The sequence below is a fragment of the Balaenoptera ricei genome, chromosome 7, assembly GCF_028023285.1.
Source record: "Balaenoptera ricei isolate mBalRic1 chromosome 7, mBalRic1.hap2, whole genome shotgun sequence".
Taxonomy (NCBI): domain Eukaryota; kingdom Metazoa; phylum Chordata; class Mammalia; order Artiodactyla; family Balaenopteridae; genus Balaenoptera; species Balaenoptera ricei.
Window position 1 is genome coordinate 58,402,239 of NC_082645.1, and position 427,799 is coordinate 58,830,037.

Consider the following 427,799-nt stretch of genomic DNA (forward strand, 5'->3'; position numbering starts at 1 on the left):
TTTTTTTTTTTTAAATTGATTTACTTATGTATATTTGGCTGCGTTGGGTCTTTGCTGCTGCGCGTGGGCTTTCTCTAGTTGCAGCAAGTGGGGGCTACTCATTGCAGTGCGCGGGCTTCTCATTGCGGTGGCTTCTCTTGTTGCAGAGCACAGGCTCTAGGCGCGCAGGCTTCAGTAGTTGTGGCTCACGGGCTCAAGACCGCAGGCTCAGTAGTTGTGGCACACGGGGTTAGCTGCTCCGTGGCATGTGGGATCTTCCTGGACCAGGGCTTGAACCCATGTCCCCTGCATTGGCAGGCAGATTCTTAACCACTGCACCACCAGGGAAGTCCCGGTTTGGACAATATTCTTGTTTTTGTCTGAGTTCAGGTATAATTACGGAATGGTCTTGTTTTGGTCTTGACCCATCAGTCAGAGAGTAACCTTGTTTCATGTTGGTATTCTGTGCATTTGTTATGTTCAACAGAATACCAAGGCTGAGCTATGAGTGCCAGATCAGCTCCTGGCAACAGTAAGGCCTAAACGATAGTGACAGGACAGTTTCTTCACTTGTTAGGGGTTGTTTGTCTCCTTCTCACCCGTTTGTGGAATTATTAGGAGACAAGTCTAAGGAACAAACAGATGCCAACAGCTTGACTTCCTCTAGAAACACTGTCCATGTGAGAAAAGAAAATCCTTTTTGTTTAGTCACTGTTAGCGACTTTTTTCTTTACTTGCAGTCTAGGGCATTCATAAAATACATATTTATATACAAATCACACCTGAGGACAAAATTAAGGTAATAATTTAAATCCACAGCTATAAAATTTCATTTTAGCTAACGATTTAAGTCACGAAGAAGCATCTTTTACAAGGGCTGACAAGTGGTTAACAAAGGGTGGCTCTAACTTTCCTCTTAGCAAATGTCAATGCCCTTCAGCCAAAACCCACCAGGAACCTGCAGTTGATGGACTTCTTGTTACAGCTCAGGAAAATGAACACTGTAGGAAACCATTTGGCAGCTCAATAAAAGAGTGTTAGAAAGAACCTCTTACAGGATTTGGGCTTTGGTGGGTAATTTCGGGGAGGGCCTAGGGAAGATGAGGTTTGCTCTATCTTGGGTGCTGTCAGGAAACAGGACAATTCTATGACTGGGCACCTTAATAAATTTTAACTGTAGAGAAGGCTGACCGAAGCGGGGATAAAGCTGAAATTGGTAAAGAAGTAGCATTCATTCATTTAGCAAGAGGGGAATCTTTGGTATTTTGTGTTGCACGGTGAATTTGTCTGATCTTGATGTTCTATGAGATTCCTTATTCCCACAGGAGGCCAATATGCTTTAAACTGTGTCAGATTAGTTTGAAATAACATTGAGGCTTAGCTATGAACATCAGATCAGTTTCCCAACATCAGGAACTATTTTTCTTTTTTCTCACAAGTTAATGAATGCTTTTTCTCCTGGAGTAATTCTGCCAGTAAAAAAAAATGTGTTTGTTGGATATAACACCAAAATTATTGGCACCAAGAGAAAAAAAATAGGTTAACTGGACTTCATCAAACTAAACAAACTTGCATGCGTCAAAGGACACTATCAACAGAGTGAAAAGGCAACCCACAGAATGGGAGAAAATATTGCAAATGATGTATCTGCAGGGATTAATATTTAGAATATGTAAAGAACTCCTACAACCCAATGACAAAAAAAATTTCTTTAATGGGCAAAGGACTTCAATAGACCTTACTCCATGGCCACAGGCACGTGAAAAAATGTTCGACACCCCTAATTATTAGGAAAATACAAATCAAAACTACAATGAGATGCCACTTCACACCCAATAGGATTGCTATTATCAAAAAAAATCAGAAAATAACAAGTGTTGGCAAGGATGTGGAAAAATTGGAACCCTCGTGTATTACTGGTAAGAATGTAAAATGGTGCAGCCACTGTGGAAAATGGTATGGTGGTTTCTCAAAAAATTAAACAGAATTATCATGTAATCCAGCAATTCTACTTTTGGGTATATACTGAAAAGAACTGAAGCAGAAACTTGAACAGATATTTGTACAGCAATGGTCATAGCAGCATTATTTACAATAGCCAAAACGTGGAAGCAATCTAAGTATCCACCAACAGATGAATGGATAAAGAAAATGTCATATATACATACAACAGAATTTTACTCAGCCTTAAAAAGGAAGGAAATTATGACACGTTACAATATGGATGAACCTTGAAGACACTATGCTAACTGAAATAAGCCAGACACAGATAAACCCATGCACATATGGTCACCTTATCTTTGATAAAGGAGGCAAGTATATACAGTGGAGAAAAGACAGCCTCTTCAATAAGTGGTGCTGGGAAAATTGGCCAGGTACATGTAAAAGTATGAAATTAGAACACTCCCTGACACCATACACAAAAATAAACTCAAAATGGATTAAAGACCTAAGTGTAAGGCCAGACACTATCAAACTCTTAGAGGAAAACATAGGCAGACACTCTATGACATAAATCACAGCAAGATCCTTTTTGACCCAGCTCCAAGAGAAATGGAAATAAAAACACAAATAAACAAATGGGACCTAATGAAGCTTTTGCACAGCAAAGGAAACCATAAACAAGACCAAAAGACAACCCTCAGAATGGGAGAAAATATTTGCAAATGAAGCAACTGACAAGGGATTAATCTCCAAGATTTACAAGCAGCTCATGCAGCTCAATAACAAAAAAACAAACAACCCAATCCAAAAATGGGCAGAAGACCTAAATAGACATTTCTCCAAAGAAGATATACAGATTGCCAACAGACACATGAAAGAATGCTCAACATCATTAATCATTAGAGAAATGCAAATCAAAACTACAATGAGATATCATCTCACACCAGTCAGAATGGCCATCATCAAAAAATCTATAAACAATAAATGCTGGAGAGGGTGTGGAGAAAAGGGAACACTCTTGCACTGTTGGTGGGAATGTAAATTGATACAGCCACTACGGAGAACAGTATGGAGGTTCCTTAAAAAACTAAAAATAGAACTACCATACGACCCAGCAATCCCACTACTGGGCATATACCCTGAGAAAACCATAAGTCAAAAAGAGTCATGTACCAAAATGTTCATTGCAGCTCTATTTACAATAGCCAGGACATGGAAGCAACCTAAGTATCCATCATCGGATAAATGGATAAAGAAGATGTGGCACATATATACAATGGAATATTACTCAGCCATAAAAAGAAATGAAATGGAGGTATTTGTAGTGAGGTGGATGGACCTAGAGTCTGTCATACAGAGTGAAGTAAGTCAGAAAGAGAAAAACAAATACAGTATGCTAACACATATATATATGGAATCTAAGGGAAAATAAAGGTCATGAAGAACCTAGTGGCAAGACAGGAATAAAGACACAGACCTACTAGAGAATGGACTTGAGGATAGGGGGAGGGGGAAGGGTAAGATGTGACAAAGTGAGAGAGTGGCATGGACATATATACACTACCAAATGTAAAATAGATAGCTAGTGGGAAGCAGCCGCATAGCACAGGGAGATCAGCTCTGTGCTTTGTGACCACCTAGAGGTGTGGGATAGGGAGGGTGGGAGGGAGGGAGATGCAAGAGGGAAGAGATATGGGAACATATGTATATGTATAACTGATTCACTTTGTTATAAAGCAGAAACTAACACACCATTGTAAAGCAATTATACTCCAATAAAGATGTTAAAAAAAAAAAAGAAATAAGCCAGACACAAAAGAACAAATATTATATGATTCCAGTCATATTAGGTATCTAGAATAGTCAAATTCATAGAAACAGAAAATAGAATAGTGGTTGCCAGAGGTTGGAGGCAAAAGGTAATGGGGAGTTTCTTAATGGGGGGTTTTGAAAGACAAAAAGAGTTCTGGAGATTGATTTCACAACAATGTGAATGTACTTAACACTGCTGAACTGTACACTTGAAAATGGTTAAGATGGTAAATTTTATGTTTTGTATATTTTACAATTTTTAAAAAAGGATTCAATAGAAAAATGGCCAACCTCACTGGTAATCAGGAAATTACAAAATACAGTGATACCATTCTATTACCCATTAAATTGGCAAAAACTGGAAAGACTGAAAACAACTTCCGTGGGAGAAAATAGCCACTTTCATACAACCTTGAAGTGCTACAACCTTTCAGGATACTAATCAGCCCTACATGTCACAATTAAAAGTGTATGTATTATGTGACCCAATAATCTCACTTCTGGCTATCTTTCCTACAGATTTATAAGCCTCAATATGTAAGGATATACATAAAAGGATGTTTATTACAGTATTGTTTATATTAACCAAAACTTGAAACAACTGAAATGTCCAATAGGAGAATGGCTAGATAAATTATAGCATGTCCATACTATGGAATGCTGTATAGATATCAAAGATGTTCATGATATATTTTTATGCAAATGAAAGCATAATATGTAATATGTGTGATGTGATCTCATTTTTGTCAAAGGGAGGGAGGAAGGATACTAAATAAGGATTTTTAATGTTAGAATAGGAATAGAGAAGAATATCATTAGATACCTCAAGGAAATGTAATTGGAAAGGGTTAGGGGCAATTATTAAATTTTAAACCTCTATAGAATGTTCAAATTTATACACTTGTTTATATTACTGTGAAATATATGTGACAATAGACATGCACTTTAAAAAAGTTAAACATAATATTGGCAATATAATAGAAAATTAGAACAAACAATAGTATATTTATCTATGGGTAGAAGCAAAAATTTTCATTGTTCTAAAGTAAAGGTAGGTTAATTGTAGTAGTCCAGCCCACCTACTTCCCCTCTTTTGGTATCAGACTCCATACTTCACACTACAAAGACTGAAATGACCCAGGCTAGACCAAATCTAGTACTGCTTCAGGCCCTTGGCCTATTAGATGGGTAATGATGTCTGCTGTAATGAATAAAGCCAAATATCAGTGGCTTAATCTATAGAATTTGATTTCTCAATCACATCACATTACAACCAGTGGGTATCCCTGGTCAGTGGAGGACTTTTCTCCACACAGAGATTCAGGAAACTAGGCTTCTTCAACAATCTCCCAAGGCTTTAAAATACTCTGGATCCAGCTGATGGAAACAGGAAGAGATGACATGGAAAAGGCATAGCACTTCATAAACATCTTGGTCTGGATGTAATACACATCATTTTCATGCACTTTCCACTGATGAGAAGTATTTGCATATGCTTACTCAGATGCAAGAAAACGTAGTTCTTAGCAGGACAGACATTTCCCCATGACACTCCTCACTTTGTAAGGGGAGGCACAAACATTTCCCAGTGACACCCCTCACTTTGTAAGGGGAGGCACAAATTTTGGGGCTGTCACTGCAATGCTAACCAAAGACTTCTCTGGCATTTTATAATTGGAGCTGGCAGAGACTCCGTTTATCAAGATGTGACGTAGCCTCTTGAAAGAGTCAGTCAAGAAAATGAAGCCAAAAAACAGGTAAGTAGAATTAGACAAGAGAGAAGTTCCGTGACATTCCATCTATTTTTTCTTCTCTGTATTGGTTATATATTGCTGTATAAAATACATGCCCAAACTTAATGAATTAAAATAACATTTATTATCCCACAGCTTCTGTGGATCAGAAATTCAGAAGTAGCTTAGCGAAACAGTTCTGGCTCACAATTTCTCATGTAATTGAAGTCAGATGTCAACAAGGACTGGAGTTATTTGAAGGCTTGACTGAGGCCAGAGGATTGCTTTTAAATGGCTCACTCACATGGCTGTTGGCAGGAGGCCTCAATTCCTCTATGGCTTTTTCCAGGAAGCCTGTTTCTTGCCACACGTGCCTCTCCATAGTCTGCTTGAGTGTCTTAAAGACATGGCAGCTGATTTCCCCTAGAGTGACTGATCCAAGAGACACAGCAAGGAGGAAATCAAAATGCTTTTATGACCTAGTCTCCAAAAATCACAAACTATCACTTTGCCTTAGTCGTTGGAAGAAAGTCACATTAAAGAACTTACGGACATGTTTTTAAAGTCACCACAGTGTCCAACAATTTTGTTTCATGAAGCAATACATTCCCAATTTTACCTAAACTACTTCAAGCTGGGCATCTCTTATTTGCAAATGAGAGCTCTCACTAATACTGGAACCAAAAGGCACAAACAACAAAAGTATTGTACAACCACTTCAGAAAACTCATTGGCAGTATCTACCAAAGCTGATTCTATCCACACCCTAAGATCCAACAATACCATTCCTAGGTGTATTTCCAACGCACATGCAAAATATATGTGCTCCAATATACCAGATTCAAGAATGTTCATAAAAACTTTATTCATAATATCTAAAACTCAAAAACAACACAAATATCCATCTGAAGTAGAATGGATAAATTATTCAATACCCATTGTGATGGTCAATTTTATGTGTCAACTTGACTGGGCCAAGGGCTACCCAGATTAAACATTATTTTTAGGTGTGTCTGTGAGGGTGTTTCTGGATGAGATTAGCATCTGAACTGGTGGACTCAGTAAAGTAGACTGCCCTCCCCAATGTGGGTGGGCATTATCCAGTCCATGGAGGGCCTTAATAGAACAAGAAGGCACAGGAAGGAGGAATTCACCCCTTCTGCTTCCTGCCTGGCTGCTTAAGCTGGGATATTGGTCTTCTGCCCTTGGACTGAGATTTTCACCATCAGCTCCCCTGGATCTGGAACTTGGACTGGAATTATACCACCGGCCTTCCAGGGTCTCTAGCTTACAGACAGCAGATTGTGAGACTTTTCAGCCCTCATAATCATGTGAGCCAATTCTTCATAATAATTCTCTTCCTATTTATATCCTATTCCTTCTGTTTCTTTGGAGAACCCCAACTAATACACACATATAATGGAGTACTATACGGACATTACAAAGAACAAACTATTGTTGCACGCAGCAATATTGATAATCTCACAAACACAACATTGAGCAAAAACGCCAGCCACAAATGAAAATATATGCATAATTCCATTTATATAAGTTCCTAAAACAGACGAAACTAATATATGCTGATGGAGCTCCGAATAGAAATATCTTTGATAGGGGTGGGGTGATAGCATTATGGGGTGGGGGTATGAGGGGCGCTTCCGGGATGCTGATATTGCTCTATGTGTTAATCTAGTGGAGGTTACACCTGTATGTTCACTTTGTAAAAATGTATGAAGCTATACTTACAGTTAATGAATATATGTTAAACTTTAATTTTAAAATCCTACCCTTAAAAAAGGCATACAAAGTAAGTTAAGGTCTAACTGAAGTCACCCCTTGAAACCCAACTGTTTTGATGATTATAAAATTTTTTTCTTTAAATCTGTTAATAAAAGTGACCCTAAGTAACAGTCCACCTACAAGTGCTAGAGTCTAAATGTATTTCAAAACACTAGCAACATCACAGCAAATCTTCTGTCTGCTCATAGTACAAAATGGTCACATAAACTAATTATGCAAATAACTATCTTTTTTAAAAAATAAATTTATTTATTTTATTTATTTTATTTTTGGCTGCGTTGGGTCTTCGTTGCTGCACATGGGCTTTCTCTAGTTGCGGCAAGAGGCGGCTACTCTTCGTTGTGGTGCGCAGGCTTCTCATTGCAGTGGTTTCTCTTGTTGCGGAGTACGGGCTCTAGGCACGCAGGCTTCAGTAGTTGTGGCACTTGTTGTGGCTCGCAGGCACCAGAGCACAGGCTCAGTAGTTGTGGCACATGGGCTTAGTTGCTCCGTGGCATGTGGGATCTTCCTGGACCAGGGCCCGAACCCATGTCCCCTGCATTGGCAGGCGGATTCTTAACCACTGCGCCACCAGGGAAGCCCCAGTTAACTTCCCTTAAGTTTTTATTTATTTTTTGGATGCGTTGAGTCTGCATTGCTGTGCACAGGCTTTCTCTAGTTGTGGCGAGCGGGGGCTACCCTTCGTTGTGGTTCATGGGCTTCTCATTGCAGTGGCTTCTCTTGTTGTGGAGCACGGGCTCTAGGTGCACGGGCTTCAGTAGTTGTGGTGCAGGGGCTTAGTTGCCCCATGGCATGTGGGATCTTCCCGGACCAGGGATCGAACCCGTGTCCCCTGCATTGCCAGGCGGATTCTTAACCACTGCACACCAGAGAAGTTCTTCAAATAACTATGTTTTAATAGGATATGTGGCCCAGACTTAATTTTCTATTAAAATAACTTTTCTTCTTATTTCTGGACACATGTCAATATTACATTTCTCAGTACCTTGTAATTGGGTTTGGTCCTGTGATTAAGTTTTTGTTGATGGAATTAGAGGCAAAGTGGCATGTATTACTTCCTGGTTTAGGCCTTAAGACATAACCTCTTTCCTTCCTGCCGCCTGAAACTGGCAATACACTCTAATCATGCAATGTCAAGGCCCTGGAGCATATTGGAATTATATATAAGGAACTCAAGGTCCTGACTGACTATATGGAGTAAAGCTGCCCTCTGATCTGGCCCTCTCACCTCAGATCTATTATGTAAGAGAGAAATAAATCCTTTGTTCTTTAAGCCACCATATTGTTGGAGATAAAAATACTTCCTTTTACTTGCAACATCTTCCTTCTTGGAACAATAAATCCATGTCAAATCTATTTGGGAACGTTTTGGATTTCACAGACCAATGAAATTTCAACATGTCTGAGAACCAGCAAAGCATGCCAATTTTTCATTTGTCCAAGTAAGGACATCTAGAGAAAGAAAACAACTACCACATTCTATAACCATCTGAGAAAAGGTGACATACTTAATTAAAATGAACAAAACAACTCTTTTTTTGGCCGTGCCACACGGCTTATGGGATTTTAGTTCCCCAACCAGGGATTGAACCTGGGGCCCCAGCAGTGAGAGCGCTGAGTCCTAACCATTGGACTGCCAGGGAATTCCCCCCGAAACAACTCTTCTTAAGAAAAGAGCAGCGAAAACTTTGTCATAGTTCAGCACCAGCCACCAGTCTTTGAATGGACATTTGTAATGCTGCTTCAAAACTTCTTTCAAGAATCTCCTAAAAAAAAAAAAAAAAAAAAAAAAAAGAATCTCCTAAAATCTGACCATTTATAATGTATACTATATCTAAGTACTTAATAATATTTTACTGTTAAATAATTCTTCAGTCATTTCATATGAAAGTCTATCTCTCTAGGAAGATAGTATATCCTAGAACAAGATTAGTAATGTCACCTTTGTACACCTCAAAACGTTAACTATGGTATAATCTGTAATATATACTCAAAGATGTGTCTCACCAATGAGAATACACCAATGTCACACATTACCTCTACCAGTAAGTAGAAATCTAAGAAATAAATCTGTGTATCATAGCTAAATAAAAATATATTCTGAAGGAAGCTGAACAAAAGTCAAACAAACCAATGCTTAAAAAAATCTGTCTTAATAGAGGGCTCAGTATAAGTCGGATTTTTAAAGGTATTGCAGAATTGCCCTCCTCACTGCAAAGTGTAAATTCATACAACCTCTGAACTGTTCAAAGACTATGCTGCTGCTCCCCTGCAATGAACGCAATGGCTTAAAAGTGGCAGGGATTGTCCTCTCAGTTTTACAGCTAATAAAATTGGTGAAGATGCTTAAGAGTACCACATGCCCAACTGTTGTTGATAATTACTAATTTACCTCAGGTAAATGAGTGAAAAATTTAAATGATTGTAACTTAACGTTCTTTTCATACAGTAATAAAATCTAAATCCTCTTAGCTGTTTCCTTTAAAACTCACTCACCCCATATCTGCACAATGATTGCCGCCAACTCCCCTGAGTAGCAGGGGGAATTAATTCTAACAATCTAGGGATTCTTAGCCTGTTAAAACAATTAAATAACAATATATGTCCTAAAATAGTGTTCTCCCCTGGAGAACTGGATTTGCAGTCAAAGCCTTGCTCTGGTATTTAGGAACAGTGTGTCTGGGAGGGAGGCACGTATCTTCCCTGAGCCTCAATTTCTTTACCTGTGAAACAAGGATAATAATCTGTATCATGGGGCTGCTGTGAGAATATTTAAAAACGACAACAAAGAGCGTCAATGCCCTTTATAATTTCCTCCTTTTCTCAAATAGCACTTTGTTCATCTCTGTTTTTTAGAACTTGTGTCACAGCGTTAACTGGAAGCTGACCTGGAAGCTCCTTGAAGGTAGGGTCTCCTTCCCAGTACCCTGGCAGAGGATCAATAAATGTTTATTAAGTGAAGCACTTCATTTCACGAACGACATGGTGGTTACAAACGCTCTCAATCAACTCACACAGAAAGCATTAAGTTACCTATAAACCAGGCATTTAACAGACACCAAAATCCTATAACTCCAGGGAGGGTGAGGTGACGCGAGCGAGGGATCACCCGAAAATGCGGTCCGCCGCGCCGTGACGTACTTCCGGCGCGACGTTTTCCCTCCACGCCGGGACTGGGGGGAGGGAGGCGGTCGGTGGGCTTTAGCGCCTTTTCTGGCGGCGGTAGATTTGAAGCGATTTAAAGGACTGGACCCCGGGAAGAGGAGAGTGTACTGGTGCAAGTAGGTGGCGCGGGGCCCGTGTTGTTTCGGTGGCGACCTTTGCAGCAGTGCCGGGGCACGAGAGCGGGAAGGGCCCGAGGAGAGGGGCGGAGCCGACGCGATAGGCCCAGACCGACTTAACCGTCTTCCCTTCGAGGTATCGGGGCTGCCAGGTGCCAGAGGCGGCCCCCAAGGACCGTGGCGCTAGTTTTGCAGCTCTTGTGGCTGCAGAGGCTTCCTAACCGTGCCTCGCAGGCCTGGGAAACGGCCTTCCCCCTGCCCGCCCCCGCCCTCTCCACTCGGGCGCACACCTCCCTCCCTGACGCATTTTGCCGCACAAGCTGTAATATGGCGGCAGCGATGGTGGCCTGAACTCTAGGGAGCCGGGGTGATTTTGATGCTTCAAAATCGTAAGACTAAGCACGAATGCGGGGTAGGTGGGAGGATAGGTGGGGAGGTGGGACGCGTTACCTGCCGTCCTGTCAGATTAGGGTTGGAGAGTGGCAGGCGAGGAGCCTGGATCTAAGGGTTTAAGATTAGGCTGAAGACAGGCTTTCCCCCTACTCCGACCTTTTCCTCTCACAGCCGGTTATCGTGCGTGGTGAAGTGACACAGGCCACTTAATTCTCCTGAAACTCAAATCCAGGCTCTTCCCTTCTCATCCCAGAGCTGACTCCAAGTTCTCCCACGGTTCCGAGGAGCTGTGAGCTGCGCAGGCCTTTTAGGAGGAGATAATTACTCTTTTGGAGGAGAGTGATGGCTTCGGAGCTCCATATGCCTTGGGGGAAGTGTGCGAATTTGGTTCGTCTTTAGTCTCTTAAGGTGTTGAATCGAGGTCTGTGGGAATGGAAAACTCTCAGTCGTTTTGGAAATGTTACAAAAGCACCATTTTGTGCATTGATTTTAATTTCTTCCCACAACAGTACTTTATGCAGGACCAAGTTTTTGCAGTGGTGATCAGAAATACGACCAAGGAACAATTAAGTGTTGCGGAAATTAGGGGGTACGTTAATTTTCAGTAGCTTAAAACCAGATAGAAAAGTATATGAGTGAGTCTATGGATTACCGTTTGGCAAAGAATGGCCAGTAATTTCCCGGTTTGTATAGACGATGGAGAGGGGGTGTGTAAACATTTTCTGAAATCGAGGTATAAAATCCAGAAAAGGCACAGATATCTAGAATGGCTGTTTCTCTCATTCATATTTTTTATGCATCCGAAAATTTACCCGTTTTATCTTCCGCTCCTTTTTTTTAGTTTAACCATTTGAGATGGGATTATTTCTATAAGAAATTACATACTTCTGTTTTAAACAGAGCTCGTTTTACATTAACGTTTTCTAATTTATGATTCAGGATTGTTGGTGTACTGAGATCCTAATGGGTCTTGTCTTGTAGTAGGATTATGTGCTTTTTTCGTTTTGTTTTTTAACTTTGTTTACCTTTTTAAGGTTTCTGTCTTTGCAGGCTGTTGTCACGGTTGCCTTCCCCTGTTGTCAGGGGTGTACAAGTATGCAAACTTCCTAGGTCAGAAACTTTGGATTTGTTTCTGGCCCAGCCATCTTTCTGAACCTCAGTTTTTTTCATCTATAAAATGATATTTGATTTCAGACTATCATCAGTTGTGGGCTTCAAAAATAAATATTCAGGTTTGTTAAAGTTCTGTGTAAAAGAACTCTGTGGTTCTCGAATGAGTGAAGTGAAGAGCGTACATTACGTTTATTGTGACTTGTTCAAGGCCTTTGATTTTTGGTGTTTGTTATTGTGGTCTTGCAGTATCGGTGGCCTCTAAGTAAAGTCTTTGTCCTTTTGATATTTTGCATATTTTAAATTAGATTTCATGTCAGGCAGCATCCATTATCTATGCAAAGGGAAATTGGTAGCCATTCATAGTAGGATGAACTAGTTTTATTAGTTATCAGGACACCATCTACAATTAATTCTTCAAATGTTGCTCTTTTAAGAAATACATGTTGATGTTTTCCCTTGTTTTATTTGTAGGATATTTCAACAGAATTATAATGTGTTTATTTTCTGTATCCTGATGTACTAAGGTGTCTTACTTGTTCTATGTAGTTGGAATCCATAGATAATTAATTCAAGTGATTTGAAGAGTTTGTTGCAAATCTCTCTGCTACGTAGTGGTATTGTTCTTTTTTTTTCTTTAATATTAGCACCAAGTTTCAGTTTTCATTTGATTAAGTGTGAATAGTTTTGACCTGGTTTAATGCATATATGGTCTCTATAAGAACTCAGTATATTTTTATTTCTGTAAGGCAAATCTTGCATCTTGAAATTTACTACAGGCAGTTTTATAAATACTCAGAGAAAACTGCTGTAACTGGGACTGTGTACTTTTAGTGCCAGACAGGAAATCTTTTGCACTTTGTTTTAGTTTGAGTAGTGGCTTAAAATGATTACCAACTTGTTCTTGAAATTTAAATACATCATACTTATAAATATAGGTATCAATTTTTGGTATTAAAATGGTTATTTTTAAAACATGAATGAGTCCTTAACTTACTGATTTTTAAGTTGCATGAAGCCTGGTGGTTTATATATTAAGCTACTGTTAATTGTGCATAAAGTTTAGCTTAAGGTTTATTCACAATTAAATCATTGCATTGTGGTCATATGGCAAAAAGTAAAATTATGTAAGCCATTATCTGGAATATTTGTGAATAAGCTAGTTTCTACAGTGAAGCTGTAGTCTTAACCGGAAAACTCTTGCTTTTTTTTCCGCCTGTGACTTTGAGCCAGTCACTTCAGCTCTCTAATCCTCTTGTTCTCAGTGTATAAAATCAGAAGATTGGACCAGATTATCTATTTCCTTCAAACTTCAAAAGTGTGTAATTTTTTATTTAGGAGTTACTGGATTGAATAACACATTGCTAAGATGGTGTGATTCTATCACTGAAGACAGTGGGATAAATTTATCATTATAAGAGTGTAGATAATTGCAGGTACAATATTAATATTAGCAGAGATTTCCCAGTTGGTATATGCTTTTTAGTTTGGTACTAACATACTTGTACTACATTTTTATGTCTCTCAGATTGTATATGCAAAAAGTTATTTAACACCGAACTTGGCAACATTACAGCTTATCTCTTTTTAAGTTTTCTGAAGGATTTAAGAATTTAGTAAGTGCCTATACACTGTTAATTATGTTTTTACCAGGGCAGAGGTTTGTGACTGTCAGAGACACTAAGGGAAGGGGAACTGTACAGAAGATCATAGTTGCCTTTTTCTGACACCTCAGAACGTTAACTTGTTTGTACTTAATTCGCTAGCAATCTGGCATTTGTAAATGTATTTACGTTTTTTAAGCAATCCATTTTTATTTCTCTTTTGATCTCTGTGAATTACATGAAGGTAGGGTAAAGAATGAATGTAAAATGTGAATGTTAGATTGCCATCTTTGAAAGTAATCTTCAAGATCTGCTATAGTTTTAGTTAAACTTAATACGATTGCACTTAGAGGTGGAAGTCTTATATGAAAATTGTTACCTTTTTATTAAACTTAAGCAGATGAGAACTTCCCATCTTTGTTTCTTGGTATTGAACTGAAGAGGTTCTCTCTTATGGTGGATTCTGTTTAAGGAAAAAGAAAAGAAAATAGACACTTAATAGAAGGCAGCCCTAGTAGGCAGATCTAGAAAACAGGCTCTATTTCAACTGTGGAATAGGCTGAGAAGGTTTACTAACTACAGGTTCGTATTAGCGATACCCCATGTGAGAAGCAGTACATATGGGAGAAAAGGCACTGAGTAAGAGTCAGCTTCTGCTCATGCTTTAACTCGCATTCTCTTTGGTAATGTAGTCTTGGGCCAGGCATTGTGCTTGGTGTTGAAGATATAAAGGATCTGAGTTCAAGGAGTTTACAGACAAGTTTATGATAATGAAAATAAAATTCAACAAACGAGAATCATTTAAACTTTAGAGAGTCGGTGAAATTCCCAGAGTGTACTTTGGCTATGTTGAATCTTTAAGGACACCTAGGAATTAGCCAAGGGAATCAGAAAGGTCAAAGACCCGCTTGTCATCTTAATAGTTAAAAGTATTTACTGTCTCCTTTTTCAAGACCAAATGCTATGCTGACTCCCTCATACTGTGTGAAACTTCCAAGTAATTCTTTGAATGTATAAAGTCACTGCATTATTTGTTGCCTAATTACAAATACCGTGTTCTTTACTATATATTTTAATAATTAGTTGCCTGTGTCCTTCTCCCGCCCCCCCCCCCACCCCTATCCTTCATGTTACTTTAGGGTGAATATGGAAATTATTTTATGTATGAAACTACAAGATTAAACTTTTTACTTATGAATTTGTTACATCTCTCTGATATTTTTATGAAATATATTTGTTGCAGAAGTTTATACATCCTAGCATTTAATATTTTGAAATTTTGTTATATTATATATTGTTGACATACAAAAATGACTGTGATAGTGTTGATAAACATTTAAAACAACATATTGTAATTCTATCTGGTTAGAAGAAAGTGGAAGAATATACATAAAAGTGTTAAAAGTCAGGATTTTATGCATTTTTGTGTACTCTAACTTTTTTCAGTGAGCTTATTAACTTTACTGATATCTTTAAAAGTATTTTCATTATAAATAAAGTAAATGAAATTAAGTATGAAATACTCAGATGTCTGAGAGAGGCAGGTGAGGTGAATGCAAGAGGTCAAGTAGATGATAAATGGTAACAGCTAACATGCAATAGTGGAAACTAGGTCGAACTGGAACATATATATACCTCATCTAAAGGGGCACACTATGCTGATTGCTGTACAGGAGTGGGGCATGTTGCTACATACGGTGATTTTTTTTTTTTAAAGAAAAATTTATATCTGCATTTTATAGAATAGCTGCAACTCATTTAGATTAAACAACTTTGCAGTGAACAGTTCACCTGCAGACTACTGCTCTGAAAGCTGTCTTTATGTACTATCCTTAGGAAATTCATGACTTATTTTATTGAAAATTGCATAGACTTGAAAATTGCATAGGCTTGACTTTTTTCCCTGAATTGTATTTTTGGTATCTCTCAGTATTGTTTTCTCTTTACTCTTTCTTGAAAAAAAAAAAGAAAGAAAGAAAAATTGACCAGATGTTTGTCTTGTGTTTGATTTTAGATATTGTAATACCAGGAAATAATGAAGAGGAAATACTGTGTCCTGTTTTTGATTAGATAAAATTTGATTTCAGTAATGTTAGAGACATAGCATTGAGCCATCTTTTGTGTCACCATTGTTCTTCATTAGCCATTAATATTAGAACATTTACATACTCAAGATATTTGTACAGTGCTTTTAATAATAATATGTTGTCTTTCATCTTTCTTAAACTTAAGGCATATTTGATTTGTTATTTCAAGCAACCATTTAAATCTATTTCTATGAAAAGTACAGTATCCCCACATGGTATAACCTAAATATATATTATAACCACACGCAGACGTGTACATTATAATCTTAGAAAATTATATGTACATTTTCTATTCTATTATGAATTTTTTATTTATAACAGCAGTTATGTTTGTTAAAGAAAGTAGAAAGAAGTACAGTGAGGCCAAAACACTCTCCAGTCTTAAAACCAAACACCATAGTGATTATTTCCTTTCAATCTTCTTTTATTTTTTTGGCTGCGTTGGGTCTTCCTTGCTGTGCACGGGCTTTTCTCTAGTTGCAACGAGTGGGGGCTACCCTTTGATGTGCTGCGCAGGCTTCTCATTGCGGTGGCTTCTCTTGTTGTGGAGCACAGGCTCTGGGTGCGCGGGCTTCAGTAGTTGTGGCTCTTGGCCTCTAGAGCGCAGGCTCAGTAGTTGCAGCTCACGGGCTCTAGAGCGCAGGCTCAGTAGTTGTGGCACACGGGCTTAGTTGCTCTGTGGCATGTGGGATCTTCCCGGACCAGAGCTCAAACCCGTGTCCCCTGCATTGGCAGGCGGATTCTGAACCACTGTGCCGCCAGGGAAGTCCTCCTTTCAGTCTTTTTTTTTCTTTTTGTAAATCTTTGAATTTCAGGGTTAGGAGTAGTTTATGTGATTATAATAATATTGCATATATTGTTTTATATCTTGATTATTTTTAACAAATTATGAGCATTTTCCAAATTATTAATCTTTGTAAGCATTGCTTCAATAACTATGATATTTTGTTCAACTAGAGACCATAATGTAACCATTTGTCATAATATTGAATAGATTACTTCTGATAGTATATTACTGAAAGGAGCACTAAGATGGCCAACTTTATACATGAAGGCTTTCTAAATTTAAGATAGTTCCTTACAGTAGATTCCTAGCAATTAGATTTTTTAAGGTATAAACCAGTTTAAGGTATAAAAACTTAAGAGTTTCACGTATGTTTCCAGAGGAGTTGCGTACTGTATTGGGAATTATTCTTTTAAAATATCTTTGCTATTTTAATAGGCAGAAAGTTATCTCATTTTATTAGTATTTCTTTTAAAATATTTTTCCTGCTTATAAAATTAGTACCTGTTTGTTGAAGAAAATTTGGAAAACAGAAATACATAAAAATTACCCTTAAATTCATGGCCCAGGTATTATCAATGTTAATATTTTGGTGTAAATCTTTTTTTTTTTTTTTTTTTTTTTAAGGTGTAATTGACATATAACTTTATATTTGTTTCAGATGTACAACATGATCACTTATTAAATGTATACATTGCAAAATGATCACCACAGTAAGTCTAGTTAACATTCATCACCTCACATACTTACAAAATTTTTTTTCTTGTGATGAGAAGATTGTCTATTTAGCAACTTTCAAATATGCAGCATGATATTATTAGCCATGCTGTACATTACATTCTCAGTACTTTATATGTTCAGGTTTTGGGGTTTTTTTAAGATTCCGTGTGTAAGTGAGATTGTACAGTTTTTGTCTTTCTCTTTCTGACTTATTTCACTTAACATAATGCCCCCAAGGCCCATCCATGTTGTCACAAGTGGGACGATTTTTTTCTTTTTTGTGACTGTATAATATTCCCTCTGTGTATGTGTGTGTAACACATTTGGAGTCTGTTTTCAAGAACATAGTAAATAGGAAATCAACTATAACTGTAAACAATTCAATATGTTTTGGGCAGTGCTATCTATACTATACTCATTTTGTAAGAATAAAAATCTCTACCTGGGATATTGTGACTAAACAAATTACAAGTTTTTTTTTTGGAGGAAAATAAGTAAATCACTAAACTTCCTCTTCTCTTTTTCTACCCTCAAAAGTAGAGAATTTAAGAAGGCCTGTAAAAGTTATTTAGAAGATAAAAGATAATCAGGTACTAAGTAGTAATTTAATATTTTTCTTTAAGATAGGATAGTTTCCTCAGATTTATGGATTCAATGTATTCTCAACTTCAAATGTGCATGAATTGAAATTCTATACAAATAAAAACTTAATGCAACAAACTTGGCAAGATTTTAAAATTACTAAGTTTTGTTTTATTGTTTTCAGGAAGTCTATGTCTATAGTCTCCTGGAGGATTGAAAGGCATCTTTTTTGCTTTATTTCATGTGAAACAAATTTTTAGTATATATATTGTATCTTTTAGAAATAAAAAATGGAGGAAGTTGTGAGAAAATGGTATTTCCCCCCCTTTCCATGCAATAAAGAATAAATACATAGAATTTGTATTTTTCAAATTGTTGGTAATTTAGGCAAAGTCTTTCATGCTTTTATTTATTTATTTATTTTTTCTCTCTCTTTTTTTTTTTAGATTTATTTATTTATTTTTGGCTGTGTTGGGTCTTTGTTTCTGTATGAGGGCTTTCTCTAGTTGCGGCAAGTGGGGGCCACTCTTCATCGCTGTGCGCGGGCCTCTCACTATCGCGGCCTCTCTTGTTGCGGAGCACAGGCTGCAGACGCGCAGGCTCAGTAGTTGTGGCTCACGGGCCCAGTTGCTCCGCGGCATGTGGGATCCTCCCAGACCAGGGCCCGAACCCATGTCCCCTGCACCGGCAGGCAGACTCTCAACCACTGCGCCACCAGGGAAGCCCTTCCATGCTTTTATTGTTGAGTATTCTGACTTGTGGTTTGTGGTGTGTGTAAAATTGATAGGAATGGTGGTAGTTATATGAACCTATATGTGTGATAAAATTGTGTAGAACTAAATAAATACACACACAAATGAGTACAGGTAGAACTGGGGAAATGTGAAGTGTATAAGCATTGTTATGCTTTTATGCTACAGTTGTGCTATTATACCGTAGTTTTGTAAAATGTTACCATTGCGGAAACATGTATCTCTATGTATTATTTCCTATAACTGAATCTAAAATTGTCTCAATAAAAATTTCACTGGATTTAAAATATCATTCACTGCTTACTGAGCTGTGAGATACTGTAATTTTCAGAAACGCATAAACATTTCAGTTAGTCTCTGTTCTAAACAGATGAAACTGTCATTTTTATAGTGCACCATTTTGGATGCTATTTACACTCAGTGCCTTTGTTTCGTCTGCTTTTCACCTTACCCTGTCATTCTCCACCAAGTATTACAATTCAAACATTCTAAGTCCTTAAAATAAACGCCTATCAGAAGAATGTCTTAACTAATAGCTATCTGCTATGTAGATAAAACTTACATAGAGTATCTCACTTACAGATATTTTTTGTGTCTACACTAGCGTATCAGTAAAAGCTATTGTTTATGATCAAAAAATAGCTTTATATGTAAAATGTAATGTATTTTTACTCAGAATGTAAATCTACCATATATTACTATTGTTAAAGTATCCCACTTTCTTTCTTCTTTGGGGAATTATTTTTGAAATTTTTTGGGAATTTGGATGTTTTTCTTTTAAAAACTCCACCATTTTAATCAAAATTTATTATGTTTTCTAGGCACAAAAAGATTGGATCAGCTTGTCCTTGATTTTTCTCTATTTTAAGGTAATCTGCCTGCTTAGTTCACTAATCATACAGACTTAATACAATTTTCTGTTTGAGGTGGCAATCTATATTTGGTTGTTAAAACAGAAATTGTGTTATATAATGGCTAGATCTATAATGTTTTTTCTGATTGCCTCACAAGATGCAACCTAATCTCTCAAAGAAAAGAATAATTCATGTGATTTATGTCATGGAAATAAATATTAAAATAAATTCAGACTACATTTTTCATTTATGCTCCACAGAGTTTTGTTTTGTTCTCAGAAATGTATGAAAAATCTTTGCTGTTTTCGTCTGTTTGCCTGAAACTGTATTTTACTCATAGATTGAAGTATTGAAGCCATGGGAATAAAGGTTCAGCGTCCTCGATGTTTTTTTGACATTGCCATTAATAATCAACCTGGTAAGGAAATTAATGTCCCTATTTAACATTTATATATAAGTACTTAATATTTTAAGTTAGCAAAGAAATTTAAACCAACTATCTTCTTTTTCAGCTGGAAGAGTTGTCTTTGAATTATTTTCTGATGTGTGCCCCAAAACATGCGAGAACTTTCGTTGTCTTTGTACAGGTTTGTTGACATTTTCACTTGCCCTAATAGTAGTCCCATTTGACTTCAGTTTGCTTTGATTGTTTATGTAACATGTTTTAGATTTTTTCATGCATGTTATTTCCTTCTCAGCATGCTTACTATGCAACATTTACTAGACATGAAAGTAATTCTTATACATATTAATTGTAATGGGATTGTATCTGAGATTGATTTCTACACTCAGTAGAAAAGCATGGGTGCTTTTTAAATGAATTTTTAAACAAATTCCTGAGGGAAGTTAAAATTCTGTAGTTTAAAGAAGTCTGTATAGGTCAAGAGAGGTGTATTTTACTGGGCAAAAGCTTTCATCATTAATTTTATTTTAACTTTTAAATATTTTTTTAATTTATTTTATTTAAATTTTTCTTCTAGTTTTATTGGTGTAATTGACATATACTGCTGTATAAGTTTAAGGTGTACAGCATAATGATTTGATTTACTTGCATCATAAAGTGATTATCACAAAAAGTTTAGTGAACATCCATAATCTCATATAGATACAAAATTAAAGAAGTAGGGAAAAATTTTTTTCTTGTGATTTCATCATTAATTTTGCTTTAATACTACTTCCTTAATTTCTTTTCTACTTAACAGCCTACTAATTTTTCTTCTCTGTAGGTGAAAAGGGGACAGGGAAATCAACTCAGAAGCCATTACATTATAAAAGTTGTCTCTTTCACAGAGTTGTCAAAGATTTTATGGTTCAAGGTGGTGACTTCAGTGAAGGTAAGACTTTGATTCCCACAAAGAAAATCATATATTTATATTCTTTGTTAAATACATGGATCTCAAAGTTAGACAAGTCTCTAGAAGTACTAGTCCAGTTTTCTTCTCAGCCCACTTAATCTTTGGTCAAACAATTAGAAGTACTGGGAATTCCCTGGTGGTCCAGTGGTTGGGACACGGAGCTTTCACTGCCGATGGCCTGGGTTCAGTCCCTGGTTGGGGAACTGAGATCCTGCAAGCTGCCTGGCGTGGCCAAAAAAAAAAAAAAAAAAAAAAATAGAAGTACTCATAGAAATAGATAAAAAGGAGGAAGCACACAGGAAAAAATTTCATCTTTGATACATGACTTAATTTCAGAAATTAGCTTCTGGGTAAAAACCAAAACACTATTTATCTCTTAGTAGCCTATCAGTGTTCATGTTGATTTTATCACAGCCAGTAATTCTTTACTACAGTATGGTTTTTACCTCTATTCTCTTATCGTAAAAACATTGAAACTGTGTTTTTAAAGACACTTTGAGAAGCTACTAGTAATTTCTGTTAAAAGACCTACATAATCATTAGAATCTGAACATTCTTTCTTCTACAGATCTTAATAAGCTTTGTTACACTCATACTGTTGTATCATAGAGGAGAGAAAGTAATTTGGGATCTTGTCAGTATTGACTTTAAGTTAAAGTCTTATAATTTGCTGTGAACATTTGCGTATTGTTGATTCAAAATCATTCAAGTAGCTACTTTGTAAGAAGCATTGTGTTTAGGTAGCACCTTTGAGAAGATTACTGACTTATCAGTTCTAAGAGTCCATGTTTTTTCATTCTTAGGAAATGGACGAGGAGGGGAATCCATTTATGGAGGATTTTTTGAAGGTAAAAATGTTTATGTTTAAATTGTTTTTAATGTTTTCTAGTATTTTATTCATTTGATTTTTCTCTATTGAATCAATAAGATTATTGATATACTAATATCCAACTACCTTCAACTAAACGAAGTTAATTTTCTTGTGAAAAATTTTATGTGATAGACTTCTTATAAAGGTAGGATTTTTTTGTGATTGGTACATTCGTACATTATATTACTTGAAGGGTTTCAGTGATCTGTAATAAACTTTTAGAATTGTAGTGCTAGAATAGGAACTTCCATAGCTTGATCTTAATCTTTATTAAAAGAGATTCAGCTATATTTCTTAGTGACAATATCAACATTTTTGTGCATCCATTTTTCTATGAAGATTTTTTTTTAATCTTTGATATTCTGAATTTGGCTGTAATGTTTTTCCCAAATTTAAGTTTTCTGTCTGGAATTTTTTATTAATGTGAAGATCATTTGAAAGACTATAAACATGTGATTGTGGAATTAATTTCATATTTCCCATCTTTCTCTTTTGGGAGTCAGTGAAATTTTGTTTCACGTTCCACCTGCTTTTTTCCAATTCTAATCCAAGATTCGAAGGCAATCTGCTCTTTCTACCATGGCAGAGATTAAGTTTAATGAGTGCCTCTCTGTGCTAAGAATAGTATTGAAAGGGGGTTGATAAAGTATTTGGATTTTATAGCAAGGGATTGAAAATTAGAAATATTTTAATCTGAAAAGATGGGGGAGGAAATTGGTTAATATTGGATTTCTCTTCTTTTAACCTTTTATCTAAATTTTGTCTGACACTAAAGAGCACATGATATGAACACAAGATATGAAGAGGAATGAAAATGAATTTTGGGGGGGAGTTATACCTATAACTGAAAACTTTGCTTCTCTATAGATGAGAGTTTTGCTGTTAAACACAACAAAGAATTTCTCTTGTCAATGGCCAACAGAGGGAAGGATACAAATGGCTCACAGTTCTTCATGTAAGAATTTATGATCTGATGATTTAAAATACCACTTTTTTGATGTGTCGTTACTCTGTGTGCCTGCTACTGATCACTAGTAAATAGGAGAGGGACGTATGAGGGAGAGGATTTTTGAAGGAGGAAGAACAAAGAATTGTTGAAAGGGGAGTTGAACTGTACTGCTAAAGTTTTCAAAAGATGAAGACTTTTGTCAAGAGGACTCAGGAGCCAGCTTAAAGGGGTGGCATTCCCCCTGGCCAAATTAGGACAAGTTGAGCATTGATTATTTTGAAAATAAATAATGATGGTATCATATTATCAAATAAAATGGAAATCCAGGAGTCCATTCAGATATAAATAATAAATGAATAAATAACAAGGGAGAAAGAAAAACTGTTCCTTAGTAGAATGCAACTAATAAATGTAAAAGGAATTATAGTGTTAGAAATGTCCTGTTTTGCAGTCAGGACATTAGAGTTAGAAATGACTGTTTTGCAGTCATCTCAGTAACATTGATTCAGGAAAGAATTACCTATGGATGATAAATTTATACGGTAAGTTTAACAAGGAACAGAATGTTTGCATTGAGTATCTCTTCATAAATTACTTAATTATAAAGAGTAAAATACAGTTGTTCCTCATTATTCAAAGATTCTGTATTTGTGAATTTGCCTACTCACTAAATTTATTTGTAACCCGAAGTCAATAGTGCTAATGTTTTCCAATTCTGACTACAAAAAAATTGTTACCAGGGCTCTTGTCAGCAATTCATACTTTTTATCATATCCCATGGGTAAAGATTTGCTCTCCTCTTCAATAACTGTAAACTCTTTTGGTCTCAGAAGAACTTAATCTGTCAGCACCATGTGGATTATTCTTGTGTTTTCTATTCCACATTTGTAACTCCCTTCTTCAACAGTGAGAAATCTCCCTCCGAGTGTGTTCAAAATTTCTACTCACTTGTTGAATCCTATATTTAAAAATTGCCATCCTCTACCACTGTGAAGAGTAACCTACTAACTAGAGTTCACTATTTATTTATAGCAATTTTTGTTTTTACAGTGAGGGTATGTAGTTAAATTATCATGTTTAAAAATGACTTGGGTTAGTACTTTTTAGTGTAAATTTTGTGTGGTTTTGTGACTCAAAATATGTTAAATTCATTTCCGATTATATTTCATTTGTTCTCCCTCTCAGGTTGATTTATTTCTTGCCTTTTTTTTTTTAAGCTTTTAAAACATTAACATGATTCCAAGAGTCAAAGCAAAGAATACTTCTGAAGTATCACTCCCACCTAACTCTTCACTCCATTCCCCCATTTTTTTACCTTTTTTTTTTCCACCACCTATCCATATTAGTAACCAACCTCATTAGTTTCTGGTTTATTTTTCTTTATATCTTTTTACAAACATAAGCACAGATATTTTTTTTTTCTTATTTTCCCTTTTTTCTTACACAATAGATAGCATACTGTATATGTTTTTTTCTTTTCACTTAATGATAGAACCTAGAAATCACTCCATATCAGTTCATAGAGATCTTTCTCACTTTTTTTTCCCACAGATGCACAGTAGTCTGTTGTATGTATACACTGCAGTTTATTCAGCCAATTGCCTATATACAGGTGTTTCTGATTTTTTAAATGAAAACAACTTATATCACATTTGTTGTGGGAAAATTAGAACACACAGATTAAAAGAAGAAAAACAATCCCATCCCCAGAGCATCTTTACATGCAATAAAAATACAGGTAGATAGTTGCATATAGTCTGTAATCAACTTTTGGATGTAATATAAATTTCTTTGTACATCACTAAATATGAATTAACATGTTAATCCATTGTTTGAATGTACGGTGGTTTTATTTATTTAATCTTAGTTTTGAACATTTGGTTTGCTTCTTGTTTTCAGACTGCTACAGTGAACATTGTTGTACCTATTGTTTGACACATTTTTTAATTCTTTTATGTTAGTTGCTAGAAGTTTACTTAGTGAAATGTTTACACATTTTTAAGGCTATCCATATATATTGCTACATTGACTTCCAAAAGGAAGTGTGTAGTTTACTCTAGAGCAACAGTATATAAGTGCCAGTTTCACCAGATCCTCAGCAACACTGAGCGTTATCATTTTTCACTTTTTAAAATAAAATCCCTCCTGTGCTAACCAAAACCCGTATGTTAAATTCATATAACCCTTCATGTATATTCTCAGACTCTTCCAATTTTTGGTTTCTCCTGACCTCTTTCCACTTTTAGATAACTATTCTTTACTACTTCTGTGTTCTGTTGTTTTTTAAAGGAAACAACTTCAGTTTTTAATCTTTTTAAAAATGTTTTATTTTATTGTTTTATATTAATTGTATAATATAAAATTTGCCTTTTTAACCATTTGTTAACTGCATAACTCACTGGTATTAATTATATTCACAGTGCTCTGCAACTACCACCACTATTTCCAAAACTATTTCATCATTCCAGAGAGTAGCCATTTTCCCTTCCCCTCAGCCCCTGGTAACCTTTATTCTACTTTCTGTCTCTATGAATTTGCCTATTCTATATATGTAAGTGGAATCATACAGTATTTGTCCTTTTGTGTCTAACTTATTTCACTTAGCGTGTTTTCAAGGTTCATCCATGTTTTATAGCATGTATCAGAACTTCATTCCTTTTTATGATTGAATATCATTCCATTATATATACATACCACATTTTGTTTATCCATATTCATTTTTTAGTGGGCATTTGGGTTGTTTTCACTTTTTGGCTATTGTGAATAATGCTGCAGTGAACATTGGCATATATTTTTGTTTCCCTGTTTTCGATTCTTTTGGATAGATACCTAGGAATAGAATTTCTGGATCATATGGTAGTTCTATGGTTAGCTCTTTGAGGAACCACCAAACTGTTTTCCACAATGGCTACATCATTTCACATTCCCACCAGCATTATACAAAGAGTCCTAGTTTTTCCATTCTCATCAACACTTTTTCACCAATCTGAGAGTGACCATGAAAGCAATGCAAGTATTGGTTTAGGGGTTACAAATAAATTCTAGTGAGCAAGCCAGTGGACAAATACGTAATCTGTAAAGCGAGGATTGACTGTATCTTGATGCAAATTATATACACTAAATGTAACACAAATACATATATAGTGTACACCTAGGTTTTTACATTTCTAGGTGGTTTTAGCAAGTTCAGGTGATCATAGCTGTTACAGTGAGAAAACAATAACCGGTTATTAGTTTTTAAAATAAGGTGAACTTTTAAAAATACATGTATGTGTTAGAATTTTTTTTGGTGTGTGTGTTTTAATCAAAAGTTAGCTTAAATTGTGTTCCTTCTTCCAAATTTCTAATGCCTTTTTTGATAAGATTTTTAAAATAACAAATCTTGTACAATGCCCATATTCAGTCTGTTGTACAGTGTGTCTTCATAGCTACTCAGATAGCAGCTTTCTTAGCTACAAAGCTTTCAGGTTGATGTGGAGAAAAGGATTTTTAAAAATTAACTTTTTGCTAATTTTAGGTTTTGTCCAAATTGTAATGCAGATATCTTTCTTCAGTGTGAAGTTTACTTTATGTTAGGGATAACAAACTCAAATACCCATAGGTCTTAGGCAAGTAATATAAGGGAGTAAAGGCTGCTGGGACAAGAAACTTAATGATTAATCTCTGTATTAGAGAAGGCAGGGATACTCGGCCTGACCAATTATTGCCACATGCCAGGTGCCATGTCTTTCCATGTTTTCAAAAAGGTCTGGAATCTGGATTTTTATATAGAAGTATCCACATTTTTAAGTCTTGGCAGCTAATTTAAAAATTTATAAACACTACATGGACCATTTCTGTTCAGGTCCAACAGAACATGTATGAGGACATCAGAATATGACCTGGGCTTTAACTGTTGAAAATGTTAAGATTGAAAAACACTGCTGTTAAACCCATAAACTGGTGAAATGGTTTGATAAATTATGGTATGCCCAGATAGTAGAACACTGTACAACTGTGGATATTCAATAAGAACCCAGTTACATGCAAGAAACATGGATGGATAGAAATAACACCAAAATGTCAACTTTGATTTCATGTAAGTTTTCAACAGTGTATAGGTATTTCAAAACAAGTTTTTGAAAATGCATTGTCGAAAGCATCTTGCATTCGATTCTATTTAAGATTCAGGTAAATAAGATTCTATTATGTTAAGATAGCATATATATGATTTCTTTGTTTGCTACTTTGTTTCCAATGCAGTTATTTTCTTTTCCTTTTTAGAGATGCTAACTTTGTTTTTCTCTGACTTTGTTTTTATTCTTCTATCTGATGACTTCCAAAAGAACAACAAAACCAACTCCTCATTTAGATGGGTAAAGATTATTTTAATTTATTTTACAACCTACTTTAAATTAATATTAAAATAAGAAGCTTTTATTTAGTCATCTTTACTTGACTCTTTAGGCATCATGTTGTTTTTGGGCAAGTGATTTCTGGTCAAGAAGTTGTGAGAGAGATAGAAAACCAGAAAACAGATGCAGCTAGCAAACCATTTGCTGAGGTGCGGATACTCAGTTGTGGAGAGCTAATTCCCAAATCTAAAGGTAAAAACAAGTATATATTTCTCTTTTTTAAAATCTGTTTGTTTGTTTATTTATTTATTTGGCTGTGTTGCATCTTCGTTGCTGCGTGCGGGCTTTCTCTAGTTGGCGGCTAGCAGGGGCTACTCTTCGTTGGGGTACGCGGGCTTCTCATTGCGGTGGCTCCTCTTGTTGCGGAGCACGGGCTCTAGGTGCATGGGCTTCAGTAGTTGTGGCTCGCGGGCTGTAGAGCGCAGGCTCAGTAGTTGTGGTGCACAGGCTTAGTTGCTCTGCGGCATGCGGGATCTTCCCAGACCAGGGCTCGAATCCGTGTCTCCTGCATTGGCAGGCAGATTCTTAAGCACTGTGCCACCAGGGAAGTCCCTAAAAGCAAGTATATATTTCTGATAACTCTTACGCACACAAAACAAACACACTCTAATTAGTTGGCACGATCTTTACGCTAAAGTGAATATAAATATGAAGTTTTTGTGTTTTTAAATGTATTTTTGTGTTTTCAAATGTGTTTTATCTTACTTCATACTTTGTTCATTTATCATGGAACTGCTTAACTTTCCTTGAATTATTTGCAGTAATTCATCCATCTGCTTCCACTTTATTTTTTGGGCTTTTTAAAAAGTGTAGTTGTCTAAATAGCATGGTAAATAAATATTATTCTAGGGAAAGAGACAGTGTGGGGAGGATGACAGTTGAAGAGATTAACATAGACTAATAAACTTTACGGGAATAAATTATTTCCCCTTCATGCACTGCTTAGATTCAGAAGCATCTGGCATGTTTGAGAAACTTCTTTTACTTAGACAAGAACACTTGAAGTTAACACGACTGGTAGTTTGATATATTATCTGAAATGGTAGAACTTGGTTTTTTAAGTAAGTATTTTAAGTCTTTATATTATATAAGAAATATGTAACTGCTATTGTTTATTACAGATATTGAGCCTGACACTCTAAAAGTAATGGGGTGAGATTACCTTCAAATCTGTGTAGAAAGCAATAAAGTATTGAATTGACCTAATCTTCCTATTAATCGTCCAGGGAATAATAAATAATCTCAGTACTTAGTTTTTCATGGTTAACAAGAGAGTCTCTGTAATCTTTTCTGATCCTCACAAGAACTGTATAAGACCAATATTATTTTCCTCATTTTACAGATACAGTCAAGGAGATTAGTATTTACCACATCAGGGAACTAGACCTCAAGCCCAAGTTTGCTGGCTCCAGATCTAGAGCTTTTTCTGTTACATGTTGCTAACTCATTAAAGTCTTTAATATTCCTTTCAGAATTGCCCTAAGTAGAACATTCTGTTCTCAAATTTTAGGTATACTGATGTGCTCTGTAATATGCACGTTTTATTTTGCTTTTCTTTAGTTCCCCAATCAGGGATTGAACCAGGGCCCGCAGCAGGGAAAGTGCCGAGTCCTAACCACTGGACCTCCAGGGAATTCCCTGGAGAAGGCTTATTTTTAATTTTCTTTCTCTGCATTCCACTTTGATTCTAATGATTTCACTTTCTTCTCTGTTATGTCAAATATATACCTTGTAAACCATCACAGGAATATTGCTGCAGCTCATACTGGGACTGTTTAATTAACTTCTTGTGTTCAAGAGTCTGGCTATCTATCGTTATTTACAAACAGCAGTTATAATGTATGCCTTGTGTTCGTGATGATTCAGAAAGAATGAAGTGTCGTTGAGTATCTTACCTTTTTTTGAAAAAATAGAAACTAAAAAGCAATCTATATTAATCTTTGCATATTTTAGACCCTGAATCTTCTGCTATTTAATTCTTCAAAGTGTTGTCAGTACAATTGGAATATTTTGGTTTAAGGCATTATTTCTTCCCACATCATCTAGAAAGTATTCATCTTTTATTCTGTATTAACTGTTTTTTGGCTTTTTTCTTGCGTTTTGTAGTCTTTCAGGATCTTGTGTTAGGATCTATTCTCTGCTTATAAAAGTTAAGGATGCTGTGTGGTTTACATATTTAGAAGAGTTAATTAAAAAGCTTACATCTTAAACCATAAATGTTATCATAGACTCTAATAAATTTGGTGTAAAGATTCTTTTGGTACTAAATAGTCAGTTTTTGAATATTTGCTGAAAGGATGAGAAGGTGAATGAATGTCACTCTTTGTATATTATTATGTTTTTATAATATATTTTCACCTGAAGCAACAAATGCTAATTTTGCCCATGCCATTGTGGCCAGGAACTTGTGCTGAAAGTTGATGTCGTGTTCTAGTGTGTGTTCCTCAGACTCATGCTAAGGAAGTATATCTTGCCCTTATCAGTTTCATCAGTTGGGGAAGATTTGGCCCTTTGTTACTGTCTGCGCAGGAGTTACTGAAAGGCCAGATTTGTTTTGCGTCGTACCTTCCATGCCTGCTCTGTTCTGGATTACACTGTGGAAAGAGGAAAAGATCTTTATGTTTGAGGTCACACAGTTTGGCACCTGTTACTCTACAGTCCTTCAATTACCATTCAGAACATTGGTCAGAATGGATTTTGTCATGCATCAATAAAATTTTTTTTTTTTAGGCAGAGCTGTGTCTTCCTTCCAGTTTATAAGTTTGATGGCCATCTTACAGTCTTAAATTGGACATAGTCAAAAAGCTTTGTGTAACACAGCGGTGTTCATCATCATTATCATATTTAAAACCTTGCTTGAGACATACACACCCCACTTTAAAAAGAAATAAATACCGAATCTTTTTTTTTTCTTTTTCTAACTTCCTGAAAGAAAACAAAAAGACTTCTGAAGAGATCTGATTGTCTGGGCCCACCTGTAAGTGGTCTTGGTGAGTCTGGGCAATCATCCTGAGCCTTCCCTTTGCTGTTGTGAGATTGGAAATTCTACTTTTTGTGGCTATTTGAATGTGCCTGAGAAGGTTCAGAGTCAAGGGGAAGATCCTTCCAACAGATGCAGAGGAGGAACACAGGAGGCTAATCAAAACTGCATCCCAGTAGAGGCTCAAGGGGCAAAGTGTAGGATAGAACACAGACCACTACCCTGATGAAGGTACTTCCTGGCTTTTCAAGAGTTACCATGATCTCAGATCATGCTGGTCTCTTCAGAGTTCCCTGCAGTTGTTAAAGAGAGGTCTGTCCACCTTTGCCATGCAGCATGAGTTGGGGCTGATGATATATTACAGAGTACATAGAAACACAAGTGCTGAGTTACGGCAGCATGGCGATAAATAAATAGTTATATGAGCAGAAATCTTGCATATATGTGGTAGAAAACAGATTACCTGGCAGTACAGAAAGAAGAGCACAATAGAGGAAGCAGCTGGTGAATCTTGTACTCAGGAGACAGTAGAAAAGATCAGACACTCATTTGTATGGTGACAGGATCCCATTTCAGTGTCTTTATCCTGGAATTAAGAGCCATGATGATAGCACTTTTAATGGAGAATAGTGGGATGTTAAACTTCGAAACTGTTTAGAGGGGAGACCCAGTATTTTTGAAATGAAAAGGGGTTCATTTGAGGTATAGTTCTCTTCTCTATTTCAAACCTTATTTTGCTGATGGCCTTGAAATTTCCTTCAATTTAAAGGTTTCACGTGAAATTCATTGGTATAAAATTTATACTTCTCAAAAAACTAGTAAAGCAGCATTTTCTTACCATATGCTTTTACAAGTAAAATGTTCTGGAAGTTTGTTTTTTCACCTTAACAACATACTAGTAAAGTCAATACCCAGTAGTATTACACCACATCCTACCTCCCCTCCCAGCAAAGGTCAGTGAACAGGGTTGGGAATTTCTTTTACACAGTGATTGATAAGCAAACTGCATAATCTAAATAATCTAAAATAAACCAACCAGAAGTGGCCCAAGAGTTAAAAAATGTTGCTCTTTTATCTTAAGGATGGTTATATGCTTATAAGTGATACTTTGAAATAGATTTTAAGTGGTTAGGCAGGAAGTAGGGTTTTTTGGAGAACGGGGTGACAACAATTGTTGTCAGATTGGGAGTTTTAAAATTTCTTCAGTTTTAAAATTTAATACATTGATTTTGTTCAAAATTTAGAAAGCATAAAAGGATAGTCAGTGAAAAGTCTTTTTCCCATTTCTGCCCATCAGTTCCCCTTCTCAAATTTTCTGTATCATTTTACATGTATGTGAATGTTGATAATATAAGATAAATTCCTAGAAATAGAATTAACAGATTATAGGGGTCTGCATTTGTAATGTTGGTAGGCACTGCCACTAGAATATAAGAAAGTTAATTTCCCTATGCCCTTTGCAGAGCCACATAATATCAAACTCTTTAATCTTTGCCAGCCTAATTATAGGGTTGGTTGTTGTTGTTGTTTGTTTGTTTGTTTTTAATTTTATTTATTTATTTTTGGCTGTGTTGGGTCTTCGTTTCTGTGCGAGGGCTTTCTCTAGTTGCGGCAAGCGGGGGCCACTTCATCGCGGTGCATGGGCCTCTCACTATCGCGGCCTCTCTTGTTGCGGAGCACAGGCTCCAGACGCGCAGGCTCAGTAGTTGTGGCTCACGGGCCCAGTTGCTCTGCGGCATGTGGGATCTTCCCAGACCAGGGCTCGAACCCGTGTCCCCTGCATTGGCAGGCAGATTCTCAACCACTGCGCCACCAGGGAAGCCCCCTTGTTGTTGTTTTTAAAGCTGGTTTAAATAAGCATTTCTCTAAGGTATTTGATGTTATCATCTCCTTAGGAGCCATTTATATTTGTTTTTATATGAGTTGATTGTTAATTGCTTTGCCTCATATTTTTACTCAACTCCAAGCCTCCTTGTATTTCCTTTTGTTTGGAGAAATTAACCATTTTTTTAAGGGTAAGTCTGCTGGTAACTATCTTAGTTTTCTGAAATGTCTTTATTTCCCTTTCTTTCATGATGGGTATTTTCACTAGATGTAGAATTCTGGGTTGGCAGTTCTTTCAACACATAAAAAAGTGTTAGGCCACTTCCTTCTGGCCTCTGTGGTTTCAAGTGAGAAGTCTGTTGTCATTCAAATCGTTGTTCCCCGTAGGTAATGAGGGAATTTTCTGCCATTATTATTTTTAAATTTTTTTTAATTTCAGATTTTTCTCCTGGGATTCCGATAACACAAATGTTAGATCTTTTGTTTATTGTTCTACAGGTCTCTGAAGCTCTGTTCATTTTTTGTTTGTTCTTTTTACTTTCTCTGATGTTCTGGTTGGGTAATTTCTATTGGTCTGTCTCTGGTTCGCTAACAGTTTCCTTGTCATCCCCACTCTGATATTGAGCACATTTTATTTCAGTTATTGTATCATTGTATTTTTCAGTTCTAAAATTCCTTTTGATACTTTATATCTTCTTTTCTCCTGAGATTTTTTAACTTTTTTTCATTTGTTTAAAGAACATTAACAATTGCTTGTGGAAGCATTTTTAAGATGGCTTTTTAAAAATCCTTGTTAATTCCAACATGTGAGTCTTCTGGGTGTTGGCATCTTTTGATTGTTTTTTCTTACTTAAATTGTGATTTTCCTGGTTCTTGAAATTATTAGTGATTTTTTTTTTTTTAATTTTGTCCTGGAAATTTGGGGTATTGTACATTATGAGACTCTGGATTCTGTTTATGTTTTCTGTTTTTAGCAGGCAGTCACCTTATATAGGTTTAGCATGTAGGTCCTGGCCTCCTTTTGTAGATTGTGGTTTCAAAGATAATTCAGTTTCCAGAGCCCTTGCAGTACTATTCTGGTTTCATTTGTATGCTACTGAAAAACTGGATGCTATTCAACACTGTAGTTTAATTCTCAAACCTTTTGCCATATTAGTTCTGGTCAGTTTAACTTGGGGGTCTCCTCCCAGGACTTCATATATAAATTTAAAGAATCTTTTTCTCTAGCTTCCTTCTCTGAAATCTGTGCCACCTGCTGGTGCAGTGAGGGGAGCTGAAGCCCAGGCTTCCCACTTTGTCTCTACTGACATCACTTTGGCAAGGGAAGGGGAACACTGCTTGAAGGGGAGGGTACTGGAAATCCAAATTCTCTACTTTGTCTCTGCTGATAGAGCCAAGAGGGAGTTGGTGAACCTTTTTTTTTTAATTTTCCCCCTTAGTATTTGCTTAGAGTAAAGCAGGTATTGGTGACAAATTTTTTGTCCTGCGAAACCATCTTTTTTCTAGTTCTCTGTCTGGAGAGAGCAGGCCTTTCTTGGGGCTTTTAAAAACCTGTGTCCATTGGCATTTCTGAGTTGCAGGCTTCTCCAGCGTGATGTCTAGGGTATATGGGAGACAGATTGAAAATCACCATGTCACCTTCAAATCCAGAGATCCCTGGCCACTCTGCCTTCTTTCTACCTTTCAGAGTCTTATGTTTGTTTCTTTTTGTATTATGTCTAGGATTTCTACTTACACTTAGCAGGAGGATAGGAAGAGATGAATCTATTCCATCTTCACAATTTCTCCATTCCTTTCTTCATACTTTTAAAGTGTTGTAAAATCTTCCCTTTTATATCCAGAATCTACTCATCCTTAAATTACACCTATAAAGGAGTTTGTTCAGTGCTTACTAGCGGTTTGTAGGCACTCTACAGATACTACTCCACACTACTTTTTCCTGCCCCTATTTCAAATCCTAACATAGTCAGTTCTGCTATACTGCTTGTTTTGAAAACATGCATTTATTCCATTCAGTTGATACATTAGAAGATAATTTGAACGTAACATCAGTTTCACCTTTGCGTCTGCGTGCTCTTGTCTACAATAAATGCTGAGTGCAGAAAACCATATGCAGTTGAACAGCTTTACAGGAATACACAAAAATTACACATACACAGGGGAGTTCCCTAGTGGCCTGGTGGTTAGGATTTGGCGCTTTCACTGCCCCATGGCCCGGATTCATTCCCTGGTCGGGGAACTGAGATCCTTCAAGCCGTACGACATGGCCAAAAAAAAACATTTACACATATGCACACCTCACACATCTACTAAGCTACCTCAGTTCGTCACTTGTGTCATGAGCCACGCCTAAGTACAGTTTGTACTTTCCATCTAATTTCATCTGATTTCATATCACCCCCCCTTCCACTAACTTTACAGTAACTCACAAGCTGTAGCCTTACTGACATTCACTTCACAAGCAAACCCATGATTTTCTCAAACTGCCATATTTATTGTCGTATTTATGTATTTCTTAACTATTTAACGTGTGAAAGCTCTGTTGCTATTTTTATTAGTTTCCTATCTTTTTTTTTTAATGTGTCACTGATGAAGTTTTTGAGTTTTGTGCCCCTAACCCCATTTTTCCTATAAGCCATGTAGTTTTTGTTGTACAGTTTTCCATGGCACAGTGATTTATAGAAATGCATATGTTAGGGGACTTCCCTGGCGGTCCAGTGGTTAAGACTCGCACTTCCATTGCAGGGGGCGTGGGTTCGATCCCTGGTCGGGGAACTAAGATCCCACATGCCACGCAGCAGGGCCAAAAAATTTTTTAAAGAAAAAGAAATGCATATGCTGTCTAACAGAACTGACTGTGCTTCTCCAAACCCTTTCTGCTTTACTCTTGTCCTTATTGACCATATTGATTAACAAATCCTTATATAATTTATAGTCAGAGTTTCTAGAAAATTTATTACAACTCAATGTATGTTTTCAGATGCTGTTTGCTATTAAATTCACGCTTGTTGGTCTTATTTTCCAAATAGACAGTAAACTCTCTGAGGGCAGAAGTTTGCTATGGAACTTCCCCATTTATACTCTACAATTCTTTCTCTCCATGTCCTGGCATCATGTTAAATATATATCTATGTACTATTCAGTTAAACATACTTGTTGATCTGAGCAGGATAAAATTTCATGCAGATTCACGATGTGCCTAAATCATATTTTTAAATTTAGGTTAACACAAATTTTGAAACTCAAACTACATTCTGTTAGAACTAATATTGATATTGTCATGTCTCTATTTTTTTTCTTCTTACTCTTCTGTTCTTTAGCTGCTCTTTCTCAATCATATTATCATTTTTTCAGAGCAGATTCATAGGAAAAGGGGCCGTAAATTAAATTTCACTCAAAAATAATGTTGAGAAACATGAAAAGAGGGAACCTTTCAACCTTAGAGCTTTCTAGGTTCTATTCCAAGGCATCCTCCCTAAAAACACAGTTTATTTTCCTTTTATAGTTCATATCATCTAATACTTGGGCAGATTATATTACCCTAAAAATAGTTATAAATCTTTTTTATGGTCTTCTATATTGTGATATTTTGCTTCACTCAAATGCTTATGTGAAAAGTGAAGTGAAAACTAAATATTGATTATTTGAAATATATTTAATGCATTTGGTGGGGAGAATGGGCTTGCTTTTTTTTTTTTTTTTTTGGTAAGCTTAGATTGAGATTTTTCTTGTTTCTTGAGGTAGGATTGTATTGCTATGAACTTCCCTCTTAGAACTGCTTTTGCTGCATCCCATAGACTTTGGATCATCGTGTTCTCGTTGTCATTTGTCTCTAGCTATTTTTTGATTTCCACTTTGATTTCTTAAGTGATCTCTTGGTTATTTAGTAACACATTGTTTAGCCTCCACATGTTTGTGTTTTTTACATTTTTTTCCCTGTAATTTATTTCTAATCTCATAGAGTTGTGGTTGGAAAAGATGCTTGATATGATTTCAGTTTTCTTAAATTTACTGAGGCTTGATTTGTGACCCAAGATGTGATCTGTCCTGGAGAATGTTCTGTGTACACTTGAGAAGAACGTGTAATCTGTTTTCAGATGGAATGTCTTATAAATATCAATTAAATCTATCTGGTCTGTTGTGTCATTTAAAGCTTGTGTTTCCTTATTAATTTTCTGTTTGGATGATCTGTCCATTGGTGTAAGTGAGGTGTTAAAAGTCCCCCACTATTAATGTGTTACTGTCGACTTCCTTTTTTACAGCTGTTAGCAGTTGCCTTATATATTGAGGTGCTCCTATGTTGGGTGCATATATATTTATAATTGTTCTATCTTCTTCTTGGATTGATCCCTTGATCATTATGTAGTGTCCTTCCTTGTCTCTTGTAACATTCTTTATTTTAAACTCTATTTTATCTGATATGAGTATTGCTACTCCAGCTTTCTTTTGATTTCCATTTGCATGGAATATCTTTTTCCATCCCCTCACTTTCAGTCTGTATGTGGCCCTGGGTCTGAAGTGGGTCTCTCTTTTTCTTTTTTCCTGTGTTGTACAATATATCCTTGTATCTTATTTATTTATTTATTTTTAAACAGCAGGTTCTTATTAGTCATCAGTTTTATACACATCAGTGTATACATGTCAATCCCAATCGCCCAATTCATCACACCATCACCACCACCACCCCACGGCTTTCCCGCCTTGGTGTCCATACGTTTGTTCTCTACATCTGTGTCTCAATTTCTGCCCTGCAAACCGGTTCATCTGTACCATTTTTCTAGGTTCCACATATATGCGTTAATATACGGTATTTGTTTTTCTCTTTCTGACTTACTTCACTCTGTATGACAGTCTCTAGATCCATCCACATCTCCACAAATGACCCAATTTCATTCCTTTTTATGGCTGAGTAATATTCCATTGTATATATGTACCACAGCTTCTTTATCCATTCGTCTGTCGATGGGCATTTAGGTTGCTTCCATGACCTGGCTATTGTAAATAGTGCTGCAATGAACATTTGGGTGCATGTGTCTTTTTGAATTGTAGTTTTCTCTGAGTATATGCCCAGTAGTGGTCTTGCTGGATCATATGGTACTTCTATTTTTAGTTTTTTAAGGAACCTCCTTACTGTTCTCCATAGTGGCTGTATCAATTTACATTCCCACCAACAGTGCAAGAGGGTTCCCTTTTCTCCACACCCTCTCCAGCATTTGTTGTTTGTAGATTTTCTGATGAAGCCCATTCTAACTGGTGTGAGGTGATACCTCATTGTAGTTTTGGGTTGCATTTCTCTAATAATTAGTGATGTTGAGCATCTTTTCATGTGCTTCTTGGCCATCTGTATGTCTTCTTTGGAGAAATGTCTATTTAGGTCTTCTGCCCATTTTTGGATTGGGTTGTTTGCTTTTTAATACTGAGCTGCATGAGCTGCTTGTAAATTTTAGAGATTAATCCTTTGTCCGTTGATTCGTTTGCAAATATTTTCTCCCATTCTGAGGGTTGTCTTTTCGTCTTGTTTATGGTTTCCTTTGCTGTACAAAAGCTTTTAAGTTTCATTAGGTCCCATTTGTTTACTTTTGGTTTTATGTCCATTACTCTAGGAGGTGGATCAAAAAAGATCTTGCTGTGATTTATGTCAGAGTGTTCTTCCTATGTTTTCCTCTAAGAGTTTTACAGTGTCTCGTCTTATATTGAGGTGTCTAATCCATTTTGAGTTTATTTTTGTGTATGGTGTTAGGGAGTGTTCTAATTTCATTCTTTTACATGTAGTTGTCCAGTTTTCCCAGCACCACTTACTGAAGAGACTGTCTTTTCTTCATTGTATACCCTTACCTCCTTTGTCATAGATTAGTTGACCATAGGTGCGTGGGTTTATCTCTGGGCTTTCTATCTTGTTCCATTGATCTATGTTTCTGTTTTTGTGCCAGTACCATATTGTCTTGATTACTGTAGCTTTGTAGTATAGTCTGAAGTCAGGGAGTCTGATTCCTCCAGCTCTGTTTTTTTCCCTCAAGACTGCTTTGGCTATTCGGGGTCTTTTGTGTCTCCGTACAAATTTTAAGATTTTTTGTTCTATTTCCGTAAAAAATGCCATTGGTAATTTGATAGGGATTGCATTGAATCTGTAGATTGCTTTGGGTAGTATAGTTATTTTAACAATATTGATTCTTCCAATCCAAGAACATGGACTATCTCTCCATCTGTTGGTATCATCTCTAATTTCTTTCATCAGTGTCTTATAGTTTTCTGCATACAGGTCTTTTGTCTCCCTAGGTAGGTTTATTCCTAGGTATTTTATTCTTTTTGTTGCAATGGTAAATGGGAGTGTTTCCTTAATTTCTCTTTTAGATTTTTCATCATTAGTGTATAGGAATGAAAGAGATTTCTGTGCATTAATTTTGTATCCTGCAGCTTTACCAAATTCATTGATTAGCTCTAGTAGTTTTCTGGTGGCATTTTTAGGATTCTGTATGTATAGTATCATGTCATCTGCAAACAGTGACAGTTTTACTTCTTGTTTTCCAATTTGTATTCCTTTTATTTCTTTTTCTTCTCTGATTGCCGAGGCTTGGACCTCCAAAACTGTGTTGAATAATAGTGGTGAGAGTGGACATCCTTGTCTTGTTCCTGATCTTAGAGGAAATGCTTTCAGTTTTTCACCATTGAGAATGATGTTTGCTGTGAGTTTGTCATATATGGCCTTTATTATTTTGAGGTAGTTTCCCTGTATGCCCACCTTCTGGAGTGTTTTTATTATAAATGGGTGTTGAATTTTGTCAGAAGCTTTTTCTGCATCTATTGAGATGATCATATGGTTTTTATTCTTCAGTTTGTTAATATGGTGTATCACATTGATTGATTTGCGTATACTGAAGAATCTTTGCATCCCTGGGATAAATCCCACTTGATCATGGTGTATTATCCTTTTAATGTGCTGTTGGATTCTGTTTGCTAGGATTTTGTTGAGGATTTTTGCATCTATATTCATTAGTGATATTGGTTTGTAATTTTCTTTTTTTGTGCTATCTTTGTCTGGTTTTGGTATCAGGGTGATGGTGGCCTCATAGAATGAGTTTGCGAGTGTTCCTTCCTCTGCAATTTTTTGGAAGAGTTTGAGAAGGGTGGGTGTTAGCTCTTCTCTAAATGTTTGATAGAATTCACCTGTGAAGCCATCTGGTCCCGGACTTTTGTTTGTTGGAAGATTTTTAATCACAGTTTCAATTTCATTACTTGTGATTGGTCTGTTCATATTTTCTGTTTCTTCCTGATTCAGTCTTGGAAGGTTATACCTTTCTAAGAATTTGTCCATTTCTTCCAGGTTGTCCATTTTATTGGCATAGAGTTGCTTGTAGTAGTCTCTTAGGATGCTTTGTATTTCTGCGGTGTCTGTTGTAACTTCTCCTCTTTCATTTCTAGTTTTATTGATTTCAGTCCTCTCCTGTTTCTTGATGAGTCTGGCTAATGGTTTATCAATTTTGTTTATCTTCTCAAAGAACCAGCTTTAAGTTTTATTGATCTTTGCTATTGTTTTCTTTGTTTCTATTTAATTTATTTCTGCTCTGATCTTTATGATTCCTTTCCTTCTGCTAACTTTGGGTTTTGTTTGTTCTTCTTTCTCTAGTTCCTTTAGGTGTAAGGTTAGATTATTTATTTGAGATTTTTCTTGTTTATTGAGGTAGGCTTGTATAGCTATAAACTTCCCTCTTAGAACTGCTTTTGCTGCATCCCATAGGTTTTGGATCGTCGTGTTTTTGTTGTCATTTGTCTCTAGGTATTTTTTGATTTCCTCTTTGATTTCTTCAGTGATCTCTTGGTTATTTAGTAATGTAGTGTTTAGCCTCCATGTGTTTGTGTTTTTTACTTTTTTTCCCCTGTAATTCATTTCTAATCTCATAGTGTTGTGGTCAGAAAAGATGCTTGATATGATTTGTTTTCTTAAATTTACTGAGGCTTGATTTGTGACCCAAGATGTGATCTATCCTGGAGAATGTTTCATGCGCACTTGAGAAGAAAGTGTAATCTGCTGTTTTTGATGGAATGGCCTATAAATATCAATTAAATCTATCTGGTCTATTGTGTTTCCTTATTAATTTTCTGTTTGGATGATCTGTCCATTGGTGTAAGTGAGGTGTTAAAAGTCCCCCACTATTATTGTGTTACTGTCGACGTTCTCTTTTACAGCTGTTAGCAGTTGCCTTATATATTGAGGTGCTCCTATGTTGGGTGCATATATATTTATAATTGTTATATCTTCTTCTTGGATCGATCCCTTGATCATTATATAGTGTCCTTCTTTGTCTCTTGTAATAGTCTTTATTTTAAAGTCTATTTTGTCTGATATGAGAATTGCTACTCCAGCTTTCTTTTGATTTCCATTTGCATGGAATATCTTTTTCCATCCCCTCACTTTCAGTCTGTATGTGTCCTTAGGTCTGAAGTGGGTCTCTTGTAGACAGCATTTATATGGCTCTTGTTTTTGTATCCATTCAGCAAGCCTGTGTCTTTTGGTTGGAGCATTTAATCCATTCACGTTTAAGGTAATTATCGATATGTATGTTCCTGTGACCATTTTCTTAATTGTTTTGGGTTTGTTTTTGTAGATCCTTTTCTTCTCTTGTGTTTCCCACTTAGAGAAGTTCCTTTAGCATTTGTTGTAGAACTGGTTTGGTGGTACTGAATTCTCTTAGCTTTTGCTTGTCTGTAAAGCTTTTGATTTATCCATTGAATCTGAATGAGATCCTTTCTGGGTAGAGTAATCTTGGTTGTAGGTTCTTCCCTTTCATCACTTTAAGTATATCATGCCACTCCCTTCTGGCTTGTAGAGTTTCTGCTGAGAAATCAGCTCTTAACCTTATTGGAGTTCCCTTGTATGTTATTTGTCGTTTTTCCCTTTCTGCTTTCAATAATTTTTCTTTGTCTTTAATTTTTGCCAATTTGATTACCATGTGTCTCAGCGTGTTTCTCCTTGGGTTTATTCTGTATGGGACTCGCTGCGCTTCCTGGACTTGGGTGGCTATTTCCTTTCCCATGTTAGGAAAGTTTTCGACTGTAATCTCTTCACATATTTTCTTGGGTTATTTCTCTCTCTTCTCCTTCTGGGACCCCTATAATGTGAATGTTGGTGTGTTTAATGGTGTCCCAGAGGTCTCTTAGGCTGTCTTCATTTCTTTTTCATTCTTTTTTCTTTATTCTGTTCTGTGGCAGTGAATTCCACCATTCTGTCTTCTAGGTCACTTATCCGTTCTTCTGCCTCCGTTATTCTGCTATTGATTCTTTCTAGTGTATTTTTCATTTCAGTTATTGTATTGTTCATCTCTGTTTGTTTGTTCTTTAATTCTTCTAGGTCTTTGTTAAACATTTCTTGCATCTTCTCAATCTTTGCCTCCATTCTTTTTCCGAGGTCCCAGATCATCTTCACTATCATTATTCTGAATTCATTTCCTGGAAGTTTGTCTATCTCCATTTAGTTGTTTTTCTGGGGTTTTATCTTGTTCCTTCATCTGGTACATAGTCCTCTGCCTTTTCATTTTGTCTGTCTTTCTGTGAATGTGGTTTTCGTTCCACAGGCTGCAGGACTCTGTAGTTCTTCTTGCTTCTCGGGCTTGCCTTTTAACGAAACCAACTGCAGTGTATTTCTCAGGAAAGAATCACAATGCAAAATAAATATAAATTGGAGCTGGTGAATAAAGCTTTGTTAATCATGGGGAAGAGCATTACTATGTTTTGTCAAGTAATTTTAACAGCTGTATTCTGTGCTTATATGGAATATTTTTTTTGTCTCCATATTATATGGCCTCAGATATTTGTATTTAGAGTTACTCATATTCATTTTGAATTTATTTTCTTCCTTAGGTTTCTTTAAGTTTGATTCTCACCCCCCGCTCCACCCCTCAGGTTTTTAGTGTATGCAAGTAGGTTTTTCAGTTTGCATTCCCATACTGCCTCACCATCAACAGTGGTCTTGGGATCAGATTAACAATTGGACTCATGAGACAAGATAGGCTTCACTCAGCACTAAGCTTATTTATCATTAAACAAGGATACAGGATGGGAAACAGCACAGCTTGAACAGCAGCATCATAGTAGAGAACTCATGAGTTCTAGGTAGAGCTTGCATATATCCCAGGCATCTCAGCTTAATAGGTTCATGGTCCTGAGGAGCATGACTGGGTGAGGAAGACTACCTAATAAGTTCATTGAAACTATTACCTCTGGAGTTCCTTCAGCTTTTATACCTTGTTCCCATTCTCCAGTGCAGCAGCATCTCATCGGTATTAGAGAAACAATCTTAACAGTGAACCACAGACCCTTGGGCAAGTACACAGTAACTCCAGCCAGATTCTCATTAATCTCTGTAACTCAGTACACTCCTATAAATTCTGAGTTAAGAGTTTCAAGAGGGACTTCCCTGGTGGTGCAGTGGTTAAGAATCCTCCTGCCAATGCAGGGGAGGGACACTGTTTCAATCCCTGGTCCGGGAAGATTCCACACACTGTGGAGCTTAGAACTAAGCCCGTGCGCCACAGCTACTGAGCCCGTGTGCCACAACTGCTGAAGCCTGCACGCCTAGAGCCTGTGCTCCGCAACAAGAGAAGCCACCACAATGAGAAGCCTGTGCACCACAGTGAAGAGTTAGCCCCCACTCACCACAACTAGAGAAGGCCCCAATGCAGCCATAAATAAATAAATAAGTTTCAAGAATAATTTGGTCAAGTGCCAACCAAGTGCCAAATCCTCAGGTGTTCTGAAGCTAACAGAAAGGTTGCAAACCAGCTGTTAACCCTTTCAATTAAGGTCTGTAAACAGACAGCCAACAGTCAGTCCAGAGATATTTTCTTTGTCCTCTTTGATTTTTTTTAAATTATGGAAAATACTAACATATACAAAAGTGATTGAAGTTGTATAACAGATCACCCATGTTCATTACCCATCTTTACCAATTAATTTATGGCTAATCTCATGTTACCTATCCTTAGACAGTTCTCCATTTCCTGTTTGAAGCAAATTCTAAGCATAACATTTTATTGATAAATATTTCACTGTCTCTAAAGGTGACTCTTCTGAAAAAAATAACCATACCATAATCATATGCAGACATATACACACATACGTTCCTAAATGTCAGAAATCCTTACAGTGTTCAAATTTCTAATTGTTTAGTTAATGTTTATTTTTTGATGTTTGAATTTGAATCCAAATCAGGTTCAAACATTTGGGTTGGTGTTGTAAATTTTTTTTGTTTTTAATAGATTATCCCACCATTTCTTTTTATGTTTCTTGAGATTTATTTGTTGAACAACCTAGGTCATTTGTCCTGTAGTGTTTCTTTCCCATTATTGCACACACTGAACTTTACAGATTGCATCCCTGTGTTACGTAATGTGTTCTTTCTGTGCTTCTATTTCATATAACTTTGTGGTTAGATCTAGAAAATTGATCAGATGTAGTTTTGATTTTTTTAAATTCTATTTGATGGGAGCAAGAGTCACTTAGGACAGGTTGTTTCTGTGCTCTGCAGTGGCCATTGGTGGGCAGTGCCTCCTTAGGAGTTGTAAAATGGTGATATTCTAACTCTGTAATTCCTTATTCATTTATTCTTGGAGTACTTTTGATAAAGAGCATCTTCCCTTCATCTACTATTTGATTAGCCAGTGGTACAGTTCATATATGATAAGAAGGATAAATGCTTTATATTTTATTTACCTATATCATTATGAACTGATGGATTCTAATATATTTTGTGTTCCACTGTATTGTAGTTATCCATATATCAATATTGTCCCAGCTTTAGCCTGAATTCACTTACTTCGTTTTAATTAAGGCATAATGGACTTAAAATATTCTATTGATTTCAGGTATACAACAGTGATTTGATATTTTTATACATTACAAAATGATCACCATAATAAGTCTAGTTACTCTCTGTCACCATACAGAGATACTACAATATTACTGACTATATTCCCTGTGCTCTACACTACATCCCCATGACTTATTTTATAACTGGAAGTTTGTACCTCTTAATCCCATAAACCTACTTTCCCATCCCCTTAATCACCTTCTCCTCTGGCAACCACTAGTTTCTCCACTGTATCTATGAGTCTGTTTCTGTTTTGTTATGTATGTTCATTTGTTTTGTTCTTTAGATTCCACATATAATTGAAATCACACAGTATTTGCCTTTTTCTGTCTGACTTATTTCACTTAGCATAATACTAAGTTTTATGGCTAAGTAATATTCCATTGCGTGTGTGTGTGCATGCGCGTGCACACACGTGTGTGCGAGCTACATCTTCTTTATCCATTCACGTATCGATGGACACTTAGATTGCTCCCATATCTTGGCTATTGTAAATAATGCTGCAGTGAAGGTTGAGTTGCATATATCTTAAAGAATTAGTGTTTTCGTTTTCTTTGGATAAATACCCAGAAATAGAATTGCTGGGTCATATGGCACTGCTATTTTAACTTTTTGAGGATCCTCCATGCTACTTCCCATACTGGCTATACCAATTTACATTCCCACAAACAGTGCACAAGGGGTCCCTTTTCTCCACATCTTCACCAATGCTTGTTATGTGTTGTGTTTTTTGATAATAGCCATTCTGACAGGTGTGAGGTGCTATCTCATTATTTTGATTTGCATTTCTCTGATGATTAGTGATGTTGAGCATCTTTTCATGTGCCTGTTGGCATCTGTATGTCTTCTTTGGGAAAATGTCTATTCAGGTCCTCTGCCCATTTTTTAATCAGATTGTTGAATTCACATCTTTAAGTCCACCATGGTTTGAATTAGAATACTGTTAGGTGGGCGAAGCTCTGTCCAGTCTGTCATATCTTTCTCCATTTCCTGGTTAACCTCACTTATCTGTGTTAGTTTCCTCATCCTTAAAGCATTTGAGTTTTGAGACCCCTTTTAAAATTAAACTTCCTTAACCCAAAATAAAATTTAAATTTGAAATTACTTTTTGTAGAGACCCCAAAACATAGTTATTAATCATTGGCAAGTGATACCACTACCCCCTGTTGTAAGTCTGCTCTTCAACCGAAGCTAAATTTCTTAATCATTAGAGGAATACTCAGGCATTGAATAAGCCCATGGCAGTAGAATCGTGTTTCTTATCTTTCCACATTCATGCATAGTATTTTTTCTATTACTTCTCTCCTACAGTTGTACTTCCAATATTGATAATAAGAGAAAAAGTTGAAAACTACAAAAAGATTAGAATCTGGGATTCTTGAATGTTATTTCTGTGCCTTTAAAAAAGTATGTTATTCATATGATTCCTAAAATTAACTTAGTTTAATGTTTCAGATTTACCTATTACTTTTCCAGAATTCTTTAGATATAAATGTAACTGACCCATGAATCTGGAGATCTGGATTCTAATCTTGAGTCTTAACTCCTTTCCTGTACCCCTCAGTTCAAATAGCTGGATGAGCTAAGTGTTAAATACTGGACTTTGAGAATCTGCAAAAAAATCTAAACTTCCACTTAAAAAGTTTGTCTAAAAGTGTTGACCAAACCGTTTTGCTTTTTATTAAAGCTAGGAAAGAAGAAAAGAAAAGGCATAAATCATCATCCTCCTCCTCCTCATCCTCCAGTGACTCAGATAGTTCAAGCGATTCTCAGTCCTCTTCTGATTCTTCTGATTCTGAAAGTGCTTCTGAAGAGAAATCAAAAAAAAGAAAGAAGAAACATAGGAAAAATTCTCGTAAACACAAGAAAGAAAAGAAGAAGCGAAAGAAAAGCAAGAAAAGGTCTTAATTTATTTTTACAGTACTGACTTTGTATTCTAATTCCCTTCTGTTTATATATAAATCTATTGTGATTTTGGATCAATTATATGGAACATGAAAATAGTGAGAAATGTTTCATAGCATGAAGTATAAGACCATTTTGATATTCTACAGTCTATAGATTAAATTTGGGTACATTCATTTTAATTTTCAACAAAACCATTCATTTCATTTTGTCTGAACTCAATGACCTTTTGGTTATATAGGTTTGTATTTTATGGGAGGAATATAAGATTAGTGAGAATTATAGGAAACCAATGATTGTTTTCTTTATTTTCTGTAGCAGTCTCTCGCTTTTTTGTTCTTTATTTTTTTTTCCTCCTATGATAGCATAGGGTAGAAAGCAGATAATGTCAGCATATTTCTTTTCTTTTCTGTTTTGTCTGAAATAATCTATGGTTGTACTAAAACTCATCTTTATAAGCCTGTTGCCTCTAAAGCAGTTTCTTTACCTATATTTTCAAGTATTTTAAATTTATCAGAGGGCATTGCACATGAAGTATCATATTTTGGTTCCATTTTATTGGAAAATATTTTTTGAGAATGTGATAACAGAAACATTTGGTTTTGGTTTCTGGTTGGTTTGTCAGAGGAATGAGTATTTTCCCCATGTAATTGCATCTTTGGTCAGAGATGGGGGACAGAATGATGTATATATTGTACATATTACAAAGGAAAGAAATACCAACAATTGGAAAATTGGGGTAGGTACATAATAACCAAGTGGAATTTGTTTTGTATGTTTCTATTAAAGCGCATCTAGTGAAAGTGAGGCTGAAAATCTTGAAGCACAACCCCAGTCTACTGTTCGTCCAGAAGAAATCCCTCCAGTACCTGAAAATAGATTCCTAATGAGAAAAAGTCCTCCTAAAGCTGATGAAAAAGAAAGGAAGAACAGGGAGAGAGAGAGAGAGTGGTATGTGAATATGTTTACTTTATAAGCTGCCCTACACTCTCTACCACAGAACCTTTCTTTTTTAAAAAACCGTATTTGCTTATTTTAGATAAGATTTAATTGGTGACCTTGTCCCAAGATTGAAATTTCTTAATAGGATAATGTTAGCAAAGCTCCTTTTTGCTAACCACATAGCTGAAAAGATAAATTGACTTAATTCAGACAGATTTTTGAATAAAAGTTACATTAATTAAAAAAAAAAAACAAGCACTGCAAATGGCAAAAAGATATGTTAAGTGTCATTCCAAACAAATTCCATTTAAAACAAGTGTTTTACTCTGTTATTTGTATACATTAAACTTTTAAGCAAGTAAGAACCTTTATTTTTCAGTTTGTCTGATGGGGGAAAATGCTGTTTTTCTTGCCTGGTTTACAATATTGTTGTATTGAAAATTGATAGCATATTCAAGTACTTTGAAAATTTTTCTACATAAGTTCACATTATTAGTATTAGAAGTTGTTAGTTCTTTATGAATCATTTTAATAATTATGTCCAAAGATAGAAAAAAAGATGGGTATCTTTTATTTATAATTGGAAATAACGTATTTAAAAGTAATAAAATTCTGAGCATTCCCCCTATACTTTCATAATATAGTAAACATATAAAAATAAGTCTTGGTTACTTGAATTGGGATAATTTTGATGGATTGGATTGAGTTTACTCAGTTAATAGGAAATTGTGTTTCTAAGAAAGTAAATATTAAGGAGAAGATATTTGAACTACTTTAGAATGCATTTTTCAAATATAACATACACAGATATTGTTAGTGCTAATTAAATATTAACTCATTATTATTTGAAAATAAATAGTTTCCCTTTCTGGTATAAAGCATGATATTAAACATTTTGCTAATTCAGACCATCTTGTCTCTGTTTAATTCACATTAATTACATTTCTCTATAGTTTTATTACCAGTGAACAACTGCTTATAGGATAGTAAGATACTTTAGAATCAGATAGCTTTAAAATTGTTCTCTCAACAGCATATAGCCTACTCTGAGTTCCTTAGCACTATCAAGTTGACTTCATCTTAGTGATGATTATATAACAGTGTTTCTCAACAGGACACAGTTGGCATTTGGGAACAGGATAGTTCTTCATCTTCACACATTACAAGATTTTAGCATTCCTGACTTGTCACTCAGTACCAATAGCACCCTCTAGTCATTGACAGTTGTAAAAATGCTCCCATACTTTTCCAGATACCTACTAGGATTGATAATATTCCTGGTTGAGAACCACTGATTATATATGTAAGACTTTAAATTTATTAGTTTAGATCAGTAAAGCTATGTTCTCCAGATTTATTTTTATAAAATAATGTTTTTTAATTTTCCCTTTGCTTCCTTCTAGTAATCTACTTAACTCCCAGCCTGCTTCATACCAGAGGCGACTTTTAGTTACTAGGTCTGGCAGGAAAATTAAAGGAAGAGGACCAAGGGTAGGTGATTCTTTTCCCAGAAGTCCTAATAGTATTGCATTTATCTTAAATAATCCTGGAGTGTTTCTTAAGTATTGTTTTATACATAAGTAGTTAAAATTTAGAGTAGATAAGGATATTGAATTATATGTTCTCTTTTTATAGTAACATCTTTGTGTTGGTTCTTCCACGTTGAAAATCCATGGGATGTTAATGGATTTTACATGTACATGGCATAAAATGAGACTGAGATCTTTCTTATATCCCTTTGTTACTTCCTGACTGCTGTGTCCCTATGCTTGTTAAAAATTAACCCTATTCTTTTATTTCATACTCTTTCTCTTCACTGGACTCTCCTCATCAGAATTTAAATATCTTCTTGTTTTTTCAAAACTTTTAACCAACGTGGCTATACTTAGTATGTTATTTCTTCACTTCCTACTCGTTCCTCAGCCATTTCAGTTTGTCTTCTGCCATTCTGCTGAAAACAGCACTTGCTTTATGGTCAGTTCCATGTCACAGAATCCATTGGATCCTTTCAGTCTTTGTCTTATTTAATCTCCCTCCTTGTAATACTCTTTCCCCTCTGCTTCCATCATCTTTTCTTCCTGTCTCTGGCCAGTCTATCTTAAATTTCCAATGCTAGTTCATGCTCTTCTACCTGATCTTTAAATATTGTAGTACCTCAGGGTTCTAACTCTTCTCACTCTGCATATGCTTCTTGGGCAATATCATCACTCTCGTAACTTCACTGGGTACCTGTATGCTGATAACTGTCAGTTTTTCATCTGCCTTTCTGGCACCAAAGGCTTATTTGATGACCATTTAGGTGCCTAATGGGCACTTTAAACTCATCATATACCATGGTAAGCATAAACACTTCTTCAGGCCTGACCCTCCTTTAGATTTCTGGTCTCAGTGACAGACACTGCCACCTGTGCAAGTACTTAAACCTGAAGCCCAAGAATCATTTTGTTTCTCCCCTTTCTTTCCTACCTTATATAACTTATCCATCACCAGATCCTGTCAGTTCAACCTCAACCTCCCAAATACTCTGAAATCTATCTGCTTCTCTCAAGCTCCACTCCTACCATCTTAGTTCAATTCACCATTGTATATTCTCTGAACTATAAATGGCTTCCTAACTATTCTCATGGCAGTTTTCAAACTTTTTTGTCTTCGGACCTCTTTACACTCTTAAAAATGATTGAAGATTCAAAAGAGCTTTTGTTGATGTGGGATATAGCTATCGATATTTACTGTTTTAGAACTTAAACCCAAGAAATATTTAAAACAAGAACATATAAACACACATTTCATTAGCAATGAAAGCAAAGAATCAAACCACGTTATGCCTCATTGATTTCCTACCTGAAAATTGGGAAATTTAGTTATTTTAGAAGGCATGGAAAAATCAGACATTTTTTTGAACCTAGAAATATGTACACTTTAGCAATTGTTGTAATGCTTTTATATTTTTATATATTAATTTTTTCCCCTCTTTTTTTAAAGCGTTATCGAACTCCTTCTAGATCCAGATCAAGGGATCGTTTCAGACGTAGTGAGACTCCTCCACATTGGAGGCAGGAGATGCAGAGAGCTCAAAGAATGAGGGTATCAAGTGGTGAAAGATGGATCAAAGGGGATAAGTAAGATTTAACTCTTATTTCAAATGTAGTAACAAGTATTTTTTTTAACTATTTAAAATTATTTCAGTTAAAACCATTTCAATTGTTTCTGAATGTCTTAAAGAAAATAGAATATCATTTCAGCAATAATGGACACCATTGTTTTCCTAATAAAGTTTCCCCAAAACTTTTTTTCTTCATTTTTTAGGAGTGAGTTAAATGAAATAAAAGAAAATCAAAGAAGCCCAGTTAGAGTAAAAGAGAAAAAAATAACTGATCATAGGCCTGTTTCTGAGAGTCCAAACAGAAAAAGTGAAAAGGAAAAGAAAGTTAAAGACCATAAATCTGACAGCAAAGAGAGAGACATCAGAAGAAATTCAGAAAAAGATGATAAATATAAAAACAAGGTAAAGAAAAGGGCCAAATCGAAAAGTAGGAGTAAGAGCAAAGAGAAATCAAAGAGTAAGGAAAGAGATACAAAGCATAATAGACATGAAGAAAAGAGGATGAGGTCAAGGAGTAAAGAACGGGATCATGAGAATGTTAAAGAAAAAGAAAAGTCTGATTCTAAAGGAAAAGATCAGGAAAGGAGTAGAAGTAAAGAGAAGTCTAAACAGTTAGAATCCAAAAGCAATGAGCATGATCATAATAAAAGTAAGGACAAGGACAGACGTGCACAGTCTAGGAGTAGAGAACGCGATGTAACTAAAGGCAAACACAGTTACAATAGTAGAACAAGGGAACGAAGCAGAAGTAGGGACAGGAGCAGAAGAGTGCGGTCTAGAAGCCATGACCGAGATCGCAGCAGAAGCAAGGAGTATCATAGATACAGAGAACAGGAGTACAGGAGAAGAGGAAGGTCACGGAGCCGAGAGAGAAGAGCAACGCCAGGAAGATCAAGAAGTAAAGATAGGAGGAGAAGGAGGAGAGATTCACGGAGCTCAGAGAGAGAAGAAAGTCAAAGCAGAAACAAAGAAAAATACAGAAACCAAGAAAGTAAAAGTTCACACAGAAAAGAGAATTCTGAGGGTGAGAAGAGAATGTACTCTAGAAATCGCGATCATAGTAGCTCAAATAGTAACAGGGAAAAAAAGGCTGATAGAGATCAAAGTCCATTCTCAAAAATGAAACAAAGTAGTCAGGACAATGAATTAAAGTTCTCCACTTTGAAAAATAAGGAGGATGAGAAGACCAGATCCTCAGTGGAAAAAGAAAACCAAAAATCAAAGGGTCAAGAAAATGACCACACACATGATAAAAATAAAAAATTTGATCATGAATCAAGCCCTGGAACAGATGAAGACAAAAGTGGATGAGTGAGTTATATAAACTTGTTTCCATTCTGTCTCAAATTTTAAGTTTTAGAGACTTGCTGATGAATCCCCTTTATGTTGTTTTCTTTTCATTGTTTTGGGTTTATGTTTGTCTTTTTTTTTTTTTTTTCCAATGTGGACTTTATTGAGTCGATCTTTTGATAATCTGCAACCTGGATCATTTGTACTGCAAAAGTTTTAATAAACTTGAAATGAGAAAAACACTTTGGTGTAATACTGTGTGCTGTGTTTAACTATTTCATGTATGCATTTTTGTGTTGCAACAATCAGCCAGTAGCAAACATGCTATTCTACACCCTAATTTGTGTGATGGGCCAGTTGGAAACAAACATAACTGATTGTTGGAATACATTGTTACAAAAGCTTATGTTTCTCATGATTAACCTTAGAAGCCACTAGGTAGAAGAAATCTTGTGTAGATTTTTCTATTGCATTTATAACAGAGGCTTGCAGCAGCAGCTTTTAATTACACAGAAGTGGGACCCTAATAACTTGAGATATTAAGTCATTACTTTTGATTTTATAGTAATTTGCGCTTTAAAATACATAGTTATTTATATTGCACTTCATGTTACTCTTTATAGTTCTGCTGGTAGCTTGTTTCATATTAATATTTTTCCTCTTTAGTTTTGCTTTACTTCACTGTCTATAAATATAGTTTAGTATTTTTTTTCAGTTGATGTACTGATTGGGCTTGGCTTGCTGTGACACAGCATCTGACAAGAACTGTACCTTGAAGATCAGGTTGTAATTCTCAATTCTGTGTTGCTGTTGGTCTGAAGAGATGAAACTGTTGCTTTGGGGGAATGTTTTATTATTATTATTATCATTACCCTTCTCTAAAATGAAAAAAATAGTTTTCTCACTAAAACATACCACTTGTGCAGGTCTTTATGTTAGATTCTAAAAATTGTTAGTATTGACACATTAACTTAGATTTCTCTTTTCGGCCACTGACCTATATAGAGTTGAGTATTAAATGTTGCATGGTTGTTTTTTTTAACTTGAACTGACTTCTCCTAACTCTCATAACTGTGAGTTTCAACTGGCAAGAAAATGCATCTTTTTTATCTGTATATCACAGTAGGCTGTAGCATGTTTATGACTCTGGTTTCTTCTATTCAGGTGGCTTTATACCATAACTGTTAATCATTATTTTAACTTGGCATGTGCCACATAGAGTAGAAAGTTGCAAAATTTGATAGCTTACAGTGTGAAACATTAAAGATATCCAAAGTCCGTTTAGAATTTTGTGTGTTGTATATTGCTATTTTAGTGATGTGTGGCCTTTTATTCTGTAATTTCTCTTCTAAATAAAATATTGAACATCCAGTAAACACAAAACCTGCCTCATTTGAAAAGAAATTTCAGAAATCCAATTAGTAGTTGTCTCTAGAGTGCTTTTGTACTTTAATATTTGTCAGTAGTGTCAAATAGCTACTCTGTTACCAAGGTAGCTCCTTCGTAAACCCAGTAGCTACTCAGTGTTATTTGTACTGAGCAAAGCAATGCTTATTAGCATAATACTTCCCATTATTGATTAATACAATAATGATACATTTGGCATTGTGGTAGCCATTTATATAACAAATAGGGTAATGATTGTTTGCAATATCTTGAAACAAATATCCGTAGCAGAGTCTCACCAAATTTTTTTCCTTATGGTAAAAGTAATAGATGTTTATGATAATCCAGGGTGATTGATTCCTTAGAGACTTTGACCACAAACCTTAGAGATAATTGAGTCTTGAGTCCCCAAGCTGTATAATGTTATATATTTTAAATTAGTTATTGTTTGTCTTAAATTCAGTAAACTGCATTTAAAAAGCCTTTGTTATGAACTGTTTGAGCTTCAAGAAAGGTGCTGTTTAAGAAAGGATTTCTAATAACAATTATATTTAAAAAAAAAAACATGCTAAGTAAAAATAGTTCTATGTTGTCTGATCCTGGAGCTTTATCCACTAAGAATTATAGACAAGTAACCATAGGAGAAAAAAATAGTAATTTCTTTAAGTAGTATTCTCTTTTGGTCATCAAAGAAGCAATTCCATGCTAAACATTATTTATAAGCCTTTTAAAAAAAACTTCGTTAGCTGTTTTTACAATAGAACAGATATGTGAAGGAGTTGAAGTGAGAGATGACAATCAGCTAGATTTTATTTTCAGAATATAAATAACATTTAGAAAATGATCAAACAGCATTAATTGTACCTCATCTACCTTTGCATCTGAATAGTACACCAATCAAATGAACCTGTCATTACATTTTTAATAGTTGTGCAACCTTTAGTTTTTACTTTGAACAACTCTGTTTTCCTAAAAGTCAACTATTTAATTCTTTACTGCCAAATTGATAATAGTTACGTTTGAGCTTACAGTTTACCTCAAAGTATCTTTGATTTAATATTCTCTTAAAGATATTTAAATTAGTTTGTTTTTATTGCTTGATTGGCAATATATGAGAAATTTTTTCATGATTATTTCATGTGAATTCTTTTTCTGGGTAAACCGTCTGCCACAGAAATTGACACTGCAGAGAGATTAATGTTAAAGAGCTTGTAGAGAAGCTACTAGGTTGCTTTAAAACATTTTTAAGTTACTCTATAGGTAGTGAGTTCATAGAGCATTGTAGTTTCTAAGTTTCTTAATCAGATCCCTCAGAGAAGTTTCAAAGAATTTGTCTTATAAATCCATCTTTGCACAAGTGTAATATTGATTCATATTGGTTTTGCCTAATGGCCTTTGATTCTGTATTCAGTGGAAGATATGAAGCTGAAAAGTAAAAATTTCTTAATATTGGGGACAGGAACACACTGGGCTTCTCATGTTTTCAGTAGTAGTAATTACTGACAGTTCTAATTTGTTTTCAGGTTAGTGTGCGGAACAAATCAGTATGGTTTTAGTAGTTGATTTTGCTTTTACTCTGGGTGGCAGTTTTTTTCATCACACTTTGAACCTTTATGGAATTTGAAAAATTCCATCAGCAAGGTCGGAGAAGGGAGTTGTTGAGGGGTTTTGTTTGTTTTTATGTACTGGGGGGAGTGGTGGGATTGATTTGTGTGTCTGCCCTGCCCCCCTTTTTCAAGCAAATTCCTGTGTTTACCAAAAGTACATGCTGTATATTTTGTTCCCCCTTTGTGTGTTTATAGTATTTTGAAGGATAAATGAATTGGGTATTTGTATGTGGGGATATTAAAAGTTATGGCTGCTCTCTTTATGGAAGGGAAAAACAAATGAAGTTAATGCACTTCTTTTCCTAGCTCAGAAGTCACTGTGATGTATATTTTTTTAATGAAATTTAGGAATAAAGCTGTTGTTGCAATTGTATAATTAGTTTCAAAATGCTGCTTCTCTTATCATTAGTCTAGTAACTGTTAAAACTGTTTTCTGCAAACTGCATTTTACAGAATTTAAACTCTGAAAATATCAACTTTTATAGTTAAACATTGTATAAAATAAACTATACTATCATAAACAGTTTGTTTTTGTATTTTTTAAATCATTGTATTAGCTTATTCGGCCTTTATTTTTATTAAAAGCTAAATAATGAAGATAATTAAAATAATACTTTTATTTTACCCATGGGGATACAGAAATTGTATTAGGAAAAAACTGAGCAAAGAGTTTAACAATGCTGAACTTCTTTTATGAATTTAGCCAGCAGTGACAATTTCCAGGTTTAGGAATAAGTTCTAGTGTAATTGTTTAATCATAGTGCTTCACATTGCAAGGTGTCTTTTGCCTCAGCAGACTTTTAAGGTTATACATGGAATTTGCATTACTGTCAACTGGAATGCTACTATTTGCTTTTTAATTCCTCCAAATTTCTCAGCAGCGGGAACACTGTATTATATTCTGTGCCTGCCAGCTTTAATATAACACTTACCATTGTAAAGCCATATAAATGTTAATTGAGTTTGTAAAACAGATTGTCTAGTTTTTGGTTTCTTGTTTATTTTTGGTTTTATTTAAATTAGACATATTTAGGGAAAATGAACCTAGTTAACTTGAGAGTTAGTCACTGAAAATATATATGCTTAAGTAAAAATGTTCTGACCATTCAGTGGTTTATATGTGTTAGCAGGTGAATATTATTAAACTCTCAAATTCTGGAGTGTTTTTAAATGTTTTATTAAGCCAGGAGAATATGTAAAATGTGAGTGCTTCATATGGACTGTGCAAATTTGTTATTAAAATACTTTTAGTTTCAATGTGCTTTTTCTATTTTCATTGCTTTCTAGGTTTCTTTCCTAAACATATTTCCTAACCTAGTACTGTGTTCCTTTTTTAAGTGCAGATTCATAATTTTTACACCTCCCCCACCCCACCAAGTCCTCTCAATACCCAAAATGTCCTAGTTCCAGTTTACATCTTTGCCACAAATTTTAGCTATGGTTTCTTTTATCAAATTAGCAGATCAGAGCAGTTGTGTACTAATAGGTGCAGTTGTGCAATATTATGAATATACTTAATGCCACTGAATATTCTTAAATGGCTAAAATTTTACATTTGGTTGTGTATGTGTTTTATCAAAATAAAAAATGGAGTCTGAAAAAAAAATGGAGTCTGACTTAATCTTGAGTGGGGAAGAATCAATTAGATCAGACATAATTGTACTTAGATGAAAAGCAGCTTTATTAACATTATAAGCATATAATTCACTTGAATTTGTAGCTCATAATATTAGCTATGACTTAGTCTTCTTAAAAATAAACTTTTTTCTACCATGTAAAACCTAGCCTTCCCTTAGACTTTTGAAAAGTATTATATTTTGATCCCTGAGAGATATAAAAAGGGAGCTGGACTCCAGTGATATCATTTGCCTGATAGCTGGGTCTTAATACACCTCTGTCCACAAAAACTGGTCCACGACCACCTCCAGGTCCTTCCTGTACAGCTTTTACAAGAGGATAAATATATTTGTTTGTTGATTCAGACTCAGATTCAATTACTTCTCTGGCATAATCCTGAAATTCCTTCTCCTTTTCAGCCACAAGAGCTTCAGTAAGTCTGCAGTACTCTAGTTCTGCTTGTTTTGCTTGCAGTGCATTAAATTTATTTTTGGCCTATTTGGGAAGGAAAGAAAAAATATACTTTGTATTAGTAAAAAAAAAAAATTTTCTAAATATATGTAGCATTTGAAGTTGTAGATAGAGCTTTCTAAACTCACTGATATTTGACAAGTCCTGACTTAACTATATACTATAGTTTATTTCAGAAATTCTCCCATGCTTCTCACAATAGTATCATGTTCAAAGTAGTGGCTCAGTATTATGTGATGGTACATCTTCAAACAATGCAGCATGCAATTAAGATCAAAAATCAAATAACCAAGTTTAAAATCCTGTTTCTACCATTTAGAAGATGTGACTTTGACAAGTGTAGAAGACATACCAATCGCTGTCCCCATCCATCCACTGTCCTGAAGGAATGCACCCAAACCCACTGTTCCAAATCAGCCAGATATACCATGTGACTCAGCCACATAAGATTAAGTCTGCAATGAATATCTGAATTAAGTGGTTAAACCAGTTACATTCTCTTTCCTAAGAATTTGAAGTTGGAACAAGTGACATTTATCAATGTTGAAGCTAGGTAGAATAAGTAAGCAATCTACCTACCAAAAACCAGTTTACTAAATAACCTAATTTTTTTGTTTTAACTTTATAATTTACACAACCATTGTTCTTTTAACTGCTCATATGAGGTGACTAATGGGTTTTTAAAGATTTCTATAAAGTTTTGGTTGACACCTTTTCATTGTGTCTTCTCAGAAGCATTTTAAGAAATGCTGAGTTTATCAAAAATCAAGATTTTTGTCTACTTATGAATATATTTAGTATTCATGAAAATATATTTCAAACTCAGTAACCAACACTTAAGCATAAAATAGTAGCTTAAACCTGATAGATCTACCAGGAATTGAAATTTGTGAGGAAATAAAACAACCATATGAATACAAAATACCAAATTTTTGTTAGTGCTACATTTCAAAACAGGCTTTCATGCTATTTGTTGAATAGGGGATAGGATACTAGGAGTTTGAAAAAATAGAAAATGACATTCAATAACATTAGGAAAAAATCAGAAATCTCATCAGTGGTAAAATGCTGTAATTTGGGATCTTAACAAGGAGCAGTTGGGCTATACTGTATTGGTTTGGTAGCAGTTTTGTAGAAAGATATTGAGGGAACAGGGAGAAATATTTGAAGTACAGAAAAGAAATGAGAATGGAAGGAAAGGTAACCATAATGGAATATATGACTGGTCCCTCAAACTTTATATACATTAAGCATAAATACAGATTTGTAAAGAAACTTTTAAAATACTGGTTTAAAATCCTAAAAATTAAAACACATGGGGGTAAAGTAACAAATACCTTTGGAGGATACTAGAGAGCTAATTATTTTGAAAACTCGAAAGTACAGTTAAAGAATCAAATATTTATCCTGTCTTTTAAAATTGTACTTCAGAGAAACTGCTGATCATGAAAATTTCTTTGAAAACTTCAGCAAATCGATGAGAAGGATGGAGAAAATACTAACATTTTTCCACCTGATGAATTAAATCTAGGTAACAATCATCAAAGGCTGTTTGTATCACACAAAGTGAGACAACAATCATGACATGCCTTCTAATGGAAATACACAACACCAGTTATGAGGAATTTTCACCAAAAAATTGAACCTGAATCTGACCTAAACTAGATTTTACATGAAATGTGAGGAACAATACTACCCTGCAGGGATCCAATCAGCAAAATGCAGACGATAATAATTCTAAAAGATAAGAAACCCTGTTCCTTCAACAAATAAATTGCAAGATAAACATAATGGAGACAAGGAGGGAGAACCTAAGACAAAAACAGAGGATGGGGGTGGAGGAGGAGTTGTTATAGGTTAAAAGAAACTTGAAAGACATATCAATCAACCAAATAGAATATATGGACCCTGTTTTATTCTCAAAACAAAAAACTCTAAAAAATATTCATTGAGACAATCTGGGGGAAATTTAAATGCTGACTGTTAATTGTTTTATATTTTTGAATGTTAATTGTTTTAGATGTTGTAACAGAATTGTGATTATGTTAATTTCTAAAGAGTCCCTGAGTTTTAGAGATAGATACTGAAATATACATTGATAAAATGATATGATATCTGGAATTTGCTTCAAAATAATATGGCAGATCCTACTTCTGATAATGGCCACATGAGGAGGTTGGCCAATTATTCTCCACATAAAACAAGTTTATTATTAAAAATTATTAAAATCAACCATTTCAGAGCACTGGTAAGTGACCATGTACAGGCAACTACTTGAGAAGTGTTTTTTCATGAAAAACTGCTACTAAATCAGAAGGTAAGAACCCCAAGTTTCTGGCATTCTTTGGAGGGCATTGTTATCCCTCCAGCTGAGGAGGTGAAAACTTGCAATTTAACTGGACAATGATGTCAGATTCTATTTGGGTTGAGTGGCAAAGCAGCTAGAAATTGAAAGGGGAGATTCTGGAATGAGACAGAGAAGAGTTGAAATGATAAACTCTACAGACATCCCTGGCTAATTGATAAAACACATTCACATAGGATACCTCAGGAGCCTGGCAAAAAAAGCCCGGGAGAAATTATGAATTTAGTGTTCTTTGGACTACCACCCTCAACCTGCCCACAGCTTGCATAGCAGGGGTAGGAGTAAAAACATTACTGGCTGAAGGTGTCTGAACATAAACTCTACCCATATTATTGGATGACTGTCAACACCAGTACAGTGAGGAACCCTAGGAGTCGAGGCTTTAAAAAATAAAAGTGAGCAAAGACATCGGAGGCTACCTTCTGTGGTGAAAACAGATTTCATAGCTTGCGTCCAGGGAAAGCAGTTGCCTACTAAAACAACAACTCTCAGAACAAAACAGAATCTACAACATATTCTATAAAATGTCAAGTTTTCAACCAAAAATTACTAGACCTGCAAAGAAATAGAAACGTGTTACATTATTCTCAGGAAACAGAAACTAACTTTGAATGAAACTGCATATTGACTTTAGCAATTAGATTTCAAAGCAGTTATTATGAATATATCCAGTGAATTAAAGGAAATATGCTCAGATTGAGTGAGCTGAGAATCTAATCAGAGAAATAGAAACAATATAAAAAATATAAAAAGAATCAAATGAAAACTGTAGAGTTGAAAGTTCAATAATTGAAATGAAAAATTCACTAGATGAGCTCAACATCAGAATCAGTGAATCTGAAGGTAGGTCAATAGAAACTATCCCATCTGAAGAACAAAGAGAAAAATATTGACTAAAAATTATCAGAGGTTTCTGGTACAATATCAGATGTCTCTGTGTATGTGCAAATTGGGTCCCTGAAGAAAAAAGGATAAAGAAGCAGGAAAAATATTTGAAGAAATAACAGAAAACTCCCCACATTTGGTGATATTAACTAGCACATCCAAGAGGCACCACAAATCCCAAATAGAAAAAACTCAAGGAAAATACATCATAGTCAATCTGCAGGAAGCCAAAAAAGAAGAAAAAACTTCATTTTCAAGAGAAAAATGACACATCACATATAGGGGACAAACAATATGATTGACAGCAGATTTCTAGTCATAAACAGTGAAGGCCAGAAGACACTGGAACAAACATTCAAAAGGCTGAAAAAAATGATATCCAATAATTTCATATCCAATGAAAAGGCAAGGTAAGGACATCTCCAGAAAAACATTAACTGAAAGAATTTATTGCTAGCCCACCTGTGCTATAAAATGTGCTAAAGGAAGTCTTCAGACTGAATGGAAATGGCCAATAAGCATATGAAAAGATGCTCAACATCACTAATCATGAGGGAAATGCAAATGAAAACCACAATGAGATACCATTTCAAATCCATTATGATAATCAACAACAAACACAGAAAATGTTGAGAATTTGGAGAAACTGGAACCCTTGAACATTGCTGGTCAGAGTGTTAAATGGTACAGTTGCTGTAGAAAACAGTATGGTGGTTCTGAAAAAAATTAAACATATAATTACCATATGATCCAGCAATTCCACTTGTGGGTATATAAGCAAAAGAATTGAAAACAGGGACTCAAACAGATATCTTATACCAATGTGCAGAAGCATTTGCAATAGGCAAAAAATGAGAACAACCCAAATATCTATTGATGGATGTATGGATAAACAAAATGTGGTATATATGTACAATGGAATATTATTCAGCATTAATAAGGAATGAAACTCTGACACATGCAGCAACATGAATGAACCTTAAAGACATAAGCTCAGTGAAATAAGACAGACAAAAAAGGACAAATATTGTATGATTCCACTAATATGTGGTACCTGGAATAAGCAAATTCACAGAGACAAAAAGTAGAACACTGGTTACCAGGAACTGGGAGGAAGGGGAACAGAGAGTTACTGTTTAATGGGTACAGAGTTTCAGAGTAGGATGATGAAAAAGTTATGAAGATGGACAGTGTTGACAGTTGCACCTCAGTGTAAATGTGCTTAATGCCCTTGGACTGTATGATTAAAAATAGAATCAGCGGTCCCCAACCTTTTTGGCACCAGGGACTGGTTTCGTGGAAGACAATTTTTCCACAGACGGGAGGGGGAGGTATGGTTCAGGCAGTAACGTGAGCCATGATTCAGGTGGTAATGCAAGCAATGGGGAGCGATGGGGAGTGGCAAATGAAGCTTCGCTTGCTCGTGCACTGCTCACCTCCTGCTACGTGGCCTGGTTCCTAACATGCCACGGACTGCTACCAGTCTGTGGCCCAGGGGTTGGGGACCCCTGGTTAGAATGGTAAATTTTATGTTATGTATATTTCACCACATTAAAAAAATAAGTTAAAACTCAACAATTAGAAAGAAACCCAGGGGGCTTCCCTGGTGGCGCAGTGGTTGAGAATCTGCCTGCCAATGCAGGGGACACGGGTTCGAGCCCTGGTCTGGGAAGATCCCACATGCCACGGAGCAACTGGGCCCGTGAGCCACAACTACTGAGCTTGCGCGTCTGGAGCCTGTGCTTGGCAACAAGAGAGGCCGCGATAGCGAGAGGCCCGCGCACTGCGATGAAGAGTGGCCCCTGCTTGCCACAACTAGAGAAAGCCCTCGCGCAGAAGCGAAGACCCAACACAGCCAAAAATAAATAAATAAAAAACAGGGAAACAACCGACTCTTAAAAAAAAAAAAAAAAAAAAGAAAGAAACCCAGGGCTTCCCTGGTGGTGCAGTGGTTAAGAATCTGCCTGCCAATGCAGGGGACACAGGTTTGAGCCTGGTCTGGGAAGATCCCACATGCCACGGAGCAACTAAGCCCATGCGCCACAACTACTGAGCATGCGCTCTAGAGCCCACAAGCCACAACTACTGAGCCCGCGTGCCACAACTACTGAAGTCCACGCGCCTAGAGCCCATGCTCTGCAACAACAGAAGCCACCGCAATGAGAAGCCCATGCACCGCAACAAAGAGTAGCCCCCGCTCGCCACAACTAGAGAAAGCCTGTGTGCAGCAACGAAGACCCAATGCAGCCAAAAATAAAATAAATTTAAAAAGAAAAAAGAAAGCAACCCAACTAAAAAATTGGCAAAAGATTTAAATAAACACTTCACAAGGCACACAAATGACTAAAAAGTACATGAAAAGATGTTCAATATCTTTAGTCATTAGGGAAATGCAAAATAACACCATGAGATAACACGATACTAGAATAGTTAAAAATTAAAGGATGGCAGTAACAAGTGTTAGCAAGGATGTGGGGCAACTTGTCCTTGCACTCATTGCTGGTAGGAGTGGAAAATGGTACAGCTATTCTGGAAAACAGTTTTTAGACACAAATGATTGGATGCCAGGTCCTCCATACATGTTCTAAAATCTCTGGGACCCCCACTCACCTCAAATATGAAACCTATGTGATCCCAATCAACATATTCTCTGGGTAGTGGTTTTAAAGAGGGGGAAAAAGTAAAGGAAGCATCATGGCCTGTCATTTGCATTTGTATTTTCTTTCATATTTATCAAAACACAATAGAAACTAAAGAAGGATAAATAGTTGTGCAAAAGACATAAACCTAGTGTGAGAACTTCAATACCCATAAAAACAAAAACTAACTCTTCACATTTTTAATACATTTTATTGTGTCATAACCATAATGACCATCTGTTCTTACTTGATAAAGGAAACTGCTTTGGGAAACAGAAAACTATCATGAACTCTATATTACATATTTATTGCTAAAAGAAGTATAAACATTTAGGAATAATTACCATTTGCTGAATATGGGCATCTTGAACTTCTCGACGTTCTTTATCAGCTTTCCGTTTTTTCTCCTTTTCATGGTCCCAGAAAATCTGGTCTGCTTTCAGGATAGCTAACAATTGTTCTTTAGCCTCTATTTTTCTTTGTCTTTCTTCTTCCTCTTTATTTTTCATCTAGATGATAAAAGGCAAAGGAAAAAATTAAAACCATTTTTAGCAACCAACAGCCTTCAATAAGGGACAAAGTTAGAAAGCTCTAAGCAGAAAGTCAGCCAGGAGCAATGCAGGGGCAGAAAACTGGACACACATGGACTGATTTCCACATGGCCAGTTTACTTTGATTTTGTTCTATTTCCTTAATATCAAGAAACACAATAAAAAACGTAAGTAGAATGATACTGGTTTTAAAAAATACAGGAACAGAAAAGCAAGACCATCTCAGGGTAGGGAAATATTTGTAAGGTAAAAAATTAATTGCTACAATGTTTATAAAGTATCCAATTTATATCTTATGACAGTCAGTCATGTAGGAGATAAATTCTGAAGGATTAAGATATACAGAAACACAATGGGGTAATTTTTACTTGATTTGTCTTAAAAACATTCAAACGAAAGGTATATTAAATGAATAACTTTTTGCACTTCAGATGGTTCTGAAACAGAAGAGATTATTATTACTTTGCATCTATAAAAATCTTATTTGTAATTGTCTACCATGTCATCTTCTGTTAGAAAGTAAACATGGTCTGATTTCAAAACTATAGGAAGATAATTTATACATTGTTTTTCAAATCTGCTCATTTTTGTCAGGGAGGCAGAGGGAGTATATTAGTAGGAAGTTAGGAGAAACTACAGTGTAAAGGGCTCAAATTTGTTTTTTGATTTTTATTTGTCATCATTGAATTGCTTACCACAAGAGCTCTATGTTCTGCAATTGCTTTTAATTCTGCTTTGTTTTTTTCATACTTTTCTCTTTCTCTTTTTTCCCATTCAGCCTCAGCTTCTGCAATATCTCTAGCAATAATCAAATCTTCATTGTCAAATTTCTCTTTCATTAGTTTACTCAGGAAGTTATTTATTCTTTCTCTCCGTTCCTCCATTAGCCTATAACAAAATAACCATCACTTGTCAAGTCTTCATGAATGGATTTTTTATGGAGCCAATATACTATATTTAGAGAGTCAGATATTTTACAGTCTTTTACAAGACTGAAAGGGAGCCCCATCGCTCCTTTCATATATTAAGTGGAAATTATTTTTAATACTTTATTTTATACTTTATTTTTAGAATAAAGTCTATTCTAAAAATCCAAAGGGAATAATGCATATAGTATGATCTTGTGTATGTGTGTGTATAGGAAATAAAGTGTAAAATTCTCCACATGAAAAGTATTTTTAAATACTTTATTAGACTATCCTACTTGCTCTAATATTGAAGGCATAGATTATAAAAATAAGTCAAAGGCCTTTCTTTAAATGTAACCTCAAAAACAGAAAAAACTATCAAAATCCTGAATAAATTCATCCTTACTATGCCCTGTCTGCAATCTATTCATAGCACTTTATTGACTTCATCTGTTTATATGAAGATAAATAACTCTCCTTTTACACTGTGAGATTTCCAAGGTCAGAGACAGGGTAAGTCCTCTCTCTAGTTCAGGGCCAAGCATAGTGCCTGGCACATCATCAACAATAACTACATGTTTGTTAAAGGAATGGGGGCATTTTCGTTAAGGAAATTGGGCAAAATATACTTTTAAATTTAATTGTGACATATTCACTGATTATTGAGTGAATTTGCAAAGCAACATGGGAGAAACAATGAGAAAGGACACAGCACATGCCCCAGGGGAATGACAATCTAAAGTGGAGAAAAGACAATTTTGTAAATAACTATGCAGGCAAAAGGTGATAAATGCCATGAGAAAGCTAGAAAATGATGTGGGCAAATGAGAAAAAAGGAAGGCTTCATGGAAAAGGTGACATTTCATCTAGGCTTTCAAAAACAATATTTTAAACACTCTGATTACCTACTATGTGCCAGGGACTATTCCAGGTACTGGGACATAACAGTAAACAAAACATTAAAAATCTCTACTTTCATGGAGCTTTCACAATAGTTGGGGGGTAGAGAGACAGCAAACAAAATAAATAATTAAAATAGTGCTGTATCATGCAACAAAGAAAAAGAAAGCAGTTAAAGTGATAAGCAATGTGGGGTGTGGGCTTGTAATTTTAAATAACATTGTCAGGGATGGCCTGAATGAGAAGGCAATATTTGAGTAATGATCTGAAAGAGTTAAAGGAGGTGAGCATTCCCCAAAGAGGGTACAGGAGAAGTCCAGTGTGAGTGACAAAGAGGGAAAGAAGGAGAGAACAGTAAGAGATGAGGTTTGAGAGAGGAGGCTGGGGTCGGCTGGGAATTAGGATGGATGTAGAGCCTTATGGGCCATAGTCAAGACTCTAAGTGTGATATAAAGCCATCAGAGGGTTTTGCACAAGTGAAAAGCATGGTCTAGACAGAAACACGATGTACTGTTAAGTCTCCTCCCTCATCTCACCCCAAACTGCTCAATAAGGTAAGCAATGACCTCTAAATCTGATGGGTGCTTCATTTTTAAAATCTCATTTAATCCCTCTAGTGATCTAACACTGATGACTGCTCTCTTCTTACTGAGTATCCACCCCCACTCCCTTGCTGTTTCTCTGCTTTTCCTCCATTCTCTGGAAACTATTCCTTGGTCTTCATATTATCTTCATTCTCCATTTGACCTTTAACTATGGATTTCCCTAGGGACTATGTCACCTTCATTTCTTACCTACTCCCCCTAGGTGAGCTCACCTGTATCCACAGTTCCAATTCCCACTTGTACATCAATGGCTCACAAAGCCACCTCCAGCTCATACCCCTCTCCTAAAGCAGAGATTTTCAGTATTTCCAACCATCTATCTACCACACAGATGTCATCAATATTCCAAGGGAACCCCAACTCACATGCTCCAAGCTGAAATCACCATGTCACTAAACGCCCTGAAATAAATAATGAGACCTTTTTGCTAAAGACTACTCTCATATCACAACTTCTGATTTAAAATAAAATAATTTCAGACAGTGCTTTATTCATCACAAAAATTATTTTAGAAGCTGACCTGTGTGTTTCAGCTTCCTTTTCTTTCCCCATTTGTGTAAGACGCTTTTTTGCTTTGATAAATTTTCTAATCTTTTCATCTTCTTCCTCTTGCTGCTGCCGTTCTACAGCTTTGATGGTATTTTTATCATTCAAATGTTCCTTGGAGGAAAAAATTGTGTATTATCCTATCACAAAGAAAAGTATCTTTCAATGTATAGGTATCTAATACGATATCAAATGTGAAATGGTCACAGCTTCTAATACAATTATTTCTCTCTTGGAAGTTTATCCCAAGGAGATAATCAGAGCTGGACATTACGTTTTATGTACCTACCATGCACTTCACCTCAAAGTTATTTATAATAGTGAAAATTGGAAACAACCTCTAAATAGTCAATAATGGAGAAACGGTTAAATAAATTACACTCTCAAAGACATGGGAAGATACAAATAACATAATCAGTAAGTAGGAGAAAAAAGCAGAATATAAAACACTACCATGGAGTATTTTAGTTTTGCAAATATATATAAATACAAGTTTATAATGAATGTATAACTGGAAGAAATGTATCAAATGTTAACAGTAGTTACCTCTAGGGTATGAGATTATAGGTGACTTTCACATCTTAATTTTCTGTATTTCTTTTCAAATATCTCATTTCTTTACAAATATGAATTTAAAATAATTCTATAATCAGATAAAATACAGTAAATATGTATACATTCATTTAATGTTTGAATAGTTAATATAGTCATATGCTACACAAATTTACAATATTTTAAAAACACACAGTGTAAAGCGTCCTTCCTACCACATCCACCATCTGCCTATTCCTAATTCCACCCACCAGACTCAATTACTGTGAAACTACTTTCTTGTCCAGGCTTTCTTTTTGTGCATATACAAAAAATTATACAGATGTATATTCTAATTAAAAAATGTTTAATAGGTCAGTTTTTTAACAAAGAATAAAAATCTGTTCATATCAGCATATTTTTTTAAATTAGAGCATCACTTCAGAAAGTCCAATATAAATCAGAGGGGTTCTAGAATTCTACAACCTGACCTGCATTAGCCATCATAAAAATAGGTGTCTTTGAACACAACAGCCTGGATACACAGATGTATCAGTGCTTTCTGTTACTATAAGTAGAAATCAATTCAAGGTAAAAGTTATTAGCTATAATATTTAATATTCCACTGTATTTATAACTCAGGGTCTACTATGTACCTACTACTCTTAAGTACTCTTTTATTTTATGGGATATTACTTTTCAAAGCTGTAATCTGGTTAGGAGATATATTAGTTGACATGAAAAGGTAATGAAAATATCAAACTCTTAAAAGTGATTGTTTTGAATTATTTCTTAAAAACTTTATTTTACTGTTTTTTTCTAAGTTTATTGTAAATGTTCATACAGATTTTTTATAATAAGAAAAGCCCAGAGTTAACACAAAGTTAATCCTGATTTTTAAAAATTGAAAGCCTCAGCTCAAGGTCACATGGCTAGTAAGTAGCAGAGTTAGCATACAAAACAAGGTCTGTCCTATTCCAAAGTGACTTGGAAAGATAAAAATATTATATCCATGAACCAAGAATAAGATTTTATGCAAAAGGAATAATAATATTACAAGTAAAACTCTTAGAAATTAAAATTTTGATAGCTAAAATTAAAAATTCAATAGAAGATTTAGAAGACAAAGTTGAGAATAACTCTCAAAGTCAAACAAAAACCAAAAATGGCAGGAACAATTAATTGCCTACCCAAGAGTCTTTCTTCTCTTCTGCATTAGTAGCAGGACCCAGATTTTGTTCAGAGTGGCAATATGCTCAGCTAGAAGACTATATTTCCAAGCTTTCTTTTCAACTAGGTGTCACTAAATTACAACCAAAGAGATTTAATGGAAATTGTTAAGTGGGAGTTCTGAAAAAGTTCCTTAAAAGGAGGACAGATAGTTAGGAAATCCTTTTTTGTCCTTCATCCTTTCTCCTTTTTGCTGCCTGGAATGTGGCCAGGAGCTCCAGCAGCTATTCAAGGCCATGAGGCAATCCTGAGGACAGAAGCCACCTATGTTCCAAGAATAGCAAAGCAAAAAAAGAGAAGCTGTCTCATTCCCCCTTCATTCTGGAGGTACCATATCAGCCTTGGCATGACCACCTCTGCACTTCAGATAAAGGTACTGTTGCAATTTATTTTGTAATTTTTTACATTCTTTACTTTGGGTTTTCTGTTATACACTTTTGAGTCTTACCCTAACTAATAATATGAGAAAATATTTTTTTTAATTAGAGCATCACTTCAGAAAGTCCAATATAAATCAGAGGGGTTCTAGAATGGAAGAAACAAAATAGAAAGGGACAAAATTATACAAGAAATAAAATAAGAAAACTTGATGCATTTATGGGTTGAAGCATCAACTGAGTGCTCAGCAAAATGAAAAAGACCTAAACAAGGTATGTCCCTGTTAAATCTTAGAGCTGCAGAGATAAAGACCCTCAGAGCTTTCAGAGAAAGAGAGACAAGGGAAGTAAAAACAAAACACACCAGAGCACATACATAGAATGAAGACCATAAATAGCATAATATTTCTCCATAGCAATACTGAAAGCTAGATGATTATGAAAACATAAATACAAAACTCTGAATTCTGAACCCAGAATTCTACATCCAAACTATAAAGCAAGCATTACTTTATTTTTTTTAATAAATTTATTTATTTAGTTAGTTATTTTTGGCTGCGTTGGGTCTTTGTTGCTGCACGCAGGCTTTCCTCTAGTTGCAGAGAGCAGGGGCTACTCTTTGTTGTGGTGCGCGGGCTTCTCATTGCGGTGGCTTCTCTTGTTGCAGAGCACAGGCTCTAGGTGCGTGGGTTTCAGTAGTTGTGGCACAAAGGCTCAGTACTTGTGGCTCTTGGGTTCAGTAGTTGTGGCTTGCGGGCTCCTTAGTTGTGGCACACAGGCTTAGTTGCTCTGTGGCATGTGGGATCTCCCCATACCAGGGCTCGAACCCGTGTCCCCTGCATTGGCAGGCAGATTCTTAACCACTGTGCCACCAGGGAAGCCCAAAGCAAGCGTTACTTTAGATGATAACCTTTCCAGATAAGAATTCAAAACTTTTACCTCCTCTATACCCTTTTTTCGGAAGCTACTCAAAGATGTATTTCAGGGGACTTCCCTGGTGGTGCAGGGGATAAGACTCCATGCTCCCAATGCAGGGGGCCCGGTTTGATCCCTGGTCAGGAAACTAGATCCCACATGCACATCACAACTAAGAGTTTGCCTGCCACAACTAAGGAGCCCGCCTGCCACAACAAAGGAGCCCAGTGCTGCAGCTAAGGAGCCCTGGAGCCACAACTAAGGAGCCCACCTGCCTCAACTAAGACCTGGTGCAACCAAATAAATAAATATAAAAAAAAAAAAGATGTATTTCAGCAAGATGAAGGAATAAACCAAGAAAGAGGAAGGCATAAGATTCAGGAAATAGGAGCTGAGACCCAGGAAAGTGGCACAGGGAAGCTCCAGAATGACAGCTGAGTAGCAGGCCTAGAGAGCAAACAGTCCAGAAGGAAGAGAAGGACGGAGGACTCTGGATGGGGGAGCTCCAAGAAAACCATAGATAATTTAATATTACTTAGTTGAACATTTGAAAACTAATATCATTAACCATTTGGCAGAATGTACTGAACATACGGAAAAAATTGAGGTATACAGCTTTAAAGCAAATGCAAACAATGAGAATTATTTTAACCACACAAAAACATTTATGGAAGCAACAAATTATAATCATAGTATATTTCTTAGCTCTTCAGAGAACAATATTTATATAATCATAATACTGATTAAACTAAAATTATGCCATGATGATTTGGGGAAAAGAGGAGGATGGGAAGGGGACAGTATTAGAAAAGAGCTAAATCCTCAACTACCAGGGCAGAGAGACAGAAAATGTTTAAAATTGATAAATCAAGATACATATCTTTAAAGCTGAATATATTTTTTAAAATATATAGATTATTTATTTATTTTTAAATTTATTTACTTATTTATTTATTTATTTTTGGCTGCGCTGGGTCGCCGTTGCTGCACGCAGGCTTTCTCTAGTTGCGGTAAGCGGGGACTACTCTTCATTGTGGCGCGTGGGCTTCTCATTGCAGTGGCTTCTCTTGTTAGGGAGCACGGGCTCTAGGCGCGCGGCTTCAGTAGTTGTGGCACACGGACTCAGTAGTTGTGGCTCGCGGGCTCTAGAGCGCAGGCTCAGTAGTTGTGGCACACGGGCTTAGTTGCTCCGTGGCATGTGGGATCTTCCCAGACCAGGGCTCGAACCCGTGTCCCCTGCATTGGCAGGCGGATTCTTAACCACTGCACCACCAGGGAAGTCCCTAAAATATATAGATTATTTAGAATATAATTTTCCAAGAAGCAGAAGGAGTGAAGCAATGACTGTTACTCTTCTTTTAAGCATTTTGGTGACGTTTGATGTTTTAAATCTGTGTATATGTTACTTAAGAATTAAAAATAACTTTAAAGAAATGAATATAAAAAATTACAAAATAAATTGCGTCTACCATAAAATAATTATTACCATTTATTCAGCACATATTAATAGTGCAGGAGATACCAAACACATATCACCCCATTCATTGCTCATAACAACTCTCATTTTTAGGATAACAAAATTCATTTTTAAAAAGTCTCATTCTCTTAATTCTTGTTCATGAATGAGAGCACATCCAAATGAAATAACAGCAAATATAGCTCCCCACAAAGTACACTTAAAAACCCAACTTAATAGCAAACTTGTTTTCTATACCACTATTATTTATAAAAAACATATTAAAAATTTGGCATTGGACTTTGTACATTTTTTGAAGAGATACATTTTTGAAGTATTTTCAACTTACAAAAAATAGTCTCCTGCTTTCATTGATCTCTTCTTTCCTCTTTCCTCTTTTTTTTTTCATTTCTATTTCATATAATGAATTCTGTTGCTTTATTTCCTCAGCATCCTTTTCTTCCTCTTTTCTCCTTCTCTCTTCTTCCTCTTCATGTTCCTTTATTCTGAAGAAGAAAACATAATTATAACTGAGAGCGACGCAGAAAAATAGAATATATTTTAAAGAAATGAATTAGATTCTTACCTGGGATGATTTGAAGCTGTAAAGGAGAACTTGTGGATTTCTTTTGGGACAAGAACAGATAGGTAAAGAGCAGCGATTAAAACCAAATCCAGGGACTTCCCTGGTAGTCCAGTGGGTAAGATTCTGCGCTTCCAATGCAGGAGGCCTGGGTTCTGGGAAGTAGAGCCCACATGCATGCTGCAATCAGAAGCCTGCGTGCCGCAACTAAGAGGTCCGCATGCCACAACTAAAGATCCCGCGTGCCACAACTAAGACCTGGCACAGCCAAAATAAATTAAAAAATAGGGGCTTCCCTGGTGGCGCAGTGGTTGAGAATCTGCCTGCCAATGCAGGGACACGGGTTCGAGCCGTGGTCTGGGAGGATCCCACATGCCGCGGAGCAACTAAGCCCATGCGCCACAACTACTGAGCCTGCGCGTCTGGAGCCTGTGCTCGGCAACAAGAGAGGCCGCAATGGTGAGAGGCCCGCGCACCGCGATGAAGAGTGGCCCCTGCTTGCCGCGACTAGAAAAAGCCCTCGCACGGAAACAAAGACCCAACACAGTCAAAAATAAATAAATAAAAATTTAAATAAATAAATAAAAATAACAAATAAAAAAAATTAATTAATTATGTTTTTAAAAAAGGACATAGGAACCAATTGCAATGTATGAACCTTACTTGGAATCTGATTCAAACAAATAAATTGTAGAAAAAAATTTTTTTAAATACAAAAACAAATCCAATCTTGGTTAACCCAGGATTGCCAATATCTTCCTTTCTTCAAAATTTGTTTCATTCCTCACCAAAATTAAGTCCTAAAGTAGATTCAAATGTTCCTTTCCTTTAGAAAGAACCAGTTAACTGAATGACAGACAGTATGCTGAAATGGTGACATTATTTTACAGAAAAGTCCCTAATCCCTACTGCTTTTCAATTTCAGCACTAGAAGATGCTATCTAAGCTATGGGTCTGGCCTCTCAGGAGATGGGGGTCTGATGGAAGAAGGGCAACAACTTCCTTACCCAGCTGGCCACTTTGGTTGTTATCCTTTCTCTAGCCAACACTGAATAACTACTGATGCCTTCTGAGTGGTTAGTCATTAAATGCTGGTTGTCTCACAGGGCTTATGAGTGAGTTCTTCAGAGATCCCTGAGCAGTGTCCTCACTGCAGAGCTCTGATCTGCATTTAGCTCCAGCTCTACCTCTACAACCCACACCCCCCCCAACCCCACCACCATCACAACCAGGAGCATCCACCATCAGTAGTTTATTGCAGACTCTCCGCGCCCGCATCTGGCAGTCAATCCTCAGCATACTGGCAAAACAACTCAAGCCCCCCGGTATCTTTGTCTATGCGCCCACGCATCCCCCGTCAGCCAATCAACACGTGTGCAGGCTGCTCCACTGGTGCTATCAGTTGTCTCCAGTTCTTTTTCTTCCTGAACAGGTGGGTACAGAGTGGGTAAACAACCCACTTAAATAGACAAAAAGACTGAGGAGTAAACCTTTCTTTCATATGCACCCAATCAAAACATTTTTTTCTTGGCTTCAGGGAGGGGGGAAAATTCCCTTCCCTGTGCCACAGAGGACTCTACAGTTAAGTGAGCCAGTAAGTTCACTTTGGAATTATTAAGCCAATTCAGAACAGGTGAGTAAGCAGCCACTTAGAGTCACAGTCAGTCTCTTTAGGAGGAGCTAAGAAAAAAGTCACTGTTGGCCACAGCTAAATCAACTTTATGATTGCCCTAAAAATACTAGGTTTTCAAATTTTTATTTATTTGTTTAGTTTGTTAGAACTATTTAATAGTATACCAATCTCTTAGAAGCAAATTCACGTCAATAATCAAGATTTAAAGGACATTATAAAAAGAGATGTATCTAATTTTGAGAAAGTTTTTGAAGTTTTAAAATTGCTACTTTAAGGGAAAACAAGATATAAAACATTTGCAATTTTAACATTCCTTAGCAAATCTGGAAATCACTAACATTATACCTATACACGTATTGGACAATTCATTGTTTTAGCCAAAAAAAAATTTACCTATTCTGAGAGTGAATAAGAAAAAAATGTCTCTAGTGTCAGTGAAGAGATAATATTGACAGGGATTTATATAACTATTAAATAAAGACTGTCAGTAAAGACTTTTACCTTAGTTTGGGTAGACTACTCAACTATCTGCCATAAGTTTAGCTTAATGCAAAGTCAACATTTTGAAGGAAATCCGAGATCCTCTAGTTCAGGGAAGAAATACATAACGTTTATATCTTTACTTCTAACACCCATGACCGTAGCAGACATCAATAATCAATTCAAAACAAAAATCAATGCAAAAATCTTGGTCCTGCTCAGCCCAATGAACTGGCAGCCTCTGCCAAACCGTCAGAGCAGAATTTGTCATGAAACCTCTTTGCTACCCCTGATTCACATTCTGAAGCTCCCAAATCTGTATTGATCTAGCCCAGATCTGACTTGACTTTATATAGATGTTACATAGAACTCCTATAAAAGTGGAAGGGACCCCTACCCAAAATGTGGTTCAGGAGACCCTCCACACACCAAGAGAATTTGATAGAAAGTATTATCACATAAGGGACTCCCAACAGAGCTATGTAGGCATAAGTAGGTCTGGATTGACTTGGGCAAAGCAGAGGAAGTGAGTTTGGGTCTTTATTGTGACTAAGGGGTGAAACTGGGGAAAAGCTCCTGTGCACAGGAGATTTAAATTTCCTACTGGCAACAAAGGAAGAGGCAAGCCCAGGGGCCTTCTTATTAGCCTGTCCAGATGTGAGGCCAAAGGGGAAGGGAGGGTGGGGTTTAACAAGAAGTCAGCAGCCCAACATCAAAAATGAGGTCGCTATTACCATAGACATGCTTGATTCTTGAAGAGACAACCCAAGAGGCATCACCACCTGACTATTCTATTATATAGGTACATTCACTATGTCTAAAAGCAAATTCATCCTCCTCCTCTTCTAAACTGATCCTTTTGGTCTCTTGTCCTTATCTTGGTGAACAGTACCAACTTCTTTTCTGTTGCCTATTCTAGAGACTTAAGAATCACACTTAACACTTCTGTAATCTTGAGACCTCTCATTCATTTGTTTAACAACTATTTATTGAATTTCTTCTACAATCATGAAACAGACAAACGTGGTTCCTGACCTCAAGAAGCTTACATTCCAGTGGGGAAGACAGGCAAAAACAAAGAAACAAAAGCAAGTAAATAGAAAAATAATGTAATTACAAATCCAGGTAAGTCTTGTAAAGAAAATAACAGAACAAGGGACTTCCCTGGTAGTCCAGTGGTAAAGAATCATCCGCCTTCCAATGCAGGGGATGTGGGTTCGATCCCTGGTAGGGGAACTAAGATCCCACATGCCACGGGGCAACTAAGCCCGCACGCCACAACTACTGAGCTCACACGCCTCAACAAGAGAGCCCGCATGGCGCAAACTACAAAGCCCACCTGCTCTGGAACCCGTGCGCCACAACTAGAGAGAGAAAACCTGCACGCCTCAACTAGGGAGAAACCCGTGTGCCGCAACGAAGAGCCCATGCGTTGCAACAAAAGATCCCGTGAGCCACAACTAAGATCTGATGCAGCCAAAAAAATAAAGAAAATAAATAAATAAAATTTTTTAAAAATATACATATAAAAGAAAATAACAGGACAAGAAAAAGAATAACAATTGAGTTATTTATTTTACATAACAGAGAGAGCTGTTTGGACAGAGCTGTTCCCTAAGACAAAGAAGACTTCTTTGAGCTGGTGAGAAGCCCACAGATGAAGAACGGGAGGGTAAAATTCCAGACAGAAGAAAAAGCATGTGAAAAGGCCATGTGGCAAGCAATGATCTGACAGGAGCCTGAGGCCTGGAAGATCAGGGTAATGGAGGTATAATAACTAAGGAGAAAGAGTGGTGGGAAAGGAGTTTGAGAAGTAGATGAGGCCCTTTGACACAAGGCCTTGCCAGAGATAGTGGAGTTTCCGTTTTATCTTAAATGAATGGAAAGTCACTGAAATGTTTTAGGTAGGAGAATAATAAGATCAATTTTCATTTTAATAAAATCTCTCTGGATGATGAAAGGAGAAGGGATTAGGAAGAGAGAATAGGAGGCCAGTTAAGAGGTTGATGCAATAATCCATGGGATATGAGGGTGGCTTGGACTAAGATGACAGCAATAAATTCAAGATTTGTTTTGGAGAAAAAAATCAACATGAATTGCTGATAGATTTGACTTGGGAAATAAAGGAAAATAAAGATGGATTCCTATGTTTCTGGTTTGAACAACTGACTGGTAAGGATGCCACTAGAAAGTCCACTGTGGGTGTGCAGAATCAATAATTTTGTGTTAGACATTTTAAATCTGAGGTACCTAAGAGATATCCAAATGGAGATGTCTTAAAGGTGGTGAGATATGTGAAACTGGGACTTAAGGGAGAGTCTGGACTAGAGTGACAAATTTGGAAGTTACAAGATTTAGGATGGCTTTTAATCAGTAGGAATAAATAAGATCACTTAAACCCTCTTCTCTTATCGAGGAGAAAGTGATGCAAGCTGTCCTATGATGATTTTTCCTTTTCTTGGGAAGCTGATGAGATTAACAGTAACTGAGTTGTTCTTAAGCAAGGTCTATGGGCCTCTTCCTAGAGAAAGGCTTACCTATCAATAGAAGGAAATAGAATTATTCCTTGTCTATACTCTTAAGTGTCTTTTCAATAATTATGTTTAAGGCTGTTGGTCAAAATCCCTCTTTGGGGGGATTTTGGTGTCACTAGAGTCCCTTATTTGCCCTGTCCTCATCATGCCCACTGTGAGTCACAGGCAGACTCTTATACTGCTCAAAGACCACCCCAATCTCCAGGCCTGCAGCCTAGAGATTGTTTAATAAGCATGTGAAAAATCTCACTTTCAGGTACAGGGCCTGCAGCTGTACAGGGTGTTTTGGTCATCTATTGCTGAGTAACTAATTACCCCTAAATTTAGTGGCTTAAAACAATAAACATTTATTATCTCATACCATTTCTGAGATTCAGGAAGCTGAGAGTGGCCTAGCTGGGTTGTCCTCAAGAGATTACAGTCAAGATGTTGGAGCTGTAATCATATGAAGGCTTGACAGAGTCTGAAGAACCAATTTTCACACATCCATTGGCAGGAGGCCTCAGCTCCTTGCCACATGGACCTCTCCACAGGGCTTCTTGAGTATCTTACAACATGGCACTTAGCTTCCCCAGAATGAGCAATCCAAGAGAGATGCCAAGGAGAAAGCCACAATGCCTTTTATATCCTAATCTCAGGATGTCACACACCATTACTTCTACCTCATTCTATTCTTTGGAAATGAGTTACTATGTATGGCTCACACTCAAGAGGGAAAGGAATTAGGCTCTCTGAAGGGAGGAATATCAAATAATGTGTGGATATATTTTAAATCACCACCAGATGACACCTGGATAGCACTTGGTAATACAATTAGTAGGGCATGCAAAAGAGTCTTGCCTCTTGGAACCTGCAATTCCCATTTCTTAGGGACTAAAAGAATTAAAATTTGGTCTCTGCTCAAAGAGGAGAGTCATTCCAAATTTTGGGAGACCTTAAGACACATGGCCTACAAGGCACATCATGATCTGGCCCTTGCCTGTCTCTCCGATCTCATCTTTAACATTGCCCTCTTAGTCCTCTGTATTACAGCCATCTTGTAGTTATTCAAATCCACCATATTCTGTCTCACCTGTGGGCTTTCACCCATGTTATTTCCTCTGCTTAAAATACTTTTACATCCCTTACTCTTTGCATGACTTATTCCTACTCATTCTTCAGAATTAAGTACAGGAGCTGATCTCTTCTGAAAAGCCTTCTCTAGACGCAATCAGTTGTCCATTTTATATGCTTCCATACACTCTGTATATATATTTCCCAAAATATTTACTATCATAGTCTAATTATTTGTTCCATATCTATACCCTCCTCCCCAGATTGTAAACTTCTTAAGGAAAGAGGACTATTGTATTCATCATTGTATTCTCAGTGACTAGAATAGCGGATGGCAAACATTGTTCAATAAATGTCTGTAACAATGAATGATGATTGAATGAATAAATAAATAGCCTCTCTTGAAATTTTGCACCAGAATAAACTCTTATTATTCAAGAAAAGGGGAAAAAAATCCTCTTCTTCTCCTCCATTTTCTACCATATAGTCCTCTGTTTCCACTCAGGTTAATACCAGTGCTATGATTCCAATTTTACTTTTGTCCTAAAGAGGCTTTTTATTGGCTCATCACCATTCCTAACAATATTTTAAAGTAACATGCATTCTGAGTTGTATATAACTGACACATGCATCAACATTCAACAGAATACAACATGGTGATAATTTTGTAATTGAATTTTTTGTTTGTTTTGTTTTTTTACTTTTTGGCCACACCATGTGGCATGCAGGATCTTAGTTCCCCGACCAGGGGTCAAACCCGTGCTCCTACAGTGGAAGCACAGAGTCTTAACTGTTGGACCATCAGGGAAGGCCCTGAATGTTTCTTTTTTCTTTTTTTTTTAGATTTTAATGTCAGCTTTATTGAGATATAATTTTCACACCATAAAATTCACCCCTTAGGGGCTTCCCTGGTGGCGCAGTGGTTGAGAATCTGCCTGCCAATGCAGGGGACACGGGTTCGAGCCCTGGTCTGGGAAGATCCCACATGCCACGGAGCAACTGGGCCCGTGAGCCACAATTACTGAGCCTGCGCGTCTGGAGCCTGTGCTCCGCAACAAGAGAGGCCGTGATGGTGAGAGGCCCGCGCACCGCGATGAAGAGTGGTCCCCACTTGCCGCAACTGGAGAAAGCCCTCGCACAGAAATGAAGACTCAACACAGTCATAAATAAATAAATAAAAAAAAAGAACGTGAATTTCTAAAAAAAAAAAAAAAAAATTCACCCCTTAAAGTGTACAATTCAGTTGTTTTTAGAACATTTATAGATATTTTCAACCATCACCACTATCTAAATTTGAGAATCTTTTCATCATCCCAAAAAGAGACCCTGTATTACTCACCATTGTGCCCTCTTCCAGCTGCTAACAACCACTACTCTACTTTCTATGAATGTTTCTTAATAAATTTAAGATGTAGGACTTCTGGAACCAAACTGGCAAACCAAGCTCACATGTCAAATATCCTTCCCCTCCTAATTCCCCACAGTGCAACCAATGGAATGGGGAAAATTCTATACCACTACTAGAAACTAAAGCAAGGTGTTACCCACATACCTGAATTTTCAAGAAATTTTAGGGAAAAATAGGGCAGTTGAGAATGCAGTGAGAATAAGTAACACTTGGCCACCATTCGCAAAGACAGAGCTCACTGTGAAGAGTAAGTAAAGGAATTTATGTTGACCTCAGAGCCTAACGGAATATCTCCTAGACTACACTGAAGATACTCCAAAGAAACAACTAAAACAAATCCTAAACTGCTTGAACCTCCACCCTATTGCCAAAGACCACATGAAAGGGGATCCTGTGGCCCAAACACAGCCCACATACAAAGGCTATAAGTGGGAGGATGTCCTGTAGGTTTTAGCATTGGCCAGATAGCTTGCTATCAGGCTGCCACCGGTAATTACACCTGAGCTGCAACAGCCAATATAAGAAGAGAGATTTCTCAAGGGTGAATCACTGGTCAAATATTTGCCTCTCTCTGCCAACAGCTCTGTCCCTAACTTGCACAAACCCTTGGGTCTCTACACCACCAAAGAAAAAACTTACAATAAATCCAGCATTTCCCTTCTCTTTTTACTAAGGGTTAAAAGAAATGAAGAATACATAATTTGGCAACACATGTATCCTGAGAATTGATGTCTATGCCACTTAGACATTTGTGATTTTGACAAATAAACATATATATACAAAAACCAAAACCTTTTTTTCATAGTAATGACAAAAGACAGATTTGAGCACATAAAAATATTTTCTAAATACTGAAAACCATTCAGAAAAGGTGACACAAATCTGAGATATGTCATATATAAAAACCACTTATTAATCACTTTTTAATTAATCAGTGATAAACATACATTTCAGTATGAAACAACTTACACAGAAGAACAAAGGAGTAACCAGTTCATGATAACAAAACCCAAAACAAATGAACATTTACACATAAGAAAATGTACTGCCTTACTAGAAACTAAGAGAAACGTAAATGAAAAGATATCAGTTTTTGTACATTAAATCAAAAAAAAAAATACTATCCAGAATTGGTTATAATATAAAGAAAAGTGTATCAGACATCATTAATGAATGCATACTTAAAACCTTCTCAAAGGGCAATTTGGCAGTATATCTCCAAATGTAAATCCAAGTCCATTTCAAGAAATCTATCCTACATAAATACACCTTCGCACAAAAGACATGTGCTCAAGGATGTTCACTGCAGCATTGTTAGAAATGGGGCGGGGGAGTGGAATCCAAATTTCCCTCAGTAATAATGTAGTTAAATAAATCATGGTACATGTTTAGTATACAATATGATTATTTTAAAAGATGTGACAGGGCTTCCCTGGTGGCGCAGTGGTTGAGAATCCGACTGCCGATGCAGGGGACACGGGTTCGAGCCCTGGTCTGGGAAGATCCCACATGCCGCGGAGCAACTAGGCCCGTGAGCCACAACTACTGAGCCTGCGCGTCTGGAGCCTGTGCTCCGCAACAAGAGAGGCCGCGATGGTGAGAGGCCCGCGCACCGCGATGAAGAGTGGCCCCCGCTTGCCACAACTAGAGAAAGCCCTCGCACAGAAACGAAGACCCAACACAGCCAAAAATAAATAAATAAATTAAAAAAAAATATATATATATATTTATTAAAAAAAAAAAGAAGTCTGTATGGTTACATACCAAAACAATAACAAATTACTGTGTTGGATTAGGTTATTATTCAAAATGACTCTCTCACGCCCACTTCCATGGGAGTCCACTCCTCTGTCCCACAGATGTCAGCATGGTTACGTGACTTGCTTTAGACTCACGGTGGGCCAACTGTATTTCCTTGCCCTTTGACTTTGAGTTTAGCCATGTGCTTGCAAGCTTGGGCTCAATCTCTTGCATCTGTCAGTATCATGAGAAAAGTCTTCCCCAGGTGTTTGCTGTCCCTTCATCCTGGACCTCAGAATGAGGCCCACATGGAGCAGGATCAGAGCCTTTCTCACAGTAACAAGCAAACCCAGCCAGTCCTACAGTTTGAAGACAAGCTACCCAGCCAAGCCCAAACAACCCACAGATACATGAGAAATAAATGTTTACTGCTGAATGCCACTAGATTGTGTGGTTGTTTGTCATGCAACATTATTATAACAATGGTAACCAATATATTATCTCTGGGTAAGGTGGTAATAGTGATTTTAACCTCTTTCTTTTTATTTTTTCTACTTATTAGGTATATTAGCATATATTACTTTTATAATCAGAAAAAAAAGCTATATCCATTATGAGAAAAAGAGGAAAGTACAAAAAAAGTAATTTATGTATACATACTGTTTTAAATGATCTTTGCCAAGAGCCACTCTATCTCTGCGTTGTTTTTCTGCTTTTTCTTGTTCTTCTTTAAAAGCTTTTTCAACGTTGAGTTTCACTTGTTCCTCCCATTTTTTATCTGATTTTATTTTACTCTTTTGGAATTCAATCTGTGCATCACGTTCTTTCATAACTCTACTAAGAAGAAGTCCCGACTACAAAAAAAATTGCAATATTTTAAGAAAATAAAGTCTAATTATGTATAGATATGTTAAATATATATATATATATAAAAATACAAGAAAACCCAAGTAGTACATGAAAGTTTTTCACTCTTTCTGTCTGGTAAAATTGATATTGCTTTGCATATTCGATGGCCTTTTTCCTTTCTCCTTGTTTGTGTATTGCTTCTTCCACATCAAGAATTTGTCTTTCTGCCTCTATTTCTTTATCACGTTTCTTTTTGGCTTCAAGTTTCTGTTCTTTCATCCCCTACAAAAAGACAAAAGCAGTAGTCTGTTTTCATTTTTCAACTTAACTTTACAAAATTAAACATATAATATGATAATTTGAGCTTTCCTTATGAGTCTTTATTGTATTTGCATATATCACTAACAAATATGAGGTTACACTTATGGGTTAATCTTTTTTTTTTTTTAATTTATTTATTTATGGCTGTGTTGGGTCTTCGTTTCTGTGCGAGGGCTTTCTCTAGTTGTGGCAAGCGGGGGCCACTCTTCATCGCGGTTGAGCTAATCTTTAATTGAATTTTTTAGGTAGTTAACACATTTACATGGTTCAAAATCCATAATATTAAAAAAGTATATGGGGACTTCCCTGGTGGTCCAGTGGTTAAGACTCCATGCTTCCAATGCAGGGGGCACGGGTTCGATCCCTGGTCAGGGAACTAGGATCCCACATGCCGCATGGTGCAGCCAAAAAAACCAAAATATGTATATATATGTATGTATGTATGTATGTATGTATATATATATATATATATATATATATATATAAAACTAACTTCCATCTGTAGTCTCTAAGATAACCACTATTAGTTTCTTGTATGTACTTCCATAGTTCCTTTCTATATTTAAGTAACAAATATATATATATATATTACTACTTGTGTTCCTTTAAAAAATCAACAATGGCATACTTTACATGTTCTTCTATACCCCTGAGGAAGTAGCCAACGTCCCATGTCAGAAGAAGTCTTTTTCTCCTTTATGGGTCACACTTCTTATGTCTTAAGAAAATCTTACTTACCTTGAATTCTTGAAGATATCCTATGATTTATTTTTAAAGTTTTACTGTTTCACTTTTCACATTTAGGTCTTAAATCCAGCTGAAATTCATTTTTGTATATTCTGTACCATAGGGATAAAATTTCATCTTGTCCATATGCCGATTATCTCAGTATCTGTTATTGAATCCCCATCTTTTCCCTTCTGATTTGCAATGACATTTCTAGCATATGTCAAGTTCCCATATACAACACAGGATTGTTTCTAGGCTCTCTCTGATGATGTATCATTTTGCGAATCTCTGTGCTTATAGTACAGTTTTTATTATTATATTTCCACTACATTTACTACATTTCTTTTTCTTCTTTAACACCCATGTAGGTGTAAAGTATTAGGTATACTGTGGTACTTCTGGAAGAAGAAAAAAACGGCGTGTATTCCACTCCCCATCTATTTATAGACCACGGGCTTTTCTAAAATCAAGTTTTTTAGAGTATAAATTACATATGCTCTTTTAGTGTACAGTTTTACAAATGCATAAAGTCACTTATAGAACAGTTCCATCCTCCCAAAACACTCCCTCATGCCCTGTTAGAATCAACTACCTGTACCCCCTGGCAACCACTGATCTGTTTTCTTTCCCTATAGGTTTTGCCTTTTTCAGAATGTCATATATTACATTGTATATATTACATATATGATATCAGTCATGATATAACTCTTCCCTCTTCTAGAAAAAAAAGAATTAATAAATTATGAACCCTGTTCCTAAAGCAAGGTAACACAAGCTGTGTCCCCTCCCAAACATAAATAATGTACATTGCAACAAAGTAAGGAAATATGCAATGTTGAAAAAAATAAAAGGTGAGAACTCTCTGAACAGATACTATGCTTCCACATAGTTTTAAAAATTCTACTAGAAAATAGGAGAAAATCCTGCCTCATAGTTCCTCAAAGGATATAGGAAAGTGTAGTGGGGGATGAGAACACCTTTTCTCAGCATTTTCCCCCAGGTGAGATAGTAAAAGGAGTTAGAGGACACCTCCCCACTTTGAAGTAGTTTCCCACTCATGTACGTGGAACTAAACTGCAGGTTACTGTACCTCTTAGGTAGAGAATCTTACAGAAGCACAAAGAAGGGCACAGCAAAGACATACGTAGTTCTAGAAAAAGATAGGAAGAGAGACAAATCAAAGGCAGATGAAAAGAAGCTGCCTTGATTCCTCAAGAAGCTCCTTGGTTCCTCAGTTTCAAATCCTGTGTTTTTGTGCAATCCTCCATCATAACAATAACCGGCATTACCCTGATACCCAAACCAGACAAAGACATTTCAAGAAAACTACAGACCAATATCCCCCATGAACACAGATGCAAAAATTAACATTTTAACAAATTGAATCCATCAAAAAGGTAATACGTCATGACCAGCAGACGTTTATCCCAGGAATGCAAGCTTGGTTCAATATTTGAAAATAATGAATGAAATACACCATATAACAAAATGAAAAATTAAAACTTCATGATTACCTCAATAGATATAAGCAAAAGACAAGCACTTTAGGGGCTTCTCTGGTGGCGCAGTGGTTGGGAGTCTCCCTGCCGGTGCAGGGGACACGGGTTCGAGCCCTGGTCTGGGAGGATCCCACATGCCACGGAGCAACTGGGCCCGTGAGCTGCAATTGCTGAGCCTGCGCGTCTGGAGCCCATGCTCCGCGACAGGAGAGGCCGCGATGGTGAGAGGCCCGCGCACCGCGATGAAGAGTGGCCCCCGCTTACCACAACCAGAGAAAGCCCTCGCACAGAAACGAAGACCCAACACAGCCATAAGTAAATAAATAAATAAATAAATAAAAATTTAAAAAAATAAAAAAAATTTAAGAAAAGCACTTTAAAAATCTAACATCCATTCCTGTACAATAAGGCAAAAAGAAAAAAAAAAAAGAGAAAGAACTAAAAGGCACCCAGATTGGAAATAAGGAAGTAAAATTTGTAAAACTGTCTTTACCTTTTTTTTTGGCTGCACTCTGCGGCATGAGAGATCTTAGTTCCCTGACCAGGGATGGAACCCACGCCCCCCTGCAGTGGAAGCACGGAGTCTCAACCACTGAACTGCCAGAGAAGTCCCTGTCTTTACTTTCTGACATCATGATTGTCTATGTAGAAAATCTGACGGAATCTATAAAAAAGCTACTAGAACTAATAAGTGAGGTTAGCAGTGTTGCTAGATACAAGATCAACATAGAAAAAATTAACTGTATTTCTATAGCTAACAATGAATAACAAATTGAAATGTTAAAAAAATCATTTATAATACATAAAAATAGTAATTACTTAGGGATAAATATGAAAAAAAGATGAATAAGACCTATACCCTGAAAACTATAAAATATTGCTGACGTAAATTAAATAAGACCTATACAAATGGAAGAAAAACACTGTTCATGGGTCAGAAGGCTCAATACTGTCAAAATGTAAATTCTCTCCAAACTGATCTAGAAATTCAACACAATCCCAAACAAAATCCCAGCTGGCTTTTTCGTAGAAATTGACAAGCTGATTCTAAAATCCATGTAGAAGCACAAAGGACCTAGAATAGCCAGAACAACTTTGAACAAGAACAAAGTTGGAGGACTAATGCTATCTGATTTCAAGACTTAAGCTACAATTCTCAGATCAGTGTGTTACTGAAATAAAGATAGATGAATAGATCAATGGAACAGCAGAGTCCAGAAATTCCCCCTGCACATATATGGACAACCAGATTTTCAACAAATGTGTAAAGGCAATTCAGTGGGGGAAAGAACAGTCTTTTCAACAAACTGTGCTGAAACAATTGGATAGTCATATGCAAAAAAATAAACATCAATCCATACTTCACGTCTAAATGTAGACGATATATATATATATATATATATATATATATATATATAAAAGACCTAAAATTTTAAACTTAAACACAGAAGAAAATCTTTGTGATCTTGAGTTAGGCAAAAATTTCTTAGGTAAGTCACTAAAAGAATGATCCATACAAGAAAAATTGATAAACGGGACTTCATTAAATTAAAAACTCTGCTCTTAGAAAGACACTGTAATGGAATATAAAGCCAAGCCATGAACTGGGAGAAAATATTTTCAGATCAAACATCTAATAAAGGCCTTGTATTCAGAATATATTTTAAAAGTTCTCGAAACTCAATAAGAAGACAAACCCAGAAAAAGATTTGAACAGACATTTCACCAAAGAAGATATACAGATAGAAAATGAGTTCATGAAAAGATGTTCAACATCATTGTAATTAGAGAAATTAAAATTATAATGAGATATTACTTCACACCTATTAGAAAGTCTATAGTTTAAAAGACTGAACATAGCAATTTGGCAAATATGTGGAGGAAACACATATTAGAACTATGTGTTCTAATATGAATTAGAACTATCATACACCGCTGGAGGGAATGTAAAATTACGACTACTTTGGGAAACAGCTTGGAAGTTAAATGTTACAAAATTAAATGTACAGCTATCATATGATTCTACACCAAGATATTTACCCAAAAGAAATGAAAGCATATGTCCATACATAGACTTATACACAAATGTTCATAAGCAGCTTTATTTATAATAGCCAAAAATTGGAAACAGCTCAAACGTCAATATTTGCTTGATGTCAAACTATTAACAACTGAGCAGAAAAACAAATTGTGATATATCCATACAATGGAATACCACTCAGCAATAAAAATGAATGAATAATTGATACAAAAACATGAAAGAATTTCAAAATAATTGTGCTGAGTGAAATTTATAATAGACAGCAGATCAGTGGTTGCCTGGAGACACCAGAGGGGGCGTGGGGAGGAGTGAGAGGGAGTAAAATGGGGTATGAGGAAACTTTTTTGTGGTGATGAATATATTCATTATCTTAATTATGATAATGGTTTCAGGGCTATATAAATATGTCAAATCTTAAATGGTACTCTTTAAATATGTCCAGTTTATTGTATGTCACTTACACCTAAATAAAGCTGTTGAAAATGTGTTTCAATGCATTTTAATGATATTTTACATGTTAAAAATGTTTATGAAAGAGTACTAAGAAACAAGAGTAAGTCTTCAGTGCACATGTACTCCTGGGTGGTTAATACTTACTGCATATGTATTAGTCCAATGTTTTACCACTTCTTGGGATCGGAAATGCATTTCTTTCTTTGCCTTTCTTTCTGCACGAAGGTGTGCTGCTTCTCTTGTCAAACTGTCAAGGCTATCTCGAATCCTTTCCCACTCATTGTGTGGAATTATGGTGACCTGCCGGAGATCTACTTTGCTAGGCAGAAGAGGTGGATAGAGGACTTGATCTTCTTCACAGTTCTTTACTTCTAATAAATTTTTTAAAATGAGTATTAAAATTTTTCAAGAAGAGTTTAACTGGTATTTTTTCTCACACATTTCTATATTGGCATGATATCTGGAAGTTGTTTCAAAGAATAATTTTATTCTTGTTATCTTAAGAACAGTTGGGAATAAGTGGAAAGTATACCAGACCTTGAAATCAGAAGACATAGATTTGAGTCCTTGCTTAGTCAATTCCTTACTGTGTAAACTTGGGCAAGTCATTTAACTTCTTGGAGTCTCAGTATCAACATCTTTAAAGTTGAGATCAATAATACCTACCCCAACAGGTTGTTACAAAAGCATTTTCAAACTTTTTAAAATTGCCACTGACTGTTTTAACAAACATAACTGGTGAGCTCTGAATCAGGTCAAATAAAGACAAGCCTTGCGAGTGGGATTTTCCAAGAAACTTCCAGACAGGTCAAATAATAAGTTTCCAAGGAACTGCCAGACAGCTCAAACAATAAGTTATCTGGGAAATGGGCTTTGGAAGGGGTTCAACCCTATTTTGCTCCCTCCACAGGCTGCTAAGCCACTGGATTTCACTGTGATTGCAGTGGTTTTCTAGACTACCATAGGGCAGGGAGAAAGAAGGGGACTAGAACAAGTTAAAATGCAAAAAAACTCATTGTTGTTACCAAGATTCAGTTATTTTTCTTGATAAACACTCCCCAATTGTTGCAAGCTTTTGGTTTCCTGAGTTCTCAAAAATTGATTTTGACAATTTTTGCCATTGTTCTTTTTGATTTAATGCAGCACTTTATATATAGGAAAGTGAGTATGTGAGCATAATTGTTTTTTCAATACATGCCACATGGGTACTGTCTCTCTCCTACAAGTCATGACCCTCTGCTGCTACTTCTTAAGTCTTCCACAGCATAAATACCCACTAGTGTCCACTGGTGGGAGACTGGCTGGCTCTCACTCAGCATTTTGGCACAAGGGACTCTATTGCTACAGAAGCTCAGGCGATGACATGAAGATAGTCCAAGTTCCCAAGGTTCTGTCACCATGAGAACATTAATTGGGAATTTACAGTCTTAAGAAACTAAAATCACTGGAATTAATAAAGAGATCTTTAAATGTCCCACTAGGCTACTTCTATTACAAAATCAAATTTTTATAAAAGGTCACGTGAATTACAATACCTTAAGTAGCATTATTTTCACACTCTATCAAAGTATACGCCTTAGGATGAGACCTTACCTTCATTTTACAGTTGAAGAAATTGAGACTTTCCTTCAGACACTTTCCTAAGAGTACTCAGTAGGTTCACAGCAGAGCCAAGACTCTAATGAGGTCACTGATATTTCCAAAATACATTCCGATTCACTCAGTGAATAACAAAGCTTAAGTGCGAGAAAACTCAGCAAACACCAGACTCTTGGAGCTGCAACGGCGCAGCTTGAGTATCGGGCCAGCTGGTCAACTGGGAGTCTCTGACTTCTTTTTCTCTACCCTTATTTCTGTATACTTTCCCCACCTACCCATTCATCCAAGGGCAAAACTGTCTAATTTACACAGAGCCCGACGATGCCCACGGTGCTGTTTTTGACTTGATGGAGCCCGTTTCAGAAGGAAAGGCACGCTCGCCTCCCACTCCATGCCTGGAGACCAGAAACAATCCCTGTGCTGGGATGGACCAGTTTAGCTCACCCGTGCTTTCCTTTGCCCGTCCACAGCGCCTTCCGAACCGCACCAGCATCTCTGAGGTACCCACGGCGCTCTCAGACTTGGAAAGGCGATTCCGACGCGGAAGCTCCGCGGACTCCAGGCAAGTTTTAGCCAAACCGCGCAGTTGCTTAGCAACGCCGCCGGAAGTGACAGCAGTCGTCGCCGAGGAACGAAGAACGCGCAGCTGTGGGCTGTGGTGCCGGAGAAGGGAGGCTGCGCCTGCGCGGGAAGTCAAGGCCGGGCGTGCGAGTGGGGCGGCCCTCCCCGGCAGGCGTCTGGAGTGGGCCGGAGGACAGAGCCCGCGGAAGCGGCGCCGAGGCCAGAACGGCTGCGGGTCTCTGGCCTGGGTCAGTGACGAGCCCTGGGACCCGGCTGGGCCCGGCCTGGTGCTCCCATCGGCATCCAACGTGCGCCTCCCGGGGAACGACACCCGACTAGGTCCCTGCCCCTGGTTTCGGGATGTACCCGGCAGGTGTGCGGGAGAGCGAGGCCTGGGCTTGGTGTGTGTGACTCACAGACCTCGCGGGGGACGGTGAACGGCAAAGCCCTCCTCCCTTAACTTAGGGATTAATTGACAGAAAATCTGTTTTTAAATACTTTGGTTTCTAACGCATGATCTGGGCTAGATGGGGCTTAGTTGTTTTTTTTTTTTAATGGCAATGTTAAAACTTGGATTATAACATTCACGTTAGGACCTTTAAGATATCTTTAATTGCTCGGTAAATACAGTATAGTAAATTGAATGGATTTGGAAGACCAATCAGACCTCTAAGGGCAAAAACCTGTTAAGAGTGAATATGGGCTACGTTTCAAAAGATCCTTTTCTAACACGTCGAGGTACAAATGATTACATTACAAGGTAGTTGGCTATGACACATACACATTAGGCATCAGACTGGAGTTGCTCAATATGAAAGGAGGTAAGATTTTTAATCACTGAAGTTCTAACACATAGTTGTACTGTTTTTCTTCAGGTTTTCTATCAGATGATCCATCGTAATAATGCTGGTAAGTATGAAAGGATTAATAAAATATTTGTTGGAAGAAATATAGTTTTTGCACATACAACATTGGTGGTTTTTTGGAATCATAGTTTTAAAAATGTCAAGAACTGGGAAGAGTCAGAGATTTTACCCTACTTGCATGCTAACAACTTAGGCTGCCACCGTTTTGTAGAAGATGCAGACCCCTAGAACAGTGATGAATTACAGCAGTGGCAGTAGCCAGAATATCAGTAATTTTGCCGCAGTTGCCACAGGATGATGCAAAGAGCGCCAGAAGTCACCTGCACATGGAGTGTGTTGCATTACAGGACAGGAACCCTGAGCTTAGGGCATCCGGATCTTTATTATAAGCATGCCTTTCAAGACTGTTCACTATACATACATTTTTTAAAATAAATTAATTTATTTTTGGCTGCGTTGGGTCTTCGTTGCTGCGCGCGGGCTTTCTCTAGTTGCAGTGAGCCGGGCTACTCTTCTTTGTGGTGCGTGGGCTTCTCATTGTGGTGGCTTCTCTTGTTGTGGAGCACGGGCTCTAGGCGCGTGGGCTTCAGTAGTTGTGGCATGGCAGGCTTCAGTAGTTGTGGCTCACGGGCTCTAGAGCGCAGGCTCAGTAGTTGTGGCGCATGGGCTTAGCTGCTCCGCGGCATGTGGGATCTTCTTAGGACCAGGGTTTGAACCCGTATCCCCTGCATTGGCAGGTGGATTCTTAACCACTGCGCCACCAGGGAAGCCCTTACATACATTTCTGAGACAATAGTCCAGAGCAAAGGGCAGTGAGTACCGTGCTTGTAAGGTATGCAGAGCCACTAGAGACCCATGGAGATTACCTCCTAACAAAAATTCTGTGGAATTTTAACTAAATTGGTTACAAAAATTATTGAATCTTATAATATTTGGTGTCAGTAATTTGCCAATTTGGCATAGTGTTCAGGTATCATTTGACTTACAGCACTTGGTTCTAACTCTAATCCATGGATCTTTACAGCCAAGTGTATCTAGAATTAGTTATTTACCCTCTATGGCCACCACTCCTTATTTTGTTTTCTTTGTTGTGAAATTAAGAAGGTAGCATATGCACTTTGATCTGAAACAGAGCTTAAATTATTCCGGGGAAAATATTTTATTACAAAATCAGCGTAGAAAAGGAATGCACTGCAATTGATGCTACCACTGTATACAGGCATTTCTTTTTTAAAAACAAAAATGAGATTATACTGTAAACATTGTTTTGTGACTTGTTTGTTTAATTTGAACATCTTAACCTTTTACTCATTAAATAAATGGTCTGTTATATGGCTATCATGTACATATCTTATTTAAGCAATCCCCTATTCTTGGATGTCTATGTAGTTTCTAGTTTTCATTATTGTAAAAAAGCACATAGGCTATTGTTAGACCCTGGAAACATTGCAGACATACAAAATATATACTTTTCATGCTTCTGGAAAGAACAGTTAATAACTGCTTCTGGTATTTTAACAAACTGATTTCAAAATAGATTCACGTTCACTAAATCTTTCTACATATCCTTAATTTTTGGAGACATTTTTATTTCAAGTACAGCACTAAATCTTTGAAAGTTTATTGACAACAGAATGTGGTATTTGTCTATTATTTAATAAGTAAAAAGAAAAACTGGAATCTGGAAATCTTAACATAATCAGCCTAACACCTGTGATTTTATTCACTGGATAAGAGCTTATATTCACATAACATTCCCTGTTTTGTATTTAAGGTTTTGTTTAAACAAAGTTTTATTCCTCCCATTGCCATAGGTGCTTTTCTGATGTAAGAGAAAACATATTAGAAAATGTAAATTTTTAAATATCTTAAATACTTTTATTAATTTTAGGAGTTAAGAAGTCTCCATTCCTTTGCTTGGAACCAGAAGAGTTTTTCCCCTGCATATAGAGTAGGAGTAATGTTGGTTAGAAACTGGCTGGTGTTTAACACTGAAGATTGTCATGACTGTTTAACCTAAGCTCCATGCTGAAGTAAGATTAATTGTCTTGGAAATACTAAATTGGGTAAGTATTTTAAATAAAGGTTTATGTTGAGTGGTGGGAAAAAACTAATGGAAAAAGATCTGAAATTAAGAAAAGTACACTTGTAGATAGAAATTAATAGTCAACAGTGGAACTAAGTTAACAGTTGGAACTTTGTTAACTTCAGGCTTATGATACATCTTATTTGGAGGTTAATAGTGCAGGAATTTTAGTAACTTGTGGCTGATTAAGTCTAGGCTTGAAACACTTCAACCAACAGTGAGTTACATTTGAAAAAAATGTTTTTAATTATGTATAAATTCAGAATGCCTAAAAAGCATTTTAATTTAAAATGTGCTTAGGTGCATTACCTATGTGATTGTCAACTGCGCTTCATTGCTATTTATTACATTGTTTCTATGGGAAAGTGATTTCTGCACTTAAATCTCCGGAAGCCAATCAGGGACACCTGGATTAGACATTTAGAGATTCATGGATCCAGAGTATCAGAATACTCTATACCATCTAAATTCATACAACAGGAGATATGTCCTCTAGGTTAGTTGTTCTCCAGATATTCTAAATTGAGAGGCAAAAAATACTTATTCTTATATGAGTCGTGAGCTCATTCTCAGTTTCACCTACTGGATATCTATCATTATAAACCAGAGAATACATGTAGATAAATGCCATGATTTCTATTTTTTTTTTTTTTGGCTGCGTCAATCGGGTCTTGGGTGCAAACTCGGGATCTTCATTGCGTCACGTGGGCTCCTCGTTGTGGTGCACAGGCTCTCTAGTTGTGGTGCACAGGCTCCAGAGCGCTTGGGCTCTATAGTTTGTGACACATGCGCTCTCTAGTTGTGGCCCCTGTGCTCAGCAGTTGCAGTGCATGGGCTTAGTTGCCCCACAGCATGTGGGATCTTAGTTCCCCGACCAGGGATCGAACCTGCATCCCCTGCATTGGAAGGTGGATTCTTAACCACTGGACCACCAGGGAAGTCCCCCATGTTTTCTAATTTTAATTGATCTCTTCTTTTTCTTATTGGTGGGGTGCTTCACTTTTCATTTTAGGATTTCTTGCTAAAACCTCAGAATGGTTGTAAAGTAGATCACAGATGGTTACTGTGTAATTTGAGATTAATGAATGTTTTCATGTTATTAAACATCTTTTCATCAAAATGATCTACTTAATATTTTATTTTTAAACTGATTAATAGTCGTTATTCTATTTCTTAGGCACTAGAGTGTATTACTAAAGCATGAACTTTGGAGTCAGGGAGACCTGAGTCCAAATTCTAGCTCTGCCATTTAACTAATACTTAACCAACTTAATTAATACTTAAGCTCCAGTTATATATCTTTAAGATGAGGTTTAAAAAAAAAAAAAAAAAAAAGATGAGGTTAATAATAATTCCTACTAAATGGGTTTATGACAGATGATGAGATTGTAAGGTTCTTAGTCCAGTATCTGGCATATAGTGATATCTATAAAAATATCAGTTACTCTTTTAAAAAAAAATTTTTTTTTTTGTTTACAGAGACTAATTGTAGCTTTTCCTGGGAATTCTGTATAATTATCTTTTTTACATGATAATTTTCATTTATACCATCTGTTGATTCATTCCTTTTCTCTTGAGATTTAAATTAATGATCTTCATTATCTATTAATGAAAACAGAGACTTGAGTAATTGTCATATCAAAAGCAGTGTGATTATTCACATATATCCAGATTATTTGGTACTCCAGAGCTAAACTATCTAGAGAAAATATAAATAAATGTGAAAATTGTTAACAGAAGTTACTTCTAGTGTGGAAGAATTTAACTGACCTCCAGTTCAAGTAATTTGTTTAGACTTTCAAGTACAACATCAAGCAACCATTTGGTTATAACATTGACAATGATGATGTCAAGCTAAAAACCTTTTTTAAAAAATTATTTAAATTTTGCAAGATTTCACATTATGTTAAATTTGGTCAGAGTTTTGGTTAGTTCACAGAGAATATGTATTGTACGTGACCTATTATTTAAAATGAGGATCATTGTAAACATTTTAAACTAATAAGTTTGTGATTGATAATTTAAAGACAATAAGAATGACTAGCCTATATTTTTTTCTGTCTTATTTTATAACTTTTCTAAATTAAAGTGTAAGGGAATAATTGTTTCATTACTTCTCTCATTGGATTGCTCTCTAGTTTAATTCTGAGTGCTCAAAGAATCACCTCCTCAGGAACACAATAATACCATGAGTATCCTTTTTATATATTCTGTTTTCCATTCATTTAACATACTCAAATATGAACTTTGCTTCTTAGGAAAAAGTACTTAAATGGTAGTCTTTGAATGCTTAGTCATTTTAACTTGTTTATATTCACCCTTTGTTTCAGCAGATTAAGAGTAATTTTGTTAAATAGATACTATAGCTAGATATGTAAAACCGAGTATGTTTAGGGAATAATATTTCTTCTTTTCCAGGGTAACCCAAATCTGTTTCTGGAACCATGAAAATTTTGTTGGTTTTTGACTTTGACAATACAATCATAGATGATAATAGCGATACCTGGATTGTACAATGTGCTCCAGAGAAAAAGCTTCCTATTGAACTACAAGATTCTTATGAAAAAGGATTTTGGACAGAATTTATGGGCAGAGTCTTTAAGTATTTGGGAGATGAAGGTGTAAGAGAAGATGAAATGAAAAGAGCAATGATATCAATACCTTTCACTCCAGGGATGGTGGAGCTTTTAAACTTTATAAGAAAGAACAAGGATAAATTTGACTGCATCATTATTTCAGATTCAAATTCAGTCTTCATAGATTGGGTTTTAGAAGCTACCAATTTTCATGACGTGTTTGATAAAGTCTTTACAAATCCAGCAGCTTTTGATAGCGATGGTCATCTCACTGTGGAAAATTATCATGCTCATTCTTGCACTAGGTGCCCCCCTAATCTTTGCAAAAATGTAGTTTTGGTAGAATTTGTAGGTAAACAGTTACAACGAGGAGTGAATTATACACGAGTTGTTTATATAGGTGATGGCGGAAACGATGTCTGTCCAGTAACCTTTTTAAAGAAGAATGATGTTGCAATGCCACGGAAAGGATATACTTTACAGAAAACTCTTTCTAGGATGTCTCAAAATCTTGAGCCTATGGAGTCTTCTGTTGTATCTTGGTCTTCAGGTGTTGAAATAATTTCTCATTTACAATTTCTAATAAAGGAGTAATATGCCAATAATTGCAATGTGTATCAGTTAAGATTAAATACAGCAGCATAAAACTAAAACCCCAAATAACAGTGGCTTTAAAAAAAGAAAAAAAGTTTTCCCTCTCACTTAAAAGAATTTCAGAGTTAAGTATCTCAAAGTTTCTGTGTTGCTCTACCAACCTCAGCACTTGACTTCCAACTTATGATCCAAGACTGCTGTTCAAGCTCCTTCCCTCACATCAACTTTCTGGCCAGCAAGGAGGACAGTGAGAGAGAAGTTTGCACCCTCATTTAAATTTCACTGGCCAATACTTAGTCACAATGCTCCTTCCTAACTGCAAGGAAGGATGAAAAATATAGCTTTTATTTCAGATGGTCATATGCCTGGGAAAAAAGTAGAGTACAGAACTGAGGTAAATGCAACTAGTGGTCTCTACCAAAGATGGTTAATAGGTAGATTATATTTTTAAATTTATTCCCAGAGAGAATAGTCTTATATTTTACTTTCTTTGGTATTTATTTCCAAAGTATGTCTAGCAGTTACAGATCTTCAAAATAAGCCTAATGCTTAGTTGACATAAGAATACACTACCTGGGACTTCCCTGGTGGCGCAATGGTTAAAAAGCCGCCTGCTAACTCAGGGGACACGGGTTCAAGCCCTGGTCCGGGAAGATCGCACATGCCACAGAGCAACTAAGCCTGTGTGCCACAACTACTGAGCCTGCGCTCTAGAGCCCACAAGCCACAACTACTGAGCCCACGGGCCGCAACTACTGAAGCCCGCGCGCCTAGAGCTTGTGCTCCGCAACAAGAGAAGCCACCACAATGAGAAGCCCGCGCACCACAACGAAGAGTAGCCCCCACTCGCCGCAACTAGAGAAAGCCCGTGCGAAGCAACGTAGACCCAACACAGCCAAAAATAAATAATAAAAAAAAAAAGAGTCGCTGTGAATTCCAAAATTAAAAAGAATATACTACTTCCAAATCAGTTAATTTTAGAGATAGGGATGCAGTATCTATTGCCCAAGTGTTCATTAATTTCACACTTTCCTTTTGAAATGAAATACAAATTAATGTTCTTCAAGTATTTTTAATTTATATCATTATTACAGACTGTAATTCCAGAATGCTGATTTAATCAGTATGTTATTTCTGTTTGGCAATGAAATATTGAGTGATACAATATATAGTTTGTAGGAATACTCAACATTTAAGAAACTGTTTCATATAGGGATATTAGCAAAATATCAACTGACCTAGAAAGTTTTACAGTACTGTGTTAATTTCTAGGCTCACATGTTTTAGGCATAAATATCCCTTATGTAATAATGTTAGGATTTTCTTTTCCATATAGAAAGATCCAGAAATAAAAATGTTCAATGTAATTTTATGGGAAAAAAATTGGTACTCTATTTTTTTCCAGGTTGAAAAAGTAACCTGTTTTGCTTTAAATTAATAGGTTAGATTATGTTGAAACACTTACTCTTTTTTTTTTAATTTTTTAATTTTATTTTATTTATGAAACACTCATAGATTGTGATTTCTCTACAAGTTGAGGCCAGTAACAAATTATAAATTATGCAAGTAAAAAAAAATAAGACTTTCATTTTTAGTAGTTGTAGATCAAGTAATTTGGACCAGATCTACAGAGTACATCTGGAAAAGCTGATAGCTGAACAAAAGTTTTAAAATATCTGCTTAAAGACATGAGAGAGCTGACAATAACTGTCAGCTAAGGAAGCACAGAAACTTAGGTAGGTGAGCTGCTTTTCCCTGAAAGGGTTGGCCAGTTCTGTAAGTGGTGTCTGACATACTGAGTGGCTATCTTGACAGTCTTAATGGGACCCAGTTGAAGAGGTATTGGAGTATGAGGCCTGCAGTGATAAACCCTTCCCCTTACTTTGAATAAGGATCCCAAAAGGCTGCCCATCATGAGTAAGAGTGATTCAGAAGTAAACAGGCCTTCAAAGGGCTGGCAGCTCACCTTTGAATACTCTGAATACTCTCAATCCCTGAAATTGGACTGAAGTTATCTAAGATTTTTAGAACTCCCAGGTGTTTGACTAAAGCAAATCTGAACTCTCTTAGAGGAAGTTAATATCCTTAGTATGGTGGGCAGACTCTAAGGTAACCCCCCATGATCCCTATGAGCTCGTATTCTGTGTGTGTGTGTGGGGCGGGGGAGGTGTATGTGTGGAGAAGGTGATCTAGGACTTTCTTCTAATTAATGCAATACCACAAAGATGATGGGATGTATTATTTATGTGTATATGATTATATTACATCAGATCCTCATGCCCATCTTGTTAGGGAACTCTCTCCCTTGCTAATTTTAAAGAAGCAAGCTGCCATGTTGTGAACTGGCCTTCAGAGAGGGCCACATGGCAAGCAACTGAGGGTGGTCTCTAGCCAAAAGCAAGAAGTAGGTCCTTGGTCCAACAGTCTGCAGGGAACTGAATACTGCAACCATGTGAGTTTGGAAGTGGATCCTTTCATAGTGGAACCTCAGCTGAGATCACAGCTCAGGCTGACACCTTGATTTAGCCTTGTAAGACCCTGAAACAGAGGCCCTTTGTGCTGTGCTTGGACTCTTAACCCACGGAACCTATGAGATCATAAATGTGTGTTGTCTGAAGATGCTAAGTTTGTGGTAAAACTGTGAGCAGCAATAGAAAATTAATGCAATAGGCCTCAAAATCTAAACAGTTTTGTAAGTACATTGTAAAGCACATAGTAAAAAGTAGCTACACCAAGAGATATAAATGAACACCAGCAGAAGTTTTTATTTAAATAGATCTGCATGACCTCCAAGTATTGGAGTTTACAGACACAAACTAAACTTATGAGAATTTTGGCCAAGAACTGAAAATTACATAAACAATATGGAAATACTAGAACTGAAAAATAATGTGACTGAAATTAGAATCTTAATGGATGGATTTGACAGTAAAACAGGCATAGCTGAAGAGAGAGTTAGTGAATAAACACAAGTTAGAAGAAAATATCCAGAATAATGCAGAGAGAGACAAAACAATGAAAATACAGAAGAGAAATTAATACATAGAAGATATAGCAAGATCTAACATAGGAAATTGGTATCCCAGAAAGAGAGGAGAAAGAAAATGAAACAAGAAATATTTTAAGAGATAATGAGAATGTTACAAAGTTGCCGAAATACATCAAACCACAGATTCAAGAGCCCTCATGAACCCCAAACAGGAAAATAAAATGAAAACCACATGAAATCACATTCTTGTAAAACTGCCAATAACCAATGATGGAAAAAGCATCAGATAGCTAGAAGGGAAAAAAAAAAGATGACATTGAAAGGAGCAACAATTAAACTAACAGCTGATATTATTTTTTTCTTAAATGTTTGATGGAATTCAAGGACGCCATCTAAGCCTGGAGTTTTCTTTGTTGGAAGGTTTTAACTACTAGTTTGATTTCTTTTGTAGATTATAGGTAAAGGTTATATAGTTTTCTTGAGGAAGCTTTGGTAGTTTGTGACTGTATTTGTTATCTCTTGCTGCATAGTAAGTTACCTGAGAATTTAACAGCTTAAAACTAAGCATTCATTATCTCACAGTTTCTGTGGCTCAGGAATTCAGGAGCCCTTAACTGGATTGTTCTGGCTCAGGATCTCTAATTGGGCAAGATGTCAGCTAGGGCTCTAGTCATACGAAAGCTTGACTAGAGCTGAAAGCTCTGCTTGCAAGGTGGCTGGCTCACATGGCTTTTGGCAGGAGACCTCAGTTCCTCACTGATTGTTATCAGGAATCTCTATTTACTGCTGATTGCTGGCAGGAGGCCTCAATTTCCAACCACATGGGCATCTCTAGAGAGTTGCTTGAATGTCCTAAAGACATGGTTTCCTGCCAAGTGACCAATCCAAGAGAGAAGGCAAAGAGGAAACCACGATGCCTTAGTGACCTAGTCTCAGAAATCAAACACCATCCATTCCACTATATTCTATTTGTATTCTAAAACAGAATACAGGGACTTCCCTGGTGGTCCAGTGGTTAAGACTTCGCCTTCCAATGCAGGAGGTGCGGGTTCGATCCCCGGTTGGGGAGCTAAGATCCCACGTGGCTCACAGCCAAAAAACCAAAACATAAAACAGAAGCAATATTATAACAAATTCAATAAAGACTTTAAAAATAGTCCCCATCAAAAAAAAAAAAATCTTAAAAAAAAAACGCAACAGTACAAAGGCCCACCCTCAAAGGGAGGGGAATTAGGCTCTACCTTTCAGTGGAGGTACTTTTAAACCACCATGGTGTTGGACATACTTTTAAACCACCATGGTGTCTCTCAAAGACTTTGTCCATTTCTTGTAAGTTGTGAAATTTATGGGTATAAAGTTTTTCATAATACTCCCGTATTAATCCTTTAATTTGCAGTCAACACGTGGATATCTACTGTCTAGATTTTACCATTAGCATTTTACTCTGGGGACTTCCCTGGTGGTCCAGTGGTTAAGAATCTGCCTTCCAATGCAGGGGACGCGGGTTTGATCCCTGGTCAGGCAACTAAGATCCCACATGCTGCGGCGCAACTAAGCCTGCATGCTCTACAGCCGATGCTCTGCAACTACCGAGCCTGAGCACTCTGGAGCCCGCATGCCGCAACTAAGACCCAACGCAGCCAAATAGATAAATAAATAAATATTTTTTAAAAACCCAAAGAACATTTTACTCTGCTTGTTTTATCACATACCTGTCCATTCCTCTATCTATCCATCTTTTTTTTTTTCTTTTGCCTTTTTAACATAAGCATTGTTTGTCCCCTTTCCTTCTTTGTTCCCCAATGTATAAAACCATGTGCTTCTCTGGCTCTGATTGGAACTCAGTTATCCTCAAGCTCTGTGTGAACTCTGGGAATTATTTGATTTATAGTTCTTGGAATCATTCTTTGCCCAGACTTATAGTGTTTCACCGTATGCATGTGTGTCTTAGTATCCAACCATAGACTCATGGGGACAACCCCTCTTACAAATTTCTGAAACTCTTTCTCCATTTAGCTCTGTCCTCTCTGGTACTCTGTCCTACAAAAAGCCAATTGTGCCTCCCCAAACTTATCTCCATCTCCTCAACTCAGTGAGACGACCATGGTCCGCTTGGGATTCTCCCTGCACCTCAGGCTGGAAAATGTCTCCAGGCAGAAATGCAGGCAATTACAGGGCTCACCTCATCTGTTTCCCTTCTCTCAGGGATCACATTCCTGCACTGCCTGTTGCCCAGTGCCTGAAAACTGCTATTTCATATATTTTGTCCAGTTTTCTTATTGTTTACAGTGGAATGGTTAGTCCAGTCCCAGTTCCTCCAGGAACAGAAATTGTAGTATCTCATTTTTCATTCCTAATGTAGCATGGTGATTAAAAGCTCTGCTCTAGATTAAAAGACCTGAATTTGAATTCTAGCCCAGGATTGGGTAAATTACTAGCCTCTCAACACCTCAAGTTTCTTTTTTTTCCAATTTTATTTATTTATTTATTTATTTGGCTGCACCAGGTCTTAGTTGTGGAACTTGGGATCTTCGCTGCGGCATGTGGGATCTTTAGTTGCGACATGCAACCACTGCAATACAGGCACCAACCAATCAGAACAGAAGCACCAAACAAGAATGGATTCTGGCCACAGACATAACAGTTCCTATGTCTGAATAGCAGCCCTGTACTTGTCATACATGCCAGCACCTCACACACATACGATGCACTCAATGTTAGTTCACTGAAGTCCAACTTTTAGTCTGTTCTGTTTCCTCTTTTTAAATGTCTGGACATGTCCTTTGTTCATTTATCTATAGGGTCTTGTGTTCTGCTTATCTGTTTTCCTGAGTACTTCATATATGGAAGATAGAGACATGTTGGCATTAAACTGTGTTAATCTTTTCTAAATCTTATGTTTTATTATTTCTAGATAATCTGGTCTTAATCTTTATTTTAAAATATAAACATATCTAAATTTAATATGCGCCTTATTGTCTCATTAGATTATGTTAGAGTTAATGAAACATATTGATACACACTAACTAGGCTTTTTACAATAAAATGTAAGATTCTTGTTCTCTAAAATTTTTCCTTTGAAAACAAAAGAATCTCTGTGTTCCCCTCATAGCTAAGCAAATTCTTTGTGACCAGTTTTACTATGCTGAACTGTGAACTTATAAAATAGAGATGCTAGAGTTAAAAATGGGAATTGAAGAAGACTATTGGATAGAGAGGTAGAGGAACCTCCTGTTCTTCACACGAGACTCTAGGATAGCCGTGGTAGGCAGAATTCTAAAATGGTCCCTTGAGATTTCCCACACCCTTGTGTACATGCCAAGCATAATCCCCAGTACTGTGAATTTGATGTATTTTACTACCATGATTAGCTTATGTTTTATGGCACAATTGACTTTAAAATAGATTGTCCGGTGGACCTGACCTAAACACACGAGCCCTTTAAAAGCAGAGAGTTTTCCTGGCTGGTAGCGGAAAAGGAAGTCAGTGATTCAAAGCCCAAGAAAGATTCAACATGCCATGGTTGGTTTAAAGATGGAAGAAGGCATATAGAAGGAATGCTGACAGCCTCTGGAGCTGAGAGCAGCCCCTGGCTGACAGCCAGCAAAGAAACAGGGACCACAATCCTACAATTAACTGCAAGGAAACGAATTCTACCACCAACCATTTGAGTTTGGAAGAGGACTGTGAGCCCCAGATGAGAAACACAGCCCAGGCTGGCACCTTGTTTTCAGCCTGGTGAGACCCTGAGCAGAGAACCCACTCACACCATGCCCAGATTTCTGACCTACAGATATTTGTGACAATGTTTTTGTGTTGTTTTAAACTGCTAAATTTGTAGTAATTTGTTACATAGCAATAAAAAACTAACACAAAAGCTAATCTCAAGGAATTGCCTAATTTTCATACACATACCTATTTTGTAATTATGTTTGGCAATTCATACTATAATGAATCGCTTTTTATTCTTCTGACTAGACACTGAACATCGTGATGTATGGAGAGATGCTTGTGAAAATGTCTCTGCCTTTGAGAGTTTCGAGGATGACTTAATTTTTTCTGCTAATCTATTTTCTAATTTTTTATAATGCGACTGTACTTTTTTAAAAAGAAAAACAAATTTAAAGAAATCAAGACCTCCTGAGAGATAGAGCGCACCCTACAACTATCTACCAGTGAATGGGCCAGAGCTGAGCTGCTCAGACCGGACTGACTACGCATAATTTGAGAGACCCAGAACACAGTGAAAATGAGGCACCTCTTGTTCAAAGATTATTGAGAATTTCAAGACAGCAAAGCATTAAACCAAGAGTGGGGCCTTCTGATTGCACAGGTCACACATGAAGCCAGATCTGTGCCCAGACCTTCTCCAGCAACTTCCAGATAAAAGCTTTACCAAGAACTGCTTACAGTCCAAAGGCCCCAGTGCTTCTTCACTGCTTGGGTAACATTTGCAAACTGATTGCTCACAATGTCACCATACACCAGATCCTTTCAGAATTTTCTCCAAGGGTGTTTGTATATATGTATGTGTGTGTGTCTGTGTATATATGCATATAGGTGTATATGTATATATATGTGCTCTTTGACATAGATGGATTATTCTTATAATTGTTAAATTGCTTTTGCCATTTAAAACTATAAGTATTTACCTGTATTAATAAATATTGTTTAAGATTAAAATCTTAAATCTAAATTCACATTTTTTGCACTTTAAATGGAATGAAGAGGTAAAAAATTGATAGAATTGTAAAGAGGAAGGAAGGAAGGAAGGAAGGGAGGGAGGGAGGGAGAGAGGAAAGATCCCTGTCCTTTAAGGAACTCATATAGTAAAATAAGAGGACAGTATTGACGGGTGACATGGTTACTATATTAGGAAGGGATAAGCATTACTACACACATAATTTAAGTATAAACTCATTTTATCTTCAAATATCTTTCAAAATAGGAATATTTCTCCAATGTTTTTATATAAGAAAACAAACTTGGTGAGGTCACAGAACTAAGTAATAAAAGAATTCTTCAAAACCAGGTGATGTTGAGTCAAAAGACCTGAATTCTAGTCCCAGCTGTAACTGCTAAGTTGCTCTGTGACTTTGGTGAATTATTTTGCTTCTCTGGAATTCATGTTATTTTCTGTAAAATGACTAGACTGAGTGAGTTTTATCCCTAACTACCTTCCAGTTCTAAAATTCTATAATTCTAAAATCATTATGAATTTAAGTGCTTTCTAGGTTTGGCTACAAAGAGCTTTTAAAATCTATCCTCTAAGTAAAGTTAAGTCATCCTATTTTTAAGGCCTTTAGAAGGAGGTTTTCATTTTACCACAAAACCATTTTGGGGTCAGCCTTTTAATTTTTAGCATATTAATAGATCACAGGTTTGAACTCTTCTTGTTGCTTAGTTTTCTTGTCTTTGAGCTAAATAACTATGATTTCCTTATCTGATCCTCAGAAAGCAGTTTTTATTTTCAGAACTCTTCTCTGACCTACTGACAGTCCTCTGTAAGACTGACCCTGAACTGGACACAGTACTATATTCAAGGATCAAGACACTGATTATCTATCTCATTTTGCTCATATAAGCATTGTCTTTCTTCTCTCTTCCTTTTTTCCTCAATGTATATTAGAACAGTGCTTCTCTGTGGATCATGTTAAAATGCAAATTGTTTTCAATCAGTCTGGGGTGGGACTTGAGATTCTGCTTTTCTAACACACTCAAAGATGAAATACTTCAAATACTTAGATGCCTCTTGATTGCCTAACCTGCTGAATCTAGCACCATTTCCTGTAAGGACAATAAAAGCCAGAAAGCAATCTTGACTGGCTTATAGGTCAAGTTTGGGTGCCATAGAAATAATCTGAAAGTCATCAACCCCTAAAACTGAGTCCAACCTGGCCCTCTAAATGAGCAGCCAAAATGTGATGATGTGCGGATTTACCTGCCACAGAATAGCCTAACCCAGCCCCTATGCACTTGGTCACCAAAGAGGAATTACTGGACACAGAAATTAACTGCTAGAATGGGACCTGGCATAAGCTTTCTTGACTTTGGCACTATAGACTTTTAGGCTGGATAATTTCTTGCTGGGGGCTGGGGGAGGAATGTGTGTTTCCTGTGCATTGTAGGATAGCAGCATTCCTGACCTCTACTCACTAGATGCCATTAGCAATCCTCCTGGCAAGTTGTGACAACCAAAAACATCTCTAGACTTTGCCAATAATCCCTGTTTGAGAACTACTTAATGCCTAAAAGTCCATATGTTTTATTTGTGGATTAAGTGAAGAGATATTGTACGCACAGAATACCACTACTCTTAAAGCCAGAGATCCAAAATATTTTCCCCCAGGTAATAATCTCCTTATCACCAAGTCCACAGCCTTGTCACATCATAGCAATCACCACCTGAGTGTTTAATAAATATTGTTGATGCCTAACTCAATCACTTCCTTCCTGTGTTAGATACATATTGGACTTCTTTCCCTACCCAGGTATTATATGTACTGTGGCACAAATCTATTAGTTTAAATCTGCTTTCGTAGTGCAAGTGTAGTCTTTTACAGAACAAGTTATAATTACATCTTAATTCTACTTTTTAAAAAAATGTTTTATCTGATATGCCTACATATTCATTTAGTTTTATAGCATTTGAATTTTTTAGCTCCTGGTTAATACTAGCCCTGAAGGAGAGTTAGAGAGGATTTTCATTTATGGTCTCATAAGCAGCTTCCAAGGGACAGCTGATATATCAATAGGGCAACTGAAGGCAGGCACCAGACTGAGAAGAGTAGTTCTGTTTTTTTTTTTTTAATAGATCTTTATTGGAGTATAATTGCTTCACAATACTGTGTTAGTTTCTGTTGTACAACAAAATGAATCAGCTATATGCATACCTATATCCCCAATCCCCTCCCTCTTCGTCTCCCTCCCACCCTCCCTATCCCAGCCCTCTAGGTCATTGCAAAGCACAGAGCTGATCTCCCTGTGCTATGCTGCTGCTTCCCACTAGCTATCTATTTTACATTCGGTATTGTATATATGTCGATGCTACTCTCACTTCGCCCCAGCTTCCCCCTCCCACCTCGTTTCCTCAAGTCCATTCTCTATTTCTACGTCTTTATTCCTGCCTTGCCACTAGGTTCATCAGTACCATTTTTTTTTTTAGATCCCATATATATGTGTTAGCATACGGTATTTGTTTTTCTCTTTCTGACTTACTTCACTCTGTATGACAGACTCTAGGTCCATCCAACTCACTACAAATAACTCAATTTTGTTCCTTTTTATGGCTGAGTAATATTCCATTGTATATATGTGCCACATCTTCTTTATCCATTCATCTGTCAATGGACATTTAGGTTGCTTCCATGTCCTGGCTATTGTAAATAGTGTTGCAATGAACATTGTGGTACATGTCTCTTTTTGAATTATGGTTTTCTCAGGGTATATGCCCAGTAGTGGGATTGCTGGGGCATATGGTAGTTCTATTTTTAGTTTTTTAAGGAAAGTCCATACTGTTCTCCATAGTGGTTGTATCAATTTACATTCCCACAGTAGTTCTGTTTTTTGGTTTTTTTTTAACATCTTTATTGGAGTATAATTGCTTTACAATGGTGTGTTAATTTCTGCTTTATAACAAAGTGAATCAGTTTTACATACACATATATCCCCAGTAGTTCTGTTAATAGTGTGATAATGGGACTGGAATTTATAGCCACTTTCTACCCCTATTATGAGATATGCTTTTTTTTTCCAGAAGATTAGAGGGAGAGTCCTTTACTGACCTAATAACCTCACAGTACATCTTTAGATGAGACCAGTTGTAGGGAATATATAAATAATAATTAATTGCCTTAACTCTTTTACCTTATACCCTATCATTTTGTGCTCCCTGATGGGTTTCTTTTTTCAGGTGGACAATGTGATAGTTCTGTTGTAGAGAGATTTTTTGACGTACCCTATAAGGGCTTATGGAATAATATATTCTGGGCCAAGAACTAAATCTATCTTACTTATGTCATACAAACTGATGTCTGTGTGATGATAGTTCATATGGAAACAAAATATTAATGTAAATGTTTCCTAACAGAAATTCTTAGAAGCTCCCATTGTTTATGGAAGATGTTACCTAGTAAAAAATTAGTTTGTCTTTTATATTCAAATAATACATTTTCAATTGTATGTCTAAACAACTAGTAAAAAATATGTACAATTAAACTACCATTTGCCGCATAGGATTTTATAATCAGTGCAAACTTGCTCCTTCACATTTTTTTCTACCACTTTACAGTCATATTCAGGATTTTGTTACATATCTGAATCTCAACTGTTCTCACAGCTTGGTCCATGCAATATTTTGTTATCCTCAGTTAAATATGAGAGTATGTTCTTTCAGGGATTTATTAACAATTTAGCCCTTTTCAGGCTTAAATCCAGAAAAAATATCCTATTGCACAATTTGGGGAGATAAAAATACTAGAGTAAACAAATATTTTGAGGGGCTACTATGTGCAAGAAGACAAATCCAAACAAAACAAAAACTTGTAGAAGTATAAGTGTAGGACTATGTCTTACAAATAATGATGTCCTTCAAAGCATTTACAATTTGATTGAAGAGGTGGGACATATACATATGTAATTAATAATTCCCAAGTAAGATTCATAAAGCATATTAGTAATCAGCATAGACAAAAAGTACTTAAGTCAAGGAAGAACTAGATGACCATATAGTATTGTATTGTGTACTCAGTCAATTGATTAATTGTCATATAAGAGAAGCTTTATGAAAGAGGTAGACTGCGATCTATACCTTAAGGGATGGAAAGGATTTGGAAAAATGGAAAGGACTTGATAGAGCTTCCCAGATGAAAGGAATAATGTGAGCCAAGATGGGGGTGAGCACGGCGTATTCTTGAGATAGTGATGATGTGGCCGGCCTGATGAAGCTAAGGGTTTAAACTGGGGAGTAGTGGAATCAAGCTTTGTAAGTAGGATTTGGCCAATTTATGGACGGGTTTGAAAGCTAATCAATGGAATTTGAATTTCTTCCAGGTACCTCTTAGGAGCAAGTAAAGGGAAATGATGTCAAGAAAATGCTGTTTGGGGAGGATGAAAGGTAGTGTACAGCTTGGGAGGAACGGGGAGAGACTGACACAGAGAAATCTTGCAGTAAGCCAAGTGAGAAGTGATGAAGACCCAATAAGCGTGCTGTCTGAGAGAACGAAAAGGAAGGGATAGATAAACTGGATGCTTTGAATTTGAAAATGAAAAAAAGCACAAAACTTTTAGATCATGTGGTACAGGAGGGCAGTGTCTGCAGATTAAGTCATTTATATAATTTCTTAGAGAACTTTGAGCCCTGAGCAAGTTTTTAAAGGAAATTCTGAAAGTCTTACTTTTTAAAAAAAAATTTATTTATTTTATTTATTTATTTTTGGCTGCGTTGGGTCTTCGTTGCTGCACGCGGGCTTTCTCCAGTTGCAGTGAGTGGGGGCTACTTTTCATTGCAGTGCGCGGGCTTCTCATTGCCGTGGCTTCTCTTGTTGTGGAGCATGGGCTCTAGGCACGTGGGCTCAGTAGTTGTGGCTCACGGGCTCTAGAGCACAGGCTCAATAGTTGTGGTGCAGGGCTTAGTTGCTCCGCAGCATGTGGGATCTTCCCGGACCAGGGATCGAACCCGTGTCCCCTGCATTGGCAGGTGGATTCTTAACCACTGCACTACCAGGGAAGCTCCTGAAAGTCTTACTTTTAATCCACTCATAGTTTCACTGATATAAAAAAATATTTACTGAGTACCTGTTATGTGGCAGACACTGTTCTAGGAATACCAGAATGAACTGGGGATATACCATGAACAAAACACAAAATCACTGCTTTCAGGGAGTTTACATTCTAGTGGGAGAAATCCCACAATGAACTGGAAAAATATGCAAAATATATGATATTATAGATGGTGATAAGGATTATGAATTAAAGCAGGGAAGGGGAATTGGGAATAACAGGTAGGGTACGGAGATAAATTTAAATAGGTTGGTAAAAGAAGGCCTTGTTGGGAAGTTGATATTGAGCAAAAACCCAGTGGAGGTGAGCAATCAGGTCAAGTGGCAGTATGGGGAAAAGAGCAGTGCAGGCAAAAGGAATAGCTAGCAGTAAGGCCTTGAGGCGGTGCCGTTCCTGGTGAGGGCAGAAGCAGGGCTGGGGGTGGGGTGTGGAGGCCACTGTGAGTACTTTGGCTTTTACTGAATGAGACAGGGAGTCGTTGGAGAAGTTTAATCTCTGACTTAGGTAAGAGTATCAGTCTGTCTTGGTTGATTTCAGCCAATGCTCTTACTTTTGTTCTTTTTCTAGCCAGAAGAATTGGGTTTCTTTTTTTTTTTTTTGTAATTGATAAAGGTCCTAGTTTATTATCTTCTGCCTTGTATTACTTTTATCTGGAATTTAGCTTTAACTCTGGCACGCAAAAACATATTCCCAGTAAACGGCTATCTTTTAAATGACCCTCCCCCAAAGAGTAGTAAGCTAGTTCCTATTATGAGAATAAACCAATGGTCTTTCATATATTTTTTGAACAAGTACCCCAAGAGTAACATACATACTCACTTCCACATTTTCAGATTGATATTGAAAACTTTTCATTATAAGTTTAAACATTTGCCAAGGTTGTAATTTCTAGAGTATTGTAAATAATGACTTTTTAGTAGGCTTTAAAATAACTCATTAAAATCTATTTAGCAAAAGCTAACTATAGTAATTTAAAAATTCATTTAAAAATGCATAAACAAGTTGTTCTTTAACAGTGGGAAATTTTTATCATATTCTTTTTTTTCTAGAACTCATATTTCCATTCCACTTCTCCCAGAGAGTGTTGTCCTACTGAAAATACAGGCAGTCCTCGCATAAAAATGTGCAAAATTACCATGCAAAATAATCTTAATAATCAGTAGGAACAATTGTGATTGTCCTGTGACCTTTAAATTTTTTGTCAGAACATTAAAAACTGTCTTACTGCCAGTTATAAATGTATAGGAAAATGAAAAACATTGAGACCAATATTTACTTAGTACACTGCAATTAGAAACATTGGAAATGAAAGTATTTTATTTTTCTGTAAAAAACTTATTAAGAGTAAACAGTTTTCACTGTCTTCTTTTTGTCCTGTAACTTACAATACAGAGTGATCATCTTTCTATGACTTAGTGAATTGTCATACTTCTAAGTTTGGATCAGCTTCCAACATTTTATCCTTGCACTTTTAAAAAAATAATAAATTTATTTATTTATTTATGGCTGCGTTGGGTCTTCGCTGCTGCGTGCGGGCTTTCTCTAGTTGCGGTGAACGGAGGCTACTCTTCATTGCAGTGCGAGGGCTTCATTGTGGTGGCTCCTCTCGTTGCGGAGCATGGGCTCTAGGCGCGCGGGCTTCAGTAGTTGTGGATTGCGGGCTCTAGAGCGCAGGCTCAGTAGTTGTGGCGCATGGGCTTAGTTGCTCCATGGCATGTGGGATTTTCCCAGACCAGGGCTCGAACCCGTGTCCCCTGCATTGGCAGGCGGATTGTTAACCGCTGCGCCACCAGGGAAGTCCTCCAAGAGTTCTTTTAAAATGAAATTTTTTTGCCAGTATTACTTCTTCTAGGACACCATTATCCGTTTTGTCAATAACCACTGTTCTCTTTAAGTCACAAAGTTCACCTGCACCAAGGTCAGCTGGCTGCAGATCTAGAGTCTCTTCACTGGTGGCACTGTCAACATTCCCATGCTCAGCTATTTCTTCTAGAACTTCATTCTGTTCAACTCAAAGTCCACTTTTGGCATTATCACTTTTAATTCTTTGCTACATTTTCATTTTTGTTGGCCAATGCCCTCTCTCAGTCATCTATTTTTGTAAAATACTATGTAGATTTATCACTGGCAGACAGGAGGTAAGACAACCGCAAGCTTCGTTGTCTGAATGTGAACTGAATAACAGATGCACAGTGACCAATCACCAAGGACTTTGAAAGAAGAGACATGATGGGTCACTGACCTTGATGCTCATCTGTTATTTATGTAGTGATTTGTGGACTGAAGAGCTAGAAGGCGAAATTTCTATTTTATGCAATTATTCACAGTTAATATACCATAGTAATTGAAATCTGAACCCTGTTTGAAGGATTGGTGTTATTTAACAAAATGGTGGTAACTGAAATTCATGCATATTGGAAACATTCAAAGAAAGGATTGTCCATGTATTTTTATACTTGAAAATCTTTTATTAGTCACCTCTTAAGCCTCTCTGCAACAGAAATGTACATAAATTAGAATTTTAACTGTTTTATGTCCTTGATTCTTAAGTAGTAAAAAAATTCTGAGCTGATTAACATTATAATTATTACTATAATTGAGCAAACAACATAAATATGTTTATATCAAAAGTAAAAATTTATCAAAAATTATTTCAATCTGATGAATTGGGCTATTTTCCTTTCATTGAGACCATATATCTTTTTTTTTTTTTTTTTTTTAAACAAACCCTTTTTTTTTTTTTTTAAATTAATTATTTATTTTTGGCTGCGTTGGGCCTTCTCTGCTGCACGCGGGCTCTCTCCAGCTGGGGCGAGCGGGGCCACTCTTCCTTGCGGTGCATGGGCCTCTCACTGAGGTGGCCTCTCCTGTCGCGGAGCACGGGCTCTAGGCACGCGGGCTTCAGCAGTTGTGACTCGCAGGCTCGGCAGTTGTGGCGCACGGGCTCAGCTGCTCCGCGGCATGTGGGATCCTCCCAGACCAGGGCTCGAACCCGCGTCCCCTGCCCTGGCAGGCAGATTCTCAACCACTGTGCCACCAGGGACGTCCCGAGACCATATATCTTTGGCTGAGTATTGTTTTCTGCTGGCATGAGACAGAGTTTAGGATCAGTAATATTCCTGTTTTTCATTTCTGTAGATATAATCCCTGAGAAAATGTGTTCACATAGACAACTAGATGGGAATGAGAGGAATTTTATTATGGCAGTGCCACTCATTTTGTGGATTCTTTCCAAGTTATTTGTCAAAAATGCTCTTTGACTTTTGTTGAAAACAAGGAATTGGAAACATTCTGACTTGTGAAAGCACTTGTTACCCAGTCATCAGAATGTTTTCTTTATGTTCCCGGAAGCATACCAAAAAGGCTTTGCCAAGACATAGCAACTCCAGGGCAGCCACATATACCTACCTGTGCTGGCTGTATACTGTACAACTCCTGAGACAGTGTTCACATGGCACTCTACTTGAATGGAATGAGCTGGAATTATGCAGTGCACAACTTACACAGTTGTATGTGGTGGCCTTCTAAATTATTCCTATTTTTTTTTTTTTTACTTAACACCAACTTGTTCTATCCAGTACGTTAAATGAAGTACACAAAATTTTCTGTATATACTGGCACATTTACATATATTGATAATGATGATCACAATTAGCATACCGAACATTTAATGACATAGCAATACTTAGTGGAAAGATGTATTAATAAGGTAAAAACAACAAATAAGATTGTTATTTTTAGAAACCAAGTCTTTTGAAAAGCTCAGTATGATGTCAAAAGGACTCCAACCCCATGCCAAGCTCAGTATCTGCCAAGAGTCTTTTATGTCTCATCTCCACGGTGGCTCTTTATTTCCCTAAGACTTGGATTCACAGATGGCACACTTGTTTTCTTGAACAGTGTCATTAATTTATTTAACTTATGAATGCTAATTATATGTTTCTGAGTGCATCGAATCTATTAGCATTTGCAGTGGTCTTTTTGATAAAGCATGTGGTAAAGAGGAACTGCTCCTGCCCATACCCTTCAGGACCTGCTCTTCTCTTGGCAGGTTGAAGCAGTCTAATACATACTGATATGCACTTTTTTGGGTCATTTTTTTTTTTGAGATATAATTGACATATAGCTGATATACACTTTTAAGCAATAATTCACAACCAGGGAACATCAGGCAATGGAAGCAAAAGTATGAATTGCGCTCTGCAGCAATCTGAAATAACAGAACAAATGACAATATAGTGAATTCTGTTATTTGAGAATCATTTATTACATGCTGTTTTGATTCTAGAAGCCCCTCCTCTGAGTTAGGTAGAGCCTATATTTACTATACATCAAACTTAGCACCATAGCCACAAACAGCCATTGCCACACTTCAATGACAACCATGGAAAGAATGCCCCATCTTCAATCAATCGCAATTGTGTCCTTGAATGACAACACCAACAATAACATCACTATCCATGAAGGACAAAGTGTCTGATATTACAGTTAACTACAAAGTTCATAATTTTTGAAGAAATGTTAATAAGATATTAATTTCCAAATTGAGGTTGTGATGGAGAATTAAGTGTAAATATCCTTTCATTATAATAGTTAACATTTATATACCACATCCTAAGTGCTTTCACTGTCATAATTTTATCTTTCCAATATCCTTATGTTAGCTGAGAAAGTACTGATATTTTCTGTTTTACAAGTCAGAAAACTCAGGATAAGAGAAGTTTAGTTAAGCTACATGATAGATAAGTGGCAGAGAAGAATCTTAACCCTGAAACAAAATCTCATATACTTTTCTTCTCTACTAAACTGTTTACCAGATGTTGAGATAGTAAACCTTTCATTTTTCTTCCATTTTGGGTCCAACATAGGTTCTTCTTCTTCTTTTTTAAAAATATATTTATTTATTTAGGCTGCACCGGGTCCTAGTTGTGGCACTCCAGGATCTTCGTTGTGGCATGCATGCAGGATCTAGTTCCCCAACCAGGGATCGAACCCTGCCCCCTGCATTGGGAGCATGGCGTCTTACCCACTGGACTACCAAGGAAGTCCCCAACGTATGTTCTTCTATTTGTGCAAAAGAATCACCTGATGCCCTTGATTAGAATGCAGATTCTAGTATCCCACATAATTCAGTTGAGGTGGTCTGACATGCGGAATTAAAATAAAATCACCCAAATGAGAACGGAGGCCATTTATTCAGATCTTGCTATAGCAAGAGAGTCAGGACCATCATTTGCCTTTGATAGAAGCTCAAAGGCAGATAGGGGAGCGGGAAAGCTTTATAAAAGTGGAAAAAAGGGGAAGGTCTCAGGTATACTTTGGAGGTTGTTGGCCTGGGAAAGCTGGAGTCCAGCTACTAGAATCAGGGAGTATTTTATCTCATTGGTATGGGGAGCATATTTGGCTTTCTCTGACTGGTCCCAAGTTGAAAGTAGGGGTAAAAATAGGGAAGTTGGCAGTCATTGACCACCTCCTGGTCCAACTGCTGCAGAAGTTGTGGTTTGGCTTCCTGGACTTCTTGTGTGGTTCAGAGTTCTTTTGTCATATACGGTCTGGCCATTTTGTATATTGTCTCTCAGACCATATTCTGAGAAACACACTGGGCCTCTGGTGTTCCTTTCACCCTGGTCTCCTTCCTCCTTTAAGCTGGCTAGACTATAAACTCCGTGCGAGCTATGGACCATCTTTTTGTTTGTTTGTTTGTTTTTAATTTATTTATTTATTTTTGGTTGTGTTGGGTCTTCGTTTCTGTGCGAGGGCTTTCTCTAGTCGCAGCGAGTGGGGGCCACTCTTAATCGCTGTGCGCAGGCCTCTCACTGTCGCGGCCTCTTTTGTTGTGGAGCACAGGTTCCAGACGTGCAGGCTCAGTAGTTGTAGCTCACGGGCCTAGTTGCTCCGCGGCATGTGGGATCTTCCCAGACCGGGGCTTGAACCCGTGTTCCCTGCATTGGCAGGCAGATTCTCAACCACTGCGCCACCAGGGAAGCCCTATGGACCATCTTTCACCACGCTATTACCAGTGCCTAGGCACTCAATAAAATCTTGCAAATGAATGAATGATAAATGAAAATATTTGATATTGTCTTTTGTAGGAACAGTAACATGAACTTTGTGGTGTAGCATATGTACGTCTTTATGTGATTGGACTGTGCCACCAGGAAGAAAGACTGGAGGCTGCTCCTTCCAGCTACTCTGTTCGAAATACTGTAACCTGAATCCTTGGCCCTGGCTGCTCTCAGTTTTTCTCAAAGCTCCAAGTTAACCCACAGTGTACACATCAGTCCCAGGGGCTTCCCCAGCACTCCTCCAGAGTGCTCTGCTGGGGGCGGGACGGAGTTCGTGGGAAAGCGGCAACTACTTCTAGCACTTTGAAGGCAGCCTGAACCCCAGACCTTTAAGTTTGCTGCATTCTCGCCAACCCCGACTCCCAATTCCACTCCACCCTTAGGGCCTGGGCTGGGGAGAGCTACTGAAAGAGGGAAAAGGGGGCCCCCCAGCTCCTATATATGGTCCTAATTCAGGACTTAGAGCGTTTGTCTAGAGAGAAAACGCTCGGCAGTGTCTGTGCGAGGGGTGGGGATGCGGGCACAGGTCCCGGGAGAAGGGCAAAAGCTAGCGGCGCAGGCGGTCTCCTCGGGGAAGCCGTCCCACCTGCTGCCGGGGAGCCCGCCGGGGAGGGGCCGCAGCCACGCGCCCGCGCGCCCACCCCGCCCCTGCCCGCAGCGCGGCCCCGCCAGCCGGGAGTTCCCGCGAGTTACCCCGCGCCCCAGCCGCGTGGGGGGCCGTTCGGTTGGAGGCGGGGAGCAGCCGGGGCACCAAAATAGGAGCCGCTTGTGGGCTGGAGCTGCACTAGCAGGCAGCCTCCGCCGCGCCTCTTCCAAAGATGGTCAGAGGGTCCGGAGGCGCCCCCGCCCCCGCTCGCCACTAGCCCGCGGGTCCGCAGCGCGACCGGGAGCCGCCGCCGGAGGTGAGTGCGGGGCAAGGCCAGCCGGCGGGGAGCGAGCGGGGCCGGGCGCGGGGGAGCGAGGCCAACCCGCGGTAGAGGCGCGGAGACAATGGCCGCGCGGGCGGCGGGCCGGGCCGAGCGCGGGGCCGTCCGCGGCGCCCTCCCCACACCTGTGCGGCGTCCCGGGGTGGAGGGACGCGGGCGCCCGGCCCGGCGGCGGCGCGCGGCGCCCTCGAGGCGAGTCCCCGTGCCAGGCCCCCGGGCGGGGCGGTCTCCGGGCGGAAACGCGGGCCGGGGGCCGGGCGCGCGGCGCGCGGAAAGCCCTGCGGCAGCCGGGGAGCGGGCACGCGGATGGAGGGGCCGCCGTCCGGCCGTTTTCCTTTGCGTCCTTCCTTGAGCAGAAAGGCACAGGATTTCCCTTTTCCGAGACTTCTTCTGTCCAGTTATATTTCGATCATCCCTTTCCTGGCATCTCGATTCGACTTGAAAGGGAGACGGAACTCGGGGAAAAGGTTGAATTGGGGCCGAGCCGAGCCGGCCAAGGTCCAGCCTCGAGTGGGGTGACCTCTTGGACACTTGGTTTGCCAAGTGGGGGCTCTCTCTAGGACCGGCAACTCGGAGACTGGGTGAATGGGGTAGCAAATCAATATTTCTTCTCGAAAGGACCCCTGAGCAATCCGGGGGCCTCATATCAGACTCCGAGCTACCCTGCATTGAAATTGACCATCATATAAATTATGAAATACTGTGTCCACATTTTGCATTTGTGACAGAGTGCTGAACTTAGTCTAGTTTTGTATATTCGATGCTAATCAATCATTATAATGACAGGAATATTTAGCATTGATTATGAGGTAATGCGCACAATTGAAAACACGTTTATTGTTTCATGTTTATTGCAGCCATGGCTCTAAAAGGACAAGAAGATTATATTTACCTTTTCAAGGATTCGACGCATCCAGTGGATTTTCTGGATGCATTCAAAACATTTTACTTGGATGGATTATTTACTGATATTACCCTTCAGTGTCCTTCAGGCATAATCTTCCATTGTCACCGAGCTGTTTTAGCTGCTTGCAGCAATTATTTTAAAGCCATGTTCACAGCTGACATGAAAGAAAAATTTAAAAATAAAATAAAAATCTCTGGCATCCACCATGATATCTTGGAAGGCCTTGTAAATTATGCGTACACGTCCCAAATTGAGATAACTAAAAGAAATGTTCAAAGCCTGCTTGAAGCAGCAGATCTGCTACAGTTCCTTTCGGTAAAGAAAGCATGTGAGCAGTTTTTGGTAAGGCACTTGGATATTGATAATTGTATTGGAATGCACTCCTTTGCAGAATTTCACGTGTGTCCAGAACTAGAGAAGGAATCTCGAAGAATTCTATGCTCAAGGTTTAAGGAAGTATGGCAACAAGAAGAATTTCTGGAAATCAGCCTTGAAAAGTTTCTCTTTATCTTGTCCAGAAAGAATCTCAGTGTTTGGAAAGAAGAAGCTGTCATAGAGCCAGTTATCAAGTGGACTGCTCATGATGTAGAAAATCGAATTGAATGCCTGTATAATCTACTAAGCTATATCAACATAGATATAGATCCAGTGTATTTAAAAACAGCTTTGGGCCTTCAAAGAAGCTGCCTGTTAACTGAAAATAAGATCCGATCTCTCATATACAATGCTTTGAATCCCATGCATAAAGAGATTTCTCAGAGGTCCACAGCCACAATGTATATCATTGGAGGCTATTACTGGCATCCTTTATCAGAGGTGCACGTATGGGATCCTTTGACAAATGTTTGGATCCAGGGAGCAGAAATACCAGATTACACTAGGGAGAGCTATGGTGTTACATGTTTGGGACCCAATATTTATGTAACTGGGGGTTACAGAACGGATAACATAGAAGCTCTTGACACAGTGTGGATCTATAACAGTGAAAGTGATGAATGGACAGAAGGTTTGCCAATGCTCAATGCCAGGTATTATCACTGTGCAGTCACCTTGGGTGGCTGTGTCTATGCTTTAGGTGGTTACAGAAAAGGGGCTCCAGCAGAAGAGGCCGAGTTCTATGATCCACTAAAAGAGAAATGGATTCCTATTGCAAACATGATTAAAGGTAAGTGCAGATTGTGTTCATTCTGTATTTTTTAGGTGTTTGAGGTTAGGCCAAGGGTCTCTCACTTCTCTCACAGATAACGTTGAAAAGAATTTATCACTTTGGAATGCTACCTAGGAACTATAGTGGCTTATACAAATAATGTTACACAGAATGTTCCAAGTGAAAATATAGTATAGCAGTCCCCGACTGAGAGTTATGTGATCAGAGTATGCTGCCCAGGCTAGAAAAGAAATATTATTTATATAAGAAAACGGTATAATTCATTCTTCTTATTCTACAGCCTGTTTTGAATCTACATCTTGCTTTGAGTCTTAAGAATTTATATTTAAATCAAAGGCTAAATGAAGAGAGAAAGCTGGGTAGTTTTATTCATGTTTAATTTTCTTTTTTTTTGCTTGCTCTTGGCATTGAACCTTTTTGATTCTGCTTTTAAATATTCAGCTTTTTTTCCTCTCATCATCTGATCATCTGTCTTTTAAAAGGTCTTTCATTAAAACCTTGAAAGGTTTGGTCCCTATAGGGTGTAACAAATTACATTCTCTCAAAAACTAGAGACAAACACCCTCTGCTCTTTGGGATTCCAGTCTTGTCTTAGAGGGTAAAGGAGAGGGGCAGGTCCCCTACCTCCCACACGTGGCCCACACAGTGGCTATTGGATCTCAGCATCTGTCTGATAAACACTGTATTTTCTGCTGTGTTTGGTACTAGATTAGCCTTGTCTTTCTCTCCCACTGTAAAAAAAGTTAAGCTAGAATCTCACTTATTTCATTACATTTATTCATTGGTGCTGGCGAGTTGCACACAAACTGGTACGTTGTTACCAAATTTGAGTCATTTTATTCCAGATGTGTCTTCCCAGGCCTTTCTGTTTCTTTTTTAATGCTAGTGAGGGTGTGGGAATCTGACCTGGTCTGGGAATCTGACCCGGTATGTTTCTTGGATGAGAACAGGAAGCCTGAGAGGCAGAATGTCCTTGTGACCAAACATGCTGCTTCTGAAGCCAAACTGCCTGGATCCAAATCCTGACTTTCACCTTACTTGCTGGTGAGCTTCGGCAAATGGTTTAATCTCCCTGTGCCCCAGTTTTGCCATCTGTACAATGGGGGTCACAATATTACATAGCTTAGTTCTGAAAGGATTAATTGAGTTTATTCATGTGAAGTGCTTAGGACAGTGTCTGGCACAGAGTAAGCACTCAGTAAGTGTTAGGCATTATAGTCATGAACATCTTATAGAAGAACATGTCAGCTTTGACAGGGCAGAAATATCTTTCATATTCAATTACAACCACTCTCCTGCACATCCGAAGGTTGCGAAGTAGTTGACAGGATGGGAGAAGGTGGCTTAACGCCTGCTGCGATAGCTGCTCTGGGTTTTGATTCTGCCTGAGCTTGACCCCCCAATTTACTAATTCACTCAGTCCTCTCCCCAGGGTGGCTCTTAATGTCCTGACTCCTTTCCTACAAAAGAAACAAGGAAAGTTCAAATATTTTAGCAGCTGTTGTAAACCTGGATATATTTCTGCCTCTGTTTCTTAAGGATAAGATCACAATTTCAGTGGTTCTGCAGTTTAGAGTATATTTCTTTGAGGATTGAAATGTATTACTTTACCGAAATGTTGTTAAATCATGTGTGAAACAGTGCTTCCTGAAAAGAAAGTGCTGCAATGGTGTATCCACTGTGAAGAAGGCCACACGTGTTCTTGCCTTAGCCTTGAGTGGAATGGAAGACCCTCGTATGCTGAAGTCCTCCCCTACCCCCCAGCTGGGTCTGAAATTCCAGAGTTTTATACTTTTAACTTAAGTTTTGATTCCTGATTATATCTGACCATCCCAGGGAAGGGTAACACTTCTGTCAGTTCTGTGCACTTTTTGCTAGTACTGGTTCTGATGGGTGGACTCATGCTGAACTTTAAGTTTCCCATTTGTCTCTAGAAAGGATAACACTATGTTCCCCAGTTTGTTTTATTTTGTAGCCATGAAGTGAACTAGCAGCTTTCCCTGGTAATGAGCACCGAAGTTGGGCAGAGCCAAGTTTCAAATTCATTTCCTTTTTTAGTTTACGGGTGTACAGAGAAGAAATAAATACTTGGCTGTTTAGAAAGTCCTAACTTTTTTTCCCCTCATCATAACTGCCCTGCTTATAAACTCACTCTTGTTTTGGAGTAGAAATGCACAGGGAGATTGAACTGCACTGGCCCATCTAATAGGCTAAGTAAAAAGTTGGTTGAAAGACTTAAACTGACAATTTCAACTAAAACGAGCCTCCTCATCTTTCTTCCTCACGTCTTCTTCCCCTGCTGAATCCATTTCTTCCTTATTTTTCTTTGGCATCAGTGTTTCCCAGTTTTCTGAGCTCAGGACCTCAGAATGAGTCTTGTTTGTCTTGGACGCAGTCAGTCATCAAGGCCCATCTGTTCTGCCGGTGTCTCTTACCTTGGTATCCTTCCCTCCGACTCAAGGTCCAGTCCAGTCTAAAGTCAGGCCCTCAGTACTTCGCACCTGGGCCAATACCTAGCTCTTTCTGACTCTTGCCCTTCTACTCCTGTAGTCCCTCCCTTCCTCTGTTTAAAAACCTTAAAAGTCGTGCTAAATTAAGTCCATGTTTCTTACTTGGGCATCAGGATCCTTTGCTGTGTGGCTTCAGTTTACCACGTCAGCTTTAATTCCCACACGACAGCCCCAGGTGTGCCACCTGCCCTGCCCAAGTGCTGGGAATCAAACTCGGCTACGTGACATTGTCCAATAAGCACTCACCTTTCCCTCTGGCTAGGATGGCTTCCTCTCACCTGTGCCTGCCAAAGGCTACCTACCGAGGCCCAGGTCAAATTCTGCCACTGCCTGCCATGATTCCCCTAGTCAAAGCAGTGTCCCCTTGCTCTGAACGTTCATAGGAGTTCTCTACCCTGTGTTCTAATTATTTGTGTAAATGTCTCACCCCTTTTAGAAAAAGGTGCAGGGAGCCTTTTTTTTTTTTTTATTCTTCTATCCTTCATAGCATCTAGCACAATGCCTTGTATCTACTGTCAATAATAACAAAAGCAATAATAATCTTAGTCCAATATTCATTGCAAAACCGAATGAAAGAGCAATCTGAAGATGTGATTTTAATTAACACACAGGCGTGGGAAATGCTACTGCCTGTGTCTTACATGAAGTTATCTACGTCATCGGCGGCCACTGCGGATACAGAGGAAGCTGCACCTATGACAAGGTCCAGAGCTACAATTCAGACATCAATGAATGGAGCCTCATCACCTCCAGTCCACATCCAGGTAACAAATTACTGTCTCAAATAGTACATGTTGTGATGCATCTTAGCATAAGGGATGGCTAAAAATGGGCTGGAAGTAGAAAGTGCTAAATTTGTAGTAGGCTACACATGGGTATAATTAAAGGCTCAAAATTTTCACATGTTCATCTAACAATAATCACAATTGGCTTATTCCAACTAGATGACATCTACAAATACTTTCCCTGATGTCTTTACATGACACATATTTTAAGCCTGTGTGGTTAAAAGAATTAGTTTCTTCTTAAATTTTTTTTACTGAGATTCTTTTTTTGTGTTTCCTATTCCTTAGTTATATGCTTTCTTTCATTTACTACATGCATTATATAAAACACAATTTTTATTAACAGTTAAAAACCACTAGTCTATGAAATAGTTGGGAAGGATACCTGTTGATTCAGTCCAGCAGGAAATGATTTTTTTTTTTTTTTAGAAGCATGTTCTTTCTGGGTTTCAATAGCTATTAAGCACTTACTCCTGTGATGTGCAGGGCCCTGTGTTGGCCTTAACAGTTGTCTACCCACAAAGAATGGCCTGCCTTCTGTGGTGTCCTTTGTTCTTTGACTTGTCTCTTTGGGTAGAGCTCAGGGGGAAGGATAAACCTGTTACAGTTACCTGGTTAAGGTTAAGCCATCTGATTAAGGTTTTTTCATTAGGAAAGATTCATATCACCATATCACCATACTACTTTGAATCATTTTCCATATAGCATCTGGCTTTTGTGTGAGTCACTGGAGAGCATAGTTGGAATTCACGAGCTTGAACCATCTGAGAATAATAATGATAGCTAACCTTCTTGAGCACTTTCCATAGGTCAGGTACTGACTGAGCACTTTGCATGTAATATTACCTTAAATTCTAACTACAATCCTGTGAGTAAGTATTGTTTACCCCTGTTTTACATATTTGTAAAGGCTTAGAAAGGATAAGTAGCTTAGCTTTGCCAAGGTCACACAGTTTGGAAGTGGTGGATCAGGATTCAAAGTCAGGCAGTTTGATTGCATTGACCTGTGCTATAACCGATAAGCAATCTGCCTCTCCATAAGGGAACAGGCTCTCCTACTCTTGACCAATGCAGCTAGTTCCACCATACATCGTATATGTCATCTCACAGTTCAGGGGGAGCACACCTGAATCTGGTGCTGTGTCTCCATATACCACAGGACTTACACAAGGAGGGACTTCAGCCATACGCTGTCCTGGCTCTGAAGACATCTTGGAGGTAGACTTTCATCTCCAATAGTTCAGATGTATTATCCCAGACTCCCCACAACTTTCTGTGATAACTAATGAAATTATAATAGAAAATAATAATAACTGTCATACTGAGTACAGGCATACGTTGTTTTATCGTGCTTTGCTTTATTGTACTTTGCAGATATTGCATTTTTTACAAATTGAAGGTTTGTGGCAGCCCTGCGTTGAGAATTCTATCGGTGCCATTTTTCCAACAGCGTTTGCTCACTTTGTGTCTTGTCACATTTTGGTTATTCTCGCAGTCTTTCAAACTTTTTCATTATTACATTTATTACTGTAATCTGTGATCAGTGATCTTTGATGTTCTATTGTAATTGAACTAGCATTTTTTAGCAACAAAATATTTTGAAATTAAGGTATATTCATTGTTTTTTTAGACATAAAAATATGCTATTGCACACTTAATAGACTACAGTATAGTATAAACATAACTTTTTTTTTTTTGAATTTTTTTAAAAAATTTATTTATTTATTTATCTTTGGCTGTGTTGGGTCTTCGTTTCTGTGCGAGGGCTTTCTCTACTTGCGGCGAGCGGGGGCCACTCCTCATCGCGGTGTGCGGGTCCCTCACTCTCATGGCCTCTCTTGTTGCGGAGCACAGGCTCCAGACGCGCAGGCTCAGTAGTTGTGGCTCACGGGCCCAGCCGCTCCGCAGCATGTGGGATCCTCCCAGACCAGGGCTCGAACCCGTGTTCTCTGCATTGGCAGGCAGATTCTCAACCACTGCGCCACCAGGGAAACCCCTAAACATAACTTTTATATGCCCTGGAAAACAAAAAAATTTGTGTGACGCTTCATTGTGATATTCACTTCATTACTGTGCTCTAGAACCCAACCTGCGATATCGTGAAGGTATGCCTGTAATAGGTAACATTTATTCAATAAGTATGTACCAGGCATTAACTATTCCAATACTTTTATCTGTATTAATCTTTTGAAACCTCACAGCAATCCTGTGAGCTAGGTACTGCTACTATTTTGTAGTTCACTGAGGCACACAGAGAGTGAATATATTGCCCAAGGTCAGCTAGCTAGGGCTTGTTGTGAGATTCAAATCCAGGCAGTCTGGCTGGGAGCTCATGCTCTTAACAACTACACTGTTACTTCATTTGATCCTCATGTTAACCTTATGAGTTAGATACTTCCCTGACTTATCTTTACAAAGAAAATCCAACATATGAAAAGTCAGATTAACAAATCAGAGGGCAGTTGTTTACATTACAAACTCAATTTATATTTCATAAAGAGATTCCTTTAAAAATAAACGTCTTGAGGGGCTTCTCTGGTGGCGCAGTGGTTAAGAATCCACCTGCCAATGCAGGGGACATGGGTTCGATCCCTGGTCCGGGAAGATCCCACATGCCGCGGAGCACCTAAGCCCGTGCGCCACAACTACTGAGCCTGTGCCCTAGAGCCCGCAAGCCACAACTACTGAAGCCCGCGCGCTTAGAGCCCGTGCTCCGCAACAAGAGAAGCCCGCACTCACCGCAACTAGAGAAAGCCCCTGCACAGCAATGAAGACCCAACGCGGCCAAAAATAAAATAAGTAAATTAATTAATTTTAAAATAAATATAGAAATAAAGGTCTCATAACATACTTAAATTGGGTATAGCTTGTTAACTGCTTGAGAGTTTAAAAGGTAGTGAGACTTAAGCCAAAGTATGTAAAGCCATGGCAAATCAAAAAATCAATCAGAAATGAATATTAGAATTCCATATGGAGCATTTTGATTCACATTGGACATTTTCCTGACATAATGTGAGAAACGAAGTTATCAAATTAGCACCCTACGTGGTATCTTCTATTTGGCTCTCACAGTGTTCAAAATATTTTTTAACTGGCTTGTTACCAATATTTAAAATTCAGGAGATTTCAAATAAAAATCATGATTTCTGGCCTTTAGAAAAATTGCAAGATCTGGCAACCTTGGATCATATTCCTTCCTGGCAACAATTATTGGTGCCAAGTAGTGGCTGTTCCCTTTAGATGAGGCTTATGTGCTCAGTTTCACCACAGTCTCTTCCATTCTCATCACATCATAGACTTGGGAGGCCCGTGCTGCTGTTTTTCTTACCCCTAGCCTGGTTCATTCAGCTAGTCTGTTACCTCCTTGATAACAGGCATTTGGACCTACATCCTCTGAATTATAGCAAGTTATGCCTCTTATGCATTTTAGGAGCACCTCTTGAAGAATGTAAAATGTCAGTCTTGAGTCTACCTTATAGATATGTAGCTTAGACCACAAAGAAATGACTACTGTTATTTTTAAAAGGTAATCTAAATGTTATCTTTTTTCTTAATGCTTTTAAGGGTGGTTGCTTTGTATAGTTGAAAAACAGGGGACTATAATCCTATTAAATTCAAGATAACATTTATTGAGACCTTACCTTGGGAAAGATACCATTCTATCGACAGTTATTACGTAAGACACAAAGATGATTAATTTTACTACCACAGGAACTCAGTATCTAGTAGTAATTACACATACATAACAGGAATACAAGACAGTCTTACAAAATAAGTGCTACTGAAATTGAGGGTAGAGAGAGCTTCAGTCTAATTAAGGGGACTCTGACAATCTTAGAAGGCTTCCAGGCATAGGCTGTTATGATTTGGGCCTTAAGGAATAGCTACAATTAAGGAAGGTAGTTTTTGAGAAAGAGCGTTCTGGCAGAAAGTTAGCCAGTGAAGGAAGGCTGAAGGGAAATTTCCAGGTTCATTCCAGTTCCTGGGAGTAAAAGTATATTAATGAGATGCAAGAGGGTAGGATGAGAGACTGGATGGGAGAGTTCAGTTGAAGAGCATGTCATGGAGGGCTTTGAATGGCAGCCTGGAGACTTTAAAAAATAGAGAGCTTAAAGTTTTCAGAGCAAGAGAATGATGCGTGATCAGTTCTAGCTTCAAGAAAAGAACTCCTTTGAGAATAGACTGGGTAAAAGATGGCAGGGAGATCTGCTAAAGCTCTTGTAATAAACCAGGTGAGAAATACTGAAATCCTGAAGTGGTAGGAGTAGAAAACAGGCAGGTGCGAGGAATGTTACAGATTCATCATTGATTGAATGGTAGTGATCGCTCCCTTGGGTGATTGGACGTTGGCGATGAGGACGAGAAAGGAATTGACAGTCATTCCAGGCTCTCTGGCTGATTGACTAGGAGCACTGAAGTAGCAACCAGTGGGAGGGGAGAAGAGGAGAGATGATGAACTCAGTTTTGTAGTGAAATGGCAAGGACCAGTTAGATAACTCAGAAGAGCTGTCCAGCAAGCGATGGGAAGTGTGGTTCTGCAGGAGGAAGAATGCAGCTAAATGCAGAGATCTGTGAGTTGTTTGCTTAGAGATGATGACTATGTGTGGAGGTGAATGAGATGCCTTGGAAGGTTGGGACCAACAACACAGTAGTGAGCAGAATCTTGGGAAACAGCATTAGTTAAAGGATGAGCTGAGGAAGAAGAGTGCGTGAAGAACCCGGGAGAAGCAGTAAGTGATAGAGAGGGAAAATCCGTGGAGAGCTGTGTCCAGTGGGAAAAACGTTCTCTCCTGGCTCTGCTATTTATTCACTTGTGTAATCTTGGGCAGCAGCTTAAGCTCTTGGATCTTACTTTCCAGCAAAATAAGGAAGTTAGATTAGATAAGCTTTACAGGTCTTTTCAGTGAGAAAAAAATCTTAGGTAAAAATCTTAAAGTATTTCAATGGATATTGAATACCTGAAAATATTGTGGTTGTCTCTGAATCCCTGCATGGCTTTGTTCCTATCACTCATGTAACACTGAATTCAGACTGCCATGTATTTATAGTGCATATTTGTGTGTAAACTCTTTTGAGCCATGACAGATGGTGCTATCCCTCATGCTTGGTTTGAAATTTTTCATTCATTCATTTGTCCAACAGATATTTGCTGAGTGCTTCCTGCTTGCTCTGTACAGTGCTAGGAGCTCAATAAACAAGACACAGTCCCTTAGCCTCAGTAGCTTCATAGAGTGACCAACAAGAAAAAAGGCAGTTATAGCTGAGGAAGTTTCCATCAACTATAACAGAACATTATGTTGCATTTGGGTAACAGGGGAAAAACTACCAGGAATTTATTTATTTATTTGTTTGTTTATTTATGGCTGCGTTGGTTCTTCATTGCTGCACACAGACTTTCTCTAGTTGCGGTGAGCGGGGGCTGCTCTTCATTGCAGTGCACGGGCTTGTCATTGCAGTGGCGTCTCTTTCTGTGGAACACGGGCTGTAGGCATGCGGGCTCAGTAGTTGTGGCTTGCGGGCTTAGTTGCTCCACAGCATGTGATATGTTCCTGGACCAGGGATGGAACCCGTGTCCCCTGCAATGGCAGGCGGATTCTTAACCACTGTGCCACCAGAGAAGCCCACTTTATTTTTATACTTTAAAAAAATTGAGATATAGTTTATGTACAATATTATATAAGTTTTAGGTGTACAGCATAGTGATTTATAATTTTTAAATTTTTTTATAGTTAAAATATTTTATACTCTATAGTTATTACAAAGTATAGGCTATATTCCCTGTGCTGTACAATATATTCTTGTAGCCTATTCATTTTATACATAATAGTTTGTACCTCTTAGTCCCCTACCCCTATCTTGCCCCTCTCCCCACTGGTAACCACTAGTTTTTTCTCTATATCCGTGAGTCTATTTCTTTTTTGTTATATGAACTAGCTTGTTTTATTTTTTAGATTCCACATATAAGTGATACCATGCAGTATTTGTCTTTCTCTGTCTGACTTATTTCACTTAGCATAATACCCTCCAAGTCCATCCATGTTGTTGCAAATGGCAAAATTTCTTTCTTTTTTATGGCTGAGTAGTATTCCATTGTGTGTGTGTATATTATATATATATATATATCACATCTTTTTTATCTGTTCATCTGGGTTTTTTGGCTTTATCATTTAAAAAAAATTTATTTATTGGAGTATAGTTGATTTACAATGTTGTGTTTCAGGTGTATAGCAAAGTGAATCAGATACATATACATATATCCACTCTTTTTTAGATTCTTTTCCCATATAGGCCATTACAGAGTATTGAGTAGAGTTCCCTGTGCTATATAGTAGGTCTTATTAGTTATCTGTTTTACACATAGTAGTGTGTATATGTCAATCCCAATATCCCAACTTATCTCTCCCCCTCTTGCCCCCTGGTAACCATAAGTTTGTTTTCTACTCTGTAACTCTATTTCTGTTTTGTAGATAAGTTCATTTGTACCCTTTTTTAAGATTCCATATATAAGCAATATCATATAATATTCATCATTCTCTGACTTACTTCACTCAGTATGACAATCTCTAGGTCCATCCATATTGCTGCAAATGAATTATTTTGTTCTTTGTTATGGCTAATATTCCACTGTATATACGTACCATATATTCTTAATCCATTCCTCTGTTGATGGACATTTAGGTTGCTTCCATGTCCTGGCTATTGTAAATAATGCTGCAATGTACATTGGGGTGCATGTGTCTTTTTGAATTATGGTTTTCTCTGGGTATATGCCCAGTAGTGGGATTGCTGGGTCATATGGTAGTTCTATTTTTAGTTTTATAAGGAACCTCCATACTGTTCTCCATATTGGCTGTATCAATTTACATTCCCACCAATAGTGCATGAGGGTTCTCTTTTCTCCACACCCTCTCCAGCATTTATTGTTTCTAGATTTTTTGATGATGGCCATTCTGACCAGTGTGAGGTGATACCTCATTGTAGTTTTGATTTCCATTTCTCTAATAATTAGTGATTTTGAGCATCTTTTCATGTATTTGTTGGCGATTTATATGTCTTCTTTAGAGAAATGTCTGTTTAGGTCTTCTGCCCATTTTTTGATTGGATTGTTTGGTTTTTTTTGATATTGAGCTGCATGAGCTGTTTGTATATTTTGGAGATTGATCCTTTGTCAGTTGCTTCATTTGCAAATATCTTCTCCGATTCTGAGGGTTGTCTTTTAGTCTTGTTTATGGTTTCCTTTGCTGTGCAAACGCTTTTAAGTTTAATTAGGTCCCATTTGTTTATTTTTGTTTTTTATTCTCATTACTCTAAGTGGTAGATCGAAAAAGACCTTGCTGTGGTTTATATCAAAGAGTGTTCTGCCTGTCTTTTCCTCTAAGAGTTTTATAGTATCTGGCCTTACATTTAGGTCTTTAATCCATTTTCAGTTTATTTTTGTATATGGTGTGAGGCAATGTTCTAATTTCATTCTTTTCCATGTAGCTGTCTAGGTTTCCCAGCACCACTTGTTGAAGAGACTTTCTTTTCTCCATTGTATATTCTTGCCTCCTTTGTCATAGAGTAATTGATCATGAGGATACAGCATTAATATACAGAAATCTGTTGGATTTCTATATGCTAACAATGAACTATCAGAAGGAGAAATTAAAGAAACAATCCCATTTACCATTGCATCAAAAAGAATAAAATACCTGGGATTAAACCTTCCTAAGGAGGTAAAGACCTGTGCTCGGCAAACTGTAAGACACTGATGAAAGAAATTGAAGATGCTACAAACAGATGGAAAGACATACTGTGTTCATGGATTGGAAGAATTAATATTGTTAAAATGACCACACTACCCTAAGGCAATCTACAGATTCAGTGCAATCCCTATCAAAATACCAAGGGTAGGGCTTACCTGGTAGCACAGTGCTTAAGAATCTGCCTGCCAATGCAGGAGACATGGGTTTGAGCCCTGGTCCGGGAAGATCCCACATGCCGTGGAGCAGCTAAGCCTGTGTGTCACAACTACTGAGCCTGCACTCAAGCCCGCAAGCCACAACTACTGAGCCCGTGTGCTGCAACTGCTGAAATGCCCTATATAGCCTGTGCTCTGCAACAAGAGAAGCCACCACAAGAAGAAGCCTGCGCACCACAACGAAGAGTAGCCCCCGCTCACCACAACTAGAGAAAGCCCGCGCTCAGCAACGAAGACCCAACGCAGCCAAAAATAAATAAAATTAATTAATTAATTAATTTAAAAAATACCAAGGGTATTTTTCACAGAACTAGAAAAAATAATTTTAAAATTTGTGTGGAAGCACAAAAGACCCTGAATAGCCAAAACAGTCTTGAAAAAGAAGAACAGAGCTGGAGGAATCGCTGACTTTAGACTATACTACACAACTACTGTAATCAAAACAGTATGGTACTGGCACAAAAACAGACACGTAGATCAATGGAACAGAATAGAGAGCCCAGGAGTCACTTTATTTTAAACATTTTTACTGCTATAGAAAGATTGAGATACTTCTGTTAACATAAGAGTTGCAAATTGAGGATTTTTTGTGAGATTTGAATAATTTAAGAAAAGCTTAATAAGCTCATCGTTGAATCATTTATACCAACTGATAAAAGTTTTGAATCATCATTAATTTTCACAATAACCATTTGACAGAATGACTCATAATTTATATAAACAAACAATGTGTCACAAGTACTCAAAAACAACTAAATCCTATAAAAATTCTGCATGTGTATAACTGAAAGGTAATAAATGGGTTTTCAGAGGTAGGAGAATTCTTTTTTTCTTGGACGTCAGAAACCAGAGAACAACAGTATGTGGACTCAAAGCAGAAATACCAGTCTTCTCAGATTTTTCCTTAGGCTTTGAAACCTAAATAGTAAGAACTTTACTGATAAGAATTTGTCTTCCCTACTTAACGGGGAAATCACATTTCTGATTGTACATTCTTTCTTTCTAAAGAAGGCCTTATAAGCTTTTCTTCCACGAAGTAATGGGAGCGCGTATTTGGGCACAGAGGGTACACGGTACAATTCATTCATTGATTCAACAAACTTTTATTGAGTCCTTACAAGATGCCAGACACTTGCCATCCTTCAGTTGGGAGAGGAGTGGTGGGCAGGACACAGTTCCTGCACTGTCAGAAGGAAGAGAGAGACTGTAAACAGGAACCACATCGGATCATGAGAAGAGCTACAGAGAGAATTAAAATAGGGTGATGTGGTAGAGATGCCTGACCGGCTCCTTCAGGTTGGATGATCTGGGAAGGCCCTCTGAGGAGGTGAGAGTAAGATGAGACCCGAATGACATGGAGAAGGCAGCTGTGCAAGAACCTGGGAAAAGAAGGTGTTCCAGACAGATGGAACAGCTCAGCAATGGCAAGCTAAATCTTCATTTATTCGCCGTAGTATTAGTGCCACTGACAACTCCTGCTCTTTCTTCAGGTCTGCAGCTAGAAGTATTTAAGTGTAATCTAATGGTTGATACTTTCACAGAAAGAACTCACAGGCTGGGAGCGATATTAGAACTGAGGGCGTGGAAGAAACAGGGCTGGGACTAGGGTCAGGCAAGTGAGACCCTTGAGGCACAGAACTGAAGGAGTTGCTCGGAAGTGGAAGAGTCTCCTCCTGTTCTGTGCTCTGGGCACCTCACTTGCCTTACCCTAGTCACAGCCCTGGGAAGAAGGGAGAGGAAGTGAAGTTGCCAAAGATCCTGGTGCCTTGAAGAGCCAGCAGGTTTGGATGTGGAGGGAGAGATAAAATGGAAAAAATTAAAACGGCCTGGAAAGCTGACCCCCAAGAGGTGGACTCCCAGCCCCAGGACACAGACCTCACACGGCAGCCCTCAGCCTTTGATCACCTTACACAGCTTCTTAAAGTCACAGACTGTAGTTCCCCACTAAACTGGCTTGTATTTCTCTAACTTCTTGTGTCTTTAACTTGACCAGCAGTGTGAGAGAGGCAAGCGCCTGTGGCAGCAGATACTGTACAGGGTTAGCTGCTAACACCTGAAGGACCCTACACTACTTACCTGGGATGTCTTCATGGCTGAGGGACTCTGCTGCTACCACCTTTTACACATAGGCGTAGAGAAAAAGGTGCCTGTGCTGGCAAGTTCCCGGAAGGGTAGTGGTCGGAGGATGAGTTCCTCCCGGCATCCTGCAAAGCCAGTTTAGGGATAACCTGAAAGACAGTGGCAGGAATAGGTCATCTGAGTCTGGTGATTGGGAGTGGATTTTAAGGCTCCGTGTTGTGGTAGTGTGTGCTGGAATCAAAATGTCACAGCTACTCTATTTTTGTATGCTAAATTGTAAAGCATTATTATATCACCACCCTAAGGTATCTCTTTTGTTTGTTATCCTAATAGAAATATGCTTTTTTCTTTTTAATAGAATATGGATTGTGTTCAGTTCCATTTGAAAATAAGCTCTATCTAGTTGGTGGACAAACTACAATCACAGAATGCTATGACCCTGAACAGAATGAATGGAGAGAGATCGCTCCCATGATGGAAAGGAGAATGGAGTGTGGTGCCGTCATCATGAATGGATGTATTTATGTCACTGGGGGGTATTCCTACTCAAAGGGGACATATCTTCAGAGCATTGAGAAATATGATCCAGATCTTAATAAGTGGGAAATCGTGGGTAATCTTCCAAGTGCCATGCGGTCCCACGGGTGTGTTTGTGTGTATAATGTTTGATTAAGTCCATAGAAATGACCAAGTAATCACTGTTTCAGGGTGTAGTGAAAAAGAATGTAGGGTTTGGAGTGTCTTACTTGTTATCGTGGCCTGGCACACGTTAGGTAAATTCTCATGCCTAACCCCCACTCTGCACCCCAACCCTGTGATTAATGGTCAAGAAACATCTTATGTATATTTACAGTTGAATCAGTGGGGTTACTACCTTTAATCTCTGCTCATCAAAGGTGATCTGGAACGCTGGACACTTGGTAAAAGGTGAAGCGTCTTTGCAGTGAATTTTTTTCTCCTGGTAGCATCAACACTGGGTGTAGGTCAAAATCATTCTGTGGAGTGAAATATTTCTTATGACAGTGTAATAGTGTACATTAAGGTTCCATTTAGCTAACAAGGGATTTGAAATATAAAGAGGGAAGATTCTCTACCTCTACAAAATCAATACTTAAAATTTTTTTTTAACCTTAGAATTATTTAGAATGGACTTAAGTCTAGTGTTTTTCCTTTGTAGTGTGTATTATTTATAGTTATGATTCTTTATTTACTGACTACCAGAGATATACAAGATGTTGTGCAAAAGATTATTACTATTCAGAGTTTACAAACTAAATTTAAAAGAATGGAAAATCTGAAAAATTGCAGAGGAAAGAGTTGAATATTTGTTAATCCTAAGAGCTATTTTTAATTTTCAGCTTTGATGTAAATTGCTAGTTTAGGTGTCTTTAAGCATATCAGAAAATCCTCTTTATTCATAAGTATAGGTACCTGTCTGCATGTGAAATTGAAATTTAGAGCCAGAAAGCATGTAGAACATTGTGACATAGTAGAAAATACACTGATGAGAAGAAATCTGAATTCATTTTCCACTAACTAGATTTTGTGACTTGGATTGAGTCACCTAACCTCAATTAGAACTTCCCTTCCCATGTACACTGGCTCTTTGGGTGATAGATGTGCCTAGATATGGATCCCCACAGCTCTTGGAGTAGCCAGAGGTGGCCTGGGTGGCTGAAGCTTCGAGGCCAGAAACATCTTTGTCCATTTTCTCCAGTGTGCCTACCATATCACTTTCCATGTGTGCCGTAACTTGAGAAAAGTTAAGCGTAGCTTAAGTTAACTCATCTAAACTTTTAGTAATCTGTTAGATCATCTACCCACACTCTTCATTTATTAAGAGACAAAAATTATTTTTAACTTTAAGTAAGTGTAAAACTACCTAATTTTTCTGAGTTATTTTTAAATTTTAGAAAGAATCTGTTTAATACATTCATTTAAGAAGGCATTTTAAACAGATACAACCCTTTGGGAACACAATATGGCACTACATAGAAAGCCATAAAAATGACCGTATCTTTTCCTCGTATATTCTACTCCTTGATTTGTAACCTAAAGAATAACATACAAACAAAACAAACAAACAAAAAGGTAAATGCATGAGGTTGTTTATGTCTGCATTATTTACAATAGCGAAAAATTGGAAATAATCTAAATGGCAAAGAAGAAAGTGGGCTAATAAAAAGAGTGAAGCCTTATACTGCCATTAAAAAATTGTTTGGAAGACTGTAGAAACATGGGCATGTCTGTGATATGGTAAGTAAAATACGCACAATATAAAATGGTATGAACACTATCGTTGTGTCTGTAAAATCTTTATGCATGTGGAAAGTAATATGCAGAAGTGAAATTCATTGTGTTAGTGTAGGGGGATATGGAATGATTTTTAAATTATTTAAATGTTTTCCTTTAATATTACTTTGTATTTTCAATAAAAATAAATAAATCACTGCATACGTGGTAAAGCTGCTTGAATTTGGGCCAGTTGAACTGAAGGACAATTGAGTTTCTGAATTAGTGAAACAACTGAATTACAGAGTATTTCAATCTGTACTTGAATTACAGGATATTTTATTGCTCTCAAGAACATTTGCATTTAATGCTGAACCAGTAATATGTTATCCAGTAGGGCTTTAGAGATCTCTTTTATGAATGGATGAGAACAATTGCAATCACTTTTGCCTCCTTTCAGCTTATCTAGGTCCTATAAAAGTCCAGCCTCTGCTTCCCTGGTGGCGCAGTGGTTAAGAATCTGCCTGCCAATGCAGGGGACACGGGTTCGATCCCTGGTCTGGGAAGATCCCACATGCCGCGGAGCAACTAAACTCGTGCACCACAACGACTGAACCTGCACTCTAGAGCCCACGAGCCACAGCTACTGAAGCCCGTGCGCCAAGATCCCGTGCTCCGCAACAAGGGAAGCCACTGCAATGAGAAGCCCGCACACCACAACAAAGAGTAGCCCCCACTTGCCGCAACTAGAGAAAGCCCATGGCAGCAACGAACACCCAACGCAGCCAAAAATAAATAAATTTTAAAAAATTAAAATAAAATTAAAAAAAAAAAAAGTCCAGCCTCTGGAAATTCTTTCCTGTTTCAGCCACAGTAAAACTCCCATTGTCACATTTAAAGAATTTAACATTTATATGTGCATGTTATGTCTCTTGGCTAATTTTGAGGTCATGGATCCCATCTTATTCTTAAGGATCTTGAAAATAGTTTGTGATCTCAGGCATTTAATTTCCAGCTCCTATTTTCTATAACATTCTTTTTTTGTTCTTGATATATGCACACAAGAAAGAATTAAGAAAGGTAAACATTTCGGTCAGAATTATTCCAAGTTCCAAATCACTGTTGTATGAATGAAAAATATTTTACTGTAATTAAATGCAGGCCATTGCTTTGGGAGGGCAAACACTATTTTACAAAATAATTAAAGTTGTGGAGATGATTTTAAGTATGACTTAATTAAGAGGACTCCAAGTATCCAAATTTTGAAAGTTGCTGTTTCTCACAAGTCTTATTTTTAGTTTTTAGCTACAACTGAAATAGGATCAATATCTAGGGTACTTGCTTAAAGGCACGTTAGCCTTTATTTTCATATGCATAGAAAAAATTTTTAGGTCTCTTAATCTGTAAGTTCCCCATCCATCTTTTCTTTTTTTAACTCTTTGCTATTTAATTGTTGAAGAAGCTAGATCATTCATTCTGCTTTCCCAGAGTTGAGATTTTACTGATTGTGTTCCTATTGTGTAGTTTAGCACGTTCCTCTGTCCCCTGTGTTTCCTATAAGTTGGTAGTTAGATCCAGAAGCTTAATCAGATTCAGGTTTGATTTTTTTTTTTTTTTTTTTTTTTGGTCAAAATTACTTCACAGGTGCACAGGTGGTGGTGTGTTATTCATCAAAAGACATAATTGTCTCTTTCTGATGTTGGCAGCCATAGATGCTCAATACCCAGATCCTTAATTCATTAGGGATTGCAAAATGGTGATTTCCAATGCTCTCTCTTCTTGGTGTATTTGTTGAAATACTTCTATAAAGAAAAACCTTCCTTCACTTACTGGTTGTTTACCCAGAGATACAGTTTGTATAGGAAAGGTAGAAGAAGTGCTTGATTCTTAACTTTATGTACCAGTTTGCAAAATGAATAGTTGTTAGCATCCTTCAAAGGTGATTTATTAGATTTATTGTTTTTTATTTTTTTTGACTATTTATTTATTTTTGGCTGCGTTGGGTCTTCGTTGCTGCGCACGGGCTTTCTCTAGTTGTGATGAGCGGGGGCTACTCTTCATTGCGGTGCGCGGGCTTCTCACTGCAGTGGCTTCTCTTGTTGCGGAGCACAGGCTCTAGGTGCACAGGCTTCAGTAGTTGTGGCTCATGGGCTCAGCAGTTGTGGCTCGCGGGCTCTAGAGCGCAGGCTCAGTAGTTGTGGCGCACGGGCTTAGTTGCTCCAAGACATGTGGGATCTTCCCAGACCAGGGCTCGAACCCGTGTCCCCTGCATTGACAGGTGGATTCTTAACCACTGCGCCACCAGGGAAGTCCCTATTGTTTCTTTTAAATTGTTTTGAACTCATGGATTTAAATGTACTTGGCATCTTTCAGCCCATTGCTGTTACTCTTACTGATGCTCCGTTTATCATCTTGAGCCAGTGAAAGGCTCTGCAGAGTGCTTCCCAGAGTTGTTCCCTTTTGGCACAGCTCCAGTAGTTTTTGATAGCTTCTTTGCTGTCTGGTATGACCAGATACTCCTGGCTCATCTTGTGCATTTCCCGCCTCAAACCTGGAATCAGCCATTTCTCCAAGCAGCCCTGATTTCTTTTAGGGAAAAATGGTATTTCAAGACCATAGGACGCTAGGGATGCTTAGTGCTACTAGATTGTTTCTTGTTTCTAGGCATAAAATTAAAATACATAACAATAAAAATACTAAAGACAGGGATAATTAGAGTTAAATTTTTCTAAGTTCCTAGCATCGTCAGGAAGTGGTAAAAGCACCACAGGGTATTCACCTAATCTCTTCTATCCCAATATCTGTAGCCCCTTTTCGCACAAAGTATTCTGGTTCTCAAAGTTACCTGGGAAAATAAAATTTAAAAATCACTATGTAACTCATTTGTTTTATTCCACATCTCTCTCTCCATTTTTCTCTCTTTTCCTCTCTCTCCCTCTCTGTCTGTCTGTCTGTCTATCTCCCCCTAACACACACACACACACACACACACACACACTGTTCTCAGAATAACAATACCAACAAGCAGTTTGGGTATGAATTTTCAATAATTTTGGACTTCTTCAAAATTCCAAATAGAAAGTAGATGGGAAGGTGAGGTTGAAACTGGCTAACTACCACCTGAGACTTTACATCAGACAGAAGGAAAGAATGGTAAGGAATCCCAGCCAGGAACTCTAAACATACATAAAAAGTAAAGTTATAGAGCATTTTGTTCTTCATAATTTTTGAAAGTCTTTGAAATTCCATCCTTGTTAAGAGTTTCTTTCTGCTTTTCCATCCTCCAGTTTCTAGCAAAAGGCGTTTATTTTTGGAGGCTCAACCAAGAGCTTATAAGAAGACTTTTTCAGATAACATTTCCCCCTTGTTGGCCTAATAGCAGGTCCAATGAACACAAAAGACACATACAATTATTTTCCAGTGTTGTTAAGTAGGAATGGAAACCCAAAGTTATTGGTTTAACAATGTATTTATGGTCTTTTTTATCTTTGCTTTTAAAAGAAGTTAGGAAGGCAATGTGATGGAGTCCATAACCTTTGTCTCTTAATCAAGAAAAAAGTTCTCTAAAAAGGTTTGGGGCAGGAATTGCCCACAGTTCAGAAGCCCCACTGTGTCCATGCATTCCCTCAGCCCCACCAAAATCACAGCACACACTCGGTTCACGAAATTGTTAGAAAGTTTAAACCAAAATCGTGTCCAATATAAATTATCATTATCCTCGTGGCTGGACACAAGTTCAGTCTTCCAGTGCGTTTAGTGGCTTTGTATTTCCTATTTCTGTTTTTCATCTGCGCACCTGTAATATTTTGAAAAGTAGTTCTAACTGGGCTTCTTTCCATAATGACGTCCGCCTTCTGTGAACCTGTGTTTTTACTCCGTAAGTTATAAATAAAGATGTTCTTGGCCACTGCAGTGAATGAGCTGAAGCTTTGAAATCTTTTTTCAATGAGGAAACTCAAAGTTTTATGAGAAAACAACTGCGAAAAGGTAACAAAACATCTGTGGAAGTAGCACAGCATCCCGTCTCATAAATCTAGGATCAGAAACTCTCATCAGGCTCCTTCCCTTTTCTTTCCCCTTTCCTTTCTTTAAAAACTAAACATTTAGAATAATTTAAGTTAAGGGAAAGGAGAGCCACCCACTTAGTTCTCCAGTGTCCTGTTCTCCTCAACTTGTAGAGCAGCTTTAGTTCTGGTCTTGGAGGATAGTTTGCACTCATTTCTGTTTGAGAAATGCCTTTGCTGATGAGCAGATAAATCCCTGCTGACTACAGAAACAATATAGTCTACAAGACACTGTGATCATGTCACTCCTCTGTGCAGTTCCTTGTGATGTCTCTCCAACTTATTGCAGACCCACACAAAAATGGATAGCCACACGCTCAGGTAAAAGCTCAGAGTCTTGTTAGAAACAGGGAGAAGGGGTTAACAGATACTGGGACCATTAACAGTCTCTGTCAGATACTAAAATGCTATAAAGCCACTATAATTAAAAATCTGGTGTGTTATATTTCAAAATAAAGAAGCAAGGTTAAAAACCTGAGGTACTGAGACGTGAATAGAAAAACAGATCATCGGAAAACCTTTATCTTATATTACATTTTCATTATGTGTCTGGGTCTATATTCATGCTCATATGGAAGGAGTTTTTTTTTTTTTATTGGAGTATAGTTGATTTACAATGTTGTGTTAGTTTCAGGTGTATGGAAGGAGTTTAAATTGGTACATTTCTCAGGGCAACTGGGAAAAATGTATCAAAATTACAAGTACAAATACTTCTTTTACCTTTTTTTAGTTGAAGTGTAATTAATTTACAATGTGTTAGTTTCAAGTGTACAGCAAACTGATTCAGTTTTATGTTCTTTTTCAGATTCTTTTCCATTATAAGTTATTACAACATATTGCGTATAGTTCCCTGTGCTATACAGTAGGTCCTTATTGTTTACCTACTTTATATGTAGTAGTGTGTATCTGTTAATCCCAAACTCCTATTTTATCCCTCCCCACTTCTATCCCCTTTAGTAACCATAAGTTTGTTTTCCCTGTCTATGAGTCTACTTCTGTTTTATAAATAAGTTCATTTGCATCATTTTTTAAGATTCCACATATAAGTGATATCATGCTATTTGTCTTTCTCTGTCTGACTTACTTCACTTAATATGATTGTCTCTAGGTCCATCCATGTTACTGCAAATGGCATTATTTCATTCTTTTTTATGGCTGAGTAATACTTCATTGTATATATACCACATCTTCTTTATCTAGTCATCTGCTGATGGGCATTTAGGCTGCTTCCATGTCTTGGCTATTGTAAATAGTGCTGCTATGAACATTGGGGTGCATGTATCTTTTCGAATTCGTGTTTCCTCTAGATATATGCCCGGGAGTCATGGGCATATATTAAAAATCTGGTGTGCTATATTTCAAAGTAAAGAAGCAAGGTTAAAAACCTGAGGATCAGATTGTTGGATCATATGGTAACTCTCTTTTTAGTTTTTTAAGGAACCTCCATACTGTTCTCCATAGTGGCTGTACCAGTTTACATTCTCACCAACAGTGTAGGAGGATTCCTTTTCCTCCACACCCTCGCCAGCATTTATTATTTGTAGACGTTTTAATGATGGCCATTCTAACTGGTGTGAGGTGATACCTGATTGTAGTTTTGATTTGCATTTCTCTAATAATTAGCAATATTGAGCATTTTTTCATATGCCTGTTGGCCATCTGTATGTCTTCTTTGGAGAACTGTCCATTTAGGTCTTCTGCCCATTTTTTGACTAGGTTGTTTGTTTGTTTGATATTAAGCTGTATGAGCTGTTTGTATCTTTTGGAAATTAATCCCTTGTCAGTAGCATCGTTTGCAAATATTTCCTCTCAATCCATAGGTTGTGTTTTCGTTTTGTTTATGGTTTCCTTTGCTGTGCAAAAGCTTTCAGGTTTAATAAGGTCCCGTTTGTTTATTTTTGCTTTTATTTCCATTACTTTAGGAGACAGATCCAAAAAAATATTGCCACAATTTATGTCAAAGAGTGTTCTGCCTGTGTTTTCCTCTAGAAGTTTTATAGCATCTGGTCTTACATTTAGTTCTTTAATCCATTTTGAGTTTATTTTTGTGTATGGTGTGAGAAAATGTTCTAATTTCATTCTTTTCCATGTAGCTGTCCAGGTTTCCCAGCACCACTTACTGAAGAGACTGTCTTTTCTCCTTTTGTATATTCTTGCCTGCTTAGTTGTAGATTAATTGCCCATAAGTGTGTGGGTTTATTTCTGGGCTTTCTATCCTGTTCCATTGATCTATTATTCATTTGTTTCTTAGATTCCACATATAAGTGAAATCATACAGTATTTGTCTTTCCCTGACTTATCTCACTTAGCATAATGCCCTCTAGGTCCATCCATGTTGCTGCAAATGGCAAGATTTCATTCTTTTTATGGCTGAGTAATATTCCATTATTTTAATATGCACCACATCTTCTTTATCCACTCATCTATTGATGGGCATTTAGGTTGCTTCCGTATCTTGGCTATTGTAAATAATGCTGCTATGAACATAGGGGTGCTTATGTCTTTTCTAATTAGCATTTTCATTTTCTTCTGATAAATACCCAGGAGTAGAATTGCTAAGTCATATGGTAGTTCTGTTTTTAATTTTTTGAGGAATCTCCATACTGTTTTCCATAGTGGCTGCACCGAAGATGACTTTTCTAATTATTACATTTGTAAAGAATAAACTGGGAAGGCTCCACTCAGCCTCTTCTCTTCCCGACACCTGCACTGAGAGGCCTATAGTTGACCAACATTGCCTATGATTAAATGGAGAGAGATTTAGAATTAGGAAGCCCTCTTATATGCAAATGTAAGTCACATTCTTCAGCATCAGCTTTTATCAGTGATACAGGTCATACTTTTGATCAACTATCTGCCTAATTCTTTTGTCTTATTTCCCAATTGGCTCAGAAGCTGGGTGAGGATGAGAAGTGTTATTTATTGCTCTAAGAGCTAAAGATGCATCTAGGAATTTATCCTACAGATGTATTTACGTATGTGTGAAATGACATGTGTATAAAGTTATTCATTGCAGGATTGTTTGGAACAGGAAAAGATTGAGAACAATCTAAATGTCTCTGTAGAATTATTTAAATAAATTAAGACACACTGCACAATGGAGTATTATACAGCCATAATACTTGAGCAAGCTCCAATATAAAGTAAAAAAAAAAAAAAAGCTGCAAAACAAAAACAAGGTACAGAACTATAGTATAATATGTTATTAATTGTGTAAGAAAAGGAAAAATACACAAATGTTTACTAGTGCATTCATAGAATACTTCAGGAAGGATGTACAAGAAACTGGTGACTTTATTTACTTACTTTCCCTCAGGGGAAAGGGACTCAGTAGCGAGGTACATTTTATATTTGTTGCTTCTTAAAGTCACAGAAATAATGGGTGAGTGCAAATTCAAAGCAGAAATCACACATCACAAAGTAGTATTAAGTACCTATTCATCTTTCAAATCTTACTTGTTTAGAAGATGGGTTTAAATCAATCACTCAATCATTCAGCCAATCAGAATGCAGTTGTACTTATTTAGTCATGTAAACTGAGGCAATTGTTACAATTTGACTTTTTAAAAAAACTTAATTTACCTTTGAATAAATCAACATGTAATTGAGAACCTAAATGAAATTTTCAAGTAAATAGAATAAAAACATAGGTACATGAAGAGTTGTCCTATCTGGCAAGTTTCATCATGAAAAGTTATTTATCCGTTTATTTTCATTTATTCAGGAACTACTTATTGAGAGCCTCCTCTGTGCCAAGCCTTGCTCTAAACTCTGGGAAGATAGAGGCGAGCAAGACACTGTCCCTGTTCTTAGTAGAGCTCCCCTAACAGGGCACACAGACAATAAACAAGTAAACAAGCAGATAATTTTTAAAAAGCCATGTGCTAAAAGAAAATAAAGCAGAGCTAAGAGGACAGAGTGACTAAAGTGGGAGAAGAAGTATTATTTTTCCCAAGGTAATTTGTGGGTGGTGGATAAAATTTATTAAAAACATATATTATGCCCCTCTGTGCCAAGGACTGTGTTTGGACACTGGTCATAAAGCAGTAAACAGAAGACACTGTTGCTGCTCTCAGAAAGCTTACGACATTCTATTGAGGCGGACTGACAATAAGTAATCAAGCCAATATGTAAAATGCAGAGTCAGATTTACCATGATGCCCCAGGGAAGGCTGGGAATTGCTGAGGGTTGTAGAATGTTCTAGGTGTGCTCCTGGTCCAACCCTATTTGCCTTGTGCTCATTTTGTTGTTTTGTGACATGAGACTCCAAAGACCAATGAAGCAACATATATGAGAAGGAGAAGGGAATTCGCTAGCGGTCCAGTGGTTGGGACTCTGTGCTTCCATTGCAGGGGGCCTGGGTTCAATCCCTGCTCAGGGAACTAAGATCCCGCAGGCCGTGTGGCACAGCCAAAAATAAATAAATAAATTATAAAATTTAGAAGGACAAAAGGCTTGGGGTGCCCATGGTGTTGGAGCCTTTGCTAGGGGGGAAAAAAAAGACGAGATAAATATTAGTGAGGATGTGGAGAAAAGGGAACCCTTGTGTACTGCTGATAAGATTGTAAATTGGTACAACCACCATAGAATACAGTAGTAATTTTTTGGAGATTTCTCAAAAAATTTAAAATGAGATCTAGCAATCCCACTTCTGGGAATATATCAGAAGGAAACAAAAACACTATGTCAAAGAGATATCTGCACCCCCATGTTCATAGCAGCATTATTTACAATAGCCAAGACATGGAAGGAATGGTAAGTGTCCATTGATGTATGAATGGATAAAGAAGTTATATATATAAAAGTTTATATATATAAGATGGAATATTATTCAGCCGTAAAAAAAACAAACAAACCAGGAAATCCTGCCATTTTGCAACAACATGGATGGACCTTGAGGGCATTATGCTAAATGAAACAAGTCAGACAGAGAAAGACAGATACTGTATGATCTCATTTATATGTAAAAAAAAAATTTTCATAGAAAAGGAGATCAGATTTGTGGTTACCATTTGCAGGGAGTGATGGGAGGAGGAACTGGATGAAGGTGGTTAAAAGGTACAAACTTCTAGTTACAAAATTAAGTACTAAGGATGTAATAATGTACAACATGATGACTATAGTTGACAGTGATGTATGATATATAAGAAAGTTAAGAGAGTAAATCCAAAGAGTTCTCATCACAAGGAAAAAAACTTTTTTTTGTTTTTCTTTTATTCTGTATCTATATGAGATGATGGATATTAATTGAACATATTGTGGTAATCATTTCATGATATATGTAAGTCAAATCATTATGCTGTACACCTTAAACTTACAGTGCTGTATGTCAATTATATCTCAATAAAACTGGAAAAAAAAGATAGTGGTGATAAATGTTATGAAAAAATTAAATCAGGATGAAGAAGATGGAGTGGTATAATTGTGAGAGACGTACTATTTATATAGGGTGGTCAGCAAAGGCCTCTCTGATAAGATGACATTTGTGCTCAGGCGTGAAAGAAGAAGGATTAGGACTTTGGAAACAGCAAGTGCAAAGGCCCTGAGGCATGTAAACTGTGAGATCTTCTGTATACTTATTATGTAAAAGGATTTTTCGTAGGCTTAGTTACTTCTTTTAGAATATTTTACATCTCCAAAAACCAGGAACAATTATATGAATAAGTACATGCACGCATTAAGCAGTAAATTCATAAGAAATACAAAGGGTGAATTTTCATGAAAACAAGTTCATTTTCTTCAGATGAATCTGAAAGTTAAGATTGTACAAAGCTTCGGGACTTCCCTGGTTGTCCAGTGGCTAAAACTCCAAGCTCCCAATGCAGGGGGCCCAGGTTTAATCCCTGGACAGGGAACTAGATCACATGCCACAACTAAAGATCCCGCACGTGGCAACGAAGATCCCTCGTGCTGCAACTAAGAGCCAGTGCAGCCAAATAAATAAATAAATATTTTTAAAAAATGTACAAAGCTGGGAATTCCCTGGTGGTCCAGTGGTTAGGACTCTGCGCTTCCACTGCAGGAGTCACAGTTTCGATCCCTGGTCAGGAAACTGAGATCCCGCAAGCTGTGTGTGGCGGCAAAAAATTAATTAATTAATTAATTAAAAAAAGAAAAAGATTGTACAAAGCCTATACTGGCCGACTCACATGTCTGCACTTGATCTCCCACAATGAACTCCTGAAATCCTAAAATGTTGAAGTTCTATTTTTATCTGTGGTCCTTTCTAGCTGTCTGACTCTCAGAACCAGAACAAACCTCTGAATCTTCCTGTGCGTCTCCCAAAGTTTGTTTTATCCAGAGTCAAAGGAGGAAGAATCCTTCAAGTTGGTAACTCTTAGCTCTGTTTTTAGAGTAAACATATCCATTTAATCAAAACAGACCGTGTACTTGCACTGAGTATTATTTTAAGGGACAGCACAGGACAGAGGGATAGGGGAAAACCAAAAGAGATCAAAGCCTTATTAAACAACCTGGAATTAATGATAATAAACTTTTTAAAAAGTTTCAAAGCAGTGTATCCTGTTTTTATCCTGTCCACCCTCAGTAAAGAAATGGTCATTAGAGAAAAGCTTGATGAATTTAACAAGACTCCGAGCTTTCCTGAGGCAGGAGGCAGAGCCTGTTTTATTTACTTTTGTATCTTCAGGCCCAAACACATGGTAGGCACACCATGTATATTTGTGGAATTAATAATTAATGTTAAACTAAGCAATAGCAACCATAATTCTTTTACACTGCCTGATGATACTTGGGTTCAATTTGATATAAGGGTTTCTCATTGTTTTTCAAAAGGCCTGCTCACGAAAAACTCAAGAGGATGAAATGGAGAACTCCCAGGCCCTGCCTCGTACTCAGAGAAAATGGGAGACTGCCTGACTGTGGGCATCACAAGAATTTCAAGGCCCAGAACCTGACGGGCCTGGTTGGCATGGCTCGCTGAGTCTCAGAATAATCACCTTCTATGGTAGCCTAAGTTGTTCCTGAGGCTTTGACTTGAGGGATAGCCCACCCTACAGAATTGCTAAGAAAGGCAAACTTTGGGTGCACTCTGAAAGATTCAAGGGAGGCTATGGGGAGCCACATTCACCCTCCGGCATGTATATCCTGTTTATATCCTTCGCTCTGCTTGTTAGCTTATCCAGAACAAAACCAAGGTAATATCAACTTGAGTGGAGGCTAAGTATTTATTCTCTCCATTCCCTGAACCCAGACCAGATTCCATGGTCCAGTTTTCAGCTTACATTATATCATCCAGCTCTGTTTTTACAGTAAACGTATTTAATAAAAGATGACAATTTATGCACAGTGAGTATTATTTTAAGAGAAGCTAGAGGAATAGGCTCATGCCCTGAAAGAGCTCACTTTCCAGTGAGGGAGACAAAAAGTATAAAAACCTTTACCATTGAAAGCCATGTCGAAGCTATGGGGGCTGAGACCTATGATGAACCATGGGTCATTCACTCTATTGAATGTAATAGTGTGTAAACCTACCTTCTCAAATTACTTTTTTTTTTTTTAATAAATGGTAGCCATTACTTGTTTTTAATTAATTAATTTATTTATTTTTATGGCTGTGGTTGGGTTTTCGTTTCTGTGCGAGGGCTTTCTCTAGTTGTGGCAAGCGGGGGCCACTCTTCATCGCGGTGCGCGGGCCTCTCACTATCGCAGCCTCTCTTGTTGCGGAGCACAGGCTCCAGACGCTCAGGCTCAGTAATTGTGGCTCACGGGCCCAGCTGCTCCGCGACATGTAGAATCTTCCCAGACCAGGGCTCGAACCCGTGTCCCCTGCATTGGCAGGCAGATTCTCAACCACTGTGCCACCAGGGAAGCCCCTTATTTTTAATAGAATTTTAAAACATAAGATTATCCAGTACGGAATTATTTAATCTATCTAAACTAGACCTGTATGAGTATACCACAATACCACACACTTCTACCTCTGATTCCAATATTTCTTTGGAGTCGGGGCAGAAGGCCACTGTACTTAACCTTGCCCTGGGGCCTGCAGTGGCTCATTGGTCACCTTGTGCAGGTGGGTTCTCTCTTTCCCAGGCAGCAACCTAAGCTGTCCCCAAGGCCTGGATATGGTATGAGAGGTCTCACAGAGATGAGGACCAGAGTCTCGGTTTCCAGGGTTAGGAGAGTAGAGAGATAGTGTGCACCCCTCCCATGGGAACAAGCATCATCAAGCTAGGAAAGCTCAGGGGTTTATACCGAGTGAACCCTAATATGTTTGTCCTAGCATATGATATAGTGTCCTTTAATAGATGAGGAAGCACGTACGTGTTGGTTCTGATAAGGTACAAAGGATCGAACTTGGACTTAGAATCTTAATTCATATACAGAAACAGGAAGAAGTGCCCCAATTGGGGAAGTGTGGGGCACTGTGGCAGCATAGAAGAACTAACGTCTGGACTAAGACCTGAAAATGACTGACTTGACTTGTTTTCCCACCCAGCCAGCAATCCCCTTGTACCTCACCTCCCTCTTTTCTACAGTCACTGGAAGCCCAAGCCTCCCTGGTCACCTCCTCTGTATGGTCACGCTCATTCTGCTAGCACAGCTCCCAATCTGACCAAACCCCCCACCCTTCCAGGCCCTCCGAAACCTTTCTACGTGCCTTCTAGAACCCTGGAGTTCCAGATGTGTGGTAAACACTCTGCCCCCTAACCTTAACCTCCCTCATCAATGCTGCTTCTGACTCCTTGACCTTACTGTGCATGACCTGTTGATCTCCTGAGGACACTGGCTCCTCTATAGCCTTTTCAAGTGAAGTAAGTATTTCTCTCATAGCCTATATAATTCCAGGCTTGAATGAAGCATGCTTGTTTTTTCTCTTTGCTTCCCATTTCACTCGAACTATTCTTCCTCTTTCTTCAAAAGTTCCAGCTCCTTGTTTCTACAGTTGAATGATCTCCCATCTCCCAGTCACTCCCCCTCATTCACTGAAGACGACTTTTTTTTTCGGCTGTGCCGCGTAGCTTGTAGGATCTTAGTTCCCAGACCAGGAATCGAACCCTCGCCCTCGGCAGTAAAAGTTCCGTGTCATAACCACTGGACCGCCAGGGAATTCCCTACTCTTATCATTTTTATCCAAATAGTTTCCTATTCAACACCCTGGGTTCTCCAGTCCACTGACCCCACTACTTCTTTTTTTAAACTGTCCATTATGTTTGTCCTGTCTTCTTCCTCCCCTTGTCTATCTTTGATTCCTTGATCCATCATTATGAAAAGCAACTCTAGCTCTTATACACTTACCTGCCCTTCTGGGTATAACTCCAGATATTCTCTGGGCCTGCAGCAGAGTAGCTGAACACTGAACCAGTGCCTTAAATTTATGACCACAGAGTTGAAACGAGCACTCAGTATCTGTTCCATAATCTCAAAAGGTTTTCCTAGTAAAGTCAGTATTTCACTGTCTGAGTCAACTATATTACATTTTCTTTTTTTTTTTTTAATCCAAAAATTTCAACCCTCCCTTACTATCAGATAATGACCTACCATATGCTTTACTGAAAAAACTTAGCAACTAAACAGGGACTCTATTCCTCTAACCACCAACTCTTCCAGTATCTTTATCAATATCTTCTGTCTTCCCACTTGGTACAAGACAAGTACCATTGCTCTATTGAAGGCCAGTCCCTTCATATTCTGGATCCTGTCTTTTCTTGCTTTCTCGAGGACATAACTCTTATAATTGTTCTCTCATGGATCACCAATTTCTCCCTCTATTATTATGATTGATAGACTCTAGATCTCCTCCTAGCAGCCCTTTGTTCCCCTTCATAACAAATCTTCTTAAAATAATTGTCAGTACTTCTCTGTTTCCAAATCCTCACCTGCTATTCACTGTTACAACCCACTCCAGGACTTCCATACCTATCACATCACTGAAACTGTTATCAAGTCACCTATGACTTTAATGTTGCCAAATTCCATAAACACTTCTTTTTCCTCATTTTACTGGAGGTCTTGTGAAAACTGATCTAAGCTGGTTTGACCTTTCTCAATTATTAGGTTCTTTTGTAGATATCAGTAGCCTCTAGTAGGTAAATGAGGGCTGCAGTTCTCTCCTCATTCTGAGCTAGGTACTTTACAGAGGGAATTCTACCAAACTACTATTTAGCATCCCCTATAACCATAAAATCTTGAACTTTTATTTCTCCCAATTAAAGAAAATTTGCCCCAAAACACTGATTCCAATTTTTCATTCTGAGGTTCTGGCCATTGCCGCCCCAAATTCCCTGATTTGCCCCCTGACTATTTCCAGTGTTGCCTTACTTTTCACTGCAGGTTACTAAAACCTTGGATTTCTATCTTCTTGGCTGTTCTAAAAATTTTGGGTTTCCCAGAAGAGTTACCACTTGAAATCTATTGTCTATTAATGAGGATTATTTTTGGCAGTTTTTCAAAAAGTCAATTAATTGTTGGATAGTGTGTGAGAAATTGTCTGCTGCCCTCCCTACTCTGCTGGCTGAGTGGTTCATGTCTACCTAGTGGAATTTATCAGTTGGGTAGGGTCAGGGGCCAATTACCTTCTCAGATGATGCCATTTAGTGCCATCTTCAGCATTGTAGGACTTGCTTTGGGGAACCTAATCTCAAAACTTGCAGCCCTAATTGGTTACTCTTGAAGAGTATTAAGAAACCAACTCATTATTCTGAAAATTGTTGAAGAGAAGAAAAAAATCAAGCGTATATCCTGCCTTTCCTGTATGAGCTGTACGTCAAGGAAACTAAAACATGAACATGGTAATCTTTTTAAATAGAAAAATTCCAGCTAATTATGTACAGTTCAGTGGTATTGAATACATTCACACTGCTGTGAAACCATCACCACCATCCATCCCCATAGCTCTTTTCATGTGGTGAAACTGAAATTCTACACCCATTAAACAATAACTCCCTATTCTCCCCTGCCTCCAGCCCCTGGCCACCACATTTACACTTTCTGTTTTTATAATATAGGTGGAATCACATAGTATTTGTATTTTTGTGACTGGTTTATTTCACTTAGCATAATGTCCTCAGGGTTCATCCATGCTGTAGCATATTGCAGAATTTCCTTCCCTTTTCTCTTTTTTTTTTTTTTCCCCTTTTCTTTTTAATTAAAAAAAATTTTTGTTTATTTTTTTTGGCTGCATGGGGTCTTAGCTGCGGTGTGTGGGATCTTCGTTGCAGCATGCGGGATCTTTCATTGCAGCACTTGGGTTCGCTGCAGCACGTGGGCTTCTCTCTAGTTGTGGCGCATGGGTTTTCTCTTCTCTAGTTGTGGAGCGCAGGCTCCAGAGCACGTGTGCTCTGTAGTTTGCAGCATGCGGACTCTCTAATTGAGGTATGCGGGCTCAGCAGTTGTGGTGCACGGGCTTAGTTGCCCCGTGGCATGTGGGATCTTAGTTCCCCGACCAGGGATCGAACCTGTGTCCCCTGCATTGCAGGACGGATTCTTTACCACTGGACCACCAAGGAAGTCCCTCCTTCCTTTTCAATGTGAATTCCATTGTATGTATTGAAATCCATCCCGTTGCCTGTATATTACACATTTTGCTTATCCATTCATCAGTGAGGGGAAACTTGGGTTGCTTCCTTGTTTTAACTATTGTAAATAATGCTGCTATTAACATGAATGTACTATCTGGATTTTTTAAGTGGCTATTTTACGTCTTGACTTTTTAAAAAGGTTGGATAAATTTGGATAGCCATTCTAGAACTAGTCATGGTAACAATCTTCTCAATAAATGATGCTAGAGCTATTAACTTTCTATCCATATAGAAAAAAAGGAACTTGGTCATGTACCTTATACTATATTTCAAAATTAACTTGAGATGAATGGCAGAACTAAACGTGAAAATAATACAATAAATTTCTAAAAGAAGTCAGGGGAGAATATTGTCATGACTTTGGAGTAGGCAATAATTTCTTAAATATAAAAAGCAATAATCATCCAAAGATAGGAGAGTGAAAAAGCAAGCCATGGCCTAGGGGAGGATATTCACAATACATATATCTGACATAGGATTTGTATCTAGATTATGTAAAGAACTCCTAAAAATCAATTTTAAAAATGGACAAAACACTTGATAGGCCCTTCACAAAGGAGGATGTCCAAATGGAAAGTAAGCATATAAAAAGTGCTCAATATCAGAAATCATCAAGGAAATGCAAATTAAAGGCACAATGAGATACCACCACACCATCATTAGAATGGTCAAAAGTAAAAAGAATGTAAGGGGAATTCCCTGGTGGTCCAGTGGTTAGGACTCTGAGCTTTCATTGCCAAGGGCCCGGGTTCAATCCCTGGTCGGGGAATTAAGATCCCACGTGCTGTGCGGCACAGCCAAAAAAGTAAAGTAAAATAAAAAGAATGATAGGATGTTGTCTAGGATGTTTAGCAGTTACATTGCTGGTACAAGTGAAAAATGATCTGACCACTTTAGAAAGCTATTTGGCAGTACATAGTAAAGCTAAACACATGTCTGCCCTGTGACTCAGTAATTTCACTCTTAACTATACACCTCACAGAAATGAGTGTATTTCATTTCATTCACACAGAATATATCTACCCAAAGACACGCACAAGAGTGTTCAGAGAAGCTTATTCATAACAGCCAAATGTCCATCAGCAGAAAAATAGGTAAGTCAATTGTGGTACAAACATATACCACATATATATTTACTACATGATTCCAGTTACATGACCTTCTAGAACAGGCAAAGCTAATCTCTCCTGGTTACTTTTAAGGAGGCTATTAACTGGAAGAGGGAACTTTCTGGAGTCCTGAAAATGTTCTCTATCTCAGTCTGGGTGGTGGTTACAAAGTAGTGTTCATTTGTGAAACTTTATTAAGCCATACACTTAAAATTCATGCACTTCACTGTTTGTATGTTATAATTCAATTTTTAAAGTTTTTTTTTTTAAAGTTTACCCCCCCAAAGACTCCTTCTTTTCCCTTTATGTGTCACAAATATTTTATTTTAGACAAAGTCTTAGTACAGAACCTGTGCTGTTTTATGAATTTCCACGTGTTGTCGCCTATAAAAGGTCTGCTTATAATTTACATATATACCAACCTGTTCACTGGGTCAAATGTGGCATATTGACCCAAGAAAATTTGGTTACTCACAATTATTATATAATTGGGGGGAATATTAGAGGCCTCCAGTTGTCAGACATAGGATTGGGCTCTAGGTTTCCCCCCAAGAACCTCATGCTCAGGTGATCTGTTACAGTGAAGGCAGGTCTCAGACAAGATTCTGTCATACATTTGAATATCTATTAGCAGGAAGACAAAAAACCGGTCCTACAACCCATTCCCAAAGCTCAGGGAGACACTGGATTTCTGGCTTTTAGGCACTCTGATATTCATCTTACACACACACAAAAATAGAAAAGTCTAGCACAAGCCAAGCAGCCTCAGAGTGGTGCTCTCGGCCTGGAGCTTTGATTTATTTGAGTATTCTGCCACTTAGTGACAGATCTGTTGCCTAACTGTGACCAAAAATCTGGCAATATTGCTTTTTTTTTTTTTTTAAATCTCGTTTAATGGTAAGTCCATTCTAGGAGGCCATCAGGGCTGGTATGACACTCTAGGCTGTCAGGGACTTGGCTCCCTTCTATTGCTGCTTTGCCATATCTATGGTGTTGCCTTCATTTTCTTGGTCCAATTTTGCTCATGACCACATCCACATCTAGCTAGTGGGAAAAGAACAAACTCATTCTCTTTAAGAACGACCTAGAAATTGCACATATCACTTTTCCATCTCATTGACCAGACATGGTCTTATTTAGCTGTAAGGGAGGCTGGAAAAAATGCAGTTTTAATCTCTGATTGGCCATGTGTTTGGTTAAAAATCAGGGGTGATCTTATTATTATAGAGGAAGGGGAGAGCCAATACTGGGGGATAAGTAACAGTCTCTGCCATAATGACAAAATTGGTCAGGCTGCAACCCTTCTCAGAAGAATTTACTCAGTTGATTATTTCTTCCTTGAAACATCCTCCCCTTTTAGCTTCTATGGCACCATATTTTCCTAGTACCTCTCAGACTGTGCTTATTCTAGTTCCTGTACATGCTTTTCTTCCTTTATCCAGTATCCAAAAAGTTGGAATGCTAGAGGGTTCAGTCTTGGGCCCTCTTATCTTCACTGTCTGTACTCTCTCTAGGAGAGCTCATCTAATGCCATGGCTTTAAATGTCTTCTATATGCTAATAACTCAAAAATTTGTATCTCCAACCCTGACTTCTCCCCTAAGTTCCAAACTCATTTACCAACTGTCCACTTGACATCTCTACCTGGATGGCTAACAAGTATTTCAAACTAAATGTCTAAGCTAGAATAATGCCATTATCCTAGACTAATTGTTCTCAATATTGGAGGAAGGGCAGGGAAAAAGCAATAACCATCTCTTAGTATTTAGAAATGTAAGGGGATTTTTCACTGCCACGATGGCTAGGGGTGCTACTTATATTTCTTCTAAAACTTTTTTTTTTTTTTTACTCAGCATCATGTTTGTGAATTTCATCAGTGTTAATGCATGCAGTTTTGGTTTATTTGTTTTCATCATTGTATAGTTTATTATTTCATGGTTTAATTACACCACAATTTAGTTACCCATTCTTTTTTGATGGACATTTAATGGATTTCCAATTCTTTGCATTTATATACTATGCTGCTATGAATATTCTTGAACATGTCTTCTTATGCACAGATGTAAAAATTTCCCTAGCATATACTTTTAGGAGTAGACTTTGGGGCCATCAGCTATGCATATCATAAACTTTAGCAGATATTACCAAGTTGCTCTCAAAAATAGTTGTACTAAATCTACACTCAAACAGAAGGTCTTAAAAAAAAAAAAAAAAAAAAAAAAAAAACAGAAGGTCTTTTAGTATATTATTCTACAAAATTATGTTATTAAAGAGATGGACATCAGCATGAGAGAGAGTCTTCTTGATGCTTCATCTGAAAAAAGAACCTTCCTGGTATGCAGCCAGGAATCCATTTTCCCTGAAGGGTGGTGGCTGCATGGAGCTTGGCTCCTAGAAGAGAGACAGAGACAGAGACAGAGATAGAGGCAGAGACAGAGAAAGAAAAAGAGAAGAAAGAGAAAGAAAAGGATCAGGGGCCTGACGGGAACACTAAATGTTTTGCAGTAAGTGGTTTCTGGTAACAGATTGTATCTGCAGTTCTACCCAGATATTGTGCGGGCATAAAAGGAGCAGGGTCATTTGTTTAGGTGTCACCGTCTCTAGGCAGAGTGTGGGTCCTTTCATCCCCACTGCCAAGCTCCACACCAGGACATTAGTAGGCATGTAGTAAATAGTATGCTGAACAGCTGAGTGGGCATACGCTGACATGCCTATGATTTGCCCTGTTAAACACCTATATTCTCACTGACTTGATCAAAAAGTGAATTAAGTTTTTATTTTGTCTGGTACAAAGTAGAGACTAGATAAATATTTGTTGAGTGGATAAAAGAGAACATGATTCATTTGAATTTAAACTACCTCAGCATAACTCTATTAATTTTTTCTCATTGGCTTGATGTAATGTCTGGATTGAACCTATAACTGAATTTTTTTCCAAATAAATTCATTTGATCTGTTTTGGGACTGCCAAAAAACTCTGAAATCACTTAACAGGCTATTTCACCAATGCCATAAAAATTTTAAATTTTCAAGAAAACTCAGGGGAAAATAAAAGATTGCCTCACCACAAGAAAAAACTCCCTTAAGTGACTAAAATTATTGTGCAAAAAGTATACTAATAGAAAAGGGCTCTTGGGAATTCCCTGGCGGTTCAGTGGTTAAGACTCCGCGCTTTCATTGCCGTTGGCCCGGGATTCAATCCCTGGTGGGGGAACTAAGATTAAAAAAAAAGAAGAAGGCTCTAGCAGACCAACAGGCTTCTGCACTAGATGGCCTTTCAGTTTTTTAAAATGACGTTTTTTGTTTGTTTTAAATTAATATATGCTGCTCCTCTTCCTATATGCCAGGCACAGTTCCCAGCAAGGGACATATGTTGTATCACATTTAATGCTCACGACAACTGTACGAGGTATAAGATATTTAGCAATGGCCCCATTTTATACGTGAGGGATAGAGAAGTTGAGTAACTTGCCCAAGATCACACAGCCTGTAAACTGGAGAGCCGTTATTTGAATGCAGGCAGTCTGGCTTCAGAATTCCAGCTCTTTTTTTTTTTTGGCGGGGCTGCGCATCATGCGGGATCTTACCTGGACCAGGGATCCAACCGGGTGCCCCCTGCAGTGGGAGCGCAGAGTCTTAACCACTGGACCGCCAGGGAAGTCCTCAGAGTTCCAGCTCTTAAACGCTCTACTGTACTGTTTTCTCAACTCTAAGATTCCATGAATTTTTCATTTTTAAAAAATTTTACTTGTCATTTTTTTAACGGGGAACTATTACGGATAATTAAAACAATTTTTTAAAAAGTATAATCTGAATAAAAAGTCAACCACTTCATGTGAATGGACAGCCTAAGGAAGGGCTGGAAATACAAGTTCTGTCCAGAAATACTTAAAAATAAATATTTAACCTAATACCCTCCAATGTCCCGCTTGCCATTTTAACCGCAACTCCTCGAACTGAGGGCGAGACTTCTCCGGCCTTGGGAGTCCGCGGCCGCCGCGCATGCTCAGAGCGCGGAGCCGGCTCGGGTCCGCCCGAAGCCCCGCCCACCCTGGCCGCAAGGGCTGCCGGGACAACCCCCATCTTCTTTAGGCGCGTTGGGCAAGCTGGCGGCGCTGGGGAGGGGAGACGTTGCTGTCGCTTTTAGTGACCCTGGGGCGCCTCTCTGTGGGACCGAAAACTTAAAGGTGAGCAACTCCAGGTGGCTAAAAAGAAGAAGGTACAAAAGGGTCTGCTTTGCGTGGTGCGCGACGGCGCGTTCCCTTTCCTTGCTGCCTCACGCTGGTTGCGTGCGCTCCTCGCCTTCCTCGCGTTCGGGGCGAGCGCCTCGTGGGCCGCAGCCGGAGGCGGCGCGCTGGGCTGGGGAGAGAGGGGCGCGGGCAGCCGCGAGGTGGGGAGCCGGTCTCTGCGTTCCTCGCAGGAGCTAGGGTTCCCCGCACGTGGTTGGGGCCCAGGCGACCGAGTGGTTGCTTTGGGACGGGCTGTGGCGGGTTCTTTGGACCCAGGCTACCCGCATCCCCACTGCGTCTTTAAGGTGTCGTACCTCCACCGCTTTCCAGTGTCGCCGAAAGCGGATGTTTCGGTCCGACTGTGTAAGTTTCTGGAGAGGTCGACGTGGGTTAAACGCCGAAGGTTCCTTGGATCGTGTGGGACAGATTGGAGGCCGGGGAATCGGGGCCGCAGGTGTTGCCCGGGCGTCACTCTCTTGGGTTTTAATGGTCCTCATTCACTCACATCAAGGCTTCTGAGCGAAATTGGAAAGTGAGGGTAATATTTCACTTCTGGTTGTATGTACATTCTGAGAAAGTATCTCATGAAACGAAGTTCCAATATTGGGTAGGCCAAAGAAGTCTTACAGGGACTAAATAGGTCTTTTATCGCACCCTTTGTTTTATAGGGGGGCCCTAGATCACAGTAATAACTTAGGAATTATGGTCGACAACCAATGCGTAAGATTGGGCAAATTTTGTAGTGAGATGTAGCACCGTAGGAGAGCTTCCAGTGTGCATCCAGGTTGTATTGCATAGCAATTACAGATTGTAAAGCCATGCCTCCAAGAAGTGTACCAGTCATAGTTCATCGCTAGAGTTAATGAATGGCAGATATCCTTGATGAATTCTTTTAAATATACTTTTGTACACGGTGTTTGGATGGTTTTAATGGAGCACTAGAAGCAAGTAATTTGAAGTCAGGAGACTTTGTTATCCCTAGCAAACCAACTTCACAGCTGCATTTTTTCCTACGGTGCTATTGTCAGGGATGTGAAAGAGGAAACTGGCTGTAAGGTTAACCAATGTATTAGTAAATTAGTAGGCATACACCCAGTTTAATGTTGTTTTAGTGTCCTCAGGTTCTCAAATGATCATTTTCATATGTTCCTTATCATTAGTATTTATTTAATCTAACCCTGACTGTATGTAGTGTTTGAATTTTTTTCACCTTAAAGTTTTGATACATAATCTTGTTGATGACAAGTTTTTGGTAAGTCAGCTATAACTAATTTTAAACGAAATTCGGCCCACACCAAACAAGACTGAGATCCACAGTAATATACTGACAGATGATGATCTACTTAAACCTGGTAATGATTGGTAAGTGGTTGAATGGAGTTTTTTCCCTCAAAGCTTTCTAGATCAGCTAAATGAAGATAACCACTCACTTTGTTATAGAAGATGGAACAGTGATTTACTGGAAGGGGTGTGGATTATCCATAGTTTTTCATCACTAATTTCAGAGTTTTCTTTTGTTGAAATTTGAGAATTGAGTAGAGAAATTGAACCCATGAAATTAAAAATTACTGATTTTTTGGAAAACAGTGGGATATTGATAATTTTAAAACATTCTTTTAATGGTCTTGAGTTTTATGTAAAAAGTAAATAACTTTTTTATGCCATTTGGGAAATTTTACAGATAGCCAGAATGGCAGAAAATGGTGATAATGAAAAAATGGCTGCTCTGGAGGCCAAAATCTGTCATCAAATCGAGGTATGATTCCTGTGGTGTTACACTGCAAAACCAGGCTCTTTGAGAGGAAATTTAGGGCCTCAAAACAAATACAGATAGACCATTTAATTTCAGTGTATTGACCTATTGAACTTTTGGTTTGTCTTTGATTCTTGGAGTTAGATAAATATACAGTAGTATACAGTTTTATATTAATGGAGCCTGTTTCTGAAACTCAAGAACAAAGACATTTCAAAAGGTAACACTATAGTGTTAGTTAACTTTTTTTGTGCTTTAGTTTCCTAGTCTGTAAAGCGAGGATAATAGTGTACCCTCCTCATAGGGTGGTTGTGAGGATTACATTAGTTCACAAAATGTAAAACATTTGGAATAGTGCCTAGCACATAGTAAAATAATTTTTAAAATCCTTTGTAAAATACCTTCCCTGTTAAATAGCACTTTATTCTTGCAGGTTCTAGTAGTTTTTCCTGCCCAATTAGGTGTTCTCAGCCATTGTAACTTTTTAAAGGTGTTTGTTTGGTTTTTGGGGGGTTTTTTTTTGATGTGGACCATTTTTAAAGTCTTTATTGAATTTGTTACAATATTCTGATTTATGTTTTGGTTTTTTGGCCATGAGGCATGTGGGACCTTAGCTGGAACCTGCAGCCCCTACATTGAAAGATGAACTCTTAACCACTGGACTACCAGGGAGGTCCCAGCCATTGTAACTTTTAAGAGTATCTGTTTTCTCTTAACAATTTTTTTGAATTTAGGTATTGTATTTAAGTTGGTGCTTTACAGTATCAGTAATGGCTACATGGGAAATTATCTCTTAATTTATGTTTTATATTCTTAACCGAGGAACTTCAGATCATACTGTTCAGTGTTTTTTGCAACTCTCAGAACTTTTTTAAAGTTGCACTTCTCTGTTATTTTAAATTTCCTGTGTTACAGCTTTTTTTTAAATTAATTTCTTTATAATCGTGAAGAAAACTGTATATAGAAAAAGTTAATAATGTCCCACAACCTGCCACCTCTCAAATCTCACCCTCTTGAGGTAATCAAGGTTAAAAGCCTGATGAATACCTTTTCACAAATTGGTCAGTGCTCACAGTAACATAATTTTTTCCCCTTTCCCTCCACCAAACATAGGATGCATTATGGGGGAGTAGTTTTGTATCATCAGTAATTTACACCATCCCCTATTTGATATGTAGGACATTTTCAATTTTTTAGCTGTAGTAGTTCTATGATAAATATCTTCATATATAAATGTTATTAAACGTGTTCACTGATTTCTCTAAGATAAAATTCCTAGAGGGAGATGTACTGCCTCAAGGGTTATACACGTTTTTTTACAACTTTTGATTTTTGATACTTACTGCCAGTTAACATCTCTACCTGCATGACCATTTCTCTGTGTTCAGGCCAGTACTGGGTATTCTTGTCTTTAGAGTTTTGGCTAAATACTTTTCATTGCTTTAAATTGAATTTATTTGGTTAATAGTGAGCTTGAACTTTTTAACGTTTATAGTACATTTTTATTTTTAGTAATTAAAAAAAAAATGTCCTTTACTGGGACTTCCCTGGCGGACAAGTGGTTAAGACTCCATGCTTCCAATGCAGGGGGTGCGGGTTCCATTCCTGGTTGGGGAACTAAGATCCCCTGGTTGGGGAACTAAGTGTGGTGCAGCCAAAAAAAAGTGTCCTTTACTCATTTTTCTATTAAGGTTTTCAGAGTTTTTTCTTCTTCTTCGTTGATTTATAAGAAGTATTAATAAACTTTTGTGTTTGTCTTTTACTTTTTATGCTACTTTTGGCATTCCAAGTAGTCACACCTGGGTCTTTTCATGTATACTACTTTTTTCTTTGTTTAACATCTTCATTGGAGCATAATTGCTTTACAACGGTGTGTTAGTTGCTGCTGTATAACAAAGTGAATCAGCTATATGTATACATATATCCCCATATCTCCTCCCTCTTGCGTCTTCCTCCCACCCTCCCTATCCCACCCCTCTAGGTGGTCACAAAGCACCGAGCTGATCTCCCTGTGCTATGCGGCTGCTTCCCACTAGCTATCTGTTTTACATTTGGTAGTGTATATATGTCCATGCCACTCTCTCACTTCATCCCAGCTTACCTAATTTTTTAACTTTTAAATTTTTCTAATTTTTAAAAAATTAGAGTGATTAATCAGATTATTCTAGTTTCTTAAATTTAACAATGTATTCTTTCCACACTGACTTGAAATAAGAGGCTTTTCATATACCAAATCCTTAAATATGTTTTTGTTTTAAGGCTTTCTAATCTATTGTCACATCTGCTAATTATATTGTTTCAATAATTATTTTTAGTTTTATCTTTCTGTTAATATGTATTATAAATATTATAGTGTATTTGAGAGAATGTTTGTTGCCAGTTAAGTTTTTTTTTTTTAATATTTATTTATTTATTTTGGCTGTGCTGGGTCTTAGTTGTGGCATGGGGACTTCTTAGTTGTGGCATGCCTGTGGGATCTAGTTCCCTGACCAGGGATTGAACCTGGGCCCCCTGCATGGGGAGCACGGAGTCTTACCCACTGACCACCAGGGAAGTCCCACCAGTTAAGTTTTGACATGTATTTTTAAAGACTAGAATTTGGTGATGTAATGGTAATTTTTAAAACTCAATATTATACAGTGCTCTGCAATATACTGTAATTATCTTGCAGTATTATTTTGGTGACTTCAATTTGCCACGCGACAAATTTTTAAAGGAACAGATCAAACTGGATGAAGGCTGGGTACCTTTGGAGATAATGATAAAATTTAATAGGTAAAAACCTTTTTTAAATTATAAGATTTTCTGCTAACAGCAAGTGCTACTACTAAGTTTTACAATGCTTTTATATATATATTTTTGCAGGTTAAACCGTCTAACAACAGACTTTAACGTAATAGTAGAAGCATTGAGCAAATCAAAGGCGGAACTCATGGAAATAAGTGAAGATAAAACTAAAATTAGAAGATCTCCAAGCAAACCCCTCCCTGAAGTGACTGATGAGTATAAAAATGATGTAAAAAACAGATCTGTTTATATTGTAAGTGGGCCTTTAATGCATTTAATTATATCTTAAATTTATTTAGAAAGCACATAGAGTGGATGAGAATAAGGGCTCAGGAATCATAGCTTCACCACCTACTGTATATCCTTGGGCAATATTCTTAGCCTCTGTAAGCCTTATCTTCATAAATGGGGATAATATTTTTTACCTTATAGAACTGTTGTGAGAATTAAATGAAAAAACCCATATAACACTGGACAAAATCTTTGACATACATATTGTAAGTACTCAGTGCACATCAACTGTTCTTATCAACAGCTAAACTTGTTAGCTGTTTTCTTTAGCACATTAATTTTTAAGTAGATTTTTTTATTCTGCAAAAATTCAGACATACAGAAGCAGATTGAATATATAATGTACCATTATCCAACTTCAACAGTTACTAACGTGATTAATCTTGTTTTATCTTTGGCCTATCTGGATTATTTTGAAGTGAATCCCAGATAAACGAGTCACTTCTATTGCACTGGTCAACAATGGCTCTTAACCAGAGCTATTAAACATTTAAGAGACAGAGAAAGAGAGATATATATATCCTCACTTCATTTCAAGACACAGTAAATCAGAATTTCTCACAAATCGTTTACTTGAGTTGTCATTTGTACATTTCTTCCTACTCTTCACAGAAAGGCTTCCCAATTGATGCAACCCTTGATGACATAAAAGAATGGTTGGAAGATAAAGGTCAGGTACTAAATATTCAGATGAGAAGAACATTGCACAAAGCATTTAAGGTATGGTTGTATGATGTAACAGACTTTTTCTAGTAGAAAAATACTTGGGATGTAACTTTAAAAAAAACCCCAACTTTTCTTCCACTTTTAATAGGGATCAATATTTGCTGTATTTGATACCATTGAATCTGCTAAGAAGTTTGTCGAGACCCCTGGCCAGAAGTACAAAGACACAGACCTGCTAATACTTTTCAAGTAAGTCAACTTGCTGATGTTTTTTTTTTTGGCAACTTAGTTGTCTGGAATTGACACACTGGGGTAAGGAGTATAGAATAACATTCTCTACAGTAAGACCAGTATTTTTAGTATCCTTAGGCATCCTTTGAGAAATGCTTGAAGTTTGCTCACTGGATCTACTAGTCCTTTGAGACTATAAGGAAGTGTTAGGACCTTTTCACGCAATTAATAAGGGAGGTTAAGTTTTAGGACTTACTTTGCATGTGAAACTTACAGTTAGGCTTGATGCTAAAATCTGAGCTTTTGGTGTGGTTAGAGAATAAATCACTGTACAATTTTTATCCTTCTCGTAATCTGTATATGCCTGTATTTTTATACAGTACAAAGGATTATTTAATAGAGATTTGAATCACATTCTTGGTGTGTGTGTGTGCGCACCTGTGCGTGTGTCTAAAAATTAGGACAAACCAGGACATTTTCATGATATAGTTGTAGGGCCATAATCCCCTACTTTTGCATTGCATAGTCTTCTAAATGCTGTCTACTAAACCTGATGGACTTAGAGATGCACAGTGATAAATCATGCTGTCAGTGTTAAACTCTCAGATTTTTTTGACTTGTGATTTTCATAATTGCTTATTCTTGGGTCTCAGGGATTTCAGAATTTTTGCTTTTGTGAAATTAACACAAAAACTATGAAGCAAAGTAGTTGCATAACTTTTGGTATACTTTCTTTTTTCTATATGTGAAAAATGAAAATCAGCATGAGATTCTTAGTGAATATAGGGTTTCTTTTTTGTGGTGATGAAAATGTTCTGAAATTCATTGGTAGTGATGATTGTTGTACAATTCTTAATATACTAAAAGTCATTGAATTATATGCTTTAAAAGAATGAATTCTATGGCATGTGAATTATTTCTTAGTAAAGCTGTTATTTTAAAAAAATAAGAGTAACTTCCTTAACGTATTTTGAATTTATAAGTAATTTTGTTGATAGAGAATGTAACATTCATTCCTGTGCAATGTCTTAAAGCATTCAATATAATTTGCAGTCCTCTTTGTTCTCATGAACTTAGCCTTTATATTTTGTGTCCTTCAGGGAAGATTACTTTGCAAAAAAAAATGAAGAAAGAAAGCAAAATAAAATCGAAGCTAAATTACGAGCTAAACAGTAAGTATGTTGAGCTAATCATAACATTTTAGTTCCTTAAAGCTTTGACAGGTAGTAAAGTTATTGGTTCTGGGAAGTGAGGTTGATGATGAGCTCTGAAATGAGTAGCAGTAGGCCTTCCTTTTGCTAATGAAACATTGAGGTCTTAAGCTGCCTTGATAATCTTGGGGCCACATTGTGTTGCAGTCTATCATCAGACAGTCAGAAAGCCTAAGGACTGGCTTTGGTTTTTAAGTAGTTTAGTCATCATGCTTAAGTTTAGTCATCATGCATGATGCTTAATCATGCATCATTAAACTTTATCAGGGTTTAATTTTCTCATACATGAAGTAAATGGAAACGTTCTAATGATATTTTTACTTGTAGAGAGCAAGAAGAAAAACAAAAGTTAGCAGAAAATGCTGAAATGGTACGTATATATTACTAAGAAATCTGTAATTCAAATTTAGGAGAATAAAAAGCCTGGGGACTTTCTAAAGAAAATATGTAAGCAAGTCTACAGTTGTCATATCACTGAAGTACTAGCCAAATATTGCCTAAAATTATTATTTATCCAGTGCAGTAAGATTTATATAATAACTAATTATTACTTGCTGGAGAAGTTAAATAAGTTAAAATCAGAAGCCATTGTAGAACAGAGGATGATAAAGGAAAATGTACCAACTACTTAAACTATTTAAACTTATACTACTTCAAAATAGCATTTTAGTTTCTAGCTTATTCCTTGTATGTATATATATATATATATAGAGAGAGAGAGGTATATGCCATTTCTGGTTTGTGGTTGCTTTTAAGAAACTTTTATCACCTTATATATTTTTATAGAAATCTCTAGAAGAAAAGATTGGCTGCTTGCTGAAATTCTCGGGGGACTTAGATGATCAGACGTGTAGAGAAGATTTGCATATCCTTTTCTCAAATCATGGTGAAATAAAATGGATAGACTTTGTCAGAGGAGCCAAAGAGGTTTGGAAATATTCATATGCTTTTTACCACTCAGTTTAAAAGTTCATAGAAACTTATCTTTTAGAAGATGACATTAGTAGAAGAAAGCAATTTTTTGTTAGTATGTTTATGAAAATAGTTTCTACTTGGTTATTTACTTTCTGTTTTACTATTGCTGTAACTGGATGTGATGTCTGATATTTTCTGAATTGTGCTATAAATAACTGTTGGAATTAGTGACTTCAAGTTTTTTAATAACTTCCTGATGTTCAGTAAAATTCCCTGGCCTTTGTTTTCTGTCTTTGGTGTAGGGAATAATTCTGTTTAAAGAAAAAGCTAAGGAAGCACTAGATAAAGCAAAAGACGCAAATAATGGTAACTTACAATTAAGGAACAAAGAGGTCACCTGGGAAGTACTAGAAGGAGATGTGGAAAAAGAAGCATTGAAAAAAATAATAGAAGATCAACAAGAATCCCTAAACAAATGGAAGTCAAAAGGTCGTTAATTCTGATTTTCTTTGACTATTTAACTAATTTGCTTGGGTAAAAATTTTAATTGGTGTTAAAAGACATTGACAAGAGGTTTAAAACATAATGGATTTCTCAATTTTGTCTCTACAGGTCGCAGATTTAAAGGAAAAGGAAAGGGAAATAAAGCTACCCAGATTGGGTCTGCTAAAGGAAAAGTACAGTTTCAGGGCAAGAAAACTAAATTTGATAGTGATGATGAACATGATGAAAATGGTGCATCTAGTAAGTTTTTTTAAGTCCTTTGGTACTTTGATGAGAAATTATTTGTGGGAGAAAAACAAATATGGTTTTACAACTTCTGTGTAAGTGATGTTCTCAGATTGTGATTGACCTTGGTTATGCTATTTTACACGTGGAAAACAAAGATGTTTGGAAGCTAAGTTTAGAGAGCAGGTCCATACTAAAGGAAAAGCCTTTTCTCATTGGTGTAGGAAAGTTGTTGCTAATCTGTTTAAACAATTATTTTTTATAGTTATGCTCAATATTAACATAGAGTAATGCTTACAGTGAACTTAACGAAAATTAATTGTCATTGTATAGGACCAGTAAAAAGAGCAAGAGAAGAAACAGACAAAGAAGAAGAACCTGCATCAAAACAACAGAAAACAGAAAATGGTGCTGGAGACCAGTAATTTAGTAAACATTTTTTATTCATTTTAATTAGATTTTAAGCTGCTTTTGTCTTTGGAGGCTTTTAAAAAGAAAACCGAATTAGGTCCACTTCAATGTCCACCTGTAAGAAAGGAAAATTTTGTTGTTGTTTAACTTGTCTTTTTTTGTTGTTGTTATTGTTATCAAAATGAGTATTTTTTTATGTATAATTCTGTTTGTGTTCTTTCAGATTATTCAAATATCAAAAGAAACATTCTTCCACTAAATTGCCTTTGTAATATGAGACTGTATTAGTACAAAGTAATAAAATGTATACTGCATAAAAATAAAATAAGTTTATTTTTTATTTTTGTGCCCAAAGTATTTGAGAATTTATCTTAAACCAGCATATTGGCTGTTGTGGTTATAGGCCCATCCCAGAGTTAAGTACTTATCTTCTAGGCTGGCTTTCTGTATTCACTCAAGCAACTTGATAACATTAGAAATAATTACTTACTGTGAAGTTTTTCAGTACTGAATGTAGATAAACCAGAATCAAGAGACTTACTGATTTCCTTTTATGAAACTTGTATGATGCCGGCAGGTCATATCGTAGCTCTACAAAACAAAAGCAACCTAAGGGTAAAAATTATACTTCCAAACATTTACCGCCCTTGACTTAGAAAAAAAAAAAAATTAAGGAAGTACTAAATGCTGATAAGCCAAACATTTCAGACCTGTCACTTAATTTATCCAGGACTGATTTGATATATCCCCACGATAAGCCATGGCAAACTGAGCCTGGCATTTGTTTGGGTCATTTATATCAAAATTTGAGATTATGGGGAAGAGTATAGAAGGTTAACAAGTGGACAAAAAAGTATATCCTATGAAAATATGATAGTATTTTCCTATTTTTAATTTCCTAAATCTATAGCTACCAGTTGCATAACAACCATGCTTATTTTTAAAATTTCCGGTTTGGATTTTAGTAATGGTAGTAAGTAGCTAATTATTTTCCTACTGAGCTCTCAAATGAAAAACCACTTTTCACATTCTTTTCTTCTAAAGGATAATGTAGGTTCTCAAAACTTAGCACTGATCAACTTTAGAGGGATGGCAGTAAGTCTACCTACCTATGCTTCATATTTTGCAACAAATTCTAACTCCCTAAATCACAGCTCTCAACTTTTAATGTGCAATCAAATCACCTTCAAATCAAATCAAATCCTGTTCAAATGCAAATTATAATTCAGTAGGTCTGGGCACAGCCTGCAATTCTTCCAGTCTGACAAGCTCCCAAGGAATGTCAATGCTGATGGTCCACATTTGAGGACCACACTTGGAGTAGCAAGGCTCTGGCTTGGTGTCCTACTACTGGAACTGTTCTAAGGTCTGCATGTTGCATATTATAATACCTTAAACTAGGTAAGGAATGACAATACTGAATATACTAGGAAGACAGACTTTTACACATTACATTACTAATTATTATGAAGGCAATAGATCTAGTTATGTGGTTAACCCTGTTTGTTAGTACTAATCCAGTCAGTTTATTATTGTGTAAAAAAATTTCCCCCTTATTGTACTCTTATTTCAGGCTTTTCAGAATTACTTGGTTTATAGTTAGCTTCTAGTTACATGCTTTTCCCATTTTGATGTTTGTGAATATTACCCAGTTTACTAATAAAAATGTATCAAAACATGATTTACATGGTGTGGATGATTATATTCTATCCCCCACTAAAAAAATTAAAAGCTTCATGTTATTTGACTCTAGGGACAATTAGAAAGTTGAAATAGAAGGGTAATCCCGGCATAATCTGGTGGTATTTTCCAGGAATGAATTTCAAACTAAGTCCTGACAAACTCTAAGCCCAAGCTCTTAAGTCACTGTGATGATTATAAGGTTCTTTCTGAGCCTGGAAAGAACAAATACTTGGGTGCCATTAAAAGTTTTCAGTAGGGCTTCCCTGGTGGCACAGTGGTTGAGAGTCTGCCTGCCAATGCAGGGGACACGGGTTCGAGCCCTGGTTTGGGAAGATCCCACATGCCGCGGAGCGACTAGGCCCGTTAGCCACAACTACTGAGCCTGGGCGTCTGGAGCCTGTGCTCCGCAGCAAGAGAGGCCGCGATAGTGAGAGGCCCGCGCACCGTGATGAAGAGTAGCCCCCGCTTGCCGCAACTAGAGAAAGCCCTCGCACAGAAATGAAGACCCAACACAGCCATAAATAAATAAATAAATAAAATTTAAAAAAAAAAAAAGTTTTCAGTAAAATGCATAAATTGGGACAGTCTTGGGCAAACACTGATACCCTGCCTTTACTCCATTTCCAACCCACTACCAACCACCCACATTTTGCCACACTAAAATACATGTTTTACAATATCTTTTCTCAGCACATGTAAAATTTCTGGTTAGGCTAATGCCTGTTGGCCTTCTTAGATAATTAGGGTTGAGATTTGTTTATGAGAAACATAATTTGTCTTACCTGCAATAATATCTATCTTGATTTTCCATTCTGCAGCTTTCTTTTGAATATGCTGAACATAAAATAACATGTTAATGTGAGCTGATCTTTAAACAATTTTTTAAAAATTGCTTTTTACTAATACTTGATTGTAAGTTTTCAAGCTTTCAAAATTTCATTATAATTTAGACCCTTAAAATTTTTTCAACTGGATGAATAATATTTTGAAAATACGAAACCAAGCCATTTAATAATCTGAGCCAAATTACATAATTAAATTCAAGTAATAAAGCTATTATTTCAGAAGTGCATCAAAGTAAATAATGTACTCATGGTTTCTGCAGCATTATTTCATCAATATATACAGGTATCCTAGAAACCATTCAGCAGAGATCTATGTCCATGAGCAATTCAGTGGCAGTATGGTACAGAGGTTAAGGAAATGGTTTCTGGAACCAGACAGCCTGCATTTGAACTGAAGCTCTATTAGCTATGTAACCCTGAGCAAATTACGCATTTTTTTGTGTGCCTCAGTTCTCTCGTCCGTTAAATGAGGATGATCATGATATCAGATTGTTGCAGAGTGTGAAAAGTGCTTTGAACTGTGGTGGCATACAGAGCAAGTACTAAATGTTAGCTATTTATAGGTCTAAGAATTTTGAACCACTTCATAAAATTTTTGATTACTAATTTATAAAAATTGCTTTATGAATAAAAATATATACACAACACTCCAACATTAATAAAAATGGAAAAAAAGTTGCTCATAATCCCCTAAGTAAATTTTATGCATAATTTTCTAGAACTGCTGTAGTAGAGATAGCAATATTTGGTATAAGCATTTTGTTCATGTTGGTAGTGTTCACAGTACTCAAACTGATTGATAAAATACTCAATTATCCCTATGTTTGAGGTTCAAATATTTCCATTATAAATAATATAATATGTTTGTGCTTGTAGTCTGTTCTTGAATTTAATAAATAATCCCAGTTCTGGGCATATTTTTTCCTCTACTTCGAGACCTAAAATTTCTGTATAAGGATATAGACTTTAGGGGCTTCCCTGGTGGCGCAGTGGTTGAGAGTCTGCCTGCCAATGCAGGGGACACGGGTTCGAGCCCTGGTCTGGGAAGATCCCACATGCCGCGAAGCAAATGGGCCCGTGAGCCACAATTACTGAGCCTGCGCTCCGCAACAAGAGAGGCCGCGATAGTGAGAGGCCCGCGCACCGCGATGAGGAGTGGCCCCTGCTTGCCGCAACTAGAGAAAGCCCTCGCACAGAAATGAAAACCCAACACAGCCATAAATAAATAAAAAATTAAAAAAAATAATACCTAGCATATATATTAAAAAAAAAAGGATATAGACTTTAATACAAATAATATTATAATTTAATGGAATCCTAGGATCCTTGGTAAATTTTTGAGAAATAAAGTATGATGACAGTTCTTTGCTATCTGAGCCCTAAGATTAGTGAAAGAGGTTTTAGATGTTAGATTATACAATGGAATGTGGTTGGTTCTGGCAGAGATGTCAAAGAATAAATGGGGTAAGCTTGGGATAAACACTGAAAGAACAGTGCCTGGCCTACCTACTTTGCTTTAACTATAAGCCAAGAACTAAATTCTCACAATGCCTAATGAAAGAAGATATGGCAACAGCCGTAAGAGTCATCCAGCTTATTAACATATCTGCCAAGATACGCTTATATTTTACCTAAGTATTTCTATCAAAAAATTCTATCAAATGCACCTCTATTATGGATAGAGGGCCAAGCACTTTTAAAAGACAACGGTCTACAGTTAAGGGGTCTGAGGTAAGCTTCAATAACAATGTTACTAGTTATACAGAATACTTAAAACAAGCAAAATTATCACAAAGCTTAGAGCAGATATATCTACAGCATAAACTAAGGACTGTCTTAGTATTAGAAGTTCATTCATTATCATACCTCCTTCACAGTATGCACAATACACACCAGGTTAATTTCTCAAATTATTTAGTTGCTGTGCTAATGGAAATACTTCTACACTGCCAAAATAAAAATGGATTTAAGTAAATATTTGCTTAAAATTCTATTAAGCGGATCAAGACAATGCTGATACTGCTGCCTCCTGGTGGTGGAACATGGCAATACCAAACAGTGAAGATGGGAGTTCCTTGGTAATGTGACTGCAGGAATTCATTCAATTAATTAGACTTTGCTGCTTAACTGCACTTTTTATTGGCATATTTTACTTGGTTTGCATGAATTGTATATCAGTAATATAAAATTTATGTTATGCCAAACTGCAGAAGAGTTCATAGCAGGCCTGACTGCTTATCCGTAGAAAGGTCTACATGTAAGTTTGGCCTTTGGCTAGAGTATGGGAACTTAGATTTGGGGAGAGTTTCCACTCCCCATCCCTTAATAATAGTGGCTCACTGTGCTTAAAATGTTTATGCTGAGTACCTGTTTTGTTACTGGGAGTCTGGAATTTGGGTATGTGCCAGGCAGGGGGTGCCTATGTGATGAATACCCAATAAAAACCCTTGGCACCAAGATTCCAGTGACCTTCCCTGGTTGACAACATTTCACATGCCTTGTCACAAAACTTCTTTGCTGGAAGAATTAAGTGCATCCTGTATGACTTCACTGGGAGAGAACTCCGGAAGCTTGCACCTGGTTTCTCCTGGACTGTGACCAATGCACCTTTCCCTTTGCTAATTTTGCTCTGTATCCTTTAGCTGTAATAAATCCCAGTCAAGAGTATGACGATATGCTCAGTCCTATGAGACTTCCTTGTGAATCATCAAACCTGAAGATGATCTTGTGGACCCCCTCAACACAGGCTTTTTAGATACCAATAATTCCTGGTGTTTGTTTTCACTTACTGAATGGGGATTTATTTACCAGTAAAGTCATGTTGTGTTCTGCTGCTTACCTGCAGGGACCACTACTAATTGTTTAACAGTATACAGGCATACCTTGGAGATATTACAGGTTTGGTTCCAGACCACCGCAATAAAGTGAATATCACAAGAGTGAGTCACCTGAATTTTTTTGTTTCCCAGTGCATATAAACGTTCTGTTTACACTATACTGTAGTCTATTAAGTGTGCAATACTTTATTGCTAAACAATGCCAAAACAATTATAATAGTAATATCAAAGATCACAGATCACCATGACAAATATAATAAAAAAGTTGGGCATACTGCAAGAATTACCAAAACATGACACAGAGACACAAAGTGAGCAAATGCTATTGGAAAGATGGTGCTGACAGACTTGCTTGATGCAGGGTTGCCACAAACCTTCAATTTGTAAAAAAATGCATTATCTACACAGTGCAATAAAGCAAATGGCAATAAAACAAGGTATGCCTGTATATATTTTTAGCTATGTAATTTTATATATTTTTAAAGGTTATTAGATTACCATATATTCATAATTTGTTTCCAACTGAATTCCAGTACACTGCATTTATACAAATAAAATATTTTTCCTACAAAACTACTTTAAAATCTCTTAATACATGTCTGATTTAAAATAATAACAGCTAACATGACAACTGCCAGACACTATTTAAGTGCTTTATAAATATTAACTCATTTAATCCTCACACCAACCCTGCAAAGTATAAGGTGCTCTTAGTTCCTCATGCTGTAAGAGTATAGGTGAGTACAGGGTAGGTGACGAAAATGAACTCAAGTACCTTGACCAAGATAAGACAGCTGGGAAGCAGCAGAGTTCAGATATGAATCTAGGTAGGCTGGCTCTATAGTCTGTGTTCTTGATCACTATGTTAAACTGACACTAAAAAAAGGTACCGCCCCACCCCCAATTTTCTGGAATACATCCTACACAGCCTTATGTGTTATGTGCTGACAGTGAAGAACAATGGAAGAAGTGGGTTCTGAACTCAGATCAGTTCAGCCTCCCAGGCTCAGTGTTCTGAAAAACCAGGCCGCCCTTGCCTCCCTTATGCACACCAGGCCACACCAGGACACTGGGACGCACCAACCAGGGCTTACGCAGGCAAACCAGGACATACTGGAACCACCGTTACGCCTACTCCTCTATTCCTGAATTATATAATCACTCTCCTGTTAACAGCTCCTGCCTGAAAAAATCTTTGACAAAATAAAGCTAATCACAAATGCTAGCTAGTTAAAGGGAAAACTTACTTTCTAAGTGCCAGATGTTTTAAAAGTTCAGGAGAATTAGATACCCTGGTATTTAGTATTCACAGTAAATCCTTAAAATACTGTCATGAATTTAAAAATAAATGACACAGAATATTATGATGATTTGAACTTACTTCTCTAGTTGAGGATTTGTGTAAAGAATATACTGCTGTTCTTGCCATTTCCAAAGCAGTCTTCAGAAAGGCCATATCTGTCCCTGTTAAGAGTAGAAAAAGCTCCTATTTACATTATATACCTGTTAACAAAATAGAAGATTAAAGGAATACTAGGTATTTAGAAACATTTTTTTCCAAACTCCAAAACAGCCATTTCAAATTCTTTCTGTAACAAGACAGGGTACAAATAACCAAGATATCTAAATATCTTTTAAGGTTGATGGAATAAAACCAGAATTATACTGTCTTGTTTAAATGAGGCTAAAGTAAAAATTTTAATATTATATTCCAAATTAACAACTTTCAAAGAGGGCAGAAGCAAACAAGTAAAGTAGTAATCAGAATGGTGGGGGCAGGTGGAGGGAGGACTTTTTAAACTATGCGTGTCTTTTCCTCTTCTGACTTCTTACCCTCCTTGCCCCCAAAATACATAAAATAAATAGCCACAGTGAGTCACTGTTACTGATGGACACATGTTGAAACCTTCAAATGTTGAGACATTAAAAAGAGGTTCTAAAAATATAAAAGCCTTTATAGGATTCATACTCATTCATAAGGGTTAGGTAAATCATTCTAGAAAGCAGATGAAGAATAGTAAGTGGATAAATTTGTTCACTTAGCACAAACTTATGAAAACAAAGATTGAAAAATTCAATTCCCTAGCCATGCATTAAACAAACTGAAATTCAAACTGTAATAACTATACAGGTAAGAGATTGGTTTATTTAATGAACAGTGATAAAATCACTTAACCCAAACAATCAATGAGAAAATGGTTTTTAAAACTTGCTTTTCTACAAAGACACCAGTACACATGATTCTTATTACTAACCTTTATTATTTTTGGTCCCAAAGGGAGGATTCATAATTACTGTATCAAATGACTTGGACATTCTGTTAGATAATGAGCACACATCACACTGAACCATGTCAACATTTGTTAACTCAAACTCTTCTACATTCCTATTAAATATTTCCAACGCATCTTCATCTATGTCGAATCCAACACACAACCTATAAATATAAAACACAAAGTGACAACTACTTAAAGCTCCCCAGTCAAAACAACAACAAAACCAAAACCATGTACCTTTGTAACCCAACTGACCAAGTGACAGTGAGTGTTGTCTTTTAACAGCATGATTTCCCAAACTGTCAGGGGTTGGAAACTCAGGTTCATATAAAAGAGGGGCATATGACTTCTGCTGTTACTGTTTTTTGTTGTTGGTTTTTTTTTAGTTTGTTTTGATGTTCTGCCCATTCTAAATGTACTCGGTATTAGATTCTTGCTCCTCTCATCTCACACTATAGAGTCCCATAAATATAAATCAGTTGATTTTATTTACTCTTCTTATTAAAACCATCCCATACCCAAACAGTATGTACTGGATCACATACCCTGCTCCCAGCATTGCAGTTCCGATGCTAAGCACTCCACAGCCACATCCTAGATCTGCAACCACTTTATTTTCAATGTCATCATATGTGTTATGAATTGTATAGAGCATACATGCTGAATGATCAAAAAAAAACATATTAAGGAATAAGTAGGCAAGTTGATGACCAAAATCCAATTTGTGCAAATGACTCTTTGTAAAACAATTTCTTATCTTGCATTATTTACACCTCCCCTAAATCGTGTGCCAGATTATTAAAAAATAGTAAGGTATAATAACTTGGTATGTAGTTAAGGATAATAACACATACCAGTGGTTCCCCCAAACTAGTCTCTGCTGACAACGCCAAGAATGACAAAACTTTGAGGTAAAATGAGAAAAATAAGGTCAAAATGTTTTATTTTTCCTCAACCTGTTCAAAACATTGCCATACACATATACATATATCAGTTTTCTTTGATGTTGAAATATCACTTTTATGAAAGGATGGTAAGAGTAAATAGGTTTAAAAAATATCTTTCCTTGTCAAAATATAGACCTGGCAACCCTATATCAGTTTCCAAAATTGTGAAATTTTACTGATCTTTGAAATCTGTAAGTCTGGGAACCACTAATACTGAACAAGCATTAACATTAAAACAGAACTTTTTTTGCAGCAAGTTTGTCACCATAACACAGGTACTGTAAGTTCAAGCTAGAATGGGAAAGGAAAAGACCTACATCCACAACATGGCCTTTAGACGCATATATTCACACACATATATTCATGATCTACAGACACATGTATCTACTAATGAGACCTGATAAGAGAACTATTGAGGAGCAGAACAGAAGCTGCTGAGATGAGAAAGGGATCTTTCAAATACATGAAGGTTGGGGCTATACTGAAGGTTAAGCATGAGTAACTTCACTGATTCCTCCCTGTGGATATCTGAACCCACCAAGGGCTGCTGGCCATCACTGATGCCCCAGGATCTAGAGGTTTTATCAAAAACACAATTACAGGGATGTGTCAGGCTGACTGTGCTGTTCTGATTATTGCTGCAGGTGTTAGTGACTTTGAAGCTAGTATCTCAAAGAATTAGCACAACCGTGTGTATGTTACACACTGGCTTTGAAACAACTGATTGTTATTTGGAAAAAAAAAAAAAAAAAGATTCCACTAAGAAACCCTGCAGCCAGAAGACATTAAAGAAATCATTATCTAAATTGAGATAACTGGTCTTACCTCAGACACAATTTTGTGCAATTTTTGGTTGGAATTATGACAATATGTTGGGAGTTAAGTGCAGGTATACACGTTTTTTCCTTGACTTTCTTTGGCAGCTTAGAAACAGAACTATGTTGAAGTTAGGGGGACTCCTCCTTGCAGATGTTCCCAACAAATTAATTTTCCTAAGACTCCCTCAATGACTTTGGTAATATGTTTATTAAATATAAATGGTTTTTCCTGTGTTCTTTTACTTCCAGTATCAATCTCTCACATCAAGCAACACTGCTGATTCTCCGATCATTTGTTAAAATTGAAATGCATCCTCATCTTTAATATAGCACCTATTATGGATTTGTTAAAACTCAGTCCTTCCACTACCAACTCTAGTATTCATTTCTAGGGCAGAGTACAGCGCGTAGGAATCCTCGTACTGGCAATTCGTTACACCGGGAAATGGATCCGTATTTAGCAAGTATTTACTGAGCTGCTAAGTGGTACCAGGAACTCTTCTAGGCTCTGGGAATTGTGTGAACAAGACCAGCACATTTTTGCCCTCAAGGAGTTAATAGTGTAATAAGATTAACAAACACATTAAAAAGTGTCTGACAGTGTTGAGGGGTATGCAGAAAAACAAACAGTAAAACGATAGTGTCTTGTGCGCGGGATGTTTTCAGGTGCAATGTCAAGCAAGTCCTCTCTAACGCAACATGAAATCTTAGGGCAGAATTCCTCTAGACGTTCTCTGTATCCAAATAACTGTTCTATTTTCACAATGGAGTGAGTAGACAGGACTAACCTGCGAGACAAGGGCATGGTCAGCAGCCGCCCTACCTGCAATGTGCGGCCTGGTTGGATACTGTTCTAGAAGGAGCTTGGGCTTTTCGAATCCATCCACTTGTTGCAGGTGACTCTCTAGTTCCTTAAGCCTTAATTTCTTCATGTTTCAAAAAGTGTGCGTTCGCAGGGTTCAACGGCGCTGGATCTGCAGAGAAACCTACTTCACCTGGATCTCCCCGCCAACTCCGATCCCCCGCCCCTTTTTCAGCGCCGCGGGCTGAGAGCCAGGCTGGGAACGCAGGGCGCGAAAGGTACACCCGGCTTAGGCGGTTCTCGCTCTCCTCCCCGCGCCAGCGGTGGGCAGAGTCCTCGGCCAGCCTTCGGTCCGCCTCCAGGGTACCCCGCGCCGAGACTGGACTGGAGTCGCTGAGGGCTCCTCACGCAGCGTCTCCCCACTTCCAGAAGCTGCTCTCGCCTCGGCCGGGACCGGAAGCGCCGTCACGCACGCGCACACGCGTCCGCCATCCAGCGGTCCCACGCCGAGCTGCAACCGCGGCCCCGCGCACGGGTTCCGATGGCAGCCGAGTGCTTCTTTCGCCTGCACAGCGGTGCCGTCGGCGCCCACAGGAAAGTCCGCCCTTCTCTCCCCCCAGGGGCCGGCCCCCGCCACATGTCGCGTGGTCATTACCGTCTAGTTTTTCCTTGAGTACTGTCAGGTCCTTGAAGGAAGTGGGGAGAAAGAGGGTGAAGGTGAGGGTGAAAGTCACGGTCGATTTGTTTTAATGCCCACTGTGGTCCTTTCTGCCTCCTGTCTCCCAAGCTCCCTCTCAAAGAGTAGCAACCTCCACTCACCTTTGCTTTCCTTGCCATTCGCATGCCCTACTTTGTTTCCCTCTTTTTAGGTCAACTGTGTCACTTACCTCAGCTCCTACAGCGTGGTGATGTCCGAGAAGCCCAAGCAAGAGAGAGTTTAGATTAAGGAATGGGAAGTGGTGTCAAATGCTGGAAAGAAGTTAGGCTTTCATAGAGTAGAAGCAGAAGCTGAGTTGTCGCGGATGGAGAACTAAATGGAAGTTAAGGAATTAGAGTAAATGGGAACAGTTCTTAAGAAAAGTGGCTAAGAGGAGTGAGAATGGCTGATGCTTAGGCTGGGGGAAGTTTTTTTATTTACCTTTTAACTGATAGAAGGATTTGTGAACATACCTAAATTCAGACAGAATAGAGGTAGTTGAAAGGCAGGGGTTCAAAACGCAAGAAAGAGGATATTGGATGGAGTTAGGATCCTGAGAAGGAATGATCCAGTGCTTAAGTGAAAGGATTGCCCTTAATTTGGGGAATGGACCCTTCTTTTCATTATCAAAGGAAGGGGAAAAAAAGGAGTGGATGGATGAGGATGAAGTAGAGTGTCTGAGGCTGCTACGTCCTATGAAAAACAGAATTCAAAGTTATTTGTTATGAGGATTAAATCAGTTAATACATGTAAAGTTCTTAGCACATAAAGTTAGTACATAAAGTTCTTTGTCACATAACAAATGCCCAGTAAATGTTTGGTGGTGGTGGTATCTGTTGAGAGGGAGGAGCTAGAGTGAGCAGTTTGAGCTAAATGGATGATCCAGACTAGCCGAGTATATGGAAGGACAGTTGACCCATCTGAGGCAAAGGCATTTTTTTTAATTTTTAAAAATTAAATTAAAACTTTTATTTTGAGGTAATTGTAGATTCATACATAATCGTAAAAAACAGCACAGAGATCCTGTGTATCTTTTACCCCGTTTCCCCTAACAGTAACATTTTGCAAAACTGTAGTACAGTATCACAACCAGTATATTGACAAATACAGTCAAGACAACATTTCCATCACCTTGAAGATCATTCATGTGGCACTTTTGTAGCCACACCCACTTCACTCCAGCACCCCCACTCCCAGTTTAACTCCTAGCAACTATTAATCTGTCCTCCATTTTTAGGATCTTGTCATTTCAAGAATTTTATATAAATGGAAGTATACAGTATGTAAACTTTTGGGACTGGCTTTTTTTTACTCAACATAATTTTCTGGAGATCCAAGTTGTGTGTATCAATAGTTTGTTCCTTTTTACTGCTATGGTATGGATGTACCAGTTCGTTTAAATTTTCACCCATTGAAGAATATCTGGGTTGCCTCAGCTTTTTGTCTATTACAAATAAAGTTGCTATGGAAACTTGTGTAAAATTTTTGTGTGAACATAAGTTTTCATTTCTCTGGGATAAATGCCTAGGAGTGCAATTGCTCAGTGCAACTGCCCTATGATAATTGCATGTTTAGTTTTTTAAGAAACTGTCAAACTGTTTTCCAGTGTGGCTATAACGTTTTACATTCCCACCAGTAATATATGAATGATCCAGTTTCTCTGCATCCTAGCCAGCATTTGGTGTTACTACTATTTTTAATTTTAGCTATTCAGATAGACATGTGGTGATATCTCATTGTGGTTTTAATTTCCACTTCCTTAATGGCTAATAATGTTGAACATTTTTTTCATGTACTTTGCCATCTGTATATCCATTTTGGTGAAATGTCTGTTCATTTCTTTTGCTCATTTTCTAGTTGAATTGTTGGGTGTGTTTTTGTTTTGTTTTGTTTTTGTTTTTTAATGTTATGTTTTGGGATTTCTTTATATATTCTAGATACTAGACCTTTGTCATATATGTGGTTTCCAAGTATTTCTCTCAGTTTGCAGCTTGTCTTTTATCCTCTTAGAATCTTTTGGAAAACAAAAGTTTTAAATTTTGATGAGGTCCAATTTATCAAGTTTTCTTTTCATGTATAGTGATTTTTTAGAAAATTAACTAACTAATTAATTTTTGGCTGCGTTGGGTCTTCGTTGCTGTGTGCGGGCTTTCTCTAGTTACGGTGAGCGAGGGCTACTCTTCATTGCGGTGCGCGGGCTTCTCATTGCAGTGGCTTCTCTTGTTGTGGAGCATGAGCTCTAGGCACGTGGGCTTCAGTAGTTGTGGCTCACAGGCTCTAGAGCGCAGGCTCAGTAGTTGTGAGCTTAGTTGCTCCGCAGCATGTGGGATCTTTCCGGACCAGGGATCGAACCCACGCCCCCTGCATTGGCAGGCGGATTCTTAACCACTGCACCACCAGGGAAGTCCCTCGCATATACTGCTTTTGATGTCAAGCCTAAGAACTCTTTGTCTAATCTTAGAACTAAAAAAGATTTACGCCTATGTTTTTTTTTTCTTGGTAAAGGTTTTATAGTTTTCCATGTTTTATTTAATCCATTTTGAGGTATTTTTTTGTATAAAGTGTCATGTTTAGGTAGAGGATTTTGTTCCCTTCCCTATGAATGTCCATTTGCTTCAGCACCATTTGTTTAAAAGGCTATACTTTCTCCATTATTGTTTTTGCACCTTTGTGAAAATTCATTTGAGTGTATTTGTTTGGGTCAGTTTCCGGGTTTTCTAGTCCGTTCCATTGTTCTGTGTATTCATACATCCTCCAATACCACACAGTCTTGATTACTGAAACTATATAATACATCTTGAAATTGGGTAGGCTGATTCTTCCCACTTTCTCCTCCTTTTTTAAAAAAATTTTTAACGATTTTTTTGATGTGGGCCATTTTTTAAAAGTCTTTATTGAATTTGTTACAATGTTGCTTCTGTTTTATGTTTTGTTTTTTTGGTTGTGAGGCATGTGGGATCTTAGCTCGCCAACCAGGGATCGAACCCACACCCCCTGCATTGAAAGGCGAAGTATCAACCACTGGACTGCCAGGGAAGTCCTTATTTTTCTTTTTATAAAGTATTTTAGCTATTCTAATTCCTTTGCCTTTCCATATAGATTTTATTTTATTTTTTAATAGTTAATTAATTAATTAATTATTTGGTTGTGCCGGGTCTTAGTTACGGCTCACGGGCTCCTTAGTTCCAGCTTGCTGGCTCCTTAGTTGTGGCTCCAGGGCTCCTTAGTTGCGCATGCAGTCTCCTTAGCTCTGGCATGTGAACTCCCGGTTGCGGCATGCATGTGGGATCTAGTTCCCCATCCAGGGATTGAACCCAGACCCCCTGCACTGGGACCGTGGAATCCCAACCACTGCGCCACCAGGGAAGTCCCTCCATATAGATTTTAGAGTAATATTGTCTATATTACAGGAAATGTTCTTGGTATTTTAATAGGAATTAGGTTAAATCTGCATTTCAGTTTGTGAAGAATTGATATGTTAACAACATTGAATCTTCCAGTCCATGAACACAGTCTCTTTTCATTTACTTAAGCCTTTGATTTATTTCATCAGTGTTTTGTAGTTTTCTGCATATGTGTTCTACATATTTTGTTAGACTTACACCTAAGTATTTAATTTTTATTTTGCACAAGTGTAAGTGGTATTGCATCTAAAATTTTGTTGTCCGTGTGTTCATTGCTGATATATAGAAATATTGGGTTGGCCAAAGAGTTCGGATGGCTCTAGTATCTCTTAGTTGTCTTTAACTTCATTCGAAGTTTTGTTTTCGAATTTTGTTAGATTGTATTGTGACAGCTGTCATATCAGCATGCATTTAAAAAAACACTTATCAAAATTGGTGAATTTTTGTGTAGCCATTTTAATATTGAAGATGGAAGAAAAAAGCAACATTTTCGGCATATTATGCTTTATTAATTCAAGAGAGGTAAAAACGCAACTGAAACGCAAAAAAAGATTTGTGCAGTGTATGGAGAAGGTGCTGTGACTGATTGAATGTGTCAAAAGTGGTTTGCCAAGTTTCATGCTGGAGATTTCTCACTGGATGATGCTACACGGTCGGGTAGACCAGTTGAAGTTGATAGCGATCAAATCGAGACATTAACTGAGAACAATCAACGTTACATCACATGGGAGATAGCCGACATACACAAAATATCCAAATCAAGAGTTGAAAATCATTTGCACTAGCTTGATTATGTTAATCGCTTTGATGTTTGGTTTCCACATAAGCTAAGCAAAAAAAACCTTCTTGACCGTATTTCCGTATGTGAGTCTCTACTTAAACATAACGAAAATGTTACGTTTTTAAAACAAATTGTGACGGGTGATGAAAAGTAGATACTGTACAATAATGTGGAACAGAAGAGATCATGGGGCAAGCAAAATGGTCCACCACCAACCACACCAAAGGCCGGTCTTCATCCAAAGAAGGTGAACTTGTATATATGGTGGGATTGGAAGGGAGTCCTCTATTATGAGCTCCTTCCAGAAAACCAAACGATTAATTCCAACAAGTACTGCTCCCAATTAGACCAACTGGAAGCAGCACTAGACGAAAAACATCCAGAATTAGTCAACAGAAAACGCATAATCTTCCATCAGGATAATGCAAGACTGCATGTTTGTTTGATGACCAGGCAAAAACTATTACAGCTTGGCTGGGAAGTTCTCTTCCACCCGCTGTTTTCTTTTTTTTTTCTTTCTTTTTCTTTTTTTTCTATTTTTTTTCCTTTATTTTTAAAATTGTTTTCTTTATTTTTTTAAGTTTTATTTTATTTTATATTTTTTATTTCTGAGATATACATTTTAAAGTAATAACTAGAATTATGACTTATAACATTATACCAGAACATATAAGATTTTTAGAAATTTCATGTAATGTCTGAAACATTTATATTAACATATTTCCATACAAATAATCCAAAGAAAGTTTAGTATTAGTTGTCTTTTTTTTGTTTGTTTTTTATACTACAGGTTCTTATCAGTCATCAGTTTTATACACATCAGTGTATACATGTCAATCCCAATCGCCCAATTCAACACACCACCATCCCCACCCCACCACGGTTTTCCCCCCTTGGTGTCCATATGCTTGTTCTCTACATCTGTGTCTCAACTTCTGCCCTGCAAACCGGTTCATCTGTACCATTTTTCTAGGTTCCACATACATGCGTTAATATACAATATTTGTTTTTCTCTTTCTGACTTACTTCACTCTGTATGACAGTCTCTAGATCCATCCACGTCTCCACAAATGACTCAGTTTCGTTCCTTTTTATGGCTGAGTAATATTCCATTGTATATATGTACCACACAGCCAAAAATAAATAAATTAATTAATTAATTAAAAAAAAAGAATAGATAACATGTATACGTATAAATGAATCACTTTGCTGTACACCTGAAACTAAAACAACATTGTTAATCAACTATGCTCCAATATAAAATAAAAATTTTTTTAAAAAGTAAAAGAAGCCAAACTCAGAAAGCTACATATTGTATAATTTCATGTATATGACACTCTGAAAAGGCAAAACTATCAGAAGTGAACGCAGATCAGTGGATGCCAGGGACTGGCTTCGGGAGGGCTTGACTATAAAAGGGATATGAAGAAACTTTTGGGGATGATGGACTTTGGTGATTATATGGGTATTCATTTGCCAAAATTCATAGAATGTAACTAAAGAGGGTAAATTTTACTACATGTAAATTATACGCTAATAAACTTAATTTTACAAAAAAGTTTATGACAATATCTAACCAGTTATTTATACATTATTCTTAGAATTTTCAAGCTTTTTGGTGTCAGGACAGTTTTATACTCTTTCAAATTATTAAGGATCTCAAAAAATATTTTGTTTATATGGGTTGTATATGCTGATATATCTATTTACTGATATATTTATATTACTGGAAATTAATACTGAGAAATTAAAAAAAAATTTTTTTGGCTGCACTGCACAGCATGTGGGCTCTTAGTTCTCTGACCAGGGATTGGACCCTGGACCTCGGCAGTGAAAGTGCGAAGTCCTAACCACTGGACCACCAGGGAATCCCCAATAACTCTGTTTTTCAAAACAAAAAATATTAGTGAGAAGAGAAGCCTTGTTTTATAATCTCTGTAATGTCTGGCTTAATAGAATGTAGTTGGATTCTCGTATCTGTTTTTGCATTCAATTTGCTGTGATATGTTGTTTTGGTTGAAGTATTTGAAGAAAATTCAGCCTGACAAAGATATTTAGTTGGAGAAGCCAGGAGTATTTTCATTGCCTATTCAGATGATTGTAGATATTCCTCTTTGTTGTGACACAATTTGAAAGAGGTAACTTCTTGAGGTTTAGTTGTGGAAACTTTAGCCATATCGAGGAACTTATACTAGTAAGTTTTAATCCGTTAGTCTTTCTTGAACTTTGAATAGATTTTTTTACCCACACCCAATTTGGTAACATTATGTATCAATCATTTGGAAAATATTGATTCACTGAATTTTCCAAGTCTTCTGACATTATTTTTATACAATATCAAAAAATCACATTTATTAATATCACCACTGATCTCCCCAGAAAAATTTTTTAAGTGTTAGAAACACTGTCAAGCTCATGGTGGTATATACAAATTTTCCAAAATATTAAATTTTGCTTAAAATTTTTTTCATTGGCAAAAAAATACTTCCAGGTGTTTTCTATGAAAGTAAAGGCTTACTTCATCCATTTCAGAAAATGGCTGCCAAATACCGAGTCTGAATAACCATAGTTAGTCTGTCAATCATATTTGCAAGTAAAATTGTGTGATTACTATCCAGAACATGTAAAGAACTCCTACAACGCAATAACAAAAAGACAAACAAGCCAATTCAAAAATGGGCAAAGGATGTGAGTAGACATTTCTCCAAAGAAACTATATAAAAGGCCAATAGGCATGTGAAAGGATGTTCAACATCATTTGTCCTTAGGGAAATATAAGTCAAAACCACAATAAGCTCACACACACATTAGGATGGCTATTATCAATAATAGAAAATAACAAGTGTTGGCAAGAATATGGAGAAATTGGATTTCTTACGCAATGCTGGTGAGACTGTAAAATAGTACAGCTGCTGTGGACACCAATTAACTTCTCATAAAGTTAAACATAGTGTCATTATAAGATCCAGCAATCACACTTCTAGATATATACCCCAAAGAATTGAAAGCAGGGACCCAAACAGATACTTATACACCAATGTTCATTTTAGCATTATGCTCAATAGCCAAAAGGTGGAAACAACCCAAGTGTGAATAATAGATGAATGGATAAACAAAATGTGGTGTACATATAACGGAATACTATTTAGCCATAAGAAAGAATGAAATTTGGATACTTGCTACAACTTGGATGAGCCTTGAAAACATGCCAAATGAAAAAAAGCCAGACACAAAATGTCAGCTATTGTATGATTTCGCTTCTGTGAAATATCTAGAACAGGCAAATTCATAGAGACAGAAAGTAGAATAGAGGTACTGGGGGGCTAGGGAAAGAGGGAAATGGGGAGTTATTGTTTAACAGGTGCAAAGTTTTTTTTGGGCTGATGAAAAAGTTCTGGAGATGGGTGGTGATAGTTGCCCAACATTGTAAATGTACTTAATACCACCTAATTATGCACTTAAAGTGATTAAAATAGTGTTATGTGTATTTTGCCACAATTAAAAAAAAAATTAAAATTTAAGTATAGTTGATTTGTAATATTGTGTAAGTTTCAGGTGTACAGCACAGAGATTCAGATATATATATATATATATATATATATAAAATTATTTAGTTATTCTTTTTCAGATCCTTTTCCCTTATAGGTTATTATATAATATTGAGTAGAGTTCCCTGTGCTATACAGTAGGTCCTTGTTGGTTATCTATTTTATACATAGTAGTGTGTATATGTTAATCCCAGCCTCCTAATTTATCCCTCCCCTACCCCCCTTTCCCTTCAGTAACCATTAGTTTGTTTTCTGTGTCTGTGAGTCTCTTTCTGTTTTGCAAATAAGTTCATTTGCATGTTATGTTATGTATATTTTGCCACTTTTTTTTTTTAAAAGCTGTTGGTTCAGCTTACAGCATTGCCAATGTGCTTTTTCCTGGAGACTACGAGGATATTTCAGTATACAATAAAAGTGCTTTATGTGAAATCACTAAGTCATTGAGAATTTTAAGATGCATCCTCACGGATCAAAATGTAATCAAATTAATGTTTTTTGCTGCCTTATTGAGGCCATTTTTAAAAAAAAATATTTATTTATTTATTTATTTTATGGCTGTGTTGGGTCTTTGTTTCTGTGCGAGGGCTTTCTCTAGTTGTGGCAAGTGGAGGCCACTCTTCGTCGCGGTGCGCGGGCTTCTCACTATCGCGGCCTCTCTTGTTGCGGAGCACAGGATCCAGACGCGCAGGCTCAGTAGTTGTGGCTCACGGGCCTAGTTGCTCCGCGGCATGTGGGATCTTCCCAGACCAGGGCTCGAACCCGTGTGCCCTGCATTGGCAGGCAGACCCTCAACCACTGCGCCACCAGGGAAGCCCTATTGAGGCCATTTTAAAGGGAAGCTGGCTTGTTTTTCTGCAAGTATTTAACAGAGACAAATGTAATGTCAACTAGATAGTTTAGTGCCGTTGCCTTTATTCATATTAAGTTACAAACAGTTTTGTCCATCGTTGGCTTTTGCAACATCAGTGCAAATGTCAATGCAGTTGTTCCAGGATACACCATGAGATTCAAGAAAGTTATTCAATACTCAGAGTGTTTCAACATGGAATGTGCTTACTGTCTAACATTCACATTGAAGATCCTGTTTGATGATTATATGGCACTGAATCTGCTCAAATACGAGGAAAATAGCAGGTCTAGCCATGTCTGTAGATTTAATCTCCCCCTTTTAAGCCAGAGTCATTCTTAAATGTTGTCTTCTATTTTAGAAAAAAATACTATTAACTTCTTAAAAGCAACAGTTTTAGATAAAATTAAAAATTTAGAAATGTTTTCAAATTTAAAAAATTGTTGAAAAATGAGACAACAAATAGTATTGACTTTTTTTTGTTTGCATAGGTGCGATAACTTAATAATTTCAAAATAACAATTTAGTCCATGATAATGAGATTGCAGAGACTATAGCAGAAATAACTGAATAAAGCCAGCAAGAATATGATAGAAGTACTGAGAAAAAACTTAATATCTGAAAATATAATTTAGAATTTAAATTCTAATCCTACTACCTCAGAGAATTCTAAAAAACATAAGAATACAAAGAACACATTTCATGGCCAGAATGATGACATCATCATATATCCTGTAGCATCTGGATAATTCCACTGTATGCTCCTGAAATAATGAGAGTTTAAAAAGCAAATAATGTATTATTACTATTATGAAAATAATCTTGACTTCCTGCAAGGGTCTCGGTCCCCTCAAGAGTCTGCACTCCATACTTTGAGAATTGATTAGTAAATATTCAAATATTGAATGTTTGGAATTTGTAAGATACTGTGTTAAGTTCTGGAAAATATTTAATTAAGACATGCTTCCTGGGACTTCCCTGGTGGTCCAGTGGGTAAGACTCCGCGTTCCCAATGCAGGGGGCTGGGGTTCAATCCCTGGTCGGGGAGCTAGATCCTGCATGCATGCCACAGCGGAAGATCCAGAGTGCCCCAGCTAAGACATGGCGCAGCCTAAAAAAAAAGAAAAAAAAAAAAGACACGCTTCCTGGTTCTCAAGAAACTCAAGTTACATTATCAAATCATATTTGATGAACTGCCCAAGTCAGTGTGATTGGACAAGTAGTGTGAATTGTCCAAACACAGTTCAGTTGTGCTAGGGGCCAGGGGCATAGCCTCAGGGACTCTTACAGTAGAAAGCCTCCTGATCATTCCCCAAACATCCTTCTATGAATATTTATCTCAGGCTTTGTTCTACATATCCTAGTTGTTTCCCTTTCTCTTTCTACACTACTTCAATAATTTAATATTCATTCCTTTTTTTCTTTTTAGGGAATTCTACCTGCTTTCTGTAGCAGGCAAAAATATGTGTTCTAAGAATATTTATGCATGTGTTCTGCAGGGGCACATTGGAGATAGGAACTCTTTTTGAATTCTCACTCTGACTCTTGATCATATTGTGCTGTTGTCAGGAAATGACCTTTATAGTCTCTCCTTTATATGTGTGAAAGAGAGGCAAAGAGGCTCACTGAAATTTAAATATGAACTGTTCTAATATTTCTAATATTAGAAAGTATGTTTCCTAATATTTCAATTTAAGTAAATTCATAATCACATTTAACTTTCAAATTTGGGATGTTTCTTTCTTTCTCTCTCTTTTTTTTTTGGCTGCACCATGCAGTATGCAGGATTTTAGTTCCCTGAGTAGGTTCGAACCCATGTCCCCTTCAGTGGAAGCACAGAGTCTTAACCACTAGACCGCCAGGGAAGTCCCTGGAATGTTTCTTATTCAGAGCTGAACGTTCATTTACTTATTCATAAGTTATTAAGTGCAAAATATGTATCTTCCTCACCAGTAGTACTAATTAAAAAAACTTTGTTGACATATAACATATATAAACACAAATTATAAATGAATAGCTCACTGAACAAGTGAATACAGTGAACAAATCTGTATAACCACCATCAAGAGATAGAAGAGGGGCTTCCCTCATGGCACAGTGGTTAAGAATCCGCCTGCCAATGCAGGGGACACGGGTTCGAGCCCTAGTCCGGGAACATCCCACATGCCGTGGAGCAACTAAGCCCGTGCGCCACAACTACTGAGCCTGCACTCTAAAGCCCATGAGCCACAACCACTTAGCCCATGTGCCACAACTACTGCAAGCCCGTACACGTAGAGCCTGTGCTCTGCAGCAAGAGAAGCCCCCATAATGAGGAGCCCGCGCACCGCAACAAAGAGAAGCCCCCGCGAGCAGCAACAAAGATGTAATGCAGCCAAAAATAAATAAATAAATTTATTGAAAAAAAAAAAGACATAGAAGAGATTGAATACTATCAACACCTAGAGACATCCCCTTCAGGCTTCCCTCCAATCACTCCCCTGCCCCGCTCTCCAAAAGTAATCACTCTCCTGACTTTTAATACCATAGATTAATTTTGCCTTTTAAAAAATTTTATACAAGTGAAATCATACCCACTATGTCAGATTTCTTTTGCTCAGCATTGTGTCTGTAAGATTCATCCATGTTTGCTCATTTTCATTGTTGTATAGTGGTTCATTATATGAATATACTATATTTATTCTACTGTTTATGGATATTTAGTTTCAGTTTTTAAAATTAAGATATAGTTTACATAAAATGCGCAAATCTTATGTACAGTTTGATGAAATGTGAATAACAAATGTACCATGTAAACAACACCCCAATTAAGATACAGTTCCATTCATCACAGTAATTTCCCTTCTGTTCCTACCAGTCAATTACTGCCATCCCACAGGCAACCACTGATCTGATTTTGATCATCATAGCTTACTTTTGCCTATTATAAAACTTCATATAAATGGAATCATGCAAACATACTTTTTTGTGTTTGCTTTATTTCACTTAGTGTAAGGTTTTTGAGCTTCACCCTTGATGTACGTCGTTCATTCCCTTTCATCGCTGAGCACTACCCACTGTATGAATATACCACAATTTGTTTATACATTCATCTGTTGATGGATATTTGGATTGTTTGTAGTTTTTGGCTAATATAAATAACATTGCTATGAATATTCTTGCATAATGTTTTTTTTCTGGATATATAAGTTTTTGTTTCCCTTAAGTGTAATTTTAGGATCATAGAGTAGGTGTTTATAAGAAACTGCTGAACTTTTTTCCAAAGTGGCTGAACCATTTTGCACTCCTTCTGGCACTAATTGATAGTTTTAGGTACTCCACATTTTCACCAATATTTGGTATTATTAGTCTTAAATTTTAGCCATCCTGTTGAATGTATAGTACACTCAGTATGGTTTTAATTAGCAATTTTCTGATTACTAATTTCACATGTTTATTTGCCATCTGGATATCTTCTTTTATGAAATGTCCATTGAAGTTGCTTGTCCAATTTTCTATTGGGATGATTCATTTCCTTTTTTTTAATTTTTTTAATTTTTTAAATTTTATTTATTTATTTATTTTTAGCTGTGTTGGGTCTTCGTTTCTGTGTGAGGGCTTTCTCCAGTTGCGGCGAGCGGGGGCCACTCTTCATCGCGGTGCGCGGGCCTCTCACTGTCGCGGCCTCTCTTGTTGCGGAGCACAGGCTCCAGACGCGCAGGCTCAGTAGTTGTGGCTCACGGGCCCAGTTGCTCTGCGGCATGTGGGATCTTCCCAGACCAGGACTCGAACCCGTGTCCCCTGCATTGGCAGGCAGACTCTCAACCACTGCGCCACCAGGGAAGCCCGATTCATTTCCTTTTTGATTGGTAGGAATTCAATATATATTCTAGAGGAACATCCTTTTTGGGTCAGACATGTTGCAAATATTCTCTCCTACTCTTTAGCTTGCCTTTTTACTCTTAGTGGTCTCTTTTTATTAACAGCTTTCTTGAGACATAATTTACATGCCATACGATTCACCAATTTAAAGTGTACAATTCAATAGTTTTTGGTATATTATTAATTTTTTAAAATTATGGTAAAATATTTATAACAAAATTTGCCATTTTTACTATTCTTAGGGTAAAATTCAGTGGCAATAATTATGTTCATAATATTCAACCATCACTACTATCTATTTCCAAACTTTTTCATCATCCCAAACAGAAACTCTGTAACTCTTAATGGTGTCGTTTAATGAACAGAAAGTTAACAGTATTGTGACCCATTTTGTTAGTAAGCCTTTTCTTTTGTGGTTAGTACTTTTTGTGTCCATTAAAAAAATGTTTTCTCACTCCAAGATCAGAAGTAATAATAATTGTAGCAACAGTAATAATGTATTTATAGATTAGGTTACAATTCATAATATGCTTCCATCAGCCTGTAAATTCCATGTCAGGAGCATTGTATTCTGTGTGAATGGTGCCCCCTGGAGTTGTGTCATGCCAGGCCATGCCATGGACCATGTCTGTTTTGTTCACAGTGCTATCCTCAGCTCTTGCAGAGAGCAACTTGGTAGGGGCTCAATAAATATGAGTTGAATTAATTTGTTGCATGAATAAGGCAGTGGGTGAAAATCTTCTAGTCTTTTTTTTTTTTTTTTTTTCTAGTCTTTAGTAGAGATGCACAGAAGGAAGTTTTCCTCTGTTTAAAAAAAAGGGAGGGGGGAGAAATTAGGTTAAGACAACTTGTAACAGTACTAAATGATAATAAAAAAGATCCCAGAGCGTTGTTAAGCATTTATAACCTTGGAAAAGTTGCACAGACCAGTCTGTAGAGGAGCTAATATAGGTCAAGTCCTTTAGGTACTGTCGTGCTTTTTTCTCCAAAATATTTGTAAAGCATGAGTTGAGACACTTACTAAAAATGTCCTTGTTTTAATATTAAACAAATGAGAGAATCACAGTAAGTATAGTTTCAAGGTCTTAACGGACTCAGTTTTGAAGGAAGGAAGGAAGGAGAGAGAGGGAGAGAGAGAGGAGGGAAAGGGAGAAAGAGTGGGAGGAATAGAGGAGAAAGAGAGACAGGCACACATAGGAACAATGAATGAATTCTCTTCCAGCGTTCTTTCTTATGTTTTGAAGGCTATGAATTGAAGGGTATCATTGCTACTTGTAAAATTGGGATAATAATAATTACCTCTCAGGGTTGTCATGAATCTTAAATGTGATCATCTGGCAGAATTCCTTGTACATAGTAGGCACAATGTTTCTTATGGTGTGAATTTCAACAGTTGCCATTAGAACTGGTGAGCTTGCTGTGTGCATAGGTTCGGTGTGTATTTGGAGGCCAGGCAGAAATTCAGAAGTTAATACAGTTGTAGGTATCTTGTATGTTTATGTTCCCAGCAGGTAATTCCTCCTCTTCCTTCTGGTGATAAGGGTGGCATGGGCCTTGAGCTGGGCCAGTCAGAATTCTTCTCCAGGGTTTTAAGTGGATCTGGCAGAGAACAGACCCTTTTTCTCTGTTGTGAGGTTGTGGAGATGTGACCTGGAGCTGGGAACAATGGAGCCAATGCTCCATTGTTTTGAAAGCAAATTTGGAGATGCATCCAGGTTCACCTCTCCCTTCCCCCAATTGTTTATATGATCTAACACGATCCTCTTTTTGGCTTAAGCTAAGTCAGGTTTTTGTCTCTTGAAACCAAGAGAGTCCAGATAAATACACAAACAACTTTGGAAGGAATTCCCTGGCAGCCGAGTGGTTAGGGCTCTGTGCTTCCACTGCAGGAGGCATGGGTTTGATCCCTGGTGGGGAACTAAGATCCCACGTGCCATGCAGCCAAAAACAAAAAACAAAACCAAAAAACACCAACTTTGGAGAGTTTACATTCATTTATAAGTTCTCTGTTAAGGGTCTCTAATTTTGGAAGCAATTATGTTATTTATCATTTATAGCTTTTACCTTATCTGTGTGTGGTTTATTTCAATTGGAAAAGCCAATTTAGAAGTATCACAAGATTCCTATTCACATAAATTAAGATGCAGTACATAAATGCACAAAATTTTTTAGATGTTATTTTGTGGCTTTCTTTAACAGCAGTATGTTGTATTGTTATTTATTCAATGTCTTCCATAGAGTAACAGAGTGATTCCATGTAATTTTGTGAGGTTTAGCCTTTAAATGTATTTAAATGGGTGCAGCTGAATTTCAATCTGGCTTTCCCTCATGGAAATATGATCGTTGTAGGAATTCCCCATGACACAGCACGGTGACTTGAGAGGTAATTTAGAAGAAGAGTTTTTATATTACACTAATGAGTTGAAAGAGAAAAATGTCAGACTTTCTGGATTCAAATGATACAAGCCCCAGACATCCTAGGAGAGGCTAAGATTTGAGAGCCTGTCATGTTGATTTTGAAAGCTAAAGCAGTAATACAGTTTCTACCTGGACAGAAATTTGATGATTTCACTCATCTCAAATAGCAAGTATATTAATTATTATTATTAACTGTTTTATTACAGTATAATTTCATACCATAAAATTCACCTGTTTTTAGAGTAGAAATAAATTATTTTTAGTAAATGTACATAGTTGTGCAACCATCACCACAATCCATCTTTAGAACATTCCTATAAACCTAAAAAGATCTCTGTGCTCATTTGCAGGCACTCCCTGTTCTTAACCCCCAGCTTCAAACAATTGCTAATTTATTTTGTGTCTCTATAAATGTACCTTTTCTGGACAGTTCGGATAAATGGAATAATACAATATACACTTTTTTGTGTGTCTGACTTCTTCCACTGTTATAACATTTTTGAAATTCATCCATGTTGTAGCATGCATCAGTACTTCATTTCTTTTTATTGTTAAATAGTATAGCATTATATGAATATGCCACATTTTGTTTATCCATTTATAAATTGATAGACCCTTGGATCACTTCCAGTTTTTGTTTTTGACTATGAATAATACTGCTCTGAATATTCATCTACAAGTCTTTGTGTGGGTATATGTTTTAAATTCTCTTGGGTAGATTCCTAGGGATGGAATTGTAGAGTTCTATGGTAAATTTATGTTTAACATTTTAAGTACATAACTGGCAAACTGTTTTCCCAAGAGGCTGTACCATTTTACATTCCCATCAATGTTGTATGAGGGGTCCTGTTTCTCCATATCCTTGCCAACATTTGTTACTGTCTCTCTTTCTGATTATTGCCATTTTAGTGTGTATAGTGGTGTCTCATAGTTTTGACTAGCATTTTCTTCATTTTAAAAAAATTAATTTATGTATTTATTTTTGGCAGCGTTGGGTCTTCGTTGCTGCGCATGGGCTTTCTCTAGTTGTGGTGAGCAGAGGCTACTCTTTGTTGTGGTGCGTGGGCTTCTCATTACGGTGGCTTCTCATTGCGGAGCATGGGCTCTAGGCATGCGGGCTTCTCATTGTGGAGCATGGGCTCTAGGCATGTGGGCTTCAGTAGTTGTGGTACGTGGGCTCAGTAGTTGTGGCACTCAAGCTTAGTTGCTCCGCAGCATGTGGGATCATCTCGGACCAGGGATGGAACCCATGTCCTCTGCATTGGCAGGCAGATTCTTAACCACTGCACCACCAGGGAAGTCCCTTGACTTGCATTTTCTTAATGACTAATGATGCTGAGCATGTTTTCTATGTCTATTGGCCGCTTATATATCTTCTTTGGTAAAGTGTCTATTCACATTTTTGGCCCATTTTTCACTTGGGTTATTTCTATTCTTGTTATTACCAGTTATTTTTAATGGTTCTCTGATTTTGAACATATCTAATATCCTCATGAACAAAGTTGGTGGGCAATCTGGCAAATGTCCAGATTTCTGTATGTGCACTGCAATGTCTATGTAACTGAAATAGGGGGTGGCATTTGAAGTTTTTTTGTTTGTTTTTGTTACAGAAAAAAAGAGGCACTGGTGACAAGTGGTGGAATTTTGTAGAAATTTGTAGGAATTTCACAGAGCGCGTAGAGACCACTAAGGAATGCTGAAAAGGTTGCATGTGCAGCATGCATCATAGTGGTCAAGCAGAGCAGGCGCCTTTGTTATTCTCCACAGGAAAGCAATCCTGGAGAGATACCAGCACACTTCCCCAACTGCCTGAACCCACAGACACTGATTAGTGAATACACACTAGTTTTACCTTAGTTTGAATTGCTCCTGGATTTTATTTGGTTTATAATTTGGTGATTCATAAAGAGAATTATTGAGCAATTTTTGAATTATTTATCACTGTTAAATGATGATTGTGAAATGCTTTACTAATGTAGAGAGTCTAGACATGTGATATAGTATGTTTTTGTTATGTTAGGTTCATTTATATCACTGGTTATGGATTGGAAATACTCATTCTACTTCCTTGGATCGCTTCTCCTACAGTTTTTTTCATTCTTGGTTGTCCTCTGCCATGTGTTACTAAGTTACTTTTAATAATACACCTAGCTCTCTGGAGGTGAGCTATAGAAACTTAAAAAGCTGTAGATTTTTAGTTCTGGAAAGATCATTAATGATAATCTTTTTCAATATTCAGATTCTGTTAGATAGGGCAGTGTAACCTCTGGAGATTTTGATACCTTGGGTCTGGGGTGGGGCTCTGGAATTTGTTTTTGTAAGAACTTAAGGTGAGTCTTAGGATCAGGCAGGTTTGGGAAGCATTGATGTGGTAGGAAGAGCAGGACTTTGGATTCAGATGGACCTGGGTTCTAGTCACATCTCATTTGATTGCCAGCTGTGTGTTTCTGGGACACATAAACGACCTCTGTAAGTTTTAGTTTCCTTACTTCATAGGATTATTGAGAGAGTTAAAATAAATAACATATATAAAGAATGGGGCACATAATAAATATGCAACAAAAATTATCTATTATAATTATATTCCATTTAACAACAGTAATCAGGCAAATATTTGAACACTTATGGGCAATGATGAAGAAGATTCATTTTTTGCCCTCAAGAAATTTACCAATCAGTAGTGCGGTGGGGATGAGGTTTTTATAGCGAAAGCAAAAATTTGTATCATCAAATAAGTTCAGAGCCATTTTGTGTGTGTGTGTGTGTGCAGCAATGCCATATTATTAGTGAAAGATTAAAAATAATTTCAATTCAATATTAGAGAAATGGTTTCATAAATTCAGGCACATCTATACAAGGTAAAAATACATAGTCACTGTAAATTATGTATTTGTAGTCTTTGTTTATCCCACTTCATGCAGATATTCACAAGTTTTGCTGAAGAAATGTTCACGTGTTTCCTGCCCTGTATCTGCTAGAGATGGTACATACAGTACAGTACACATGCACTGTCTCACCTTTCTAAAGTTTAATAAGCTCTGAGTTCTAAAATGCACGTGGACCCAAGGGTTTCCTACTGAGGAATTAAGGGTTTCAGACTGAGGAATTATGGACCTATCATTTTCTTGAAGCTTCATAACGTTTTCTGTAAACACTGCAGCCTGAGTCAGTAGTACTTAGCAGGACTGGAGGGAGGGATCGGCGCCCATGCCAGGTGTAAAGTGAGCCGGAAAGCAGCAGCCAGCTCTCCTCGAACCACCCTTTTATGTAGGCAGCTGTGGGGCCTGGGATCTGGCTCAGGAGGGCTGCTCTCTTCCTGAGAATGCTCCAGCATCTCCAGGGCCAGCCTCAAGTCCTCGACGAGATGGAGCACCGGGAAGGGGTTCATGTAGGAAGCCGCGGAAGCCAGTGCAGGCTCACAGGTACCATAGCTAATATCCACCCCTGTGTTAGTGCCTGCGATGATCCCGTCCATCTGCTCCAGGGCAGCTTCCAGCACGTGACTCGCATCAGAAGCTATGCGTCCTTTTCCCTGCTTGGTCTCCTCCTTCTCCTGCTGGGTGCGGGGATCCTCTCCGGGCAGCTCAGGTGTGCGGGCCTGTCCCGTGTCCCTCCCACCTCCGAACATGAGAGCCGAGAACCGAGCTATAGGCCACCGACCCACGGAGCAACTCAGAGCCATTTTTGAAGAAGGCAAATGAAATGGGCAGACATTGCTAGAACAGGAGTGTGGGGCGACTGTATGGGGTGGAGTAGGGGTGGAACTAGGAACAATAAAGACTACAGGCATAAAGCATCTTTCAGAAAACACTGAAGAGTCCCATTGGTCTCTTTCAAATGGCAAACTTAGAGTAGCACAAGGAGATAATGATAGAAAGATAGGTTGGTGGTGGGCATTAAGAGAAGATTCAAGGAGGTTTTGACTTTTGTTTCCACTAAAGATTTTGAACAGGAGAGTGAGAGTAAGAATATATTTTAATCCTCTAAAAAATGTACTTTAGAAGATTAAACTGGTAATAGTGTGAGGGTAAGAATTGATACAGGGCGAAAAATTAGGAGGGTTTTTCAATGATAATAGTAATTCAATCGTAATTAAGGGTTTGATAACAGTGGGGATCTACATCTCAGAACGAAATGCAGATGCCTAAAAAACAGCTGAAAGATGCTGTCTGTATTCCTGTAGCCCAGGTAAATAGAGGAAAAATGGTCCATATTAAAGATTTTCCATATTAAATAATTTTAAAGTCGGGTCCCTTATTTTAGTGGCTCTCAATTGAGAGCCAAGAGGTCGGAGGAAGAAACTGGAGGTCCGTCCCAGGCGAGAGGGTCGGGAAGCAGGCACCCCAGCGCGAGGGGGCGTGTGCAGGGGCGGGGACACAGGCAGAGGTGCGCGCAGCCCCGGGGTATCGCGAGAGTTGGGAGGGCCGAGCAATCGCAGCAGCCAATTCCCCCACCCTCCCAGGAGGAGCCGCCGGCCCTGGACTCTCCAAATTCTGAGCTCTCATCATGGCGGCGGCGGCGGCAGCGGCGGCCGTCGGGGGTCCGCAGCCACCCCAAGCCGAGATGCCCGCGCCCGGGCTGGCCCTCGACAAGGCGGCCACCGCCGCGCACCTGAAGGCGGCCCTCAGCCGGCCGGACAACCGCGCAGGTGCCGAGGAGCTGCAGGCGCTGCTGGAGCGGGTGCTGAGCGCCGAGCGGCCGCTGGCTGCGGCTGCGGACGGCGAGGAGGCGGCGGCGGCCGGCGGCGGGGGCGGTCCGGGGGCGGCCGAGGAGGAGGCCCTGGAGTGGTGTAAGTGCCTTCTGGCGGGCGGCGGAGGCTACGACGAGTTCTGCGCGGCGGTGCGGGCCTACGACCCCGCGGCGCTCTGCGGCCTGGTCTGGACAGCCAACTTCGTGGCCTACCGCTGCCGGACGTGCGGCATCTCTCCCTGCATGTCGCTGTGCGCCGAGTGCTTCCACCAGGGTGACCACACCGGACACGACTTCAACATGTTCCGCAGCCAGGCCGGCGGTGCCTGCGACTGCGGGGACAGCAACGTGATGCGGGAGAGTGGGTGAGTGGAGCTGTCCTCCGGGGCGGGGGGCACCGCGGGAGGCCCAGGCCGAGGTCTGGGGAGGCCTTGGGGAGGGGGAGCTTGGAGCCGACCCAGAGCTGTCAAGGGAAAGGAGTGGGGCAGGAGGTTGCAGCCACATGGGGATGGAAGTGACTGAGCTGTCAGCGGTGAAGGAGATGGGGAGGAGGGGAGAGCGGAGAGCATATTTAGGGAACAAGGCTGTGAATTTTCAGGGAAGCCAGGGCGAACGAGTGATTGAGAGAAAAGAGCCAGTGCGTGGGGTAGGAGCGGAGAGAAGAGGAAAGGATACTTGGGGAATCTGGTGTCGAGCTGTCAATTGCGTACTTGTTGGGAAAGGCTTTAAAGCTGCCTGTTTCTTGGGAAGAGACTGATAATGTGATTTGGATTGGCTGGGAGAGGGATGATATTGGGGACCGAATTGGGTCGCTGGATGATGCGACTCGGGGAGGTGGTCTTGCAGCTGCAGGGGAGGACAGCTTGTGGAAAGGGACTTCTGAACTGTCAGTGTGTCAGTATGAGGGAAGGAGCTCTTGAGCTGATGGGGGTTGAGGGAGGAGGGAAGGGGAGGGGCCTGTATGAAAAGTGACTGTTGAGCTGTCAGTGGAGTATTTGGTGTTCTGGAATGACATCTAGAATTGAGCTTACTGAGCGAGCAGTCAATTATAGAATACCTTCCATACCAGCACAAACAAAACCCTGAGCGAATTAGGAATCAAGTGTTAGGTCTTCTCCAGTTAAAAGGGCACTTTATACACTGACTAATGTGTGAACCTCTATCTAAAAGGAAACACTCAAATCTTTTTCGATAGGAATGATGTACCAGGGTGTTGGGATTTAGGACAAAAGACGTTTCAGAGATTGCAGTGAGTTAAAGAGTTGGTACATGTTGTGTCTTGGCTTGGGATATGATGTCAGTGTCTGGGGAAGTCCCGGGAAAAGAAAAAACTTAGTCAAAGAGAGGAGATTTTGGCTGGGCAGTAGCCGAAAGAATGTTAGCAAATCCAGTCATTCAAGTTTTTCAATTTTCAGGTCTTATAATTAATGATAGAGTATAATCCCGTTAGAAATGGTCACTGTTTTCTTTGGAGTACTTGTAGGTTACTGTTATTCCAGAATATTTGTATCGACTAGGTACAAGCAAGGCTCCTAGGATATTAAAAATGAACAAGACATTGACCTGCCCCTTAAGCCGCTTACACTAGAGTAGAAAATGATAAATTCCTTAAATAGTCTGGGAGTTAGAGGAGGCTCTGTGCAGAGGGAGTAAGAAAAAAGCTTCAGAAAGGAGCTATTTGTTAATGATAATAATACTTATAATACTGCTATTGCTAATAACAACAATAGTAATAATTGCAGCTAACACTTGCCAGCTTAAAGTGTATGCCAGACACTTAAAAATACTGTAAAAATTGACAATTGAATAGGTAAAATATTTATGTAGCTAAAAAAGCAAAAAAATAAAATAAAAAGATACACAGTTTGAAGTTTCCCTCCCATCTTGTCTCCCATCTGCCCAGTTTCTTCACACCGTTACTAGTTTCTCTTCGTGCAAAAAGAAACAAGGATGAATATGTATTTTGATTTTTCAGTCTCTTTTTATGCAAAAGATAACCTATCATATGCACTGTTGTATACATCTTGAATTTTTCACTTATTTGAGATCTTTCCACGTCAGTAAATCAGTGTACTCACTCTATTAAAAAAAAAAAAAAATCTGCTGCATAGTGTTTCATGTCATAAATTTGCCATTCTTTATTTAGTCATCACTTTTGATGGACATTTCGGTTTCAGTATGAAATAAAAAAATGGTATACCTCTCTTTGCCTACCTGTGCAAGAACATCAGTGGGATAAATTCTCAAAGTGGGATTTCCAGATTGCCCCCCATAAGGCTTAGGAGTAAGCAGAGCATGTGACTCTCTGTTTCACACCAGCCTCAACAACAGAGTGCTATTAAAATTTTGGATTTTTATTCATCTATTTGGAAAATAGTGGTCAAATATTAAAATCTGTTTTACATTAACTCATTTAATCAATAACTCTGAGATTGTTACTGTTATTATTCCCCTTGTACAGAAGAGGAAAGTGGGGCACAGAGTTTTAGGAAACTTGCTCAGGATTACACAGGTAGCTGGCTAGGCATGCTGGCTCCAGAGCCTGACAGTTCAGCACTTTTCTCTATTGCCTCTACAAGTAGCATTCCCTTTTTTTTTTTTTTTAATTAATTGATTTATTTTTGGCTGTGTTGGGTCTTTGTTGCTGCGCACGGGCTTTCTCTAGTTGCAGCAAGTGGGGGCTACTCTTGGTTGCAGTACGTGGGCTTCTCATTGCGGTGGCTTCTCGTTGCGGGGCACGGGCTCAAGGCACGCGGGCTTCAATAGTTGTGGCACATGGGCTCAGTAGTTGTGGCTCGTGGGCTCTAGAGCACAGGCTCAGTAGTTGTGGCTCGTGGGCTCTAGAGCACAGGCTCAGTAGTTGTGGCGCACAGGCTCTAGAGTGCAGGCTCAGTAGTTGTGGCACACGGGCTTAGTTGCTCCGTGGCATGTGGGATCTTCCCGGACCAGGGCTCGAACCTGCAGTGTCCCCTGCATTGGCAGGCAGATTCTTAACCACTGTGCCACCAGGGAATTCAGTTATTTTTGATTAGTAGTACTGATATAATAAATGTGACCTATTAACAGGTATAGGAATCAAAGGAAGAAAACAACTGAGAATTCATTTGTGGGAAGAGATCACAAAGCCTATAGAAACTATGTATTAATAATTGTATGTTGCCACTAATGTAAGTACAGTCATTGTCACAAATGATTAATGGATGGATGAGTTCAAAAAACGTAATGAAAAAAAAAAAGTAATCGAAAATCTAAATTAATGTCAGACTGGTTTGGGGCTCTGATGTTATGAACCAGAAATTGGAATTTTAAACATTTAGTTTTCAAATTTTGATGCAGAGGATGACCATTTTCATGTTCTATCGTGTATTATTGATTTCTTTTGCCTCCTTATTCTTCCTCACAGATTCTAAACTCCTTAAAAAATAGGAACCTCATCTTGCTATTATTATTCAAAGGCTCTTGTACTTAGTAGTAAAGGTTGAATTAAATTGGATAAAATAGTAGCTGTTATACCTGAAAATTTGCCCTGCGATTACATTGCTTTAGTTATTCAGGGAGTGGCATGGATTATTAAATTTATAGCATCTTTTTTTTCAGCGTACTTCAGGAATGATTTCTTTTTTAATTTCAAAAGTAATACTTATTGGTTATAACATAAAAATAGGTGGAAAAGTAAAAAGTAAAGGTTCCTCTTTCCTCCATCCCACACCTCAGTGAGAGATTTCCCTTACTTTTGAGCTTAGTTATACATTTAAAAGATTTTAGTTATAATTTACTCAGCATTTTTAGATGTTTTGTTGTAGGAAGTTTTTAGGTTATTTGGTGTGGCAATGCCAGAAATCAAAGCAGTGAATGTCTGCTTGAACAGTGTTATACTCCTCTGAATCTTCTTGCTTTTTTCCTGTGAACGTACTTATTGGATTCTGTCTCTTATTAGTACACATAGAACCATTTTATTTTATTTTTTAAAGTTAAATTGTATTCTATTGCATTTTCATATTTTTGTATTTTACTGTAGTTTATTCAGTCAGTTCCCTACTGATAGACATGTAAATTGTTTCCAGTCTTGGGCTTAATATAAGCTGTGTTGTAGTCAGTATTCTTGTATACACTTCTTTGTGTGTGTGTGTGAGTATATGTGTGAGGATAAATTATCAGAAGTTATATTATATCTTGGTTAATGGAAATGTGCATTTTAAACTGTGATAGAGCCCTCCAAAGAGATTAATTTACACTCCCACCAACAGTGTTTGAAAGAGCATGTTTCCACACATCTTGGCCAATGTATATGGTGTTACCAGTTTTTCTGATCTTTGTTAACCTGATAAGTGAAAAGTGATATCTTTTTAATCTATTTTGAAGCAAATCTCAGGTGTCTTATAATTCAGTTTATAAATGTTTAAGTATATATCTCAGTAAAGAGATATGAACCCTGAAAAATAAAACTGAACCCAAATGTCCACTGACAGATGAATGGATAAACAAAATGTGGCATATTCATAAGATGGAATATTATTCAGCCTTTACAAGAAATGAAATTCAGACACATACTACAAAATGGATGAACCTTAAAAACCTTATGCTAAGTGAAATAAGCCTGACACAATAAGACAAATGTTGTATGATTCTGTTTATATGAAGTACCTGCAATAGTCTCATTCACAGAGACAGAAAGTAGAATGGTGGTTGTCAGGGGCTGGGGGGAAGGGGGAATGGAAAGTTATTGTTTAATGGGTAGAGTTTCAGTTTGGGAAGATAAAACTGTTCTTGAGTTTGGATGGTGGTGATGGTTGCACAACAATGTGAATGTTCTTAATACCACTTAAAAATGGTTAAATAATAAATTTTATGTTATGTGTATTTTATCACAATTAAAAGAATTACAGTACTGTTACCACAATTATAGTACCTAAAATATTCACAGTGATTTTTTAATGTCTTCAAATAGCAAGTGAGTGTTCAGATTTTCCCACTTGTCTCATAAATGATTTCTTAGGGTTAATTTAGGAGTAGGATGCAAACAATGTCCTAATGTTGTATTTGGTTTTTATTTCTCTTAAGAATCTTAATTTATAGTCTCCCCCTCCCCCTTCTTTTTTCCTTCTTTGCAATTTATTTGTTAAAGAAACCGACATTCTGGGTTTTACTGATTGCATCTCTGTGATATTTAACTTGTTCTTCTGCCCATTATTTCTTGTAAACTAGTAGTTGGATCTAGAGTCTTGATCAAATTTTAGGTTCTCTTTTTTTGGGGAGGGGGCAAGAAAACTTTATCATGGTGTTTTATACTTCCTGTTGAATCATAGCTGGAGCCACAGAATGTCTCCTTGTCTGTTCTTTAATAAATGTTAGGTTGATCGGTGGGTTCAGGTTTGTCAGCCCAATCCATTTGTCATGAAGTTCCCTGTCATGTTAAAGATATTTGCAGCTATCGATTATCATTGTCTAGATCTATTATTTTATTAGGGGCTGCAAAATGGTGATATTCTAATTGTATTATCTTTTCACGTATTAGTGAGTTCTTTGTAGAATACGCTATTCTTTTTAATTAATTAATTAATTTGGCTGAGTCTGGTCTCAGCTGCGGCACGTGGGACCCTTCGTTGTGGCCCAGGCTCTTTGTTGACGTGCGGGCTTCTCTCTAGTTGTGGCATGTGGATTTTCTCTCTCTAGTTGTGGCGCACGGGCTCCAGGGCCCATGGGCTCTGTAGTTTGCGGCATGCGGGCTCTCCTGTTGCAGTGTGCGAGCTCAGTAGTTGTGGTGTGCGGGCCTAGTTCCCGGACCAGGGATCGAACCCATGTCCCCCACATTGGAAGGCAGATTCTTTACCACTGGACCACCAGGGAAGTCCCTAGAATACTCTATTCTTAAAGTTTCAAGGATCAGCTATATTTTATCTATTTCTCTAGACATGTTTTACAGAGATTTTCTACTACAGAGGGGTGTACTGTGGCCAAGCAAATTTGGGAAACACCTCACGTTGTATCTTCTTGACTATCTGCAATGTGTAACATCTTAAAGAAATCCTATAGTAAAGAAATCTGTAACTTTGAATAATCTAAGTTTCATTGGTTAAATCTAGGAAGCTATTATTTTGAGTCATACCAGTTTGGGAACTTTTGTCCACTTGAATACCCTCCCATTACCTTAATGTCAGCATGTCTAAATTGAATCAATTATATCGCTCTCCAAAATACTTCCATGTAGATTTTCCTTTTTTTTCCCTATTTATTTATTTATTTATTTATTATTTTATTTTAGTTTTTTTGGCCGTGCTGTGAGGCTTGTGGGATCTTAGTTCCCTGACAAGGGATTGAACTTGGGCCTTTGGCCATGAAAGCACAGTCCTAACCATTGGACCGCTGGGGAATTCCCTTTGTTTCTTTTTAAATTAGTATTATTTTTCCCCCAGTCAGAAATCCCAGGTACTAGTGGCTTAAACCTTGAAGAGATTTACTGTTTTGCATTTCAGGACTAGTTCAGCAGCTTATTAGTGTTATTGAGGACCCAGGCTTTTTATAAACTTTTGTTCCATCACTTAGTTTGTTTACATTTGGTCTTTGTTGTCTCATGTCTGGGGAAAAACAGAGGAATGGATTTTGGGTAGATATCTAATAGTGTCTTCTTGTGTCATTATTGATTCTTCCCTTTCCCTCTCCTTGCATGCTTGGTACCAAGACCTGTTCTTTTGTTTTCTCTTAGATTTGTTCTTTTCATTCTCTGCTGTTACCTTAGGTCAAGCCTTCATCACATCATAACCTATTCCATGATAATTTACTGTTTTCCTGCCTGTAATAATTTCACAGTTCAGTCTAACCTTCACTCATATAAAATTCTGCTTTACATATGTCACTACTTTGCTTAAAATAGCTTCCTGGTGGTCCAGTGGGTAAGACTCTGTGCTCCCAATGCAGGGGGCCCGGGTTAGATCCCTGGTCAGGGAACTGGATTCCGCAAGCATGCCACAACTAAGAAGCCCCCATGCTGCAACTCAAGACCCTGCATGCTGCAACTAACAGTCCACGGGCTGCAACTGAGACCTGGCGCAGCCAAAAAAAAAAAAAAATGGCTTCCCATTTTTTATAAGCTAAAGTCTGACACCCTTAGCCTGGCGTCAGTGTTTTCCACAACGTGGCCTCTACCTACGTTGCCAACCTTATCATCTCCTTTGCAGTGGGATCCTCTCTGTTATTTTTTTTAGCTCCCTGTATGTATTCCTGTCCTTCAAGTCTCATGTTGCAAAGTCCAGTGGTGAGTTTTATCTTCACTGTGAAGCTCATGTGTAGAGGCAACACCGCTGTAGCATAAGTACAGTGTGAAACCATACTGCAGGATTTGATTTTCTGAATTAACAGTTTTTTTCATTTCTAGTTTATATCGCTACAAGTAACAAACTTTCAATAAAGATTTGATGATGAAGACCTGTGCCATATCTATCTCTTTTATTTATATTCTCTTTGCACATATTCAGAGTTTTAGTATGTTATCTATGTGTTTACATGGATTACTTGTGAAATTTTCTTTCCTATGAATCTGAAATTTTCTCTACAGCAGTATCCGTCTAACTCAAGTCACAAATTCAAACAAAGGAGCACAACACTCCTGTTCTGAGAGCTTGGAGGAAGAAGAGTTAAAGAAATCTTTGTTCTCTTTTCTGTGTTCGTTGTACTTTTTGTCATTGCTAATTTACTAGAAATAATGTAGACAGATTCTACTTAGTGGAGAAGATGCTACTTGAGCTGGAAGTGTAATTTCTAGTCATCTTCATAGTTACGAGGTTTAACTCCAACAGAGCAATTTAGAAGTGTTGTTAAATAGTATTTTTTTTTCTAATCATTTTTATTTCATATTAAATTCTTTAAAACTATTTTCAGCTATGAAACATTTTCAATATACATAAAAGTATAAAAATAATATAACAAATACCTTTGTACTCACCACTGAGATTAATAGAGGTCAACCTTTCGTCATATTTTCCTTAGAGCTTTTTTCAATCAGAAAAATAAAGGTCATCCTCTTCTCCCTCCCTTTCTTTTTCCCTCCCTTGGGGTTACCATTATCCTGAAATTCCTGTGTCATATCCATGCATGTTTTACTTTTATATTTACTTTTTACATTTACTTAAATGTACTACATTTAAACAATATTTATGTGAAAATTTTACATAAATTATTTTACATTATATGAATCCTTTTGCAGCTTGCCTTTTTTATTTACCATGTTACTAAAATAGACTAGTTCATTCATTTCTAACTACTATTAAACATTCTTTAGTATGATTAAACCATAGTTTGCTTACCTGTTTCTTTGCTGAAGGACAGTTAGATGCTTTACATTTTTCATTGTTTCCAAAAGGGCTATAGTGAATATCTTTGCATGTGTCTCCTTGTATAGATACACCAGAATGTTTTTAGGAGAGGAATCACTGGATCATAGAGTGTGCATTCTATTCTTCGGCATTACTAGATAGTTAAGAGGTGCCTTCTGTTGGTTTAGCCAGTTTACTCCCAATTACACTTCCACCAGGAATTTGAGTTCCTGTTTTTCTACTTACCGAAATTGGTGATATATATATATATGTATGTATGTATGTATGTATCTATCTATCTATCTATAATATTTTGCCAGTCTGTTGGTTATAAGCATATTTAAAAATTTTGCATTTCCTGACTGCTAGGTAAAGTTGAATATCTTTTCATTTGTTTTTAGGCCATTTAGTTTCTTCTTTTGTGAACTGCTGGTTCATATTCTTTGCCTGTTTTCTTTTTTTTTTTTTTCTTTCAGATAGTCCTTTCGCTTTATTCTTTTTATTAAAGATTTTTCAACCATTCTTGACCTTTGCATACACTCATAAATTTTTTTTTTTTTTTAATCAGTCATCATCTTTGTCTGTTTTCTACTGGGTTTTTAAATTTTATTTTACTGAGTCTTAATGTATGCTAGATACTGATCTTTGGATTCCTGATTTTATTGTTTTAGCCTGTGGCTTGTCTTTTCACCTTGTAATATATAATAGTGTTGTAAAAAGCTTGAAATTAAAAATCTAGTTTTACTACTGTAGTTCGTATTATTTGTGTTTTTTTTAATATTTATATATTTTTTCGCTGCGTTGGGTCTTCGTTGCTGCATGTGGGCTTTCTCTGGTTGTGGCGAGCGGGGGCTACTCTTCATAGTGGTGTGCAGGCTTCTCTTGTTGCAGAGCACAGGCTCTAGGCGCGCGGGCTTCAGTAGTTGCAGCACGCGGGCTCAGTAGTTGCGGTGTGTGGGCTCAGTAGTTGTGGCTCACGGACTCTAGAGCGGAGGCTCAGTAGTTGTGGCACACGGGCTTCGTTGCTCCGTGGCATGTGGGATCTTCCCGGACCAGGGATTGAACCTGTGTCCCCTGCATTGGCAGGCAGATTCTTAACCACTCTGCCACCAGGGAAGTCCTATTTGTCTTTTTAAAGCAATCCTCTCTACCTTGGTTTAAAAAAATGCTTATAAGTTTTCTTCTGAAAGATTTGACATTTTGTATTTCATATTTAGGTCTTTAGTCCATTTGGAATTTATTTTTACATATAATGTGAGATTGAGATCTAATTTTATCTTTTTCAATATGAGGATCCAGTTATTCTAGCACCGTTTATTTATTAAAAAAAATTTTTTTTTACAGTAGGTCCTTCTTGGGTATCTATTTTAATATAGCAGTGTGTACATTTTAATCCCAAACTCTCAGTCTGTCCCTCCCCCCCAGCCTTTCCCCCCGGTAACCATAAGTTCATTCTCTAAGTCTGTGAGTCTGTTTCTTTTTTGTTAATAAGTTCATCTGTACCATTTTTTTTTTTTTAGATTCTGTATATAAGTGACATCATATGATACTTGTCTTTCTCTGTCTGACTTACTTCACTTAGTATGATAATCTCCAGGTCCATCCATGTTGCTGCTAATGGAATTATTTCATTATTTCATTCTTTTTAATGGCTGAGTAATATTCCATTGTATATATGTACCACATCTTCTTTATCCATTCATCTATCAATGGATGTTTAGGTTGCTTCCATGTCTTGGGTACTGTAAACATCTAGCACCATTTATTAAACAGCCATGTTTTTCTTCATTGATTTTTGTGCCACATCTGTCATGTATCAGTTTCCTGTATATGTCCTAAGCTCTCTGTTGTATTAATATGTCTCTTGCAACAATATCATACTATTTTAATTATTATAACATTAGAATATATCTCAGTATGGCAAGATTTCCCTTATAATTCTTCAAAAGAATCTTGGCTATACTTGGTCCCTAGCTTTTTCATTTGAATTTCAGGGTCAGCTTGTCAAGTTCTGTGGAAAATTCTGTTAGTTATTTTTTGGAATCATGCTAAATTTGAGGACATTGCAGAAGGAGTCTCTACAAGGATATTCATTATAATACTATATGAAATAGGAAAAATATAGAAATAATGAGAAAATATAGAAACAATTAAACTGTTGTTTAATCATGCAGTGGAATTCTTTTCAGTAGAAAACACATGTTGTCATCTTTGTAGTACTAAATCTTTCTAACCGTGAGAGTAGTGTAAATTGTTTTTTCTATCAATAAAGTAATTTCCTCCATAAATTGTGTATCTTTTGTTAAATTTGTTCCCCGATACCTTCTTTTTGTTTCTACTATAAATGATATCATTTAAAAAATTACTTTTTCTAATTCCTTGTTTATTGCTTTTTCTCAATATTTTATATTATAAAAATTTTCAAATGCTATTTTTTTAATGTTGATCAAGCAATATTCTGAAGTCTCTTCTAATAGCTAATCTGTACATTTTCTTATTAATGAGTTTTATTGTAGGTCAGGAATTTACATATATCTAATTTAACATTCTTAACAAGCCTTAGGGGTTGATATTATCATCTACATAAGTAAAATATAGTCTCAGGGAGGCAACATGACCAAAGTCACAGAGCTGTTATTCACACCCATTTCTGTGCATATCCAAATCTTGTGTTCTTAGCCTCTGTGGTCTCTGTTGATACTGCATACTAGTGAAAGCTGAAGAAAACTTTACAAAGAACTTGAATTTGATTTGGAAGGAGATTGGGAGTTAAAGGAGGACATTATGGATAGAAGGAACAGAAAACATAAAGCTTCACAGGCTTGAAAGAACATGATGTAATCAGGTACTAGAGTAGTTTTCAGCCTCACTCTCAAATAATATTTTAACTGGGTTAAGAATTTTAGTTGACATTTGTTTTCCCTTACACTTTGAAGGTACTTTTCTGTTGTCTTCTGGTCTCTGTTGTTGAGAAGTTAAATTCCATCTAATTGTCCTTTTGTAAGTAATCTGACTTTGTTAATTACTTTTAAGGTTTACTTTTTGGTGATCTGTACTTTCAGTTTGATGTGTCTAGGTGTGGCTTCATTTGTTGAGCTGATTCTAGATGAGGATTTGTGTCTCTCATCAATTCTGAAAATTCTCAGCCATTGTCTCTTTGAATTTCAACTCTCTCCCATTCTTTATCTTCTGTTTTGGATACTGTGCTACTATAACATATTTGTTGGATCTTCTCATTCTGTTTTCTAAATAGAGCTGACTCATTTTCTATCCATTTATCTTTTTTTTTTTTCCCTGAATTGGGGGTGATTTCCTCAGATCTGTCTTCTAGGTAATTCCTTCTTCAGTTCTGTCTAATCTGCTGTCCAGTTTGTCTATTAAGTTTTTAATTTGCACTTCTAGAAAAAATCTTTAAGGAAAATTTTACAAGAAATTTGAGTTTTACCTGGAAGGAGATTGGGAGCTGTTTTCTAAGCCATCACAGACATCATTGGCCCAGTGCCAGTTTTAAAAATTAATTTTTAGTTTGGGGAGTTCCAGTGCCACATGAGTAATGTAAATTTGAACCCCAAACTTGCATGAAGCCTAGATTTGGGGTTTTGATTTCTTAAGGGAATTTTAAGCCTTGCCCATTGCTCAGGTAGAGATAATCCTGCTTGTAGGTGATTTTATTGGGAGAGATGGGGACAATTAATGGAATATATTCTTTTTTTTTTAAACTTAAAAAAAATACATTTATTTATTTATTTATTTTTGGCTGCATTGGGTCTTCGTTGCTGCACATGGGCTTTCTCTAGTTGCGGCAAGCGGGGGCTACTGTTCATTGCGGTGCACGGGCTTCTCATTACGGTGGCTTCTCTTGTTGAGGAGCACAGGCTCTAGGCGCACGGGCTTCAGTAGTTGCAGCATGCGGGCTAAGTAGTTGTGGCTCCTGGGCTCTAGAGTGCAGGCTCAGTAGTTGTGGCGCACAGGCTTAGTTGCTCCGTGGCATGAGGAGTCTTCCTGGACCAGGGCTCAAACCCGTGTCCCCTGCATTGGCAGGCGGATTCTTAACCACTGCACCACCAGGGGAGTCCTGGAATATATTCTTTAAAGAATCTCAGGAAATGTAACCTGTAATAGTGGAAATAATTTCCTAGAATGCTGGTTGGCAAGAATATTACAGTTCTGATTTATTCACAGTGATATTTTCATTATCACAAAACTCCAGGTAGCTTATCAGTCATCTGTAGAGAACACTCATTTTTTGACCAGGGGGACCTTTGAAGTTGGTCTTGCTAATTTTCAGTTTAGAATTTGTGAGAACATAACTGTCTATGAGGCCATGTTTTGGTCTCACTTCCCAGCATTTGTTATCGTTTAGTCCTTGGGTAAATCACTTAATTTTCCTAGGCTGTAGTTTTTCTCACCTGTAAAATGGGGGCAGTATTTGACCTGCCTACTTCAATTTTTCTTTTAACTAAATGAGACTCGAAACATAAATAGAATGGTATTATTCCAATTTTATGTGATTGATTGCCCAGGACTATGAAACATTGACATGCTATATTAATATTCCATTATACTGGTGATAGAACTGTTAAAAAGCAAAGCCTTTTATCAAAGCATTGGATTGGAATGCTTGACCAAGGCAATTGCATATGATTTTGAAGGCATTTTTTGGAATAGCTTGATTGAGGCATAATTGATTTATAATAAGTTGCACACATTTAAAGTACATTAAGTTTCTCTCTCTCTCTCTTTCTCTCTCTCTCTCTCTCTCTCTCTCTCTATACACACACACACACACCTGTAAAACTATCACCACAATCAAGATAGTAAACATAGCAACCACCTGCAAGGTAGTCCCTACCTTCTGCCTTTTTTCTGTGCCTCTTCCCCCAGCAACCACTGATCTACATTCTGTTGCTGTAGATTAATTTGCATTTCTAGAGCTTTATGTAAGTGGAATATGTGTGTGTGTGTGTGTGTGTGTGTGTATGTGCATATGATCTACATTCTGTTGCTGTAGATTAATTTGCATTTCTAGAGCTTTAAGTGGAATATGTGTGTGTGTGTGTGTGGGTATGTGCGTATATTTATATTTTGTGATGCTAACACCACATTTATAAATGTAAAATAATAGTTCACCACATAACACTCTCATATGGTGGCTTTTTTTTTTTTTTTTAAATGTTTCCGAAAACCTAAATCAGGGCAGCATTTTTAGATAGTCATCAGGAAAATAACAGTGCATGGGAATTCTAGCCTTTCTCAGTGAGAACTTCAGCATCTTGTTTTTACCTTTTAACCCTGAATTATTCAAAAGTTAATGCATTATTGCTTCAATGATAGGAGGAAAACACCTTTTCCCATTTCCATTTTTCTTACTTTGTTCTCATGTTTATCAGAGCACCCAAAACATTCTATTATCGATAATTCAACTTCTTACAAATCATCCTCAAAGGCAGGACACATTAAGTCAGTCTGGTGTGGATATATATACACACGCATATATTTGATCTGGTGTCCTTCACTCAGTGTAACTATTTTAGATTCATTCATGTTGTTGTGTGTCAGTAGTTCATTCCTTTATTGCTAAGTAATATTCCACTGTAAGGATATAACACAATTTGTATATCTGTTCATCTGGTGATGAACATTTGAGTAGCTTCCAGTTTTTGGCTATTACAAATTTAGCTGTTATGAACATTCATATTCAGGTTGAGGTTTGTGTATTGATCTTACATCTTGCAACCTCACTAAACTTATTTGTTCTAGTAGCTTTTGATGGATTCCATTAGGTTTTCTATGTAGTTGAGCATGTTGACTGTGAATAAAGATTGTTTTACTTCTTCCTTTCAAATCTTAGTGCCTTTCCTTTCTCCCTCCCTCCCTCTCTTTCTCTCTCTCTGTATTTCTTCCTCCCTCCCTCCTCTCTCTTTCTTTCTTTCTTTTCTCTTTTTCTTTCTTTCCCTTTCTTTCTTTCTTTTCTTCTCTTTTCTTTTCTTTTCTTCTTTCTTTTGTTTTCTCTCTCTCTCTCCCCTTCCCTCCCTCCCTTCCTGATTGCATGGGGCACAACCTCCAGTACAGTGTTGAGCAGAAGTGGTGAATGTGGATATCCTTGTCTTGTTCCTGATGCTAGGGGAAAATAAGTCTTTTATCATTAAGTATGATATTAGCTGTAGGTTTTTTGTAGATGCTCTTTATCCAATTGAGTAATTTCTATTCCTAGTTTGCTGAGAGGTTTTGGTTTTTTTTCCCCCAATTATCAGCAATGGGTTACTGGACTTTGTCAAATGTTTTTTCTGCATCTACTGAGGTAATTGTGTGATTTTTCTTTTTAATCTGTAGATATGGTGAATTACATTAAGTAATTTTTTGAGTATTGAACCAGTCTTGCATCCTGGGATAAACTCTACTTGGTCATGATGTATTACCCTTTTTATATATTGCTGGATTCAAGTTGCTAGTATTTTGATAAGAGGATTTTTGTATCTGTGTTCAAGAGGGATATTGAACTATAGTTTTCTTTTGTAATATCTTTGTCTAATTTTGGTATTAGGGTAAAGCTACTTTCCTAAAATGAGTTTGGAAGGGTTCCCACCTCTTCTGAATTTTTTTAAGATTTTGTGTAGAATATAATATGTTTCTCCCTTAAATGTTGGGCAGAGATTGGCAGTGAAGCAATCTAAGTTTGGAGTATTTATTGTTGGAAGGTTTTTAAGTACAAATTCAATTTCTTTAATGATGTACTACTTATTCAGGTTATGTTTTTGTGTGAGCTTTGGCAGTTTCAGTCTTTCAAGGAATTTGACCATTTCATTTAAGTTGTTGAATTTATGGGCAAAAGGTTGCTTATAATATTTTATTGTTCTATCAGTGTCTGTAGAATATATAATGATATCATCTTTTTCATTCCTGTGTCACTTTTGTTGCTCTTTTTAAGCAACCAGCTTTTGATTTTATTGATTTTTCTGTTTCTTTTTTTTTTTCCCCATGTGGTTTTTAATTTCAGTGATATGTCCTCTGTATCACCGGTCCCCAACCTTTTTGGCACTAGGGACAGTTTTGTGGAAGACAATTTCTCCACGGATGGTATCTATTTTTAAAAATATTTTTTCTTGGGAATTCCCTGGTGCTCCAGTGGTTAGGACTCTGAGCTTCCACTGCAGGGGCATGGGTTCGATCCTGGTCAGGAAACCAAGATCCCGCAAGCTGTGTGGCATGGCCAAAAAAACTCAGAAACCAAAACCCAAAAAACAAAGAATGTTTTTCTTTTAAACTATTTGTGTCTTTTTATTTAAAGTCCATTTCTTGTAGGCAGTTGATCTTGTTGGGCCTATCTTTTTTTATCCAATTTGATAATCTCTGACAGTGGTATTTCGACCACATTTGATATGCTTACTGATACGGTTATATTTAAGTCTATCATCTTGCTGTTTATTTCCTATTTATCCCATCTACCCTTTGTTTGCTTTTTTCCTCCTTTCAAATTATTTTTTATGTTTCCATTTATCTCCTTTGTTGGTTGATTAGCTTGTCATTGTTATTTTATTGATTGCCTTATGGCTTATAATGTACAGTATATCTTTAACTTATCACAGTCTACCTTCAGTTATATTATACTACTTTATGTATAGTATAAGAATCTTCTAATAGTTTGTTCCTGTTTTTCCTCTCCCAGCTTTTATCTTACTGTTGTCATACATTTTATTTTCACATATATCATAAACTCATGAATACATTGTTGTTATTTTTATTTAAACAGTCAATAATTTCTAATAGTGATTTAAATGATAATAAAAAAATCATACTCATCTAGTTACAATTTCTAGTGTTTTGTTCCTTTGTGTAGGTCCATGTTTCCACCTTATGCCTGAATGACTTCCTTTAATATATCTTATAGTGCAGGTTTGCTAGTGATGGATTCTTTTTTTTTTTTTTGGTATGTCTGAAAATGTCTTTATTTTGCTTTTTTTTTGCCTTTGTTTTTGAAAGATTCTAAGGATTCTAGTACTTTATGATATACTAGTGCCTTCTTGCTTGCATTGTTTCCAAGGAGAACTCTGCTGTCATCCTTTTTTTTTTTTTTTTTTTTGGCTCCTCTGACCTGTCTTTTTCTGTGGCTGCTTTTCACATTTTCTCTTTATCCCTGCTTTTGAGCAGTTTGATTATGATGTCTCAGTGTAGGGGTTTTTTTTTTGTTTTTTGTTTTCATGTTTTTTGTGCTTGGGCTTGTTGAGCTTCTTGGACTTTGGGTTTATTATTTTAATCAAATTTGGAAAAAAATTTGAACATTATTTCCTTTTATTTATTTGGCTGCGCTGTGCAGCATGCGGGACCTTAGTTCCCCAACCAGGGGTCGAACCTGTGCCCCCTGCAGTGGAAGCATTGAGTCTTAACCACTGGACTGCCAGGGAAGTCCCTGAACATTATTTCTTTATATGTTTTTCTACTTTCCTCTACTTTTGGGGACTCTAGTTATATGCGTATTAAGCTGCTTGAAGCATAGCTCACTACTGTTCTTTTCATTTTTGGCGGTCTGTTTTTTTCTTGTCTTTTGTTTTTGCTAGTTTCTCTTTCTATGTCTTTAGGTTCACTAATCTTTTCTTCTGTCCTGTCTAATCTGTTAATCCAATCCATTGTATTTTTTATCTCAGACATTGTAGTTTAATCCCTAGAAGTTCAACTTTTTAATATCTTCCGTATCTCTACTTAACTTTTGAACATATGGAATGCCATTATAATAACTTTTAATGTTTATTTCTGCTAATCTAACATCTGTGTTAATTTTGGATCACTTTTGATTGATTGTTCTCCTCATCATAGATTGTTTTTTCCTGCTTCTTTATACTCCAGACATTGGATGCCTGCCACTGTGAATTTTACCCTTTTAGGTGCTTGATATTTTTTCTATTTATGAATATTTTTGAACTTTGTTTTGGCATGTAGTTAATTTTTTGGAAACAGTTTGATTCTTTCGAGTTTTGCTTTATGGTTTGTTAGGTGGGTCAGGAGAATTGCTCAGTCTAGGGCTAATTATTTCCCATTACCAAGGAAACACCCTCCCCATTACCAAGGAAAGTACCTAATATCTCATGAATTATGAGTTTTTGCAGGCTGGCTGATGGAAATGACTGTTCTAGGTTCTATATGTGAACATGTGCTGTGTTCTAATTTTTTCAATTAAAAAAAATTTTTTTTTTTTTTTTTTTTTCCTTGGCCTTGGGTAGTTTTCTTATACTTACGTGCTGATCTGTACTCTGGTGAAAACTAAGGGATTCCCTGTATAGATTTCTGGAATTATTTCTCTGTGGAATTCTTTTCTGTTTGGAACTCCATCCTGTTCACTTTAGTGGCATTGATTTTCCTAGACTCTCAGTTCTGCCTCCTCCCTTAACTCAGGAAGCTTACCTGGCTCCATCTGGTCCTCCTTCCTCGAGTTGTGGCCTTGAAACCCTCAAGGCAGTAAGATGTGACACTTGAAGGGGCTCATTTCATTTGCTTCCTATCTGTTAGAGATCATTGTCTTTCACTGCCTGATGTCCAGTGTCTGGAAAACCACTGATTCATGTATTTTGTCTGTTTTTTTGGTTGTTTTTGGATGAAGGGATAAATTCAGTATTTGTTACTCTATCTTGGGCTGTGGTACAAAGACACTGACATGCAAAATTTTAAAAAGCCTTTATTCTGATAACAGATTTTATTAACTCTTATTAATAAAGTATACTTTTGGAGTAAAGAATAGTATCATTATAATGTTGTTTTACTTTTGAGTTAAATAGTACTTTGCTTGCAAAAAATTGAGGAAAAAGTGATATTACCCATCTTTTTTAGAGAATATGTTTTTAAATGGGTTGCTTATCTCTAATTATGCACATATTTGTAGTACAGTATTGTATGCTGTATTCTTGTAGCTATATTTACCAGTCACCTAAGTGGACTTTTTTCTATATATGTGCTCTCAGAAAATCTATTGGATTTTGCTCTAACTTTGGAAGAGTACCTTTTGCTTTTAGAGAAGAGGGCCCACAACCTGTTAGACGTTTACCCTCATCTGTGTTCATTGGTGGATTTTCCTGAAAACATGTAATGTCAGGTTTCTTAATATTTAAGTTAGGCACTTTGAGCTTCTCATTTATAAGGTTGGTCTGACGTTCATAAGTTAGATAGAATTTGCATGTATATATCTTTCCTTCCCTTTACTTTTAACTTAAATATATCTTTTTTTTTTTTTTAATTTTATTTATTTATTTATTTATTTATTTATTTATTTATGGCTGTGTTGGGTCTTCGTTTCTGTGCGAGGGCTTTCTCCAGTTGTGGCAAGTGGGGGCCACTCTTCATCGCGGTGCGCGGGACTCTCACTATCGCGGCCTCTCTTGTCGCGGAGCACAGGCTCCAGACGCGCAGGCTCAGCAATTGTGGCTCATGGGCTTAGTCGCTCCACAGCATGTGGGATCTTCCCAGACCAGGGCTCGAACCCGTGTCCCCTGCATTGGCAGGCAGATTCTCAACCACTGCGCCACCAGGGAAGCCCCTAAATATATCTTTATATATTTATATTTAAAGTGCATTTCGTTAAGTAGCTTATTGGTGATCATTTCACAATATACACAAATACCTAATCGTTATATTGAACACCTGAAACTAATATAATGTTGTATGTCAATAATATCTCAAAGAAAATGCATTTCTTGTATAGAGGATATATTTGGATTTTGCTTTTTGCAAATCACTATGATAATCTCTGTCTTTTAATTGGCATGCTTAGACTATTCACATTTATTTTAATTCTTGATATGGTTTTATTAACATACACCAGCTTTGTTGTTCTCTATTTTTATTACATTTTTTTTACGCTTCTCCAACTCATAATAATTTCTGAGGTAGATACTATTGTCCTCATTTCACAGAGGAGTAATTTAATTGGGGTAAGAGTGAGTCTTACTCAATGAATAGTAATTGGCATAGCTGGGATCCAGGTCTTTTGAGTTGGAGTCTGTTGAATAAATCTTGGTTTGAAATGTGAACCACTCTTTTGCTTACTGATTAACCATCTGCGTTAAAACATCTTTTCAGGGACTTCCCTGGTGGCACAGCGGTTAAGAATCCGCCTGCCAATGCAGGGAACGTGGGTTCGAGCCCTGGTCCGGGAAGATCCCATATGCCGCAGAGCAACTAAGCCTGTGTGCCACAACTACTGAGCCTGTGCTCTAGAGACCGCATGCCACAACTACTGAAGCCCACGCGCCTAGAGCCTGTGCTCCGCAACAAGAGAAGCCACCGCAATGAGAGGCCCATGCACCACAATGAAGAGTAGTCCCTGCTCACTGCAACTAGAGAAATCTGAGTGCAGCAATGAAGACCCAATGCAGTCAAAAACAAACAAACAAATAAATTAAAAAAACACCTTTTCAGAGGTGCTCATATTCCCTATAATTTGCCTTCCATAGTTATTTTCTTCCTGGTAATTATTTATCATTAGAGGGCAATGTGTTAATCTCTTTAGGCCTTAGACTGCCTATTTTTTTTAATTTTTAAATTTTTTATTATTATTTTTTAATATCTTTATTGGAGTATAATTGCTTTACAATGCTGTGTTAGTTTCTGCTGTATAACAAAGTGAATCAGCTATGCGTATATATATATAGCCCCATATCCCCTCCCTCTTGCGTCTCCCGCCCACCCTCCCTATCCCACCCCTCTAGGTGGACACAAAGCACTGAGCTGATCTAGCTGTGCTATGCGGCTGCTTCCCACTATCTGTTTTACATTTGGTAGTGTATATATGTCCATGCCACGCTCTCACTTCGTCCCAGCTTACCCTTCCCTCTCCCCCTGTCCTCAAGTCCATTCTCTATGTCTGCGTCTTTATTCGTGTCCTGCCCTTAGGTTCTTTAGAACCATTTTTTTTTTTTTAATTCCATATATATGTGTTAGCATACGGTATTTGTTTTTCTCTTTCTGACTTACTTCACTCTGTATGACAGTCTCTAGGTCTATCCACCTCAGTACAAATAACTCAATTTCATTTCTTTTTATGGCTGAGTAATATTCCATTGTATGTATGTGCCACATCTTCTTTATCCATTCAGTTGTCAGTGGACACTTAACGTTGCTTCCATGTCCTGGCTATTGTAAATAGTGCTGCAGTGAACATTGGGGTGCATGTGTCTTTTTGAATTATGGTTTTCTCAGGGTATATGCCCAGTAGTGGGATTGCTGGGTCGTATGGTAGTTCTATTTTTAGTATTTTAAGGAACCTCCATGCTGTTCTCCATAGTGACTGTATCAATTTACATTCCCACCAACAGTGCAAGAGGGTTCCCTTTTCTCCACACCTTCTCCAGCATTTATTGTTTGTAGATTTTTGATGGTGGCCATTCTGACTGGTGTGAGGTGATACCTCATTGTAGTTTTGAGTTGCATTTCTCTAGTGATTAGTGATGTTGAGCATTCTTTCATGTGTTTGTTGGCAATCTGTATATCTTCTTGGGAGAAATGTCTATTTAGGTCTTCTGCCCATTTTTGGATTGGGTGTTTGTTTTTTTGATATTGAGCTGCATGAGCTGCTTGTATATTTTGGAGATTAATCCTTTGTCAGTTGCTTGGTTTGCAAATATTTTCTCCCATTCTGAGGGTTGTCTTTTCGTCTTGTTTATGGTTTCCTTTGCTGTGCAAAAGCTTTTAAGTTTCATTAGGTCCCATTTGTTTAATTTTGTTTTTATTTCCATTTCTCTAGGAGGTGGGTCAAAAAGGATCTCGCTGTGATTTATGTCATGGAGGGTTCTGCCTATGTTTTCCTCTAAGAGTTTTATAGTGTCTGGTCTTACATTCAGGTCTTTAATCCATTTTGAGTTTATTTTTGTGTATGATGTTAGGGAGTGTTGTAATTTCAATCTTTTACATGTAGTTGTCCAGTTTTCCCAGCACCACTTATTGAAGAGGCTAGACTGCCTATTTTTTTATATTATTATTATTTAAGAAATATTTATTTATGTATTTGTTTGTTTGTTTATTTTGGCTGCACCGGGTCTTAGTTGCGGCACTCAGGATCTTCGTTGTGGCATGTGAGAATTTTTTAGTTGTGGCATGCAGACTCTTATTTGCGGCATGCACGTGGGATCTAGTTCCCCGACCAGGGATCGAACCCAGTTCCCCTGCATTGGGAGTGCAGAGTCTCACCCACTGGACCACCAGGGAAGTCCCCAGGCTGCCTCTTTTTAAATGCACATGTAGAATTTTAATGCTAAAATGTACCCTAGAGATCATTTACTATCAGCTCTTCATTTTGTAGTTGAGATGTATCTTAGACTTTTTAAGCAGTGATTGAGATCACTGTATTTTAAATACTTTCATAATCTAAGGGCACTGGCCTCATTGACTGACAGATCAGTGGATTATGGATTAATTTGATTAATGAATAGGTAGACTTGCATTTTTCTACTCCATGGCTATATATCCTTTGGTTTCTTCTAGAACATGGAGTTGGCGAACTACTTCCCAGGAATTGGCTGCTTGTTTTTGTAAAAAAGTTTTTTGGAACACACCGCATTCATTTAGTTATATTGTTTATGGCTGCTTTCACTTCACAAAGGCAGAGTTGAGTACTGACAGAAACTGTATGACTCTCAAAGCCTAAAATATTACTATCTGGCCCTTTAAGAAAAAATTGTTGGCTTCTATAATAGAGCTGTGGATTTTTGTGGATCTAAAAATGCCTATTTTAAACCAAGTAATTAAAATTATAAGCAAACCTGTGAATAACTATTAACTTAAATAAATAACTTGAGATCTCATCCAAACCAAAATACCATGAAAGAATATAAATTTTCAACAGATGTGTGTTTGGCTTTAATATTTTCTTTTTTCTTATCATACACTAGTGTAAGCATAACTAAAAATCACTTAGTCACTTGAATTCTGGTTTGAAAGGTGAGAGGGAGGAACTACTTACGGATGCCTGAGAAAATGTTGCTGCCATAAGCTGAGATAAGGAACCCAGGAGAGGGGAACAGTTTTGGTGAACAGAGATCATAGAGGACTGGAGCTGGGCAAGAGGCAGACAATTTTTGACGACGTTCCATTTTGTCTAGAAAATGACTCACTATCATTGATCAGGGTTTATTGTAAGCTACGAGCAGAGTATTTTTGTCAGGTAGGTTACAAAATGTGCTGGTTCTTAAAATGTAAGTACACTTTTTTCTTTTTTGTCTCTAACGGAACTTAGTTTCTTTGAACTCCGCATGAATTTATGTGTGTTGTTTTTGTGTATATATATGTGCAGAGGACGAAGTAAGGAAGAAAGAAAAAGAGAAACCTATTAAATAATTCTGGTCAAAAGATCCCCTGAGATATAGTTTATTTTTTAAACAGTAATAGAAAAAATCCTTTAAGGTAGGTGTTCTTCTTTATCTCTGAGAATATTAACTTAATGTTTTACCATAGTTTTGGTAATTATATTTCTTATCATCTGCTCAATTATCCATCTTGCAGTTAGGTACTCTAAAAGAAAAGAAGTTTAGGTTTTTATAACACTGAAATTTAACACTGGCAATTAAGGTTAACCCTTCTCATTGAGAAAGAGGGAAGTGATGCCTTGTCTTAGGTTTATTTGGAGTAATACTGAATAGGGGTTTTAACTCAGATTCTGCGTATCTGTATAAGTAAGTCAGTGTTTTTTATGTTATCAAATTTACGTACACAGGAAAGTATGTATAAAATGTCTGTATACAGTATAAAGAATTTTAGTAGAAGGAACACTCATGTACCACTATCTACATTAAGAAATAGATTATTGATAAATATTTTATATTACCTTAATTCTAATAGAAAATGAATTCAAGTTAATGTGAAACTTCAAGGTGATGAAAGTTTTTTTTGTTTTGTTTCGTTTTTTAAGACTAAAAAAAGCTCTAGAGAGTATTAAGGGATTAAGCATTGAGATTAGGAAGAGGTTAGAAAGGGTTAGCCTTAATGCTGGTATTAAAATACTATATATAAAAGATTCTTAAAGCAAGATAATTTCTCATTGTCATTTAATTAGAAGGGCCATGCAGCCTAGATTTTCCTCTCTAGCTTTATTGAGGTATAATTGACAAAGTTATATACATTTAAGTTATATAACATGATTGTTATATACATGTAACATGATGTATACGTTACAAAATGATTACCACAGTAAGGTTTAGTTAACACATTGATCACTTCATATAGTTACCTTTTTTTCATGGTAAGAACTAAGATCTACTTTCTTAGCAAATTTCAAGTATATAATACAGTATTGTTAACTGTAGTCACCATGCTGTACATTAGATCGCCAGAGCTTATTTATCTTACAACTGGAAGTTTGTACACCGTGACCAACAATCCATTTCCCCCATCCCAAGCCCCTGTCAACCACCATTCTACTCTCTGTTTCTCTGAGTTCAACTTTTTTTAGATTCCACTTACAAGTGAGATCATACAATATTTGTCTTTCTTGACTTATTTCACTTAGCATAATGCCCCTTAAACTCATCCATATTGTCACAAATGGCAGGATTTCCCTCTTTTATGGCAGAATAATTTTTTCCATTGTGTGTGTATCACATTTTCTTTATCCATCATCTTTTAGCTGACACTTAGTTGTTTCCATATCTTTGCTGTTGTGACAGTGGTACAGTGGACATGGGGATGCAGATATCTTTTTGAGATAGTGATTTAATTTCCTTCAGATAGATCGAGAAGTGAGGATTGCTGGATCATATGCTAGTTCTATTTTTAATTTTTTGAGAAACCTCATACTGTTTTCCATAATGCTGTACCAGTTTACATTCCCACTAACAGTGAACAAGAGTCCTCCCTTCTCCACATCTTTTTCAATACTAGTTCTTTCTTGTCTTTTTGATAAAAGCCATTCTACCAGATGTGAGGTGATACCTCATTGTCGTTTTTTTTTTCCTTTTTTTCTTTTTTTAACATCTTTATTGGAGTATAATTGCTTTACAATGGTGTGTTAGTTTCTGCTGTATAACAAAGTGAATCAGCTGTACATATACATATATCCCCATATCTCCTCCCTCTTGTGTCTCCCTCCCACCCTCCCTATCCCACCCCTCTAGGTGGTCACAAAGCACGAGCTGATCTCCCTGTGCTATGCGGTTGCTTCCCACTAGCTATCTATTTTACATATGGTAGTGTATATATATCCATGCCATTCTCTCACTTCATCCCAGCTTCCCCTTCCCCTTCCCTGTGTCCTCAAGTCCATTCTCTACGTCTGCGTCTTTATTCGTGTCCTGCCCCTAGGTTCTTCAGAACCTTTTTTTTTTTTTTTTTAGATTCCATGTATATGTGTTAGCATACGGTATTTGTTTTTCTCTGTATGACAGACTCTAGGTTCATCCACCTCACTACAAATAACTCAGTTTCGTTTCTTTTTATGGCTGAGTAATAGTCCATTGTATATATGTGCCACATCTTCTTTATCCATTCAGTTGTCAGTGGATGCTTAGGTTGCTTCCATGTCCTGGCTATTGTAGATAGAGCTGCAGTGAACATTGTGATACATGACTTTTTTTGAATTATGGTTTTCTCACGGTATATGCCCAGTAGTGGGATTGCTGGGTCATATGGTAGTTCTATTTTTAGTTTTTTGAGGAACCTCCATACTGTTCTCCATAGTGGCTGTATCAATTTACATTCCCACCAACAGTGCAAGAGGGTTCCGTTTTCTCCACACCCTCTCCAGCATTTATTGTTTGTAGATTTATTGATGATGACCATTCTGACTGGTGTGAGGGGATACCTCATTGTAGTTTTGACTTGCATTTCTCCAATGATTAGTGATGTTGAGCATCCTTTCATGTGTTTGTTGGCAATCTGTATATCTTCTTTGGAGAAAAGTCTATTTAGGTCTTCTGCCTGTTTTTGGATTGGGTTATTTGTTTTATTGATAGTGAGATACATGAGCGGATGAGGCTGGATCTTGTCTTTCTGGTAGGCAGGACTGTGTCCGGTGGTGTGTTTTGGGGTGTCTGTTACCTTATTATGATTTTAGTCAGTCTCTCTGCTAATGGGTGGTGTTGTGTTCCTGTCTTGCTAGTTGTTTGACATAGGGTGTCCAGCACTGTAGCTTGCTCGTCGTTGAGTGGAGCTGGGTCTTAGCATTGAGATGGAGATCTCTGGGAGAGCTTTTGCCATTTGATATTACGTGGAGCCAGGAGGTGTCTGATGGACCAGTGTCCTGATGTTGGCTCTCTCACCTCAGAGGCACAGCCCTGACACCTGGCCGGAGCACCAAGACCCTGTCAGCCACATGGCTCAGAAGACAAGGGAGAAAAAAAGAAAGAGAAAGAAAAAAAAGTAAAGTTATTAAAATAAAAAATAAAAAATAATTAAAAATAAGGAAAAAATTAAAAAGTAATAAAAAAAAAGAAAGAAGAGAGCAACCAAACCAAAAAACAAATCCACCAATGATAACAAGCACTAAAAAACTATGCTTAAAAAAAAAAGTAACCAAAAAAAACAGACAGACAGAACCCAGGACAAATGGTAAAAGCCAAGCTATACAGACAAAATCACACGAAGTCCACCACCTCAATTTTGGGATGATTCGTTGTCTATTCAGGTATTCCACAGATGCAGGTACATCAAGTTGTTTTTGGAGATTTAATCCGCTGCTCCTGAGGCTGCTGGGAGATATTTCCCTTTCTCTTCTTTGTTCGCACAGCTCCCAGGGTTCAGCTTTGGATTTGGACCCTCCTCTGTGTGTAGGTCGCCTGAGGGTGTCTGTTCTTTGCTCAGACAGGACGGGGTTAAAGGAGCAGCTGATTCAGGGGCTCTGGCTCACTCAGATATACATATATTTATCTTATTCAGATGTATATATATGTTTCAGATTATTTTCCATTTTAGGTTATTACAAGATATTGAATATAGTTCCCTGTGCTATACAGTAAATCCTTGTTGCTTATCTAGGTTGCGAGATATTTGATTATTGATTCAATATCTTGTTATTGGTCTGTTCAGATTTTCTATTTCTTCATTGATTCATTCTTCATAGATTGTATGTTTCTAGGAATTTATCCATTTCTTAAAGGTTGTCCAATTTGTTGACCTACAGTTGTTCTTAGTAGTCTCTTATGATCCTTTGTATTTCTGTGGTAGAAGTTGTAATTTTTCTTCTTTCACTTATAATTTTATTAATTTGAGTTATCTTTTTCTTGTAGTCTAGCTACAGATTTGTCATTTTTATCTTTTCAAAAAAGCAAATTCTTAGCTTTGTTGATCTTTTCTATTTTTCCATTCTCTATTTTATTTACTTCTGCTCTATTTTTTATTTTCTCCCTTTTGCTAACTTTGGGCTTAGTTCTTTTTCTGGTTCTGTGAGGTGTCAGCTTAGGTTGTTTATTTGAAATCTTTCTTTTTTCCTAATGTAGGCATTTATAGCTATACATTTTCCTTTTAGAGCATCTTTTTCTGCATCCTGTAAGTTTTGATTTGTTTTGTTTCTTTTTTGCATTTGTTTGAAGATATTTCTTGATTTTCCTTTTGATATCTTCTTTGACCCATTGGTTGTTCAGGAGTGTGTTGTTTAATTTTCACATATATGTGAGTATCCTAGTTTTTCTCCTGTTATTGATTTTTAGTTTCATACCATTGTGTTCAGAAAAAGATACTTCATATAATTGCAGTCTTCTTGAATTTGTTAAGACTTGTTTTTTGGCCTAACATATGATCTTTTCTGGAGAATGTTCCATTTCATTTTTGAGAAGAATATGTATGCTGCTAGTGGGTGGGATATTCTGTATATGTCAGTTGGATCTATTTGATCTATATTGTTGTTCACATCTGCTGTTTCCTTATTAATTTCCTGTCTGGATGATCTATCTGTTGTTGAGAGTAGAGTATTGCAGTCCCCTACTATTATTGTATTTCTGTTTATTTCTCCTTTCAGTTCTGTTAGTATTTGTTTTATATATTTAGGTGCTCTGATGGGGGGTGCATAATTTTTTATAATTGTTATATCTTCTTGATGAATTGATCCTTTGTTATTATGGAATGATCTTCTTTGTCTCTTTGATTATTTTTGACTTAAAGATTGTTTTGTCTGATATAAGTACATCCACTCCTGATCTCTTTAGGTTACTATTTGCTTGGAATATCTTTTTCCATCTCTTCACTTTCAACCTATTTGTGTCCATAAAGCTAAAGTGAACCTCTTGTAGGCAGCATATTGTTGGATCTTCTTTGTCTTCATCTTTCTCTTCTTTTTCATCTTCTTTGTATTTTTCCTCTTCCTCTTCCTCCTCCCCTTCTTCTTTCCCTTTCCCCCTGTCTTCCTCTTCTTACTCCTCCACCTTCTCCTCTTCTCCCTCCCCCCTTCAGCCTGTGTCTTTTGATTGGAGAATTTAATTCAATTACATTTAGAGTATTTTTTGATAGGTAGGGACTTACTATTGCCAATTTGTTAATTGCTTTCTGGCTGCTTTGTAATTCCTTTGTCACATTCTTCCTCACTTTCTTCCTCTCTTGCCGTCCTCCTGTGTGATTTGATGACTTTTTGTGGTGGCATACCTTGATTTGTTTCTCTTAATTTTTGTGTATCTACTACAGATTTTTTCATTGTGATTTTTACCATGAGGCTTTCATAAGGTATCTTATAGTTACAACTACCTTTTTAAAGGTGATAATTACCTAAAACTGTAGTTTTTTTGTTAATATATCTTTATGGGAATATAATTGTTTCACAATACTGTGTTAGTTTCTGTTGTACAACAAAGTGAATCAGCCATATGCATACATATATCCCCATATCCCCTCCCTCTTGAGCCTCCCTCCCACCCTCCCTATCCCACCCCTCTAGGTCGTCACAAAGCACCAAGCTAATCTCCCTGTGCTATGCAGCAGCTTCCCACTAGCTAGCTATTTTACATTTGGTAGTGTATATATATATATGTTGATGCTACTTTCACTTGGCCCCAGCTTCCCCCTGCCCCTCATGTCCTCAAGTCCATTCTCTATGTCTGTGTCTTTATTCCTGCCCTGCCTCTAGGTTCATCAGTACCTTTTTTTTTTTTTTCCCTAGATTCCATATATATGGTATCAGCATACGGTATTTTTTTTTCTCTTTCTGACTTACTTCACTCTGTATGACAGACTCTAGGTCCCTTCACCTCACTACAAATAACTCAGTTTTGTTTCTTTTTATGGCTGAGTAATATTCCCTTGTGTATATATGTGCCACATCTTCTTTATCCATTCATCTGTCGATGGACATTTAGGTTGCTTCCATGTCCTGACTATTGTAAATAGTGCTTCAGTGAACATTGTGGTACATGACTCTTTTTGAATTATGGTTTTCTCAGGGTATATGTGCAGTAGTGGGAATGCTGGGTCATATGATAGTTCTATTTTTAGTTTTTTAAGGAACCTCCATACTGTTCTCCATAGTGGCTGTATCAATTTACATTCCCACCAAGAGTGCAGGAGGGTTCCCTTTTCACCACACCCTTTCTAGCATTTATTATTTCTAAATTTTTTGATAATGGCCATTCTGACTGGTGTGAGGTGATTCCTCATTGTAGTTGATTTGCATTTCTCTAATGATTAGTGATGTTGAGCGTCTTTTCATGTTCCTTTTGGCCATATATATGTCTTCTTTGGTGAAATGTCTATTTAGGTCTTCCGCCCATTTTTTTTTTTTTTTTTAACAAATTAGATTATTTTTGTCTTGTTTTTCTTTTTTTTTTTTAAAGATCAAATTTATAGAGAGAATGTTTTGCTTATCTCTTTTAAATTTTATTTATTTATTTATTTATGGCTGTGTTGGGTCTTCGTTTCTGTGTGAGGGCTTTCTCCAGTTGTGGCAAGTGGGGCCACTCTTCATCGCAGTGCGCGGGCCTCTCACTATCGCGGCCTCTCTTGTTGCGGAGCACAGGCTCCAGACGCACAGGCTCAGTACTTGTGGCTCACGGGCCCAGCTGCTCCGCGGCATGTGGGATCTTCCGGGACCAGGGCTCGAACCCGTGTCCCCTGCATTGGCAGGCGGATTCTTAACCACTGTGCCACCAGGGAAGCCCCTCCCATTTTTAAATTGGGTTGTATGTTTTTTTGATATTGAGCTGCATGAGCTGTTTGTATATTTTGGAGATTAATCCTTTGTCCGTTGTTTCATTTGCAAATATTTTTTTCCATTCTGAGGGTTGTCTTTTCATCTTGTTTATGGTTTCCTTTGCTGTGCAAAAGCTTTTAAGTTTCATTAGGTCCCATTTGTTTATTTTTGTTTTTATTTCCATTACTCTAGGAGGTGGGTCAAAAAGATCTTGCTGTGGTTTACGTCAAAGAGTGTTTTTTCTGTGTTTTCCTCTAAGAGTTTTATAGTGTCTGGTCTTACATTTAGGTCTTTAATCCATTTGGAGTTTATTTTTGTGTATGGTGTTACATAGTGCTATCACAAGTAGTGAACCTGGAACTGTAATTAAAAATCTTCCAACAAACAAAAGTCCAGGACCAGATGGCTTTACAGGCGAATTCTATGAAACATTTAGAGAAGAGCTAACACCAGACCTTCTCAAATTCTTCCAAAAAATTGCAGAAGGAGGAACATTCCCAAATTCATTCTATGAAACCACCATCACCCTGATACCAAAACCAGAAAAAGATATCACAAAAAAAGAAAATTATAGACTAATATCATTGATGAACATAGATGTAAAAATCCTGAGCAAAATACCAGCAAACAGAATCCAACAACATATTAAAAAGGTCATACACCCTGATCAAGTGGGATTTATCCCAGGGATGCAAGGATTCTTCAGTATACACAAATCAATCAATGTGATACACCATGTTAACAAATTAAGGAATAAAAACTATATGATCATCTCAATTGATGTAGGAAAAGCTTTTGACAGAATTCAACACCCATTTATGATAAAAACTCTCCAGAAAATAGGCATAGAGGGAACCTACCTCAACATAATAAAGGCCATATATGACCAACCCACAGCAAACATCATACTCAGTGGTGAAAAACTGAAAGCATTTCCACTAAGATCAGGAACAAGACAAGGATGTCCACTCTCGCCACTCTTATTCAACATAGTTTTGGAAGTCCTAGCCACAACAATCAGAGAAGAAAAAGAAATAAAACGAATACAAATTGGAAAAGAAGAAGTAAAACTGCTATTGTTTGCAGATGACATGATATTGTACATAGAAAATCCTAAAGGTGCTACCAGAAAACTACTAGAGCTAATCAATGAATTTGGAAGTTTGCAGGATACATAATTAATGCACAGAAATCTCTTGCATTTCTATACACTAACAACGAAAGATCAGAAAGAGAAATTAAGGAAACAATCCCATTTACCATTGCAACAAAAAGAATAAAATACCTAAGAATAAACCTACCTAAAGAGGTGAAAGACTTGTACTCAGAAAACTATAAAACACTGATGAAAGAAATCAAAGATGACAAACAGATAGAGAAATATACCATGTTCTTGGATTGGAAGAATCAATATTGTGAAAATGAGTATACTATCCAAAGCAATCTACAGACTCAATACAATCCCTATCAAAGTACCAATGGCATTTTTCACAGAATTAGAACAAAAAATTTTACAATTCGTTTGGAAACGCAAAAGACCCCAAATAGCCAAAGCAATCCTGAGAAAGAAAAAAGGATCTGGAGGAATATTTCACCCCACTTTTTCCTGGCTTGTGAGATTTCTGTTGAGAAATCCACTTGTAGACTTATGGGGGGCTCCCTTGTGTGATGATTCACTTTCCTCTTGCAGCTTTCAAATTTCTCTCTCTGTCTTTGACTTTTGATAACTTAGTTATAATGTGTCTCAATGAGCCCTTTTTGGACTAAACCTGTTTAGGGACTTCAGGGCCTCAGGAATCTTGATGTCCATTTATTTCCCATATTGGGGAAGTTTTCAGCCATTTATCTTTGTGGAAACTTTTGATCCCCTTCTCTCTCTTCTCTTTTTGTGATTCCCATAATCCATATATTGATTCTTTAAAAAAATTATTTATTATTTTTTAATTTATGGCTGTGCCAGGTCTTAGTTGCGGTATACAGGATATTCGTTGTGGCATGTGGGATTTTTAGTTGCAGCATGTGGGTTCTTAGTTGTGGCATGTGGACTTCTTAGTTGTGGCACGTGAAATCTTAATTGTTACATGCATGCAGGATCTAGTTCCCCAACCAGGGATTGAACCCGGGCCTCCTGCACTGGGAGTGCAGAGTCCTACCCACTCGACCACCAGGGAAGTCCCCATATACTGATTCTTTGAATGTTTTCCCATAAGTCCTTTTGGCTTTCCTCATTCGCTCTCATTTCTTTGTCTTTTTGCTCATCTGACTGGATAATTTCAAATTACTTGTCTTTGAGTTCACTGATTCTTTCTTCTGCTTGGTTGAAGTCTGCTGTTGAAGTTTTGTGTTAAATTTTTTAGTTCAGTCATATTCGTCAGCTCTAGGATTTCTGTTTATTTTTAAAGTGGGTTCCATATCTTTTGCACTCGTTTTATTCATGTATTTTCACCCTGTTTTCAGTTATCTGTTTGTGTTTTCTTGTAGTTCACAAAACTTCTTTAAGAGTATTATTTTGAATTCCTTGTTGTTCAGTTCATAGATCTCCATTTCTTCAGGGTCAGTTATTGGAGCTTTATTAATTTTTTTTGGTGGTTTCAGGTTTAGTTGATTGCTTTGTGATCCTTCTATCCTTGTGTTGGCATCTGTGCATTTGAGGAAGTGGTCTTCTTAGGTTCACTTTGTCAGGGAGAGACCTCCAGTCAGCCCAGTTTGGGATTCTGGATGGGCCAACTGGTAGTGTACACTAGCAGGCAGCATCTGCTTTCCACATGTCTAGTGAGGTGGGGCCACTGCCCATGCTTTGAGGTTGGAGGGGCCTGCTGGCTCAGTTCCATAGTTGGATGAATCTACTGGTTAGGCTCCCTGGGTGGGTGGGGCTGCTGGCTTGGATCCATGGTCAAGTGGGGCCACTGTTTGGGTTCCATAATCACCTCTGGTTGGGCAGGGTCACACACTGGGTTCCCTGCCTGGGTGGTGTATCTGTTTGGGCTCTGTGATTGGGTGGGGTTGCAGTCTGGGTTCTTAATCACCGCTGGTTGGGTGGGTCCCAAGGCTGTGCTCCCTGGCCAGATGCCGGTCTGTACTTCCTGTTGGGTCAGATTTTTTGAATTAGCCCTGATTTTGATATTCTCTTTGATTGTTTCTTCAAACCATTGGAAGCTAAGGGAATTACAATATTTCATTATTTTGGCTAGCCTACATCTTCCAGCTTATCTCTTTTATCTGGACACCGTATGAGAATTCTTTCTTTGACTGTGGTTTGAGAAAATGTCTTCATAGGTATGGTGGAAAAGAGTTCCAGATTAGAAATTAGGCAGTCCTGACTCTAATCTCCCATGGATTATTGGGTCAAATGGATGTGCATTTATACTTTCGGTAGTCCTCATATTTGGTATGTTAATTTACACTCTCTCCAACAGTACAATCAGAATATCCGTCACTTTATTACCTGGTCAGGACAGTATATCATCAAACTTTTGGTCTTTGCAAATATGATAGGTTCAAAAAAGTTGTCCCAATGTAGTTTTTTTTCTTTTTTGGTCCATGTGTTATTCACAGGTGTGTTATTTAATTTCCAAATTTGGGGAACTTTTTTAGGTATGTCCATTACTGATTTCCAGTTTAATGTGTGGTCTGAGAGCATACTTTATGTAATGTCAGTTTAAAATGCTTCAATTCCACAAAGTTGATAAGATCCATATATCCTTTTTTGATATTTTCTGCTTGTCAGTATTGCCGTAAATCTCTGGTCTGGTCTAATTTCAGTTCCGGCGATAAGACTGGCTCCGTTGTGTGTTTAGTCAGTCATGTCTTATTGAGGGAGTGTAGTAGTCTACTCACTGCCATAACATATTACCACAGCCTTGGGGGCTTAAACAACAGAAATTTATTTCTGGAGGCTGGATCAATGTGCTGGTGGGTTTGGTTTCTCCCGAGGCCTCTCTCCTTGGCCTGCAGATGACCACTTTCTCTCTGTATCCCTGGTGTCTCTTTCTCTTATTATAAGGACACCAGTCCTATTGGACTAGGGCCCCACCCTGTGATTTCATTTAACTTTAATTACCTTCTCAAAGGTCCTGTTTCCAAATACAGTCACACTGGGAATTAGGACTTCAATGTATGAATGTTAGGAGGCCTCAATTCAGTTCTTAATAACAGGAGGGGCATGGAGAGTGGGTATATGCATTGGAAATATATGTCTTGTGTTAATCCTATGCAATGTAGTCAATGTATATGTTGATAAATGTATACAATGATATATTTGGAAATACTATCTGTATGTTTAAGTTAATTATATAATTTCTGAGTCAATAATATCCGCTTGCTTCTTAAAAATCTAAAATGAAATGAGCCATTTTATGAGCAGTGGAATGAGCATCCAGCTGTTGTAGGGTGTAGTGTTCTGTTAGGTCTAATTGGTTGATAATACTTTTAGTAGTTATCTATTGCTGTGTAACGAATCACTCCCAAACTGAGCAGCTTAAAATGACAAACATTTATTATTTTATACTTTTTGTACGCCAAGGATTCTGAAGTGGCTTAGGTGTGTGGTTATGGCATAGTGTCTCTCAAGAGGTTGTAGTCAAGATCTTGGCTGGGGTTACAGTCTTCTGAAGGCTTCTTGGGATGGGAGGATCCACTTCTAAGATGGGTCACCCACATGGCTGTTAATAGGAGGGTCAGTTTCTCAAAATGTGGGCTTATCATAGGGCTGCTTATTAGACTTACTTTCATTTTTTGTGCAGGTGTGATGACAATGAATTTTCCTAAATTTTTTCTGAAAAGTTTTTATTTCTCCTCAGTTTTGAAAGTTATTTTGTGTTAAGAATTCTGGATTTGCAGGTTTGTTTTCTTTTAGCACTTTAAATATGTCTCTCTGTTGTGTTCTGGATTGTGTGATTTCTGATGAAAAGTCTGCTATCTTTTGTATCTTGGTTGCTCTGTACATAATGGATCGTTTTCTGGTTGCTTTGAAGATTTTCTTGTTGTCACTGGTTTTCAGCAATTTGATTATGATGTGACTTGGTATGGCTTAAAAAAAGTGTCTTATGCTTGGGGTTTGATGAGTTCTTACATGTGTGATTTTATGGTTTTCAACAAATTTGGAAAAATTTTGGCCATTCTTCACATGTTTGTTCTGTCTCACCTTCTCCCCTTTTTGGGATTCCAATATAATGCAATATTGCTTGTTATTATCCCACACCTCACAAAGACTCTGTTCTTTATCTCAGTCTCCATGCTTTATTTTGTATAGTTTCTTATTGCTTTGTCAGTAAATTACTGATCTTTTCTTTCTTGTGTCTAATCTACTGTTACCCCATCAGGTATATTTCTTTTGTTTCTAATGTATTTTTCATCTGTAGAAGTTTGATATGGGTCTTATTTATTTATTATCATGGTGTAAGGTGTGAGGAGATTCTCCCCTGCCACCCACAAACTGGCTGGTTATTCATCTCAGTACCATTTCTCTGAATGAGTCATGTTTCCTCATAGATTTGAAATCTGCCTTTGTCATAAATTCCACATATATTTGATTCTGTTTCTGGACTCACAGCAATTAATCTGTCCATTGGTAACGTCTTTTCATGTACCATTACCACATTGTTTTATTTCTGCCTTCAAGCATTCAATTTATAATTTATTTATTATCTTAAAAGTTAAGTACATTGACATCTTTAATTTTGCTTTCAAATTTTCTGATCTTATATGCCTTCTCTAATTGAATTTAGAACTTTTAGTTTTCATAAATATTTTACTTTTGCTTTTCTAGTACTTTAGGCTCCAATAAATAATATTAAACTTACATAGATGGAATTTAAAATGTTTCCTTTTGTTTCTTAACTATTCATGTAATCTAACAATTTTAGACATGAGATGAATCTGTACCTTAATCAAGCCATACATATTAAAGATGTAGAAATGTATATCTAGAGAAATGGTGTAAGAACACATATAGGTGAATTTCTGTCCCAACTTCCACTTGGTTTACTTTATAGTTTATTTAATTGCATTTATCATTAATGTCTACTCTCTAGAATGTAAGCTCCCTAAAAGCTGGATAACAAGACATTTTTTTTAAACACTTCTTTCTTTAAAAAAAAAAAAATTTATTTATTCATTCATTCATTCGTTCATTCTGTGCCAGGTCTTAGTTGTGGCATGTGGGATCTTAGTTGTGGCATGCGGACTTCTTAGTTGTGGCATGTGGGCTTCTTAGTTGCAGCATGTGGACTCTTAGCTGCAGCATGTATGTGGGATCTAGTTCCCTGACCAGGGATCGAACCCGGGGCCCCCTGCATTGGGAGCATGGAGTCTTACCCACCGGACCACCAGGGAAGTTCCAACAACACTGTTTTGATGATTTTAAACTTCAAAATAAGTTAATACCTGATAAAACTACTCTACTTTCATTACACTTATTTTACAGAATTTTCTTAGCTATTCTTAATTTTCCGTTGGAACTTCAGAATCATCTTGTTTGTTCCTTACTGATACTTTTTCTGAGGTCATGTTAAATACATAGATTAGTTAGATATAATATATCTTTACGATATGCCTTCTGTGATCTTCAGGAGTCTTTTAACAATTTTATTGGTTAGGTGTGTCATTTAGTGTTTCTGATACTTTCGTATCTGTAAAATGAAGAGAAGAGAATACTTCAGGTGCTTTTTTTTTTTAATGTAAATTTATTTATTTATTTATTTGTTTTTGTTTTTGGCTGTGTTGGGTCTTCGTTGCTGCGCATGGGCTTTCTCTAGTTGAGGCAAGCAGGGGCTACTCTTCGTTGTGGTGCGCGGGCTTCTCGTTGTGGCTTCTCTTGTTGCAGAGCATGGGTTCTAGAGTGCAGGCTCAGTAGTTGGGGTGCATGGGCTTAGTTGCTCCGCGGCACGTGGGATCTTCCCGGGCCAGGGATCGAACCTGCGTCCCCTGCATTGGCAGGTGGATTCTTTTTTTTTTTTTTATTTTTTATTTTTTATAAGGTCTTTTTTTTAAAATAAATTATTTATTTATTTATTTATGGCTGTGTTGGGTCTTCGTTTCTGTGCGAGGGCTTTCTCTAGTTGCGGCAAGTGGGGGCCACTCTTCATCGCGGTGCGCGGGCCTCTCACTATCGCGGCCTCTCTTGTTGCGGAGCACAGGCTCCAGACGCGCAGGCTCAGTAATTGTGGCTCACGGGCTTAGTTGCTCCGCGGCATGTGGGATCCCCCCAGACCAGGGCTCGAACCCGTGTCCCCTGCATTGGCAGGCAGACTCTCAACCGCTGCGCCACCAGGGAAGCCCCGGCAGGTGGATTCTTAACAACTGTGCCACCATGGAAGCCCCTATTTCAGGGGCTTTTAATTTGGGATGCATGACTCTCCAGAGATCTCTATGAATTACCTTAAATTATATGCAAAATCATGTATTTGTATGTAATTTGTGCTAAGTTGGGAATATAATGTACATGCCACAGTCTAATTTTTAGGGGAGCTTATTTCAGATGCTTCTCTAATTTTTGAAATGTGTGGTTGAGTTATTTGAGTTGGCTTCTCCTTGCCTTTCTGCCCCCAACCAAGTCTCGGTAATTTGGAAATGGTTGACCAGAATGCTCTGGTCATTTTTCTTTCCTCCCTTCTCTGTTCTTCTCATCCTATCCCTTTCCCTCCTGTCCTATTCTGCCCCCTCTCTTTTTCTCAGCATACAAGAACTCTGCTTTTAGTCATTTAAATTTGGTATCAGTGGAATCACAAGGAGGGTTTCTGGAATGCTGGTAATATTACGTGGCTTGGTCTGATTGGTGTCTACATGGGTGTGTTCAGTTTGTGACACTTCATTGAGCTGCACACTTAGCTTTTGAGCAATCTTTTGTCAGTTATACGTCCAAGAAAAATTTTTAAAAAGTTGAGGTAAAATTAAATTTGGAGAGATTATTTTATCAACTGTTTCTATACTTCTATTTGACCATTCTATTTATTTCCATAACATCCTGTTTCTTTAAGAAATATTTAGCCTTCTTACTCATTCAGAACCATTGGATTCCTTGAAGAAAATATCTGTGACCTGTGAACTGCAAATGCAAACACATTACTTCCCGCCGTTTTTCCTTTGGAACCATACCAGTTGTCTAAAAAGCCCTTTTTCTGTTCGCCTGGGGAGAGATCTTTAGTACCTGATTATATGCAGTTGCATTTGTCATACCTCTTGACAATATGTTCTACCCACAGAGCTCTGCATGCCTAGAGTAGCTCCTTCATTTCATTTGGTCTGTAGCCCAAATATCACCACTTCAGAAAGGCCTTCCCTGGCAAACCGAATTTAAAGGCACCTAGTGGCTGCATTCTATAAATCATGCTGTGATATTATTTTTGTAGAGCATATTTTTCATATTAATATTTTTGTTTCTCTCTCCTCTGCCCTGCCCTCTTTCCCTCCCCGCTCCTCCAGTAGAAAGTTACCTCCATGAGAGCAAGGCCTCTGTATTCCTAAGGCCTAAGTGCCAGGCATATAGTGGTTCTTAAAAACATATTTGAAAATCTGGGATTATTAAATGGGTTTCTGTTTTTCCTTTAATTGGACGCCCTTGAAATCATTTTTGGAGTTCTACTATTAGATTAAATCTTTGTTTCACCAAGCCTTTATTGAGCACTTGCTATGTAATATGTAAGATGCTTTAGTTCCCCACACTATTTTCGCAGCGTAAAATACACAAACCAGTTTTGTTTGTCGATCTTATAGTATCTTATAGTTACTCTTGTAAACTCAGTCCCTAGGTTGCTTAGACCATTCTTGCTGCTCCTTCAGCTTAGTTCCATGTTGAATTGTCACTCCTTGAAGCCACTGCACACTGTTCAAATGTTCTTCACTCTCTGTCCAGTAGCTCTTTTTGAATTAATTTCTTTCCTACACAGAAAGTGTCTAAGAGAGCTTTCTGTGCCCTCCTTTATCTAATCTTTTCTCTCTTCCTGCTTTTTCGTTGTATCCTTTAGTCTTTGTGCCCCAGTATGTTTTCCCTTTCTTCTCTTCTGGCTTTCCTTTCATCTGTTTTCTTTCCTTCACATTCATGCTTGTAAGCACTTCAGTTAAATTATCTTAGATCACCACAGGTTTCACAGGGCCGATTCTTTTTTTTTTAATCTTTAAAGGTTTTTAAAATAGAGTAGGATTTTAAAAATTTCTTTGATTTTACTTAGATTTTGTGTACCCCATCTGAAAGAAGTTCTTAAGTTTCTGTTTCCCTTTAAATAAAGATTTGGACTTTAAGGTGTGATACTTTCTAATTTTTTTCATTATATGATAAATATGAAAATGATATTTGGATGGGACACACAGACAACTGAGGAGGCTGCCCGGACCCTCCTGGTCTGTCAGTCTGATGACTGATGAAATCCATGTCTCCACACTGTAATCTTTTGGCCTGATGTTTGGAAGCTCTGTCTTAAGAGTAGATAGACTTCAGTAGTATGTGAACACTTGGTTTTATTTTTTTTGTGTTGCGTATATTTTTCTTTTTTAAAAAAATTATTTATTTATTTATTTATTTATTCATTCATTCATTCATTCTACACCAGGTCTTGGTTGTGGCACTCGGGATCTTCATTGCAGCATGCAGCCTTCTTAGTTGCAGCATGCAGACTCTTAGTTGCAGCATGCCAACTCTTAGTTGTGGCATGTGGACTTCTTACTTGGGGCATGCGGGCTTCTTAGTTGCGGCATGCATGCAGGATCTAGTTCCCTGACCAGGTATCGAACCTGGGCCCCCTGCATTGGAAGTGCAGACAGAGTCTTACCCACTGGACCACCTGTGTATATTTTTCTTAAGAAAGAGTTATAACTTTCATTAGATTCTCAAAGGTGTCCATGAGTCAAAAAAGGTTAAGAGTTAATGTTCAAATTGTGGAACTAAAGCCAAATGAATGGCATAACTTATTAGTGTTTTTGGAGTAAATTTTTTTTCTTTTGATTACACACTTTTACATATATTTGCCATGCAAAATTCAAACATTGTAAGTAGAATTAATGTAGAAAGTAAAAGTATGCTATAACCCACTTTCAGTTAATTTCCACAAAATTTGGTGTACATTTCTCTAAATATTTTTCTCCTTACATATATTAATATTTTTTTCTATTCTTTCTCCACAATTTTATGTATAAAAGAGATTATTATATATGTGTGTGTGTATATATATGTGTATATATATATATATGCTATGTAATTTTTTTCTCACTTATTTTGGATATAATTCTATTTCAGTACTTGTTGAGCTCCCTCATTCTTTTTAATAAATGCAAAGTATTCTATTGATCTACTCTAATTTGGTTAATCTTTATTCTGTTACTGAACACGTGAGTTGTTTCTAACTTTTTTGCATTGCAAACTGTGGTACAGTGAATATATCTGTAGATATATCTTGCAAATTTAGGATTATTTCTGTATAATAAATTACTAGAAATAGAAATTCTAAGCTAGGGTTATGAACACATTAAGTTTTAGTAGATATTGTCAAAATGACACCCAAAACTGGATCTATTTACACTTCCATGTGTATGATAACAAATTTCTGAACATGCTTTCCAACAATGAATTAGTAAAGTAAATTTTCCCTAATCTGCAAGATGAAAAAACATGTTTGTGTTACCAAAAATTTCAACCATACACAAAGGTAGAGACAGCAGAACATTCAACCTCCATATACCCATCATTGGACTCAATGTTTATCAAGATTTTTGCCACATTTGCCTCATTTGCCCTTTTTTCTCTTTTGCTAAAGTACTTTCAAACAAATCCCAAACATTGTGTGACACGCTTCACTATTCATCTTTAAAAAATATGAATATTTCCTTTCTTTTAAAAAATTTTTAATTTTTTAGTACAGAAAATTTCAGACAGATATAAAAGCAATGAGTATAACCCAACTGATATGACATTTTATTAGGAAAAAACTCCTTTGGTGCTATTTATTTATTTATTTTCTTGGCTGCATTGGGTCTTCATTGCTGCACGTGGGTTTTCTGTAGTTGCGGTGAGCAGGGGCTACTCTTTGTTGCGGGGCGTGGGCTTCTCATTGTAGTGGTTTCTGTTGTTGCAGAGCACGGGCTCTAGGCGTGCGGGCTTCAGTAGTTTTGGCACATGGGCTCAGAAGTTGTGGCTTGCGGGCTCTAGAGTGCAGACTCAGTAGTTGTGGTGCACGGGCTTAGTTGCTCCGTGGCATGTAGGATCTTCCCGGACCAGGCCTCAAACCCATGTCCCCTGCATTGGCAGGCGGATTCTTAACCACTGCGCCACCAGGGAAGCCCTGTTTGGTGATGTTTAATCAAAAACTACATTCTTTTGATTTGGTGCCTTAAAAATCTAAAGGGAGTGGTACTTTTCTGGCTTTGATATTGCCCCACATTCTGCTTAATGAGTGTAATATAAGAAAACCCTTTATCAGTCTCCCAGTTTCTACAATTAACAACTCAAGCTGGGCTTGGTATACTCCCACTTACTTTTCTTCACCCAACTAGATTATTCTGAAGCAAGTCCCATACATTGTAGCATTTTATTCATAAATATTTATATAGATACATATAAAAGACAAGACTTTCCTATTCAATGATAACCACAATGTTGTTGTCATACCTACACAAGATAATTCCTTAATATTATTAAATATCCACGAACATTTTCTTACATAATCACAGTGCCATTATCTTACCTAATAAAATCATCTAACGAACTAGTACCCAGTTCTTAATTGGACTTCCCCTATTGTCTAAAAAAATGCCTGTTTCAAGTTGGTTTGTTAGAATCAGTAAACACGTGGTTATTGGGTTTCTCAGGCCTCTTTAATAAGTGATCCTTCTACCTCCTTTTTCTCCCTGCCACTGACAGTTTGCAGAAATGGAGTCAGTTGTCCTGTATAATGGTCTACATTCATGATTTGTCTATTTTTTTTTTTTTTTGTGGTGTCATTTAACTTGTTTCTTTATCTCTTATGTTTCCAATAAATGGAAGTTAGCTCTAGAGACTTGGTGTCATTCAAGGTCAACTTGTTTGGTAAAAACTCTTTGTAAATGGTGCTCTGTACCTCACAAGCATCATAGCATCTGATTTTTTCTCATTTCTAGTGATACTGAGATTGATAAGGATGTAAGTCTGATCTCTAAGTGGAAAATTTCCCCTCAAGCCTTACTTTAATGGCTCCATTGCATGGGTCAGTTATTTTAGTAGGTATCACAAAATGGTGATTCTCTAATTATTCATTTTTTATTTTAATAAACTTCATTTCTTTAATTATTAGAGAACTTGATCATCTTTTCATATGTTTCTTGGCCATTCACTTTTTTGGTGAATTGTTTATGACTTTGGCTGATTTTTCTATTGAATTATTTTCTTTTTTAATCCATTTTTCAAGAGTCAAAAATCATAGATATTAATCTTTCATCTGTTTTATCTATTGTAAATATTTTTTCCAGTTTGTAATTGTTTTCTGCATAGAAACTTTTGATTTATGTAGCCAATTTTTATCTTTCTTTTATGACTTTTGGTTTCAAATCTTACTTATTAGACTTCTGTTCTTTGAGATAATATAGGGGAATAGTTTATTTTCTTCCTAGTAACTTTTTTCACATTTGATTTGTGATCTGTATGGAATATATAATAGTTTGTATATGGTGTAAGATAAGGATCAAATTTATCTCCTGCATGGAATCAATTGTCCTATAGCAATTTATTGAAAGTCTTCTACACACACCCCCGCCCCCCACATTGATTAACATAGTCATTACATAGTCTATTTCTAGACTCCATTGTGGTCCATTGATGTTATCACATCACCACAGATTTTACTTTAAGTTTTAAAAATCTTTATTGGAGTATAGTTGATTTACAATGTTGTGTTAGTTTCTGCTGTACAGCAAAGTGAATCAGTTATACATACACATATATCTACTCTTTTTTAGATTATCTTCCCATATAGGTCATTATAGAGAGATTACTACAGATCTTAAATTATGTTAGCTTTATGCTATGTTTTAAAGTCTAGGTCACTATCATTAATTTTTTTTTTAAGAAGTTTTACTGTTTTTTTTTTTAACATATATATTCTTCCATTTGAACTTTAGAATTAGTTTGTGTTTAGTCCCATTGGGATTTAAATCTAATGTCATTAAGTTTGGTGGAAGTGACTTTTTTTAGAAAAATAAAAGTTTTTTCCATTTGGGAATGTAGTTTTTCTCTATCCATATCTCTTACGTTTTTCAGCTAAAATAGTTTCTCCACCCATCATAATAAGTTTCTTTCTAGGTATGTTGTGTGTTTAGTGTGGTTATTTTGTGTTTGGTCACAAAATACCTTATTTGTGACTATTTGGATTGTGAACATAGAATAGTTTATTTCATTTTTGCTCAGATATACCAACCATACTTTAAAATAAGTATAAATAAGATTAGAAGGAATGTGCATACTTAAGTGTATAAACTTTTCAAATAAACTTTAAGTATTGATATCACTTATCTATTCATTAATGCAATAAGTTCAAAATAGTTAAGGAATAGAATATGCGAATTCTTGGGAATGATCAATTTGTACTTAATGGTTTATAAAGGGTAAAAGTAATAAAGTAATATTTGCAAGTAATAAATTGCAGTTAAAAAATATAAACTCTTTAATGAGATTTTGGTTTTGTAATCTAATTGGAATCTAACTAGAATGGTCTTTTATTAGGAAGAAATCTTCCTCAGTGCCAATTTTTATTTAAAGACCAATTAAAACTATATTCTTTTAACTTGGTGCCTTAAAAATCATAAAAGAGTAATACATTGGCTTTGACATTGGCCCACATTCTGTTTATGGATATTGTAAATAGAAGTTAATAGATTCTTAGCAGATTCGACATCGCCATTAATTCTTTTCTTTTTCATATTACAGGTTTTGCAAAAGGCATCAAATTAAATCAAGTTCAAATATTCCCTGTGTCCCCAAAGACTTACTGATGATGTCTGAATTTGTTCTTCCAAGATTTATTTTTTGTCTTATTCAGTACTTAAGAGAAGGCTATAATGAACCAGGTATGTTTAATCCACTTTTCGTTAGTACTCTTTTTTTTTTTTTTTTTTTAAATAAATTTATTTATTTATTTATTTTTGGCTGTGTTGGGTCTTCGTTTCCGTGCGAGGGCTTTCTCTAGTTGCGGCGAGCGGGGGCCACTCTTCATCGCGGTGCGCGGGCCTCTCACTATCGCGGCCTCTCTTGCTGCGGAGCACAGGCTCCAGACGCGCAGGCTCAGTAGTTGTGGCTCACGGGCCTAGTTGCTCTGCGGCATATGGGATCCTCCCAGGCCAGGGCTCGAACCCGTGTCGCCTGCATTGGCAGGCAGATTCTCAACCACTGCGCCACCAGGGAAGCCCGTTAGTACTCTTTTTAAGTTCTCAGCAAAGTTTAGCACTAATAATGAGGTGAATTTTTTCAGATACCATTTTTTTGCTTACATATAACATTTTTTATGTAATGACTATGAAATACAGAGACTAAATAAAAACACACTAAATATCAATTATATAACCTCATTGATACTTCTAGTAGGCACAGTTTGGCAATCTCTGCCGCTGGGATCTTAAATGTTTCTGATCAAACTTATTTGGCCTTTTGCAGATGAGGAAATAATTATTTTATGGGATTAAAGTGACTTTATTTGTGATTATGTTATAGTAGAGCATAATTAAGAAGTCCTGGGAATGTTTGACTTTAACTTAGATTTTTAGAAGATAAAAATTTCACCAATATCTTTCTCTCCCCTCCCCCGCCTCTTTTTTGTAGAGGTCTATACATTTTTATTCCCCTCCATATATAATAACTTATGAGAGGGTCAAATTGCTCACTCCCATATTACCGGTAGAATGCATGGGTGTAAGCATCCTAATAGTATTGAAAAGAGAAAAAAACCATGCAAATTACAGATATTCTTCTTACCTTTTAAGATTTAGTCACAATCTTGATTAATATGCGTTAGTTAAATATTTGTATTTAGATAACATTTATTAAAGTTCTCAGTCTGACATTGTGAATTACAGATATCAATTAGTGGTATGAAACGAATTTATTAACTTTTTATGATGTCTTTTACCTTTTTAGTGATATTTGCATTTTTATCATTTAAGGGACTGCATTTGCATTACTTTTAGAGCTTTTAAATTATTTAATTCTATAAATCTTAAATCCAATTTGAAACTATGGCACACATGTTTATCTTCTATTTTCCATCCTAAAAGTGTGAAGAAATATAGTATCTTCATCATTTCTAGAACTATCATGCTATTTGCATTGTGAGCAAATACTTATAGTTCTTCACTTTTACATTTTAAGCAAAATATACAATCTTTTGTCAAGTACTTCTGTTCCTCTCAGAGTATGTCTTAAAATATAGAAAGAAATACTATTTTGATTTAGTCCCAAACTGCTCTCTCTTTGGAATGAAGGAAGTGGAGACCAGCTGGATTATTGAAATTGCCTTCCATTTTATTTCTCATATGCTAGTTAACAGATTTTTTGGATGTTTACATTTTGTACTACAAGTGTTCTATTTTAGAAAAGTAGTAGGTAGAAATCATTTATTGTGAGAACCATAAAGCTTACCATTAGTTTAATCAAAGAGTAATTCATATGAGTGTATTATATTTATTTTTTCCTTGGTGACATTTAGCAGTTATAAGTGGTAGATGACATACGTACATAGCTTTGATAATTATGTTACCATTATCTGAAAACATAAAGGAATGAATGGAAGTACTTTTTTTGTCTTAAGATGAGTTTCATGAACTTAGGTTCATGAAGTTTTCCTCTCTATATTACCACTTGTGCTCAGCATTAATTTCTTCTGTCTATGCAAAATCTCTGCATTACTTTCTGCAGAGATCACTGTTTAGATGATTTCAAGTCCTTTCTTTAATTTTAATCTGAGATGTGGAAGCTCAGATAATCTTGTGGTTTGACAGTTGCCTTGAATTCCATTTCCCATTTCACCCTACCATCCTTAGACCAGTGTTAGAGCCCTTGGAAATCAAGAACAAATGCTAATTAAATATCTACTATGTTACTACATAAGTCATTGGGGAGAATATAAAGAAGAATAATATACGGTATTGGTTTTCCACTGAGAAAGTAAGGTTTTTTGGCTTGGGTCCCATGACTCAGTTATCTAGAATTTCATTCACAGGTTATCTTTGAACTAGGTTGTGAGTTCCTTGGGGGTAGGAACTATGTCTTATTTAGTTCTGCTTCTCAGTGCCTGTCGTGTAGTAGATACTGAATAAATATTGAATGAACTTGATGACCCCTTTTCTGGGCACACAGGCCCCCTGTTAGCTCCGTTATATGTATTCTTCTTTTAACCAGTTATGGCTAAACTCTAAATCTCTTTATTCACTTCTTCCTTTTAGACCTCAGTTTCTCTAAAACATCATTTTTTCTTTTCCTCTTAAATATTCTTTTTTAGTTGCTGTCCAGGTTTCTTCTCTCCCCCTCTACCAGCATATCTTGCCTTGTATTTTAAAATTGTTTCAGTAAAAACATCCATATTTTTCATTTTAGTTGCTTTGACCTCTAGCTAATATGAATCTGTATTTTTGGAATATGATAGCGGATGGGTTATTTGCTACACAGGTTTAAATTTAGAGCTGACATAATTTTGTCCTAATATTCTTATGCTATCTCAATATATTTCATTTCTCCTGTTTTATTTTAGAGAGTGATCTTAACTTTTTTCTTAAACACTGTTTATCTAATTTTGAGATGATCTTATGATTACATATATATATCTGGAAGTTTAAGACCCTAAATTGAATGCTTCTTACACAAATTAAGTGCTTAATACCTTATGAAGTCATCTCTTTTCCCCATCAATCTTTTCTCAGAGGACTGACTTCCTAAACAAGTCTATACTAGGCTGGGTGCTTGGTGGGTGCCTGCTTTCTAAAGAGAATTCTTATATTAACTTTTTGATTATAAAATACTGTCATCTAAGTCATCATAATTTTAAAGAATAAAATATTGTTCTTAGCAAATATTTTAAAGAACGTTGATTATATTTTTTTTAGCAGCTGATGTACCATCAGAAAAAGACCTTAACAAAGTCCTTCAGCTTTTGGAACCTCAAATTTCCTTTTTAGAAGATCTAACTAAAATGGGAGGAGCAATGCGGTCTGTTCTTACTCAGGTTTTGACAAACCAACAAAGCTACAAAGATCTGACTTCTGGTGAGTAAAATTTAGAAGAGAAGAAAGTTAAAATTTACTTATATTACTAAAATAATTAAAAAGTTGTGTATTTTAGAACTTAAAAGTAAAATGTCGATTTTTAAAAATAGAATGCTAAAGCTGGAAGTTATTAAGAATACTTCTTAGTTTATGGATGAAGAAATTGAACCCCAGAAAAATTAAATGACCAGTTCAAGACCTCACAACTAACTGATTTTAGAGTTGGGACTAGAACCCAGGTTTCCTAAATTTGGTGTGACATATTCGTAATTATATTCCACTTCCCCTTCTCCAGACAATAACAGCAACCACTTTTGTGTCTTCATTTTTGTTATTCTAAACGTTTGTGTTGTGTGGCCTAGGATTTTATAGTGACGTAGAGTTTAAGTTATAAAACTTGGAATTATTAAGTATATTTGTACTGTTATATAAAATAATTTAGTTTTTAAACCTTTAGTTTAGTTCAAATTTATAGTATGGTAAATATATCAATTATTTAAAAATCTTATAAATAGTTTAAATAGTGTTCTTTATGCTGGCTCATGAACAGCATGTTTTGAAAATTGAAGTGTATCTTCTTTCTTTAGAGTGGTGAAGTTTTTATGTGTACTGTTAACCATGTATTATTTAGAGATAGTCTTATCTGATGTATTTATTTCTTTAGTGAGTACTCATTAAGCACCCACTGTGTGCTTGGCTTTGGGCTAGGTATTAGAGCTTGGAGTAGGGAAGGTACGTAGTAAGCCAGGTACTCCTATCTCTGCCCTTATAAAGCTTATGGTCTAATGAGTGAGATGACATTAACAAAGTCTCCAAAAATAGCAAGAGTTTGTGGGGTACATGTATGAGGGACCCCTAAAAGTGCTTGGCTGAGAACTGAGATACACATGTACAGGATGAGACTACCTAAGGCTTATTAGAGAGTGCTGTGGGGTTACTGCTATGGGGTTAAAAGCAGCTTTTAAAGATAAAGGCTAGGCAGTGTTGGGAGACATTGGAGTATCAGCTCAACCAGACTAGAGAGACCTTACCAGTACCCTAGGCATCAAGTTGACACACCAGAAGACCACACCTGAGAGTAAGTTCTACTCTAGGTCAGCCTTAATGAAGCCTAGAACCCTGACAGAGTTTGGAGATTACTGCTGTTAATTTGCAGGGCTTTTTTAAGAATCTCAGGCTTTCTATAAATCTGCCCCTTACAAAGTGTAAAACCAAGTCTTTATGAGTTCTAGGTGATCAGGCTGTTTATTGAATGTCTTGTAGAATTAAAATTAATACTCTTCAAAGGAAGGTAACAGAATCCAGAATCTTTGATAACATGTCATTAGAATGTCCAAGAAAAAGGACAGTAATAGAAATTGACTTTGAAATGGCCTAGATGTTAGATTTAGCAGTTAAAGACTTTAAAGCAACTATTATAAATATGTTGAAGAAATTAAAGGAAAATATGGTCAAATAAGTAAAGGAAAATATGATGTTAATGAGTGAAGAGATCAGGAATCTTAGTGAAGAAATGTAAACAAAAAAAAATTCTAGAACTGACAATTACTGTAGAATGCAATTGACAAGTTCACTGGATGGACTTAGCAGCAGTTTGGAGAGGATAGAAGAAAGACTTAGTGAATTTGAAGACAGATTAATACATTATTCAATCTAGAGAACAGAGAGAAGACACAACAGAGCCTCAGGGACCTGTTAGATAGAATCAGATGACCTAATGTACATGTAATTGGACTCCCAGGAGGACAGGAGAGTGGGAATGGGGCAGAAAAAAACATTTGAAAAAATCATGACTAAAATTCCCCAAATTGGATGAAAAACATTGGTTTATAGATTCAGGATGCTTATTGAACCCCAAACATGATAAATATTTATAAAGAACATAACACTTAGGCACCTCCTAGATTCCATGCAGAGGGACCAGCATGTGGAAATATTTATGGGTGAGAGTGAGCTTACTTTTTTAAAAGGTACTAAAAAAGGCTATCGTGGTTGAAATGAAATGAATGTAGGGGGATAGTGGCCCAAATAAGGCTACCACATTAGGCTAGATCTAGATTAGGTAGGCCCTTGTTAGCTATTTAAGGTTTTATATCTTATCCTGAATGTAGTGGGAAGTCATGGATATATTTTAATCTGAAGAGTGACATGATCAGATATGTGCTTTAAAAAGATGGCTTGTTATTTTGCCAAGAATAGATGGGAAGAGGCAAGAACAGAAGCTCAAGTGCAGCAGCCTAGGATAAAATGATGGTCACTTGTGTTTGAGTTTTGGTGATGATGCTAGAGAGATATCAGAATTATACCTGAAAGTCTGTTATTTCTTCAACCTAGAATATGGTTCTTTATTCAGAAACTATCAACTGTTGGGAAAAAGAACAGCAAGTTGTTCTTAATCATTGTAAGAATGTATTCCTTGAGAATGATTTATGGTAATTGTCTTCTTTTCGTTCTACAATTCTTTTAAATTCTTATTTCTTGAAATTGAAAAACAAAACAACAGAAATCTTTAGCTAACTTGTAGTGATGGAAATTACATTAGGTTTGATTCAGAAGTTTAAAATTTGTAGTCTAGGTTCATTTCTAATCACTGCTTGCTTACTCACTGGTTATTATATCTTTGTAAGCCTCAGTTTCCTCACTTATAAAAATGGTGATAATATGTTCATTTTTCTCAGGCTTGTTGTAAGGGGTTGATGAAGTGTATTTTGTTAATTAAAAGTATTACAAAAATTTCATATATTATTATTGAGATAAATACATGGCTTTTATTATTCAGGAGACATATAGTAATTTCTTACATAGGACCCCTAGAAGTCCTTTATTCTTTATAGACTAACTGTGGTTGTTTTTAGTTTTGGACTTGAATTGAAGGATAGATGTATTCCTATCTGTTTAATCTGTGCTGAAGGATTTTTTGGTTTTTGTTTTTTTTTTAAACTATCCCAGACAGACATTGGGCAGAGATTTAAAAAACAAAACTAATCTATTGCAATTATTGAGGCTAGCAAAGAGAGGAAATTGAGAAAAGCTCAACAAATACTAAAGAAACTCATTTACTATATATTTTTATAATCAGAGAGATTGAAACCTTAATTAAAGATATATAATCTGCTTAAGAGGTGGCAAATGACATGGTAACTTGGCTTTCAGACAGAGAGTAATTTTTCCTTTTAAAGAACTTTCAAATGTCAGTATTTTTATTTTATTGTTATTCTATTTTCCATAATATATTAAAAAACAAAAGACAAAATTGGCATTAATATGCCCAAATGCTAAAGTGAAAGACCTAGGATTGTTTAATTCTAGAACCTAAACTTCTCAAAATTTTGGAATAAATTTGTTTTAACTGATACTTCCGTAGAAATTATACTTTTATCCTTAAATGTGATTATAAAAACATATTATGCTTGGTAAAACAGAAATTAGTAATCTCAGTTAGTGTTTGAAAATTCCACTCAGGCATTATCTTCTCTAGGAAGCCTTTCCAAAAACTGCTTTGGGTAAGTCTGGCTGTACGGTATTATGAGAGCACAGTTGTTAAACCAGATGGTGAAGTCTGCTACATAATTGTCATTTACCATATTATCTGCCTTTCTTTACAGTAATTTTAAGTTCCTTGAAGGCAGGAATCATGTCTTATTAATCTTTGCACCCCCTGTATTTTGTATGTAATCTCTGGCATATTCTAGATGCCCAGTTACTTAGTGGATTTCATTATTTGTTATAAACATGCTGTGCATTCTGAGATTGTTAATGCCAAATATGAGCACAAAAATGTTGTCTGAAGCTATCTTATGTTATTCATTCTAGGGTTTCCCTTCCATTAGAATATTCATCTATTTTATATGTGTATACATTAGTTATTGAGATGGCTGTACTTATGTTTTGAATGGAATATTTTTTCTGATTTTAAATTTATTTTAAATATTAGGTCTTGGAGAAAATGCTTATGCAAGGAAAAGTCATGAAAAATACCTTATAGCTTTGAAGAGCTCTGGACTTACATATCCTGAGGATAAACTTGTATATGGTATACAAGAACCATCTGCTGGCACTAGCACTCTGGCAGTTCAAGGTTTGTTTAAATATTTAATTTGAACAATGATAACTTTTCTGTACTAAAACAAAAAACCCTTCAAACATTACTCATTGAAGAAATTTAAGTGCTGTGTCATTCTTTGTAAGAAAGTAGTAAAAGTAGTAAAAATTTGGAAGCAAGAAAGGATAGAGTTGGTCAAAGACGATATTTCATTTTTCTTAAGTGGAATTTGGTTAGTTTATCAGAGGTTCTGGTTCTAACTCATGAAAAATATAGCAGTTGCTATTTAAGAGTAGCCCTAAAGTTTAGTAGTTCAATATTTTAGTAAACCATGGTTTAAAAGTAAAAGAAAGCAATTCTTCTGAAACACCATGTGTGTGATTATTAAATCTGGGTTTTCACTGGAGATTTCCTATTGAAGTATAAGCCTATTAGGCTCAAATTTATTAAAGATAAATGTTGAATTCTGCCAAAATAACTGTTAGAATGAGTTGTCTTAACAAAACTTAGTTTTTTGTTATTGTTATGTCTCAAAATAATTTTAAAGTAAAGCAATATATAACAATTATGAAGGGCAACCTTTTTTCTCCTTTCCAAAGGTTTTGCAGGTGCAACAGGAACATTGGGACAACTAGATTCTTCAGATGAGGTGAGATTTAACCTTTGAAACTTTTTAAAAGTAGAATTTTAAAAGTTTTAGAACTACCATACAGATTTGTGGATATTATCTAGTTGGAATTCCTCATTTTATTGACATGGACACTGAACCCCAGAGTGGAATAACTTAGTCAAGGTCACACAGTTACTTAGTGACAGGACGAGAACTACAACTAGATTTTTACTTCTTGTTTGTAAATTCATTTCTCTTTTCACAGTTTAGAAATGGGAGATAGAAAGACATAGAGATATTTCTCCTATGAAAATATCTCCAAATTTATCCAAGTTGTCATATGCACAATGAAATTGTTTTTAAAAAATTTAGCTGGGGCTTCCCTGGTGGCGCAGTGGTTGAGAGTCTGCCTGCCAATGCAGGGGACATGGGTTCGAGCCCTGGTCTGGGAAGATCCCACATGCCGCGGAGCAACTGGGCCCGTGAGCCACGATTGCTGAGCCTGCGCGTCTGGAGCCTGTGCTCCGCAACAGGAGAGGCCGCGGTGGTGAGAGGCCCGCGCACCGCGATGAGGAGTGGCCCCCACTTGCCGCAACTGGAGAGGGCCCTCGCACAGAGGCGAGGACCCAGCACAGCCATAAATAAATAAATAAATAAAACCCCAAAAAAAAGTTTAAAAAAAAAAAAATTTAGCTAAGTCTAGAATAATTTACTAGAAGAATGTGAAATGTAGCTTCTTTTCTAATCTCATAATAAAGTTATATCTAATATGTCAAAGGTTATTAAAAAAAAGCAATGTACTGGGAAATAGAATGTCAATTTGAAATTTGTAATTTCAACTTTTATAGTGTTTATTAATAATAAATATTTCTAATAAATTCCTTATAACATTCCTGTATTTTGTTAGTATATAATTTATAAGCAAATATTGGTTTTTGACTTATATCTCTTTATAATCTTGGTTTCTGTAAAACCTAAATTTCATATTTTTATTGATTTATATATTTAACGATTGAAATTTTAAAAACTAAATCGTTTTTAAACATTTAAACATTTACATGTTTTTCCTTTGAAAACCCATTTTGATTTGATAATATCATATGAACTAAGCCAAGTATCCTTCTTTTGAAAACATGATTTCTTTTATGGAGGTCTTATAATTGATCTAATGCCTTATAATTTAAACTTTGTAATAGTATATTTCCCCTCTAAGAAGGCTCCCACAAAATGCAACATTTTGTGGAGTCTCATTTTGGACTAACAATTTTATTTCATTTATTATTTTAAAAATTTATTTATTTATTTTTAAAGTCTTTATTGAATTTGTTACAATATTGCTTCTGTTTTATATTTTGGTTTTTGGCCGCAAGGCGTGTAGGATCTTAGTTCTCCAACCAGGGATCGAACCCACACCCCCTGCATCAGAAGGCGAAGTCTTAACCACTGGACCGCCAGGGAAGTCCCTGGACTAACAATTTTAAAGAGTTTTCAACAAATTGGATAGGCAGTTTATTTATTTATTTTTCTGAAATATTTATTTATTTATTTGGTTGCATTGGGTCTTAGTTGCGGCATGTGGGATCTTTGTTGCAGCTCGTGGGATCTTTCATTGTGGCCTGGGCTTCTCTCTAGTTTTGGTGTGTGGGCTCTAGAGAGCACGGGCTCTGTAGTTGTGGTGCGTTGGCTCAGTAGTTGTGGCATGCAGGCTTAATTGCCCCGCAGCATGTGAGATCGTAGCTCCCGGACCAGGGATCGAACCCGCATCCCCTGCATTGGAAGGAGAATTCTTAACCACTGGGTCACCAGGGAAGTCCCTACGTAGTTTAGTATACTGCTTCCGAGTTTGACTCTGGAAATAGAGTGTCTGGGTTTGAATCTGGCTTCTGTACCAATTAGTAGTGTGACTTTGGACAGGTACCAACTTCTCCATGCCTCAATTTCCTCACCTGTAAAATGGAGGTAATAATAGTACTTAATGCCTGGGGTTATGATGATGATTGAATGAGTTAATATATGTAAGCACTTAGAGCAGTAGTGCCAGGCATATTGTAACACTATATGTATGTTTGTTAAATAAATAAATTAACATAAAATTGTTTAAAAAAATTTGTGTAAATGGTTAGCTATAATTTTTGCTTTTATTTTTTTTTTAGCTTTAAAGAGTTACTTCTAAGAACACTGCTGCTGTAATGACAAATGGGGAAAACTTGCTGATATTTAAAATAGACTTTCAAAAATATATACACTATTGACTAAAACAGTAATAATTTTGTTTTGAAGCTAGGGGAAGCAAGTAATGGGGGTAAGAATGCTAATTCTTCAGATGTCGAAGAAGGAAGTGATTAGATAATAGATAGACATATGATTTTAAATTGGTTATTCTGCTTTCTTTAAGGGCATTTTGTGGGGAGGTGGAATGATCTCTCAAAGGCGAGATTTCGGAATACTAGGAGTTGAATATGAATGGGTGCAGCGTGACCCTTCCTTGGCTAAAGCCAGCGAGACAGGAAGGAAACCTTGAATCTGTTGTCAGTAGTAACTTTATTTTATTTATTTATTTATTTTTGGCCGCACTGCGTGGCATGCTGGATCTTAGTTCCCTGACCAGGGATCAAACCTGTGCCCCTTGCAGTGGAAGCATTGAGTCTTAACTTCTGGACCACCAGGGAAGTCCCATCAGTAGAAACTTTAGAAGACTATTTATTACATGATGAAATGGTCTAGTGATATTACAAAACACTTTATTAAAATAATCTAAACATCCTCATGTGATCTAGAACAATAAAAATCTAGTTTTATGTTTGTGTTTATATGGTAGGTTAAAACCTTCATAGTATTTTAGTATACCTATTTTATGCATCCAATGGTCTGCTAATAATTCTACTTTATTTTTATGAATTGAATTTGATTTTGGAGAATGCAGAAAGCTGATCTTCAATATAGATACTTTTTCCTCTATGTAGGAAAAACGTTACAGTCATTTGTTGGCCTAAACTCTCCAGATTAGCTTTTAAATCTCCAGTGGCTACTTTAATTGTACATAACTGCATTGCAGCAACACCATATTTTACGGTAGGGTGCTAGAAGGAGATCCCTGTGTGTAGTGGGGGGAGGGGCTGGGGGGATGGCTTTTGAATTTCTTCTAGAAATAATTTCTCGAGGGATATCAGAGGATTTGAAATAGGCCTTTCTTTGCTCATTACCATTGCTTTTACTCTGTTCTTTTTAGGTCCTCTCTTCTGTTCCTTCTGTTCACTTCTCTTAGATTCTTTGTTTCAGCAACTTCTGTGTGTAATATAATTTATATAATCATTTGTTTCTTAATTATGATTATTTCTCAGTGTAAATATTGTAGTAAATGCTTTTTGATGGTGACAACTTCAAAATACTTCATTTAAAAAAAATACTTCATTTCAGTATGTTTTCTCATAAAACACTTTTTATAATAGTAGCTGAGAACACTTACTTTTAGAGTATGTGAATTATATTTGAATTATATTTTTAAAAACAGTAAGACTTTTTGATCTTTAAATCATATCTTATAATTAAACTTTTAGTCTATTTAAAATTACTTTTTATAGTTTATATATTTATCATATTTTCCAATTGGGATGAAAATGGGGTCATTTGGACATCTGAAAGCTTAAGAATTTGAAGTAGAGTTGTTTAGCTGGAAGTGGATTGAAGGGATATCTATTTTGGTTTTTCTTTAAGAGAAATTTGAGTTTCAGAGTTAGGCAGATCTGAGTTTGAATATTGCCTCATAATATTGCTGTGCCTTCTGCCAGGTTTTAAACTTCTGAACATCAATTTCCTCATGAAAAAATGGTGATAATTCTAATGTTAGGATTAAATGGGATAACATAGGGATTACCTATTATGAACCAGATACATATTAGGCTCCTGATAAATGTTTTCTGTCCTAGTGCTTTATATGTAGAAGGGGTTCAAATACTGAAGTTTTGAGCTATCATAGGTCATATGATAGACATTTCTGCTCATCTTTCCAGAGGAAATAGTTTATTAAAGCATGGTTTAAGAGTAATGAAGTTTATCTTTAAAAATTTAAATTAAAAATTTACCCAAATATCACACAAATACATTGTAGTTGTTTTGCCAGTATTCTGAAATATGAATAAACAACAGTTTATCCAATCATTTTTATGATTTCCAATTTTTAATTAAAGATACAATGCTTATATTTCTTTTTGTGCAGATGTGCAAATAGTTCTCTAAGATATGGCATTGCTAGATTACAGGGTAGGCATATCTTAAATTTTATTAGATTTATTTTTCTGATTATAAAAGTCACACACACATATTTAAAATGAGAAGTATGGAAAAGTACAAAGTTAAGACCATTACCCAGGGCCAATCATAGAAGGGTTTTAGTGATAGGAAATTTTCTATTTTAAGATTGTGATCGTAATTTTTTATACAAAAAATTCATTTATGTTTTATTGACTTATATACTACGAAGTCAAATCTTGAGTTAGAAACAGAAAAGTTGTATAATATAACGAAACAAAAATGAGAATCAGGAGGAGGCAATTTGCAGGTTTAAAAATTTAATGAATGCTAGAGCTAAAAGAGACCTTAAAGTTCATCTTGCCTAACTCTCTTATAGATGAGGAAGCTGAATTCCAAAGAATTAACTGATTCACTCAGGCAAGTGAATTTCGTCTAGTTAGTAGTGGAGTTGCAAATGGTCGCTAGGTCTCCTCCCTGCTGGTCTTGATTTTTTTATGTGAAGTAGATAAGCCACTGTTCTTATTATTATTTCTATACAGCAAATTTGTCCTAAACTTTGTGGCTTAAAATTACCATTTTTTGTTTTGCTCACAATTCTTTGACTCAGGAATTTGGGACTGGCAGCCAGGCAGTTCTCACTTGGTTATCTCATGCGATTCCTGTTAGTTGTTGGCTGCAACTGCAGTCACCTGAAGGCTCAGCTGAGATGGAGATTTAAGACGGCTGATGGACAGAGCTGGCAGTTGATGCTGACTGTGCACAGGGAGCTCAGCCTGCATGTGGCTTTTCCAGTATGGTGGTCTCAAGTTGTTGGGACTTCTCATATAGCTACGTCTTCTCCCAGGATGAGTAGCTCAAGAGCAGAAGCTGTGGAGCCTCTTCTGAGCTAACCTTGGAAGTTACGTAGTATCGCTTCCACTGCATCCTGTTCCTTGTGAGTTGCTAAGATGGGCTCAGATTCAATGGCAAAGGAGGTAAATCCTGTCTCTCGAAGGGAGGAGTGTCAAAGAATTTGTAAATACATTTCAAAACTTCCACAACCAGTATGTGACATTTGCCATTCTTTTCCCTGGATTCTCTTGATATCCTAGAAATGACTCGTGATTATAGCTAAATAACATACCAATAATTGAGTATGTATTTTTCCATCTATTTCAGTGGTACTTGTCTGTTGGGAAAAACTATAACATGGTAATGAAATACCACTGTAGCTAGAAATGGCTACTGTAGGGTTTTAACTAAGATCACAAAGTTTTCCTTAAGTATAGTAGTTATTATTGTACCTCAAGAGAGTGAAAGCTTATATTTGAAGTTGTAAGAGTTTTAAAAAAGTTGATCTTTACCTTTGTAAAACAAAAGGGGATATAATAAAGTTTTACAAGCATTCATTGCAGTTTAAGGAACAAAATATAGTTTTGAATTTAATTAATACTGAAATTATTGAATTTATACTGGAATTATAAATTTGCATTTAATTTATACTGAAATTATAAAATTAGTGTAACTCTTCTGCTAATCTCTTCTTGGGGTCTCCTATTCTGCTTTTATTTTTTAAATGAGAAACATTATTTTAATAGGACCAGTGACCTACATGGAAAAAGCTTCCTTTTGTGCCTAGATATCATAAATAAGAATTAAGTTAATTGAGTTTTAGTGTGATATATTTAGAGGGAAAATACAAGAATTTCCACCTACTCACTTAAAAACTAATGATATTTAAAAAAAACTAATGACATTAATATTTTAAATTTGTATTGTACTTCTTTTCAAAGCACTTTTTACATATATAAATGGTGAAAATGGAAGCAAATTAAATTTAATAAAGGATGGAATAGATAAAGGAGAAATTAGATGAAAGGATAAGGTAGATGGAAAGAGTATGATAGAAGAAGAGTACCCAGATACAGATGTTCTTGAACAAAAACCTATTTTATGCCATTTAAAAATTTCGTTAAAGCTTTTAAAGCCATATTGCATTTTAGTTTGCAACTACAGGCACAAATGATTGTTTGCTTTTAGTATTTATATTTGAAATTTAATGAAGAGCTGAATGTGTCTTAAGGATTGGAATTTCTACACCCTTACCTTACAGGCCCATGGGATTATTGAACAAACCCTTTTTGTGATTTCATTCTTATAATTTAACAAATTATATAAAAAGGAAGACAGGATGAGAAGAGGGCAGTGACATCTCAAAAACTACTATAGAGAGGGAATTGTAACAATTTAAAAAATGTTGTAAGTTAGAATTGGAAGAGATCCTAGGGGTAATCTAGTCCTACCACTTTGTTTTAAAAATGAAGAAACAGGTTTGAAACTCTTAACAGCAGCAAGATTTTCCCTGTTTGTAAAGTTTTACTTGAATGGGTATACTATTACTGTCTACTTAATTTTATTCACACAAGTTGTGTCAGGTATTTGTCCCTGCTGTCCCTAGAGTAAGAGAACATTATGTACTCAGCAGGGCTATTTATACACATGACATTCTTCATACTACTATTTCTTACTCTTTTTTTGTGTAGCTAATATGTAATAAGAGTAGAAAATGTTCTTTGTGTTGTATGGAACCAAAAAGAAAAGAAAATAGGAGCACATTTTAACTTCATTAAGTATTTTAAAATGTAAATTTGTGTTTATTCATTTTTTTGTTTAGATTTATTTATAACCATCACATAATTCAGTTCAGAAGAAAATTATCTCTAGAATTATATGTACGTGGGTGTAATAGAGAGTTTCTTAGAGAAAATAGGACCTCTTAGATCAAGATAGCTTTTCAAGGAAAGATTATATTCACTGTGGCCATTACCATAGCAATGTCCATTTTTCTGTGTGCAATGACCAGATCATTAATCTCTGTGTGAAATCATTTAAAACACTTTACCCCCTGTGTAACTATAAAAATATGAATGTTTGTTGTGGAAAAATTGAAAAAAACAGAATAAAAAAAGAAAACATTTACCTTCAGCTGTGCTATCCAGAGATAACCATTGTTTATTAATTTTGCTTGTTTACCTCTAGTCTTCTGTTTTGCATACTCTTACATAACTGAGAAATAAGCACTTAACAAAATAAAAGTTACTATGTAGATGTGCTGTCGATATTCTTGCCTTTATTCAAGATAGAATGCAATGAAAAGTTAAAACTAATTTGGTCAAAACTTGCAGCAAAAGCAGGATTATTGAAATTGAAAGCCAGAGTAGCTTTTCATAAATGAATAGGTAAAAGAAAAATACTGTTTTATTTTGAGGTATAAGATTTGATTTTAATTAGTTAGTTATCATAAATTACATTAAAGGTAAAGGGTAGGGTGGGGAATCACAGAAACTTTTGGTGAGAAGGCCTTAGAAATATCTAATATATTTCTTTTCCAGTTTAGGAATTGATTTTACAGCATTCCTGACAATTGGTAACCCTCTCCATAAACACTTCCAGTGGTTGGGAGCTTACCCAGTTTATGAAGCAACTTGTTCCTTTGTTTGATAGCTCTAATTATTAGGAATCTCTTCTCAATACTGTGTTAAATATTACAATTTTCACACATTTCTTCTTGTTTTCCCCTGTAGAAATATTTTAATTTTTACTCCCATAAGACACTCCTTTAAGACACCCCTGCTGTTCATAGCTCTTTCATCTGTTTATTCCCTTTTAAAATCTATGATCTGATTTGGTATAGAGTCATAAGGACATCTTGTCATGAAGCATGTTGTGGCTTCCTTAAGGCCCAAGGTTTTTTGTTAGCCTTTTAGCAGCTATGCTAGACTGTCGCGGGAGCCCCAGTGGTCAAATGAAATGCCCAGGTCCCCCACCCCACCCACCCCTTCACCTCTCAGACAAGTTTGAGAGCTCCCTCTCTGCTTTGTATTTGTAGAATTGATTTAAAGCAAACAGTCTCATATTACAGTGGCTTACATAAATGTTGTTTTCATTTCATTCTAGTCTCTCAAGATCTCCTTTGGATTTTATTTTTATAACCTTATATGTTCCTTTTAGCTTTGTGTATTCTGTATTAACATTCTCTGAGTATTGTTTTAACCAGCTGTGAATTTACTTGACTTCGTTTTATGGAGCTCACATTTTTTTTCATCTGTCCAGTAAATTCATCAAAGAAAGAAAGAAAGGTTAATTTGGGTTGAAAAACCATCTGTAAATTTTGCAGGGTAGGAGTTTGAATCTGATTTTTTTTTTTTGGGGGGGGTCTTCTTCTCTCATTTTGGACTTGTATATGTATTTTATGCCTGAAACACACATAGCAATATTGTCTACTTCTGTGCCCAGGAACTAGTTAAGGTTTGGAAAGTGTTTCTGAGGGCTGTACAAATGCTGTCTGGGTTGAGGTTATTTATTTCCTCTTTTGTCCGCTGGACCATCATTTTCTCCCAGGGTTCTGTACTGTTTTCTCATGGATAAATGGGAAAGAACTATAACTCCCTATCATGAATTTGGGGTGGGTGGGGTCTTGTCATGATAACGGAATTGTTTTCATCTTCCTTAATGCCTGAATATCCCACCACTGGAAGTTATTCCTGTTTGTTAAAAGTTTTGTTCTTTCTCAAAATAAAAAAAATGGGACTTGTAATAGGTAACACAGTAATCCATTGTCTTGAGCAGATTGTTGTAGTTAGGATTGGCAATCAGAATTAGTATTAAAAACATATTTATTAGCTTAAAGCTATAATTCATTGTCATCGTTGAATAAATAGAAAATTAATATTAGCAAAAAGATGAAATTACCTATTACTTTATCACTTAGAGGTGACTTACTGTAAATAAATATATTCTAACAGATTCTATATATAGTATATTTTAATGGCTCCATGCTATATATGCTGTTCAGTAACCTGCTGTTCTTACTAATGGTAGTTTTGAACATCTGTAGCAAGGGCTATATTTTAAGAGATTTTATTTGTGTGTATTATCAGTACTTAAATGGTTTCATACTCCATATGCTATTCTTCATAGCATGTTTTTTTTTTTCTCATTTGTATTAGTTTGTAATAGTTTTGTAATAGTTTGTAGTTGGTAATAGTTTTTGAACATTTATCTGGTTACAGTGAATATAGTGCTCTAGTATTGTGTTTTTTTTTTTTTAATTTTTATTTTTTTAATGCTATTCTTGTCTGCCTACATTCTTTTTATGTATGCGTGTATGTATGTATGTATGGCTGTGTTGGGTCTTCGTTTCTGTGCGAGGGCTTTCTCTAGTTGTGGCAAGCGGGGGCCACTCTTCATTGCGGTGCGCGGGCCTCTCACTATCGCGGCCTCTCGTTGCCGAGCACAGGCTCCAGACGCGCAGGCTCAGTAATTGTGGCTCACGGGCCGAGTTGCTCCGCGGCATGTGGGATCTTCCCAGACCAGGGCTCGAACCCGCGTCCCCTGCATTGGCAGGCAGATTCTCAACCACTGCGCCACCAGGGAAGCCCTCTAGTATTGTTTTTCTTCATAGGATATATGTGTGCTATAATTTATTTACCTAAACCCCTGCTCTGCTGTTGGAAACCAAAGATTTTTTTTTCTATTATAAATAACATTGTGATGAGTATCTATGCATATAGTCCCTATTCACTTGTCTGATTATTTTTTCAGGATAAATTCCTAGAACTGGAATTTCTGTTCCAGTGATAGATATACTTTAATGACTTTTGACATGTGTATTGACAAATTGCCATTCAGGATAATAGTTTTATTATATACTCTCTCAAGCGATGTACAAGAGTACACATTTTCCCACCAGTTTAGATGGAGATAAACTCCCTTCCTAGCTGAGTTTGATATCTATGATGATGTCAAGCTGATCTTTGTTTCTAGACTTTTGTCATTGTGCTTTTATTCATGGTGTCTTCTTGGAATGACTTTCCTTTCCTTTGCTTGGCTAATTTTACTTGTCCTTTAAAGTGTAAGGTTGGGAAATTTATAAAACTTGTATTGCCATGACTATTGCTTGATCAAGGATACTCTTTTCATAGGAAGTTTGTATTTGAAATTATGAAGTAATCCTAACCTGGAATATAACATTAGAAGTTTTTCTTTTTTTTTTTTTCTTTTCTCTCAGGGCTGGGAGAGCAGTTTCATAAATGGCTGTTAGCTAAAATCTCAAATTTTAGAACCTTCTGGGTCTTGTGGCATAGTTTTACATTCTTATGTCTGTCTTTTATGGCTCCAAATTTCATACTGGTTGAGTTTCTCTAAGGGCAAGGTGAGGGTGGCAGAGGAAGAGGAGAGTGTAGTTTGACTGTCAGTATTGCTGCCAGGTAGACCATAGAGGCCTGGCTTTAGTAGGAATTAACAGGGAGAGCATATTGAAGTGCTTAGTAAATGCTGAATGACTGAGCTAAGTAGTGTCTTTGGGTAACCCCAGACTGGTCCTGAGGACTGATGCTGGACTTGGCAGAAACCTGGAGTTAAGTCTGTGGTGCGCAGGCCAAGGAGACTACACCAATGGGCAGAGCAGCAGCTTAAAGCCGAGGCTTTTCTGCTTTGGAGATTTGATTTAATTGAGCAAGTGTCTGGGAATTTGTACCATGCTTCTAACCTGCCACCAACATAATTGGTTAGCACAACAGACTGTGTGCCAAAATGCTACCACATGTCTTTATAATACCAGTTGGCTCATAAATGTTTGGAAATATAGGAAAAAGCTGTCAGTATAACATGGAAGTTTTGGATTCCTATGCAATCTTTCCTAGCTCAGGAGAGCTGGGATAGTGGGGTAGAATCATATCCTTTAGCTGGAGGGGAAAAAACCCTGAACTGTGAAGGCAGCAGGAACCTTTTTAGCAACATTCAAAGGAAATGAGAAACGAGCATCTGCACCCATGGCTCCCTCCCTAAGAGGCACATCGCTAGCCTCACTGTTGGTTTCTCTAGTAGCAGGCTGCTTCCTCTGCTCCTCTCCCCTCTGTGTTGTCTCAGCCAGCTAGCTTCCCACTTTTTTGTTGTGGTAGGTTGTTAACATCCCCTGAGACAGCCTCAAATCACTCCAAGATGTTTGCCTGGGCATCCAAATGATCTCCCCAGGTACTGATTATTGCTTCTGTTACTTCTTTGGTTACAAACTTTCTAGGTTACAAAATAGGTTGTGAGTGGTCTGCCCCTCACCCTTTTATTTCCTATAAGCCTTTTTTTTTTAATTAAAAATTTTTTTAAATTTTATTTATTTATTTTTGGCTGTTGTTGGGTCTTCGTTGCTGCACGTGGGCTTTCTCTAGTCGAGGCGAGCGGGGGCTACTCTTCATTGCGGTACACGGGCTTCTCATTGCGGTGGCTTCTCTTGTTGCGGAGCACGGGCTCTAGGCGCGCGGGCTTCTGTAGTGTGGCACGCGGGCTCAGTAGTTGTGGCTCGTGGGCTTAGTTGCTCCACAGCATGTGGGATCTTCCTGGACACGGCTCAAACCCATGTCCCCTGCATTGGCAGGCAAATTTTTAACCACTGCACCACCAGGGAAGTCTGCCTTGTTGTTTTTAATGTGAGGTTTTTTTCAGGAATGGATATATCACATGTGAGCAGAAATGCATGTATTTTCTTCTTGGCTTTTTTTCCTAAGCACATTTTAATTTGTTTTTATTATTATTTTTTTGACTGTCAACTCCAGCTTCTAATATGCTATGCTTATTTTTCAGAACTTGATCTCTTGAACTCATTTTGTTTGTGTTAGACTCTTCAAAGCCTTTCCTCTATTCATTGTTTTAACCGTCTTCTCCTTCTCTCCTTCCTTCCGATGCTAATCTGCTCCCTCCTCACCTTTAGCTTCTTTGATATTATATTTATAAGGTTAGGAAAATTTTTATTTTGGCATTTTGGGGTATTTAAGAGTCTTTCATTAGAAGCACAGATTAAGTTCAAGAACTCTTATATTTTAATCCTAAGGATTTTCATATATTTTATATTTATATATTTTATATATTTTAATTATAATGCTAATTTTAAATTTAATTTTCAATTTAAAGTTAGCAGCATTAAAATATATTTTATGACAGCAAATACATAAAATCGTTGGTTAATAATATGTAAGCATGCCTATATTTTATATTTAACATAATTTATAAGCATATTTATATTTACATAAAATGTATAAATTCATGAATAGGACTATAGATAATGCTAATTTTGTTTTTCTCCAGGAGGATCAGGATGGGAGTCAAGGTCTGGGCAAGAGAAAGAGGGTCAAACTAAGCAGTAACACCAAAGGTATTTATATTTTGTTTTTTCCTTGTATAAAAAAAATGCTTAATCATTAAGAGCACTTGAAGGGAGAGTAATGTTATTAGCTTTGTCTAATATGGAGAAAGTGTTGTTAGAGCATGATTGTGGGGGACCTCGAAAGCAAGTAAAACCCTTACTGTTGGGATTTTGTTCATTTGTTTTCTTTATAAAATGAGCAACATCATATTTGAGCCAGAAAAATAGTCTCTTCATTGAATCTTTGATTTGGATCCAGCATATTTGGTGTAAAGCTTTAATTTGATTTAAAGGATGAGCAAGAGGGAGATTTTGGGTGTTTGTGTGAGAAAAAGTAACAAGAGTGAAAGAGAGTGAGAATGAGAATGAATGGCACTTACCACATATTAAGGGCTCAGAAAGGACTCAATACATATTGTTGCAAAGGAAGAAGTAGATATTGCCTGTAGTGAGGGAATAGATTAGTAATAAGTAATATATATTGAACTTTTTTTTAAATGACACTTTTAATTTAATTAATTAATTAATTAATTATTTTTGGCTGTGTCGGGTCTTCGTTTCTGTGTGAGGGCTTTCTCTAGTTGCGGTAAGCGGGGGCCACTCTTCGTCGCAGTGTGCGGGCCTCTCACTATCGTGGCCTCTCTTGTTGCGGAGCACAGGCTCCAGACGCGCATGCTCAGTAGTTGTGGCTCACGGGCCCAGTTGCTCTGCGGCATGTGGGATCTTCCCAGACCAGGGCTCGAACCCGTGTCCCCTGCATTGGCAGGCAGACTCTCAACCACTGTGCCACCAGGGAAGCCCTTGAACTTTTTATATATGCTAGACATAGTGCTAATCACATCACATGCATTGTGTCATTTAATTCTCCAAGTAACCATATGAAGCGGGTTTTATTATTATTACTATTTTATGAATGAGGAAATGGAGGCATGTTAGGTTTAACAGCTAATGAGAAGTAGGTCCTTAGTTCAAATCCAGAGTTTAAATGCTTTGTCACTATATTTTCTTGACCCTCCCTAAAAGCTTTTCTAGAGTACTTGTTATTAGTTGCCTGTGCTCTGGATTTTTGCCATGGATTTCCAAATCTTAACATAGTCTATTTTCTGGGTTAGTATGGTCTGTTAGAAAGTCTCCAGAGGTTAAAATATTATTTTGATGAAAAGATTCTTACTTCTGGTGCTAAGTGTGTCTTGTGGAAAGTTTAGGACTGCTTGGAAGGTGGAGCAAGCAGGCAGTTTCCGTTGAGGCTCATTTTGTAAGTCTGTACTTAGTTACTCATGTTGTTGCATTTAACTTACAGACTGTTAGCAAAGGGCATGAAATTTGATTTGCTGGCCAACATGCGCATTTTCCCTTTCTTCGTGGCCCAGCAGAGAACCTGTAATGCCTGAAAGAAATTAGAAATCCATATGGCTAACTGGCCCCTTGACTTACCAGAGTTGTCCATGTGTTTACCTGAGTCCTTGAGACACATCTGAGTTGGAAGAGATTGTTAGGCATATACTTGAGTTTAAGCTTCAGGGAAGTTCAGAAAATACCTGTTACGGCGTAAGAGGTCATTGTTTTCCTTCAGCCTGGTCAAAGTCTGGCTGAAGTTACTTTTTATGCAGACTTTATGTTGAAGTTGATTTTCTATTATATGAATTTTTTTGCATTTGAGGTTGATTGTTTTCTCTTCCTTCCTCTACTGGTAAGAAGTGGTATAGAGATTTAAGACTTGATCAGTTATCATGTTTGGTTTAAGTATGTATGTGGAAGAAGTGGCTTTTGAAAAAGTAGAAAGTGAGGCTTTTTGAATTAGTAGAACCTCTGTTTTCAAAAAGTGATTGTTGCTTTTGAAAATGTCTGAAGTTCAGGGAGTGGTTTAGTTTTTGTAAGAATTTGATTCAGCAGTTTGAAAGTGAGCTGAAAATAAAACATGTAATGATAGGCAAGAGGAGAGGCACTGTGCTAACAAACACATCACTGCCTATTCTCAAAACCGCAATTTTAAGGGTGAAGGGCCTAGGCCTAGAGGGCTTCAGCTAACATGGCCAAGATTATTGAGCTCGTGAGTTGCAGAGGCTGGACTCTATTGTCTAAATTAAATGCTGTCATGCATTTGTACCACATACTGATTCTTCAAAAATCTCTTTTTACAATTTGGCTTGAGTTGTTTAGGCGTTGTAAAGGTCATGACAATTTAATCAAGATTTTAAAGGTAAATAATCATACGTAACTAATGGAAGCATTTCTAACCACATTTCCATAACATAACATGTAAAACACATAACACATGCTTTAAATATCTTGGGAAACTGATATCATTTATTTTAAGAATAACAGTGAAGACATTGTGGGTTTTTCTCCCTTTTTTTTATGTCTGAAGTTAGAAAAATTGGATTGTACATAACTGCAGCCATTTTCAGCATAACTGCAGCATTTTAGTAGAAGCCATAGCTTTTCTGGTACGTTCAGATTGTTTTATTTATTTAAAACAAAGTTAATGTATCTTTCTTTTTTAATGCTTGACATATAATAATTATGGTAGCTTCAGGCTTTTCTTTGGCTAATACAAGCTTGCAGAGAGTTATAACTGAATTTTAGGATAAATACTGCTAGTTTTGTTCAACTTTGTAATTATTTTCAGAAGCACTTCTCTGTGAGGGTTTTATTTTTTTGGTAGTCTGTGAAATTTTCAGTCATGTTAGTACCAAGTGAATTTTGAGAATTAAATTGGCTTCAGCAATGTGTGTTGTGGATTATATTCTAATTTTTAATTGTAATCCTTATATTCCTGTCACCTGATTCATTTGGTCCCTAATTTTATTACTTTTTTGGCTTTGAATCTGTCAGCTTGTGCCTTTGAATATATTTTACCTCATTTCTTGCAGGACTGGTTTATGTCTCTTTTTAAATCATTGCCGTATCCTGGGAATGATCTATTTCAGGAGGAAGAGATTTCTGTTTTACAAGTAGAAAATTCTGAGATTTGGAAAATAAAGAATTATTGTTTCCAATAAAGGGATGTGTAGTGTAATTGTATTTATACTTTTACTCCTACTACATACGGCTTATACTAAAGGCACCACTGAAAGGGAATTAGGTAGGGGATTAGCAGATACTTTGGTCTCTCTGTAATCTAAATCGTAGTGTCTCTAGATTAATGAAATTATTATTCTGAAATCAATGGGTTATTAATTATTAATCGAACATGGGGTTAAAATTACATCTAATTTTAATATCTGATTCAAGTCTTATTAAACTCAGTGTTTTACAAAAGAATCAAGAGAGTGATTAAATACTGAGTTGTTACTCTTTTAGACCTGTTACCTGAGGAGATGTGGTATGAACACATTACTCAATAATAGAAGAACTGTGACACTGGGGTAGGATTGGGGTAAGGTTAATTGAAAAAACTACAGGGTTACCCTGCAAGACTACTTCAACTGTGATATAGTTAGGGCTGTACCTGAGTATTTTGGTTCATGTGATACTGGTTTTTCAAATCTTTCATCTAACTCTAGTCTCTGCTTAAGCACTGTCACTGAAACAGTCCATTCATAGTTGACACTTGATGCCCTTATCTTCTTGATGCCCTTATATAGAGCTGATGATCCAGAGCAGTATCCCAAGATAATTTGCTCCAATAAAGATTAATAGAATTTTCTAGTTCATTTTGAGGGGAAAAAAATTAGAGAAAGTGAGAGAAAGAGATAGCCAAAGTATTAAAAATATTCAGTTCACACTTTGCTGTACACCTTGAAACTAACACAACATTGTTAATCAACTATACTCCAATGTAAAATAAAAATTTAAAAAATTTCAATTCATCATATAGCAGTTGAGACCTTTTTGTTGATTAAGCATGGCAAGGAGGCAGAGATAAGCAAGAGACAGCCTAACCCTCAAGGAGTGGCACTTGGCTTTAGAAAATAGACTTTCCAGTAAATAATTTTATTCCCCCCTTTGAATACCTTTATTCAAAAGGGGCATGCATTTCCTGTTTCCTCTATGCATGAAGAGGGCATCTTGAGTCCAGTGCAAGTAAGCATATCTAATGTTCTATGTGTTTCCTGGTATGTTCCTACCAGAAGAAAGTAACTGCTTCTGTATACTAGAGTAAGCAATGCACTAGTGATTGTCTTCTCTAGTGAAGTTAATATTTCATTTATGAAGGATAATTTTAGAGAAATGAATTATTCATCCATAAAGATTTTTTTCAAAAATAAAAAATTTAGATAACTTTGGAGTTTATGTCCTTAAAAGTATGTTTTTAGGTTAAAATTACTATTACTATTTTAAATTAAGTGCCATGAATATTGTTCTTGTAAGATAATTGTTTTAAATCTTAGTAGAAGTTTTAGATAAATGGCTTATGTTTAAGGGCAAGTAATTACTTATTTTTCTAGTAACTGCTTTATATTAAATTATAAGGATTAAGTATTTTACTATTTATATACTGTGGACACTATAGAAATTTAGCTTGATATTGTTAGCATTATCATTTGAATTATTGAAAGGATAGCCTTAATTTTTAGGTACGTTCAGATGTTTGAGGTTGATGGGTTATTAATCATAGTAAGGTTTACTGAGATGAGCAACTTAAATCATTAGGGTGATAAATTTTATTTTTCTTATGTAGATCAATCCATAATGGATGTTTTGAAACATAAAAGTTTCTTAGAAGAACTATTGTTTTGGACTATAAAGTATGAATTTCCTCAGAAGATGGTGACTTTCTTACTCAACATGCTTCCAGATCAAGAGTATAAGGTATCTACATTTTTTCCTTCCTTTATGAACTTTGCTCCTCTTTCTTTGCCTTTTCAATACTAAATCTTTTTGATATATTTCTCAGCTCTGTTGCCAAAAGAGGGCCTGCACAAAAAGCACAGTATTGTAGATCTGAGTCAAAGCACCATTACAGAGCAGGATTTCTAAGGGTTGCCTTTGTGCATGAAACTTGGTCCAAAGGGATTGCTGGGGGACAAACAAAAACACAGTTGTACAAATAAATATGTAGTTACAGATTGTAGTAAGTTCTCTAAAGGAGAAAGGTACAAGGTGCTATGAGAATGTTTAATGGGGGCAACTGAATTTAGATTGTATGGTTAGGCATGGGAAAAGCATGGAGTTTGTAGCTGCTGGCCATGACTGTTAAAGACACAATGGTATTGACTCATGTACACATGTACATAGGTGAAGTCTCTAGTTTCAGAGGGTGTGGACTCACCTGTTACTACTGTATGGTTATGGCAAAGTTGCACAACCTAGTGTCTGAAAAGACAATAAATCATGCTATAGTTCTTATGGTTTAGGTAGTAAAGCCTCTTTAGGAGTGACACTTTAATAATGCTGTTATTTTGTGTCTTTATACCTGCTTAAGAAAACAATAGAGGAAGTGTATATGGTATACAGAAGAGAATATTTAGTCAGAATGGTGGTTGGCTTTCAGATCAAATAGGAAAAGATATTATTTCTTTCGGAGTAGTCATGTTGACTCACTTATTGTTTAGTTATATAAACAACTCTGATGGTTTTCAAGTGAGGCTTTAGATTTTGTTGTTAAAGTTGGTAGCACAGGACAAAGACACATACTTTGACATTAGTGAATTGATATATTTGTGAGCAAAGTGAAGATTTGTATTTTTAGACTATCTTTGTAATTGCTTTAAAACTTTAATAATTTAAAATGCATATTGAACATTTTTTTAACCATCAAAGTATTTTGCTAATTTTCCAAAAAAGGACAAATGTAAGCCTACCATCATTACTGAAATTATTTTTCCAGTTATCTTGGATATCATCACAAGCTAATCATAGCTTAAAAATGCTAGTATAATGTGTTGGAAAATGTGTTGTAAAACTTAAACTGTGTTTTTTTTCTTCCTATTTAAAACATTTTACAGGTTGCTTTTACAAAAACTTTTGTTCAGCATTATGCTTTTATTATGAAAACACTGAAGAAAAGTCATGAATCCGACACAATGTCTAACAGAATTGTGCATATTAGTGTTCAGTTGTTCAGCAATGAGGAGCTAGCCAGACAGGTAACAGAAGAATGTCAGCTGCTGGATATTATGGTCACTGTGCTGTTATACATGATGGAAAGTTGCCTTATTAAAAGTGAGCTACAAGGTAAACACAGAATTATTTTCACTAGTTTTATAAGTATACTTTGTATAACTAATCTTAAAAACTCCCTTTATGCTTAAAAATAGCTTTTAAAAATATTATAAAATAATACATGTTTGTTAAAGAAAAATTTATAAAAATTTCAGCAAAATTTAAAGAAAAACTTTAAAATCACCTATATTTTGTTATTCACAAATAACTTAATATTAACAAATATTTTGGGATATTTCTTTCTGTCTTTTTGTGTGATGTGAGTATATTTACAGATGCGAATATGTACTGTAAAATATGCTATCAAGTGTACACATCAAGAACATGTTCTTTCATGATTGCAGGTAGTAATATATGACTTTACCATTATTTAACCATTTTCTTATTAATTAGATATGTTTCTGTTTTTTTAATCATGAATTTGTTACTGTCAGCTTTAGACATTTTATATGCATATACTTTTATAATTTAAAAGTTGGAATAAATCTTGCCTTTTTTATATGTTCCTTTAGTGTGATATTTAATTTTCCTCCTTTATGCCTCCTCAAATTGCCATAACATTTCTAGGAATTCCTCCCATTCTTATTTCTTTGTGGTCTTTCATCTTGACTTCACCTCCTTGTAATAGTTTATATTATTTGAGTATTTGCTGTGTACTAGGCACTGTGTTAATACTATTTATATGTTGTCTCAATTAAGCTTCTGAACAACTCTCTAGATTGGCGTTATTATTATTTCCACTTTAAAGATGAGTAAATTGAAGTTTAGAGAAATTAAGTCATTTGCTGTAGATTATATAGTTAGTAGATGACAGAGCCAAGAAGGACTTTATATCTCCTGATGTCAGAATCTTTGTTCTTAGCCACAATACAGCCAGGCCAACATTAATAGGACTGTGTCTTAACTTGTTGGCACTTGGAGCTAAACTTAAAAAATAACAACAAATAATGCCTCAAATTAAATCTTAGGACCTTTCCATTCTCTTTGGATGGGAGATCTTATACTTGAGACTTGCCTTCTACTGTTGTCTCCTTTTGCATATCAGCTCCTATTTTCTCTTTATACTGATAGTCTGCCTATTCTCAGATGTAATACCATAGCCTGAAAATTTATATAGGGCTCAGTACAGGGCATGATGCCTTATATATAATAATAGCTTGCTAATAATGATGATGGCTACCATCTTTCGAGCACTAACTGTATACCATGCTTTTTTTTTTTCAGTACTTTATATGTATTATCTAATTTATCAGTAATTCTGGGGAGTAGATATTGTTCTTTCCATTTTATAGATGAGGCATTTGTGGTTTAGGAAGTTGAAAAGTCAGTGATCTATGGTTTTATAGCTGTAAGTGGTAAAGCTAGGTGTCTAACTCATACTCTGACCCACTGCGTAACTGCCTTCCCATTGTAGGTATAGTGGGAGAATAATACATTATTTACATTGAACAGTATACCTCTTTACCTTTTTAAAAGAAAAATTAAAAGCTGCTTTGTATTGTACTTTTTCTGTCTTTGTGTAGGATGACCTTTTCTTTCTTAGAGATTTAGCTACGTATATTACTTTCTCTTTTCTTTTTTGAAATAGTGTCTATCATCATTCAGCTATATCAGTGATATTCTTACGTGTAGAATTATATAATTAGAAAAGGACTTTTCACAAGTATAGTATTTTTAATTTATAAACTGGAAAACTTTAAAAAATTAGAAGTATCTACTCTTTTGAAAAGAATCTTGAGTCTATTTTCTTGACTAAGTGGTTTAGCTATGCTTATTTTATATGGTTTGCATTTCAGAGGAGAATGTTTGGGAGGAAGATGTATATGAGTCTGCCTCCCACTTTTTTCTATAGGCATCTTTCCTGAGAGAGTTTTTATGTTCATTTCCTTATCTTCCAGTCACTCATTAACCCACCTCAATCTAGTGTCTGCTTCCGTCATTCTATTGCTGTCTCCAAAATTGTCCATGACTCCAGTAGCCACATGTCCTACTTTCCCCAGAACAGCTCCAAGTTATGCCTGTTATTTTGACATCATTTTTCATACAGTCCTTTTTACTCTCAGAAGTGTCCCTGTTTATATGATAAATTATATGGTCACCCTTTCTATGACTACATGATAAGGAAGCCAGTGGCAACACTTTGGACCTTATCTTGCTTGATTTTCATTATCATTTTACACTGTTGATTCTCTGTTCCTTGTGTGGCATGAAACTATTTTCTACTTGTTCTATCAGTGTTGGTGTTTCTTGGCACTTGGTCTTGCTGTCTCTGTGTTTCTCACTTTTCCCATATTTTCTGAAATCGTATTACATGGTTTTAGTTGCTTTCTACACATACCTCCTTCTAATGCAGTTAGTCTGTCCTGGAAATTCTTACACAAATTGAATTTTCCAAAAGCTAAATAGCTATAAGTAACATTGCTAAGATCTTTAAGTATAAATGTATTTTTTCTAACAATAAATTACATTATTTCTAAGCCAAGTCTAAAACTATCTTTAGCTCCTATGCTGTTTTTTTTCCTCTTTCAAAAGTAACATAACATTTCATGTTACATATTTACTGGTTTTCTAAAAGCACCATATGTTTTCCCTGTTTTTACATGAAGAGTATTGGAATGAGCTTTAAATATATTGAACTAGCTACAGATATTGCACAAGTTCTTTATACTTCTTATTTTGTAATAGTCCCTATCTAGCCTTTGTATACATTGTCATTAGACAGTATTTGAAAATTCTGTCCACACTGTTAGTAAATGTAGGAGCTGATACAATGAGAATTCACATGGCCATAGCAATAGCTGAAGATTAAAAGGAAAAAGCCTCTAGTAGTACGTGCTCCCTTCCTTATACTTTTACTTTGTTGTATTCATTTCTGCACCATACTACTTTGTGATTCCAAATATAACTCATAACTTTCCATATCCCTGAAAGTTTACAGTTTGTCTTATGAAACTGTCTGTTTAAAATGAAACTTAAAACCATGTGTTGTGGGACTTCCCTGGTGGTGCAGTGGTTAAGAGTCCACCTGCCAATGTAGGGGACATGGGTTCGAGCCCTGGTCAGGGAAGATCCCACGTGCCGCGGAGCAACTAAGCCCGTGTGCCGCAACTACTGAGCCTGCGCTCTAGAGCCCATGAGCCACAACTCCTGAGCCCTTGTGCCACAACTACTGAAGCCTGCACACCTAGAGCCCATGCTGTGCAACAAGAGAAGCCACTGCAATGAGAAGCCTGTGCACTGTAACGAAGAGTAGCCCCCGCTCACTGCAACTAGAGAAAACCCGTGCAGCAGCGAAGACCCAACACAGCAAAAATAAATAAATTAAAAAAAAAATGGTTAACTTAAAAAAAAAAAAAAAGGAATAAAGTTAAAAAAAAACAAAACAAAACCATGTGTTGCATAACTATAGCAATGTCTGTAGTTGCTAATAATGCCAGATTGATCTTCTGTCCTGCATATCAAATTGTTTATTAAACTATATACTTTGGATGTCTACAAGCAACTCAGACACACAGTGTCAACACCAAAACCCATTCTGTCTCTATCAAGCCTGCTTCTTTTCTATTGCATTTGTGCCTGTGTGTGTATTTGTATATATGTATGTGTGTATTAGCACTCAAGTCGGTGTGTTGGTACCACTCTAACCATCTACAGAGTTCCCCAACCTAAAAACCTAGGAGTCATTTTTGACTTCTTACTCTTTGTAGAAATAGTGAACATCACCAGGTCTGTCATTTAAATCCTTCTGAATATCTTAGAATAGCCAATTCTTTTCATCTCTGCATCTTCATGCCAACACCATAGTTCAAGCCATCGCCATCTCTAGGCCTTCTACTACTAGTCATCAGCACCCTCCTGTATAGTCAGTCTCCACACTAAACATCTAGTCATGTCCTCTCTCTTAAAACCCCCTCTGTGGCTTGCCATTCTCTTCACATGAACTGCAAACTCCTGAAGCTGATTTATGAGGCCATCTAGACTCATTTGTGCCACCTATTCTCTGCGTTCTTTGTCCCAGTAATTCCATCCTTTTTTATACTGCTTCCTCTACTTAGAACACCATTTCCTCTCCATCTCTAGTTTATTTGGCTAATCCCAATTTCTGCTTCATTCTGTAAATCTCAGTTAAACATCACTTCCTCAGGAAACTCTTTTCCTGAATTGTAGACCAGTTTTATTTGTTCTTATGACTTCTTGTACTTTTCCTATTACAGACCTTACCACACCCTGTTTTCTTAGATATTAACCTCAGTGGAGAGAGAGACAATGTATAAATCTTGATTTATTTACCGCTTTATTTTCAGAGCTTACTAGAATACCTGACCCTCAGTAGGAGCTCAATAAATATTTGTTGATGAGTGAATAGCATTTAACACTGAATCATTGCTCTCTCTGTATCTATATTTGGAAAAGTATCAGTTGGATAAAAATAGAAGTTCTCATCATTTTATTTCATAAAAAATTCCAAGGTATTTTTCGCAAGAACAGTAGTATTTAAAGCAGTGTCAGGAAAATAGTGATTTTGATTAATTATATTCTGCCTATTCATCCTCTGATTTCAATTAAATAGAACAGTGATTCTCAATGTTTTAAAAAATTAAAAAATCCCAGCATCCCTAGGCACTGTCCCATCAGCATCAGCTGCTCACCAACTCACAGTGGCAGTAGTTGTCAGAGAGGGCGTTTCTGAATCTCAGGTGTGGGTAATTTATAAAAGCTCCCTTACTCCCACTTCCTCATTCAGTTATACCCTCTCTCATCCTGTTGTGGGTCCTGTTCTTATGTCTTGTTAAATTTGAGTTGGGTAAAGTAATTTCATGGACTGAAACCTAAATTTAATTTATGGAAATAAGTGCAGTAGAAGCCCTCTTCACTGATGAGTTTGACAATGAGGTGGTTATTTGAAAAGTTGGTTAAAGTGAGGCATTGTTAAAAAGTGATACATACGTATCTTAAACGGTGGATTTTAACTTAAACCACAGGAATGTATGTTTGTTTTCCAACCTTTTAATTTTGGGCAAAGCAGTTGTAAGGTATGGTTTTCTTTACTGGAGTTCTCCGTCGTCCTTCTTGTATATACCACATCTGTAAAGCAGCATCTGTGATTTTCATTTTCAGTTTCTTTAAAGTAGAGTAAGAACATAAAGATTTTCATGAAGCAATCTGAGTGCAAAATCCTTCTAGACTTTTGTGATTTTTCTCCTCCAAGATTTTCGTAGGCACTTTTATTGTCTTTCAAAAGCTTATGATCCAGTTTTTGTTATACCTCTATTTATGCATTCATATTTTATCAGATTATTTGTAACTTAAATTTTATAATTATAGTAAAAAGAACAATTAGTATGAACAGAAGCAAAAACAGACTCTGGATAAGCTTATACCTTGGGGCTTGTGTACTAGGGAATAGGCTACAAGCTTTGAGCATTCTGTGTATTATGGATATTAGTGTGTTTTACAGTGGGAATGGGGGGCTTGTTTGTCCAGTGAATCAGTTAAGCTGGAATAGGTCAAGAGAGCTAATGCATACATGCTATAACTTCTAATAGTAAAGTTTTTGTACAAACCTAATCCTCCCCATCTCCTCCTTCCAGCAATGTATTTAAACTTTGAGGATTTTTTTTTAAAGCTTAAGAGATTTATGTGTGTATTTTGTTGTTTCATTTTTGAAATACTGTGTTAAAAATTGTTTTTACATGTCCTTTGAATAGAAGAAAGCAATTAAATATATATCATTTAAGTCATACAGATTTGATTGAAAAGATAGAATGAGATTAATCTAGGGATAAAAACATTTTATTGATTAGAACTGAATATTGCATTATATCATTAAAATCAAGAAAATAATAAGGTTTTATAAACATGTAACTAAATATCATGTAATATGTTAGACATGTGGTAATAATTATTATAATGATGTGCTAAGTGTTATGTTAACATTTCATTTAATTCCCTTAAGATATGTGTCTTTTTCTGTTTTACAGATGAGGAAATTGATTCAGAGCTATGTAATATACCTAAAGCCATATAGTTATTAAATGGCAGGCTGGGGTTTCAATTTAGGTGACTCTGATTCTAAAATGTATAATCTGTATCATTGGTAAAACTATTTTTTTAAACTAATTTTTTGTGTGTGTGTGTGTCTATTTTAGATGAAGAAAATAGTTTACATGTGGTAGTGAATTGTGGAGAAGCATTACTGAAGAATAACACTTATTGGCCTCTTGTCAGTGATTTTATTAATATCCTTTCTCATCAAAGTGTGGCTAAGAGATTTTTGGAGGACCATGGTTTGTTAGTGACATGGATGAACTTTGTATCTTTCTTTCAAGGTATCAATTTCAGATTTTTAAATTTTTTTTTTTTTTTTTTAGTTTACAAAATGCCTAATGTTAAACTGTCAAACACTAATTAAAAGATAATAGCACATCATTCAGTTACATGTGAAATGTCTCATTTTAATTAATTGATATTTGTAAGTATTTTGATAAAGTGTTCATGAAAACATATCAGAGTTAGGAAGAAGGTCAAACTATTACATAGGAAATAGGAGTGTAGTTTTTAAAAGCATTTGAAAGCATTAATCTGGAAATTTCTAATCTGTTTTCTAAGAAAGACTCATAATACTTTCATAAAAATTTCAACCGGCATCAATTAAAATAGTTTTGACTTTATTTAATATATTCAATTATATTATATAAGAAAGAGACAGTTCACAAAATGTTTCTAAGAAAACGTAGTTTATAAAGAATTCCAAAAGGACCAGATTGTTTTATTTTTAATAATTTATTAATTTCTATATATATTGTGTCATTATGCCATTTGTATGCATTAAAATGTGTTTGGTACTAGGAAATATTTTACTTGATTTTTAATATCGGTGTTTATTTCCATTTGGCAAGGTTTATATCTGTTTTACTTTTTGCAAGGTATGAACTTAAATAAGCGAGAACTAAATGAGCATGTGGAATTTGAATCTCAGACCTACTATGCTGCCTTTGCTGCTGAACTTGAGGCCTGTGCACAGCCAATGTGGGGACTCTTATCACATTGTAAAATTAGGGTATGTTTTGTTAATTTCTGTGTTTACCTTTAAAATAATTATTTAAGAAAATTATTTGTGAAAACATTGATTTGTTTACTTGTGTGTAATAATATGCAGTGTTTAATTCTGAATTCACCTTGTTGACCTGAGACAGTTAATTGTTATTCTTAGGCAGGTTAGAATTCATTTATATAAATGAATTATCATATCATTCCAGCCTTCCCTTATTGTGAATAGTATTTGGAGCTTTATAAGTCTCTACATTCATCTTTATTGTTTCATTTTACCCATTATCAGTTAGTTGCCTAATGTTTCTTGTCTCTCAAGGGATGAGGATAGTCCTCAATAAAGTTTACACTTTTAAGACTCTAAGCACAAAATCAGTATACATTTCATACAACTTACAGTTGTTTGTAAAAAGAACCTAAGGGTACATAGCAACAACATAAATTCTTATAATTGGTTAAGAAGTGCTTGCTTATAATTGCATGCATTTATGTCTTTCTGTACAAATATATATTTTACCCTTGCATTTTAAAGTATTCGTTTGATGGGTCTCCAGAATCCTTGGATAGTTTGTTATCTCCTGACCCTACTAAACTAAGGACTTGACTAAGATTTTGCTGTATGGATCCCATGAAGTCCAACCTGCTAGCCTGTACCAATAAGCATGCTGCACAAGATTTTATAGTGGTCTTGGCTCTGCCTCTTTTGACTTAGGTGACTTGGTCAACTCATTTAAAACTATTTGAACTTGTCAGTCTTTCTCCTTTTCTTTTAAAAAACTAAAGGAAACAAAATAGAAATGGGACAGCAAAGCCTGTTCTTCCTCACAGGGTTATTATGAGACTCTCTTACATATATTCTTTAAATGTATGTGTTCCTTTAAGTGGATTTCTATTTTCTTTTTGAATTTTAGTTATTTTTTCATACAGCAGGTTCTTATTAGTTACCTATTTTATATATATCAGTGTATATATGTCAATCCCAATCTCCCAGTTCATCCCACCACCACCACCCCCCTCCACTTTCCCCCCTTGGTGTCCGAGGATTTCTATTTTCTCTCATGACTCCAGCTTTCTCTAAATGCAGATGACTCACAACTTTGTTACAGTCTAGCCAGGTTGAAATTTACAACAGCTCTGGTTATTCATGTAGATCTCCTTATAGGTTACATGAATTTTCTCAGGTTCCTAAACTAACTTTTTAAAAACATTTGTCTGTGCTGTGTTCTTTATGTCATTTTATGTATGGTGTTTTAAATGATGCAGTTATCCAATACAGAAACCTCCCCTTGCTGTACCAGGTGTGTTCAAGCTATAGTCAGATACCATGAATTTTCTCTCATACCAGAAATGTCTCTCTACCACTTCTTTCCTCTGTCTTTATTTATTTCTTTATATTTTTAAAATCTGGGTTGTTTCTTAACTGGTTTTCCTGCCTCTAGATTCTTCCTACTGTAATTTTTCCTAATACTGAAGTTACTGCTAAGCTCTGTGCTTATCTCTCCTTTGCTTAAAAATCATTCAAGTTCTTATGTCTACAGGATAATGTCCATATTTCCTATAAAGTCATTTAAGACCTTCCACAGTTTGCCCTCAACTTGTTTATCGTAATTCACCTTCCTATACCCCCTCTACCTCCGTGCCTTCATTGGATTAGCATTCCTCAACATGCAATTCCTTTCTTGATTCCAGTGGTTTTGTTCAAGTTAGTTCCTTTTTTGACAAATGAGCTCATTCTTTCTGCTTAGTCCAGTGCTTCTCTTATATGAGAATCATCTGGGAAGCTTGCAAAATACATGTGCCTGAGTCTCACTGTCAGAGATTTTGGTTTGATGTGCAGTAGGACTTTGGCAGTGATTCTAACTGGAATGAAGAACAATTAGTGTGAGCTCTTCAAAAATTGTACTCATAAGACTCAGCTGATATGTAATCTGCTCCTTTAAATTCTTTCATATTTATGATTCCAGTCTCTGTTTTTATAGTACCTCGTTTAATCTCCATTGTAGCATTTATCAAAAAAAACTGTCATCTAATATGAGATTCGTTTGTTCATTCATTCAAAAAAGTATCTATTGAATGCTGTTCGATGCCAAATGCTATCTAGATGCTCGGGTTTTTGGTGTCAAACCAAATAGATGTGGTTTTTGCTCTCATGGAGCAGTCTAATAGGAGAGATAGACATTAAGTAAGCAAGCACACAGGTTTATTTTGTAAGCTTTTGTAAGTGTTCTACAGGAAAATATCAGATTGCTATGAGAGTAATGAGTGTGGAGGCTGGTTACGTTTGAGGATCAGGGAAGGTCTTTGTGAAGAATGAAGAAGCCAGCTATATGAAGTATAAAAGTGGGGTTAGTGGTGGGAATAGGGGAGATAGTATGGAATAACCTACCTCCAGTAGGAAAGCGATTGGTCATTTTAAGGAGTTTGTGGCTGGAGCCACAGAACAAGATGGAGTTGGAGAGATAGGCAGGGATTGTATTATTAATGCAGGTTCTTATAGAACATGTTAATGAGCCTTAGATTTAATTTTAAGGACAAGCCAGTGAATATTTTAAAGTAGGGGTTTGATGTGATCAGATTTACATTTAAAAGATCCTTCTGTTTGCTGGAAAGACTGGATTGAGGGGAGCGTGGGGAGCATCATGACTAGTAGCAAATAGACCAGTTAAGATGCTGTGATAATAATCTAGGAAATTCAGGTTTGAAATTCAAGGTGCATTAAAGGTGCATTTTGGATATTGAAGATGTATTTTGAAGGTAGAACCAAAAGCCTTGGTGATGGATTGTATGTTATTGATGAGTGAAATAGACTTTTGGGTAACTATGTATGGAGGTAATTTTACAGAGGTGAAAAAGATCGATAGAAAAGGTTTAGAGAGATCACATTTAGTTTTAGATATGTTAAGTTTGAGATGACTCTGAAACATCCAAGTGAAAATAGTGAATAGTCAGTTGGATATATGAGTTTTGTGCTCAAAAGAGAAATCTGGACTAGGGTTATAAATTTTAGACCCTTGGGAATAAAAATGGCATTTATTGCCAGGGGATGGGATCACGTCAAACAGGGGGAGAAGAGAAATGGACCTTGAAGAAAAAACTAACATTTAGACATCAGAGAGGGAGAGGAGAAAAACCAGGAGAATGCAACATCATATAAGCCAACAGAAAAGATGGTGATTTAGGAGGGAGGATTGATACGATGTTGATATGAAAAGGTCAGTATTTTAGGAGGATTATTCTGACAACTGTGTTTAGGATGATTTTGGATTATAAGGCTGGGGCTATGTTTATCTATGTGATAATGAGAAATCATTGTTTTCAGGCAGTAGTTTATTTTTCAGTTTTGAAGGCCAGGATTGCAATGTGTTATGGTTTTCTTAATCTAAGAAGTGAAGACAACAGAGAGAAAACGAGCTCATAGTGTTCTGGTAGGATCTGAGAGTAGTTTCTTAGCTAAAGGAGCATCTAGTTCCTAGATAAGACGTTCTCTTGATGAGAGCCTACACTATGCCAGACATTGTTCTTTACATTATATTGCTTACATTATGTTTGTATCTAATCTTCATAGCATCTCTTATGAAGTAGATAGTATCATCCCTTTCTTTCAGAGGTTAAATAATTTGCCCACATTTACACAGCTGCAAGTGGAAGCTTGAGTTTGAAAACAAATCCATCTGATTTCAGAACCAGTGCTCTTTATCACTTTGCTATAATTGTCCCTTAGGCAAGATTGTCTAGAGCTTTTTAGCAGCAGTGTTGTCAGGTTTTAGAAATGTAAAGTAGAAGAAAGACTATTATTTTAAGTAAAACAAAGCTATTGCTTTATGTTTATGTTCTCTAATTATAAAATATAAAACTAAAGGATTAGCAATAGAAAAAAGGAACTTCACCTGATAGCTTACTTTCTTTGTCTGATTGCCCTGTATGCTATTTGGTTCTTGAAAATGCTAAGGGATAGTTAAACAAGTTATACTAGATTAATAACAGATAGCTTGGATAAAGGGATGGCACATTTCTAGAATTTTACTAATTTTTGCTTTCTGGACAGAACAAATAAGCTGTAAAATCTCCATCTAGTGGCAACTTTACATTACTGCAGGCTTGACAGAAGTTAAGTCTGGCCATGAATCTTTGGAGCGCTTAAGTAGTACTTGTCAGATGTAGTGCTAGACTGTGACATAGAGCATTTTATGTACATTATTTCATTTGCTTCTTCATAACAGTACTAGGAGGTAGGTAGTATTATGCCCGGTTTTACGTATGGAGAAACTGAAACTCATAAAATTCAAGTAATTTCCTCAAGGTCATAACACTAGTAAGTCACGCATACTGAATTTTTGGGGGTGGGTGTGATAGTGATGGGGAGGTGGGAGAGATGATCTGAACATGATTATTAAGTATGCTGTATTTAGGAATGGAATTAGTTGGTCACCTTTTTGAAGACTCTTGATATACCTACTTTTCAAATTGTTCTCTGGAAGAGTTTATCAGTTTACACTTGTGTAAAGAGGATATAGTGGTGTCCCTTTACTCAAACCTTTGATTAAATAGGAAAACATTTGGTTTTAAATGTTTCTTTATACATGAATTATCTGCAACTTTAGTTTGGTTATGACACATTATTTATGGTAACTTAAAGTGTCATTACATTTTTTTCAGTAAGAGAAAGGGAACAGAATGTATAAAATAATATTTTGAGAAGGATAAATCTCATATAGGATAGATTAAAACAGGGTGAGACTGTTGGCAGGGGAACTAGTTAAGTGATATTTTGTCTGAATGGTATCAGAAATAGGAGAAAATGGAAGTGAACCTACATGACAATATTGAGGAAGAATTAACAGGATATGGAGACTGAACTGGGTGAAGGAGAAGTAAATCTCTGAAGGAAAGGGATGATAATATCTACTTTATAAGAGATGCTGTATTAATTAACTAATTAATTTTGGGCCACATCCTTTGGCTTGCAGGATCTTAGTTCCCCCACTAGGGATCAAACCCACACCCTTGGCAGTGAAAGCACAGAGTCTTAACCGCTGGACCGCCAGGGAAGTCCCCAGAGATGCTATTTTTAGATATGGATGTGAGGCTTGTAGTTTTTTTTTTTAAAGTCCAGAGTAATTTATACATGTAGCTGATGAGACTGTGATGATACCTTTTATTCTGCATTGATGTCCCAAAATGTCTTTTTAAAAAAACTTTTTATTGAGATAAAATTCACATAACATAAAATTCACCATTTTAATCATTTTAAACTATACAGTTCAGTAGTTTATAGTATATTCACAAAGTTGTGCAGCTATCACTACTAATTCCAGAACATTTCTAAGCCCCCGCCCCCGGCAAAAAAGAAAACTCGTACCTCCCAATTCCAGCCTCCTCTCATCTACTGGAAACCACTAATCTCCCTTTTGTCTTTATAAATTTACCTAATCTGGACATTCATATAAGTGAAATCATATAATATGTGACCTTTTGTGTCTGACTTCTTTCATTTGGTATAATGTTTTCATGGTTTGACTATGTTGTGGCATTTATCTGTACTTCATTACTTTTTATGACTGAATAGTATTCTATAGCATAGGTATATCACACTTATTTGTCCATTCATCGGTTGATTTCATTTTTTGGCTACTGTGGATAACACTGCTGTGAACATTTGTATATGGATTTTTGTGTGAATGTATGTTTTCAATTCTCTTGGGTATATGAGAGTAGAATTGCTTGGTCATATGGTAATGCTGTGTTTAAAGTGGCTGCAGCATTTCATGTTTCCACCCGCAGTGTATGAGAGTTTCAGTTTGTCTGCATCCTTGCCAACACTTACTTTACATTTAAAAAATTATAGCCGTCCTGGTAGGTGTGAAGTGGTATCTCATTGTGACTTTGATTTGCACTTCCCTAGTGACTGATAGTGTTGGCATCTTTTCTTGTGCTTATTAGCCGTTTGTAGGTCTTCTTTGGAGAAATGTCTGTTCAAATCTTTGCCTATTTTTTTAAAGAGAGGCTATCACGATTTATTTTTCCATTTAACTTAATACTTGCCTATTTCACTGGATCAATTTCTCCATAAAACATTACAGTTTTCTTTCACAATACCTTTATTTTAAGTGGCACATTCCTATTCTTCCTTCTTTTAGATTCTTTTGCAAGCCAAGATATTCACAGGCTGCTTACAGTACTCATATGTTCTGCCCTCTTTTTTTTTTTTTACTGTGGCAAAATATATATAAATTTTTTAACACTTTAACCAGTTAGGTATGCAATTCAATGACATTAAATACATTCTCAATGTTGTGCAGCCATCACCACTATCCATTTCTCGAACTTTTTTATCATCCCAAAAGAAACTCTACCCATTAATAACAGTAGGGAACTTATATTTTTAGGATCTTTTGAAATGGAACCCAATTTACATCACATAAATTTATTTCACCTTTGACTCATTTCAGGTTAGTTCATTTTCATAACTGTCACTAGTTGTTACTATTAGTTTGTGAAAGGATTATTCCCTGAAATGACAAATGTGGTTATTTTGAAAATATGTATATTCTACCATTATATATACAATGCACATAACTTTTTGTATATTGCATATACTTTGAAGTTGAACATATACGTATTTATATACTGTAAATTTATATAACTTATTATTTTAGGAAACTCAAGAATATACCCGAAATGTTGTGAGATACTGCCTTGAAGCTCTTCAAGACTGGTTTGATGCTATTAACTTCGTAGATGAGGTATGTATATTTTTGATATATGTAAAAGCATTTAAGAAAAGTGTTAGATCTCATTTAACATTGAAAATAATGAATATCTTTTCATGGGATAAGGGAAAGGTGTTGGAATAAACATAAAATCACTAGGCTTTAAAAAAGGAGACGTAAGAGACCAGTTGTTTGACACTTAGGAGATTCTACAGTGCATTAACTGTATTTGCTTATTTCCTAGAGAAGGGCGTAATTTTTTTAATGTTATTAAATGTATATTTCTCAGGAGTTCATTCAAAGAGATAAAAGTGACTGCAAATGTGAACAGAATAGGGGAGATTGATGGAAAGGGTATCACAACTTTATTAATTGGTCAGTGTTCTCCTCTGGGCATGAATAAAGATGATTTTTTTTTTTTTAACATCTTTATTGGAGTATAATTGCTTTACAATGGTGTGTTAGTTTCTGCTGTATAACAAAGTGAATCAGCTATACATTTACATATATCCCCATATCTCCTCCCTCTTGCGTCTCCCTCCCTCCCTCCCTATCCCACCCCTCTAGGTGGTCACAAAGCACTGAGCTGATCTCCCTGTGCTATGCGGCTGCTTCCCACTAGCTATCTATTTTACATTTGGTAGTGTATATATGTCCATGCCACTCTCTCACTTCGTCCCAGCTTCCCCTTCCCCCTCCCTGTGTCCTCTAGTCCATTGTCTATGTCTGTGTCTTTATTCCTGTCCTGTACCTAGGTTCTTCAGAACCTTTTTTTTTTTTTTTTTGATTCCATTTATATGTGTTAGCATACGGTATTTGTTTTCCTCTTTCTGACTTACTTCACTCTGTATGACAGACTCTAGGTCCATCCACAGTAACTCATTTTCGTTTCTTTTTATGGCTGAGTAAGGATGATTGTTGTTGATAATGAACTGAGAAGAATTAAATAAGGGCTTGCTGTTAATTAGTCAGCCAAGTTTCCTATCAGAAGCCCCTTTTATTCCTCTTACGAAGTGGGGTCAAAATTTGCCAGATGTGGAAGGAAGAGCACTCCTTATCTGATTTCTGAACTCTGGGCAGATGCAACTCCCCGTGTCTTAGGCCGGGGCGCGGAGAGGAGGGGCTTTTATTTATTTCTTTTCCTTAAAAAATTTTTCTTTTACACAATCATAAACTTATTGAAAAGTTGGAAGTGGAGTACAGAACTTTTTCTTGAACTATTTGAGAGTTAACATGTTAACTTGATGCCCATAACTCCCAAATACTTTAGTATCCATTTCCTATAAGCCAGGGCATTCTCTCTCTTATATAAACAGAGACAACCATAAAAATTAGGAAATTAACTTTATTATATTATTACTATGTAAATCTTAGAACTCATTCATGTTTTACAAATTGTCCATTGATTGCCCTTTATAGCAAAAGGATCCTATTTAGAGTCACATGTTGCATTTAGTTATCATGTCTCTAGTCTCCTGGAATGATTTCTCATTCTTTGCCTTTCAGGACAATAACGTTGTGAAGAATACAGCTCAGTTATTTTTGTAGAACATCCCTCAATTTGGGTTTTCTTATGAGTAGGTTCAGATTATGCATCTTTTGCAGGAATATTACAGAAGTGATGTTGCAGTCTTTTCATTGCACCCTCTTTAGTGGTTTATGATCTTTGTTTGTCCTATTACTGATGATGTTCTCATTGTTCATTTGATTAGGTGGTACCAGCCAGGCTTCTTCACCATAAAGTTACCCTTTTTCTCATCGTAATTAATAAAGTATTTTGTGAGGACGTGCTTTAAAGCTATTTAAATACATCTGTTTTCTCATCTAATTTTTAGTTCATTCACTAATTTTTTTCTGTGGAGATTCATAGTTTCTTTTATTCACTGGGTTATAATCCAATACTACTATTACCTGATGCTCAAATTGTTTCAGATGTGGCCAGTGAGAGCCCCTTCAAGCAGGTTTCTGTGTCCTTTTGACTTGTCCCGTTATTCTTTGAGCACTTCTATTCTTAGTGGCTCAACAAGATGTTTCAGGCTCACCTTATATTTTCCCTATTCCACCCCTGGAATCAGTCATTTTTTTAAGGATCTTTTGTTCCTTTTCGTAGAGAAAACAGTATTGAGAAAGCAAGATCTGGATGCTTGGTGTGCTCACTGCTATCGAGGTATTAACTGCTCCCAGGCCTTCTCAGTGAACAGAGGTTCAGAATATATGTATGCATTTATGTATATACATGTACAAAGCTGCATCTATATTTATTTCTCTATTATATATATTGGAAGCTGTGAGTTCAAACTGATACTTTAAATTCCCGTATAGCACAGGACTTAATTCTAGTTTTCTCTAACAGTGAGAAACCTGGCTTCCATTATCCTTAATATATTTATTTCTTTGACCAGTCCTCTTATATAGAACCAATTTCTCGTATTAGTTACCTCCCTTTTCCCTACATGGATGCCCTCTTCTCCCTGCATTCTGTCCCCCACCCTGCCCTACATATGGACACCCTCCTCATCCCACTTGGACTCCAACTCCCCACCTTGGACTACCCTTCCGTGAAGAATCCTTCTCGCCCTGTGTGTGCTTTGAATTCCCACACCAGGCATTTTTTTCATTCTGGCTGCCCTCCTCATCCTGCTTTGGCTTTGATGCCCCATACTGGGTCCTTTCCACCTGTGGATAATCTCCTCACCTTGCTTGAATTTTGATTCCTTATTCCAGGCTGGCGCCCTGTGTCATTGCCCTCTTTACCTCTGTCAGGTTCTGGCTTCTCATCCCTGGTCAGTCCCCACTCTCCTCACCCCGATTGGCTCTGACATAGTATACGGGGCTGCCCTGCTGTGTGGATGCCCTGATTCCGTATGCCAGGCCACACCCCACTTCTGTGTAGATACTCTTCACCCTGGAAAACCACTGGCATGTCGCCCCACCCCGCCCCAGCACACACAGTTGTCCTCCTCACCCTGGGCTCTGATATCCCTTTTCAGGCTCCTCACCTATAGATGCCTATTTTGGTTTATTTCGCCTCTTAACACCTCCCCCACCAGTGGCTTTAGGACTGAATTATTTATGAAGGGAAGAGCCTCCTACTGTCTTTAACTCTCATCCTTCCTGCCTCAAACTAATTTATCTTCCATCCCTGATGACTCCTCCTCCAGTATTTGTGCCTGCCTTTAGCCTTCAACCTGGCCATTTTGTCCATTTGGATTCTGATTCTGCCTTCACCCGAATCACCGATTCTTATCTTGTCTAAATGTTGGTACTTAAGCTTAAGCTCTGTTTATATAAATGGTAATGAGTCAGTCTTTAAAGAAAACATTCTCCATTCTCCACAGAGCTCCATCCTGCTTTTAACCTGCTTCACTATTTCTTCACCCCGTCCGAGGATTGGTCCGTCAGCTGGGGCTTCAGCTGGAGCTTCTCTCAATCCAATTCTCATTAGTATTTGAAACTTTAGGAATTATTGTTGAAATGGTGGCATCACTAAGACAACAGGAAGATTGAACTAGGGGGAGATTATTATTACACACAGAGGGTTAGGTAGTATTTGACATGAAATTAATCCACGGTTGAACTTGGGGTGGATTTACGGATAGTTAGAATCAAGTATGGTATACAGAGCAGCTGAATTCAAGGAAATAGTTTGTGTGTGTATGTGTGTATGTATATACACACATATATATGTGTGTATGTATATACACACACATATGTTTTTTAATTAATTAATTAATTTATTTATTTTTGGCTGTGTTGGGTCTTCGTTGCTGCGCGCAGGCTTTCTCTGGTTGTGGCGAGCGGGGGCTACTCTTCGTTGTGTTGCACGGGCTTCTCATTGCGGTGGCTTCTCTCATTGCGGAGCACGGGCTCTAGGTGCGCGGGCTTCAGTAGTTGTGGTGTGTGGGCTCAGTAGTTGTGGCTCGTGGGCTCTAGAACGCAGGCTCAGTAGTTGTGGCGCACGGGCTTAGTTGCTCCACGGCATGTGGGATCTTCCTGGGCCAGGGCTTGAACCCGTGTCCTCTGCATTGGCAGGCAGATTCTTAACCACTGTGCTACCAGGGAAGCCCCAGTATATTTGTTTTTTACACAGAAATATTTTAGGAAGATACTGAATGTTGTAAAAAATTTTTTAAAAAATATTTATTTATTTATTTGGCTGCTCTGGGTCTTAGTTGCAGCATGTGGGATCTTCGTTGCGACATGTGGGATCTTTAGTTGTGGCATGTGGGATCTAGTTCCCTGACCAGGGATCAAACCTGGGCCCCCTGCATTGGGAGCATGGAGTCTTAATCACTGGACCACCAGGGAAGTCCCGAATGTTGCAAAAATTTCTATAGATTTTTAATAGAAAAGAAAATAAGTGTAGAATTTAAGGAATGAACCAATATATCTTTTACGATGTTTAAAAGTTTCTTCTTTCTTAAAGTGCTTTGATATATTTGTTTCTCAAAACAACCCTGTGAAGTAGGGAAGATATTATTATCACTCCCTTTTTTTCAGATGTAAAATGGAGATGCAGAGATATTAAATGACTTGCCTCTAGTTGTATGGCAAACTCCTGGTATTTCTGGGTCCAGATCCCACATCTCTCAACTTCTCGTCTGGTCGTATTTCAACTGTACTGGCTTTGGCAGTGGAAGGAGCTTTAGAGTCAGGCATACCTGAGTGGACACTATGTGATCTTGGTCTTGGACAGTTTTTGTTTTTTTTTTAAAGCATTGCCGAGTCCATCTCCTCATCTGTTTATTCAAGATAATAATATTAGCCAATGAGGATTGACTAAGAGGCACATATTTTATGTGTGATAAATATTTGTTCTTCTTTCAGCCTTGAGAGTGGAGGTCAGAAGTTATTGCAGTAATCCAGCACAGAATAAGCAAATAATATTTTTTTGAACTGGATTAAGCCAAATCAAACAGTCACTTAGAAAGACAGGATGGAATAAATTTTCCCAAAGTACGGGCCATTTAAGAATCCTCAAATACTGAATATCATTTATGAGTATGTAGCAGAGCAACATTTATGAGTATATAGCAACGTTTATGAGTGGTTTGATTAGAGTCGTCTCTTATAAGATGGAAGTAGAACATGTGTTCATCCAGCAAATATTTATCGAATGTTTACTATGTTCTAAACACTGGGGATACAGTGATGAAACGGTGCCCAATTTAAGGAAATGGAAGACAAATAAATGGCTGATTTGATCAGAGGGCTTCTGTAAAGTTGTGACCAAGGTGCTATGGAGGAGAATAGAGTGGAGCATCTGATTTACCGTGAGGGACTCAGGAAAAGCTTCCTAGCAGAAATGTCACTTCAGCAAAGTCTTAAAGGTATGTTAATCCAGTGGGAGCAAGGATGTATAGTATTTGAGGCAGAGGGAAAGGCATATACAAAGGCGCTACCTATGGTGCATGAGTTTATATGACAGGAGATGAGGCTGGAGAGGTAAGCCCTGTCTCTCAAGAGTCAGAAGGTTAAAGGAAGTTAAAACTATAGGGAGCCATTAAAAGATGATGAATGGAGAAGTACAAGGTTAAATTAATGTTTTGGTAAGACCACCTCCTGGCAATATATCAAGGTTTAAATAGATGTACTAATTAAGGTTCTTTTGAATACAAGGAAAAAAGCATTTTTGAGGCAGCCTAATTTAAAGGAGGAATAATTTATTATGAGTACAGAGAGGTCTTTCAGGGATCGTATGGCACCTGGACTTCAGGAACTGAGTGGAAAGCTGAACAGGAACTCCTGTCTCTTGCTTTTGCTTTGGCCTTTCTGCCTCATTTTTTCTTCCCTTTCTGTCGATTGGTTTTCTGTGCTTTTTTGCCTATGTGGTTAAATATTACCTTCCTACAGTTGCCTAATATTGCAGTTTCAGCCATACTCTAAGACTCTCTGCAGATGTCTTTAAATCTAGTTCAGTTTTCAAGTGAAGAGAGGGCCTCATTGCCCACGATGGGTTAGGTATCTACTGCCCTGATCCAGTCAGATGTGGCTACTGTAACTTGACTGTCAGGCTCCAGTCCCTGTGTGTATTTGGAAGGTGGTGTAGGAAGGGACATTCTGAGAAGATGGGGAAGGTTGTGAGCTAGGCAGATACCACAGAAAGTTTCTTACAGAGGGTAAGAATAGAAGCAAAGCCTAGCACTGAAATCTAGGCACTAAATGTTGAGGGCCTGAGCTAAGGTTAGTTAGGGGCAGTATGGAAAGAGAGGAGGAAGTAAAGTTAAGAGGTATTTAGAAAATCAGACACACTTTGGTGCCTTATGAAAGGTAGGAGGTTTGAGAGAAGGAAGGAGTCTACATTTCAGATTTGTATTACTGGGAATTTGGAGAAGAAACATTGAGGAGGATTGAGTTTTAGGGCAAAGATGCTGAGTTTGGTTTGGACACAGTGTATTTGTGGTCCCCACGGGATATTAAGTGTTGATATTCAGTAAACACTTGAATGTAGGGTTTGAAGTTCAGGAGTGAGATTTCTGCTGAGATTTGGGAGTCATCTTGGGTTGGCAATTGAAGCTATGAACTGGATAAAGTCACCTAGAATAAGAAGAGTAGAAAGCTAAGAATGGAATCTGAGGACCACCTCAGTATATATGGAAGGAGTGGAAGAAGAGTTTTTCAAGTGACTAATTTGTGACATTAGACAAGATGGGATTATGGAATATAACACTGTAGTAGAGTGTGTGTTTAGCATATGCTCAAGCCTTAAAAGACAAGATAGAGTCTATGGCTTAGTAATTAATAGAAATGTGTGTTGGGTACTATGTTCTCTTACTTGATCCTCACAGCCATCCAACTGCTTATTATCTCCACTTTACAGGTCAGGCAACTTAGACACAGAGAAGTTAAGTAACTTGCTCACAGTTTTACAGCTGTAGGTGGCAGAATCAGGATTTGAACTCCTGCAAATCCAGCTTTTAAGAGTCTGCTCTTAACCACTGTTCTTGATGCCTGCCTTCGAAGGAAATGGCAGGAGATTCTGATTCAGCTAGTTAGTATAGTTTGTTACTAAAATGATTATAGTAATGGAGGGCAAACTTATTTTAATTTTATTTTTGATTGTGGTAAAATGCATATAAAATAAAATTTATCATCTTACTAACCTTTTTTAAAGTATACAGTTCAGTCGTGTATTCACATTGTTGTGCACCCAACCTCCAGAACTTTTTGTTTTGCAAAACTGAAACTCTATACCCAATAAACTCCCCATTTTCCCTTCCTCCCAGCCTCTGACAACCATCATTATACTTTGTGTCTCTATAAGGTACTGTAAGTACCTCATATAAGTGGAATCATACAGTATATCTATTTTTTGTGACTGGCTTATTTCACTTAGCATAATGTCTTGAAGGTTCATCCATATTGCAGTGTGTGTCAGAAATTCCTTCCTTTTTATGGAAGCCAAACGTTTATTTATTAGAACAACTTTCTTTAGACATTTATTCACATGTTGAGGAAGATCTTTTCCTCATATCGGTTTTGGAAAAGACTGTTTCAGGGATGGGGACATATTGCACATCTTTATAACTCTATACTGGTATTTGAGTGTTTTGGGTAAAACTTTTTAACAGGAGAAAACTTTACTAAAAACTTATAGAAGCATTAAAAACAAATAATACCTTTTAATTTTTCTTGTCTGTTTGAGAAGGACAACTGTGTTGTACTTTTTCCCTGTAGTGATAGCGTGACCCGTGGGAGTCACAGATTTAAAATACAGTTTTTATAATATTCACAAGGATACCAAAGGTCTTTGATGTATACTGTACTAAGCTTTCCTATAGAAACTGTGTGTTCACCACTGATATGGGGAGCATCTCACCCAACTAGGTAAGCCTTTTAACTGCACCTTAGTTTAGGGCTGTAGTCAGAGCCTCTTACCGTTCTGAATGTAACAGCGGAGTTCAGGCTAGCTTTTCAGTTCACTACTTGTTAACTTTAGGAAGTTACTTAAGTTTTTTAAACTTGAATTTCCCTATTTATAAAATGGAATATTCAGTTTCTACCCCATTGGGTTCTCCTAGGATTAAACTAAATCTGAATAAAGTGCTTATTAGCACAGTGACCGGCACATAGTAAGTGCTCAGTGAATGTTAGCTGTAATTATTGTTCTTGTTACTATCGTCATGTTTGGTATGCATGCATTTGAAGATTCCCAAATGGCCTACTGTAAAGGGAAATCTATTCCATCCCTTGTTCTGTGCTAGATGCTTCAGAGGATTCAATGTTGAGGAGTATACAGTTTCTGCCTTTAAGGAACTTACATTTAAAATGGAATAATTTTATCTACAGTGGGTTTTTAAGCTATAACTTCTAAAATTGTACTTTCTGATTAGAAAGTATAGGGGAATAAATCAAGGTGAAAGTGTGGTTTTAGCATTTTAAAACCTTCTTTGAATTCGGTAAAGGATTCTTTGACTTGTGGATTTTGTTTGTTTATTTCCAGCCAGCACCTAACCAAGTCACTTTTCATCTGCCACTACATCGTTATTATGCTATGTTTTTGAGTAAGGTAAGAGTGTCATTAAACAACTCTGTTTGTTTGTTTTTTGAATATTGGGAAATACGTATTGAATTAGTAACATTTTTTATCATAATTTTTAGGCTGTGAAATGTCAAGAACTAGATTTGGATTCTGTTTTACCAGATCAGGAAATGTTAATGAAACTAATGATTCATCCACTCCAAATTCAGGTATGTTTTCAGGCTTTTACAAGGTTTTGAATTCCTTGGTTAAGTGATTCTTCCTTTATTTTATTTGTATGCCTTTATCATTGTTATTATAGCCAAAATGTTTGAAATTTTTAAAAAAATTTAGTTTTTGTATTTTTGCCAGATTATATTTGGGTTTTTTTTGTTTTTTGTTTTTAAATGAGATTTACATTTAGTTATAATTTCCCCAGGAATTCTTTTCACTATATTTACTTATGGGGGCGTTTAACATACTACAATACTGTTTTGGGAGTCAGGAGACCCAACAAATTCTAGCCTTGGTGCCACCACTATTTTATTATCTACGTTGTTTGGAGTGATTCACCTACTTGATTCTTAGTTTCCCCATCTATAAGGTGAGAGGAGAGAAAAGAGAGAAGAATTAGCCTACATATGCACTGTGGTTTCTTTCATTTCTAACACTGTGATTTTGTGGACCACCTTTTATATACATTAGAGGGATTTGCACTTCAGTTTATTTTTCCTGGAAATTTTAGATTTGTTAATCATTATTGAACTTTACCTCTGGGAGTTAGGAACAAATAAGAGATAAAGTTATGACTGTGCTTAGTTTTAGTTGATACAGGACATAAATACATGAAGAATTAAATATTAATATAGTAAGAAAATTTATTCTGATCTGCTCTTGCCGAATTTTAGAAAATGACTAGATTGAAGGTTGAGTTAGGGTGAATTAAAGACAGATTATATTCATTGATGTTGAACAGTGAACAGTTAGCTTGTTTGATGCTTATTCCTGTGTTTCTTTAAGCATTATGTATGTTTTTTTTTTTTTTTTGAAGTGGAAAAAGTTAAATGTAATTGTCAGTGATTCCTCATTAAAGATTTCAGTGAATATTGTTATAAATGTATCCAGGAGTCATCATGGAAAACTGACTCATGTATAAACTCCAGAAGAAGGGACTGTATAAAATATAATGAGCATCATAAAATTCACAATATATTTGAATTGAATATCTTAAACATTGGACAGAATGTCAGGCTTATGCTGTGATTAAGTTATGAAATATTTTGAAATGATTGTTTATTGTAACATGATTTTATAAAGGTTGACTTTAGATGACTTCTTTGTCCAATTTACTTAATTTTTGTTTTACTAGGCAAGTCTTGCCGAAATCCATAGCAATATGTGGGTAAGAAATGGTCTGCAAATCAAAGGACAGGCCATGACCTATGTCCAGTCTCATTTCTGTAATTCCATGATTGATCCTGACATTTACCTATTACAGGTAAGCCAACTTGATGATGCAGATGTTGTACTTTAGAAGTATCTCATTTGTACCTGTGGGATTTTAATTTATAGAGGTGACTAAATGATGACATGGAGAGGTCAATGCTATTGAAAGAAGAATTTTATTACTTATAATTTCCAAAGGAAGGAGGCATGCCACACTACGCAGGACCAGAGGGGAAGCGTTAGATTTTGGTCAGGAGGCAGAAGGAGTGAGGGGAAATCCTAGACCAGAAGCTTTATTGGGGTTTCCATAGGAACGGCAAAGCAGGGCAGGGGAAGTAGTTTAGGATTGGCTAGTTTGAATAATCTTGGTGGGTTCTGGGGCATAAAGGCTATCTGGTACCTGCCCTGGGCAGGGGGCCAGGGGGAATATTGGCTTGGTATGTGAGTTAAATAAAGGACATGAGTGACTTGCATATGAGAGACTCGCTCCCAGGTAAGCTGTTTGTTGTCTTTTGGAATTAGCTAGCCTTTAGAAGGGTAGTTTCTCTCCTGGTCTGTAGGGCCCCCCCTAGATGCTAGAACATCAGAAGATACAGAAAATAAAAAACATGATTAACACAAGAAGTAAAACTAGGGAAATCCCTGGCGGTCCAGTGGTTAAGACTTGGTGCTTTCCCTTCTGTGGCCCGGGTTCAATCCCTGGTTGGGGGACTAAGATCCTGCAAGCCACGTGGCGTGGCTGGAAAAAGAAAAAAAGAAGTAAAACTGAATATTGAGAAATAAAGATTGTGGGTTTTATTTTTTGTCTTTTAAAGGTTTGTGCATCTAGACTTGATCCAGATTATTTTATTTCATCTGTCTTTGAAAGGTAAGCATAATTTTATTAAGACAGGTATTAGGAAGTATTTGGAATTTAAACTAATTTTGTTTTAACTTTAAAAAATCTGTCTCAAATTTTTTTTAATAGATTTAAGGTAGTGGATTTGTTGACAATGGCTTCACAACATCAAAACACAGTACTTGATGCAGAGCATGAGAGATCCATGTTAGAAGGCGCTCTTACATTTCTTGTGATTCTTTTGAGTCTTCGTTTACATTTAGGTAAAAAGCACTAATACAAATACTTGGGTATTAACTATTAACCTCCCTTTCCTCCCCTCTCCTTGTGGTAGTAACTGGCTTATGGAAAAAAAGGAAAGGATGTATTACCGTTGACACTCCTTTTAGAATATCCTTTAAAAAACCCCTTAAGGGAACTGCAAATATCAGGGTAGTTAAACTGCAGTTATATTGGGGCATTGTATTCTTTGCTCTTTAATTTTGGAAGCATCTCATTTTTGGTATTTACGCTTAATAAATTGTGTGGTAAGTTGTTTCTTTATAATATATAGATATTCAGATTTATTAATTCTATTTTTAATTTTAGGAATGTCTGATGATGAGATTCTCAGAGCAGAGATGGTAGCCCAGCTGTGTATGAATGACAGAACACATAGTTCATTGCTGGACCTCATATCCTTTTAAAAGTTTAATTTTCTGTTAGTTGCAGGATCTAAGTTGTAAGTAATATTTATAGATTAGAGATATATCACTTTTTGATTAAAACTTTTTTTTTGAAGTTGAAAAATGATATGGAGAAAAACTCCAATTGTTTGTTCAATTCTGTGTTCAAGACCACTGGTAGATTTTTTTTGTCTCTGTCGTCTCTCAGGGTACTCTTGTTAGACCTTGGTTAGGCATCAGGACTGGTGGCTCTGGGCACCTCAGGATCTGACCTTTAAGGACAACAATAGTGAAAGGGAGCTGGACACTTGGTGAAAGGCAGCTAGGTCTACTTTATCTCTATAGCCAGGCTGGAATTCATGGTTAAAATTTAGAGGTATAATTATTATTACCAGAGCTTTAAGCATTCTGAGGATTTTTTTTTCTTAGAATTCAGTTGTAAACCAAGAGGTTTTTAAGGGCAAAGACTGTTGTCTACAAACTTTAAAAACTTATGGTTCTCTGTATAGGACTGAGCATACAATGGACACTTTATTATTTTTTAATTTATTGTTTATAAAATTTTAGACAAAGATCATCATGTTGTGATAAAATTTATTTTGTGAATTTTGGACTAAATTTAATTTGTACATTATGATTATGTTTGAAATAATTGACTAAATTTTGTGAAATAGCTCCTATTAGAAATGCCTATTTGATAACCTTGAAGATTTTCTTAAGCAGCCAACAATTTGATACTGTTTGATGATGTCATTCAGCCATTATATACTGTGTATTAGTGCTGTAAAAGAGCAAAAGCATTCTCTGTAACTTTGAATTTAGAAGAATTTTACATAGCTTTAATGTGAAACCAAGAGGAAAGAATCTTTGTGGTTTTCTTCTTTTTAAAAAATTTGCTTAGTATCTTTTTCCTTCTTATTTTGAGGATGACATTTTGTGTTTTTGGAAAAATAATCTTTGCTCATAAAAATCTGGGCTGATTTGTAGTATACTGTGTTTGATTTTCTAAGGGAAAGTACAAGTTTATTTGCAAAAGGATGAAAATGGAGATTAATTTTAAAAGTTTTTTTTTTTAATTCCTGAAACTGTATTAATTTGTTTTGGGGGAAATATACTTCAGAACTACTTCAGCATGTAATTTATTAGTAGGCTTCTAGATTAAGCTATCTTAAAAATTCAGTTAATAAAAAGTTATTATTGAACTGTTGTATTATATAGCCCTCTTGTGGCCGACTTTATGTATTACAGCCAATTGCTCTGCATATTTTAGCAAGGGAAGTTAGAAACTAGAATACCTTGGTAAGATTAAATATCTGGCTTTTAGTTATTAATTTTTTTCTTGACACATACATCATATTCCAGAAAATCCAAATCCCAAAAGTGGCATTATTCCAGGAAGTTATAGCTTTGAATCAGTTTTATCAGCTGTAGCTGATTTTAAGGCTCCTGTTTTTGAACCTGGAGGTTCTATGCAACAAGGCATGTATACTCCTAAAGGTATGTTTATATACATAAATGTGTTTTTTCAAATATCAGTTTTCTGAAGGTTCGTTGTGTATACTGAAACAAAATGTTTGCCTTTTATTTGTTCAGCTTTGGTTTTTCCCCTCAACTTTCTTATAGATGTATGTTTGTCTTTTATGGTGTACAGTGATACTGGTTCCATTTATTTACAAACCTATGGTTTATATTACAGTAAGACTTCTTAGATGACTCTGAATTATAAAAGGAACTTTATATATGAACTCCAGTTTATTTTTGTAAGTGAATGAACTGTAAATGAACCAGAAATTATGAAGCAAAATATATACTTACAGACATTCTGAATGTATTTGCCCTTTAAATTTGATTTTGAAATAGTTCTCACTACCCAAATTTTAACTAGAAACAGTTAAAAATCTATGTGGAATACTGATAACATTCTCATACATTTTGAACCTGTGTAAATACATAGAAACCTTTTCCGTAAGTGGTTGGTTTTCTAAAGTTTTCCCCCTGGATTTGTAGATGACATGCTTGACAAAAGCCAGAAATAGGTGAAATCCTGATTCATGGTCTTTTCTTCTCTTTCACATTTTCATTAATCTAAGTTAAAATTTTGAAGGAAGTAGCAGTTACATGTTTCTTGCCCCCCTCAGCACTCATTGTCTAAGTGAAAAACTGATGCCCACTTTGTAGTTGTAAATAGCATGTACCGTGTTTGGTAAAACACACCAAAACCTTATCATGTGTGATTTTTCAGAGAGTTCACAAAGGTAGCAAGAACAATCCAGAGTCTCTGGTTGGAATGTATTCCATTAAAGGAAAAGCACAGTATTTCTTTCTTGTAGAGAACACTTGGTATCGAAAATTTAGATGAGCTTAGAAGTAGAGTGATGTTCTTGTATAATGCAGCGCTTATTAATAAAGTGTGATGTGAGCATAACCTGTGTCACTCAGTCGCGGTCCTTATTAAAATACAGGTTCCTATGCCTCAACCCCAATCTGCTCTCATCCAGATCTCTGGGGATTAATTCTGGAAATCTGCTTTTTTACCAAGCTCTAAAGGATGATTGTCACGCACAATAAAGTTTGAGACACTGAGACAGAGCACTGGACATTTGAAGATTAGAATCAAGAAATTGGGTGTCATATTCAGATGCAGTACTGAGTTGTATTAGCCAGTTGTGTGATATTGAGAAAGTCAGTGTTTTATCTTTGGATTTGACTTCTTATTTGTAAAATGAGTGAGTTGGAATAGATGAGTGATTTTTAAGCTTTTTTAAAAAGTGTTTAAGATAAGCCTTTAGTTTTGGGGAACTAAGCCTTAAGTGAACTAAGCCTCTGTTACACAAAAGCAATAAAAGCAAACCTACTCTTGTTAAAGTGAGTGTGGTTAGTGGACATAGCTTCTCATCTGTTTTACCATCTCCTTGCTCCTAAAGTGGCCCCTGGTAAACCTCTGTTGAAATCCAACTTCTTGGAACACTGAAGCCTCCTGGACCAGTTAGTTAATCACTGAAGTTTTCTTCCATTTCAATGGTTTTATAATTCTGACAAAAACAGATAATAGAATTAATAACAAAGGTTCTATGTCTTTTTGAAGGCCTATCTTAAGGATCTTAAATCATACTTAGGATAATTTAAGATGGCCTGTTACATGAAATAGGGACAGTTGTTAACATTTTTTTTTTTAATGCCAGAAAGTTGAAATTATAGTAGATGTGTAGAGAGATGCTTAAGGTTCAAATGTTAAGAAATGTTAAGAATTCTGCTGGAGAGAATGAGAGGGGAGAAAATTTTATCTAGGGAAGAGACACTCTTAAGGCAGTGGTTTCTAAAATTATTCTCAGGCCATGTTTTAGATTTTTTATCACATCCAGATACCATCTCTACTATTATATACTTAGTATGCTGCGTTTTCTTAAATGGATTCACATTTTTAAACTTCTCCTCATCCTAAGCATGAGTATTAATGAGATCACAGGTTTTATTTGCAATGTGCAATTTTCTAGTACACGTTAATGTAATTATATAGCTATTAACATAAGCTTTGTGCACTTAATACTTAAAATCATCTTGTGTACCACCAATTGTACATATACCACACATGGGATAATGGTTCCTAATTGTGGAGAAGGTAAGGAGATCAATTATCAATTATAGCAAAAGAACAAAATCTTTTATAAACCAAAAAGTGTTTATAAACTAAGCTCTTGAAAATCAACGGCTCATTAATTTTTTAATCTAGCTTTCACATTTTTATCTTCGAATACTTTCAAAAATGTTAATGCATTGTGTTTCTTACTTTCTTGTTGGCACTTTACAAAAAAAAGTGAGCTAAACTTTTATGATGAGGCATTATCACATTATAAAACTTTTTGCTCACTAGTTCTTGCTGAACTTAAGAGAACATTATAATGATGAAATAATGATTTTTGATTTAGAAAAGTGGTCATTGCATCAAGCTTATTAAGGCACATATATAATCAAATTAAACTTTCCCATCTTTTAAATATAAGATATACTTAAATGTAATTAGTCATTAGAGATTGACTTTATTCCTAAGAAGTCAGTGTTTTGTTTCTACTCTCTTTTGAATAATAGCTGAAGTCTGGGATCACGAGTTTGACCCCGTCATGGTCATTCTTCGAACAGTTTACCGTAGAGACGTGCAGTCTGCAATGGACAGATACACAGCATTGTAAGTACGTTATATTAGTCAGTAAAATAATGGATATCTTGTGTTTATAGAGAAAAATTTCAGTTATAACACAAATGTGATATGCTCTCATTGAAATATACTCAATATTTAGAGGAGAAAATATTTTAAGATTAAAAAAATAATTTGGCTGAGATTTATGTTCTCAAGATCTTGATCCAAAAACCTGACATTAATCTGATAAAAATAAATTTTATAAAACATCACAAATAAACGTAAAAAAATAACAAACTTATTTAGTTGCTCTTTGACCAGCAGAATTCAAAGCTTGGTTTTGTGTTGTTCTACTTTTAAAGCAGTAGAGGAGGCACAAGTTAAGAGAATAAAATTGATGTCAGAGATGATGGGTAGGTACAAAAAGTGTGGTGATATTGCTGTGTTCTTGACAACTGGGAAAACAGCCAAAGTAAAATGAATTTCATTTGTAAATATTTAACAAAGTAGTTAAAATGTTGATAATTGCTGAAAAATTTTGAAGGATATCTTTTTAATGGAGAATTCAGTTTTATATATTATTGTCATAGACTATTTTTTAATGTATTATTTCCTCCTATTTTAAAACATTAGTTAATCTATTGTTGAACATTATAGGATATCACCTTTTATTTGTGCTCAGTTTATTTGTGCTTAGTTAAACATTTTGAAAACAAGTTTAAAATGATATAAATGTCTTTGATCTTGAGAAAATATTTGTTCATATAACCATCAAAGTGTAAATGCAGATATTGGGTGTAATTGAAACTTCTTTTTGCCAAGACTTTGCAGTAATAGATATATGCTGAATTTAAGAACCATCATAGATACCTCTGAAGAAAGTTTATAGTGTAGAAGTTTAGCATATTCTCCCCTCCCCTCACCCCACCCCAAGAAAGACAAAAACGAAAAACAAAACTTAGTTCAGCATCTCTCTCTACCTTTCTCTAAAACCCGTGGGGAAATAGTCTGAGATTCTCCTTTCTCTGCTTTCTTAGCAACCTCTTTTTATGCTTTTTGTGTAGCTTTGTAACTATTTGTTCGCTTTGTAGGGTTTTACTAGACTCTTAGTTACTTGAGGGAAGATATTTTTGTCTCTGTGTCTCTTTTATATCTTCAGAATCTATCTCAGTGCTGGCACATAATAGGCATTCAGAATATATTTGTTGAGTAAATAAATTTGAGTAGTTCATGCTGAAAAATGAAAACCATACCTGTAGAGCTATTTTTATTAAATTTTCCTCTTTCCTATTTTGCTGTCTATTTTTTCTCATAATCTCATTCTCCTCATTTGGCTTTTGAGTTCCTGTACAATGTCTCTATAGTTTCTTAGAAATATGTCTGAATTGCTGTAATGTTTCTTGGCAGTTTAAAAATCTTTGTTTAAAGAAATGTGTATTTAAATAAAAGAATAGTACCAGATAACAAATACACTTTAACTTCAGATTAAAATCATTTTCTTATAAATTAATTTCTGAAATGTTATGTGCAATATGATATTAATCCAACAATATTTTGTATATTTAAGATAAATATATCCGTGAAGAATGTGTTTGTTTCCATGTAAAACTTAAATTTTTTTGAAATTTATTTTGTATATGAAATATAACATGTCTTTCCTTTATGTGATATCACTTATATGACTGTATAATTGACCGTTTCAGTTCTTATTATAACACAACTGGGAAATAACCCTAAAGTGTAGGGCTTATTGGCTGTTGGTCATTTTCATTTTCTTTTAGTTTTAAGGAACAAAAGTGGCAAAACTGATTTACTTAGTGTGATTCTTTTTTATTTCAAGAAGGTAATAGAAAGGCATTTTGAAAAATTATAGAGAAAAATAATTAGGTAAATTAAAGCTATTGTGTCTTTATTTTTAGCATTTTAAAAAATCTTTATTTATTTATTTATTTTTTAACATCTTTATTGGAGTATAATTGCTTTACAATGGTGTGTTTCTGCTTTATAAGAAAGTGAATCAGCTATACATATACATATATCCCCATATCCCCTCCCTCTTGCGTCTCCCTCCCACCCTCCCTATCCCACCCCTCTAGGTGGACACAAAGCACCGAGCTGATCTCCCTGTGCTATGCAGCTGCTTCCCACTAGCTATCTATTTTACATTTGGTAGTGTATATATGTCGATGCCACTCTCTCACTTTGTCCCAGCTTACCCTTCCCCCTCCCTGTGTCCTCAAGTCCATTCTCTACGTCTGCGTCTTTATTCCTGTCCTCCCCCTAGGTTCTTCAGAACCATTTTGTTTCTTTGTTTTGTTTTTTAGATTCCATATATATGTGTTAGCAAACGGTATTTGTTTTTCTCTTTCTGACTTGCTTCACTCTGTATGATAGTGTCTAGGTCCATCCACTTCAGTACAAATAACTCAATTTCGTTTCTTTTTATGGCTGAGTAATATTCCATTGTATATATGTGCCACATCTTCTTTACCCATTCATCTGTCAATGGACACTTAGGTTGCTTCCATGTCCTGGCTATTGTAAATAGAGCTGCAGTGAACATTGTGGCACATGACTCTTTGAATTATGGTTTTCTCAGGGTATATGCCCAGTAGTGGGATTGCTGGATCGTATGGTAGTTCTAGTTTTAGTTTTTTAAGGACCCTCCATACTGTTCTCCATAGTGGCTGTATCAATTTACATTCCCACCAACAGTGTAAGAGGGTTCCCTTTTCTCCACACCCTCTCTAGCATTTATTGTTTGTAGGTATTTTCATGATGGCCACTCTGACTGGTGTGAGATGATATCTCATTGTAGTTTTGATTTGCATTTCTTTAATGATTAGTGATGTTGAGCATCCTTTCATGTGTTTGTTGACAATCTGTATATCTTCTTTGGAGAAATGTTTATTTAGGTCTTCTGCCCATTTTTGGATTGGGTTGTTTGTTTTTTCGGTATTGAGCTGCATGAGCTGCTTGTAAATTTTAGAGATTAATCCTTTGTCAGTTGCTTGGTTTGCAAATATTTTCTCCCATTCTGAGGGTTGTCTTTTCATCTTGTTTATGGTTTCCTTTTGCTGTACAAAAGCTTTTAAGTTTCATTAGGTCCCATTTGTTTATTTTTGTTTTTATTTCCATTGCTCTAGGAGGAGGGTCAAGAAGGAGCTTGCTGTGATTTATGTCATAGAGTGTTCTGCCTATGTTTTCCTCTAAGAGTTTTATAGTGTCTGGTCTTACATTTAGGTCTTTAATCCATTTTGAGTTTATTTTTGTGTATGGTGTTAGGGAGTGTTCTAATTTCATTCTTTTACATGTAGCTGTCCAGTTTTCCCAGCACCACTTATTGAAGAGGCTGTCTTTTCTCCATCATACATTCTTGCCTCCTTTATCAAAAATAAGGTGACCATATGTGCGTGGGTTTATCTCTGGTCTTTCTATCCTGTTCCATTGATCTATATTTCTTTTTTTGTGCCAGTACCATACTGTCTTGATTACTGCAGCTTTGTACTATAGTCTGAAGTCTGGCAGCCTGATTCCCCCAGCTCCGTTTTTCTTTCTCAAGATTGCTTTGGCTATTCGGGGTCTTTTGTGTTTCCATACAAATTGTGAAATTTTTTGTTCTAGTTCTGTGAAAAATGCCATTGGCAGTTTGATAGGGATTGCACTGAATCTGTAGATTGCTTTGGGTAGTAGAGTCATTTTCACAATGTTGATTCTTCCAATCCAAGAATATGGTATATCTCTCCATCTATTTGTATCATCTTTAATTTCTTTCCTCAGTGTGTTATAGTTTTCTGCATCCAGTTCTTTTTTCTCCTTAGGTAGGTTTTTTTTTTTTTTTTTTTTTTTTTAAAGAAATCCACGTTCTTTTATTTATTTATTTATGGCTGTGTTGGGTCTTCGTTTCTGTACGAGGGCTTTCTCCAGTTGCGGCAAGTGGGGACCACTCTTCATCGCGGTGCGCGGGCCTCCCACCATCGCGGCCCCTCCTGTTGCGGAGCACAGGCTCCAGACGCGCAGGCTCAGCAATTGTGGCTCACGGGCCCAGCCGCTCCGTGGCATGTGGGATCCTCCCAGACCAGGGCTCGAACCCGTGTCCCCTGCATTGGCAGGCAGACTCTCAACCACTGCGCCACCAGGGAAGCCCCCTTAGGTAGGTTTATTCCTAGGTATTTTATTCTTTTTGTTGCTGTGGTAAATGGGAGTGTTTCCTTAATTTCTCTTTCAGATTTGTCATCATTAGTGTATAGGAATGCAAGAGATTTCTGTGCATTAATTTTGTATCCTGCTACTTTACCAGATTCATTGATTAGCTCTAGTAGTTTTCTGGTAGCCTCTTTAGGATTCTCTATGTATAGTATCATGTCATCTGCAAACAGTGACAGCTTTACTTCTTCTTTTCCGATTTGGATTCCTTTTATTTCTTTTTCTTCTCTAATTGCTGTGGCTAAAACTTCCAAAACTATGTTGAATAATAGTGGTGAGAGTGGGCAGCCGTGTCTTGTTCCTGGTCTTAGTGGAAATGGTTTCAGTTTTTCATCATTGAGGATGATGTTTGCTGTGGGTTTGTCATATATGGCCTTTATTACATTGAGGTAAGTTACCTCTACCTCTCTGCCTGCTATCTGTAGGGTCTTTATCATAAATGGGTGTTGAATTTTGTCAAAAGCTTTTTCTGCATCTATTGAGATGGTCATATGGTTTTTCTCCTTCAGTTTGTTAATATGGTGTATCACATTGATTGATTTACGTATACTGAAGAATCCTTGCATTCCTGGGATAAACCCCACTTGATCATGGTGTATGATCCTTTTAACGTGCTGTTGGATTCTGTTTGCTAGTATTTTGTTGAGGATTTTTGCATCTATGTTCATCAGTGATATTGGCCTGTAGTTTTCTTTCTTTGTGACATCTTTGTCTGGTTTTGGTATCAGGGTGATGGTGGCCTTGTAGAATGAGTTTGGGAGTGTTCCTCCCTCTGCTGTATTTTGGAAGAGTTTGAGAAGGATAGGTGTTAGTTCTTCTCTAAATGTGTGATAGAATTCGCCTGTGAAGCCATCTGGTCCTGGGCTTTTGTTTGTTGGAAGATTTGTAATCACAGTTTCAATTTCAGTGCTTGTGACTGGTCTGTTCATATTTTCTATTTCTTCATGGTTCAGTCTCGGAAGGTTGTGCTTTTCTAAGAATTTGTCCATTTCTTCCAGGTTGTCCATTTTATTGGCATATAGTTGCTTGTAGTAATGTCTCATGACCCTTTGTATTTCTGCAGTGTCAGTTGTTACTTCTCCTTTTTCATTTCTAATTCTATTGAATTGAGTCTTCTCCCTTTTTTTCTTGATGAGTCTGGCTAATGGTTTATCAATTTTGTTTATCGTCTCAAAGAACCAGCTTTTAGTTTTATTGGTCTTTGCTATTGTTTCCTTTATTTCTTTTTCATTGATTTCTGATCTGATCTTTATGATTTCTTTCCTTCTGCTAACTTTGGGGTTTTTTTGTTCTTCTTTCTCTAATTGCTTTAGATGTAAGGTTAGGTTATTTATTTGAAATGTTTCCTGTTTCTTGATGTAGGATTGTATAGCTATAAACTTCCCTCTTAGAACTGCTTTTGCTCCATCCCATCGGTTTTGGGTCATCATGTTTTCAGTGTCATTTGTTTCTAGGTATTTTTTGATTTCCTCTTTGATTTCTTCAGTGATCTCTTGGTTATATAGTAGTGTATTGTTTAGTGTCCATGTGTTTGTATTTTTTACATGTTCTTTCCTGTAATTGATATCTAGTCTCTTAGTGTTGTGTTTGGATAAGATACTTGATACGATTTCAATTTTCTTAAATTTACCAAGGCTTGATTTATGACCCAAGATATGGTCTATCCTGGAGAATGTTCCATGAGCACTTGAGAAGAAAGTGTATTGTGTTGTTTTTGGATGGAGTGTCCTATAAATATCAATTAAGTCCATCTTGTTTAAAGTATCATTTAAAGCTTATGTTTCCTTATTTATTTTCATTTTGGATGATCTGTCCATTGGTAAAAGTGGGGTGTTAAAGTCCCCTATTTTTGTGTTACTGTCGATTTCCCCTTTTATGGCTGTTAGCATTTGCCTTATGTATTGAGGTGCTCCTATGTTGGGTGCATAAGTATTTACAATTGTTATGTCTTCTTCTTGGATTGATCCCTTGATCGTTATGTAGAGTCCTTCTTTGTCTCTTGTAATAGTCTTTATTTTAAAGTCTATTTTGTCTGATATGAGAATTGCTACTCCAGCTTTCTTTTGATTTCCATTTGCATGGAATATCTTCTTCCATGACCTCACTTTCAGTCTGTATGTGTCCCTGGGTCTGAAGTGGGTCTCTTGTAGACAGCATGTATACGGGTCTTGTTTTTGTATCCCTTCAGCCAGTCTGTGTCTTTTGGTTGGAGCATTTAATCCATTTACATTTAAGGTAATTATCGATATGTATGTTCCTGTTACCATTTTCTTAATTGTTTTGGTTTTGTTATTGTAGGTCTTTCCCTTCTCTTGTGTTTCCTGCCTAGAGAAGTTCCTTTAGCATTTGTTGTAAAACTGGATTGGTGGTGCTGAATTCTCTTAGCTTTTGCTTGTCTGCAAAGGTTTTAATTTCTCCATTGAACCTGAATGAGATTCTTGCTGGGTACAGTAATCTTGGTTGTAGGTTTTTCCCTTTCACCACTTTAAATATGTCCTTCCACTCCCTTCTGGCTTGCAGAATTTCTGCGGAAAGATCAGCTGTTAACCTTATGGGGATTCCCTTGTGTGTTATTCGTTGATTTTCCCTTGCTGCTTTTAGTATTTTTTCTTTGTATTTAGTTTTTGATAGTTTGATTAATATGTGTCTTGGTGTGTTTCTCCTTGGATTTATCCTGTATGGGACCCTCTGTGCTTCCTGTACTTGATTGACTATTTCCTTTCCCATATTAGGGAAGTTTTCAACTGTAAACTCTTCAAATATTTTCTCAGTCCCTTTCTTTTTCTCTTCTACTTCTGGGACCCCTATAATTCGAATGTTGGTGCATTTATTGTTGTCCCAGAGGTCTCTGAGACTGTCCTCAATACTTTTCATTCTTTTTTCTTTATTCTGCTCTGCAGTAGTTGTTTCCACTATTTTATCTTCCAGGTCACTTATCCATTCCTCTGCCTCAGTTATTCTGCTATTGATTCCTTCTAGAGAATTTTTAATTTCATTTATTGTGTTGTTCTTCAGTGTTTGTTTGCTCTTTAGTTCTTCTAGGTCCTTGTTAAAAGTTTCTTGTATTTTCTCCATTCTGTTTCCAAGATTTTGGATCATCTTTACTATCATTACTCTGAATTCTTTTTCAGGTAGACTGCCTATATCCTCTTCATTCGTTTGGTCTGGTAGGTTTTTCCCTTGCTCCTTCATCTGCTGTGTGTTTCTCTGTCTTCTTATTTTGCTTAACTTTCTGTGTTTGGGGTCTCCTTTTTGCAGGCCGCAGGTTCGTAGTTCCCATTGTTTTTAGTGGCTGTCCGCAGTGGCTAAGGTTGGTTCAGTGGGTTGTGTAGGCTTCCTGGTGGAGGGGACTGGTGCCTGTGTTCTGGTGGATGAGGCTGGATCTTGTCTTTCTGGTGGGCAGGACCGCATCTGGTGGTGTGTTTTGGGGTGTCTGTGGCCTTATTATGATTTTAGGCAACCTCTCTGCTGATGGGTGGGGTTGTGTTTCTGTCTTGCTAGTTGTTTGGCATAGGGTGTCCAGCACTATAGCTTGCTGGTCGTTAAGTGGAGCTGGGTCTTAGCATTGAGATGGAGATCTCTGGGAGAGCTTTCTCCATTTGAATTTACGTGGAGCCGGGAGGTCTCTGGTGGTCCAGTGTCCTGAACTGGGCTATCTCACCTCAGAGGCTCAGGCCTGACACCCGGCCAGAGCACCAAGACCCTGTCAGCCACATGGCTCAGAAGAAAAGGGAGGAAAGAAAATTTAAAAAGAATAAAGTTATTAAAATAAAAAATAAAAAAATATGATTAAAAATTAAAAAAAGACAAGAGTAATTTAAAAGAAAAAGAAAGAAAGAAGAGAACAACCAAACCAAAAAACAAATCCACCAATGATAACAAGTGCTAAAAACTATACTAAAAAATAAAAATAAAAACAGAAACAAAAAAAAACGGACAGACAGAACCCTAGGACAAATGGTAAAAGCAAAGCTGTACATACAAAATCACACAAAGAAGCATACACATACACACTCACAAAAAGAGAAAAAGGAAACAATATATATATTTCTATATATATTAAAAAAAAGAGAGCAACCAAATCAATAAACAAATCTACCAGTGATAATAAGCCCTAAATACTAAATTAAGATAAACATAAAATCAGAAACAAATTAGCTGCAGAAAGCAAACCCCAAGTCTACAGTTGCTCCCAAATTCTACTGCCTCAATTTTGGGATGATTCGTTGTCTATTCAGGTATTCCACAGATGCAGGGTACATGAAGTTGATTGTGGAGATTTAATCTGCTGCTCCCGAGGCTGCTGGGAGAAATTTCCCTTTCTCTTCTTTGTTTGCCCTGCTCCTGGGGTTCAGCTTTGGATTTGGCCTTGTCTCTGCGTGTAGGTTGCCTGAGGGTGTCTATTCCCCGCCCCGACAGGATGGGGTTGAAGTAGCAGCTGATTAGGGGGCTCTGGCTCACTCAGGCCAGGGGGAGGGAGGGGTACGGAATGCGGGGTGAGCCTGCGGCGGCAGAGGCTGGTGTGATGTTACAACAGCCTGAGGCGCACGGTGTGTTCTCCTGGAGAAGTTGTCCCTGGATCTCGGGACCCTGCCAGTGGCAGGCTGCACAGGCTCCCAGGAGGGGAGTTGTGGTTAGTGACCTGTGCTTGCCCTCAGGCTTCTTGGTGGCTACAGCAGCAGCCTTAGCGTTTCATGCCCGTCTCTGGTGTCCACGCCGATAGCCGTGGCTTGCGCCCGTCTCTGGAGCTCATTTAGGCGGTGCTCTGAATCCCCTCTCCTTGTGCACCCTGAAACAGTGGTCTCTTGCCTCTTAGGCATGTCCAGACTTTTTCCCGGACTCCCTCCTGGCCAGCTGTGGTGCACTAGCCCGCTTCAGGCTGTGTTCACGCAGCCAACCCCAGTCCTCTCCCTGGGATCTGACCTCCGAAGCAGGAGCCTCAACTCCCAGCCCCCAACCCGTCCCGGCTGGTGAGCAGACCAGCCTCTCAGGTTGGTGAGTGCTGGTTGGCACCGATCCTCTGTGCGGGAATCTCTCAGCTTTGCCCTCTGTACCTCTGTTACTGCACTCTCCTCCGTGGCTCTGAAGCTTCCCCCCCACCAATGCCCGTCTCCACCAGTGAAGGGGCTTCCTAGTGTGTGGAAACCTTTCCTCCTTCACAGCTCCCTCCCCTAGATGCAGGTCCCATCCCTATTCTTTTGTCTCTGTTTTTTCTTTTCTCTTTTTCCCTACCCAGGTATGTGGGGAGTTTCTTGCTTTTGGGGAAGTCTGAGGTCTTCTGCCAGCATTCAGTAGGTGTTCTGTAGGAGTTGTTCCACATGTAGATGTATTTCTGATGTGTTTGTGGGGAGGAAGGTGATCTCCATGTCTTACTCCTCCGCCATCTTGAAGGCCCCTCTCTATTTATTTATTTATTTATTTAGGCTGTGCTGGGTCTTTGTTGCTGCGTGTGGGTTTTTTCTTGTTGTGGCGAGCGGGGGCTACTCTTCGTTGCAGTGCACAGTCTTCTCATTGCGGTGGCTTCTCTTTTTGCGGAGCATGCACTCTAGGTGCGTGGGCTTCAGTAGTTGTGTCACACGGCCTCAGTAGTTGTGGCTCATGGGCTCTAGAGCATAGGCTCAGTAGTTGTGGCACATGGGCTTAGTTTCTCCATAGCATGTGGGATCTTCCCGGACTAGGGCTCAAACCCATGTCCCCTGCTTTGGCAGGCGGATTCTTAACCACTTCGCCACCAGGGAAGTCCCGCTATTGTGTCTTTAGAATCTACCTTGATGCAGGGCACTTTGTAGATAATCAGTAATTGCTAAATGAGTGAAAAGTAAGTTTCTTAAAATTTTTTTGTGCTGAGAGTTTAAGTGAAAATAAGCCATTTTCTTTGTGTGATGTTTAGACCTTTAGAATTTTAGGATCTTATTGCTGGAAAAGCCCTTCAAGATCTTCTCTCCAGCTGCTGTAGAAATGTCTTGGGAGCCATCACTGGAAGAGGGGGTTGGGCAACAGCAACAGAAGGCCTAAGAGAGTGGAGGTGGCTCATCCCGTTTTCCTCAATCCCTTCCAAATACCCCTTAATGGGCAATTCAGCTTTTAAAATGAGAAAAACAAAAACAAAAAACAACAAGAGCAAAAACAAACCAACAGTTGGAAAACCATCCATTCAATTCAGTGTTTTATATATATATATATATATATATTTTTAAATTAATTTATTTATTTTTGGCTGTGTTGGGTCTTCGTTTCTGTGCGAGGGCTTTCTCTAGTTGTGGCAAGCGGGGGCCACTCCTCATTGCGGTGCGCGGGCCTCTCACTGTCGTGGCCTCTCCCGTTGCGGAGCACAGGCTCCAGACGCGCAGGCTCAGTAGCTGTGGCACACGGGCTTAGCCGCTCCGCGGCATGTGGGATCTTCCCAGACCAGGGCTCGAACCTGTGTCCCCTGCATTGGCAGGCAGATTCTCAACCACTGCGCCACCAGGGAAGCCCAGTGTTATATTTTACATATGAGGACATTGTGGTCCAGAGAAGTTCAGTGGAATACGTTTGTTAATGGCTGTGTTGGAACTATTGTCTAGACCATTTCCGAAAGACAAACGTGATTTTTATATAGTGGTTACTTTAAATTCAGCTGGAAAGCAAATTTTTTTGAACTGTAATTTCTGATATTTCTGTTGCTTCCCGTCTCCCATCTTGAAGGTTAATGGCTGCTGGCCCATGTTTTAAAGTATGATGTATGAGTTGATATATGTCATTTTTGTCTCAAGCTAGTCAATAATTAAGTGTTGGTTTGAGTCACTTAAAGTTTTTTTTTGCTGTCATGTAGCTTTTCATTTGCATTATTTCATTAATGATTTTGAAAAGAGCAGTCAGAATGATGTATTACCTGCTGCCTTGAACAAATATATAACCTTTATTTCAGAACACTTCATTAATCTAGGTGCTGCGTATTTAGGGGCCTAGTACTTAAAGCAAAGAAACAAATAAAATAAAAACTAAAAATTGCTTTTCTATGCCAAATGAAATAGAATAATTGGAACATTTAAGCATAGGCTATTGGGCTTGCTTTGAAAATTATGCTTATATGTAGCCACTATAGTATTATATAGAAACCAGTTTTTTTTTTTAAAGCAAACTTAATGGCATCCTCTTCTTGAATCATAGATGCAGTTCATTTCTCTGGTATGTAGATGGTAATTTTTTTTTTTTTTTTTTGAACAGAGAAAGGTTTATTGCAGGGCTAAGCAAGGAGAACAGGTGGCTTGTGCTGTAAAAAACCCCAAATTCCCCCATGGTTTTCAGGGAGAAGTTTTTATAGGCAAAATTTGGGGTGAGGGCTGTAGGCTGTGTGACTTTCTTCTGGTTGGTTGGTGGTGAGGTAACAGGGTGGTGCCCCAGGAATCTTATGCTCAGCCTGAAGTCACCATCCTCCACCTGGGTGGGGGGCCCCAGTTCCTGGGTGTATGGCTATTGTCTCCATTCCCTTCACATCCCAGGGACCCTTCTTTTGCTCCATAAAGGTGACCAGGTCTGGCTCAGAGACAAGACCCAAGGAGACCAGGTTTTTATAGTTCTCTAACATCACATCCCTGTATAATTCCGATTGAGTGCTGTCCAGAAATTCCCACTCATCCTGAGAAAATTCTATGACTACATCCTGGAATGTCAACAGTCCCTGAGAAGCTGCCATTTCCTCCTCTTCTTCCTCTTGTCTGGGTCATTTTCTCATCGATATTACATTGAGGAATCATATCAGCATCTTGAGAATATGCCTTTGCTCCTAACATACCCACAGGCAGAAGGATCTTGAAATGCTGAAAAGGCCAACTTTTCCTGTCCTTGTCTCAGAAGATATTCAGGAAAAATCATCTCCTATATGGAGACCAAACTATGAGTTCATTCTTTCCTGTTTCTAGGTGTTCTCACCTCATATAGATGTCAGGAAATTCTGCTAACACGGGGTATGTGGGCTGTACTGACTTTCCCCTTCCAGACCCATGTAACAGGAAACCATGTTGCCTCTCCTTGTAATTTATTATTTTTAAGATTTTTTTCCCCCCTCCCTACATGATATTTGTTTCCTCCAAGTTGAGTTTTCTACTGTTCAGTCTCTAGCTTTTATGTTAGCTGCATTCTTTGGATGTCTGATAATTCTGGCTGCTTGTGATGAGGAGCTCTCAGTGCCTTGGTGGATCTTTGTAGATTCTGAGCTTTAATGTAGTGTGATTTGGGTAGGCAGGTTTGTTGAGAAGCCCTTATGTTAGTCTCTTTAGAACTTGCTTTTTGGTTTTGTCAGATTCCTCAGAGAAGTATTTTCAAATATTGCCCAGAAGGTAATGGTCTGGCTGCCATTATTTTGTGAACTGAATGGAGTCAGAGCCTAAGTGCTCTGAGTCAAAATGCATATGATGACTTTCTTTTTTTTCTCTGTCATTTTTCTCACTTTCTACTGGCTCACATCAAGCCTGGTAATGGGGTGGAAATATGTAATATACCAGCAGTGAGGCACCTCATGTCATATGGCAATGAACAGGGATGTCCTCCTCTTTTAAGGAAGTGATCCAACAGTTGGGAACAACAATGCAGTCTGCCGTAGAGAGTGTTCCAAATGCAAGAATAATGGGACTCAAGCAGTTTGGTCCTGGCCATACCTCCTCTTATTGTTTTAGGTCAATACCATAGCTTAAGAAAACTTCAGAGACAAAGATTTCTAAGAAGAAATTTGCATAAAGAGGGTGAAATCTCAGTGGCTCTCAAAGGACACCTGGACTTTCTAGGTATACGATGATTTTAATCGCCCATCCTCCTACCCTTAACTGTGCTTGTGTTTTACCTTCTCCAGAGATGAATTCTCTAGCCAGAATTCTGTTGGGGTGGGGGAGAAGCAATTTTCATCCAATCCTCATTTTAGCCTCCTATCTCCCCAACTCCAGTTATTGAAGAACCAGGTGTTTCCAGTTTCTGAGCCTTTTGAGGATTCTGCAGTGTAATTGGGGTTGATTCTCAGCTGTCCCCATTGCCTTCCTGTGATTTGGCTTTCTTAGGTTTACTAGAGTCAACATGTATCCGTTTGCTTTCCGACTGACAAAATTTTGCATTTTTTTTTTTTCGGATTTTCTTCATCCTGGTGCTTTTCATCCTTTAAGAAATACCATTACTATATTTTTATTGGAGTTTTGAGTGAAAGTAAAATTAAATATTTATGTTCATTCTGTCATTTTAACTTCAAGTGCTGAATGTGTAACTCACTTGCATTCTCTGGATTACTGGGTGAGGTTGAGCCTTTAAAAAAAAACTTATTAATTTCCCTTCATGATTCTTGGTATGAGATTGGTGTATGGATTATTCTTCGATGATTTTTCTGTTAGATTGTCTAAAGTTTATCAGTTCTAAAGTTTTACTTTTATATTTGGATTTTTAATCCACCTGCAGTTGAATTTTATATAGAGAGTGAAGTAGTGATTTATGTATTTTTTTTCCCCTACAGAAAACCAGCTCCAGGACTATTTATTGAACAATCCATCCTTTTCTCACTGATTTGTAATGCTAATTCTGTCATATACAATTGATCCTCATTATTTGCAAATTCTATTTTGCAAATTTGGCTACTTGGTAAAATTTATGTTTATGCCCGAAATCAGTACTCGGAGCAATTTCTTGGTTAGTCACAGATCTCGGTGGATATGCAGAGGGCACCTAGGTTAAAGTGGAACAAAGCAAAACTCTACCCTCTTGTTCCAGCTCATACTGTAAACATGTGTCCTTTTCATGGTCAATTTAGTGCTATGTTTTTGCATTTTTGTCCTTTGGTGATTTCGCTGTTTAAAATGGTCCCCAAGTGTAGTGCCAAAGTGCTGTTTAGTGTTCCGGAGGGCAAGAAGGCTTTGATGTGCCTTACAGAGAAAATTTGTAGTCAGATAAGCTTTGTTCAGGCTGTTATAGTGCTGTTGGCTGTGAGTTCAATGGTAATGAATCACTAATATGATACATCCAGAAAAAGGTAGAGGAAGTTATGATCTGTACCTAAGGCTATTCCAAAAAGTGCTGAGGTAACATATATATAGTGTGTGATGAAGCTATGGAATCACCATTTAAATTACATTTTAATCTTGAGTCTATCATCTAATTTTAGTTTTGTTTTATTTTTACAGTTTAAAACAGAGTGGAAAATTCCCTGGAAATCCCTGGCCTCCCTATAAGAAAAGGACACCACTCCATCCCAGCTATAAAGGTCTCATGAGACTTTTGCACTGTAAAACTTTACACATTGTGCTATTCACTCTGCTTTACAAGGTACAGTAGTAATTTGAATAGAAAGACTCAGATTAGAATTTATTACCATAATTTTACATAAAAGTGCTAAAGGATAATATTTACATAAAAATACTATTTATAAAGCAAAGTGTATTTATATGTTTAAGATGTGTGAGGATATTTCATAATCACATATATATGAATTGTATTCTTTATGTAATTTCAAATCTAAGTTGAAAATAATAGAGCTATACCATTTTTGGGGGGAAACTATTCATCTTATCAGTTTCAGATAGGAATTTTTTTTATGGTTTCTGTGCCACAAGAAGTGAAATATTATGTGAGTACAGGAAGAATGAAATGAACAGTAGGGACCAAACAACCACCAGAATCCACTAAAGTGACAAAACTAACATGGCAGCCATAGGAGCCAGTGACCCTGTGTTTAGGCTTGTTCTCTTGGCTTTCTTCCTCTGATCAGGAATGTGACATAGAGGGATTTGAATGGGCTCCTATGTGACAACATTAAGGATTTTCTTTTGTTAAATACCTTAGAAACTCAAAAGGTGATGCTTTTACTTTTTTATTACCTAGAATTTGTTTTATCCTTTGGTCTTCTCACACAGAACTGACTTACTTATTAGGCTAACATTAGTTGTGTACTCAAAAATTGTATACATAATGTCATGGAGTATGTGTATATATATATAACAGGCATATTTATGTTCTAACCTGGATAAGAGATGAAAGACAAACTATACTCATGTTATATAGATAAAATAACTATAGACATTTATAAAGTAACTAGACACAATAAACATTATACAGTTAGATACAAAAAAAACGATTGTTTCTTCTTTCTAATTAGAATTTGAAAAATTAAAAATTAAATTAAATAAAAAAGTAAGCCTATTTGTTAGGCAAATTTACAATTACTACATATACATTACTTAAATTACTTAAGAAAATATACATTAAATTTAGTTAAGTAGACACTTTAGTTTTTTTCTTGTTTGCTGTGTAAACAAATATAGCTTTTAGATTTCTGTACCCCCTATTCTTTTTAACTCTACCCCATGACCAGTTTTTCGTTTTACTTGTAAAAATTACTCCTGTTAAAATTTTAGACATGCGCCTCAAAAAAACATCTTGAATGGTTTATTTTCATTAATTTCTAAGAGAATTATTCAGTAAAATGATTTAAAATGTTCTTTTTTTCATTAAGAAAAGTAGAATATTTTTTCTTACTAAGAAGATATTTGTGGTTTTGATTTTTTACAAATAGATATTTTTTGAATGTCTACTTAGTGCCAGATTTTGTTTCAAGTACTTTATATACACTTATATACATTACTTTGTTTAATTCTAGGAAACTTCCTTATGAGTGAAAGTTCTGTTGTTATTCTCATTTTTCAGATATGATTTTTAAGTTTTAGAGATTAAATAACTAGTTCAGATAGTGAAGCTAAGTACATGTATTGGGTTGGGCAAAAAGTTTGTGTTTTTCCGTAACATCTTACGGATAATAAATGTCAGTAATTCTTGATTTAAAAATTAAAGAAGCCTACTGCAAATGATTTGTGTCCTCTTTCAAGTTAAGTTTTTTCAACCTTTTTATTTGCTTACTGTAAAAAGAATATTTCATGAAAAATAGAAAGGCAATATTTAATTGTTGCAAGATTATTATGAACAAATTTTTTAAAATCTCAACTTTGTAATAGCTTTCATGACTTTTATGATAATAGAAGAACTTTTAATTGACATTGCACTGGCAGGTCAACTTTCTAAAAATCAGTGTCAGTAAACCATTTCATCTCCTGCCATGTTTAATATTAAAAGACTTTAATATAGAACATGTTGATAAAAATCCCCAGAAACCATTTATTTTTTTTTTGTAGTACCTAATAAAGTTTTTTCTTTTCTTAGCCTTTAAGTTACTCATTTGAAGCTGTAAGATGTAATGCCATAGGATTTCAAGCCAAAATTTATTTGATTTTAGCTAGTAATGCTTTATTTATTAAGAGGAGGCAGAGTAGTAATGATAGGCAATCCTTGGGAGTTTGAAACTGTGTTCTAGTATTGCTTGTGCTAGCTGAGTGTGTGGCTGAGCCTTGGTTTCCTCCCTGTAAAGTACTGGATTAGAAAAAATGACCTTTGTTGCCTCCCAGCCTTCAGTCCCCTCTTACTGCTGTTCTTGCTCCTCCCACTATCCGTACCACCTACCTACTATTTATTGAACACCAATTGCTAGATACTGTATGAAGCAAATTACAGATAGTAATCATGTAATCCTTGCAATAATTCTGGACTACTATTCTAGCTTTAAAGATGAGAAAACTTAAGGCCAGATGTTGCTCAAGGTCAAATAGCTAAGTATATACAGAATTTGTATAAAAAATCAGGTTTTTAAAAGGTTTTGAAAGTCTATTCTCCTCACCACTGTGCCACACAAAATATGAATGGAAAAGCCTTCTCAGTAGTCAGAATAAGCATTAAAAAGTCAGTGAACTGAAAGTCTTTATTTTTTAGTCACAATAGATTAGCTCCTAAGTGACTAAGTCCTTTCCAAGCTCCCTCTGCCGTTTGGGCCGTTTCTGCTAGGCTCAGCCTAGACTGGCCTCTTTTTTGTTCTCTTTAGTCTCATCTGCAGCTGACAATGCCACTCCCTGCAGAAGCTCTTCCTCTTACTCCTTCCATAGTTTGACCAGATGGCTTTTTTTTTTTTAAATAATGAAGACAACATGATAGCTACCAGGCTGTTTTTTTCTTATGGTATTTTATGTGTCTTCTGGTTAATAGTTTGTTGCATCATATTGAATGAGTGATTGGTGTAGGTTAGCCCCAAAGTCCTGCATAAAATGTGTAAGGCTTGCACTGTGTATTCCATGTATAAGGTCAGATGTATCAGTATTTCCTTAGAGAAGCCTCTCTCCTAACCGCTTGCATTCCTTTTTCCTTTCTCACTCATATAAACCACACATTGCATACACATTTACACAACAGCACAAAACACTCAGGTTCAGAACTTTAATTTTAGAGACAGATTTTAAAAATATTAATGTTCCATAAACAATTATTTTGCTCCCAATTATATGCCAAGTACTATGCCAAACACATTTGCATGAATTATCCTATTTAACAAACTTATTTATCTGATATCTTTGTCATCAGCAGAAGAGTGTCAGCAACTTAGGATGTAAAATAGTCTTGTTAAATTACTTTATTAGATACTAGTATTTTTATAATAATGGTTTTAGTGGATTATGTAATGTCTTAACCTTTAGGAAATCAGTGAACTAATATTTCTGGATATTGCCTAAAATACTGTGTGATCTTGAGAGGGAACCTGTTTTACTGGTTTTAGTTTTGTCTTTTCACCAAGGTATAGCTTTACTTACGTATCTGATTATGAATTTTGTATATATATGTATATATATACATATGCATACATACACATATATATGTGTATATATATTTTAATGTACTTTCATCTATAACGTTAAAATATTTTTTGATATTTAAGTGAAATATGTTTTATGGAAAAAAGTAATTACAGGGCATTTTTTCCCTTTTTAAAGATTTTGATGGATCATCAAAATCTGTCAGAACATGTACTCTGCATGGTTTTATATCTGATTGAATTAGGACTTGAAAATTCAGCTGAAGAGGAATCAGATGAAGAGGTAAGTAGTTTCTTGTATTTTTAAATGTTAAAGTTATGACATGCCTTAATAAAAGGTTGTATGTCATCTTGAAAGGTATTTATGGATTCATCATACTCAGATGAAAATCTTCCTAAGAACTACTGGAAAAGGCCCTTTTTAATCTTCACATACATATGTTCTTTTAGAGGTTTCACTAATACATTAAACTCCATTTGTAGAATTATTGAATTTGAAATTCGTAATTCATAATACGTAGATCTAAGAAACGTGGTTAGTGCACTTTTGGTGTTATGCTAATAGCATTGATTACTGGTAAATAATTGTTATGTTAGGAATTCAGTCTAGAAATTCTACTAATTTGATTAGGGATTAATTTTGAATAGCAAATTGTTTCTGTAAAGGTTTTAAGTTAATGGAGTAAGTATTGTTATAAGGGAGAATGTTTACTTAAGAATGCAAGTTGTTTGTTAATCTGTTTCAGGATTTTATAAGTATCACTTCCATAAAAGTAATTGTCACTACTAATTGATTTTATAATTAATTGATATTTTCCTCATCCCCTCCCTCTAAAAAGACAGAATACAACACAACATAATAACAGCAAAAAAACAAACAAGAAAAAAACAGACAAGTAAAAAGACTAGACTGTACTTTATATTCTAAGTTGAGTCAACATATATTCTTTCATAGATATTAAAAGGTCATTACGATTCCTCTAAGACTTAAGTCAGACTTTTGGTTGATTTTTCAGACTTTCTTCTACAGTTAGTCCAAATTAGCATTATTTGACTGTATTATGAGTTATTCCTAATGGTTGATGAATAATATTCTGTACTAAGTATTTCCAAATTGAAAAATGTTTTTTTTTCTGGAGAAGCTTAGCTGACTTCCATTGGACTTACCTATATTAGTACTGAGAAATTTGTTCTAAAATTTTGTGTTTGTATTTGGTTTTATTAGCACTTTGTGATTTGTGAATGAGACTATAAGGGATTCAGGAATATGACAGGCAATAGACTATTATTTGGGCTTGTTACATTTCCATTGTACCTTAGACCAGATTGGCAAGGTTTGATATTCATTATGTTTATGTTTTAGGCATCAGTAGGTGGACCAGAACGTTGTCATGACAGTTGGTTTCCTGGTAGTAACTTAGTATTGAACATGCGACACTTTATAAATTATGTTAGAGTGAGAGTTCCAGAGACTGCTCCGGAAGTGAAGAGAGACTCACCTGCAAGTACCAGCTCTGATAGCTTGGGTTCTTTACAAGTAAGTGTAAAAGAGAGAACAAAAAAAAGGAAAGACTTTGTTATGTTGGGTTGTGTCATTTAGATCATCCTATCATATCCAAAAGAAAAATAAATGTGGTTGTAGATAACTTTAAATTGTCTTTTATTTCCTCTGATATATCTAAGCAACTTTTGCCTCACCCATCTTTTTCCTTTAATCTGCCAGAGTTCACGTCGGCCTAAAGTTCTTCAAAGAGAGGTAGATGTATATAATATTTGCATTAACTAGCAATATGGCTTTAACTGGAAATGGGGACAAATGCTGAAGTATTTGTGTGTATATGTGTGTGTTTAATTAATATGGTTAGATTAAAAAAATGTTTAACGTGTGTGTGTGTGTTTTAAATGCAGTAATTTAGGCTTAATTTTAAAGACAATTCATATTATTGAACTTAAAAAATAATACTGCATATTTAATAGTGGGTTTTTCTTAGTAGTGTTAGTATTTTGGGCCAATTATAAGCGGCACATTTCAGTCTGTTTACATTTAGCATTGTTACTAACATCTTAAAAATGAATGTTTCCTAAATCAAAATAAATTTAATCTTTAGTTGCTGGTGGCATGCCCATTCACAACTTTTTTTTTTTGCTCCTATGGCAGTTAATTAACTTTGATAAAATAAGCCCACAAAAATCTTAAACTCCATATATTGTGTATTTGGACTCATTTTGAAAATCAGCTCTCTCATTGCATGTAGCTTAATTAATTTATAGAAAGCAGAAATGAAAAATCTTGATATGACAGGACAAGTAACTAAACTTAAATACCTCTAATTCCTACAATATAGATTTTTGCAAGTGAAGAACATTGAATCAGACATTTCTTGTTGAAGAGTCCATTTGTAGGAACTTTCTTTGTCTTTGACAATATGTTTTTGCTGTGAACACCATAAAGAATTTTGATTAAAATATTGGAATCTATAAGCGGCAGCCTTTGCCTCTAATGCTGGTAGAGAGTACGTTGAAAAACAGCTTGGATGTTAAAAAAAAATAATGTATGTTATAATTTAGCTCATAAAAAGCTCAACTGATTGAAGCATCCTTTCTATGCTTGCTTAAAAAAAATTAATGAAATCCATTAAACTAACTTGTATCTTAATTAAAAGATGATTTCTAAGAGCCCTAATGCAGTTTGACTGCTTTAGCAAAAAAGGCTAGTTTGAAGATAAATTATTGAGAAAAATGGTTTTAAAAAATCTGTTCAAATAACAAATTATAGTGATATTTAAATATGAAAGAGATTAGTTTGATTTTTCATCTTTATATTTCATTTCAGTAACTTAAAGCATTTGTGTTAGAATTAATTTTCAAACTTTTGAAGTTCCTTAAAAATGAAATTAATTAGCAGTTCAGATTCATTAACTTGGAAAAAAATTGATTTATAATTTTCTTAAGTGGAAGATATCGTGGTCTTCTAGAAGTTGGTAAAGAGTATAGTATTCTTGATGAATGTTGGATAGAATATCTTTTATTCCTTTAATCTGATGAAGGACTTTGTTTATGATTCCTCTTTAATATGGCTGTAGAAACTACTCAAGCTTTGTCTATTTTCCCTAGTAGGTAGGCCCAGGAGGTTGTAAAAGAGGTGTTACTGTGGATAATCGCCTTTCTCCTTGATGTTTCCAGGTTGAGTGGGACTAAGTATATTTGAGAGAAGTGAAGAGACAGATTTACTTAAAGAGCAAATCTATTAAATAAATCTTTGGATGAAACTTTGAACATTCCCTTTTGAAAATGTAGTACTAATATGGTTTTAAACTTGACACTGAATAACTTCTCTTGATTTTTCTTTCTTTCTCTTTTGAATGGTAGAATTCTGGTACAGCTCAAGTTTTCAGCTTAGTAGCAGAGCGTAGAAAGAAGTTTCAGGAGATCATCAATCGCAGTAGCAGTGAAGCAAATCAGGTGGTTCGTCCTAAAACTTCAAATAAATGGTCTGCACCTGGTTCAGCTCCACAGTTAACTACAGCCATTTTGGAAATTAAAGAAAGCATATTGTCTTTGTTAATTAAACTTCACCACAAACTCTCAGGAAAACAAAACTCCTACTATCCTCCCTGGCTTGATGACATAGAAATTTTAATCCAACCGGAAATACCTAAATATAGTCATGGAGATGGTATAACTGCAGTAGAAAGAATTTTACTAAAAGCTGCATTGCAAAGCAGAATGAACAAACGCATCATTGAAGAGATATGTAGAAAAGTGACCCCTCCTGTACCACCCAAAAAGATCACTGCTGCAGAGAAGAAAACACTGGACAAAGAAGAAAGGTAGTTTTTATTTTTAATGCTTTAAACTAATGTATGGTACAGTTGAAGATTTTATATTACCACCCCCCATCCCCACTTTTGGCCATCTGAGGCTAATCACCTGGATGTTTATCAGCTGATTAGTTTGTAAGATAAATGGAATCAAAGATAGTCAGTGCTTGTGCGTTTAGCATGCTTGAGTTAGTTGAGTTATCATTTACATTTAGAATACATATGGCTGTCACCATATGTATTCTTTTTTTTTTTTTTTTTTTTTTTTTTTTAAATATTTATTTATTTATTTATTTATGGCTGTGTTGGGTCTTCGTTTCTGTGCGAGGGCTTTCTCTAGTTGTGGCAAGCAGGGGCCACTCTTCATCGCGGTGCGCGGGCCTCTCACTATCGTGGCCTCTCTTGTTGCGGAGCACAGGCTCCAGAATGCGCAGGCTCAGTAATTGTGGCTCACGGGCCTAGTTGCTCCGTGGCATGTGGGATCTTCCCAGACCAGGGCTCGAACCCATGTCCCCTGCATTGGCAGGCGGATTCTCAACCACTGCGCCACCAGGGAAGCCCACCATATGTATTCTAAATGTAAATGTACATGTATGTATTTAAAGGTGAGCTGTAGAGTGTGTAGCTCATTGTTTTAATTAAAGAAACATACTGAAACTTATAAGTTTATTATAAGTTTATGAAGGAGTAGTATAGGAGACCAAACATATTCTATCAGTGCTATTATTATTTAAACATTTTTGGAGGTCTCATATGTCTTTGAGCATCTACGGCACATTTTTGTTTGTTTCCATTTCTTCCTTGATGACGAATTTTTGTCCTTTGAGGATGGGTTTAATTTTTAAAACCTTTTTATTTTGAAGAAATCTCAAACTTACAGAAATGTTTCAAGGATAATACAGTGAACTTCCTGGATCATTTCAGAGTAAGTTGCTTTACCCTGGAATACTTTAGTGCGTGTTTTTTAGGAATAAGGTCGTTTTCTTACCTAATCAGAATACACCTTTCAAAATAAGGGAATCAACATTTTATTTAGTACGATAAAATCCTTAGATCCCAAGTTTTGACAGTTGTCCCAGTAACGTGTCTCAGAGCAAAAAGATCCAGTCCAGAATCACTCATTGCATTTTGTTGTCATGTTTGTTTGGTCTCCTTCAGCATGGAATAGTTTCCTCAGTTTTTCCTTTATTTTCTTGACCTTGGCACTTTTGAAGATTATAGAGCAATAGACACTGTAGAATGTCCCTCAATTTGGGCTTGTCTCCTTTCCCATTATGTTTGGATTCAGGTGATGCACCTTTGAGAGGAATATCAAGGAAGTGTTGCTGGGGAGTTGCCTGGTGGCCTAGTGGTTAGTATTCCGGGCTTTCACTGCCATGGCCTGGGTTCAGTCCCTGGTTGGGGAACTAAGATCCTTCAAGTTGCGGGGCCTGGCCAAAAAAAAAGGGAGTGTTGCTGTTTTCTTTTGACTGCATCCCATCAGGTGTCACATGATTTTAATTTGTTTCATTACTGGTGATTAACTTTGATCACTTGATTATGAGGGTGTCTGTTAGACTTCTTCACTGTCAAGTTACCCTTAGTAACTTTCCTCTCTTTTTTCCCCCCTTTGTAATTAATATGTAATTTGTGGGGAGATACTTTGAGATGCTGCAATATCCTGATCTCCATCAACTTTCAGTTTATTCATTTATTTACTTATATCAGTTTGGAGTTATGGATTCCTATTTTATTTTATGGGTTATAATTTCTTCCTCATTAATCATTTTGATGCTCAAATTGTTCTAGATTTGACCAGTGGGAGTCCCTTCAAGCTGGTTTCTGTGTTCTTTGGATTTCTCCCCACCATTCTTTGAGCATTTTCAATTATTTTCTGGGCCAAGAAGATAGCCCAGGTTCATCTTGTGTTTGGTATTAGCCATTTCTCCAAAGAGTCCTGGTTCCTTTTAGTAAAGAATCTTATTTAGAAACCACAGTACACGTGCTCATTCTAATGAGCTCATTCACAGACCCTGTTAGTGGGCAAAATGTGTGTGTATGGGGGGGGATAAAGGGAGGGGAGAGAGAGTTATTAAAAACTATGACTGTGAGTTCAACCTGATAATCCCAATTCTAATCCAACACCATAGGATTTATTCTTCTCTTCCTTCTTTTCATAATTGTAATTCTCTCCTCCCATAGTGAGAAACCTGGCCCCTATAATCCTTAATATGTATTAATTTTTGATTAATTCCCTTGTGTATAACCAATTTCTTGTAACTTTCCCCCACACGAATGCCCTCCTGTGCCAGGCTGTTGGGTCTTGACACCCTGTCCTAGGCCACTGTGCCACCTTCCATGTTCAGGAAAGAAAGAGAGCGCAGGAGTGGTTTTTAATTTTTTGAAATGGCTAATGTCATTGGGAGTCCAGTTTGATGAGTAAGGTGAGTGATCAACCTGGATAATAATATATTGGCTTAAAATATAAAATATAATATAAAAAATAAGAGTTGTATTTATAAATTAGGTAATAAAGTGAGTTTTCTTAAGTGGGGCCTAAATTACATTTAAAGTAAATGTTAGAAAAGGAGTGTTAAAAATCTCTTGAACTTTATTGGCAAAATTATGTAACTTTTCATGGTAAGCTGGACCACAGTACTTGATTTTATAGACGTTTGTGATTATCTCCACTAAATGGGTTGGAGCGGATGTGTGAATAATCTAAAAATTACCATCAGCATTCCATTCTTCTAAATTCTATATTCTATATCCTTTAATCATTTCAGACTAATAGCAGAATTCTTTCATGTTTCCCATAGAAATTACTTCATAGAATCTCAGTTTAATAAAATTCTTTTGTAGTGTATAGATATAATAAATGGTCACTAAAAGAAACTGCTATAGTATACTCCATCCATTATGTTTTTAATGTCCTTTGTATCATGGGATATGATAAATCCCTTTTTGAGTTTAGTTCAAGTAAAAAGTTTGTCTCTCCCAATGAGTTAATATATAACTTATAACCTTTTTCTTCTTCCTCTCCCTCCTCTCTTGTTTTGAATTACTATATTAACCTTACCTTGCTGGGGGTAGAATTTTATGCTTATTAGTATTTCTAGCATCTTTAAATGTAGGGAAGCCTATCTCCTGTCTTTATTAGTTTACTTTTATTTTCTTATCCTTATGTTATAGTCATTTTTTTTCTTTTTCAACTAGCCTCAAATTAAAATACTCTTTGGAAGTAGATAAGGGATAATTAATAAATAGAATAAAGTGAATTAATCCAAAGGAATATTTATGCTTAGATTTGGAATATAGTTTTATCTTTATCTTATATTTGAGACTCTTTCATATTCTTTTACTTCAAACAAAATAAACCAAACTTGGAATATTTCCTAGTAGAAACTGGAAAACTTCCTGGCTTTTTGCTATTTCTCTTTTAGGAAGAGACCTGTTCTTAAGGTAACAGTAAATCTGACTATTCTTTTTTTAAAAAATTAATTAATTAATAAATTAATTTTTGCTGCATTGGGTCTTAGTTTCGGCACATGGGATCTTTTGTTGCGGTGTGCGGGCTTCTCTCTAGTTGTGGCGTGTGGGTTCCAGAACGCGCGGGCTCAGTTGCCTGGCAGCATGTGGGATCTTAGTTCCGCAACCAGGGATCGAACCCATGTCCCCTGCACTGGAAGGGGGATTCTTAACCACTGGACCACCAGGGAAGTCCCCTAAATCTGACCATTCTTAACTTTTAGATTCTGTTCATAGCTTAACATAATAGTTTCTTCTAGCAGTGAGTTTGCTATTATTTGTACTTGGGGTTAAATTGTGGATTCCTAGCTAAAACTCTTCTTGCTCTTGCTATGAACTGACATATATTTAGGAAATTGTGTTGTTGGACATCCAAATTTTCTATCTACTTTAATTATTATTTCACATTTTAAAGTAAATCGTGGCTTTTATTTTTACCTATTTAAGCCCAGTGATTTTCAAACTATTTTAAAGCAGCAGAATCCTTTTAAGGACAGTAAAATTTTACCTGAAATTTAATACATAGTATAGAAAATTGGTTGTTCTTAACTGTGTGCCGGGGGCCTTTCATACATTATATACTCCTGAAAGATAGTAGGTATGTCTTAAGCACGTCTGGTACTTATCACTTTATTTCTGTTTAATCTAGGCGACAAAAGGCCAGAGAGAGGCAGCAGAAATTGCTTGCAGAATTTGCTTCACGACAGAAAAGCTTCATGGAAACTGCAATGGATGTTGGTAAGTCAAAATTTATTAGTTTAGAACTCTCATACTTACAGTTATTACCTTAGGGATTATCTAGTCCAATCATCCACCAGTTTTTAACATTACAGACAGATGATTTCTGGTCTTTATTTAAACAATAGAGTGATGGAAGATCAGACCTTAATTATAGACAGTCCATTCTGTTGTTGAGTAGCTACAGTTGTTAGAAAGTTCTTCCTGATGGTAGTAATACAGTATTCTCCTGATGCTTTCTTCTGTTAAACTGTCCTTTAGATTTGTGAGGTTCATCAATATGAATTTAGTTATTCTGATTTTTTCCTGTGAAATTATTCTAAGATCCTTAAAATACTTTTCAGATACTTTCAGTGTCTCTTCCTGCCGCCCACCCCTTCACTATTTCTTAAAATCAGGTGCACTTCTCACTTCCATTAGGATTAGCATTAGCATTTGTACAGTGAGAGAGGATGCCATTTCCCTGTGTGATGGTAGATTGCTATGAGTAATCTTTCACAAACATAGGAGAAATAGATTAAATCTCAATTAATCTCAGTCTTCAGTTAACCAGGATACTCCCTTCCCTGACTATTACTTGCATTTCATTGATTTCTCTCTTTTTTTTAACTTTTAGACAAAAATGCTGAAAGAAAATACACTGAAGTTGTGCCTTTAGTTAAAATATATACACATATGTGCATTCAGACATGCAAATACAGTCTCATGCACATAAGCACATGTAACTAAAGTTATATATATATATTAACTAATGTTCAATATATAACTAATGTTCAGAAGAGGTGTGAAGAGGAGGGTCAGTCCAGATTTAGCATAATGTGTTCTAAACCATCAACAGTAGAGTTTATGTTCAGGACATAACTTTCATGTAAAGTATACTAAATTCTGCTTATTGGATTAACTTGCTATCAGTTGACTTTCTTATAAGAAATATGAAGATCTAGTTCATTGACACTGCTTTCACTTTTTCCATTGTGTTTTCTTTTCCTTCTTTCCAAAAATTAATAATTATATATAATTTTTGGTTTTCACAGATTAAAGATAATTGTAGTAAGTGTTACAATTAAGTGTTCTATTAAGTGTTCTATCTATAGCCAGTTTCTTCATATCTCTTCATATAAAATGAACTAATAAGCACCCCTATTTTTCATTTTTCTTTTCCTTATCTCTACCTTCTACATTTTATTAGTTACTTCTTTTCTTTTAAATTAAGGTTGCCAACATTTTGTTTTGCAGTTGCAGTCAAGTCTTCCATCCAAAGGTTTATTCTAAATGTTGAAAAACAGTTAAGATAACTTTTTGAATGTTGTTGAATACAGGGCTAAAAGATAACCTAGTATTCATTTACTTTTTTTGAGTCCAGTGGCCTGACTCCTAGCGCACTTTAAGGAGATTGTGTTTCGTATATAGCCTCTTTTCTCACAGTCTTGCAATTGCTAAAACCATACCATCCTTTATTCATTTCTGTTTGGGCCATTACTTTGTTATATTGTCTTTTGTTTCTCCTGAAGTTTCCAACGGCCTTTTTTTCAAACTAACATGCCTGTATGATATCCCTGTTATTCTGCCCACTCAGTCATACTGTCCTCTGCGTGGACTTCTGTCCCAGTCTGGTCCATGGCTCTGTAGGCATGTTCTGCAGCCGTTACCTTAGGAGTTTCCTCTTATCATGTTGATCTGGGGCTTCCTGCATCTTCTGTCTTTTTGGGAGTCTTGTTTATTGGAGTGCAGCCTCAAGTGTATTCCCAATAATGCTTGTGCTGGAAGCTAAACTTTCTGATTCTTTAGATTTCCAGATGGAACTCTGGTTTGCTCTCACGCTTGATTGTTAATTTGGATGAACATAAAATTCCCCGTTGATACACATTTTCTGTTACAACTGTTAAAGCAATACTCCCTTGTCTTTTGCCATTAATTTGGTAAGAAGTATGGTGGTCGTTTGATTCTTATTCATTTGTGGGTGAGCATTTTTTTCCCTTTCCTGTGACACTTTTATAATTGTGTGATCTTTAGAGATCTGAAGTTTTATGATATGTATCTAGGTGGATCTTTTTTCATTCTCCTTAGTACTTAATGGACCTTTTCGGTCTGAAGATTCACGTATCAGAAGCTCTGAGAAAAATTTTTCCTGTGATTTTCTTGATAACTAATATAGCCATCTTCCAAGATGACCCTCTGTCCATACCTCCTAGTATTTATGCCCTGTGTAGTCTTCTCTGACATTGTGCCAGAATTGGTATACCTGATCACTGGGATATGGCAGAACTGATGGTATGTCATTTCTGAGATTAGGTTATGAAAGATACTATGGCTTCTCTCTTGATGGCTTTTCTTGCTCTTGGATTACTCATTCTGGGGAAAGCCAACTGCCATGTTGTGAGCAGCCCTATGGAAAGGCCTGTGTGGTTAGGGACTGAGGCCTCTGGCCAACAGTCATGTGACTGAACTTGGATGTGAAAGTGCCAGCCCCATTCAAGTTTTCAGATGAATACTGCCCAGCTGTTACTTTGATAGCAATCTCATGAGAGATGCTGAGCCAGAACCATCAGCTAAGCTGCTCCCAGACTCCTGAACCTCAGAAACTGTGTGAGATAATAAATGTTGTTTTTTTTTTTTTTTTTAAAGTTTTTTTTTTAAAATTTTTTTTTAAAATTTATTTATTTATTTATTTATGGCTGTGTTAGGTCTTCATTTCTGTGCGAGGGCTTTCTCTAGTTGTGGCAAGCGGGGGCCACTCTTCATCGCGGTGCGCGGGCCTCTCACTATCGCGGCCTCTCTTGTTGCGGAGCACAGGCTCCAGACGCGCAGGCTCAGCAATTGCGGCTCACGGGCCCAGCTGCTCCGTGGCATGTGGGATCTTCCCAGACCAGGGCTCGAACCCGTGTCCCCTGCATTGGCAGGCAGACTCTCAACCACTGCGCCACCAGGGAAGCCCATAAATGTTGTTTTAAGCCACTGAATTTTGTGGTAATTTGTGAAACAGCAATAGGAAACTAATATAATACTTTTCTCCTTATATTTTCTTTATTCTCTTTTGGTGGGACTCTCACTACTTGGATATTGGATCTCCTGGATTGATCTTTTAATCTTTTATGTCTTTTTTTTTTAATACATCTTTACTGGAGTATAACTGCTTTGCAATGTTGTGTTAGTTTCTGCTGTACAGCAAAGTGAATCAGCTATATGCATACATATATCCCCATATCTCCTCCCTCTTGCGCCTCCCTCCCACCCTCCTATCCCACCCCTCTAGGTGGACACAAAGCCCTGAGCTGATCTCCCTGTGCTATGCAGTAGCTTCCTACTAGCTATCTATTTTACATTTGGTAGTGTAGATATGTCAATGCTACTCTCTCACTACCTCCCAGCCTCCCCTTTCCCCTGTGTTCTCAAGTCCGTTCTCAACGTCTGCATCTTTATTTCTGCCCTACCACTAGGTTCATCAGTTATGTCTTTTTTATATCATGTATTCTTTTTGCTTTACATGCCTAGAGGTTTCTTCTCTTCAATATCTTGGTCTTACTTTGTCTATAGAATTTTTTCTCAAATCTTTCTGAATGTCTCTCTCTCTCTTTCTCAATTATCCTTTATCCTTCTAAATTGCTTAGAAATTTAAGTTAGTCTTTCATGTTGTTAGTTTTCCTTATTTGCCTGATAATCCTTGACTCTCCTGGAAAGGTGGTCTGGGTAGTTAATTTGGGTTTACCCTGAGTTTTCCTTATTTGCCTGATAATCCTTGACTCTCCTGGAAAGGTGGTCTGGGTAGTTAATTTGGGTTTACCCTGCTGAGGTCTAAGTAGGTTTGATTCTAGTAATTCTCTTTAGCCTGAGTATGGATGAGGCGTGTCGACTGTCGGACTTAGATTTTGGTGGGAGGACTGCAGACTACTCTGTTTGGGCCCCCAGATGTTAACACTCAATTAGAAACCCCAGTGCTCTCCAAGTGACTTGTTCAGTTCCTCTGGAGAAAAATAGTCTTTTTTTCCTCCGTGAGGTAAATGTCAAATTATCTGAGTGCTCTGTCAGTCAAAGTTGGAGAGGGAATTGGGGTGCTGAGTAGTGAAGTTCTGTATATGGACTTTTGATTAATTACTCTGTTTTCAGAGTCGCTTAATACTTATGACTCCTATCCTCTGCCTCACCGACTGATTCTGAGCCCAGAGTTGACATTCTTCTAATGGACAGATCAATTCTTCCTTTCTGTAACTTTCTCATAATACATAAGTGGTTGCAGCTTTTATGACTTTCTTTCATTGTCAGCATGTCTCCATCTTCTCCAATCTTTTGGAAATTTTATTGACATTTCTTATTTGTTGGTTGGTGAAACTCTCTTCCACAACTCCATCCTTTTTCTATATTCTTGTGGAAATATTTCTTTATGTATTTCTCTACTTTTATTTCAGTGGTTTTTTAGAAGGAATGGAGACAAAAGCCTGTGCTGAGTCTGCAGTCTTGATTAGATACTTACTAATATTTGTTATTATAATATATAAAGTTAAAATTTCTGTTATTACAAAAACATTAAATTTTTATTATAGAAACTTAGAAAACACATATAATCAAAAATAAGAAAATAATATTATATTTTTACTATCAGATTTCCTAACCTAGGCTGTATCCTTACAAATCTTTTTCTGAGTATATATGTATATAAATGCTTTTTTTTTTTTAAACCAAAATGAGTTAATTTCACACATGCTGTTTATTCTTATGAAAAATTTCAAACATACAGAAAAGCTAAAGGAATAGTATTATAAATTCCCATGTACCACTATAACCCTCCCCTAGTTAACATTTTTCTTTATTTGTTCTTTTCCTCTCTTTCTGTCTGTCTCTACTAAATGAAGTAAGTTATAGACATCATGACACTTTACTCCTAAATACTTCAACATACGTGTCCTAGGATTGAGAATATTCTCCTACTCAAGCACAATACATCATATGTAAGAAAATTACTTTTTCTTTCAAAGTAAATAGCTTCAAATACCAACCTGGATATTATGTTAAACAATGAAATCATTGAATTAAGTTTAAAAAATTTAAAATTGTTTACAGATCATTTTGTCCTTCGGTAATTCTACTAAGGGTATGTAGTCAAAAGCTCTGTGTTCTGAAGTCACTTGAGAGCAGTCTTTTGGGGGGAGGTAGTGTAACCAGTTTGATGTACAGTTTGGTTTGTTTGTTTGTTTGTTGGCAACCTTAGGAACTAAGAAAAAAAGCTTAGTTAATACTGCTTTTAGAAATTGTTTTTATCTGTTGCCTCCCACTCCCAAGTGAGACAGAACAACAACAGTTTTCTAAGGAATTGATTAAGCAAAGTATCCAGAGGATGTTAGGTAGTACTGTCTTGAATAGGAGAATGGCCACCGCATTCCCTGAGGAGACTGGAGGGAAGAGGGAAAGAGTGGATGGAGATAGAGGTAAGTTCCATTAGGGGCAGGGGAAGTGGGAAGTTCAGGTGATCACTCAGTTGCTTCAGTTTTCAGGGCTAAGTAAAACATGAGTTCTGCTGAGTGAAAAGAATGCCACCTGAGGTTTGGAATAGTTGCTAATGAGAGTGGGAGATGTTGCTCACCCAGGCTAAGTATAAAAATTGATAAGCAATGCTTAGGAACCAGTTATGTTCACAATCATATATTTGAATGTCATTAGTCTGCAAAGTTATTGACTCGCTGTCCTAAATCTTACTACTTTTTGGAAGGTTTGATCTTTTTTGGCAGTAGCCAGGGCACAGGAACAACAATTGAGGGATCAGGCAGACATGATTGCTAGCAAACAGAGGCAATTCACAGAAGCCATCAGGATAATGGGCTCCGCTCTCTCCTAGTCCCGGTTCTTGCATGCTGCAGTGGTGACAGGTGAGGTAATATAGATTCATGAGCATTTGGTTTATTTATGTTGCTTATGGCCATGCCAGTGGGATTCTGGACCATTCAGATTTGCATATTCCTTTTATTTATATCTCACTCCCTTCCCAAAGAGATCTGTTTGACCCCTAGAACCTGTTTGAGATCCCATTTTCATACAATGCCCAAGATAAAAATTACAGAGTTGTATGTCTCACTGCCTCTGATTACTCTGCTTATTTACATCTGATATTATGTATTATAATATTATTAACACATGAAGCAGGGCCCACACCTGAGGTACTATTTAGCAGTAATACAGACACAATTTAATCTCAGTCCAGTCCTCTGCTTTATTTGTCAGATACCTTTTGTCTTCTTGCCTTATTTCCCATCTGTGTTGTAAATGTAAGCATTCTGTAGTTGCTTCTTTCTTATTTTGCCTTTATCTTTGTGTATGAGGGATGTTCTCCCAAGATTTCTAGTCTAGTAACATGTAGAGTATTTCGAATTTATAACATACAGTACTTTACAAGTCCTCTAATCAAATATTGTACATCATTAGGTAAAAATTTAAGGACAAATGCTTTTCTCTCTGAATGCAACAGATTTCTACTCTGTGATTAGTACTCTTATATGTTGATAATGCCTTTTTGTAGTTATCAAATTTTCTATATGAAAAGACTCCCTCTGCAATTCCTTCTGTCTTTGTCTCCTGATTACTATACCCCATTATTTGTTTTTACTAGCCATCTAGGTATAGAAGTCAGGATGTTAGACCTTGATTCATTAAGGCTTATCAGATAGATATGACTGAAATCCAACATAATTGTTTCAAGTGAGAGTTTAGATGCTTAATATAGAGTAAATTTATTTTGGAAATTATTTTCTTATCTTAAACATACTACATTTAATCGTGGAAGTTACATGGTACAGAAAAACATAAAGAAGGATGAATTTTATCCCTAATCCCACCATCCAGAAGACATGTACATTACAGATGATACTGCATAGTACAATTTGGTTTCATGTCTTCTTGCTCAACATTTTAGCGTAAACATAGCCCTATATTATTATTAAAACTCCTGGTAACTATGATTTTTAAAGGCTTTACTTCGTTGGAGAGGTAGCAGGTAGTGGTTATCATCATGGACTCTGGAGCCTTACTGCCAAGTTCATATTGCAGCCACTCCATTGCCTGGAGTAATTTACTGAACTTCTCTCTACATTGGTTTCCACATAGTTAAAAAGGGATTATTATACTGCCTACCTCATAGGGTTGTTGTGAAGACTGAATGTATTAGTACATTTAAAACACTTAAGACAGAGTGCTTCGCACATAGTAAGTGTTTATAAGCATTGGCTATTACTGTTACTACTTTTATTCTATAATTTACTTAATCATCCCATCATAATTGGACTTTAGTTTTAAAATGTTTTAAATTATTATAAGCATTGTATATACAAAACCTTGTCCGTATTTTGGGTCTGGGTCTAAGTATGAATTTTGGGGGATGATGATGATGATGATATATATTTTTGTATGTTAACTGTGTAACCAGAACTATGCTAAACACATTCTGTATATTGACTTATTTGTCCTGATAGACCCATGAGATAGATGGTAGTATTCCAGTAAAGATGCCTAAATTTAGGTTAAGAAATTTGTCTGAGGTTATACAGTAGTAAATGGTGGAGTCTGGGCTGTTAATCAACAAGCTTTGCCTGCTCTTTACTATTTCTTCATATTTGAAGCAAATTGAGCAGTTAAGTCCCTCCCCTCCCCTACTCCCCCAAGTTGGTAGCCCGGAGATAGAAAGGGACAGTTATGAGAATAGTTGCAAAATAAGAATTAATAGACTGATGATTGATTGATTGATTGAGGCACAAGGTACAAGATAGAAGGGATATTCAATGTGTTTGGAAAGTTTTATTTATTTATTTTTAAACCAGAATGAAAAGAATAGTTCTTTTCCAGTAGCTGAAACAAAAATCCTTGGTGTGACACTATGAGTCTAGCCTAGTTATAAGGTCAGCCCCACTCCAGTCATATGAATCAAAAGTGGGTGGTGATGGTATGATTCTCTAAGCAAAAATTGAGTCCTGCTGTTAGCAGATGGAACAGTAGATACTAGGTAGATAGAAATAGTAACTGTCCACAGTACCCATCCTTTAAGATTTCATTTGGAAAGTGGGGTAGTCCAAGCAGGAGCTGGCATAGATCAGGATTTGGTTGACCTCTTATTATTGTTAGTTGTGGAGGGAGCTGTTTATTTTGCTATTTAATAATACAGTTTAATTTGAGGTTTATCGTTTTATTTTTTAATAATTTACATAAGAAAGGGGGTTGGGGATATATATATATATTGAGACATAAAAATAATTACATCCCCAGTGTCCCCTTCTTAGGTAAATGATAACATACTATGTATAATTCTTCTACCTTGCTTTTTTCACTTAACATTATATCCTGGAGAACCCATCATGCAGTGTATAGAGATGTTCTTTATTCTTTTTTCTACCTGTATAGTAGATTCCCCGCAATACCACCCCCCCCCCATAGTTTATTCAAATGGTCTTCTATTATTAGACCTTTGGGTAATTTCCAGTCTTTTGTTATACAAGTTGTACTGCAGTGAATATCTTTGTGCATGTATCTTTTTGTATTTTGATAATATATCTGTAAGATAGATTTCTAGATGTGGGATTGCTGGGTCAAAGGGTAAACACATGTGTAATTTTGCTAGATATTGCCAAGTTACCCTTACGGGGTTGTACCATTTTGCATTCCCATCAACAGTGTGTCAGAGTATCAATTTCCCTACATACTTGTCATTAGAATATGTTGTCAAACTTTTGTATTTTTGCTAATCTGGTAGGTGAAAAGAAGTGGTATCTGGTCTAATTTTAATTAGTATTTCTCTTATTATGAAAAAGGATGCTGTTTATATCTTTAACTGCTTCTTATTCCCCGACACATCTTTTTGCTGCTTTAGGGTTTGATTCTATCATAAATTAGCCTCTTTTATATTCTTACATTTCCTTGGAATCAGGCACAGCTGTAGACTTGCTCTGTTTTAGGTAGGACCGATCTACTTGTGACGTTGGAATGCATATAGTGCATTAGTCCTATGTATCTATGGCTGTTGCATCTATGTTATTATTTTATAAATTATTGTAAATTTTGCTATGTTAACTTGTGAAATTCTTATTCTCTCAACTAAATAGAAACTAATTGAATTTCTTTTCACTTAAATTAGAAAGCAGATCTCGTGGATAGAATACTTTTTATGTTGGTCGCTCTGATTGTAAATTTGTTCACTTTTGAGGGATGGTGCTGCATCTGTCATTTCAAGTCAGGCATCTGTGCTGTGGTATATTTCAAAAAAAAAAAAATACAGCCCATATATGTAAGTTATGTTTTGGTTATTTGTTCCATAAATAAGACCCACTGATACCAATCCAAGACATTAAAAAAAAATATGCTTAACATATCATACAAAACTGTATGAAAGCAAAGCTTATCATCTCTTCCTACCTTCCCATTTAAATCTCACCCCTCCGGGATAAACCATTATAAACAGGCTTTCTTGTTTCACATGAATACATTTTGTTTCTATTTGTTTTTCCTGAAATAAAATTTTACTGTATATAATGCTGTACAGTTTGCTTCCTTTTTTTTTTTTTTTTTTCTTTTGGCCTGCGCAGTGCGGCATGTGGGATCTTAGTTCTCCGACCAAAGATCGAACCCGTGCCCCCTGCATTGGAAGCACGGCGCCTTAACCACTGGACTGCCAGGGAAGTCCCATGCTTCCTTTTTTAAAAAAATTGAAATATAGTTAGTGTACAATATTATGTTAGTTTCAGGTGTACTACATAGTAATTTGATATTTGCATAAATTGTGAAATGATCATTTTAAGTCTAGTAACCATCTGCCCCCATACAAAGTTACTACAGTATTATTGACCAGATTCCTTATGCTATATATAACATCCCACTGCCTTATTTATTTTATAACTGAAGGTTTGTGCCTCTTAATCCCCTTCAGCTATTTTACCTCCCACTCCCCACTCCCCTTCCCTCTGGAAACCACCCATTTGTTCTCTGTATCTATGATTCTGTTTTCATTTTGTTTTGTTTTTTTACATTCCACTTATGAGAACATACAGTTATTTGTCTTTCTCTGACTTACTTCACTTAACACAGTACCTTCTAGATCCATCCATATTGTTGCATATGTCAAGATTTCATTTTTTTATGGCCGAATATTATTCTGTCTGTGTGTGTGTGTGTGTGTGTGTGTGTATGTATATCACATCTTCTTTATCCATTTCATCGGTCAGTGGACACTTAGATTGCTTCTGTATCTTGGCTATTATAAATGCTGCTGTGAACATTGGGGTACAGCTTCCTTTTTAAAAAACTTAACAATGTATCATGAATATCCCTGCAAATTAGTATCTGTAGATCTCTTTTAATCCCAGATATCATTATGCACACATATGCTTGCATATGTATGCAATGTTATATACACAGGATTAATATAAATATTTTTTTTTTTATTAATTAATTAATTTATTTATTTATTTTTGGCTGTTTTGGGTCTTCGTTTCTGTGCGAGGGCTTTCTCCAGTTGTGGCGAGTGGGGGCCACTCTTCATCGCCATGCGCGGGTCTCACTGTCGTGGCCTCTCCCATTGCGGAGCACAGGCTCCAGATGCGCAGGCTCAGTACTTGTGGCTCACAGGCTTAGTTGCTGCGTGGCATGTGGGATCTTCCCAGACCAGAGCTCGAACCCGTGTTCCCTGCATTGGCAGGCAGATTCTTAACCACTGCGCCACCAGGGAAGCCCAATATAAATATTTTTAATCCATATTATTTTTTTCTTCTTCCATGACCCATGATTACAGCTTGGTTTGTGTATTCTTGTGCTTTTCTCTGTATTTATATAATTATATACAAACATACTACAATTATATGTTCATATCAGGTTTCCCCTCCTTCTTCCCTCTCCCCCTTTCTTTCTTCCTTGATTTTGATCATTGTTTGCTTTACCAAATGGGATCACTTTTTGCTGCTCTCTACCTCAGTAATACCTCCAGGTGTTCTCTAGTAGTTCTGATTCAGTAGTACTCAACTTTGCACATTAGAATCATTGTATCCCCCGTAAAATAATATCTGTGCCTGGGATCCACTATAGACTAGTTAAAGAAGAGTCTCTGGGAGTGGGGCTCAGTCATAGGAACCTTTTGAAAGTTCCCAGCTGATTCTTATGTGCAGCCAGAGTTGAGAACCACTGCTCTAATTTGTTTCTTTTCCTTCCATTCCTTTATTTGAGGGGATGGAGGGAAAGCTCATAATAGCCCATAATGAAGTACTTTACTCAGCCACCTCTCTATTATTGGATATTCACTTTGTTTTCAGTTTGTTTTTTATTTTGCTGTAACTAACAGTGCTGTGGTAAACAGTCAACATAAGTTTCTGAAATTGGTATTTCACTTTATATATCTACTCTTTGGTAGCCACTAGATGGAGATAAGTGTTTATATAGTTTTAATACCTATTAACTAATAATTTTAAAGAACCAGTTACAGTGATGTAAATCTGACATTAACTCAGGTTTTTTTCCATGTATTATTGTCAATTAAAGATACAAAAAGTTCTTTCTCCCGAAATTTTTTCGTTTAGGAATTAAACATTTTCCTATAAAGCTAAACTTAGTTTTACCATATGATCCAGCCATCATGTTCTGAGGTATTTACCCAACTGGTATAAAAACTTATGTCTACATGGAAATCTGCATATGAATGTTTATAGCAGCTTTATTCATAATTGCTCAAAACTGGAAATAGTGAAGATGTCCTTCAATAGGTGAAGGGATAAACAAACCCTGGTACATCCATACTATAGAATACTGTTCAACAATAAAAGGGACTGCTGTATCAAGCTGTGCAAAGATGTAGGTGAATCGTAAATGCGTATGCTTACTGAAAGAAGCCTGTCTGAAAAGGCTACATACTGTATGTTTCCAGTTACATGACATTTTGGAAAAGGCAAGACTATAGAGCCAGTAAACAAACAGTGGTTGCCAGAGTTTGGGAGTGGTTATGGGCTAAATAGGTGAAGCATAGGGGATTTTTTAGAGCAGTGAAATTATTCTGTATGATACTGTAAAGTTAGGTACATAACACTATGCTTTTGTCAAAACCCATAGAACTTTGTAACAGAGTGAATCTTAAGTATGCAAATTAAAAAGTCATTTAGGAGGTTGGAGGTCTCAGGATGGAATACAGAATGTATCACGAGAATCTAACTGTATATTACAAACGTATGAAACAACTTCACTGAAGGGGATGGGAGAAAAGGTACTTAACTTGGAAATGAGTGGAATTGCTTAAGACTGAAGGCAAAAGGAACTGCACATAAGCATTGTACTGTAGTTGATAAAGTTTCTGCCATGGTGAATGGGTTAACTGTTCTGAAACCACTGTACATGTATACTGAAATTGAGCACTTACGTACAGGCGTACCTCATTTTATTGTGCTTTGCTTTATTGCACTTTGTAGATACTGTGTTTTTTACAGATTGAAGGTTTGTGGCAACCCTGCTTTGAGCAAGTCTATTGGTGCCATTTTTCCAACAGCATTTGCTCACTCCGTGTCTCTGTGTCACATTTTGGTAATTCTCACAATATTTCAGACTTTTTCACTATTATAATATTTGTTATGGTAATCTGTGATCAGTGATCTTTGATGTTACTATTGTAATTGTTTTGGGGTGCCACGAATTCACCCATATAAGATGGTGATCTGAATCAGTAAATGTTTTGTGTGTTCTAACTGCTCCACTGACTAGCTATTCCCCTGTCTGTCTTCCTTTCCTTGAGCCTTCCTGTTCCCTGAGGCACAACAATATTGAAATTAGGCCGATTAATAATCCTACAGTGGACTCTAAGTGTTCAAGTGAAAGGATGAACTGCACGTCTCTCATTTATAATCAAAAGCTAGAAATGATTAAGCTTAGTGAGGAAGGCATGTCGAAAGCCGAGATAAGCCTCTTGTGCCAAACAGTTAGCCAGGTTGTGAATGCAAAGGAAAAGTTCTTGAAGGAAATTAAAAGTGCTACTGCAGTGAACACACGAATGATAAGAAAGCAAAACAGCCTCATTGCTGATATGGAGAAAGTTTCAGTGGTCTGGATATAAGATCAAACCAGCCACAACATTCCCTTAAGCCAAAGCCTGAGCCAGAGCAAGGCCTTAAGTCTTTTTAATTCTGTGAAAGCTGAGAGAGGTGAGGAAGCTGCAGAAGAAAAGTTTGAAGCTAGCAGAGGTTGGTTCATGAGGTTTAAGAAAAGAAGCCATCTCTGTAACACAAAAGTGCAGGGCGAAGCAGCAAGTGCTGATGTAGAAGCTGCAACAAATTAATCAGAGGATCTAGCTAAAATGATTAATGAAGGTGGCTACACTAAACAACAGAGTTTCAGTGTAGGTGAAATAGCCTCATATTGGAAGAAGATGCCATCCAGGATTTTCATAGCTAGAGAGAAGTCAGTGCCTAGCTTCATAGCTTCAAAGGACAAGCTGACTCTTTTGTTAGAGGCTAATGCAGCTGGTGACTTTAAGTTGAAGCCGATGCTCATTTACCATTCCAAAAATCCTAGGGCCCTTAAGAGTCATTCTAAGTCTAATCTATAGATGGAACAACAAAGTCTGAATGACAGCACATCTGTTGACAACATGGCTTACTGACTATTTTAAGTCCATTGTTGATACCTACTGCTCAGAAAAAAAAAGATTCCTTTCAAAATATTACTGCTCACTGACAATGCACCTGGTCACCCAAGAGCTCTGATGAAGATGAATGAGATCATGTTGTTTTTCACGCCTGCACTATTTATTCTGCAGCCCATGGATCAAGGAGTAATTTCGACTTTCAAGTCTTATTTAAGAAATACGTTTCTTTTTTTCTTTTTAAAAAAATATATATTTTATTTATTTATGTGGTTGTGCCGGGTCTTAGTTGCAGCAGGCAGGCTCCTTAGTTGCGGCTCGCCAGCTTCTTTAGTTGCAGCTCGCCAGCTTCTTAATTGTGGCACGCATGTGGTATCTAGTTCCCTGATCAGGGATCGAACCCGGGCCCCCTGCATTGGGAGCACAGAGTCTTAACTGTTGTGCAACCAGGGAAGTCCCAAGAAATACATTTCACAAGGCCATAGGTGCCATAGATAGTGATTCCTCTGATGGAGCTGGGCAAAGTAAATTGAAAACTTCTGTAAAGGATTCAGATGCCATTTAGAACATTCATGATTCATGGGAAGAGGTCAAATATCAACATACATAGGAGTTTGGAATAGGTTCATTCCAGCCCTCATGGATGACTTTGAGGGGTTCAAGACTACAGTGGAGGAAGTAACTACAATGTGGTGGAAATAGCAAGAGAACTAGAATTAGAAGTGGAGTCTGAGGATGTGACTGAATTGCTGCAATCTCACGATAAAACTTTAACAGATGAGGAGTTGCTTCTTACGAATGAGCAAAGAAGGTGCTTTCTTGATGTGGAATCTACTCCTGGTGAAGATGCTGTGAAGATTGTTGAAATGGCAACAAAGGATTTAGAATGTTACATACACTTAGTTGATAAAGCAGTGGCAGGGTTTGAGAGGATTGACTCCAATTATGAAAGAAGTTCTACTCTGGGTAAAATACTATCAAACAGTATTGCGTGCTACAGAGAAATCATTCATGAAAGGACGAGTCAATCAATATGACGGACTTCACTGGTGTCTTATTTTAAGAAACTGCCACAGCCACCCCAGCCTGTAGCAGCCACCACCCTGCTCAGTCAGCAGCTGTCAGCCTTGAGACAAGGCCCTCCGCCAGCAAAAAGATTAGACTTGCTGAAGGCTCATATGGTGGTTAGCATTTTTTAGCAATAAAGTATATTTTAATTAAGGTGTGTACATTTTTTTTTCTGGACATAACGCTATTGCACACTTCATAGACTACAGTATAGTGTAAACATAACTTTTATATGCATCGGGAAACCAAAAAATTCATGTGACTCACTTTATTGTCATACTTGCTATATTGTCATGGTCTGGACCCGAACCCACAATATCTCTGAGGTATGCCTGTAAATAGATGGCAGATGATTGGAACTTGATTTCTCACTGTTGGAGTGGGAGGTTACAGCTAAGCAAGGGAAGAAGCTGGAATGTCCATGTTTTAATGGATTAGAGTTGGAGACATCAGTATGAACTCACATTTAGGTTAATATAGATACAGGTGAAATTACATATGTATAAATATTTATGGGTTCGTGCATATACACAAGTTAGTATGCAGACATAGTTTTCCTTGCTGTGTCAGTGGAGAGGGCCTAGAAGTAAAGATACTCCAGTAGAAACAAGCACACCCAGTGCCCCAGATCTTGGTTTCTAATACAGTTCTCCAAAAATATATGAAAAATTAAAATAAAAAGGAAGCAGATCTTGGAGAAATGGTTACTTCTAGAACCGGGGCAGGGAATATGCAAGATGAGCCTGGAGCATCTCATAGCTCTAGGAAGTTAGGAAGTACTAAAAACACACACACACACACACACACACACATTGGTGGGTGGGAGGTGGGGCAGTATGTCAGAGGGACTCAGAAGCTGACTGAAAGTACTTCCAAAGGCCAAGTTGGACCAATTTGAACAAGAAAATAAAGTAGTATTGGGTTATAACCCTAAGTATAAAACGAATACCTATGAGTTCATACTTACGTAAGTAAAGGATTGAATAAATAAACGAATGAGGGAGAATAGACAAATTTCCCATGCTGAAGAATTCCAAGTAATTTATATAGATTTTCACCCTCAAGGAGGTGGAACATAACTTCCTACTCTTTTTTTTAAAAAAAATTTATTTATTTATTTAGGCTGCTCTGGGTCTTAGTTGTGGCACGCGAGACCTTCACTGCAGCATGCCAGCTCTTAATTGCGGCATGCAGACTTCGTAGTTGTGGCATTGGACTCTTAGTTGCCGCATGCATGTGGGATCTAGTTCCCTGACCAGGGATCGAACCCAGGCCCCGTGCATTGGGAGCACGGAGTCTTACCCACTGGACCACCAGGGAAGTCCCTAACTCTGTACTATTTAAGTGTGGGCTGTGCTTAGCGACTTCCTTCTCAAAAGTACAGTGTGGAAAAGGGGAAAAAGTAACTTTACAGGAGAGAAAGTTGGCAAATACTGCCTAAATCAGATGATCAAGGTCAATATCAACAGTAATAAATCATGCTGATATTATGTACCCTTGATAGGATGTTGATGAGAATGGTACTTAACCTCAGTGGTCCTCCTCCCTCAAAACCATAACCTCAGATTAATCTTGAGAAAAACATCAGACAAATTACAATTGAGGAATGTTATACAAAATACCTGACCAGTATTCCTCAAAACTGTCAAGGTCATCAAAAACAAGGGAAGTCTGAGAAACTGTCACAGCTAAGAGTAGCCTAAGGAAACATGACAACTAAATGTAATACGGTATCCTGGATGGGATCCTGGAAAAGACATGACAACTAAATGTAATACGCTATCCTGGATGGGATCCTGGAAAAGACATGACACTAAATGTAATACGGTATCCTGGATGGGATCCTGGAAAAGAAGAATGACGCTAGGTAGAAACTAACAAAATCTGAAGAAAATATGGACTTTAATCTATATTTAATCTATATATGGACTTTAATCTATATCAATAAAAATTGCTCAATAATATATCAATATTAGTTAACTGTGACAGTCATATCATGCTAATATAAGATTTAAGGGGAAACTGGGTGTGAGGCATATGAGAACTCTGTAGTAGCTTCAAAACTTTTCTGCAAATCTAAAATTATTTTAAATGGTATTATTTTTAAAAAGGGAATGAGAAGTTCCTCTCTGTACCACGTAAAAAGAAGAAGAGGAAAGCAAGAATGTTAGTAATAAAAATGACGATCAGTTCAGGACAGCCCTGTACATCTTTACCAGAATTAATGATATTGCACAGCAGGAGTTTTACAATAGTGGCAGTTGTCACAGGCTTCGTAGTAGAAAACAGTAAACTCTAGTATTGTGCTTAGTTTATAAATAGTAACTCACCTGGTAGGTTACTAGCAAATACTCAGTTGTAGTTAAAAATTAAAGTGTATTGTGTGTTCTTAAAACCAAGCATCAATTTATGCAATAAAGAAAATTCTCCGTGCCTACCACTGGGCTGCAGACCACACTTTGCCCTGTGATACTTGTGTATGGCAGTTGACTATTCCTCAGGGAGGGATAATGTTTTCAAACAAAAATATATTTCCCATGATTCTGAGGGCACTAAATATATCATCCCTACATCATTTTCCCATTCTTTTCTCCATGCATCCACAAAACTCCATAAACACAAAAACAAAACATGTGCCAAGAATGATCTGATAGTTGGTTAGTTGGGATTGGCCTGAGCTGGTGGGACAACTTGGCTGTGTTCCATGTGGGCTCTCTCCTTCTCCAGCAGGCTACCCCAGACTTACTCTCACGTAAGTGGTATGGTCGAGAGAGAGAGGGAAAGAGAGATATTGGGGGAGAGATTTTGAGGGAGAGCTATTAAGAGAGAATATACAAGACCACTTTAGGCCTAGTCTTGGAAAGGCATGTTATTCTGCCACATTCTCTTTGTCTAAAGCAAATCAAGGCAGCCCATGTACAAAGATTGGGGAATAAATTCTACCTCTTGGGAGAAGTTGCAGAGTTACCTTGCAAAGATCTTAGATACAGGGAGGAGTGGAGAATTGGGACCATTTTGCAGTCATTCTAACAGAATGATTGTAAGTAGAATTTGGTGAATTGAAATAACATTCAGAAGAATCACCTACTTAATTCACATAGATTCTTGTCTGTTCATGTTAAACCAAACAGATGAGGTAACTATCGCTTTATTAATTTTTTTTGCCTTATTATAATAATATTAATTACAGTAATTTAAAACAGGCACTTTTGTTTTAAAAGAGAAAGTGTCAATTTTACACCGAAACGCATTTAAAATTTTAATTGTATTGGAAGTCAAAGTAGAATTTAAGAATTGAAAGGGTTATTAGTAGCAAGAATGTTTTCATTATTAGAATGGCCTCTGGTAGCACTTACATTTATCATCTTTGACTATTACTCTATCAGTTTTGTATCTGCCTCCATTTAGTTTACCTAGAGAAAATCTTTGTAATCTCTTCATTGTGTCAATTTGTAGGACACATCCTTTTAGATTTTATTTGGTGTGGAAAATATGTGCAGATGTTGATGTGTACATGTAGTTGGCAGAATTAAGTATCTTTATTTTAATACTTATTATAGAATATACCCAGTTATGCTGTTCATTTAATTGGGCTTAAAAAAAACCTTTTTATTGAAATATAGCATATACATAGAAATGCTCATTTAGCATGAGTATAGAGCTATTACACATATAAGTGTGCATGTGTCACGAGTATAGAGCTCTTTGAGTTTTTAAAAACTGAATATCACTGTGTAACCAGCCTCCAGATTGAGAAACAGAACATTACCAGCATCCCACAATCCCTCTTCATGTTCTCTGTCACTGTCTCTTCCAAGAGTAGCCAGTGTCCTTACTCCTAATCCTATACATTAGTTTTGCCTGTTTTTGTTCTTTATGTAGCCATTTATATCTAATATGCATTCTTTTGAGCCTGACTTCTTCAGAATAGGGTGCTCTTAATTGATATTTTTTCATGTCTTTATCTATAGGTGAGAAACAGTAATTACATTTGGTCATAGGTCCTTTTAAAATCTTAACTAAAATTTTGAAATTGGGTACTGGAATGATAGAATCAATCATAAATTACCAATAATGTATTTTAATTCATTGTAGGATTAATGAGTTCTATAAAGCAGTAATTTTCCTCTTTTAAGAAGTAAACTATAATCTTTTTAGTTTCTTGAAGGAAAAAAGGGACATTAGTGTCTGTAATTATTAAAGTTAGAATTAAAATAAAAATACTGTGCGTGTAGAATATTGTAAAGCCTTACTTTTAAAAACTCTAGAAAAGGTAACTTAGCAGTTTCTTTTTTTTTTTTTTTTTTTTAAAGACTTTTTTTTTTTTTTTTAAAGGAATTCCTTTATTTTTATTATTTATTTATTTATTTATTTATTTTTGGCTGTGTTGGGTCTTCGTTTCTGTGCAAGGGCTTTCTCTAATTGCGGCAAGCAGGGGCCACTCTTCATCGCAGTGTGTGGGCCTCTCACTATCGCGGCCTCTCTTGTTGCGGAGCATAAGCTCCAGATGCACAGGCTCAGTAGTTGTGGCTCACGGGCCCAGTTGCTCCGTGGCATGTGGGATCTTCCCAGACCAGGGCTCGAACCCGTGTCCCCTGCATTAGCAGGCAGATTCTCAACCACTGCGCCACCAGGGAAGCCCTAGCAGTCTCTTTGATAACAATTTTGGTATTAGGATTTCCTTGAAGTTTTCAAGTTAATTGTACCAAGATATAAAAGAAGGAAAAATATCTTTGTGTGTGAGATAGAGTTAATGAAATTCTAGTTCTTTGGCACTTAACGTGAGACTGAATTATTTCATGTCACTTTAATCAGGTATTTCTGTATTTGAACTTGAGAGCAATCAGATACATCCCCTCTTTGAAACTTGAGATCAGTCAGACACATCCCCTCTTTTCTGTACTAAAAATTTTCCCCTAAAAAACAAAGTAATCACATGTCAAATCTTAATGTCCCCTGGTACTTCGTTTGAAATCTTCTTTTCATTTTGACCCATTAATCTTGTTTTCATAGACGTTGAGCTTTCTGGTTTTGATTCTGTTCAAATATTGTTGATTGTTTTTTCTCTGATTTTTTCATTGGCTTCTTTTTTAATTTCCATTAATTTTGAGCATTATCCAAAGTTCTGTTTTAGGTTTCTGCCCCTTTTCCTCTCAGTCTTAATAAATATCAGATATATGTTTATCTGCATGAATTCTTATTAAAACATATGCTAACTTGACATCTTTCTTTTTCGATGTCTGTCATTTTTTAACATATTTATTTAGATATGCTTCCATCTTTTAAACATGTCATAAATCATTTCTGCTTCCCTGATCTTCCTAGTCCCCTCTACTCCTACTCCTTTCTTTGCCACTATGGATGTCACTGATCTTCATGAATTTAAGAATTTTTATCTGGAAATGATTATTGACTCAATATTTTATTTCTTGCTGTTAATGACATATCACCAAAAGATTACTGTTATTTTCTATAATAGTTCTCCTTTATTAATATATATGGTCATATATAAATGTTTTCCCTACATAAATAAATATATATTGATAATTATTATCACTAAGATATAATCACTACAATTAAAAGAAAGGAGAAATAGTTTGTTCCTCTTTTATCTCCTAATAAATATTGCCATTTCTTTCCAAGAGCTGCCATGTTATTATAAATTTCCCCTCTGAGGTGCCTCAAAGAAAATTAAGACAAATGATCTCCCCCTTATTTCCTTAAATTATAGTATGAAAAAAAATTTTTTGGATACAAATATCTTTGCGTCTGTGTTTTAAGATTTAATTTTATATGTGAATGATACAACATCAAGTGTATTTAACCATATATTATTTAAAGTCTTTCATTATATCAATTCTTTGCATTTTTTGTCTTTTTCTGAGTATTTTAGCAAGATAACTTTCCCATAGTTTTATTACTATATACATTTGTTGATATTGAAGTTCAAAATTATTTTAGCTTGATTTTTTTTTGTTTTCCATAATTTCATCGAAGAGAGATTTTTCTTTTCAGGAATTAAAAGCTGCAACTTTTTCCCCTCAGATTCTCCAGAGAGTGATATTCCTATGGAGATCACCACAGCAGAACCACAAGTTTCTGAGGCAGTATATGATTGTGTTATTTGTGGACAGAGTGGCCCCTCCTCTGAAGACAGACCTACAGGATTGGTTGTACTGTTACAAGCATCCTCAGGTAAAATCAAAGTAATTTTTTAGTGGGACCATTTTAGAGATGAAGTATTTACAATAGATTAATAAATATCTCTGTTAACTAAAAGCTATATTTTTGTTTAGATAATAATTATAGATCTATAGCAAGGATCTATTTAGATCTGTTTAGCAGAGATTCTTAATCTGATTTTATCTCACTTTCCTGGACATGAGTGTTGGAAGAAGCGTTTAAGAGAATATGCTACACAATCTTTTTCTTTAAAGTGTGATGGAATATAACCAATGCTAGGTGGCCAAAAACTGAGTTCAGCTTTCTTGGCAATTTAATTGATCTAAAATCTAGAAGCATTTTAAGCTCATAAATATTGTCAGTTTAAATATTTTAATTATATAAGGCATATTCAGGTAGCTTTGCCCTTATTTCTTGAGATTAGAAGCATTCGTTCTTGAAACAGCCTGCAGATTGATATGTTTGCCAATCTATAGTTAGAACAATTAAAAAAAAATTTTGAAGGATTTGTCTGAATGCTCTCTATCCTCTGCCATATTGAAGTATTTTGAGGTAGTGATAACTATGACACTCCAGTCCTAATGGATGTAATCCTTTTTCCACAGGAGTATGTGTGGAGCAAAGAGAAATAAAAGACTTACATATTTCTCCAGAGCATTTTTTTCTAGGGTGTTTACTCTCTGAATTAGTAAAGTGGAAAGAGTTAAGATATAAGACATTCCTCTGAATTCAAATACAGGTATTGCTTGACATAATCTGGCCAAGTTTGTTGCTTTCTTTTAAATATAGAGATACTGACTTCAGAGGATTGTTGTGTTGGTTAAGTAATGTAATATAGGCAAAAGGATCTAATATGGTGCCTGGTAGATTAGTTTCTCCTCTTACTACTCTCCTTGTTTAAACATGAAATTGATCTGGGAAGCCCTCACTGAATAGGACATTGGAGTAGAGCTGTCAAGACCAGAAATGCCTACTAAAAAGGAAATGTGTGGGAGTACTGACTAATTTTGCAGCTACTTATCTTTTCTACTATTGTAAGGAAATCAGTTTATTAGATTATTGCCACTTGACTTTCTGTAACTTCTTCACCAAGTACTGTATAATCACCAACTTAATGTATTGTTTATTCATTCATTCATTCATTTCACATACATTTATTGAGCACCACTGTTACAATAAACAAAACAAAACAATATCCCTGCCCTAATGAAGCTTATGTTATTGTTTTAGACTGTTACTTGTTCATTATTTTATATTTTTAAAGTTGCTTTGACTTGTTACTTCATTTAATCCCCTTTTAACAATTTTGTACACTATCTAAATTTATTGATATTAGATAATTCCACTATACCACAGCTCTTTTATCATTTCAAGATAGGAGAAAAAGAATAAGAAACTACCATTAAAAGCATTAAACCTCAAGGGTGATTTTAACTGGGAATTATAGCTGGGGAAATCTCTGGCTGTTTCTTTCCTTTCCTTCTGAGTCTCACCCACCCACTGACATCCTCTCACCTTTTACCCCTCTTTACTTTTTCCTTACTTTTGAATTCTTTATTTATTTTGATTTGTCTCTTCTCTTTTTCTTTTATCTTTTTACATTTGAATATGGAAACTTTTAACCATGTACTGATGTAAAGAGACTAGTAAAATGAACCTCCATGTCCCCATCAGTCTCTAACAGTGATCAACTTGTGGCTAATTTTAGCTTATTTATTCCCTCCCCCTAGAATTATTTTGAAGCAGATTCCAGATATCACTTTATTTCATCTATAAATATTTCACTGTTTCTGTTAAATAGAAAGGATTTTTTTTTAAAAAACATAACCATAGTCACTCCTAAGTAACTTAGTTCCTCAATATCATCAAATATATAGTCAGTGTTCAAAATTCCCTAATTGCTTCTTATTTATTTTGTTTAATTAATTAATTTATAGTTGTAGGGGCCCCTTGTAGTCTTTTAATTAATAGGTTCCCTTTTCATCTTTCCTGTGCCTGTCTCCCTGCCCCCAAATGTATTTTACCATTTGAAGAAATTGGTTCATTGAACATTTTTTTAATCAATATTTTTTAATTGCAGTATAGTTGATTTACAGTGTTGTGTTAATTTCTGCTGTACAGCAAAATGATTCATTTACACATATATATATACATTCTTTTTTAAAAGAATATTCTTCTCCATTATAGTTTATCATAGGGTATTGAACATAGTTCCCTGTGCTCTACAGCAGGACCTTGTCATTTATCCATTCTGTATATAAAAGCTTACATCTGCTCACCCCAACCTCCCACTCCATCCCTCTCCCAACCCCCTCCCCCTTGGCGGCCACCAGTCTGATCTCTATGTCTGTGATTCTGTTTCTCTTTCATAGATAGATTCGTTTGTGTCATATTTTAGATTCCACAGATAAGTGATGTCATATGGTATTTGCCTTTCTCTTTCTGACTGACTTCACTTAGTTTGATAATCTCTAGTTGCATCCATGTTGCTGCAAATGACATTTTGTTCTTTTTTATGGCTGAGTAGTATTCCATTGTACATATGTAGCACATCTTCTTTATCCATTCATCGGTCTATGGACATTTAGTTTATATCCATGTCTTGGCTGTTGTGTATAGTGCCGCTGTGAACATAGGGTTGCATGTATCTTTTTGAATTATAGTTTTGTCTGGATATATGCCTAGGAGTGGAATTGCTGGATTATACGGTAATTCTATTTTTAGTTTTTTGAGGACCTCCATACTGTTTTCCTTAGAGGTTGCACCAATTTACATTCCCACCAACAGTGTAGGAGGGTTCCCTTTTCTCCACACCCTCTCCAGCATTTGTTATTTGTAGACTTTTTAATGATGGCCATTCTAATTGGTTTGAGATGGTACTTTATTGTAGTTTTGATTTGCATTTCTCTTAATAATTGACGATGTTGAGCATCTTTTCATGTGCCTATTGGCCATCTGTATGTCTTCTTTGGAGAAATGTCTCCTTAGGTCTTCTGCCCATTTTTTGATTGAGTTGTTTGTGTTTTTGTTGTTGAGTTGTACAAGATGTTTGTATATTTTGGAAATTAAGCCCTTGTTGGTTGCATCGTTTGCAAATATTTTCTCCCATTCTGTAGGTTGTCTTTTGATTTTGTTTATGGTTTCCTTTGCTGTGCAAAAGCTTGTAAGTTTGATTAGGTCCCATTTGTTTATTTTTGTTTTATTTCTGTTGCCTTGGAAGACTGACCTAAGAAAACGTTGGTATAATTTATGTCAGAGAATGTTTTGCCTATGATATCTTCTAGGAGTTTTATGGTGTCATGTCTTATGTTTAAGTCTTTAAGCGATTTTGAGTTTATTTTTGCATATGGTGAGAGGGTGTGTTCTAACCTAACTTCATTGATTTACATGTGGCTGTCCCCAACTTTCCCAACACCACTTGCTGAAGAGACTGTCCTTTTCCCATTGTATATTTTTGCCTCCTTTGTTGAAGATTAATTGATTAGGTGTGTGGGCTTATTTCTGGGCTCTCTATTCTGTTACATTGATGCATATGTGTGTTTTTGTGCCAATACCACACCTAGATAAATGAAATAGCGAACAGAAAAGCAATAGAAAGAATCAGCAAAACCAAAATCTTGAAAATTTCATCAAAATTGATAATTTTTTTAGCTAGACTGACCAAGAAAAAAAGAACACACAAATAACTAAAATCAGAAATGAAAGTGGAGACATTACTATAGACTTTACAGAAATAAGAAAGACATATGAGTAATTTTATGTCAACAAATTTGATGTCCTAGATGAAATGGATAAGTTCCTAGAAATACACAAACCACCAAAACTGACTCAAGAAGAATAGGAAATTTGAACAGACATTAAACCAGTAAAGAGATTGAATCAGTAATCAGAAACTTCTCAACAAATAAGAGCCCGGGACCAGGTAGCTTCAGTGGTGAGTCTTCCAAACATTTAAAGAATTAATGCCATTCCTCCTTAGATTTGTCCAAAAAAAAAAAAAATTAAAAAAGAGGCAGAGGACGGACTTCCCTGGTGGCGCAGTGGTTAAGAAACTGCCTGCCAATGCAGGGGACATGGGTTCAATCCCTGGTCCGGGAAGATCCCGCATGCCGTAGAGCAACTAAGCCCGTGCGCCATAACTACTGAGCCTGCGCTCTAGAGCCCAAGAGCCACAACTACTGAGCCTGCGTGCCACAACTACTGAAGCTCGCGCACCTAGAGCCCATGCTCTGCAACAAGAGAAGGCACCACAATGAGAAGCCCACGCACCGCAACGAAGAGTAGCCCCCGCTCGCTGCAACTAGAGAAAGCCCATGCGCAGCAACAAAGACCCAACGCAGCCAAAAATAAATGAATAAAATAAATAAATTAAAAAAAAAACCCAACTAACTACTCTATATTAAAAAAAAAAAGAGAGGCGGGGAACACTGTGTAACTCATTCTCTGAGGCCAGCATTACCTTGATACCAAAGCTAGATAAGGACATCACAAGAAAAGAAAATGATAGACTGGTATCCCTTATGAATATAGATGTAAGAGTCCTTAACAAAATCCTAGCAAACCAAATTCAGCAGTGTATTAAGAGGATTATACATCATGGCTAATTATATTTTAGTTGCTAGCATCTACCTGCTTCTGTCTATTCTTTCTGTTGCTGCTGCCATAAATCTCCCCAAAACTTGGGGCCCACGGTGCTGTGCCTGATATTCCCTTCTCTAAGAATTGCTCTTCCCGTGCTTATTGAATCTTAGAGTAATGTGTGGCACTGTATGCTTATATCCCCACTTCCTTTTTTTGCGTTATGATGTTTTATAATTATAAAAATACCTCTTTCCCAACTTTTCATTTTGAAGAGTTTTATATCTACAGGAAAGTTGAATACCCTTCACCTATACTCACTGATTGTTAATATGTTGTCATATTTATGTTTTCTTTCCCATACCTATCTATACATACACACACACAGACACACACATGGCAGACATCATGACATTTTATCCCTAAATACTTTAGGATGTATCACCTAAGAACAAAGATATTCTTTTATATAACATCAGTACCATTATCATACCCAAGAAATTTAATATTAATAAAATCAAATAGTCTATGTTCAAATTCTCCCAATTGTCCCAATAATATTTTTTATAGCAGTTATATTTTTTTCTTGATCCAAGAGCCAAGCAAAGATCATATGTTGCATTTAGTTGTCATTTCCTGTTAGTCTCTAATCCAGAACAGTTTCTCCAGGCCCTTTTAAAAATTTTGAAGAGTTCGGGTCAGTTCTGTAGACTGTGTCATTTTCTGGATTTATGATTGTTTCCCTATGATTAGATTCAAGTTAAACATTTTTGGCAAGGGCACTATTATGATGATGTTCCTTCCCGTTGCATCACATTAGGAGGCTCATAGTGACAGTTTGTTCCATTATTGGTGATGCTAACCAAGTTTAATCACTTGGTCGGTGTTCTGTAGGATGATACATTGAGAGCCTAACATCATACTCTTTTACTTGATGTTCCCTGCCCGAATCAATGAAATGTGTTATCTGTTACTGTCATCATTCTTTTTGATTCTCAAATTTTCTCAAATTTGGCTAGTCAGAACTCCTTTAGGTCCTCATGACCTGCCCCCTCAGTGTTTGAATACCTCCTTACTCTTTATTACACACAATTCCAGGCTCACCTTGCACTTCTCCCCAACCCTGGACTTAGCTTTTCCTCCAGTGATACCTGTTTCCTTTTGGTGAAAAATAGTATGTTTAGAAATGAAGTTTATTTGTACTGGTGAGTCATAACTTCTAGGCTTTTTCTCTGGATAGATTTTGGAAACCATCCAGAGTTCATACTCATATTTTGGTATTATTTTAGAAAATAAGTATTGCCATATGTAAAGCTTTATTTATTCTGTAGAAGAAAACTAGAATATCACTTTTTTTTTAGGTCTTTAAAAATATTGTAATGGTGAAAAACTGAGTGAAGCTTACGGTAAATAACTCTGCTTTTCTTGGTTTTATAAAGTCTACATGTAGGTTTTTTAATGAGCTCTTATCTCTGTTGTTAATGTAGTTTTGGGGCAGTGCCGTGACAACGTTGAGCCAAAAAAGTTGCCTATCACTGAAGAGGAGCAGATTTACCCTTGGGATACATGTGCAGCAGTTCATGACGTGAGGCTCTCATTATTACAGCGTTATTTTAAGGATGTAAGTAACCTTTTTTATTAAATGGTATTTTTGTCTGAAAAACTGATGGTTATTTCTCTCCAGAGTTTTATATTTTTTCTTCAACTTATTCAGTCAAAATATAACCCAGACCTAAGAGCATAATAATTTTGAAGGGGAGATCTAATAAAGGAGAGAAAAAGTAGGGTATCTCTTTCTTGCAGTCAGAATAGCTATTCATTTCTAGAAAAAAAATCTTTTTTGTAAAAAAGTTCTGAACTGGACTGAATCTCTGTTTTGCTTTTGTGAGTGATTGTGAGATTTTATTTCTACATTAATATTTTTGTGTACTTTCATAATGGTTATTTTATTTATAAATGGTGTGCTCCCTGGACTGTATACCTCTGGAGATCTAGGGCCATTTCTTCTATTGGTTATCATCCCCTCAGGGACTAGCACATGCTTGTGTCTTGTGGATGCTTACTGTATTTCAGTTTTGTAGCCAGACAGACCATACAGAGCAGAAGAGCTATCAGTGGACACTGATACTGATTATAGAATTAAACTGCATGAATTCTGCTCTCTTCATACCAAATGCATGCATTTTATAGAGTTGATGTGTAGAATTTCAGTCATGTAACATGGTATGTTTACTAGTGAAATTGGAAGTGTTATTGAGAGATATGACACAGTAGGGAGGGAACCTGAGCTTTGGAGTCAGATAGACTTAGGGTTGAACTTGGGCTCTACCACTTTTAACTGAGTGATCTTGGTCAGCTTTTCACTCCCTTTTTATAAAAAGGGATAAGACCACTTACTGTATGAAGTTTTAATAAATATTGAAGTTGTGAAGATTCAGTGTGAAACACAGCACAGTGGTGAGCACATTGTTGAATATAGGTCTTCCTAAAATATAGGTCTCATATTAGTAAGTGATTTCCTGCTTTTTTGGCTCTAGCAGATTAAAATAAGGCATCTAACAGTTACATAGACAAATGACCTGCTATTTGCAGTTTTAAAAGCTAACTGCTTTTATTAAAAAGAAAGATTAATTACATTTTTATAATACATTGCCAAAGAGAGCAGCTTGTTTATTAGCTGCCTACCAACTGTTCTAAAATGATCTAATACCCAAATCTGCTTCTACTTCAGATGGCTCCAAAACATAAAACAGAGATGAGCCAGTCTCTTGTTGTTTTTCTGATGTGTAACAGTAGAAGCTAGCTCACCTGCTGTGAGTGTTTGATTTGTGCTGTTGCACGTCTTTGAATTGTCTGGGAAGGCATTTTACACTGTGTATTATTTTTAACTTTCAGATACTCATGAAGAGTCTTGATTTAATATTAGAACTCTGTTTACTATTGTTTAAAGATGATTTGGTCATCTTACATTATAATGTATAAACTTTTTTCCAACATAAAAATAAAATTTAATTGTTTACTCAGTTTTGATGGCTCTCAAATCTTTCATCATATGCTGTCATGTTAGACCTCGTGCGTAATATTGCGCTGGCTTGGCCATCTATTTGCTACAGACTCTAGAGGGTGAACTTAAGTTCAGGCTGAAATGCTGTTTGACAGAGGCCAAATGAAATTCAAAGAAAATTACTTTAGGAGGAAAAATCTAATAAGCCTGTTTATAGGTTGAAGGGAAGGAATTAGCAGAGAAGAATTTGAAAGAGAAAGAGAAGATGAAAGCAATTAACTTTTAAAACAAATTTCAAAAGGGTATGTAGTTTGCTTATATAATCTGGGTCCCTTTTTTATTGTTTATTATATTAAACCCTTGTAAATGTTTAGTCACTTTTTGGGGTTATTCTCATGACCACATTTGTACTTTAGAAAGATGTGTGCAGGATGCATCATGGAGACAAGAAACTTTATTTAAGAACCCTGTCCCCACAGCAAATGACACAGGCTTGCGAGGACAGGCCAAAATCATGAATTATTTAGGAGATGGATTTCATATGGTTTGGGAACCGATTCTGTGGTGTGAAGGAAAGGGGGTGATGTAGAATAACTTGTAGCTTTCTGATTTGGTGACTAAACAGATGTGGAGTTTTTAAACCAATAGGAAGTGAAAGATTCATAGAGAAAATGAAAGTTTTTGACACATTGGTTTTACGTTATCTGAGGGACCTCAAATTGGAGATTTCTGGTTGGCAGCTGAACATTTTTATCTGGCACTCAGGCAAGAGACCCAGGCTTGGAGGGTAGTTGAATTTACTGATTAAGTCACTCAGGGAGAATAGTTTTAATAAGAGAATAGCACTAAGAATAGAACCTTGAGGAATTTAAACATTTGAAGGGGCAGACGAAGAAAGAAAAGTCTTAAAAGGAGGCCTAAACCAAATGGTTAAAGAGATTGGAAAAAAAACCAAAAGAGAGTAGCATTATGGAAGCTAGAGGGAAGTAGGTGCTTTAAGAAGGCAGTTGTTAAGGTTAGATATCACAGAGAAATCAAGTACCATGTCGAACAGGTAAAATAATCAGTAGCAGTATAGTTTATTATATCTTATGGGGTAGAGAAAGGCTAGTTAATAATTATTCTCTTTCATTATGAGTATAGTTATTTGGAAGCTAAAACTCTGTTCCAAGTTTAAAGATATTGCCTCAGGGCTGTCAAGTCAGGTGTTTCTTTACATCATAGAAATACAAAGCTCACATTAGTATAACAATATGAAATCTTTGAGAGGTTTATGTGGATTTGTTTAGATATGTTTCTACTTCTTTAAAATTAATTGTATTTTGTCCTTTTCTTTTTTTTTTAAGAGTTCTTGTCTCTTGGCAGTATCAATTGGCTGGGAAGGAGGTGTTTATGTACAAACCTGTGGCCACACATTACATATAGACTGTCATAAATCTTATATGGAATCATTACGGGTAAGTCAGTTGAAACATTTTAAAGGTGTATGTGTCTTTCCAGGTATTAAATATTTTTACAGTATATACATCCTAATTCATCTTGGGTGATTATGGTTGCCATTTGGACTGTTCAGCCTCACATTTCCTTGACCTCTTCAATTTTAAGGATTTCATTTTTTTACTTCACATTAGCAACTTACTTCCACAGCTATAATTTTAGACTTTGCTATTCCAGCTCAAAAATAGTAAGCTTTAACATCCTACCATATCATTATGTGATTATTCTTCAAAGTCTCTTATTTTTACTCTTATTAGTGTGTTTTACTTCTGACCTCAAGATCTCTAGTCCTTTAGCCCCTTGCATTTTCCTAGTACACTAGCTCTTTCCTTGCCTCACTTTCTTGTACTATGCCCATTCGCTCTTAATACCAGTCATTTAATCCACCTCCTTTGATTTTATACCCAGTCAGCTAGCACTGTTAGGAAAATCATAAAACTAGGTGAACTGGTACCTCCACAAATCCGTGGTTTCTTAGAATAGTGGCTTAGATTGGGGTCGTGGACTGTAGATATTGCTTATCAATTCATTTACCTGTCTTTGATCAGTTTCCTCTCCTAGTCTCCTTAGCAGCTATTCCAGACCTTTGCCTCCTCTATCCCAGACTCTTTGCCTAAATCCCAAGATGCCTTTCCTCTCATCAGATCTGTCTCTTCCTATGGCACCAAGACAACAGTGGCTGTCTGTCACATACTACCTTAGCTTCCTACCTTGCGTTTCTGTTCCCCGATAAGTGACTGCATCCCAGCCAATCCTTTCTTTTTCACTTTTTAAAAAAATTAGTTAATTAATTTATTTTTTGGCTGCGTTGGGTCTTCATTGCTGTGTGCAGGCTTTCTCTAGTTGCGGCGAGCAGGGGCTACTCTTCATTGCAGTGCGCGGGCTTCTCGTTGCGGTGACTTCTCTTGTTGCGGAGCACGGGCTCTAGGGTGCACAGGCTTCAGTAGTTGTGGCACGTGGGCTCTAGAACACAGGCTCAGTAGTTGTGGTGCACGGGCTTAGTTGCTCCACGGCCTGTGGGATCTTCCCGGACCAGGGCTCCAACCTGTGTCCCCTGCATTGGCAGGCGGATTCTTAACAACTGCGCCACCAGGGAAGTCCCCTCTTTTTTACTTTTGAGGGTAGTATTCCTTTTTCTGTTCAAGAATAATTTTCTGTTTATGCTCTAGTTTTCCTTTCTCCCCATCACCTCAGGGGCCTTGGTCTATCAATAAGTAACCTCTTTTTCTTCTGTGTCTTCAGTTTTTCTGCCCATTCTGTCTCTTCATTTCAGTTCATAAAGATGCTCAAGCCTCTGGCATTCAAAATTCCTTCCCTTGACCTTGCATTCCCATGTAGCTGCAGTCTTTCTTTTTCTCTCAGCTCAACTTCTTAAAAGCATGGCCTACCCTATTCCCAGATTCCTAACTCAGAAGCAGAAGAGTTCTCTTTTTCCCTTCCTACTCCTTACCTCTCACATTAAGTCACATAACAAATTCTATTGATTCCATTTCCTAAATCTCACTTGACTACATTCTGCCTACATTATTCCCACTTCTTTTTTGCGTATGCCTTCATCTTTCATCTTGACTATTGCAATTGCTTTCTTATCAGTTTCCTTATTCCAAGTCTAATTTATTCATTACATCGATCTTTCTAAAATGTAAATCTGGTGACAAGTTGTTGGCTTAAAAATTCTTTACTGATTTCTTCCTGTTGGGATAAAGTTCACTCTTCTTTGAATGGCATTCAAGGCACTCCATGATCTGGGCTTGCATGTTACTTTAGCTTTGTCTTCCATCAATTCAGCATTAATAAACTAATTAATAGTTACTTAAGCACATTATGCATTTTTCATACTTCTGTATTGAGTCAATCTTTCAACAAATATTTATTCAGTGCCTACAGTGTTCCAGGCACTGTGATAGACATTGGGGATACATCAGTGAATAAGACAGTTTCTTCCCTCGAGGAATTTACTATGCATTGTGTGAGACAGAAATAAACAAATTGTTGTGGTATAGGTGCTAAGAGTTATGAGGTATGCACAGGGTCTTATTGGGACATCTGCAAGTTCCAGAATTTGATGAAGTAAGGTGCTTGAGTGATAAGAGAGAAGACTGGAGAAGTAATTAGGGGTTATATTGTAAGGGTCTTGTGGTCCATGTAAGGAATTTGTACTTTAGACAGATTCCTTACAGAGAGCCATTAAAACCATTTAAGACTCTTAAGCAGAGAGATGACATTCAGAAAGGTTATTGTGGTGGTTGTGTAGATTTTAGGGTGTGAGATTGCAGGAGAATAAGAAAGAATATGGTGATAGCGTATATTATTTAGGAGGTAAGAGATGATGGTGGCTTGGGCTTAGTCATGGCAGTGAAGATGGAGAAGAGGTTAGAGAGTTGAAATTTTTTTTTTTTAACATCTTTATTGGAGTATAATTGCTTTACAATTGTGTGTTAGTTTCTGCTTTATAACAAAGTGAGTCAGCTATACATACACATATATCCCCATATCTCTTCCCTCTTGCATTTCCCTCCCTCCCACCCTCCCTATCCCACCCCTCTAGGTGGTCACAAAGCACCGAGCTGATCTCCCTGTGCTATGCGGCTGCTTCCCACTAGTTATCGATTTTACATTTGGTAGTGTATGTCCATGTCACTCTCTCACTTTGTCCCAGCTTACCCTTCCCCCTCCCCACGTCCTCAAGTCCATTCTCTAGTAAGTCTACGTCTTTATTCCCATCCTGCCCCTAGGTTCTTCATAACCTTTTTTTTTTTTTTTTTAGATTCCATATATATGTGTTCGCATACGGTATTTGTTTTTCTCTTTCTGACTTACTTCATTCTGTATGACAGACTCTAGGTCCATCCACCTCACTACAAATAACTCAATTTTGTTTCTCTTTATGGCTGAGTAATATTCCATTGTGTACATGTGCCACATCTTCTTCATTCATCTGTCGATGGACACTTAGGTTGCTTGAAATATATTTAGAGAAGGATTTTCTAGACTTGGTGAGAGATTGCATGTGGAGCATAAGAGGGAGGAAAGAATTAAGGTAAGAGGTGATGGTGATCACTGAAAGATTTTGATTGGGAATAAGTATCTCACATTAGGTAGATCATACTGGCAGTGATATGGTTGGGAGACTAGTTAGGAGATATTAGCAAAGGGAGTAGAAGGAAGAAAGTGGGTGGAAGGACTGATGGGATTTATTAATCAGATATTTGGGGTGGGAGAAGGCAGGAAGCTGAAGGAGCTGCTGTTGCAGGCGAATGGGGCAGGCACGAGAGGATGGTCAATGTCCCAGGTCTCGGGCATGTCCCTGGGGCAGACCGCCAAGTGAGGGTCCTTGGCTTTGTTCAGGAAAGAATTCAAGAGCGAGCCATAATAAAGTGAAAGGGATTTATTCAGGGAAGTACACATTCCATAGGCAGAATGCAGTCCTTCTCAGAGGGTGAGAGCACCCTGGGGTATAGGGGTGGTTAGTTTTTATGGACTGGGAATTTCATAGGCTCTAGCAAGTGGGAGGATTATTCCAACTATTTTGGGGCAGGGGTGGGGATTTCCAGGAATTGGGCCATCACCCACTTTTTGGCCTTTTATGGTTAGCCTTGGAATTGTCATGGCACTGGTGGGTGTGTCATTTAGCATATGCTAATATATTACAGTGAGCATATAATGAGGCTCAAGGTCTACTGGAAGTCGAATCTTACACCATCTTGGACCTAGTTGGTTCTAACCAGTTTGTCGTATCCTCAACAGCTGTGTCTTTCTTTTAAAGGTTGTGCCCTGCCCCCTTTCCTCCTGTCTCACTGCCATGACCCTCTTCTTTCTGAAGTAGGAGGTGTAGCTTTATGTTCCTAGAGTAGAGGGGGCAAAGCTGGGGTAGGTAAAGGGACTTGACAAGTGAGGAGACAGTTTAGAAAAACCACTTTGGAATTGGGTGAAAGAATGCTTCATAGGATGTTGGAGAAAGATTGCCAGGAAGTATTCAGGGCTAAGTTGAGGTGGGAAGCAGTTTGTAGCAAGAGGCTACTTCAGTTTTCTCTAACAGCACTCAGTTTGAATGCAGAATTGGAAGTCATACACTGGATTAATTTTGTATGAAGATTTTGTTTAGGTGTGTATCATAGAAGGACATATGGAGGGAGAACGAGAAGTGTTGAGAGTTTTTAAAATGATATATCATGGTGTATGGTAGGATAGGAAAGACCGTATAAACTGAGGAGAAAAGGCAGGGACTAAAAGAGATAGGAGTTGACAGAATATAAGATGTTTGAATTTAATATTTTCAGATATGGACAATTTTTGGCCATTACAAGATAAGGGTGTGGTCATGGTAACAGGCGCTAGGGTAGAGTGGAGGTCAAAGCCATTGGAGTTGATGAGGTCAAGGAGCTAAGGGACTAAGATATAAGATTGGTTGTCTACATACATTGAAATTGTGTATGAGGATGGCAGGACTTGGAGTGATGAGGAAAACTGATCTAGGTACCAAAGTCTTCAGATATTAAGGACAATGGATGACAGTAAAAAGGAAGGAAAAAGGGTGATCTCACTAAATGGCATGAGCCACACTGGGAATGCAAGAGTAATGATCTTGAGCCAGCACTGGAGATGAGAAAGATACTGAGGTTTGAGAGATGTGGAAAAATGAGCAGTGCCTAGTTGAGAGGGCTTCTGGTGATGCTTCAGGAAAGAACCTAGTTTCAGTCAAGGCTAGGATGAGGACCTAGCATTCTTTAAAATTATGGCTACAGGGAAGCTTATCATAGAATGTCCTTCAACGATCAGGACCCTTGCCCCAACCTTTTAGTAAACTCCTCTTATATATCTTTAAAAGTTATTTCACAAGTCTTCTTTGGAAAGCCTTCTCTGTTGCATTTATCACACTATTGTTATAATTTGTTTCTATTTGCTTTTAAATTGTCAGTACCTTAAATGAAGATGTCTCTTAACTCTTTTTGCTGTCACATGGTGCAGTATTTGACACATGATAGGAGCTTAGCATTTGTTTATAGAATTGGATTTAAGAAGACATGGTGTTAGATTTTTAAGGAATTGAAAAAATAAGTGTCACAGAGTAAAAAAAAAAAAATAGAATTCAGTTCTTTTGGCCAAAGTACTTGAAATCCAAGATACAGTGAAATGAACACTAAATTGAAGAGTTGGGAAACCTAAGTTCATTCTGACATTGTCATTAACTACCTTTGTAACCATGGGCAAATAAATTCATTTTTTCTTCTTTGTATCCTTTTTTCTAATTATTTTTGTCTTATTAGTAATGATGGTCATATTGTAGCATTCATACATATATTAGTACATTAAAAACATATTTTGAGATAAAGCATTAGGTTAGTGGCAGAATAAGAGAGACTGCTGGAAAAAAAGAGTAAGATAGTGGTTAGGACTACACAATAGAAGTAGCCTGAAAGAGCAAAATACACGTGGGTGGTGTCAGGCAAAAGAAAGGAACAAATATAGCAGCCTGGATTCCTGCCTTAAATCCTGGTTAGTTAGCATGAATTGCAACCTCTCATGAGCAAGAGTTTCCTCCTAAGCATATGTGCTTTATGTGTCTCTGTTTCAAAAATTCTCATTTTTCTTCCTTCTCCTATCAGGAACATCTGAAGGAGAGGATGTTAAATTAATTCCCCTCCTTATCACCCTTATGTTCTGAGTATTCTAACTGACTCTTTCCCCTATCCATTAAACCTAAACAAACCCACTGCATCAAGTCCAATCAGTTGTGTTCGGCCATTAGACACCTTGGAAGACACACTACATTTTTTTAGGCTTAAATACTCTCAAAAGCTGTCTGTCCTACATCAAATAACATGAGCACTGGGAGAATCTTTCCAGTAGTCACTTACAGGTGAAGAAAACAGGGGCATGGGGTAAGAGGAAGGTGATTCACTTTAATGTGGCCTGCTTTTTGAGTTATTCTCTATCTTAAATCCACATTTCAGATTGATTGCATCATTATTTAAATGTTTCATACTGAGAGAAGAATAGGATACTTAAGCAGTTCATTGGTGATGGCAAGTGTTGCATGATTGCCATGATGTAAGAAGTGATTTGATAATCTTCAGTTAAATGATTTTATGCTTTTATGACATGTATTAGAGGTCTTTTTTGTATGGTTCATTTATTTACTATAAAATGTAGTGGTGTTAATTTTGTTTTCTGTAAACGTGTGCATCATATAGCTGTATGTTTGTTTCATCTTTTAGAATGACCAGGTTCTTCAGGGCTTCTCAGTGGACAAAGGAGAATTCACATGTCCTCTCTGTAGGCAGTTTGCTAACAGTGTTCTTCCTTGTTATCCTGGAAGCAATGTCGAAAACAACCTTTGGCAACGTCCTAGTAACAAAAGCATACAAGATCTCATAAAGGAAGTGGAGGAGCTGCAGGGACGTCCGGGAGCTTTCCCAGTAAGCATCAGTGTAAGGCAGAAATATCCTGGTTAACTCAGCTCTGCTTTTCAGCTTTAATTTTTGTTCTATTTCTAAATTACTCTGGACCTTATATATTTAGTAGAAATTGCTTTTAGAGGTTTTACTCTTCTGTTGGTGGTTATTAAAAACAAAAATGAGAGTAATAGAACAAATTATTACTAAAGGCTATGCTTTTCCTTAGTCTACATTGTTATAGTTTTAATATACATCTTCCAGATCATGAAATATCCTATAAGCTTAGATATGGTTATGTTGAAATATTTAAAAACAAAGTCCAGCATTATATAGATGTATCTTGAAATGTAAAGCACAATCTAATCATTTAAAAATATGCCCATTAAGTATATTAAAATTTAGATGATGTATTTACACACACACATGCAAACTTTCTGTGTGTGTAATTATAGACTTACACATACATTTGTGTGTATGTGTGTGTGTATTAGAGAGAGAAAATATTGTATATATGATCGAAACATAAGTCAGTCTATTTTACTGTGAGATTTGGTCTAAGTGAACCCATCTTTTATCTCATCCAGTAGGATTTATTTGATTTAAATTCTTAAATATTTCACCTTCATTATAGATTTATGTTATGGTCCCTGAGAGGAGTGACAGCTATGCCCAGTATATGCAGTAAATTTATGAAAACTATGAATATCTGACTTTTTTAACAGAAATTCATAGTTTAAAGCTAATCAGAAAGATTCATCTCCTTTCCTCAATTGAAGACTAATTTTTGAGTCTATGTGTTTTTTTTTTTCTTGTCTAAATCCAGATTTTTATGTGATTAAAATATGCTTAAAGTAAGGGACATCAATATTAAACTTGAAAAAATGAGCTTAAATGAAATATTTTTTTAAAGCATGGAAACTGTTCTAAGATATTTTAATGACATACACTCATTTGTTTAGAGTATAGTTTGTGTGGTTAATTCATGGTTGGATCACAATATAAAATTAGAATAAAAGGTCCCTAAAATAAGAGAAAATACCTCTTGATCTGTTTTATCTTTGTGCACTTAATATATTTATGGTGCATAGCTAATGTACATCTGTTTTGACTTTTAAACCTTAATTTCCTAGTGTGCTCATACAATACACAATGTAGTGTTAGACTATTATTAGAGAAAATGAATATACATAAACTTTATATGTATGTTTGTGTTTTTTACAGTCAGAAACCAACTTAAGTAAAGAAATGGAATCTGTAATGAAAGATATCAAAAATACCACTCAGAAGAAATATAGAGACTATAGCAAGACTCCAGGCTCACCAGATAATGATTTTCTCTTTATGTATTCTGTTGCTAGGTAGGTATACATAGTATATACTTTTATATTTACTTAATGTTAATAGTTTATTTTATTTTATTTCTCATTCATATTTATTTGAAAAAAGGTTGCATATTTTTAATGTTGGTTGAAATTATGGCTAGTTTTAGAACCTGCTAGAGGGTCTGTAAAAGTAGAGTTTTCCTTCATTTTTCTGAGGAGTTTTTATTTTAATGGAATATTAGTTTAAGTATTATTAAGCATTATAGGATATATGAGGAAAAGTATATTATTAACATTTGGGACAGATGTCTACCTCAAAGCATGTGAGTATTATATATGAAGGGTGTTGTTAAGAAATCACTGTTTAAGCCCTGTCAAAAAAGTGATAATACTAAGAACTAAAACATTGTAATATGTTAAATACTTCTAATTTATAAAAAAATAAGAACAGTAAGAAGAACTAACTTTGTTTGTTTTAAGCTCATGCAAGATCTAGTAATGTCCTAGAAGACTATAGGTGGTTTAGAAAATCAGATAAAGGAGAGGAAACAAGAGATCAGGCATGTTCTAAACTTCTGTGAGTAGCTACCAGCATCTCAAGAAAACAGAGGTAAATGCTTCTCATCTTTCAGATTAGGTAGAAATAGTCTAATCTACTGAGTAGGTGTTCAATACCTAAGAAATAATTCCGAATAGGAATTTTAGAAAACTTAATTGAATGAAAATGGAGAACCGTAAAAAAAAAATATAGGAGAGAAGCAGGCACAATTGTAAACACATTCTGCCAGATCTGATATTGTAGACCCTTGGATATCTCTAGAAGCATACTTCGTATTTTGTTCAAGTAGTATTGTAATAGGTAAGATTTAGAGAAATAACGTGACTTGAAGTCATGCAACAAATTAGTGGTAGAGTAGGACTAGAACTCAGATTTCTTGAGCTGAGGTATAGTGTTCTTTCAATTACTGTTCTCCTTTTTCCTCTCCTTAGTTCAGCTTTTATAAGTCATATATACATGAAGTTCATCATGACCATTCTCTCTGCCCCATTCCTGGAACAGAGGGTAACAAAAGAGTGAATGAACTATGTACTCTTTTGAACCCAGGAAAAATGGAACCAGACTTAAGAAAATTGCAGCAAGCAAGTTAGACCTCAGGATAAGGAAACATTAGTTTTTGGTCTAAGAATGCAAATGCTGGACATGAATTGATGTAAAAGGATCTAATGGATTGGGAAGTAACTAGTCTGTGTATTCCTAGTCTATTGTTATTTATCTAGAATGCTTTGGGGGAAGATATAACAGTTAATTTAACATTTTGTCTCTGAAGAGTTACCAATTACATACTTGCAATAAAATATACTTTATGTGAAAACTAAATTGAATATAATTTAATTTTGCCAGGTTTCAAGGTTTTATAAAGTTCTGTACAATATTATGGTAATAATGTTGTAGAAAAGTGACATGGATGTAGACCAACTCAATGCATGTATATACACACACATATTTATGTCACTTGTGTATTTATGCCTTTGATTTTATTAGTATTGACCTTGTAAGAAAATCCTGGTTGAATGGGAATGATCTGTACATGGAATTTTGCTGTAGTATGATAAATCAAATAATTTGATTTAAATTTAGTTTGGTAGAAGTTTTGGATTCCTATTTCTTTGTTTAAATATATAAATAATTTATAGAATATATATATAATTTTTTAATAGAAATATTTATAGAAAGCTTGCTGTGATAATGGGAGACTTTTTGAATCAACATATTTTTGTTTTTCTCTTTTATATAGAAGCAGGGACAGATGTCAAATGTTATTTACTAAGGGTGTATATAGAGAAGTGGAGAAAATATGCTCTCCCATCCTCCCATCCTTCTCTGATCCTTAGTGGTAAACTCTAAAGCAACAATATAATGATTCCAAAAGTGAAAGTATATAACCTTTAAAAACGTTATCCTTGGTTAAAATTACCCAGGGCATTGCAATGTTCTCACAGTGAGATTGCATGCCTTCTCTAAGTTTTACTTAATCATTAAAAAGAAACACAAAAACCAAATTGACTAAAAATTAACAAAAACATGAGTTAAAGGAAAAAAGCATGTGTATTCTATTTGAATAAAATGTAACTTTTTCAAGGTAGGAAACCAGGTATAACCAGGTATAACCTTGTTTCATTAAATACTTATGATTACAGATTATGATCATTTTTATGCATAAAAGGTAGTCATTGAAATATTTAGCAGTATTTAAAATGGTTAAGTAAGTAAAATATTTAGAAGTAAAATTAATTTCAGTTATTTAACTTTTGAATTAAATGTTGTGATTCTTAAATGTATAGTTCCTTAGAACGTGCAAATGTATTTGTATTTGACATTAGTAATTTGAATGGGCTACAACCCTAGTTTCCCAGGACTGAATTTCTCCCAGCTGAATAAGTAATTTTGTTTGCTCTTTGGGGAGCTTAAATTTTTTGATGTTTAGAAACAAAATATTTCTAGTGGGTAACTAGCGTGTAAAGCTGTGTCCTTTAATAATTGTTTTTGAGCTATTTTTTATTTTTTGGTAGGACAATATGTATCTCTTTGTTTTTAATTTTATTTGCAAGGTGAAGCCTTGGAGGATTTTCTGAGGGCAGCAAAGAAGAAATTGTTGGAATGATCTCTTTTTGTTGCATTAAAATCAATCAAAATTACTATATTCAAGTTTTAATGTATTTCCAAAAAACATTCTATTGCAAATATCAGTCATTCAAATGGATTATGGAAAATTAATTTTGGAGAAGAAAGCTTTCTTCACTTCAATGCCAATTCATTATTTCATTATTGAAACAATGAATCACACTAATTTGAGTAATTGATTTTTCCAAAGATTTTGGACCCAAGTTATGTATAGCCTAGAGTTATTAGTAAGTAGCACTTAGCCTGTATGTGTGAGAAACATGGAAATGGAAAGAAGGTGAAATGTGAGTAACTGAGATGTAGATGGAGAGACATCTTTAAGTCATAAGTGGGTAAACTGTTCAGTAGAGTGAATGCAGCTTGCTTTATACATTAGTTGCATTATAAGTTTAAACTTTATAAACTAATTATGTTTGAAATAAGAAGAATGCTTGCTAAAACACCAAATTATGAATCCTTTTTAAAACTAAAGGAAGGGTCAACAAGATAAAGATAATAAACTGCAGGGATTAGAGAATCTTATCACTGGCTACATATCAAAACAAAGAGGTGTTCAGGTCCTGGGAATTTTTTGAGCACTTTGCTATATGTACCATCAGGGATATAGAAGCTGCATCTGAAATGGTCCCTGGTCTCCAGGAATTTACAGTTTAGTTGGAGAAACAAAACTAATATACATCAATCTGTATAAAACAATGTAATTTTTTTTAACTTATAAAATATTTAAAAATATAAATATTAAAAAAATATATATTTTTTAAATGGATATATTGAGAAAGTGCTGTAGAACTTCAAAAGGGAAGATGAGCAAATTGAAATATAAAGTGTGTAGAAGCGCTTCTTTCCTGTTCCAAGAAAAGGGAGTTAGTTCTCCCTAACTCTTGGAGGAGTTAGAGCTTGAGCTGAGTATTCGATAATATAGGCCAGGCCATGGTATGGATGAAGATCTTTTCTTCTCTGAGAAATTGAATTAATTGGTCATCTAGTTGGGGTAGGCTCAGGCCTTGAACCCACACTATACCACTATGTGTTTGAGTCTCTGTGTGTGTGTGTTTGTACACACGTTTGTTTTTCAAATTATAGCTCTAAAAATATAAGTTAGTGCCAAACGAGGGGTAGAAGGCATACTTAGTCAAGCAAAAAGAAACTGGAGCATAGTTGGAGGAGTTTTTATATGGGTGTATCTAGGTGGCCACCATGATAGGCTTTAAGCAATCTTTCTTTCAAATGTAGAGATTTTCTCTTCTTTTTTATTCCCTGTCCAAACTAATTTGAATGTGTTTGTGTTAGAAAATATAGAAAGTTGAGTCTACTTTTCTCCAAGAACAAAAAGGCTTGGAAAACTTCTGCTCCCAATACATCTTAATTTTTATATCATCCATTCAGGAGGGCAGAAACAGAATATTGCGTTACGATTTTCAACAGTGAGGGAAAAGCAGACATGGGGCATGTGACACATTTGTGTGTTCTTTTCTCTAGCAAGACTTAAAGGGCCAATTTTGTTATAAATTAAATAAGGAGAAGCTGATGGCTAGGGCTTCTGACATATTGATTTTTTAAATCCTAGATATTATATGAATCCTTTGGATAGGTAGTTTTGTTTTCTTAACTCAGAAGGAATGTTGTACAGGAGATCTTCCAACCATAATCTGAATTAATTACATTTGGTAGTTTTCTTTCAAGTATTCTTTAAAATCAAATTTCTGGTAACATGTTTATCACCCTTTAAAGTATCTTATTTGATGATTAAATAAATAGACTTGTTATTGTATTTATATTTTAATGAATATTTTTGCATATTATGCTGAAATAAAAGTTGACATTCTGGTTCTGACGATCATTTGTAAGAATTAATCGCGTTTCTGGTTAGCTCTTTTAAAAGTACTATCTAGGAAATCTTAGTTATTATAAGAGAATATAGCCATTAATTTTTTTCTACAGATTAGGCAACAGAAGATTTGTGAAAACAAAATGTATTGATCTCATTTATATTCCCTTGATGAAGGAACACATGCTGGTCTCCGCTCGCTTTCTGTCCACTAATATGAAATCCTTGTCCCTGCTTCCTTGCTGGTAGGTTTTTAGAAGTTCAGTGAGCAATGCAAATCACCTGAAGGGTGGAAAATTCCCTTGTCACACAGATGCCCTTATCAGCGGCAACCAGATGGAGCTCTGAACAGGAACATTATCAGTGTTAAATTGCTTTTTCTCCCTCCTGAGTAGAGAGGATTAAAGCATTCCTTTAGAAATGGGTGGCAAATATACAGGTTTAGAAATATTAATATTTTTAACAGTTTGCATTTATAAGTAAATATATGAAAATAACATTTCAAAACATTCTGTGTTCAAGATACAACCAAAACCAGCTCAAAATGTTTTGTTTTAAATAAAATAGGGTTCTATTCTTTCCTGAATTCACTTGCAAAGAGTAAGCTTGAAACGTTGCCTTTTTTTTTTTTTTTTTTTAAGATGGGGGATATCTCACTCTTAGTGTCATATATACATACCTTGGATATAAACTAGTTTATTCAGTTTTAGTTGTGGCAAATAAAGGTGTGTTTAAGTTTATTAATACTGTTGAAATAAAAATACACACTGTCACTCAGAATTTTCGTTTATTATTTTGTCAAAATTGATTGGCTATTTTACTGTTACTGCTTTTGAGTAAATCTTTAGATTCCACATCAGTTTGATTTTTGAAATGTCAGTTTACTAATTATTGCTATTCTGTAAGCTAATAATTGCTAAATATAATTTCAAATCTATATGAACAATATTGTTGTTTAGCAGTGTTAATAGTTATACAATGTATTTTAATAAAACTGTAATTTTAGAAGTCTATAAAGGAGACTGCTGTTTAATTATATGTGTTGTTTATAGCCACTTTGATGTTAGTGATTTTGTTTCTTAATAATGGTTTCTAGATGCCATCTGAGCTCCAGTGAGTGATAACTATTTCTCTGATAGAAAAATTGGTATGCCCTTGTGTGTTATATGCCAGTAACCACCTAATCAGTGGCTGCCAGAGTACAGATTCTTCCATCAGATTCATATGAGGGTTTTTGAAATGTGTTGCAGTTTTTTTCCTTAAGGCCTAGTTTTTAGTATTTGCCAACATCTGGGATTTTGCAACAATTACACTGTGACGTGTGCAGTTTTGCAGGTATAAATATGAACATATAAGTAAGGGTAGATAAACTGTTCCCCTTTTAAATTTCTAAATATCAGATAAAATATGATTATTACTGATATTGCATAAACTATAATTTTTCAAATAATAAAGTTGAAGAACTTTAGGTTTATTCAGACATATCAATAGAACAAAAAGTATTACTTCAATCTAATGACTGAGATATTTTTTAATGCTTTGCTTACAGAACCAATTTGGAACTTGAATTAATTCATCGAGGAGGGAATTTATGTTCAGGTGGTGCAAGCACAGCTGGTAAAAGGTCTTGTTTAAGTAAGTCTTAAGCAGTGCTAAATTTTAAAAAATTTCTGATTATTTCATTTTGAAAGCATATAAAGGCAAAGTGGTCTTTTGATGTATTTTCAAATTCTTTTTATGTTTTGTATAATCAATTTTAATAGTGATTATATGCTTTAAATGGTTAATCTTAGAAGAATCATGAACATTTAGCTCTTTCTATACTATGATTGGTCAGTAAATAAATGTCATAGTAATTAATCAGAATTACGTTGGTTCAAAATTAAAAGTGTATTATTCTCAACGATAAAAAATTTTCCTCAAACTTAAATTCTTTTAAAGAATTTTTATGTTGTCTGGACTTAAGAAAATTTTTATAAAGACAATTTGTGTCACCTACAGATTTCTATATAAATAGCTGCTCTTAATCAGTGAAGGCATTTGTACTGTATTTTGATGTGCACAAATGTATTAAAATGTATTAAAATTGTAGATGTTTACTTTTATTTATGAATATGCTTTATATTGTAAACTGAGCATGATTCTTCAGTACTTTTTGTAAGGGTATATTTCTGAGAAGTATCATTTGGAACTTAAAGTAGATTTTTCATGAGCATGGTTTTGATGCTATCACTGTGTAGTCATTATTTAGAGAATTAATGTGAATACTAGGGGTAATATTATTTAATGTCATGTACAGTTAATTATTGGTCCCAAATCAATGGAGTTAAAATACTTCCTAATGTGATTGATATGGGGAATAAAAATTGTTTAAAACATAATATATTTTTTTGAAAAATGAATATATTTTCTTAAATGCTAAAAATATTAGTAATTATTTAAAATTATCAATATATATTAGTTTTTCAAAAATACATGTATATTATTTTAAGAAGATATATATGTAATTTTGGAATGATTTCAGAGCAAAGGACTGATCAAAAACACCTTGAAATTTCTAACATAAAGATATGAACTTATGTGAAATTTAACCAAGTTACTTTTAAAATTCTTACTAGTTGTACTAGATTTTGATATTTTATTTTGTGGTATCACTTTGTTCCTGGAAATTTAAGGTTTTGGAATTTATTTTTTACTGAGTATTCAGTATTTACTGACCCCTTGATGTATACTTAAACCCTACTTGTGCCCAGTGATTTAGTATGTTTTATAGAAGTTGTTGATAAATAGGAGTTTTAGCTTCTAGTCTGTTTGAATTGGCAGAAACTATAATTTCACTTACATAAATTATTCTTTCTTGTTAATTTGTTGTTTGGCATTGGCTGATAATATTCCAGAAACTGTTATGTGAGAAAGTGTTTAGTAAAGGAATTTTAGTTTTATGCTAGAAAGCTACTTTTTCCCCCCTCTGAGGTACTTAAATTTATACAGAGGCTTGTAAATGATGAACTTAACCAGAATGCTAAAAATAGTAGTAAAAGTCTAGCAGCAGCCACTTCAATTATCACCCTCAATTTTAATTTAAATTATTAAATTGATAGTTACTTCCAGACTTTTGTTTCTTTTTATTTTCCCCTTTAGTGAATAAGAGATTTCAAGGTGCCAGTATAGAAGAGGTTGTGATGAAGCTTATCCTAAATATAAGTTAATACTGTTTTTAGTTTTCTTTTTTTCCTTATCAGTTATGTTAGTTCTTTTTCCCCCCAGCTTTATTGAGGTATGATTGACAAATAAAAAATTTTATATATTTAGGTTGTACATGATTTTTTTGATTTTAGTTTTCATATCATGTATTGTTCAGTTACTTATGCATTATTTATTCTAATTATTTATAAAAGAGCTCTATAAATCATGTATGCAGAATGTTATATGTTCTATAAAATCCCACGATTTTGCAAGTGTATAAACTTAATGTATTTGTTATTTACTCAAGCCTAACTCAAACCTAATTTAAGTTTAATGCAAGAGCATATTGAAGGTGTTTCATAGGATCTTAGATCAAATATCTCATTTTTTTCATTTTCCAGTAGAACTCTAATGGTATTAGTAAATAAAAATTTCACTTTTTCTCTAGAGCCTATTCATAAGTTAGTATTTTCCTTTTCCCATTCATTACTTTCTATGGCCTCTTAAATATATCATTTTTAAAATGTCTTTTCTCATTTTCATAATATTTTGGTGAAAGAGAATGAGAAAATGCTCCACTAATTAAGCAAATGATAATGGAAGTTACACTTTTGGAGTAATGTTCCATCACAAATTCCTGATGAAATTGAAGTTTAGTTTAGTCGAGAAAAAATTTAATAAATTTTGTCTTGAATGGCTTGTGTAATGCCCGATAGATAATTATCGATGGACACATACACACACACACACACACACACACACACACAGTTGGGGCGGGGCACAGCACAAGATTGACCTATTTACAACAATAAAAGCAGAAAATATTACTGGCCAAATTTCTACTGAGAAATCAAATTGTCATGGAATAATGCCATTCAGCACTTCCATATTCAAACAAATTTTTGAAGTATTGAGATAAAATGACCAGTCCAATCAGAGTAAAAGTTCATTCCTAAAGACATGTCTGGGAAATTTTCCACAGTAAAAAATGAGCAAAATTAATTCACACAGCAGCATACTATGATATTTTAATTATACCTTACGTTTGCAGTTTTAAAGTTTAAAAAGTGCTTTCACATAAATTATTTAGTCTTTAGAATGACCATGTTAAATAGGTGTTATCTCTTTTTCATAGAAAAGAAAGCTGGAGTTCAGAGTGATTGCATTGCCAAGTCATATAGTTGGAAATGTCAAAGCTTGCAATTGAACCCAGTTCTCTGACATTAAATTCAGTTATGTAAGACATATCTCTTGCCCTTAAGTGTCCCAAAAGATGCAGAACCTTTAAAAACTTTCACCCCTGGGCTTAGTCAAGGATATCCTACTGCACACTGTTGCCTTGGAATATTTCCAGGATCTCCCATGCTATCCTTCCTGTTACCTTGCCTATTTTCTTTTGCCAGCCATTCACTGTGAATTCTATTTTTGTTTTGGGCCACTCCTTCAGACATTTTCTCAAGTCCTCATTCCTTCTTCCTTGGATACCAGTTGGTTCTCCTTTATTTTTTGCCAGTTTGCTGGCTGGTTCCCCCTTGCTCCTGGTGTGAGCCATCTCATCAGCTCCCACATGCAGCTCTGCTCCTGATTTCTAGGTCCGAGCTGTGGACCTCCTCTTTATTCACTGGAAGGTCAGGCATTAAGGACCTTGTATTCAGCAGATAAGACTGATTCTAGACAATTTATTGTAAGATAGAAAGTGTTAAGCTCTAAAGTGGGGTATGGATAAAGTTCTAGAAAATTTGGAGGTTTGGGATCATATCTAGCTTGTAAAATCAGTGAAGCTTTTGGCGGACATGGCATTTGAACATGGTTTTGAAAGATGAGTGAATTTGGAGTTTTTGTTACAAATTGGTATATATACTGATAAGTACCACCAACTTGGTTAGCAACAGATGTAGGACAAAGCAGATGCAAAAATTGAAGGCATAACTTTTTATTAAGAATATTTTATTAAAGTTACTCAGTTAATTTCTTCATTCAAGTGATTTGAAAGTAGACATGGAACGCCATAGATTCCAGTGAAGTTCACAGGCTTTCAACACTTTTTGCCATGATATTCTTAGTGTATTTCTCAAACAGAAATTGTTGAAACCAGTGGCTGGGGTGGGGTTGGGAGGAAGAGGTGTCATTGATAAATTATTAATATTGGAGGATAATTTTTTTAAAATTATCTTTAGTTAGATCAACATCTTTCTATATCTTTGAGTCTGAGCTTTCTGCTTATTACTGTGGTTTAACTAAGGAGCCAAAGTTCATATCACAAATGGATTTCATGATTTTATAGAGATAAAAATTAAACTTTAGTCAAGAAAGGTTGAGGCAAACCCTTGCTTTGACATTTTCATTTGAGGTGCTTTAACTTAATTTTGACATAATATATGATTTTTTCAAGAAATGATGCACACAGTGGAAAACTGCCCCCTGTGTTTGTTATTCATAGAAAGCAATCCAGCTTAGATGTGTGCATGCAGCATGCAGCTCAAAGTAGTTTTAGTTGCTCAAAGAATGAATTTTTGGAGAATTCAGAGTTAGAGAAAATTATTTTGATGTTAATTTCACCCTGCAGTAAGGCTTCATAAAGATATTGTTTAATATCACAAAATTGCTATTAAGTAGTCTAATCTTATTCTTTAACAGTGGTAAAATTCTGATATCCATGGCTTAATAAGGTCCTTTCAGATTTAAAAAACTATGAATTCTACAAATAGGTTGGATCACAACTTTTGTTCTGTTCTTTTTGTTATCCCGTAACAAGAAGAAAATTTGGCCACCAAATTATTATAGTGGTCAAAGTACATAAATTAATACAAAAATGTAGAAATTGCCTTCAGACTCCACTCTTCATGAGTGGGCAAATAGTTTAATGGCAAGCTTATTTAATCTCATGGCTTCTGTTCTTCAAAGTATCCAACCAGAGGATTGTTGTAAGAACTCAGTTTTACAATGTATGTTCAAGTCTTCATAGACTGTAAATCTCAACATTACTGTTTCTACTACTTTAATACTACCATCATCAAATTGGGGGTGGGGGTGGGTAAGGGGGCCAGAAGCAAGATAAAAGTTAATTTTCAGCCTAGTCTTTTTTTTTCTTTAAGGAAAGCACTTAACAAACCTTAAGTTTGACCTGTTAAAAGATGGAGTTAGAAGGACAGAATGGGATTAAAGACTGATATAGCTTATTTATTGGGAACAAAATACATTGTTAATTTGGGGTGGCCTGGGTTAGAGGTGTGGTTTAAGATTTTGAGCTAAGAAGAGTGGCTTCAGCTATTCTTTGAAGTTTTTCTGCAGGTCCTGTGCTTTGTGGCCCATCCTGTGGGCCTGTGCTTTGTGGCCCATCCTGTAGGCCTTCCTGTGTTAATGGTGTGGTTATTCCAGGAACTAAGTTCCACAGATAATAATTTCCACTGTCAGGGCGTAGGGGTCCTGAGATCTTGGTTGGCTTAGGGCAGGGCAGCTCCTTTTTTCAGCAGGAGCTGAAAAAAGTTTTCAGGTTCTTACTTGGGAGTTCCCTCCATCTTTCCACAGGTCATTTCTCAGGACTGTGTAGAGGAACCGAGGAAGCTGACTCTGCTGTGAGAGGTGTATACCCACACCAATTATATTCCCCCTAGGATAAATGGGTCAGAACCATTTCCTTACTTTGATTATTCAGTTAGAGAGAAATTGAAATTTTTTTTTTCATGGTAATTTAGAGAGTCATTTGGCTAGTTGAAAGTTTTTTCATTGACAAGTATTTAATACTTGCAGTGATAACTGCACTGATAGAACTAAAATTTTGAATGATCTGGAAATGCAGACCCAGTTAAGTTTACCTTAGGTAAATTTTAACAGTGGTACAATTTTAGACAGAACCAATTTCTAAAAGTTTTTAGGATAAGTCTTTCCTTTAATATGTATTTCTGTCTTAATGACCAGTATGAGTGTTATACTAAGAAATAATCTGCCTGTTTAGAACTCTTACATGTTTATAAATGACTGACAGAGACACAGAATTTCCAAGCTGGTACTGAGCTCAGTAAATATCTGTTTCGAAAGCATTTTGAAAAATATGTTATGAAAAACATATAACATATAACAAAAACGTATGTAACAACTTCGCGTTCAATTTCCTTAAGTGGATACTCCCCAAGTCATAAAAATTGGCATAACGGTGTTTCGTGTGTGTGTATGGTATTCATAGCCATACGTGTAAAACTCTTAATTTTACAATAAAGTTGGAGTTATGTTTTTATTTTATAGATTTTTTTTGGTATAATAGTCTTACTTTAATACTGATACAGATAAAAGAGATTGCTAAATCTTACCTTTTTGTTCCAGCTGAGAGTTCTTATATTTAAATCTTTGGTTTTTTTCAACGACAAATCAGTCTTTCAATGGTGTTTTCTGTTTTAGTAATGATATGTTTCTCTTGTGATTAAGTACATTATAATACCTTAGACTTGTCCCGGTTGTAAAGAATTTGATTAGGTATTGCAGAAAATAGAGTTCATTGTCCCAGGTGAGTTGTCACGGCAACCAACATGGGGAAGAAGACAGTGGGAGCAAGTAAGTCAAGCACTACTTTAGTAGTTAGAGTTGAGAGGTCACTCTCTTTGGGGCAGTGAAATTAGGGCTAGTTAATTGGCCTCTTTCTTGGTTACTAAGGCAGTGTGTCATTACAGCAGAAAAGGAAGAGCATAAATCCATCATGAATTTTAGGCTTATATTGTATGATTTTAAAAAATAGGATTGTTGACATATTCATACAATATTCAGCATGCTTAAAAAAAAATCCTATTAAATGTCAAGCACTGTGCTAGCCTGGGAAGTACAAAGAGGAAAAGAAACAATTGTCTTTTTCAGGGAGATTTCACCGTCTCATAGGAGAGGAAAATGTGAAAAATAATTACAGGGCTGTATTAGAAGTGCTAAAATAAAGGTAACTCAAGTGTAGAGAATGCATAAAGCAGGGGATGATCACATCTGTCTCAGGTTGTGGTATTAGAGAAAAATTTACAGAGGAGCACTTGAACTGGCTCTTGAAAGATGAATCAGGTTTGCCTGGAGAACAAGAAGATGCTATTCTAGGCTGAGAGAACATCTTGCAAAGACAGAGTGAGACAATATGACACATTAGGGAATAGTTGCTAAAGTAAAGGGAGGAAAGAAGGTTAAGTAATAAACCAGAAAAAGAAGATAGGGGTTATCTCATGAAGCGCTTTCTATGCCTGTTCTTTCAGTGGTTCACCAACCATTTATGAGATAATATGAATAGATTTCCTGTTTACAGGAATTGGAAGGGGGTGAAACAAAAGACGTAAAACTGAATGAGGACATTGTTGAGTAATCTAATTGAGAAATGATGTAGGGGTGGAGTAGAGTAGAAGAGGGGTCATAGGAGGCAGAACCAATAGGATGGGTAATCAACTGGCTATGGAGGGCAAGAATGTGGGAGATGACTCCCAAGTTTTTCCTTGGATGTTTGTATGGGCAGTGATGTCATTCACTCAGATGGAATTATAAGAGGAAATGAATATTGGAGCTAGGCTGGGCTATATAATCAGTTTAGTTTTGGATATATTGATCTTTGTGGTGCCTGTCAAACATCTGAAGTGCTAGAAAAATTTGTGAATTGTAAACTTACAGGTAGAAGTGGAAGTTGAGCTTATGTGAAGTAGCGTGTGCAGAATGAGAGGGAAAGAGGGCTTAAAAGGGATCCCTTTTCCTTTCTTATGGAGAATGCCACCTTTTAGAGTTCAGTAGAGGAAGAAGAACACTTACAAGTAATTGAGAAGAAGCTGGGGGAGAACCAAGGAAGAGTGGTACCAAAAGTTCAGGGGAGGAGAGAGAAGAGGTTAAAAATATATGTTAATATTTTGTATAAAGTGGTAGTTTTATGTGGAGACCTAATGTGTCTAATGTAGTCATAATCTCTAATTTAGCTGTATTATCTCATTTATAAGTATTAAATTTATTTTTTTGGAATTTATCCTTAGAAACCATATATGTATGTACATGTATATAAACACTGTCTACATACTACAGATGTATGCTCTTACCATAACTACTATCACTTAAAACAGCCCAGAAAGTTGGTATTATCCCCGTTTTGCAGATAATAAAACTAAGGTAATTTGCCCAAGGACACATGGCTAGTACAGAGCTTGGATTCAAAGCCAGGACTTCCTGGGTCCTACTAGGCAGTGGTGCCTGTTTATTGAAATCACAGCACACCTATAAGTTAATGATGTTTCTCATTTCTAAACCCTTTTATAAATGTAGGTCTAAACTTTAGAACTTTAAAATCTGTCATTCCAAAAAAAGTTATCTATTTCTTTTGCTGTTATTATTCAAAATTTTAATAATGTGCTTTCTTGGTATAATTGCTTTTCAACTTTTAAAATGTCATGAACATAGTTGGTGTTTAATACATTTTTCTATTATTTTTTAGTCTTCAACTTTTTGATATGATCAAAGGTTCTCTTCATCCTATGTCTGCTACTGTCAATATGTGTTTACTATAGAAGATTTTTTTTAAAGCCCTGATTCCTTTATTAGAGAATGGTATTTATTTTATTATTATCATTTTTAATTTTTTTGGCTGTCCCACATGTCATGCAGGATCTTGGTTCCCCGACCAGGGATCAAACCCGGGCCCTTGGCAGTGAGAGCACAGTGTCCTAACTACTGGACCGCCAGGGAATTCCCTCAAAGATATTTTTGTTGCTAAATAAATATTAGAGTTCATTCTTACTGATAGGTCTCAGACTAAATTTTTAAAACACAGTGAATTATATAAACATAGTGAAAAGCATTGATTGTTATTTGGCTTATTCTGTTTCTTGTTGAAGTTATCTGCAGTTTCCAGGATTGTTTTTGAAAGGTAGATGTACCTCATTAGATATGTTATCATCCTTCAGTTCTAGTTAAAACTAATACCAAAGACTCTTGTTATTTATTGTATTATAGCTTTAGAAGATGCTGCAGGGTTACAGTCTCAGTTTTTCATAGGAATGGAAAGTGGTGTGTGTGTTACAAAAGGAATTTTATACTTTTCTTTTAATCATAAAAACCCCAAGGAGAACTGGAATGGTAGAAATAACTAACAAGTAGGAAATCTTGAATTCTGTTCTTAGCTTTTCCAATAAATATTAGGGTGACCTGGCAAGGTACTTCCTTTCTCTGGGCCTATTTCCTCATGTGTAGAATGAGGCAATGTAAGAAGATAAAAAAGTTTTCTTCTAACATTTGTATTTCTTTAATTATGGTAAAGGCTAGGAAAGTAGGCAGATTACAACATTACTTTTATGCTGGCCATGGTTTCAGTGCAAAACAGGTTAGTAAAATTGCAATGTCTATGCTTTTGATTAAATCAAAACTCCAAGTTAATTGACTTTCATCTTGAAAGGAGATATTAAAGAGAGCCCTTTGATTCACTTAAAACCTATATAAGAAGAATGCAAAACTTCTCAACTTGCAACTTGAGTTAATCTTAATATTTTCTGCTAGAGGAATTTATTTTTTTAAAAACATTTTTAGGTTTTAGACACTTTTTTAAAAGTTATAAATTATATACTTCATAAAAAAGTCTCTTATGTGTAATTGAATTGAAATAAAATTAAAATGACCAATATATTTTTCATCATGTTATTTCTCTGCTAAAAATGTCTCTTGTTCTTAGTGTTATCAATGGAACCAGATTACTAGAAAAACTGAAAATTTGGGAAACTTGTCTCAAAACTGGGCATAACAGTGTTACCTACCTGGTAGAATTTTTGTGAAAATAAATTGAGATAATCCATATAAAGTGATTATTAAGTAGTGCTTGGCGCTAATAAATACTCAGCTAGTGTTAACCATTAATAGGATGAAGAAATTTTAAGAGGATTTAGACTATACATTGACTTATAGACAAAAGGTGAAACAGGATATGGTATTTAGATTCTTCTGTTTGTTATAGAGACACCAGATTGAAACAGTTGTATGTACAGAGTGTTAGGTTCAGCTCCCCTGCCCACCTCCCATTTCCTCTACCCTGCCCCACAGAGTGGAACATTTATTTTGTTCATCTTATAGCTCTCATGTCTTATAAATAACTTCCCCAAGCTACTATCACCACTAATATTACTCCTCCTCCTCTTCCTCCTCCTCCTCCTCATAGTGATGGATCTCAAGTTATTCTCAAGTATAGTTAATTTCCAAGTCAGTTGCTCAGAGAAACGAAATGTTGTTTAGTTTTGAATATTTTAATTTAGAGGGTGACAACAATATGTTTGTGTCATTTGGCTTTTTTCTTTCTGGTTTTAAGAATTAATTTTAATCACATGTCAAAAAAGTATTATCTAACTTTCTAGAAAGTGAATTTTGATTCATTTTAATTCAAATATTTTGAGTAATAGCAGCAGAATAATTTAGTCCAGTCCTTGTCATTTATACCAGAAAATGGACATGTGATATAAAAGCAGAATTTAGGATTTTTTTCCCAAATAATTAAAAAATTTTAAACAAAATTTTCTTTCTAAATGCCATAGCAGAATTTTGTTGAAAGCTAAGACTGGTAGACTATTATCATGGTTTAGGTAGAAGAAATGAAAATAGCCAGAATAATCCTCTTAAATAATCTTATTTCCATTATTTTTTCTTAATGTTGAATCAAAAGATGATGAAGTCACAATTAAATCTAATGAATATTTAGGAGAAAATATTAGGTAAAGAAAGATATTTACCTAACAGTGGTTTATATGGAAGTTATTGTCCATATTACTCAGAGTAGGGTATTGAAGATAATCGTGAATTTTGGTTAGGAGATCACAATAGTGAGAAGTACAAGTTACCAAGCCTGAAGCATAAAGCCAAGGAAAAGTAGGTCTCTGACAGGAGATGAAGAAAACAAACCATTCCTGTATTAAGATTGAGCATAACGACAGTCCAAATTCTAGTACAGTTTATTTGGATATATATTTCAGAGTTTACCTTAAAAGAGAGCATGAAGTAGTTGGTACTTAAACTTGGTGAATTATAATTATAAGGATAGGAAACATTTCCTTATAAATTAGCTAGAAATTTTGCCTGAATATTGTTCTGGACAAATTTTGTGAACCTTCTAATTACCTTTTCTTCAATTTTTTTAGATCAACTGTTCCATGTATTAGCCTTGCACATGCGGCTTTACAGCATTGATTCTGAGTATAATCCTTGGAGAAAGCTCACACAGTTACTAGAAGAGATGAATTCACAGTAAGTATTATTGAAAGATTAAAATCAATTAAAACTGTTTTTGAAAAATAGTTAAGTATAAAAATAGGATTGAAGTTCTTTATAAATGTGTGAATTTTCCTTATGAAACACAGAAATATATAATAAAAACTGAAAACAGTTTACCATTATACTTTCTGTAAAAATTGCCTAAAAATTCCTACTAAGTGAGAAAGTCTTTTAAAGAATTTCATTGGTTTTTATGCAGACAAAATATTCAGATAGAGGCACATAATGGCTGGTAGTCTTTCTTTTTATGTCAGAATTGATCAGTGGGTTCAGGTAACCGTAGACTGATCCTGTCATTGTAAAGTTCCCCATAGCCTTTCACCTAATGATTTTTGAAACCTGTGATTATTCTTGCCTAAATCCAGTATTTCATTAGGTACTGAGAAATAGTGATTTTAAAAAACCACAAAAAATTTTCCTTATGATTTATTAGCTAGGTTGTTTTTATAAAGAAAAACTTTCCCAGTATCAGCTGTTTGGTTACCCTGAAACATAGTTTGGCAAGATGAATGCTTAATTCTTCCCTATTTATAAATCTTCAAAGAAATGAGTTGATACCCTAGCAACTTCCAGTGGTGACTGATAAGTTGTGGTTACTATGATCTCATGGATTTTTACATACTTGATGTGTTTCACTCCATTTCAGACATTCTTTTCTTTAAAATTTTTTTTCTTTTTCTTTTCCTTTCTTTATTTTTGGCTGTGTTGGGTCTTCGTTGCTGTGAGCAGGCTTTCTCTAGTTGTGGTGAGCAGGGGCTACTCTTCGTTGCGGTGCGCGGGCTTCTCATTGCGGTGGCTCCTCTTGTTGCGGAGCATGGGCTCTAGGGCACACGGGCTTCAGTAACTGTGGCGTGTGGGCTCAGTAGTTGTGGCTTGTGGGCTGTAGAGTGCAGGCTCAGTAGTTGTGGCGCACGGGCTTAGTTGCTCCACCGTGTGTGGGATCTTCCCGGACCAGGGCTCAAACCCATGTCCCCTTGCATTGGCAGGCGGATTCTTAACCACTGCGCCACCAGGGAAGCCCCATTTCAGACATTCTTTTCAATGCAAATTGCTTCCTTTTAGGTTAGTGCGAATCCCTTTAGGTTGGCTATTGTACTTCAACATGATCAGAGTAGTCTTTGATAATGCCTTTGCTTTCTGACACAGTAAGTTGACCTGGGTTTATTTTGTACATTTTCCACTCTGTACCTGGAATCAGCCATTTCTCCATGTAGTTCCTTTTAATGGGAAATGGTATTTAGATATCACAATCTGGGTGCTAAGGGTTATCCATAGCTACTGTGCTATTATTGCTTATAGGCCATTCCAGTGGACAGGATTAGGAAATTTTTTTTTTTTTTTTTTTTTTTTTTTTTAGTTGTTTGTTTTTTTATACTGCAGGTTCTTATTAGGCATCAGTTTTATACACATCAGTGTATACATGTCAATCCCAATCGCCCAATTCAGCACACCACCATCCCCACCCCACCGCAGTTTTCCCCCCTTGGTGTCCATATGTCCATTCTCTACATCTGTGTCTCAACTTCTGCCCTGCAAACTGGCTCATCTGTACCATTTTTCTAGGTTCCGCATACATGCATTAATATACGATATTTGTTTTTCTCTTTCTGACTTACTTCACTCTGTATGACAGTCTCTAGATCCATCCACGTCTCAACAAATGACTCAATTTCGTTCCTTTTTATGGCTGAGTAATATTCCATTGTATATATGTACCACAACTTCTTTATCCATTCATCTGTTGATGGGCATTTAGGTTGCTTCCATGACCTGGCTATTGTAAATAGTGCTGCAATGAACATTCGGGTGCATGTGTCTTTTTGAATTACGGTTTTCTCTGGGTATATGCCCAGTAGTGGGATTGCTGGGTCATATGGTAATTCTATTTTTAGTTTTTTAAGGAACCTCCATATTGTTCTCCATAGTGGCTGTATCAATTTACATTCCCACCAACAGTGCAAGAGGGTTCCCTTTTCACCACACCCTCTCCAGCATTTGTTGTTTGTAGATTTTCTGATGATGCCCATTCTAACAGGAGTGAGGTGATACCTCATTGTAGTTTTGATTTGCATTTCTCTAATAATTAGTGATGTTGAGCATCTTTTCATGTGCTTCGTGGCCATCTGTATGTCTTCTTTGGAGAAATGTCTATTTAGGTCTTCTGCCCATTTTTGGATTGGGGTGTTTGTTTCTTTGATATTGAGCTGAATGAGCTGTTTATATATTTTGGAGATTAATCCTTTGTCCGTTGATTCATTTGCAAATATTTTCTCCCATTCTGAGGGTTGTCTTTTCGTCTTGTTTATGGTTTCCTTTGCTGTGCAAAAGCTTTGAAGTTTCATTAGGTCCCATTTGTTTATTTTTGTTTTTATTTCCATTACTCTAGGAGGTGGATCAAAAAAGATCTTGCTGTGATTTATGTCAAAGAGTGTTCTTCCTATGTTTTCCTCTAAGAGTTTTATAGTGTCCAGTCTTATATTTAGGTCTCTAATCCATTTTGAGTTTATTTTTGTGTATGGTGTTAGGGAGTATTCTAATTTCATTCTTTTACATGTAGCTGTCCAGTTTTCCCAGCACCACTTATTGAAGAGACTGTCTTTTCTCCATTGTATATCTTTGCCTCCTTTGTCATAGATTAGTTGACCATAGGTGCGTGGGTTAATCTCTGGGCTTTCTATCTTGTTCCATTGATCTATGTTTCTGTTTTTGTGCCAGTACCATATTGTCTTGATTACTGTAGCTTTGTAGTATAGTCTGAAGTCAGGGAGTCTGATTCCTCCAGCTCCATTTTTTTGCCTCAAGACTGCTTTGGCTATTCGGGGTCTTTTGTGTCTCCATAGAAATTTTAAGATGATTTGTTCTAGCTCCGTAAAAAATGCCATTGGTAGTTTGATAGGGATTGCATTGAATCTGTAGATTGCTTTGGGTAGTATACTCATTTTCACAATGTTGATTCTTCCAATCCAAGAACATGGTATATCTCTCCATCTGTTGGTATCATCTTTAATTTCTTTCATCAGTGTCTTATAGTTTTCTGCATACAGGTCTTTTGTCTCCCTAGGTAGGTTTATTCCTAGGTATTTTATTCTTTTTGTTGCAATGGTAAATGGGAGTGTTTCCATAATTTCTCTTTCAGATTTTTCATCATTAGTGTATAGGAATGCAAGAGATTTCTGTGCATTAATTTTGTATCCTGCAACTTTACCATATTCATTAATTAGCTCTAGCAGTTTTCTGGTGGCAGTTTTAGGATTCTCTATGTATAGTATCATGTCATCCGCAAACAGTGACAGTTTTACTTCTTCTTTTCCAATTTGTATTCCTTTTATTTCTTTTTCTTCTCTGATTGCCGTGGCTAGGACTTCCAAAACTATGTTGAATAATAGTGGTGAGAGTGGACATCCTTGTCTCGTTCCTGATCTTAGAGGAAATGCTTTCAGTTTTTCACCATTGAGAATGATGTTTGCTGTGGGTTTGTCATATATGGCCTTTATTATGTTGAGGTAGGTTCCCTCTATGCCCACTTTCTGGAGAGTTTTTATCAGAAATGGGTGTTGAATTTTGTCAAAAGCTTTTTCTGCATCTATTGAGATGATCATATGGTTTTTATTCTTCAATTTGTTAATATGGTGTATCACATTGATTGATTTGTGTATATTGAAGAATCCTTGTATCCCTGGGATAAATCCCACTTGATTGTGGTGTATGATCCTTTTAATGTGTTGTTGGATTCTGTTTGCTAGTATTTTGTTGAGGATTTTTGCATCTATATTCATCAGTGATATTGGTCTGTAATTTTCTTTTTTTGTAGTGTCTTTGTCTGGTTTTGGTATCAGGGTGATGGTGGCCTCATAGAATGAGTTTGGGAGTGTTCCTTCCTCTGCAATTTTTTGGAAGAGTTTGAGAAGGATGGGTGTTAGCTCTTCTCTAAATGTTTGATAGAATTCACCTGTGAAGCCATCTGGTCCTGGACTTTTGTTTGTTGGAAGATTTTTAATCACAGTTTCAATTTCATTACTTGTGATTGGTCTGTTCATATTTTCTATTTCTTCCTGGTTCAGTCTTGGAAGGTTATACCTTTCTAAGAATTTGTCCATTTCTTCCAGGTTGTCCATTTTATTGGCATAAAGTTGCTTGTAGTAGTCTCTTAGGATGCTTTGTATTTCTGCAGTGTCTGTTGTAACTTCTCCTTTTTCATTTCTGATTTTATTGATTTGAATCCTCTCCCTCTTTTTCTTGATGAGTCTGGCTAATGGCTTATCAATTTTGTTTATCTTCTCAAAGAACCAACTTTTAGTTTTATTGATCTTTGCTATTGTTTTCTTTGTTTCTATTTCATTTATTTCTGCTCTGATCTTTATGATTTCTTTCCTTCTGCTAACTTTGGGTTTTGTTTGTTCTTCTTTCTCTAGTTTCTTTAAGTGTAAGGTTAGATTGTTTACTTGAGCTTTTTCTTGTTTCTTTAGGTAGGCTTGTATAGCTATAAACTTCCCTCTTAGAACTGCTTTTGCTGCATCCCATAGGTTTTGGGTCGTCGTGTTTTCATTGTCATTTGTCTCTAGGTATTTTTTGATTTCCTCTTTGATTTCTTCAGTGATCTCTTGGTTATTTAGTAACGTATTGTTTAGCCTCCATGTGTTTGTCCTTTTTACGTTTTTTTCCCTGTAATTCATTTCTAATCTCATAGCGTTGTGGTCAGAAAAGATGCTTGATATGATTTCAATTTTCTTAAATTTACTGAGGCTTGATTTGTGACCCAAGATGTGATCTATCTTGGAGAATGTTCCGTGCGCACTTGAGAAGAACGTGTAATCTGCTGTTTTTGGATGGAATGTCCGATATATATCAATTAAATCTATCTGGTCTATTGTGTCATTTAAAGCTTCTGTTTCCTTATTTATTTTCATTTTGGATGATCTGTCCATTGGTGTAAGTGAGGTGTTAAAGTCCCCCACTATTATTGTGTTACTGTCGATTTCCTCTTTTATAGCTGTTAGCAGTTGCCTCATGTATTGAGGTGCTCCTATGTTGGGTGCATATATATTTATAATTGTTATATCTTCTTCTTGGATTGATCCCTGGATCATTATGTAGTGTCCTTCCTTGTGTCTTGTAACATTCTTTAATTTAAAGTCTATTTTATCTGATATGAGTATAGCTACTCCAGCTTTCTTTTGATTTCCATTTGCATGGAATATCTTTTTCCATCCCATCACTTTCAGTCTGTATGTGTCCCTAGGTCTAAAGTGGGTCTCTTGTAGACAGCATATATATGGGTCTTGTTTTTGTATCCATTCAGCCAGTCTATGTCTTTTGGTTGGGGCATTTAATCCATTCACGTTTAAGGTAATTATCGATATGTATGTTCCTATGACCATTTTCTTAATTGTTTTGGGTTTGTTTTTGTAGGTCCTTTTCTTCTCTTGTGTTTCCCACTTAGAGAAGTTCCTTTAGCATTTGTTGTAGAGCTGGTTTGGTGGTGCTGAATTCTCTTAGCTTTTGCTTGTCTGTAAAGCTTTTGATTTCTCCATCAAATCTAAATGAGATCCTTGCCGGGTAGAGTAATCTTGGTTGTAGGTTCTTCCCTTTCATCACTTTAAGTATATCATGCCACTCCCTTCTGGCTTGCAGAGTTTCTGCTGAGAAATCAGCTGTTAACCTTATGGGAGTTCCCTTGTATGTTATTTGTCGTTTTTCCCTTGCTGCTTTCAATAATTTTTCTTTGTCTTTAATTTTTGCCACTTTGATTACTATGTGTCTCGGCGTGTTTCTCCTTGGGTTTATCCTGTATGGGACTCTCTGCGCTTCCTGGACTTGGGTGGCTATTTCCTTTCCCATGTTAGGGAAGTTTTCGACTATAATCTCTTCAAATATTTTCTCTGGTCCTTTCTCTCTCTCTTCTCCTTCTGGGACCCCTATAATGCGAATGTTGTTGCGTTTAATGTTGTCCCAGAGGTCTCTTAGGCTGTCTTCATTTCTTTTCATTCTTTTTTCTTTAGTCTGTTCCGCAGCAGTGAATTCCATCATTCTGTCTTCCAGGTCACTTATCCGTTCTTCTGCCTCAGTTATTCTGCTATTGATTCCTTCTAGTGTAGTTTTCATTTCAGTTATTGTATTGGTCATCTCTGTTTGTTTGTTCTTTAATTCTTCTAGGTCTTTGTTAATCATTTCTTGCATCTTCTCAATCTTTGCCTCCATTCTTATTCCAAGGTCCTGGATCATCTTCACTATCATTATTCTGAATTCTTTTTCTGGAAGGTTGCCTATCTCCACTTCATTTAGTTGTTTTTCTGGGGTTTTTTCTTGTTCCTTCATCTGGTACATAGCCCTCTGCCTTTTCATCTTCTCTATCTTTCTGTAACTGTGGTTTTTGGTCCACAGGCTGCAGGATTATAGTTTTTCTTGCTTCTGTTGTCTGCCCTCTGGTGGTTGAGGCTATCTAAGAGGCTTGATGGGAGGCTCTGGTGGTGGGTAGAGCTGACTGTTGCTGTGGCGGTCAGAGCTCAGTAAAACCTTAATCCACTTGACTGTTGATGGGTGGGGCTGGGTTCCCTCCCTGTTGCTGTGGCGGTCAGAGCTCAGTAAAACCTTAATCCACTTGACTGTTGATGGGTGGGGCTGGGTTCCCTCCCTGTTGGCTGTTTTGCCTGAGGCAACCCAACACTGGAGCCTACCCGTGCTCTTTGGTGGGGTTAATGGCAGACTCTGGGAGGGCTCACGCCAAGGAGAACTTCCCAGAACCTCTGCTGCCAGTGTCCTTATCCCCACGGTGAAACAGAGCCACCACTCGCCTCTGCAGGAGACCCCCCAACACCAGCAGGTAGGTCTGGTTCAGTCTCCCCCAGGCTCACTGCTCCTTCCCCTGGGTCCTGATGCACACATTACTTTGTGTGTGCCCTCCAAGAGTGGGGTCTCTGTTTCCCCCAGTCCCGTCAAAGTCCTGCAATCCAATTCCCACTAGGCTTCAAAGTCTGATTCTCTAGGAATTCCTCCTCCCGTTGCCTGACCCCCAGGTTGGGAAGCCTGACGTGGGGCTCAGAACCTTTACTCCAGTGGGTGGACTTCTGTGGTATAAGTGTTCGCCAGTCTGTGAGTCACCCACCCAGCAGTTACGGGGTTTGATTTTACTCTGCTTGCGCCCCTCCTACCGTCTCACTGTGGCTTCTCCTCTGTCCTTGGACGTGGGGTATCCTCCTTGGTGAAGTCCAGGGTCTTCCTGTCAATGATGGTCCAGCAGTCAGTTGTGATTCTGGTGCTCTCGCAAGAGGGAGTGACAGCACGTCCTTCTACTCCGCCATCTTGGTTAATCTCCAGGAAATATTTTTTTTAAGGAGAAAGATCTTGAGTTCTTACTGGTGTTTGCAATTCACACATAAGATTGTAAGGTTATATTTTGTTTCTTAACTTTTTTGTTATTTACATCTTTTTTCTCTTATTCTGGAAATCTTGGTTCCTAGTGATACTAATAACAGTATTACCATTTGCATAACCTACAGTATAACTACAATTATTTTTTTTTAATACCAATATTAGTACTAATTATAATTTCTTTTTGTCCTTAGAATATATACCACTAGGGATGTACAGACAAAATACTAATTTCTAAGTCATTTGAAGTAACTTTTTCTTGTGTGGTTATGCTGTCAGCTTGATTTATAGTCAGGCTAATTTGTTTTCTTTTTTCCTCCTCAATATTTAAAGCAATAGTGCCCAGCTGTAGAATAGAACGTAGGTTTGTATATGCTGGAAAGATCGATAAGATACATTTAAAAAGGGGGGGGAATAAGTTAGAAGTTTGGGATTAATATATACACATTACTATATATAAAATAGATAATCAACAAGGACCTACTGTATAGCACAGGGAACTCTACTCAGTATTCTGTAATAACCTATATGGGAAAAGAATCTGAAAAATAATAGATATATGTATATGTATAACTGAATCACTTTGCTGTACACCTGAAACTAACACAACATTGTAAATCAACTATACTCCAATATAAAATAAAAATTTTTTTAAAAGGCAAAAAAAGATATATTAAAAATGCAAAATTTTCAAAATCATTGTTATAATTCTATTTTTGTTTAATAATAATAAACTATAGAATGTTATTAACTCTGAAAAGATTGCCATTTTTCCCTTGATTTTTAAATTTTAATTATGTAAAACATATTTTTTCCAAAGTAAAAACTATATAATGAAGTAAATTCAGAGATATATGTCTTTCATTTCTGTCCATTTGCATTTCTTTTTGTGAACTCCCTAAATCTAGTTGTTGGTCTTTTTCTTCTTTATTTAAAAAATATGTTTATGGATTATGGATATTAGTCCTTTGTGTGATAAGTTGCAAATATATTTCACCAGATTGTCTAATGTCTTTTTTTTGTGTGTATGATTTTTTTTGCCATGCAAAATTTTATTTTTAATGTAGTCATATTTATTAATCTTTTTTTTAAAAAATTAATTCTGGAACTTGATCCATTTTGACTCAGGTCTTTTCCTACTACCTGGTTATAAAAGGATTGATTCATTCATTTTTTTCTTGTGATGAGAACTTTTAAGATTTACTCTCTTAGCAACTTTCAGGTATACAATACAATGTCATTAACTATAGTCACCGTGCTGCTCATCACATCCCTATATGTACATTACATAACTGGAAGTTTGTACCTTTTGACCGTCTTCACCCATCCCCATCCTCCATCCCCCACCCCTGTCTGCAATCACCAGTCTGTTCTTTGTATCTATGAGGAGTTTCTTTGTTTTTTTCTAAGATTACACATGTAAGTGAGATCTTATGGTATTTGTTTTTCTCTGTCTGACTTACTTCACTTAACATAATGCCCTCAGGGTCCATCCATGTTGTCACCAATGGCAGGATTTCCTTTTTTATGGCTGAATAATATTCCATGGTATATATATGCCACAATTTCTTTATCCATTCACTCATTAATGGACATTTAAGTTGTTTCCATGTCTTGGCTATTGTAAATAATGCTGCAGTGAACATGGGGGTGCGTATATCTTTCTGAGTTAGTGTTTTCCTTTCCTTCAGATAAACACCCAGAAGTAGAATTGATAGATCATACAGTAGTTCTGTTTTTTTAATTTTTTGAGGAACCTCTGTATTGTTTTTCATAGTGCCTTCACCAATTTACAGTCCCACCAACAGTGCACCAGAGTTTCTTTCCTTTTCTCCCCATCCTCACCAGCATTTGTTGTTTATTTTCATTTTGATGATAGCCATTCTGACAGGTGTGAGGTGGTATCCCATTGTTGTTTTGATTTGCATTTCCCTGGTGATTAGTGATGTTGAGCACCTTTTCATGCACTTGGTCATCATCTGTATGTCTTTACCAAAATATCTACTCAGATTCTCTGCCCATTTTTTAATTGGATTGTTTTTTGCTATTGAGTTGTATGAGTTCTTTATGTAGTTTGGATATTAACCTTTTATCAGATATATGATTCTTCTATTTCTGTGGCTTCAGTTTTTACGGTTAGATCTCTAATCTATTTGGAATTTTTCATAATGTATGGCATAAGGAATAGATTCAATCTTATTTTTTGCCATATAGAGATCAAATATCCTACTGTTTTGCCTTCCCTACATAAGTAAATTAAGACATGTACGCAAAGAGAGAGGAGAGAGAGAAATGGAAGAAAAGTTGCAAAAGTGCTTTGCTTACTGATATAGAAAGATCTCCATTCAGGTACAATATTAAAAGAAAAACAAATTCAGGAGCACTAAATCTGTACTTTATGCTACCACTTGTGTAATCAAGGGGAGATGAGAAATAAATTTGTATTTGCTTGTTAAAATAAAACAAAACATACCAGATCCATACATATGTGGATATTGGATTTATAGCATAGATGGAACTGTGGAGCAGTTGGGGAAGCACAGTCTTTATAGTGAATGGAGCTGGGTTAGTTGGATATTTATATGAGAAGTAATTAATATTGACTTCTACCTCATGCAGAACCTATTCGGATTTTGCCAGTTATTTCAGTAATATCCTGGGAAATGCAAATGCAGTGCAAAGAAAATTCAAGATTGTGTTTGTGTTTAGTTTCATGTCTCTTTAATTTCCTTCAGTGTGAAATCGTTCCTGACTTTTTCTTTGTATTCCATGACATTGACTTTTTTTTTAAGAGCTCAGGCCAATTATTTTGTAGAACCCCTCAGTTTATTTTTGTCCAGTATTTCCTTGTGGTTAGATTCAGGTGATAAACTTTTGGCAGAAATACCGCAGAAGTAATATTGTGTTCTTTTTCGTGTGTCACATCAGGAGGCACATGCTATTGATTTGTCTTGTTATTGATGTTAATAACGCTGATCATTTGGCTAATGTGGTATCTGCCAAGTTTTTCCACCGTAAAGTCATTATTTCATCCTTTGTAATTACTAATTATCTGGTGGGGGTATACTTTGAGGCTATGAATAAATCCCGCTACTTCTCAGGAAAAAAAAATTGTATGTGTGTGTGTTTGTGTTTGTAGACAAAATTAGTAAGCTCTGAGTATTTTGTATGTTCTGGCTAAGGAAAATAAATCACTTTTCTTGATAGTAGCTAGTAATTTTCTTTCCTAGCTAGACTTGCATACTCAAGGACAGGGATGGTGTGCAGATGAAGTATTAGAATGCCTAACTCTCTGAGTCTAAAGATACTCAGCAAACAAGAGGTTTCTTAAGTGTAGTATTGGTGAATTAAAAGTTTTAAAGACCAGACAGAGGTACTCTGCTTTCCATATTACTGATTGCTGGGTTGTGTCCTTTTATAGCCCTAAGACGAGTAGGATAGTAGTAAATGCTGCGAACACTTATCCAGTATTTACATCATGCTACACATTTTTGTGCTTTGCATATATAATCTCATTTAATCATCACCATAACTGTATAAACTAGGCACCATTGTTGTCTCAGTTTTTACATACGAGGAACATGAGGCTTAGAAAAGTTAATTAACATGTTCTTTAGGGGCACACAGCTGTGAAGGAATAGAGCTGATCTGAATCCAGATCTTTCTGATTCCAGAACCTAAGTAAGCATAGAGTAATAGCTAAAAACTTAGGCTCTGGAATCAGAAAGATTTGGAGAGATCTGAGGAATTTCTGGAAAATCTGGTTGATTTTTTTCCCCCTTCTTATTTGCTCTCATTTTTATGGTTCATTAGTTCACTACAGTTGATTATGTCATCTGCGTTTCATTTCTGTATAAGAGTTTTAAAAATGGAAGTATCTTTTTCTATATTCTCACTTTTAATCCTTTTACAACATAAAATTCTATGTCTAATGATATAGGTTTCTCATATACACTTTTTTCTGTAATCCTCATGAAAATTATTTCCTTATTTTCTATAAATTTCATTGTGTTGATAATCACTTTGGTTTAAAAAAAATGGGAAAATTAGGCCTATTAAGTCTAACCCACCCATTTCCCCTTATTATCCATGGAATTAATAGTACTGTACAGTTTTTATAATCTGGATTTTAAAGATTACCTAAAAACTTTGAGATAGAGATAATTACGTATTTTAAAATACTAAGCATGTAACAGATACTTATCACAATGATGATATTAAACCCCACATTAAAAAACTGTGGTTGGGACTTCCCTGGTGGCACAGTGGTTAAGAATGCAGGGGACGCGGGTTTGAGCCCTGGTCCACGACAATCCTACATGCCGCGGAGCAACTAAGCCCGTGAGCCACAACTACTGAAGCCCACGTGCCTAGAGCCCGTGCTCTGCAACAAGAAAAGCCAACGCAATGAGAAGCCTGTGCACTTCAAAGTAGCCCCTGCTCACCGCAACTAGAGAAAGCCCGCGTGCAGCAATGAAAATCCAACACACAGCCAAAAATAAATAAATAAATAAATAAATAAATAAATAAATAAATAAATTTATTTATTAAAAAAAAAAAACCAAAACTGTGGTTGTCTTCTCTACAGTGGGGTGTATTCATTCATTCATTCATTCATTCATTCAGAATATATGCTTACTGTGTGCCAGGAGAGATCCATTCCTGTGTCCTCAGATGATTGTTATTATCTTAGTAGCCAACAAGCTCCAGGTTATTGTTTTAGTAAATTTTTCCTGAATATAAAATTGTAGTTATTGTACAATGTTTAGAATGTACAAAAATGTTGAGAAAGAAAATGAAACAATCTAAAATCTCATAACCTACCTGCTATATATAGTTTATTACATTTAATGAACTCATGAACCATAAAAATGAAACATAATGTCTCATAAAAATGAGAGACATTTCTTTGCAGTCTCTTTTTTTCTCTGTGTGTGTGTGTATATATATACACACACACACACAGAAATACCATGCGTAAAATAGCTAGTGGAACATGCTATAAAGCACAGGAAGCTCGGCTCTGTGCTCTGTGACAACCTAGATGGGTGGGATGTGGGGGAGAGGTGGGAGGGAGGTCCAGGAGGGAGGGGATGTGGGTGTACACAGAGCTGATTCACTTCACTGTACAGCAGAAACTAACACAGCATTGTAAAGCAGTTACACTCCAGTAATAAATAAATACATACATACATAAATAAAAATGCGAAAAAAAGCTGTTTGAATCATATTGTATCAGTTTTAGAATCTGCTTTTTAAAAATATCACCAACCAAATTCCCACATCATTAAAAATTCTTTAAACGATATACCTAATTTATTTATTTACTCCCAATTTAATTTACAAACGTACAAAACCTGTACTTCATGCTACCACTTGTGTAATCAACGGAAAACCATTTCTGTGGGAATTTGAGTAATAGGTGAGGAAATGGTGTCCCCTCGATTTTTTTCTTTATAAGAACTTTGGTCATGTAAAGAAGAGACGCCAGAGAGACTTAAGAGACAAGAAATACTAGGATTCATGGCATTAATGGAAGGTTACCTTTGGAGAGAAAAACAAGTATATTAAAGAGATATTTGTAGAGAATAGAGACATTCAAAGAGCTGTCGTCTGGCAGTTATTTAAGCTTCACAGCAGCAGAGATTGGTTTACTCACATATGTGTCCAGTGTCTGGCATACAGTTAAGTAATCACTATATATTTGTTGAGTGATGGAGCCTAATAAAAGATTTGAGCGATTCTTGTTTATCCCAAGTCTAGTCTGAAGTGTAGCTTCAGAATTTAACCAATTCTGGAAGCTTAAGATTAACTTTTTTCTGACATTAAAAATAAAACCTATGACCAAAAATTGAAACTTCTAAAGGAGTTTTAAAAATTCTTTTAGAGTGAAAAGAGCTGCTTTATAATATATTCTATGTGTTTTATAGTACTATACATTCCTTAGATTTACTATTTTATCTTTTATAGTGTATTTTAAGTTCTGCTTTGGTTATTTTTTTTTTTGAAACTTTGAAACTGGTAAAGATTTTATTTGAATTTTATATTAGTCATAAAGTTGAAACAACTTTTAACAAGATATTGACCATGCCTTTTCAATGTAACTTGTTTGTGAATTGTTTTTCTTATAACATGAATATTTCTTCTTTAGTATGAAGTTTGTCATAGCAAGTGTCCTAAGTGCCACCCCATTTGTAGTGAAACTAATTCTCTTAAGCTCCGTTTAATGCTTTGTTTGATTTCTGTAATCTAAGAGATCAGAAAGTTAATCATTATCAAGTTAATATATCCTAAGACCTAATTTTCTATGTAATTTTTTCATATTAGGCAGAGTCAAGGAAATATGTTAGCCTAAAAGGTTTTATTTTTAGGCCAAAAATATGGCTCTAACTTTTTCTTCTGAGATTTCTCAGTTGCTTATGAAAGTTGATTTCTGTTGCATAGACATATATGTGAAATATAAAATGAATTAGAAGGAAGATACAATACTGTCTAAAGTGATTATGCATTTTTCTTTTAGGCTGGGAAATGAGGAGCAACAGTCTGAGGTTCCAATTCTTTATCATGACGTTACATCCCTTTTGCTTATCCAGATCTTAATGATGCCACAACCCTTACGCAAAGGTATGTCTTTATAATTTAGATTATTAGATTATATTGTATACATAATGAATATTCTAAAAATTATAGGCATAAATATAGCATTCAGTCTGATGGAAATGTTCTGAGGTAAATAGCATTGTAATCATAGATATCTAAAGAAGATGACAGTGAATTAGTTTTTTTCCCTTATGGGTCTATTTTTAGATTTTTAGTCAATAATAAGGTAAAGACATGGGGAAATCACTCTTTGTTTTTAAAAAATTAAAATGATACAAAATGTGAAAAATAGAGCAAACTGTCAGCCTTAATGCCTCTACCTTATCTACATGCATACATACATATTTTGATATAGTAGTATCATAGAGCTATTCAAAATGTGATGACCCATTATTTTTAATTAGTGTTAATATCATCATATCCGCAGTTGTATGAGTTCTGTGAGTTCTTTGTATATTTTGGATATTAACCTCTTATTGGATACATTCTTTGCAAATATCTTCTTCCATTCAGTAGGCTACCTTTTTTGTTTTGTTTTGTTAATTTTTCATGGTAATTTTAGGAAAAGAATAAAGAGTCTGATACTGCCTTCAGATTATGTCCTATTTACTTGTATGATTTTTCACATTTGGGTTTTATTATTTTATATGTACTCTATCTTGTCCTAAAAGAAACTTGGAGCATTTTATGTCACCTTAACTCTAAAACAGTTTATGGAAAAGAAACTTTTGCAGACATCTCAATCCTCTTTGTCTTCTTGTTTATCACCTGCACTAAGCCTGGTACTTGTAGGCAAGCCAGTAAATAAATGGATGTTACTGTATCTCTGCAGGAGATTATAGATTCCCTGGATTACTCTTGCAAAACACAGCACAAATACTGTTGCATAGAGTGCGTACTCACTAAATATTTAATTGTCTGATTTTTGAAAATTTCTTGTGTTTTCATGCCTTACCCACTGAAGAAAATCTGGTTTACTTAGATTTTGTTTATATCATTCCAGAGTCAAGCTGTTGTCTCAGCTTGACATCAGTATCCTTTGAACTATATTCCTGTTTTAGGATCTTTATTTTGATGAAAAAAAAATCAGAAATATGGATAAAGATTTACATGTGATATCTATTTAAAAAGTTGCTTCATGAACTATAATGTTGCAAATTTTTAACAATGATGAATTGCATGCTAACAACAAAATGATGACTTCATCTTCTGAAATAGTGTGATGAGATAGATGTGGCATCTACCTAGTTCAGTCCTCACAGCAATTTAGAATACGAAGTAAAGAAATAATTTTCATTTGTGACTCTAAGGAAAAATTCACATTTTAAAGAGCCTGAGGCCAACATTTCTACCTTACCAGACTCTTTATCTTATGTGATCAGTAGGGGCAAGCTTTTAATTATTGAGCCCTTGAAAGTGCCTTGTCTCCCTACCCGCTTCCTTTTTCCTGTCTCGCAGTAGCACTATAAAACTTAAAATCTGTACCATTGTTTAAAGTCTGTTTGCTTTTAAGGCATTTAAAATAGATATTGATCTTCCTTTGTTTACCCTCAGGTAAGTTGATAGTGGCTTTTTGGTTTTTTTAAAAAACAGATTGAGAGTAGATATCCAATTCCTTTTTCTCCTTTTTAAATTTTGATAATTACATGTGAAGGGCTTTGCTCTCTGTTGTAACCTTGGAAGACAGCAACCTGTTGACTTAGTATACACCTCAAATGAGTGATTCCTTGTTTTTTCCCTAAGTCCCTAAAATGCATTGATTTCACACATGGCAAGTATTCAGTAAATAAATATTTCTTAAATGAATGAGTGAATGTGAGAACTTAAGTTTAATCTGTGACTTTAAACTTCCAGTTTAAATATTTTTAAAATGATGATAATCAAGGCAAAGTAACAAAAAAAAAATTAGTAGTTTGCTACAACCAAAAGCTAAAATTATGCTTAAAAAGTCATTGTCATTTTTTTAAATGCATCATTTCTTTTTAATTAAGAATTAATTTATGTAGTTTATAATGAGAAGAAACTAAATGTGAGTGGTATTTCTAGGCCATGTAAATGACTTACTGGTTAAAATCATTTTGTTTTGTGCTTAGTAGACAAAATTCTCTAATTTTTATCATTCTATTAAAACATTTAATCGTCATGAAATACTCTTTTTAATTTTGATGATACCATCCTTTCTTGGTTTTCCTCGTATCTATTTTTCTGCTCATTTTCAAGGCTCCTTTTCATTCACCTCTTCCTCTTCCCATTCTTTGAGTTGTTCCTTGGTTCCTGACCCCTTCTCAGTTTTACCTTCTTTCCTATAGCATTATCTGTACCTGTTCTTTGATGATTCCCAAATATTCTAGCTCCAGTCTACAGCTCCCTGGTGAGCTGCAGATTTCTACACATGCCTCAAACTCAACATATATAACATTAATTCATTTTCTTCCCATCCAAACTTGCTCTCTTCCTCTGTCTTCCATTTTAGTCAATACTACTACTAGTTACTCTTTGTAGAATGAGAGTCTACCATTATTTTCTACCTCCAAAGCTCTACCAAATGCTGTAATTTCTGTCATCTAAATACTTCTCTAATTCGACCCATTCTTTCCATCAGGCCATCTAATTTGACATATGCTAGAGTACTTTTGCTATCTGCTAATAGGTGTTCTTGCCTCTAGTCTTGTTTTAGTCCCTTTCTCCTAAGAAGCAGCAGTGAATATTTTAAAATTCAAATCTAATATTATCCCTATCCTGCTTAAAATTACTTCTCATCGCCCAGTCTAGATTCTATAAATCAAATGCTTACAGATATCAAATAAGTAACTTAAATAGTAATATTAATAACAACAGATATTTACTGATTGCCATTGCCAATCACTATTTTAAGCATTTAACTTAATCCCTTTAAAGCAGGTGATATTATCCTCATTTAACAGATGAAAAAATAGAAGCAGAGTGTTTAACTTGCCTAAGATCAGAAGAGTCAATTTAAATCTAGACAATTTGCCTTCATAGCCTAAATTCATTCTTAACAATAATGTCTTTGGTTTGATATAAATGGGAGTTGGGGACTGTGACAAGTTAGAGAATGCATGCTTGGCCGAAGAGGACACTTAACTATTCAGCTCCAGATAGCGGTCATCATGTAAGAATGTGGACCCAGTATTGTCAGATCTTCCTGTTTTTCAAGAGTAAGTGGAAATCTGGACTTTTACAAGAAGTATCTGATTTTTAAATGTCAGTAACTAAAGACAAAAACAGGGTAAAGACAAACCAAACATCTCTCCAGGCTGCATTCAGACAGGTAGCCTTCAGTTTGCAACCTTTGGTCTTCAGCATAAAGATTACTTTTCTAGCTTCATCTCTCGTAGATCGCTACTTATAGTCTAGATACATTGGACAATTTACATTTCTTGTAAGTCTTGGGCTCTTCTTGTGACCCTTGTACAAACAGCTTCCTCTGTCTGGAATCCCCCTTTCCTTGCCTCATTCCATCTTTGCCTTCCTTATTATGGTTTATTTCTCTTCATCATTCAAGACTAACTCTCCTCGTTGGGGCAGGAGGCTTGAATTTTTTCTATTCCCTGCCCTTAGTCTGTATTAGTTCCTCCTCCTGTTTGCTCCCATCACACCCTGTACATACATATAGTCATCTATCTCTCTCACTATCCAGACTCCAAGTCCTTATTGTCTATAACCTGGCATGCGTTAGGTGTTAAGATATTTAGAAATCCATTTAGAACTAGCTTATAAGCACAAAGAAAGAGCACTGATGGACTCACATAACCAAACTGTAGGAATTGGTAGTCTTAGGGATGACCAGAACCATGGCTTCAGATGCTGGCAGGGTTCTTGCCATCTTGGGTCTATCCCTCTCTCTGTGGATCTGCTTCATTCAGCCTTGCCTTAGACAGCCTCTGCCATAGACTAGGAGCATGACCTCTGATATTTCCAGACTCACATCTTTACACCTTCCCTTTGCCTCCAGTTAGAGAAATCCCAGATAGGTACTCTGACTGGCTCAGCTTATATCAAGTTCCCACCCTAACCCATAAACATTGGTAAGAGAAAGCATGTGCATGTGTATGCATGTGTGCACAGGCACACCACACACATACACACACACACACAGAAACACACACAAATTTAAAATTAGGCAAGATTTTCCTTAGGGCATGATTTTTAAGGTGTCATCTGACTAATTTAAGAGTTAGCCAGGTTACAAGGAGGGAGTAATTCCACTTGAACAGAGACCCAGTAGAAGGATGCCAAATACTTCTTTTCAAAAGATCAGTCTTGCTGTAATAAACAGACAAAAAAGATTGCAGGGGGCAGGTAATGCTGATAAACCACTGTGCAGAAAAGAGTTAATAAAGAAGGCCTGAGTGCTATCCTTTGAAAGGCCTGCTTCCAAGGTTGGCCCTTGACTGGTATCTGGGAACTTCGATTTGGGGAGAGTTTCCACCATCCCACTGATAAGAATGGCTCTCTGTGCCTAAACTGTACAAACAATGTGGTTTATGCTGAACATACCTGCTTTCTTCCTGGGAATCTAGAACTTTGGTATGTGCTAGGCAGTGGGTACCTATGTGACCTGCTCCCAGTAAAAATCTTGGGCAGAGTTTCTTAACGAGCTTCCCTGGTATATATTTCACATGTACTGTCACAACACATTGCTGGGGGAATTAAGCACATCCTGTGTGACTCTGCAGGGAGAGGACTCTTGAAAGTTTCCTCTGGACTTAACCCAATATGCCTTTTCCTTTTGCTATTTTACTTTATATATATATATATTTTTTTTTTGCTGTAATAAATCATAGGACTATATGCTGAGTTTGTGAGTCTTCCTAGTGAATCATCAAATCCGGAAGTGGTCTTGGGGACCCCCAACACAACTATTTAGGCTGGAATTTATAGGTCTAGGCAAGAAACGATGGAAGCATGGTCTGGGGTGTTGGAACTGACTTGAACGATATTTAAAAAGAATTGACAGGATTTGGTGATTGTTTTAATGTGGGGAGAAAGAGACAGGAAAGTATCAAGGATGTCTACAAGTTTTTGAATTTAGCAACTGATTAAGTGGTGGTAACTATTTACTAGGGGAGTAGCATAATATAATAGAAGGGATAACTGAATGATCTGTATGGATTCAAGTTCAGATGTGGGTGCTTATTAGCTTTGTTGTCACAGGCACATCTTTTGAAGCTCAATTGTCCAACTGAGACTGTTAATGAGAATTGAAAGGAGACATTTGAAGAAATTTTCTAAGTTATTAGCTGTATATAAACATTAATTATGATGACTAAGCTACCATTTATTAAGTACCTAATATGTGCAAGGCATTTTACATATTGTTACTACTGTTTTTGCACTGTTACAATTTTCATTGAGTTTTAAAATTCAATTACAGTACTTAAAATATTGGGATTTTTTTTTTTTACTTTAGAAGTTCTATATTGTATTGTATTAATTTTTATAAGATATATATCAAATTAGAAGCAGATAAAGTGTTGGTTTTAAGCACTCAGACTCCCAGACATTGTTATTAAGCACATGATGCCCAGTAAGGGGATTTGCCAAGGGTACACAGTTATTTTGAGGTTGAAACAGAGCACACTTTTCATTCTGCTAAAAGCCTTTTATTGGCATATTGTGTAGATGAATAAAGGAGATTTGATTTCATAATTTCAGATCTGTTGGGTAGCAAATATCACATTGTTATTTTATTACTTAAATATTGAACAAAAACCAGTTACACATGCAAGGAAAGTCATGTATTTGTGAAATTATCTTGAGTACAAAATGTCTAGATTCCAAAGAAATAATGATCTTCTCTTTCTCTTGTAGACCATTTCACCTGCATTGTGAAGGTGCTTTTTACCCTATTGTACACGCAAGGTCTTGTGGCACTTTCAGTTAAATGCAGTGAGGAAGATAGGTCAGCCTGGAAACACACGGGAGCTCTCAAAAAGGTTAGTGTCTTGTCTGAATTTGTTATTTAGTAGTTAGGTGAATTTATTTAAGTTGGTGATATGAATGAATGAGATTAGATGTTTGAAAGGCAAAACGAGTTATTTTTAATAATATTTAAAATAGATTTATTTATTTTTGGCCGCGTTGGGTCTTCGTTGCAGCGAGCGGGGGCTACTCTTTGTTGTGGTGTGTGGGCTTCTCACTGCAATGGCTTCTCTTGTTGTGGAACACAGGCTGTAGGTGCACAGGCTTCAGTAGTTGTGGCACTCGGGCTCAGTAGTTGTGGATCTCAGGCTCTAGAGCACAGGCTCAGTAGTTATGGCGCACGGGCTTAGTTGCTCCGAGGCATGTGGGATATTCCTGGACCAGGGCTCGAACCTGTGTCCCCTGCATTGGCAGGCGGATTCGTAGCCACTGCACCACCAGGGAAGTCCACAAAATGAGTTATTAACAGTATTTTAATTGGAAATGGAGCACCTTCAGGCTATAAACGTTGAAAATGTTTTCCTTGCACAATGAGGTCTTCTGTGTCTCTAAACGTTGGCCTTTTCCCCTTTGTATCTGGACAGTTTTGTTTTTGCTGCAAGCCTTAAACTTAGAGAAGTTATAAAAATTGTATCAACACAGTTAGCAAGTAATAAAATGTATGTAGACTTGCCTGTTTTACTTATCTGTCATCTTTTCTTCTCCTTGCCTCATCCCCAATCACAATCCAAAGATCGCTTTTGACTCACCACTTCTAGATGTAAAAATTCTGGCCTTTTCTTAGTTATACCTCTTTAAAAACTACTTTTTTCCCATGTTTAAAAATATATAGATATATAAATTCTTAGTAAATTTAAAGGCATTCTCTTACAGTTAAAATTATATGAACAATTTTAGAAAAATTGTGCAAGTTTAGTTAAATGTAAGTATTTTCAGTGGCTTGAAAACAGTTGGGATACTATGGAACCAAAGAACTGAGTGAGTAGTTTGGCGTAGAGATAGGTGAAATAAGAAGATTACTTCCCTGTTTATTTGGGGAAGTTGGTAGGAAAAAATAATAAGTATAGTGTAAATTGAACCTTTTCTTTGGTTTATAGACTCTTAAAGAAGTTTTAAACCTCATTGAAAAGTTTCTATTAAAGTCACATCTACTTGTATTAAAGGAGAGAAAACCAATTGTAGATATTGATACATGAAATGTATTCAATATAACCTTCACTTTTATCACTAGTTTAGTCCCAAATCATGATTATGTGTACAGAAATTTAAAGTAGTATCATTATGAAGTTTGTTATATCTTAATTTAGGGATACTGGTTGTTGGCCATTGAACCTGAGTACTAGGCCAAGCTCCTGCCACTAAATAAAGATATTACTTTTTTGTTCAAGACATAAAAACTCTCTGAACCTCAGCCTTGTCATAGGTAAATGAGAAATTAAGAACATATGATTTATAAGGGCCCCTCTATTTCTAAAATTCTGTTATTGGAAATAACAAAATGAGTTTCTGTCTTTTCCTTCAGTGATTTTTTCCTCCTTGTTTCTAGTTGTTTTTTGGATAATTTTGCCTTCTGCAATTATCTTTCTTTTTTCTAAATATTCTTTCAGTCTCTCTGAGTGCACTGTAATCTGATATTGGGATTGTTTGTATTCAAATCAGGTATAACAGGTTTCTATGCTGTGTCATTGTTTAAATGTTTCTTTAGTAAGTTGTCTAACCATGAAAAAGTACACATTTAAAACATTTTCTGATATAGTTTGGGTCTAAATCTATTCATCTGACTGTTCACTAAAATGAGACCTACTGACAGAAAATTAGACAATTGTAAATCTATGATGGAAGGAACATGAAGTAATTTAGGTAACTTCTGTCAATTTTCTTTCTCAATTTGATCATTGTTAGCTATTTTTTAAAATACTTAATAAAACATTTAATATAAGGCAGATTCTTATCAGAACATAAATTAGAAATTTATAGCCATATAAATTGCTTCAGTGAATGAAAACAAAAAATTATGATATTCTGTAGGTTGGTTTGCCACATTATTAGCTTTTTCTACCATAAATCTAAACATTTAGGTATATAGGATTATAAATAATAGCAAAAATAATATTTATGTACAGTGAAACATCACTGTGATTTCTGTAATTATTCTGTATCATTCATTCCTCCTTTAAAAAATTTCCTTCCTTTAGTTCTTCCCTCCTCTCACTCCCTTCCTTTTTTTCTTTCTTCATTGAGCCTCATTCATTTCATCCTTATAATTCCTTATCCTCAGGTATGATAACTCCAATGAAAACAGATCTAATCTGGTAAAATAAAATACATAGGTACTGTGTATTTTTCAAAGGGATTTTAGAGTTAATTTGATAATGAGGTTTAGTTGTTTGGAAAAATCATCATTATAGTTAGTATAAACTGTGATCTTTCGGTTAGTGGAATTTCTGTTAAGAGTTTTTATACCAGGATTTCTTAATCTGGGGTCCTTTCCCTTTGTTTTGTTTTGGGGAGTAGGACCATAGCATCCAGCATATACTCAAAGGGCCTGTCACCCCAAAAAGTTTAAGAAGCACTATAATTTTTTTCTTTTTTAAAATAAATTTATTTATTTATTTATGGCTGTGTTGGGTCTTCGTTGCTGCACGCGGGCTTTCTCTAGTTGCGGTGAGTGGGGACTACTCTTCATTGCAGTGCGCGGGCTTCTCATTGCGGTGGCTTCTCTTGCTGCGGAGCACGGGCTCTAGGTGCGCGGGCTTCAGTAGTTGTGGCGCGTGGGCTTCAGTAGTTGTGGCACCTGGGCTCAGTAGTTATGGCTTGTGGGCTCTAGAGCACAGGCTCAGTAGTTGTGGCACATGGGCTTAGCTGCTCCGCGGCATGTGGGATCTTCCCAGACCAGGGCTCGAACCCGTGTCCCCTGCATTGGCAGGTGGATTCTTAACCACTGTGCCACCAGAGAAGTCCCTAGAAGCACTATAATTTAGACAAAGCATCTACCCAACACAGCGTCTGTTGCATCTCTCAACTCTTAATTCTTTTCTTTATTTAACTCACATACTTCTGCCACTTCTCCCACAGGATTCTTCTGATCATGATCATGGATCGTTCATCCATGGTCTCAGAAATCCTCTTCTTAAGCTTTATTTATTTAAAAAAAAAAAGAAAAGCTTTACTTCTTAAAGCTTATCTTCTTAGCTTTACCAAGGAGCCTACTCTTTGCTTTATTTAAATATTGCTTATATAAAATATGGTTTCCTAAGACTTCTTATGTATGAAATAAAATTATTTTCTTATCTAATACTCTTCTAGTGGGAAGAGTTCTTAATACAAAACAGTGACTACTACATTATATTTGACTTTCTGATCTGATATAGTACCTCCTTTAAGTAAAAAAAAATACTTAAAATGTATCTGATAACAATAATTTAAAAAATAATTATTGCTCAATAACTTGCTTGGGTGATCTGAGTATCATTTGTTTCTTATTGGAGGATATTTTCCCCATAATTTGGAAAGTATTATACTTGAAATACTTTTCTGTTGTTATGCTCTATAAATCTTTTACTCAAAAGAGTATGTTGAATTAGGCTTTTAGGCTGTCTTGTATATTTTCACAACTTTAAATATGTCACATTGATTAATGAGCAGCAAAATTGTGGTAATATTTTCTTCTGAATTGCCTATTCAAGAACTACTCTGATTAAATCAATTCTAAAAACATAACATGTTGCTGTTTTGATATTCAGTGGGATATTGATTCTTGTAAATTATATGTAACCTGCAAGTCATCATATTTGGCAAGTGATCATCCTGTTGATTAATTAGGCAGGGATGGGGTGGGTCACATGATATAAGGATAGCAGTTGCTGAGTCAGGGACTTTTTATAGTTTATCAGGACATAATAACACTACATGGCTGCATGATATGGCAGAAAGCAGAGGAGTAACTTAAAGATAATGCAAAGAATTGATTATTAAAAGAGAGACATCCAGGCAAGTTCCAAGGTCAAAAACTCCATTACCAAAATAAATTCCATCAATTAACCACCAGGTATTATTGCTCAGAGTTTTGTTATGCAAAGGGAGACTTAGAAAATATAAAGCATAGTTCCTGACATTTTGGAATTTACAGTCTAGTTGAAGAGAGCACAATAACATGTGAGAAAGAAAGTATCATCAAACAACAAATTCTGTGGTCCTGACTATTAGTGCCTTAAAAATTCAGGATAAACTTATATCCCATAGTGTTTACTCAGTGCTTATATTTTACTATTTAAAAAACATAGTTAGGGACTTCCCTGGTGATGCAGTGGTTAAGAATCCTCCTGCCAGTGCAGGGGACATGGGTTTGAGCCCTGGTCTGGGAAGATCCCACATGCCGCGGAGCAACTAAGCCCGTGCGCCACAACTACTGAGCCTGTGCTCTAGAGCCTGCAAGCCACAACTACTGAGCCCGTGAGCCACAACTACTGAAGCCCGCGCACCTAGAGCCCATGCTCCGCAACAAGAGAAGCCACCGTGATGAGAAGCCCGCGCACCGCAACGAAGGGTAGCCCCCACTCGCCGCAACTAGAGAAAGCCTGCGCGCGGCAACGAGGACCCAATGCAGCCATAACTAACTAACTAACTAACTAACTAAATAACTAACTAAATAAATAAAGTATTAAAAAATTTAAAAATTAAAAATATAGTTAATGAATAAACATCACAACAAACTTATTACGTTAAGATTGTTTATACTTTACTGTAATTTGCAACAACTTTTAATATCTCAGTGAATATAAAAAGTGCTTTTCTTTATGTGAAAAAACCTTACTGAAATAAATTTAAATTTATAAATAGCCATTTTTTTCTTTCTTATAAAAAATATAGTCATTAAGCTTAATTAATTTGTAGATTGTTATTTAATGTTATCTGTAATTCTGTAATAAACATATGGTCCTATTTATTTTTACATTAAGTTGTTTTAACAAATTCTATTCAAGGAATTTGAGTAAAACTGTAAAAGAAAAAAATTGGGGGTCCATGTTATATTTCATGCATGTATGATTTTATCACTGTAACGAGTGTATATATACTTCTATTTTTTTGCACACCACTCTATAAACATTTTTTTCTGTAGCTCAAATTTGTCATATTTACTGCCTATAAAATATTCTGATATTGCATAATTTAGGTAACTGCTTCACCTTTTTTAAAAAAATAAATCTATTTATTTATTTATTTATTTATTTTTGGCTGCGTTGGGTCTTAGTTGCTGTGCGTGGGCTCTCTCTAGTTGCGGTGAGCGGGGGCTACTCTTTGTTGCAGTGAGCGGGCTTCTCATCACAGTGGCTTCTCTTGTTGCGGAGCACGGCCTCTAGGCTCGTGGGCTTCAGTAGTTGTGGCTTGTGGGCTCTAGAGCGCAGGCTCAGTAGTTGTGGTGCACGGGCTTAGTTGCTCCACGGCATGTGGGATCTTCCCAGACCAGGGCTTGAACCCATGTCCCCTGCATTGGCAGGTGGACTCTTAACCAGAGAAGTCCAATAACTGCTTCACTTCTGTTGGTCATTTCTAATTTTTCACTATTATAATGCTTCAGTGAATGTCATGGGCATAAAGTTCTTCTTTTCTCTTTAGATTATTTCCTTTGGAAGAATTTCCAGGAGTGAGAATTACTGGGACAAAAGATAGGATATAGATATGTTCATTTACACATATATTATGTAACTTATATGCTGTTTTAAAGAAGTATTGGAATAGCTTTAATCACCTATCCAAATTCATTGTGAATCCAGAGGTGTACTGTTGTACACAGATTTTGAGCAAGTGAAGTTTACATGCTTGGAAAGTAATGTAATCATGATTATACTCTACTCATTAAAAGGTATTCTTTCCAATGTAAATGGTTTTGTAATTTTCAGTGACTAATGGAATTAATTTTTAATTTTTTCCAGAATACATGTGATGCAGAGAAGTCTTATGAAGTGTTATTGAGCTTTGTGGTAAGGGAACTATCTAAAGGAAAGTTATACCATGAAGAAGGAACGCAGGAGTGTGCAACGGTATGTTCTCTATGACCAGATGTAGTGGTTATTTAAAAATTTAGATTTTCTTGCCATTATGAATATTACTGTTTGTTATGTCTATTATAGAACGAACTGTTCTGATTTTCTTTTTTAACTTTAGATTAGCCCTGTTGCTTGGTCTCCTGAATCCACGGAAAAATACTTACAGGACTTCTGCTTACCTTTCCTCAGAATCACCAGCCTTCTTCAGCACCACCTTTTTGGGGAAGATTTACCTAGCTGCCAGGTATAATTTGTGGTAGAGAGTAGGGAGCCTTTTTTTTTTTTTCAAACAATTATTTAATTTTAAAAAATATACTGACATATAATAACTTATATCTATTATATATCCAGAACTGTCATACAAGTATATGTTAGTCTAACTCAAAGGAATAAATATTTAGATTATTTACTATTATTGTTACTTTTGTATTTGTTAGCATCTACCCATTTTTATAGTAATACTAATATTTGACATTAGAGGAGTTTTGGATTAGATCTGTGGTAATAAATGCCCAGTACTTGAACAGAAGATAGTATTCATATTAATATATTTATCACTAATCGTCATTGGCTTTTAATATCCTTTTTAAAGGGTGTCATGTTATGTTGGCCAGCAAGCTGGTTGTTTGAATATCTGATGGAATTTATGTAATTTTAGAATTGCAAAATATTCAGTTTGTAGCCAATTAAAACTTGGATGAATGAATTATCACTGGTTTAATCATTTTGTAAAACTGGGGGTCAGTGTGAGTAGGCAAGAAAGTGACAGAGTAGGAAACCAGAAGGTAAGTAAACCAAACTGTGTTTATAGGAAGGATTATGTCCCTGACATTATCTGCCATTCATTTCCAGGGAATTTGATGTGAGAATTAAGTCACTTATCATATTTATGGTCTTTGAAGCCTGCATGCGGTATATCAGAATTAAGCTGTTGATTGTTCCTTCTCTCTTAAATAATTGACCATTGCATTAAATAGTTTGGATTTCTTGGTTTTTATCAAGTGATTCAAGATAAACTCTGCACATTTGTCCCCAAAACATTCTATTTAGAATTCTAAGATATTGAACAAATTAAAAATATTCATCCATTAGATATTTTCTTTCATAGTTATTTATTTTAAAATTTGAACTTAAAAGCATGTTTCCTTCTGGCATGTGAACATCCTCAAGCATAGAGAAGGTTAACCAAACAAAATCTACTACTTCCTTCATCAGCTTTGCTTCCTTCACATTTAAAAGCCAAAGGCTGTGGTTCTTTGTGTTCTTGTTACCTTTGTGTTCTTGTATTCTTGGTTTCTTTTGTCATTTGTTTTTATTGGAGGGTATTTTTCTCCCATAAACTGAGAAGTACCTGGAAGCAGAAGCTCTAGTATTGAGCACTGAAAATTAGTCTGGGGCTTGGGTGTACAGCGATGCCTATAGTAAAGCACTGGGAAGATACTTAGACCAAGGAAGAAATTTATCTATTAGGAGGCATGAAAAGGAATGGTGTGACATAGTGTCAGAAAGACAGGTTAAGGGGAAATTGTGGTGGATCTTGAATTTCACATGAAAGGAATTTGGACCACTGAAAGATTTTTGGACAAAAATGTGACGTGATTCAAATTTTATTTCAGCATGAAACCTCATTCTAATATAAGACATTTTGTGAGCTGTGAGAATTGGAGGGACTAGGAACAGAAAAGCCAGTTGGGAAAGGAAATATTAGAAATAGAAGAGGATAGGGAGCAATTAAAGATTTCGGAGATGAAATAGTAAGGATTTGACAGCTAGTTGAACATGTAGGAGTCAAGGGAGAAGAAAGAAGCATACTGTACTTGGGTTTTGAGCCTGGGAGATTTGAACTGTTATGGTACAGTTGATGGAGGAGGAATATGGAGCAGTTTTGTGTGGGCCGAGATGAAAGTATTTTGCATATATTCAATTTGAGGGGTTGGTTGGATTATTTGAGTTAAGTGGATATATTCACCTGAAGTGAGAAAAGTAAGATTACAACTTTAGATAGAAATTTGCTCTTTCTGTTTAGAGTTCTGTCATCTGTGTAATCTTTTTTTGCTTTTAAGTATGTATGTAATACATAAAAATGTATGTAATTATAGAAATACATGAATGTATAATATAGAAATATAAATATACAGTTAGATATTTGCTTGCTCTTCTACTTTATTCACTTTGGCTTTTTTGTTTCTATTAATCATGGTAGTATGATATAGATGGGTATAATATTATGCCTACTTTTAACTTTTGTGGATTTGACATTTTTTTCTTTATGTCACTTTCTTTCATTTGGAGTATTTTGTTTCACCCATTCATATCTCATACTTTTATCCAAAAAATGTTTTATTAAAATTTATTCCTTTGCTCCCTTTGATTCTAATTGCAAATCTACTCACTCAGCAGTTTTCCCTTAATGTTTTCTTCTTTATTTCTTGAAGTTAACTCAGGAATCGTTCGTTCATAGCCCTTTGTTTCATTTGGGGGAGAAAGGACTAAACATTTATTTGTTCAGAGATATTTACAAAGCAGTTTATAATGGCTGGCTGTTTCTTAACTAGCTTATAAAACTAGGTTTTCACTTTACAGTGAGGAAACTGAAGGATGAAGACACATCTAAGCTAGTAAGTCAGTTAGAGGTAGAATTTACCACATTCATCTGATAGTATTTATATTGTTCCCCTTGTTCACTTCTTAAACTGAAATTATCTTTTCAATTTTGAGAGGAAAGATGGAGGTGCATATGTACGCAATTCAGTTGATCACACTCCTCAGCTTTGGCGTACTAAGTATAGTGCCTCTAATGTTATTCTCCCTTTGTTCCCCACATGATATCTAATCCCTTACTTCTCAGGAGTAATGTGTATGTCAGTATAAACTGCATATAGTGTTATTTTGTGTTTGTTTAATTTGTATAACTGGTATTGTGCTGTAAATCTTGTATCTTTCTTACTTTTTTCGTGCTAAATATTGTATCATTTAGACCTAATCATGTAGCTCGAGATAATTCTTTCTTATTTCTTCATAGTGGTATTCCAATATATGTGTATTCCACATTTTACTTACTCCTCATTGGTGAACATCTAGGCTGCCTTCAAATCTTTGCTACCATGAAAAAAAATAAACCGCTGCAATGAACCTAATGTTTTGTATACTTTTATACTTTCTCTGGATTCTATGCCTAGCGAGCTATGGGGTTGCCTGTGTATGTATGGGATACGTTCCGCCTCCTTGCCTCTAACATGGCTGCTCAAGGTTCACATTCCCATTTGCATTGCATGAGGGTTCTTGTTTTCTGCCCTATACTTGCTAGCACTTATTATCCAGTGTTCTAATATTTGCCAGTCAGATGGGGGTAAAGTATATGCTTATGGTTAATTTACTTTGCATTTCTCTAATATAAATGCAGTTGATCATCAGTCCATGTACTTTTTAGACATTTAAATTTTCCTCTGTATATTTCCTATTCCTATTCTTTGAGCATTTAAAAAAATTGGGTTTTCTGTCACTGTCTTGCTATTGCTTTGTCAGTTTTGCAGATATCTTTTAACAGACTTTGTATTGCCCTTTGTGGAACAGAAATATTTAATTTTAATGTCATCAGACCTATCACTTTTTTATCTATGACTTATGCTTTTGGAATCTTATTTTTAAAATCCTCCTCCAGTCTGAGATTATAAAGTTATTTTATATTTTCTTCTCTTATTTTTATAGTTTTGTCTTTACATTTATGTTTTTCATTTAATCTGAAGTTTATTTTGTAGTAAGGTATGAAGTAAAGATTTAATTTTTTCTCCATTTGATGAGGCAGTTTTCCTAAGACTATTTACAAAATAATCTATTTATAAAATAACCTAACTTTTTCATACTAATTTCTTATGCTAACGTGTTTCTATATTTCTGGATTCTTTGTTGTATACTACTGACCTATTTGTTCCTATACTAGTAGCACACTCTTTTTTTTTTTTTTAAAGTAAACATTTATTTATTTTTGGCTGCGTTGGGTCTTCGTTGCTGCACACTGGCCTTCTCTAGTTGCGGCGAGCGGCGGCTACTCTTGGTTGCGGTGCGCGGGCGTCTCATTGCGGTGCCTTCTCTTGTTGCGGAGCACTGGCTCTAGGCGTGCGGGCTTCAGTAGTTGTGGCGCGTGGGCTCAGTAGTTGTGGCTCGTGGGCTCTAGAGCGCAGGCTCAGTAGTCTTGGCGCATGGGCTTAGTTGCTCCGCGGCATGTGGGATCTTCCTGGACCAGGGCTCGAACCCGTGTCCCCTGCATTGGCAGGTGGATTCTTAACTACTGTGCCACCAGGGAAGCCCCCACTGCTCCACCAGGGAAGCTCCACACTCTTAACAATGGTTTTATTATAGACATTATATCTGGCAGGGTGAGTTTCACTTTTTTTTTTCCTTCTAATATCTTTTTGCCAAATTCTTTTTTCTAAAATTTTTTTCTGGTTAGCTATATATGCACCTTTATTCTTATATATAAATGTTTTATCAATTCTTAAATATCTTTCCAAACTCCTACAAGCTGTTAGATGAGGATCTCTTTGAATTATCGTTTTAAGGCATTGAACATAGTTTTTATGTCCATTTATTCAAGTCTTCTTTTAATATTTTCATAGAATTTTAAAATTGTCATCTTAAAGTCTGGTATTTTTTATAAAGCTAATCTAGAGGCTTTATGGTTTTAGTTTCTATTTAAATGATATCTCGATTTCTGTAACATTCTCTGATTACTCCTTGCTGGTATAAAATAATACTATTGATTTTTGCATGTTCTTGTGACTGGGCACTTGCTGAACTCTCTATTAATTCTAGTAGTTTGCCTGTTGATTCTTTTAGGTATTCTGTGTATCATATCATCTGAAAATAATGACAGTATCATCCCTTCCTTTCAAATCTTTATTTCTCTATTGTTGTCTTAATGCATGTCCAGTACTATTTTGAGCAGTGAAAGTAATAGGCAGTATCCTTTTTTGTGCCCTACCCCAAAAAGAATGCTTTTAAAGTTTCCCGTGTATGTCTGTTTGTTTTATTGTAAATGGAATCATTTAAAATTACATTTTCCAATATGTTGCTAAAATGGAGAAATCCAGTTGGAATTTTTGAACGTTAATCTTCTATATTTAGCCACCTTGCTAATGAATTCAGTGATTATTTCTAATAGCCAGGACGCTCTTGAGTTTAATAATACACTTTTTAAACAAACATTTTGTTATCCATGGGACATCATCAAGAATGGTACCTGGTACATGTTCTGACACAGAAGCCTGCTCTCCACACAACTCTATTACACTTTCCTCATTTAGTTAAATATCTTAGTCTAACACTATTTCTAGTACCATATTAGGGCTGATTATAGTAACGCATGTGGTTCTCTTTATCTTTGCTCCAACTTAATTGCATCTTCTCTTATTTATACTCTAATTCTGGAATTATTAACAGAGGGACTGGAGGTAGTTTTTGAATTCCATAGCATTGTTTGTAAACTGTTTGTGTATGTGTATTTTTCTTGGAAGAAAATAGTTATCAGATTATTATAGGTGGATTATCCACCCACCCTCCAAAGTTGAAAAACCACTGCTCTAATATATCTCCTTTAATTCTTTTGTCTTTCTTCTATCTGTCAAAAGTAGTTTCTCTTCGAATAATAGTGATAGCTAGCATTTATTGTACACTGACTACATGCTAAGCATTGTTTTAAGTGCTTTGCATTTAAATTCATTTAAGCTTCACAAAACTATGAGGTAGCTGTTATAATCTTCACTTTACAGACAAGAAAACAGGCACAGAGAGATGAATAACTTGCTCAAGATTCACAGCTAGTAAGTAAAGCTGCCAGAATTCAAACACATTTAGTCTGGATGCCAAATCTGTACTATTAACATCTGAGCTATGCCGCTGCTTAGTACACAAATCAGTTTTTGAGGAGTACATGTTATTTTCTTCTAGTTTTAAGTCTGTAAAAGCCACTATCTTATTGCATATTATACTCTGTTTGATCTCAATATGAATACTCTATAGACATTTCTTAAAGTATAATAATATAGTGATTGATTTGTTGATAGTTGAATAGACATACGAGAATAGCAGACAAAATTGAAAACATCTCAAGTGTCCATCAATGAAAAACTGGTTAAATAAATTGTGGTTTATTCATACAATGGCATACTCTGCAGAAGAAAAAAGAATAGAAAGTTTTCTATGTGCTAATATGGAAATTTCTCAAAAATATATTAAGTATCCCAAGGCAAGGTGTGCTATATTAAATGAAAATAGAGGAAAAATAATGGTACTCATATTTGCTTGTGTGTGTGTATGTATGATACTCTGGAAAAATACGTTAAGAATTATGGTCAGTTCTTACCGAGGAGTTGGGTTAGTGAGTTTGAGATTTGGATAGAAGGGAAAAAAGAATGGTGGAGAGACTTTTTTAAAAACAGTATCTTTTTATACTTCTAGTTTTTTAAATAGTGTAAATATACCACTGCAATAATTTATAGGAAAAAAAGTACTTATTTTTTGAACAGGTAATGTATTCACATTTTTTAAAATTCAAAAGGTACAAGAAGATATTCTATGGAAAAAAATCTGTTTTACCCCTTTCACTAGCCACTTGATTGCTGCCCAGTTGCTATCAGCTTCCTCTGTATTATTCCAGAGACATTTTATGCATATACAAGAAATATGTGTGTGTGGGGAGGGTGTATTTTTTTTTTCTTTTAGTCCTCTTTTTATACATTGTTCTTCAGCTTGCATTTTTTTTCCCTTAAGAGTGTATCTTGGAGATCATTTCATATTCAATACATGAAGACCTTCCTCATTTTGTCTTACAGTTTCAGAATATTTCATGTATGATGTACCAGGATGTATTTAATTAGTCCCCTATTAATAAACATTTGGGTTATTTCTAGTCCGTTGCTATTTACAAATGATACCGCAATGAATAATAGTATGCACAAGTTATTTTGCATGTTTTTGATTGTATTTGTAGGATAAATTCTTAGAAGTAGCTGAGTAATACTCCATTGTATATATGTACCACATTGGGAAGCTGCTGTATAGCACAGGGAGCTCAGCTCGGTGCTCTGTGATGACCTAGATGGGTGGGATGGGGGGGCGATGGGAGGGAAGTCCAAGAGGGAGGGGATGTATGTATACATATAGCTGATTCACGTCATTGTACAGCAGAAACTACCACAGCTTTGTAAAGCAATTATACTCCAAAAAAAAAAAAAAAAGTTTATGCACACACACACACAAAAATCCTTAGAAGTGATTTGCTGTTTCAGCATTTGCATACTTTTGTAGTTTTGATGGTTATTGCCAGAGTACCTTTCATTGAAGTTGTACCAATTATGTTAACACCAGTGATGTGTGAAAGTTTCCCTGTACTTGTGTCTACTTAGTGTGTTATCATATTATTTAATCTTTGCCTCTAGATCTTTGGTCTAGGTAAAATATCTCAATGTAGATTTTTTTTTTTTAAGGTTGTTTCAATTTACATTTTTCCTAAGGTTGAGCATTTTCCTTATGCAGAGCCATTTGGTTTTCTTTACTATGACCTACTTGTTACATAATGCTTCTTTTGAAAATAATTAGGAAATGAAAATGACTGGGAAAATCATTTAGTATCTGATCTTTTTTTTTTTTTTTTAAGTCATTAGGGTTTTCTTTTCTTTTTTTTTAAAATTAATTAATTTATTTATGGCTGTGTTGGGTCTTCATTTCTATGCGAGGGCTTTCTCTAGTTGTGGCAAGTGGAGGCCACTCTTCATCGCGGTGCGTGGGCCTCTCATTATCGCGGCCTCTCTTGTTGCGGAGCACAGGCTCCAGACGCGCAGGCTCAGTAATTGTGGCTCACGGGCCTAGTTGCTCCGCGGCATGTGGGATCTTCCCAGACCAGGGCTCGAACCCGTGATCCCTGCATTGGCAGGCAGATTCTCAACCACTGTGCCACCAGGGAAGCCCCCTAGTATCTGATCTTTAAAAAAGTATCTCATGAGTTTTTCTTTGTGTAGAATAATCTGACACTCTCATCTATTTTGTACAAGTCAAATGATAGGGAGGAATGAGCAACTTTTCTTTCATTTTTTTCTTCTTTTATACATTTTTCCTCAGGTTTCTTTCATTTTAGTGACCCACTTTTGGATTCAACATCTGCTTCATGAGAGGCCAAGTAATCCTGAAGTAGTCTGTGAATCCCAGGGGGAAAAATACATTTATGTAGATCTTTGTTCATTTTTATCCATTGTTGGATTTCCTGTCATAAAGAAGATGAAAAAGTATTGCTATTTTCCTACCATTAGTAGTTCCCATTGTCTCAAGTTGTTTTTGTGCCTTACATTAGAACATAAATGCCCTCTCTCAATAGAGCAGGAAGATATAACAGCTGTAAATATATATGTACAAAACAACAAAACCCCAAATTACATAAAGCAGAAATTGACAGAATTGAAAGAAGAAATAGACAATCCGCAATTATAGCTGGAAACTTCAGTGTTTTTTCTTAGTGATCAATAAAAAGTAGATAGAAAATCAACAGGGATAAATGAGACCTGAACCATACTATCAGTCAGCTTGATTGACATCTATAGAATACTCCACCAAACAATATCGGAATGCATATTTTTTACAAGTGCACATGGCCCATTCACCAGAGTGTACCATATGCCAAGCCATAAAGCAAGTAGCAATAAATTTAAAAGAATTGAAATCACAAAACATATTTTCTTACCACACAGAATTAAATTAGAAGTCAGTAAAAGAAAGAAATGTATAAATCCCAAAATGTGTGAGAATTAAGCAGCACACTTCTAAATAACTTATGTATCAAAGCAGAAATCACATGGAAATCAGAAAACACGTAAACTGAGTGAAAATGAAAACACAGGATAGCAAAATTGTGAAATGCCCCTAAAATAGTTCTTGGAGAGATATAGCTTCAAATGCTTATATTTAAACAGAGGAAAGGTCTAAAATCATTTATCTAAATTGTTACTTTATGAAACTAGAATAAGAGTAAATTAAACCCAAAACAAGTAAAAGAAAGGAAATTACAAAAATCAGAGCAGAAGTCAATGAATAGTAAAGGAGAAACAGTAGAGAAAATCAATTAGTTCAAAATCTGGTTCTTTGCAAAGATCAATAAAATGGATACACCTAAATGTCAGGAGCTCAGCTGAGCTGGGAGAGAGAGAACTGAGCTGCTAGGTACTGGAGTGGCTGATTAAAGCAGGAAGCCGCACATGAAAGAGTTAAACCTTTAATCACTTACTGTGATAGTATAATCAAGAGGCTAAAATCAGAGAAAATGCTGATTCCCCGTTCCATCACCTTCATAGAATGAAATGGTGTACCGGTTAAGGATCAGGTGGATCAGCACGGATGTGGGAATCTGTTAAGGGAGCCTCAAACAGAAGGTTCTTGCAGTGTCATGAACTCTGAGGTGGAGAGGGGGGTGAAGGGGTAGGGATAGGAGTGGAAGAGTCCTGGGTACTGAGTCAGAGTGGGGAAAAGTTTCTTGAAGGTTTCAGCTTTTTCCCTTCATAAGGTGGCCTTGGCAGAAGTGTCAAAGTGACCCCTGCCCAAGGCCTCAGATAGAGAGGCCTAGGAATAAAGGTGCCAGGCCTGGGAATGTAAATGTGTGAAAGAGCATGACTGGCCAGGGGGCCTGAGACCATGATTGCAAATCCCTTCAGAGACTGCAGTGCACTGACTGTGTGCCAAGTCTGGTGGAGGGAGGGCAGTTTTCACCATGAGGCCTGCAAAGTAAAACCTTTGTAATTATCTGTAGTTAGTCCTGAAAAAACACACATAGGTTTTTAACCAGGAACCAGACTCCTCACTAGATTGATATGGAAAAAAAAAAAAAGAGAGAGAAGATACAAATTACCAATATCAGGAATGAAGGAGGAAACGTCCCTACAGAGCCATAAGAGAATATTATGAATAACATTTGCAAACAAATTTGATAACATAGATAAAATGAACAAATTCTTTGAAAGATGCAAATTACTAAAACTGACTCAAGAAGAAATAGAAAATTTTGAATAGATCTATATTGAGTAAGGAAATTGATTTAGTTATTAAACTTCTACAATTATTATCCTGCCAAAAAATGAGATCAACAACTTTATAACAACAAAGATAACATCATGATGAATTCTATGAAAAATTTAAGGAAGAAATTGTATCAATATTATATAAACTTAGTAAACAGAGGAAGAAGGGACACTCCATACTCATTTTATGAGGCCAGTTTTACCAATACCCAATCCAGGCATCATGAGAAAAGAAAACTACAAACCCATATCTCACATGAACATAAAAGCAAAAGCCTTAATAAAATATTACCAGTAAAAAGGATAATACACCGTGACCAAATGGGTTTATCCTAGGAATGCACATTGGCTCAACAACAATAAAAAATCAATAAACTTAATTTACCATATTAATAGAATACATTTTTAAAAAGCATATGCTCATCTCAGTAGCCATTTGACAAAATCTAACACCCTTTCATTTAAAAAAAAAAAAAAACACTGAAAAAAGGAATAGAAGGGAAAGTCTGATAAAGGGCACCTATGAGAACCCCATAGCTAATATCATATTTAGAAGTGAAAGATAGAAAGCTTGCCCACAAAGATAAGAAATAAGACAAGGATGTCTGCCCTCTTCCTGTCTTTTAAGCACTATATTGGAGGTTCTAGAAAGAGCAGTTAGGCAAGAAAAAGAAATAAAAGGCATCCAGATTGGAAAGGAAGAGGGAAAACAATCTCTGTTTGCAAATTAGATGATCTTGTTTGTGGAAAATTGTAAGGAATCTCTAAAAAGCTATTAGAGCTCATAAACGAGTTTAGCAAGGTTGTAAGATATATGATAAATGTACCAAAAAAGTCAGTTGTGTTTCTGTGCATTAGCAATGAGTAGTCTGAAAATGAAATTAAGAAAATAGGGTGATGGAAATATTCTGGAATTAGATAGTGGGTGATGGTTGCACAATTCTGTGAATATACTAAAACTCACTAAATTGTACATTTTAAAAGGATGAATTTTATGGTATGCAAATTATATCTCAAAAAATATATTGAGAAATTATTGTATCCAGAATATATCAGGAACTCATAACTCAATAATAAAAAAGCAAAAAACACAAAGTGAGCAAAAAATTTGAATAGGGCACACTTCTCATCAGAATGTATATGAATGACCAACAATACATGAAAAGGTGTTCAACATCATTATTGATTAGAGTACAAATTAATGTTACAGGTGTTGGTGAGGATCTGGAGTACCTGACACTCTTCAGTCATTTGCTGGTGGGAATGCAAAATGGTATAGTCAAATTTAGAAGAAGTTTGAGAGCTTCTTTAAAAAGTTAAGCATACTTACAGTACAGCCCCAAAATAAATAAGTGTCTACCAAAATAAATGAAAACTTATGTCCACATAAAGACTTTTATATGAATGTTCATAACAGGCTAATTTGTAGTAGTTGAAAACTGGCAACAACCCAGAATTCCATCAACAAGCAAATGCATGAACAAAATGCGGTGTATTCATCCAGTGGAATACTACTCAGCAATAAAAAGGAATGGACTGCTGATACACGCAATAACACGAATGAATCTAAAAATACTGCGCTAAGTGAAAGAGGCCAGGTACAAAAGACTACATACTGTATGATTCCATTTACATGGAATTTTTAAAAATCCCTAAACTATAATGGCAGATTATAGTTGGCAGAAAGCAGATAAGTGTCAGATTATAATGGCAGAAAGCAGATAAGTGGTTGTTTGGGGCCAGGAGTAGGGGCTGGAATTGATTGCAGAAGAGCACCAAGGAACTTTTTCAGGGGATGGAATTGTTCTAAAATTTTATTGTAGCAGTGGTTGCATGAGTATACATTTTCTAAAATTCATCAGACTTCACGTAAAGTGGGTGAATTTTATGGTATGTAAATTATACCTCAGTAAAGTTAGTTTTTAACATGCCTTATTAATGTATCTATACAAATGGGGGATTTGTGGCCTCATTTCTAGTGATTTAAAAAATTAGCATCTTTTTCAGCCTGCATATCATTTTGCTTTTTCATCTTTATTTCTTTTTTTTTTTTTTTTTGGCTGTGCTGCATGGCTTGTGGGATCTTAGTACCCCGACCAGGGATTGAACCTGGGTCCCGGCAGTGAAAGCGCCAGAGACCTAACCTCTGGACCGTCAGGGAGTTCCCCTTTATTTCTTCTTTATAGCGTATTTCAGAATTTTGTACTTAATCCACATAATTAGTTGTTTTGCAAACATGTTTGTTGAATGTCTGCTATGTGCCAAGCACCGGGAGGACAGAGCCCCTACTCCCAGGGACTACTCCCACAGTCGTAGAGGACACGCTAATTTATTTTTAACGTAGAAAGTATAAATGCAAGAACTGAAGTGTTTACACAGTATGGACGTACTAATTTTATCTCAATGGAACTAGGTAGTCTAAGGTGTCCATTAAGTGGGGTCAGGAAAGGCTTCCCTGAGGAGCTGGAATTTGAAGGATGTTAGGAATTAATTGATCCAGTGGACAGGGGAAAGTAGACTAACTTGCCTCCTAAATGGATTTTCAGTTAAATAAAGAGGGGTGAGGGGTATATTTTGGTGTTTACAAGACTAACAAACTCCTTTAAAAATCAACTTTCAAGATATGAGTCCTTGGATCATTGATTCCACTGGTTCTGTTATTACTAAGTAGAGCTTCAGATTACCTGGCACTTAGAGCTCTCAAGTTTTTAAAAACTCTACCCTCTTTTTATTTTTTTTATTTTTTAAAGAAAATCCTTTTTTTTTTTTTTTTTTAAGTATTTGTTTTTTATTTATTTTTGGCTGTGTTGGGTCTTCGTTTCTGTGCGAGGGCCCTCTCCAGCTGTGGCGAGCGGGGGCCACTCTAAATCGCGGTGCGCGGGCCTCTCACTATCGCGGCCTCCCCTGTTGCGGAGCACAGGCTCCAGACGCGCAGGCTCAGTAATTGTGGCTCACGGGCCCAGCTGCTCTGCAGCACGTGGGATCTTCCCAGACCAGGGCACGAACCCATGTCCCCTGCATTGGCAGGCAGGTTCTCAACCACTGCGCCACCAGGGAAGCCCTCTATCCTCTTTTTAAAACTGACTTTGTTTCACACTCATTCAGGGTCTAGGCAAACGATTTAGCACTGTCTGTTGTGAATTCCATGTTTTTGCTATTGTTCTTCTTTATCCACACTGACAGTCTATGTCTTTTTAACCAAAAGTCACTTTCCCTTTGCCCCAAATTAACATTTGCTTTCATAGAGTAGCTAGGTTCTATAGGCTATATTCATCAGATATGTGAAAACACTATTTTAAAAGTAAATGTATAAATGAAGCAGATGCTATGGCACTTAGAAGTTAAATTTCAAAGAGAAATATAATGGAAATATTGGATATAACAGCTCCGAACCTTTTTCTCTCTTCTTTGCTCCTCTTACTCCCCTCACTTTATTTAGTTGACTCAGTTAAAGTTTTCTTACTATCCAGAAGTAATTGATGAGAATGACACTTAAAATATCTATAATGGGAAATGTTCATGATGAAATGTCTTGAGAATTTTCTATTTCATATCTAAAAGGAAGAAGAAGAATTTTCAGTTCTTTCCAGCTGCCTGGGACTTCTGCCAACATTTTACCAAACAGAACATCCATTCATCAGTGCCTCCTGTCTGGATTGGCCAGTTCCAGCATTTGATATTATATCTCAGTGGTGTTTTGAGATAAATTCATTTACTGAAAGACATGCCGAACAAGGAAAGGTATGTAAAAAGAGTAATACTCACTTGCTATAGTGGTGACATGCTAATAGGTAAGAGAATAATGAAGAATTTAAAATTTCAGGTAATCTAGTCTTGGCAGTATTTATTAAACTAATTATTTTGAAAGAATGGTTTACTTATATTTATCTATGAGTGTAAAAGCAGAAATGTTTCAGTTAACAAAACTAAGGTATAGTGTGTTACTTTTAGTTTGTTTTAGGTCATCAGGTTTTTATTGAATACGTTAAATAGTCATAGCACTAGACTTGGAAGGTACAAAGGAATTTTAAGATAGACAAGGAACTTGTAAGCTTATTGGAAAGAGGACTGTCACATAAAAATTAAAGATTTGGACTTGCACATCTAAAAGATCATGTCTTTAACTTTAAAATTTGCTGACTCTATGCTGCCAGTTCGATGGGTAAAGGTGTTGTGTTGGAGATGAGGGAATTGGAAAGGTGGAGTGCTGACAGTGGTGGGTGGCTCTTAGTGCCATGGTTTGGTGCTCAGACTCTCTTTTCTCTAGAATTACAGTTTTTGAGAAATGGGATAATATGATGAAAGTCGTGTTTTAGGGAGGTAATTTTAGTGGCTTTTTTAGTAAGTAAAATTGACGTTATGGAGAAAGGGAAACCAGAGATTATTTAGTGGTGATGAAAATCTGGATTATTGTTTTGATAGCTAGCAGAAATTAGACAGAATGTAACCAATGCAAGAGACACATTTGAGAAAAATATATAGGCCTTGGTGACATGACTTTAAAATCTTGAACTCAAGTCATCAGAAGAGTAGTAACTAGTATACATAGTTCTGATGGGAACCTGCTCCTGCTTAAAAACCACTGACTATGGATGTCCCATTGACTATGGAGAAAGACAGGAAGCTTTTCATGGCTTTTCATGGCATTCACCATCTTGCTTGCCTTTCTAACTTCATTTCATACCACTTCCCAGCCACCACCTTGCTTAAACCACGGAAGACTATTTCTTAAGTATGCTATGCATTTTTTAAACATCTGTGCTATTGCTTATTGCTGTTACTTTTATTTAAAGCAATCTTCCTGCTGTTTTCCTATTAATTACCCATGAAGGCTTTGCTAAGATAAATGTTACCTCTTCTATAAAGCTTTATCTGAGAGTCCATCTCCCTCAATTATGTATGACAGTACTTTTGCCACTGTTTCTAATAGTTGCCATGTTTATCACTTGTTTGTTTAATGTGTCTGAATGGGGGCTCCACAAGGCAAAAATTGTTTCTTGTTTATTCTTGAATCCCTAGTTCTGGAAAGTGCCTGATATAGACTAGTCACCTAATAAATATTTGTGAAACAATTAAATGGTGGATTAATGTCATTGGGAGAAATAGAACTGATGAAAGGGGAACCGATTTCAGGAAAAACGAGAATTTTAATGTCAAAGGAACAATAGAAAAATTAGTATTTCAGATGGAGGTTGTCACTAGACTTAATTCTTAAAACATTGAAGTGAATAACAAAGGCAAGGGAAGCATAAATAATAAATGTCTCTGCTTTTGTTCATTTTCATTTTCTATTGAAATCCTTAAAGAGATATTATCTCATTTTATACTTTTTTTAAAAGGAAAGGAAAATTGAAGAAGTTAATTGAACCTTGTGTATTATGTATAAAAATATTTTCCTATCTAGTAATTGCTTTACTCACAATTATAGCTATAATCTGAAGTTATATTTTGGTGTCTGAAAACCTATGAGGAATGTCTTGGAGTAAGAGTTGGTTATTATTGTAGAACCAGGACAGGAGAAAAAGTGATGAGCATACCTAAAATTATTTTGTCTTCATATGTGCCATGGGTTGAGCAATAGATAAAAATGAAATCACTTGATAGTATAAGAATAAGCCTCCCTTTTTAGATGAATGATTACTGTTGTGAATATTGATAGAAAATAAGAATTTACCATTTAAATATATTTCATCTTTTTGTAAAATTGAGTGATAACTATTTGTTTTAGAGTGAGAACAGTACATATTTATTTATTTATACTTATGCAGAATTTTTATGTTATTTGAACGCACCCCTATCTGACCTGCATCCCTACACTTGTCCCTTTACTCTGTTCTATCTCGAACCTCAACTCTGTCCATTTGTCAACCAGATTTCTTTTTAACCAGCAACTTTAAATTTGAATAGAGAGACTTAGATAAATATAAACAGTGATTGGAGCTGAATAGTGCAACAGCTTTCCTTGAAAGATAGTCTGAATTACTGCTTCTCCTTTCTTGTAACAGCTAAGATTCTTTGATTGCAGGCAGTTTGGTTGCAAACCTCTGGTCTGTTTTCTCTGAAGCGCTACTGCTAGATGACTCCATCTCAACCACTTTCCTTCCCTATATATATGCTCCAAATTCAGATTCCTGGGAGAGAGAATCTGACTGGCCTAATTTGCATCATATGTGTACCCCTGTGATGGGGCAGGATCTTGTGATGGGGCAACACCATCAGATCTGTATGGAGCAGGAAAAGTGGTTATTTTCCAAAATAAGTTATAATGCTGCCAATGTAGGAAGGCAGATGAGGTTGCTAGAGAAATTGGAAAAAACAAACACTGGTGGCCTGCTACCTTCACATCTTACCTCCCCAGCACATAGACATCCTTCTCCTCATTCACAGAGTTTCATTTCTTCCCCTGTTTAAAATGATGTAACTGTTTCCTTTACAACCACAGATACAGCCACCATTTCCCAAATACCTAACCTGAAGTCACATCCTGTAGTTATATCATCAAGCTTCCCTGAATCCAGAGGCTCTGGGAGATGTCCATTCCTTCTGTGATTTATTGTTCTTACACCCCAATGGCCTGGAAATTTTTAATTAGCACCTACTCACCCTGAATTCAGTAGTAGGAGAAAGGAAAAGAGAATGAAAAATATTACAAAAATATATGCCACAACAAGCAAGAAAATTTTAAATTAGTCATAAAATTGTAGCTAATATACAGTCAAGTATATGACTTTCTTCTTTCACCTTCTTTGACCAGCACCTCAACTGGTTGGATTTATTTGAACAAAGATGTGATCCAAACTTTATTCTGAGAGGTCTGAGCTCAGTGATTTGTCCTGTCATGCTTATATAAGACTGTAATAGTTTTGTGTGAAATTTTTACCTTTCAGGCCTGAATGCACTAGGGGTGGGGGTGGGGTGTATCTCTAGTTTCGAACATACTGCTACCGGGGGTATTTCTATTTCATTTGATGAGATCACTCCCTCCAGACAATACTGTAAGCCATTCCCTTTCTTTTCCGAGTGGTATTAGGGAACCTAGAGTGGTCAGATGACATTTAGTTTTTAATTCAGTGGAACTATTATTATGTCCCTTGTTGGCAGATAGCACACAGCTTCCTTACGGTAGTACTGAAACCACAGAAGAATCCAGAATAGCAGGGAAACAGAAATTAAAGACCGAATTTTTAGGTCTACTTATGAGAGATGCCACCCCCTGGTTCCCAAACCTGTGCACTCCATCTGTAAGAGAACAATCACCCTATGTACTGGTTGCTTTTTTAGCTCGTATACCTCATTCTGTAGGAGCATATACCTCATTCAATAGGTGTTTCCTTCTAGTTGGTACCATCTAAAAATTCATCAGCAAAGTAGTTCATCATTTAAAAGACCAGTGATTTTTTTCAGATGATTGACTGTATGTTAAGATCAGTTAATTCCATAGACATCCACCTATTGCGTTACATCTTTATGAAAAAAATTCTTTGATTAGAGACCATGTGGTGTGTGCTGCTGGGTAATTTACAACCTAATCTGGATAAGTATCAAGTTCAATGAGGACAAATTGCTGTTCCTTCCACTGATGGAAGGGTTCCATATATAATGAACCCGTTACAGAATATGCAGTCTTTGGAGTCCGGGGTTGGGCACTGAGTACTGGCAAACAGCATATTATAAGCCCATATATTGTCCTTATCCTTGCTTCCATGGCTGCTTTATCCATGAACATATTGATAAACACCAAGCTGGATACTTAGTTATTGGACTGATTGAGATATATTATGGCTATAAGTAATGTGAGATGATCACCATGTGAATTGCCAGCCTCCATACAGTTTCTTAAGATAATAGATTCATACTACATTTTATCTGATTTAAGTGTTAATGAAGTAGCATCTAGAAAAAAAAATTAATGCTATTTCCAGTATTTTTATATAACTGCAAAAAATGAACAAAATACCCTGTAGGGAAATTTAACTAATTTGGTTTTGTTTTTTTTTTCACACTTACTGAGCAAATTTATGAAAAGAGTTGTAGCTCCAGCATTTATGGATACAAAAGATCTTAACAGCTTGAGGTGTAAGATTTTTCATCTTCTAGGAAGGAAAGATTATAAAGTATTGAAATAGAAATATGAATTATAACCATGATCTTCCCTAAAGAAAAAGCCAATGAATTGTTTGTTTATCTAAGAAAGGTCAAAAACTTGGTTTTGAAAAATGTGTATAACTGTTTAAAATTATGTATTAAGAATATTTAAAAACAAGTACATCTGTGTATATTTTCCATGCATGCTTAGTTATATTTAATATTTTTCTTTTAAAGTTAACAAATTTAAATGTTTTAGGTGCTTAGTCTAAAAACTTACATCATGTTTTAATTGAAAATTACATTAAAATAGAGAATAGTAATTGTTGAAGTACTATTTTAGTCATTTGTAAAATGGAAATGGGAAGAGTGTTAATAAAGAAAATAAGCCACATTCTTGGAGACAGATTTTCTTTTCTTTAAAAAAAAAAAGACCTTTTAAAAAATAAATATTTTGTGTTAGTGACTTAAATACATAGGACTAATGAATATTTTTGAATAATGTTTTAGGCCTTGCTTCTCCAAGAGTCAAGATGGAAATTGCCACACCTACTACAGTTGCCTGAAAATTATAACACCATTTTCCAGTACTACCACAGAAAAACCTGTAGTGTCTGCACCAAGGTTCCTAAAGATCCTGCCGTTTGCCTTGTTTGTGGTACTTTTGTATGCCTGAAAGGACTTTGCTGCAAGCAACAAAGTTACTGTGAATGTGTATTGGTAAGCAAGAGTAAATAGTATAAAATTTATGAAAACTCAAATCTCATCCCACATGGAAATGTGTTATATATGGTCAAGCCAGCTCTTCAAATTTAACTGCTCTTTGAATTAAATACACGATACGTATAAGGATCTTGTTTTTGTTGTTGTTGTTTTAAATCCAGTAGAAGGGTAAAAACAAAAACAATGACAACAACGAAAAAACACCTGGGGTTTTATTTAAGTGAGTAAAACTTATCGTAAGTGCAGCTTCAGTTCCTCTCCCGAATCCCGCTGCCCTTTAATGGTATATATGTTTAGATGTTGTGCTGTGAAACAGTAGTCATATATGCTGTTGTAGACACTAGCCTCTGAATTAGGTTTAGGTTAGCTCTTAATTGATTTCTTAGGTAATCCTTATCCAAATTCCTCCTAATGTATTGTTAATAAAGTATTAAGAATGAGTTAATAAGTTTAACTTAGGTGAAATCTGATTTTAAAACATTTAAACATTTCTGTATTATTTAGAAGATAAGGCATTCTTGATTTTCTTATAAAGTCCATTTGATTATGAAGTTCATTCATATATTTTTAATTTTTTTAGCATTCTCAGAACTGTGGTGCTGGAACAGGGATTTTCCTTTTGATCAATGCATCAGTGATTATCATCATTCGAGGGCACCGCTTCTGTCTCTGGGGTTCTGTGTATTTGGATGCTCATGGAGAGGAAGACCGAGATCTTAGGTTAGATGTGCATGGATATATCCACATGTTTTATTGAAGTTTTGCCAGTAAGAATAATGTACCATTCCTGACTTTGTAATTATAATAATAATTATTTTTTATTTCTGGCAGTCATTAATTTAGAGCTATTTCTATTTTGGGGGATATTTCCCCCATCATCATGTTAAAGAAATATGAAATAAACCAAATTACTATGTGAGATTTTTGCCATAAAGAATCTATTTTTAAAAATGTGTGTAAAATCTTCATTGTATTATATTACTTTTAATACTTTTTTTTTCCTTTTTATTCTAGGCGAGGCAAGCCTCTCTACATTTGTAAAGAAAGATACAAAGTTCTTGAACAACAATGGATTTCTCATACTTTTGATCACATCAATAAAAGATGGGGTCCACATTACAATGGGCTGTGACTCACCACCTTAGCATTGCATTATATCATTTTCATTAAGAATTTATCAACAATAAGCTTTAACTTAATTTGGGGGATTAACGCTTTTGCTGAGGGAAAGAAAGAAAACATACATTATAAAGCCTTTCCAAAATTAGGTGCTTGGTAATCACATTAATGGTATAATAATTTTTTTTTAAGTATATGGAGAGCATAACAAGTAACAAGTTAAATCATTCTTTAGTGGTCCTTTTTTTGTTTAAGTCCACAATTAATAAGAAGCACAACTTGTTGACAAAATCATTTAAAAATGATTCTCCCAACAATGCATATCTGCTATTCATTGATATTTAGAGTGGGTGTGATTTATTTAAAGTTTTACTGCTTCTTTATATCTGTGTGTTTTAATTTGCATCTGCTAAACGTAATGCATCCTTTCCCTCTGCCATTCTTGTGTTGATTTGAGATTTTTGCTGTATGTAATTAGAAAAAAATGTAAAACATGATTTATGTGAAATACTGTATAGTAAAATTTGGTCTAATAGTAGAACTTTACAATTTTTTCTTATTGTGAGGAATCTGTTAAAAGTTTAAGGCTTTGCTGAAAACTTAATTCATTCTCAGGAATTTCATAAATATTCTCCCCAGGTAAATAATTGAAATGTTGTAAAATAAGTAGATAGCTGCTGTTAATATAATACAGTACATTTTGGGGGACGTGTGGTTGGGGGAGTCCCTAAAAATCAAAATTTGCCATTTCATTTGGATGAATTACTTGAGGTAGTAACAAACCGATTTTATTATAAAATCAGAAGTTTTAAGAACATATACATGGCAGATTTTGATTCTCTGCATGCCCACCTTTTATTACCAACCAAGTTTTTGTTTAAATGATTGGACTGGAAAAATGCTCTGACTTCCCCACAAATGAAGCATAGTTCTGGAACTTTCCTTATCAGCTCAAGAGGTTCATCTATATTGTATCTGTGCAGTGTTATCACTGCTATTTCTGCTCGGTTTCCTAAAAGGGAAGAAAAAAGGCTCAGTGGTGATGATCCTCATGAATGAGCTGTACATCTGCATTCTTGTTAGAAGCTGCTGTGAAAAGCAGTTTATGTTTGTAGGGTTTTTAAGTTAGTAAGAATGGAAATGATTGAGCTAAAACCCACTCTGTACTTAGAGAGGGAAGATGACAGAAAAGCATGTGATATATTGCTACCAAAATTTTTCTTCCAAATGATTCAATAATTTGATGATTATTTAACATATAGTGCTATCAAGCAATTCCTGGTACTTTGGACTTCCATGGCTTGTTATATAAAATTACATTTTTACATGTAAAAATAAACTAAAAAACATCTAATGATAAACTATAAAAATAAAGTCAGATCTGTGTTCTAAAAATTATTGAATGACATGATATTACAGGATATAAAAGTGGACATTAAACGATGGCCTTGCATTAAAACAGAACAGTAAATATTCAAATGTGTTCAAAAAGTCAAAAAATTACCTATAGCTCTACAATAAAAATACAATATGGAAGTAGCTTGCTATTTTTATATACATTTCCAAAATATTAAGTTAACTTTCTGAAAGACTAGAATGATTCTGTTTAAACAGCTGTTCTTTCCAACACATTGCTACTTTTTAAAATACTGTATCATAAGTTCAGCCTGTCTTATTTTTTGCATCGGTCATTATGGATACCAGACCAGATACTTTTGTTCTTCAAGTGTGGTTGAAGAACAAAATGCTAATTTACATCTCTAGTAAATACTGTTACAGGATTCATGAACTTGAATAATTCTACAGTTTGAAACTCTGATGCTATATATACATGGTATAATGTACTCAGACTTTGGTTACTACATATTTAAAATGGAATGTTTTATGGTTGTGCATACGGATGTGAAGTGAAAATATTAGCCTTAACATTAAAATTTGGGTATTTGATAGTGTTTATTTTGATATTGGTGAATTAGTCACCAGTAAAATTTTAAAAAGCACTTGGTTGAAAATTGTACTTGAATTACATACATGCATGCTGCTAAACTAGAACTTTAATTTTTTTCCCCATAACTTTTATAAGTCCCATTTATAAACCCACTTTTAAAAATAACAGGTCCAAGTTAGAGTGATGTGTGTATATTATTCAAAAAAATGTACTGGTGTGATATCTTGTATGAATGATCATTTAAATACAGTACATTACTGTAGAAGCTAAATCAATCTTTATAAGCAAGCAGAGATTACAAAACTAGGAATAATCAACATTGTAAGATATGTTAATAAAAACCTACTGTCATTTGGTTTGTGAAAGGTCCTTAAAATGTTTAATTCTTACATGTTTTTCTTGTTTTTCAAAGATATTGACAATAATATATGTAAGTGAGCATAGATGAAAAGATCAAAACATAACATCATAGTTGCTGTAAAGTGGAGTTAATATAAAGGGTTTGCTTTTCCTTTAACCACTTATTTACAGAGCTAGTTCCTGTTTCTTCTGTCTTTGCCTCATAACTAATGCAAAACCTTTGCTAAGTGTTCTTTCTGTGTGTTTTTAGAATCAGGAAATGGGTGAAGGGAGAGGAAATGGGTTTTTAGAGAAGGAAATGGATGTGCAGATCTGAAGAACACTGCTGTGGTCCTTCCTGCTTTCTGAGAATCCCCAGCTAAACTTCAGAAATCTGAAGGCTTTATGATAATGTTTATTTTGATCGATCTGTATCTTGTTTGAATTGACAGTCCTTGCCCCTACCCCTCCATCCTGTAGCTCACCAGCCAGTTATCAACTAGGAATCCATTTGTGTTCACAAACCTTTTTTTCTGTTTTATGTAATTTGATATTGACTTCCGTGACTTAGAAAAGTTGCTGACTGAAAGCACCGAAGGCTTGGAGGTAACAGCAGTATTAGAGGAGGTGTGGCCCAAGGGTTTCTGTAACATCTCCAGGATTGTAACTGCTAACTCTCAGGTTCCTGTTGTTGGCTTGCATTTGAGTCATGATGAACAACAACAACAAACAAAACAAAACAACATGGTTTTAACCACTAGAATCAAAACACAAAGACTAGGTGCATTCACTGGTGGTTATTCCTGACACTTGATGGTTAGTGGGAGAGCAGAAGACTTGTGACTGTCTCAGTCCCATTCACAGCACATGGTTCTTTCCTTTAACTGTATGATCTGGCTGGATGGTATCAAGCATTGCTTAGTTCATCAGGGATGAGCTGAACGGCAACGTGATCACTTCTCTATTCATGGCACTTCAAGCTCCCTTGATAATGAGGCACATTAACTATGGAAGAGCTATTACCTACCATCCTAGTGTACAGTAATCAACTAGCAGTGGAGTGAAGCTAACTTCAATTGATGCAACACAATGAAAAGGCATAATGGGACCTTATGTAGAGCTGCCTTTGTGCGAGTTAAATCCACGTAAAATGCAGCAATACCAAAATTGATGCAGCCAAGCCCAAGAGCAGGCTAGAGTAGAGTCAAGAGCACAAATGAAAGCTTGAGGGAAAGAAAAAGGGACAAGAGAAAGGAAAAAAGTCTAGAGCAAAGAGGGTTCATATCTGATTACCTCTTATTAGTGCAGAGAAGCAGATAAGAGTTGATAGTGGAACAGGCCTAGTATATCTGGGAGCTTGAGTTAAATGTTTAGACATACGGTAGGAGAGAATAGGCTAGAAGTAAAGAGAGGTACCACAGAAGTCATACTGAGAGCCCAGTAGGGTTAGAAGCCATAACATCTAAATGGAAGCAATTAGAAAGGTTCTATGACTTTATAGGGCCCCTGAGATCAACAGGGCTTTTTTTTAATATTATCTGTTTATATTTACATGGTACATTTTAAGGCAATGGCTGCATTGGTCATACATAGTAGAAACCATAAAAAAGAGTTAAGAACTAAAATGTACGTCATACACTTATGTATATATATTTTTTAGAGAGAGGTAAAAAGGCTTATAAAAAATCAATACGGTGGGGTTTTTAGTATACAGGTAAAGAATGGATTATCTTCTACATGATGATCAGGACCAGATTGAAAAGGAGAAGAGAGGCCGGTAGGAAGAAAAAAAAAAGTGAAATCCTAGAAGGAAGGATATTTTAAGAGAGAGAAACCAGTAAACATTAAGTGCTGTGGAGAGGTTAAGTGACATATAAGCTACAAAAGAATTCATTGTATTTTGGACTAAGTGATATCCTTGATGAGCATAGTTTTGATGAAATGGTAGCGGTAGAAGCCAAGGTATAGCTTCTGGAGGTGAGAAAGTAGAAAATTGAGAATGAAGTAGAGGCGTAGAACACAATTTTCTAACTCTCCCTAGAGTGTCCAGGACTTACCCGTGTCTGCAGGACACCTGGTCATGTATGCATCAAAATCTACTTCCAATTGGTTTTTGTTCTTATTCAGATGGTATGTTACCATCTGAGTCTAGGGCATAAAGTCAACAGACCTGGGTTTGAATTACCTCTCTTTATCTCAGTATAGTTAGGAATATGCCCTTTTTCAAACAACAAAAACCTGGCTAAGCAATGGCTTGAAGGAAGGGGTTTATTAGTTTCAAGTAAAAGGAAATTTGAAGGTAGGCAGACCAGAAAGGGGCATCTGCACAAGGAGATCATTATGGATCTAGGTTTCCCGTTTTTCTTTTCTACATTGTTAGAGTGTATCGTTCAACCTCATGGCTACTATGAGAATGAAAGCAAGATGACTGCTAACCTTGTTTTCCAGGCAGGAAAATAGGACAAAAGCTGCTTCCTAAGGTTTTGTTCTTTGTTTAGCAAGGGAAGTCCTTTCCCAGCACACTTTTAAATACCATTAGTCAGTACTGTCAGATGGCCACTACTAAATGCAAAGAAATTTGGGAAGGTAAGTGTTTTGGCTTTTGAGCCCCAGTGCTGGAGAAATATAAGGGAAAAAACAGACTATGAATGGCTTTTAGATAGCTAATTAAATGCCTGCCACGCTTCGGTTTCTCATCTGTGCAGGGGAGACAATAGCTAATACATGATTAAATGAATATAGACACTTCTGGATTCTAGTAATGGCAGTTTAAGTGATTCTGACTGTCTTAGTTATCTCTTGCTGTGTAACAAATTACCCGAAGATTAAAGCAGTACAACAGTGTTCATTAGGTCACAGTTCCGTGGATCAGAAATCCAGGAGTAGCTTAGCTGGGTGGCTCTGGCTCAGAGTCTCTTACGAGGCTGCAATCAAGGTGTCAGCCAGGGCAGCAGTCATCTGAGGCTTCTGAGTATCATATGGATATGCTAAAGGAATCAAAATTATATAACTGTCTCCAAGCTTCTCTTTTCTTATGTGACACTTGGGTCATTTTTTTCAATGACCTTTACATTTCTTCAGATCAATGCCCTTCACTTTGGTTTTAGTTTTTCCAAAGGGGATATCCCTGGTGAATGACTATGTAGAGATGATTCCATCATCTTGGAGACCCAGGTCTACACATATTGATTGCTTGCCTAAAATGGATGTTATAGGCAAGCAATTTCTCCTAAATGTTCTTGTTTATTTAAAGGAATAGCTGCTTCAAAGAAATGACTTTCTCCCTAATTTTCCACTATTAATTACCTGTAAAATTAAAATGGTTTATTTTACCTTCTCATCTATGGTATGGTTCTCATCTATGATATTATTACCATACAGTAACTCTGCTGTTAAAAAAATTCATCACACATAATTTTATTTCTCTATAAGATGATATAAGCAGTAAGGTTCTTTCAGATGTGTGAGGGAAGTTAAACTCTTGGTTCTTCTATGTCTTTTCTCCTATTTGGTGCTTGGGATACTGATTTTATTTTATAGAGGGAAATAAACAAGACTTCATGGTAGCTAGCAGGTCTGTCTCTTATCACACATGTTTTTAGGCATTTCCCAACCCTGTTTTGTAAGCTCACTGATATTTATTCTGGTATGTTGCGGAAATTTTCACAACACAAAGTTATTTTATCCTAACATTGGAGTACACTTCCCCTAGCTCAGCTATTCCGTAATTCTTTATACCAACTCCACTAGACGGCGCAGTAGAGCAAGCGCTAGATCAGGACCCTGAGTTGCTGGAGGAGGAAAGCTAAGCCTGTGAACTAATTATACTAGTGATTGAGAAAAGCCTTTGTGAAAGCACTTGCTCTGTTGCAAATAATCTGAAATGGATGAATAAAGAGTGGGAGTGTCCCCACTGGTCAGCATTTTTGACAAGATAGAAAGATGGGAGAACATTTGAAAATAGCACAATTTGAACAAATGCCTCTAAGGTGAGGTTGATTGTGTTATTACTATTGGTGTTCACTAGGAAGTTACACACACACACACTGCCCTCCCCCGACAGGAATCCTTGTTTATCAGTTTACTTCCTAAAGCTCATCCTTCCCCTTTTTTTTTCTCTCTTTGAAAATATTTTCTTCCTGATCTCATCTCAGTTTTTGGCCAGTTTGTGGCTCTAGCTGTAATCCCTTGGACTCTTTTGATACACTTTTCTCCCATCAGTATTACCAGTTTTATTCAAGAAACATTTTAACAGCCTGCTGTTCGTAAAGCCTTGCCTTAGATGTCAGGTATGTAGAGCAGAGAAGTGAGCTAATGACTGTGAGTAAGAAGACATTGTGCTTGGCATTTTGTCCACATTATACTGTTTAATTCTTATAGCAACCCTATTGGACAGAAATGATTTCCCCATTTTACTGATGAAGAAATTAGGCTGAGAGGCTAATTGGTGCAACATCACACAGTCAGTAAAGGAGTTGGAATGCAAACCCTAGTTTAACTCAAACTTATTGTCTTCAGTATTTTGCAATATCAAAAATGATTAAGGTGACCACAATGTTAAAAATGTGCACGAACCATATTTCTAGGCAGACTTAAATAATTGTTAGCATGAAGTGCCATGGGAATGCCAAGAAGGATTCGTTCCATCTGGGAGATCAAAGAAGGCCCAACCAAGAAGATGGCTTTGAAAGTGGCCTTGAAGGATGCGTAGGATTTTATTAAACAGGTAAAAGGGATTGGGGCCTTCCGGGCTGATAAAGTGCAGCAGAAGCAAAGGCAGGTTAGCTGTAGAGCACACACTGTATCTGGGGGATGGAGGCCTTTAAATGCCAGAAAGAGTTTCACATTAAAAGCGATGAGCTATCCCAGGTGTTGTAGGGGCGTGATGTGCTCCGTTCCGAGATGTGAAGGAAAGAGTGCTGTGGCACTGTGAAGGAGGGGTTGAATCATTATTTTGGTGGTCCGTGTGAGAAATAATCAGGCTCTGAGGGAAATGGAGAGAAAACTAAGGAACTGCAGAAAGGTGCTCAAAAGCCCAATCTACTGGATACTGGAGGTGAGGGACATGGGAATTGAGTTACTGAGCCTTCTAAACTCTTATTTTTAAAAATTACTTTAAATTACTTATTTTTTAAAGTTAGTATATTACTGAGTGGGTAATGATTCTAGTCACAACAACAGAGAGCACGGTGGGGGAAACTTTGTTAGAGTGTAGGGTTGAGTTTGGGATAGTTCTGGGGTTCCAATGACCTACACTTGGAGTTTTCTCACAGGAAATTGTCTGGAGCTTGAGATGCAAACCTGGGGTGACTTCTGTGAGGCCATGAGGATAAGACCCAGTGAAAGAGGGCAGAGTCTTAGGAATACTTCCATCTGCAGGTAATTGTGGGGTCTGGTTACTGTACGGTAGGTGGTGGTATTTGTTAGACTAGGTAAGTCGATGTCCCTAACTAAGGGACTTGAGGATTGAGTGCAACTTGTGTCTTAGTGAATAGGAGGCCAGAGAGTGAGTGACTAGGCCAGGGTGGGGGAGATGCAGGGCAGGAGATGAGGAAGATTGTGCAGGAGATCTGGGGACAATGTAGCAGGAAATTCAGATCTCTTCCCACTTAAGAGTTTTGCCTCTCATGGGAGCGACCAGCAAAGGTGGGAGGTCCTCAACCAAGATTCCCTGACGCACTGGAGATTCTGGCTTAGGGACAGTTAGGTCTTCTTCCACATACTTTCTCCACACCCACTTCCCTGGATGTGCTCCCAGACATGGCTTTTAATTCACTCTCTATTTACTGTTATCTTCCTTAAAAGCAAACTTGGACTATAAAGAGTAGCAAGAGGGAGATCTTCATGGTGATGGAATAGTTCTGTATTTGGTTGTAGTAGCGGTTATACAAATCCACACATGTGATAAAGTGACACCCACACCTATTTTACCAATGTTAGTTTCCTAGTATTGATATCATGCTATTGTTATGTAAGATGTAAGCATTGGGGGAAACTGGGTGCAGGATATAGGGTCATCTCTGTACTATCTTTGCAACTTCCTGTAAATCTGTATTTTTTAAGGCAGGTGATTCTGTTCAGTCCACCTCTCTTTGATATCTTTGTTCTAGACCTATTGACTGACAACAAATTTGAGGCCTTTCTCAATACCCCTTAATTGTGTTTAAGCATCAACCTTGAAGTTTTTGTTTTTGTTTTTGTTTTTGTTTTTTTTTTTTGTTTGTTTTTTTGTTTGTTTTTGTTTTTTTTTTAATTTCTTGGATTCAGTTCCGTTTGCCTCCAGATCTAACTGGCTAGCTTCCAATTCCAATAATACTCTGTCCCTCACCATTATACTTATTTTACTATTTTGAAAAAGAAAGATATATGATAAAAAGATATACCTACATATGTCCACATATATAGATTTATAGGACAGAGTTTCATCAGTTAAGGGGTTTAACAATGACCAATGTGCTTTTTTTTTTTTTTTAACTCACCCATCCACCATGTTTATGTAGGCTCTATGTTCTTGTGTTATTCTGTCCTAAAGACCCTGACGCAGACAATCTTCCACCCTTTACTGGTAAGAAAACTAAAAACAGTAACAGAAGTAACTGCCCTAAGATGATTCAACCAGTGAATGGTCAGGCCAAAGGCAGAATTAAAGCTTTCAAATATTTCAGCTGTAACTGTTTACTAAATTAGCCACTTTAAAAAAAAAAAGAAGCTCACCAATACTTATGACAAGGACCAAATGAAAACCAGACAGTGTGCCTAAAAGAAATATCAAACATTTCTTTTATTCTCTGTGGAAATTGATGACAGGAAGTAGGATAGAGGAATATAGAGGCGTTTTATGTATTTATTTATTTTAAAGCAACAGGTACTTATTGAGGGCCTTAAATTCAAGACCCTATGTTGGTTGTTCCCGGGAATACAAAGAAGTAAAATGTACATATACTCAAGGGGGTTATGCTGTGGTTGGTGAAACATTAGTTTACCTATAAACAGTAATTAGCAATGCATTTATAGTATGGACCACAAAAGGCTAGTAGTATAGTAAAAACAAACAACTGTAAATGTAGTATAGTATAAAAAAAAAATCTATAAAAACTTCCTAGGATTGGAGACACTGATATTCTTGAGGAGTATGGACCTTGAAGGAGGAGAAAGGGAACAAGAGATACAAGATAGGCAAGTAGAGGGCTCATGTTCTCAATCTACTAGGAGGGAATAGAAGGTAACTGTTGGAAGCATGGACTTTTCTTCTGCTTACTTTGGGCTTAATTTGCTCTTCTTTTTCTAGTTTCCTAGGGTGGAAACTTAGAATACTAATTTTAGATCTTTCTTCTTTTCTAATAAATGCAGTCAATGCTATAAATTTCTCTCTGAGCACTGCTTTTGCTGCATCCCACAAATTTTGATAAGTTGTGTTTTCATTTTCTTTAGTTCAAAATATTTTAAAATTTCTCTTGAGATTTCTTTGACCCAGGTGTTATTTAGAAATGTATTATTTAATCTGCACATATTTTGCGATTTTCCAGTTATCTTTCTGTTATTGCTTTCTAGTTTAATTCCTTGTGGTCTGAGAGAAACTTCATAGGATTTCTGTTCTTTTAAATTTGTTTAAGTGTGTTTTATGGCCCAGAATGTGGTCTATCTTGGTAAATGTTCCATAAGAGCTTGAGGAAATTGTGTCTTCTGCTGTTGTTGGATGAAGTAGTCTGTAGATGTCAGCTATAGCCAGTTGATTAATGGTGTTGTTGAGTTCACCTGCGTCCTTACTGATTATCTGTCTGCTGGATCTGTCCATTTCTGAGAGAGGGGTGTTGAAGTTTCCAACTATGATAGTGGATTCATCCGTTTCTCCTTGCAGTTCTATTAGTTTTTGCCTGTTTGATGATCTGTTGTTAGGCACATACACATTAAGAATTGTTACATCTTCTTAAAGAATTAACCCCTTTACCACCATATAATGCCCTTCTTTATCCCTGATCACTTTCCTTACTTTGAAATCTGCTCTGTCTGAAATTAGTATAGCTACTCTTGCTTTCTTTTCATTAGCGTTAGCATGGCATATTCCTCATCCATTTATGTTTAATCTACATGGGTCTTTATATTTAAGGTGAGTGTCTTGTAGACAACATACAGGTGGGTTGTGTTTTTTGACCCACTCTGACAATCTCTTTCAATTGGTGCATTTAGACCATTGACATTCAAAGTGATTACTGATATAATTGAATTAATATCTACCATATTTGTTACTGTTTTCTATTTGTTGACCTTGTTCTTTGTTCCTATTTTTGTCTGCCACTCTTCCTGCCTTTTGTGCTTTTAACTGAGCATTTTATATGATTCCATTTTCTTTCTTTTTTAGTGTATCAGTTATACTTCTTTTTTAAAATACTTTTTAAAATGGTTGCCCTAGAGTTTGCAATATACATTTACAATTAACCCAAGTCCATTTTCAAATAACACTATACCACTTTATGGATGGTATGAGTACCTTATAATAACAAAATAATCCTAATTCCTTCCTCCGGTCCCTTGTACCATTGCTGTCATTCATTTCACTTATATATAAGTATACAAAAGCATGTGTGTGTATAAAATCTAATACACATTGTTGCTGTTATTATTTTGAACACTGTTATCTGTTAGATCAAGAATAAGAAAAATAAAAATTTTAATTTTACTTCATTTATTCTT

The 427,799-nt window shown here is 36.4% G+C and overlaps 7 protein-coding genes, 1 long non-coding RNA gene and 1 pseudogene across 27 annotated transcripts; 6 read left to right on the forward strand and 3 right to left on the reverse strand.

Annotated features, from left to right (window-relative positions):
* Positions 1-10,426: 10,426 nt before the first annotated feature.
* PPIG (peptidylprolyl isomerase G) lies at positions 10,427-51,451 on the forward strand. 5 transcript variants are annotated; one of them, XM_059928058.1, is made up of 15 exons: positions 10,427-10,549; positions 11,452-11,531; positions 19,403-19,450; positions 19,776-19,853; positions 19,948-20,022; positions 20,662-20,769; positions 21,594-21,638; positions 22,529-22,616; positions 26,936-26,965; positions 27,057-27,196; positions 45,359-45,572; positions 46,366-46,527; positions 47,922-48,009; positions 49,501-49,637; positions 49,825-51,451. In XM_059928058.1, exons 4-15 carry the CDS (start codon positions 19,793-19,795, stop codon positions 50,930-50,932), a joined length of 2,256 nt encoding a protein of 751 aa, XP_059784041.1. In that variant the 5' UTR covers positions 10,427-10,549; positions 11,452-11,531; positions 19,403-19,450; positions 19,776-19,792; the 3' UTR covers positions 50,933-51,451. The 5 variants fall into 5 exon arrangements, with proteins under 5 accessions (XP_059784041.1, XP_059784042.1, XP_059784039.1 ...); XM_059928059.1 differs by lacking the exon at positions 11,452-11,531 and adding an exon at positions 17,785-17,837; XM_059928056.1 differs by lacking the exon at positions 11,452-11,531.
* A 4,192-nt stretch (positions 51,452-55,643) lies between these two features.
* On the reverse strand, positions 55,644-87,395 carry CFAP210 (cilia and flagella associated protein 210). Its single transcript, XM_059927235.1, has 9 exons — positions 87,267-87,395; positions 85,368-85,594; positions 80,289-80,462; positions 79,992-80,185; positions 70,250-70,406; positions 65,366-65,505; positions 63,128-63,320; positions 62,226-62,390; positions 55,644-56,016 (listed from the first exon to the last, which is right to left on the reverse strand). The coding sequence occupies exons 1-9, from the start codon at positions 87,313-87,315 to the stop codon at positions 55,672-55,674; spliced, it is 1,644 nt and encodes a 547-aa protein (XP_059783218.1). The 5' UTR covers positions 87,316-87,395; the 3' UTR covers positions 55,644-55,671.
* A 63-nt stretch (positions 87,396-87,458) lies between these two features.
* Positions 87,459-100,275, forward strand: PHOSPHO2 (phosphatase, orphan 2). 6 transcript variants are annotated; one of them, XR_009504117.1, is made up of 4 exons: positions 87,459-87,756; positions 88,259-88,292; positions 90,141-90,315; positions 99,900-100,275. XR_009504117.1 is itself a non-coding variant. In XM_059927237.1 (4 exons), the coding sequence occupies exon 4, from the start codon at positions 92,780-92,782 to the stop codon at positions 93,503-93,505; it is 726 nt and encodes a 241-aa protein (XP_059783220.1). In that variant the 5' UTR covers positions 87,459-87,784; positions 88,259-88,292; positions 90,141-90,315; positions 92,754-92,779; the 3' UTR covers positions 93,506-93,531. The 6 variants fall into 6 exon arrangements, 5 of the variants coding, with proteins under 5 accessions (XP_059783220.1, XP_059783219.1, XP_059783223.1 ...); XM_059927237.1 differs by lacking the exon at positions 99,900-100,275 and adding an exon at positions 92,754-93,531 and having other exon boundaries at positions 87,459-87,784; XM_059927236.1 differs by lacking the exon at positions 99,900-100,275 and adding an exon at positions 92,754-93,531.
* Positions 100,276-112,780: 12,505 nt separating this feature from the next.
* Positions 112,781-129,820, forward strand: KLHL23 (kelch like family member 23). Its single transcript, XM_059928061.1, is given in 5 exon segments — positions 112,781-112,861; positions 112,863-113,241; positions 114,123-115,337; positions 118,462-118,614; positions 129,033-129,820. Coding segments are annotated over 5 exon segments (2,139 nt in total). The 3' UTR covers positions 129,344-129,820.
* On the reverse strand, positions 119,972-151,622 carry LOC132368997 (uncharacterized). 3 transcript variants are annotated; one of them, XR_009504207.1, is made up of 4 exons: positions 151,210-151,622; positions 129,549-129,669; positions 128,672-128,823; positions 119,972-120,653 (listed from the first exon to the last, which is right to left on the reverse strand). It is a non-coding gene; the product is annotated as an uncharacterized LOC132368997 (long non-coding RNA). The 3 variants fall into 3 exon arrangements; XR_009504209.1 differs by lacking the exon at positions 119,972-120,653 and adding an exon at positions 127,679-127,834; XR_009504208.1 differs by lacking the exon at positions 119,972-120,653 and adding an exon at positions 127,679-127,974.
* Positions 151,623-151,689: 67 nt separating this feature from the next.
* On the forward strand, positions 151,690-162,526 carry SSB (small RNA binding exonuclease protection factor La). Of its 2 annotated transcripts, XM_059928062.1 has the most exons (12): positions 151,690-151,809; positions 153,533-153,607; positions 156,276-156,379; positions 156,470-156,644; positions 157,295-157,402; positions 157,497-157,597; positions 158,680-158,751; positions 159,118-159,160; positions 159,577-159,717; positions 160,008-160,194; positions 160,318-160,449; positions 160,768-162,526. In XM_059928062.1, the coding sequence occupies exons 2-12, from the start codon at positions 153,542-153,544 to the stop codon at positions 160,857-160,859; spliced, it is 1,221 nt and encodes a 406-aa protein (XP_059784045.1). In that variant the 5' UTR covers positions 151,690-151,809; positions 153,533-153,541; the 3' UTR covers positions 160,860-162,526. The 2 variants fall into 2 exon arrangements, with proteins under 2 accessions (XP_059784045.1, XP_059784046.1); XM_059928063.1 differs by lacking the exon at positions 156,276-156,379.
* METTL5 (methyltransferase 5, N6-adenosine) lies at positions 160,859-171,497 on the reverse strand. 3 transcript variants are annotated; one of them, XM_059928065.1, is made up of 7 exons: positions 171,075-171,497; positions 169,032-169,146; positions 168,466-168,647; positions 167,592-167,674; positions 163,311-163,362; positions 161,387-161,436; positions 160,859-160,960 (listed from the first exon to the last, which is right to left on the reverse strand). In XM_059928065.1, exons 1-7 carry the CDS (start codon positions 171,181-171,183, stop codon positions 160,922-160,924), a joined length of 630 nt encoding a protein of 209 aa, XP_059784048.1. In that variant the 5' UTR covers positions 171,184-171,497; the 3' UTR covers positions 160,859-160,921. The 3 variants fall into 3 exon arrangements, with proteins under 3 accessions (XP_059784048.1, XP_059784050.1, XP_059784047.1); XM_059928067.1 differs by lacking the exon at positions 160,859-160,960 and having other exon boundaries at positions 160,997-161,436; positions 171,040-171,128; XM_059928064.1 differs by lacking the exon at positions 160,859-160,960 and having other exon boundaries at positions 161,011-161,436.
* Positions 171,498-191,048: 19,551 nt separating this feature from the next.
* Positions 191,049-416,838, forward strand: UBR3 (ubiquitin protein ligase E3 component n-recognin 3). Of its 6 annotated transcripts, none has more exons than XM_059928068.1 (40): positions 191,049-191,663; positions 234,575-234,714; positions 237,739-237,897; positions 241,832-241,975; positions 242,539-242,588; positions 254,919-254,985; positions 259,601-259,731; positions 260,868-261,096; positions 267,234-267,413; positions 268,011-268,144; positions 274,791-274,877; positions 283,288-283,353; positions 283,446-283,535; positions 284,675-284,803; positions 285,567-285,619; positions 285,719-285,852; positions 286,178-286,263; positions 287,610-287,751; positions 290,341-290,437; positions 304,735-304,876; positions 308,416-308,520; positions 309,601-309,774; positions 309,961-309,993; positions 311,607-312,067; positions 316,215-316,303; positions 336,996-337,145; positions 343,199-343,332; positions 346,062-346,172; positions 352,431-352,643; positions 353,832-353,968; positions 359,993-360,078; positions 370,743-370,848; positions 384,764-384,867; positions 390,679-390,803; positions 396,723-396,830; positions 396,955-397,080; positions 410,456-410,635; positions 415,490-415,699; positions 416,283-416,422; positions 416,717-416,838. In XM_059928068.1, exons 1-40 carry the CDS (start codon positions 191,116-191,118, stop codon positions 416,832-416,834), a joined length of 5,718 nt encoding a protein of 1,905 aa, XP_059784051.1. In that variant the 5' UTR covers positions 191,049-191,115; the 3' UTR covers positions 416,835-416,838. The 6 variants fall into 6 exon arrangements, with proteins under 6 accessions (XP_059784051.1, XP_059784052.1, XP_059784054.1 ...); XM_059928069.1 differs by having other exon boundaries at positions 237,742-237,897; XM_059928070.1 differs by having other exon boundaries at positions 191,050-191,663; positions 352,431-352,631.
* On the forward strand, positions 321,663-332,478 carry LOC132368386 (tigger transposable element-derived protein 1-like; annotated as a pseudogene).
* Positions 416,839-427,799: the final 10,961 nt, after the last annotated feature.

Excerpts from the sequence above, each read along its gene's own strand:
- PPIG (XM_059928058.1), top strand. The coding sequence starts at position 19,793 with ATGGGAATAAAGGTTCAGCGTCCTCGATGTTTTTTTGACATTGCCATT. Across the intron at positions 20,770-21,593 it reads AGGTGGTGACTTCAGTGAAG|GAAATGGACGAGGAGGGGAA; the intron begins GTAAGACTTTGA and ends TTTCATTCTTAG. Across the intron at positions 27,197-45,358 it reads GCTAATTCCCAAATCTAAAG|CTAGGAAAGAAGAAAAGAAA; the intron begins GTAAAAACAAGT and ends TTTTTATTAAAG.
- CFAP210 (XM_059927235.1), bottom strand. The coding sequence starts at position 87,315 with ATGCTGGTGCGGTTCGGAAGGCGCTGTGGACGGGCAAAGGAAAGCACG. Across the intron at positions 85,595-87,266 it reads ACGGGCAAAGGAAAGCACGG|AAGTAAAGAACTGTGAAGAA; the intron begins GTGAGCTAAACT and ends AAAATTTATTAG. Across the intron at positions 70,407-79,991 it reads GGCAAAGATCATTTAAAACA|AATAAAGGAACATGAAGAGG; the intron begins GTATGTATACAT and ends TTTCTTCTTCAG.
- PHOSPHO2 (XM_059927237.1), top strand. The coding sequence starts at position 92,780 with ATGAAAATTTTGTTGGTTTTTGACTTTGACAATACAATCATAGATGAT.
- SSB (XM_059928062.1), top strand. The coding sequence starts at position 153,542 with ATGGCAGAAAATGGTGATAATGAAAAAATGGCTGCTCTGGAGGCCAAA. Across the intron at positions 158,752-159,117 it reads GCTAAATTACGAGCTAAACA|AGAGCAAGAAGAAAAACAAA; the intron begins GTAAGTATGTTG and ends TTTTACTTGTAG. Across the intron at positions 159,161-159,576 it reads TAGCAGAAAATGCTGAAATG|AAATCTCTAGAAGAAAAGAT; the intron begins GTACGTATATAT and ends ATATTTTTATAG.
- METTL5 (XM_059928064.1), bottom strand. The coding sequence starts at position 171,183 with ATGAAGAAATTAAGGCTTAAGGAACTAGAGAGTCACCTGCAACAAGTG. Across the intron at positions 168,648-169,031 it reads ACTGCAATGCTGGGAGCAGG|GTTGTGTGTTGGATTCGACA; the intron begins GTATGTGATCCA and ends TTATATTTATAG. Across the intron at positions 167,675-168,465 it reads TGGGACCAAAAATAATAAAG|GGACAGATATGGCCTTTCTG; the intron begins GTTAGTAATAAG and ends TACTCTTAACAG.
- UBR3 (XM_059928068.1), top strand. The coding sequence starts at position 191,116 with ATGGCGGCGGCGGCGGCAGCGGCGGCCGTCGGGGGTCCGCAGCCACCC. Across the intron at positions 343,333-346,061 it reads TACAGCGTTATTTTAAGGAT|AGTTCTTGTCTCTTGGCAGT; the intron begins GTAAGTAACCTT and ends TTTTTTTTTAAG. Across the intron at positions 360,079-370,742 it reads TGGTAAAAGGTCTTGTTTAA|ATCAACTGTTCCATGTATTA; the intron begins GTAAGTCTTAAG and ends CAATTTTTTTAG.